The following is a 516,037-nucleotide window of genomic DNA, read 5'->3' on the forward strand; positions in this document are numbered from 1 at the left end:
AAACAACACCAGTCTTGAGCCCCATGAGCCGTAGTCCTGTGCTTTTCTGCTTGAAGAGCTGGAAATGTGGAAGGCAGGGCATTGAACTGTGTGGTCACACCGAACCCTTGTTCTTGGAAAGATCAATTAGAAATTAATTAGTCTCTTATGTAAAAGACTATGTTGGAAAAGCCCAAGTGATGAGTTTACCGTGGTAATTCATTGTAGAATTTAACTCACTGTTCATAACTGATGATTCCTTTTTATGTTGCTGTTTATAAAGCTATGACTTCATGATTTTTGAAATAAACCAGTCAACTCTGGATATCTTTTCAGTGATGAATTACATTTTTCTAGATGTGAGCAGCCACAGTCATGTTACTCCTTCCATACTAACGCTGTATTTACGCACTGTGCTGTTAAAACTTGCAGCTGTGCCCAGTTATGTTCTTTGTGCTGCAGCGAATGGCAAATTTTTGCCGAGACTTCTAATTGCACTGGGAGAGCCACAGAAAGGCACTGCAGACAGATGGGGTCCAGTTCTGCTGGGTTTCTGCTGCAGAGCAGAGGGGCTGTCAGGACCACGTACCCCAGCAAACCCACCCACCCCGCTTCGAAGGTGTTGGCACAACTGCAGAGTTTGCCTGTGTCAGGAACAATGCTCTCAAACTGTCTTACCGCACAGGATTTGCTTTAGTATGCCACATAACAGTCTTGCCTGCGAGGGCACACAATCCAATATGAATTCAAGCGAAGCCGTTTATTACTTGTTATAACTCTCCTTAAATATCTTTTTGACCTGTCCACGCGCTGTCCACGCATCAGAAGGCTGCTTGTAATTGGTCAATAGCTGCTGTTCACGCGCAGCAAACTAATAGGTGATTGGATTATACAATTCTTACATAAGCTCTAATATTAAACAAAATGTATCTATATTATAGCTGACTTGCTGATTCTTTTCTTCACTAGACAGTCTTTCTTTTGTTTTACCCAAGGTTGTATAAAGTCACGTAAGACACATAGGCTGCTCGACTCTTGCTCTCTCGCTCTCTCGCTGAATACATACGCCTCAGAGGCCTGTTCAGTTCAATTCCACGCAATGTCCATTCACTTCAAGAAAATCACTCAAATCTCCCACACTTGCCAACCCCAATTTTCCAATTCTTGCACTGCATTCCCAAACCATGACATTTGCATTTTAAAAAATATACTATGTTGACTTGGTGTTTTGAGGCATTAAAGCTCACTTTTTCCAAGTTCTGCTGATAGTCGTTAAGGCTAGATATTGTTAATGAAGGCTGGGATTAACCTCTAGTCACTCCAAGAGTTGGGTTCTGAAGGAAATCTTTTATATAGTGTGAGCTGTGATAAAATCACAAAAGCTGAAAATGCTCCTGTGCTAATCCTATTATTTCTTATCGCTGAATTCTAATATATGAAGAATTTGGAGAGTTAGTTTTACCAAGCTGGGAGATGAATTAATCATATAGTCACATACAGCAGGGAATAAATAAGCAGTGTTCCTCTGAGGAGGGTTGTAAATTCATTAAAAGATGCTGCTAGTCTCTTCCTGCATAATCTAATTATTTCTTCGCCCTCATTTACTCTCTAGCTCAAACACAGTGTTGATGGCTGTACTTCAGTGACACTTTCTACACTGAACAGAGCTAGTTGGGGGTTATTTATAATTTATTTCCACACCAGTTCTGATGAACCTCAGTGGTTTGATGTTGTCCTGCGATGACACTGTTGTGTAGTTGTCTCTGTGCTGACAGGCACTAAACACCCGCAGCATCGCACAGAACACCCGCAGCACCACACAGAACACTCGCACAGAACACCCGCAGCACTGCACAGAACACCCGCAGCATTGCACAGAACACTTGCAGCACCGCACAGAACACCTGCAGCACCGCACAGAACACCCGCAGCATTTAACAGAACACCTGCAGCACCGCACAGAACACCTGCAGCATTGCACAGAACACCCGCAGGGTGAGGGATTTCAGTCTGCAGACAAGTGCAAGGTCCCCTCCTGTCAGCAGCTTCCAGGCTGCTGCATCTGTCCAGGACTGAGAGGCGGCCGCCACTTTCCCACCTGGCTCCTGCACCTGCATCGCTGCAGGAGACTGGCTGCTGCAGGGGGGCTGGGGACGGGCTTGGGGGGACGTGGAGGTTGTGGCGATGGTGGGTGCGCAGGTTTTGATTCCAGTGTCTGTTGGAGGCCTTTGTTCTCATCCTGCTGCTGCAGTAGAGCTGGTGATGGTTCTGGAGGCCATGGTGGTTCTGGTGAGGCCAGACACTCTGGTTCTGATTCCGGCTGGTGTTGGGGGCTGCTGGGCTGGTCCCACCACTGTGGTGCTGCTGGGGATGGGCTGGGGGGCTGTGCGGATAGTGTGAAGGGCTGATACGCCAGTTTTCCAGGATCAGACAGCGGCTGCTGGTGTTGGGTTCAGCTCTCAGAGGTGCCGCAGCTGCTGCTCCATCTGTCCAGGACTGAGGGGCAGCCGCCACTTTCCCGCCTGGCTCCTGCGCCTGCATCGCTGGGACGGGCTGGGGGGACATGGAGGTTGTGGCGATGGTGGGTGCGCAGGTTTTGATTCCGGTATCTGTTGGATGCAGCCCTCAGGGGAACTGCAGTGTCTGGTCCTTTTGTCACAGAACGAGGAGCAGCCGCCATTTTCCCGCCTGGCTGCTGCCTCTGCACCGCGGAGCCTGTGGAGAGAGGAGGCTGCTGAGGGCTCAGCTGCAGGCGGGACACAGGGCCTCTCCTCCGCAGCACGGCCCAGAGCTGGCAAGGCTCCCCAGCACCACGGGCTGAGCTGCTGGCCGGCCTGGGCCGAGGGGGAGCCCTGCACCTCATGGCACCACCGAGCAGGGGGATTCCTCCGGGCAGGTTCACCTCCGGGCAGGTTCACCCGGCTCTTTCAGGCCATGGCCATGGGCATCCCCAGCCCCTGGTTGCCCCACTGCTGCTGGGGGCAGCCCCGTGCCCGGCTCCTGCCAACCCCAAGGGTGTCCAGGGTTGAGCCTCGTGTAAAGCTCCACCTGCAGTGCTGACTCACGGGTTTGATTTTGGCAGCACTCAAACGCTTGTGAACAGCTCTGTGCCTCTTTATTTGGGGAGCTGTGGGGTAGGATGTGCTCATCTCCACCGCTTTGGGATCTTAGGACACCGGGCTGCTTCTGCAGCTTCCACTGCTGCAGGGCAGCTGGGAACGGGCTGGGGGGACTTGGGGGTGGTGAGGAGCGTGGACATGCTGGCTTGACGCCCATCTGTTGCTTAAGGCCGTCATCCATGTCCTGCTGCTGCAGGGCAGCTGGTGATGGGCTGGGGGGACACAGGAGCTGTGGGGAAGGAGGGCATGCTGGTTTTCCAGGCCCATGCAGCGCCTGCTGGTGTTGGGTTCATCTCTCAGTGGTTCCATAGCGTCCGTTCTTTCTGTCTGGGACTGAGGGGCGGCCACCACTTTCCCTCCTGGCTCCTGCACCTGCATCACTGCAGGAGACAGGCTGCTGCCGGGGGGCTGGGGACGGGCTGGGGGGACGTGGAGGTTGTGGCGAGAGTGGCGCACCAGGTTTTGATTACAACCTCTGTTGGTGGATGCGCAGGTTTTGATTCCAACGTCTGCGGGAGTTCGTTGTTCTGGTCCTGCCACTGCAGGGAAAGTGGTGATGGGCTTGAGAACATGAAAGCTGTGGGGATGATGGCCGTTGTGGTTTTGATTCCAGATGGTGTTAGAGGCCACAGGGCTGGTTCACCACTACAGGGCTGCTAGGGACAGGCTGAGAGGACACAGGGGCCGTGGAGATGGTGGACGCACTGCTCTGTACCCCATGGGGTGCTTGAGGATTGGCCCAGGTTCCCCAGTGAGGTGGTAGATGCCCCATCCCTGGAGACTTTCAAGACCAATAGCTGGTCCAGCCTCGGGTCCCTGCCTGTGGGTGAAGCCCAGCATGGCAGGCGGGAGCAGGGCGAGCAGGGGACAATTCCCCGAGTGCTCTCCTGTGACACTGTGACCTACAGCACTGATGTGAGCGGTGGAGGAGCCGGTGACCTCTTGGCCAGCTCTGGCTGCTCTGACACACTCTGTACAGGCCACGAGAAACAGCTCTTGAGGAGAGGATGGATCAACACAGGGTCCCTGGGGGCTTCCCTCCCGGGGGAGCTCTGGCACACAGAGGAAGCCTCGCAAAGCACTGGAGGGAACAACCACCACCCACACTGCCTGGAGAAGCGTTAAAACTGCTTCCCCCTCAACACTGTAAGAGGCCAAAGCGACTGCCATCTTAGCCAAGGCCTTACAACGAGCACCAGGCCCAGGCTCCACCTCGTCCTGCTGCAGCAAAATGGGTGCTGGGGGGTGTGCGCGGCTCCTGCTGCCTCCGAGGGCATCCTGAGCTGTGCCCGGGTGTGGAGATCAGTCAGCACTGGTGGCTCGTGGGGTTTGATGTTGGTACCACCCAGAGATTTGCACGACAGCTCAGTCCCTCTTTATACGGGGAGAAAAAGCTCTGTGGGGGCTCTGTCAGCGCATCCGCAGCCCCGTCCTAGCAGGGCCACCTTCGCCTCTCGATGGACGGCTGGAGCAGCAGCCTTGGGTCTTGAGGGGGCACTTTTGGTTGGGGCTGCTGCTGGAGGCCACTGCATTGGTCCTGCAGCTGCTGAGTGATTGGGGACGGGCTGGGAGATGCCAGGTCTGTGGTGATGGTGGATGTGCTGTTTGCTTTCCGTCCACTGCTGGAGGAGCTGTGCTGCTCCCATTGCTGCTGGCTGGCTGCTGAGGACATGGAAAATTCAACACCTTAATCCGTCTTTATTTGGGGAGCTGTGGGAGTGGTTGAACAACTCCTTTGCAGCACAAGAGGCGCTTGAGGACGCTCGGCTTGTTCTGCTGCTGCGGGGCGGAGGAGGACAGGTTGGGAAGGTTCTGGGGTTGTGGTGACCCTGGGCGCACAGATTTTGCCTCCTTCTTTTGGATGCCGTTGTTCTCATCCTGCTGTTGCAGCGGAGCCGGTGAAGGTTCTGCAGGACTTGGTGGTTCTAGCGAGACCGCACACTCTAGCTCTGATTCCGGCTGGTCCCACCAATGCAGTGCTGCTGGGGACGGGCTGGAGGACTGTGAGGATTGTGATGACAATGGACACTCCATATTTCCAGGATCTAACAGTGGCAGCTGCTGTTGGATGCAGCTCTCAGGGGAACTGCAGCGTCTGGTCCTTTTGTCACAGAACAAGGGGCAGCCGCCATATTCGCGCTTGGCTTCTCTATCTGCATCCCTGTGGAGAGAGGAGGCTGCTGAGGGCTCAGCTGCAGGCGGGACACAGGGCCTCTCCTCCGCAGCACGGCCCAGAGCTGGCAAGGCTCCCCAGCACCACGGGCTGAGCTGCTGGCCGGCCTGGGCCGAGGGGGAGCCCTGCACCTCATGGCACCACCGAGCAGGGGGATTCCTCCGGGCAGGTTCACTGCTCAGGAGCGGGTGACAGTGAGAGTGTGGCTTTCTTGGCCAATCTCGTCCCCTGCTCCTCCTCGTCCTGCCCTGGCTTTGCCTGTGCCTGCCAGTCCCGGGGCTGCTCTTGCCCAGGCAGGGTCAGTTTGAGCTAAGGCTGGCCCAAGTCAGAGCGGGCTCCTGGGAAGGCGGCCCAGGAATTAAGAGGCCAACTGAAGCATCTGACAGCAGCAGAATCCTCAGCAGAGTTGTTTGGCCAGCCAGTAACTGGCCACTCCGCAGCAGCCTGAGTAGAAATTCTTTGTGATACATCAGCCACCTAAGAAAGCAGTGGGAGGAAAAGCAATAACTCACTTTTTTGCCTTCATCACTTTCCACATCAGGACACAAAACAACACAACTGTAAGTAGCGTGGACATCACGGCAGTTGCTATGGACATAGTGCAGATCTTTCCCGTATCATCAGGGTCGAGAACACTTGCATTCCTCTGGGGATTGGGAGCACCTTTGGTATTCTTGCCGACCACATCTGGAGGAGAAATTCAAGATGTTAGTCCATCCTGTGCACCACTGCTAAGCTTGCAGCACCTTCAATATGGCCAGCAAGTTCCTGGTTTCCCAGGGTGCTGCTGCCTGGAGGCACCATCCCACCCTCTGGGACAGGACTCCCACCCTTTGGGACAGGTTGTCCCACCAAACAAAACCCAGAAGGCCAGCAGGACAGCACGGGGGGAGCGCAGCTGCTTGACCGGTCGCTCCTTTGAGGGACACGGACAAAAGTGCCAGCCCCAGCTCTGCCCCCCGGTCCAGCTCCCACAGCCGCAGGGGACGGAGTCAGGCCCTCTCAAGAGGGACATGAGCCTTGTTCTCCCCGTCTGCCTCTTCTCCTGCGTGGGTGTCGCTTGCAGCCACTCCCGGGTTTTGGGACGTGTCTCCTGTTCAGGGACCCCACCAAGACGCTCAGTACCTGAGTTCGTCGTATGGAATTCATTTACGCTGCTGTGCTGGTAAGCTCCGGGCCTTGGCAGCCCTGTCAGAAAGCAGAGAGGAGAGGTAAAGCCTCAGCACGGCGCAGGCACAGAGGATGCAGGGGGACGGGACGTTCCCTCTAAGCCCCTGCCCGAACTGGCGGTCAGGGCATCGCTCTGGACCTCAGATCCCGGGAGGGATCCTGCTGGGTGCTGCTCCTGTGCCTGGAGCCTCTGGGGACTCCGGGCAAGCTCTGGGCCGCAGCTACAGCAGGAGGTACGTTTGTGCAAGAGTCACATTCCCCATCATCTGCAGAACGTGGCCCAGATGCCTCGAGCCCAAAGCACTGAGTTTTGGCTGTGAGGTGACGTGCAAGAGCGGGCACTGGGGGAAGAGCCTGCTGACACACACCCATCCTGACGGGTGACACTGGCTGACCATGCGACAGTGATTACCTGGCATACCAGCGGCTGGCATCGCCTCTGCTGCTTCACCAGAGTCTGGCAGGGAGCTGCGGCTTCCTTCTGGAAACGCCTCCTTCCACACAGCCTCGCGGTTCGTCTCTTGAGAAAGAAAGAGGGAGGGCTGGATCAGATGGAACCGTTCCCCATGAGGGACATGGCATCTTCGGGGGGCAAGACTTCTCAAAGGCATGGCTAAGGTTTAGAAACCAGGGCTGTGCTTTGGGGCTGCGCCTAGCACTGCTCCGAACAACAGCCACGTCTGGCCCTGCCGGGACACCAGGAAATCGCACGTGACCTTCTGGTTTGCGTTGCACATTGTGGGCAAAATGTCGGGTGATGCTGAGCGCCGTCCTTCAAAGAGAACGGGAAGAAGCTGCAGCCAGGCCAGCTGGGGAAACAGCCCTCTGGAGAAGACTCCTCTGCAAGGCCCTCCTGCCCTTCCTGGAAGCACCAGCTGCAGCCACATTCGCCCCATCCCAGCAGCTGCCCCTGGCACTCGGCTTGAACCACAACTGGCCACACAAGCCCTGCACCATCTCTCTGGCAGCTGCAAGACATGACACCAGCATCGCTGCAGCGGGGCCCTGATCGACCCCTTCCCGCTGTACAGCCTGTCCAGACCAGTACCTAAACCTCCGGATGCTGAACCTCACAGCTAATTCCCAGTAAAATATACCCACCGTGTGCTCTGTGCAGTTCGTCCAGGAGTTGCCTCATGAGTTTTGATGGCTCTGTGGCCTTTATTCCTCCTTCAGCTTCATTTCTTGGTCTTGGAAGACCTTAGAAACAAAGTTTGGTTCTATGTGAGATTAATCCATTACAGAAAAACAAGGCAGAGGTTGTGAGGTCAGCACAGACAGACTGCTCACCCCTGCGACGCCAGCCGGGCTGGAGCCCAGCACGCTGCCGAGGAGCCTGAAAAGTCCTTCCTGCGTGATCATCTGTCAATAAAGAGCCAGAGAAGCTTCCATCACCTGCTGTGATCTGCATGGGCAGCACTGAATGGCAGAAGCGGCGAGGGGACCGCGCAAGGAGAGGACACACACACGAGCAGGGCTCTGTCCTCACACCCGCAGACCTGCCCGGCTGCTGGACCTTGGGGCTTGGAGCTGGCAGCTCCCAAAGGGAGGAAAAAGCCATGACGTACCCACGGCATGTCCTGGGAGCTCGGTCTTGGAACCCAGACGGGAACCTGGATCAGCTTCACCCACAGGCTGGGCTGCAAAGAAGCGCAGGACACAACAGCTCCCGTGACACAGTTCAAGATGCTTCTTCAGCTCGGAGTGGCCGGGAGCGCGATGCAAAGACGGGATTGCTCCGCGGCACTCGTCCCTCCCTTCCACTCGGGAGCGTGGGGCAAAGAGTCACCACGTGCCTGCAGCGGCACCGTGCTGGGACCAAACGAAGCCCGTGCGGAGTTGCCGGCAGAAAGGAGTCCCTGGAGCTGACAGCAGCTCCAGACTCAACCCCAGCCAGGCGCTGACCTGGCATTGGGCACCGGGGCAGATCAGGCTCCAAGACGCCGGCACAGGCAGCTCGGCAAGGGAAAGCGCCCCGGACACATCACTGAGCCTGACCCGTTCCCTCTCGGCTCTCCTCCCTGTCTGAGTGGGGGCCACACAAGGAGCAACTTGCATTTCACGTGGAACTTACCTCCAGGATACCTCAAGGGCTCCGAAACTGCATCCAGCCAAGAAGCTGGATAATCATTGCCACCAGTCTCATCTGGAAAGAAGCACAGAGGAGAAACGTTTCCATTGCCCGCTGGGATCCAGCGCTGCCTTAGGGAACTGCAGGCACTAGAAGGGGGTCGGGCAGCCACATGGGAGCCAGTTGGAGTTGGACATTGCCAGAGCTGCAGAGGGGCCGGTGACCTCTTGGCCAGCTCTGGCTGCTCTGACACACTCTGTACAGGTCACGAGGAACAGCTCTTGAGGAGAGGATGGACCAGCACAGGGTCCCTGGGGGCTTCCCTCCCGGGGAGCTCTGGCACACAGAGGAAGCCTCGCAAAGCACTGGAGGGAACAACCACCACCCACACTGCCCGGGAGAAGAGCCCGCTGGCCACGAACGGCTGCACCGCTCACCTCCTCCCCGTGCTCGCCACGGAGCAGCCTGGGCAGGCCTGGCGTGCAGGGCCAGCAGGAGGAGGAGGAAGAGGAGGCGGCGGGCGGGGAACATGGTCCCGTGCGCTCGAAACGTCCTTGTGCGGCTGCTGCTGCTGCTGCTGCTGCTGCTGCTGCTGCTGCTGCTGCTGCTGCTGCTGCACTGGGGGCCGGGGGCTGTGCAGCCGCTTCTTATGGCCGGTGCGGCACCGCGGGCTCTGTGACCTCACAATCACTGTGACCTCCTGGCCGGGCCGAGGCCGCGTGGGGACGGCTAATGGCGCTGGTGGCAGGTGCTGGAGCAGAGCCGCCATTGAGAGACGGGGCGCAGTTTGATGCAAACAAAATGTCCGCTTTATTAGTGTGCTTCACATACATTTATACTTTTCCTCAGCAACGTGCTGCGAGCTGATTGGTGTTTCTGTTGCCGTGTTACATACTGATTGGTCTGAGACATTTTCTTAAACAGCTACTACCCTGACCCAAGCAATCGTCCCCGTGCAAAAACAAGAGCAAAAACAAGAGTCCCCTTCTTACAGGACAACCTTATTAACTTGTGAACCTTGTCTAAACATAGAATCAGCACTTTCCACTCCTTCTAATTAAGGTTCTCACCTCTACCCTTCCCATGGCCTGTGACCAACAAGTTCCAGCACATCTCCTTTTACCGATTGATAAGTGCTGGGAATGTTACTGAGGCCAGCCAAATCCCGTCCCACATCGCAGAGCCGGGGAGCTGCCTCCCGGGAGGGGAGCACGTCCCGTGGGGCAGCTCCGTGCAAGGGCTGAGACACCGTCCCGCCCGGGGCTGGGCCCACGGCTCTGCCCTGTTCTGCGGGCTCTGGCACAGGGGCAGGAGGAGCTCGCAGTGCCCAGAACTGCAGGAGACCACAGCCACGGGGCTGCTGACCTCCTCGGGTGCTGTCAGCGGCAGCTCGTTGCCCCAAGAGTGAGGGATTTCAGTCTGCAGCCAAGCACAAGGTCCCCTCCCGTCAGCAGCTTCCAGGCTGCAGCCCGGTCTGGCGCCTTGGGGGACCCCAGGGAGCACGGGTCACTTTGGTTTTACAGGAAAGATAAAGGCTTTACTTTTCTGTCTTTCCTTAACTTTCAGGCTGGTCGGAGCTCTCAAAATCTACTTTTTTTTAATAAGATCTGTTTTCTATTATATTGGACATGTCAAAAATTTTACACTTTTACTGCAATATTACTGTCAAGTCTGAAGTTCAGCTCATGTTGGTGACTCCCGCTGCTGCAGGCAGCATCAGTCTGCTCTTCCCCCACCCACCCACACCGAGTGTGCACTGTGCATTCAGTGCTGTGTGTTGCCCCAGATTTGAACAGCAAAGGAACTGATGCTGTATTTTATTAAAAAAAAAATAAAGCCATCAAGTTAGCTGCATAAATGGGAAGCACTGTGTTACTTATCCCTGCCTGTTTCATCCAACTGATGAGACTTTTATACCATCATAAGGGTCAGCCAGCGCCAGCTAAGAATAAATAAATTGTATACAGGACTTCCATAAAATTAAAGTAATAATGGTGGGTGTCCTTATATTGCAGTTTTTATTCCCAGTTTCACTGAGAATTGTAATAGCATTTGAATGCAGGTAGAAACTGGTTTCCAGTGACTGAAATGGTGAAGACAATGAATGAAGAAAGGCTATCCTATGAAACAGGTAAACAGCTCTGCTGCAGGAAAGATAATGTATTAAATACCAAGCAGTGAACTTTTTACTTCTGACAGCACTCTCTGTTTCTATACTATCTGCGCTCAGGAACTGAATGACATCCACAATCAATACATCTTTTCGCGACGGGCAGGGAGATGCCAGGTCTGTGGTGATGGTGGACGTGCTGGTTTGCTTTCCGTCCACTGCTGGAGGAGCTGTGCTGCTCCAACTGCTGCCGAGTGGCTGCCAAGGACCTGGAAATGTCCTTCCTGCGTGATCATCTGTCAGTAAAGAGCCAGAGAAGCTTCCATCACCTGCTGTGATCTGCATGGGCAGCACTGAATGGCAGAAGCGGTGAGGGGACCGCGCAAGGAGAGGACACACACACGAGCAGGGCTCTGTCCTCACACCCGCAGACCTGCCCGGCTGCCGGACCTTGGGGCTTGGAGCTGGCAGCTCCCAAAGGGAGGAAAAAGCCATGACGTACCCACGGCATGTCCTGGGAGCTTGGTCCTGGAACCCAGACGGGAACCTGGATCAGCTTCACCCACAGGCTGGGCTGCAAAGAAGCGCAGGACACAACAGCTCCCGTGACACAGTTCAAGATGCTTCTTCAGCTCGGAGTGGCCGGGAGCGCGATGCAAAGACGGGATTGCTCCGCGGCACTCGTCCCTCCCTTCCGCTCGGGAGCGTGGGGCAAAGAGTCACCACGTGCCTGCAGCGGCACCGTGCTGGGACCAAACGAAGCCCGTGCGGAGTTGCCGGCAGAAAGGAGTCCCTGGAGCTGACAGCAGCTCCAGACTCAACCCCAGCCAGGCGCTGACCTGGCATTGGGCACCGGGGCAGATCAGGCTCCAAGACGCCGGCACAGGCAGCTCGGCAAGGGAAAGCGCCCCGGACACATCACTGAGCCTGACCCGTTCCCTCTCGGCTCTCCTCCCTGTCTGAGTGGGGGCCACACAAGGAGCAACTTGCATTGGTCCTGCCACGGGAAAGCAGACGGGGACGGACTGGGGTGCCACAGGATGGAGGACACACTGTTCTCCACTCCATTGGTTTTGAATTGGGCTGGTATTAGAAGCCATGGGGCTGGTCCCACCACTGCAGGGCCCTGGGGATGGGCTGTGGGGATGCAGCGGCCAAGGGGATGGTGGAAAGACTGATCTCCACCCCACTGGCTGCTTGAAGAGATGGGGCAGGTTCTGCTGCGCCAGGATATCTGGGGACGGGCTTGGGGGCTTTGGGGCCCAGATGATTTTGGATGTGCTGGCTTGAATTCCATCTCTTGCTTGAGGCCATTGTCCTGGTCCTGCTGCTGCAGGGCAGCCAGAGATGGGCAGGGAGGACACGAGAACCGTGGGGAGGGAGTAACGCTCACTTTCCAGGATCAAACAGCGACTGCTGGTGTTGGGTTCAGCTCAGAGCTGCCACAGCTGCTGCTCCATCTGTCCAGGACTGAGGGGCGGCTGCCACTTTCCCACCTGGCTCCTGCACCTGCATCGCTGCAGGAGACAGGCTGCTGCAGGGGGGCTGGGGACGGGCTGGGGGGACGTGGAGGTTGTGGCGATGGTGGTTGCACAGGTTTTGATTCCAGTGTCTGTTGGAGGCCTTTGTTCTCATCCTGCTGCTGCAGCAGAGCTGGTGATGGTTCTGGAGGCCATGGTGGTTCTGGAGAGGCCGGACACTCTGGTTCTGATTCCGGCTGGTGTTGGGGGCTGCTGGGCTGGTCCCACCACTGCGGTGCTGCTGGGGATGGGCTGGGGGGCTGTGCGGATAGTGTGAAGGGCTGATACACCAGCTTTCCACAATCAACAGTGGCTTCTGCTGTTGGATGCAGCTCTCAGGGGGAGCGCAGCGTCTGGTCCTTTTGCCACAGAACGAGGAGCAGCCGCCGTATTTGCACCTGGCTGCTGCCTCTGCACCGCGGAGCCTGTGGAGAGAGGAGGCTGCTGAGGGCTCAGCTGCAGGCGGGACACAGGGCCTCTCCTCCGCAGCACGGCCCAGAGCTGGCAAGGCTCCCCAGCACCACGGGCTGAGCTGCTGGCCGGCCTGGGCCGAGGGGGAGCCCTGCACCTCATGGCACCAAGGGCAGTGCCATGCCAAGGGCAGAATGCTTCAAATGCAATGAAAAGTTTGGTTGCTGCTTCATACAGTTTAAAAATAACAGCAACATCATCGCACAAGCACTGCAGAGAATCAGATGAGCGTGTAAGACTGCTGGCATGATGGCAAAGGTGTCTGCGGTGATCTTTGGTGATGTGGAAAAGGAGACACCCCATTTCTGCACAGCTTGGAAAGACAGCTAGTGGTGAAGTGCACCACATGCCAAATGCCAAGGAATCAGCCTCGATTAAGTGTATTGCAGATATATTGATAGGAAACCTAATTATTTTTTTCTTTAGAAAACTGGAGCAGACATGTAATATGCAAGTCTTGTTTGCACTTGAACCTGCTCAGAAGTGGCTACTCCTGACAAATCAGTGTCTGTTTCCTTTACTTCAAGTCAAAAACATTCAGCAAAGTTGAACAAGAAAAAGGTATCTTATACCACAATAACAGCCACCTTCAGGAGCATCTTATGAATCAGGGCAAGTTATCTTTACTCAAGAGGGGAGAAAAGGAAGGTTGAACAGCTTATATCTGTAGGGTGTTTTTCTCTAAAAGCCTTTCTTTCTGACTGCTCCAGGTCTTCCTTTCAGCACTTTGCTCTGCTGGAGATGGATGTATGCCCTTCACCGCTTTGTTTTTCTCTTTCATCCTGCCATCTGTTCCACCTGGTACCACTCCGTTATTTCCAGCGCAGACAGATGCAATACGCAAACGTACTCTGCAGGTATTGTCCTGCTGGGGGAGGAAACATAGTTCATATTCATTAATAACCTGATTCAGCCTCGAGTTCCATCCTTTCAAGCGTTCATTTTGTGAGAGTGTGTGTATAAAAGTTGTCCAGAAAACTCAGAAGTTTAGCGCCCTGTTAAAACCCACTGCTAGGGATATATTCTAAAGCATATCTAACCCAAAAGTCAACAAGGATGTGTGCAACTTATTGCTATATATGGACCCCAGTATGTCACAGCTTGAGATGTGGTATTTTACATGTGGTAGTTTCTCCCAAAAACTTCTGTTTGGTCCGAGTGTAAGCCAAAAAAATCCATCTGCTGTTATTTTCACATTAGAGGTAAGCAGGCAAAACCTTCATCCCACTGAATGAGCTTTCCGTAATGTAATTTCAACAGCATGAACTACATATATTTGCATTTGAGAACTTTTTGAATAGAAGCCAAGGATTGACTCACATCTTTTAAATCTTCCTCTTTTTCTGCCCAGTTTAGCTAACCTAAACTGAAACAGCTCACCTTGCAAAGGAAGGGAAAGCAAGGACCCAAATTTCGCTGTGTGGATGGATGGATGGATGGATGGATGGATGGATGGACGGACCTGCACTCTAAATACATCCAGTAACAGCTGCACTTGCTGACAAAGTTGCTCGGTGAGGCAACTTTAAAGAAGATGTGGGAACTAATCTTCAGATTAGTTAATAATGATAATATTGCTGATAACGATTCCGAAGCTTACAGCTTACTTTATGAAAAAAGGCAGAACTGAAGGCCCTTCTCTGTGGGACTTTGCAGCCTGCAGGCAGTTTCTCTCCTTGTGTTGATCGGCTCAGCCAGCACTGCAGCCTCAATGCCACAGAAGCTGTGATGCCATTAAGAAGTACACACTAACTGCTTCTCAGATGAAAATACAACCAGATAATTGAGGTTTATTGGGGTAGTCTGTTAAGTGATGTTACTGGCACTAACTACTGAGTCCGGGTACCATGGCAATCCGAGGACGAGTATGTTTTGCACTACACTTTTGAAATAGATATAAATTTCCTGGCTTTTGATATTTCACCCATCAGACTGTCTCAGACTGCTGAAATAAGTGCACAAAATATAAGCAGGAATAATACAATCTGTCTGAAAAGCAAACAAAATGAATTATCCTCCACACTCCAACTTCGGCTATGCCAAAAAGCCCCAACATGAGTAAACGACCCATCTCTTCAGTCAAAAATCAGTGATAAGGTCTCAGTTCCTTTTACAAGTTTAAATCACTGATGCTGGTGTTGCAAGTCTCAAGTTCCCTTCAAGTCTTTAAATTTTTGATTTACTATTGTCTTCAGGCTAGAGGTGATTTTCCTTGATGTATAAGGAGCCAGGTAAAAAAGGAAATAAGGATAATTTCCAGATACTTGAGGAGAACTGGAGTAGCTTTGTTAGTTACCAAAGTTTTTTTACTATCTTAACTGTTTCTTGAAGCTTTACATACTCTGTCTGGCCTAGTTTATTTACTTTTGAATTTTACTTTTTGCTTATGGTATTTCAGAATCTGTTCCCAAACAACACCTTCTGAAACTGTGTCGCTACTTTCAAAGCTATTTTCAGTAAAATAGCAAAGGAAAAGGGAGTGTGGATTCTCTTCTGCTGCTGCTGCAGTTCTAGGTTGTCATTGGTGAGATGGTTCAGCATAGGGATGCTTGTATGGACCTTAATGGACTGACATCCTCCTCAACAAATAATTCAGAACATTTTTTTCAAAAGGAAATTCTTTAATGTCTCCACATTTCATATCTAAGATGAGAAATTACTAACAGCCCTAATCTTCAGGAACTGTTGACTGACCACTCTTGGAAATCAAGGCCTTAAACTCTCCCTGGATAAGCAGATAATACAAGTTACTCTCCAGGGTGTTTCAAAAGGAGGGACCCAATTTCACGTTGGCAACATGTTACAATTACACAAAAATTTGCAAATGGTTTAATGAGTTATCAAGTTTTAGTAACCTCTTTATGTTGCTCTATATTCCCTCCACCTGCTGTACAGAAAACATCGAGACGATAGTTGAATTTGTCCTAAACACCTCTCAATAGGGCCCATCCTTTTGAAACACCCTGGATTATACTGATTGTGTTTCCTTTGGTTAGAAAGATCTTAGCTCTTTTATTAATCCAGTGAAACATTTCTTAAGTTGATTTTAAATTATAGTGTGTCTGGTACTTTTTTAACACACACACACATACATATATATATATATATATATATATTTATATATATATGGTAGCACAGGAGAAAAAGTACAACTTCCTTGGATCTTAAGTACTGAAGTTTTACATTTATTAAATGAGGTGATGGTGAATGTTCTTACAGGGAGACTGCATTTAAATTACTGTGGTTTGCAAAAGGAAAAGTTGTTTGACCTGATTGAGATAACTCTGAGACCTTATACAAAAAGCTGATTTAAACTGGTGTAACCTGAGAGGTTTGCGTACAGGTGAAGTGGATACCCCGTGGGTCAGGGCTTTCATCTAGGATATGGGCCAACTGGGTTTAATTCCTTGCTCTGCATAACATGCAATTATTTATGCAAAGTGGAGCAGCTCCAAGAGGGGAGATTAAGGGAGAACCCGGCAGGTCAGTAGTGCAATGGTCAGAGAATTCACGATGAAGTGGGAGACTAAAGTTAAGTCCCTACTCAGTTATATTCAATCTTCCACCTCCCAGGTGAGTACCATATCCTCAGATATACTGCAGAACACTTGACCTACTATGAACTCTCAATGTAATTTATATCAACAAGATAACGTTCAATTTAATGAAATCCACTTTTTCTGACCAAACAAATTCCTGGTCTGTTCTGCTTGCTAAGTTAGTCCTTCCCCTAACTGCATGAAGGAATGATGTATCATCTGCTCTTCCCTCTGCCATCCCGAGGGCTTCGCTCACTGCATCCCCGTCACTCTCTGGAAGGAAGAGCCGTTAACGTAGATGTCTTGACCAAACTCATCTGTGGCACTCTTTTAATATGCTTTGTAGTATCCATAGGGTGGGGTAGTTTCTATTTCTCCTCTCAAATTATTAGGTAGCGTTACTGCTAAGTAGCTGCCCATTTTACCTTAACCATGGGTGAATAATCTGCCTGTTATCCCTCCCGTCCGCAGAACCGCTGCCAGGTTGTTGTGGACCCCCACGCTGCTGCCTTGGGGCTCTGCTGCACCCGGCTTCTCTGCTTGTGCTTCGCTTGCCGACAGCCTATCGAGTTGTTTAAAGGTCACTCTGCTGGAATCACTCTTCGCCACAGCATACAGTGCATTGATTTCCACATTTCTAAGACTCCTGGTGCCTTCTGTGCGCTCTCGATTTCCATAGTGATGTGCTTAGCAATCGTTACCATGTGCGGGACTAATTTCACATTCTAGCTAGGCCACACTCACTTGCCAGGCTGGATTTTTTATAGTGTCAGCTCTATTGAAATGACTACATTATTTTCTCCTCTATTGTCTGATAACTTTGCTTTTTTCCCTCATTTTGTTTTGTTGGAACTTTCTGAACAGAAATCAATTTTTCCTCTTCCTATTATTCAAGCCTGATTTTTTTTTTTTAAACTGCAAACAAATGGGATCCTTTTCACCCAAGCTGAGACTTCTCTTAGGCTGCCCTAACTCCCGTGGCCCCCGAGGCTGGGTGCCACAGAGCTCCCACCCCATGGACACGCATGGACACTCAGTCTTGCTGCTCTTTGGGGTCACTGGGATGAAGCCCTGTGCCCTGAGGGTGCCCGTTAGATCCGGTGGGAACTGTTGATCCTTGAGTTCTTTCCTGTTTTCCCCTCAGACATTCAGAAGGATGAACAAGCTCTCCGGCACCTCAGCCAAAAGACGGATTACCGTGGCCTAAAAAAGCTCCCTGCGGGGCCCCCCCCAGGGATTTTTTACTGGTGCTGTGCACACCTGTAATGCGGGTCGGACTTTTCAGGGTGTCCAGCGGTGCTCAGAGCAGGCCAAATCAGAAGTTTGGATCAATGCATAGTAAAAACACACTCTGGGTGAGTAGCGTAAAGGATAGTTCTTCATTTCAACAAGGCTTTTCAGGCTGTGCATGGCATCCGCTCACTTGGTACCTGTCACCAGTATTCTCAGAACTCCAAGACAATTGGCATAATGTGACTGACCTAATTTTGAATGTGTGTGCCAGCGGCACCAGTTTACCAAGCATGGTAGTGCTTTAGCAAGCATGTACTTGCTGTCTTTGTCTTGCATAGACTTTTCAAATGCAAGTATCTTTGCTGTTACGCTTATCACATACTGTTTCTGCACATGGTATGGAAAGAAATGTTCACTTGTTCTTGCATATCCAGTGTTTGCTTCAGTCAGAGAAATAAGTGAATATGGACTGGTAAAACACAATTAGACAGGGAGATTTCACTCGTGACGAGCCAATATCCCATGTAACGTATTGTGAAGATGGTGGGAGTTTTATGGGTGGGTTCATAATATATAGTGCATGTGCTTTGGAGCACAAAGATAAATGGGAGTTATTAGGACCAAACAGGGAATGTAAAGCACTGACACAGGCAGGTGCCCTTGGTCAGGCAATGTAGAAACTGCTTATTGGGAAACATCCCTTATCTGCCTTCAGCCAGGCAGAGAACCCTTGATTCTCCCAACACAAAAGCTGAGGTCAAAGGGAACCGTGAACACTGGGGGACCTGGAACTGAGACAGGGCAGAGACAAGTGAATGACTAAGCGCTCTAGAGGTAACTGAATAGGAATTTATCATTACGTTGGTACTGATGGTTAAACAGAGCACATGTGAACATGCATTGCTCAAATTGTTTGAAGAGCGAAATTACCTCGTGTTTAATTACGGTGGGGGTGTGTGTAAACACAGAACACCAATTGCTAAGGGTGTTTTTGGAATAATTCTTGGCCATTGGTAACTATGAAAAATTAAACTTGAATCTGAACGACTTATCTATGATGGTTCATTTTTCTCCCCATAATTGTGTAAAATGCTTCCAAAGGCCTTTTCAGGGGTCTATTTAGCACTCCTGTGCTGTAATATAGTTGTGGTAAGGCCATTAAGTGACTCGTCAGCATTTCTCTGTCCATACCTGCTATAATTTGTATGGAAATTTTTATGTGGCATTGGCTGGACAAGGAGTGATAGGGAAGAAATAAAGGAAAATGGGACTTACATTTGTTATTTGCTGGTGTGACAATTTATGAGCCAGTCAAAGGCTACACTACAACTCCACCATCCTTCAAAGATCTCCAGCTGTTTATTTTCAGCAGCAGTTATGACCACGTCTCCAGAATCTTATCCTTCAACAGCAGATGAAGCTTTCAAACTAGTTAGAGTTTATTCACCTGTGCAGGAATGACGTGAATCTGGAGTCTATAACATGGAATTTCTGAAGATTCCATACAAATTGCTGGAGTTAGTTCTTTCCATTTTTAGTAGCTGTAGTTTATGGGCCTCTATGCTGATATTTGTTATTAAGCGTGTTTCTGTTTATAAGGCAGTGTCAAATGTCTTGTAAGATTTGAAATGGATTTTAAAAGTCTTGCTACTTTTTAGTCCTAAGCTCCCTTTTCCTTAAAAAAAAATCAACAGAGTAGTAAGCTGGGAGGTGCTGTTTTCTTTCATGAACAAAAGATAAAGAAAACCAATGTTTTTGTATTGTGAAATCCTTTAGTTTTAAAGGTCTCTCAATTCTAAAACAGGTTAGAATTCCTCATGAGATTCCTCACCAAATGAGACTCAGTTGAGGTGGAACAGGTTACCCCAGGTTCCAGTATAAGTTGGGAAATCACATATTAGAGAGCAGCGTAGGGGAAAGGGACCTGGGGGTCCTGGGGACAGCAGGGTGACCATGAGCCAGCACTGGGCCCTTGTGGCCAGGAAGGCCAATGGCATCCTGGGGTGGGTTAGAAGGGGGGTGGTCAGTAGGTCAGAGAGGTTCTCCTGCCCCTCTGCTCTGCCCTGGGGAGACCACACCTGGAATATTGTGTCCAGTTGTGGCCCCTCAGTTCCAGCAGGACAGGGAACTGCTGGAGAGAGTCCAGCGTAGGGCAACAAAGATGCTGAAGGGAGTGGAGCATCTCCCTTATGAAGAAAGGCTGAGGGAGCTGGGGCTCTTTAGTTTGGAGAAGAGGAGACTGAGGGGGGACGTCATTAATGTTTATAAATATATAAAGGGTGAGTGCCATGAGGATGGAGCCAGGCTCTTCTCGGTGGCAAACAATGATAGGACAAGGGGTAATGGGATCAAGCTGGAACACAAGAGGTTCCGCTTAAATTTGAGAAGAAACTTCTTCTCAGTGAGGGTGACAGAGCACTGGAACAGGCTGCCCAGGGGGGTTGTGGAGTCTCCTTCTGTGCAGACATTCAAAACCCACCTGGACATGTTCCTGTGTGACCTCACCTGGGCGTTCCTGTTCCAGCAGGGGGATGCGACTGGATGATCTTTTGAGATCCCTTCCAATCCCAAAGATACTGTGATAACAGTTCAAGTGAACATAAGCAGGTGTTTTGTCAAGGGTGGACTTTCTGGTGAGAGACACAGATTTCTCACGTTTGATAGTCAAGGACTATTCTGTTGTCACTTTGTTTTCTTGCTGTATATTTTCTGTAGTACTATCCTTGTTCAGAATGTTACTAACGAAAAACACAAACTGTAGGGACCTTTGTCTCTATAGGTAAGAGACTCTGAGAATCACAGAGCAGCTGAGGCTGGAGGGGACCTCTGGAGATCATCTTCCATGCCCAGTTGTGCTTTCAGTATGTCCAAGGCAGGAGGACCAAAATTATTCTATGATTCTGTTGTTCTTTGACTCCACAACCTCTCTGGGCAACCTGTTGCAGTGTTTGACCACTTCTTATCTTCTTATGTTTAAACAGAATTTCTTGTATTTCGGTTTGTGCCTGTGTCCTCTTGCATGCCAATAGCTACTGGAGAAGAGTCTGGTTCCATCTTCATTACTCCCCCCATCAGGTATTTCTACACATTGATCATTTATATTTAATTATACTGACGTATATTCTCCTCAATATATTTTCACGGCTTTTCTCCAAAACTAATCCAAGTTCTAGTAAAGTACCTTCAGAAACATTCCTCAGGAAGGAAACAAGCAGTTTATTGTCCTAACCTATTACCAAATCCTCTATATTCTAGATTTTTTAAATAATTGCAAAAATAACATAATGTTGCATTTGTATGCAGTACTTAAGTTGCTTGGACTTTGCAGTTGTTTGAAAAACCGTCCTTCAGCTTTTCTCAGTTCCACCTTGTTGACATGATCCCAGTTCCACACTTGCTGACTTTATTGTCCCTACAAGAGATAATGCTGAGGAAATTTCACCCTCTCCTTCTACATATTGAAGAGAGCTTTTTCTTTCACAGTTCTTGTCAGCATAGTCTCGGCATTTTCAAATACGTTTTATTTCAGAGTCTCAGTCATATTTTTCTCTCCTCTCTTCCTGTACTTTTAAATTACTTGTGATCTCTATCATGCTATAACAGGAGTTTGGGAACAACTTGTGAAATCAATTAAATAATAGTATAGCTTGTGGTCAGTCTATCATGACTTGAAACATTTTCCTTTATGAACTAGTGGGTGCTAGAGATACTATTCTGCTTCTCTATTCGGGGAAAAAAAAACAACCAACAAACCCAACAGTGCCAAGAAAGAAATGACGGCTGTAAATATCGATGTATTTCTTGAGGATGGGTGGCTGTTGGGCTGGAGGGCTGTGCCCTGCACCTAAGAGAGAAATCCTGCAGCACCACTTCAAACTTTAATTCTTGAGAGCAACTTGTTGTTAAAATTACACAGAAGAAAATTGTACAGATTTATCAATGTAATATGAAAACTTTGTTTATCTTTCTTCTTAGGTTCCCTTCCCAAATTTTATCTTGCTAAAGACGCTTCCTTCACAGATCTGAACATCTTGATTCCATACTTAAAATAATTAGGTTAAAGTGTTTACTAACAGGTGCTGTAAAAATTCAGTTTCTTCCCCTGCATCAGAAAGTTGTTGGTGTTCCCTGAATAGCCAAGAATCTGCTATGCAATTATTTCTTATTTTCTCCTGAAATATTTCTGTATTTCAGGATCTGAAATGCTTCCTGGCACTTTTCCGTCTCTGCTCAATATATTGTTGTTCAGTTCAATGGCTCCTTAAATCTGATTTTGTGCCTCGGATTATTGGTTCTGTCAGTTTTATTTATCCATAGCTACAGTCAGATATATAAAAGCAGCTCCAGGCTTCCTTCTTGGTAGGGTCTTTCCAGCATTAATGGTGTTCTCTCCAGAATTAGCTTAACCCAAGCTGTTACACAGCGTGGGTTACAAAATGGATGGACAGGATCACTTTGCTACCCTTGCTAGAAGACTAGAAATATAACAGCAGAGTCTGAGCCGAGCCCTCCTGCAGGGTATATACCTTCTCCTCTTTATGCTGGAGAGAGCACGTCTTTTTATTTGTGGCGTATTATGTGCAATTACAGTAAATGTTAAGCTAGTTACTGCAATCTCCATTGAAAAGGAGTGTGCTCTAATGGTGGAGCTGGTGAGGTGATGTTTTCTCTGCACTGTTCTGTAAAGGTGACCTAGAAATGGTTTCCATGGCAGTGGGATGTGCGACATCACTGGCAGGCCTGGGAGCAGCCTCCGGGGAGCCCGTTTGGTTTAAAACGGGAGCACATTCCAGAGCGACTTTCAAATGACTCTCAAATCCTGGTGACATTTTGGGGTGACTATCAGTCCTTTGGTAGATGAGTCGGCGGCATGTCTCAGCCCTGGGCACATGCAATTAGCAGCCGTGCCAACTTCTCCTGCCGTCCCCAGAGCTGATCGCAGCTGGTGGGAGCTGCTGCGCTCGACCGGACAGCGAGCGGTTCTGCAGCGAGTGAGGGACCGAGCCTGGGCAGGACAGTACTGCCCAGATCCGTTCAAAGGCAAACAATGCCCTCCCGTGGGTATCGCGTATTCTTTATTCTTAAATAACATTTTTTAATCTAAATGGCATGTTTGGCTAAAGTTGCCTCACCCTCCATGTGTGGAGCTTGCCTTTATTAGAGAACTTTTTTCCCACTTGTAGTTGGGAAGAAATCAATGAGAAATAATCAGCAAACCCAGAACTATCAGACAACAAAACCTTCTTCAAGTACAGAAATTATCCCCAGCTATAATAGCACACTTGGCTCCTACAACCTTTTTGCTTTGCAGTGAGGATGTGGGTGAAACCACTGGAATACTGATAATTTTTCAGTGTCATCCTACACTCCTTGTTTACTCCTTGACAAAGATAAGTTATCTCATAGTTCTTTGAGGCAGGATCATAAAACAGTCATTTATAATGTAATTCGTGTTGTGCTTGCAAAAGTACTATTCATACAAAACACCCATGGAACAGAGGTTTTGAAGCTGCCCCCGTCTCACCTCAATAAAGCTGCCTGACGTGTACAGATCCTCCTGCTGATCACCTGAAGTCAGTCTGCAGTGAAGATACACCCTCGCCAGGAGCAATGCTCGTGGGCCTCGTCTCATCAGTATGTAACGGTGTGTTACTACATGGTGGGTTAGGTATTTATAAGCCTGACATGCTGAGCTCACAGCGTGAGGTGGGAAAATGAGGGTCACCAGCTGCAGGTTGGTTGGCACCAAGTGTCTTGTGCCAGGACCAGCCCCGTCCTGCTCTCAGCCTGGTTATATTAGTACACACCAGGCTGCTTCAGCTCTGCTGTGGCCTCAGAGATGTCTCTGGGTCTGCAGTCCACACAGAGCAAGACTTGTATGAATATATCCCCCAATACAGACAGAGGAATCAGCAGCTCCCTATTGCAGCAGACACGGTGCTGTGGCGTGAGCTTGGCTTTGGGACAAATCTTGTCATCCCGCTGCATTTCCCCAATGGAGCAGATGGAAAGAATGGACTGGCAGGATCATGGATTTCTGTTTCACAGCATCCACGGCGCTCGGTCGGTTCCAGAAGAGCTAATACAACCATAGCTACCCCTCAGGATGCTGGGGGCCCTATGGATGCCGGGGCTCATCTGTGCTGTCGTCATGTTGGCGGCCTTGTGAAAACCAAGGGTTGGGTTTGTCTAGGGAAGACGTGGTCCCCAGCTCCTGCACCAGCCTCTTGTCAGCTCCCAAACAGCTGATGTGTGAAAGCAGTTAAACTTCATTGCCAAAACTTCCTAGTGAAGCCTAAACTAAGGAAGGGCTATTTCCTTCACAAATCTGAACAACAAAGGTACAAAGTCTGCATCCTCTGAAGCACGCATTGGTATTATGCTGAGTTAATTATTTTTTATTGCTTAGGCTATTATTTAACTTGAGCAGCCATCTGTATTCTGTGCTCAAAGTTTTGGTATATGTAGAAGTTTAAGCAGACCTTTGTCTACTGATTCTGACACTGCTATCCTTTTGTTTCATTAGACAAAAATACAGTTGTATTGGCAGGAAGAATACTGGCCATGAATTGAATTTGATGTCTAGCTGGCGACTGATCTAAAATGCCAGCTGGGGGTTCCAGAATTTCCTCTGAGCCTTTTCATGCTTCTCTTTTGTTCTGCTGTTCATACACTCTGGGAATGGGTAAGGGGTTAAGTCTAGGAGGAGACAGTTCTGCAGCCAGAGACTCTGAAATGGTTACAGCTCAGAAAAACATAAGCATTTTAGGAAATATTGTCATTTAAGATGTGAGTCTCAGTTCAGGTTTGGTCTAATGCAGATGCCTCTCCTAAGTGAACAAGTGAGTGAGCTGCATTAGACAAAGACATTTGCTACGGGGGGCTCTTCTAAGGACCTGAGTGCATCACCTGGGTGTTTTGTCCATTACTTTCAGCCTGAAGGACAAATAATAATTTGAAAAAAGTGGAGGGGACAGACCGAAGTTGAGCTGTTTGGCACGCTGAGGCAATGCCGGCAAAGCACCTCGGGCTGCCCAGGATTTCCAGATCTGTCGAGCAGTGGGGTGCTGCCCCCGGACACTCCGCTGGGGATACAACCACACGGAGCTGCAGCGGGAAGTGGTGGCATCTGCTGCCTTGAGGTAAAGATGGGGAATTCTGCCTTCTTTTCAGGAGGCAGCTGGGCTCAGGAAGCCCTGGTAGCCCCCAGAAATGCATATTCCATCTGACCACTTGCCTGCAAAAGCCACATTTCAGGGCCACCAAACTAGTGTAACAGAGAGAACCATGGGAGTGGGTAAGGAGGTTTCTGCTGGTGTATTGCAGAAAAGCCAACAAAGTAGAATAGAAACCAAGGGGAACTCAGAAAACCCTGGTCTCTTGAAAATGAAGTTTAATTTGGAAAGAAGGATGGTTCAATTTTCAATTGACTTTCACACTAAGAAAGACATTCTATAGCTTTTGTATTATGTGGAGTTATATGGAAAATTATTAAGCAAATAAGATAATGTAAATATTATAGGATTCCATCTCTTAAACTCCATGAAATTATAAATCTAAGAGAAACCATTTGGCTAGTAACGTGATGTGGCACACACATGCTGAGAATGTTTATTGTCATTCTCTCACACCAAGAAATTCTATTTTATGCAGCACGGTTTGAAAGTTTTCCCTTCTTCTTAACAGTAAGATGGAAACAAAGAATGAAATCTGAACAGCCTTTCATCATTGAAATGGACCACATAGTAGATTAACAGACAGTATCATGAAAAGGAATGAGATTTAATTCCAACAAATTCAGCAAATTTAAACGTACCGGTGCCAAGGCCATTCTTCTTCCAAAAGTGTGTACAAATGCTGTCAGTAACTCTGGCTGGAGACGACCACAATGATTTGGTGCAAAAGTTTTGTTAATCAGTATAACATCTGTGACAAGTGGTCACTGCCAGGAGCTTCAATGGAAATAAATTGGACAAGTATTGAATAACTTAATGAATCAGGTAGACTTTAATTTACTAATAGTTAATACCTCATATAAAGTAAAAACTAATGGGAGGAGGAAACCTTTGAAAAATGTAACTTGTGCTAAAGTGTGCAGACCCTCCGATTATCTCGTCGAGAAATGTGCCAAGTGAGGAGTGAGGAGAAAGGAGTTGGAGGATGAAGTTCTGTGGAGACCAGTGGAGATCTGATGTTGAACCGCTAAGGCTGAGGAAACGCCAACACACATGAGCAGAGCCTGTGAGCTGAGCTGCCAGGTTCAGGGGACGTGAGGAGGAGCAAGGGCACGTTCCTCGGGACTTGCAGGAGTGAGGGCCGGGGGTGCTGAGAACACTCAGTCAAGGAAAGTACGAAATCTGGGAGCCTGAGGGATTTGTTGCTCTGCAATTAGTGATGGAGGAGGAAAGGACATAGAGAAGAGGTGATGCAAAATAACTTTTTTGCAGGGGTGAATTACATTAGGGAGACCCCAGAAAATACAACGGAGAGGAAACAAGCTGTGCTTTTTGTAAGAATGGGATTATTCTCAAGAAAAAACCCAATAACCTACCGGAATGAAGAATGAGCGTACTGGGGAGGGGATAAAACCTCAGGCACGGTACAAGGCCTCAGGTACAAGGTTCAGAGTGCCTTAAGCCCAGCATTGTTAGGTTGCTTTAGCCCTTTTATAGGTACCCATTGGCTCTGTAAGAGAAAATCACAGTATAATAGTACAGGTCCCTTCTACAGACAAGACTTAAGTAATCCTTACCAGCTGGAAAATGTACAGCTCTGGTCTCACCTGGTAACGCAGCACATGTTCTCCTTCACACGGGCATTCAGGTTTGGGCACAGAGGGAAACTGGTTTTACAAAGTCAGTTTAAACTTGGTATATTGTCCCTGTAGAAAAAAGGCAGCTGAATTCTGCAGTAATCCCTTGACTTACAGAGCTAGGTCTTTGAGAAACCTTGAGCTTTGGGCTTTCTCCTCAGGATTACTGCGCAGACTCTTTGGAAGATGTTCCACATAGTAAATCAAAGTGTGGAAGTGTCCTTGCTCGGAGGCAGAGCTAGAAATTTCTCAATCACAGTGATTAAAAATCACAGATTTATACAGGTTCATATGAAATATTTATCAGTCTCAGCAACTCTGCCGACAGGCTCCGTGTAAAACATCAAGGTAAAGATATTTAAGAAAAAAACCTCAATGTTAAGGTCACCAAAAAAGGTGCTTGGATAAGGTGTGCAACTAGGACATCAGTTTACTTAATAGTCTAGATTTCTAGAAATGTATTAGAAAGTGAAGTAGAAACTTAGTGGTGAAAAGATACTTAAAGTTTACAATTAGCATAGCAATCTTAGGCTATACATAAGTATATATAATACAAATACGCGCATATATGTGTACATAGAGTTGATGCGGTAAGTAATATTAATTCGAATCATAAAAGAATCCTGCAGTGCAAAGAGTATCCATGATCAGACACGTACCTGCATTATAATCCTATTCCTGAAGTTTCCCTTCTACTAACTATACACACATAGTTTATCTTTATGAAAAATCTACATCAAAAATATATATATATTTTCTTAAAATCTTCCTCTGCTAAACCAGAAGAGTTTGTTCCATTGTTTGCACAACACTATGTTTCCTCCTCTAAAATGAAATGAAAACATTTATGACAAATCTTTTTCACCAACATGGCTCTAAATGCTACGTAATGTATCACAACTTTGGATAGGGGTGTGTGTCGGCTATACAGTGTATTACGAATAGAAAGGAATAGAAATGTTATTCCCCAGACTGCATTGCAATACAGACCTTATTCCTGTATGGAAACCATTTTCTTGGGAAAAAATCCTATATGCACAGTTCAGAACGGAATGGTCTTATTGCTGGCATTACCTCAGGAAAATCATTTTCCATTCTGAACAGATCTACAGTGCATTTTCCAATGACATAAATTTACTTGGATCATTTAAGAACTCTGCTGCTTTAGTTTCTGTGTTTGATAGTTGAGTGAAACAGCAGAAGCAGCCTATTTTTTTTTCACTTTTGCCCCTAGAAAGTGTTTTACTGCTGATTAAAATGCTACATGGCACCATGATTAGGCCCAGTGTTTTAGATTAACTTGCAAGTGGTGTCTAGTTTTGTATCTCTACGGTTGCAATGAGGAGAATGGAATGGGAGGACAAAGTCGCGTTCTGCACGTGTTATTTGCTGAAGCGACAACAGCAGCTGTTGCAAAGTGAGTTTTTCAGCCCTTCCTTTCCCCAAGAGCCTGGGATTGCTTTGTGCCTTTTCCAAGCAGGTAATGTAAAATCTAAGACTATCGTCAGGAAAGACTAGTGCAGATTTCTAAGACATCTCTATAATTGCAAATAGAAAATTCAGCAGAGCACCAACAATTCTAACTTTAGAGTTGAATAAGGTGAATAATTGAATTCCCCTCCCGCGCACATGCACATTTTGTACATGAGCCCTTAAAACCTGCACTACTGGTGTGTGTGTTTATAATACAGTTTGTCACTTGTATGTTAAGGAAGTGGTTTACTTGCCAGTGATAACATCACCTGCCTTTTGCTTCTGAATTGAGCCATCATGAAAACCCAAACCCCCGCCCAGCCAGTGTATAACCAGAGCAGTAAATCTAGATAGGTCAGGTCGGTGTATTTGGAATAATTTTTATTTGGTTAGCCCGTACATGACAAGGCCATCATACATGGGCTTTAGGCTTCCATCAGAGACCAGCATTGCTACACAATCCTCACACCGTGTGGGTGCTCATTCCCTTACAGAGGGTTTGACATTTGCCGAGGAGCGGCCGCTCTGCCCAGCACACCTTGCAGCTCATGGCTGTTCTGCTCATCCCCTCCATCACCCATCTGCCTTGAATTGGACAAATCTTCCTCATTCCTCATGTGTTTGAAGGTCAGAAGGCTGTTGTTGGGCTGGTCCTGCAGGCTGGACGTGGCACGGCTGCTCAGCAGGAGATGAGCAGGGGGTTAGACAAGGACTGGCGACTCTGCGCCTTCTCCAGAGCCTGGCTTTGTAAGAGTTCACAGGCTGTCAGCTCCTGGTAAAGAGTGTCTAGGACTTCAAACAGGCGGGCTTTTCCTTTTAAAAGAAAATTGCAAACATTATAATTTTGATAAACAAAGACAGAAAGTTGCAGCTTAACCATCGTAACACAAGATTTCTTCTTCAAAGGTGCCATTTCAGGTAATCAACATAAAATGTCTAAATTTTGAGACCAAACAATGAATTCCCGTCCCTGTAAAAATGTGGGTGGAACTGGTTCAAGGACTATTTTCTCTGTTGGTTCTCTTGCTTCATTCACTGCCCGTTCACTATGTTCTTGCACACTTGTGTGAACAAAGACTATGTCATATCACGATAAAGATTCACCATCCACTTAGTCTTGTCAAACAGGAAGAAGATGCGTGATTATAAAGACTTAGGAAAGAGGCTTAAGCCATTTCATGTGAACAGCCAGAAAACCAAAAGCAGAGAAGATGAGCTGATTATCGTGACGGTGATGCAGAATGGACAGAGAGCATCACGAGGTTACTCATGGTATCATTTTCGGAAGCTGAGCGGTGCTGCCATTGCAGGGCAGGTACTTGCTTTCAGCAGCACCACTCGGAGTTGGTTTTCCCTCTGTGTTGGTGTCCTGGAGCCAAAAAGGCCATTCTCTGCCTTCTTTCCTCTGCAGCCGTGCTGGAACAGCCCAGCTTAGCTCTGGACGCAAGTAGCAACAAGGTTTTGAAACTGCAAAACCCAGAGTGGTTTGTAACTTATTCTCCCTAAAGCACTGTTAATAATATTCTCCAAAATGAAACCCTCAGGCCACATCTAGTATTCTGTAATCTTGTCTTTGACTACTGTCTGTCTATTAAAAGCACCTCCAAGCCATTTCCTTAGGCTTGGTACACGATGCTCATTTCTGGAAGGTAACTACAAATGCTCTGCTAATCGGAACAGAGTAATCAAACCCAATCCTCCAGGCTGGGATCCCTGCGTGGTTCCTACAAAGGCAGCTCTGGGACACCAGACCATTGTCAAAGGAGAGGAGTTTGCAAGTTTGATTTCATATGAGGAACACAAAAGACTATTATTAGAGGAGTGCAGGTTTGATCCGGTTTCCTTCCAGAAATATTCTGGCTTGTGTATTTGTTTGTGTTGTAGCAGAGGAATACAACACACAGCAGGATAGCGAACTTGATAAATAGCTGCCTTGCATACTTGGTCATGTTTTCTACTTTCTCATATCAATGAAGACCAACAGACATTAGTGGGATACTGAATTGATCCCCTAAGGCAAAATTCTAATTAAAATTTTGCTAAAAAACCCCTGGATATGTTCCTGTTTCTGCTATGTCACAGACTAGAAAGGATTGCTTTCCGTAGGTAATCTTCTTGCATAGTGCTGCTTTCTCCCTAGCCTGTCTCCCAGTATTTGAAATCTTTTTCTTACTCATCTCTTCATTATCCAGCATTTTTCCCAAAAGGTCACTTTTTGTGATTCTTGGTCTTTACACGTCATTGATTTTCTTACCAGGATGGGGGTCACGGCAGGATTCCAAAGTGCTCAGCAGGATTTTCCCCAAGGCTCGCTTAGAGATGTTCTTCAAAAAACACAATAATATTGTGGCACAAACATGTCCTTCACCAGTTTAAACGCATGCAACAAAATCTACATAAGTGCATTTGCATTTGAAAATTAAAACAAAGCAAAATTGAAGCTTGATAACACAAGACCTGACATTTGCTATATTTTCAAGCTTTTTATGCTCAAATAATCGCAGTTTGTGGAGGGCTCCACTTCTTTAATATGGCTGTAGAAAGACAAACAGCAGTTTTTCAGTGGAAAAAAAAGGAATTTTCCAGAGTGTGTGGCTAAAACGATGTAGATGGCAAGGAATGCGAGCATGGCAAGCACAGGAAAAGCTCGTTCAGTGCTCGGCCAGGCTGGTGTGGGATGGGACACGGGACCTCAGGGGCTTCTCAGGGGCTTCTCTGGGAATCACTGGCAACCATTTTAGGTATGAACAACCGAGCAGAGATCATACGTGTCATGTGGCAAGGCCACTGCTAGATAGACACTGAGATGTGATAAACATTGGCCAAAGTGAGAGAGAATTGTAAAAACTTAGGATTTGAGGGGTTTTTTCAGTGGTAGTTTTCTGTTAGGAATCTGGAGGGATGTTACATAACGTGCCTGGGAAACCAAACTCTTAATCTGCTGTCGAGACACTAATGCGTGCTTTCTGAGAGGTGGTCTTGCCATCAGTTTAACTAGCACTTAGGGTGCCTATATCTGCAGGGATAGGTTGTTCTTGTTAAAACTTCAAAAAGAGAAATCAAACAGAAGCTGTTCTGGCAAAGACCATGAACCTGCCAGTGGCCCCGGCAGTACTGGCTTTGCTTACTGGTGCTGCCCATGTACCGCCTGCCCAGTGGGGACTGGAAAGCAGTGGAAAGCAGTTTGCAGTGGGCCGGGGTTACACCTGAGCTCTGCCTGAGGTTTAGATAGTCCTAGCAGCATTTGCCCTTGGGTGGTCATTGCCTTGTAGTAGCTTCTGCTGCAAATGAGATGCTTGGGTTATTTAAAACATCAACATGAATACGCTGGGGAAGCGACACCTACAACCACAGTTTCTGATGAATAAGCTTTCTTTTATCTGAAGTATATCCCATCAGGGATTTAAGGGATTCTTGTTAAACCCCACTGGGAATGCTGTAAATTATTTTGTTTGTCAGCAACATCGTTCCTGTGTTGGCGCTATGGGAGTTGGCAGCATGCAGTGGCACGTTTCCAACAATAATTAGCATTAAGTGCTATTATCACTGAGATATGGCACGTGTGATGGATTGTCTCCTAAGCACAAATGCTGGTGCGGGGGGCTGGAGCACAAGTGTGATGGGAGCGGTTGAGGGGCCTGGGGGTTCAGCTGGAGAACAGGAGCTGAGGGGAGACCTTCTGATCTCTGAACTGCCTGAAAGGAGCTTGGAGCCAGGGGGGTCGGGCTCTGCTCCCCAGGAACAAGCGCCAGGAGCAGAGGAAACGGCCTCAAGTTGCGCCAGGGGAGGTTGAGGTTGAATGTGGGGAACAATTTCTTCCCCAAAGGGCTGTGGGGCATTGGAACAGGCTGCCCAGGGCAGTGCTGGAGTCACCAGCCCTGGAGGGTTGGACAGACATGGAGATGAGGTTCTCAGGACATGGGGCAGTGCCAGGGGTGGGGTAACAGTTGGACTCAATGATCTTGAGGGGCTTTTCCAACCAAAATGTTTCTGTGCTTCTAATACAACTGCCAAGTGACTGACACGTTGAAGTCCTGACACAAAAGGTTATTATGCTGGTTGCCAGTCATGGTCTTTACTAGTTTAATCCTTCACTAGATTGTTATTGATGTGTGTGTCAGACTTGCAATATGAAAGCAGAACTTCCATGTCAAGTGCTAAAGTAAGTTACCAAGGGATGAGATATTACACTTGTTCCCCAGATCATCAGTGGAACGTGAGTGTACTTCAAATAAAGTGATCATCTGAGGGAGCATTCTCGTCTCACACAGATTAGGCAGAACTTTGCTGAAAACTGAGGAGAATCCTCAATCATTCCCAAAGAAATGAGCTCCTCACAGTCCCCTGCGGCTCCCAGCACACTCCGTGTTCTGCAGACTATCCAATTCACCCATCTTTTGTCCAGCCCTTACTATTATCATTCCAAAGCAGGAGATTTCCACCTGTTTTCTAAAGGACTGAGTTGCTGTACTGGCCACGTATTTCTAGGATGTTATTACGTTAGCTTTTAGAAGTCTATGTTTAGATTTTTAATTGGGTAAGAAAATTATCACCAAAAATACCTCTTGGTATATAGGAAGGAGTTTTATCCCTTTACCACTGACTCAGTGTCACTGTAGAATGCAGTTAAACAAAGGTCCTTTTCTAAAAGTAGAAATAATCTAGAATCTTTCTGATGGCTTTGGTTTCCTTGTTTCCTCTAAAGTTTTGTGTAGAGGATAATCAGAACTTGGAGATCTAGATCCAAGGAGATCTCTAGGCCCCTTTTAAAGAGTCAGCCGTAGAGGTCTAAGAGTTTTCTACAATCATCAGGCAGTTTTCCTGGTTCAAAGGACTTTGCACTGAATAGAAGGTATGAAAATACTTTTTAATGTGGAAGGGGCACTACAAAAACCAGGTTTAAGTCTTTGGAGTGCTTTCTTGCCATACCAAGTCTCGGAGTTGTTGAAGAAGCTGCAAAACATCCATGAGCTTTTCCTCCACCAGTGACAGCCTGACCCTCTCAGTCTCCAGCATCTGCAGCTCCATCTTCAGCAGGTCGTTCTCCTCCAGCTTTTGCTGCAGCCCACCTGGCAAGGGGCCTTTCATCTGGACAACGACACAGGGAATTAAAAGCACTGGAGCTTTGCGCACTCTTGCCGAATGATTGCAAAGCTAATTTCCCCCCCTTATCTGGTAAACGTCAGTTCACTCCACAAGACTATTTTGAAAAGAAGTACATTTCTTGAACGTAGTACATGACGTGAAGAATCAATAGTTGCTAGGAAATGCATTCTCTGCTCTTGCGTGTAATGGCAGTTCACTCAACACAGGATGCAAGCAGATCACTCAGAAATTGTAAGTACTAGCATTTCTATTTCAGTTTTCTAATCTTTTGCATTCCCATCATCCTCCATAAAGCACAAGTGATTCGTGTGCCCTCATCGACGAGGTCATATTTTTGTCTTGCAACTCCTACAGAGAAATAATCTGTACATTCTGTGAAACAAGAAGGTAATGACCTAATTTCTTACAGGTTGTGGTGGTTTAGGTTTTTGTTTGTTGTTTGTGTGAGTGTGTATGGCGTTTATATGTATTTTGTTTGTTTATCTGGTTGGTTTTGGTTTGGGTTTGTTGTTTGTTTTGTTTTTTAAGTGCCTTAAGGGAAAAAGATCAAGGTTCTGGTTCTGCAAAGCCCAGTCACGTTTGCTTGGTGAAGCACTGCTTTGCAGCTAAGCACACAAATGTCCAGATTTAGCAGGACTTTTGAACACTAGAGAAATGCTGGGCAGGAGAGGTCTCCTCAGAGCTGGACCTTCCAACGCTGAGCTGACCCGTCAGTTGTCTCAGGTCCTCCTGTGAAAAAATGTTTAGGATTTGAAATGTCGCTTTTGTTTCGATGCAAAATGTGACGTATTTTGAAGTACAAAGCTGCCGCGCCATTTGCAAAAGAAAAGATCTTTGCTTGTCACAGCCCCAGGCCCGTTGCAGATACGTGGCCAAGTTGCTAATAAGAGCCTGAAAAGCATCTCCTGCAAAATGCGTCACTTCAACATCAGAGAGCACTGATGGATTTCAGGTTTATCAATAAAACTAAACTGATTTCTCAATGATTACTGTGTCCAGCATTCTGAAATTGGCAATTTCTAACAGGAATTTGCAACAGCAAACATCATCTAAATACATTTATTAATATTACACTGTGAAACAAAATCATGTGAAGTAAATGACAAGTTTGCTGGCTCTGTTAGTCCCTTTTTGTTGTCATCTTTTACCTTTATTGCCATTTTAGAAATAACTAAGGAGTTGAACTAGAGAAGTGGAAGGCCTTAATATGCACACTATTTAATAGATTTTTTTTTGTGGAGATTTGTATCCTAATGAGGTTCAATAGATGGGAAGGAACTTAAGTTCCCAAAACACAAGCGTCGTCAGAGTGAACAAAGAAAGCAATCCCTGACTCACACTGAACCTTCTAGAACGTCATCTTAGGTTCTGACAGGCTGCAGTCCAAGTGTGTATGAGCTGGAAATCGGCCTGTGCCTCTCGCTCCCCGTGAGCTCTGCCCCGCGAGGGGCTCCAGCTCCCCCGAGCTGTTCAACAGCTACACAAGTCAGGGTCGATTCATCTGCTCCATCTGCCAAACAACAGCTCCAGCATCCCTGTCTGAACAGCCTTTCAGATGAAGATACCAGCATTTTCCTGTATGAAGAGCCAACTGCGTTGCCAACCAAGACGTAACAAATACTTGAGAGGTTGCGGGACCTTAACAGTCACTTGACCATGTAGCAGGATGCTAGTTTCCCAATATTTTTGTTTCACTTACATGTAAGGGTACTCAGGTTTTCTGTTTAACTGCGCTTGAAGACAGTGGCTCAGCGCTGCTGAGGCCTCATCTGGAGTTGTGTCCAGTTCTGGGCTCCCCAGTTTGAGAAGGACAAGGAATTACTGGAGAGAGTCCAGTGGAGGGACACAAAGATGATTTGGGATCTGGAGCATCTTGTGAGGAGAGACTGAGAGAGCTGGGGCTGTTCATCTGGAGAAGAGAAGCTGAGAGGGATCTGATCAATGGATCAATATCTCAGGGTGGGTGTCAGAGGATGGACCAGACTCTGTTGAGTGGTGCCCAACGCCAGGGTGAGGGGCAACGGGCACAGACTGAAACACAGGAGGCTCCATCTGAACATGAGGAGAAACTTGTTTGCTGGGAGGTGCCATAGCCTGGCCCAGGCTGCCCAGAGCGGGTGTGGAGTCTCCTGCTCTGGGACATTCAAACCGCCTGGACCACCTGTGTGATCTGCTCGGTGACCCTGCGTGAGCAGGGGTTGGGCTGGGGATCTACAGAGCTCCTGCAACCCAACCAGGCTGGGGTTCTGTGTATCATTAAAACATTCTCCCAGATTGTTTTCTTGAGCTTGGGTACATCTCACTTCTGTTCTTACCTTAACATTTGCAGTAAGATAATGACTCTAGTTAATCATAACCTATTTTTAAAACTTAGATGCTGAAGAGGGATGGTCAGTACTTAAGTCACAGGGCTCAGAGCAGTGGGGTTTGTTTTTAGCTCTGCCAAAGTCCCTCAGCAGAGCCTGATTTTTGCTCTGTGCCTTGTTTGAGAAATGGAAATACTACCTTGCCAAATACCAGGTTTGAGAAGAAGTCAGATACTGATATCCAACCCTCTTATAAAAGGGGGCGAGTGTCAAGGGGAATATCTGAGCTCTGGTGTAGTGTGTACAAATACATCAAGGACAAGGAATAATTAATATGCAGAAATCTCGTAAAGAATGTATGAGAAAATCATTCTATTGCATTTTCTACAAAAGTTAAGGAGGCTCTCATATCAGAGCCATTTTTACAAGCAATGAACCAGAGAAACAATTTTCAAAACAGGGAGAAAACAGAGCAGCAGAATGAAGTGCTGAACAGTGCTGTGCAATTCATCTTTTACATCGTTTCAACCTCAAGGGACTGGAAGGTGGCAAATGTAGCACCAGTTTTTAGGAGAGGCTGCAGAGGTGATCTGAGCAACAGCAAATCACCTCAAGTATATGGTAATTCTGTCAGGCAAATTGATAGGAACTGTAATGGAGAAGGGGCTTGGTGAATACATAGATGAACACAGCAAAGAATCTATTAGATTTCTTTGAAAAGTTCTATGAATATATATGAATAATGCTGATAGATTGAGAGATTGCAGTTGATAGAGTGTATTTTCAATCTGCAAAAAGCTTTTGATAAGATTCAACACCAAAGGCTCAAAACCAAAGTAACTGCTGCAGGGGAGCAGCGCAGATCCTGCCATGGGTTGAAAGACGGGGTAGAGCACAGTGACGGACCAGGACGGGAGGTCTCACCACGGAGAGAATCCTGAGGGTCTCACAAGGAGCTGCGTGAAGACCTGAGCTGTTCAGCTTATTTATAAATGATTTTTAAAGCAGGTGAATGTCAAAGTGTTTAAGTTTGCTCTCGGCACAACCTGTTGTGGGAAATCAAGACGAAAGCTGCCTGGGAAGAATTACAGCAGGATTACATGACGCTGAAGAACTGGGTAATGAAGGATCAGATGAAATTCAGTGTCAGTACTGCCCGTTAAGGCGTGTGGGACAGGTACACAATGTCACACGTGTGCATGGAGGGGACGGCAGCTCGAGGAGCTGGGGTGTCCTGAGCACAGACCCCAAGGACACAGGCCAGGGACTGTTCGGAAAGGAACCAGGAACAAACCAGAAGCCATGGTTGTGGCATGAAGGGCGTGCATTTGAATACTAAGCACATTTTCAGTTCTCCTCCTTCAAAAAGAGCTTGAAAAGTACATGGAAGAATAAAATAGCATAACAAGCAATGGTTTCTATACCAAGAGGGCTCGGGCACACTAGGAATGGTGATAACTGAGATGGTATTTCTGGTGGTAAAAGTCTGTAAAATTATGAGGAGAAGTTCATTTGCTGTTTCCCAAGCACAAGAATGAGGTGACGGTGGATGATCACACAGTAGATTTAAAGCAAACCAACCCAAACCCTCAAACCTTCTTCCTTTCTAACTAACATGTGGGAGTCCTTGTTCTGAGATAGCAAAAGCATCGCTAGCTTTAAAGAAAGGTAAATTCAGGGTAAATAGCTCCAATAGTGGCTATTAAGCATGATACTTTCTGCGACGTCCAGTTCCAGGTGTGTCTGTCCCGGTGTGCTGGGCCCCAGGTGAGTCCTGCCAAGGGAAAAATCCTCTGTACTCTGTGTCCTTGCTTATCCGTGAGCAAATGCTGCTCGCCAGCATGTGTGGGATGGCAGGATGAGCTATTCATGTGACCCTGTGTGGCAGGTGATCAACTAATTGTCTTTTTAATTAAGCTGACAGATTTCATGTGAGCTTTTATAGAAAATCCTTGGCATCTCTTTGCAACGCTGGGCAGCGTGTCGCTTTATTTTTAGAATTCACTCGTGCTTTCTCCACCTCTTTTCTGCAGGTCCCGACACCATCATCACTCTGTCTGCAGCAGAAACTATTTTTAAATGTTGGGTTGTTGGACATGACATGACAAATTTCAGAACTGTTTCACCCTCTGGCTTTACAATCTTAGGCTGTAGATTATTAATGGCTGGTTTAGAGTGTTGCTCTTCCTTTGCCTGCTGAGTTTGCTACTTGTTAGCTTTGTTGTTATTTGTCTAATTTTCAGCATTGAGCAGGTCCAAATAGACGTATATAGAGCAATGTGTAAGGTCGTTTTGCCAGGTCATCAGAGAAAGTGTTCTTGGTGGTTTATTTGGTAAGCCAATATATTCATTTACAAGTTCATTGAGACGGAGCATTTCGCAGTCTTCCAATTTGGTTTGTGTTGTACAGGAACAGTCACCTTACTTATTACTTGCATGTCTGTATTGTAGCATCAAAAAACCAATCCTATAACTGCACACAAGATACAAATACTGGCTAAATAAAAGTAAGAGGGTTTAAAAGTAAATTTCTAACAGGCTCCAAATGATTAATCCTACCGATTTTAAATTCAAGTTGCAGTGAATTGATGCTATGTCTTATTCACCTTCCTGCTTGTTTTTAAATCGAGAGCAGCAGATTCCTTTTTTGTCCTGGAATCTTGTATTAATCTATCAATAGCGGTACTTTTCTGAACAAGATGCACAGAGCTAATATCCAGCAGCAGAGGTTAAAAAGAAGGCAATCTGATCGTGCAGAAGAACACGAGTACCTCTGAATGGGAAAAAAGAAGACGAGTGGCACTACCTGCGGGAAGGTGCTTCCTTCCTGTAGTTAAAAGAAAAAATCTACATGTAATGTGGGCTGATGTTAAGCAGTATAGAAGGAAGCTTCGTGTTGCTCTAATGAGTATTATAGGAAGAAATTGTCCTTGAATACTGCAAATTGTTTAAGACACAAGTTTGATTTTATTCCGGTTTTAGATTCTTTTCCTCACAAGTAAACTCTTTCATTTAATTCAGTCAAGGGGGAAAATTATATGAAATACTGATAAAAATCAAAGGATGGCAACATGTAAAGAAGTTGGATGCTCTTACTTTAAATAAATGACTGATAAAAACAATCCTTCCAGAACTACTGAAATCTTTACTGTCCTTTTAAAGAAGGGACATAAAATACTGAACAAGCACTAACTGAACCTTAAAACAAAGCCATGCGTATGATGCACTAGTGTTGTTTCACGGTAAGATTGCTGGTATTTAAATTTATGCCCATCAGCGGCTGAAGTTTGCAGTATTTAAATATAAGATCACATGGCTCTACCAGGGTACTGCACCGGGGCTTTTCCGTGCTGGGTTTTAACCTCTGCTCAGGGGAAGCTGAACATGCTGCTAAGCTTGAGAACTGAGGGTTTTGGTATTTTTTTTTAGAAATATATTTGTCTGAGCCCCAGAAACAGCCAGAGTAAACTGGAGTATTTTCTCGGAAGGATTCCAGACTGGTGAGCCCCTGCATCTCAGTCAGCTGGAGGGATTTCTTGCGCTCCCAGAGGAGCTGGATGTCCCAGGAAACGTGGAGTGTTTCATCCACACCGGCGGAACCACCGAAAGCTGCCAAGAGGAACCCTGTGGTTAATGTGCGGCTCTTTGGTGTGCAGTGGTACCAGTCCCATCAGAGAACATCTCAAACTGTTTGAGTAAAGCAGAGGGCTTGAAGAGCTCATGTACATCTCATCCTCCAAATAAACGGAGGTTCCAGTAGGAACCAGACGTGAAGTGCAGGTGTCGCAGGAAAGCATGAGATGTCTGAGCTGACAAACTGACAGCACAGTGAGAAACATCAGCAGCAGAGAGCGGAATGCCCAGAACAACATATAAATGCATATGCATATAAATGCAGCTACTTAAAGACATACAACTAACTCTTTCACGCTGTGCTTGGCACCTGTTACCTCTTCCATATTTGTTTCCAGTTTCTTCTGTTCGTGCCCTTTAAGCTCCAGCTGTTCTGTGAGCTGTGTGACCTGCTCTGCGAGCTCCGCTGGGGCTGTGGTGTGGCCATTGGGGTTGGTGGGCTCCAAGTAAGACATTAGCTTTCTCCACATTTTTTCATCATATCTATATACACATTAAAAAAAAAGATAATTAGCGAAACTTCACAATGAAGGTCCATGTTTCTAAAAGCCAATTTTCCTGAAAAACTCTTGGCAGCACAGATCACAAATGAGTGTCATAGAATCATAGAACAGAATTGTGGAATAGTTTGCATTGAAGGGACCTTCCCATCTCCCCCAGTGCCCCCCCTGCCATGAGCAGGGACATCTTCACCAGCTCAGGTTGCTCAGAGCCCCGTCCAGCCTGGCCTGGGATGTCTCCAGGGATGGTTCATCCACCACCTCTCTGGCCAACCTGGGACAGGCTCTCACCACCCTCAGGGACAACAATTTCCTCTTCATATCCAGCCTGAATCTCCCTCCTTTAGTTTAAAACCATCACCCCTTGTCCTGTCACAACAGGCCCGGCTCAAAAGTCTGTCCCCATCTTTCTTATCAGCTCCTTTTAATTCCGGAAAGGCCGCTCTAAGGTCTCCCCAGAGCTTCTCTTCTCCAGCTGAACACCCCAGCTCTCTCAGCCTGTCCCCCAGCAGAGCTGTTCCAGCCTCGGGTCACTCCTGTGGCTCCTCTGGCCCCTCTCCAGCAGGTCCACATGTGTCCTGTGCTAAGGACCACAGAGCACTGATTAGGTGGGAATATCCAACATGTTGTTCTGCAAGAGCTGTAAATGATGGACAAAGGGACCTGCTGATCTTGCTGTAAAGTATTACTGTTTCTTATGGAACCCGTGGTGCCATCATACCATGAAACAATCTTTGCAAAGGCCTCAAACCGCATTAATCTCAGAAACCTACCCGCTGCCACAGCAAGGGAGCTTGGCTGCTATCTTCTTCATTGGGTCCACCTGGGCTGGCTGATCTCCTGCCCACTTCTTCTTCTTCTCCTCCTCCTCCTCATCATCATCAGAGGCTGCCTGGCCCTCCACGGAGCGGAACAGCTGATCCTCTGCTGAGAAACCAACACAATCACCACCCTGATGGGCTGCAGCTGTGGCCCCTGGAGCTCCCGAGGCTGGGACAGGGAGACGGGAGGTTTTAAAAACCCCAGGGAAGCACACCACAGGCTCCTTCAGTGGCCATGGAGAGGGGGGCTTCTGCAAAGATCCTTATTTTAAGAGGCTTAAATACTTCAGCAGGTAACTTGTAGCTATTTCACTTTGTTTCCTTTTTCTCTAAGGAGCTATAATGTAAGGATAAGTCTGAAGGATCAGCGTGTTCTTGGGGGGGGCAATGCTGTTCATGTACACAGGTGAATATACGCTTTTCAAGAGAAATGAGGAATCATTGTACTGCATAAGATTTTTTTGCATGGTTGTTGTACCAGTTGAATACATCCAGAGTCCAGGAGTTGGATGTAAGTGTTCTCTAATTCGTTCCCTTACTCTGTTTTGTAGGGACAGTGATTTTAATATACAAATGTGCTACTGGACCCATGGCTATCTAATGTTTAATTATGCCTTTTGTACCTAAACCTAATATCTCCTCATGTCCCAAATAAATTATAAATGTACTATTTAAAATACATGTGAATATTCATGTACTATTACAGTAATACTTCAATACTTTTTAAGCTGTGTCTTGTAAAAACTATTACATTTAACTGCTTTTTATCACAAGAAAATATTTATTGGGACTTAGAGGATTGTCGTGCCTGTATAACAACTTACAGAGAGTCTTCTGAAACAGTTAATACAGGAAAAGCACTGGTTACATCTTTATTTTGAGTATTTATTTTGAGTTGACATGAGGTTAAGCTAATATCAACAAGATTTTGAGTGTTATGTTTATTTACCTTAATTGCTGTCAGTTAATTACACAGGTTTAACGAATTCTAACAGAGTGATCAAGTCAAACACTGTTATTTCTTGAAATCCTGAACCACGTTTGATTTCGGGTAGCGTTACAAGTGCTGTGCGTGTTTAGTTTGTTCAGGACAGGAAAGGGGGTCCAAGGGGATGGGTCACCCAGCAGAGATTGCCCGCTCAATGATTTTCTCTCTCATTTCAAGGCCGGGGCAGTTCAAGCTAAAATGCCACCTTGGTTGTCACCCTGAGGAGGGTTTGTGCGTTTGCTTGATCTTTTTCTTTTGTTTGATGCTTAACACGTGTTTGTTAATGCAATTTCATTCCAGTAGCATTCCATGTGCCTAATTTATAGTTACCATGTTCAATAATAAACTGCCTAAGCAGGAACAAAGCTTAGTTGCACGCAGTGTTGCTCTTTAATTACAGTGAACGTCTGCATTTTTATGGCCATCCTTATGCTGTACAAACTAATTTATTAGCAGTGCTTGCTTTCTGTGAGGCTGTGGGCTGCCAAAACAAAGAAAAGAGCCTTTCTGTTTTCAATCTGTGATGCATTAGGAGTGAACTTTTCCTGTCTTCATTTCTTTCCTTGCCACAGGAGTTCAAAGGGGTAACGATCAGGCTTTACAACTGCTGCGGCAGCCGTGAGAACTGGAATCACCCAAACCATGGATTCCTCGAAGAGCTTCAAACTGGTATGTTTAATGCAGTAAATCGTTGCTGCATCTGGCATCTTGGCTTAGGTTTTTACAAATGAAGGACAAGGCATGTGAACCTCAGGCTGTATTCATGCTAAGATATCTAAGACACCTGTAATCTGCTTTTTTAACCCCTACACACACGGGAACGTTCTCTGCTCTGACTGAATGCATGCGCCAAATAGATTACCTTTACATCCCCCTTGTAAGCTATGATTAGTAGTGCTGGAAACCAGAGAGGAAAAGCAAAACTTCTTATGTATCTCTCTTAATGTAAAGCAAATATTATATTAAAATTCTTCTGCTAAACTAATATTAAAAAAAAAACCTGTCAGTAGAATCATAGAGCACTTTATTATTGTGATATTTAGATATTTGCAGCCTATCTAATGCAGAATAACTTGCCTAATTCTTTTGATGTGAGTGCTCTTCTCATCTAAGAAATTCTATTTATTAAGTTATATCTAAACAAATTATCCATAAATCTGTTTCTATACTTATTTAGTATATCTAGGTTTATCCCACATGTTCACATAATTTATTTGTTTGACTTTCTGACTTACTATTATTTTCTGCCTGAATAATCCTTTTTATTGATGAAAATGTTTTTCACCTTTGCATTTCCTATTATTTGGCATGTAAACCATTATGGAGAGGGGAGAGAAAAAAGAGTTTGGCTTCCAAGATAGCTATCAGAAATGTTTCATCACTGCAGCAGCTCAATGACACCCCCAATTGCTGTCTTTTTAAAGTCAGTTTTAAATCATAACTCCATGTGCCATGTGTGGGGAGTGGGAAGCAGAAAGGTGATATATTGTCTCTTATTTACACCTAAGGTTTCAAGACTCATTAGGATTTGTTTGTGGCTTTGGTGGTTTAATATCAACATTAGTTTTTCTCTTGAGGATCTTGCAAATCAGTGAGGAAATAAAGTAGTTGGGTACAGGGTTCGATACCGTTCTCGGCAATGCCGGCTCCGCCAGTGGGAGAGCGTCGATGCGGCTGCACGACGGCCGCGCCGTGTCCTGCGCCCGGCGAGGCTGCTCCCTTCTGCGCCGGTTCGGACCTGGAAAAGAAGGGCAGAGGAAAGTGGACTTGTAGGATATTTGGAAAGCCAAGATGAGTGTGCACAGCATAGCACATGGACGACCTTGAATGAAGTTGTTCACACTTGCTATAGAAGAACAAGTGCCAAGTGATAGGGTGAGGGGCAACGGGCACAGACTAAGCACAGGGGGTTCCATCTGAACATGAGCAGAAACTTGTTTGCTGGGGGGTGCCAGAGCCTGGCCCAGGCTGCCCAGAGCGGGTGTGGAGTCTCCTGCTCTGAGACATTCAAACCGCCTGGACCCACCTGTGTGATCTGCTCGGTGACCCTGCGTGAGCAGCGCTGGGCTGGGGATCTACAGAGGTCCTGCAACCCAGCCAGCCTGGGGTTCTGTTTCTATCTTCAGCGCCTGTAAAATTGAACCCCCAAGGGCTGCATTCAGTTCCTTCACCAAGAATCAAAGGAAGGCAGGTGTCAGCTGGTCTTTAGGTATTAAGAACTAAATGTTACTTATAGCTTTTAGTTCAGGTCAAAGACATCTAGAATCTGCATATGGAATCAGTCTGCTCTGACCATAAACTCCCTCTTCTCCAGCACATGCGTTGTTTTTACCACGGGCACCCTGTCACCATCGCTGGGTGCAAAGTCGAGCATCTGGTGCTCGGGCTTAGAAATGTCAAGCAGTTTGATCTAAGTCTGCCGAGTACTGGAGATGAAGCAGCGTCAGGCTGAAAAGTCACAACGGCGCATCTGAACAGCAGCAAGTTGTGGGTCAGAAGTGTCTCAGCAGTGGGCTTCTGAATTGCTGACAATCTCATTTGAAATTATGTCTTTTTCTGAGTGGAATGTAGAGGATACTATATCCATGTGTTTTAACAGGTTAAGCTTCCAAGGAATGGTACACAGACCAAATACTGTAACTGAGTGTCCTTACACTTGCCAAAGTGAATATGTTTTGAAAAAAGTAATTCAGTGAAGGATGATTGTGCAGACTGAGGAGCTTATAGTTGGTTAAACGGACAGCTTTGAGGCAGTACCTTCAAGGAGATTCAGGGTAGCACCTGTATAAGGAAAAATCTGGAATATATTTACATGTCTTTGAGTTGAAAACGTTCTAACCCCAACAGGAAAAGGCACAGGCACATAAGACAATAGATGTCATTCTTTATAGCAAAATGAAAACTTCTTGTATATAACCCAAAATCTAACGAATCTAACAACATAATTATTTTCTAGTAATCTAATAATATTACATTTTGGGAAGGATGGGAAATGACAGTCATGATGAGTCCATTGGAGCTACTACTTTTTCTGTTGTAATGCATTTGGGTTTGTTTGCTTTGGTCTCCTGCAGTTTCGGAGGGATGTACTGAAAGATGGCATTGCCATAGGATATTTTCCTATTTAGGCCGTATAATAATGTGTTTATAGTTTTTCCAGTATGAGCTGTCATGTAGTTCACAAAGAATCTACATGCCAAAGAAAGCAAACCAAATTCAGGAGTTCTATAGTAAATTAAGTTCCCTTCAAATTCTTCCTAAGATGAGTTTTGGTCTGATGAGTTTTGAATATTCCTTGCACTTAAAACATTAGATATCCATCAAGAAAAGTGAGAGCTGGAACACTTGGTCCTACTGAAACCAGTTGTATAACTCTATCTTTTTGTATCAATCTCCTAAATACTCCTGCCTGTAAATCTAGCTACTGCTAGAAAGCAGAATTTAGATGTAGTAATAGAGATGCTGATGCCAAATTAGAGATAAGTATTGCAGAGAGCTTTTGTTTAACCTAACACAGCTGTGTGGGTTCCTGAAGAACCACACCAATGGTAGTTCCGTGAATAAGGTTCTGAATTTAACAACAACAACAGGCAATATTTCAAATTATCTGTAGGGACGGAAGCTGGGGTAAACCATGCTTAGGAACCAGCAATTCTTTTTACCCCCTTGAGTGCATAAAAACTAATGATGGATTTTGTTTAGAGTTTCTGGTATTATTTTGCTTAGCAACAATTGGATTTCCTGTAAAGCCGAGGGAAATAGCAGTCTCCAGAATGGAGCCTGGCCAGTCATTTAGCTTCATTAATTCTGGACAAAATGACGATGTGGTAGTGCACAAATAGCAAGTACTATTGAACCCGGGCATTTCAAATGGGGGCTCCTGGGAGCATTGCGGAGCTTCAGGGTTCTGGACATTTGTTGTGGAATATAGTAGTATTTCCTTTCACAAGGTTGTTGCCTTTTTTTTCTGAAATGTGCTAATTTCCTTCATTTGAAGACAAATATATTTGGGATCTGGTCCTCATAAAAGAATACTTAACAATCTCTTGAGGGCTGTAGCTGGTGTTGTGGAGACTGTTGCAATATAATTTAGATCTGTTTGGATTTCAGAGACATAATACAGAGATGTTGACATTTCAGTGAATACTCATTGTAGTCTCAAAGTTGGTTAAGATTTGAACCCGTAAAATATTGAGAATATTCAAGTATCATGAGAATCTTTTCTGGCAGAAGTAGGTAAATGCTGTGATGTTTAATGGGAGATCTGCTGGTGGTATGAACTTCTTATAATACATCTGGCAGCCTATTTTCAATTTAACTTGCACTCCAAGGAACATCAAGAAGTTTGGTGCAGAAAAAGAAACAATTCCTCCTATAAAATTCAGGATTTAGAATAGCAAACTCCCTTCATAATAGCTTTCACTTCTCTCTGGTTCTTGTAAAGAAACTTATAATAAGTTGATGAAATACAAAGCATAAATTGATTATTCTGCAGCAATTTTCTTGAGAGGACTTCGTCAGCTCTCTCTTAATGTGGAGAAATTCAGGAAGCCATACAGATGGTGTGTTTTATTAGGTCTTTCTGCCCAATATATCGACTAAAGACAGCCACATCTGTCTCCTCTGGACATGTTCATCTGGGAAACTAGAAAGCAACGTAAGTTTTGAGCAACGGTTTGCAGGCCCAGGTGCTCCAGAATTTCAGTCTTGGTTGCGGCGCAGGCTCTACCAGTCGCATCAAATCACATTGTGCCTTTGCTTCTCCAACAGAAGAAATATAGCACAGTTAGTGCACCTAAATAGAAAGGCAGCACAGATTAAGATACAACTTCGTTTTCTAGAACCATGCATGGAAATGATTTCAAGGCGTTTAGGAATGGAGCAGATTTTAAATGTTTGTGAAGGAACATGTGGCCAGCCAAGCTGGGATTTCAGAGCTCATCTATACCAGATAAAGGTGACGAAAAAACCCAAGCAGCAGCATGAGTAGATACACAAGTCAAAAAAAAAGTATTTGATTAGCTAATATATGAAGTCAGGGATCCATTGGCAATAACAGAACTGGAAATGAGTTGTTTTAGTACATCTTGCCAGGAGAGCAGTGCACTGCGATGTCCACAGCAGTGAGCAGGGAAGGTGACAGGCAAGGACAGGACCAGCAGCCTGGTGACACAGGTACAGGGAGGGGAACGGCCTGTGCAATACGGTTCCAGAGGAGAAATGTACACACACAGTTGGGTTTAATTCATATAATCCATAAACGATTTAAGGCAATAATTTGCTGAATTGGTGCCAAAGATCAGGAGGCAGACTGAGGAGGGGGGTTGGGGGCTGCTAAGATTGTTCATGTACCATTCCAAACGTCCCATTCCCTTAAACTCTGACCAGAAACCAAGCTTGAGATGGATTGAAAGAGGTTCTAATCAGAAATGTTGCACAGAAGGACAGCATTACGGGTACCAAGGGAGCTTTGCTGTCTACAGGAAGAAAGAGGCCTTCTCCTTCTGTTCGTTTTGCTATCGATAAAGGATCCCACACTCACTTTGGAGGATGTTTCAAATTTCTGACTGGATTTTCTGTTATTTGGCCTTTAAAGTAGATGCAACCAGAAGATTTAATTTCTTAGGGTTGCTTCATGCTCCTCAATTAGTTGTTGAAGTATGTGGTGTTTTGTCATCGTTCTCAAGCGTGGTGACAGAGGCATGAATGCAGTCATGGTGGCACTTCTTGGTAGGAGAAAAAGGGAGCTTCATGATCTCCTGATTTCTTCTCATGGGATTTAACCACTAGGTCATTTTTTTGTCATCTGCGAGCTTTTTATTTTCTTTATTGCCAAATCTGGTCTCTAATTTTAATTTGGCAGAGGTTTCAGGATTTAAAGAAGAGCCTAACGAAAGAGGCCAACCAGCTTTTGCTGTCACGGTTAACGGTGAAAGGAGGAATCTTCGCTCATTCTTAAACACCGGTTTAATTCTTTTCTCATTAGTATTCACACAGCATATAATGCGGCTTCATAAATGAGGAGTGAATAAACAGCACGTCTGTTTAGGGCGGGGATCAGAGGGGAAAGTGCTGCAGAAGGTGCCTGGGAAGCGTTTGTGGCCGGTTTTCCATGGAGACGGGCAGAGGGGCCGCGGCATCCCCGAGCCTTTGTCCTGAGCAGAATGGGCAGCGCCGGAGCAGGAGAACCGGAGAGGGGAGAGTTTGCAGAGTACTGGACCTTAAAGTAATGTCCGTGACTAATTGGCTTTTAATTGGCTTTCCTGGGATTGTTATGGAGACTTCCAGCTGCAGCGAAACCAACCTGCTTCTGGCACTAAACAAATCTTTAACTTATATAATTCCTGATTAATCATGAAATAACCCTGAGGAATTATTTAGCTTCACATTCATAGACCTTTAACTTGTCTCTTTCGGAGACGTATTTGGAGCAGATCAACCAGCCGCATGAATGTGTACATTGCTCTAAGTACAGCTATACAAACTAAGCTATCCTTTATTTTAAAAGTGTGTGACTTGTGTTTTTTAACTGATATGTGATTCTAATTTTTGTACTATTTCGGCCGGAATGTCAGAATTCAGGGAGCTCAGAATGGTTTCAGTTTGGGCTTATCCCCTATGGGGAGCTACAGAGTTCAGAAGGTGTGCATGGTTTTGATTTATTTATGACTTTTCATTTAACATTCAGCTCAAACACGTTTTCACATTGGAGCTAAATGTCTGTGTAGGTTTTCTGGAAATACCTGTCTTCGGTTGGTGCTCTCAGATGTGAACCCATCTCAAACAGAAATCCTATTAATGAACTTTCTGTGATCAATTCAGATTTTAAATTGCTTAATCTCAGGTTTTAAATTGCTCGATATGTAAAGTATTAAATAGAAATTTTTTCAATTATGAATTTTAGTGACTATAATAAAGATGACTAAATATCCTGGATTTATACTGAAAGAAGGTGAAGCTTGTAGCAAAAGAGCCTCTATAATTCCGGTTATGGTTCTGGGAGTTCTTCTGTTATTGGCTGATTATTTTTATTGTCTTGCCAAAATCACCATCCTCTAGAAAACCCTGCTGATGACAGTGTGGGTTTTTTGCAGAATCTCTCCATCTTTCTGCACATTGTAGGTAACCAGTCAGATCTTGCACTGTCACTATGTCCTATGATGATTTCAAGTGTTTTTAAGATGGCACGAGCCTTTGTGCCCGCAGCGAAATTACAGAATAGAAACGTGCCCCTTATTGCCTGTATGTGCCATTCCAATGAGCAACTCCTGCAAGCTCAGACTATTTGAGGGAAGTTGCTTCTCAGTAATTAGCTACTCCTAGGACAGGTCTTCGTTGTTCATCTGTGAACAACATTCTTGTCACTACACTTCTTGGAATCTGAGATCAGGTTAGAAAAGCGTATTTCCTGGTTGGTACACTGGTGTTCCTGACACTTCTGATGCTCAAAGATTTAGATGCAAAGATCTTTCATTGCAGATTGCTTTCCCATGCCATTTGGGTCAACTTTGTTCCAATCCATATGTTTCCTAGGCTGATCTTTTAGGTTGCATGTAAGCAAGAACAACAGAAGTAAATGCATTTCTAAAAGGCCTTGGATGTCCTTTGTCTGGAGCACTGACTGTAGGGCTCTGAAGCACTAAACATGCTCTGGTCCATACAGCAAAGACCAGAGGAGCTTTTTAGGCCTAAAGGAGTGGTGCCAAATAAATCTGGAAGAAAAACTTCCTCTTTCTGATCATCTCTCTCCTTAAACACCTTGCTCCTGTCCTATATCTTCTTATAACTGATCTCACATGCTTCAAGTTGTGCAAGTGTTTGTGCTGCTATGAGCTGGATTTATGAAATTACATGTCTTCAAAATATCTCATCCCTCTCTTATTTTTGGACAGAAGTTTAACATTTGGATCAGTGCATAGCACTAAGAGTTGCATCTTATGGGGGATGCACAGGAGGGAGCAGGTGGAGAGATCTTTCAGCTGGGCTTTACTGCTGATGGAAATGATTGAATTACACCCTGGACAGGTATAGCGGTTAAAGTGAGAATGAGAATTACTGCAACAGCAGACTTGAACATGGGGAAAGGAGACAGGATGCAATGTGCCCTCTTTGTTAGCTCAGTTTACTTTGCATCTCTTTTCTCATATTTGGTGTGTTTTCTACCTTGTTATAATGGTAGTGCATAGGGTTGAACAAGAATGTAGACCCTGCACCTTCAGAAAGACACTTCTCAGGTCTGTACATTCAAGAGACTTTAGAGAAGAGGCACCAGAAATAATTAAAGCTTTGTACATTGTGCCTGCTAGTGCAGAGGTTTGGGAGCTCAAACTGCTCAAGCTTATATTTGGCTGAAGGTTAAAGTGAAAGAAGAGGTGACAGTGCAAAAGCAGACACAAACATAAGGGCAGAGGATGTGTTTTTAAAGTGTTACCATTTGTTTTGCTCCAGTTAATGCTGTTATGGTTCAGCCAAGCTAGAACCTGTAGGCTTGATGTCGGTGTCGCTGAGTACAGTCTTACAGGTCACGCTGAAGAGAATGGTGATCCCTAGTTTGGGCAATAGAGCATGTCAGTCCGCAAATGACAATAGTTGGACTCGCTGATCCTTGTGGGCCCCTTCCAACTTGCAATATTCTATGATTGGGGTAAAGTGCCAGATGATGAAATATGCAGAGAAATGTGCATAAGGGCCAAACACTCTTCCTGATAAAATTTGGGAAGACCATCCACAAATGAGTTTCTCCTCCCTCCCGCACTGCGGGTTACGTGGAGGATGATAACGGGCTGCGCTGTCAGCGGCTCCGTGAACTCGGAGCAGAAACCTATGCAGGGAACGTAGAGAATCTGACCCTGGTGGTGGGAAACACAGATGTCATGATGATGCTACCTGATACAAATTCTTGTGTGTTAAGCATATTTGCTTTTAAGGTTCTCAACTGACAAGGTATCAGGAGGTTGCCTTAACCCCCAGAGCACATGCATTACCATGTAGTTATTATTTGTAAAATCACAGTCTGTTTTTCCTATGTGACCTTTGCCTCATTTGAGACAGGGGGTGAATGATTTCTGTGGATGAACAACAACTCGAGAGAGAAGGAAACTGCTGCCAGTTGTAAGTAGCAAGGCAGACGAGACCCAGGAATGGAACAGTGTCCTTGTTAAAGCAACTAAATGCTCCTTTGAGGAGGTAGATTCTACTCCTCTCTGCCAGACCCCGCCTGCATAATCCCAAGCAGATTACTTTAGTTAGGCTTTCTACACGTAATTCCTATTTGTATATATATTTATAAAGCAAACTTTTTACCAATGCTTCTCAAAAAGAGGTACAAAACTACAGTATAAAAACACAGCCTCCAGTATAAGACTCACAGTTACAGCAGCAGGTTCTAGAACATAAAATCCAAGAGAAGCTGCTGTGTGAAGCGGTAAGAAAGTGAGGTAGCGTACACAAAATTACCACGTATTATATGCACACGTAATGTGTACAGACAATGATCGAGTCCTGATTTTTTTTTGCCATGGAATTTGAAACTGTGGGGTATGAGAACTAATGCTGAAGCACGGGATCATGAAGGTACCGTTTGTGTGGTTCGCTCTGAAACACTTGATACCATGAACACACAGATAAGTCAGTGGGCATCTAAAGTTAGCAGAAAATTTAATAGCTATCCTTCTAGTCTGGTGTATTATACTGTGGTGAAGAGCGTACTAAAAACCTAGTAATTCGTTTTCAGTGCGATTGTTAGCATCACACTTACAGTTAAAATAAATATCAGTGCATTAAGCAAGGCCCACCTAAGTTCAAAAAAGGTGCTCTTATGCATGAATACACACACTCGTACATACATAAATCTACTACAAATAAATGATGGAGGAGTGGAATTACCTGCATGGGCAGGTTTCATTCTGTGACCTATGGAATATACTCCTTTTGCTCTGAAATGCAGCTCAAGACCTGAGTCTGTTTGCTGCTTTCCTTCACCTCTTTTGGCCTTGAAACTTTAGTTTACCGTCATTAATGAACTATCAGTCATTTGGGCTGCTCCACAGAAGATAACATTTGATGATCAGGCTAAACAGATGAGGTAATTATCATGATTTTAAAAATCCTGTACCTAGCAAATTATTATAGTGCATAGCAGTAGTTCTTGAGCATGTCCTTGATGAACTGGGCTGCTTTTTGCTTTGTATGGGGTATTTTATGGTTAATAGTCACTGCACTATCCAGGAGAAACATACATCACTTTGGAATTATGTCATTCAGATATTCCTGCCCCTTAATGACTTCTTTTGTGACAAAGTAAAGGAAATGATTTCCAGATGTTGTTCCCCTGCAATGAAGAGCTCCATTGCCACACCCTGCTAGCTAAAATTCAGATATTACACTGGAAGCCTGGAGTTTGGGTGCACACGATGCAGACCTAAACGAAGCTAGAGAAGTTCAAGTATCCCTTGTTCCTGAGCGACCTATTGGTACAAAACCTGTCTGCCAAAGGTTTTCTTGAGTTAAAAACCTGGATTCAACTTTCCTCCCAGTCATGGAAATAGAAGTCAGAGATTCATTACCTCTTCTTGTCTGTTACACAGCTCTGCTCTTGACTTTCCCTTCCTTCCATATTGGAACAACTCTTTTAATTTAGTATAACTGAAGTTTGTGTTGAACTGGTAATGTCAGAGTTATTCCAAAAGCCCGCAAGACTGAACACAGAGTGTTGGTGTGTTTGTTTCCAGCTCTCTGCTCTAGTCAGGCAGACAGTCCCACTGGCAAAACCTCTCCAGATGTTTTTCGACATCTCTTTTTAGCCCAGCCCATAAGGAACAGCAACAGGCGCATGTGAAAACAAGCATCCCACATAACTACCTATGTGTGAGTTGTGGGTGTATATTCTCCTAAGTGTATTTATCCATCCTGATCTCCAAACTTTTGCTCTTGAAATTTTTTCTCTCCTGGTATGGTGACTCGTATTATACAGAAAGATGCTTCAAAGCCTGCAACCAAAAACTAATAATAAACTAAATACCATGAAATTGCAAAACACTGATAGCTATAACCAAAATACTTTATGAAAGGCATATATGCCAGATGAAGAGCAGCAGAGCTGTGGTCCTGGAGATAATTCCTTTCTGCCGTTGCTCGTGTAACAGACAAAGCCCTCACGTATTCCTTCACGTAGATGCGTGCTCTTTAATCCCAAGGAATCTCTGCTGACTCCTGCGTGCTGGAGTGCGTGTCGGTAAAGATCAAATGTCCAGTGATCCTTTTACTGTCTCCTAGATAAAGTGTTCTCCTAGACGGACTCAGACCGGACTTAGCAGCAGGGTGGAGATCTTACTGAATTCAACTCTCAGAGCTTAAAATGTCTCACAAACCATTGTCAGTTCTCTGTTTGATATATGCAAAACTGCAGATATCGCTGGATGTGCTATGAACACCAAAAGTACCTTCTTACTGGGATGCAAATTCCTTCAGGGCTGATTTCAGAACATCATAGATTTAGAGCCTGGTGGATTTGGAAGAGTCTCACTTCACAGCAACATTGTGCCTTAAGCTGCCTGCGGGTTATTTCTGACCGGCTCTTGCTAAGCGTTTGGGAAAATGGCATTCAAGTATGTTGACAAAAAGGGGCTGCAAGCATTGTTTTTCACATCTAGGTCAGGTATCGCTTAATGTTTCGGCGATGCCGTTGCATGAAAGCCTGTCTGGTGGTTTGGTCCCTGCGGGTCCCCGAGCGCTCGGCGCACAAGCGCTGTTACCGCGGAGCCCGGGAGCTCCGTGCAGACACCTGGGAGCCAGCGCCAGCAGCTCTCTGCTGCCAACGTGGGGAAACTGCAGCCTCCGTGCTCCCCAGATCCTGTGTCAGGAAACAAGAATAACAATGACCTCATACGGTCGTGTTTTCTGTTTCACCGGTGTTTGTAAAAAGCATCCTTAGATCTTCGGAGAGTGCTGCTTCTCTGCTAGACACTGTATAATTCTGCAAGCTCCTTTATAGTCAAGCTTGTGCCCACTATTCTGATTCATTTTGCAATAGTTTTAAATTTCCTGAAAGCAGCCTGTCCTTTGCTTTCTTGCAGCCTTTATTGTTCTGGTACATGACTTGCAAAAAATAGCGCTGCCTTTCCAGTCATCTCAAATTAATTACTTTCCTTCCCAAATGTTCAGAAGTTATTTGCCAGTTCATAGAGGTCGGAAAAGATTGCCAAGTATTCCTGCATTTATGAGGCTCTTAGGTATATTTTGACAACAAATATAGCAGTTTTTTTGTCTTTTATTGGTTACATGGTTGAATAATTATTTGGAAATTGAAGAGCCAATGACAGAGACGTGGGAGCTGGTATCTGCCGTGGTCTGTTTGCACTCCGTCATTTCTCCATGCAGGGACCTCTGCTTGTCTCAGCGGTTTCTCCAATTTCTTGATCTGACAAGCCTCAGTCCAAGCAGGTTTGCATTGTATTTATCACCAAATTTACTTAAACCTTATCTTAGTTTAAACTTTATGTAATACCTTTCCTACTACAGCAGGATACTTAAGCAGGTGGATAATTTTAACCAAATATGTAGTCTCATTGATATAAATCCAGTTTAATTTTATTGTAGTTTCATCATATCAGCTGCAATCTTTATACAAATAAAGTTACATACCTCCTTCAATGTTTTACTAAGTAAAGATTTCAGTGTCACCATTTTTGAATAACTGACTTCATGCAAGTTCAGGTTAAGATTTAGATAAGCACATTTAACAGCTCTCCTCAAGCTTTTGCTTTACAAGCCATTTTTCTGTTCCTGTAATATGATTACGCCGTGTTTATTTCCATGATGTTCAGTAGCATGAAATGGTGATTCCCAAGGGGTGTGGGTGACATTTAGCCCTCCTGGGAAGTGCTGCCCCTCTCTCCTCACAGTTAAAATCACCTGGAATTTGCAGGGTGGCCATATGCAGCACCACTGAACACTTGTAGAGTCAACATAAATGAATATAAATATTAAGTGGAGGAAAAAGAGGTCTGACTAACTTGTTTCTGTCTCCTTCTGAAAAACTAGATGCCATAAATGTAGGTTAATGTATGAATGTATATAAAAACTGCAGGTTTTACAGATGACTTCCGGTAGACCAAATATGGAATTTCAAGGTTCTGTAAGCTAAAATAGTTAATCTACTAGACTAAGGGAATAAGCACATGTTAAAAGACATTTAAGAAGTATAACCTGGGCACACAGCAGCCCAGCAAAGACAGACTGAAAATGTAGTCCCACTCACATCAGCATTAGCCGAGTCCCTGGCAGCAGACCGTGCTGCTGGTTACTAATGGACTATTGGCCAGACCTTGATGGTTTTTCATATCTTGACATGCTATTGCACTATTAAGGCCAGTTTTCTGATAACCCTCTTCACACGCCTGCTTTTTTTACATGTGGCTGTGCAAGAATGTAAAAGATGTAACGTTCCATAAGCGCCTGTTTTGTCAGCGTAAGGGTGTTGCTGCGATAAAATCAAGATCGATAATGGTCCCTAGTAGGAAAACTAAAGCTGAGCGGTGTTGTAATTTATCCAGCACTGATATTGTACATCTGGGATAAAGTTCTAAAATTGCATGTGCATAGATGCTCAGAGCCCCTGCGTGAGGTGTGTTTGCTATTAATTAGGACAATGGTACAATGGAAGCCTGACAGGAGCCCTTGGAAAGATCTGTAATGTGATTGATAGTGGGACTTATTTTTTCAGGACAAAGAGACGGGTAGATTTTATTTGTAACTAAAAATAACTCTCATTGCTCCTCCCACCCTGCCCCACCATGATTTTTTTCAACTACATTTGAACTGAACAAGCAGAAAACTCGACTGAGCGGCTAGTTACTGCCCTGGAAATTGGATATAGATTATTTAACAAGGGTATGAAGAATTGAAACAAAACCGCCTTCCATCCTTCAGCAGCACCTGCGGCTCAGTTTCCCTTGGAAACACTCAGCCGTGCAGCAGAACCGCAGGGCTTTGGGAGTACATTCCATCCAGGCCGTCAGAAACCAGGAACAGACACTAAGTTACGCTGAAATACATTAAGTGCATTTTCTCCTTTTGTTTTGGATTTTTAGCTCCGCAGTGTAGAAACTCGGGTGGCTAAAGCCAATCAGAGCTGCCCTAAAGGTCATCGAAGTGATGCAAAACACAATTCCGAGAGTGCTTCTGTTTGAGCTGCTGTATGTTCAAGGTATCACCGAACTCACTAAGGTTACATTATTTAAAAAGGAATGTTACATAGGTAAGATCTTCAATTGTAGATGGCTCTGTGCCACTGTGTCTTGTTCCCTGAACAACACGTGGACATCACAGACTGGTGCAGCCCAATAGATCCCCTCAATAGGAGAGCTAATAACTGAGGTGAAGGACCGGGGGGAAGCTGGAAGTTGTTAGTAGGAAAATTCTGCATAGGACGATTGGGTAACGGGGCTTCATGTTTTCCCCAATTAATGTTACTCTCAATTATTCAGCCAAAGGCCTCCCCTCCAGCCCTGCTGGACAGTCTTACAGGTATTTAGAAACAGATCCTTCCTCTTGTTTTCATAGGGTTTCCTCAATAGATTTCCACAGGAAAAGAGGGAAATCTGCATGAAAAACAGGAAGCAGCTCTCAGAAGTTCTCTGCAATGAAGCACTAGGAGGAAGACTTAAAATAAACGCAGTTGTTTGAAACGGTAGGTGATGCCAGTTGTGTTATCTGACCGTAAAAACAATGATGAAATTTAACATCATAAGGCCATAGTAGAATTAAAAGCCTCAGGTGTTTATTTATGAAAAGTATTTAGCTTTCATTTTAGTTCACAGTACGTGACAAAACTTCTGCACCCAGGTTTTTACACCATATTTTCTATTTCAACTTTATCGCCCTGGGCAATTACTTTTGAAAACTTCTCATCGCCTCAGCCTTGGACTAGATCCCGTGTTTTCAAATGCCGATCCATTCCTCTTGCATCCAGTATGAGACTTAATCTTTTTCCCTTGACATTTTGACATTCTATAATAGTTTCAAATCCTGAGATTTACGTGTTAGAAGAAGACAGCTTAGGATAAAATTTGACACACAGAAATACTCGTTAATGAAAACGTTCTAGAAACGTCACATTGAAGTTCCATTCTCATCCATCTTCAAACTCCTATAAAATTCCACATGTCATGGAGAAATGGTTGTAACTTTTAGTGCGAGCACTGAGAAGGGGTGGGGAGGTTGGTGACTCTCCACCTGAACAGCAAGTACAGTCGGAGCAGGAGAAGGTTCCAGACGAGCGCTGGTTCTGTTAGGAGGCTCATGAGCCTCCGTAGGCTTCGGGCAGTGGAGACAGCCCCCTAGAAAATGGGGATATAGCACGTGGGATGACAATTTTTGAAGAAGAAACACCTACATTTCTAAATCCTTAAGAAGAAATTTGAACCCAGTTTTACTTTCTACATTTAATAAAGCCAGACTTCAGGAAGAAGATAGATTGGGCCTTCGCAGTATGTTGTTTGTATTTGGGAACATTAGGGATAATGTAATCTGTGCTCATTTCTAATACAGAAATAGGTAAAAAATGGAAGCAGAATATGTTCCTGAGTTTTACTTCCAGGCTTTTAGTAATTAGCAACCTGATGTTTCAAGAGATATACGCAATACAGATTCAAAATCCTCACAATCCAAAAACATCTAAACCAACCCCCCCGTATCTGTACTACTTTCCTGGCAATGCTGCTGTTGTTAAAGCTCTAGTAGCCACAGAGCAGAATTTCATGGAAACATTTCAGGCATGGCATATTATACTAGTTAAAGTTTCCATTAGAGTGAGTGAAAAAGGCTTTGTAGGTCTGAAATGGTCTCACTGAAATCAGAGCAGAAACAGGACTGATATGCTGCAGTGTTTCTTTCAGCTTAGACCCACAACAAAGCGCAGTGGTTTGGTTTTGTTGCTTGAGTCAAAACTATTGAGCAGGCTGGAGTTTGTCTATAAATTTCACACAGAATCTAAAGACACCATTTCATCTGAGGCGACAGACTTAAAAAAAGCACCAGGTCTTTGTAGCGAATGTAGTTTTTTTCTTGGTTTTGTTTTCTATAGATACTTTAAACAACTACATTGTGGCGGGGGGCAGAAACCAATATAGTTTTTGCAAAGTGCAACACTGTGTCGTTAAGCCTGAAATCTGTCAGTAGAGACCCGCTCCCCCTCCAAACCAGCAGTTACAGTTCTTCAAATGATCTTGGTTGTTGTTATGACTTGAAGGGCCTCACCACAACCTTTTGTTCCGTGATCATTTGCGCTCTGTAATGTGCCATATTGCTCAGTAACTGAGACTCTAATCATCCTCCGGGAGTGGGTTTTTACACCCTATAATGATTAGCCTGGCAGCAACAGCTACAGGTAGGATTTAACACACTGTGCCTGCATTTTTGATTGTAAATTCCTTCACACAGGGCATGAGTACATTAAGTGTCGTTAAAAAAAACAATGCTGGCAGTAAACTAAGCCAGCTGTACATTTACGTCCTTGAAGGATTAATGACAGAATCACAGAATCACAGAATGCCAGGGGTTGGAAGGGCCCTGGAAAGCTCATGCAGTGCAATCCCCCCATGGAGCAGGAACACCCAGATGAGGTTACACAGGAAGGTGTCCAGGCGGGTTGGAATGTCTGCACAGAAGGAGACTCCACAACCCCCCTGGGCAGCCTGGGCCAGGCTCTGCCACCCTCACCAGGAACAAGTTTCTTCTCATCTTTAAGTGGAACCTCCTGTGTTCCAGTTTGAACCCATTGCCCCTTGTCCTGTCACTGGTTGTCACCAGAAGAGCCTAGCTCCATCCTCCTGACACTCCCCCTTTCCATATTGATCCCCAGGAATGAGTCCCCCCTCAGTGTCCTCTTGTCCAGCTCCAGAGCCCCAGCTCCCACAGCCTTTCCTCACACGGGAGATGCTCCACTCCCTCCAGCATCTTGGTGGCTGCGCTGGACTCTCTCCAGCAGTTCCCTGTCCTGCTGGAACTGAGGGGCCACAACTGGACACAATATTCCAGGTGTGGTCTCCCCAGGGCAGAGCAGAGGGGCAGGAGAACCTCTCTGACCTACTGACCACCCCCTTCTAACCCACCCCAGGTACCATTGGCCTTCCTGGCCACAAGGGCCCAGTGCTGGCTCATGGTCATACAGCATCCCATGAGTGTGCAGAAGTCTGGTTCGCATTAGCAAAGGCCCATTGAATTGCAGTAATCCTGGCCAGAACGGGGATATTTAGGATAAATACTGCTTATTTTTCAGGTCCCCATCTGACTAGGAGTAGAAATGACCTTAGTTTCAGATGCAGAGGCTGCTATTAATGCTTGTTTGAGAATGAAAGGCTCCAGGTTTGATGAAGGGTCTAAGCTGCTAAAAAAACCCCAAATTCTGGTGCATAAATTTCATTTTCTAGCAGAAGCATTTGTTTAAAATGCCAGATCACTTCCAGATCTTTAGTTAAAACCCAAACACATCATTAGTAACAGAAAGAAAGGATATATCCCATGCAGTTGTATTTCAGCTGCCTTTAAACCCAGGTCATGCGCAACTGCCTCGAGCAGCATCCAGGTGTCTGTGCTGGTGACGACAGACAACATCTTGTGGTGACATTTCTGGCAGCAGCTTTACGAATTATTTAAACACACTTCTCAGAATAAAGGGGATGTCGGCTCTTGGGTCCATGGCAGTGTAGGGGAGAGGTGCTGGCATGTGTACAAGCTCCCAGTGACCCTTAAAACCACTGTTTAGTTCAGTTCTCTGTGCAGGATCAATGGTTCCTTCCGAGTGCATCATTACTGTTTAGGAAAGGGCTTAGCAAAGTCTTGGCCTACAGCAGCACTTCAGTGCCTTCCTTTATTTGCAACCTTTTAATCAGTTCCAGGTGTTTTGATTCTGTGGAAATGTTTCAATTGCTGCATTTTCTAACCTAGAAAACAAAACCCTATGAAAACAAGAGGAAGGATCCATTTCTAAATACCTGTAAGACTGTCCAGCAGGGCTGGAGGGGAGGCCTTTAGTAGAATAATTTAGAGTAACATTGGTTGGGATTCTAGGAAGTATTTTTTCTGGCCCTGTGCAATGTGATATTGTCAGTCTGCTTTTATTTGGCTGAGCATATAAAGCAACTTTCCTGTTGCAAATGATAGGCAGAGGTAGGATTCCGATAGCTGGGCTGTCAAAACAAGAGCTGCTTGTTTAGTGTGTCTGTTTGTGCACACCATGCTGTCCATTGGGACTCACCGTGTTTATAGATGTATCTTACCCTGTATCTTACCCTCGGTACCCAGAACACACCTGGGAGCTCTGCAGAGCCATACCCATCCCATTGGAAACTCTGGGCTCTGTTGTTTCTGCAACTAACTGTAGTAGCTTTCAAAAGCAGGGAATAGAGTCCACAGTGACACAGTTGCTCGTGAAATAATGAGGTTTTTCCAGCACATCCCAGTCTGAGAGATATGTGCTGCTGGTGTGGATGGGATTTCTGTGACTCCCTCGTGCTAACGTCAGTGTGACTGCCTCGGTAACCCCCAGGGGAACCAATGGCTCTGTGCTCAGGAAATGGTCATTGGATTCCACTGCTGTCAGATTCTTTTGGCTCAAAAGCTGGCAGATCAAATGGAGTTTTATTGCCATTCTGCTAGCGCTACTACTTTAAATAAATGGGTTTTTTTCCTGTATTTAAAAAAAGAATAAAGTAGCCTAAGTTGCAGAAGAACTGAGGATTTGCCTTTACAATTCTAAGCGCAGAGACATGACTGTAATGGGTTGTAACCACTCCCTAAACTTGTACATTTAGAGTATTTGTGAAGACATTTGTAGCAAATGTGTCCTTGCCTGTCTGGCCGCTGTCCTGTGCATTAAGCACATACAGGCTCGTGTGAACATTTAATTGAGCAATGAAATGTTTACAGAGAATCCCAGAACAATGTGACATTTGCTTTAGTAGGTTTTTTTTATTTTTTAATTGCATTCTAAGACAACAAAGACAGTTTTCTAAAGGGCTGATTTGATTTTGAGAAGTTACTTGAAGCAGAGGTTGTTTAGAAAGTTGAAGGAAGATTTTCCATTGCTCCTATAATAAAAATGGTGTTCACATTTCCATACATTCTTAAACAGAGATAAGCCCACAAGTTGGAGCTTCCTCATTAGAACTCCAATTTGATATATGAAAATGATTATCAGTGGCTCGAGTTAAGCCACACAGAGCCTGATTTGAGTATGATTCATGATGCTACATCACCATTCCATATAAGAAGTTACAGAAATCCAAACAAAATGTAAGGCTCATGAGAATGTATTGATCTTTAAATGGATGCAAGAAGATAAGAAGGTAGGAACAACCACACTATGCTTAGAGTTCCATCTTGTGCACTGCCTGTCTCTGACGGGGAGCTATAGTGGATGCTTCCAAACAGAAATACAGGCCCAGAGGAAGGCCCAAGCAATCTTTTCCCAGGTTCCAATAATTTTGAAGCATTTTGAATAATAATTCCCAAGCATTTTGAAATTTCCACACACAGAGCGTGCACTTGGACTCCTGTGGTATTTAATGGATGTATAAAAGCTTGTACTTATAGACACGTAAAAGCTTATCTGAGTATTTAAAGTTTCACAGTTCCAAAGCACTATGTTGTTCATCTGTAGCTGGATGAACTAGTTTCGCCACAATGTTTTCAGCCATGATCCTCATCAATACACAGCAACACGTAAAAGCTTAGCAGAGTATTTGACATTTCACAGTTCCAAAGCACCGTGTTGTTAATTTTGACAGTTATTCCTCCCCACTGAGAATGATATTGCTGTGGTTAAATAGTGCGGAGTGCCCGCTTTCTCTTGCTCGTGTCTCACCTCCACTTTTTGCTTAATAAAACCAGACTATGCTCGTGTAAAGTGCATTGCAAAGCCCCAGAGGTCTTGTAGAGGATTTAAAGAGATCACGTTTACTATTTCTAAGCTCTGTCTCTGCTACGGTCCCACGGAACCGGAAAGGCTGCATCCAAGCAGGCCAGGTTTTGCTTGCAGAATAGTTCTGGTTTTTTTCCCAAGGGTGGGATTAGTTGACAGGGTTTTTTGGTTTCTGTGAGGAAAACCTGGATTTTGAACTCTAGTTACGGTGCTGCCCTGTTCAGCGCTGCTCTCTGTCGCTGCCTTCTCATGTCGCTATGTTAATACAGAAGAACATGTGAGCTGAAAAACTGAACGCATTCATGAGACACCAGCTTGAGAAAGAATCACTTTCTAGTCCTTAAAAACTTCCCAAAGATGCAGTGCCTGTAATTTTTTATAGTGTTTAGGTTTCATTTGATGATTTTTGAATAATAAGCGTAATGATCATAGTGTTTCAAGCAACTGCGTCTTCTGCGGCCCTTTTGGATGCCTCGCTCCGTACGGCTGATGTGGCAGACACAGAGAGCTGAGATTTACTCGTCCTTTCTACCACCAGAGAACTGCAAGTACCAGCAGGACTGGGCGTGATTAGCACCTCTCCAAAATATACCCTGTGTTCTCTAAGGGGTACTCCAACCCCATATATGTAATGCTGAAATCAAAGTAATGTCATATTGTGGCAATATATTTGACATGTAAAACCAAAATAAAACCTTATAAACTGAGTGCAATGCCAGTCCAGATCTCCAACGGCTGTCACGCCAATCTCAGCTAGGGCGGGGGTTTGTTTCCCAACCAGTGACTGCGGCATCCAAATTTATTTTATTATAATTAAATGCTTTTTTGTTCCCTGTGGGTCTGTGACCGATTGAAAAGTGCTCTAGAGATTGACTTTAGCATCATTCCCGTAAGTTCTAGCAGAGCAGCACATGCTGTTATGAATTGATATTTATTTGCCAGCTTCGCACCTGTAACAAGGGAAAAACGTTCCCTAAGTTAAAAGCACAAAGCCGTCCGTGAAGGAAAACTTTTTGGGGATTTGACCCGGAACTTTGCAATCTGATAAATTATGGTCTATTTTTAAAATTTCCTGAAGAGGAAAACTACAATGCGGTGCTTACAAAACTGATGAATTCTCCTTATAGAATAGAGTAGTTCAGTTGGAAGGGACCTGCAGCGATCATCTACTCCCAGTGCAACTCTTCTAAATTCTTGTTTGCTTTTAATATTGTCTGTAGAATTTATGGTGTGCAGTCTTCTCCAAGACATGTTCATGTGAATAGGTTTTACATGAGATTTTTCTTAATAATCTACACAGGTAACTTTGTCCTGCTGCTTTATCACGTATACATTTAACTAGGACTAAAGTATCCAGAATATGGCTTGTGTTTTATATCTTTGGTTCTGGCAAACACACAACAACCTCTGTAACAATAGATGTTTGAAATAACGATCATCAATGTCAGAGGTCAAATTATACATAAATTCTTGGCCACATTTGCACAGAACAAAGTATTATGCAAAGTTACTTTCTCATCATTTAAAACAGAATAGTTATTATTCTGGTGCCGTAAATTATTACAATGGTTGAATTAATCTAATAGTACAGTTCAAGTGTTCATAGTATATTTATTAATGAGAGTGTCGTGCTATTTCAATGAAATCCATTGTATTCCCAAGCAACGCTGTTGGTCCAGGTTTGGAATGACTGCTTCGCTCAGGAATATTAAGCGAAGAATGCAAGAGGTCTGACCGTGGGCCATATATTCAATTATTTGCCTTGTGTAATCTACTTAAGCTTTCTGTTTCACAGGGCGGCTGTCTCAGTCTGATTCTCTTCCATTTGGATAGTCAGGCTGTTCTTGTACCATTGTAGGGGGTTGAAAGGAAAAGAGGGTTCCCCCCTAATGTATTTTAGAATGCATTCATTTTCTCAATGAGATACAATGTTGTTTATCTGTCTCAGGGCTACCTTTCCGTGGTTATAGAATACCATTTTCTCTCCCTGACAGAGTGTCAGAAACCAAGTTAGACATGCATTTATGAGCAGATATAGGTGAGGCACTTGCATATGTGTGGTGAATGTAAGGTATCACACAGCCCTCTGAATTATTGAGCAGAATCTTTAATAGTGCATTTATATGCACATACCAAGCAACGTGGAGCGAGAAAATATGAACAGAGAAATAGCAGCACAGGTCCATGACAGACAGCATGAAGAGCAAATAAATGTAAATGTTATTTCTAATAAACATATTTTGAAAATTCTCTGCTTCGCCCTAGATCTCAGCCTGTGCTGACAACCACTGGGCCAATGCTCTCACAAATGATCTTTTCCAGTTCTGTAGGAAAACATTTGGTGTGCCAGCATGTCAGAAGCGCTAAGCCTGGCTCTTTGGATTGAAATTTGCTGTGGGCAGTGAGGGACGGGAAGGATCTTTGCAATGCTGGTACGGCTGTGGCACAAACCTGTGTCTCCATGGAATGGTGTGAGCTGGTTTCCAGCTCAGCGGGGAGTACTGTCCTTTGAATGGGAATGAATTAAGTGATGGGAGATTGGACAACAGTCTGTCCAGTGAAGTATAGGATGTGAAAGCATGAGCTGAAGGCAGGGACTTGGGCAGGGTTTGTCACACTAGATTCTGGTTGGTCTCTTTATCTGCCTGCTCCTGTCTCCTACTCACTGTGTCCCACAAGGAGATGATGAGGAGTGTGCACAATGTACTGTCATAGGTTGTTAATGGGGGAAACTTTCACCTAAACCCAAGAAGTTTGCTCTCACACTGAAATAGAGGGTTCTGTGATTTTCCAAAATTCTAGCTAATATTTATCACTCTTACTCAGAACTTCATCCATTTTAAATCCTGGTAATATCTAGATATCAATGATATCTTATAACAACAGCACTTCACCACCTCTCATGTAGATGTACAAAGAATTAAACAGCATTTGTAAGCTTGTAGTTCATACTTTCCTATCTTAATGGACCTTTCCTATCTTAAAGAACCATTAAGTAATGTGGGCAACAGCTGCCTACTTCTGTGGTCATTATAATCTTGACTTTTTAGATGTGGAAACTGGTGTGAAGGAAAAATGTCAATGATTCTTCCAAAGCTGTGGTCTTAAGTCAGAGTCTGAGCTCAGCTTAGAGCATGGCCTCTTAAACTGCAGCTGTGTGAGGGAGGCTTGATTCTCAGAGCAATGACCTGGGACTCTTGCAGGTGGAGATGAGGCAGTGTTACAGACATTCTAAATATCAAACTGTAGCTTGTCATTTTATGTACATCCCAAGTTCTAATTGAATACTGACACACACCTTTCCCTGATAGTCCCTCGGCCCTTCGCTGGCCTTTCGCTGCAGCACATGGGCAGAGTTCCTTGGTGACCCGGCTAGAGATGTCCTTTTTCTATTTAATGCTTGCTTAGGGTTTTTGTTCAGTTTTGTTTTAACGTTAGCTGCTTTCTTAACCCACATAACATTTCATCAAGCTCAGCCCCTTGCAGGAGGACACTGCACAGCCGGCTTTACCTGCTGGCTAAGAACCGCTTCTATGGGTCTGCTTCAAACCTGCCACCTCCATCAAAAGTTTATAGACCCATTTTGCTTCTTTCCTCAGCTCTTTTCTCCATCTGCAAGTGGCTGAGATACATACCATGGGATTTTTTCCATGCTTTTTGCCTTTTCCAGTTTTACTCTGTTGCAGGTGGAAGTCTCACTGAATGTGCATAATTATTTTTTTTGTATTGTTCTCTATTCCCCTCCTAATAAATTTTAATGTTAAATTTGCTTTCTTCACTGCAGCTCAGCAACTGAATAGATACATTCCTAGAGTTATAAAGCTCAAAGATATCATTCCTAGGCAGTTATAATAAGCTCAGAGTCCATCCCTGTATCTGTTCCACTGAAGCTGGAACTGCTGTTAGGGATGGGTGGGTTGGTTGGTTGGTTTGTTTCTACCCTGGAAGTCCATCAGTTTTCATTCAGGTGGCATCACCTCTTATCATGCAGTCACTCAGTATCCTAAATTCATTCTGCACTTCTCCATAGTTGGTCCGTGTTTTTAACATCTTGAATAATTGAGTTATTTTTTATTTTCAGTATTTTTTTTTCTAAAAATCACATGATAATCTCATTATAGTTGCTTTCCTCACCATGTGATACATAAAGTGGCTTTTTCAAAGTGCATTTTTAGTTGAGAAATTACTCAAATTATTGAGGTGGAACTTTACTGCTTTTAATTCCAGACTCAGTCTGAACTGTGATATCTTCTGCAGTGTTTTTAATGAGAGAGAAACATCTTGATATATCATGGGTTTTAATTATGACAGGGTACCCTTTCTTTTAACACAAATTAACCTCTTGAAAATGTGAAGCTATAATGCATATAATCCATTAAGTTCATTAATTATATATGCAATGTGTATTTGTTTAATTGAGGTCAAAAAAACCCCCTTTAAACTTATACAAGCTAAACCACATAAACTTTTTTTACACCTGTTTTATAGCACTCATCTCTGACCTGGCACTTTTTATATGGTATTCCGTGCCAGATCACGGTTTTACAGTTCCATTTATAAAGCAATGGAAAAACTCAATCATTTTCATAAGCGCAGCAAAGAAGCACATGTTCCCAAGGCCCCAGTTCATGCTCATCTCACCTATGGTGAGCCGTCACACCACTCTCCTCCAACACAGACCCTCATTAAAACGAGCCGCTGGTGTTGCCGGTGTTCAAACTGTATTTTGAACCAGCCCCCTGACCCTTGCTGCGGTTTCAATCTGCATTCCCCTGGTTGTGTTCTGGGTTCGTCCTCTGGTTGGGGTGCCCGAGGGGGTGGCTGTGTCCCCCGTGGCTGCTCCAGCACCAGCCTCTGCTACCGAAACAAGGGAACCCCAGAGCCAGCTGGTGGCTCCTGGGCCCCTTTGTCCTGTTAGCCACAGCCCCTGGTTTTATTTTGTACCAACTGCATGGTCCCATCATTCATTCTGACTGATTTCAGCTTCCATTCCCCGGGTCAGAAAAAGGCTGGGGAGGGAGGGAGGGAGGGAGGGAGGATGAAAGAAGGTGACACTTTGACAGCTCCTTTTTCACAGTAATGAGCAGAACTGCTCTTTCTCCCCCCACTCCTGTTCACTGTGGCCTTTTCTTTCTTTATAGAGCCCGTGAAGGGAAGGAATTGCGGGTTCAGCTCTGCCTGCCAGGGTCTGACCAGATAAACTGGAGAGCTCTGGGTATCCTTTGTAGGCTCTGCCCTCATCACTTTCTTTAGGGGTTATTTTCTGTTTATTTCCTGTGTATAATGACAGGTAAATGCAGATTAATAGAATTAACGTTTTGGCTTGAGTACGTGAGGCAGCAAAGCATCAATAGCTTGCTGGTGATTTCTGTGCTGTGTGTCATGCTCGTTCACCAAACGGAGATCCATTAATTTAGCCAGTCCACGGGAGTCTGCCACAGAAACGTTCCCTTTGCTTGGAAGAGGAGGAAATAATTGCTACTTTCCAGCACTAATAACCGTCTGTTCTTAGAACAACATCATTTGGTAAAGAGGCAGTCTAGATTCTAGTAACCTGACTTCTCTGATGCAAGACAGTGCTGTTCAGAGGAGCAGAGCCTTGGCTGATAAGGTTCAGGAGCTGCAATTTAAGTATAAATAACTTTGAATAGTTCACAACCAGTGCCAAACCTTAGGGATTCACAGTTTCTCCGATTATATAAAGTACAGATTTAAACACCTCAAAACTCTCAAGATCTTTACGTCCTTAATCATGTTAGCTGTGAATTCAGAGCTTAGATCATTGACGTACTGCATAGTATTCAACTAAAAAGCTTTAAATTTCTTTACTTTGTAAAATTTCCTGTTTTAAAATGCATTTGGAGCATCATTCATAAACTGTAAATCATCATGAACAAAAAAGGCCCAAAGCATAGAGAGCAAAGCAGGTGGGTAACAACAGGAGAGAGCAAACAGAGGGAGCCACCACACAACCAGTAGGAAGGACGTTGTGCTACAAAGAATGTTTGATTTAACAAAGGACAAAAGCAGCAAGTGTCAGATTGACAGCCCAAGAATAGACCTACTCTATCATTCTGTATAGAGATTAATCATAACTTTTCTGAAAGATACCAACCCCCGGCTCCACTGAAAGGTCTTTCATTCAAAGTCGGCGCATTCACCCAGGAATATTCTGCCCGTGCTGTTCATATTTCACAGCCAGAAAACTCCTTCTGCGAACCAGCCCCTCCGCAGGCAGGGCCGCGCGGCCTGACAGCGGCAGCCAGCGGCGTTCCTGGCTTTGGGTCACCTGTTCTTTCCCCTCTGCTGAAGGAATTGTCCCTGGGGACTGTGGTTAGTATTGGAAATTAAGCAGAGCTATACACATTCATTAATGGAAACACAGATGTTTCAGACCAGAGACCAGCTCGTCATGTAACTTTTGCTTATGCTGTTCTGATATTTTCTTTATTATTTTTTTTAGTTGATTGAACTAGAAATCTGAGTTTAAAAAAAAAAAGTTTCTATCTAAGGAAACCGCCTCTTCAATATGAAATGAAATATATTTCGTTTTGGTTTAATTTCTTCTTTTAAAGCCTTAAAATGGTATTTTGAAATTCGATTTAGCGACACTGATTTAATGTCATTCCAATACGAAAAATCTAAACACTCCAGCAAGAAAACGTTCAAATAAAAGACCACAATTTTTCTGCTTTTTAATTTTGTCTATGTGAAATCTTCCCTGAGGCAACCTAAACATACAACTGGTTTAAACTATTTCCAAGCTGTATTTTTGGAGGATGACCTATTCACCCCCAGTATTTTGCCTGGGTCTAAATGAACTCGGAGCCGTCGGTGTAGGTGAGAGGGTCCGTCTGTTCACCTCATTCACACCAGTTGTGTCAGGCCACCCAATTAAACCCCTTTAAGCAGCCTCATCCATGCCCCTGTTCTGCAGTGCGGAGTATCGGAGCCCTGCAATAGTATCGGATGTGATGCTGATGCAGCGACGCTGCCCTCTCAGCACATCAATGCATAACAAAATACAGGTGTATCCCCAGTTTGATATATGCTGTTGGAAATCCCACCTTTGGGTAGATGCTGAGACAGAAATAGGTAGTGTAACCTACTTTTGGACAGTTTTCATGAGGATTGGCTTTGCTTTGCTCGTATTTCTGTCTTGTGTAATTTCCTGCTAAGCTCCAGGAGGGAGAAAAAACTACAGTCAGAGCTCAGCTTAAACCTGACAATGTTCTGGTTTAAACTTGGCTGGCCTCACCATACGCAGTTCCAGCAACTTTGATGTGATGTGAACTAATGCCAAGGACATGTGATGGGGTCAAGTACGGAGAATAAAGGCAGAGCAGATGTGCTGTGAATGCCACTGTTTTCAGTGTTATGATTAATGTGACATCATGAACCTTCCCTGAAACGTTGTGCTGTGAAAAGAGACTCTTCACAAAACAAAGCGCAGGGCCTGGGTTTATTCTGTAGGTTTATTGAAAGGTTTGAGGTCTTTCCAGTGTAATTTGATTCCTAACACTTGGCACCTCTTTTCTGGAAGGGGCAGCTGTGTGATGTGATGGCAATTAGCACTTGGAGCTCAGGCACAAACAAGGAGGGACTGCAGCACACTCAATCACAGCCTCCACGCCTTGATTTTCAAGTGGTTTGAAGACCGATGCTGTGAAGGCTGAACTTACTTGTACAGAAGAAAATTCCTAAAGATGCGTCATGCTCAAAGCTTATACTTGGCATTTATTTTCCAACCGTTTTGTTCATAAAGTACGTTTCTATGTGAAATGACATTGGTGAACAACTGCAAGCAGCATCCTGTGATACAGATATCTGCAATAAGCACCAAGCTTCAACCCATGATTTACATTTTCAGTCTTTGCAGTTGAGCTGCAACTTTGTGATTCTTTAAGGACATGTGTATCTATTAATTTTTATCAGAATTTATCAAATTTTCAGATGGTCATTATGAAAATTTATAAAAATGTACACTTTATTTTTATAGATAAGAATTATCTCTGTAAATAATAACTAAAGTCAGCCTTTGCTGTATCTTACAGCTTCCAGGTTGCTTGACTTGAGCACACAGGTTCCACATTAGAAACCATAGAAATACCTTTTCTTGGTAATGTACTGAAGCAAATACTATGACCAGCTGATTCTCCTGCTCCTCTTTTCCCCCTTTTGCCCCCCAAAATCTCAGTCTGTGTTTGAGTTGCCCATTTGGGATTATCTCAGCATATGAAGCTTTAAGATTAGATGCAGAAATTGCCTGTATTATATTTCCTAGTATCAGTGAGATACACAAGCTCATCCCCCCATCTAGACAGATATAAATACAGATTGACTATCCACCTCTACACGAGTATCCCCGACAGTGTCCCCAGGAACATCAGGGGATTGAAAATCTTGGGCTCCCACCTGTGTTACCCCAAGAATGGGGCTTGAGAACTTCATTTGGCTGCGGGTTTGCGTTATAGCAAGTTCCCAGTGAAGTCATGGAGTCAACTAATTTGACTTGCTAGATATTCCCCCAGGTCTGCAGGTAATTTAGTATCTATTTTTTTTTTGAGAATTTGAGTAAATAACAAAGTAGAATAGTTCGTGTGCATCTATCGAAAGGCCAGACTGATTTCTTTCTTGGGACGGCCAACTCTAATAGGCAACTGGTTGAAGAAAGCTGCTGAAACAGAACGTATGTCTGGCAAATGAAAGGACATGGCTTTGCGTGGGCTGGTCCCATTTCCTCATTGCAGCATTCAATGCTTTTTTCTGGTGCACAAATTAAAAAGGCATTGTGTTGAGTTTTGTTTTTTAAGCATAATATACACAAGTTTCCCTTGAACTATTCTAGGGTGACTTCACTTGTTGTATCATTGTTGGTTTGGGGATCTATTCAAGAGGTGAGGTGTCCTCCCCTGCAGGTCATTAATCCCTCTATATTCCAAGAGCAGATTAGTTTAGCATAACAAATTAGTTTAACATTTGAAAACTTGAATTGTCAGCATCTGTCTTACAAACCACCTCATCTATTTTATATCTTGGAGGAAAGCGAAATGAGGAGCAAAGAGTAAATAATCGCTTCTTGTGCTATAGTAGAACTCCTCTCCTCATTTTCATGAAGTAATTTTCAAGTTCTATGGAGAAAAGTTCTATGTCTTCCCTTCTTATTCACCCAGATCAAAAAGCTTAAAAGAACACAGAATTCTCTGCTTGTGCCTGAGTGTAGATGATAAGCAGTGCTTGATTTTCAATGTAAGTTGTGGGAATTGACAGCAAAAATGACTCACGCTGAACCCACTTGAGATGGGGTTGGTTGATTTGGTTTGATTTTCTCTCTGGAGTGACTCAGTGGAGTTGTTGAGTACTTTATACTATATACGTGTTGAAGTGCCTGACTGGAGCACTTGTCCATGCTCTGGTCCCCTCGGGGTCTCGGCCCTGGTGGTTTTACTTCATTTTTTGGTCAATACCTTTGACATCCATAGAGATCAATGTAGAAGCCACAGGTTTAGGCCACAGGTTACACGTTGAGGTTATGTGTCAGTACTTTGTCTTACAAAACTGACCTGAAGGAAAAGTATATTTTTAAAGTACTTCTGGTTCTTTGAAGCATCTCTTGGGGAGGTCTGGCAGACTCCCATTCGGTAAAAGATTTCTTGCCCGGTTACACTCTCGTTTCTCCTATAAGCAAAGGGATGCTGGTGAGGTATTCAGCAGGTCAGATCTCGGGAGTGTACGAGCTGAGGGCAGATCAGAGGGACCTGGCAGCGAGCTGGGGAAAAGCCCGAGCACCCCAGCCAGTGTCCTTTTCTACAAGCGCTCCTTTGCATAGAAGCAGGTACAAACGGGTCAGGTTTGCTTAGGAAACACAGCAAGGCCAAATGTGTGACTGTGTAGGCAACACATAAGTGTCCTCTTGACCCCCAGGTTGGTAATGAGCTGTGATGTTTTGTGACAGGAGGCTACAAGCGCTTGGCTTACAGATGCGTTTTTCTTGGTAATAAACAACGGTTCTCTTTATGCAGCTCTCCTACAGTGCCGTTAGTCGGCTTTTAGGTGAAGAGGGATGCACAGATCCCAGCCTTGTCAAGCTGATGACTTCATTCCCAGAACAGCCCCAGCACATCCAGTTTGCTGTGCTTGTATCTGCATGCAGCGGGATCTGAAGCGTCCGGCTCTGCTGGATGGGTGGTATTGAGGTTAATGCAATTCTAAGGCCCATAAACTGGGCAGAACAGCAGCACACGGCAGCGACGTCCTGTCTGCGGCGAGCTGGGCCCAGCAGGCAGGAGGTACCGAGGGAGCCTTTGTGGCAGAAAGTCACCGACTGCTGCCCCGTGGTACAGAGAGGTCTGTGCGGGAGCTCGCCCCAGTGCTCCAGAGCATTGCAGCTGAGTCCTGCTTGTGAGCCAGGACATTTCTGCTTGATTTTGGTTCTTGCAATGACAGCGAGACAGTGACTTTGTTCTGGGAGGTGTTCTTTTCAAGTGGTGTAGCTGACAGTCTTATCAAACCACTTGAAAGGGGTGGGGGTCTAGGCTTTTTCTTTAGTTCAAAGTTATCTTTGTGTATGAAATTTTTGCTGGCATAAGATCCATAATATGTTGCATCACCTAGAAAATATGGCTAGTAAAGGGTGTCTAATTTCTTGGGAAAAGACTGTAAAACCAGAGAGGTGTGATGCAGCTTGTCAGGGCAGCCAGAAGGCTGGGAGGGTCCCCCAGGCGGCTGCCTGGATTTCCAGGCACAAACTGAAGGGAGAGGAGCTGCAGAAACACCAACTGCACACCTTCTGGGGAAAAAGAACCTCTCTGGTGTAGGAGGCATTAGCATGATTCAAAGTAGTCTCCTCGTCCCCAGGAAAGTACATGTGAGGGGTCTGCCAAGGGGCAGCTATGGCGGGTTCCGGAGCTGGGGAGGGAGCCTGGGACACGGCGACGGCGCGGCCGCACCGGGCAGCGGCCCCGTGTGTGGCATCGCCATTGTGCTCGCGGTGATTTACTCCCCACACAGCAAAGCAGGCAAGCCAGATGAAAAGGAGGATTTAGTGAGAAACCAGGGAAAGTCTCCCAAGGATAAACGCTGTGTAACTGAGAGCCCAGACTGAGACAGGCCAGAGAACTGGCTACATTTCCAGAGTCAGAATTAGCACACAAGTAGAAGCTTCCTTGGGGATAAACTTGCCTTAATTTGAATGGATTTGAAGTAAACATTTTGCCATTATTATGGGAAGCAAGTATTGTTAATATTAAAAAGAACTGAAAGACTCTTCTTGCATTTGAAATAAAACCATAGAAAGAGATGCTACACATTTTCTTCAGTGCCAAGCCAGTGTATTTCAATTGCTCTGTGCAGTCCTCTCTACCATATATAACAATACCTTCCATTATACCTTTGTGTGAAATCAAAATGTTCCTGTAAAGTGTTTCAAATGAGTAGTAATCTCATTTGCTTGCTTAGCTTATGATTCTTCTGTGACTAGAGACATGCAAGTAGACTAAGCTTCATAGGATGGGAGCATATCCACCTGTTACTGTTAACTTCCCAAAAAACCTAAAGGCCTGGGGTTTTGCACAGATTCCTACACAACATGTTACAGTCTTACATAGAAGAAAACATCAGGCACAAGCAGAATAACAAAATATGATGAGATGACATCAGTTCATCCAGATACTGATGACACTCATCAAGCAGAAAGTGGTCCAGATTTTCTTTACTTAATGTCTACTTCTTTGAATAGAAGGTCCCTTCCAAGCCCAATCATCCTGTTGTTCCGTGATGCAGTTTGGAAATAACCTACTTTATAGACCTCCTTTGGTGAATTAGTGTTTCTTTGCTACGGCTTTTGTTTCTTCGCCTCATGCAGCTGACTGTATCAGTTGGGAATATTTCCATATTCCTCTCCTGTTTCTGCATTATTGATTTGGATCTGTTTGGCCTGTCATGTTATATTCTACAGAATAAACGATAACCTGAGAAATTATTGAAAAGATAAAAGAGAAAATAATTACTTTGGATGCAGGATAAGCTAGAGCATAGCTTTTTAGAAAAATTAAGACTGGTGACTTCATGAAAGAAATAAATGAAGGAAATTATGCCTCCATCTTCATATTTATAAGAGAATATGAGGGGATGAAACAAGCCTTTCTGCATTCCATGCAAAAAGGATTCCTATGCATTAACACATATAGATGCTGATGGATAATTAAGTAATTTGGGAGACAGACCATGCATATGGGAAGCATTTTTGGTATTTTATGACCCCTTCCACTGACCTATGTAATTACTGTGCTAGTGGCTAACACAGCAACATAAACCCTCTGTGAACATCTCCATTATGAAGTCTATTTCGATTCTAAATGACCTTTCTTTTTATTTGTTACACTGGGATCAAAAAAAAAAGGTTGTTAAATTCTGTTGTTCCCTCCAATGCTATTAAGTAGAAAACTTTAAACTCTGTAAACTTTATTAAGTAATCAATTTTGAAGCCACCTACAATGTAATATAGAAAATAGAGCCAACTTATATTTGGCAAGAACAATTCATGTCAAATGAACCAAATTTCCTTTTCTGACAGGGAAAATGGCTGAATGGATAAAGAGAAGCAGTAGATGTGACATTTTTATTGCAGTAACATTTTTATATGTGGCAGTCTTATAAATAATACTCATAAATCATAGGACTATATTAGAATACATGGATGGTGTCAGCTTGAGCTGAAGCAAAACTTACTGAAAATAATAAGCACTTAGGGAATAGCTGTTAATGGTTTGCTCTCAAATAAAGAGAGAGCAGCAAGTGGGGTCACCAGAATCTGTCCTGGGACCCAGCCAGGATGCTCATTTAGGCTTCCAGCCTACATACAAATGTGCAATTGAGCCCAAGCTGGGAGGGGATGATAGTGACATGGACGTTAGTTCCAATGTCATCTTAAGAAGCCGGAACAGTTGTCCAAAAATCAACAAGTTGAGCTTCAGTAATAACAAATGAAAAGTCCTGTACCTGGGAAAATGAAATCAAGTGCACCAGTGAAAAGCTGGGAATAACTGTCTGGGCAGCACTGCAGAAAAACTGGGACCTGCGTGACTTCCTAAACTCTTCTGGATATTGTGAATTACGTGTTTTTTATATGATACCAATGATAAACATACAATTTCTTCTGACATCTGTTTTCTCTGAAATGAATTTAACTCTATTTTTCAGTAAGGAATTTCTTGAAATCTACCTTTAAAAAAGTATCTGAGCTAACTCATTAAATTGAGAGGGATTAAAAAATAAAAGACAGTACAAATACCTAATGGTGGAGAAAGGGACCAAAACCCGACACGTGCATCCAGGGTAGGAAGCATGGGATGCACACCTCAATACAAGAAGCATTGATAAACTATTTGGTCAGCTAGGTTGGCTTAGGAGCCTCATAACGTGATAGGGACTTTTCAAACCTTGATACAGGAACCTGTCCTCAGAAAAAGTTCAAGTCATATGAACTTCAGTCAGCAAACGTCTACCAGGGATGTTGATAGCAACATTTCGCATTAAATTTGCAGGAATAAGAATCTGTGGGCAAAAAAGGCAATTGTAATTGGGTACCGTAATTTAGGAAAACATGTAATCACTTGTAGGTACTTAAACAATTTCCTGAATAGATGGAAACTATGTTGTTTCATGAGTGAGAGGTTACAATTTAAAGTCATTTTTGTGATTCCAAGTCTAAATGATAGCAAGTTGGTATAGACAAAGGTCTAGAAGTGGGAGTTAGATGCTTAAAGAGCTTTGAAAATCTGAACATAAAGAATAATTATTTTACTTTATAAATATGAAAGTATAAACAGGAACAGCATGTAACGCTCATAGACTGGTCTAAGTCTTGAATATGATCCTCTCTGGAAGAACTCAGGCTTTGGAGTGAAAGAGTGGCCTACCATGCCAGGCAGGGTGAATTCTCAGCAGACACATCCGCAATGGTTGATGCTTTCTGCAGAATACTCAGATCCCCACCCGTTTCTCCCCACTGCTGCCTGGCAGCATTAGCTCTTGCTGAACCAAGATCCTGCTTACCTGCTCACCAGCTCTTTGTGGCACGTGGAAATGGAGAAAACTATTCACTGGAGTATTAAATACATGCTGAGAAATGTGCTAGTGTTAAACTCTCATCACAGAGCTCTGTCCTGATTAACTAAACCATTTTCTGCCAGTTTGGGTATCTCTGTGCTACACTGTGGCATACGTGGAATTATGGGATTCCATCTGCCATGGAATATGACCATAGATCATTAAGCAGCTCTGTTGTTAAGCTGTTCAAGCCCAGAGCCATGTTACGTGGACAGTGCTTTGTGCCTCATATAGCATCATGCCCCATTACAGGCTCTTGCCCTGGTCCTGTGCTCAATGTGCCATGCGGCTAAAAATGGGGCGTAGTTTCCAAATGGTCAGTCTAGCACCATTCCTGAGCTTCACGCTCACTTTAAACTAGCATGCAATTTTAAAATAAATATTACAGATTAAGATTACTTTACAAAGAAAACATAATTTACATCTTTTTAAACTCACACGTTTTAATGCAACCTATAAAAGTTCCTGCTCTGCAAGACCCAGTTGACATGGCTTATTGTCTTTAACTAGTTCATCTCTACCTGCTTAAAGGCAATTTTTTATGCTTCATCATACTTTGGAAAATCAATTCGGCAGGACAAGAACTCCTCTTAAGTCCTCATGCCAGGGAGAACTTGATAGACTGGACGAGCAGTGGGATGTCTCAGCACTGAGAGCTGGATCCTTCATCCCGATACCCCTGTAAATGACAGGCATCTTGGACTTTACATGCCCTCACACTATTTTAAAAATCCTATAGATGTTTAAATAAATGCTTTTATCTTCTGCCACCATGCAGGTATTAACATACACAATGTGTACAGAAAGACACCGGATAAAATGATTATTTTTAGAATTTCCTCACTTCATAAAAGAGTACAATGGCTATGATGCTACAAATAACTCCCTATGATTCTTCTTACAAGCAAACAGAGGAAGTATAAGTTTAGGAAGCGACAAGGAGTTCAGAATAGACAATATATTAAAATACTAGCTGTAGTACAGTTAGGAAAAAATATTAAATATTAGTTTTACTTTGGGTCAGTAAAAATACAAGCAGCAACTCATTTGCTCGGTCAGTTTGAAACTTGGGTAGAATTACCTGGCACTTAGCAACCATCAACGAGTCCAAGTTTTGTCTGAGATAAAAAGCACCAAAGCAGCGAGCTACTAAATTTGTGACCAACTTTCTAAGTTTTGCAAACATTTCTTTATGCTATTACAGAAGTGGGGTTCGGATGGATCATGTATTTTCTGCTTGACCCCCCCCATATTAGCGTGTGGGTTTAGGGAAGCGTTTTAACTTTTCTGGAGTATTACATCTTCTGCCAGTGAGGAAGTGATCAAGTCCCAGCAGAGTTTAAAACGGCTACCCAGAAGCTGCCTGGTGTGTTTTTCTCCAGTTGATACGACCAGTTGAACAGCTCCCGTAAGACATGGAGTGTCAGCCATCCATCCATCACTGCTGGCTTTGCGTGGCTGACTTCATTAGCAGGAAATGTCTGAACTGATATTAGTCAGTTAAGGCGAAAAAACAAGTGTTTTAGAAATGGATTCTGAAGGACTGTCAGCAATTTCTTTTGAGGCTTTCCTGAAGTATTACTATGTTGAGTCCTATTGCTGTGTGTTTGAGGAGCAACTCCAGCTCCCTGGAGCTCAGCATCCTGATTTTGGCCAACCTTCCACTGACCAGGCCCGGTTCTGTTATGGATCCCTGCCTAGAAAATCGATAAGCAGCTCCTAATTTCCCTCAGGCTGTACTTTAGAAGATGTATTTGGAGACATTTAATACCTACAACCAGTGATTTTCAAGCTACCTTGTGCTCCATTACTGTGATTTCATAGGCATGTTTTAACAGACTCAAACTTACCTGTAGTGCCGCAGTTCTGATTCCAGCTGCTGAATGTATATTTGCAGATGTGGCACTTTGTTAGCTTTCGCTTCCAGCTCCTTCACCTTGCCCAGGCTGTTGAGGACGGCGTGTCTCGCCTCTTCAACCTTCCTCCTCATTTCCGCCTGTTCCCTCTTCAGGTTCCGGTTACAATCTTCCAGGCTGACCAGGGCTTCCTGCGAGCTCTTCAGCTCCCTCTCCAGCTCCTGGTTGAACCTCATCGCTTCTTCAATTTGCCCGTCCCTGGAGCTCCGGATGAGCTCCACTTCCTCCAGCACACTTTGAAGGCACCTGCTCTGGGAGCTGTTCTGCACTAATTGTCTCTTACTCCCTATAAAACAGGTCCCCTCTTCCTTATGGTTAGCGTGGCTTTTCCGCAGTCCTACCTGTAACGGAGCAGAAAGCGGGGAGAAATTGATGCATTTTAAACTGACATTTTAATCAAGACTGAACGTGTTTGGATTGTTGTTTGGTTTGGGTTTTGTGTGTGGTGGTTTTGTTTTGTTTTTTATGATACATGGTTGATCAGCAATGAATAAGCTACTTAAATTTGTGAAACACAGACAAGGAAAGAGTCTCTGGAAAGTGGGGTTTTTTTTATAAACACATTTAATATGTGTCTATAAATCCAATTTTAAAACTGCTCATTAAAGTGGAAAATTAGGTTATTGCACAGGTTTCTGTACAGCTTTAATTCATTACTTTAGTCTGTCCTCAAAAAGCAAGTATTCTGAAAAAAATACTCCCAGTTCTGTTTTTTGTGTTAGGTAGAAGTAAATAGAGAGCAGCTGGTGGTGTTCTGGACCTCTGGTCTTTGTCCTTCTGATTCTTCCTGCAACATTTGACTGGAATTTCACATTTGCTTCTGACTTCCTTTCACTTTTCAAATGAAAGTGTCAGAAGTGTCTTTCACCTGCCACGCTGGACATTGCGGAGATGCACAGCCAGCAAACGCCCCACGGAACTTTCGGGCGTGGGGCAGAGCTATGTGAGCACTGTGTTAGTGTCAAATCCAAGCCAGTCAGACCTGCCAGAACAACTGGTGAACTCGGCCCTGCAGTGCTTTGCCTGCTCTGTGCTATCTCATGCCAGAGTCATTTAACTGCTGTTAGGAATGTGTTTCACTTGAGCCAGTGCAGAACAGAACCCAGCCTGAGTTAACAGGGCTCTGCTTGGGAGCCAGAGCCGGTTCACCAGCCTGGCTGCAGAACTGGCAGCAGCTCTGAGTCAAACACAGTTCCACTGTTCAAGGCAAAGCTCTCAGGTGTTTATGACTGAACCGTGGTATGTGCTTGTGCAGGTAAGAATCCAAAAGTTCTTTCTTACTTTTGAAAAAAACATAGCAGTGCATAGCTGGTATATAACTGACTCCAGAAAAAGCAGCGTTTTATACACTTAAGTTTGTTAAACTGATGTCTTGTACAATTTCAGCAAGGTGGTTTTCAGGGCAACCCTTATTATATATAATGGTTGTAACTTTATATATGTTACACCTTTCCTCCTATGTAAGAAAACTTTGTTTAAAAGTTACTGCCAAGGATGAAGGAGCAGTCTAGGTGTCTGCCATGCTCCTTGTGTGAATCGGTCTCGGCGGCGATGTTATTGAACTGGTTTTCCGAGAGCAGCATCTTTGCTAAGCCACGCTTTAGCCAGGGCTGCCTTAGGGCCCCGGGCTCGGCGCGCACCCACCTGCAGGGCCAGGCAGCGGGCGTCGCTGCTCTGCAGGGCGGCCCGCATGTCCTCCACCAGCTCCCGCAGGCTGCCGTTCTCCTCCTCCAGCTTGGCGATGCGGTCCTCGGCCCGCTCCAGCGCCACGATCTCCTCGTAGCACTCCGGCGAGCAGGGCCCCGCCGCCCGCCGCTCCGCCGCCTCCTCTCCGGGCCGCCCCGCCGCGCTGGGCCCGGCCGGGTGGCGGCGGCGACGGCGGGGGCTGCGCAGGCGGATCTGGGTCTCGATGTGCTCGCTCTCCCGGCCCAGCGGCAGGCGCGGCACGGCGCGGCGCGGAGCGCTGCCCGCCTTGGTGCTGAAGTACCCGCAGAGCCGGGCGTGGAACTGCCGGAAGGTGAGCTCGGCCGAGAGCCCGTCCCACAGCCCCGCGCACTCCTCGGGGTCCGCCGCCGCCTCCGCCGCCTCCTCCAGCCCCAGCACCTGGCACAGGGTCCGGAAGTCCTCGCCGGGGATCCTGCCCGCCCCGGCGCAGTCCAGGTGGTGGAAGATCTCCTGTAGGTACTGGTCCAGCCCGGTGGCCAGGACCACGATCTCGTTCTCCACGCCGCGGTCCAGCCCGTAGTGGTAGGCCAGGGCGCTCACCAGCCACTGCGTCCTTCGGGCCGGCCGCCCGTACGGGTCCCAGCCCTCAGGCGGCTCCATCGCGCCCGCCTGTCCCGCCGCGCTCCCCGAGCATCCTCCTGCCCCCGCGGCGGCCGCCCCGCCCCGCCGCCCGTCCCGCCCGCTCTCCGTGGGGCGGCGGCCCGGGGACTGGGGCTCCCGCCGCGCCCGGGGCTCCGGTGTCCGCGGTGCTGGGGTCTCTCCTCCCACCGGCCGTCCCCCTCTCAACGGGGCTGCTTTGGCCGTGGCCAAGCGTCGTCCGCTGCCTGGGGTCCCCGGCTCTGCGGGGTTCACTGTGCAGGTGCCACCCTGCTCCGTTTGTCCGTCAGGAAAAGGGTGTTAGCCAAGCCCGACCTCGAAGTTTGTTTCTCACTTCTTAACTAATTTCTTTCTGGTTCCTTTGTAGCACAAGCAAAACGATAGCATTGCAGAATCCGGTTTGATGAGTAACACTTGTAAATGAGTGGTTCCACTAAATTAACGAAACTAACGTGCTTAAAAGAGTCGATCACGCTTGTGTTTGCCCAGGCATTTTCAGCTCTGCGGATGTGTCTTTAAGGTATTGTAATGTATTTTTTAAGCTGCTGTCTGTGACAAAGATGCATACATGTTAAACTGGTTCCAGTGACAGCTTTCCAAAGCAGCGCTTTTTGTCCCTTTTTGGCTATGGAGCAGGACCTGTGTTGTTGAACACAGCTGCAGTCAGGGAGCAGCACGAGCAGGGCTGCTCCACTGGCAGAGGTGACTGTGGCATCAATCGTGGCCAAGTTCTGAAGAGGCTGACAAAGTTGGGGTGTGATAACGGGCTCCATTGACAGTCCCAGATGAGGCAAGGGGATAAACCAGGTCTGGGCGTCCATGCAACAAGTCTTGTCGAGAGCAGCAGCAGATAGGGCTGGTGGAAAGGCTACAGTGCAGGTCCAAGGTAGACTGGGCAAGGAGCAGAGGTAGGTGCACCCACAGCATCCCTCAGGGAGGACAGGGCACTCAGCACTGGGTGCAAATGCTGCCCTTGGGCAGGGGGTGTGGGTGGGGGACCCCCTGAGGTTATTCGGGGCAGGTGAGGTCTGCTGGTGTGCTCAGGGCCTAGACACTGCTTTTACTTCCCGCACTTGCATGGGAATGTCAACTGACTTCTGCGTACTGTGCACGATTAAGAAAAAGCATCCTTTGGAAGGCTGCTGACCTTCCTCTTTGTTAGAAATAATCAGGAATCTGACTTCTATGGTAGGCTGGCAACATACAAAGCTGTCTGGCTGAAGATCTCCTTTGGGTTTTTATGTTACAAGATGTGGGTTCCCCAGGTGAACCCAAGGCATTAGCCTTCCTGTTCTCAAGGGCTGAGTTTTATCTACTAGTGATCTATTTATTTATTATCCAAAATGGTGGTGTGTTTCATAACTGTGTGGTTGTTAGGAATCTCCTGTCCAGCTCATGGATTTACTTTTCTTTTTAAAATGTATTCTTGTACCTTTAAAGAGTGTTTCTCCCATTTTCCTCCTATTTGAAGTGATGCATAACGTGTAACTTGCATCTTTGATTTACTTGAGGAGTGACTTGATGAACTGGATGCGTGTATATTCCTTATGCATTCTCATAGCCATGTATACCTATAAAACTTTAGCTTTTCTTAGTCTGATAACATTATTAATGCAAGATATTGCCTTGGAGTCAAAACGTTCCCCTAAGGCAGCACCAGAAAGAGAGAGGAAGGACAAAAACATAAACCTTGACTGTTTATAGCAGATACTATGTAGATCCACATCTGTTATCCACACGCATCAAACCAACTGACTCCAAGCACCAGCTAAAGCATCAAGGCCCTGGAGTCAGACAATGCAATGATCTACATTTGTTTTGGTGTAGCTAGTTTCAGTTGTAAAAATATTTATCAAGTGGAAATAATTGATTTAAAGGCTGCCAGAATCTTTACCAGGCAATGAACGTGTCAGTGTAAACTGTATTTTAGCACCTGCGGTTTCCAGCTGGGTTTCTTGGTGGCGTCTCTGGCTAGAAGAGAGAGAAGCATCATCAACAGCACCGTGGAGCGTTTGGGCCTCTGCCGAGTTCCTCGTCGCCCATCTGCTGGGCTTCTGGGTTGGAAGAGCGAAGGATCTAAATGCCATGACAAACCTTTGCCTTTCTGTGTTATCATTATAACAGGGAAATGGGAATGTCGGAATGATGTAAATTCACCTTCACCAAAGTTTCATCTCTGAAGGAAAGCAGATACTCCATACCAGCAAAATACCCTAAACCTTTGGCCATAGAGTTTTGTTTGATTTTTCAGGAAAAGCTCTGACTGCCAAGCAGTTGGGTTTTGCATCGTGTTTTCTTAAAAACCAACCACCAATACTTTTAAACACTAGACAACTGGGAAAACAGTTGGACCAGAGAAACCTTAAAAGTCCCTGTAGCCTCCCTTTGATTAGGAGCTTGGGCTTGGTAGAGAAATGAAGAAATAAACTGAACAGCAGAGTCAATTATACCGTTAAGTGGCATTCTTTATTTTATCAGTGATGGAGCACACTGGGGATCATCCTCCGTAAGTGCTCCAAACAATGGATGCTCTTGTGTTGCTTATATTCACATAATTATTACATATGCATTACAATTTTTTTTTTTTTAATTTTGACATACAATGCATCTATAATAATTGATGATGTTAGTTAAAATTGTTTAGTTTCTTACTTACAATACATCTATGAATTATTAGTTAAATATAAACTAAGCACTCCGCTTCTAAACAATGTATCACTTAATCTTCTGTCTCCCTCTTCTCACGCAGAAGGATCTAAAACTTGAAAAAGATCCCTTCGTTTTGCAGGTGGTCAGGAAGCATTTATCATGTCAATTGGTTAATGACGGGTACATCTTTTGTAACTTAATCACAGTATACATTAATTTAGCAGCTTTTCAGTAGAAGTAAACTTTCCTTTTGCTGCCTGCTTTTCTTTAGAACTAAACCATTAATTGCTCCACACTTAACCTCATAATTTTTTTCCAGTGCAGTGCTTCTGCTATCAGAGGTACAGAAAAGCCCGTCGCAGTGTAATCACAATGACCATTGTATTTACTCCCAACTATAGCAACACTGAGATTTTACTCCTGACCCAGACAAGGGTTGCCTGTTCTTCAACTTATTCTCTAAACCTGCCCAGAGGGATATCAGAGTCGTATTAAGCATTCAAGGACTTTGTGTTACTACGTTGTTCCCCGTTCCATTAGTGCACAGCAGCACCAAAGTATCTCGAAGGAGTCCCAACTGTAGAAAGAACTGATGGGGCAGCAGGGTCTGAATGGGATAGCTCTTTCTACAGTGTTGTGGTAATAGCTGGAAATTAGAAGTGTATTAAAATACTGCTTTTGAAATCACTTAACTGCGTGGTTTCATTTTAAGAGGTTAAAAGCTGCCGCAATCAGACTTAAGCCTGTTTGCCAACATCATTGATGGAATAACATTTTAAATTAACTGTGGGATCAGTTAAGGCATGTAAACTAGGTTTATAGGAAAAAAAAAAGTCTTGAGCTTAAGTTAACCATACTTATATTCTATTCTGTGGTTCATACATATCACAGGATCAAGGATCAGCACAGTTTGCATTTCTGTCTGACATTGCAGGATATCAGCGGTCTGGTCTTATACGTGTGGTGGGTCATCATTCGGCACACAGAGCTGGCCGGAGCCTGGGGAGGATGCTCATCTTGCCAGAAAGTTCACTTCATTACAGTAAAAAAATATATTCCTGCTAGACTTTCTGCTAGCAAGGAGAAAAGTGAAAATGTAGTGCTAAGTACCTAAAATTTGTCTTCCAAATCCTTTCCAACAAAGTCATACCGTGATGTTATTGATCCTTTTAAAACTGTTTTTCTCTGAAACAGTTGCTTTCGGAAGGAACTTCAGAGATGAGTTAAAATAATATTAGTGGTGCAGTGTTGTTCTTGGCACACTCTTGAGGTTACTTGCAACTAAAAAAATGTTGGGTGTTTTCTTTTTGTTTGTTAGGTCCAGCAGATTGGGCCAGCTCTGTGTGTACAGTAACACAAAGAAGGAGAAATGTAACTGGAGGTCCCTGTCCGTCATGCAGTTCTGCTCCTGCCTGCAGTATGTTTTCATTAACACTTACACAGACAAGGTTTTAGATGGACACATCCAGGGAGTGTGGAGGTAATTCTCATACTGTGTAAAAGGCCGTAAAGATGTTCTGTTTGTTTAGTGACGTGAAGAGCATGTCGGGTGGATACAGGAGTTTCAGTAACTAATATAAGGGAACCTTAGTAAGGAGAGTGCCTTTGTTAAAAATGGACAAGAACTGGTGTCCAGATCCTCTCTTGCTGTGGAGCTGCTGGGAAACCACTGGGGTTAACACAAGACCTTCCCTGACTGCAACGTGTTTTTCATCCAGCGCGATGTTACTAATTAGATTGTGATCCTTCTCTTGGCATAAAGTATTTAATGGGAAGAAATGATGTGTTATGGAGTCTGAAAGGGAAACAGCTGCTTCTCTCTGAGTAGCCAGGTGTTGTATCTGACATTTCTCAGCTATTCAGCATCTGGAACAATTTTAAGACTCTTCTACAGTAATTAGACATCTACTGCTTTCAGCTTTTGTTTAGTGGTGCTCATAGGGTAAATGCTTATCTTTTTATGAACAAATTTTGAAGTAGAGGGGGAAAATGGGAAATTCACAATAGGATAAGTGAGACCAGAATTTGGCTTGTAGTGCTTCAGTCAGTGTTACTCCTGGCTTTCTCTAGCTAGTAGGTTTGCCAGTGGTTCCTGTGCAGGCTGTGGGGAGCAGATGTGATCTGCTACAAGGCTTTGACTTCTCTTAAGAGTCTAAATTACTTCAGAAAAGGATTTTCTTTCTGAAACATTGATGCTGCCTTAATTTCTTCTGTAAATTAGACTGTAGATTCTCGGGATAAACATGTATTATTTAGATTTAGCCTTTTTAGAGCACTTTTTCTCCTGGATATTCCTAAATACCAGAAATTATGAAGCCTGTGTGTACAGGTGAGGGAATGGACTGTAAGGAGCAAATGCAAAGAGAGTGATGGAAGCTTCAGCCTTGTTGTTGAGACCCATTTTGTGTCTGTCTGGCCATTCTCATGACATCTAGAACCTGAAATCCCTGGAAAGTCAGAATCAGTTCCATACGGGTAAGCTGGACATCTCAGCGTCCAGTCCCCCCAAATGTCACACTGGACAGAGCGCTGCATAGATGACACAAAGAATGTGTGTGTCCCCTACTCCCTGTTATTCTGAGGTTTTATGCACTTTGCTGAGGATTCAGAGCCATGAGCCTCTCCCTGAGAGCTGTGAGCATGAGTTGGGCCTGTTGGTTTGGACTCCACCAGCAAGCAGGGAGCATGTGTCCTGTTTGCTGCCTGCTGAGACTCTTCATGCACTTTGAATAAATCACAGTAGATCTTAAAACTCTCTTTTCCTGTTGGGCTGAGCAAATCTTGAGCTCCTTTCCCAGTGGTACAGCTTCAGCAGAAAGAGCGGAAAACACCCCTGAGCTCTGCCTCACATACAACACTGCTGGTCACCCAGGTCCCACTCCTGCCAGGAGATGCAGCAAGGCCTCGGGGAAGGGAGGAACTGTGGAACTGCTGGTCCTAAGGACGGTGTGACACATTGCCCACGGCCTTTTATTTCCTCACAGCCGTCTTTAAAATAAAAGCGTTGCAGTTTGGATGCAGCCCAGTGTGATAGAAAACCAGTAGGTATCTACAGTGCTTTGGTGTCAGGGCTGAAGTGGAAGACTGGCATCTAGGATTTGGGTCTTCATCTAGCAAAGGTGTGAAAGGAGCACAAAACTAGTGAATCATTTTAACATTTGGATCCTTCTGGGCTTTAATGTGCTTTTCAGTTTCATGTGAAAAATTCTGGTGCTCTTGTTGTGTTTGAAAATGATTTACCAAACGCCATGCACGAAGGCAGTGACAGATAGGGGAATGGCACACAGGGATCTGTGTGTTCTTCAGCCATGGAATACACACTGAAATGCTGAAGCTTTTATCTGTCAGGAAGGTGTTTCATAACAATGTTTTATTCCATCAGCATTTTAATTTCCAATCAGCTGTTTTTTTCGCAGACAATTGAGATGTCAGCCTGAGTTCTTGATGATGGGCTGTGAGACGATCCTGTGGGAAAACAAAGAGAACCAAAATCTGTGAAATGAATCGCTCCGCCCTTTTTCACCCTCCTTGTGAGAAATATGGTCAAACTAAATGGATTCAAACAGGCTTAAATACTGAGTGTTCATATGAAAAATAGGGATGTATAGTTTGTACAAGGAGACAAAATAATTATTATTGGGTGTATAAATGTTGAACTAATCCTGTAATGGTTTTGCTGCCAAGGAAGAGGGAAGTCGATAGGTGAGGTGTGTGTATATATATACAATGTTAGTTACAGTTTAGGCAATCAGAGTCTCTGAAAAGGGAGTTAGAGAAGAGCAATGAATGCCTGAATCCTCACTAGCAGTTGCTGCTCGGGGTTGGCTGTGTAGATAATCCCGTGTTGCTGTCTCTGAACAACGTGTTTCTGTCTGGTTTATTCCTATTTCTGCTGAGCCATTTGGATGGTCGTGCTCTTCAAATTTAGTGAAAAGTGACCATGCTTAGGCATTTTCCTGGTTTGTCAGCTGCATGCATAATTAATTACTACTGGTTGTAGACAATCCTCATTGCTTTGCCTGCTGTACCATAAACCATGTTCAAGACAAGAAAGACATATTTATCCAGTGGAGGGGAAAAATGCAAATGTTTGAAAGAGAATATGATTGTGTTGGGGGGGAAGGCGGGGGGTGTAATTCTAGGCTTATGTGGTGGCGTTTTCTAAATTTTCTGATTCGTGTAAATTTGTTATGATATCACAGGCTATTCAGGAGTGAAGGTGGAAAACATTTCAAAATGAAATGTAGGTGTGTATCGACTGAGGAGCCGTCACCGAGAGGGATAGGTGCCCCGGTGAGGTGTTCTCACCCAGGTTCCTGGGCTAACTCGGCTGCGAGGGGAACGGCCGAGTCGGGTCGGGGCGGCGCGGCGGGGCTGTGAGGGAGCGGCCGGGGCTGTGAGGGAGCGGCCGGGGCTGTGAGGGAACGGCCGAGCCGGGGCGGCGCGGCGGGGCTGTGAGGGAGCGGCCGGGGCTGTGAGGGAGCGGCCGGGGCTGTGAGGGAAAGGCCGAGTCGGGTCGGGGCGGCGCGGCGGGGCTGTGAGGGGAACGGCCGGGGCTGTGAGGGAACGGCAGAGTCGGGTCGGGTCGGGGCGGCGCGGCGGGGCTGTGAGGGAGCGGCCGGGGCTGTGAGGAAAAGGCCGAGTCGGGTCGGGGCGGCGCGGCGGGGCTGTGAGGGACCGGCCGGGGCTGTGAGGCGAGGGCGCTCTGGCAGGGGAGCGGTTCTCCGGCCGCTGAACTGAGGCGGCCCCCGGCGGCGGAGCGATCGGTCTGCGGTACCGAGGGTGTGCGGCCGAGCCCCGGGCCCTCGGCGGCGCTGGCGGCCCCGGGCGGCCGTTGTAGCCGTTATGGGCGCGGGGTTGGCGCCAGGGGCCCGCCCGTGCGGCCGCGGCCTCAGCGCTGGGCTGCTGGGTTTCTCGCTTTTCTGAACATAAACTCCTTCCGAACTCAGCTTTCCTCCAACGTCAGGTAAGAAAGCGGTAGTTTAGACCCCCAGCTGTCATCCCATTTTTACTTTTTTGAGCGTTTTGTCGCTCTTCGTGGAACGCGCTGATGAGCTCTTGCCCCAGTTGTCACTTGGAGCCTTTTGTGTGGGTTGTCCCTGGGTCCAAAAACTGATCCGCTGGGCGTGTGTGTCACACGCTTTGAAAGCATTTTTGAAATGGGGATTTTTGCCCCTCCTCATGTTGTCCTTCCCTGCTCCTGCTTTGGTTCTAGTAGGGATTTTTTATTTCAGCGCTAAAATGAAGCTGTTTGTTTTGTTCATAGCCTCTGAACCTGCTGCCTGACCCCACCTCAGGATGGCAAAGCAAGAATGTAAGAATTCAAAAACAGTGGAAGAAGAGGACGTGCAGGAAGATGATAAAGACCAGATGGCAGACCTGAACACAATCTGCTCTGAAAGCACTTTTGAAGCTGAAACCCCAGAAGCTGTTGCGGGTGGTGGGCCGCTGAGCCCAGAGGGGGAAGGCAGCAGCCTCCTCCCGTCTGAAGAAGCTTGTGTGGGACCAGATGGCTCCCACACCGTGACCTGCACGTTCACAGTGTCACTCGCTGTCCCTGCCCTGCCTACGGGTAAGTACCCAACGCAAGTTTTCCTAAGAACCCTTTTCTTATTACTTCATAACTTTGTGTGGCAGAGTCCTGAATGGTTTAAGGAGATAAAGCTAGAAAAAGTGTTAGTTGATTTGCATTTTCCTGGGTAGGTTGCTCAAGAAAATGGCAGTGGTTGTGGGAGCCTTTTATCTTTGGGTGATTGTCACCGGTGGCTGAAAGCCTTTCCTGACTGCAGACTCCTGGGTAGTCACAGGTATTTAAGTTGCTGATTTTAGCTGGTGCTTTTTAATCAGTCACTGTCTAATAGGGAAAATTTGGCGTATATACTCAGCCAGCTAATTATGAGTTGGGGTAGTTTAAAGGTAGTAGTGTCATTTTAAGGGAAGGTAGCCACTGTTGAACAGATGAGAGATGGTTCTCTTGTGGTGTAGGAGTGTTTGGGAGTAGCAGGAGCAGGTACGTTCAGCCTTCCCCTGTGCAGTGTGAAATCCCACTTTTTGGCAGTTCCCTGGGCAACAGAACACATGTGCTCTGAGAACTGTGATTGCTGGATGTCCTGCTGCAGGAAGACAGGATGGAGGGGGGAGTTCCAGGAACTTTCTGGACCATGACAGTAGTTAAACCTGGGTAAGAATTGCAGGGTTGGGCACTGGGATGAGAGTTTCATGTTCACCAGTCAGCTGTGTCCAGTCAACGATTTTTCTGTTGTCACACTGGAACACTTGTTAGCATTTGGTCATTGCAGAAAGCACTAGTTCCCCCTGAAAGTATCATCTTTGATAATGTTTAATGCTTCCAGATAATTCTAATATTCTCTCTAGGACAAATGCGAAAGAAATCCAATCTCCCTGATATGCAAGGAGAGAGAATTCAAGCTGATGAGTCAGGAGCTGTTCCAAGCACGCAGCGTTTCTATCACATTGAATACTTCCTTCTACCAGATGACCTTGTGCCTAGACAAGTGAATTTGGGGTTGTTTGGGGTGGCTGCACAGCTATTTACAGAGTCTGGTTCCAAGGTAAAATATAGCATAAAACTAAGTAATCCAAAATGTCATGTACAGAAGGTGGGAGAATGTTTTCAGATAGGGAGCGATGCAGTTGCACATTGTTTTAACAGCTGCTTAGGCCTTATCCGCACACACAGATATAGAACAAATATCAAGGATAGAACTTGACTCTGCTAGTCCAGATCAGCAGTAACTTCTGACATTTGTAGTAGGAAGTCGGTGGATTTCAGAGTATTTTATTTTCCTCTAGATTATCAGTTTATTTGGGATTATAGCTTTTATCTTTCAAGTACCAAGATAATGATATAATAATTTGAAGGCAATTGCCAGTTTTATTAACAATGAAGAAAAAAATGAAATTTATGCCTTGGTCTTCGTTGAGGAGGAAAAGATTTTGAAGATACTTAAAGAATTTTGCAAATTTTGTTTTATTTAGGCACTTGTCTAACTGAATTCTGTGCATTCAAATTCAAGAACCTAAAAATTGGATATACTGTTTTGTATTCATCTTGTTAAGAAATTATTTCTAAAACATTGATGATAAAATAGGGTGATTTTTTTTGAAAGAGAGAGACTGGATATTCTCAGGTTTTATCCTTGCACAGCAATTTCTAATGGCACTCTTTAATTGCTTTGCACTTCTTCTGAGTATCAATTTGATGTTTTTGTTAATCAAAATGGACTTGCAAAGTTGTTGTTTGACATGTTATGCTGGCAGCTCTGATGAGTGCTTCATTCTTAGTTTATCAGCACATACATGTGAAGTTTAGTGCTGGTGCTTTAATTTTGTAAATACTAATTCAGCATTTCCAAGTTTATATATTTGCTTTTGCAGCATTCTGCTAAGTTTTCAGTCCACTGTCTCATGCTGAGCAACAACTTAATTGCCGTTTGTTCTTACCTCAGGTCTTTGTATCAGACTGTAACTTGATAAGACTACTTTGTGTGAATCCAGCAAAATATGCAGCTCCAACACAGCAAGAGGGAGGTTGTGTAAGACCCAGCACAAGCTGGAGAAATAAAAAATGTAGTTTGAGAGCAGTGGTGATGGTGGTCATGTGTGTGAATACAAGTTCTTCAGTCCTGTTCAGCGCCTGTAAAGATTTTCATCTTTTGTTTTAATAGGCTATTACACCATGGTTTGAAGATGACAAGATGTGGATATCATGGAACCATAGTGTTGATATCGCTGTCACTAGTGAATATCTAATAAAACTAAAAGATCACAAAATAATATTAAAAATCTTGGATACCAAGGACAAAGCTTTCTCAAAAATGAAGCTTAGTAAACCAAAAGTTGTTTCTTCACTAGAAGAGGACACAGAGGCTCTTGGTAAGTCTAATGTGAACAGGCACGTTGTATAACATATCTTGAAATTGTGACTGCATCTATCGATAAGTTATTGTTGAGATTATTTGACATTCATATGTGAATCCCACTAAAATAATTCCTACTTGTCAGTGTTTTAATGAATGCATGAGTCATTTTCTGAAAATTTTGATGTAATCAGGCCTGTAATCTGAACCTTTGAAAACTAGCGAGTTATTTGAGACTGTTGGGTAGTAATGATAGGAATGAATGTCTTCATTTTTCAAAGATGGATTTTTTTTGTTGTTATTGTCCTGAGAAGAAGCAAATCCTGTACAGCCCAATTTTTATGCTGTGCATCTTTCCCTTTCATCTTCCCTTCTTTAATCTTCCTCTGCTTGTCTCCCACAACCACGTAACTTGAATCTATCCATAAATTTTGGCCACACTGGCTTGAAGGTCACTGGTTTCAAAGACAGTTACTTTGTAATTTATACTTAATTAGAGGGAGAGACCTTGTTAGGGCTCTTATAAGCGTGAATGAAATGAGATCTCAGTCCTTAACAAATACCACAGAACTAAGCGTGAGATGAAGCCTGGAGGAAATGGGGTATCCTTTGTTCTGATGGCCTGAAACTACTGTTGAAATTAATTTTACTATTAAAATATCACAGTATCAGAGTAGCTTTGGGGTTGGAAGAGACCTCAGAAGATCATCCAGTGCAATCCCCCTGCCAGAGCAGGAACGCCTAGGTGAGGTCACACAGGAACATGTCCAGGCGGGTTGGAATGTCTGCAGAGAAGGAGACTCCACAACCTCCCTGGGCAGCCTGGGCCAGGCTCTGCCACCCTCACCAGGAACAAGTTTCTTCTCATCTTTCCCTTTCAGACTGTAACTTGATAAGACTACTTTGTGTGAATCCAGCAAAATATGCAGCTCCAACACAGCAAGAGGGAGGTTGTGTAAGACCCAGCACAAGCTGGAGAAATAAAAAATGTAGTTTGAGAGCAGTGGTGATGGTGGTCAGTGTGTGAAACCTCCTGTGTTCCAGTTTGTACCCATTACCGCTTGTCCTATCATTGTTTGCCACCAAGGAGAGCCTGGCTCCATCCTGATGGCACTCACCTTTTGTATACTTACAGACATTAATAAGGTCCCCCCTTTAGTCTCCTCTTCTCCAAACTAAAGAGCCCCAGCTCCCTCAGCCTTTCCTCATTAGAGAGATGCTCCACTTCCTTCAGCATCTTTGTTTCCCTACGCTGGACTCTCTCCAGCAGTTCCCTGTCCTGCTGGAACTGAGGGGCCCAGAGCTGGACACGATATTCCAGATGGGTTCTCACCAGGGCGGAGTAGATGGGAAGGAGAACTTCTCTCGATCTACTAACCACCCCCCTTCTAATACACCCCAGGATGCCATTGGCCTTCCTGGCCACAAGGGCAAAATATGTCTAATTTGTTAGTAAAAATACTGTAATTGTTCTTTCTTTCCCATGTGTATCACTGGATAGAGATTTGGTGAGGTTAATACAATGCTAGTTAATACAAGGTTGGGTTTCTTTTGATTGAACAGATACTAATAAATGAAGTGTCCGCTCAGTTATCGTGGGGTTTGTTCCCAAATAGGCTTTGCAATTGGTGGGAATTTCTGACAGCATTTGGTTTTACTCTTCATCACCAGTTGAGCACCCAAGTGAGTGTTGTTGGGGAATGGAGACTTGTTGGTAGTTCAGTATTTTCTCAAGAGCTGTCTCACCTTTCAGGCACAGGAGGGAGGCAGGAGGAAGCGTTCCAGGCCCACAAGCCTCAGCTGCCCTCATATTTCTTCTCAATATGTATTGTTGTGCAGTACACAGGGAGAATTTATGCTAGGTTCTTCTGCAGGCTTTGAGGTATATTTCAGTGGCTTTGAGGTATATGTCAGTAACTTAGAGGTATTATGTATCCCAGTTCCCTGGTAAAAAGCTTTTGAAGGTGCTGGGGTCCATCAGTGCTGGTCACTTTTTAAGTACCACCTCCTAAAAGCATGGGAGCAGGCTATTCCAAAATGTCAAAAGTCAGGGAGGTGAGGCTGAGCAGGGATCTTCTTGTAGAGTGATGTCAAAAAAAGAAAGTATCTGGTCAGTGGAAGCAAGGTCAGGCATCACGGGAGGACTGCAGGGAGGAAAGTGCTGTGGCCAAAGCTCAATTAGAGTTGAAGCTGGTCAGCACTGTGAGGGACAATAACAAGCACTGGAACAGGCTCCCCAGGGAGGTGTCACGGCCCCAGCCTGACAGTGTTCAAGAAGAGACTGGACAACGTCCTTAGACACACTGTGTGAACTGTGGGGTGTCCTGTGCAGGGACAGGAGTTGGACTCTGATCCTTGTGGGTCCCTTCCAACCCAGGACATTCTATGATTCTGTGAACTCTGGTGATGTTTATCTCCAGATGGGCAGACTTGAAGTCCGAGAGTGGCTTCTTACAGACAGGAGGGAAAGAGGAAGAGGCGCCAAGGGAAACCATTGCTCAGGGTATGAGTGCCCAACCAGTCTAAGCCATGAAGTCTAAACCAGGGAATGTTTTTCTTTTCCTGACAGCTGAGGTAAAACATGCAGTGCTATTGCAAAGAAAACTCTTTGAAGAGAGTCAGCCAGCACCCAGCTGTACAAAAATCAGAGCAGCGAAGAAGATTCTTCAGACCAAGGCACAAGAAGATTCTTCAGCCCTTCCTGTTGAAGGTATAACAGTATGGAAACTGGAAGTGGCTAACGTGGGTGAAAAGAGAGGGAGAGTGCAATGACACCTTGAGTAATGGGTGAGCAGGAACAGGACTGAGGAATCTGCTGAGGGAACAAGGGATTGCAGGAAGACTGAGGGTGTTATAGTTAGAACAAGGTTTTAATAGCTTTGGAATAGAATCGAGACACAAAAGAGATGTAGCTGGCTCACAGAAGGTTTTTAAATTATGCTAGAAAAAAACATTGGAATTTTTTGCTGCTTCGTGTTTATAAGTGATTGCATCAACATTTAGAGCCATGGCTAGAACAGAAGTTCCCAGATTCTTGCTGTTTCTCTGCTGTTGGAACTCTCTAGGAGGACTTCAGTAATGTTTTGCCACACCAGGATTAGTGCTTGGATACGTTGTAAGAAATGACCCAAGACCTGCATTGTGCAGCAGGAGAAATGCAAGCTTTTGAAATACCCTTTCCTTGAGCAACACAATGAACAAATGCATGCTGCCTGGGGCAGCGGACCATGACAAAACGTGTTTAATCATCTTCTTGAATCTTGGATACTTAGATGTACCAAAGGGCTGCATTCAAGTAACACAGAACTTATTTTTAACATTTCTGCTTTGGGTGGTTTGCCTTGCAATTTAGTAGTTGATTGTATGAATAAAATTGTCCCAAAAGTACCAGAAAGTGATTATTATGAAACTCTATATTCAGTAATCTTGTGAAAATGCAAACAAAGTGTTTGCTTCTTTGTTGTTTTTTTTTTTTTTCCTTAATTTTAGATTTTTATGGTGAAAACAAAACTAAGAGCCGGTTTTCACTCTGTGTTATGTCTATGTTTTTGTTAGATCTACAAGCAATAATGGACATGCCAAATATTTAGATAGAATTATCCAAAAAGAAACCTTGTTACTGCACTAAGGTACTGGGGATTCAGCAGATAATAGGATTTCCTCCTATATTAGTGTCTGATGCAGGGCTGCTTACATTATGTCACCAGCTTTGCTTGGTTGTATTTTTTCTTTTATTTTCTCTAATGATTAATGACATGCACCACTGAAGCAGGAGTAGGTGAATTCCTGGTGTAATGAGGCTGGCAGAATGCAGCTGGATTTTGGTGGCAGTGCCATGTAGTGGAGGGCCCAGAGAGGACTGATGGACCCAATATTGACATTTGCAAAGGCGGAAGGTGTGTTGAAGGAGATAAAGGGCAGGAGCACGGCTTCTTATGGACAGAAAAGCCCTAGCGTTTGGCCTACATGCCCAACCTGCCTGCGTAAAGGAAGAAATGAATGTCCTGAAGTTCTCTTTATGTTTCTTTTAATTGACTTTGAAAAACTACAGGTGCTCTTGGGGGTACCAGTGCTTGTGCTCTGTAAAACAGGTGAATTATTGCAGTTTCTCAGTATCCTGTTATAGCCAGATAAAAACCTAATGTTGCATTGCTGCATCTTTGCTTACTTCCAGAGAATGGCAAATTTTGTTCTTTCCAGTGTGGAACATATTCAGCTATTCAAGTGCAAATGCTCCCTGCCATTCATACAGTGTGGATCTAATCTTGCTGTAATTAAGGCTGATAAATTGTGAGTCTGAGCGATGAGTCATTAACTGTGACTGTCTAGTGGTTTTCTGTAACTGCCATTTGCAGACAGGTGTAGTGTAACATACTTACGGCATATAGAAAACATTGCATAAATGTCTGGATATTTCTACACATTGTGTAAGAGATCTGGACACTTATTTTTTTGGTAAGTGTTCACTGGAATAGCAATGGGAACAGCTTATTAAAATGAATAAGCAAAAGTAACACCATTTTTATGCATTAAGGTATGTTATTGGGCAGTAGTCCCTACTTAAGTACAGACAGGACATTCTGTATTAACAAAAAATTATTTGGGCATTCTCACCTCACTTTAATTGCCTCTTAATTCCTAGTTGTGTTTTTAATTGCAGCATGATAGTTACCATAGAACTTCGTTTTCTCAGAAATAAAGTATGACTTAGTAATATTTAGTTTCTCTGCATGATCTCTAAAAGTCCCTCAGAAATAGTTTATTTTTTTCTATTTTAGGCTTATTCAAACTTATCCTTGACACAGAGACAAAAATTAAATGGATTGTGGTTTTGAGTTACAAATACATTGCATAAGATGTTTTCACCACATTTTCCTAGAGCTTTACAGATGTATTTTGTTAGTCTTATGGGAGTTACCAAAACATAGAAATACTTAATAACAAATGTAAACCCTGTTTTATTTCAGCAGAAGAAACTGAGCTGAATGGACTAGAGACATCTAATTGTGATTTACCACCTGCATCAAGGACAGATAACTTCTGTTCAGTGAGGTAAGAGTGTTGCACTTGCAGTGGGAAATGTTCATGTGTTAAGTATATAGCTGAAAATATGTTTTTTTCGTATCTATGTTTTTTTGCATGTTTTATGATTATACTGTGCTTTCAGAAGTGGTTACCTACTGCTTTTTGCACCCATGCCTTCTGGTTGCAGGAGAGGAACAAAAGCGTTAAGACCTCCTTTGATACATCAAGCTTGTTATAGTGCATTTGGGGTGAAGAGGCTACCTGTGAAAAATTATATAAAATAACAAACCTTGCTCGGCTTACTTGTTTGCATGTTTTTTCTTCTATTCACTCGTATCCTCTGACTTCAGATTTGTGGGATAAGATCATGTCATTGAGAGTAGATGGAAGAAGAACGAGGAGTTTCTCCTACTGGGAGCTGCTGAGCTGCAAGTGTTAGGAAGTGGCCGAGTGAGGAGTGATGTTGGTTGGGGTACCTTGTTCTTTTTGAAGGGTTGGAGGTTGTGTCAACAGTAACAGCTGCTGGCAGAGCAATGGATCAACTCTGTAACTATGAATTTGCATTGGGTCAGATTACCATGAGCTTATGTTCTGAAGCAATTAAGATAATTCTGAGTTTATGCTGCCGTAGTAGCATAGTTTCTTGTTTCTTCGGTCCTGCTTTTAGGAACAGTGATTCACTCTTTGGTTTATTAAGTCATTTATTCTAACAGTTTGCAGTGGTAAATTTCATACAATCAGCATGTAAGTTTCTAAGGTGGTAGGAAAGGTTAGAGGGTTCAAGACTTGAGAAAGTATAACATTTAAAAAATTCATATTTCCTTGGATGTTATTCATAGTGGAAGACTTTGCAGTTGAAATAGAAATAAACCATGAATAGGGTGTATCTCAAATATGTCATCCAGAATGTCATATAGAAAAGTATAAACTCTTAAATTACTTTCTCAGCATTCCATTTTTGTTTCATAAAAAAATCAATGATAGCATAAGGTAACAAATCCATACTGTATTTTAAGATGTGCTCTCTCATTTCAAGCTGTTATGCAAGTTTAAGAATTTCTCCTGAACAAGATTCAGTCAGTGGCAAAAAGAAAACATACGCTTGTAAAGATGAAGAAAACCAGCAATAATGTTGAATTGAATGTGGAAGCAACATCTTCAGTTTGTTTCAGATAGCTTTCATTTAAGTGAAAAACCATCTTTGAAAAACCTATTCTTCCAACATTCAGAAAATCTAGTGACCTTGCTTTAGGTTCCAGGCTGTGTTCTTCTGAGCTGCTAGAGCCTGGATGCTGCTTTAACAAAGGTGATGCTCTGTTGTAAGATTTGAGAGAATCTTGATTTTTAAGCTGTGTTTTGGTACATCACCTTGCTTAATTCTTGGTTTGCTTCCTATTCTGTTTCTAACAGCTCTCAGTTTCTGGTTTGTAGATTAAACAGACACTTCTGTTCACGTCCACCATATTATAGCCTTTGCTAATTGAGCTATTTCCTTCTGCATTGTATTTTTTAATATGAAAGTACATACCATGTGATTGCTTTATAAAATGAAATGGGGCACTCTGAAGCTTCAGAAGTGCTAGAATCAATTGGGCTAGTGTGTTTGTATCTTACGTATCTGTTTGTGATAATAGAAATGGAAAAAACGCTAACCTTTGGCATGGGATTTTATTTGTTAATGACTTACTGCAGGAAATACTTGGTGCAAATGTGAGTTGGTGGTATTGAAACTAAGCAGGGCTTTTACTCCAAAAATAGCACTGGTGAAATCTTGCTCTGTGACTGGGAATGTGAGTTGTTGCCACTCGGTGTCCCATGAGCACGTCCTCTCTGCTCAAAGGTGGGTGTCCATGGTGTGCAAGATTTAACGTAGAACTCCAGGCCATTACTTTACCTTGGATTTGCTCAGCATTCCATAAACATCTTTGTTACTGAAGCGTAAGGATATTTGGAGGACGTTTGTTCAGTTTAAGTCTGAAAGTGTAGTTCCTTATGCAGTTGCTGTTCCCGTGCCAGCATTTATACTGTCTGTCACGCCAGGGACAAAATTCTGGGGAAACATGAACAAATGAGATCAGTATTCTGCAAAATTATGAGAATGTGTTTAGACTTCACACAAACAGAACTATCAGCACAAATTAATTGGAATAAAAATCCTTTTTAGGTAGAAATACTGTAATAGTTTTCTAAAAACCCCCAAAATCATCAGTGAAATTGTAGTTAGAGGCATTACAGACTCATGAAACAAGAGCCCTATAAGAATATTTATCAGGATTTGGTTCTTCTGGAAAAATTTATCACTTCAAAGTGAAGCTCAAACAGGAAAAAATTAATTAATACTATATCCATATGTACATCACTGGGGCTGTATTGTGACCCTGGTGATGGTTTTTTCTAGCTTCATGTTCAAAAACTATTATGATGGAAATGAGCATTCCTTGTGGAGGACTAGTGAGTTACCTGACAAGCAGCCTACTACTCTAACACCAAAGCTGAGCTTCAACAAGTTATATTTTACCAATTTTATTGTTGGGAAAGTTCTGCTACTCCTTTGTGCACATGGGAAATAATCTTCTTTTCTAAAGAATCAGCTTCCTTCTTCCCTAATTTTATGTCTAAAGTCTACAGCCAGGAAGTACGATAGTCACAATAATTGAATGCCGCATTCCTTCTCTCAAATTGGTCCCAGAAAACATCTTAATACTGCTGTAAGTGCCTGCATATGGGCTGATATCCCCTACACCTTCTTGGGCTGTGGTGGGGAGGTTTCCAGCAAATCCCTCCATAAATTCCACGTTACCTCTGTGAACTCCACAGGACGGTTTCCTTCATTTATCCCCAACACCTGGAGCTTCCTATAAATAGCGATGGTCTCTAGGGCCTCTGACTCATTTGCCTCAATTAAAAACAAAAAGAAAAATCACTGCAGAGAAACAGCCTTGTTGTTTTTAATTTTGGCAGGTCTGGTTGTTGTTTTTCCTTAGGACGATAGTTTACTTATGTAAACTTTTTAAAAATTTACATCTTTTGTTCCCCAAGCAATTATTTTGACAGTCTGTCATTCACTACTTACTTAACCAGATATTAACAACCTCTCCCTCCACTCCCAGCTGTTACTACAATCCTTTTGGAACATCTCTGAGGATGGGTAGAGTTATTTTGGAAATGCTTGGCTTAATCTGTGTAGCGAATTTATTACTTTTAGTGCTGTAAACATAGATCGCTTCCACCTTCACAGCCCCAGTCTCGATTCATTGCTCACTGCATGGATACGTGTCTGAATTAAAATCATGTTTGTGAAGCAGCTGAAGAGCTAAGACCTCCTAGATTAAAATTCCTAGGAGGAGGAGGAAGAAAGGATGTTTGAAAGATGTAGTGCCAAGGATAAAGGGAAGATGTTGCACATGGTAATAGATCAGAGAGAACACGCTGTTGATGGAATATCATAGTCTGGAGATGCTATTCATCACCTGAAATCCTTACAGAAATCACAGTGAGAGGCTCCGGGGCAGTGGGCAGGGAGAGCTGGACTTTGTGTCCCCAGCACAGAATACCAGTCACACTCAGAGGTGGCTGATGACATGGAGCTCTTGTAGTCTATGTTACTAGCAATACAATGTTTGCTAGATTAAAGGCTTGAAAAGTAATGAATGTCATCATGTGTGCATGAAACAGTAGACTGCATGCATCTGTCTACATGTATCAAACTGTAGTTATTTCATTATTAAACATTGTGCCTCTCAAAGCATCATCAGTTGCCTTTATTTTCAAACTGCTATTATCATGCCTATAAAGCTAAAGAAAACGGTGACCAGGTTTTGTGACTACTGATGCAAAAAAATTCTTGGATAGGCATTATATTTCCTTGAAATAATTGTACCACCAATTCCGTCACCCCAGTGTGAGGAATCCATAGGGCCCAGTGCGATCTGCACTGCTCACACAGTTTTGCTGTGGGATGTCTGTACTGCTGCCCTCTGGGTACAATGTAGAACAGGGGGCTGAAGACAGGGACAACCAGATCATTTATTCAGGAGATTTAAAATGCAGTGAGATTTGTCTCTGCTGAGCAGACTTTTCTATTGCTTCTGTTTAATATTCATTTTTCAGCAGCAATAATATGTCAAATTTGTAAGGAACGTGTGTACTTCAGGGAGTAAAACGTATGACGTCTGGTGAAGAGCCAGACAGTGGCTGATGTGGCGAAGTTTGGGAAGCAAAAATCTGTTAATCTCTTAATTCTAGATTTCTGGTCCATCTGTAATTGTTTTGCAGTGTATACCAAATGCAGACAGGAATAGAACAGATACATTTCTCCTTCCTCAAAAAGCAAAGCAGATGTACAGAAAAATCTTAAAGTAAGCTATTGTTGTATGTGCTACAAGGTGTTTTACTTTATGCATCTCTTCAGGTACTTGGTCTCTGACTCAGAAGAGAAGGACCATGTATCCTGTTATTTGCCTTTTTTAACCTCCTTTACATTTCTATTCTGGCAGTTGAGCTCTTTCAGACTTGACTATTTAAAAATAAATTGTTTTGGTGTAATCATTGGGATGGCAGGGATTTTTTTTTTTTAAATTCTCCATGTTTCGTAACTAACTTCAGGTATTTTTAATGTTTTCAGAAGTGAGATATTTGAAAGAAACAGATTTCTGGATGAGGCCTTTCTGCCAGAGCAGAACAAAACCACCACAAAAGGTAATTTCTGAATGGGAATATGGACTGAATTTTAAAAAGTAGATATGAATTTCTGTTCATCTTGTCTCTACTTTTGTTTTAACCTTGAACTCTTGGAAAAGAAAAAGAAGAAAAAAAAGAGTTATGGGACGTGCACTTTACTCCTGGCTTGGCTGTGAGTTTTCTGTGTTTCTTCAGCAGTTAATAGAGCTTTCTTGTCCTGTTTCCCCAGCTGGTAGTGTGAGGCAGGAATGACCACTTGGAGTGTTCCAGGGGTGAAGTGACAGATGTTTTCAAGGGACTTGGGTGAACAGTGATGGAATTTGTGAAACAGTTACAGAGTAATGTTGGAACTAGAACAACTATTCCAACTGTGACGTTCTCAAGCTGTTGTTTCATAGGACTTGCCTTGCTTTTTCCACTAGAGGCCAGGTTTTGATCTGTGCTTTACAGTCTGGTTTTATTGCCAGTGCTTGTTCTTTGTGTTAAATGAAAAACCACAGCTCCACTGAGTAATATTTTGCTCTCTCATCTGTAGATTTCAACTAAGGCCCTACAGTTTGGTCTTTCCCATGACTCTGGATACTGGTGACTTAATGTGATTGGTTTTACGCAGTTATCTCTCAAACTTCCACACACTATTTCTTTCATAACTAAGGCAGTCGGAAGTTTTAATTTATGAGCTTTGAATAAACAGTTATGCACTTTGTAGGGAGCTCTCTACCTCATTTTACTTAAGTTCAGCATGGGCTGTTTTTTCCCCAGTGTCATTTTGGTGCTTCTAATATTTCTTGTCACATTACTATTGTTATTAAGAGATAAAACTTTAATAATACATTGTATGCCTCTCCTTCCCTTTGAGTATTAAACATGTGCTTGAAATATTCTGCCATTCCTTTCATCATAGGGATAATAATAAACTGGGACAAGCAGGAGTAACATCTCTACAGTTCTTTTAAGTTGCTGTGTTCACTTGCTGTATTTTCTGTCAAACTTAAACTATTTGTGCTGGAATTCTCTACTCAGTTAATGAACTGGTTGGACAAAACAATCTGAAAATAGGACTTAAGTACTTGAGGCTGGGACTGACTGTGCTTTTACTGGTTGGGTAGAGACTGGATCTGGGCAAAAGGGATTTTGGGAATAAGTAGCCTGTAAGAAAATGACAAATATTAATGAATTTATCTTCACGGTATCCTTGTGATGTACATGAATGACAATATTCCCATTTTGTAGATGTGAAGTTATAAAATACAGGTTTCTGGAAGTACGTATCGCAAAGGCTACCATATTTGTGTTGTAACACATAGATGCGAGGAAAGAATAGTAAGGTGGTAAAATAGTTGGGTAATTCCATGAACTTCTAATGCTTGCTGTTGCAAATTTAACTTTCTTGTAAAGTAGGGTTCTACATTTAGTACAGTGGACTGTGCAATGGAAATTTGAGCATATTGAAATACTGGCCTAAGTTGGTGTTAAAAGTATATAGTAAAAATATTTTTCTAAGGACAATACTGAATTACTGTACTAAATTTTAAATCATTTATTTGATTAATTGCAAAAAAATGTTTCCTCCTTCCTACTCAGTCCAACTCTGCCTTCCATCAACAGGTAAAGGAGCTTCTGTTCCTAAAGGAGGTTCTGTTCCTAAAAGACGTGATGCTGCCGTGGCACGCAACATTGCTTCACTACAGTTGAATCTCCTGCCTCTCCTTGCAGGTATTAATTCTGTTTGGAAGGGGCAGGGAGGGAGAAGCGTGCTGGGTGTTCTCCACGTCTCCGAAACATTGGTGCTGCTGGGTCTGCCTGGGGGAAACTGTCTTGAAAGATCCAGAACATGAAATTCTCTAGGGATGAAAGCTGGCTGCTTAAGAAAGATTGGGGATTTGGTTTTGTTCTGGGGGAGACTGACACATGTTCAGAGGTCTGTGTGCTCTGCAGGGCAGGATGTCAAAAATAACTGCATTGTAATTTTCCATCAGCATGTACGTCTAAATTCTTTGATTCAGAATGTGTTGAAAGTGGGGATATCGGTCAGTGTAGAGTGGGTTGTTTCTGTGGTCTTCTGACTGTAACTAGGTTAACATTCATATATATGTTACATATACAGGGTGTTTCAAAAAGATAGACCCAATTTCAAAGCAGAATATTTCACAGTGGCAACATGTCACAATTACACAAAAATAGGCATCTAGCGGTAATCAGATGAAACTATGGCCAGACCTTTCAAGTGATAAGAGTTTCATTCATGGGTGGCTCGTGGTTGCAGAAATATAGTGATTTCAAACTGGGTCCATCTTTTGGAAACACCCTGTATATGAGATATACATATATATGTGTGTGTGTGTGTATATATATGTATATAAAATGTATATATATATATGTATTCTTTGCTGGGTAAAAATTGGCTAGATGGCTGGGCCCAAAGAGTTGTGGTGAATGGAGTCAAATCCAGTTGGTGGCTGGTCACAAGTGGTTTTCTCCAGGGCTCAGTAGCCATTTATCAGTCATCTGGACAAGGAGGTTGAGAGCACCCTCAGTCAGTATGCAGATGGCACCATGTTGGGTGGGAGTGTTGACCTGCTGGAGGGTAGGAAGGCCATATAGACAGATCTGGACTAGCTGGATCAGTTTGCTGAGGTCAGTTGTCTGAGAGTCAACAAGGCCAAGTGCCAGGTCCTGCACTTGGGTCACAAACAACCCCATGAACGCTGCAGGCTGGGGAAGAGCGGCTGGAAAGTGCCCAGCAGAAAAGGACCTGGGGGTGTTGGTGACAGCGGCTGAACATGAGCCAGTGTGTGCCCAGATGGCCAGAAAGGCCACCAGCATCCTGGCTGGTACCAGCACTGGTGTGGCCAGCAGGCCCAGGGCAGTGACCGTCCCTGTGCTGGGACCTGGGGTGGCCAAACCATGAATCCTGGGGGCAGTTTTGGGCCCCTCATGCCAAGAAAGGCCTTGAGGTGCTTTAGTGAGTTGATAGAAGGGAACGGAGTTGGTGGGGGGCTGGAGCACAAGTGTGATGGGAGCGGCTGAGGGACCTGGGGGTTCAGCTGGAGAACAGGAGCTGAGGGGAGACCTTCTGATCTCTGAACTGCCTGAAAGGAGCTTGGAGCCAGGGGGGTCGGGCTCTGCTCCCCAGGAACAAGCGCCAGGAGCAGAGGAAACGGCCTCAAGTTGTGCCAGGGGAGGTTGAGGTTGGATCTGGGGAACAATTTCTTCCCCAAAGGGCTGTGGGGCATTGGAACAGGCTGCCCAGGGCAGTGCTGGAGTCACCAGCCCTGGAGTGGTTGAAGAGACATGGAGATGAGGTTCTCGGGGACATGGGTCAGTGCCAGGGGTGGGTTATGGTTGAACTCGATGATCTTGGGGGGCTTTTCCAACCAAAATAATTCTCTTATTCTCTGTGTTGTCCTGTTTTTGTGTGTGGTTGGTTCTGTGCACGCTGGAAGAAATAGCACTAAGTCACACAGCACGGAACTCAGCTGCTGAGTCTGGATGTGTGAAAGCTGCTTGCAGAGAGGCCAGTTTGTTTAAAGACACTTTACATTTAATGACGATTTAATTATGATTAAAAGCTTCTGAACTGCTTTAATTTTTGTTATGTGAACTGTATGTTTGCAACTTCAAAAATAAACTTCTGTGTGCTTTCAGCAGTTAGGCCGAGCAGGGGTTCTGACACTGCTTTGGGGACTATCTTCTTCCTTACTGTAAAAGAGAAATAATATTTGAAGCAGTTAATACTTCTATTTTAATACATATTCAGTGGAGTTTTGTAACTAATTGCATCAAATAAGGGTGCCTTGATGGGATTGCTTCTATAACAGTGTTTTATCTTGTATGTTTAAAAAGGAGAAAAATCTGTGATCAGTCGCCTGGCAGAAAACAATCCTGAAGTTTTAGATGCTTATTTGACTTTCACTGTGGAAACACCTCTTCTGTCTGAAAGACAAAAACGTGAATTGAATCCCCTGGTTATAAGGATTAAATCAGCTACCTGCCTCCCAAACACACCTGTACCAATAGAAGTGCTGCAGGTAACACATACTGCTACCTCTTTCTGAATGAATTTTCTTGGTACCCTCAAGTAACTTCGCTTAAAATACTGGCATGGTTTTAAAGTTAACTTTCTCTATTAGTTGCAAAATTGGACAATATGACTAACATATTGCCTGAAAAACACGTGGCTGGGTTAGTGCCTGTGTTATCATAGGCACTAGCAGAAAATCCGCAGCCCTTGTGTTTTCTAAGGGCAATAATTTGTATATGTAGTCTTCCCATGTTGATTTCTGAGCAATGGATCTGGAGTAAGTTCAGTCACAGTGCTAAATCCTTTGCAACAATTTGCTGACGAGTCAGTACATGTTGACTTGCTTATTAGAAAAACTTCTATTCCCGTGTTAAAAATACTATTTAACTTTTTAAAAATAGTGAATGTTTCGCATCTTAAAAAGCGCTGTGCACAAGAAAAGTTCTATCTTGGTGAGCATGTAGTTTAAAGTTCTTGGGTTTGTATTTGTAAATTTTGAGAAATTAGTTAGAAAATATGTTCTCTTGTCAAATGGTTGCATTTTTAGGCTTAAAGAAATATTTTTAGAAAGCTGTTTTCTGGGTATCATATGTGTTTGATGTGAAAATGAAATTGAGGTCAAAGACCTCTGATTTCAAGAGCTGTTTCCATGTTCCTTGGCTGAGGGGGAATTATATGGGAATAGCACATGAAAGATCTGGTCCAAGTTACATCAGCCTGATCCTTAACATTAGTAGGATGTTTTGTTGTTGTTTTTGTGAAAATAGTTTAATAGTATATCAGGAACGTTGTCACGGCACATGTAGTTCTGTGGTGGAGTTTTACACTGCAGGGCTTATGACAGACGGGGAAAAATGTTAGTAACTGTGCAACATTAATAAATACTGAAGACAAATCACTTTGTAGTCTCTAATGCAATGTACAGAGTGACCACAGAAGTTTTGACTTCGTTTCCCTTGTCAAGTGGGATACTCTATGAAATAATGAACTGTTTCAAATGTGGAATTATCGGGATGGCCCATGACAGGGCTCGGCACAGGCTGCCGTGGTGCTGATGTACACTTACTGCAACAAGTACGGTGGAATGAACCCCCCGTTTGCTTCCCAGATTTGTAAGCAAATGGTGAATAATAGAGATCCATTCTATACAGTGTCTCTGGACACTTGTTGAATTTCCTAACTTCTAGCTACAGGTATTTATTTTAGGCCTTGGATACTACAGATGCATAGGGAGAAACGGAAAAGGTCTAGGAGCCATTCCCATCCCCAGCATGCTCCTTTAATCGTATAGAAACAAGGAGAGCTTTTCTGACGCATTTGGAAATTCAGGCGAACAAAGGGGACAGCATATTCTCCAAACCCAGAATCCAGGTGTGTAGAATGGCCTCCTGCTGCTTTGGAAAACCACAATTAGTGCCATGAGGTACATCCCTCAGCTAGAAGACTTGAATGTCCTGTGAAGTTAAAAATCAAAAGGAAAAAGGTTAATGCTACAGAGATCCATTTCTCCCCATTTTTTGTTCTTTAGAGGTTGTGTGTTCCCACCTACTGCAAATACAAATTTCACAACTTCCCACCTCATCGAACTCATGGACAGGTCCATGGAACTCACGTCTACTTTAAGGATGTTAATGTACTTCTAACGGGGACAATGGCACCTGGGGAATTACAGCGGTATCTTAGAGGTCCACCTTTGGAGATCGAAGTTCATGACCGGGATAGAAAGATGAAAAAAACCACCAAAAAGCCATGTTTGTTTGGGGAGGATGAGGCAGATGAAGAAGTGGGCAAGGTGAGCTTCCTTGCTTGCACATCCACAATCTGTAATTCTTTCATGGAGAACAAACTGTGGCATCCCCATGGGGTAGCTAAAATCAGTCTCACTGATTTATTGTTGGGTAGAAAGTACTTGGCTATCCGTGCTTCCGTCCATAATTGTTCAGTTCCAGATACAGCTGTTTTCAGCATGGGGGAGGAAAATGGAGCAATAACAGAGTCAGTGAGTAATTGTTCCCCACTACCTATGGGACATTATCTAGAATCAGACTCACTTTTGAAAGTAAGAGTGGAAATAGCTGTGCCATTGGGAATGGATGCAGAAAGTGATGACGCTCAAGCCACAAATTGCCCATATGGTTGTATAATCTATGTTTTTGACTACAAAAATTCATCGTTATTGTATGATCTGGTGAAAGAGATTACAGAAATCAATGCTGAAGCCCTCCAGCTGGACTGCTGTCCTTTACACTCGTTTGGAATGGCTCTTGCCGCATTAAAACTGCAAACCACGCTTGAGGAAGTTTCTGAGTTGGATATTGTTACTGGTTTTCACTTAGTGGATGGAGCAACTCATCTCTTTGTCTTGGAAGGATTAAAAGACAAAGCAATCAAGAAACTATGGGATAAACACTTTGAAAGGTAAGAAGAGTTTCAGATTTTTTTCATCAGTTATTTCCTTAGGTTCAGAGATTTTTATTTGATTTATACCTCATCCCTCCCTTTCTATTCAAAGATCCATGGGCAAGTATGTAGCTGATACTTTCTATGTGGTTTTAGTGGATGCGAGTCCCAGTGGCTGTTTCATTTGAGGCATAATCTTCTCATCTTTACCACGTTACACCAGAGATCATCTGTGGAGAGTTTAAATGACAAGGATGGGAACATGTACTCTTTTTTGTTAAGCTGCTACTTGGTCTGTGGAAGTGGCACTCAAATCTGCCAATTCTAAATGATAACAAAAATTCCTAGTGGGATCTAAACCAAGAATAGTCACTATGAGGAAGCGGGACTTCAAGCTGATTCTTCTTCTGAATTTAGAGGAAAATGTGACAAAGTGAATGTCTTCCCTCAGATTTCATGCTTAAAAAACTCAAGAACTGATATTTTTGCCAGTGCTGTGGCCTGTTGTTAAAGCTTTCCTGTGGTGGGGGTGTGCTGTGGGTTGTGATTTTGGGGTTTTTTTTGGTCTCTTGTCAGTGCTCACCTGTAACCTAAACGGAAGCTTTGTTGTGCTGCTGCGCTATGAACGTTGGTATTTGTAGTAGAAATATTGATATAATGCATTTGTAGCTATAATAAGGCTGCTAAGGGGCACAACACTGCTGAAACTGAGCTGAGCTCCCTTTCCATTGTTTGCCACGCAGCTTAACAAGAAAAGGTGTACAACTCAGTTATGTCATGAGAGCTTTGGTGTTTTCTTGGTAATTTTGTCCAAAATAAGTTTTTTTAGAACAGTTCATGTGAAGTGGAAGCTGTAAAGTAGAAGTTGCCTCTGCAGGGCAAAAGCAAAGCTGTTTTATTAGAGAGAGTTATTGTGCTGCAAAACTGAGGAAACCTGAGACCCAGGCTGATTGTTTTAACCTTGTTGTTGGGGTGTTTTGTTACAGGACTCACAGACATGGACAACTGAAAATACTGTATAACTCGGGCCTGTCCTTCCCTCAGCGCCTGTACACAGAGCTGAAAGCGATCTTCTACCATTGGCGCCTCTGTCAGCCCCTGTTCGCCATCGCAAAACAGCCTCTGCTCTATGTCAGGGGAATCGTTCCTCGGGCCTGTTTCCAAGCCTTGTCCAGGTATGATTTGACCAGATTCATAGTCAAGGAATTGTGAAACGAAACGTTAGCGAAGTAGAGTGAATATTTGATACCAAAAAAAATAATACTCTTGGATATCTTTTCTGTGATGAAGCCACCTGTGGGCCTGATGGATATTTCAGGTGTTAGATCAGGTGTGGTAACACAGAACGTGGTTTTCTAATGGCTGCTGTAGTGGTAAGTGGATATTGGTGAGCCCACTTCTAGTTTGGGCAGGAATTTTGACTTCGTAAGGGAGAAGAGAGAGGTGTAGGATAGTATGTCAGAAAATATCTGAATGTAATATAAATTGAAGAGAAAATTCTGATGTCAAGCCCCAGCTGGGAAGGATTTACTTCTCTGCTCTGTTCTCATAGAGATGGAGTGAAGAAAGAGGCCAGATAGGACTTGATAGATCCAGAAAGTCACTTGAAGTAAGTGGGGAATTCTAGAAACAGTTTTCCTAAGCTGACTAGAGAAAGGAGAAGTTTTGTGAGAGCTGAGAGAATGTGTTCTGTGTTCCTGGCTTTGTGTTTGGGGGTTTTGCTGTGTGATTTATTGCTGGATCACTGCCAGGCTGCTCACTTTGTCAGCACGCAGGTATTCACAGCTCTTTGCCTTCAAGCCTCCCTGACATTTCATCTCATGAGATAGACTAAAGAAAAAGAAAGTGAATGAAGTCTTATGTGCATACATCTCTATCTATCTGTATATTACTTACCTATTAAAAATGTCTATATTTGTTTTGTCTGTTTATTTGTAAATTAAGACCCATCTATTGAGAGGTGGGAAAAGGTACCATCCACCTTTAATATGAGCAACTTGGTTTTAGAAAGCAGAGATGACCTGTGTTTGTTTTCTTTCTTGCTAGAAACAGACTGGCTTGTTTAGATTAACTTCTGAACCGAAATCCTGCAAAGCTTCTTTGAAATGAATGGGGACATTTAGTCCTGAAACAAAAAAGAGTGAATGTCTCCTAAAAATCAGTCTGATTTCATAAACAATTTGTGCTAATGCGCAATAATATATATGTAGTCTCATAGCAGCCTTCCCCCTCACCCTCCCACATGCTTGCTTGTTGGTGAAACATATTCAATAATACGTATTACATATAGATTACCCATCTACTACAAGTTTTATTTTGCACATGTCAAGGCAGTTGCTGACAAATGAATGTAGCAGAGCTCCGATCTTGCACTCTGGTGTACGATACCTGTTGCCCCTTGCTGGCTGACCCAGCCAAGTTCAAGAACTGTTTATTTGTCGGTGACTAATGAACCTTCATTAAGCTGATGAAGAGCCAGGCCTTTACACTTACTTCAGTATCTTCGTTCTAATGGTCTGCATCTGACTTGGTTACCTCTTCACACATCTGTAATTTGTTTCACGTTTGCTCTGTGAGATGGTGAGGAGAAGAACACAATATGAATGCGACTGCTCGCCAGCACTGTGATGTCCTTAAAAGTCTTTCTTGTCTTTTTATTTTTTTCTTCAACAGTGGTTGGTGAATACTTTTCTTCCTTTAGCTATGTGCTGGCAATATTTGAGGTAGAAAATAACATAATACAGCGTATTTTAGATACTTGGTAGGCATGGAGGGCTGAGTCGCATCTGCCGGCGCTGGGTCTCAGTCCTTTTTGCCGCAACCTCATTCTGCTGGGCCTGCGATTATGCAGAGAAATAGAAATATGTTCTTCACTGGAGGGAACAGGCTGTGAACTGCGTTCAAGAGCAGCCGCTAACTCATAGAACTCCAGTTTTATTGGTTTTCTGTTTGCTGTAGTCAGGCACTGGTTTAATGTGCGCACAACAGAAACCGCAGTTTCCTGATGTATTTCCTCCTGCTGGAATTAGCCAGAAAATTAATTTGAACTGTAAAAAAACTAATGCACGTGATGCATATGCACAATGGCCAATTTAATTTTTAATGTACCGATATAAACTCAATTTGTGTCATTAAAGCTGGTGCGACTTTGAAATTAATGTTATTCAGTTGTGTGTGTTGTTCAGAACTAATGGTAAGAAGAGGTAGTTGTTGCAGTAATTTTACATTTGAATCTTTTACAGTACTTTTTAAAGTTACTCTCTCCAAATAAAGAACAGTTATGTGATAAATGAGTTAAACTTCCAGGTTTAGCAAGGAATTGTAATACTATGTGTGGCTGTTAGGTAAGTCACTATTTTGTGGCCTCTGCTGTGGCCTGAGCCAGAGAGACTGAGAACTGAATTTCAGTGCGTGGATACAAACTGTGCGTACGGTGTTCAATTGCCGTCAAATTTTTAGAACCGCTTTTGTGTGTACGCCAGGCTTTGCAGGCCAGACTTAGTGAATGAAATCAGATGTGAGTTAAGCGTTGTCATGAACAGCGTACGGAATGACATTTGATCACAACAAGAAGTAAAACAGAAGTAAGGCAGGATGGATTTTACGGGGTGTTCAACAAAACTATGGGTCATATGCTAGAATGAGGTGCATGAAGGGAGCTTGCTTTACTGCCTTTGCAGCCAGAGGCGAGAGAAACACAGCAACTAATCGTTAACTTGCAGCTAAATCTGGTGCCGGAAGCTTTCCTGGAATATTCCTAGTAGGTTTATTAAACTGCTGACCTTCTTTATTGCCGATAAATTCCAGCCTACGTGAACTGACCTGAACTTCTCAATGAATAGACGTTTCAATAAGGTTGTATAGTTTTTCCGCAGTAACATGAACTGTAGTGATTTTGTAAACTAATAATTTGTCGATGTCTATTTGTAGGCTCAGTTACCTCTGTCAGAGTAAGAGGTTGAGGGATGTAATTTGCGGGGATCTGCTGCCCTCAGCAGAGATGGTCACAGCCTTGAGTGCCAAGTACGGAGTTCCCCTCGCTGATGAGGATCTCTTCCCTCAGAAACCTCCTTCGCTCTCGCTTTCCTCTGATGATTATGCAGTACCAGGAAAAGTTAGAGGAGTGAAACAGGCAGTATGTGTTTCATTAGATAACGACAATGAAAAGTGTGTGCAGCGGAAGGAAGAAATAGCAAGGAAAACATCTTTTGAGAGAAGCCGTAGGGTGAGTAGATTACGATATGCAAGAGGCAAGCCTGATAGCTGCAAAACTTCATGTCCGAAGTCAACATCTCCTCCTTCTCCTGAAACAGTGACTTAAAAACTTATCATAAGGCATTTGTAGGTATTGAGGAAACATTGTAAAAAGGTGCAGGGTAATTTTATTTTGCAGAAGTGGAATTGCAAATGTAATTGCTTCTCAAAGGGGAAAACAATTCTAGCGCTCACAGACGAGACACTCTACGAGTGGTAAGGAAACTGATTATTTGAAGGACTTGTAAGTTCTTTTTGAGTTTGGTTCCTATTTTTCTTTGTCTCCTTCTTCTCCAGAGCTGCCCCATTGTGCCTTAGCAAGTCATCCAGGCTTCAGACGCTCGCAGGGGACCAAGCCAATTAAGCTCATGTGAAAATTGCGCTTTCTTCTCTTGCCATGTGAAAGACCTGCCTGCCTTTAGGCAACCAGAATGGCATTTATTCTTGGCTAAATAAAACCAGCAGTTGCAGACAGAGCTGGGCTGAGCTTTAAGGGAGTGGTGAAGAATTTTAGATCCCCTTCTGACTTGTTACCAGCATCCATCTACCCTGTCTGTTGCCTCAAGGAAAACGCATTGAAACTAAACCCTTTCCTGTTAGCACAGACATCAAATAAGGGGTATCCTGCCACGTTTCCTGGGAGTCGGGGTTGGTTTTTGGAGTATATTGCTTAGTCGAGGACTCCAGCCATCCCGTGGTTTGTGAAGAATAATTCTGAATGTTTTTTCCTGTTTATATTGTAATACAAAGAGGTTTTACCTGATCCATGCAAGTCTGTGTTCCTGTCCTGCATAAGGGTGCTGTCTTGGAAATACTGCAAGAAATTGAACTTCTGCGTGTTTCCTTTTCCAGTTAGTCTGTTGATAAAGGAGTATTACACGCGGAAAAGATTACTATCTTTAGTAATTTTTCCCAGTGCTTGTGTTTATAACATCACAGGAGGAGGAGAGCAGCAGAACTCTTAGGCCTAATAATTCTGTATAGATTAAGTGTAGAGTTATTTTGTTATTTGTACAAAGTTAGCAGTCTTCCCAGTGTACAGGGTTTAACCGGTTGTCATTTTATACATGCTTTAATCAAGAGGATAACAGAGGAACTGGGGAGTCCTCTGTAGGAAAGAGAATTTGAAGTTCTTTTTTAATGGCAGGTAAGGTAAGCTTTCAGGCTATATGATCAAAAAAAGAAAGGAAATGTGACATCCAAAATGCAATTTTACTCTCTTGCTGTAATTACCTATTATGTCAGAGCCTGAATTCAAAGCCATAATTACCATGAACACAGCAGAATGAGGTTCTTAAGTCAGTGAAAAGGTATGAGGGTTTAATTATACTGTGTCAGCAGGGAAATTTGAAGAGTCCTAATGAACGGTGTTTCCCATATCACTGTGTTTGCTGGGGTGTTAATGGAATCCTAGAAATGAAAGAACTCACTTGGTTTGAAGACAGTCATCAGCAGCTCTGCAGAACAGCTGTTTAGATGGGCAGGAGGCATCAGGCCCAGGCAGTTCTGCCTCTGCTCTTGCACCATGGCATCTGCGGAGTGTTTTATTAACAACAAACTGTTGTGTCATAAATCTAGATATACTTTTAAAGGGATTTTTTTTTTTTTTAATATTTACAAAATAATTTCCTTGTTTGTATTTTTCTTCATAACATTCTGAATTCCCGATTGAGGCAGAACTCAGATGTCATCTCTTTGCAGGCTGCCATGGGTGCTCTATGCCAACTCAAAGGCAAGACGAAAAAGCCAAAGTTTGAAACTTTCCGGATTTCTCCCGTCGATGGGAAATCTGTCTTTAACTACAGCTGTCAGAGCCTGAATTCTGCAGAACTCGCAAAGAAGCATCTTCGCCAGGAACTGGCAAAGGTGAGTTGAGCCACAGAACTGGAAGATCCAGTAGCAGCACTGAAAAGAGAGAGGCGAATCAAACAGATTTGCACTAGTGACTCCCATGGTGGTGTGCAGGAAGGGAAGTTGCTAATCACCGCATTGGCCTATGCAGGATTAAGTGATTTGAAGAAAACGTTTGAAGAATCACGTTAATCTGCTTTTGACTGGATGGCTGGCTGGAATCTTAGTAACAAGTACTATTTCCCTGTCAGCTAGTGGAAATTACTATAGCTCTGAAACTGTTCATGATAGGAACTGCAGTTCTCTTTTTGCACAAATAATAAATACATTTCTTTCTGTAATTATTTTATAAAGATTCCATTATACCACTTGCCATTAAATCCATAGAATTAAATTTTAAACCATTTAAAATATTTATCAGTGTATGTTTTGTGTAATTTTATCTATGATTACTTGCAGTCGTAAAGAAGGAAATTATACTGGTTCTGTACCTTATGTGCTTTTGTCTCAGCAAAGGGGAATTCACAGTAACAACAACAAAAAAATCTTTCTGTAGGAACCAAAGAAGATATTCACTTATTGTCCTGAGTATCTGTCAGCCACATTTGAGCCAGTGGATGTGGTTGCTGCCTCTAAGGAATCCTCTGCAAAATCCAAGAGTATGTGGCTGTCACCGGAGGGATTTGTCGTTCCTGGGTTGAAGAGCAGCATCAGGAGCACCCTGCAGCCTCTGGTGCCTGGAGGGGCACGTCGGGAGGAGTTACGAAAGGTACCAGATAACTGAGATGAGCAGTCCAAAGTGAACTCGGGCATTTTGGGAGACTTGAAAGAGGCAGAGTGCTCTAGCGTTTGGAAACCTGTTTTGAGGGGCACGGCCTATTTTGAGGGGGACACCTCTATTTGTGATTAGAGTACATCAGCATCTAGCTCACCCAGGTGATACTTTGTTTGGGTGCACAAATTCTATCCTGAATACACACAGAAAATCCATTTGTCAGTATGAATAAGTATGAATGGACTATAGCGTGCTTTGTTCCACAAGCGGGATCTAATGTCAGGAAAATCAGTACTGCATTCCATGATGAGTGGGTTCCAGGCTGTTTAGTGAGTTGCCAATCCAATCACAGCCTTCCTTCGTGTTTCCAAATTCCCTCACTGCTTATTTTTTCCTCCATCTTTTATTTATCGTTTTTAGCTACAGTCTTATGGGGTCTTTGTCCTCCACAACCGTGCTCTCTATCAGTATCTTCCTGCCCTGTGTCCTCTCTCCTTTCTTCTGTTCTTTACTGTTTAACTTCTAGTTTTCTGCTGTTTTACTGGATCGTCAACTTGACTAGTTTACAATTCCCTGTTTTGAACTGTCTTAGCGTTGTGTACACCCAAGCACGTGTGATCTGCCACTGGGAAGAAAATTTGGATGCCATTAGAACTGACAAGGTGAGGAAATGTAGGGAATAGAAAAGGAGGGTTTTGTGCAGGATCAGTAGATTCTACCAAATTAATTGAACACAGTCACAGCACAGAGTGGTGCAAGCTGAATGCTTGGAGGCTTGCTATCTTATCTTGCAAGAATGTATACGTGTTCATTTTATTTTCAGGCTTTATCTTACATTTATTTTCGTACAAATTAAAGTAGTTTCTCAGAAAGGTTAGAGGGTAGCTGAAGTGAAATGGTGAGTGAAAACAAAGTGCTTTTTTCTGATCTGTGATGCTGGAGAAGGTATCTTCTCATGAAGGAGCAGAGAAGATTCGCCGTCTGAGAGTAACAGAAGCCAACCAGTACCATGTAAGAGCTGCTGCCTTTGCCACGGACATAACGAAGAGCAGCATTAAGTTGGAAACAGAGGTTGATTCCAAACTTACCATTCGCGCGACCTGAAGGGTGGAACAAAAGCAGTAAAACTATTAGTGTCCCATTCTAAAGCAGTCTGGGTTTGATATGTTGTTGATTTAACCATTTCTTCTTTTCTTGTCAAACACAGAATTTCACCATCTTTTGTAACACCATCCTCTGGGAGGCAAAAATGTTGTTGGGCTTTTTCTGGTTTCCTAAAATACAGTTTGTGCACTGACTCAGCTCTCCTTTACTCTCACTGTTTTACCTAAAACTGCCATTATAGGGCTAACAGAGAGTGGGAGTTAATTTTTAGCTTACGAAGTATAGTTTTCTCTGGAAAGGTTTTAACTGGTATTTCAGCAGTGGATAGTCAGAGGGCCACAAAAAGTTGAACTCTCTTTTGCGATTGGGACGATGAATATTCCTGCGCCAATTCCAGCGCACGTGCTGCTTCTCTCAGCTGCCTCCTGGGGACACCCGGGCTCTTGAGTTTAATCCTGGTGCTTGTGTTTCCAGAGGCACGAGGACAGCAGCTGCTTTCTGAGAGCACTGTGCTTTCAGATCACCCTCGGGATGATCTGCAGCTCTGGCCAGCCAGTCCACCCGTTACTGCTGGGATCAGATAAACAGCGAGTTAGGTTTGGGATTGGGTCCGTCCTCTCGCAGTCTCGCTGTGCGAGTTTAGCAGCTGTGTATGAAATACAGCAAAGTGCATCAGCCTCCTTATATCACTGCAGAGAAATGTGGTATAAATATGAAACTGGATCCCCTGCTGGGTATTTCTCACGTACACTGGAAGTGTCTGTATGTTAGATAACAGCTCAGTGCTAGAGAATCAGCAGCTTGCTCATGAACTGGATTTTTGTATCAAATGTAACAACTTGAAAGACTTCTTACAGAGAGAAATAGTCCTGTGCAGTGAAGTCTGGACTTTGAGATCCTATTATGGTAATTGTTAGATTGCTACCCAGTAGTGTGGTTAGGTTGTTTTTTGTGACTCTTTCCTGGTGATTTTGGCCTGGGCTCTCAAAGGGATTCAATTTTCATTTAGAAATGGCAGGACGCTAACGTGGAGCCAGTGTTGTCACGAGACAGATGGAGCTGGGACAAACGGCACATTGATTTTGAGCTTTATAAGAAGCCACCTGAGCTCTTCATGACAACAGCCCCGCTGACGGGTAATGGATCTGTTAACTAATCACAAAGATTGAACTGGAAACTCTGACATATGGTCCCGAAGCTTGTTCAGTTCTGCCATCAAGGAAGGGAGTTTGAATGTGAAGAGGTTTAGCAAGAAGCAGCAAAACTGTTCGTACTCTACCAAACAATGCAGGCTGTAGGACCTTGGCCATGCTTTGGTTTTCCCTCTCCATTTACCCACAGCTTTGGTTCCTTTGGCTATGGTAAAGTGCGACGGGGCGGTGCAGATCCTTCCTGGCTGGTTCTGTAAACCTGCCTCTGTTGGTTGCCTCATCTTCCTTTAAACAGGCTGGTGACAAGCAGCATTTGTTGTGACCAAGGTCAGACCAGCCGCCGCACAGACCGTGAGCCGCAGCAGGTACTTGGTGCAGGGGCTGAGCTGAGCGGTTGCATCTCTGCGCTGTCAGGGCCGCCCGCAGCCCCGCTGGCCGAGGGCACAGCCTGCGACCTCGTGCTCACACAAAGGCGACAAAGTTGTGTTTCAGTATGCAATGCTATTTTGAAAAGTTTGCCACGCGTTTCTGTTTGCACAGAACTGCCCAAGATTCTCTGGAATGTTTATAAGCAGAAAATAATGGATTTCCTGTGGTTGCTAGAATCTTTCATCTTCTACAACTTTCCTGCTGCACATCATGCTGTAACTTGCAAAGCACTTGCTTAGTGCAGTTCTGCAGCGCTCCGTACAGAGGAATGCCTTTGGAAGCCATCAGGATCAGTCCTGCATTATATGTGTTTTACGGAGCCTGCAGGGCAATGGGTTGTCTCTTGTGAGCCCTAGCGATTGCTCTAAAACTGTTGAATTTGTTCTAGTTGGACCCTTGTGTGAATGGTCGGTTGGTTGCAACAGAGGCTTTTAGCCTATTTCTTTTGTTTTTAGTTCAAACAGCCTAAACTTTTCCATCTAACTGCTTTCTGTTGCCTGTTTTTTCTGTTGTTGGCCCTGTGAAGACACGAAGCAGATTGTGCGGGCCGGGCTGGATGGTGCCGAGGTGAAAGCCCCGCGCTGCCCCGCAGCAGCCGAGTTCCGCGCGCGGGGGCCGAGGGCCGGGCTGCAGCTGCAGCACCTCCGAGGGCTTCCGAAAGGTGAACCTCTGGAATCCTCGGTCAGGAAGGCAGGAGCAGTTTTGAAGGTAAAGTGGAGCTGTCTTTGGGCACTGACCCTGTGCGGTGTGCGAGGCAGATCATGCGTGACGCTCTTAATTTAGCACAATACTATTTGTTAAAATTGATGTTGATAGCACTGGTTGACTCAATCTTACAAAGCTCTTAGAAAAATGTAGGAGCCAGGGCACAGGTTTTTTTTTTTAAATTGATCTTTTAAATTTTTTGTTGTAGTTCTTTGCTTTGGTGCTCAGAGGTAACGGGGAGAGTTTCTGTTCAATTAACTGACTTGCCTGTCAGCGTGCAGTGCATGAGAAAAGCAGAATATTTGACCAGCTGGCTCAGCAGCTCTAAAGGAAATTGTCATGTCCCCTAATGAAATGTAGAGGTTGAGGCGCTTCTATAGGCTGGATGCCACATGTCTCCCCGTGTGTTCTCTTGATCACCATAGTGCTGTAAAGGCTTCCTGAGCATTGTGCTTCAGCCTCTGCTGCAGAAATCCCACCCAGACACCCCCGCTTGCGAGACTAAAGGATTTGTGCTCATTAATTTGAAAAGCTGTATGGGTGGCCTGCACCTAACCGTTCTTTTGTTGGCTGCATCCTCGTCAGTGCTTGCATATAAATGACTGACCCAAACCCTGAGCGTGCTTTTAAAGCTGATTTTGATCAAAGGGACTGGAGCTCTCTGTGGGCTACAAATGGTCTAGAAAAACAAACACAGGATCTACGAGAATGTTGGTAACAAAAGCAGAGTTAAACCTTTGAGACCAACTCGCTCCCACCCAACCTTTTTTTAAATTTTTAAAAATATTCTGAGTGCTGGCCCTTGTGTGATGTGGCCGCTCAGCTCGGAGCTGCCTGGCTGGCGGTGTCAGGCTGTGAACTGCGTGTCTCTGTGCTCTCGCTGCTTGGCCGCTTGCTTTGCTTTGGCTGTTCGGGTTGTGACGCTTTTCCATCCTGGACTCTTTGCCTGTTTTCTGTAATTCCAATAGCCATCCTTTTGTTGCTAGATGGCATATAAATACTCTTGTTGGCTTATTAGCTAATGTACAGCTTGCACTTCGTTCCAAGCTGCTTGTGGCAACTGGACTTGAGTCTCTCATATCCCAATTTTCCTGAACACATTTTTCGAGGCTTCGAACTGTAACCCGTAGGAAGACGTTTCTGTCTTGATTCACAAAATTGGCTACTCCATTGTGAAGACATCACTTTAAAAAGGAGAGGTTACTTGCCTTAACTTCCAATGGTCTGCTTTGGAAGAAAGATTTAAAAAATAACATTTTATTTCTTGTTGTTTTAATGATTTCCAAACTAGCCTCATTTTCCAGTAGAGTGTTTTTCCCTTGACAGAAAAAGAAAGGAAACATCATTGCTGGAGGACATGCCTGGCTGAAGGAACATAGAATTTAAACAAGATGGATATATGAAAGCTAAACATGCAGTTACATTAGCACAGCATCATTTATTTTCTGCTTATTTGTATGTGAGTGGTGAACACAGCGGCTCAGCCCCACGAGCCAGCTCAGTGCCATTGCCTCCTGTTAGCTGCTCATTCTTATGCCATTGTGTTTTCTCCTGATTTCTCTACGATCGCCACCTCCTTTTGTTTTGTTTTATTAAAATCTTTGCCGTTGCTGCTCAGAGCTGGTTGCCAAGTGCTGCAGATTTTCCTCCAGAATACCTAAGGTGGGAAACAGGCTGTGCCCGGGGAAGCCTTTGCATCCCTATCAGGACTGCTTCAAATACTAGACTGTCCCTCAAACCAGGTGCTTTATTTATCCTTCTGTGAGTGTCATCTCACCCAGTGTGTTACTTCTCGCATTCAAATCGTGCGTCTGACTATCGTTAGTCTCTCGGCCCTTGTCTGGTTGCAGCTGTTTGATTACTGGGCCATTTTTGGCTGGAGATCTCTACTCGCTAGGCAAGCAAACCACCCCAGGGCTGTGCGGCAGCTCTGTGGGCACCTCCAGGCTGGAGCGTCACCTTCACAGACTGACCTGGCATAGTGGTTGGTTTGGTTTTCACTTAAGGAATCAGCTTGTGATCCTGTGATTTGTATATTCAAGGGTTTTGAAGCAGAAAGTTTGCACGTAATGGCTTTTTTTTTTTTTTTTAAGTAGTCATCTCAGATACAGGTTTGTCAGAGTATGGGAGTTTGAGTAGCGTGTGCTTTAGCTGGGTACATTGCTAACCTGTAGTTTACTCCAGGGCTCAGACAAAGGTGCATCAGCTTTCGTTCATTTTCTTGTCCGTGTTTCGGGGACTCTGCATTTAAAAATTGCCTCCAAGCTCAATGGTACCTACAAGTTTCATGTTGGTTGAACTTTCTAAATTAAACTACATCAAAGAGCAAATTTTGCATTAACAGGAAACCTGTAGTTACTATCTCAGTTACCTATAGTGCGATGCAAAGTGGTTTAATTCTTTTTTTTTTTTTTGCTTTATTGATGGAGATGAGTTCTGACCTTTATTTTGCTGTCGTGCCATTAAATGGTCTCAGATAATGCTTCACTTTATTGTGTTATTGAGTTCTTGCAGAAATGTAATATTTTAGAATGCCACATTAGATATAACTGATGCTTAACAAGGTCAGGATTCAGCCTTTTGCGTGTCAGTTGTGAAATGGTTTGTTCACTCCTGTGTTGGCCCTGGTACTTCCCGGGCTCTGTGTCCCTTCCCGGCTCAGGCCGGCTGGTGCTGACACAGTCACCCACATATTTTGCATCCAAGCCCACACCAACCGTTAAATGCTCCAGCAGCCGATGAGCAAATTCCTCCTCCAAATCACGTCTCCTGAGAGTTGTCGAGCAACAGGAATGAAGCAACATAGTCATTCATAATATTTAACAACAGTGGTGAGCTTGTTGGTTAGTACAGTTAATTATTTTACAGGTTCAGTGGTGTTGAGTAAACCTCTGTAGTTGAAAACTGCAACTCTATTAGGAATATATAGTTAAAGAAATAAGAGCTTAATCTCTGAGTCCTTTCCCAGTCAGGTTACTTTGCTATAGACATTGTTTTGTTTCCAAGAAGGCACCATCAGCAGGAGCAGGAGGCGGCACCACCCCCCTCAGGCAGCAGAAGAGCCTTCCCAGAGCGATGCAGTAGCGCCAAGTTACTGGGGATACCGGTAAGTGGGGAAAACTCCATGACTGGTGATGTATAAATGTTTGTAAAAATACCTGTGACCCAAAATAACCACCTTTCTCACGAGATCTGGCCAGCAAGTACCTCCCAAAGGCAAGTGTGGGGATGGTTACTTGACTGTTGAATGTGTCACTGGATAAAAGTGACCTTGCAGACACAGAGGAAGCTAAATTACGGTTGGAGGTAAGCAAAAGGGTAGGGGAAAAGTGTGTGAACTGTCACCAAGTCTGAATTACGCTCATCAAAAAAACCTACTGTCTTATGGGGTTGAGTTGACAGCTTGTATTTAAGTAAAACCCCCATTTATTGTTTAAAGAACTAAACAAAGGGGCCAGTGTTTGACTTAAGACCAATGCCAAGAACAGAACATGGAGAATTTCTGATTAAATACAAGGAAAATCATTTAAATGGGAGCTCAGACACAGTGAAACCCCCGTCCTTAGAGATGCTCAGACCTGGCCTGGCCAAGGTGACCTCCCGTGGTCCCTTCCAGGCTAAACTGCTCTGGTTCTGTGAGTCTCTCCCTGTGTCTCTAAGGTAAGGAAGGAGCTGATTTAAGCTTAAAAAAATACTTACAAACCCCCTGCTCCCTTCCCTGGGAAAACATCTCATGGTTCAAACCCCACTATCTTTCTTTAGCTCCAAGGGAAACTCATAACTTGAGATTTAAATAATAAACTTCTTTATTTATCCTCGTTATATGAAGTTGTGTTTAGAAGTTTTATTTTACACAGAGCTAATTACATTTGGTAAACTCAGTAGTTATTTTTTTAAGTCATCAAGCACTTGAGCTGCAGAAACTGAGTGAGAGTTGGACACTCGGGAGGGCTCAGAAGGTCCTGTCCAGCGGGTGGGAGCAGATGTAGGCTCTCTTCTCCAGCACCTGCTTGGCTGCTTTCTTGATAAAGTCATCCAGATTTTCATCTGCATCTGTGGAGGAACAGACAGAAAATTAGAAAAGCTACTTACAGCACTTACTTCAGTTAAATTTATTTCAAAAAGGGTTTTAGATTACAAATGTAAGTATCTCAGCACTTCAGTGCCAGGAATAACATCTTCTGAAGAAGACACCGATTACTGCAGCCCCTTTCACTGACAAGTGCCTCATTGGTCAGTCAGTACTCAACCAAACAGGTCAAATACCTCATTGTTATCTTAGATTTTCTTTACAGGAGTGTTTGCTACTGCCAGATTGAATGTTCGTCCCCCCAGCTGGCAGAAAAAAAAGTATCAAGGCAGTGTGTTTTATCTATTAAATGAAGGGACTTTATATTGAATTGGTACCGGTTCTGTTCCTATCCTAACTGAAGGCAGGTCATATCAAAAATACCTCCTTTTGTGGGGAGTCTGTGAAAGCTGTAAGAATATTAAAATTACTTTACAGCACTTACATTTTTGTAATTGAGCGATGGCATAATTATTCTTGAAATATGCTTCTGTGCAGAAGATATTTGTAAGGAGCACCTGAGAAAACAGTAAAACTCGGTTGAAAAGTAATGAATGAAATTAATACACAAAACGATGTATAAAACCAGTCAAACCTCTGACAGTCCGGTTTTGTCTCTTGATAACGTCACCCTGCAAGCTCCTTCTGGTATTTTCTTTCCCCCACAGCTCCTGAGCCTCAGAGTTGGGACGACCCCACACCCACAGCTGAGCAGGAGATGGTTTTGGTAATAAATCCAGGAGTGTGTCTCAGGGCCGGTGAAGTTAATCAGTTTGCATTTGTCTAACACTTATTTGTAGCAAATTTTCTTGTCCTGTAGTGTAACTGTTACCATGAAACTTTAAATGAACTACTATCCAACCACCTGTGTGCCAAACTTTCACTTCACTGTCAATAGAAGGACAAAATGTTGTTATTATATGTTATTATTTATGAATGATTATATGGAAAGAGTTTGGGAAGAACTGCATGGTATTAGCAGGTTTAAGAGAACATGCACATTTCTCATTCTTTCATAAATGCGTGTGTATGCGTTAAAGTATTTTGAACTCTGACAGGCCACTGCTGTGGTTCCTGCCCCCATCCGTTCAGAAACGTTCTGCTGCGCTGTACTTCTAAGGGAGAGTTTCCTGGGATAGATAGATACAGGTTCCTAACCAATGTGGAGTGTTGTTTGGGGTGTAAGCTCTTTGTCACTGAGGTTCTGCAGAGCCGGGGGCAGGAGCGCTCTCAGGGCCGCGTCACCCTCGTGCACGTTCCGGAGCTGAGGGGACAGCTGGCTCACTGGGAAAACACACAGCAGCCTTGTGAAACATGCAGAGGCTGTGACGTGAGGAAGGGCTGAGGCTGGATTGTGCCTCTTCATCACAAAACACGTAGTGAAGCAGAATGGTCGTAACTACTGCGTGTTACGCTACGTGATCCAAGCAGCGCAGATATTAAATGGCTAGGGCTGGTAGCAAAGCACTTACTTCGTGGTCGTGGTTTCTTAGGCCGATACTGATAGAGCGGCTGGCTCTGGAAATAGCTGCTGTCATTGCGTATAAATTAATGACAATATCTGCCACCCTCTTCAGAACCAGCTGCTCATCCACTATTGTCTAGAAGAGTAAAAATTATTATTAGCTTGTAGTTTGTCAATTTAAGACTTTAACCAAACATTTAGATTGGATCGTGGGAACAATTTCTTCCCAAAGGGCTGGAGTCACCATCCCTGGAGCGCTGGACAGATGGAGATGAGGCTCTCAGGACACGGGGCAGTGCCAGGGGTGGGGGAACGGTTGGACTCGATGATCTTGAGGGGCTTTTCCAAACAAAATGATTCTGTGATTTTTTTTCACAGTTTTATTTAGGTTCATACTTACTTAGCATAGACAGGTAAGTTGTTATATTGAATTCTACCCCAAGGAAAAAAGTTTTGGATTAACTCTCCTCCACCTTCTAACAGTTTTGGATTAACTGCACTTAAACTATGTTTTGGATTAACTACGTATGTTCCACCTTGTAACAGTCTGTCTGCAGCCAACACTAAAATTGCTGTGTCTTGATACCACTCTGGTAAATGCCAAAGATCACAGAAATTAAAGACCAAATATATTCAGGCTGTGCAAAAGACGTGTCAGCTGAGGTGGGCGCTCCCAGAACAACCAGACTGGCACAGAACGGAAAATCCATGGGATTCTAAGTTCAGTCCCTCCTCTTAACTACAGCACCTTGCAGGGCAGAATTCTAGATTTGTTGGCTGTACAGTTTGGAGGAACAGCATAAAATGGTTACGGATAAACTAGTCAGGAATGAAGAGAACAGCAAAAATAAGTTACCTTGCCAAACCTACTTAGCAGGCCTCTCACTGTAGTTCCAAAATAATAGATGTTTTCTTCAAGTTTCTTGCTGCTTTCCTATGAAACAAAACAGAAAATACAAGACGTGAGTAGCCGGCCTTCTAAGGGGAAAAATAAAACTAAAATCACTGTTTCTATGCAGCCCTGGGGTCCTGAACTCCAACTAATAGTGAATTTTCTCTTGACAACAACTTTCTACCATTCATCCAGTTTGCTGCTGGAAGGCAGAAAGGCACTACTCTCTTCTATAAAATATACATGAAAATGCTCAAAATGTTACTTTTGGTAACTTTTTAGTACAGTCTTTGTGCTCATGCAAGCAATAGTTTGAAAAATTCCTATGCAACATTTAGTTCTGCACAGCAAACCTAATTCTTACTCCAAGTGCTGCAGGTTATGAAAAACCCTGAAAAGGAAGATTATCTGGTACTACTGTGTGAATTCACCAACACTCTCAAACTCTGATTTTAAGTAGGAAGAACATTTCCAGTGTCATATTTGCCTTTTATTAATTCCTAAACTCAACTAATTCACAATGCTGATTCTTGTAATACGAATGTAAGTAAGCTATTCAGGGGAGATGGGCCTCCAGCTGTCAGCGTGGTCAGAACCGCTGCAGGTGCGACGATCCACCCGCGTGTGAGCTGACCCAAAGGCGGTGCCTGTCGTGACCCTCCTGATGTGAATGGACCCGTATTAAGAGGTCCTCACAACTCCCCTTACCTGTGTGCCTGAACCAGCTGTCCTGGGGGCAGGGGCTCTGACACTAAAACCCAGCTTGGTGCAGTTTTCAAATTGCTAACAAAACATCATAGGAAAAAGATACTGCACCATTTTCTCTTAACAGAACATTCAGCTTTGGTCATGGTTATTTATGTTGTTTGCATTCTTAGCTAAAAAAACTGTGCTAACAGAAAAAATACTGTGTTTTGTAACCGAGCTTATTATGAAGGGCAGCAACAGACCACTGCAAAGTGGATACTGTGAGGTCTCAATTTCTATGAATTACTACAATGGCTACAAATATAGACTTAGCTATAGATATTCTATGTGTACACAGCAAGGTAAAATGAAGACTGCTCTAAGTCCTTACCCCTGCAATGGTATAAACATCTGCTGAAATGTGTCAGTGTCCCAGGTGTCACCCTGGCCCTGTTGGCCCCGTACCTGCAGGCTGGGATGGGCCACCCCGCGATCACCAACCAGCCCATAATCCACCTTCCTGCCCATGGTGTCCCGTAACTTGGCCAGGAACTCCCCCAGCGCCAGTCCCACGTTGCCTCTCTTGATTTCTCTGCAACAGAGGGTGAACAACAGCTGGCAAAGGCCACTCCTGGTTTGCACGGGAAGTTGCAGGAGGTTCAGATAACCAGTTGAAACATTAAGTGCTTTATATAACCCCTGCAGTCTGCCTATGAATCATCAAGTCTTTTGAGCCATTTTACTATGAACAATTATAAAATATGTGACATAGTTCATGGTCAGTTCCTCTCGAATATACAATAAGTTCCAGAGATGAGTATGTGTACTCAGTATATGTGCAACACAGCTGTCTTTCTTACCAATAAAACTTTGATATAAAATCTTAATAAAACTTTAATTTATAAAATAATATAAAAACTTTTATAAAGTTTCATTACTGGTCCTGTAAGAAAGAATTTTACACCAGCTGGAACTATAAGATAAAATACAATAAGGCCAAGATTCTTAAATCTATAAAACATCCAATTAAAATTATAAAACCCATATCCCTAGGACACTGAACTGTCTTTTAGACAGAGAATACATTGAAAAATACCGCGGGCTTTTTCCTACAGCGTCCCCTCTTATCTATAGTTAAACCGTTATCAGCATCTAAATTATTAGCAATAAATAAGAACATACTTTATTTTGTCAGTTAAGATTTTGCCTGCATATTGCATACCCGTCAGAGCAATATACAGTCGCAGAATTTCATTTGTTCCCTGGAAAAAACCAAAACAGAACACAAAGTGAAGCTGGTATCAAGTATTTAAAAAAACCCCTAAATAATGCTGTGCTAACATTGTCTATACATTTTTTTCTAAAATAGCTTTTAATGTATGAAAAGATTACTCTTCATCCATCCATAAATATTTACTGCCTTTGTTTTATCTCAATTAAAAGCTCTGATGTCACTTGGCTGCGCAGGAGTTGAGCCTCACATTATCACACGGGCATTCGTATCCCAGTGAGTGTTTCTAAACGGTCCATCAAGAACAAGCGAGTCTCAAAGCGAGACTCGCGTCACTGACAATCCCGCTTGCAAACACAAGACATTGCACAGCCAGCTTTGGTTTGTTTAGATAAATGCACATCAATAAGTTAATTAAACTTCTAAATGCATCTTTTGTGAATTTCCTGACTTCCCTCATGAGAAGCGCACAAGAGCAAAGGTTATTCAAGTCTAGGCACCAACAGAGCAGCTTAGCCACAAAAAACAGAAAATCCTATTAATTAGTTTAAAAGTGAAAACTTTGCCTGTAACTCTTACCAAAGCCTGTCATGTGTACAGATACATGACAATAAAAGCAGTGAGAAGGTTTCAACCTATGCTGGATACAAAGCAAGCTGGCCAGCTTCATTCTCGTAAGGCTCTTGCTTGGGCAGCCGTGGTACTTGACTTCATCCTGAGTCAGCATGTGCGATTACAGCTATTTATCTGCTGCACATAACCGATGGGTGGCGTTTGTCAGCTAATTTTTTTTATGCTAATTTATATCTTTTTAGTCTACCCAGAACAACTACAAACCCAATTCATGAACTGGGGCTGTTTCTTCTCATGTGACAGTGTAGTTAAAACAAAGTTTAAATGCTCAAGAAGAAACCATACACACTACCAGTATATATATGTGTATATATAAAAAACACTATATGACCATGCATATGTATTACCAGTCTGTTCTTTCCAGAGGTAAAGCTGGTACCAGTTCCTACTGTAACTCACACTTTCTGGTTACAAGAGCCATCAGACCTGGTGTTCTTACAGGAAGGTACTACCTGTATCTCCAGAGTAAGCAAGTTTAGTTCTTCAGTCTGTTCTGTTACAGACTTTGCAATGAAAGCACTGAAGGCCTGTTCAACTGAATACTGCGGGTTCAGCTCCCGTTTATAAAATCTGAGTGTGAATGGCAGTTAACAGTAAACAGCGTATTCATACTTGCCTCAAAAATCAGGAGGATCCTGGTGTCTCGGAGGTAGCGTTCATAGGGGTAATCCTTCATATAGCCAAGGCCGCCAAGGATCTGCAGTGCTTCACTGACGCAAGCCCACGCGCCCTCAGAGCTGAACACCTGCCAGAACAGCATTTTAACTACTGTGCCACACATTACACGCAGAATACACCGCCCGTTATTGTACCTGCGTGACAGTGCTGATGTATTCTGTCCTGCTGTTGCAACGGCCCCGTTTAAAGCTCGCCTGAAATCGTATCCTTGTGGCTGAGGGTGTGTGCACTTTGGTCAAACCTCGCAACCCACAAACCCATTTCTACAAGGAAACGTTCCCGGAGAGCGGGAGCCCCAGAGCAGCTGTGGTTTGGGGTGGGAGCACGTTCCGCCTGCCCAGATCCACCACAACACGAGCTCTTGTGCACCGAGCACCCACAGGGCCATCACCAGGATGAGAACCGTGAGCTCTCCCGGCCCCAGGCTGTGACACCCCAGAGAGGGACCGACTCGTTCTCCTGATGTATTTTGCAACCATTTCTGAGTTACAGCCTGTGCAGAAGCACCTCAGCCTGGCCCACAAGTAACTGAGTGTCTTTTTGCCACGTAGAGTTTAAGAGGACCATGATATTCCAAACCTGTTGTACAGAGCTTCTATTTTGTACAGTGACAAAAGCCTGAATGTGAGGTAATCAATAGTGCATGGGATGCAGAGAAAACAATGTCTATTGTCTTCATCCAGCTGAGGTGGTTGTATCATATGTCTAAATGGACCACCTGAGCCTGTCATCCATCTGGAGTGTGCACTGAAAACCAGAGAGGAATTAGTCTGTATGAATTAAAGCCGCAGGCAAGTCTGCCCATGGCATTAATTACCTTGACCATGGCCGCCTCCACGGAGCAGTCGGGGAAGCCGGGCCTGTCCATCATGCCCGCGGTGAGGTACGCCATGCTCTCCATCACGTACGCTTTCACTGCCATCAGACAGAACTTCTCCTGCCAAACGGGAAAGCCCCGAGTCAATCACACAGGCACTCACGGGCACAATCCCACGGTCAAGCCTGACGCTCAGGAGCGCGACAGCAGTTTTTGCATGTTTAACATATTCTCAAATACAAATCAATAGAAATAAATCAATAGAATTCAATAGAAAGTACCACCGCAAAACAACCATGAGGAAAACCCAAACAAACATAAAAAAATAATGCTCATTACATTTATCATTCTAGACATCTAAAAGATCAGTGTACGGAACTCTGCACTTAGTTTACACAGATTTAGCACCTTTAAACTAGTACAGCCAAAAGATACCCAGCATGAGCCATGTCCTTGCAGTTAGTCAGTACAAAGCACAGAGATTTGCTTTTTCATATTTTATTACCTGAATTAATCCAAAATCGCTCAGTTTCTTATTGAACTGTTTTCTGGTACAAGCATACTCTGCTGTCATTTCTTAAAAGAAAGAAAAGAAGTCCATTTCAACCCAGCAGCTCTGGAACCGTGACAGCCCGTTCCTGCCAACAGCGCCTACGGCCTCAGTCTGACCCGCAGCTGCGTCAGCGTGTACCCGTGTCAACCCCTCGCTGCTGCACAAGCGCCAGCCCGTGAATAACACCCTCCAAACGAGGCTGTTGGTCCCGCCTGGGAACACAGTGCCAGCGGCTTTTGAACAAGAATCGCAGGTGTGAACCTGTGCTCTTAGACAAGGCACCTGTTAGTGCTAATTAATTACTTCAGAGGGATTTGTGTTACTGTTTTTACTGGTAGAAACCAATTTTATTACTTATTACTGCATGTAAGCCTGGAGCAAGTTATTCAAGTTGGAAGTTTTAAGGGAGATTGCACCTTTTAAATACAACAGTATATAGGTTATTCTCCATAAGAATATTTTGCCTCAGGAAAAATCAACAGCTGCAATAACTTCCCACTACATGCACTGAAAAAACTTCAGTCTTACAGGCTTTTAATAAAAATTTTAAACAAAAATGTTAGTGTTTTAAAGAAGTCAAAGCATGTTATGACTGACAATGTAGCGATGTCGCTATGATCAAGGCTCACGTTACTATTTTGCATTAACTGCATTCTATACTTTATGCAGATCGGGGTTTTTTGCGTGACATCCAGCACCACACACGCCTCATTCACCCACCTATCAACCTTTTAATCATTCCAGCGGACGCGCTGCCCATGCTAAATCTTCCACTGTTCAGGATATTCATGGCAACCTGTGAAGAAAATGAAGGTATTGTTAGGTGCAAATGTCACAAACATCTCCTTAGGCCACGATGGTTCTGCCGTTTGGCTTCCTACGTCAGTGCTTCCCTGGGTTCCACTCATCACTGGGCTGCACCTTGGGACACCTGCCCTTGTACTGTACTCAGCAGTGATGGTTCCAAACTGGGCTTTCAAGGTGAGCGTGACATCCAATTTCACATTAGGGATAGTTTTCAGATCCTGATGTGACCAGGAAATAATCCTTCATTCAAGCTACATTAAGGTAAAATGTAGATAGATAAAAATGTATTTATCTGCAACTAGACAAACGACATTGCAACTAGACAGCACTGCTGAAGTTCATCAAACTGACGAAGGAGAAAAACAGAATATTGTTTAATGTGTGTACACAACGGCCAAATACAAAAATCCTCTCTGCAGCTGACCTACAATGGCAACTTTCCTCCTTCAGAGCCCTTTCAGCAACACGCAAGAAAAGGGAGTAAGAATGAAAGGTGTAGAAATAAATCAGAGATCAATAATGTATAAAAACAGATTTTGAAATCTAGTATTATTGTTTCTTACCAAGAGAAATATGAATGCCTCACTTCAAAGACTGTTAAGAAATTTAGCAAGAAGTCACTGTTCCTACATTCTCACTTGTGGTAATTATCTGAAGAAGAAACCAACAAAAGTCATCTTTTGATATGTTTACTACATTAAAGAAAATGGTTTCATTTACCATTTAGGTCTGGATTTGTCTGCTACAGAATAAGTAAGAAAGCTGAGAAGGATAATTAAGAACAGTTTTGCAAATTCTGCACGTCAGACTCTCGGAGGACGGTTAGAGCAGCAAAGAGAGCGGTGCTGTCTGTACTGGTGTCAGACTTTCCTGACGCCAAGGGGAGGAACTGATGCCGGAGGCAGCTGTGCGGCCTGCTCCCCTCCTGCTCCTTCCCTGCTCCCCTCCTGCTCCTTCCCTGCTCCTGCTCTGCTCCCCTCCTGCTCCTGTGCTCCTCCTGCTCCTTCCCTGCTCCTGCTCTGCTCCCCTCCTGCTCCCCTCCTGCTCCTGCTCTGCTCCCCTCCTGCTCCTTCCCTGCTCCTGCTCCTGTGCTCCTCCTGCTCCTTCCCTGCTCCTGCTCTGCTCCTTCCCTGCTCCTGCTCTGCTCCTTCCCTGCTCCTCCTACACCATCCACAGTTCTGGCTGTAGAAAACAGCAGAAGACATTGTCCTGATTCAGTTCAGAAGTTCTGCTGAAGAAATTGCTCCCTCTTCTGAAAAGAACAGTATGTTCTATTATTTTAATGAAAAACAATAAAAAAACCCCAAACAAATCATGGAACCAACTAACACAAAGAACATCAATGGAGAAGTCTCCTCTGGTACTCTCCAGTTTGGCCACGTTCATACTACCAGTAAAGAAACGTCAGTACAGGGGGAGGGAGGAAAAAAAGCCTTCAGGCTTTTAAAAACCATCAGTAGTTACTCGTGACTGCTTACCTTAAATCCCCCTCCTACTTCTCCAATTACATTCTCTATAGGCACTTTTGTGTTTTCAAAATGCACTTCACAGGCTGAAACACAGAATTAATAGCTGTTGAATTATGTAGAAATATTTAAAAGGCACTCAGGAACATAAATGACTCCTCTTGTAGCAAGGAGTAAAGTTTTCCTAATGCACTCTTTATGATAGAATTACGTATGCTTTGCCAAAGAAGTTAGGATCTGGGAAAATACTGTAGTTGACAACAATGTAAAATGTTAACAATATAATTGATGTGCATTGCATAAACAGAGAAGTATAGTTTTGTCTCTATTTTACGGAACTGATACAGACGGTGAAAAGCTGTAATTTCCAGCAAGCTTAAGAAGAGCCAATGAAAACTGCCCTGTAGGTTAAAGCTGCTTGTTACTGAACGTCCTGAGCAATGTCTCCCACTGAACAGTGAGGGAAGCTTCAGTGCAGCAAAGAATCACACAATATGGATTTCTTATTTCAGACCCTGCATTAGGAAGGACTCGTAGGACAAGCTCAGTAAAGAAACTTTAAACTTATACTGCTATACGGAATAGATATTGATTAGCCTCTGAATTCAGATGATCTAAACAAATCAAAACATTAAAATAGTAAAACAATTTCTATTAACCGTTTTAAGTGGTTCTTACTATTTGATCCTCGAATGCCGAGCTTATCCTCAGGCTTCCCGTGGCTGACGCCACCAAAATCCCGCTCTACAATGAAAGCAGTAATTTTGTCTTTCAGTTCTCCATCCTTATCAACAACCTCTGTCCTGGCAAACACTGTGAAAACATCAGCAATGCCACCGTTTGATATCCACACCTGTTTTGAGAGAGGAAAGACACACATAAATATACTTGTCCTGATTTTGTGAGCACTGTTCACAAGTGTTTCGTAATAGACCAACAAAGAACAGAGTGGTGAAAAATTGCTGCTTCTCCCCATAAAATTCTAATTGAAGTTCTGCTACTAGTTTTGAGAAGCTGACCACAGAATGTATAGAGCAACTATAAAAATAGGTTGTAATATAATCTGAGTTACATTAAAATCCATGGCGCATTTTCACAGAAGCTTGTATATCCTGCTACTTATGACACGAGGGATATAAGGGTAATACAGACTGTAGGCACATTTGCCCACAATAATTTCAGCTCTGATGAGAAATTCTCTGAATAAGGCCACATACATATGGCCTTTCCCACAGCCTGGACGCTTCACATCATAGACAAATAGTTCAACAACTACAGATCAAGTCTGCAACAAATGAAGCACTGCTGAATCCAGCACCTCTACATTTCTTCAAGACTGTATTCTGCCCTTGTTTCTGGCAGCAGAAATGCTCCAAGCAGCCCTATCTCCAGTTCACTGTCAAGATTTCTTTCAAAAATACCTCCAAAATCTGGCATGGAAAGAGGGGAAAACATGGATTTAGGTTTCCCTGTGCTGTCACAGCAGAGGCCAACCAACCAACCAACCAACCACCGCTGCCTTGAAGCTAAAGAACGTGAGCTGGCAATACAGTGAAGGAACTTCTGAGTGGCTGCTCCCACCTTTCTTACCAACAGCTTAGTGCAGGTTGTTCCCTGAACCTGTCTGTGCTTTTCTATTCTCTGTGGCCCTAAAACAACACGGGTTCTCTTTTTGACATCATTTGTCTTCACTAGCTTGGAAACCTCAAAAGAAACAGACTGATGGCAACGCTGCAAAAGACAGAGACGCCTTCTATAAACTTGTAACAAAACCCGTCGTGTTCCCAGCCCGTGAGCGGATACCTTGGAGCCGTTCAGTACGAAGTATTTCCCATCGTCACTGAGGGTGGCTCTTGTCTTGATGGACGCAGCATCACTTCCACTAAAAGCCAAACAGATTATTAATGTTTAAGGAAATAAACATGCTTCCCATAGTTTAAAAAGAAATGTTTACAGTTGTATGAAAGAGTAGCATATAAACTTTAGTTCTTAACTCCCAAGGAAACTTAACTAGATTGAACAGATTGCTTCTGTGCACTGGAAGTAAGGTCTCTAAGAAAACTGATGTTGAAAGTCACTAAGACTAGCCATCTTTTTAAATAGTACTGAGCTAAATAAAGACATTTGAAGGATTTCAGAACACAGCCCTTGTTTTTATCCTCCATGGATCACACTGTTAATATCTGTGCTAGTTTCAATTTTACCTGCAAGTGGGATAGTTTTCTGAGAGTCAAAACCCAGCTTAGGGCTCCCGAATAAAAAGCATCACTGATGGCTGGGACGCATCTATGTCACAGCTACATGAAAATCCACAAGTAACTCAAATGCTCACTGCAAGTCACTCCAGCAGACAAGAATTCAGAAGAGACCGTTTTAAACTATAGTTTTGTGCAGGCAAGCAAGATTCAACCTCAAACTTTCAACTGGTCTCGGTCCTTTAATCCCTTTCCTTTACAAAGGATCACGTAGGAAACCACCTGCCTCCATGTTTTTAAGAAAACTGTACCTCTTCTGCATTAACACAATTTGCAATAGTCAATGAATAAACGTAATAAATGTAACTTGTATCTTTGAAATGAAGTTGCTGCTAGAAAGATGACTTTTCTAAACTGTGGAAAGACCAACATTTCTTCCTATTATTTTTAGTAGCTCCTTCAATACAGTCTGTTATAATTTTAGAATACAACTGAAAGCATCCTAGAACAGCCATCACAGCACATTATTTCTACCATAGCACAAAGTATCCTTTCAATTAATATTCAGTAATGCCAGAAATGAAGCAGATTAATTCCTGGGATGGGAACAACAGTGATTTCACAGAAACTGCCATAAGCAGCACCTTGGGTGAAAGATTAATTACACAGTTTGAAGTGTACCTTTAAAAACAATAAGGAAAGAAGATCGACCTATATAGTGATGCCAGATAATCAGGATTTAATACATTAACCAAACAACCGCTGTAATGACGATGAAAACAGTAAAAAAATCGTTTTGGTGCTTTCTGAAGCTTTTGCAATGACAAAGGCAGTACCTTCCAGGCTCGGTGAGACAAAAAGCTGCGATGTGCTCCCCAGACGCCAGTCTAGGCAGGTACTTTGCCTTCTGCTCATCAGTGCCAGCGATGAGGAGCCCCTAAATAATCAATAGAAAACTTTTCAGCATCAACCTGTGTAAAAAGAAAAAAAGCTGACAAGCTTCACCAAGGTCAGGAAGCTTAATTTGCAATTTTATGGTGTAACAAGACACAGTTTAATAAACAATGGACACTATTTATCAGACATTAAAATACGTCAGTTCTCAGCACATGGTTGTTCAAATGACTAGCGGAAATGGCTTATTGTTAAGATTGCCTTATAGGGTAGGCTTCACTTTATTTACGCTTGAATGGAGACGTACTTGTTGTTCTGAGAGGCACTTCATAATTTGTTGTACCTTCAGTACTATAATTTTATTTTAATAACCCAAAAAGCAGCCATTTTCAAAGCTCCTAATCAGAGGACAGAACCCAAGATTTACTTAGGTTCCAAATTATTTCATTACACAGGCACAACACTCGTTGATTTTTTACAGCAGGGTTCTTGTGAAGGACAAACTCAATACAAAAGTACATCACAAAGCTAACTTAACAATGGTAATATAGCTAAGATACAGTTACTCAACAAAATCAGGATTGACCCAAACTTACACCACACTTCTCACCAAACCACTTTACAAATCAGCTCCGCTCACTACCCCTGCTCCACAGATGGCGACATTTTAAGTAAGGTGAGGAACAGATACGTATTTTTAACTAGCATTGTTTGCTCAATCCCATGAAGAATTTTTTCTTATTATAATGAATTTACTGCTACCTCAAACTTCAGACTACTACTCTCCATCCAGCACAGAATGCACTAAAAGGTAGATACCTGAGGCTACAATAAACAGAAAATGAATTTAAAATTCACACACTTGCTAGATTGATCTTGATTGATTGATTGATCCTGCCAGATTGATCCACCTCACCTTCTCTTTGAAAGCTGTCTAGAACTACTTGACATAAATGAAGAGCGTTACCTTCAGCCCAATAGCCTGATGAGCTGCCAGAGTCACCGCGATAGATCCGTCTGAAGAAATGATTTCTCCCAGACGTGCATACATGGTATTTGATAGACCAAGACCACCTGGAACAAACACTACATTTTATTCTAGGTAGATACTTTACAATTTAACTTCCTCTTCCCTCCCCGCAAAAATCCCTTTCAAGTACAGAAACATCAAGAATATATGATTGTTAAGCGGGGAGCGGCTTGGTATGGACTGGATATAATATGTGCACAAATAAGTAGCACATTGCTGTGGTTGTGCTAGAAGAATGCATTCTGAAAACAGTAACTTTTTTAATAAGCATGAGTTGCGCTGAATTTTATCCCACTCAGAAAACAGACTTGTTTGTGTTCAAGCATGCATGCAGATACAGTATAATCCATCAAATGGTGGAAAACAAGCTTGTTTAAAACACTCTGTATGTGAAAATGGTAACAGATTCGGTATAAAAATTGCTCTGGTCTGAACTTCTGTGCTTACAGGATAAAACAAATTGTGGAGACACTTCCAGGCTATGAGCCAACCCCAGACAATTAACCCCCACACAGCGGCTGCAGACCAGGCAGCCGAGAACGACCCAGGCACCAAAACTGCCTCCCAACAGTTCCCAAGCAGATTGCCAGGCTGGTATTAGAGGAGGACAAAATATACCACTTCAAAAATGCCTTTAATCAAAAAATGCAAATGTATCAAGAAACAAACTTGACACCAGCGCATCCTTTTTGGAGGAATTTTGTCATCTGCTGATGCACATACAGAGACAATTTGTGAGGAGCTTGAAAAGAACATTAGGATAAATCAATGCTGCATTTATACGAGTCCTCCCCCTCTGCTCTGCCCTGGGGAGACCACACCTGGAATCTTGTGTCCAGTTGTGGCCCCTCAGTTCCAGCAGGACAGGGAACTGCTGGAGAGAGTCCAGTGCAGCCACCAAGATGCTGAAGGGAGTGGAGCATCTCCCGTGTGAGGAAAGGCTGAGGGAGCTGGGGCTCTGGAGCTGGACAAGAGGAGACTGAGGGGGGACTCATTCCTGGGGATCAATATGGAAAGGGGGAGTGTCAGGAGGATGGAGCCAGGCTCTTCTGGTGACAACCAGTGACAGGACAAGGGGCAATGGGTACAAACTGGAACACAGGAGGTTCCACTGAAAGATGAGAAGAAACTTGTTCGTGGTGAGGGTGGCAGAGCCTGGCCCAGGCTGCCCAGGGAGGTTGTGGAGTCTCCTTCTGTGCAGACATTCCAACCCGCCTGGACACCTTCCTGTGTAACCTCATCTGGGTGTTCCTGCTCCATGGGGGGATTGCACTGGATGAGTTTTCCGGGTCCCTTCCAACCCCTGACATTCTGGGATTCTGTGAGTCTAATGTTCAAGAATTTTATGTAGCCAGGACTAGAATGCTGCTCCATGTAATCTGAGAGTATTTTATATATTACTGCTGAATAAACAACCTTATCTATTCAAGATAATCTTTTGTCCAGGTTAATAATTTTCTACTTGGGACAGTGGTGTTAAGTCAGGGCAATGAACACCTAACTTCGGCAGATGCCTCAATATAATACTCTTTTATTAATTACTGAATAAATGCAAGAACATGTCCCCCAATACCATTAACTGACATCACTGCCCCCTACCCCCTTCTCCTTCAGAGCATGCTTAAATGAATCAAAACTCACACTCCTACCTCCATGCTCTTACTCCTTTTCCCCTTTCTAAGAAGGCTGGGTTCAGGATTCAGCTTGGAGACTCCTGACGATGTGCACAGTAATTCCAGTGCCACCCATGTGCACGAGAGCCACTATTCCACCATTTACATGAGCTTCATTGTTCCCATGAAGGGTCTGCATTTTAATGCCTCTGGCAAATATGCCAGTATTACAAACCATTAGGAACAACACCATGCAATGCACGAAGCACTGAATACGTGTCACTGAAGAGTTTTAAAATATGACAGGCACCGCCAACAAAAATGCAGAGGTTTAAACTACAGAAAATGGGAAATAACTTCGTTAGAAGCACAATATTTATAGTGCAGAGAAAAGCAGCTTGCTTATAGTAAGGTGACTGCTTTCCACCCTCTGTTTTTTATCCAGCATACATGTTTACAAGACATGTATGATGAATGGATTGTGACCTTGCAGCAACTGGAAGGTGAGAGAGTATTATTTCATAAGCTTCAAAACAATATAAAATCAAAACAACAACAACATTTTCTTGAACTAAAGCATGATTTTTAAGGCAAATACATTGCCTTTCAGACTCTTTAAAATAATTAGCAGAGTAGGAAACTTGTTTCTAGTTAATCAGTAATAAGTTACACTTCCAACGTCATGATGCTTCCTAACACTCCGCTCTGAGTTCTGTCCTCCTCTGCTTCCAACACCTCCTTTCAGCAGACACTACTCTGCTGTCTTCTTCCAATATATTTCTTAATTCCTAAATACCTCTCTCTCCCCACCTGGGTTAAGGTGCTCTGTCCAGATCTTTCTCCTCCCCAGACTCTATCCTGAAGAGAAAAACTTAAAAGAAGTTGCAAACCTCTTTTCTATCTTACTCTCATATCATCCTGCCTAGTTCTGAATACCCATGAAAAACATTTAATACCATTTCTAATGCCTGAATTAATTAAAGATCACATCATGTTACAGTACATACAAGTTATCCAATATACTTTAATGAGCTTGTATATAAACACTTTACTTACAGAAATGAAGCACAGATGCCTAATTAAATAAACAAAAAAGCTCCGATCTCAACTGGCACTATAATGTCCTTCAAGACATAAACTTTTTGTTCAGTACTGCATAGGGAAGATTTTATACAGCAGCTATGCTTTTAATAACTAGACATTATACTTTTAAACTTCTATGTGGTCAAACATATTTCTGTCTTCAAGTGACAACTTTGATAGGTCAGTTCCATGAGACAATGTAGTTTGGACCCGGTGTAATTTCAGGAACCATCAGCAAGAGCAGCCAAGTCCCACAGAACATCAAGCTACTCTACTGCATCCAAAAATGGAACAAAAAGGACAATGCTATGCCAAGAGGAATTTACACCGTCTAAAATTAGTTATCTGACTTAGGCGCCCAAGGTAAGAGTACACAGAGCTCCCTGCACGGCCAACAGACATTCCTGGGGCCCGCCGCTCTCCATCAACTATGGAGCCTCGGCTCCTAATTTAGACGTCAAAGGACTACGCACAGGACAGTACAGACACATTTTGCAAGATCCAAAAAATGCATTGCTTAATATAGACTACTGGGTTATCCTTTCGTGATCATGTACTCACCATATTCCTCTGGAATCTGCATGCCAAAGAGCCCCAGGTCCTTCAGTCCTTTTAAAGTTTCAGGGGGGATTTTTGCATCTTGATCAATCTTCTTAGAGTCCACTGCAAATACAGGAAGTTTTATAATTTAAAACCGTGTTTCCTAGGGCAGAAAAAAAACCCTCTGAGACTGCAGTGTTCTTACATCAGAGACAAGGTCACTACATGCTACGAGTTCACACCAGTACGATCTCTAACCGAACTATCAGCCCGAGAGCCCAGATCTGGAATAACTTACAGAAAAAGGGGCTGCTGTACTTCTCCTCCAGTCTTGTGGAGCATCTTCAGAAAACACACAGTGTGCCTGCTGCTCCTCATCCCTAACTTCACAATTCCTCTTTCTAGCCCCAGTCTGATCCTACCGACTGTCCTGTTTGCCCCACTCCCCTTGGGGCGGGTGAATTCTCAAACTGGCTTCTGGGAAGTCCCAGTTCTGTTTCTGGGGCACAATGCTCCACTTAAGTACCCCACCTTACTACACCATCTAAGTCAAAATACAGAATGAAATGGAAGGTCCCAAGAATACTGGTCATGGCTGTAAAGTCACAACATACACAAAAAGAGGACTTGGAAGTGGTTTTTATTTCATTTTCTCAAACATTTCTATGTGTACAGGTTATACATGCGCATGTTAGCGGATTCCATGACTGCAGTAAGTGAAGTATTTCCAGAATTTTCTATGTGAATCATGTCTAGGTCATGAGTAGGAAAAAAAAGTACATAAAGGAGTTAATTACAAAACTCTAATTCTGAGTTATTAAAATTCTTGGGGGATTACAAGAGGACTCTGTACTGTGACACAGAAAATAAACAAGAGCAGCTCAGGCAGCTCAGGAAGGCTGTAAGCTGCAGCAAATGAACAACCACCTTTCCAAAAAGTACACAAAAAGAAGTAGCACTGCAAAAGGAATGGAGCTTTCCTAAAGAAACCTCACGTTCACCCCTGTTAAATGACACTGTAACATCAGTATGAAATTTAACGGGGGGGCAGCTAAGAGAAGTTACTCAGAAAGAAAACTAATTTTGAAAACCACTTTTTGCTCTCCATGCGCAATTTTTAGCTACATAGCGTCAGATACATCTTGGTGGTATGTCATCAGCTGCTCTGGGGAGAGAAAGGTGGGGTTTTACCTCTTCCCCCCTTATGCCCATACAGACCCATCTGTAGTGTCTGGACACTGTCACGCCTCACACACACTCTGCTGAGATGAACTTTCTTACCCGGTACCAATAAACCAGGAATAGTTGTGAATTCAACCAAAGACAAGCAATTTCCACCTTCAGTTTGGAAGCCCCTGTAATTTGACCTTTTTATTCCTCCCTTAAATATCAGGTGTTTTACTCAATAAATTACGTTCCCCAACAGAGCAAAGAATTAAAAAACATAATCTGCATAAATTCTTCATTTACTGTCAGTAAGCAACATTGCAATCTTACAGTTAAAATTACCTGGATCTCATAAACTGTGATCTGGGACAATCACAGGCTTCTTCAAACTCTTGCAGTGTTTGGCAATGAAGACCTAGTATCTTTGTCAGCGGGAAATCTGAGATGATACTGTTTAACTGGCTCAGAAATTGCTGTCTGTAAAAGCCAATTTTCTACAATTGTTCTAAAATTGGCCTATCGCACCAGTAATAGAAGAAACACCCTGCAGCCCTATCTGGAATGCATATGGCTAATCCCAAGTAGAATCACTAATGCTTTAAAAACATAAAACCTTTTGATTTTTCATAGCTTCTCAGTGAGTCACCGTTTATTAATATGTCTGCTGAATTTTGTTACAACCAGTTTTAGGACAGTTAAAAAGTTTCAGAAAAAAAATCACAACATATGAAGTGGTAAATAGTATTAATCAACCAAGCTAAAAGCAGTTTTACATCCTAACTCTACCACAGAATTCTGTTACTTTCTGCTTTTTTCTCTTTCGAAGATTTACATCTTCTCATTAGCATCCAAATACTCCATATAAAACAGCCGCAAATGAACGTGCCTACAGAACCAGCAGCACTGTATGACTAGCAGTAAATGCAAAAACCAACTCAAATATTTAAACTATAATGATCTTATTCAACAGCTATAGTTAAATCATTTCATAATCACGAAACCACTTGCATGAATAATAAACTAATAATTATACCTTCTTCACTGAAGAATTTTTCTATAGGTCCTACAAACTGGTTGATCTCCTCTAGCTCTTCATTGCTGATTTCTGGATAAGGGAAAACTTCTTCCTAAAATAAGAAACACTTTTTATTTTTTAAAAAGCATGAATTGTACAATTGAAATAAAAATTCAAGAACATATGCCTTTCAAATACTAGACTATAAAAATCTGTGAAAAGTAAGAACTGTGGAAAATGTTCAGAAAGAGCCTTATCTGATGAAATCCACAGGACTCAACTTTACTGCAAACCAAAGATACATCAGAAGGTATCACCTGAAGAACAAAACATTAGGGAGAAATAAAGATATTTTAACAACTATGAGGATGCAAAAATCCTTCATCAACCGTGGATTTTGTCACTGTAATCCTATTTTGGGATTTAAAAAACCTGGCTAATTCTAACTTGTATCAGAGTGAATTTAGTGTTAAAATGTTTTCAAAGCTCAGCCCGCAAACGTTGTCCCTTGGAAACACGCAGCATATTCCACCTGTTTAATGGCACAAGTATAAAGTTTGGGAGGTTCCATACTGCTCCTTATCATCACCATGGTGCTTTGGTCATCAACTCAAAGCAACAGGGCTTGAATAAACTAAAAACCCAAGCAACTAACATGTGCAGTGAACGATTACATGAGAAGCTTGTGCCTAATTTTCATCACCTGTTGCCTATTAAATAGAAGAGTTTACCTCTGCCCAAACAAAACCTCTCATTATAGTCTGAAGAATCACATCAGCTCCAAAAATTCAGGATCTGGTAAACGCCATAGTTTTTTCAGGAAACTGTTGCATTGATATTTGAGAGGGGGGAAAAAAAAGGCATAAACAAACAGAGGTTTAAGCAATGGAGTCTGACTGCAACCTCCCATAACAGTGTGCTTGACAAGGTGTGCCTTGGGAGACTTTATCGTTCAAGTCATTCCAGTGGATTTGAGTTATTTCTTCTTTCAATTTATTTAACCCTGTAGTCTCTGACAAATGCATACTCCAAATACTGGATTAACAAGTGCCCTTTTAATATAGTGTTATAACTCAAATTTGTAGCTTTTTCGGTCCAGTAACATCTCAATACACAACAAGAACTTCGACCTTTCCTATAAAAAACTGTCAGCAAAAGTTCGCATAAAGTCTCGTTCCCTGAGGTAAACAGAGGATGAAGCGACACGAGTTTCGGGGCACGCAGGTGTTCAACGCCCGGGGCCCAACGCAGGCACTTGTGGTTCCGCTCGGCTCGTAGGGGAGGGGGTCTGAGTATCCCCGTCCAGACGCTGCTCGTTCGTGAGCACGTATAACCAACCACACCGCGTGCTGGGCGCGCACAGGCCGGTTCACCGGGCACAGCCCAGGAGCGGCGGCTGCGCCCGGACCCGCGGCGTGCCCCGCGGCAGCCGCTACCGGGCACGGCGGGGCCGCCCCGGGGAGGGCCGGGGGGGGACACCGCGGCCCAGCGCGGCGCTGCTGCCGGGCCGGCAGCCCCCGGGGCGCGCACCCCGGTACAAACACCCACAGCCCGGCCCGCGCGTCCCCTGAGGCGCCGCCGGAGCGCGAGCCGAGCCCCGCCGGGCCCTCCTCACCTTCCGCAGCGACCCCAGGAACAGCTCCTTGGCGAAGGCGGGCCGGGGCGCGGCGGTGCGCAGGCGGCGGACGGCGGGGAGGCCGAGGGGGACCGGCAGCGCGGCGCGCAGGGCCCGCAGCCACACTCCGCTCATGGCCGCCATCCCGCTGACGGCAGCGCCGGGGCACGTGACCGCGTGACGCCGCGCGCCTCTTCCCGCCGCCGCGCGTCCCCTCAGCCGCCGGGGCGGGGCCGCCCTGCGGTCCGGGTGACCCCGCCCCCGGTGCTCGTTTGGTGCGGTGACACGAACGAACGAACGCCCGCCCTTTGGTCCCTCCGCAGCCCCAGGGCAGGGTGGCACACAGGCCGGTGCACCCGGCAGTGGCCCGCCGGTCGCAGGTGTAAGCGTGGCCACAGAAATGGTGCCGCTGGGGGATAAAGCCGCTCGCAGCGGTTTTTTTGCACCGCCCGCACTGCTGGAGTCCATCCACAGCCACCAGCTCCAGGCGCAGCGACCACCCAGCAGTGCCGACAGAAAATGGGCTAGATAGCCTGACAAAATGGACAAAATGGACAGCCTGACCAAAAGAAGTATTTTTTGGAGCACACGGGATGTCCTTGAATCACCTTGAAGCAGGGACCAGAACAAGGCAGGAGAGGGAACATCCCCTGCCAGGGACTGGGTCACCTCGCCCCCTTTGAGATCTGGTCCATGTGCTGAACCGCACGAGACGGTGGAAATCACCACAAAAACCACAGAACCCAACTCCTAGGAGGAGGATTATGTGAGAAGCTGGCAGCCCTCACCTGAACAGCCCTTCGCTCGTGTAGACAATTGATGGATAACCACGTGCCAAAGACAAAACGCTGCCGTGACCAGAGGTCAATACTGTGCTGCACCGAGGATGTTCGGCTCTATACTTCTCCTTCGCTTTCAGCTGCCACGTCCTTGACAGCAGTTCTTGTATTCAAAGACCAAGTGTCAAACCAATGCCAGCTTCCCGAGTTGGTTGCCCAAATACTGACTGCTGGTTAGGAAATACACACCGCCCCGGTTTTGTACCCAAGGTCACCAGTCAGGGTTGTTGCTTCACCACCCAGTACCTGCTGTTCCCATCTACAGGTAACTGCTCACCGACACATAAGCACTTTATGAACACTAAACTTCATTTACACAAGGGTAGAATTAATTTGTTTGAACTATTTCTTTCAAGTCCTTCAAAGGTTGTCTTTACTCTCTCATTTTAAGAATCACCATGTCCTGCTGCCCTTCATTCTTCAGCTGCCCTCGTTTCGTTTTGGTATTTGAGAAGACTTTCAGAATGCCAGGGATTTAACAAAATGGCTTTTAACAAGACAACAAGTACTAAAAGTAAACACAGACCTAATGAACTGATTTACTTTGCTTACTTATTTGCTTACTTTACTTATGACTTGTAAAATGTAAATCCTTTAATCCTGTAGTGCAAATAAATTGCCATTTTGGTTGCTTCTCAGGCACCGTATTACAACTCTGAGGGTACAAGGAAGGGAAAAGCTAAAAAAATGTGCCCGATATCCAACTCAAGCAGCTTTGCTCACTGTTTTGGGTTTTTCTTGTGTATGTATGTATTCACGTTGCCGGAATCCTCAAATCCTCAGCACTGGCAAGCAGGCAGTATCCATCAGAGCACCGTGCACACCGAGCAGGCTGACTGAAGCCAAAGCTACCAAGTGTGTAATGCTGGACGTCTGGGAGGAGGTGAGCAAGATTTCACACACTGGTTGGTGAGTCAGCCACAGTATCGAGCCCAAATGTGTGGAAATCTGAGGAAACAAACCCATCTCGCTTGATCCCATGAATTATAACTATTAGCTGGGGATAAGATGCAACTGCCAAGTGCTCATTTTGTGACAGTCTCTTGAAGGGTGAGTTTTTGATGTTCTGTACCCTACTTGCCTTTGTAGGAAACATGGGCACCTTATTGATGAGACAAAAGGCAGCCCTTTTGCTAGCCCTTTGGGAAAGGCAACAGATAGGAAAGGCTACCTGCAGGAACCTGCTTCTCTGTAAGATTACAGTAATGTCACAGATTTGTGGTTACAGAAACACAGAAGTACCAGCTACCAGGGCTGATCCTGAGCTTCTAATCTCCAGTGTTCAGTTCTGGTTAAGTTGTCCAACTTCTTATAGTTTTTGAAAGGTGGAAAAGCAAGAGTTGATATCTAGTCCTACCAGAAAAATCAAAAGTTTTTTAAAAAAGGGTAGAGAACACAGAGACGGCTCCAGCGCTTTGCAGTCTCTAGGGTGGAGGGATACCATGTTCCTGCCTCTATAGGGTGCTTGTATCTATAGCTGGGTGATGGTATGGATCGTAAGACTAAGAAGCCTGCTTTGCTGCTCAGCCCCGTGCCACAAGGGGGTGATTGAGCAAGCGGCACTGCGGTGGAATGGTGGGGTGTAGGAGAGGGTGACGCCCGCCCAGTGCCACATCCCAGTGCGGGAGAGCTGTGGTGGCTGGGACTTCCCCAGGGAGGGGTCAGCAGAAGAGGCGTGGGTCCGTCACATCCTCCCCACACTAAATATGCAGGGGTGCAAGTGCAAAAGCTGCGGCCACGCTCTACTGAGACAGGTCAGACTGGTTCGGGTCAGTACAAAGGGGGGTGATCCGGCAGCTTTAAAGAAAGGATAAACAAAGAGTGCAGTAAAAGACTTCTTAAAAAAAATGATCCAAACAGTGAAAACAGGGCTGGGCGGCTGGGAAACAGCAGGAAAACGATGCCTCATCAGGAAGTTCAAAAGCACTGAAAGAGCAGCCAGCACACTCCACCCTGTGTGTTCATTCCCTAAGCATGAGAAGGGTATTCTTAGCATATCCTAAAAAATCCCTCCTTTTTTTTCCCCATTGCAGAACAAGCCATAGTGGATGACAGCATATTCACAGCATGAAAATACAAGCAGACTATCACTTGCACACAGAGAATCTACTTTGTTTCTGCACTGACGCAAATGGTATCACAGCAGTTACTTTGTGCCCCCGCACAACTGCAGTTGAAAGCACACTCCTGGCAGCCGCAACTGCAACTACCATCCTGACCTATAAACAACTTCAAACTTCGCTGCACTAAACTGCACAATATGCTGCTAAAAAAAGTAATAAATAAATAAATAAATCTGCCTTCTGCGTCAGCAACATGCCCAACCCTTTTCTTTCCCCTCTTTTCTTTACAACTCATCTCTGCTTTCTCTGCCACTCCACATTTGCTCACATGTTTATATAATTTCAGCTTCCTTTGGAATTGTTAGACCACTCTTCCCTACATTCCTGGACCAGCTCATTCCTCAGCTGTCAGACAGCTTTTCATAACTCACATTCTGCGACCAACCATGACTGCCACAGTCATGTCGACTCCAGTCTATTCCACATGAATTTGCTTTCTTAAGGAGGAATTAATACAAGAGATATAGATCAGTAAATTAGTATCATGAAATTATGCTACAGTTTTCCTTTCTACCCTACCATATTTTTCAATAGCTGCTTAAAAAATAGTATTCATTAACATCTGATAATATTTAGCTGGTTGAGCTATCGATATTTTACTTACTGAAAAAGTGCCACTGTAGGTCTAAATTACTTTATACAGATCTTCACCAGTCTTTGCAGCACTTCCAGGAAAATACATGCAATTCCTTTAGCAGCCTCTCCTCCCTTTATGCAATTGTTGTTTTCTCCTTTTCAATCAGACAGCTGGCAAGAAAGTTTTGCACTTGAAATTCCTAACTGTCTTCCCTGTGGGCATGTGACCATGTCCTCATTGCATCATCGCTCCAGTCTCTCAATATTGAAAAAAACAGTTGGCTTACAAATGAGATCTTCGGAAAGGTGAGAGCAGGAACTGGTATTTCCACTTTTGCTCCTGGTTACATGCTGGGGAAGTAACGTGATGTGTTTGAAACACAGATGTTAACACGTGACTGTATAAATACATTTGTCCAAGCTGGCCTGCATCCAGAATTATTGTACTGTGGCTATCCTAAGTACCTGAAAAAGAAACAGATACATACAGTGAGTGAAAGGGATTCCTCACAACTTACAGTGACACTTAGAGGCAGATTGGCAATTAGCTCTGTCATGTTAGATAAAAAGGAAGCGCTAAATTATGAGTATTTTATTTTCTAAACTGTATTATTTCAAATAATAAAGGATTACAATTTTTTCTTTACAGTCAAATACGCTTCAGTTTTTCAAGAGAGAAAAAACAGGCCAAACATTGTATTGGAATAAAGTATAACTCTGTGAAGGAGATAAACCTAAGCTCTCAATCTAGGAAACCAGCTGTTCTGGTGGAATTGTGCAGGAGCACATCTGTGGATGGAGAGCAGGAAGCCGGCCTGGAGAGCGCAGGGTTTCTATCGCACAAAAATGACAGCGGTGAGAGAACAAGGGCGCCTATAAAAAGATCCTGCAGCAACTGCATAAAGCACATCCTGGCACTATTAATGAATACAGAAGGGAGATGGGTCAAGAGCCTCTTTGCCAAAATAAATGTGGTAGTCTGCTGTTGGAGAGCAAGGAAAGAGCTCCAGGAGCTCAAGAACATTTTATTAATAATTTTTTAGATGAGGCATCTGTTTCTCCCCTCTCATATATGGAAAGAGAAACAGATGAGCCAAAATGCAAGTGCTTTTTTCGCCAGCTTTTTCTTCCAGTTATTTCAAATCCACAGTCAGGAGGAGCTGTTGAGGCTGCCTCCCTGTCTTTCAGACATACAGACACCTGTTTTGCATGAAGCTGTGCTGGCAGTTTTTGCAAGTATGTGAGCAGGGTCATGAAATAGTCCAGCAATCCAGAAATCTGAATGCTGTGGTAGCAGAAAACAATTAGAAAGAGTAGAAACAAAGTTTCTTCAACCCTTATGTATAAAATATATGTGCAAGCTGCTTTGAAAATTTACAAATTGCTATAGCACATCATCACAGACATTTTAAAAAGTTGCTGAAATGCTGTGAAAATTCAGGGCTATAAACACCTAGGATGCCTGACGTCCTATTTAGAATACTCAGTACACATTTCTCATTGAGCTAAAAATGTTACTTCTTGTCACTGCTCTTCAAAATTCAAGTGTTCAAGCACAACAGAAGTTTTGGAGCCTGGAGTAAGGGCCAAGACAGAAGCAGAGACACAGGATGACCAGAAAGATGGAGAAGACAATATAGAGGATGAATCATTAAATAAAAATGTCCTTCTCTGTTGTTGGAGATAAATATGAAGGAATATTAGCCAGTAAAATGAAAACAGTAATCAGTCAAGAGCATATGGTGAGCTTATGGAGGAGAAAATGCTCAGCTGCTTTAATTTCCAGCTGCACAGTCCTTGCTTTTTCCATTTCCCTAGACAAAAACCTAAAGGCCATTTCTTTGTCAAACACTTGCTAATGCATTATCTTGTAGCAGAAACGAGAAGCTGTAGAGAGAAAGCATTTTTCACGATGCGTGCCCAACACTTCATTTGCATTAGAAGGAACTTACCTTATTCAGCTTCCTAAAGACAGATCATCTTTTCCATGCTCATAATATATACCTGTTTAAATCACTAGGCCTGAATACGAAGAAATAAAAGCAAGCTGAAGTTGTGTATGTCATTTTACAACGGAGCTGACAAATTGTATGCTTGTGTGATTTGTTTGAGCTGTGCCTTGTGAACCATGATGCTAATTTCACGTCTCAGTTATTGCAAAAATGCTAAATAGAGGGGATTTTAAAGATAACATTTTATCCTTAAAAATATTCATTTATACATATGGTAAAAATAATAAATCTAACCAGCTGAAAAAAGTAGCGGTTCCAAGTGAGCATCACCCACACAACTGCCATTTAAATCTTAATTAGCTTAGGAAGTCCTTCAAGCAGAGATCTTCATTGAAGCATTTTCTAGCATTCATGATCAGCCTCATCCTGCAGTCAATTTAGTTTTGCCAAGTAACACAGGATTTGGCTTTAATTTTTGAAATAATAGGAAACAAAAAGAATACATACTAAAAATACACCTAAAATGAAGCATTTTCCCATCATTTGTATATTTTAATAGTTCGTTCAAGTCAGCTGTGCTATATTCTCCTCTAGGAATTTTATATCAACAAAACATAGCAGTGGAAATCACTAAGAGGCTAGTAAATAGGCTAAAAACCCTTTTGAAAAAGGCGCACGTAATGCAGTTATCATACCCATGAAGATTTATTACGGCATGTTTCTGTAAGTACCTTGTTCATCTTATGCAAATACGTTTGTCAGTACATACGCCTGCTGAAATATGAAATGTTACACAATCCTAACAGCATCCTAATTCTGATTCCTTGTGACCGTTTGAGTGTAAAGAAGAACCTAGAAGGGGTCTTAATGTTTCGAGCTCAGTCTGAAAAGCTGAGGGATAAGCAATAGTGAGTGGAAGATGTTCTGCAGCACCTGCGATACCGTGCAAGACATTAAAAAATACTCAGGGTCCAGGTTGTAGCTGATGAAGAAGACATCACAAAACTATTACTATTATATATACTCCAAATAAATACCTGGCAAAATGATACTACACCTGTTTTTATGAAACTCCTGAATGCAAATCAATCGTTATGGCCAACTGGAAAAAAAGAAATGTTAAACAGAATTAATGAGGTTTTAAGTCAACAAAAACCTGAAGAGAGATACAGATAAAACGTATTTCTGAAGTAAAACCTATGAGGTTCTTTAGTTCATTTCCCTGTCTTTTCAATACTGCACTTCTTTATTACAACTAAGTAATAGGGAAAATAGCTAGAAAGTAAGCCCCTCTTGAAGTGTGCTGACTGGAGGAGCTGCAAGTGTCTTGTTATCGCATGGCAATTCATTCCTGCAATTATTGTGCGTATTGATACACGCACACAAACATCTAAAATGCACAAACAGGACAGAGTTCAGGAAAAGTTTCCAAACACCTGAGTTGCAAAATATGTGGTTTTCAGTAGCAACTGATGACAGAAAACCTTGACCTTTTTCTTAATGCTAGGGTAAGATTGCGCATCCTCAGCAAGAAGGCAACATGCAACTCCGTTAAGATGAACATCTCAAATAAGGATATTAAAAAGTAAAAACCCCCATCAACAACTGTGAGCTATTAGACTATCACACAATTAAGCTACATTTAATTTTTTTAAAATTCAGTTACTTGCATTACTGCCACTAGTACAAATCTACCACACAAACCACAGCTGCTGCTGAGGTTCCTTTGGCTATTTATTTTTCTTCAGTAGTGCCACGCCATAAATGATTTCAACTGAGTCTTAGTTTAGGTAGGAAGCAGCAGCATTTAGACATGTTATTTAGGTCCTACTTTTAAAATGGAATGGGAAAAAAGCCCAGCAAAGCATAAAACAGATTTATAACAAAATTTACGGGTTCTTCAGAGTTAAAGAAAGGCCCTCAGCCTCCGCAAAATGTAGGTGCATCAATATTCTTAAAATCGTAAGTTCTAAAACAGGGATAGAAGTACCAGTAAAGAACTTCACTGCAAATTCTTCTGTTTGCAGTAGCAGCAGGTTTCTGTGAGGCATCGGTTACCTTCCCATGGGCTGTACGGCTGCCAGGAAGCACCTAGTGATAAATGGATGGATACTTACCCAGCAAAAAATCATTGACCAAGATGTACATCCTGAAAATACAGCCATTCAGAAATAGGTCATAGTTGACTACTCCCGCAAAATCATTCAAGAATCTCCTAAAATTCATGGAAAAAACAAGCAAACACAGGATTTAGTTTGAATTGAGCTAAGCGTTAGTTTTAGCAGGCTTTACACACACGCTGTAATCCCCTGGGAATGCAGGAAATGCACAGAACCAACACAGCTGAGTACGCCACAGGTTATTCTCTAAAATAACGGCAGGAGCGTAACATCACATGTTGTGAAGGCCCCATGTGACAAATGTGCCCGTGTAGTGATCCTTCTGTGGCATAAATTAAGACGCACAACAAACCAATAGAGGTACAAGGGCCAATCCTTGTGCGGTGGCGTCACTTACTGGGTTTGGGTGGTTCCGCAGCACCGCGGCTCCTCTCCACGCTCCATCCGACACCGACGAGCCATCCTGCGGCACCGGCACAGCCGGAGGATGAACGGCTGCAGCTGAACGTGCCCGACACCTCATGTTTAAGAAGATTCAAAATCTAGTTACTGTTGTTGGTTTTTTTCAATATTAGAATGCTCTGACAAACAGTACACCAAAAAGCCTCTTCAGTGTTACCTCGCATTGTTCGCAGATCTAGGTCTTTTATTGATTGCTCTTTACCGTACCACCAATCAAAACCTACTGGAGAGGGGATCCCAGCCTCCACAGCACCAACCACCGTTTCCACCAACTTATCTTTAATTTAAGACAAAGACTGAACTCTTGGCCCCTTTGGAGCAGCAGAAATCCCATTGCCCGAGCAGGGCCAGGATACCATTGGAAGGAATTTCTTCCAAGTCTGAAGAGTTGAAGTTCTTGGATTACAGAAAATGAGAAACAAAGAGTTTTAAACGATTTATTTGATTTCTCCACATGATCACAGTTATAGTTTTACATCAATAGGGTCTGTTACTACTTACAAACAGAATGCATATTAAAATGAAAGCACTCCTTTCTTCCCCATAGTTACAAAAGGGGTCTCAAGCCTCCCCAGAACAGAAGCTTCTTGTAAGCATAATGTTTTTTGAAGTCTTTAAGAGTCTGCATTCAAGACCTAATTCTAACAGTTTAATACAACTCAAAGCTGATTTAAGTTCCTAGCAGGAGACAGGCAACCTCAAAGTGACTGCAGACTTATAGTAATACTAATTTACACACTATGTACAATTTAGAGAATGATCTATTCCCCCTACTGGTCCCATTTTCACCACCCCCTTCTCTCTTTTCCAAATTTAATCTTGTTATTGGTTCCACTTTTCTTTTAAATATATACACAAGAATCCATTTTGCAGGCAAGAAGTGCGATGGTATTTTACAACGGAACAGCAAAATGCATGCTTAACTGCAGAAAACACACAGCTTCATATGGAACAGCAAGTCAACACCTAGAGATTGTTTAAATATCTGCTGACTGTCTTTCAGCTCATTTTAGCAAGAAACAAGAGGCTTCTGCTGCATGCAGTACATGATGGGAAAATCATTCTACACTGTATGTCAGACTTGGGTTTTTTTCTTTAGCAATACAAGACGCACATTATATTAGGATGAACTGGTTTCTTTGTTGTTTTTACATTGTTTTACATTTCATTCTTAACTTAAAAAAATAAAAATCCCAAATATATATAATTGATTGTTGTCCCAGAAAAGATTTTTGTTGCCACACCTTCATTCCTTACGTTTCCCTTTCATTTTTTTCCAATCAGCATTACTACTTTGCCACATCGTTTATGGGAAAAGAGAAACACGGTCACTCTATGCAGTTCTGTACCAGTTTGTAATTGGCAAATGCATTTGAGAAAAAACCCTCTTCATTTTACTCCTGCACCCGCAGTGCTCAAGTACTATCAACTTCCTACTCTAGGCATGACCCACACTGCTCAAAGCAATTGTCAGTCAGGGACGGAGTCTGAGAGGTTACACGACAACCCGAAGCAAGCAGCCAAGTTTTACGCAAGAGTTACGCTGACACGAAGACACATTTGTTTGTTTAAAGTACGTACAAACACAGAGTCTAAAAAAACAGAAAAGAAATCAAGTCCACAGTTTCTCCTCGTTGACTGAAACTAATACGAGTTTACAAATACTGTGCTCTTATTTGACCAGTTTTGTTTCAAGTAGCCTCAAAATGACCTGTGATTTTACACACGCGACTTAACGCGCCTGGAGGGCAGGCACAAACGCGTGCACACATCGCGTGTACGTGTTCTTTTTGCATGCACGTTTGTGACGTCTCCTGAATATGTAACTGATTGCACGTGGAAAATCAGCGGTCCAGCATTAAAATGTGGCTTACTGCGTAAGTTTAGAATAGTTACATGTAACCCTAATTTAAATGAATGAAAGGGGTTTTTAAACATAAAGCAAATGCAAATCTGGGAGATTTAACATCTTTGTTTGTAATTAATGCAGCTAGAGTCAGATTTTCCCCTCCACTGCTACCGCATATTCTGTATTCCATACGCAAGCAACGTTACTTACATTATAACTCTGCATCTGAAACAAGTACAGGCTCCATCACTCAGGGCAGAGGAGCACTCTTACCTCCGTTTTAATTAAAAGATGCGGTTTCTGAAAGATGTTTATACCTGAATGGTTCTTTATCTTTTCTGGAACAACCTATAGATTACAGTTAGACTCTACTATTGGTACAGATGTATGAAGAAAAGTCTACATATTGAAATATGTTATCACTTTACTTCAACTAATATCAACAGTAACACTGATATATTTTGCAAATATACAATATGTAGAGTGTAGCCTCACACTAATAACATTAGATGACATGCAGACAGTTCTACTTTCCCTTATAAGAACAGTATATATTTTTTTAAACTGCAAGGAACAGAGCCTCAGGGCACCCCGAGGAGCCCTCTTGAGGTAAGCCGCAGAATTTAGAATACCATGAGTGATACTTCAAAAAGAATAACGTCATTACGAATTTTATTTTCTTTTCGTGAGGATAATTTAGAGGAGAAGGAGCAGAAGGGGAAAACATATTGCACATGTGTGAAACAAACGTGGACAGCTCTAAACAAAAGGCTAAACTCTAGATTGCTGTATTTGCTCTCTGTGGAGGTTAACAAAGTGCTCAGTTCGCAGTTTTGCTGGTATTGTGATATCAATGGTATGAAAGGGAAAAAAAGACTCAACCTCTTCCCCGTCCCCCCCAATATTAGAGATGCCATGAGCGAGCCAATACCAAAAGTCACCCTCTTGTTCTCAGGCCATTACTCCTGACAAAGGTATTACTGCTAAATAGAAAATCGACTGGTGGTTATTATTTATTAGTTTTACCCATCTCACATGGAACTTTTTGCTCATCCTCTTCAAGGTTTGCCTTTAGGCTGGTACAGTTTTGCAGTTGTGATTCCTTTGTCTCTACTGTTTAGGTGTAAAGTCCTTGCAGTGGCTCAAAATGCTGAAACTACAAAGTAGGCGCCATGTATAACTTTGTACAGGATTTGGGGATAAAAATCGTATATAAATTTGCAAATGGTTTGATTACAACACATAAGCAACAACAGCACAGCCTGTTTTCATGTGATGTCTTGCAACTAACTGGACTATGAAAGTGAGGGTTTGAGCATCAACTCAGCCTGCTGAGTGCTGGGTACTGTCAAACTAACAAATGTGATGAGTAAAAATGGTGAAGCCACTTTGTTGCTAGCACATGGCTACATGGAATTACATTTTTTAAAATAGATATTTATATAAAAACCCTATACTAAATTCTAAAACAAACCTTCGAGTTTTAGAGCACTTCCACCTGGAAACACTCTGACTAGAATTCAGCTTCATCGGGGGTAAAAATGAGAAATCATGGTGAACAGGAAACAAAGTAGCTGAGAAAGATGGAAGTTTGCCATTTTCATGTTTGAGATGAATGTTTTTGCAGTGTATACATGCACCCGTTGGAACTCTTCATGTGTGTTCGTTAAGTCGTACGCATACAAAAGAAATGTGGATCATGTAAGTTCACAGTTATCACAGCCTTTAAAGTGTCTAAGAATTTGTGTGACCAGCTGCTGGTAAATGGCCATCCTACATTGCTACGGTATAATTACTGCATCTTAACGAGTTTGCTTACCTGAAATAGCAGAGCAGTTATAATACTGATTACGTATGATACTATCGTGTTAATAAAATAAGGATTTATACAAAGCAGTATTTGACTACAACATTTAAATGCTATGTTACTTGGCACATTTAGTAATGATTGCTTAGAAATCTTTAGCAAGTCCAGAGGACTTTGAATGAAAATACTGAAATGTCTGAAATTTGTTTCTAACCTTTAATATTTTTGGTCTACTCTTTCACATACTATTCATCTATTATACTGTCCTATCAAGTAAGTGGAATTCCTTGTAAGGTCTATATTGCTAGTTTTGTGGACTGAAAAAATTGCTTTCCAAGCACAAATGTTAACTATACAGTATATATATATATATTTATATGTATATATTTATATTATATAAAGTTTACTTATGTACTTTCATCAACCATATCAGGTCTACTTTTTTTTTTTGCCCATTGACAACAAAAGAGCAAGAATGCGACACTTGGTTCTGTATCACTTTTTTCCTTTTCGCATAGACTAAGTTTTGATGATGCAGGTAGAACTGTGGAGGGATTTGGTGTGAAAGGTAGCTTTACTCATATTCAGCAAGCAGCATGTTTACAAGGCAGTTTGGAAATAAGAGCTAACCAGATGGTGTCTGTCGAGTGGGTAAGTAAAACCAGTATTGAGTGTGCTAACTTGAATTATTTTATTCGGTGACAGCAAGCCTGTAAGCTCACGCGACTCCATTAAATTGTCTGTCTAGGTAAAAACTGACGCTACGATTTGTTGCTTCCTGTAAGTGCCTTTGTAACGTGGTTGAAAACTACAGCTCTGAGGAGGGCCGGGCCGCTCTAGACTATTGTGCTGATGCCGCTGTGTTTGGGCTTAGTGCTGGCGGAGGTGGCGGGGGGCGGCGGGGGCCCGTGGTGGTGCTGGGCGTGTGGGGCATGAGCCGCGTGGGCCGGGGGCGCGTGGGGAGCGTGGCCGTGCTGCGCGTGGCCGTGCGGCACGTAGGGTGCGTGCTGGGCGTGGGGCACGTGCTGGTGGTACTGGTGCGGGTGCTGGAGGTGCTGGGGCGGGTGGTAGTGGTGGTGGTGGTGGTAGGGCGGCGGGTTCTGCAGGTGGCAGTACTGCGCGTGGTGGGCGTGCGGCGCCTGCCCCTCGGCCGGCCCTGCGTGGTGCATGGCGGGGGGGTGCTGGGGGTGCTGCTGGTGGGGGATTGCTGGGGGGTGCGGAGCCTGCTGGGATGAGCCGGATGGTGGATGGCCTTGGGAAGGTGGCTTTCCCCTTTTACTACCAAATAAGGAACCTAGGAGTGAGGAGGAGTTAGGCATAGTCTGGTGAGGGCGAGATGGACACTCTCGGGTTGATGTAGCTCTTCGGCGCATGTGAGGACTGCTAATGATGGACCCCTAAAAAGAAATTAATAGAAATAAAAATTAAAAAAATCTTAAAATGTTTAAGAGGAAAAGTTCACACTGACCCACAACTCCTCCTTCAGTGTTCACATGGGTGGACTACGTTAAGAGTTCTAGGAAAAAATGTATTTCCACCTTCTCTAAGTTGCCAATGAGGCATTCATGCCCTTTCTGGGATATTTTAAGCATTAGGTGTTTTTTCTCTCAGTACTTTAATAGCAGATGCTATGACTTTAATGAAGAGTAACGTAAGACTTAGGAGTGTGTTTTTAAAGGAAAAATACATTTTAAAGTACTGTAAAAAATACCATACTAGACTTTTTACAACAAAAAATCAAACTACATTAAATTCAACCTAAATAGTTAAACACACAGCAGCAAATATTACAGTTACAATTCAGATTTCAAAACGGTATTTTAAACTTTTTTTGAATAGTGGTTTTTCCACTACTATATGCCACAGTGCTGCTTCTCAAACCTACCTCTGATTTATGTGTTAAATGGAACCACACCATTTTTGCCACTAAGATTTCTATGTGATTGTGTTCTTCTGACCTGCGGTCCAACCTTATTTGGCCTGGAATGGTGTGTTTAATTTCTGGGTTTTGTATGCTTTAAAAAGACTTATGGACACGACAGTACTTAGCAAAGTGTGCTAGATTTAAACTGCAATCTACCTAAAGCAAACACAAAAGAAAACAAAAAAGGAGGAAAAACAAAAAAAGAGAAAAAAATCTGCAAGCTGAATTCAGAGACATGAACAGTATATATATAAATGGTTTGAAGATGAATGAAATCTCATGAAATCCACATTGAATTCACCTATCTGAAGAATTTTTTCCTCCCATGCCCCATCTGTGCAATTCCATGGTGTCATGACTGCAGACATTTAGCAATTTAACTTGAAAATAAGCAATGGGAATGGTTGAGCATGAAAGTCAATAGTTGTAGCTAAATACCAAACAGCAAGAACAGTGTACTTGGTAACAAAGAGCAAGTGGGCTTTTAAGCTGGGACCAGACTGAAATGGTGGCAAAAGGACACATCATATTCATTGAACCATGCTTGCAGGAACAAAGGGAACAAGGTTAGCTCAAACCAAAAATGGCATTGGTCTAGAACAAGCTGTCAGTGCTTTTTAAGCTGGAAGAATACGGAGTGAGTAGCCTAGGCATGCATTTTATTCGAGGCAGGCAGGTTATATGTTAGAAGAAAAAAGAGCAAAAAAATATGTATATAAAAGAAAGGTTTGAAATGCACATCATCACATCCAGCTAGACATCAGGAACTTCCTACTTACTTCCATATTGCTGTCTAGCGATCCTGCACTGCTGCGTCGCCCACGCTTGCCTGCCCAGGACATGCAACACCAGAGATTAGAGACTGAGACAAGACCCGGGTGAAGAACAGCTGCTGGCCCTGCGTCGCTAGCGGGGGCTCTACACACAACTAGAGGGGCTGCGGGGGACATGGCACCGCACCGGGACAGCAGCTACTACGGCAGAAACCGCGACTTCTAAGGCCATTCGTTAATATAGATAAAGTTGCTGTACCTGACTAATGTTTAAGAGGTATTGTTGTTGTGAATCCAACTAGCATTAGCGGGGTGTGATTTTTTTTAATTTGTACAACCCTTAAAGTACATGACTTGTAGTATCTATATTTAGTTGTATGGTTATGGTGTTGACCCGCAACAATTTTAAATTGTCCAATTTCCTGGAATCTAATTGTCTATGAAGTTTCTTTCTTTAAAGACTGGTAACATACATACATATATATTTGTGGGGTGGTATTAATTTAAATACAAAATATTGGCGTATTCTGAACTTCAGTGTGGGGGATCGGCGAGGGGCATCAGTTTCAGCATTTCATTTTCCGTTTTGAACCTCAGTGGATTTCATATTATCTTCTTTCATGAGGTTTGAAAAAACTAAACTTAATTTTTTATCAGTACATCTGGAATCTGTCTTGACATTATGGCTAGGTTTTGTTTGTTTAGCTGTGCAGTGCTTTATCTTTAAGTATGACGGATTTGTTCTCCAACATTCTCCAATTGCCAGACATTTGCCTAGAACTACCCACGAAACACTCGCCAGTTCGCCTGAAGAGCCAGAGTATGTCAGCAGCTATATATAGGACACGGGATCCCAGATTTTCTCTCTCATTTCACAGAAAGGAAAATAGCGTATGGCTGCGGTGGAAATAGATGTTTTTGCAAGGATAGCTTCTTGAAAATTGCTGTGCAATGTTTCCAAACACTTTGTATAAACAAAGCTAACCTTTGAAGAGCGGTCAGGTTCTCAAAGCTTCTCTAAAATCTGCATGTTTTCAGAACCCTAAATTTTGGCCATGCTTCCTCCAAGGCCAAATATCAAAGCCGATCTCCACCCTGCACTGGCACATCGCTGCCTTCAGAATCCAGCCCTGGCACGGGTGAACTGCAGAGGAACGTGAAGGTTTCAGCATCGCTGAACCTTCAGAAGCCCAAAAGGCAACTGGTATCAGAGCTAAAGAGAAGCACTTTGGGACCGGTTGGTAAGTGGGACACAACAGTGATTGCTGGGAGCTTCACCCTTGCTTCTTGACATATCCTCTCATACACCAATTTAGACTATCCCTAAATCTTATGAGATCGGTGTCATCTAAAAATACCACCTACGGGATCCATAAGCAGAACTGTGACCTGGTTGGCCATGGGATGCTGCCCTGCAACCCAAGTTTCTCTTGAGAGCTACAGTTCTGCTTAGATTACTGGAACATTTCTTGCTCTGTCTTTATCACCGAGAGTTACTGTCCAGTACAAAACGCTCTATGTCGACATTAAATTGAGGGGAAGGTGTTTGTGGTCAAGGTGTTTTGTTCAGCTTGTTAAATTTGTTGCAATTTTGAACAATTCCCCTAGAGAGGCTCTTCATCAAAAGTTTGGCGGTTCACCTCTTGCCGCAGTTTTGGCCTCATCAAAACCATGACTGTACTGTCTTACGAACCCCCCAAGAAAAACTGGGTTTGATAATCTCTTATTTTTACTGCTGGTCAGGCTTTGATATATTTCTGCTTTGCTAACGGGATTAGTGCTGATTAACACACAACTCTTGCTTGCCAATACAAGAACACAAAGGAAGATTGCCATCTCTTAACTTAGCAGCCAATATCGCAGATAAGGCTGACAGTTGCCACAAGTCATTACATGTGGCCAAAAATGAGGGAAAACAGGAAAATCTAATGCCTTTTGCATACGGCAAAGTCTCTAATAAAGTAACTATGAACATGGTACACACACAGGATTTATGGACAGAGACAGATTTTTGCTTAGAATAACTTCGGGGAAAATTAGTACTAGCAAAGCCAAGACCAAACACAAAGTCCTACTTAAAATGCCTTTAATTTCCCTGAGATAGGCACTGTCACAATTAAAAGCGCTTAGTTTAGTTTCTTAAAAACAAATGGAACCTAATTCTATATTGGCCTACAGCACGACATGAATGCTGTTAAGGAAACCTGCCAAGGTGTGTTTATGCGACACTGTTCTCTGCTCTCCCCTCTCAAAAAGGTTTCCCTAGAGCATCCAAATGGTGACTCTCGACCAGAACTGTATGTAAGCACAGCTCAGTACTCACATAATAATTAATGGCTGTGATATAAACCACAGTGGTATTTATCAAATCTGAAGACCAGTTTTGCTCAATCTACTCTGATCTACTTGGAATTTTTAAGGATGTAAGAGTGGTTTTAAATTTATTTTTATAAAATTAAATTTCAGTTATCTTTTCTGATTCATTCCAACAATTCACTGATGTTAGATAGGAATATTCTTTGTCAGAAATCATCTTATACTTACAGAACTAAAATATGTCCCATAGATGTACATGCATCATATAGGACTAAGAATATTCCAAATTTATAGCAGAAATAGTAAATGGCCAAAATATTTTTTACAAAATTAAATATTCCAAAAAAAAATACAGAGTTTCATTCATAAAAATCCACTCTACCTTGCAGAAACTGATCTCACAGCTGTGCAGATCATTACATTAAGTGTAAATACTTCTCACTGCTACCCTCTATTTCTTGAAACCCTGTGAGTTACACTGATATCTAAACTCTGGATTACGAGCTGGCTTTGTATGTCTGGGGCAAAAAGTTTGGAAATAGTACTAAATAGAGGTTTCACTAAAGCAAACTAATGTAGCAGCTCTTACATGTTGTATTGGCCTCCAAAGGCTGCAAAACTGATACTCCCAACTGCAGCAGGATCTGTAACCATCTGGTTACTGAGCTTACAGCTCTTATCCAACCTGACTTGCTCAAAATTATCTAAATATGCTCTAATTGTTACTCTAGAGACACCACTTTCCAGGGTGAAAAGACTCTGTGTAACCTTCCTATTTTCACGTTGGTTTTGGGGACAAAACTGGAAAACTCTGTCTTTTCCATAAGACAGAAAAGTTGTCCATACAACAGCATTTACTTACAGTGTGGGGTGTCTTGGTACAACATACTCGTAAAACAGTTTGATATTAACATACGCCTGTCACAAAAGACTTGATTCATACAAATCTGGTTTATTTTTAAAAAGCAGGAAATTCTATCATACCCATTACTGTTGCTACCCTGCCTGCATCAGAGAGAGCCCAGGGACTGCCCATCCCAGCACAGATGGATTCAGCAGATTAAGGGGGGGCTGTCATTGCATGAACTCAGGGTCTTTTTAAGGTGATTACAATGCTGAGAAGTTCCACAGTCTTTTTCATCACATTTTGGGATATAGGAAATTAAAAAAAAAAACAAAAAACCACATGATGAAATTGTGAAGGAAGAAATAAAAGCAGCTTTTTTTGGAAGGTAGAAGCATTTAAAAAGTTAAAGGTGACGACTGAGATTATATGCAATATACAAATAGCATTATTTTAATTCTGGAACTACTGTATGGTTTTGTTTCGGCCTTTTTTTTCCAAAGGTCTCTACTGGTCTGTGATTGTTTTGAGATAGCTTAGGGGATTACGAGACAAGCACAACTTACATGGTAACCATTATACCATCCTGCACTTCTGTGCGGATTCCAATATTACACGGGCATGCCAGTTGTGTATTACTGGGGAAACCCATAAAACTACGATTTTTAAACCAGTGCAGTGTGTAAATCTTATTTCCACTTTCCAGGCTAAAGATGGGGGGGAATAAAGCGGGATCTCCACAGGTGCTCACCCCTAAACTCAGTGTGAAAACGCTGGGTCCCCAGCAACTCCAGGTCACTGGATTGCAGACTAAGCCTAAAATCCATCAAGAAATCGGAGAGATCCAGAATCAGAAACACACCCAGTCTGGTCCCCATGCTCTGCTTCAGCCACCAAATCCTTCTGCCCACCCGCTAATGGCCACGACCGACTGCACGCCTTTCTGTAAACCTACTTATCACATCATTGTATACGGAGTAAGTGGTGAAAGGTCCAGAATTCTATCTGAACCGGTAAAACTCAGCTTAACTACATTAAAATTTGTCTGTCTTCTAATAATTTTATGTATCTGCCAATCCACAATGAACAACGCTATCTTTAAACCACGAGAGCCTCATGCACATCCATTTTGCAATTCTGATTCAAGCTATTGTGGGAAATGCATGGAAGCACAACGTCAGAAAGCGATTCCCGACTTTGTTTCCTGACAGAGAAATCTTCCCTTTCCTCAGGCTTTACAGCTCAGGAGTCAGAATCATTCAGGGGAGAATCAGATCTAAGAAGCTTATGAGTCATCACACTTTTCCAAGAGAGAACTTTAAAGTCACTTTCCACAGGCACCATTTACTACTGAGATATCTGGTAGACAGTAAGACACTGTTTTCTTAAATAGTTTTGGCATATACCGTGCAACCAAAATGCTGTTCAATCAGGTTTCCCCCTCACTGAATAAACATTTCAAAATTTTCAACTGGTTTTCGCAATGTTCATTGGACAATTATCTGCCTTGCTGCATAAATAGGCAACCAGGCAATTTTCTCCTGTTTACTGGATTTATTTCTGTTCAAATGCAGAAAGGAACTCTTTGAGCGTCCACTTCTATCATGCTTTTCCTACAGAAAGACACACAGCCACACACAGTCCTGCTGCTCCTGCTTCTCCTCACTTTGATCCCGTTTCAACCACAAACAGAAGAGCTGAGGCAACCTAACTCCGTACTCTTGGAGAGCCGCAGTGTCTCGCTAACGGAAAGAGATTTGTCTTTCTATGGATCATCTGGCCTATATTAAAACAAAAGCAGCCTCACATGCAAGCTATTCACTGAGAAAAGGCAGAGAAAGACGTACAATCTCATTAAAATGACACCGAATAACAAAGCAAATAACAGGTATGTAATTTCTCAGGTCAGTTGCACTGCACAAGAGCAAACAGAAACTCTCCATAATTCTCAACTTGTTAAAGTTAAAATTAAGTTTAGTTGGGTTTAACAAACTCATTGATAAACCCTGCAGTCCGTGAGTGATTTCTACTTTTTATTATGGACAAAAGTTGTTTTTAGTAATAAGCATGCCAACTGTAGGCATGCCCTGTTGAAATGTGAAATGTTCTCATGATTAGAAATACTTGTTTATTGCATAAAATCCATAACATGAAATTAAATATATGGCAATGTTTGAAAGTCAGGGATGAAAATTTCCCATGGGATGAAAAAAAATAATGAGAAATCACATTTCTGGGCACAGATAATCACTGAACTCACATATTCGACAATATGCTAGTTCTCATTGTCATGAAATAAAAACAAAACAACAATTATGATGGAAGTGTCCTCAGCTCGGAGATATGATAGTGGGGAAGACTAGTGCCTTGATCTAAAATCCATTGAAGCCAAACAAGCACCGATATTCAACTTCAGCCTGATTTTGGATCAAGGCACTAGGTCTTTTTAATGAAGCAAATGGGCCTATGAATGGAGTATGAAAGCCTAAACAGAGAATAAAATAATTGAAAGAGCTCGCTTTTACATATTTGTATGCACATACATATACCCACAAAACACAGGCTATAATTCCAGTTTACATCAGTTTTATTATTGCAGCATAGCAAAAAGCTCTTCTTCAGTTAAAAAAGGAAAAAGACATGTAGTGTCTACTACCAAAGATATACACAGTATTGAAATTATGACTATACTGCAAAGCACCACTGCAATTAAAGAACAAATCAGAGTGTGTAACACAGACTGTGAACTAAAAAAATAATAATTAAAAAAAATATAGTTTCTACTATCCCCAAAAGTTCTTTCTGGATAGTGGGCATGGTGTTCAGATATGACTTCTTGCAAATGACCGGAATCCCATCTAACACTGAACGACAAGGTTACTACCCGTGGTAGCCTGTACTATATGGGTGTGCCAGTTGCGTATTACCGAGGCAAACCATAGAATAAAAATGTACCAAACATCCCCTGGCTTTTCTTTGGCTAAAAAATCACACCACCACTCCTTTCCAGTCTTTAGCAATATTAATTGGTTAATAAATCTCTAAGGCACATCAGTGGTTTTGTGGGATATCAGTATTCTTTTCTACTAGGGCTTCCTTATAATTGGCAATAGTATTTCACAACAACCTCTTTTGCAGGAACTGGGAACTATATCTTGAGTTACAAAGCAATAAAAGAGCATCAGGGACACACTGTATCTGAACGACATGGCTCTAGGCAGAATTTAGCAGGGCTTCACTCAATTTCATTCATCAATGTGGTAACACAGGTACGCTTGAGCACAAAATACACAGAAAGCGGTCATTACACAGAGACCAGTTTCTTTTCTTTTCTTTTCTTTTCTCTCTAAGCCTATTGTATGAAGGGGAAGAAGCAAAGGGGACGAAAAAAAAGAAAGGAACACTAAGTGGGTTACACCTAGCACAAGTCAACCTTCTTTTCATAGAACACTTACGATTTCTCCTCTGTCTTCACTCTCCTTTAAAAGTATATATAGCAATCTACAATGCTTTAAATGCTTTCAAACAGTGGTTGCTTCATAGAACAAGGGTAAAAAACAAACAGAAATTAAGCACGAACTACCAAAGAGGAGCTGTTCAGAACGGCTGTGGTTTCAGCACGCCTCGCTGTGCCCGCCCAGGGCGAGCGGGGCCGTGTCTGCGCTTACCTGCTTCCGACAGGTCCCGCAGGGAGCTGCTCAGCGCGCTGCGCTTCAGCCCCTCGCCGCTGGCGTAGCTGTCGTCCAGGCACGCGCGGCTCAGCGTCCCGTTGCCGGAATCCTTTTTCAAACTGGAGCACTGCGACATGCTGGGACGCACCACTCCCTTCTGCTTCTCTAGCTCGGCTGAAATAAAGAGAAGCCATTTGCAATTTGTATTTCTTGAGGTGGGAACGTCACAATTTCTGTATGTGGTCCCCTATTGTGAATAATAGATAAGGGTTCGTTTTGACACTGTTAAATGCCAGAAAGGAATTTCAACCTTGTACTAACAGCTTTACACTACAATATACAGGATGGAAGGCTATTCCTCTTTCGCAAACACAGAAGATAACATTCTATGTTTAGACGTTCACGTAACATCCAGCAAAATACATCAATTTGTACTATGGCAACCTAATAGAGAGAATACAGGAATATGAACACAGAAATGAAGAAGAAACTTATTTGAACAGCCATCGCCGAGAATTTCAGAGTAATGTAAATTATCCCTAAAATTCTTCCTGGAATTTATACTACGAATTACAAACCCATCTCTCCTTTGGCCACCGCTATTTGCGGTTTGTCCAGGCTAAATTGCCACTGCAGCTGTACTGCAGTAAGTAATAGTCAATGAACTCGGCTGGGCCTTCAGACGTCACTGTTCTTTATCTCTTTCTAGAGTCAAAGCCATGAAAAAAAGCTCACATCATTTTGAACTTTGAAAAGTTCCAATAGATTATACACATCCTCAAGATGTGATTAGCTTGAAAATGCTCTACTGTATGTACCTTTGTACTTACACTCTATTCTGTGCTTTTCCATTTCTTGAACCTCTGCAATGGATTCCCTCAAATCATCTGTAAACTTCTTCCTGTCCTGAGGATTTGGTGCATTGAAATTTATTAGTACTTTGATATCTGCTCCTGGAACAGCTGACGTGAGCCGGATACCATTGGGATAATCTAGAAGAAAGAGTCAAGAAAAACTAAGCTCTGGTTATTCCAATTACTTTTCTTTTTACAAAACAAAACCCCCCACCCACAACTGAAGGCCTTTTACTAATATTACCATATTCCCGGTATAGGAAACAAACTCAGCAAAACAAAAGTCTGCAGGCATGGAATTTTGTCATGGAGCAGATGCCCCTGCCCCTTACTCAACTGTGATCAAAGTTTTGCTGAGTAAAGATTACTTGAATACATCTCAAGTACCAGAAACTGCCTTATACATTTAATGTAATGTTTGCAGGAAGACGAACACACTAGCATGTACAGCTTCTAGTATTTCCTATTAGGTTGTGTTCCCTAGACATCCTACTTTCATTTTTTCTTTGTTAAAAAAAAAAAAAAAAGGTAAAATTATCTGTTAAATTATACACTGAGGAATTAAAATGGGTGGCTTTGGTGGGTTTTTTTTTTCCTCTTTGGCCCATATTACGGGCATCTGCAAGATTTTGACTGAAAATGTAAAATATACTTCCCTTATGGTCTTTTTATTTACTAGACACATGACATTACTCTCCCTTTTGGAGCTCATCCATCCCTCAGTGCAATTTACTTCTGTCGTTAGAAGTCAATTCTTCTATCACCAATGTGAACATTCTGTTCAACCTCACCAGCAGTCAGACCAATATTTTTGTTGCTTCTGCTCAAGTGACACTCAGTGTTACTCACTGGAAAGCAGCTGATTGTGGCAGCTGCTGCACACGCATGTACTGAATGGCGTGATGGCTCTGCCCAAAACCCCCCCGAGCTTGCTGGGAACAGGGGACACCAAGAATAGGAATTTTACAAACCAGAGAGGAAGAATATTTCTCCTTCCCAACTGGAAAATACTGCGTTCCACCTGACAGGCACCAATATCAGAAATACAACCAGCTCACCACAGTGAATCCACCTCAGGAGCCCAGCTAGGTCTGCTCCAGTGTCTCTGTTAAAACGCCTCCAGTTCACTGGGACAAATCCAACCTTTTGCTCCTAGTTCCTCTATAGATATTTTTATGTCTACTTGAATAGTGTTTCTACTTAACCTGCTTATGTGATTTTTATTATTTAAAAATTTATTTAACTTGACATCAGAGGAATTATATATTCTTCTATTTTAGTAGAATCCAGAATAGAAATATTTGGCTTTCATCTCTAAAAAATACATTTTGTATCTTATACTGTGTGCACAAGAGAGAGAGAATGAACGTGTATGCATATAAACAATCTGTAGGATACATCGCTGCTGTAAGCTCCGCAAAATCCTCCCTTTTGAAATCTCCAGATGCTTTGACTCAGTAGCAGCGACTGCTTGTGAGTGAGCTGAGCATTGGAGCACATTCTCAAGGACAAGCAAACACTGAGAACTTTCCACAACAGGAAAGCACAAAAACTACTGAATGTCACACTGACTTGTAACCAAGTCATCCTGAAGGTCAAGGTTTGGTTGCCAAACCATTAAGTCAGGTCAACCAGACTGTCTCCCTCTGTGCCACACAACCAGCTGTGCTCGCCTATGTATTTCTGATGCAGTCTCTGGGCTTAAAAACTGCAGGAGCATTAGCAAACTAGATTATTTTGTTGGGTTGTTGTCTGCTAAGACTAAGCTTGACAAGTATTAAAGATAAAAAGAATATTGGATTGATGTAGATAACAACTGACACAAACAAAAGGTGTGAGAAAACACGAACTTTAACCCAGACTCTCTGCTTTGTATTTATATTTGAACGAGTATACATTACCTAGGCACAAAGTTATTTATAAATCAGAAAAATAAATAGGGGTTTGAATTTAACACATCACTATAAGAGTCATTATTTATTATCATACATTCAGTTTCAGCTGAGAGACAGCGATAACAGAATCACAGAGTCACAGAATCGACTGGGTTGGAAAAGACCTCAGAGATCATCGAGTCCAACCCTTGGTCCAACTCTAGTCCGTTGACTAGATGATGGCACTAAGTGCCATGTCCAATCTCAGTTTAAAAACCTCCAGGGCCGGTGAGTCCAGCACCTCCCTGGGCAGCCATTCCAATGCCTGACCACTCTCTCTGCGAAGAATTGCTTTCTAGTCTCCAGCCTAAATGTAAGTCTAAGCCCATGCCCCCTTGTCCTATTGCTGACTGCCTGGGAGAAGAGCCCAATCCCCACCTGGCTAGAACTGCCCTTCAGGTAGTTCTAGAGAGTGCTGAGCTCACCTCTAAGCCTCCTCTTCTCCAGACTAACCAAGCCCAGCTCCCTCAGCCTCTCCCCATAGGGCTTGTGTTCAAGTCCCTTCCCCAGTCTTGTTGCTCTTCTCTGGACCCGCTCCAGCACTTCAATCTCTTTCCTGACCTGAGGGGCTCAGAACTGAACACAATACTCCAGGTGTGGCCTCCCCAATGCAGAGTACAGGGGAAGGATCACTGCCCTTGTCCTGCTGACCACGCTAGTTTGGATACAGGACAGGATACCACTGGCCTTCTTGGCCACCTGGGCACACTGTTGGCTCATGTTGAGCTTCCTGTCCATTAGTCCCCCAGGTCCCTTTCTGCCTGACTGCTCTCCAGCCACTCTGTGCCCAGCCTGTAGCGCTGCAGGGGGTTGTTGTGGCCAAAGCGCAGGACCCGGCACTTGGCCTTGTTGAACTTCAGCCCATTGGAATCAGCCCATTTTTCCAGTCTATCCAGATCCCCCTGCAGAGCCCTCCTGCCTTCCAGGCGTGTTTGTTTCTTTACAAACATTCTGTTATTTGAGAGCATTCACAAACAACACATTTGGCTCGCTTTGGCTTCGAACTACAACCAAAAAAGTAACAGCAGTCTTGCTGTTTCAACCATCTTGTTTTAAACTTGAGGGCTAAGTTATTCCTCAATTTGGAAAGAAGTTCTGTCCATCCCTTTCACTCACACAAGTTCTTATTTCATTTTATTTCTAAGTAAAATGGTCATCTAGAAAGAGAGGAAAGACTTACACTGGTTCTCAAAAAGAAGAACTTGCATTCCATAGAGGGAGAAGGACTGTCGGAAACTGTATGTGACTGAGTTCTTCTTCTTTTGAAAAATCTTGGTCACCTGAAAGTTACCAAATAAATGAAGTTAAATATCCCTTTTACCATATGTATTTGCAGAAAATTATTGTTCTTAAGAATTAGCACACGAGGAAACATTTTATGCCAAAGAAAGCTACGATCTACCAGAAAAGATGAACTTGTAATTTTTTTTTAAGCAACTGATATATATAACCTACTACTACTGAAGAAACAAGGTTGAAGGTTCAATATTTTGTCTAGCTACAAAGCCTTTATGTTCTCCGCTCTCCAGAGCTTTACTTCTTGACATTCCAGAAAGAAAATAAAACAACTGCATCAATCTAAAATACAATTACTGTACAGACGGAGAAATCTTATTTACTGACTTTGTTATTACTGTTGTTTCATTGTGTACATGCTACCAAAATGTAAATATGTTTAAAAACTGTCCCTTTTTAACAAACTGAGCTGCTACTGCACTCTCCTTCCCCCTTTCTCCTTGCACTCTGACCGCTGGCAGGACGTGCCCACGGAGCCCTCCCCACAATGTTCGTTCTCTTCTGTGCTGTGGGACCTGCCAAGTCGAGGCATCGCTCTCAATCAAAGCTCCGCAGCTGTGCAAACCTTCCCTTTTGGCTACAATTGCAGTAACATCTTGCTGCTTCGCATCACTTTGGAGGTTCTCCTCAACTGTGAACGCAACCGTTCTTTGGTTTTACCAGAACTGACAAATTGGGTCTGTATTACTCCCCAAATAGTTTGATGAAACCACTGAGATCTGAGTAAGTAATAATAATAACAGAAAAACTTGCAGCCTGAAGACGACAATGTTCCGTCATTTTATGCCTGAGTTCACATTTACAACTAGGAGCTTATACTCACAATCACAAAGATTAATTTTTTTAATTTGCTTCCTGGTTTTAAGGTCTGAAGATACGTAAAAATTACATACAACAAAAATGTGCATCTAAAGCGTGTCTTTTTTGTAAAAAAAGCATGAAATATTTAGGTTAGTTCTTAGTTCTCAAGTAATGACTAAATACATTCCAAATAGAATGCAATGAATTTTCCTGTTTTTAAGAGTAAATCGACCAAGTAATTGCAACAGGTTTGTATGTCTGGTTTTCAAAAGACTGGGTCAAATCAAATGCACACTAAATTAAAGTCAACTATCAAATGTATTTCAACGTATCTTATTCCTACTTCAACTAATAAACATGTCTGGTTCATACAACATGTGGAGAATACAGAGTGCTATTTTTATTTTTCCACAAGTAACTTGAATTCATTATTCCCAGAACTAAAAATGTCTCCATTTATCCATTAGGAAAATGGGTAAACTGGAGGTATTTTTTGCTCTTTACAGGAAAAGCTATTATATCAAACTACTTTCTTACACTAGAGTGTAGAAATCAAATAAAGGTTTCATTTTAAAAGCAAATTATATATAATAAGGAAAATTAAGAAAATTTAAATCCAAATCATCCCAAGATTGTTGAAGCACAGAGAGTAACAGGTAATAGGTATTATTTTTAGGAATGCTCCTGCACTCAGTTGACACTGATTTGAACAGAGACAGGCAGACTATCCACCTGCAAGTACCTACCACAAGAAGATCATTAAATAAAAATATTTCTCGCTGGTGCAATCCGAGCTTCTGAGGTTTATTTGGATCTGGAACTTCGAACAGCCTACAGTAGCAAACAAGCCTCCGGTGGGGTAGAGAGAGGACCTATAATCATACAAAAGTTCTTGATGAATATAACAATATTTAGCCACGAAAGTGCATCTTTCATATCCAGAGTCTTTTTTTGAATACTTCAAATATTTTTACCTCTAAGCCCATTAGAATTTTTCATCAAAGGACCAACAATAAGAAAATATTTATATGGCACAACCCTGCCTGACGTTCAAACTTCATCAAAATTCTGCTAGAAAATATTCACTACCAGCTTGCCTTCCTGTACATGGGTGCCAATGAAAGTTTTACTGGGGATCCATCCTCTTTGCCAAGTCTTGGGAAACAGAAGAGGTGCCTGAGGACTGGAGGAAAGCAAATGTCACTCCAGTCTTCAAAAGGGGCAAGAAGGAGGACCCAGGTAACTGTAGACTGGTCAGCCTCACCTCCATCTCTGGGAATGTGATGGAACGACTTCTCCTTGGTGCCATCTCAAGGCATATCAGGGATAAGAGGGTCATTAGGGGCAGTCAACACGGCTTCACCAAGGGGAAGTCATGCTTGACCAACCTCATTGACTTTTACGAGGACATAACAAAACAGATGGATGGATGATGGCAGAGCGGTGGATGTGATCTACCTTGACTTGAGTAAGGCATTTGACACAGTCTCCCACAGCATCCTCACAGCTAAACTGAGGGAGTGCGGTCTGGATGAGCGGGTAGTGAGGTGGACTGTGAACTGGCTGAAGAGAAGAAGCCAGAGAGTCGTGGTCAATGGGCAGAGTCCAGTTGAGGCCTGTATCCAGTGCAGTGCCTCAGGGGGCAGTGCTGGGGCCGGTATTATTCAATATATTCATCAATGATTTGGACGAGGGAACAGAGTGACTGTCAGCAAGTTTGCTGATGACACCGAGCTGGGAGGAGTGGCTGACACTGGAAGCTGTGCTGCCATCAGAGACCTGGACAGGCTGGAGAGCTGGGCGGGGAAAAACTTAATGAAATAGAACAAGGGCAAGTGCAGAGTCTTGAATCTGGGCAGGAACAACCCCAGGTTCCAGTGCAAGTTGGGGAATGACCTATTAGAGAGCAGCGTAGGGGAAAGGGACCTGGGGGTCCTGGGGACAGCAGGGTGACCATGAGCCAGCACTGGGCCCTTGTGGCCAGGAAGCCAATGGTACCTGGGGTGGGTTAGAAGGGGGTGGTCAGTAGGTCAGAGAGGTTCTCCTGCCCCTCTGCTCTGCCCTGGGGAGACCACACCTGGAACATTGTGTCCAGTTGTGGCCCCTCAGTTCCAGCAGGACAGGGAACTGCTGGAGAGAGTCCAGCGCAGCCACCAAGATGCTGACTTTAGCTTTTGTGAGATGAATACACTGATGTTGTAGATTACGTTTTGTCAGCCACTGAGTTAATGCAAACTGATAATTCTCCAACACCAAGGAAATGGTGGCATTGGAAAAAGTAAACGTGTTTTCAGGCTGGCTGATTTTCTCATGCCAGCAAGACAACCGAGAATAATTTTCCATTTTCTTATCTGAAATGTCTGCTGAAGCTACCTCTGAAGCTGCTCTTTCCAAGCCAGTGAGGCTGCCTTTCTTTCAAATACATACGATGAGATCATGTCAACAGTATTAAAAGAAAACCTTTAAAGACTGGAAGCATAGCATATTCTTTGTTAACTAGACATATTTCATTTATGTATTACATTTATTTATGATTCCTGATTCTGCATGAGAATTCTAAGATTCACTAGGCAGAGTAAAACAGCCAAAGACTCTCCATGCTGCTGCTTCCTCTGCAGGAGACAGGGTGGGCGAAGGAAAAAAAAGAAGGAAAAAGAGGGGAAAAGAGTTTTGGATTCACCATCTGCCCTTGTTCCTGGTTGGTTATCAAGTCATTTGGTGAGCTTCCAGTTTTTCCCCCAAATCCAATGATGACTATACTAATAACAGATAAAACGCTAATAGCATTTATCTATAGCATTAGCTTAATTGCCTTCCCTCAGCTTGCAAGGAGAAGGTGTTTAAGACAAAATCTGAGATGTTCTAAAGGAGACAGAGTGTTGAAGAATGCTGGAGAAATCCCTGGTTTCTATTTTCAGGCAATGTGGGTAACTTGAACCGCTTCCATGGGCTCTCAGTGGACAGCGGCAGGAGTACGTGGGCCGTGTTCTCATTCTCTCCTACCTCCCGTTTCCCCAGCACTGGGCAGTCCGAGGTTTGCTCCAGTGAGACCACAACCCCCACGGGCAGTCACGCTGAACTCGCGGACAAGCCCAGTGCGCTCTGGTGGTGGAACTGATCTCCAGACTGTGTTTTGGCTCGGAGCAACACGTGAGCTGCCCCGATTGCCTCCCACCGTATTTCAGAAAGGTCACGCCTTTCCGTTTGCTTTTGCAGTCCAGTGGCACTGCTAGACAGGAAACAACGACTTCACTTTGCAATATGAAGCCAGTTTTGCATGATTTTAACTGTTTACACAGAAAAAGCAAGAAACAAAAGACTGAAAAACCAAAGGAAAGTCTGAAGTTGCTTCTCTGGTTTGTCACAAGTAAGATGCTAAAGTTAGAATTGAGGAAAAAATGATTAAGGTCAAATCTGTATAAGGTAATCAGATTTCAGTGCACTATGGGCACTACTTTGCTATGAGGTCGTTTCTTTGCTCAAAACTACTAGCAATAATATTATCATGAAATTAAAGTGGAATACTGCATTAGGAGAATAGCTTTAGGATTATTTTTGAATACGCCAATAGCTTAAATCTGGAATCATATTTTCTATGTTCATCTACCTTCCAGAAGAGAACTGTTAAATTAACTGGCAATATCTTTCTAGATTCAATACTGAATGGACCAGAAAGAGCAAACACACCAGGGCCCAGCTGGAAGGGTGCACCTGTCATTTTACTTATTTGTTTATTCTTCACTGGCTAGTTTCTACAGTGATAGTAACTTTTGTAATGCATACAATGTGTACTTCTAAAAGGTCTAGAAAACTCTTGGCAATAAATGAAGCAGTCTCTGGGAAATAGATTTTTAAGGAAACCTTTATACTTTGGAGAGTTATTACTAAAACAATAGGAAAATTTTGCTTGAAAGAAGCCAAATATTTTTAAAGGTTAAAATGTAACGGAATACATTATTGCCAGTTTAAGAAAATGCTGCCCATTAAAATGACTATAAATTTTGAAGGAGTATGAGAGAAATACCTACACAACCAAGTCCATGATGCAGAGATCCAATCTACAGTAGAAAGACACATACAAGTTCGTTAAACTTCAGAGAAACACAGTACTGTATCATAGCAAGTAAATACGGCACGGTCTTACTATGGCTAAATGCCTATAAAGTAAAAACAAATATTTCTATCAATAAAGACTGTTGGCTGTTTCCTATATTTTCTTTCACACAGTTAAAAAGTCCCTCAACAGAAGAATCCTTGAGCCCAGGGCTCCATTGAGGGCATTGTTTTCTTAATCCCATTTAATTTACAAGGTCGGGATTAGTTTAAGGATTTGAATTGCCACATGTGTGAATAAAAAAAGAACCATGAAAAAAAGAGTTGTCTCCCACAGAAGCCTATATATAAACCTAAATCCTCAAACAATTACAGAAAATAAGTTTCATATGAAAGCATAAGTGATACTGATTTTAGAATATTTATTTCCCTTCTCCTCAATAATATGTAAAAGCTTTTATTAAGGAAAATTTGCTTTGTGGTCCCTTATTCTCTTCCCCTCTGCTCGCCACAGTGAGGCTTGTGTGAGTCGACATTATAATTCAAAGCTCTTTAAAAGTAATAGGGAGAATCCTGAGATCCAGGCCCTTTTTCTTAATAAAAGATCCCCAACCCACCAGTCCCCGCTGCAGTAAAGTTCCCCAGAGCTGACAAAAAACTGGTGTAGGACTTCAAAACCATGCAAGTCTAGGGGTTTTTTGGCTCTGTTGCGGGCTGCCTGGGGGACTACTAACATGAAGATTTTCAGAACGTGACTCTAGGACTTGAATTCAAGAAGGCTGACGATCTATCGTCCCTCTCTTCATTAGATATCACCATTAGCAGGTAAAATATTGGTCTTAATATCTCTGTGTTCACTCTGCTTTAAAATGCTGTGGCCTCGCTTTTCTCTCTCCTTTTCCAACAGATGCTTTGAAGTTGAATTTATACTGCAGAGTATTTCAGGATTTTTTCCATAGCAAAGCAAGAGGCATCTTTGGATGGTGAAACCCAGCACTGGAACCCCTGGGATCTGATTTCCAGGTGAGTTCTGAGCCAATGTGACACAATCTCCCCTTCCAAACACCAGTCCTCAGGGCCAGCTGCCACGCTGAGAACGACGCTGACGTGAGCAGAGATTCTCTATTAGTCCTGGAAATTATGGAGCCATAACTGATACCGTAAATGTTGAAATACAATTCTCTACAACATCACCTTAATAAAACACTTCAATTCTTTTGAAACAAGCACGAGAACTGAACATTCAGAATTGTAAAGCTTCACATACAGAAAAGAGTTTGACTCGTATCATCACTGCACTGTGAATACTCCAAAACTAAAACCAACCTTATAGCAAATTATTATCTTGACAGTTTCTGTCTTTTGCCATTTATCAACCTATTTATACTTGTAAGCAACACACTTCTGTGTTGTTCTACACTGTACATTGTGCTCCATCTCCTTAGTAACTGACAGGCAGTGCAAAGTGAACTTACCGGTTTCTTTCCTACTATAAGTTTTTCCACCTTCTGGACTTGGGATACATGATCCTCATTTGTCTTCAGTTCCCGTTTGCGGATTCGCTCATAAATCCCGATCAGCATTTCTCGTGGGATATCCTCGCCGTCGTCCACACCTGCAGAAGCCAACAGTTTCTGTGCTCAGCCTGGCTCTCAATGATCTAACACACACTGCCACCGCTCAGCAAGGAAAGGAGGAAAATCCGGGCAATCTTGCTTCCTCGGCTCGCAGTAATGCCAATGCTGCCTACGACTGCTCATGTACTTGCTGATGTTGTGCTGTTTCACAGCTTACTGTTCCCGAGACACTGATGGAAATTACACAGGTTTGGCTAATCTAAAACTTAGGCATAAAAAAGCTAATTTGACTTTTTTTTTTTTTTTTACGTTTCCTCCGTTTGGTATCAAAGCTCAAACAAGTTATAAACACCTAAATAACCCTCTAGACACTAAAATCTCCATATGACCTCCTCCTAGCAGTACACCACTGAGAGAAAGCAGAACAACAATTCCATTTTGCCTCTGTCCCAATATTACTCAACACTGTTCATATGTCCTTGTTAAAAAACAAGTTTCTCTTTTAGTGAATTGCCTGTCAGCTAAAGCTTCATGTTAGCTTCGTTTTCCTGGAGAACCAGATACATGTTTTGGTGAACACAGCAATGGAATGGGAAGTTATTGATAAGCGTGGATGGACATCTCGCCAGAGGGGCAACGAGAAACAGGTGACCAAAAACTGACCCAACTGTGTATAACATCCCATCCACGTGAATACTTCATATAAAAGTGGGAGATCACGAGGATCTCGTCCCTTTTTTCCCTTTTCCTTATGGGACATTAGGAGAGGACCTTGCGAGTTGTCCCTGTGAACTGAGGCCAGTGACAGACTGAATCCAGCTCCGGTTGGCTGCAGAGTCCAGTCCAGGACTTCGGGTGCCGGCTCTGCAGTTGCTGAGACTTTCAAGATTGGTTTTGTATATTTTGTATTATTTTCTCTATTTTATCAGTAGCATTAGTAAAACATTTTTAATGTTTCCAACTCTCTCCTCTCTGTCCTTCTTTCCCTCCCGATCGCCTGTGCTGAGTGGGAAGGGGGGAGAGGGAGAGGCAAAATGGGGAAGGGGGGGAGGAGAGGAGGTTAACAATACATCTGCCAGGGTTTGATTGTCACCCCGCAATCTAAACCCTTGACATCATAAAATAACTTCCTACAAGAGAACCGTACGAACATCCAATACAATTAATTTCACCAATATTTCCTATATGATTTCAAAACCAATTAATTGACTTTGGAAAAACAAATCAACAAAATAGCCTAGTTACACTATTATTGTTTAGCACTCTGTGATCATCATCGGCAGGTCACTATTCTAACAAATGCCACAGTGTTGTGAATGCTTGATCCTGAATTTTTAATAGCAGTGGAAGGAGTCCAATTTCAATAAGTGGCTTAAGCTGGATTTCCTGGGGACAGGGAGATACACGTCTATTTTTTAAACAGGTTTTAAAGCAATAAGCTCTTCTCTCCCATTCTGAAGCCAAAGTAGAGGGTTTTGTCACACAGTGGGAAAACTTCTCACATTAAAAATACTGTGATAAAATATCGTTTCTTTGCAACTAGAATCAAGCAAAACTGCCTCTATTCTGTTCCACGCCAGCAAGTCTTCCGCAGCGCACCCTTTGCGACCCAGTCTTTTGAAGTTACAGGCAAGGCGGCCTGTTAGAGAAATGCCTATAATAAGAAGAAACTGCTGGTATTTGGGCTGGAGCTCAGAGAGGATGTACTGAATTTAACACAACAAATATAACTCTAGTGTTATGCTAAGAGGGGAATATCAGGCCCTTTGTAACCACTGTGGATTTTACAATAAAATCTCAACACTACCTTAAATTTTGCTAAGCTAAACCATCCGCTATGCATAGATTGTTCATTGCGGTCTTATAGAAATCTAAAGGAATAAAATCACCAGAGAGGACTTTCATTTTCAAGATCTGAAATTCCAGGACACCACAAGTAATTTATTTTTACTAGTCAGTCCTAAAATGGAAGTATGACATGCACACATGGATACAAACTGTCATGCACCTGAGATGCGCCAATGTATTTTCATATAATAAGCAACTTTATTCTATCTTCCTGCCATCAGCCCACTTTTAGGTACCCAAGGGCTGTTCCCCGGTCCAGCAGCACCTGCTGGTGCCTGCAGTAGTGGGCCTGTTCTGCCACCATGCTGCTCCAGCTATTGTTGGCAAAGGAGGAGACACTGGGCACTAAGTTGCGTTTATTTTGTGCTTAAAAGCAGGAGGAGGAGGAGGAGAGGGTTGCAACACTGAGCAGGCAATTTTCCTGCCCTTTGCACAAACACACAGTAATGGAACTAGAGTAAAAGCTGCTTTTCCCTGTGGGCACAAACTACCTCAAAGGAAAAAAAGGGATGGGGACTTCAGCCTCATTTTCTTTCTCTACCATCTGAGTACACTGCTGTGATGAAAGGTAAATGCTGTCTGATCCATTCTTCCCTGATCCGGTATCTTCCTCCTCAGCTCTGCAGTGGCAGAGCTGACACTTAATAGAAATCTGCTCTTTTTCAGCAGAAAGAACCAGCATAGAAAACTCTTGAGATACAGATTTGAAATAATAGCCATATTTTTTGGCAGTCTAATTGTGTAGATACCATGGCAAATAGTTTCTTGATCAGAAAATATGCCAATGAAGAAATCTAAATTAAATTTCTGTGCTATTTACTGTTTACCTTTCAGAAAGGTGTTGGAGTTGGGATTTTTTTTTCCACTCTGAGAATTTAAGTCTGTAGTTTATTTCTAAAAGTTCTCATCATGACATAGTGATTTCAGTCCCCCAACATATATACATACATGCGGATCAAAAGACCTGACTGTACATTCGTTCAAGAAAGACAAGACAAAAATGACACAATACTATGTGCTTAATTCTGTTTTAACTATTCCAGAAATAACTAAAGCCTGTAAAAATGCCAGTAGTTTTAAGTCAGGTGAAATCAGGATCAAGTGCTCTGGTATTCTGTGTTTTTCCCAGAAGAAACACAGCATTGCTCCAGTGACAGTTACAGGGCAAAGCTTTCACCCTTAGCGTTCGCTTACCCCTTAGATTCTTGACAAAATCTTCTAGCTTCATTTTGCGTTCCGGTTTCACGTTTGGGCTGTACATATCTGTGTTTAACAGTATGATGGCGAAAGCGAGAATGAAGATGGTATCAGGATTTCTAAATTGTCTCACAACACCCGGATTGCAGATACAGTATCGTTGGCTGTAAAAAAGCAAAGAGGGGAAGCCGTCAGAGCTATGAATTACTGTTCTAATTCCATCACATAAACCAACTGCTACATTCCAGGGGCTGAGCAAGCCATTATTTGTGTTCCATACACATATTTAGCTTTCCGTCCACATATTTTCATAAACCAGTCCTAGAACGTGGAAGGCTTTTGTCTTCTACTACCACATAACTTCACTTCTTAGTACAGATTCTGAGCTACGATAACTTCAGTATTTCATTTTTTTCAGTGACACCAGGTAAGAATACAGCATTATTGTTAATTATTAATAGCTGAGTGCCACTTGATGATTTACATCTCATACTGCCCTGGATAAAGTACATTTGTGTTAGTATTAATAAGTTAATGCTTTTTATTCCACTATTGTTGAAATGCTTAATGAAAGACTGAGATTATATATACTCTAAAATGTATATGGTCTTATAATTCCACTCATGTAAACTATTATATCCAAATACATTGAAAGAGACATTCAAAAATCCTTAAATAGCTTTGCAACTGATGCCAGAAAGAATTTTTAATTGAGAAACCTCACTATGTTAACACAAGATACATGAACAGCGCCAGCAAATAAAACCTCCTGTTTCAAACTTGGCAAAACCACCACAACCAACACTGTATGGAGCTCATGAGGACACTGCAAACAAGCACAGGAGTAAGTGGAACACACTCAATGTCCCCAGTCCTCCGGCTGGACTGTCAGACAACAGGTTGCTGGTGACCAGAGCAATTCACTTCAGCATCGTACCTGAAAGCTTCAATGAGCCGTTCGACTTTCTGGGCTTCTCCTTGAACACGGATATGAGCCTGAAATTTCCTGAGTGCTTCATCCAGTTCCATCGTTGAGAAGTCCATCTCATCCACAACACAGCTAGGAGAAAAACACATTGCCGTTGTGGCTTTTAATTCCTAACAACACAGTACTTTGAGACAAGACTTTGAGACCAAAAGAACGTTTCTATTTTCCATCTTTTGTAGAGATGAATGGAGGTTTTTTGAAACTTTCAGCAGCAATTGCAATAATTGTAGGTAAGGTGCAAAGGAAAGATTGCAAAGAATAGATCAATGAGAGTGTATACATGTAAGCAGGGCCTTTTATGTTTGTTAACAAAATAGCTGCTGGAAGGACAAATGTTTGACCAATGTAAGTGACATACCATTGTCAAGCCTAATTCTTGGTTTTGTGCTTCCAGGCTAATCGATTATTAGAATGACTATAAAAATAATAAAAGCTTATACTGTTCAAAATATCACACCTAAAATAGCCAGCAGCAAGCACGATAATCTGTACCAAATGGCTGTGTTTAGGAATGTTCTTACATACTGTGAAAAAAAATGATCTTGCATGGATACTCTCTTATAATTACTGTAATTCTCCTTTCCCCATCATTTGCCATGTCTTTCAGTTAACATTTATGGAGAAATAATTACTTTCTTCCTCTGAAGACGCAGTGCTGATAAAAAATGAAAAAAGGAACCACTTGGATATAATCAACAACATGAACTATGACATTCTAACACTTTGCTTAAAGACTACTTTTAAATCAGAAGCTTTTAAGTTTCCTTTCTTTAAACTTGCCTTTAGTTTTTAAATGACCAGACATGAATCACGGCAAGTAACAGCACTGTAATGCAGAAACCACAGAAAGCAAGCACAATCCAGTTTTAAAAGCCCTTCTTAAATGTATATCTATACCATGACAAATCAGCTCACACTTTTCTCCTAGTACCGTTGTGGCCAACATAGATTAATACCAAAGCAATTTATTCACTTCATCTTGAATATTTTTCCTGTTACACAGAAGCACAAGGAAAGAAGCAGACAAGCTGTGCCTTTCTCACACCCTTTCCAATCCACACCTAAAAGCCTATTATCAGTTCTGCAATAACACTCACAGTCTTCCCACCTATTGCAAGTCCTGTAACGCTTTCAAAATCTCTTTTCTCCTTCGAAGGTGTAAAGCACATGTGCAGGCAGGCTGGAGTCAAGATGAAGGAATTAGAGCAATGAAGAACCCCAGAAACACCCTGGCCAACAACATCATGGGGAGGGGTCTTAATCTCTTTTCTGATACATGAAGACAGCAGATACACCACCACGGTCAATATTCTTAACTGGAACCAGTACTTTCCTGTAATATTTCAAAATAGTAACCAAAACTTTTCTAGTGGCTATATAATGGAAAAACTAGTTACTTTGGCTAGGTCAATACAGCAAAAGGAATCATGAAAATAAGACCAGACATACTTGTTTAGCTTTTTTTTTAAACAATGGCTAATAAAATTATAACTGTTGATAATATCATGATCATAATGATAGAGAGAACATGATTAAATGGGCTGTAGTCAGTGCAGGAGAGCCCGAGTCCACTCACATGGTGAGTGAGAAAGCCTGTGCACATCCTCACTGCACCCGGGCAGGTCAGAGCAAGAAGCTGCCAGGCTTCACCACATCACCTGAAACTTCTCCCTGGGAACCAGCCCCTGCCCACCACCTCTCGACAAAACGCAGGCAAGAAGAGTGGAATGTACCATTTGCTGGGTCACCGCAGCCAAACCGCTGGGTTCTCTACAGTACCATTTGCCTGTGCTCTTGCGCATGACTGTGTAATGAACTGAAATGATGGACTCCCATACAGAGTAACACAACATCATACTCTCCCTCTCACGTTTAACAGTGTTCTTTATGATGGTTTTATTTTATTCTTTCTTTGATTAACTGCACTTTTGTTTCCTAATGCAAAGTCAAGCCACTGTTGGTGGTCAGGCCCCCAGCTACATCCCTATGACACCAAGCACTGCTTGGTCAGGCCCTCAGCTATATCCCTATATCAAGCACTCCTTGGTCAGGCAGGGACAGAAATCTGAAGCTCACTGCAGAACAGCAGTGTTTTGGGAAGCACGTCTGATGTCCGCAACGCCGGCTACGCCAGCCACACGTCACCCAAGCAGTGCCTTTACAGTCCAGCTACCACCAGGTAGCAACTGCAGTAGGCTCAGAATGCAGGTCTTGGTCAAAGATCTAGGCTTCTAAGCTCCAGTGAAAAAAACATTTCAAATAGTTGAAATACTGTAATTTACAGGATTTGGGAAACCTGAACACAAACCAAAGCAAGTCACTTGAAATTAAATTGTGTAACAGAAAAAGGATCAGCTTTTAAAACAGCTTTTCTATGTGACAGCCTGGAATTATTATCAGTTCAACAAAACCTACCTCCAGTCTGCAAATGTGATATTTAACATGAAATGCTATTCTATTGTCTCTTTTTAAGACAAAATACACTGTTCCTATGTGCAGACAAGGTTCAGGACACTGTCAGGAGAACTGCACTGCCTACAGGGTGTTCCTCACCCCAAAGCATTAGGTGAAACAGTTTATTTAAGAACAGATTAATTTCAATAAAAGGATTGTTGTGGGGTTGCAGGTAGGTGACTATGACCTACTCTTAACAATTCAGCTCATCGTGGATACAGCATCTGGCTTAGCAGAGACACACTTCTTACCCATATTCTACTAGTTTGTTTGAGACGGTGAGGGGAAACTATTTGTTCAAGATCAAAAAGTGAATCACCTAAGATTATTTATCATCTCATCCTGGACTTGTACTGTTTTCTTTTAAAGAATTAGAAGACATGCACTCTTTGGAAAGTCTTCACCTTAGTCTGACTCATAATTGCAAAATCCAGACGATTATTACAAGCAGCTAATGATGCTGAGCAGGGATTGCATCAAACCCAAGCCCTATTCTATTAGTGCGTACTGTAAGGCTGGCTGCCACCCGTCCCCGCGTGCTCGGCTGTAGAGCTTCTCCCACTGCTTTCTGCTGCGTGTCAGACCGCACAAGGCACAGGAAAGAAAGAGAAGACCTCTAAAAAAGGTCTGCGGCATATGTACACGTGCCATTAGCTGCATTACTATTGTGTTCAGGCTTGCAATTTGAGGCACATAAGTCCTGACAGCGTATCAGCAAGGCCAGGAACGTGACCAACATCTTTGCAGTATGAAGCTGATGCGAGCAGTCTATAAGAAATATGCACAGAAAATATAACCTGTTGTCAGACACTTTCTATCATGATACCATAACCTTAAAAAAAGAGCACACCCCTAAGGCATACATGTTTTAAATGAACACCCTCTTAAAATAACTTAATTTTTGGTCTACTCTGTATACAATGTAACTTTATGGCCAAGCTGCTAAAAGACTGATTTTCTGCCTTGAACGTCTTTGTTTTTTTAAAACAGTTTTTGTTTTTCTAATCTTTTGGAAAAGAACAGTTTGTATAGATCTTGTCAGCATATGCCTGCACACGCTGCAATCCCTGTTTATCTAACATCTGAGCCATTTGGCTGCACTAATTATTTTCATGTTCTGCTACTGATGAAGCCTTATGTTGCATATAATATTATTTTGTTTCATTCAGTAAATTATTAGAGAGCCCAAGGAAGGAAAAAGACTTTGAAACAACATCCTTTAACACCAATGATATTAAAACATAAATTTAGCGTAAATGTACACGAATACAGGGAATATAAATCCTTTTAAGTACCTTGCTGGATCAAAACGAAGCAGTAACTTAGCTGGAAAGCAAAGAAATAAGTATTTGCTCACGTGCCTGTTTTCTTTCTTAACCCTTAGCCTGGTTTCGCCCTCCTTCAGAAGAGGCAGAGACAGGCACAGAACATTGAGAGACCATTCCGGCCTCACGCTTGATGAAGCACTTACTGGCACATTCAAATACGCTCAGCTCCTCCCCACACACAATACTCACTCTAATACATCCCGGTTGAACTGTTTTTGCCGATTTCCCAAAAATTCTCCAATCATCTGTCTGCTGAGACCTTTCCTCTGCAGGAGAAAGTGGGCGACGCCGACTGGAGTGTCCGGCACAAAACCCCGTTCAATCAGGTACTGGACTCCTTTCTCGGGTTTTCTAAGGAGAAATGAAAAAGCAAAACTATTAATTTTCTTCCATTGGACCTGAAGGCATCTGATTAAAATTCATGACAATTTTACCAACCACTTTTGACTAATGTACTACTAGTATGGGCTAGTGTAGTTTCAGGAGAAATGTAACTCTCCCGTAGAACATACCATTAATAGCTTACTAGCTTTGAAACACAGCTTTGCATGTTATTACACATTTCCCTGCTCCATAACCCTTCCCAGAGAAGCTTTATATGCAAACAGCTTCAGGCATGAAAGTCAAAACACTTGTCAATGCAAAAGACAAGCTTTAACCTTTTGCTACTAAATGCTCGTGTTGCTGGGAGAGATGGACCTTCCAGAAACTGAGCTAAAAACCTGCTGCTGAAACAAAGAACGGCCCCGACCTCCCACTCCCCTGCTGGCAGAAGTTAACCTTCAAGTCAACCTCATAGAACAACAACATCCGGAGAGGTAAAACTTGCAAGCTGAGAATCCAAAAAATAAAGGGGAAAAAAGAAGAGCCTGTCATGCAGAATGAAGCAATTAATAATAGTGGAGCTCTGGAGCATTGCCCCAGATTTCCCTCTTTCATAGTTTCTTGAGTATTTTACATCTCTTTATACATTACCGCTAGATTTAGCTGTAACCATTTTCCAATCTCAAAACAAAGCAAGCTGAAGCTACTCATTTTAATGTATTAAGAAGCATATGTTGGGGAGGAGGCTTGGGGATGGAACTGACTTCTGGCAATGAAATGCACTTCTTAAGTGCTTATGTTTTGAAGTGATGTAAAATTCCTCTCACAGCACATATTGTGCACTGTCTTCCAGCAGTGTGATACCACAAACAACCACTATTTCTTTTAAAGATATTAAAGCGATATCTTCACAGAACCAATAATTCATCATCATCTTTATTCTGTAAGGAATGGCAATATAATGTCCACCTGTCCAAGTGAACGGTTTGCAGCATGCTGGATGACCTGAAAGATACGTCCTTTAAGGCAAGCAAAGCACTTTCAAAGGACAAGGTGACCATACAATTTTTGTAAAAGGTTCATCATACAACCATAATCCCTCCTCAGGGTTTTTAATTGCAAATAACATCACTAAATGCATCACCATTCAGTTGTCCTGTCTTTTACATCACACTTAATACCCTATTAAGAATTAGATAGATCAAAGGAATATAATTTAATCAAAAGGGAGTTCTCAAACCTCAGTTTCTTGCATTGGGCTTTGTGGCTCTTTTCATCTTAAATAAGATTACACATATGGTCATCTTCTAAACGCAATCTTGTAAAATGAATCTCATTCAACACTCAAAAAGTACCCTTTTTCTTGTAAGTAATGTAACTGCTACGTTCATATGAGTTGTACTTCAGAAGCCTTAATATTTCTGAATTTCAATTCAAAGCATCCAACAAAACCAGGAATAGTTTTCTCAGTCTTGCTTTTCAGTGAGCTACATTTGTCTGTAAGGTTTGGAGAGTTCCTTCCCAGCAATCGTCAAAACACAAAACAAAGAACGTGGTCACCAAGTACAACTTGATCCAAAGATCACCTTTACTTGACATAGAGAAAATGCTGCATTGTTGGTTATTGTACTAAACCACAACTTGACTTCTTATCGCTCCCACAAGCCTGAACATTTAAAACCATCACAAAGGAGACACATAATTTATTTTGCATCAGTTCTGAAGTGGTTGTACAATTTTACATAAGCCAGGGTCTGTTTCTTCGTATAAGAAGCTCTGCTTCTGGTTTGGCAATTGAAATCACATTATTCAGATAACTTTATGTAAGGCTCCAAAAGGAGCTCAAAAACCCATTTGACAACACACACTGGAAGCCAAAAACTCTTTTCCCATTGATTCCTCCTTCATGCCGCAGTGAAGCAACAGGAAGTTTGGCAGTGTCTGTTTATTTGACAGTAGTCTAACTTGTAATAAAAGTTGTAACATGGAAGCAATGTAAATTCTGAACTGTAATCGCATGAAAATATTACCTGAAAACTCCAAACTGTAAGAATGAAGACTTCTCTTACTCTTATTTGATGTATCAAACTGTGGTAGCAGTGGCATAACCTTCAGAGTAACAACCGTAAGAGTAATTTCCACAGGGAAGAAACTTCTTTTTTTCTCTTCTCTTTTCTTCTCTTTTCTTCTCTTTTCTTTTCTTTTCTTTTCTTTTCTTTTCTTTTCTTTTCTTTTCTTTTCTTTTCTTTTCTTTTCTTTTCTTTTCTTTTCTTTTCTTTTCTTTTCTTTTCTTTTCTTTTCTTTTCTTTTCTTTTCTTTTCTTTTCTTTTCCTTCCCTTTCCTTCCCTTTCCCTTTCCTTTCCCTTTCCTTTCCCTTTCCTTTCTTTCCCTTTCCCTCCCCTTTCTCTTTCCCTTTCCCTTTCTCTTTCCCTTTCCCTTTCCCTTTCTCTCAACTCTGACCCACTGAATTTGCCAACTAGAGATCAATAAAATGCTGTCATGTTATTTTGAAATCTGCCCTTTAAAAACTGTTAACTTTGTTGTTCTATTCCAGAAAAACACTTGTAAACCTGGAGAATATGACCAACCTCATCTGAAGAGCTCCGTGTGGGCTGAGCCCAGCCGCTGGTCAAGCCCGGCTTAAGCTGGTAGAGAGATACCGCTACTAATAAAGAACTCACTGGGGCTTCTCCAGGGAATTTCTAAAGGGCGTTGAGATGAGAACTGTAACTTTTAATTTGATCTTTCTTTGGAGGTTCTGACAGTCATCGCTACAACAGGGACACAGGATTTCTTAGGCAAGCATTAGGAGGACAATTGTTCTTCAAGACAGGACCTATACCTTCAGGTCATCTTTGGGTACCTTGCCCTGAGTAATGCCAGTCTACAGTGGAGTATCTGCTAAAGGGCGGTGTAAAGGATGAGCAGCCAGGGGCGGCTGGTACCGCTCTGGAGCTGTCGGGTACCACTCACTGAGCAAGGCAGCACACCATGTTTTCAGTTTTCCTATTAGCAAAGCAAATTATTTGCTCGCAGGAGAACTCCAAAAGTTAAGAGTTATATGGGGAGGTGCACAAATACAGTTCTAAATAAAATTTGTTTCTATGGCTAAATGTATTAAGTATCAGAGGAAGATAAACTTTCTTATGCAATGGGTATCTCCCTAGTTTCCCATTCAGCTCATGAACGCTGATTTTGGTTTCTGCTCTGGAAGTCTAGCTTGCCAACAATATCTCTTCATATTTCTATTTTTGATGACCTGAAACCTTGAATTCGTTCAATATTCTTGATCAAGAAATTGAATTTAATTTTATCAAACATCTTATTGAAAGAACAATCTCCCTTCTGTTATTTTAATCACCTTGCGAGCTGGGCAGGCTGGGGGTTTATTGCTGTGCTAGAGGCTTCCTGCACACCAGCTGGGACACTCACTTATTCCACAGGAAAAGTACTTAACAGAAAACTGTGACTTTGTCAGAGCATTCCGAAGTGCTGTGAAATTTAACCTAAAGACTGAAGCTAACAACAGGTTAAGGGAAAAATGTACACAAGGGTGTCTTTCCTCTCTGTCTTTAAACCAAAGAAATATTTTCCCTATTTTTAAATTTGGACAAATTGAAGTTACTAGACGGGTTCATGACAATTTAAGTCATCCCCAGTATCACAAATTTCAAATATTACTAAGCATGAAGGATTTTCCTCTTAAATGCACAAGAGGACACACAGGTTGTGGCACTGACTATCAGCAAACTCCCAGAAATGCATTTGTTCCTTCCCAATGAAAGGCAAAAACCCCAAGGCAGCTGACAGGGCTCTGGGAGGGCAGCTTTTAAAAGCCAACAGGGATTCTACTGCTGGTAAACCCAGCTATTTTACATTGCACAAACTTTCTTTTTCACCAAACCCTAATGTTCCTGAAGTGTATGACTGGGTGCAGAAGGGAGTGGGACACAAGGGGGCCATGGACGTGACACAAGTTATCCCCGTTATCCTTGCAATGGAGCACAGACCGTTTTGTACTTGCAACTAAGAGTCTTTTGTGATTAGGAAAATTCCCAGTGATGGTTTGTTAATTACTCCTGCCAATAACATGGAAGATGAGAAGTCTATAAATAGCAATCGTTGAAGCTGCATAAGCAGAGCATTTATTTTCAGATTTGAATGCATTAACTAATATCAAAACACACCCTCTAAAGATAGCACCTTACATAGCTGATAGTATACAGTTAGAAAACTTTTCATATTTACAGATTGCTTCCAAAATAAAGCTTAAAAATGTGTTCTATTCCAAAAAATCAGAAAAACAAAGAAATACAAACCCCCCCCCCACACCAATCAGCAAACAAATCAAAAGCAATCTACTGAGAGGAAGGAAAAAAAACCCAAGTAACACAAAAAGGTGTGCAAAACCACTATTATGTAAGATTCTCAGATGTTGCATGAAGGGCTAAGGAATTTTCCAGAAGCTGATTAATAATGAGACCTCTAGGATGGTTTAGGAGAAAAAATGCCTATGGAGAAAGTAATGGAAACTTCAAAATAACAGATCAAACCCATTTATTTTAATCAGCACACTTCTGAGAGAGTAGTGGGCTGCTCCAGCCAAAATGCTGGTTGTGTGTTTCTGAAGAGGGGTTGGATCTTGCAGCGATTTCTGCAAAGCGGCATCTTTAAGAGGAAGCAAATGGCAGGAATGAATAGGGCAAAAATCACACATGGACAACAGTTTAACAACCACCACAAAAAAACACCACAAAACAAATATCACCCCTAAAACCAAATCCCATTCCCTCAAGAGCCAAGACACCAGTAAATCCCTGCACATCACTGCTGTTTCCCCTCCTCCCTGGGCACAATACTAACTAGGAGGAGATGGCTTATTTATTTAGCAAGTTCTACGTGCAGTACTGAAAGCATAAATTCAGTGGAGGTTCATATAACTTGCTGACATTTGTATGGATCTCATGAGAGTGGTGGTTTGTTGGGAGTTTATAGCTCGTGAAGCCAAGGAGGACTAGTGGTTTTTTTTCCTTTAACAGCTATGTACATTGAATCTGAACAAGTCACAAAAGGTCAGTATGTTCAGGAGGTTTGCTAATGTGATTTACAAGGCTCTCCTAAAAATGAGTTCTCCTTTGGAGGGTGGGGTAGAAGGGATGATCACGGGTAATAATATTGAAGTGGGTACATTCCTGAGAGAAGTGCCCCTTATCCAAGCTAGAAATATATAAATGAAAAAAAAAAATGAATGGTGGTCATTTTTTCCTTACACTAAAACCTACATGTATATAAGCAGCATATTATCTTTAGAAAAATACTGCATTCCTAACACTTTTATTGTCATGAACAAATCAGTGAGTAGAGTAGTGTAGTGATCCAGACACGTATAATTCTGAATGTATAATTATTTGTCGCAATTAACTTTCACCTGGTCGGAGGAACCACTGACAGACAACTTTAGGATACGTGTAGTTACAATCATTTATGCCACCTGAGAGTATTATCAACCTGTAAAGATAATCACAAAACTAGCCGTTACAGAAAACCCCCATTGCCAGTGATAATAAACCAGCCCTAAAGCTCCATGAATTATTAATATGGACTGTCAATATTACATAACTCCAGCCCATGGTTTGACTTTTCCTTTGCTTGAATTGTCTTCAGAGGTGCCCAACACCTGCTGGAGTTTGAGAGCAGGAAAGGGACAGACACACAGATTGCCCATTGAGCCACCAGAGAAAACATGGGTAGAAATACATCATCTTATGCTGTAAAGTAACACCAGTGGTACTTGGGAAGTGCAGCTTTGCATTACCCCGATATTGAGAATGTTATCTTTCAAACTGTAGGAAATACTGCTTTTGCAAAAATACTGCAGTGAATTTAGAAAGTGAAATTCGTAGAGGAAAAGCTTTTAGTTGAATTCTAGATGGTACAAAAGAGATGAGCACAAATTTAGCATTTACTGTTATCTACCAGTCTTACTGGTACAGCCAGTCTTAGTGCAAAACAAGCCCATTAAACCTGAGCACTGCAGCTGGTGAGTGCTTCAGTAGCAGCAGCAGCACTGGCAGCAGCAGTGCTGGTGGTGGCAGCACTGGTGGTGGCAGTGTTGGCGGCAGCAGCACTGGCGGCAGCAGCACTGACAGCAGCAGCAGTGGCAACCACTGGCAGCAGCAGCATTGCAGCAGCACTGCAGCAGCAGCACTGGCAGCACTGGCAGCAGCAGCACTGGCAGCAGCAGCACTGGCAGCAGCAGCACTGGCGGCGGCGGCGGTGGCAGCGCTGGCGGTGGCAGCACTGGCGGTGGCAGCACTGGTGGTGGCAGCACTGGTGGTGGCAGTGTTGGCGGCAGCAGCGCTGGCGGCACTGGCAGCAGCAGCACTGGCAGCAGCAGCACTGGCAACCACTGGCAGCAGCAGCATTGCAGCAGCACTGGCAGCAGCAGCACTGGCAGCACTGGCAGCACTGGCAGCACTGGCAGCAGCAGCACTGGCAGCAGCAGCACTGGCAGCACTGGCAGCACTGGCAGCAGCAGCACTGGCAGCAGCAGCACTGGCAGCACTGGCAGCAGCAGCACTGGCAGCACTGGCAGCACTGGCAGCACTGGCAGCACTGGCAGCAGCAGCACTGGCAGCACTGGCAGCAGCAGCACTGGCAGCACTGGCAGCACTGGCAGCAGCCAGTGCTCTCGCTGCTGTTGCTGACAAACCAGCCTCCAGCCAGCCAGGCTCCCCCACGCTGTACAGCCAGCTGCACAAACCAAGCCCCGGTGCGGAGAAAGCGCCCGTGCCCACCCTGGCCCACAGGACTACCTCGTAAAGAAACATGCAACAAAACCACAGTAAAAAAGTGTCTAAAGGCTTCCCTATTTCTGACTTGCTAAACACGTAAAGCTTACAATCATCCAAAACCACATGAAATTTTTTGTATTTCCCTTTAGGTACTCAGACAATAACAGAGCTGTAAAATGGAAGCATTACTAAACAAACAAGGACAGAAAGCAGCTTGCCCAAGCCTAGATTTCCAAAACCGAGCAATGCCAAAAGTATCTTTGGAGCTAAACTAAAGGTCTATACACACAATGTAAATAACCACAAACACACTGTTCTTACAGCCTCCTGAGACAAGCAGGACAAAGCCAGCTTGACTGAACATGAGAAATGAGAAGCTTGGTGAAGCAACTAGAAAGAACATCAGTATTTCGGCAGGCACATCTGTGCTTTTTAGATTCTCGTCTGCGTTCAGGCACCCACACACGCTACACTGAAAGGAATATAAGCTGAGAGAATCCAGAAAACAAGCAAACCAGAACTACAAACATTTCCTAGAGGTTGTCAACACCGCGAACAGAAACAGGTCACAAACCTGCTGCTGCCAATCTTTTCAGGTTGGGGGTGAAGAATTTAATGCAAATATGATGCCAGGCCTCTGTTAAAAGAAAATAATCTTCCTTGCCTTTGATACTAGAGATCCCATTTTGAAAATGTTTACTGTTGTCTCGAAACTAAGCACTACTTTAACATTAAAATTCAGGAAAGGTTTTTTTAACAGGGAGAATCTAAGACTTTTCTTAGAATCATTTAGGTTAAATATTTTTTAAATAGCCAATTGGCAATAAGAAGCTAGTTGAACATTCAAGCAAGCAGCTAAATTTTGTTTCTATGGTTGTACTTCTTCCTTTAGTTTTGCTGAATATCCTACTGCTGCCACAACAAAGCTAGGAGAATCACTATGGCTCTTTGAAACATCCTGGGAAATAACAAAACAACTCAACATCCTTAAAATACTACCAAAACTAGCGTCAGCTTGCCAGAGCTCACGCAGCTCTGCAGCAGCACAAGAAATAGACTGAAAGGAAAACTGACTGGGAAGCCTGATCTGTGCCTTCCTCATGCTACACAACCTTGTCATGAAGAGAAAGAAGAACCAGGTGTAAACTGCATCTTCTGGTAATTACAAGAAAGACTCTCTGGCTTAGGAAAATAAACCAAGAAACAACACATTTCTCACAGCTTCTCTGCATCTCATGGAAATGGCGAGACAGTTATCCACATTATTTGGGCAGGAGCTCTAAAGTTTCCCCCCCAGTGGGAAAGACTTCTCCCCACTACATTATGGTACATTAATCTTCTCAGTCTTGAGTGAGCTTCCCAAGTTCATTCAAGACTAAACCAAAAAACTACCACCACCCATGTAAAGGTCACAGCTTACTTGCAATTACGCCAAATTACCCGGTGTAATCTCCATTCAGTGAAAGTTCATTTATATTCATGTCACCCACAAAAGAATTTACTAGGAAGTGATCTCAGTGCCCAGTTCTATTTGGTGGGGGAGCAAAATAAAGAGAGGAAACTCTGTGGACAACCTTTTGCACAAAATCGGGCAAGTGACCTGAACAGTTCTATCTGATCAATCAGTTTCCTTATGCCACCATTTCCTAGCGAAGTGCTAGGAAATTATACATCAAACATCAGAGCTGCTCACTGAGCGTTTAGGTTTGTCTGAGGTGATTACAAAATTGTAAAAAGTGTATGAAAGCTAAAGTGTCCAAGCAGAAAGTCTGGGCTATTCTAATAAAGGAGGAAAAACAGAGTTTAAAGCTATTTTGGAAACAGGATTTTTTCGGTATGAGAAGCGTCAGCCTTGAGGAACATGTAGCACAGTGAGGAGGATCCCAAGGCGCACCCCGAGCAGTTGCACTGCAGTAGCGGGCAAGCCCTGGCCAGTGAACCAACCCTGAGTCACGGTGCTGGAGCAGATTCTGTAGATCCTCATTACTCCCTCTCTTGGCAGTGGACAGCCTTTGTTATTTTTCCTGCTGCTTCCTTCCTTGCAAGAAAGGAAATATTTTAGTTAAATAAATGGACTAAAACAGTCTCTGAGGATTTCTCACCTCCTCTGACCCCTTTGCATCTCTGCATTTCTCGAGGAGCAGGGAAAAGAGCTTGGAGCTGCCAGCAGAGTAAAACATACTCCACTTTGAGACAAGATACATGAAAAACCTGCTGGCTCTCTCAGAACTATTTGCCAGGGCTGGCTGTTGCTTTCATGTTTATGCAGCTGCAGTCAGGAGTGACACATGAAGATGACTATGTCCTTGAAATTGAGGAACAGTTCCTGTCTTAATATTTTCTAGTGTCCCTGCCCTAAATTCTCTTTCCACACCCTCACCCCAGTTACACCTAACAGAAGCACTTCAGCTTCAATTTCTGCAACTCTGCTGACTGTAAATGGGAAACACTGACAACCACCTTTACCTTAAAAGGGATACCTCTTAAATTTGCAATGCAAAAGTACTGTTTAAAGATCTCCAGATTTTCCATTTACAGATCCACCAAACCCCAATTCAGTAGATAGATGTGAATTGTTAAACAGGAAGAAAGAGTTGGTGCTGCCTTCTCTTTTCCTTAACTCTTCTTCCAAGGGTTCCTTACACAGCTTTCCCAACTTCCTATTCAAACTGGCCGCTGTACGCCTGCAAAGGCAGCTGGTCACATTTTTCACCCTCAAAACTTGATCAGTCGAGATTTGGGCGCAGGGGTAATTCTGGCATCCAGAGTCATATCAGATGGCTGGTCTGGGAGCTGCTCACACAGTCAAATTCCTCCATTCACAGGCTGATTTTCTAAAAAACCGGCCGTATCCTGAGCACGCACCCTGGCATTGTTAGAGCGAAGCGGTTGCCGATTCCTGGCACGTAGCAGCGGGAGCCGTGTGCCCAGAGTGCGCGAGGGCAGGCGGAGCTGGCGGCGCGGATGAGGTAATGGCTCCATCCCGGTGCCAGGGACGCTCGCACACGGTTTCTGCTGCTCGCAGAGCAGCCTTGCGACAGCTACATTTGCTTTCAACATTTGGTACAGTTTATACTCCCTTTAACGGCAAAAAAGGGAATCCTTGTGCGCATATTTGAAGCCAGCGCTTAAATACACTATTGGTTGAATTCCCAGAGTTAGACATTTCAGCTGTTTCTTATAGGCGGGACATAATGTATACTAATTAAAGCACCCATTTTGGAAAAAAAGGAGGAAAAATGGGTCCTCGGGGAGAAAAGATAAAACATGCACAGAACAAAGCAAAACACACAGAGCTTTTTTTTTTTCCCCTTTGGGTGTTCTCACTTAGGGCTAAACGTTTTTAGAAATAATGAGAGTCACACTAAGAACATTCTTCTCTTCTTACTAACTCCTCTGCATGTTAGAGGACAAGCTACATGCAGTGCTTTGATTTTAATTTTTGTTGGAACTCTCTGTGGCTGAATAATCTGCAGTCCAGATGTTGCAACAACAGTAAAGTCCCTCTCTGCTTAATAAAATAAAGAAATACTTAAATTAACATTTCAAGGAATCTAGGCATGTTTTAAAGAGTCTGCTCCTGGAATTAGTAAACAATTCACATCAACAGTGATGTTTCAATTTTGAATAAAATCATCTCCATCATGCAATAAATGAAGCCAATAGGGTCAAAAGACGATACATCACTGCATAATGCAAACAGATACTCATGCCTTCTTAGCTCTGTTAATAAACCCTTTGAGAGAACTCAGGAATAGTGGGAACCTTGACAATAACTCCTCATAAAAGAAGCTACAGAAAACTCTCCCCAACAGTATGCTGTAATGGGCTGAGGACACACAGGGAACAGTTTTCCATCTGTCACTACCCTTTCCAGAAAGCAAGAGAGGACAAAAAAGGGGGGTGGGGAATGAAAGTCATCTGGGAAAACTTATTGTAAAAATATGCATAGCCTAGCGTCTGTTCTAGCAATGTTAAATGGCCTGATGTTCGTTTACCTCCAAGATGTATGTGCAAGATTAGGCTGTAAAACCTTCAACAAAAACACCACACCAAAAAAGCCTTTAACAAAATGATGCCATAGCAGAAAAAGCAGAGCAGCGTGGTGGCAATGGCCCATGAGATGGACTGCACAGGCCCTCTCCACCAGCAACAGCAACAACTGGCACCAGCACAAGCAAGACTGGTTCCCATGGCAAGAAATCCCAGTGCCGCAGGAATGCTGCCAGATGAGAGGACACTTAACTGTGCCTTCTGCTACCTGATATCCCAAAGGAGATACTAAATATGATTCTAGTCTCTGCTAGATTAGCAAATGAGTCTGAGAAATGCAAACTTTTATCTCCCATATTTTATACTGCTAGGCACAGTCACATCAACTTTTCAAACCATTCTAACGCTCTCCAAGTTTTGTCGAAAACACTTGATTAATACAGAAAGTGTTTGTGTCCGCTGCCCGAGAAAAAGCTGAATAAGCGCTACACTGTCCTGCATTCCACATGGCCCAGCTCAGCGTGTCACTGCAGGCTGGGAGGTGGGAACTGAGGATGGTGTTATCAAGAGACATACCTGGTGGCCACAAATACTTGGAAAGGAGCCAGACTTAGCGCCACGGCCATGGTGGCACACGAGAAGGGAACACAGCAATGTCCTTCTTCCTACACGCAGCTCTGCACGGAATTACAGTCTGCTACTGCCGACCGCAAAGCTGCCTCAGGGGCAGGACGTGTTTCCTCAGACTACTGAGGTTAAAAACCATTTGGTCCTGTTTAATCTGTCAGACCCATCAGTGCACGGATAGCAGAATGGAACCTGAAAATCCTACCAGATTGGGCCGCAATAACTGGCAAACCTGGTATTTCCAGTCTGCAGTCAAAACAAACATGAGAATCAAATCACAGCCCTTTTCACTTTTTTTTTTAAGCAGCAGTCAAAAGCCCTCTTGAAGCCTTGTTTATAAGCAAACCAGGCTCAAAGGCTGGATTTGCATTGGCAGGGTTTGAAGCCTGCAAAATAAACCTTTCTAGGTAGTGTTTTTCTTCTGCCTATGAGGAAGGAATGGTTTCCAGTGTAATTTCTCCCAGACTACAACCCTTTCAAACTGCACTGAAGAAAATGCCTAATTCAACACAGTTGGGCTCAGCAAGCTGCCCTGGGAGCCCCTGTGCTCTGGGCTTGCACCTGCAACCCTTCCTTTTGGAAGGCGATGAATGGTAGCTCACCATCTGACAGCCCATTGCCAGGGTGAGGTCACTGCTGCCATTCAAAACCAGGAGAATGTACAGAAGCTCTTACTTTGTTGCAATTTCTTTGGCAGAAATCATTCCGTTTGGGTGACACTTTACATGCCGGTATAGCAGATGCCACAAACCTTCTTTAAAAAAATAGACTTATTTAATCAACACTAAGGTTCCAAAACGAGTGTCACATTATAGTTAGAAAGAGATTCTATGATCAAGTGATATGACTACTAGAAAAACAGTTTTCAATTACCTACATTTTTTTTTTTTCTCTACTGTCTTGTGCTCTCCATTCTCTAAGGACATTTGTGCTACTAATGTTTTGCTTTATGATGGTGATGAAGTCAACTAGCCCACAAGTTGTGCTCAAATCTCACTCCATCCATAACTGGCTACTCTAATAAACAGCCTCTGGTAGGAAAACTGCACTTTGGCTTCTGAAAATTCTTATTGTAATAGGAAAGCCAGAATAATTCTAAGCATCTGTTGAAATTTCAACTGTGAGAATAGTGACCTTCCATGCTGCTTGAAACTTTATCCTTTCAACACTCATAGTGAACAAAGCAAAAATATTTTCTCTAATACAACTCATGCACCTCTTTAAGGTTCTAAACTCTTTGCATTTCAGCCAAGCTCCATGTACAAGAAAGAAATAACATTATTATTTGTTAATTAAGGTTTGAGATTTTAATTTCCAAGAAAGATTTCAAAGATGCAATGAAATTAATTGGACTTCTTGTAAAAGACATCTTTAAAATTTCTTCTGGTACATGCTGACACTTGGAAAAAACTTGACTTCTTGTAATAGGTAACTTCAAAGCCACTTGTTCGAGTTGTGCACACAGCCCTTCCGCACGGGTGGAGCACGCATCCTCTCAGGAGCTCGCTGCCAAGGCTTGTGCTACTCCCTCATTTTGTGGTCATAAATGTGTCATGAAAGATCACACAGGCCATGTCATGAGAGTGAAGCTGCAAAGCTGGGACTGATTTGCAGAAAGTGCCCCTGACCTGCAGACGCCTCTCCCGGCCCGTGTCAGACCAGCCCGGGCAATCCTCCTTCACGCTGTGCCGCATGTGCAACAGCAGCATTCGGCAAGGGAACTCACACCTAGGGCACGGCTTTCTTTTCAAAAACACCTGGACGCACAAGATGCTACGACATTACTTCATGTGCCGAGAACAATGAGCGTAATGCTCAGAAGTTAACTGAAACCAATGCACCTGTACAGCACATATCTCAATGGAAAAAGAAATCATCGCTGGTAAATCCTGGCAAGTGCCTGAACACAATTTCTATCCCTTCATTGACCTCACAAAATGCAATCTGCAATCCCACCTGATACAGTCTTAGGAATCTCCTTCTGAACTTTTCAAAAAATAAAGATTTGGAAGTTTTCCAGGTCCCTTTTCAAAGGGTTTACAGATTCAAGCGCATCACATTCTATGATGGTTCAATACCTGACATTGCACAGAAGGGAAATAAGGCTATTAATGAAAATGTCACCATCTGCGGACTTGAAGCACCATAATCAAAACCAAGATACATGGGATACTGGAGGACTATCTGAGCTATAAATAGAATCACAGTGACTTAGCAGAAGGTAACAAGAATCTTCAGGTCTCTATCAATACTAGAGATAAAATAGGGTGGGGGAACGAAACAGCAAACAGCAAAAGATCAGGCACAGAGGAGCTGGCGGGACTGCTGTCTTTAGAACTCACTGCTAAGAAACTGCAAGTCACCTTGCAAGCAGCCAGCTGAGAAAAAAGATTTCTCTTTGTTCGAGTCCATTCAGCAAGATGACTTAGATGTGTTTCAAGTAACAGTCTCTATTCTTCTCTATTCCTGATGTTTATTTTTCACTTTCAGCTTCCTACTGATAGGGCACATGATTAGAAGCATGTGACAATTTCCAGTGCTCTCTCTCATCTCTGCTTGCTGCTTGAGCACTTCAATTCACCTTTTTTCCTACACCCTCCTGCAACTGACTCAAAAGACTGTATTATCAAGCCTGAAGTTCACTGATCATTGACTGCTTAAGGCTTAATTACTGTGCAAAAAAAGAGCAAACACTGAGACTTTTAAATGTCAGCCAAACAGCATCAGCACCTTCCTCCTCACCCCCCACACCACGGATGTTAATGTTTTCAAACCTTCTAAAAAAAGCAAATCGATATATTCTTCTACCCAGTCTACTTCATGAGCAGCAAACGCTGCAGACATCCTATGATTTACATACTTCCAATTGGTCAGAAGCTTCTGTAAAAGCCAATTAATTGTTTGCAAAGATGAAAAAAAAAAACAACCTGAATGTTTTTACAGCCAAACCTGGCCAATCCATACTTCCTATTGTAACGCACAGCCTCACGTGGTGGCATCCAAAAGCTTTAATTATCTGCAATGTTACCACATATCATTATACGATGAACCACTGACCTATTACTCAAACGAAACAAATCACAGCACCGCAAGCTGAAAAGAAGGGCTGGACTCCCTCGAGCCGCACGAGCCAGCGCAGCAAGGTCTACGGCAGCACGCCCAAATAGCTATTAGCTCTTCAGAAGCTACACAATTTTCACAGAGAACTCCTGAAGTACTCTGTAGAGAATCCCAAACGCTTATACAAACACTGTGAGCTGCTAACAATATTTTAAAGAAAAATAGGCAAAAATTTTGGTGCTTTGCATCTTACATCTAAATGTTTTGAGGAGCTTTCTAAGCACTAGTACCAGAAAAAGTTTAAGTAAATTATACCCATTCTAGGGCAGGGAAATTGCCACATAAGGCAGCAACTAAGCAGTGAAGAAAAACTAGGAATTCTAATGCCAACCTGTTCTTATCTTCAGAATGAGATAGTTTTAATGAGATCTGTGTAACCCCAGAAATGTGAAGAGAGTTTAGAGTCATATTATTTGTTATCCTCTAATATTCATGGTTTTCTACAGCCACATGGGAGTGTCCAACGAAGAAACTTTAAAAGTCATTTTACAGAAATTTTAAACAACTCCATACATGGGAAAACTAAGTCATAGGCAGAAATAAAAATCTTATGATAATTTATGATAAATAAAGTTCATTTAGAATAAAAATATTTAGCGCATTGTTTTTTAGTATCAAAGTGTTGATGAAAGCCACTGACCAAATTCCAGGTCCTGCCTGCGTTAAACAGGAAACTCATCTTACGCTGCTTGTTCTAATTCCCATATGGCAAGTTTTACAATACCTACATGATTAGGGCAGGAAGAGATCTGAATTTGTTACAACACCAAAAATGGATTAGGATGAAGCCACCACATTTTTCAATAAGAAAGGAATCTGATCCAACTTCTTCACTAGTTTACTACTATATATATATATATACACATAATTATATTTGTTCTTTTCCCCTGAAGCTGTTGAACTATAAAGACAACAACTTGTAAGCACTCGAACATGAACAGTCATAACAAGCAGCTTATTTTTTCACTGAAAAGTCAATATCAGACACCAGTCTCACTTACCTGATACAAGAGAAAATACTCCGGGTACAGCGGCTACCTTTCTACTGAACACAGAGAAAAGGACTAAATACTGTAACTTACTTGTTAAAAAGATTCAGTCCAATCCTATAATGGCGTTTCCTGATAACATCATTACTGAAGGCAGGGGAATCCCAGCTGTTGCGAGTTTCTTTGTGATATGTTTGTTTGCTCAAGGTTTGCTCCCTTAGGCTGTCTCTAGAAGAAGATTCGGAGCTGCAATTTATTGTATCATTGGAGTTGGAAGTGCTGTTGATGCTGTCATTGTCTCCATCAGAATAATCGGACTCGGATTTGCTTTGCCTGTTTGCTGTGCCATTGATAGCTAAATGACTGTCTATAGGCCTGGCCCTATGTCTCGCCTCCGGTTCCTCTCGGGATATAATCTTGGCAGGAATACTGTGCGGGATGTGTTTTGGGCTTCCTTGTTGACTAGTGATCCCTCGGTCATAGGCATTTTGTCTCTTTAACGAACCTCTCTCGGAGCGATCACTCAAGTCCACTGAACTGTCACTGGGTGGCTCTATAGTCAGCAAGGGGAGATGATCCATTCTCATCCTCTGCTCCTGGCACTCCAGGGATGGGGTACTCCTGCAGCTCGTATCCGTGTCTATCTTATCATCTTTGTGGGTCATGGACCAGTACTCTTGAGAAGAGTTTACAGACCGGAGCCTCAAATCAGATTCTGTGCTGGACGGTCTCTCTACTGACTGGGAAAGTGGAAGCGGGGGAGATAACTCTTCCTCATCAATATATAACGTAACATCACTGTACGACGCTGTCATCTCATCAAGCTTCCTGTGATCCACATTGTGAATTGCTGGTTTAGATTGAGCACAACTATCCCTTTCCATCTCACGACTTCTGACTTGATCCGGAGTCTGGACTTCGTCAGAATGTAGGCTGCGGCAATTCAGCGCGTCATCGATGGACTCTGCAAGGGATTTCACCTGCCTGGAAAAAGCATCCTCCAGTTCTGTTATAGCATCACTAAAATCAGTAGATGCTGCTGGAGACTTCATTGTAGCTGACTCTCCAAGGTCACCACATTCAGACTGTACCAGGGACCCCAGCTTTGACCCGTCATTTGTAACAGAAACTTGTTTTCCTTCAAAGTAAGAGCTGTGGACTTTCTCAGGTCCTTCAAAGGAAAACTGCATTCTCATATTGGACAGTACAATGCGTCTTGACATACGATTTTCAGACATAGAACTTCTAAGACGCTCAAAATTTTTGTTCATCTGATACTGGCGAAAAGCTGTTTGTATAGTACGAGCAGCATGTCTAGTTATGAGACGGCCTCCATATTTCCGTTCTAGCATTTCCACCTGTGAAAGGGTGAACACAATTACTTTGTAACTTGATGCAGGCTATAACAAGGTTAAAGCATAACAAAAAAATTTCTTCTTACAACTTTAATTTTCAGAAATTTCTCCAAGTGTATACTGTTTCAGAAAGTAAAAACGGAAAGCTCCAGACTAACAACTGCATGGATGCTGAACCCAATAGTCATTTGCAAGTTCAACCACAAAAATACAGACAAAAATATGACTACGTGAATACTGTCACATAAAATAAAGGTGTTAGCAATTTGTGTGTGTGTGTTTCCATTTTGGTTTTCACATGTTAGCAGTGGTGTGCCCCTGTCAAAGCAGACAAGGTAGTGCTCCAATGCAGCACAATGCATTCATTCTGTCTCCGTAGGGAGAAGTGAAATCCAAGTATAAGGCAAATTGCCATCTTTTGGGAGGAAACTCTAAAAGTGGCTATTGCCTTTCCAGGACTGCATCACTTTCTACGTGAATAAAAACCAGGTAACATGGTTTCACCCACCCAGGCTTGATATCAAGGGAAAACTGAGCCTCCCAGGCCATATGCTCCCAGAGAGCTTGCTCTGAGAGAACACACACACCCCCAGTCTGCCTCAAAGCAAGAACAGATTTCAGACTTTCTAAATACAAATTCAAACCTATTTTCATTCTTGTAATTAAAGTCGACATTGCCAGTGTTTCCAATTAACAGAATGAATATGCAAAATAAATACATTATAAATGCTAGCAATTTAACCTAGTGAAAATGACACAAAAAACACTTTTAGTATACTCATTAGATATTTTCAAACCTTTCCTTCCAAAACATGAAAAGCATTGCTTATTTAAAAAACAGTGAACAAGACGAATAACTAAGTTTGCTCCTCTCTGCCCCCAATATTTAATTTCTGATCAGTCTGTCCTGTATCCACATTATTCAAAAACACAAAACATCTATCACAAACCAGTATGTTTAGTACTAAATTAAACCCAACGTTTTTCTGACAGCATCTTTGTGTAAGTCCACACAGTCTTCATTATAGTGCAAGGATTCAAAAGTCATTTCTCCTTGCTTGCAAATCTAAGTCCCCTTTTTCATTGGACACCATGTTTAATTACTTAGATTACATGTACGTCTCCCCCTCATACTTTGGAGATCTCTCTGAGTAATTGCTAAGTTCAGATACCGATGTGTATCACTTTCTGTGGGAGGAAATAAATCAAAACCATTTTCTAGTCCATCATGCATTCATTCAGGAGCTGTTGACATTTTTGTTTCAGTGCTATTGCCAGGTCCAGCAGCTCCCATTCCCCTCCCACATTAAAGATTATGTCCTTTCTGTCTTTTTTTAATTGTGAACCTTTTTGTTTTTAATTCTACATGCAAAAAGTATTATGCACAGTTAATAAACTGAGGAGGCAAACTTCTCAGATGGGCTCAGATCCAGATCACTGCTCAGGAATTGTCCTTTCGACTGTATCTTGAAACAACTACGTAAGAGATTCTTTTGCTGGCCTAATCTCAAAACAAATGATGAATTGTCAATTTAGTTCTCCTCTCAAAATTAAGTGTCAAAGAAAACTAGCAGAGCTGATATGAAAATTTAAAACAAAACTTAATATTCTATAAAGTAAATTAGCTGGACTGGATTCATGCAAACAAGCTGTTGTCCTTCAGGTTTACACAGAAAATACCATCGCCATTGATTATCGTAACTTAGGGGTTTTTGGTGGGAATTTTAACTGAGTATTTTGGAATTTGCCAAGACTTGTGACTAACAATCCTAATAAATTTTAATGTATATTTAATGCACCTTTTTAATGCATATTTAATGCACATTGCCTGTAGGTAAAGCCTTGGACATTTTCCTAAATAGTTTTTAAGTACCTTCTGAGATTTCAATGAGAGCTTTTTGAGAGCAGTAAGCAACTTTTCAGTACCAAGCTTCCTTTATGTATCATTGTCACTTTTTATTGTGCAGGACTCCCTGAACAAAACAAAATAACATCTGCAGTCCTCATTCTCTATCAAACTGGCAAGGAATTAGGCTCTGTGGAATATCTGCAGTGCAGGAGATGGCTTTTGTGAGCCTTGCACTCTATATCAATCCCTTACAAGATATCTAGCAAAAATGACTGCCAAAGGTGGAAAGGGAAGTCGCATTTTAGATCTCACGAGGAGGTCCAATTTAACAGCAGAGCTGGCATGATCTAGATCAAGAATCGGGAGCTTGACAGGTAAAGGGGGAGTGTCAGGAGGATGGAGCCAGGCTCTTCTGGTGACAACCAGTGACAGGACAAGGGGCAATGGGTTCAAACTGGAACACAGGAGGTTCCACTGGAAGATGAGAAGAAACTTGTTCCTGGTGAGGGTGGCAGAGCCTGGCCCAGGCTGCCCAGGGAGGTTGTGGAGTCTCCTTCTGTGCAGACATTCCAACCCGCCTGGACACCTTCCTGTGTAACCTCATCTGGGTGTTCCTGCTCCATGGGGGGATTGCACTGGATGAGCTTTCCAGGGCCCTTCCAACCCCTGACATTCTGGGATTCTGTGGTAGGTCATCCGTCCAGTACAGAATTTGGTGAGCACACAGGCTAATCTAAACTCATACTTGCTCTCCCCAGATATTTATTTACTTGAACTTTATGTCAGAGCTCAAGCTCTGTTCTTCCAGGTCTCTCTGGAACAAAATTATATGATTCTCCAACCTGAATTTTCAGAACAATAAAGAGATGGAAAATGAGACTTTGCCCCTATAAATTTCACCGCCTATCAATGTGTGGTTCAAAATCAGGAGTACTCTGCTTCCTGTCTGTGGAATTTTGCCTGCTTCCTCTATCGCCATGTTAACATAAAAGTCAGAGTGACTATGCAATATACCACAATGATTCACAGTAAACAAAATATTCCGTGGCAAGAAAGATCTCTAACAAAAAACTACCAACCAACAAAACAACACACTGAAAAAAAACCCTAAAAACCAGTGATGGATTGGCTGCTGTCCATCTATCAGTGAAACCCAGAGCACCCTGCATATTTGCTTACCTTAATCTATTACAGCATCATTTAAAAAATGATAAATATGAACTCAGATGGCAATAAACATCTTTCAACTAGGACTACATTCAGAATAAAGCTGAAAAGGAATGGCTGAGGCTGGCTGTCTACAGAAGTGCCTTTTTAGGGACAAAGGTCTTGAACATCTATGTAGCTTACATCCAGTCCTCCGTAAAGCACATGGGAGTTCTGCCTAGGTGCGTAAAATCAATTAAGACCTTGAATTCACCACACAGGTATGAGAGAACATCAGTTGCAATATGATATTTCAGCAAAAATTTCATTTCTTTCAGCAACGAAGATATCCAGTTTTCAAAACTACTCATTTTCTTAGAACAATATTTTGCATTATTACATTCTAGTACTTGCCCCAAGCATGAAATCACAATTCCTAGGAGAACGAGTTTTACTTTTAACACTATTTAGACACCTTTTACACCTGTTTATGGGAAGAGGGAAAGGCATATGGGACACAGGGACGACACACACACACAAGAGTCAAAAACCTCAGAAATGTTGACGTATGTCTACTTTGAACTAAGGTGGTTGCAGGAAAAAGGGTCTTTTCAGCATCACAACTGAAGTGATGCTGGAAAATATTTTTCCCAGTTTACAGGCACGTTGCCATTCTCCTAGATTAGGTCACAAAGCTCAAATACCTGCTTATCTTGTAGGTCTGAAGAGAGTTCATAGCTCTCAGAAAGGGATCTTGACCTTTTAATAGCTTCTTCCTCTGCTTGTTTTCGCAGTATGGATGTCGAGTGCTGAAGTTTCGGCCTCCGAGACCTTTGTTGTCCAGGGGAGACGGAATACAGCCCGTAAGCAGAATGATCGTAGTGGTCTGGACTTATAGCTGAGCTGTGTGTTATAGGTCCTTGATGGTAGCTAGATGGGCTATCCAAAGATGTGCCAGTTTCACTGCTTGGAGCTTCCCCCTCAACACTAGGCAGAAGGAAAAGACAGGAAAATCCATAGGTGAGCACTGTATACCAAAATTCTCAGCAACAAATAGCATAGTTTTGCTTTGTATCATTTTACATAGACATCCAACTCATTGTGTTCAAATTCAGCTGCAGTTAGGATAGGGTAATGTGGCTTTCATGTCAACAAACACCACCATTTTCACTCTAATCTAAGCAAGTCTTTGTTTCTGTCACAGAGGTCACCTTCAGAGCATGAATCAAGCTGGAGAATGGAGGTTTCAAGCGTCATTTAACTTTCTAGAGTAATTACTAATAACATCCTGAGTAAGTCACTCAGCAACTTCTGTGTAAAACAAATGAAAACTTTTAATTTCTTGTAAGACTGCTCATTTCCAAGTTGTTCCAGTTCAAAATGGGAGATGCTTATTTGTGTCTTTCCTTGCTTTGACAAATAAAAGCAATACTTTCTTACTGTTATACTACAGTTTGACATAAAAGGATTACTTTCACGTTACTCAAAGGAGATTTGGGATTTAATGGATCTTGTGAGCTACTGTCTTTCCAGAAACTGAAGTTGGGAAAAAGTACCTACAGGAGAAATCTCATTTATGCCCGCTAGTGAAAGTTTGCTCCCACGGGATACTTTGTAGTAAAGCATCCCAAGGGATGGTGTTTCTAGCTAATGAAAGCTATAGTTTCAGGTAGGGAAAACACACTAGGAGCTACGTGGCAAATAAAACAATTCATTTTCACATGAATGCTGTTATTGGTAAGGAATAAAGAAACAAGCACTTTATGTACACAATAGGAAACATTTTAAACTGAGTCCTACTCAAGGTTTATCCTGGAGTACTGGTGACTAACAGTAATTCGTATTTGTTTTATATTTACAGTAGGGCATTCTTATATTGTAACGTTCACTCTTCCACAGTCTGCCTTTTTCATATGTTTCACGTAACTATTCACCATGTGCCCCGTCCTGCGTACACAGAGCATTAATAGAAAAACAAAATTTGACTTTTTTCTAATGCCTCAAAAGGCTTAGTAAACACACCACACGCATGAATATAAGCACTTGCAGCACTTCCCCTACCTCTTGTTTCAGGAACAGGTACATCCACACTCTAAAGGAGTAAAATTCCACGCTCCCCCCACACCCTGTATTTCTTATTTTGCTTTCCTTCGCATGTATATGAAGATAAAAAAGCAAAGCCTTCCCGTTGCCTCTCAGCAGTGAAATGCGTGAGCCTGGCTGCACACACAGAGCACACAGAGCGGTTTCTGCAGCAGCGCTCGCCGGCGCTCAGACCTTCAACACTGGCTACGTTGGAAAGCGAAGGAGAAAAAAGCCCTTTAGATTCCTCAAAACGTTTCTATAAATATGTAAAACTGAAAGCAAGTCCTCTTTCTTTGCCCATCAAAATATGACTCTACCCGAAAGGTATTTTCAAACATACTTTACCCAAGCTGGAAACATTTTCAGTGTGCACACATTACTTTTTCCAAAAGGAAGTTGACAGGAAACTAATCCCTTTCCCTCCATGATACAGCTGGCTTTCAACTTAAAAATCACTAATTATCCAGAGTTTTGCTAGTGACATTGAAACTATGTAACCACCCATCAAAAATAAACAAATTGTTCCCTCTAAAGTCACCATTAAAGAAATGAGTATGATACTGAACTGCTTCACATTCTCTCTTTAAATCCTAAACTACATTTCTCTGTTCTGCTGTGAGGCAACACTATTTCGTACCTCAGGTTCCTAATTACAAGCTTATTTGTAAGTAATTTTCATACAAGTACGGCAAATTTGTTTTTAACAGCAAGTCAGGAATTGTCACTGCTTCCCCTTTTTGCCTTCCTCACCCTTAAAATGTGAACTATTTAATAACCCTTCCACATTGATTATAATCTCATGTTGACATTTTAATAATAACTTCAATGGATCACTTCACCTTTTCACCAACAAAAAGGGTACTGCCCTCATCAGAAAAAAATGGAGAAGGTTCTGCCTAAGGCTCTGATTGAAGTCAGGGGTTTCTTCTTTGTTTTTAGTTTGTCTTCCAGACTTTTTCCAGACATAAATATGATCCTTGACTGACCGCACCGCTGGCTCTCACTTTGCTCATAGGCCCGTTCCCCGCCATCTCAGCTGACCTTTGAAGCGGGGCAGTAATTATCTCCTGGAGCAGACAGCCCTCTAAAGCAAACAAGCATGCACAGGCCAAACTGCGGATTTGAAGCTTTTCTCCCATTCAGCTCTTCCCTGTCCCTTGAACTAAGAGTAGCTGAAGCTTCATCTGAGTTATTTCATAAAAATGAAATACCACTGACAAAAGAAAAGCAACTTGCCTTCTATTTCTTACGACTTTATGTAAGTTTGGAAAAGAAAAATATTTCACCATGGTTAAGGATGACAAGATGTGTTGTTCCGCTATGGAGGAAGCACACAGAGCATTGTGGAACAGGAGTAGGGAACTGAGAATCATCCCACCCACGTCTGTTTTGAAAGACCATCTGCTAAAAAGGGCACCTTTGCTTCAAAACGGACTCGGAACACGAGCCAGCTCCTGCAAGGTTACACGGGCGGGTTTTATCTGTCCACTTAGAAAAATGCCAACGCACAAAAATGTCAGGGATTCTGCTCCAGGCTTGCAAGAAGAATTTGAATGAGCAGTTGGCCACCCCTCTAGCAATACTTCCCCTAGCCACCATGCACACGCTGCCCTTCTCAGAGGGGTGAGAAATTCGGTACATGAAGTATGCCACAAAAATGGACAGCACAACACCTGGCCCAGTCCCAGCTGCAATGAGAAATAACTTCTTAAGAAAGGTCTCCCATCTGAGGCATCTGCCATCTACTATACACGTCCAGTAGAATTACTGATAATTTTAGTTCTAAAAAACTCTAGTGGATGAATTTGGTTCATGCCCACAGCAATGTGCAATAGCATACTGCTAGGGAGACAGGCAATACGGTGAGTATTGCAACTGGGTAATATTAGGAGAATGCAAACCAGTTGAAATTAACCTTTCATTTTTAGAACTCCAATTGTTTTATCACACTCCTGTTTCAGCAGAAAATAGACATTCATTATCTGCCAAACCAGAAAAAGAGAAAGGTTATTTGCCAATATTTTACAAAGAAGCAGAGAATGGAGCAGCTGAAGAGTGAAAATGGAAATCAAATATTTTAAGATAATTGGTACTATTAATATGACTTTGCATGAACAAAACTTTACAACAGAGACATGGAAAAACTTTGTTTCTTTGTACCTCTAAATTACTTTTTTGCAAGAGCGGCTGGCACTGACTGTATCAGTATTTTATCAGAAATTGACACTGGAAGTTTCTTCCGGCATGAATCTCAACTCGTAAAGACTGCTAAAAAATACCCAAAACACCACTGCATCAAGGAACAATAGAGAAGATGAAAGGCTCTGAGCAAAATGGAAACAGACTCAGTACAGTATTTTTAACATATCTTGATGGATATGTAAAACTGTTGGTGAAAATGAAATTGATTTTACTTTTTCAATGAATATAAACCAGTATTAAATACCAAGCAGGGATGGATTCAGGCATTAGCTTTTCTTTCGTGTGTGTGTGGCTGTAGGCTTCCTGCAAGAGCTAAGCCACACACTCTGCAAACAACTTTAAATTAAAATACACGAGTTGAAGTGACGTACGTGCATGTGAGCAGGATCTGCTGGCTCCGTGGGCCGGCAGTGAGCTGCGGGTCAGCCCGTGGTGCAACTCATGCCGCACTTACCCGTGATGTGCCCTGTGCTACAACAGCGACGGAACCGAAGCAAAGGCTAAAACCAACGTGCAGGGAGCAGCTGCCAAAAGCTGCTTTTCTAACTCCTCTGCCTAGATGTCAAAGCTGAGTAACATGGTGCATGGTTGTATCTTTGGATTAAACCAGCACATGAGAGATGCATGCTGACAAAATGGGAAGCAGATATTTTTGCTAGCTAGCAAAAGGTCATGGTTTTACTGTTATTACCCAGTACTCAGGTGGTAAGTTCATTTCAAGAATTACCTAATAAGAAAACGCTCTGTCTCCTCCTTTCTTCTGCCTCATTACCATATGTGTGGTTAGCTGTGACCAAAACAAAACGTTTCCTTTCTGGGCATTTCAGCAGCAGAATCTCGGCAGGTCTTTTCTTCCCTGTGTCTCATTTTATACCTTCAGTTATTACTTCTGATTACAAAGGCTGTAATTAGCCACCAGTACTCTAAAATTACTATCATGTTTTAAGACAACATATTCAGGATGTTTAAATATCTACTGTTATTCTTTGATTTTTCATTTTTATATTCACACCTTCCTTTTCCTTTAAATTTTGCCGAGCTGTTATCTCAGCAAAATGACAAAGAAGCACAATAAAGACAAAATTTTGAAAAACGAGAAAACTTCAACATTTGAGCTTGAAATGGAAACTAGAAAGAGTCCTCAAGATCTACATTTCAGTAAGGAGCAAACTCTAAACTTTTCCATGAGTCTAGACTTACTCATTTCCACTGACAATAATGGCAAAACGATCAGAGAAGCTGCAGGTTTGAATCCATAGGCACAAGCATTTACCTCTTGGAGAGACTATACTATGAGAGATGATAACCGGGAAAGCGGAAACTCCCTTTTTACTGAGGCCCAGTACCTTATCTTTAAAACTACACTCATATAAAGAGGAGGTAAATAACAGTAACCATCAGATGCAAAGAATTATTCATTCCAGAAACCTCAGAGTTTACAAGCAGTGAAGTGTCCCAGTGCACTTGTAGGACTAAAATACAAAGCTAATGAGAACATATGCTTACAGAAATCATCCAAATGTTCAAACCAGTATGTTGCAGATTTAGTTTGGAACTCAAAGCAACGAAGAAATTCAACATACTTCTAAATAATATAAATGCCAAACCAAAACTGCATGCAACATTTTAAAATAGAACCAAAAGAGCCTCCCAGCAAAACAGAGTAAATACTTGAGAAATCATTTTACCAATGAACATTCTCTGAAATCACTAGTTATTTTCATCACTCATTTAGAATGGATGTTCAACAGTGTAATATAAAGACATTGAATTGAAAACAGGCCCTAACAACTGGATGGTACAGGCATGAGAACCAATCAGCATTATATTCATTCTGTAAAAAATTTGTTTTGGACATAAAGAGAAGTATGACAATATAAGAAGTTTGTGCTGCTACATCTTAAAGATTTTTCCATAGCATTTTAGATCCTTAAAAGTAAGAACACAAGTTCAAACGTACACAGAATATATTTCTTTTCTTCTAAAATGTGGAAAGAATGCACAAGTAATATGAATGCAGTAAGAAACACATGGCCAACTTACAATACTAGTCAGGATGAGATGATAAAACTGCTCAGCTTGGCCACTGTTCGTTAGGAAGCAGTTTTGAAAGCATGACTGTGGCACAGCATCACTTGCCAGAGACGGCAGTCAAAACTCCAGGTAGTCCGTATAACCTGAATTCAAATCAAACTTAATGAGGAATTTAAACAGCGAAGCACTTGCATGAGTAGTTCTTCATGAAATTCCTCAATCAAATCCATGCCCTCTCTAACTTGCTTGCTTTTTTCCCTGAATCCATGTAATTTATTCCCCTCTTCAGGAAAAATGCACATAAACCTGGTTCTCTTTAAGTCATATCTACTGTTAGAACAATTCAGCAAGCTTATTCCTTTGTTCCAGAAACTCTTCTATCCATAAGCATTAACATTATATCTCTGCCATATGATTTATGAGATGGATTTAAATGCAAACCAAAGAGTCAAGCTTTTTGTATTCAAACCTCACTTCATAAACATGATTCCCAGTAAAACTTCTGCCTCACTCAAAAATAAATACCCTAAACAGGCCCAAATGCTCAGGAAGGAAGAAGTGCTATGCATCTGGTTTATGCCAACTACCTCTTTATAAATTTGGAGGCTAAAAAAGTCAAACTCTGATCATAACTCCTAATTATAGATACCCACTTGAAGTGGATCCAAATTCTCTACCTAGCTCAAAGAATGCAGACCAGAAGTCGCCCATGGAACTAACTCTGGGTAACAGAGAAGCATGATGGCAGCTGCAAGAGCAGCTGGTATGGTCAGGCACTTCCAACGAGGCCTGAAAAAACCCCATTTAAATGGCAAAAATGTTTAGGTCAAATTTAGGCATTCCACAGAGGAACAAACCTCTACCAAAGTTCGTTTCTTGCATATAACTTTCTCTTTACAAGTGCAATGAAGTCCTAGTTTGAAAGTGAAATTTTAAATGACAATTACAAACATAATACTAACTAAAACTATGGCTCCCCATAGACAACTTAATCTGAACAGAAGCGTTCATTTGACACAAGGATACACCCCACTGCTTCAAAGCTGCCTTACATTTCAGTACCTGTGGTGCTTTCTCCTAGAAACCAGGAGGTGTATTTAATTAAACCTCTGATACATGCATTGTATTATCTCAAATCACTCTCCACAAAAAGTTCTTAATGTAACTCCTTAAAACGCAAAACTTGTCATGTGTAGTTCATACAAGCTAGTTTTTTAGCATTTTTCTTCCCCCATAACCACTGCAATATTCCCCAGTGGAGTGAGAGCATTTGAGCAGAAATACATTATTAGCACAGTTTGCAACAGATTAGAATCTAGTTCTTATTTGCCATGTCTGTTTTGTGCTGTCCAGTAAACAAAAGTCAATTATATTAAGAACTTATACAAATGCCCAGATTCAATAATGCAATAACATTAACGAACCAATCTACCTTCAAATATATCCTGCCAAAAGTTCAAAGCCATTATGACGGACAACAGTATTCACAGGCAGTGACAAAAGCTTTGATCCAGGAAAGAAATATTGACCAACTCGTTTTACTTACAATGCACTCTCAATACTGCTGTTTCGGTTAAAACCAACCGAAACCTTTGAATGTACATCAAAGTAATGTCCCAGGTAATTTATCTGACTGAATTTAAATGTCATCGCAAGAAAAATCCAGACAAAATTTGCATGTGTCTCAGAAGCAAACACTAACAAAGCAACCACTTCATGTTGTAACGTTCTATGTAATGAGACTGCCAATCGCACCAGCTGCAGTTCAAACCCCGGCTGACACCACTGACAGTACCACTATGTGCACTGCAAACCTTCGCCTGCTCTCGGGTCCAAGTTCCAGGTTCAACATTACAGAAAAACCCCAACATCTACTCACTTGGACACTACCAAGTTTTAATTCTCACTAAATGATGCCATAAAAGGCATTACCAAAATGTGTTTTGGTTTTGGTTTTGTTTTTTTTTAAAGGGCATTTTGACTCACGGTCTTATATGCCATGAATAGCGGTGGAGAGCAGGGGAATAAAGATGAGAGATTATTTTCTCCAGGCCAAAATGGAGTGTAGGAATCTATGCACTTTCTCTTCTGAAATGCAGATGCACAACAGTAAGATGAAAAGAGAGCCAAACAAAAACCTACCCAATGTCTCCATTTTAGGGAACGACCTTTATAAGAGATTTAAGAACTAAGAATATCCACTTGAGAAGAGCTTACCTGAGATAATCTTCAGCCTCCAAGGAGGAGAAGGAAGGTTAAACACCTCACAAATCACCTTTGTCTAACTCAAACAGCGCAGCATATTGGCCACCAGACACAAGTATTTACTACAGAAGGGACAAACAAACCAACCAACCAACCAACCCTCACCCAGAACCCATTTAATACCTTTTGAACCCTACCCACTAAAGGTAAAGCTGTGTTTTATTTTCATTATTTAACAGCTGAAAAGTAACGAAGGAAACTGACAGCATAACCAGAACCTGAGTACAGCTTACAAATGTTAGCTTCTATCTCAGGTAAAGACAGACGTCATTCTCTGCTAATCTGGGTTAATCATCACCCAGCACATGTTTATTCAGTAGTGACCATATTCTATACTTCAAACTTTAAAAAAATGGATAAAATACTATTAAAAGATGACTATGGTAATAATTTGAGGCTTGTGGAGGAAGAGTTCTCGAATCTACCAGCCTCATTTTTAGAGGGTTCTTTTATGGTCAGCTTCTCCTCTTGATGCATCAACATAAAACATACTAAGGTCAGAAAATGTCATGTATGCTTCAAAAGGATGCTTATCTTCTTACAGGGACTAAAGCTAAAAATTTTTCAGTGCAACTGTGGTATCTGAGCATTTAACAAAATCTCTGAAGGTCTACCTACCACTGCAGACTTTGTCCTGTTCCTCCTACGTAAACTCTTACACAATAGGATAAGCTCAGAAATCTACAGAGTTTCTCAATGCAGCTGTGGTAGAATTTGACCTCAACTACTTATTATTTATTCAGATATATCATCCAGCAACTGGAATCCTCTTATTTAGCATATCTACCCTATATACAGCATGAATTTAAGGCAGTAAGTCATGAACAAACCTTCTACCATTCATATCATTACATGACCTTTAAACAACGCTCCTTTTAAAGAGGAAGATTTAGTTTCTGCAGCTGAGAAAAAACTGATTTGCACACACAGCTGAAGCAGCATTTGATATAACGCAAAAATCCCTGGCATCCTGTAGCAGCCATCCTTGTATTTCACCTCTGTTGTGGCTTCAGCTGTTGTGTCCAGCCCACCGGAGGCAGCGGTGACACGGAACGGCACTGCTGAGGAAGCAGCTTGCTGGCAATTAGGTTCTGGAAGAGACTAAATATTAACACTAGATCACTAGATTCCTCTCCCCGTTCAGGCCTTCGTGGATAACACTCTTCTTTCCTCTCTTATATACTCTATAAACATGAATTATTTTAAAGATCCTTAACGAAATACTGCTTACTGAGTAAACAAAATGTTTCAGGCACTGAAATTTCATACCTAGAACAAAACTATGTTCTCATCTTAGATAAAATACACTGGATAAAGTCTATCATTTGACTCATTTTAAGGTTTTGCCCCTTTGCTATTCAAAATGATTATAAATCAGATGCAGTGTAGAGAGCCAGGAACAATTTCTGAGCAGGCCAGCCCTTCCCTTCAGGTGTGTCTGTGTGCCTGGGCAGAAGGACATTGAGAATCAGCATAAAGCAAAGAGCACGCTGGGGCTCCAGGCAGCAGAAATAACCACAAAGCATCTTTCTGTATTGGACACTGTATCGGGTGAAGTCACAGACCACAACACAACTGTATTGCTTTAGGTCGTATTTTAACTGAAGTTGCAAACAAACCTTATACAAAAAGACCTATTTAAAACAATTAAGGGATTGTATTTCAATTAGTTAATAATATATTGTGCTTTAAAACAATGTCACTGATAAACATGAGATACTTCGTTTTCTCACTTGGATTTAGGAAATAGTTGGCTAAAGTTTTCTCACTTTTAAGATCAGAAAGAAATGGATGGTTCAGCTTTCAGTGACTGACTTCTCTGTGAAGTTACAGCTAAACCTCATAAGGTTATAGAGCAACGTACTTCAAAAAAGATGGACTGTTAAAAGCCTGATCAGAGAAAGATATTCTACTAATCTAAATGAATCTAGAAGTACATATAATGTAATATAATAGTATGACTCAGTTTTAAACACCACACAAACCCTGCATTTTGACTGCCAGCTATGTTGTGCCAAGTCCAAAAAGACGTAAACCCAAAAGACAAAGAAACCCTACTAGTTTTCTCTGGGGGAGTACAATGTAATTTCGATACGCATAAATGCCAACGGGCATGGGAAACTCTCACCAGGTAGGAAAGAAAATAGATGAGAACACAGAATCCTTGTTCCTGCTTCCGGTGAAGCTCAGAACGTTGCTACCAAGTTAGTGAGGACGGGAACTGGCCTTGCACATTGTGCACGCACCCAGCGGTCTGTGTTGTAACCTACTGGAACAGAATCACTGCTAACCAGTGAGATTTTTATCCTCTGCAACACACCCAAGCTTTATATCAAAGTGTACAGAACATCATGTTTAAGGAAACAAAACTGTAAGAGATCTTTTGTTTGAGGTATGGAGTCTGGCGGAAAAGAAAATGTTTTAGATGTTACTTAGACTCAAGGCAATGCGTTTAAATACAGAAAATATTTGCAGAGACACTGAGAAAGGTATTGTGTGTCTTACTATGTGTAAATCTTCACTCTTAGGAAAACAAGACCTCAGAAGACTGCTTATGGCCTCTAAATCAGCTGAAGAGCTGACAGCTGCTTTTTCTGATCCACAAACTTCCTTCCTTTTACATTTCCTCTCTATTATGCTGACTGAGCCTGTACTTTATAGTTCTTTCTCTGTTAGTGAGGAATTAAATGTAGGCTTTCATTGGGACTTCTGACCCACCTCACTGATCACATTTAAAAAGTAACACAGGTTGCAATTCCTGTCTTGGAAACCTATAAACGCTACTTCAAAGCTTACTGTAAGCCAAGAACTTTCTCCTTACAAAGCTTATCTATTATCAAATTCTAAGATCTGCTTTACATTCTAAATAACTTTATTAGCTACTTCCAAGCAGTACCTAAAAATAGAGGACTTACTGCACATGCACAGAAGGAGAGTACTTGTTGGGCTGTACTGCAGCCTGTAGCAGCTCCATTTCGAGCACAACGCAGATGCCCCGTGCAGCTCTGAAACTCTTGCTCCCAGGAGCACGGACAATCTGCACTGACTTTTGCTGACACCGCTTGCTTAGCCGGGGGTTGCACGTAAGGCAGATCAACCACAAAAGAACAGCAGGTCTAAAATACACAACTCTGATCACTCTTAGAATTTACAGGCTCTTTACCACAACTTAGTTCATAGATCTTTCCACAATGGACGATGGTGGTTTAGGACAAAGGTAGAAGTCCAGTTCCTGAAAACAAGAGTCACCATTTTGTGAACTTAAAATGAAATATTGTGCAAAGACAGATTTTGAAAATGTCAACCAAAGACAGTCAGAAATAATCTTGTGTAACATGCTGGACTGTGGCAGCACAGGAAAACCTGAAATGCTTCTTTTCTTCTAGGCTAACCTAATAACAAAATCTTAATCGCCTTTTAATAACAAAAAAAAGAACCCAAGTTTGCACCAGGATGTCACCATTCGGGAGAATTTCCATTAAGGCTGGGCAAACCTTGTTCTCTCTCAATTTCACAAAGCATTAACTCTACTAGTATTAATAGGAAACTATTAGCTGTAGTCCCACTCTCCCAAAACTTGAAGCATTAGAATCAGCTCCTTCTTGAAACCATTTTCTAACAAATGTTCCGCACGTCACTGGTATCTTCTAAATAAGGTTCACAGAGTAAAATATAAGAAAATTATACGTAAACAACAATAACGAGCTGTCTTTCCTTCAAGAATCTAAGAACAGTTGAAAATACTATCTAACATTCAACACCCTGCAAAATGTCACTAACTTCAAAGCATGAGAGTCACCCCAGCCACCCCTAGAATGGAAATTCAACAGTTGTTTCACAGCACGTTGCAATAAAGCAGAACCACGTCAGAAAGAAAAATAAAGATAATTTTTATTCCCAACTGAAAATCCAGAGGGAAGTTAGATTGAGAGAAAAGCTGTTATTAAGCTAAAACATGACCAGAAAGTCAGGGGTTTATACAGGCCTGTTCTGTTCTATGTACTCTTAGAGCCCTAGGAAGGGCAGCTGGATCAGGAACACTGCTGTCCATCTCATCTGAATGACAAGTGAAAGCCTGTCTTTGGTATTCTCTTTAAAGGCAGGAGTGCTTCCAGCTAAATCTTCCATTCCTTCCCAAAGATCTATCCTGCGAGTTCTGTGCAAGTACTGACATGGCCTACCCCAACTTGACTCATGAAAACTGAAAGGATCAAACCCATAATCATTACAGCTGTAGGCTACACTAAACAAAATGCACTGAACTCAAGTTAGACACAGTCCAACGTGCAGCTGGATAAGCTACAAAGCCCATGGCCACCACTGTACTTAACTCTCCATGTGATCTGAGATGGAGTTTGGTCCATTCTACTACAAAGGTGGAGAGTGAAAAATTAAAGTCAAATTGTGAACTTTCCTGTAGTGCAGTTTTAGGACCGCCTGTAAACATACCCTGCAACAGAAAATCCATCAGGTTTGCATCCTTGCATATAGATGACCTCAAAAGTCATGCATATATCAACAAACAGAAGGAAGTTAGTTAGTTTGTTTAGTTAGTTAGTAAGGAAGTTAGTTAGTTTGTTTAGTCTAGAGAAGAGGAGGCTTAGAGGTGAGCTCATCACTCTCTATAACTACCTGAAGGGCAGTTCTAGCCAGGTGGGGATTGGGCTCTTCTCCCAGGCAGTCAGCAATAGGACAAGGGGCCATGGGCTTAAACTCTACCAGGGGAAATTTAGGCTGGATATTAGAAAGAAATTCTTTACAGAGAGAGTGATCAGGCATTGGAATGGCTGCCCAGGGAGGTAGTGGACTCGCCGTCCCTAGAGGTTTTTAAACTGAGATTGGACATGGCACTTAGTGCCATGATCTAGTAAACGGACTAGAGTTGGACCAAGGGTTGGACTCGATGATCTCTGAGGGCTTTTCCAACCCAGTCGATTCTGTGATTCTGTGATTCTGTGATTCCTTTTTCTCTGTTCTTACCAAAACATTTAAACTCATGGCACATCCATCCTTGTTAATCCGTCAAATTTTAAGGGTGACCGAATTTTTTTTTGATGAAACAACGCAAGTACGCCTCAAAACAAGCTCAGGGCTCGTTTTCTATTGCCCTGCCCTCTACATAGCCACTTACGTGAAAGGAAGCCAAATCATAACTGCTGCATTTTCTTTGTGCTTGCACAACATAAGGCAACCAGGAATTGGGTCCATTGTTTTTAAGCACAAGTTTAACTCAGATGACACTGAACAACTGAAAGAATCTGATTAACAGATATACTACATCAATTTTCAGTATTAAAGGCTATCAAAGCCACCATTCTAATTTGCTGCTTCTCCCACAGGGTCAAAATGGTTTGATTTTTTTATCATAGCTAAGCTTGGCTTTTTGACTTTATTTTTACTAAAGACATCTTTACAATAATTTATGAAAATGTTTCTAGCCTTTTGTCTATTGTGAGGAAGCAAAAGGAGATTTATCTAGCTAAATTTGCAGTCCCCTTTAACGTAATACTAGGGCTTTGTGCTACAGTGGATTAAAGCAGCATCTGTTCTTCTCTGGAAACCTGGAGTCAAATCACAGCAGTGCAATAAACTTGCCATCTCTGTCTGTACCCTAACTAGAATCATCCTTCCTCCAAATAAAATTCACATGAATTCCTGAAAAACACAAAAAGGGCTATAGCTATGTAACTAAAGTGTTTTTGTTTAATAAGTAGCTATTTTTGTATAACAAAGATGTATGAATTAGACAAAATCTGTACTTACGTGAGTTTTGACATAAAATGACAACATGCAGGATACTAAAAACGAACTTCCAAATCCAAGGCCTGATTTAGCTCTTACAACTACAGATTCTTGTTAGGCAACCAAAATAGAGAAGCAAACTAGAGAATACGAATTTGGATTGTGGCCCACACTCTGTACAAATATAAATGAAATCTAAACAAAACACGGTTAACAAAAACAACGCACCAACACACTTTCTCCCCAAACCCCAGATTCATCTCTTCGTAATTCCAGTTGTTCTGTTGCTCAGGCATCTATTTAATGTAACAAATAGAGCAACCAGGGTTCCATCCTGATTACAGTTTCTGAGGTCTCCTGCAGTTCTGTTATTAAATAAACATAAAAAGCAATAACTGATTGACAGCTCCTGTGATTAAAAGATGGCTGGCTCTGAAATTAACAATAAATTTGCCATTGATTCTGACAGAAAAAGAACTATGTAAATGCTGAAAGAGCAAGAAAATTGCATTTTAATGTCCTTCATAAATAACGGTAAATCCTTGCAATGAAGAGGCACAACAGATGCAAGAACCCAGCTTATCTACATCCATTTATCAGGATGCACAAAACAACAAAGTGGGGTTTTTTTCTCCTCAAATTGTGGTCCTTGACAGTTTTTTCAAATAGTATAACATTCAAAAATACAATAACTTAAACCACTCCTTGGCACCCGTCAGAATCAGGCAGAAACCAGAAGCCTCATGAGTTTACAACCAGGAGGGTGCATTCGTCTGGACCTTGAGATTCTATGAAGGCCTAGTGGATAATTTCCAGGCCATCTTTATGGCATTAATATTTCCAAAAGAAAGCTGCCCTGATAGCAGCCTAAATCCAGTTGGACTCACTGAGAATCCCAGAGCTGAGGCTATGAAGCTAAGGCAGTGCAGTGCTTTGGATTTCAATTGGAGCACCAGCCGGTGGACAGTTCTACCAGGAAGGCAGCATCTCACCTCTAGCAGTTTCCCAATGTTCTGCTAGAGACGCCTGAGGTCTGAGTATCAGAGGTGTCAAACACCAAGAAGGACAACAGAAATATGTGAGGAGATGTTAAATACCTACAGGTAGCACCTCCACAAGTGCTGGGTTTGCTTAGGATGATGCCCTGCACCCACCAACAGAAGGCTGGCTGCTTTTAGGCTGGCTTTTATCATTCCCAGCTACTTCTTATTGGTGTTCAGGGCAAATACGGTTTGCAAGCATAATTAGAATAATCATGTAAGTGTGCTTATCAGCTACATAATTATATCTTGCTCTTCACCATGTTTGATCCCTGAATTGCTATCCTCACACCTCAGAAAACATGAGCACTATAAAGGTAAACTGTTGTTTCAAAGCAGTTCCACCTTAAGTCCCAACCCCTGACCTCTAGGACCCTCCAAGGCATGAAACAATCCCAGCTTCCAAGTGATGGAAGAGTATTCTCATGAAGACTAACTAACTTCCTATAGCAATATGAAATAGAAACACAGTTCTCTTCAGAGAATTTTCATTTTGCAAATATGAAATGGTCATGGGGCAAGAAAAATGATGTAAGGCCATGGGGATGCCTGTATTAAGAAATCCCTTCCCAGTTCTCATGAGGAACACCCTGCCGGCTGCCAGCAAAGGTACCTTCTCCTTGCCCAGCAGGAACTTGCTGTGTCAACTCCTAGCAACCTTCCAACACACTTTTGTAACAAGAACGACAGATCAGAGTTACTGTTCAACTTGGTATTTGGACTTTTCAGCTGAAAAACGGAATCCTTTGAGTTTCCTTACCTGAAAGTTGCGAATTATCCAGTGAAACTGAATTCCAAATTGTTTATTAACTGCACTAGGATTCCCAGAGGGCTTCTAAAGGAGCAGAGAAACAACTAAATGCTGTTGATACACTGAGTGCTGTAATTTTCAATAGTTAGCTCCAGCTCCTGGACTACAGTATTTTGATGACAATGAATTACTTCAGATTAGTAGAAATGGGAAAAAACAATGGATGATAGCTGACTTCACACGTGAAGCCCCAGCACTGAGCAACTATTTAACTAAGAAAAAAAAACAGCTGACTACGATATAACAGTACTCTCAATATCTGGAATTTCAGGTACTAGAAGAGGACATCACAACAACAAATCTGGTACAAAAGTAGAAGCAAAATGGGAAATGAGTCATTTTATTCAGCACAGCTTAAGTTCTCCTGATGCACTAGACAGATGTAATGAATTCTGTGTTTATATGAAAGGTATCTGCCACAAGAATAGACATGGTTAAATACAACCATCCAAACTAAGCACTCAGCAATTCCTCTTTTAACACATCAGGCAGAATAATCAAGTTTAGCTGAAAGGAAGTGCACAGCAATGTGCAAATGGAGGAAAAAGGTCTGAAACAATGACTGAATGGCAGAATGTAATTGTATGAATACAGGCAAATCTGGCACTACAGTAACATTTATGAATTATGTTTTTTAACAAGCCATGCAAAGGCTTGGTCTCTTATGCAAACATTAGCTACTCCACACACACGAAAGGTACAAGCTCAACTTCAGTATTTTCCTTAAGGGTAAAAATGGGCTTAAGAATCATTAAATGTGTCACTAAACTGTACTACAAAACATTTTTCTTCATCAAAAAACATTTTTCCTTTCTTTTCCAGAAAAGACACTGGTGCATTCATATGCAGTCACACTGAATCCAGTCACTTCCTCCTTTTCTATTTTTCCACACATGCACACACCCAATTTCAGATGCTGCCTATCTTTATTTAAATCGAATATTTCTTTAACAGTCAATCCACTCAGAATTTCATCCAATTATTTGGTGGAATAAACTTTCACGATGCATCGGAGATAATTTTCTTTTGCAAGTGCACTTGCCAGGCTAACTACTTTAGTCTGTCGTAATCCACACACGACATTGCACAAGAAAAACTAGTTTCTACATCGAGTTTTCAAGTGGCTCATATAACAGAGCAGTGTGGTTTTGTAATTTTGACATGTTATGTCGCTAGTTAACAACATCACAACAATAGGGGCTGTACATATTAATACGGTAAATCCCATTTTCTGTTTTTCTTGCATGAGTTATTCAGTATTCCCACCTTAAAGGGCTCTGAACTAAACTTTGTTTCTCGTGATTTTTGGCTGAGCACGCACAGGCTGGTTCACCCTGAGCGGTGTCACTGGGCTCCAGGCACCTCCCCGGGGCCCCGCGGGCTGATGGGGACACGGCACAGCCTGTGCCCGGGCTCTGGAGCTGAACCGGCCGCCGGTGTGACACCCGGCATGTTGTGATCCCCTCACCAAACCCCACGCACAGCAGCGTTTCCACGCCCGTGCCCACGCACAGACCTCAGTGGGAACGCGGACACCGAGATCACAACCCAACAGCACCCTTCTCAAAGAGCTTCTGGCGGGTTTATGCTTTGTCTGGCACCCACCAGCAACAACATATGCACGAGTCCACTTCGATACCACATTTGAGCGGTTTGTTTTCCCAGTCCGAGACAGGCGGCTCTGTGAGTCCCGCACGGCGCGATGGCCACAGAGCCGCGGGTGGCCCCGCTACCCCCCGCCACAAAGCGGGGACCCCGCGGCACAGCCGGGCCCTGTCGCACCCGGGAGCGGCCGCTCCGCCCGGCTTCCCCCCGCCACAGCTCCCCGGCGCGGCCGAGCAGCCACGGAGCGGAGCCCTTTGTGTGACAGGACGGGGCGCGCACTCCCGCGGGCCCCCCGAGCCCCCGGGCAGCTCTTACCAGCTGTCAAGCTCCAACTCCAACAGCGACTGGGTCCTCTCGGAGCTGCAGTGCAGGCACCACATGGCTGTGCCGAAGTCGCGGGCGGGGAGCTCGGCGCTGCCACCATAGCCGCCCCTGGGCCGCCCCGCCCCCGCGCCCGCTCCCCTCAGCGACGCGGGCGGTGGAGGGGGGAACACGGGAGCGCGCCCACGCGCCCGCGCGGAGGGCGGTTTCCCGGGGAACGCGGCGCGCGCCGCTCTCCTCAGGGCGGCCGCCCCACGGAAAAGCGCGGGAGCTGCGTCCTCACAGCGCCTGTCAAGGGAGGGGACGGACCCCCCAGCTCCTGCACACGCACGGGCGGAGCCACTTCTGGAGAGCAAGAATTCCTCGCTAGAATTAAAAACAAAAACCGACACAAACAAACAACCACCACCAAAACACCCCCAAAGCAACCAAACAAAAAAACAACAAACAACACGCACATTACCAACTGAATTTCATCATCACAGTATCTGACACATGAATAACGATCCTTCCTAGTTTTTTGTTGTTTTGTTTTGTGTTTGGGGGAGGGGGTGTTTTGTTGTTCTTATTTTAATGTTTTTTTTGGGTTGGTTTTGTTTTGTTGTTGTTTCCTTTTGTTTCATTTCTCCTAGCAGATTAACCACGGCGGTGATCAAAGTCCTGAAAGAAATCAAGTCTAAACAGAGTTAATTGTCACTTCGTAATTCATGAAATAAAACCATCTCATCTCCTAGAACACCGTCAAAGGCGCTTTAATTTATATATACGCCTCTTAGGTAGAAACCACGCAGCTGCAAATGAGAACACTGACATTCTGTAATTTTCTCAGACACAATAACATTTTACACGCACGTTTAACAAAGGTGCTTATGGCTCTGGATGCTCTCCCAGCCTTCCTCCCCCAGGCCCAGAGAAGAGAAGGGTTTGCAGCACGTTTGAAGGTTAATCCGAGCGCTGAAGAACTGAGGACCCTGCAGGTCCAGAGCTTGTCAGGACATTCCTGGGGACAATACAGCCGAGTCCTGTCACAGATCAGAATCACAAACAACTTTGAAGAATACTTGCCAAGTCCTAGTTCCACTGGTAGACTATTTCTACGGCGATTTTAGCTTGACGGGACGCAAGAACAGCTGAAACTGCACTGTAAAACCAGCAGATAAATCGTGCTGCCTATAGCTACAAAGAAATTAGTGTTTCAAAAATCAGTGAGGCCCATATGATTAATATCCTGTAATAAGGCAAGAAAGCGAGACGAGTTTTAACTTTGGGGTTTCCTGTTTCATGGAACTGTCAAAACAACTTGCTTTCCAAATGAAGTTTCCCTTCATCACAAAAAGCATCGTGTCTATGTCAGCCGGGCAAACCATCTAACCACAGACACTCCTTGTCTTCATCTACATGCCAGGCTGCTGGAGAAGGGGGAGCTAATTAAGGAAACGAACCAGTCTTGGAGCGGTGGGGCTGCCACCAAGGGCTTCATTCATAATCATTTGCACACTATTTAGTGCAATTTTGTGTAGGGACAGAGCAATTTGCACTATAGTTTTCGGGAATGGAAATGTTCCAGCACAAAAAAGCAGCACTGGCTGATCTCTGTGGTTTGAGGAAACTCAGAAGTTTAGTCAGGAACTACAAATGCTGCTCAAACAAGAGATCGAGGTACAAGAAAGAGCAGAATGAAAGGCCCAGCTGTGCCCTTGCGCTGTATATACAACATACCTCTTATTTACAATACACACACTGAGAGCTGATCACATTTCTGGACGATAAAAAGAATCAAAGCAAAACTTTACTTAAACCCAGCTGAACGTTTGGATGGAGTGTGTGTTTTGCATAGTTTCCTAAGGAAGCATTAGGCACGGATTCCAATAAGTCTGGGTTTAACCAGCTTTCAGTGAAACTCAAATATGTTAAGGAAGGACACACCTACACCAACTGTTTTGATAGTAACGTCACTGCAAGCCCATAACCAGAGACTATTTCCACTGCAATGCCGCCTCTCAACAGCTATCCAGACAGTCTCTTCCCTACAGAAATTCTGGGATAACAACAATCCCACATTTTTCTGGTCCTGACTCAATGTGCTCCCGTGTCAAGCGTCATCTCCACAGGCAAACAGAGACGAATCCAGAGCAGACACAAGCAGCCCATAAAAGTCAACCGCTGCTTTGGAAACCCGTTTCCATTTAGAAAGCAAGCGCAGACAGTTGTACCGTGGGCTGTGACGGAGGACGTGGACTGGAAAGGGTGGCCAAGAAGCTCTGACCTCAGAAGCAGTCACAGAATTTTCTGAAGAATGTGCTTATCTGAACCCACTTCAAACAGAATCTTCCTTCTACAGGTCCGAACACACTAGATAAGCAAACAGCCAAGCAATGCTAACACATCCCATGTCAAATACAATGTAGATAATTGCTACAGCTTCCCCCCTTCAATGTCAAGCATCTAAAATTCTCAATTTTGTTTCGACCATTCCGCTACAAAGTTTTTCTTAAATCACTTCATGTTTTAGTAAGTCTTTAAAACATAAAGTAGAAATTAAATGCCAAAGTCATCTACATATTTAAGATCTCACATGTATTCCAACAGGGGGAATTGTGGTTTCCGAGTCAAGGCAGCCAGATGCGATTATTTTAGGAGGGATATTTTGTTTACATTTCAGCATTCCAAAGCCACCTTCGTTGAACCATAATCCATACTGTGTAATCCCATCTCCCTCAGGTAGCGGCCACTATAATCCATACTGCACAGTCCATGCTCACTCAGGTAACTGGGGCTGATTTTTCACAGCTATCTAGACTTGACTTTTTAGGACAATGTTTTTGGTGGCACACAGCTCTGTTCTTTCACTGTCCTGACTGCACAGGTGCAGTGCTGATGCTCTACACACAGAGGTGACGTTTCAGGCCTCAGAAGACAGTGGCAGCAGCAGCTCTTCTAACAACACAGAGCCAAGCAGGGCTTCTATACCACACCATTTATCTGCACCTTGTACAGAAAGCTTTGGTAGAACCAACAGGAGATATGTATGTGCTTTGTTGTTCTCCCACCGCTATTTTGACAGCTAGCTGGCATTAGAGCTGCCGCCAACATACTGCAGGAATATGCCGTGCAGGGTAAGGAGACAGTAAAGTGACTTTTCATGTCTTAGTATTCGTTGGAACGCAACTAAGAGCACAACACAAAGTCATCATTGCTCCAGCAAAAAAAAACCAAAAAACAAACAAATCAACTTGACCTATGAAAAAAATACGGAACCAGGAAATCTCTGTGCAAGAGGAAGTCACGAAAGATTTCAAACTATGGACTTGCGGAGGTGAATAAGTGCGCAGCCCCGGGAGGAGCTCCCTGCCCCACTCGCTCGGTACCGCTGCTGGTTGCAGGCGCTGTGGCCATGAGTGCTGCTGACAAACTTACAAAGGCAGCTCCAGTTTTGTTACCACTATCCTGTTTCACAGTATCTCATTAGTCAGTGTTGCACTTGGACTGTTCAATCTGCCTTGCTGAAGCTAACCGTGTTTTATTTCTAATACAGGAATATAATTAAACTTAGATTAAGCACAACACTGAAATTTTGGTTTATCCAGTAATTTACATAAATCACTGTTATTTAATGTGTTAATAGCTAAGACAAAGTTTATAAACCCCCAGAGTGCAAACTCAATTTGTAATTATGAGCACACAGCAATTTGTATAACATGCCATCTAAATCTACAGTAATTATGACCCTGCTTAAGGGTAATTCCCAACTTAATCACATTTAATACACCATTATTTCCAAGATCTAAAAGGCTGAAACGGGCATTTATCTTGCATTTTGCTTGAATAAAGGCAAAGGGTTACCCAGAAAAAAACGGAAGAAACTACTAGGGAGTAGCTTTCTTCCTGCAGAGTATAAATACAACCATGTAGCATTGTAAAATAAAACACATACATGGGTCAAAATACATGTTATTCCTCTTCACAGTGCGCTTTGGGGGGATATTAATCCAATTCATTCATTGAAAAAAATACGCTAACCCATATGGATGCTGCACTGCCTTCCTCCCTTCCTTCCCCCGCAAAATTGATTTCTTATCTTCTCTCATATATATTTCTTAATTTCCTATGGCTGCGTACTAGTTCACTTATTATTTTAATACCAATATACAAAAATCGGCATTAAAACAACAGCTACAAGTTCAGTTCACTTTGTAAACTGAACTTATAAAGCTTTTAAACAAACACATCTGGGAAAAGACTTTATGTTGTCGGTTGCTATGGAGTGGGCAAAACAATGAACCTTTGTAGGCATTTTGCTCTTCTAAGAACAGATCCAAAGCCTATTTAAGGCAAAGGAAATCTCCACTGACTTCAAGGTTTGCAGACTCAAAATTCTACTTTTCAGCTACCTATCTCAAACCTTACAAAACATAAAACAGCATTATCGCTATGTAAAGGGTGGATACATCGAAGTACAAAGAGTAGAAACCAAAGCAGAGGAAAATTAGAATAGCTTTTCACAGTCACCTTGCAGATCAGTGGGAGCACTAAAAATGAAACAGATCTACATGTTTTGCTTCGTTGTCCCCTCTCATAAAACAAGATACTTTGCTCCACAGAGGCAGAAAAGGGTCTGAGTGCTGCAGCAAACTCTCTGCCTGGCCCTGGCTAGGAGATTTGGAGAAGGAGCTCAATTTTGGAACAAAAAAAGGCAATTCTGGAATGATAGCAATGTTTCAAAATGCTCAGATACTCTGTTTTATCCAGTGTGGAAGCATGTGAACTAGACAACCCTGTAAATTATAGCAAGTCGTAAAACACATATCCAAGATCTCAGCAATGAGAACAGCGAGGCGCAAAGAGGATTAGATCACAGTCAAATCATTAGACCAAAGCCAGGATTCCCGACTCGAAATTCTCTGCTGTCAATACTCTGACCTGGTTTTGTCCCTTGAAGTCAGTAGCGGATCCTGCCAACCCTCCCTCGTGCAGGCAGCTGTTGTCACCTATGTTATTAGATGCACCACAGCACTGACTATTTGCATCCACAGGAACAACATAAGAAATAATAAAAGAGTTTTTATTTAGTGCAGTGTTTAGGTCTTTCTCTCAGAGAACTCTGGAACACTGGTCACGCTGCTTCTCACCTAATATTTGCATCCTCTGGTTCCGCCTCTGCTCCCCCACAGTTTTGGTTTTCTACAAATTTTGTCAGTCACTAGATAACTACATTTCATTCTAATACTATCAAGATATTTAAACTTTCTCTTGTCAGACCCACAGGCACATGGAACAATTATTTTTTGTGCAAATATCACACAACCTCCCTTTCAAGACAAACTTAGCAAGGGGCTTTCCTTTCAGCTGTGCTCAATGCTGCCGCGACTCACCTCAGCAGGAACTCCACCTGAGAAGCAGAAGCTGCGATCAGAAATCTGTGGACAGAAGGACAGCGCTTGGAAATCCCCCAAAGAAAGCACAGAGGCTGATAAGGAGCCAGAGAGCCCCTCTAGAAAGAAGTTAATCTGTACGCCAAGTATGCTACTCTATTATTACCAGAGATTGTACATCGAAACCCAGTAAAAGGGAAAAGGAAATCTTTAATCTGCATTCTCGGGGCAATAAAGGCAGGACTCTGTACCGTGAATGCAAGGTGACTGCAATTACAAGTTTGTTGATACTGTTATACACGTCTCCTAAGAGCAAAGCCACAAGAGCGGCTCCTTCACTTTCCTCGCTGGCATGTGCTGTTCCCTGAAGAACACGGAGCTCCCGCAGCTCAGGACTCTCCTCAGTGCTTCCAACACACGGCACCGGTGCCAGGACCTCGCTGGCTGCACATTCAGTGCTGCTGCTGAGCAAGGGTGGTGGGCACCAAGTCCACCTGGCTCAGGACTGGGGAACTCAGGATCACAGGATCCCAGAATGTCAGGGGTTGAAGGGCCCTGGAAAGCTCATCCAGTGCAATCCCCCCATGGAGCAGGAACACCCAGATGAGGTTACACAGGAAGGTGTCCAGGCGGGTTGGAATGTCTGCACAGAAGGAGACTCCACAACCTCCCTGGGCAGCCTGGGCCAGGCTCTGCCACCCTCACCGGGAACAAGTTTCTTCTCATCTTTCAGTGGAACCTCCTGTGTTCCAGTTTGCACCCATTGCCCCTTGTCCTGTCACTGGTTGTCACCAGAAGAGCCTGGCTCCATCCTCCTGACACTCCCCCTTTCCATATTGATCCCCATGAATGAGTCCCCCTTCAGTCTCCTCTTGTCCAGCTCCAGAGCCCCAGCTCCCACAGCCTTTCCTCACACGGGAGATGCTCCACTCCATCATCTTTGTTGCTTGGGATGTAAGGAACGTATCCTGGTGCTCTGAACCGGCAGAGCTCACAGAGAGAAAGCTGGGGCTACGAGCTCACCCTTCCAGGCTGTTACTTAGTCACAATAAAGGGCTGAAAAAGTAAAGTAATTCTCAGTCACTAGAGCAATGGAACAGATTTGTGGTGAGATTAAGCTCATACTGTCATGGAAAGCAGTGGCTTTACCTTCTCCATTCCCCACCCCCTTGCAGGAATGGATTTAACACAAAGTGGGCTTGGGCAGGTCAGGTTTGGATGTTTCACGTTACTCAGGGCAGAGACATTTACCGAAGGTGCACACTGAATGCCAAGAGCCGCTGAGCACGTACTTCAGGCACAAGAGAAAAGCAATGCAAACATTCACTTCTTTTCTTTACCTCCAGGTATTCACTCCAAATGGCACTTGAATGGAAATATTATCATGATTTGGGACTGTTTATTACTACAAAATACCACTGGAAAAGCGCCATAAGAAAAATCCACTGACATAAGCTGATACAAAGATGACACACCACCTATGCAGTAGCTAGCAAACTCGCCACAATAAAATATCTTTAAATGAAGCTGGACAGAACATGAACATTGAGATGATCCATATAATGCAGGTAGCTAATACACAGTATATTAACGCTCTTGAAACACCCAGTGCAAACTAACTGAAATGGAATCATTCTTTAAAAATTATTCCATATATATATAGAGAGATATATAAATATATATATATACACACCAGAAGGTTCTCCACAGCCCCTTTCCCCCCTGCTTTCATTTTATGGCAGTAATAACGTGCTTTCTGCAAAAAGCCTTTCTTTGGGATTACCGGACAGCAGAGATTAGCAATGCTTAGTTATGCTCCACGTGACCAACGTCTCAGAAGCTCTCAGACCTCACGAAAAGCACTGTTTTGTTGACTCGGTGTTTAGGTTTTTTTCCCTGTTTGAATGACCCACAAATGTAGTAAGATGAGTATGAGCTTCTGTGTGCACACCGGCTTCTGGGCGCACAATAAAGTCAAGTGGAAAAAGACATGACTGATTTTTAAATGGTTTTACACATATTTTCTAATTCTGGAAAATACAGAATTATGTTTCTTTGAATAAATATGTGAAAGAATTACAACCCCCATGAATACTGGCTGAAAGCTTGTGGTAGTAATTATTAGTCAGTATTAAAGTAAATATCTGAATGTTGCTAATTCATGCTCTATATAGAACTGTCTTTCTCTCAGCATTGGTGACATGTGGCTCAGGATAACATGCCACACCATGTACATATTTTCCATGACTTGTATTTCTGTGAGCACATTCTATACCCAGAATTTCTTCTCCTTGCAGCTCAGATTGTGTTACAGTTGCTTATTTTTATAGCAACAACTAAGTTTAAACTGTTACTAAAATGACAAGCATCACTGAAATGTCCCATATCTACATAAAAACAATTGACCAAAATACAATTCGAAGGTAAAGAAATAATGTTTCTACTGACTGCATATTGAAACAAATGAGTAAGAAAAAGGTTCTCAGGAAGGTCTTGTTATTGACATGATAAAGTTAGGTTTAGAGGTATTTTATGAAAATATTTTCATGGTTTCTGTATTAGTGCATGACTGCAACACAACGATTTTCAACTCCCACATGATTCAGCGCCGGCCTCCTGCTCACAGTGCCATGTGTAATGCAAAGGGTGATCACTGAGGAAGAACAACAGAACCACATTCCCCAGCAATGATCACATAGCAAAACGAGTTACTGTACTATGGCCACCCTATACATATAAATATATATATATATATATACATACCGCAGGAAACAGCTGTGGCACTGCCAATACCACTGTGTGTGGTAACAACGTCTGAGCCTCCAATCATTGGCTTAAATCAGTGAACTAGATTCAGTAACCATAAAAACTCAATCTTAGCGTAAACTACACAAACAAATATTGACTTTTTCCATGGTAACCTTTATAGCTAATAGAAGCTTTGAATGGTATTTTAAGCTGGATATAAAGCAAACAAAAATAGGATAGGAACCACTAAACGCACACCTCAGCAGAGAAATGCTCCATAGGAACATGAATGAAGAGCATTAATTAAAAGGGGTATTTTTGTTCACAGTTTCCCGCGGCAGAGCCTGGGGGGCAGCACAGCGGGTTTCACAGTCCTCTCTATGGAATATGAAACCGAGGAGCCAATATGGGAAAGGGCAGGAAAACATTACGTTGCCTTTCTGGGCATTATTAAACAAGAGGGAAGAAATTATTGGAAAATACCCAGTTTAAATTATAGCACTGGAGTTTACATGCAATGCATCAGGGATTTAGAGGCAGGTTATTTATTACTACAGAGTGATAAATTCAAGCGTAAGGAGACTCAAATATTTGTTCCATACTGCTTATTCACAGATTTCTCCCTCACGCTGTCCCTTCACCGTCATGCCCAGCAGACCTATACATGTATGTTAAGGTAAAAAAAAGGACCAGGAAAACTCCTCTTTGAAACTCTCAGTGCAGAAAACTAATTACATTTCCTAGTGCGTTAAGTGAAAGAAGAAACGTGTGTCCCCACTGTTAGATCCACAGGGAACGCCCCGACAGCAGCCCCGGTGACACAGGCCTCTGTTTCAAAGCTTATAGCTTGCCCCACAAAGTGTGCAATAAGGGACCTATACCAGAAGCCAAAGCATATTTTTAATCACTGCCTTCAAAAGGCAAAAGCGGCAAAGAAATCACATTTTTGTCACCGGTAACAAAAGAACAAGGAACTACATTACTGAAGGTGCTTTGAACTTCTGATTGAATTTTTGCCCTGTCACAGAAAATATTTAATAAATTAAGTCTCATCTAAGTCTTAAACAAAAAGAAAATGAAAATCCCTTATGCTAATTAATTGCACGGTATAGTTAAGGGTGGGTACCCTTTCAAATGCAAACAGCTAATTTACAATAAGAACCACCCCCAGGTGTCTTAGGAAAAGCTGCTAACCAATCTGGAGATCAGAATGGGAAGTCATCTGAAATGCAAATTCGTTTTCTTTACCACCATCAAATAGCCTTTTCCCCCACTAATCCAGGTGCCCACGCTACAAACTGCAGTAGCTCGGCAAATAAAAATGACCCTGAGGTAATAAAAGAGATGAAGGATGTGTTGTAAATGGGTGATCTTTGGCACCCACCATGAGATTATTCAGTGAACCAGTTTATATCAATGTTACTTAACTCTATTAATATGGAGGAAACATACTCTGGATGCAAAGGGACTCCAATTTCTCCTCCTCCGCAGCCCAACACATCCAGGCCTGGCAATTTAATCCATTTATACCCTTTCACATTAACAGACTGGAGAGATTTCCTCCTTCTCCAGATGAACACAGCTCCAGGCTGTTCCATGCAAACCTGACCGTGACCTTCCCATCTCCTGAGCTTGGCAGGTACAGATGGAAGATGCTATTTCACAGACTAGGAGTCATCTAGAGGCCTCAGGAGGCTTCTGCTATGAACAATATTTTATGGACTGCAGATCTGAACTCCTATTCCAAACCAAATCTAAGCTTAAGGCGCAAAACCCATTATGGAGATCCAAAGGAGCACGGAGGGACCAAAAGGGGTGAAACCAAAGAGGTGGCACAATCGAATGCTTTGCTGGCAAACCTGTTTGCAGATATTGCAGGTATTTTGTTCTTGAACAAACATGAGGCCGAGTGAAACGCCAGCCACGGTGGCCTAGATGCAAACCAGCCTAAACACCTCCTAAGGCTCCAGCAGCGCTTGCGAGCATTCCCAGCAGTGATGTCCAGGACCTCACCCCTTATAATCCATGCCCATCATCCCAGAGACATTTATTACACCTTATCCTATCAAACCACCCCATTAGCCCCACCAGGACCAGACTGTTGTGCCAGACTTCAGGCCCGAAACACAAACCCAACCTGCAGAGCTGCTCACACAGCCCGAGGAGACACACGCGTGCGACCGCGCAGGCGGCGCTCACACCAACCACCTCGTCATTCCTGTATATGTGTCACACAAAGGTTATTCCTCTCTGCAACCCTGCTGAAAAGAAGGTGGAGTGTAGCACAAGCAGATTATGTTTAGTTAGCAAGTGAAAAACCTGGTATTTAAGCCTAGGAAGAGACTTGTGACTTCCTAGAGACAGAAGAAAAACGAAAATAACTGGAACTCCAAATGAAGCGTTAGAAACCTTTTACATTCACTTGATCGAATCACCAGCTTGGATATTATGCCATCTTTTGTTTAAATTATGAACTGCAAAGTAATTGAAATGTGAAGTATTGCTCAATCAGTTTAAAATTTCATCTAAAGAGATTCAGCTATACTTGATTTATAGTGGTTATCTTTCTTCCTACAAAAAATAATGAAAGAAATAAGAATTTTTAAACTTGCTACTTTATTGTTTTCAGAATGACTTTCAGATACTCTCAACTGACAACAAAATCCTCTAGTTTTTATAGGTAGATGATTACAAAAATCTTTACAAAAATAATTGCAAAAATAGTTTAATGTGTCCCAACTGCATCAGTTGCTTGCTTTACTATTGTCTCAGTAGCTTTTCATTTGTCACCCACAGTATTTCTTACCCATCACAATGAGTTTCAACAAGTAACTATTTTCAGATGTGTGGTTGATCTTAAAACTGGCAGCAAAAACGCATCTTGATTTACATGGTTCTGTTTCTGCGTATTGTAGACAAAGTATTTACCTGGGCTAAATATAAATGGCATGATTCATGTTGCTCTGACCTTGCTTATGAAGCCAGCAGAGCCTCTCCTGATATTATTTAGCTGATGAAGTTTCCTTACGTTTATTTTATGCTAAATGTCTACTTATAAGCATAGTCTAGCTATTAAGGATGAATGCTAATTTCAATATTGATAGCAGGAAGGTGTTTGTTGTTGTTTGGGATTTTACTGATCAATTAGCTTTCACTAACGGTGAAGTACTCCAAGCACCCCTTTTTGTGCTGTCCTGAAACCTCTCCCATGGGCCAGAGGGAGTGAAATCATCAAACAGTCCCAGCTGGAGTTATTTCAAATGGATTCTTTTTGAAACCCATGGCAAAAAAACACATTTTGAAGGATGTGGAAAGAGCATCCGAGTATGACGGACAATCTAAAACTCTTATTTTTTTCCCTAAAATGGACATTGTGTAAGGGCCCCATGGCTCCTCTCAGGCCTTTCCCAGGACTGACTAAGCCAGAAGATGCCAACTGCGCCTTTCTGCACAAACCTCTGGTCAGTACTGCCGAGCCATGGGGTGAAGCCACAGGCTCCTCAACCACATCTATATGAACACTGAGACAAAACAGAAATGGTTCTTGGGCATCTGTTTTTCAAAGCTCCTGCATAATATTCCAAGGAGACCAAACTGAGAGGTTGGGGTTTTATTTGTTTGTTAACTCTGGAGAAAGTATTCCAACGGTGACACATAGTGCTAGTATTTGCCTATGTTATTTGCTGTACTTTGTGGCATTATGATTGCTGGCAGAAGCTGCAGTTTAGGATAGATGAAAGGAAAAAGTAATGTTAATGTTGAAGGAAGGTGAAGCTTTCTACAACCTGACTATTCAATGCTACCCTGGCTCCAACCAGCTACAACTGGCCTAAAACAAAACCCTAAGAGCTCTGACAAAACCCGATCTGTTTCACAGACCTACATTTACCCTCCCTACAATGCCAACAAATACACATAAAGCAAAAAAAACCCAAATGTTTAAAATAAAAGGTGCTGAATTCTAGTCTCACAAGCACTGGCTGCAACATGATTTCATGCAAAAACTGGTATTTAGTGCAACTGCTGCTTCTGTCTGGATGCTCAGAAATACGGTAGTGATGCTACTACACCTTTCAGTCCCGCTCACAGGCCACAGAACATACATGCTAACAAGAAAAACGTCACTCATTGTTTCTCCCAAATTTCCAAAGGTTGTTTCACTGTGCAGTGCAATATACCATCCAAGTTCACCCTCTCATCCTTTTCCTCCACCACCACAGCACAAGTCAAACGGTCTGTCACAAACCGCTGTTCTCCTTGTAGTTCCCAGATACACTCTCGAGCAGGCGTCTGCTGACAATTTCCGCATGTGCTCTGCACGGCTTTACACAATGCTGTGGTGCTCCTGCAGGGAATTACAATGGCACATACATTCTTCAGTTAATTAATTTCTAAAAATGGAGGATTAATGATTTTAAACCTGTTAATACGAAGTCCAGACACTTCTGTAAAATTTTCAAATAAAAATAACATTAGTCTGTTATGGATTTTATTACACAATCACCATATAAAAGTCTGAGGGATTCATTCTTTACTCAGGCTAATTCCAAGTGCCTGTCAGATTTTCTCTATCCAGAGTACATGTTCCCTTAGAACACTCAGCTATTCAGAGGGCTCTGCGTGCCCATGCCCTCACACACATTAATTCCACAATCAGTGTTATGTGACTGCATCTACAGTTACATGATATCAACACAAAGAGGCAGGCAACAAGCTTACCAAAAAATTCACAGCTAGTTTTATTTCTGAGAATAGAGTGACTATCAGCAAGTTTGCTGATGAGACCAAACTGGGAGGAGTGGCTGACACTGGAAGCTGTGCTGTGCTGCTCAGTCCTTACACGCTGTAGTAGCATTCAGAGGTACATGAGGCTCTTCTGGGTGACAACCAGTGACAGGACAAGGGGCAATGGGTGCAAACTGGAACACAGGAGGTTCCACTTAAATTTGAGAAGAAACTTGTTCCTGGTGAGGGTGGCAGAGCCTGGCCCAGGCTGCCCAGGGAGGTTGTGGAGTCTCCTTCTGTGCAGACATTCCAACCCGCCTGGACACCTTCCTGTGTAACCTCATCTGGGTGTTCCTGCTCCATGGGGGATTGCACTGGATGAGCTTTCCAGGGCCCTTCCAACCCCTGGCATTCTGTGAGTCTGTGATTCCTGCACTGATGCCTTTCAGCACATGCTGCCTCACAGGTACTGCTGTGGTCCACAGAATTGCATCTCCTGGATTGGTGGCAATTCCCTCTGTGTTTGAGAAGGAGGTAAAGACGCCCTGACTTCACGTGAAAGCCAAAGCCGCAGAACTGGGATATAAACGCTAACAGGCCTTGTGGGTGGCTGCTACCCAGAGCTGGTGCTTTGACAGTTGGAGTTTGGCAAAGTCCCAGCTGGGGGACAAATGCCTGAAGCGAGTCGGCTCCTGTTATGGGGAGCGTCCGCAAATCCACCGATCGTTTGAAACCTGTCTCATTCAAAAGATAATTTAATCAATTTACCAGAGCCATTAGAAGGTTCCCTGCAGGGTGAAAGGCAAAGGCACAAAAAAAACCATCTCACCTTGGCTCAGTTCTGTAAAGTGTGGTCAGACATACTCTAATCAAGAGGCCAGACAAAAATGAGCATCGTGCTGAAAATTAAGTCTTCCTGGCTCGAATTTAAGATGTGATTTTTGTTACGTTTTATTTATACACCAATAGTTTGAGCATGTAGCCATCTTTTGACAGCTTCCTCTGCACCATTCGCTCTATTTGGACCTCAGTGGGCTCATTAGAACTGAGTCACCCATGCTGCCAATACAACAGTTCTAGAAACCTGCTTATGTTTTCTTTGTCGTGTTCGAACACCAGGAGGCTGTTAGCTGATCTTGCTGCTGCAGACAGTTTTGAACTACTATTGCACGGGCTCAACCAGCAGGAACATCTTCTTCACTTAGTCTCCTGAGTCTATTTCAATGGTACCAATAATTGGAGTTTCCAATTAATTTTCCAGTTAATTACAATTTATGATAAAAAGCTCAATATGGATGTATACTTTTGTTCTGCAGTATGGGAAGACTGGTGTATAAACAATCCAAGCAGCCTTGTAAATTGAACCAAGCAAGAAAATACCGTAACTCCTCAAGTAGGATAATAATACCACGTAGCTGACAGTAAACAGAATAACCTCAGAGGCCTGAGACAGGTGTTGAAAACAGCTGGAACAAAGCCCCTGCTGAAGCAGCTCTGTGTTTCTACACAGCTCCTATAAGAAAACTCTAGGAGATACAACTTACTCACCTTTGCCAGATGGAAGCAGAAAGAAATTCAGCTTTGAGAAACACGCCTATCCCCGCTTCTTTCTGCTCATGTACATCTGGTATTTCAGATTAAAATACCCAGCCAAGTAGCCTGGGTATTATTTCACCTGACACTGCTAAAGAGCATCTAGGTCAGTGTGCACAGAGAGCCGGAGCTTCCCCCATGTCAGCGCTTGACACTCGGCTGCCTCGGAACCGTTTCTCCCGTGCTCTCTCATTAAGGTGTCATTTTCCCATCCGAGAGAACTTCACAGCAGGCGACACACTGTGCGTTCTGCTTCAGTTGTGTGGTTGGAGAAAAGTAGAAGGCTACCAATATTTACTTAGGAAAATGGTTTTCCCCCAATCTCTCAGGCCCATCTTGCTAGGACTCCCTGCACAATCCCTGTCAGAAGGGCCAGGGAAGGTGCCTCCTTTGCACGGACAAATGTGCATCGCAACCATCTTTAGGTACTTTGTCTTATCCTAAGTTGCAAAGAGTATTCTGGGTCTACAAATACACATATGGATAAACAAGACAGGCATTGTTTAGGGCATGGAACAGCAGGAACATTATTAGTAGTGGTGTTTTTCCAATATGGTTCATTTCAGAGTTACTCTTGATTTAGAGATGAATAATGAAACAGGTGAGCGTCTTATCAAAGCAGAAGCATATGAAATGGAGAAACAGTGCAAAATGAGACAAAAATATAGCAAATGTATTCAAACCATATCCAATACTTGCATAAAACTTCATAGTTCGGCTGAAACTGGAATGGCTCTTATCAACAACTGGCTGAGTATCCCAACCAATGAGATATACAAGAACTGTGTTATTTTGTTCATATTTTCTAAAGCACAGAAAGAAAATAGTGACTTTAAGGTTAGTAAACGCATCACATTTTCATTATTTTGTTTCTTCTATGTGTAGTAAAACCTAATATTTTTTTTACTGCATGTTCTAAATCAGATTTTACATTCGTTATATTAAGGTACTCTGTAAGAAAGTATAATATCTACATTAATACCTTAAATGCAAGTGCATTTTGTAGAAGAATTTATAAACAAACAAGATAAAATTTACAAGTGCAAAAGACATCATTTACAGCTACAGATGTTTAATTCTGAGGGAACGGGAATAACATTTTCATATTCATGCGAGTCATAAGCTATATCGAAAGACTACTTAGGTACAAAGTGTTAAAATAACAGGACAAACCATTTTTGATCTGAGGTGATTCAAACGCTATTTTTGCTATTGTTTCTAGTCTCAGCTCAATATATGACTTTTAGGTCCAAACTATCTATTTGGTGTTGGTAGGCACCTGCATTTGATCATCCTGGCCCAGGAACTGGGGCTCTCCTGTTCCTGCAAGGCCAACGGAGGCCAAGAGCACGACCCTCCTCTGAGGGGTGACCTGGAAATAGAATCCCAGAATCCCAGAATGTCAGGGGTTGAAGGGCCCTGGAAAGCTCATCCAGTGCAATCCCCCCATGGAGCAGGAACACCCAGATGAGGTTACACAGGAAGGTGTCCAGGCGGGTTGGAATGTCTGCACAGAAGGAGACTCCACAACCCCCCTGGGCAGCCTGGGTCCCCCTTCTAACCCACCCCAGGTACCATTGGCCTTCCTGGCCACAAGGGCCCAGTGCTGGCTCATGGTCACCCTGCTGTCCCCAGGACCCCCAGGTCCCTTTCCCTACGCTGCTCTCTAATAGGTCATTCCCCAACTTACACTGGAACCTGGGGTTGTTCCTGCCCAGATTCAAGACTCTGCACTTGCTCTTGTTATATTTCATTAAATTTTTCCCCGCCCAGCTCTCCAGCCTGTCCAGGTCTCTGATGGCAGCACAGCTTCCAGTGTCAGCCACTCCTCCCAGCTCGGTGTCATCAGCAAACTTGCTGACAGTCACTCTGTTCCCTCATCCATATCATTGATGAATATATTGAATAATACCGGCCCAGCACTGCCCCCTGAGGCACTGCACTGGATACAGGCCTCAACTGGACTCTGCCCCATTGACCACGGCTCTCTGGCTTCTTCCCTTCACAGTCCACCTCACTACTCGGTTGTCCAGACCACACTCCCTCAGTTTAGCAATTACCCCAATAGTTTAATTTCCCACTTCTAGATCACTGAAACACTTGGGAAAAGGACAAATGGAAAATGGGAAGACTCACGAGCATCAGATTTCCAAACAACAGCCTCACCTGGAGCGTTCTTCCTCCTGCACACCATCACTGGAATTATACACTCCAATCTGAGAAACGCATACATGTTTTTCTGTATGGTTAACTTTATTGACATATGCAGCACCAAGTCCCCAGACTACACATGTATACTACCAAACCCGTACACAATAAAACAGGACCACAGTCAGAATGAGCCACAAGAGTTTTGCCTTCGTGTTCACCACAGCTCAAACCACGCTGTCCCACATCGAATAAACCAGGAAAACTAGTTCCAAGTAATCCATTTTCACTTCCAAGATCCACCAAAGATATTAACTTAATGGGAATAAAGAATCTGTCACTTAGGGACAGAATTTCCTTGTCCGTACATCGCACAAAACATAATTCCACGCCATCCTGCCACAGGCCAATGCAGAGCAGCATCCCTGACGTGATGAGGGACTGGGAGAAAAGTCCCTTTGGTGATGAAGAGGTATGAAATGAGGCAGATTATCAGGTTAGCAGTCACTCAAAGTCAACGTTTTGAATGTAAAGGTATGCCAATAAGCACTAAAAAAGTAACTCCTTAAGAAAACTATTCCAGCATGGCATGGATAACTAAAGTAACTAATTCATAATCACCTTGCAAGGACTACCTATTTCTTCATTCTAACCAGCAGGAGGCATGCTTTGTGGGGCTTTATTTGGTTTATGGTTTGTTTTCCCCCAAATCTCCTTTGCATCTGTCACTTAACATACAACTTAAGAAATAACAGCGTGGAAAGAAGAACGTAGCACCAAAGCAAGAGCCACTACAGGCTGTGACACAAAGCATTTAAGAGGAAACGGGACTAAAGAAAATTCTTCCGTGTAATCAACCTGCCATTCTCTGCCTAGGCCGACTCCTGTATCATCAGCAGTAAATACCTGCTGATTTGACAGATAATCATCCTGTCATCTCCCCTCCATCAACAAATTCTCTTCAGATATTTTCCAAACCAGTAAATAAACAACAACATAACAACCTAATTCTCAGGTATAAACATGCAGGTGAGTGGAAGATGAACTGCATAGTGTGCTATTAAAGTCTTTAAGTAGAATTTACAGTTAATTGCCTTTCACTGTGGAGAATAAAAAGCCCCCCCTTCCCCCCAGCTCTGTGAGAGCTCTCCCAGACTGCCGCTGCTCGCTCAGGCAGCATCAGGCCACTGAGAACATCATGGTCAGCAATGGCAGCTCAGCAGAAATGCTCCGGTTTAGCATTTTTCTTTGCTGCAGGCTGACAGTTAAAGACTCAAAGCTTCATGTCTCCTGATTCTCATTAAACGCTCATGTGCTGTCGTAATTACAACATAACATCAGAGAGGCCTTGCAGTCCTTTTGCAACTCCAAAAGGCAGCTTAGCCATTGGATTTCACCAACAGAACTGAAATAGGCGGGAGTGGTGCTTTAACAAACATATTCATTGCAGAATATTAAGACTGTACTTAGAAGGTGATGCATTATTCACACCCCAGAATGCAGCTGACTGTTTTCCTCTTGTCATTTCATCCCCACGCCAAACGCCGTGTTGTTTACTCCGGGGTCGAGAAACTGCTGGAGCAACGGGGAACCCTCTTGGCCCTGCATTGCCCATGGCGTTATGCTTAAATCTTTAAAGAGTAAATAGCCCTTTATTGATTAAATTACATTTAAAAACAGTATTTTAGTTCCTTGATTTTGTGTGTGTACACCTAGTTTTACAGACAGGCACAATACATCTTTTAGTTCTACGAAATGTACTTGCTCTCAAACCCAAGGGTGAGGCAAATGAGGCAGCAGTGCAGGGTGGGATGCGACAGCATTTTTAAATTATGCTTCAATTGACTCGAGAGCAGGGTGTGAAACAGTGTCCTTACCAACAGCTGGAAGGTCTTCTTTAATTAATTCCAAAGGAAAAACATTTACTTTGGAATTTTCACTTAAGCAGGTGCCCAAAATGCTGCTGTGCACAGTGTAAACTGTTATGTGCTCTCCATGATAACAGAGAGACAGCAGTAATTTGTGTTGTGTATCTTCCCATTTCAGGTCACACACCGCAGGGACTGTTGGGCTATTTTTAGAAATGCACTTATGCTAACATATTCTGGTTTACCCCATGTGTCTGTACACAAATATCTTCCAGCTCTCAACAGCTCTTCACCTGTATCAGTTGTCATTACTCCAGGTCGGCCTTATCTTCAGGTCAAGTTTCCTACGGTAATAACTACGTCCCACTTTCCATAGCAGTTCTATATCGGTAACCTGCTTCCATTGCCTTTAAAACAAGCTGTAAAAATGCATTTAAAAGCCCTCACTTCAAATTTATTTACACAGTGTGGATATATAGACTAGAATAAAAACTGGGCAAGTTCTCATCTCAGCTGCTTTCTGAAAGAAACAATAAAACTGCCCAGTCCCCAGTGTGACACTACCTCGTTTTCTTGGTGATATTCTGTCCAGGTTGCACTCCTGTTTTCACAGCCCAGCACAGTAAGGACCAGCTGGTTCGGGGTACAGGCATTGCCACATGTCAGCCTATCCAGAAAAGAGCCATCTTGAGTAAAACTGAAATCTCTTCTACTCTTTGCCCTGACCCTCCACCCCTCCCCAGTGAAATAAACTCTGTGGGAGACACCTCATCATGTAGGGGAAGAAAGCTTCCATTTCTGCTTCAAAAGTCGTTCTCGGCCCTCCTCTCTTCTTTGTACCTGCTCTATCTTACTGCGCCAAGAAAGGAAGAAAAGGGAGAATTCAGCTACCCATCAAGAGCTAAGGTATCACTTGTGAAAGAGGGCGGCCCTTTTAGCGGGGCCTGTTGCAACAGGACAAGGGGTGATGGTTTTAAAGTAAAGGAGGGAGATTCAGGCTGGACATAAGGAAGAAATCCTTGGCCCTGAGGGTGGTGAGAGCCTGGCCCAGGTTGGCCAGAGAGGTGGTGGATGAACCATCCCTGGAGACATCCCAGGCCAGGCTGGACGGGGCTCTGAGCAACCTGAGCTGGTGAAGATGTCCCTGCTCATGGCAGGGGTGGCACTGGGGAGCTGGGGAGGTCCCTTCAATGCAAAACTATTCTGTGATTCTATGATATGAACTGGGAGACATGGAGCATGTCCTGGGTGTCCAAAGCAAACCTGCACACACCCTAACCCACCGTGGCATGCTCCCAGCCCAACACGTGTGTGCTTCTGAACCGCTGGGTCTGACCTGCCTGGAGAGGCTGCCGGGGATGCTCTCAGAGGCAGTTTGGAGGACTCCTCCAAGCCAGGCGCTCGCTTGGAGCTTGTCCTGCAACAGGCCCACAAACAGTTTATTCAGCGCAGTCCTGAGGATCGGGCTTGTTCAGCCGGACACTCGACGCTCAATCCTCGGCAGGCACCACGGCGGGGTGAAGGCGTTCCTCGGGTTTGCTGGCAGGAGGAATCTGCTGCCACAAGTCAACCAAATATGTGAGCTTTCACAAGACAGCATTTCCTTAGACACTCAAAATATCTATTCTCTGTTACTCACAGTAATTACGTCAGGCAACTTGGCGTTCGCTTGTCACGAAATGCCAGCTCGCTCTACGACAAACATGTAGGGTGGCATTTTAGCCCTACTGCAAATGGCAGCTCAGGGTGAGCAAGTGGCCACAGCCCAGGTGAGCGTCTGGAGGAGAGTCCCGCAGCGCTGGCCATGGGAAGGGCTCTGCCACAGGTCGCAGCAGCAGTTTGCTCTGGAGTAAAGCGACAGTCCAGCTTTCAGTGAGTAAAACCAGTGTTGTCTTGACTGCCTGCCCACATACGCACATTTAATTATTGCAGACCCACAAAAGAACTAATTATATTCCAATTTAAACTCACTCTTTCATTTCTGCCCTTTAATGTGCTGAAAAATAAAAGCATCATCAGAATGGCGGGGAGAGGCTCAGAAGCTCAGAGATGCAACCAGGCCAGGACAAAATTGTTCAGACTCCCGAGGGAATTTTAATTGCAGACGTTTTGCACAAGCTAATAAGGAATCTGTGTGCTGAGACCGCAAGAAAAAATACTCTGAGAATTCTAGTCTAAATTTATAGAATTAAAAACATGATGAACATTAAATTAGGGTTGTATCACCACTGAACATACAGCCAACAGGTCATCTCTCTTGGTGGGGGTGATCTCAACCACAAAACCCACTGCTCCACCCTATTCTGGCAAATAAAAATAAGCAGTTGTTTGGAGCATTTTATGAATATTGAAAATATATTTCCTCATAGTCTGGTTAAATATTTATTTTTTTTCCTTATAAAAATGAAAAGAGAAAGACGTTTCGTTATTAGAAAAAAATGCATTCCAAGCCCCCTAAGGATGTTACAGTGTTTGGGGACAGTTTCTGGAGCCTTATTGAGAGGGATCAAACCTGCTTTTGTCAAGTCTTGCTTCAGAAGGACTCCACATTAAGATACGCATGTATGTTGTTCTAACCAAAAGTTCCTTCCTTTTAATTTAAAGGTCCAGAAACATGCAATGCTTTGGCAGCCAAACAGCATGGATATTTTTACTCAAAGAAACCCTTCTTAATTGTTACAGAAAGAGTCTTGGCAAGCATCTATAGCAAAGCATTCATCAGGAGCTCAGATTTATATTACACTCAGGAGAAGCCGCCTGGTAGCTCCTCCATGCTGACATTGCAACTACGTGATTGGGGGAGGAAGGTAAACTCTGGTTTAAAATGAATTGTTTAGTGTAGGAGTCAGCTCTGCAAATGAAGTCAGCTGATGTGCCCCCGTGTAAAACACCATCTCTCGTCTCTGCGCGACCCTCAGCAGTTCCAGCTCCCCGGCCAGGCCCGGCAGCTCTTGCTGACTGAGTCTCTCCGAGCTGCTCTCACAGTGAGTACGGTTTAGCACAATAGCTGCTGTGCTTCGCAAGGACATCACGGAAGGATTTCCAGTTGAAAGACAAACATATTTGTATAATTAAAGCACCTGTTCACAGAGAGCAGCCTTTGTGGTTTCTGGCCGTAAGGACTCGGCACAGCTCCCTGCCCGCCCTGCCGTGAGTGTATCCCCGAGTTGCGCCGCTTCTCCACGGCGTTACCCGCTCTCCGGGACAGGAAACCTGCTCTCCATTTCCACATCAGAAAGGCCCAGGCCCCAAAGTCATTATATAAAGTATCTCAGCTGGCCAGACTTGATCTCACTCAGGGTCAGGCCTTCAGAAACCCTTCTCAAGCTGGGGTTGTCGGAATTTGGCAGATGAAGGCCGGCTTCAGAGAAGGGAGTCAGATACTGCACAGGCTTAATTTAATGTCACAGAAACGCCTTCCAGAGCTGTCCTACCATCCTTCGCTAATAGGGTGGCTATTTAAAGAAGGAAGGCTCTTTGCAGTGATCCAATCATTGTGAACAAGGCTGCTGTGTGACCAGCTTTGGTCACAGACTTTTCTATTCTTATTTAAGGAACAGAGACCATCTAGTTATTTCTGCACAATGGAAGAGAGCAATTAAAATATTAATTTCCATTAGTTCTGATTCTCTAGAATACTTCCAGATATAGAGTACCCGTCAAAACCAAACCAAAGGTAGCACGATGCTCAGCAACTGTTGAACAGTTTGCTGTTAAGCCTCTCAAATATTTTCACTTCACCTCATGCTCACAAACCTTTATTTCTTTTACATTCCCAACAAGAGGTAGAGACTGTGCTGTCAGGACAGTCACAAATTAGTTTCTCTGTCATTAGTGACATAGTGTTTTGACAAGTATAGTCAGGCAAGGCAAGCCCTCTCATTAAGTGTTCCAGATGCACGAAAACAGACGTTTCTTCCTCTAGGAACTCAAACACACCAGATTTGAGCTGTGAAAGATCATGTATGATCTAAGATATCTATTTAAGATATCTAGATATGTGTGGGAAGAGATGTTCTCAACGCTACCTCAGAACTTCACTATTGTTGTCAATATTTAGGCTCCCCACAAAATATATCCAGAGGTACAAACCACAAAGTATCACACAGCCAGTCCAAATCCCCCTCGCTGCAGGAACGGTAACTTGCATTTCCTGACAGATTGTGTCCGATAGCTTTAGGACATTAGATTAGCTTATTATTTGACCAATTGATTTATGTAGATTTCCGGTTTTAACATCATCCACTGCTCCAGATCAAACCAATGCACAGTTTCTCTTTCTAACATCCCACTTTTGCCAATCTGGTGCCACGTTTGTGCTCCAGAACTAGAGATTCTCTGTACGCAGTAAGCCGACAGCAGCTTTTTTCAGACCCCACAGTTCCCCTGTGCACTGGTTGGTACCATCACGGTGCCGGCACTTTTTGCAGCAGGTTTCAGCAAACAGCACCACTGTGGCTTGAAGATTGCTCTCCACTGTCTATATGAAGTGCTGTGTCGGGGTTGCAGGCTGGCTGGCTAGCTAGCGAAGACTAGAAAGGAAAATCCTGCTATATGCGCTCCAAGAGTATGAACATTTCTGCACTTGGACACACTCCCTAGTTTACTGTACTGCTTTGAGCTGCAACGTTCACGCAGCAGACTCATTTTTCACAGCGCGCACCTCAAATTCAATACGGGATGTGAGAGGAACAAGCATCCCCTCTGCTGTTCTCACCTGAACAGAGAGGTCAGCAGGAACTTTCACGCAGCCCCGTGTGCTGCAGGTACCGCCGGCCGGACCCAGGACACACGTGCAGCCGCTTCTCTGCAACTACCTGAACCCAGCAGGAGGGAGGGAGTTCAAACCAGTGATGAGCTACTTACCACTTCTCTCAACTCTTTCCCTTGTAACTTGAGCCTATCCTTGATATCAAAAAAAGATGGACAACATCTGCCAGGGAAGAATTGAGCACAGTAACAGCTCAAACATGGGGAGGAGACAACATCTTTTAGCCTAGAAACTGATGGACATAAACTTGAGACCATCTCACTGGGCTCTCCGTGTAGGCAGCTACATAGAAAACCGGTCCTACATATGAGCTATATATCAGAATATATTTTTTTCTCTCACGTCTCTCAGCCACCTCATCATTTCTCCCTAAAAAAGGGTAACAGCATGTGGCGCTTTTTTGCTTGCATTTGCTGCGATGATCACAATGAATTTTACTGGGGTGCAATGATGGAGAGAGTGGAGCACACAGTTCCCTGGAAAGCAAATGTGCTCCCAGAGAATCAGAGACCATGAAAATAGCACATGTGCAGGTGACTCCGAAATCATCTTATCTGCTATATTCATAAGCTCTTAAAAGATTTCTTGTGTGCCAAATATTTTTTCACCCAAAAAACTATGTATTTACAGTAGAAAAGCTTGCTCTTTCAATATCCTAAAGCATAGAATAATAAACCCAAAACTGTGCCTATAATGTTATATGCATATACTTTAAAAAAAAAAAAAAGTGTATGGAAAGAGTTAATATTTGTAAAATGTAAAATAGTAGGTCAGATGTGGTAGGTCAATTTGTTGCTCCAAATAACCCAGCTTTATTAGATATGAGCCCACATTTAATGGAAAGCACCCAGACAATCACTAGACAGTCCATGAGTTTGAGAGACAGAACTTAGTCAATTCCATTTTAATTTTGGTTGTGTATAGAAGTGTTTAGAGTGTGAGCCTCGCTAAGAGGTGACAGAATATCATCCTACAGTAATTTAAATGCTTTAAAAGCTGCTAAGGAAGCTCCACTGAAATGACAGGCCTTGTGAAGCGCTTTTCATCCGGTTTCAGCCATTCTAGACGGGTTTAGGATAAGAAAATTCATATAAGAAGATCATATATTTACAGCACATAGGCTAACCTTTAAACTATTGCTGTAATCATATTATCCAGAGTTGGATAAGACTTGCAGCATTGGTACCACAGGGTCTTTCTGAGCTGCAAGCGTTTAGTTCATTATGAGAGCCAGAAAATGTGGGAGGACCCCTTGCAAGCGGGCATTGCTCTGCTATCCACAGCCCCTCCGTCGCGCTGCCTGAAATTCTTCAGCAACACTGAGCATTCGCTTCCTTTAAAAACACTGAGCTCAGGGAAGGGGAAACAGCTTGACTTAGCGTTTCTGTGCCAAGAAAAATAAAAATGTCAGAGGAAGTGAACATTTTAAAAGGCTGGGTAAACATATCCTAAGAGGGTGGCTCACTTCTCCTAGATTATTCAAATACCTACAATTTTTTTTTCCATAAGAAAACCAACTGAAAATAAAATCTCCTCAATGGCGCCATTCTACAGCGATCACAAGCAAGGGAAGGAACGCAGCCGCTGTCCAAGACGCAAGCTGGTCAGATCACATTTGGCTCCCAGCAGATAGCGTTTCTTTTCATCAGCATTTGGTCTTCTTCTCCATCACCACGTTCTTACCATCTCCTGGCTGCTCTGTGTTCTCCAAAACATCTGTGTGATTTAGTCCTGTTTGGATCAGACAGCCAATCTTGCATGGTTCAGCCAGGATATTAGCCAATCCAGGCAATAAACCTTCTAGAGTTTTATCTATTGAAGTCTGAGCAACAGATAAGGGAGACAGAGCAGCACCGTAATGATGAATCAAGGCACGCAGCTCTTCAGCTTTTACTCTGGGAGCGCATCTCTTTTCATCACAGTCTGTCCTATTCTAATACCAAAGCTGAGACCTGGAGGATGTAATGATATTCACTAAAAGATACCCTTCAGAAACATGTTAATCTTGGGTTTGAATGCTGCTTTCCCTTTTATAAAGTTTTCAAAGAAAGACAAACAAAAAATAAAAGTCAGCTTTCTACATATCTCCACTCTCATCCTTCCACTTTACCCTCCAGTTTATACCCCAGGAGAGATGAGACAGGGTCCCCGCCTGAGGTTCTAAAATAGTTAATAATGACAGTTGAGAACATGGACACAAGTGCAATAAGGAGACTGGATAAAGAGACAATCCAAATAAAATCAAAGGCTACATAAACAAAAAATTCCACCCCTTTGCTGGGTTGCTTCACAAACTGGATTTCTCCAAGAAGTGGTGCTTGCCTTCAGGAACCTGTTTATCCAGGTAGAAGCAGCTGGGAAACTTTGCTAGGGGCTGAAATTTTTTGCAGTGGGCAAAGCTATTCAGATCAGATATTCTTAGCAGCAGAATACGCAAAAGGATCAGGTAACAGGACCCAGAAGATAGTGTGGAAGATACAGCATTCAGACGAGTAAGTGGAGTTTGCAAGAGAAGAAAGCTTGCAGAGCAAACATAAGGACTGGCTGCATGCACAAGTGTTGGCAACTCTGGTATTGCTCCTGCCCTCCAGCACCAGTTACACTGTGCGGTACACGCAAGTGAGAAAACACTTCTGGTATTGATATGCAAACATGCACACCAGGCATCTTGCTTTATTTCAGACTTCCTAGATCTGACACTGCTGTAGCAACCAGATTGTCCTGGGATACAGAAACCTCGGCAGCAATGTGAATTGCTTGCGTTTTGCTCCTTTTGCATACTAATGCTTCGTATTCTCTTCCAGCTGACAGCTACTTCATCCACTTCCACTGATGGCTGAGCTCTGGACTGAAGCAGAAGTTGCACCAAAATCTACTCTGCAGGTTTCCTTATATTTTCAAAAAAAAAGAGCAGGCGCGAAGGCGAAACGGGAAAGTTGGAGTAGGGATTTTGTTCAGTCCTCTGCAGAAATGAGGACAAGAACAAAAGAAAGCTGTAGGTTCTGTAAAGGCTGGAGGCAGCAGGGTGTGAGCATCGGGTCTGGAGCCACGTAACCGCCCGGCTGGTGCGACCCGTCTGCTGGGGAAACCGGGAGAACGCAGCAGCTCCAGTGAGCGTTCGGACGGCCGAATGCAGAAGCAAGCATTCCTGAAGAAACAAAGTCCTCCACATTTCTGTTCCTTTTCTGCCCTGCTATCTACTGCAGAAATGTCAGGAATGTGTGTTTTGTGCTAATGAAGGCGGCTGGACTGATGGGCAAACATTCTGGGGCCAAAAGCATGAAAAGTCCCCCTGGTGAGCTCCACACTGCAGCTTCACACTGCAGCCGCTGCTCCTTCTGGAGAAGCTGCTCCAGGCTGGGAGGCTCGGCCCACACTTGCTCTCGGCTGCTCTGCCCGCTGCACAAAGCCCTGTCCGCCCCTGCAAGGTGAGCAGCCGGCTTTTTGGGGTTCCTCTGCTGAGCCTGCGGCCAGCGAGGCTGCCAGGGGGGCAAAGGTTGTGCCAGGAACGGGCTGCAGACCAGCAGCCGTGAGCTCAGCCAGTGGGATGTTCTGCTGAGCAAGAGTCAGGGTTTGTGAAGTGCGGTGCGGTGTGAAGAGATTAACAGAGCAGCCAAGCAAGCAGGACTGGGCAGCTATAAAGTCCAGGGCAAGCGCTGGGGTGGGATGGTGTGACAAAACAAATGGCGTTACAGAGGAGTCCCATGACAACAGGGCTCAGAGCAACACACAAACAGGAAGGGAAGGAAGGAGGAAAGGACAGCTGAGTGAAATTTAACCCTGCAATTATTTTCTTTGGCTTATTTCCTTTCCACCCAGCCGCCCATACTTCTGCTAGCAGGCTAATGTTACTATCAGTTCAATCCCCAAGCAACGCTTTTGAAATTCATGTGTGCCACTGATTTAAGAGCATAATGGCACAGATAAGCTATTCCATGGGATACAAATGCTTTATACTCAGACACTTAAATCAGGCTGTCGCTCTCCCCTCCCCATTTCCCATCTCATCAGTTCTGTTACTGATAACGCAACGGTGTTTTCTTTTTCCATTAGTCTATTCATCATGCTAATCAAGAGATACAAAACATCACAGTTACACTAACATGTCCTACAGAGAGTATCAGACCAGTAAGGTCTTATTACCAGGAAATATTTTCCTCTGGCCCTTCACTGGAAAGACACCCAGCTGAGGCCAGCTCGCTTTGGCTGCACTTATCAAACCAGGGAAAAAGAGAGCAGTGTCTCAAAGGCAATATATTTCCCTCCCTCCCCTTTTGGAACTGAATCCAAGAATATTCTCTGGCCAAAGCCCCGCGGCCGGGGCACACAGCTGAACCAACACTCTTCATTGCCTGCTCCCAGTACCCTAATAAAGGCTCAGCAGCACAACAGGCCCTTTCTCAAGCCACACTCTTTGATCCCGACCTTCCCCTCTGCTGATCGCTGCTTTGAAGACTGTCTCGATTGATTCTATTCTTAGCTTAAATCTTAGGAAAATACCGTTGGAGCGCACAACACCGGTATTGAACGACCTGCCTCAAGCCTGAACAGGTCATCATCAAAAACCCTTGTCCTCCCGAGATGCTGGGTTTTCTCCCCTTTGCCTTCCAATCTAATCGCACTATAATTGTTCTGCTTCGCCACTCCACTGACACCTTCTGGATCTGCAAAGTGGACCCGAGCATTGAATTGACGCTGGGAAAACTGGAAAGACTGGGAAGGGAAATTCATTTGCATGAGTTTTCTTTTTCTGTTTGTCTGTAAATATTAGTCGTTTCCACTGTTTTGATTGCTGTGCTCATTATTGGACGTTCAAGGCAGTCCAGCTATGCTTCCCCAGCATTCTCATAACACACAGAAGTACAAAGTGCGAAGCAGCACGTTATACTGCAACGTGTGACGTGATTGCACTCGTTTAAATAATACTGTCAATTCAGCCTTGCCTACGAGACACCGAGTGTAATTCAGAGATCAGGTTTCGCTGGAAAGAGCTGAGAATCATTGCCAACCACTGTATTCTGCAGATGTCATGTACACAGCGGGTACACACACAAAATCACACTTTTAAAAACATTTCTATCTCATTGTCCAAGCACATGAAATAGATGGTGTCTCATGCTCCCAGGCAGCTGGGAGAGCACAGCACTGGAACAAAGATTGCCAGCATCCAGCTCTGCCTCTAATATCAACTTTCCTCTGCAGCTGAACAAACCGTTCCCTCCCTTCCTCTCCCTCAGTCTTTCCATCTGGAAAAATGAAGACATTTGCATCTGTACTGTGGGCGCCTGTGCTGTGCATATAAATCAGTAAATGTTTATAAAAATGTTTTGAAGATGAGAACTTCCATATTTCTGATTTAATGCATGTATTTATTTTTTTTGTGGAACAAAACAAACAACAAACCTTGCAAACCTAGCTTCATTAAGGATCTAATCCAGAGCCCACGAAACTCAATTTCCTTAAGGTTATGGCACAGGCACCTCATGCCTGATATTAAAAATGAAGAAGTTCTCATTGCGACTCCAGATGAACATCTGAAAAATGATAAGAGAAGTCAGCAGGCTCGGCTGTCCTCCCCCTTCTCCAAACCACGGCCTGCTCACAGAATCCCAGAGTGTCAGGGGTTGAAGGGCCCTGGAAAGCTCATCCAGTGCAATCCCCCCATGGAGCAGGAACACCCAGATGAGGTTACACAGGAAGGTGTCCAGGCGGGTTGGAATGTCTGCACAGAAGGAGACTCCACAACCTCCCTGGGCAGCCTGGGCCAGGCTCTGCCACCCTCACCAGGAACAAGTTTCTTCTCAAATTTCAGTGGAACCTCCTGTGTTCCAGTTTGTACCCATTGCCCCTTGTCCTGTCACTGGTTGTCACCAAGAAGAGCCTCACATACCTCTGAATGCTACTACAGCGTGTAAGGACTGAGCAGCGCTCCCTATTGCAGGATGCTACTACACACCAGCTTTGAAAAACCCTCAGACAGCATCACTTTGGTCCATGCTGCTCACATTAGAAAACTAAGCTTTCTAACAAAGTGGCTAAAACATTTCCCAAACTCCAGGCTGCTCAGTCATCACATGTATAAGGCCTGTGATTTTTTTTTTTTCCAGACCTAAAGAATGAGGAGCCTGGATTAAACTGAATTTCAGCGGGGTTTTCCACTTTGCCAAACACGGCCAGCTATGCTGTTTCTTCTGAGGGGCACAGATGGATAGATTTTGGATAGTTTTGTCTTGCTGAAAAGCAAGTCTCTTCTAAAAAGTTCACTTCTTTGTTTGTTTCATCTCCCTTCTCATGCTTCAGGAGGTGATTCAATTTTGTGATGGGCCCAGCACGGCAGCCTGATGACCTTCTACACCCAGACAAATCTAAAGGCTGTGCTTCTGAAGGAGTCCCCTCTACCAAGTGCAGTGGTTTCTGCCTGGGAGAGTCTCAAAACAAGATCCAACTTGCTTGCAATTGGTTTTTTTTTCCTTAATAAAAAAATCTCTCCTGGAAAATGTGGATTTCCTTCAGAAGCTTTTCAGTACTCTGAAGATTGAGCGTTGGGGAAGCAACACTGTCAAAATATTGAGAGATCAACATTTCAATTGCATAATGTACCTATTTAAACTCCCAGCTCTCTCCATGGATGCTGAGACGCCTGGTTGTCCTCGCTGAGGACGCATTTCTTATTGTGACAGTGTCACAGGTAAGAATCTTAAAAATGAATGCTGCCTGTCCATCCAGCAGCCCCCCAGGTACCCACTGGTATATGCTGGAAAACCCCCGTTCCCAGCGCTGCCCCAGCACGAGCCGCCTTTGTTCCCAGCAGCTCGGGAGCGGAGGAGAAAGAACATCAGCGACGCTCAACAGCCCCGTACGCGCTCAGTACTGCAGCAAACTAGCGATGCCCTCATGCGCATTACAGCAAAACTAATACTATTTACACTGAAAAAAAACCCAGACTCCCAAACGACTAAATTTGTTGACGGAGTAATGAAAAAATGCTCCGTCTTCATGCAGTTGCTGCTGCTCTGTTTGCCCTCCACGGGCACTGTTTCCAACTGGCAAGCGTGTATATGGAAATTCAGGGGTTTATTGCTCGACGGCTGTTCAGCATGGGGGCCATTCAGTTTTTACTGGAGTTCCTCTGGCATGAAGAGCGTGACTTGACTACCAATGAGGCACAATTTGTCTCTACCCTCTATCAAAATCATGATTTCAGCAACAAAGACTTAAGTCCCCCAGGGCTCCCCCCCCAGTTTGTGTACTGAATAAGAAACTTTTACATCCAATGCGCACAATCCTTACTATCCAGATTAGAGTAAACCAAAAACACGCATGCAAAAGGCTCCAGGTCTTCAAACATGTAAGCATATATGTAACTGCAAGCACAAATACTTCAATTCTAATCAAGCTATGCATCTATAAATTCAAGTACTTTTTCTTAAACTGCCAAGCAGTATCTGTTACTCTTATGCAAATTAGAAAAAAAATGTTTTATGTTATTTATTTTAGAAAAAGAATTGGGGAAAAATTGCTTAGATTAATGCTTTTAAATGGTATCATGTTCAAAACTAAATAGTAATTCAGGAAAAGAAGAAGTCATTTTTAGTAATATTTAGTAGTATTTATCGCACTTGAAAAAAGCACAAAACAGAGTTTGCGGTTTGGCGGCGGCCCCGTGGGGGTGACATGTGGCCTTGCCCTGAGCTGGGGGGCACAGCGCTCGGGAGCCCCGCACAGGGCTTGGCCAACGCTCTCCAAACCCCAAACCCCCGTGAGCAGGGAAGGGCCCTCGTTCCCCTGGGCTGTGCTGGGAGGAACTGGGGAGCTGGGGCTTACGGAAGCCAGGCTGGATTTCTCCGCCTGTGACCTTCTCAAAGTGACGAGGGCTCTCAGCCCCAACTGCTCCTCAATCCACCAACGAGACGCGACTGACACCTCTCAGCCTGCTTGGAGAAATTCCCTAGTTAGACGTCACCCTCGTTCAGCCCCCCCAAATCTGTCGACCAGTGGACTTGCACAGCGCACAAGGCTTAGGTTCAAAGTTAGTGGTTTCATATTATCCCCAGCTATTCTACAGCAGAGGAACACTGCTGACATTCGTGTCAATGAGCATGTGACACGTCAAGGTATTTTTCATTCTGTTCATATAGATTCCCATCTACCAGCATTGTGGCTATTTAATTTTAACTTTAACTGGGCTTTGATAAAGGTATTTTTCATTCCTTTACTTCCAGCCGACATTAAAAGATCCGAAAGGCCACTGTCTCCAAATCAAAGTAGTGCGTAAAGACCGAAAGCACTGACTTCTTGACAGGCAGCACCTATGAGAGCCTCGGTTTTCAAATCGGAATTTCGCCACTTCCTGCCCTGGGTGCGGGTGGCAGCTCCGATTCCATTCATCAGCTTGGACAGAACGCAGCCAAACCACATCCAAAGCAGTGTAAAGTAACTTGGGAAAACCAGCAATGATTAATACCCCATTAAAATAAAGAGATATTAATCTACTAGCATTAATATCTTTTAAATCCAATGACACTGCCATGAACTAACAAATTTGTTTCGAAAAAAATACTGAGCACAAGAAATGCATTACGTTACTAAGTGTTATGCAAAAAGAAACTAACCCCCTGATTCTCAAGGCCTGGACCCCCCTGCCCCATTACACAACCACAAAGCACCTACACACACAGGCCAGCGCACGAGCTCAGGAACTCGGGGGAGGATCTGTGTCCCCAAACCTTCCTGGGGACAAGACACACAGGAGACCAGTTTGTTATAATCCTGAAGCATCCCCCTGGTTTGCATCAACATCCCTCCTTTAACAACTGCATACATGGCATGTGATTTAACAGAAGGATTTTGCTTCTTGAAACATTCTGCTCCCTCTGCCGTGGGACTGGTTATTGTTCTGGTGATTTATTTAAAAGCAGACACACAAAATAAAAGAATAAATACATCTGGTCACAAAATCAACAGAATTTCACCAGAAGGGATCCAGGGTGGGCACAGACTTGATTGACTGAATGCAAATGTGAAACCTGAACCTACAGCCCAGAATCAATGCCAGCAATCTACATAACACAGCACATCAGCCACAATGATTAACAGGCTTATTTTTCACTGAGAACTTGATACGCATTTATACGGATGAAACATGACATTCCGTTAATTCCAGCAAGTTAAATGGATAGCTCTGCCTTGAAAAGACTGGTTTTCTATCATTTTAAGGAAAGCACAACCTTTGTACATGACTACTTCAGGCGTAACGGAAAGCTACATAATTAGAAAATGTCATCTGCTGCACCTAGGAACCTTTGCTTTGCTTCGCCCCCTGCCCAATACATGCACAAACAGAATGTATGAATATTTCCCTCCACCGTTAGCCCGATACATTAAATCATCACCTCTGTAGCAAAGCTACTGCTGCAGCAACTTCCTGCACTGCATCATTCACCTACCTCTGACTTCATTGTTCCGCGGGCCATGAATAAATAAAATCAAACACCCAGGTGGAGCTGTCACAGTTTCCCGTTGCGGCGGATGTGCAGCAATAATCTCCGAAGCTGGAGCCGGCGGTGCGGGAGGCTGGAGCTGGGTCGGTGCCTCGTTCTGGAGCGCAGGGCTGGGCGCTGGGTGATGCGCTGTGCTGATCAGCACACTGACGAGCCGCGGGGCTGGGCCGCACCGCCGCTCCTGCTCGGCAGCCTCTGCACCGCCGGACCCTGAGCTGTCACCCTGAGCTGTCACCCTGAGCTGTCGCCCCGCGCCGTGCAGCTGGGGCCCGGGAGCCACCCCACCGCAAGGGCACTGCCCTTCTCAGCCTTGCAGCGCGTCTCAGCTCCAGCAGCAGACGCTGGGCTGGATAAAAATGATGATGCTACGTGTGCTTTCCTAGAATTGAACCACTTTTGCAGTTTGATGCTAATTCTCAGGCACTATTCAACTCCTCAGCCCCAAATGGGTTGTATTACCGACTTAGAGCTCGAAATTTGGAATGATACCAGTGACGTATAAGCACCAAAATGTTGTAGCATAACTTCTATGCCTAAACAGAAATGATTTTGTCTTCTAATAATAATTTTTTATTAATGACTCCTTTTTTCCCCCCAGATTATCTTCTTAAACATCACCACACCAGACAGAACACACACGAGCCTCTCGGAGCCCCCCGGTATTCCTTGAACTCTGCCCATTGCTCTGTCAGACTTTGCCACGTCACACAGTGCTGAAGCGCAGCTCTTCCCAGTTCTATCAAACACAGACAGGTGCTCAGCACCTTTCCCTGAAACATTTATTGCTCAGGCTTCTCCAGCCTTCAGAGGAAAGAATTTCCCCCCATCTCTTCTCTTCGGCAGGAATATCTCCTTTAACACCAAAATGCACATTCTGCGTTTGCTGTTACTGCGGCATTTTCAATACATCTTGAAATGAAACCCAACGCATGGGCTAGCTTGAGGATATTTCTTTGTGTGGGGCAGCCCAAAGTAGTTTAGGTTTTAAAATAATAAATTACCTTAAAAACCAACACTATTTACACCATTTCTATACAAGTCATGAAATTTGAGCTAAGCTTTTACTCACTTTAATGTGCTTTGGAATAGTCTCAGTACACACCAATACTGCCAAGCAACCCCAACTGATGCTCACTAGTTGCCACAGTTGAAACAACAGCAAATCACAGACACACACTGAAAAAAGTAAACCAGGATCCCTTCAACCAAATGCCAGATCTTTTCCATTATCTTGCCAGACGCTTTGATATCCCTTGAAAAGGTAAATTTTTGAAGAAAAACTTGTCAGCTGCTTTTCTGGAGCTTGGCACACAGATGCAGCAGTAGGTTTGGAGCTTTATATTAGAAGCATAATATATAGAAAGACTGCATGAAGCACCACATGCAGCTTTTCCTACCTGTCAGATATCTGTACAGCACATCTGACTACATAACACTACTGACTGTATTTGGCTTGAGAGATAAGAGAGCATCCCTGGCCCTGGTTGGGTTGGAAACACCATGAGTTCAGCTGGACTGAACGTGGACCCCAAGGGTTTTTACAATCCTTTTCTCAAATCCAATAAAAAGTTACTGTGCACTGCTTCATTTCTTACATATCAGACTCCTCTGATCACAAAATCACTTTATTTCATTCAGTTCTATTAGTTTTCTGGGATAGTATTACTAACAGTTACCTTGAAAGAGCCTGGGAACCCAGGACTGGAGGCTTTTTCAGGAACTGGTCAGTGTAATTTGGGGTAGACAGGCAGGTTTTCCCCTTTTGACAAACCATTCCATACAGTAAATCACAGGTATCTGAAAACCAGATTGTCACACGAGGCTGCCACGTTTCGAACCCCCTATATCCAACCATGCACGTCACCTGTCGGTTGTTCACCCCCTGTCCCCTCGGTACCTCCTGACTGAAGGGAGGGAGATCTTCAGGGATTGCTGGCACAGGGACTCACTCCTCCCTTGTACTGCTCCAACCTTTGCGTCACCTCCGCAGGGACACATGAAGTGGAAGCTTTTTATGAGACAGAAATAGTGCATTCAAAGGGCTGGAGTGCTGACAGGCATTTTCAGACAAATTCCTTATGCAGGCAAGTGAGCTCACTGCAGAGCGATGGCTGCGAGCAGTAAGTGTTTCCAACATGCAAACGCACAAAGACGCACAAAGAAGATAATTCAGGCAGGACAGGAAATACAGAGGGACTAAAGGGCTATAGGAGCACTCTGGGTGCTGGGCTTCCATCTCACCTTCTCCATCGCTGCCTTCACCTGAGTCCAAGATCTCCGGTGCAACCAGAACCTCTCTTTACTGCCTCCCTACAAACACCTTTCTGTCAGAGGACAGTGTCCAGAGAGACACCTCTCAGGACACTTCTGCCAAAAAGTGATCCGTGACAGTTTCCACGCTGTACGATTCCTTCGTCATTTGTGTCACATCATTTGTCATCACATCACAGACAGCTCTCGCTTCCAGAGTTCAAGGTCAAACCACACACAAAGCAAAACCTGCTGCAGAGCTTCCCGGCGAGCGGAGGGTCAGGCAGGCTGAGCCACCCCCTGCGCCCAGGCCCTGCAGCACCACCTCTGCACTGGCTTTCCAGGAGACAGCTCAAAGTAGAAGAGGGGGAAAAGCAAAAAAGAAAGCCTGAGCTCAAAATATGACTGTGCTGCCTCTCCAAACCGCACCCCAGAAGTCCTTAAAAACGTGCTTCAGCATTACCTGTGGAAAAATTGCAGATAATCACTCTCTTCTGTTAAGCACTTCTGAAATTTTCAATGCGAAGATGCCAACTAAGTGCAAAATATTATTGAAATAGTCGTTGGTAAGAACAATCTATATTATTCCCACAATGATAAAATCCCAGAGACTGTCAAGCCTGCAGGCTTCAACACCAGCTGGAGCTGGGAAGAAACCTTCTGGTCTGAGGTTGGTTGGATGTTGTGTTCATCCTTCTGTGAGCGCCACGAGCTGCAGGTCTGACCAGCTGTACACTCTGGGAACAGCTTCGTTTCTTTGTGTTATTTTTACTGCACTACTGAAGTTGTTTTGGGAGCTGGAGGAGGTCGTCAAGTCATAAGAGCTCGTTTACTTTTCCTGACGTTTTCTCCTTGAGAACTCCTAACAGTTCAGTGCCCGCGGCCTGTTGGTAAAGCCGATCAGTTGGGACGACACCACGAGGATTCTGACTTTCAGAGACAGAACACATTGTACTGGGGAGCTCAACACCTGGCATTAGACACAGGTGCATGAGAAAAGCAGGCAGGGCATGAAGAAGCCGAAGGAGCTCTGTGTCCCCAGGAAAGGAGGGTTCACATAGATAGTGACAAAAGTTGTGTGAATGACACGGAAGTGGCCAGTTTGCTTTTACACAGAGTCATTTGCTCCTCTCACATAAGCTCAAAGTCTAGCACCTTTTCAGGTAAGTCTCCCCGAAAGTCAAAGGAGAAGAAGCTCAAGATCACACAACTTTGATCCTACTTTTATTTACCTATGTAATGTTAGAGAATACTCATTTGCATTGATTATTTGTGTCCTAAAGCAGACCCGTAGACAAGACCAAGTGCCAGGAAGTTTTGCCTTGACTGGACGCAGATTGCAATTTGCAGCTACAAGGGCATTACTGTCAAACACATGACGCTTCCCTTCTCCGCTTGGACTCGTACATCCGCGCGGTTCACATCTGGCATGCCTGCCACCTCCAGGACTGCGCAAGGTGCCAGATGGACCATGCTGGTTCTGTTTAGCCACTGAACAACATCCACATACAAGCCCCCTCGACGCTGCCTCGGGCACGCACACGCACATACAAACCACACAGTGGGTGTTACTTTATATTTCAACACATGCTAAGGAAACAATTCCAAGCTCTTCCCCGATGAGAACACATCTTATGAAAGCACGGCCTTGTCTGCAAGCAGTCTGGCAATCACGCCAGCCGACGTCCCCGCTGCGCTGTCACTGATTGCAACGGCAAAGACAGACCCGCCAGCTCAAACCCCACCAAGCACATCGTTTTTCTTGGGAAACGTTAGTCTCGAATATCGATCACAGCCAACCATCGCCTTGGTCCTCCTGCACAACTGATTGCATTCCAGAGCCAAAATATGCCAGCTCAGTCTATCTAATTCAGTACGGCAGTGTCCAGCCTAAAAGTCATTGCGAATGGGATGGATTTAATGGATTGAAGGCAAAGTGCAAGGCTTCTTGGTTCCAGCACCTGACAGAATGTTTCTCTAGCTCATAGATACAACTTCAAAAGGTCTTCACACCTTCATGAATTCCCCAAATCTCTCCTATATATTCCATAGGCATAGTAATAAGAGCAGATAAACTCTGTGCTAAGATTACTGGCTGGGTGCAACAGCTCTAATATTTCTAGAACAGAAACTAATTCACTCTCAAAGAGAGTGAATTTTTCAGCAGAATCTCATATAATTTAATTTTGAAGGTAAATTCAAACCAATTTTTTTCTGTTCTGGATTACTGACTGCCAACACAGAGCTGAAGGTAACCCGCATACGCTGTCACATACAGTGTGATTTCAATTACCTTTACAATAATGCCCCTTCTAAGAAATTACTACATAGAAGGTTTGAAATTAGAGGACAGACAGAGCAATTTTAGCTACATTGTTGGGAATAATTTAGCGCCAGCAATGGAGATAGAAAAGAACATCAAGTCAGATGATTTCATGGCTGCTTTCTGTGGAGACAGTAATGAATCCTGGAGGCTGACACCTTCCCAGCCAGTCTGCAAAGAGCAGAAACTGCTGGGAAATGAAACAAAACTCTGTCAGTGCTGTGCCGCATGCAAACTAATGTCTTTGGGGAATAGAGACAAATATAAGGAGAGATTTTTGTTTTCATACTGGCCATTTTAGACGCAGAAAGAGCAGTAAAGGGGTGCTGGGGGTGCAGAAGTCAGCCCCACGGAACCCACAAAGCCTGCGGTGCTGCTCAAGATGCTTTTGTACCGCACCTGAGGGCTGAGCTGGAACTCCAGCCTAACCTGCTCTGCAGACAGGGGCTCTGGTGGTACTGTTACACCTGAAATGGTTTGAAACACAGGACACTCCAAAGAACAAGCTGCTGACCATTGCAACAGCTGGCTGAAGGAGGCAATAGCTTTCAGCATGGTCTTTATTCCAAAGGTGGGGAAACTGAGGCAAAAAAAGAAAGGGCGGAGGCAAGAATTTTGGTTAAAAATGGAGAACTGCTGCACATCCCATTTCTTCATTAAAAATAAAACACAAACAAGTAGTATGTCTTCAAATGCTAAACAGCCTTAACAGTTGGACAGCAGAATAACTCTGATGTCAGTTGGAGTTTGTACCCTGCTCTCCTTACTCACGTTAATAACCACATTTGTAAAGACCCCTTGCTACCTGCAGTGTACGGTAAGGAGGATGTGGCACATTCCTCATGTCTGGGAACAATCCTTACACCCCCCAGTTTGAAACAATATTCCCTATCCAGAGAGAGAGATCCATTTCTCCATTCACGGGTAAAGCCATCGGCTTCTTCCATTCGGAGGCTGTCACAGGCACTTGTAACATTATCATCGCTGGCTTTGGAGAGACACTTTTTGTCATTTTGCTGTAGTTTATTTGAAATATGTTCAATTCTTTAGTGATGCAGTCTCAACCACATTCTCCTTATTTCCCAATTGGAAGCTTAATTGCTGGCAGGGTGTCCATTTAGGGGAGGATAGGAGACAATGAAGACAAGCCTGACTGCAGTCATTACACACTAGAATCAGAGAGAGCCTAAATAAAACAAACCCACCGGAGATTAACAGAAAAAGGGCCATAACTGTCAAAAAAAGAAATCATTTGAAAGATAAAGTAGATCTAGATGTAGACACAAATATATATTTTAAAAGCATAAAGCAGTTGTAACACTTTCAATGCGGTATAATTTAAACTGGGATGTAATGATTAGGTACTTAGATCTGACTTAATACAAGCAGATCATGTTTCTAAATATCCAAGCCTTAACCTCTGTTATTTGCTTGATTTCTACTTAGTTCTTGCTTACTGAGGGTGATGATCCCCAGTAGCCCACTCTTCCTTCCTCACTTGTCCGTGCCCCGTTATCTCCCTGGAGTGGTTCCACGAGTTCTCGGAGCACCGGCTGTTGTACAGCCCCTGCGGCGCCGCTGAGCTGCGGCAGATCTGAGCTCCCCATCTTCTACCTTGTTGTGCTACAGAGCTCATTCACACTGAAACCCCAGGGGCTCTTCGCTGTCGCTTCACACAGGTGCCTCTGCCAGCCCTGCTCCTCCCGCCGCCTTCTCACAGACCCTGTCAGGTCTTGCTTGGTCCCAGCTCCTCGTCTCGTCTCCCCAGGGCTGGCGGAAGATCCTCATCAACCTTTCCTACAGGTACCGCACCCTCCGTGCTGCCTGACAACTACACTTACTGCTGCTAATATTCTTTGATTTCCCTTGCACCTGAATTAACCATCTCAGTAACTCTGGAACTCACAGATTACTGTTATCCTTTATCTCCTAAGGGAAGGAGAGGCTCTGGTTTAGCTGCCCTGTGAGGTTCTTCCAACCCCAGATAATGTTAAGGTAACCCCTTGTGTCTTGCTTACAGAAATATGCCACTTCAATATGACTATTCACTCAAAAAAACCAAGGCGATTTTGATCCTTTTCCATAGTTTCCAGCCATTTAATCTTTTCTATTTTTTTTTCTTCTACAACTTCGGCAACAAACCAGCAAAATCTAGATTTAATTTTCAAGACGCCTACATATATAACTACAGTTCATTACGGTTTCCCAGCAGAGACTGGTCATTTGGGTCTTCTCAGAACTGGTCCAAAATCCAAGTTACAGCACATCATCTGTAGAGCCTGTATCCCATGAATATACAGCCATGACTGATACAAAGTTTTAATGGCCAGCTGTGACGAAAGGAGATAAGCCTATTACAAAGAATGAGGTTGATAAAAAAATGCATTATCCAAGGTCCAATTTGCAAAAAGCAGCTCAGCTCTTTCACACAGGGAACATCACTCTGACTTGAACAAAATGTTTTAAAACTGGAGTCATTCAAATTTGCTTTTTTGTTGTTGAGGTTTTCAGGCGCCTTTTTTCTTTAATTCATTTCTTTTGAAAAATGAAGGTCAGATGAGGAATAGCCCAAAGAAAAATTATGCAAGGAAAATACTGCCCTCCAATATAAAAAATTAAACTTCAACAGAAATTCATATATTTTCTTACAAGCAGCGTTACTACTATGAACAACAGCAGCACTTGGGTATTCTGGGCTTGACTTCTTCCGACAGAAGTCTCAGCAATCAGAAAACCACCAAAATCCAATAGATTGCAACCAAATTAGTTATACCTCATTATGATTTGGAAGACAATAGTGTAGCCACCTAGGATGAATTAAACGTTCACAGAATCACAGGATTGGAAGCGACCTCAAGTGATCGTCTAGACCAATCCCCCCACCGGAGCAGGAACACCCAGATGAGGCTACGTTGTGTGATAATGCCTTTAATCTTCGGTCTTTTTTTATTATGTGCACATTAAAAGCACAATGTTTTTATCTGTTATAGGGTAGTTTCATTTTTACCCCACCGAGCAACTGATGGAGAAGTGCAGTCCTTACGTCTACCCAAGGTCAAAACTTTGTAGACAACTTTTGCTTTGCTGAACAAGCATTTGGATTCTTCGACTTGCCCAGAATCTCGTGTAGTTTGGGGAAGCCACATTATCCAAAAGATCAATATTTTGAAGAGAATCTTTTCAAATGTTTTCCAGATTAAGGCCTATGAGATGCAGCACGGTCAACATTTTGCTGCGTCTCCTGCTGGCGTGGATCGGTGAGGTTGAAAACACATCCCATCCTGCTTCGTCACCACCTCCTTGCCTTTCGGGTTCGTCTGGGGTATTTTGTGGCCGGGGAGGGGTTTGCTCAGCCCCGGCACCACGGCTGGTGGGCGCAGGAGGAGGCAGAGCCCGCGGCAACGCGCATCACGCCCTGGCAGCGCTGCCAAAGAGCAATTACCAGCCAGCCGCAAAGCCAGAAATAGAACTCATGTCTCCTGACTTGCAGTGCTTGCTATAATCATTAATTTTTATTCACTTTAAATAACTTTAAATAACCCTTCTCCTCCTCCTGCTATGTAAAGAAGAGATGGTCTTTTCCATCTTTACAAAAAAGGAAAAGCTAAGGAAACATAGCAAAAGACATCCAGAAAAAGGATCGATATTTGAAAAGTATTTAGAATTCTACTTCCCATCTCCCACAACTGTATCCTGAGCTGTGCTCCCCCTCCCTTCAGGAACACATCTTTGCATGCCTAAGAACATGTACAAATGATAAGTTATTTTTAGAAACCTACAAGTTTCAGTGCATTATAATTAAGAACTATTAGAAAAATCACACACACACACAAAATTTCCATCCATATCACAACAGCCTAAAGCGCAGCTGAACCAGGGAGTTCAAGTGCTCCTTACTCCACCAGAACTCTCTGTTTTCTGGCCTTTTAAGCACAGCCTTCTCTTCCCCCTCCCTCCCAAAAGCTGAAGACAACAACTTGATTAATCTTTCAGTAGTTGCATTACACACAACAGATGATAATACATATAAAGACTATGAAAGCTGAGATCACATAGCAAATGAAATCACGTGGGGCTGGTAACAATCTCTATGTTCACAAATGCAGAGACAACAGGAATGTATAAAAGTAGCCATTTGCTTCTGAAATCAGCCCAGTTGTACCTTGTGGAGAAGAGCCATCAAAAAGCACTGTACTTTGCCACAGACTATATGGTGGGGTTGTCAGACAAATTAAGCCATGACCTGGCGTCTAGACTTCTGGTCATTTGTTCGTTAGCCTTTGTTTTCATCTATTTGAATGGTAAGAAAACAAAATAGCTCGTCACACATCTACAAATGCAGAGCAGTTCCATGAATTCTTATAGAAACTACAGCAGCCACAAACTGTACCTGAATGCGTTTCCAAGTACAAAGAAATTACTTCTATATACATGCAAGTAAAACACGGGCTCTACAAATTAAAAAAGGTGCTTCACACTCTTATTAAACTCTCCCAAATGGCTTTTTATGCTATTCCCGTTTTTCCGCAGCACACCTGCTGAGCCAGCCTTGCAGCTCAGGCAGCCGTAGCTCCAGATACTGGATCAGCTTGGGATGCACGGCAAATTTCACAGCTGTGACTGCTTTGTCATTCAAACACAGCTGGTGCTTGACTTCTCGGTGTTAGAACACAAGTCACCAAAACCAGCCATAGAATTACGGTGTCACCTGGCTATGTTATCAAAAAGTTAAGCAGCAGCCTCTTCTAACCACAGTTTTCCCTTTCGCTTGCTTGCTAATGATAGCATCGACATCTAGATGCATTCCTCTCAGTTAGAAAAGCCTTGCAGGGTTGAGTACATGGGCAGAAACTCTTTCAAGAGCAGACTGCAGCAACACAGGTGTCGTTTGTCTTCTGTGCTAATGCTGCGCACCATCTCCTGAGATAAAAGATGTTTTAGAGCCAAAGATCAAGTTTCCTTTCAAAGTTCTTCAAGAGTTCACGTCTCAAAATTCATTTAGAGAAACAAAAAGATTGCATTTCTAAATAATGTATGTAAATGTACATGTATATACAGTTCCTAGTTTATTGTGTTTATCGTACTTCCCTGGAAGATATCCCACAGCACTAAAAATCTAAGACAAACAGATAGGGCAGGATAATATTACTACAGGGATTTTAAGGTATATTACTTGGTACTTTTACTGGAAGCATGAAAATAATAGTTGTAAAAATTATGTGCTGTGGGGAAGGGTTTGTTTCTTTTTTCCAGTATAACTGTCAATGCAAGGTGCAGGGATAGAAGGAAGAGCCTGCAAGTTAGGCGTTAAAAAACCTATATATATTCACGTCAGACTGCCAAAAGGCAGCTGGCAAGAAATGGTTCTACTGGTTGGTGCCTCCTCTTCTCTGGTAAGACACTCGCACCAAGTTCATTCCCTCTGGGAACACTGGCTGCTCCTGCTGCTTCCTTAAACTTAATCACCGCCCGTGTTCTCCAGCAATACCCTTCTAAAACAGTGGTGAGACCTCAGTTAGAGTAACAGCACTGGTCTTCCGTATTCATGGAATCAGTGTGGTTGGAAGAGACCCTCAAGATCATAAAGTCCAACCATAACCTAACTCCAGCACTGCCCCATGTCCTGAGAACCTCATATCCATCTGTTCAACCCATCCAGGGATGGTGACTCCACCACTGCCCTGGGCATTACTAAAAACAAAGTAAATCAAACTTTGCCCCGGGTGCAAAGGCCTCTTTGGATGACCGAAGCAATGGAAGAAACGTGCACAAGTTGGAACTGAATTAAGATAGAAATCAAAAGATTTCTAGCTCTGTGAGCAGCAAACTGTGGAAAATGACTGGATTATGAGAAAAAAGCACTCAACATGCCTGCTTGAAGTAGAAGGGATTAGTGATGATAGCCCAGAAACTCCCATTTCAGTCTTACCTTCCAAAAACTGCTGCTGCTTTCAATGTTTATTAATCGCCAAGCAGCACCTTTTGCTATAGTTTCCTTCTTACAAGTGTCAGGAGTAGGTTTGGCCTCACAAGCATCTCTCTTTCAGTCTCCTGCTACCGATGCATGGAAGGGTCTAGTAAAACTCCCAGGTCTCCATGAGTTTCTCACACATTTGTGCATCTGGGTCCCTATTTTCTCATAAATGCTGTATCACAGCATCACGGGCTGTGCGAAGGGACTTCACAAGGTGTATCTGTGCACCAGGAAAGATCCGCCATGAACCTGGATACAGGGCAGAGATAGAGCTGTTGCTAGAAAACAGTCAATGTCTTTTGAAAAGAAAATACAGACATGGATGATGTTCAAGTTGTTGCATTTTTTCCAAAGGAGTGAACGCTCTTTGGAAATAAATACCAGTATGACAAATGGGACAGGAAGAACAGCATCTTTTTCCATTTCCCTCTTGATGAGTGGGCTTTATAATCCATTAATCCAGCATATATATATATATATATATATCTTCCCAGTTGTTATACTGATTAAAAAGATCAATTATTTAGATTGATCTGTTAGGAAAAAGGTTTTCTTGCTTTACCAGTCCTTTCTTCCTAAAACTGCTGTTAAGAAACTTGGTGTTATACATTAATTCAGTAAGCTACTAAAGAAAGTACCTAACTCTCCTTTATCTGTACTACTCATTTACGTGTATTTGGTTGTTCGTATGTGCTTAGAGCTTTGCTGAATCGAGTAAAAGAGCTGGATCATGACAAACGCTTGAGATACACAGCAAATAGGAAGTGATTCTTTGTTTTGGAATCAAGTCAGTATCAAAACCCCTTCCTGCTAACATGCAAATAGTCAGTTGAAGGACAGAAATACAGGAGGAATGATGCTAATTCACAGTTCCTAAAAACAGATGTGTTTTTCAAGGGCTATTTATGTTAACAAGATAAAGGTAAGACCGGCCTGGTGTCATCTCATTACATCAGCTCCCTACACTTTACACAGAGATATTGCCAGCATCCCAGAAGGGGTCACTTCCCACCACCCTTCAGCCTCATGGGGCCTTCAAAGCTGCTCAAAAACTCCAGGACTCAAATGAACGTTAGGGCAGCTTTGCTATTTTTGCTTCCAAATCATGATCTTTATGCAGCCTATGGAAATAACTCAGTTCCCAATTAACTCTACACGACCCGTTCCTTCATTTTCTTACAGAAGATGTCAAGTGTGTCAGTGGAAAACAGAATAAGAGTATCCTTGCAAGACATTTAGAGAACAGTGAAATGGCCACACACAAAACAACAGTATTGAAAATGGTTCTGTGATGAGCTTGCAAAATCTGCAGCCTCTCCCTCCCTTTTGTGAATTAATCGCATTAATCTTCCCTTCATGCTCTTCAAAAAGCTTTTCCACTGGTGCATGAATCAGCAAAACCAGCAACCTGCCAATGTTTTGACAATAAGGAACCTATTCTGTTGTATGTACTGAGAGAGGAAATAAGCTAAAGCTTCTCTGTGGTGCTTGGAGCAAATGGGATTTACAATAAAGGACACGCCACATGTGGGTGAGGGTTTTAGCATCTGGTTTCTTGACCAGTGTCAGAGAACAGACTGCCTTAGCTCACCGAATTATTGACTAGTCCTTCATACCACAACACCAGCGCTTAGCATGGTCAGTGGTAGCACCTTCATGCTTTATCAGACTTCTCAGGGCCTCCGAGATGGATTTTTATCTTAACACACTGATGTACACAATAAAAGTTAGCAATGCTTAAGCTTGGTGTTGAATGGTTTGGGTTAGGGGGTTCAGAATTAATCCTAAGGTATGAGAAAGGGATGCATTTGAGCGATGAAGACCTATGGCACCAGAAGGCCAGCACATGGCACAGAAAGTCCATTGAGGAGCTCTGCAATGCAATGGGAGGCTCTAAACCTGGGACTAAACCTCTAAACCTCTGCCCATGGACCCTTCTTGCTTTATCAGGACATGAGATTAGTTTGTATTTCTGCAAAGCAGGTGCAAGCTCTGCACAAATCACAGCTGTATACATAAAGACACCACAAAATACAGTGGAGATGGCGAGTTGTCAGAAAGAGGTATCCACAGTACACCAGGCACTATGTACCCCAAGTGCCTAGTGAGCATAGTTTATTAAAAAAGCAAGTTTTAAACATTAACCAAGAGGAAATGAGGAGCCTGCACATGCTGCCTTGCATCAAGTGCTTTGTGTGCATACAGAAGGCAACGGTCCCATCTGGCACTTGACAGAGCGTAACATTAATTGCCACACTTATCTAGAATGCACAGATCAAGTCCTTGCAGGGTCAGTCCAGCTCATCACCCACCCAAAGCACAAGTGGGATGTGCAGGTCTGTGCTCAGAGTGAATGTGAAACCTTCCCTGGGCCAGGGGATCGCGGGCCGGCTGCACTGCACTAAGAGTTCACTTAGAATGCTGGATGCCTTTGCACATCTTCATTACAGCTAGAAATGCTTTATTTATTCTGATTAGGCAGATTAATTTTATCTTGGCAGCCAGCAAAACCTGGTGTTAAGCAGTAATAAGGGATACATTGATTGGTCACTAGAGGAAACTACTAGAAAAGAGAAAAATTGTCCTCAAACCCTCAAGCAGGGCTTATTGTGCAGTTGAAGCTTTCTGTTCTGAGAGGACCACCGGGCCACAAAGCCATTTGTTTCAAGCAGCAATTGATGACACGGCGCTCTAAAGCCATGTGTACAGTGTGTCATATCTGGAATTGCCTCTAAAAAATTTCACCGTATTTGCAGCGAGTTATTAATGAAACTGTCCAGGGGAAACAGAACAGAAAATAGGAATCTCGTCAGCGATTTGTCCTGATATCTGAAAACATATCCTAGACCTAGCATTTTCCAAAGTTAGAAGCTACCAACATTCTTTCAGCCTTCCTGAATGCGGAAAACACTCTGAGCAAATCAGTTTGCGTTTCTCCTACCTTAGTTTGGCTCTCATCAGTTTGCTCATTTACTCAACATGACTCCCTGGACCTTCACAGAACCAGTTCCTTGGGATACAGTCCCCATTCTTCTATGTGTGGGCTTCAACCCTCGTTTACAGACAGTCAGCTTTACATTCGAATGTATTAAAATATTCACATCATTTGCTTCTGCTCTACTGACCAAACTATCCTATAGCTGTTCTCTTTGGGCTTGAGTTTGTGTAATCTACAGATATTACAATTATTTTCTTACCAGAATATTAAAATGTATGTAGCGTGATATCATTGTGACTCCAGCTGCTCTGCAGCAACTCTAATTCACAGCTACGTTCTAAGAACTATCAGAATTGCATGTACCAAGAGGGTTTCTCATTCCAGTTCTTAGAGCGGTGGTGTCCCAGGTGGGGTACACACAGCCCCAGGGGTTTGCGTCATGAGCTACCGGGGTGCGGGAAGACGATTGTAGAACTCCAGCAGTACATAAGTAACAAATATAGATACACACATTGGGAGCATGGGCACCAACGTTTTTTCCTGATGGCGTACTCAATCAGAAAGCTGGGAGATCACAGTAGCTCCTCCACTGTCCAAATCCACGACAAGCAACACAACCTTGCACACACAAACATCTGTTAGAAACACAAGGCAAGGCTGTTTCAATCGATGGCAATAAATGCCATCTCCATCAAAGACAAAGGGTAACGTAATCAAGCTGCATAGTGGCTGCTCAACAATTCAGTCAAAAAGCAGCAGCAGGCTCACACACATTATCAATCCTCTGCATCCTTTCTTCTCAAACATGGATATTACATTAACTTGCACTGTTACGGTTTCTGTTTTCCCCATCCCCATAAAATAATTAAATATTACATGTTGGAGAGAATTAGTTGGCGACGTCTTCTAAAAGCATTTGGATAGAATTTATCCAGATGTGCTGATTTGACAGGTGCTCTTGGTCTTCTGGAAACACAGACTAGAAAATATTACTTCGTAAGATGTGAAATAATTTCCTAATTTGGTTTCCAAACCACAATAAATAAGTTGAGTTCACTTCTTCTGCTTTCATCGACAAGTTTACTAGGTGTAATTAATACCATTAGAATTATCTTGGTCTTAATATTTAAAATGTTGCCCCTAACTGTGATGGCATAAATTTGTTCTCCTTTTTTTTGCTCATCATTCGGAACAGGTTCTTACTTGTATAATATATTCAGAGTCACCTTCCTCTTTTCCATTTGTATGGACTTAGATTTTGAGAGGTATTCGCACCACTCTGAGCTACTTAGATACCAAAAAGGCACCATGAACAGCACAGACTTTTACTTAAATCAGAACACAGCAACTGCTGTTCAGAAACTAATAATTACCGTTCATAACTCGGTTTATATTCCTAAACAAAGTAACACAGTTTATACATCATGTGGCTATATATCTTTATTACTATTCAGATGAATCAAGAGTTCAGGACTGCTTTTTAGACATAAGCACGGCGTTCATTCATTTTTGGCAGAGGAAACGCTCCTAACCCCTGACAAATCAAGACGTATTTAGATCAAATGAAGCAATAACGAGGTGTCTACTTTTAAATCTTAAGCAAATTTACAAAATAAAAATGGCCAAGTCTGCTATTGTTGAAGCCCAATTGCACATGTTCATCATAAACATCAGCCCTTGCTAAGAACGGCGAGAATTAGCGGGTACGCTGGGCACGTCCGGGGGCTCTGGGTGAGCGGCTGCCAGTGCGGGACACACTGCAACACGTCCGAGGGGTTTGGACTGCAAGTAATTTCTGTTCCCACAAACATCCCTTCTGCAAGCATAACTTATCATGCTGCCTTTATTTCCACTGGAATACAAATTCACTTGTTCCCTGGCACAGCAGGAACACGCGCACTGCCCGCGTCATGGCGATTTTTTACTGTTCAAATTACCCTCAGATTTTTTGCGTACCTGTTCAAAACCAACGTATATTTGTCTTGCGTGTGAGTTCCGGAAAGCACGACACAGCAGCACCATTTAAATATTTCTAATTTTACATACATATATATATATATATATATATATCCACGTTAAAATAGAACCTACTTCAAGAACTAAAACTATTGTAGGACTAAATGTCCATGTTCTCTGCTGGATGAAGAATTTTCTCTTCAGATACTACAGCATCCTCCTTTAAGTTTACAGCTGAGCCGCTCATTCCGTTTTTAACTAGAAACAGGCCCGAACGGAAGCTCAGCCCTTCTCAAACCTGTCGGGGTTCACACCTGGGTGTTGGCATTAAGCTGACCTGGAAAAGCTTCCAAAGATACTGCTTCATCTGTAGAATGTCATATATGACAGTAAACATCAAACATCCAGCTCTGAGAGCAGGCACGACATACAGACTTTGTGTTTCCTTAGCTATGGAGGTAGCTAAAGTATTGAACTGAATGAATTGAATCTCACCTTGAAAAAGTAAGACTTTCTTTTTGAGTCTTTTAGATATTGTTTTATATGCAAACACATACATATCAATATAGCCATAGAAACACATGGACTGTTCTCCCTTATCTAGAGCAGTTAGGCTGTCATACTACAGTCTGTATGTACAATTTCAACTGCAAACATCTTGCAGATCATCATAATTTTTTTGGATTTCCAGAATAAATTCCACTAGGCAGATACGTAATCAGCTAAATGCCTATAATTAATGATTTTTACCTCTGTCAAGCAGTATAATTTCTTGTGGCTTCTGCTGCACAGATGCAACTATTTGCCACCTGAAAGCATACTATTTAACTTCAAACCACCAAAATATCCATATTATGTATTACTGCAACGTGAAATAGTAGAAAGATTTGCAAGGCAGTATACGGCAAGGGAGGGAATTTTGACTCAATAACGAAAACTGAGGACTGAATATGATTCGCTTAATTCCTCAAGCGACCTGAGATCCCTCCAAACCCCTCTTTCATCCCAGCTCAGGCTTTCCCTTGTTGCCAGTTTGCACGACCTCTCCCAGATGCCAGTCCTTGGGTTTATTTCTTTTTCAGCCTTTCTGTTCAGTACTAAATCACAGTAGAGGAATATTGGCTGGAATCACATGACTGAAAACAATCTGACCACCCAAATTCACCTTGATTTGGTTTAGTTCCACCTGAAAATATTCTATTTCTTTTAGATAATCTGTTTAGAGAGAAAGGAGAGATGTGGAGTACAGAATCACAGAATCATGGAATCGTTTTGGTTGGAAGGGACCCTCAGGATCATCGAGTCCAACCATAACCCAACTCTGTCACTAAACCATGTCCCTGAGAACCTTGTCTAAACGCCTTTTAAACCCTTCCAGGGCTGGTGACTCCAGCACTGCCCTGGGCAGCCTGTTCCAATGCCCCACAGCCCTTTGGGGAAGAAATTGTTCCCAGATCCAACCTCACCCTCCCCTGGTGCAACTTGAGGCCGTTTCATCTGCTCCTGGCGCTTGTTCCTGGGGAGCAGAGCCAGACCCCCCTGACTCCAAGCTCCTTTCAGGCAGTTCAGAGATCAGAAGGTCTCCCCTCAGCTCCTGTTCTCCAGCTGAACCCCCCAGGTCCCTCAGCCACTCCATCACACTTGTGCTCCAGCCCCTCGCCAGCTCCATTCCCTTCTCTGCACTCTCTCCAGTATTTCAACGTCCTTCTTATGATGAGGGACCCAAAACTGAACACAGGATTCAAGGTGAGGCCTCCCCAGTGTCGAGTACAGTGGCACAATCACTTCACTGGTCCTGCTGGCCACACTATTCCTGATACAAGCCAGGATGCTGGTGGCCTTTTTGTTGTGACCCAAGTGCAGGACCCAGCATTTGGCCTTGTTGACCCTCAGACAACTGGCCTCAGCCCATCGATCCAGCCGGTGCAGATCCCTCTGTATGCCCTTTCCCACCCTCCAGCACATCAACACCCCCACCCAGCTTGGTGTCACCTGCAAACTGACTGAGGGTGCTCTCAATCCCCTCGTCCAGGTTGTTGATAAAGAGATTAAACAGCACTGGCACCTCCAATACTGAGCCTTGGGGAACAAAACTTGTGACCGGCTGCCAACTGGATTTGGCTCCATTCACCACTTTGGGCCCAGAGAAGCTGTCACAATTCTCTGTGGTCCCCAACATGTGCAAGATCGACCTAACATACCCTACCCTGAGTAGGTATTCTATCCAATACCGTTTTTTGTTTTATTTCAGCCCATAACTGTTAAAAACCACGCAAACCCAAAACACAACAGAGACCAGTAGTAGATGAGGAAGTATCGGTATCCCAAGTTTCCACGGCTGATGAAACATCTGCAACTTCTTTACAGGAGAATTTTGAAAGCCTGCTCACCATAATTTAAATAGCCATAGAAATCACATAAAATATACAATTATTGCTTTACCATTAAACTATAAACATGAATTTATAAGTGCTACAGTCTCTAGCAGAAGTTTGTGCGACAAGATAATTTCAACACGCACTGTATTCTTATAACATCTGTAGCTGTGGGAACTAAGGAAATTATTTATGTGCCACATGGTTACATTATCTGACATTTAGATATTGCCTTGATAGAATTTCCAAACAAACATCTGGACACTCGAGATGTGCTTGGGAATACTGACGGAGGAAGGAGGGAGACTTTGAAGAGGGAAGCAGATAGGAAAGCTATGCAAGCTCATGACAACTGCTGGAAAAAGTAATTATCTCAGTGTCTCAGTTCCAAAGTACCACAAGTGGAAACATACTCAGGCACTGCGTAGGTTGAAAAGGAACACTATCAATAGCAGAAAAATTAAAAGAAAGGCAAGCAACAAACATGTCTTGCAGCATTATCTCCTGGCACTTGGAATTTACAGTCCTTCACACGTGCGGCATTGGATGAAGCTTAAATCCTATGTCAACACTACAGCTTAAAGGCTAATGTTTAGCCTCTTTTGTTGCTTGGAAATGATCTTGGTTCAGAACACTTTCCACTGAACGGGTATAATTTTTAGAAAACGATTGTTCCTTTCTGAATCACAGAACACAAAATGATAGGATGCATGTCCGTTTGCCTTCCTACACTCTTTGTTCTCCACACCCCTGGCGCTGTCTTATTATACAGCTAATCATATGCTAAAACTGCTTTTAATTTGGCCTGGGCAGACGGACTGCTGGGCGCGGACCGCCGAGAGGGGGGCCAGTTTCTATTAAAATGATGAAGTGGGTTCAGCAGCTGCCCAGGCAGCCTGGCGGCCCCCTCCGCCACCACAAGCCATCAGAAAGTTAAACACATGCATGGCTTTTGTTTTTACAGCCAAGTTAAAACCACCAAAACACAAACCTCCCCCCAAACCAGGCGGCATCATCTGCAGAACAGCCAGCTGAGCACATTGAGTGTGAGGGCGGGTGGGAAAGGCCATTAACAAAGCACAGAGATCTGCTCACCTGATCACAGGGTCGGTCACCCTAAAAGCAACTAAACATGTAAAGTAAGTAGAGCTGTTCAGTTTTTAAAAAGGGAAAATAGAGACAGGGACTGGGGAACAGGGAGAAATGGGGGGACAGGGACCAAACCCAAAACCAATAAGACTTGTCAAGCTCACCCGTTAAGAGTTCCCTGTAGATCAGCAGAAGACAAAGTGCTCCCACGAGGGCTCTTATTTATGTTCCATTCCTCTCTCAAGTCTTAATACACCCAGGCTTAGATTATTTTTAAAAAAATTCTTCCTTCAAAGCTAATTCTGGGTGAATAATGGAAAAGCTTGTGAGCTGGAAGCTGTATGACTACAGAAAGGCTTGGGAGCCGGGACAGAAAGCTCTTCGGAATTGCCTGTCAGCTTTCACATCACTTTTATAATTAGAGCATGTCAACTATAATTAAAACAGATTATCAGCCACCTGTGCTATGGCTTTAGCAAGGTGCTTGGCCATGGCGGTAGTGCCATTAGAATAAGCATGGGAGTCAGCACACACCCAGAGGAAACTCGAGGGGCAGTGCTGCAATAGTGTTTGCCACCTATATACATCGTATGTCAAAGCCAAGCTTATTGCTGAATACCTATAAATAGAAAAAGAACTCCATAAAGATCTAACAAAACAGGCTTTTGTGGCCTGTCTTATATAGCATTTTGTTACCCCAATGCTGGATTCATTATGTCTTTTAACCCATTCTTTTTGTGACACGCTAAGGTGTTTAATTAAGAAACACCTTTATATTCTGAGCCCGGATGCTGGTTTGTTGAGAGCACCCGAGCAGGAGGGTTTCAGTGACCGACACTCTTGCTGCCTTGCCCGACAAGGGCTGTGCCAAGTCCCTAAATCTACTTAAAGAAATGCAGCAAGATTGCACAAAATGAGCTTTGTCTCTTCATTAAGTTGTTTGGCTTTGAGGTTTGCTGTGGCATCCAGCACATCCCAGATCCCACTGCTTTGGTAGCTTTTTTAAGAACCTCTGCAATCCCTTGATTTCTACCCCTGAGCAACAGAGACACAATAAGAGGGAATAGAAGAAAAGATGAAAAGGTCGTCCCTCGTAAAGGAACATTTCTCTCTGTTACTGTCATGTTGTTGTACACATATCACTGAATCCCTACCTATAATATCTAAAGCTAAAACTGACCTGGTAAAATTAGCAGAAAAGCGATTCCACAAAATCGGTCAAATGAGTAGAAATTGTTAATTGTAGAGAAGAAAGAGGCTCTTCTACATGTCCTGTTAACAAATCAATTCCTTCAACTTCAGACAGCGGTTTATTTCTGATGGTGTTCTCCCAGTTCTGTACAGTCAGAACAGACTCACTCACAAACTAGTTAATATAAGAAATATTTTATTGCTGTTGTAGCAAGAGTTCCAAAGTTTGGTGTTTTTTTTTTTTAAAAAAAAGGATAAAGACAACTGCAAACTGTAAGACAGCAGAACTGTTTCAAAAGGCATCAGTTTAAGGCCACTAAGATCAGAAACACTGCAGATCATTTCCCAAGTTCACTGGTTCCCTCCTGAGGACAAAAGTGAAATCCTCGTTCAAGTTGGTGGGAGCTCCCCCACTGAATTTCAACAGCACCAAACCAGTCCCTTATATATTGCATTTATCATTCATTTGAACCACATTTAAACAACGGATTTATTTAGAGAAGGATCAACAGAAGTGTGATCACGGCACCTGTCAGAATGGAAATCCATCCTTACTCCTACTGGCAAGTGCAGCACACGGCCGGAGCGGCACAGCATCTGCAGAGGTACAGCTAAACCTGCCAGCCTTGGGATCAGCGTTCAAGCTGGGTAAATTCAGGCAAATCTCTCTTGCAGGTGCACAGAAGCTTAAACTTGAAAAGTGCGCAGGTGGGGGTGATTAATTTTTTTCTTCCTTTTCATGTACAATATAGTTTTCCTAGTGACAAATGCAAGAATACACTATCTTTCAAACACAAAACCACAGAATATCTAAACCAGCATCTCTCTAAAATCTTTAACTCAGTTTCTAATCTTAGATTTTAAATCTGAAGTTTTGAAGGTATATACGAGTACTAAGCACAGCTTGGGAATCCCACGTTTGACCGTTGTACTTACTGCAATGTAAAATCGATCACAGAAAAGCAATGACTGCGATACTCAGCTGCTGTTCTGTTAAGACCTTCTTGCCATATTTTCTAGAGTTCAGAATCTGTTTCTGTCTCGCTTCTTGCTTATACGTGAACTCCTGAACCACTTGCCTTTGGAATTTGAAACCAAAGAAACTGTAACCTCCTACAGCGTAGTCTTCCAAAAGCCCCAAAGGCAATAACCTCCAGGAATTAGAAATCCAAGTCCTCATCGCCACGAGTAAGCTCACTTTACAATATGTAAGGTCTACTTTAAAAAAACACCATTCAATCACCGTGTCACCGTGTGCATCACCAAGGCATCACCCCTCTTTTCTCCTCACCCCTGTGACTGTGTGTGTGCCTTTTATTCCTGTCCTTGGAAACTCCGACTGCAGCAATTGCTGGAAGCCAGAATGCAGCACAAAGTACATCTCAAGCAGTAGGAAATACGCCCCGGGGAACCCCCACTGTGTAAATAATTCTTAGCAAAAGTCGAGAGAAAAACAACATAAATATTTGATAGGACTACAACAAATTGCCTTAATACTGGAAGGGTGAGAGAAAAGAATGAAAAATCCAGCAGAACATTTGACCCCATCTGGTAGATAAGTCATGTACAGATATCGACCATCTGGGGCCTGAACTCTGTACCTGACCCTCGGCTGCAGCATTTGTCGCCATAACTCTTTAATTAGAAGGATCTCCAGCTTGAAGAGGAAGAAACACTTGAAAAATATTTGCCAAAGAACAATATGCCTTAGTTTGAGATTCTTCCAGTGTCTTCCTTCTATTCAAGAACTAATGCACTTATATGTATTTGCATGTGGATTGATTACATCAAGCCTTTCGCAGCCCTTGCGAGGAATTACTTTGTGACACACACGTTGTGGGGGGAAAAAAGTCTTGAGCGGCAGCAAATTCCCAAGACACGCCACTGATTCATTCAACAAAAGTAATTACTTTAGCAAATGTTTGTGTATTTTAATGCCAAGAGGAGGATTCCGGGTATTTTTCAAGCTGGTTAGAGCTTGCCGGTCTAGCGGACATCCAGAAAGATCTAGTCAACGTGATGGAACATTGATGCACCACCTAACTGGAAAAATATGACGTTTCTCCAACGAAAGGATTTGATCTTTAATAAGTGTTACGTTTCATTCTCACTAATGTATTCAGAGCTGGCATCACGTGGTCCCTAGATTTCCCCTGGAGGTATAGATTTGAAAAGTCCAGAGGGAAATGATAATACCATACACAGATTTGTTGACATACGAGCTCTGAAATTACCATTGGAAAAAAATACCAAGGTCTGCAAAGATAATTTCACAACCCAAAGTGCATCCTAGCCCTGTACTTCGGAGTTTTAAAAGCTTTTTGAAAGCAAAGTTATGAAGAATGAATGAATAGCACGCATTGGGGGCAGATCTTAAAGCCATTTTTTAAAGCGCTGTGCAAAGTTCACCTCCCTTTTTAACGAACACCAACTACTTGGACAAAACGTTTCCCTCTCTCCCCTCTCAGCAGATTAAGACACAGTGAAATTCACCTTTTGTGCTTCAATAGATAAGAAAAATCAGAGACAGAGAGGGGAAAGGCTGAGACTACCATCACAGCTCTGTTTTCTTAGCAGTCTCATCTGTTCCAGACACAGATGGATATCAGTACCCTAAGGACACAGATGTATTTTTTCTGTCTCTTTGACAGAAAATTAGGCACACAGTTCTCTTATTAACAGCATCATTAGCCACTGGTGTGGAGGAGGCCAAGACCACGTACCTGACCTCAGCACTTAGAAAATGCAAGATGGAACAGCCCCAGCGAGCTAATGGTTCTGAGCAGGCACCGACGGAGAGCACAGCACATCGTCGCCTCGCCAAAACCGGCTCTTGAAAGGCTAGACAAGAGCTAGGGCAGTGTCCTAGCCAGCCTTTTTCATTCCCTAAAAGTATAAGAAAGTCATGAAAGGTTTTCTTCCCCCGCCCTTATTTATTTTCATTTTAGAAAATGCAGCTTTATGCTCCCCCTGAATTAGTGCTTCAGAAAACCAGATAGTGCAGGATACTACATACCTGCAGACCCTAAATTCAGATCTTTTACAGTCATCAACAATCAGATGAAAATTTTTATATAACAGTGAGCTGCATTAAGGCTTCAAGACTCCCTGTTCTGAGAGCTTTCCTAGTCCTCATCTCTATGGTTTCCTAACACAGCTATCTAAACTACTCCATTAACAAAACCACCACCAAACCAGCAACCTTCAGTACATTTACAAACACGAACCAAGTGTCTTGTGCCTCCCCAAACCAGTGCTACAGCAGCGACCGCTCATGGAGCTTTCCCAGCGCTTTCCCATAAGGTTCCTAAGTGCCTCAAATATCCCGTCTTTTCTTTAAAGTCTGAGAAAAGGATCAAATATGGATACAAAACACCACTAAGCCAGTAAGCTTATTTAACGGTTGAATACATATTATGAAGTATGGAGTATCAGATACAGAAATAACTTCCACGGGGTTTTTGGTACTTGTGTGGCTTTTTTTTTGGTTTAAAGAAGTGGCTGAATAGCCACACGCCTGCTACTGCTGCCCTTCAACATTTGAGTCTGGGACTTGTAGTAATTTGGGATCTGGGCATCTTTCAGTGACTGTACAATTTCCATTTTGGATCTCTTTGCTGAACGCCCATCTCCACCCTTGCTTTGCCATGGCACATCCACTTGCAGGGAGTCCACTCCCGGTTCCCTTCAAAGCCTCGTTGTTCCGCTGGTTTGGAGGAAACGGCCCTGCCAGTGTGGTTGTGCTTTTGTTTGCCCAACATTTCCTCCAGAAGTCACAATGGCGTAAGACGCCCTGATCATACTAACCCATTAATCTTTTTGGCAGCCTGTTTTTACCATGGATTCTTTTCCTTATCTATCACCATGTAGCATAATGTATTGTTAAACCGATGTGTCGGGACAATGGGATGAGACGAAGCAGGCTAGCACGGCACAGGTACAACACGGACCTACGAGTTACCATCGACACCCCTGCAGCCCATCCTTATCCCACAGAACACCAAGGTTATGGCCGGCCCTGCGAGACGGGCACCAAGTGGAACAGTCTCACAAGGTGCGGACACGAATTGCTGTGCAGAACCCAATAATCTGAGGAACAAAGCTCGGAATATGCAGGTGGAATAACCAGTAAAACGCAGTGGTTTTTGAGCCTGAAAGAGGATAAACAACTTGGGACAAGTTTTTCAAGAGGATGCCTTTAATGTACGGGTTCTTCCCCATGTATTTGTTTGTAAGGAATTAGCACTGGCCCTTTGGAAAGAATTCAAGTGTTTATCTCCATCTCACTTGCCTGTTTCCTCCACAAGTGTTTGTTACATTAACTTGAAACTATACAGACAGTGCGATTCGATCATCAGGTCTTTGAATGTATGATCGGGGAAAAATCCCACACACTCAGGACACAAGTATCGCTATCTGTGGAAAAGTGCTTAAATTCAGAGCTGCCTGTAGCAGTTCAGACTAAGCTCTCCTCAACAGTCAGATTAAAAAGCATGCTTTCCATAATGCCTTTTTTCCACTCAGTTTGAAATAGCAAAAGATCATTTCAGACACCTAATAAGCTATTGAAAAGATCAATCTGCTCTTCTCTCATTGATTTGGTGGAATAGTTTATTCTTCCTGATTCAAACATGAAAGGGAATTAGGCCACACAAACCTCTGCTGATACAAACACACCTACCTATGCAAGATTCATGTTTAGCAGTATATAAGGCCTGAAGGCATTTTGTGGACATCCAACAATTCTAAGTAAATTGCAACCAAGCTTTAAATCTGAGTTGAACGTCTAATATTAAAAATACGCAATTTAACAAATGGTAACTGCCAATTTGGTTCTCAAATTTCTGTTAAATCAGCCTCCACTTCCTTAGGAACATATTAAAAAACAAAAATACCAGCAATGAAGCTGGTTTTGTAGCTTTTATAAAAGCTTTTCTTTTTATAGTGGTATCTGCCAGTAATAGCTATTATTACCTCTATCCACTTCTACCAAAGGCAAGCAAGACTCGCTCTCAGATAAGAGGATCCAAGGCAAAAGCACAAAGGTGCCGTTTATCTTCCCGGAGGCATCAGCAGCTCCTTGCACAGCATCCTCGGCCGTGGCGCTGGGTGCCCATCCCGGGGTGCCATGAACCCCCTCGCTGAGCAGGGACTGATCCAGCCCCACACCTTCCCCCCGGCTGCCCAAAGAGGGGAAGAGCCAGCGGCATCTCCTGCTTAGAGCTGGAACAAACCGTCACAAAACCGGAGCCAAAGAGATCCTCTTCCACAGCTTGCAGGCAACAGACTAGATTGCAACCCCATGTCCTTTGAATAGAAAAATGTGTTATCAATAAGACTCATAATATATTCTGAAGGCTCCCAAGCAACAGAAAGGTCCTATTTCCCTTTGCAGCAGCCTGCACTGGCTTCACCTTCTGCCTTTTTGACAGTTATTGCAACCTGCTGGGATTTTTGGAAACACCTCTTGCTCTAGCAGAAAAAAGCACGGAGGCTGCAGGTGAAACAGCACTCTCAGGTCTGCCAAAGCTCCCAGAGCAATGGTGCTGTGCCAGGAGCGGCACCGCAAGCAGCAACACCAACTGCACAACGCGGCACAGGCAGCGGCGCGGCTTCTCCAGCCGCCTTCTCACACCGGGTCTGGACGTACGACACGCAGCAGATACCACAGGGAATACACGGACACAGGAGCTCGCACCACCTTCATCCAGCAGCACCTCTGGATGCTTTTGTCAAGGGTCTCCTCGGGAAGATCACATTTCTTGGTACCCAAATAATGCGCAGTTAGACTCAGGAAAGCGAATGGCGGCTGTGAACATAACCTGTCCCTCAGGATGGGGTGGTAAACTACAGTGTCCAAGACTACTTTCATATTAGAAAAAACGAGTTATGTGAAAAAACAAAGAACTTTCAGGAGAGCTGAACCAGAACGCTTCATGTCAGGGTGGCCGCTCCTCCGGTGTCATTTGCAGCCATGGTGTTGCTCCCTGTACAAAACAGGCTCCGTCACACCATGACGATACGGAAGAATACTGCTCATTGCTCTGATATCACACGCTCATTACATGCACAATGCCACGCATGGAGCTGAGACTTTTCCAGAAGATCAACACAGGTGTGACTAACCGGAGAGCACATCTGATTGTTAATGATCAGTTTGCAGCTCAGCACGGCCGCGCTCCCCCGCGCCGCGGCACAGGCAGCCGTGCATCGCCCACTCTGGTCTTGCTTAAGTTTCATTAACCGGGCGGAGGGGCTGAAGTAAATACAGAGGTGATGAGCTTTGATGTTTTTATTTTCTTTTATTTGCCTATTACTGCGGTTGTCACGAGACTCTCAAGTCTCCTAATGAAGCAGTTCTGCCGCCCCCCGGCCCCCCGCAGCGTGAGTGCAGGAGAAACCCCAACAATCTAATAACACTTCAAACACTTCAGTCACTTGATACCTGTCAGGCAGCTAATTATACGAATGAATTTATTGTCTCCTGCTAGAAGATGACTGAACGCAGGACATTTTGCTTACTGCTCAACTTCGTGCTCATTTTACGATTATTGTCAAAGAAGACAATTAATAGGCAGATACTGCATGGAGAACGGCAAAGAATTATTTACATAGCATTCAAAAATATATCAAGAATTAGAAATTACACTTCTATAGCAAAATGAATTCCTATTATTAAAGGAGTGAAAAGTTTCCAAGGCATTTAAGCAGAAGCCTTTTTCATTAAAATCATTTCACATACCATGCTGTGATCAATTCACAGTATCCACTGACATTAATCACATGATTCATAAGCATTAAATTGATCACTACTCACCAAGTACTAAAATGTCATCTGAATCCTTCTGGAAAACGCATGATCTTATTAAAACCAGATAAGCTCAGAGCTTTATTTTCTCTCTATCTCATTTGCTTTAGAGTCCACTAGAAGATAATCCCATTCAAACGGAAGAGCAGGTAACGCTTCCATGTGATTTGTTTCTTGTTTGCACGTTCGGAGCAGACAGACAAGCTGGGAGGCTGGTTCAGGAGTTCTCAAAATACAAAAAATACAAACCAAACAATCTAAGAGCAACAGCAGCAGCGGTATCCTTTCAAAACAAACCCTATATGCCGGTTTCTAGGTAGGCCTGAGAAGACATCGAGCAACAGGACCAGCAGTGGAAGCAGAGTAAACCTCCAACAGTAGTTCTGCTCTAAAAGTTGTCACATTTTTATCACCTAGAGCAAGTATTAAAATACAAAAAGCTACCTTAAATATGATTGAACTTGCCCATCACTAGACAAACACTTTCCCCAGCTCGGTAACCTATGGTTCTGCATCAATAAGCTCTTTTGAAAGGTCTGTGTAAATAAATAATAAAAAGGTCTGTTAACTTCTCTGGACTCCCTTGATCAGGTTTCTGAATTCTAGACTTTCAATGCATATCGTATACCCCGCGTCGCGAAAGGACAGAGCTTCGGCGCAGTTTAAACCCAGCGCTGCTCTGAGCCCAAACTAAAGGTTTGAGCTGACCGTGGATGCAAACATTTTAATGCAAAATCCTGAACACTCAGGAAAGGGTTAGAAGTTGACTTCATTTTTAGCTAATCAGCTAAACCGGCTTTGGGTCCTTTCGTACCATACCCAGCCTTAAAATAAAAGAGCAAAACTTTTAGAATAAAACTTTTTAGAATAAAAGTGACGTGGGCAGTGACTAAACCCGGCCTTCAGATCTCACACTGGTCCACCACTTCCATATTCTGCAATTATTTGTCTCTTAACTGCCCCTGCCTATATATTTTTAGCTTTTAGCAATAAACGAGTGATACACAAAGAGAACATAGTACAAGACAAAAAGAAGCCATGAATATACCAAGCAGGAGCATTTTCCTGAGTGCTCAGAGCAAAACCCAAAAGCAAACGGAGCTGAAGAGGTTCTGGTCCGCTGCTCTAACAGCTCTGTAACCTGTAACTGTGCCCCTCCTGAACTTAAATCCCAAACTGCTAATTGACATTAAGAATCAGATTGAAATAATCCAGCCAATGTAAACATGGATACACCCCAGTTGAACAGAAGTTGTATTTAAAGACAGTTACAAAAATATCAATGCAAAAGCAAACCAAAGTAATGTGTAATTCACCTCTTGAACAAGTCTGCTGTAGTTAGAGCAGCTGAGCTCAGGGGAATTAATGCCACAATGATTTCCCCTCCAGATTCCTGCATGTCGACCAGAGAAAATAGGAGAAACAAAGCACACTTTTCCCACAATAATGGATTTTAGTACACAAAATGCACAGGACAAATGCACACCTAACACAGAATTCTAAAGATACCAACTTCATCCTAACCTCACAATGATTTGTTATACTGGCATGAAGAGCTTCTTAAAAATTCATTAAGTGCTATGTGGCTACTGGCACCGTCAGGCTGAAGAGATCTTTTAACCCAAAGGAAGATTTGCACCAGGATAATGACACTTGTACTATATTAAAATACAAGACTAATGGCTATAGAAAGCTATGCACTAAACAAAGATTAAAGCATGCGGAGTACTAATGATGAGTTGCATTTGGTTTTGTCTTGTAGTTTCTCAAGTGCAGCACTTTGCACATGACAAAGGTGGGTGTTCTATTTCCACTTCAGATGAAAACAGAAATGCGTCAATTAATATCTGATTATATACCCCATTATCTTTGGTTACGTGTGACAATTTATAGCCTTAAGATGAGAATGCTGCTGCTGTTTGCCAGTGAACTACAGGGCAAACTATCTCTAGCGCTGGCTCAGTCCTGTCTGCAGCCCACGGCACCTCCCGTACAGCACAGCCACCCTGAGCTGTGCCAGCGCTGTCCCCCCGTTCACTCTCTTATTCCTTTATATTGACCCCTGGTTAATACATTACTATTTAGAGTAGTCTGAGCTTTCATGACACAGTGTGGGATGCTCAGAACTTTTATGAATAAGCCCTTACACGAGATATCTCAAAAGGCCTTGATGTGCTGCGAGCTTCCACGCCTGCCCGTCCCGACACAGCGCCAGCAGCTCCCGCTGCCCAACAGGCAATTAAAGCCCAACTGAGACCCTTTCACTTCACGGGGTGTTATTTTTCCTTGAAAACTCAACACTGTTCTGTCAGTCTTCAGAAAAAAAAAACAACCAACCCATAGCAGACAACTAAAAATAAAGTATGACTGAACCGAGACGGAAAATGTTTGTAGCAGAAGGAAAATAAGTGAATAAAATCCATGACAACTCTACTGAGGACTAATTCTTACTTTTTTCCAGATGTGTAGAGCACTCGGAGCTAACTATTGACTGTTTTCCTCCGTTGCTTGCAAGTGGAACTTTAAGATGCAAGCTGAAAACTATGCGTTACAGCATTATAAACCCTTTAATTTATTCTGCGGGCTGTGGATCTGCTGATTCAGATGGCTCCAGTCTGCTCCTCTAACCACTGGCCCAGCCCCACAGGCCGGCTGGCACAGAGCACGTTACGGAGGGAACGCGTAATTCCATATGCAGCCGATCTGCTCCTGTCTTAATAGAACGCGTGGTCCTCCGATTTAATACTGACGTGACCCCATAAATACAATGCCCAATCTGAATATGTTGACAAACAATTCCCTAATTATATACTTATCCCACCTGTGGCGTGTTACTAAAATACAACAGCACTAAGTGCCTAGTGATGCTTTAACCCCAGTTCTGCTTTCACGCTTTGTCAACTCTCTGATTTGGGGAAAGTTTTCCACCTGCAAACACCACCACAAGTGGACATTAGGCAGCGAACCGCTGATGTTCGGAGCGATATTCAGCAGAGTGGGGAGGACCCCACACACACACTGGGACAGCAAAGGGTTCAGTGGGAAGAGAAGTGACTGAGGCTGCTGGAAACACTGTGGGCTTCACGTGGGCTCAGGGAATGGAGCTCTTTGAAGGGACAGGAGCTTCATGTCAAGTGCCACAAGCTCAGCTTGGGTACATTAGTGAAGAAATCCCTCCATCTTTATAATTTTTGCCATTTTTCTCTAGGAGGAGGTCAACACCCCACAGGAGAAAAGAAGAAACCAAACCAAACCAAAGACATCATTTAGACAGTGCAGTGTATTTCCACATGACAGCATCCTGCTCTCTCCTAAGCTTATTCTGGTATTACCTAAAGCTCCCCTATGCAAAAAGCAAACCACTACATTTTCTTCTGGTAATTCACATGTATTTCACCTTGCTAACAGGTATGATCCTATGATTTTAAGGTCTAGTCATGTAAACTTAAACACATATACAAGGATGTAGACAATCCCTCTGCCCCCAAGCCACACAGTCTAATTAAAACAGACACAGACTCAGCCAAATATATATATTTAAAGCTGTGAGTCCAATAGAAACAAGACCAACCCTAAAACCCAGTTAAAAATAACTTTCCTTTTGGCGTGGGACTGTTTTCTCAGCGGGGCATCAAACCCGTCGTTCAGGCCTCGCGCACACGTCAGGAGCTGCAGGACAACGCTCCAGTGTAGTCCACGCAGCACACGCGGCGGCACCGCGGGCGGGTGGAAACGCCTCTGCTTACACACCAGGGGAGAAAACAACTCCTGCTGCTGGTGTCAAACACCCTGACGCTCGCTGGCATCCCCAGGAGGAGCTGCAAGGGCTTCAGCGTCCTACAAACGGGAGGAGGCGAGAGGGAGAAAGGCTGGTGGAGCCTCATACTTGATGGATAAGAACATGAGCCACAGTGGTTACTGAAGCCTCCAAAATGCAGGGAGAGCTTTGGGATTTCTGAAGGATATCAGAAAAGCAAATGAAGGTAGTAGAGATCTTTTTCCACAAAGGAAAAATCTTGGTTTATTATGCTCCCTAACTCATTGGTGTCACTGCCAAAGAAAATAGGATCTGTTAGAACAACCAAAACCATTAATTGAAACTACTCATAGTGCTGTAACAAAGAGGAATGTTACTTTGCTTTACACTAGCTGTGGTAGCCGGCAAGCTGCTCTATAAATAAACCCTGCTGTAAGCAATTCAGTTAATATTCAACCTACATACTCTGAACAGCAGTAAGGCCATTGATCAAAGAAAGAACAAGTGGGTGTTTACAGGTAAGCACAACTTATATGTTAAATGTCAGAAAAGCAGTCACACTCAAGTGCTGCAAGGAAACTTGGAAGCTTAGTCTTAGTCGGACTAACAACTAAATGTAGGAGTTTTGCACAGGACTTTTCTCAGACACCTCCAGCAGTATGGGATAAACATCCGTGCTAGAAAGGCTGTTTCTCTGGATTTAAGCTGCACTGTTCCAGTGCAGTTTAGGCTTTCCCTCTGCTTCCAGTTTTAAATCTAGATCATAAATAAAATCACTTTTATCTTAACGGAATCCTCTCTCAGGGATGATATCCAGTGTCTATTATATTGACTCACTGTCTGCTGGGAACTAAGGGACTTTTTAGCTTCATTTTGGTATCCCGATGATAAAAAGCTCTCCACAGTGTCGTTCTGGTTGTAATGAAAGTTCACGCAGGAATTCAAGCTCTCTGAACTATTTCCTGAGCACAGAATAATTATGCAGCGTGAAATGGAGTAATTACTTAGATTACGTGGTGAAATACACAAGGGAAGCTTGCATGACAAAACATACCACTGAAATCATATAACGGTGTGACGCGGAGAAACTATCGCCTGAAGATGGCCAGCTATTTTGAAATATATAAAATCACTGTGAGAACCCACGATCGCTGTCTGGCTTCACAGCTCCATTGCTGGAATAAACTCCCCCGGAATGCGGAAGAGCTGTGCTTGGCAGCGTGTCCCACCGCGGCCACCCCGGGAACGCAGCCCCCGCCCGGCGCCCGCGCCTCAGATACACACACAGGTAACACTGGGGCACTTCACCGGCTCAGAGACACCGGACTCTGCGCTTTCACTGCGCTTTCAAAGCCACTTTCTTTCCTCCTCCCCTCCCTCCCCCTTGGTCTGAAGCAAATGATTCTGAGAACACACACCCTGTTATCTCTGGATTAATAAACAGAAGATTATGGTAGGCAAGTGTTCATAAAAAGGTTTCTTTCATATTCCAACCTTCACCTGGTATTTCCAAGACTCTGGAATCATGAAAACTCCACTTCCCTTGGAGATTTTTTGCAATAAATCTGGATTTTTCTTTTCACAGCTTTAGTATAAGGACAAGTAAGAATCTCAGCTAATCATCATCTCAGGCTACTTGGAGTTAAACGTGCAGGGTGGAAGAATACAAGTAGTACACAGGCGATCTTTAACGCATGCAGTTTTCAGACTTAGCACAAAACGAAGTTTAAAATCTTCTTACCGTACCTGATTGTCCTGACAGAAATGCAGTATTTCCACATCAGATTCCACATTGCGCTGCCATCTCCCTTCATGACCTTCTCTGAAGTGTTTGCAAAGTGAGAAAGATTCCAAGTCACTCAAGGAACGAGCAAGTTTAGCAGCACACGCCGAAGTCAGTCCAAGGTTCCCGCGGCTGCCAAGCACTGATTCACCATTTCCAAGCGATCCCTCCGACCTCCGCTCACCCGGCTCCGAGGAGCCACTGTCTCCTCTGAAGTCTCGGGTTACTGTTTCTTCATGATTTACAAGACTCGCTGTTTACATTATTTGCGAGCCAGAAAAGATTATTAGAGGCCGTTCAGAAAGCTACGTGCAATATTGCTCCAAGTTGTCAAGTAAGAAAAACCTACCTATGCAACACCTACAAAAAGTTGTTCTAATTTATTTCACTTCGAAGAAACAGCCCAGTAAAACAGCCCTAGAAAATCACTGACGAGAAGTGTAAACGCTTACCAAATACACACTAAATCAAATGCTTTAGGCTGAATAAGCTCTCAAGTGTTTGCAAAATTTCTTGTGTACTGTCATAAACTTTTTCGTGCCAAAAGAAGTAATGAGTCATTTTCCAAAGCCGTATTCGAAGACATGCAAAGTTATGACTTTCAATAGTGATTATCAGCCACGACACACCCTACGAACTACACAAAAAATAAAATGGCAAGTTCTGATTAAAAAAAGAAAACAACACCACCCAAAAAACCTAAACCGAACCCCAATGTTTTCATCATGCATATGGGATTCTCTCACTGTGCTGGAACCTTGTGGACAGGTAAATGCTAATGAGGTTTTGTCTTTAGGACAAAAGCACAAACCCCACACGTGATGCTGAACACAATCTCCCCATGAAGAATCTTGCCCATAGCTTTTCTAGCAGTAAGTTTAAACATCTCAACACACGCTGCCATGGAATCAACCTCAAAGAAAAGTATTATTGTTGTTGTTGTAATTATTGGGAATCTTTTTAATTGAAGGACAAGCCCTTTAAACTCCGCCCTGGTTTCTCCAAGACCACCCTGAGAGTCGGCGCTGTTGCTGTGACAGATGAAGACGTCCCGAAGCTTCGCTCAGCCCACACGCTCTGCTCTCCAAAGAGGTCGGCAGCACCACCAGCAGCTCTTCTGGATCAAAGGCATTAGATACATGTTTACGTTATAAAGCTTAATTAAGCAAGAAACTAAGGCCATGCTACTTTTCATAGATCAGTAGGCTTTTATGATTAGATGTCTAATTTCTGTTGCACAACTGTGTTTTATCGAGGATCTCGTGACTGTTGCTACTATCCAGAAATAGATTCTGGTTTGGGGTTTTCTGACAACTGGTTTTTGGTGCAAATTATTGACGGCTCATTAAGAAACAACAAGTTCCACGGCATCTTGCACGTTTTAAATCAGCGGGCTTAATGAAGAAAAATTACATTAGAAAGCTCATACAACTGTTCTTAACATAATCATTGGAATCCTTTTCAATGATGGAAAGAGCTTTGTAAGCTCAGGCAGATGAGCTGAACCTTTGTCCATTACCTTAACTTGCGAATTTGAAAGATGAGGTACCTATAAGAAAGATTTTTCGATTTCTGTATAGCGTGTACTTGAACTATTTTATTTAGCATAAATAATCTCATTAAATACAGAGTATTAAACTATTTTAGTAGTTGATTTTCCGTGTAGTATAAAGGTATCAAAACAGCATGTTCAGCTGTGTCAACTACATCTCTTTGTGCTTATACTTAAGGCCTCAATGTAATTCATGTACTTAGATTACACATTCCTTGATTCACCTTCAGTTGCAATATTTTGATATTACCAGCACCTGCAGGAATATTATTTTTATCTGTCTCTAAAGATAAATCAAGGTGGATGAGACTTACAAGAGAACAGCATTTAAATCACCTTCTTCACCCATGTTTCTAAAATTTATGCACAACCAGTGAGCAAATGGACTAAAATACCATGTGAGAGCATCATAGGACAGAAGTGAGATAGTGTTGGGTGCTTTGGGTGGGGACTGTTGGGTTTTGTTTTATTTTGTGTTTTAAATCGTTGCTTTGCATTTCCCATGGAAAAGAGGCTATTTATGAAATAGTATACAGAGTATTTCAGCCCCTGCCCTGATTAGGCCCATTTGTCCACTAATTCCCAATGAGACTGGGCAAATCAAGTTATTCCTCCACTAAGCAAGCCTTAATTTTGCAGGGAACAGCAGGCCCTAATTTGGAACATACAACTGAGAGACAACCTGCAAAGACGAAGTAATACACATCCAGAAAATCCTGAATATTGCGCAAATCACATCATGAGTTAATGTGGCTCCAGTGTTCCAGTTCTATAACTAAATCTCAGATGCAAAGAAATGCTATTCATTCTGGTGTAAATACGAAGAGCAGATTGCAGTGAAATGCTCCTTGAGCTGATATTTGAGAGGTGTGCTAAAGCAAAGAGCATCCTGCAAAGCTTCAGGAAGGCAGGGAGAACAATGGCGGATATGCCGAGCACGGGTGCAAGAGCATCAGCTAATAGCTGATCATTTCTGTACATACACGGACGTGAAGAACTGGGGATTAATCAAAACCTACGGCTAATTCTGTCTCTCACAATGGGCTGCCTTGGCTAAAAACAGCTCCTTCGCAATATGATTACCGAGGAGGTGACAGAACAGCTATCAAAGAGGACACCAATTGATCCACTATTTCTTACTATTATCTTATTCCAGAATAGAGGCGCTTTTCCGGCAGCAATAGGACAGTAAGGCCCTTTTGTCTTAGCTGTTTACTTTCCTTCCTTTGTTCGCAGTGGCATCACTATGCCTGAAACAAGGCACAGATTAGCATATCAAATGATTTCACTTTTTTGAAGCCTTGTTTGCTTTCACTGTATGACAAGTCACGATGAGCCCCAGCACCACAAGGGCCTTTTGGCACCACGTCTGTCTTTGACATGGATTTTCCATTCTGTACATCAATCATGATCTATTGTAATGATTCCAGTAACAATCTTCTCCCACACTCACACGTCTGGCCAAGAAATCCCAGCCAAGGCAGAGACTGTGGGTTGGTAATGAGGGCTGGTTGGAGACAGTTATTATTCCTCTTTGGGTGTGGCAATGAAAACTTCAGTTATCTCTTCTCCTTGCAATAAAACAGCGGATTCCATTCACAGGACATCACTGCACCCACCCAGCCACACTGTGCATGGGACCTTGCTCTGGATGAGCCACAACTCCCCAAACACATGGACTTAGTTTGGAGATTTTTTTCCCTCCCATTATACTCCCAGACAATCTTTATTAGATTTGCCCCACTTGCAAAGATCACTCTCCACAGCCATGTCAGCACCCATATGGCTCTGCACCCATAACCATGTCCTTGCCAATGGTTCGTGTACTGGAAGATGTCATCGTCCCACCACCTTGCAACTGGGAGGTGCAAGGAGTTCTGCCTCCTTCCAAAATTTCTTCCCACTTCCACTGTTTTTTTCAAACCAAGCACCATTATGTTTCCCTAGGACACCGACTGCTTTATTTCCAGTAGGCACAACCATGAAGTGCTTTCCCCTGAATCAGAAGGTCACATTGTACTTTGGTTTTTCACTCAGTTTCTTTCCACATTTCTACATCAAGTGGACAGACCAGTTCTCTTAAAGTTGCATTTCACTGTCTGTGAAACAGGGAAAGCAATTCTCGACTTTACAGAACATTTTGCATCTTTTTTTAGGAAGAAATCTTTAATTCAAAGAGTCACTAATTCAGACACAGATATGACAGCGGACTGTCCACAGCGCGGAGCAGCGCCTGGAGCTGCTGCTGCAGGTGAGGCTGAACCGAGACAACACAAACCAGCCACGACAGACGCCCGGGTTTGGTTCTGCTGCCAGCACACAGAGCAATGAGCTGGAGCAGGAGAGTCAAAACAATTGGAAGAATCAATAGCTCAAAAACGCTGGAGCAAAATCCAGCAGAAGCTGTTTGTCAGAGCCCTCAACTTGGCCACTCCCAAGCACATACGACATATTTTAGTCATTACAAAAGGATTCTCCCAGTGGGTTTGATTGCTAAGAGAACCCAGAGCAACACGAGCCCACTAGGTTCCGTTACAAGTTGTAGGTGGTGTATCACTTTTAAATGATATTAATAGAAAGGCAGAGCTTAATTTGGAGTCTCACATTCCATGATTCTCCCCCTCCTGAGGTCCATTCCCGCAGCATAAGCAGAGTGCAGGGCAGACACGGCACCCACGACACCTTATCTGATCTGCCTCCTGCCCCACTCATGTGCTGCGGATACACGCATCACTTTACACCTGACACGTCTGCAGCCAAGATAATCTTCCTACTTTAACTGTGCATAGGCTCAGCCTAAATTAGGCTAGCGTAACATTCCTGTGAAGAGGGAAATGCGTACACACTGTCAAGAGGGAAGGCAGCAATTTGCTTGTTTTCCTGAAGTTTCTACCAGGACAAAACGATCATGAAACAGAACTTAACAGCATTTCTATTATTATGTAGATTATATTTATAGGTCATTTGGAAAAAGAAAATGTGAATGTTAGAGCTAGCATGTTTCTGGTTGTCAGGGCAGTTCCAGACCTATTTTTAACTTAGGTAACATTCCCTTCATACAACAGCTATTTCCAATTAGGGACTGAAGGAAGTCTTACAAATATTTGGAAATAGATGGTTTTAAATTTTAAGACTGAAAGGCGTTCTGGCTTTTGAGATGATGTGGTGTATTGTTAAACCTGCAAGTTGTAATAAGTCAGCTTTTTTAGTAGATAGGTTTAAATAAAATCTTTTCACCACGTATTTTTTCCTTGGCCTTTCTTTATATTTTCCTTCCCTGATTTTTCACAAACATTCTAAGAGTATGCAAACCACAATGTTTTCTGGGAGTTTATACCCATGACATCCGCGCACCCGTTCCTCCATGAGACACAGTCTGCATGATTTTGGTATTTTGATAAAGGGCATCCCCTCTGGTCCCCAACAAGCTGGCAGGTTTGTGCTGCTGCCCCAGGCTCTTGGAGCAGCGGATCCTGCCAGGCTCCCCGTGTGTCCCCAGAGCCCGCCGCGCTCCCAACCTCCCCTCGCTGGGACTTCACCTTGGAAAGCCATCAAAGGAAGCTCAGAAAGCTTCCAACCCCCCCGCGCAGGGCACAGAGCCAAGCGCACAATTAAAATGTGGCCGCTCCAGGGTCTGCCCGTCGGTTGCATCTAAATACAGTAGAGAGAAGCTATGGGAGGCAAAGTCTGGTGAACACCGCGCTCTCCGGCCTTAGAAGCTCTGCTTAGGGAAGGTGAAACTGCACAGGTGGGAAGGGAGAACCTGAAGATTCACAGATGGTTCCTGGGGGAGAGGGAAGGGGGCGAGGAAGAGTTAAGACTGCAAAGGCACAAAAAGACACATAAACCAAGAACTGTCCCCAGCCCGAAAGCCGCTTGATCAGTTCCAGCAGCGGGAAGGGCAGCGACACCACACAGGATTTCTGCTCAGCAATGCCCAAGTCCCACAGCACCCACCGGGGAAACCGGGGGATGGACAGCAAAGGGATCCTGCGAGATGTCTGTCTGTCTGTCCGCCAAGTCAGGAGGGAGAGCAGCCCGGACAGTCCAGACGAACCACGAGTATGAATATAAGGCGTATGAACAATGCATTTTGACCACTTGCAGGAAGACTCTCTTTCAGATACAAAATAGTGTTAATTACACTACAATAAAGGTTTTAACCAGATGAATGAGGATTTTAATTCAAATTTCTCAGCTTGAAATCACTTTAGTTCCCTGAGTGTAGACAAGTGCTCTGTTTTTAAGGCATTTTGCTATTCTGTATATTTATCTGAGAGTTTCCTCTTAATCATTTTTATGCTGAGTGTGGGAATACTGCAATCCGCGCTGCTTGCAGGCTGTATTTCAAGAGGATGGTGGATTTGGGGGGATAAGGAGGAGAGAATTTTATGCTCTCAGCTGCTCTGCAACTGCAGAAACATGGCCAACACAAACCTCTGGAGAATGAGCTGAGCTCTCGGCATATGACTCAGCCCCGCTCTGGATGAAGTCACTGTCAACTGAGAGCAAACTATTTGTCTCTAACAACATATATGGTGAACTCTAAGCGCGAGTTCAAGACAAAGCTTCAGGAATTTTTCCCACCCACTTTGCTATTGTTTTGTTCCAGATATTGCAAAGGAGCTCATAATTCAAATGGCAGCAAGAAGGAAGACAAACCAGCTGACATCACTGCTATCAGGGAGCAGAAGCTCCCTGCCCTCAGGAACTAGAACTGAAGCATTTTTCCCCCTGCTCACTGCTGCTGAGATTTGTAACTAGTATACAGCTATTGTTTCCAGGGATATAGGAATATAGCATTGTATATATACCACTACCTATAACTTTTTCCCCTTTATTAAATCTGCTTTTAAATAATGAATTTAATGACAGCATTCCCTTTAACTATGTAGTAACACATGACAATTGAGTTGTGTCTTGTTTCATGCTGCATTTTGCTTAAGGGAAACAGCAGCTCTGCTCTGTGCCTCTTAGCAAGCACATCCTCCGCACATCTGAAGCCACCTCACATCATCCTGGACGCAGAGTCCACGCTGTTAAGACCAGAATTAAGGAACAAAGACTATCAAAGCACATTCTTTTTAACAAAGAGTTAACCCAGAGAACAATCCTGACATAGATCATTTAAAGCACACGTGCTGTCTTTGAAACTGCATCTAAATTAAGCCTGGCAATTCCTTTAATGGCTTCAAATGCTGCAAACGTGTCTTGGATAACAGAGGGGGAAAGAGGATGAGCACGGAGCTGCAGATGCCCCACAGAGTGTCATATCAGAGCGGCTTCAAGTAGCTTCTGACACCCAGCTACGCTCTGATATTCTTTGTGATAAGCTGCTCCCACCAAGCAAATTCATGAAAGCATTTTCATTTATAATCATCACTGAAACATCCTAATGGGACTGAATCATATACCAAAGTATAGACCTATTCTTGCCCGGAGATGGGCTTAAGTGCATGATTCAATGTATCCTGAATCAGAGTGTTGGAAGTGCTAGTCCTAACTGAAGGCTAGCAGAAACAACTTCAACTAATCTCTGCCTAAAAAACCCCAGGCATTGCTCACTCATCTTATTCCATCGGGGTAGCGGGAATCAGGCGCTTGTTAGAAATGGTCCTAATTGTTCTGTAGGAGGCTCATGTCTCCTTTAGAGAGCAAACTGATGAAAGAAAAATGAAAAGTGACACAAAATAATCTAAAAACCATTTTGTTTGTCAAGCAACTGGATTCCAGTAAATTATCCTGTACAAACTGGGCACATTATGTTTTTAAACCACTCTTATCTAAGCACGAGGAAAAATCCACCCCCCCCAGAGAGCAGTTGCCTTCCCTGCCAGTCACAATTTTTCTCACCTTATCCTTTATCTTTAATGTAATGCTAATGGTAACAATTTCTCGCTTGGGCTATTCCACGCCAGCTGGCAGAAGCACAGCACGATGCACCCAGCGGCTAAAGAAAATCTTAACAGGCTAAACCTGAAGTCACAGGATTTTATGATAATCCATTGGGTAAAGCATCAGACATTCATCCTCAAAATCCCACAGAAAACCTACAGTGATTTGCTCATTTTACACTTTAATCTGTTCTCAAAATATATCGCTACACTTTTAGTATTTGTATTTGATACTGAAAACCAGCACTTAAGTGAGGGGCTGTAACACTGACCAAAATGTGCTCAGTGTTAAAGGCAAAAGACTTGCAATCTGATTTTCATAAATTAGTGAATTGTCAAAGGTTCTTTGACCAGGTTTCTACCCCAGTCCACCCAATTTGGTGTATACAATCTGCTGCAACTTAGATAAAAGCAGCCTGTTAGTTTATATACATGTGATGGGAGGAGCAGCATCCTGGACACAACCCTGCACGATCTGCTCTAAGTGACCCTGCTTTAGCAGGTGGGTTGGACTGCATGATCTCCCTTCCAACCCGGCCACTCTGGGATTACCTTGCAGTAACTTTGTTTCATAAATGTACATGTAATGGGCTAAGTCCTGGCTGCTGAAGCTCCTGCCAAATTTAAGAAATGGACTAAAGCCACAGCTGGTTTGTTTTGTCCTATGTTCTCTTTCCCTTGCTATGCTGAGGAAATACACCTCAGTGAAGAGACAGAGACGCAAAGCTCCATTCCCAGTGCAAGACAAAATTATACCATAAATCATAATTGTCCAGGTCAGGCAGACGTGATCCCACAAAACTTCCCTGAGTCACAAGAGCTGAAAGACACAGTGATTTCTGAACAGAAAGAAGCAAGCCACTGAGCTTCTGAAGCAGCAAGAAACATGTACCACGGTTCTGAGCACAGACCACAACTGAAAAGAAAAGCCACGCTCTGCTCAGCCCACAACAGGCAAGGGAACACACACACTTGTCACGCACAGCTTGCTGGGGAGGGCGAGCGCACGAGGAGCCATGAGCAGAGCTCCCGTGGCCAGGCCGTGGCTCTGAGTCACCGCGGGAGCAGCACACGTGGCTCGGTGGGAGGCGGCAGCTCTTCACAGCCCCCCCGGCTCTGCTCCAAACCTCCTGCACACAGGGCAGGCTCAGGCGCTGCTCTCCCCACACTTGTCACCACAGCCCGGCACCTGAAGTCACAGCGGGTCACCAGGGAACGTCCCACGGAGACGGCTGGAGTTTGCTCCCGTTACATCCGCTGACACGTCTGCCCCCGCAGCATCGGGGTGTAACAGAGGGCAGGCAACAACCCCACTGCTCATACGAAACATTCAGGGAGTGACACTCATGGAACGGAAATGTTGCTCAAGTCTTGGTTTGGTTATCTCATTTTATATATAAAATAAGACACATATATACACGCAGGCAAACACAAAACTCCTCCCCCACAGCGCCTTGGCTCGTTTCCAAGAGCATTTTAAAACAATCTATGGTTACTTATAAAACATGATCGAAAGACTGAAAATAAGTCTCAAGAAAGTGTAGGGGTTTTTTGTTTGGCTTGTTTTTTTTTGTAATATGAACCTCCTTGCATTTAAGGTTTGTTATTCTGGACCGTTTGCTTTTCATGCTTGTTTGTTGCTGTGCATCATCTAGAAATTATTTTGCTTTAAACATGAGAAAGTTGCAACTTTCCTTCAATTTTCTTTTTCCCAAAATGATGAGAGCAAAGTGCTTCTATCTAAGTGCTTAAGTCTTCTTTTCTGCTCATGCAAACCCGCTCCAGGAGGAGGGCTCAAGTACATCCAGGTTTGGTGACAAATAAATCAACTATCTGGAAGGAAATAAATGGACAGTCCTTAGCTATTGTAGAGGTTTCCACTAGGAGATGTAGAATAACCACAGTAATTCGCTTGCAACAAATCTGGGATTTCACCAGGAGCCCAAGACATAAAGCTTTAGTTTAGCTGTATTTATTTGTGTCAAAACAGTCTGGCTATATGCCTATTATTTTATACAGTTTCTCAGCAAGGAAGACATTACAATGGGCTGGGAATAAGGTGGAATTTTTTTGGCTCAGAGATGAAATCTGTGAAAAGGTGCAAGCAGAGGAGAATAAAGCTATCCTTTGAAACTTCGCAAGCCAATGGGCACAGATGAGGGTCCTATATCAGTCAATGCCAGAAAGTGTGGGGCACCCCTTAAACCTTGAAAAAGATTGGAGCAGTTCCGTTCTTCAGCCTTCAGTCACTGCCTGACAAATTCAGCTGCAATTAGCATTTCGTACAAAGCACTTTCTGTAGGCTGACAATAGACCAGAAAGTGTACATAACAGGGACAGAATCCTGTTTTAAAGAACTGCATGGGTTTTGTTAGCGATAAAGCGAACCCCACTTTTTCTCCAGAAAATTCAAATACTCATAATTCCCTGTTGCTTAGGAGCGTAAATCAAGTTTAGATTAAAAAGCAGCAGGGTAAGTTCAGGGACACATTAAATGGAATTGCTTATTTTGTTGTTCCATTAAATAGGCAAGCTCAAGGCATGTGACACCCAGTCCTATTCTTTCTGATCACTGTTCACCATCAATCACTTAAGCCGGACATCAGACCTGCCCAAGTGAAGTGCCCACTGCTCTGAATGACTGTGATGCGCACTTTGCACTCGGAGGGGGATGAAAGATGGACTATTGTATTACTAAATATCTCTGGGAAAAAAAGGATCTTCTCTGCATTACATAAATTTCCATGACATTTCAATTAATCTCCTAGTGCTGTTTACAATCTGTAGACTACACAAGCCAAGCTACCGTGCCTAAGGATAAAATAGCAGAGAAGTACTAATTGAGTCTTAGCTGAGATGATGTGACTTAAAGTAAATGTTAAAAACACACAGCATCTTCACCTTTCACATCTGTATGCACAGAGACAAAAGTGGCTGATAATTAATGCAATAAAAAAGCAGCTTTACAATCTTTGTCACAAGTTCTCATTAATTCTCTACCACTCCCTCTTCCCCTGCATATTTGCCTTTCTGCAAGAGAGCAGAACAGTCAGTAAAAGCACTGGTGGCATCGTGTGCAGCCACCCAGTTCTGAAAAGCATTTCAGTTAATGTTTTCTTACCTTTTATAGAAACCGTGAAGAGGCTGGAGACATAAAAACTGCCAGTAATCCAAGCAGAAGGCCTTTAACTTCAGCATTTTCAGACGCTTCTGCTGCAGCGACTGTAGGCTGCAGCTAGGTTTGAACAACACAAGACTTCTTTTTGTTATGATCTGAATGACTCAAATCCAGTCCAACACACTCCTCTCCTTATTGCTGCATTAGTGTTTCTAATTGCGCCCGTGGTGCACATGGCACAGCACCTGCACGCTCACGCTGTCCCGCTGCCGTACAAAGAGCCAGTCGCACAAAGGATACAAATTCATGTGCGCTCTTTGATCCGGTTTGCAGTTTGTCTTTCCAAAAGTCCCCAGTGATACCGGGATAACGGTGATTACACAGAAATCCCACTTCTCCTTTTGGCTATTTTAGGCCATTCCAAAAGCCCTCTGGTCAAACAAAGTGTATATATTCCAGTTAAGGTTTTTGAAGGACCTTTGAAAAACATCCTTAAAGCTAGCAGAACTTCGGAAAACAGACGCAATTATCTCAATCAGATCTGACAACAACTGCCCTATAATCACAGCAGTGCTATGATCCCATCACATGGGAACTGCCGGCTTTTTTTTTTTTTAAATAGAGCAGCGCACAACTCTGCTAATCAGCTCCTCCTGTGTAAATCACACCAGCTCCATTGTCTGCCAGCACCTATGAAAACTGTGGGCTCCTTATGACAGGGGAGGGGAGAGGAAAAAAAAAGACAGGCAGAAGCGCAGACCCTCCCCAGTCGCAGAGCACATTGTGCTTATCGTATTCCCAGCACACCCGCCGGCCGGGCTGTGTGAAGCGGGGCTAATGAGCGGAGCCGCAGGGTGCGGGGCGGCGTTGCCGGGCAGCGGGGCCGCCCTGGGGAACGCGGCTCTGCCGGGGCCGGCGGGAATGGGACCGGCAATGGGACCGGCAATGGGACCGGGCGGCCGCGGCTGCAGCGCCAGCCCAGCTCCATTGTCCTCCCGCAGCCGGGAGCTGAACTACAGTGAATCACAGGATGTCAGGGGTTGGAAGGGCCCTGGAAAGCTCATCCAGTGCAATCCCCCCATGGAGCAGGAACACCCAGATGAGGTTACACAGGAAGGTGTCCAGGCGGGTTGGAATGTCTGCACAGAAGGAGACTCCACAACCCCCCTGGGCAGCCTGGGCCAGGCTCTGCCACCCTCACCACGAACAAGTTTCTTCTCATATTCAAGTGGAACCTCCTGTGTTCCAGTTTGCACCCATTACGCCTTGTCCTGTCACTGGTTGTCACCCAGAAGAGCCTGGCTCCATCCTCCTGACACTCCCCCTTTCCATATTGATCCCCAGGAATGAGTCCCCCCTCAGTCTCCTCTTGTCCAGCTCCAGAGCCCCAGCTCCCTCAGCCTTTCCTCACACGGGAGATGCTCCACTCCCTCCAGCATCTTGGTGGCTGCGCTGGACTCTCTCCAGCAGTTCCCTGTCCTGCTGGAACTGAGGAGCAGAATCTGCTATTGCAAACCTTTGGCTGGACACGAGAAAAGGACATTGCTTTATTGTGAAAAGACTCGAGTCCAAATTTGGCTGCTGTCTAATTATGAAAGACATTGGCCCAATTCTACCACTTCCCCTTCCCTTTCCTCCCTCCACCAATGTGCCAATTACTTGTAAGGCATTTCCCCAGGCTTGAAGGATGCTCTGAGCAAGAGTGAAAAATGCAGAACTGCTAATTTGCAGGAAACATCACCAGCACAAGAGAAGACTTCAACAGCAATTTTTATATATATAAATTTTTTTTGAAGTTTTTGTCATTGTTTTTAAATAACAAGTGCCCTAGCGGAGACTCACCCATCTCATGTCCATTGTGCTGTTAGGTTTACTTTCTCAGAAACTGCAATCTGGGTATTTCTCCTTCTGCTGAGTTTTTAAAAATCACTAACAGTGACCAGTTAGGATACCGCTTCCAAAAGTGTCAAAGAGGTAACAGGAACTTAAGAATTCAACAAAACCAACATCAGAATCTCGGGAAACACTTAAAAGCAAAGATACTGGCACTTGTACAAGTGGTCTTTGAAAAACCAAACCAAACCAACCAAACACACCAGAGCATTTTTAACTCTTTGAAAAATACGACAAGAAAACTAAAGCCCTGAAGCTTCACTTGCAGCTCTTTTCCACGCAGACGTATCTGGTTCCACAAGTGCCTGGATAATCAGCTATATTTAGGGATCCTTTTGGTTTCTGGTTTTACTCATTGTCACTGTTCGGTTACGTAAGGGCCTTGCGACTTCTTCGAAAGCTGGTTGTGTAAGGAGACTTGAAATACAATTATAAATATATTTGAGTAAGAATTGGCACTTTCTTTAGTAAAGAAATACGCCAGTTTTGCCTAGAAAACATTCAAAACTCTTTATGTCACAACTTTGGTGTTCCCCTCCATGTACAATACAGGGTGAGTGGTGGAACAAACAGATCACACGAAAAGCAACTTGAGTGGGAAAGGACAAATGTGATGTGCATTTGATTTGGGTCTTTTAAAAGGAATTTAAAATAAAATAAAATAAAATTAAATTAAAAAAAAAAGTAAAATAAAGTAAAATAAAGTAGAATAAAGTAAAACAAATAGTAGCAGTAAGGAATGCCTCATGCCATAACGAAGAAGAGGGATTCACAGAGCCAAGGAAGGAGAAGAGACAACTGAGCTCAAGTGACACCATTCAAAGATTTGATCCTGAAATGGAAGTCTGTTTTAACTGTTCACATTGCAAAGCAATTTCTTTCTCTCCATCAAACCCTTTCCAAAAAGAACAAAAAAATGCTGTTGCCTTAATTACTTACTTCTAAATAGTGGACTTGCAGTGAGCAGTAGCTACATGCCCATGGATTTTCTGACAGCAACCAGTGCTGATTATACCGCTCTGCATGCAGAGAAAATGCTAATTAGGACTTTTGCAAATGAAAAGCACCATCCTCTGAACATGTTCTTCATTTTTACTTGTCTTCCAGAGGAAAACAACAAAGACAATTAAGCTTCATCTCACGCTCACCCTGGATATAAAACCAGTTCTTTCAGAAAGTCATTGACTGAAACCTTTGACTTAGAATTCCCAGACCTAATAGGAGTAGGAATTTCCAGACGTGCTGCAGCTTCAGCCCTGGTACCGTAAGGAAAATGTCTATAGTCTTTTAGAGTTCTGCTGTGCAGAGGCAGCTCTGCTGGCGAGGTCCTGGAGCCCCTGACGAGTGGTTCAGAAGCAGCCACTAAAAACAGAGCAACGTGAAAATCATATAGCACAACAGCTCCTTTTTTAGGGATGGTTGTCTCGTCAATCCATGGAGCTCCGAGGCTGAAGCAAATCAATCCACTGATGAGGGAGAGTGTTGTATAAAACAACCCTGGCATGAAGACAGTGCCTGCCGGAGTCACCAATATGCTGATTCTAAATACTGGGGTTGAGGGTGCGGAAATCAGGAAAATTGACTTGTCTACCTACATCCTTAACCCTTCATAAAATACATACATTAAACTACTGTTATTTCTTTACTTACACCCTTATGCCAGGAACATTCCTGAAAGATATTTCACCTGCCTGGAAAAACAGTGTATCCACCTGCTTGCCTGGAGTACAGAAATGGTAACCCTGCAGTAAGAAAACTGTTTTCTGTGAGTCTTCCATGATTCCAGGGTGAAATACTTCAATAACCACACACAAACACTTCACGCTAGTGATCTGTACATTGTGGACCTCAGGAATACCACGAGAGCAAGAGAGTGTGGTTCCCATACCAATTCCATGTGCGCATCACATTAAAAAGCGGGGATCATACAAGAAATATATGTAAGGTGTTCAAACCAGGATTTTGTGCAGCCAAATAGATGCTGAAGTACTTCCTGGGAGGCTTAATGGCACACAAAGCTCCTGTACGTCGGGTCCCTTTCTTGATACGGCAAATCAAATGGTCTCCTGTTAAGGCTGTGATAAACCAGATCTGCCTTGCTGGCCTTCTTGGCATCTCTGGGTACCACCTCAGCAACCATCCCTTCCCAGGCAGGGAGATGAAGAGCTGTGCTGGGACACCCGCTCGGTGACACCCGCTGGGTGACACCCGCTAGGTGACACCCGCTAGGTGACACGCTCTGCAAGGACACCCTGAGAACCAGGGACACAAAAATCCAGCTCCCTTCCAATGCGCCCTCCCGCCTTTACTGGAAGGGAAGCTCTGCTGCCTAGAGATGCTCAGGTAACTCAAAACAAAGGTATTTTGCTTCAAACAGCTCTCAGGTTTATGCCCCAGTCCACAGATGAATATTAATCACCATTTGATACTATCCTTCATTTTTGGTTATTAAAGCTCTAAGCCACCCAAATTTCATGAAGTAGAACAGTAAGAATTTTTTGTTCTCTTAATGTCGAATATCTTTTGTGCATGTCTGTTCTCTAAACTCATACAAACACTAGTTGGTGAATTTGTTACACAAGATGACAAATATGCCATGAATATCTGCAAAGCTTAAAATATTTAAGTTTCTGGATCATTTGAAACAGGCACAAAAATACAACACTCCAGAAGGCCCACATTAGGTTTTAAATATTAGGAAACAAAATATTTTCAGATATCAACTGAAAACTGACAGAGTCCAACTCAAAATATCCAGAATACTGTGCAGAATACGCAAGAAATGACACAAGACACAATATACACACATATATACATAGCATGCCAATTTGTACAGATTTTTTTCTCTTTATAATGGATATAAGGAAATTGTTCACATTAGCCCTTAGTCTTTATGGCATTGGACCTTTCTCTGATCTCACAACCGTGGAACTGTCAAATTGAATGTACAGAATCAAAGTGCAGTCTATCTAAACCCAGGGGAAATGAATGGATCTGTCTGGTGGGGAACCTACACACCATTGAAAATTGACAAAATCAGAAGTCTGGATTATAATGTTCCAGAGCAGATGAGAACTAGGAGAGTGGTTCTTTGAGATCAAACTCACCTTGATGGGGACAGGAACTTACTGAGCAAAATGCAAGAAAAGGTGCCTGACTAGAAAATACTAATTGCTTGACAGGACACTGGACGGGATCATATTAATGTGTACATTCCATTTTATGGGTCATTCAATGGCAAATTTGTGCAACAGGTTCATGAGAACACATTCAGTAACTAGAAGTCTTCTAATACCTTTCATTTGACTTAAAAATAGTAGCCTTAATTCTGCTCAGTTACAGCTCCAGAACAGGCGTATTTGACCTACTGAAGTCAACCAGATTTTACATGCTGTTTCTTCAATAATTATTTAACCATAGAGAAAAATCACTGGTTTAGCTGATATAACCTGGGAATTTCTTTAATGTCTCCTCTATGATTGTTTTACTCTAGAATTTTTAAACATAATAAAAGCATTTCATTTGTAGTTAGAGCAGCATTTTTACATCCTCATCTGGTGACTTCCAGATATGATTTCACCCCTGTTCTCAAAATTGTAAAGGACTCACCGTACGCAAGCCTGTTTATTTCCAAATACCTTTTTATAAAGGCAGGTCTCTAACAAAAATGACAAGTATTCTCAAGATCATGTGTCTGAAGTAGTTTAGCAAACGTCTGAGCACACGCTTTACGAAAGCGAATGGGATAAAGAAGAACATCTCCAAATGTCTGATAACTTACAGCTTTTTAAAAACGATGTTGTAAAAGGTAGAATATAAGCTGTTATAAAGCTATTGTTTGAAATATAAAGCAGCATAATCAGGGATTCCATACCAGCCCGCAGCTCTCTGTTGCAGGCTTAGGAAAGCGTTACCCATCCATTGCATACTAATGAGAACTTACCACATCTCCTGTGTGCTGGACTTCAGAGGTCGTGAGGCCACGTTGGTGGATATTCAATCACACAGCCTCATTTTATTCAAAATAGTCTTAAACAAGGAATTATTCATATGTTTTTATGATCCCACAGCAACTTAAAATGATTCAACCACTGCCGTTTCTAGCAAACACGTCCATTCAGCGCAGCTCAACCTATTCAAAGAATGTTCTCTATTCCTTTTCCCACCAAACGTTAAAATTCAGCCACTTCTAACGTTTATCTAATTCTTCCTCGTATTTCTCACTGATATCCTCCCACAAAAAAAATTCCACCAGAAGGAGAAACGTTGTAATAAAATCTGCTCTTTCACAACAATTTCTCTAGTGGGAATGGAGATGGCAGCAATACCCAGTTCTGGGCACCTTATCCCAGAGAACGGGAAATCACAAACCAGTTATACCATGCTCTTGCTAAAATAAGTGGCAGCAAAGCAGGGCAAGGAGAAGGTGTCGTTGTTTCCTGCATTGTCCTAGCACACAAAGAACAGTGTTCCAGTCAACATGGGACACGGGAAGAAAACCACGGTCATGACTGGACAGTGTTCAGGGCTGCTCTGCTGAGCTGAACACAAAGATAATATCACAGCCCATGGGGAGTGAGAGTCTGTGCTTTTAGGAAATGATAATAAGGCATACGCTGGACTTTCAGAGGAACATACACTGGGAAATAATGGAAGATAAGTAACAGAGAGGGCCTTTAATTTGAATAAGGTTAAACAGAACAGATCCCACTACTGTTTTGTTCAAGCAAGGTTAAAACGATACAATGTGGGAAAAAGTCGCATCCTCAACCCATCACATCTCCAAAGGAAGATTCCACTTGTATCAAAACAACTGTCAGTTTGTGAAGGACTCTGCCCCAAATTAATCAAAGGAAGTCTGCGACTTTGATGCACACTTTAATGTGCAACTACGAGAATAAAAGATGCAAGGCGCCCATTTGATATGCAGTGTTCACAGCACTACGCGTTTTTTTCTAAATTGGGTGATCAAAGTAAAATCTTGGTTACTGCGATGACTCATATGACGGTGCTCTCTGAAGTTTATACATGTGCTTTTATCAAAATGCTGAGCAATGGAAAGCAGGGATGACATTTTGACGCAGTCGGTGCTGTTCACTCAAAGCAGCACAAAAGTGCCAGGGAAGGGCCAGCGCTTTCAGCACAATCTGGGTTCTACAAATGTGAGAGCTGGTCGGCCCGTGTGCGTGCACAAACCCAGCTCCTGCCTCCCCTTTGTGCTCCTCAGAGAGCAAATACAGCGTCCGAAACTGGAACTGAATTTCAAATGGGAAATCCTGGAAAACAGTGAAATAGCACCTCCCAACCAGAAAAATCCAGGTATTTTGTCAATGCCTTTACTGGCTATGCATTGTAACAGAATGTTATGTGTACAGATGGTACAGAATAGAGGTAATTTTTATTATTTCCAACCTAAAATGAACATCTGTATTACTACAGTACCTGAGCGGATCAGTTGAGATGCTGCTCCCTGTTTCCAGTGACGTCCTGAGATGACAGCAAAAGAATAAAATTATAAACTATTAAAACTATTCAAAAAGACCATGTCCTTAAACATCAAATGCTTAATGACTTTACGCTTTCATTTTTATTGACATTTGACAATACTTAGCATGCCATTAAACATGACCAAAAAACCCAACAGCCATTTCCTACACAGCAGAGAAAGGGCAATTACAACATTGTGCTGAACTCGTTGAATGTGATCAATTGTCAGTATTCTAAAAGCACTCCCTGTCCAGATTTGCTCTAAATGAACAATACTTTGTTTTATGAACGACTGACACAAGTTCTACTGCATGTACCACTATATTAAGCATTTCAGAACCCATCTTCTGCTTTCAGTGTTGCGCTGCGTGCGCTTGGCTCTAAAATCGCTGTGGCGTTGTGTGTTCTCTACCCAAAAAGGCAACTACGGAGTCTTCCTGAAGAATTATTGCAGCAGAGAGTTTAGTTAAGATACTGAAAGGACAGAGGTGATTCCAGCTACTGTTCAAACAGCAATATTTTACCATGTCGTGTGGTATTACCCAGCAGACTTGCTCTCACTGTGAATGACTGCAGGTTTCATATAAACATATATATGACATAGAGTGAAATTTTAAGGGTGAAAGCAGTTTTTCCACAGGTTGTAATAAAACATTAGCCGAAGCCTCTCAATGAACACTCCGTCATCATGCTAGAAATTTTTAAATGGTTATTTGTACTTACCCGTTTATATCCCTTACACAAACTGCCATAGTTCAACCTTTGCTCATATATAGTCATAAATGTGTACAGTCTATTGAGCTTCATAAAATTAGCATTAGAATTATATTCATTATATTTACAGTGGTTATGTGTAAAATAACTGCAAATATTTACTTTTAAGCCCAAGATTACTAGTATATTTACAAAAATAAACAGGGTTGTGTGAAGGGAGGAGGCCATATACACAGCATACACAAGAATTAGCTGTACAGGAATGGAAACAAACAGCATTGTCCAAACAGCTTTGAACTAAAGCACTAAAGCTTTAAAATAGCTTTTAGGAGCTTATTCCACCCTGTAATTTGTTTGCATTCGGAGTTCAGGACTTGTGAATAGTGACGAATATTGAGGGGGTGGCTTACATATGTTGGCTTCGTGACTCCTTGTTAGTTTAACAATTGAAAAGGGTCGACTTAATTTACTTCTAATTAAGTTTACTGCTTAACACAGTGTGTCACGGAGCGCCAACCTGCTCACCGAGCGTGACTTTTTGCCTTGCTTTGAACACAGATTTTAAAATCTTCTCTTCACAGGTTGGGCCCTTCTTACTACAAATAAATATTGAACAGCCCGTGTCTTTGTGCAGTGACAATCCGCTGTGCATAAAGACGAGATGGTAATGAGGCGCTGATTAGCACCACCCCAGCGCAACCTTGATTGTGGTGCCGAACACCACGGAGCTCCTTGTGACCTCAGGGACTCCTTATACAATCACAAGCAGCGGGATTACAGCTTCATTAAAAACACCTCATTTTCTTTCTGAAGACAGACACCTAAGGCAGGCTCCCCAGCAACCAAAAGCTCCAGTCAGGAGATGCATACATTTTCAAATATATAGGAAAAAGGACAATTTCCATTTTGGGGGCTCTCCCGAAAGGTTTTTACTGAGATAATCTGCTAGAAACGTCTCCGCTGCTGCTAGAGGCAGTTCAGCATGCTGTTAGTAACAGTGGGTTTGTACTTGGTAACGGCATTGAAAAAGCCCAAGCCGCAAAAAGCTCCAGATCTAATCAGTTTGGCAGCTGGCAGCACAGAGCCGCAATAGCTGCCAGTGTGCTCAGCGCGTCCCACAGGCCCCACGGTGCTGGGAGGGCTCCCAACACCCACTGCTGCAGAGAGGCGGTGTGACGTGGGCACCCATGTCACCCAGGGACACCCTGCGGTGGCTTTTCCCCCCACATCGTGTCACCGGGGAGCAGCAGGGCTCAGAGCTGACCGGGGAGCCTCCTGTGGTCAAGTCTGCAGCTTAGAAACCTCCCGCCCTTGTACGAGTCGTTTCTTCAATCACAGCAAAACAAGGAAAAGCTCCATGAGATGAGGGGAACTGCTGGAGAGAGTCCAGCGCAGCCACCAAGATGCTGGAGGGAGTGGAGCATCTCCCGTGTGAGGAAAGGCTGAGGGAGCTGGGGCTCTGGAGCTGGACAAGAGGAGACTGAGGGGGGACTCATTCCTGGGGATCAATATGGAAAGGGGGAGTGTCAGGAGGATGGAGCCAGGCTCTTCTGGTGACAACCAGTGACAGGACAAGGGGCAATAAGTGCAAACTGGAACACAGGAGGTTCCACTTGAATATGAGAAGAAACTTGTTCCTGGTGAGGGTGGCAGAGCCTGGCCCAGGCTGCCCAGGGAGGTTGTGGAGTCTCCTTCTGTGCAGACATTCCAACCCGCCTGGACACCTTCCTGTGTAACCTCATCTGGGTGTTCCTGCTCCATGGGGGGATTGCACTGGATGAGCTTTCCAGGGCCCTTCAGCCCCTGCCACTCTGGGATCCTGTGGCTGAAATCCACGAGCAGTGCTGAGGAGCAGGATGGAAAGCAAGACGTATATCACAGAGGGTTCCGTGCCCCGAAGCAGCTGTGGCCCCGGCCTTTGAACCTGGGCATACCCCCACAAATGATGAAAATCTCAGGAGCAGACTGACAACATGAAAAACAAAGTTTAATGGCCAAGAAAAAACAGCCAGTGGAGACAGAAGAAATCAAATTGGAAATCTTCAGAAAGATCCGGATTTGGGGTACAGAAACTTAGTTAATCCTTGTTAAATTTACAGAATAAGTTTAGTATAATTATATAATCACTGCCCTTCTTTCTTTACATCCACAATATCATTTAAATCTTTTGCTTTCTTTCCAAACACTGCTCAAAAATGCAAAGTTAATTTCAAGCATAACAATAACATAAATCCTGCACAAAGTATCATTAAATTACAACAAACAAAAGATCTCATTCTACACAAAGTAATCTCAGGAATGCCTGTTTCGGGAACAATAAAAATATATCTATTTTAGGTTACTTCAAGGTTGTTTTGGTTTGTTTCATTTTAAACAAATTAACTGGGCAGGAAAAAGAAAATTGCCCTGTTCTAAAGGATCAAGCAGGATGGTCTAACAATCCTATTTGTTGTTTCCTAATGGGCACTGTCTCCATGCATTTGTAGTCCAGAAATAAATCTATGCGCTGTCTGATGATAAAGCTATTAAAAACACACTATTAAAAATATAATGGATTTGTCTATATATGTACAATTTCCACTCTGTACATACACAAGAAATGAAGTAAAGCCCCAGCAAACAGTAGAACTATGCCCAAGGAACTTGCTGAAAATTGAGCTAAAAGACTTATGAAGAAAACAAACTGCGGAACTATCCTGCATTATCAGGGAAAAATGCTCTAAACAACCCTGCAGGCTGTTCTGTATCTGAGTTGGTTTCCATGGAGTTTGCAAGGGCCTTTTAGGTAGGGAGTTGTGGAAAAGTGCACCAGTTTCAGTGATGAGTCAGTTAAATGACATCTCTTCGTCATGAAAATTGTTGACATTTTCAGGCAAAGGCAGAGGAATCGTTGCATGAACTGTAACTAAACGCGGCACACAGGGCTATGCCCCGTGGGATTAGGCGGCACTAACGTGGTCGGTGTGAAACTTGAAGAATGGGTGTAATTGTTGGTAATAACAACCTCTTTCAATGCTAAAATATGGATACACGCAACTCCTGTATTACAAACTTGCTTAGAGCTTGCATCTCTTTTCATCAGCCAGCACAGAAATCACCAATAGCCCACTTCTGCAGGGTATTACACAGGAGAAAATAAAAGTATTACCAAGAAATCAAAGTCTCAAATTCGGACAGCTGTTGTCTGATTCAGTGGGCTTCGGGTATCCATAGACAAAGAGAGTAAATACAATTCCAGTTGAGAGTTCTGTCCTGAAGCAAAAAGCAAGACCAGGGGTGTAACGCCTCTTACTCGCACTGTGTATACAGGGGGCTAATTTAAGTTGGGGAGTGAGCCAACCCAAGGGTACAGGTTCCCTAGCAGTTGGCTGTTTAAAAGCTAATATTCCAAAATGGTTTAGCAGATTTAAGCGAGACACACAATTAGCTTTTTGGTACCTTGAGCAATGACACAAGTTCTGTCTTATTTTGCTATGTTTGTGATGAAAGAAACTTTTTTTCATAAATATAAAACCACTCTTACTGAAGATTACTTCTGAAACTGCATCAATGGAGCTCCTTATGACTTATGGACATAGAGAAGGCAGAGAATGAAGAACTGACAATCTTTTATCTTGCTTTCCCCAGCTGTGATAATAGACACGGAGTGTTATTGATCTGCATTACAGACAGAGACCTTAATTTAAGCTATTTGGTGTCTCAGGATGGAACGGTGACAATGTAAATCATTAAGACATTTCTAAGAAAGATGTCAATTTGACAGCGGTAAGCACCGTGTGCAGAGCCGCATAGGAACTGCGCTCCTGCTGACTGCATAGACAGAATATAGGAATTCTAGCCGTCCAGCACTTTGTGCTATAATATAAACCTTTTACAGAGTGTTTGTTAACTCCCTTGACGGAGCGCAAGTTACACAGAGGTTCTTACTATGCAGAGCAGATAATGCTGTGAGAGTCCGCACACTGCGACAGGCCCCGTCCTGGGGACAGCGCTGGGCTGGATGGGACAGTCCGGTTCCATCAGTGCAGATGGCTGCGGCTGCTTCATCAGCTGTGAACCGCAGGACACGCGAGAGCACAGCGCTCCCTCGCTTATTGCTGACGGAAGCCACAAATAACTACATATCATAAGCAGACATTCTGCAAACGGCATGAAAAATACCTCTTTGAGAAAAGCCAAGATGCTCTTCTGGCATGAAAATGCACAATGGTGGCAGATTAAATAATTGTAGTTGAAGCAAATCCACAGCTTGATCCCAAATAAAGACTGTTTAAATATATCATCTTTTGGCTAAGAAGTGAAATTCCCACAGAGCATCACAGTACAAAGATGCATCATCCGCAAATGACAACTCAGAGTGCATGTGTGTGAAGGGAAAAGACAGTTCTGAGCTCTGTCAAACCTTTGGTGCGAGAAGCAGCATGGTACTGCACCTTTTTAATGCCGAGGAAAGGAAGGCAGAATAATATATTAAATATTTAAGACACTGTGCTAGATATTGCTCAGTGAGTTGCTGCTAGTCACAGCTTCTTTGTACAAACTGGCAGCACACAGAAGAAAGAATCCCGTTTCATCACAGGCTGATTCTGTGACATGCTCAGTTACAAAGGATCAAATGATTTCTTAATATTCCAAAGCGCGGCTTCATTACATGGAAACATTGACCCTTGCTTGAGGACGGTGTGAAACCTCGCGCTGCTGAACACTTTGGATCTTACTAGTCCATTTGCTCGGTAAGGCTGAAGCATCTAACCACTGCAGGCAAAAAGAAGGATCACAGCCAGAATAACACCCTCCCACAGAAACAAAACTGGAAATGATATTCCAGCCATTACACTGGCCATCACATAAAATCAGCTCTTTATACTCTGCGTGAACTTGCTGGAAGTCACTCCTATGAGCAGTGATGGGATTCCAGGCAGCCTGACCGGACACCCAGCACACATTGGCTGCACCATTGCTGAGCATCACACACTGCACGGCACCGCGGCAGCTTCAGAATGCCGCACTTCAACACAGAGAGCTGGAACATCTTCAGCCTGCCCCCTTTTAATTAGTCGCTGAGTGACAAACCACCAAAGCACTCACAATATGGTGAAGTTACTTAACAGAATTAGAACTTGTAAGGTAACATTGGCGTTAATTTTAGTCTCTCACATCTAAATTCTGCCCAGTAATGCAGTGCCCCCACTAGTGGAGCCTGGCTGTGCCCAGAGATCTGCCCCGCCGGCACGGAGGGCACATTCCAAAAAAGACTCCAAAGAGCCCTGAGCCAAAGAGCCCCAGTGGCTGGCAGTTCAGCACTGGCTCTTGTTATGCAGCCCTTTGCCTCACGTCCCAAACAAATGGCCCTTAAGGAACAAGCTGTGGGAAATTCTAATTTGAATATCACAGACCAGAAACTAATGAAGAGATTGAGCTCCTCCCAGAAACGAGGAGGCATCTGACGGATACATGGCTGGAAGCTCTGCTGCGGTGTCTTTTCTGGCTGGAGAATCATTTGTCAGCCATGCAGCTGTACCCTGCATTAATTAGCGCAATGCAAGTGAATCAAGATATCTTCAAGAACTGAAGGCAGACATGTATAACAGCATGCTGCCTTACTCTTCCTGTCTATTGACCTTGGCAAGGCCATGGACCACTGTCTGAGACAAGATACTGGCCTGGACGGATGATTTTCTCATGTGGGATGGCTCTTCTGAGTCACGGTTGCCACCAACTCATGACCCTGGTGTTGTTGAGGTCTCTGGGGTCCCGCTGCAATCTCACAACAGGGATGCTGCTCCTGGAAACCTGCGCTGCTCCCGGCAGCGACGTCCACACCGGGATTCAATTCAGAAAAGGCGTCTCATGACTGGCTGGCTGAACCGCGCAGAACAGCCCAACCGCAGGGGCTGCCGCGGAACTGCGTGGGTAAGTAGGCCAGGACTAATCACTCAGTTGATATCAGGCATTGGAACAAAACCTGAAAATATAGTTCAAATTAAGCCTGTCTTTCAGATATAGCTTTACTGACATAACGGGCAGTGCTCACATACAAAAAGGCAGCATTCAGAAGGAAGGACTAGAAATTTTAAAGAATACCATTGAAATTCCTGCTTCTAATTTTCTCTTTTCATACTTTGTGTTCCAAATATTTTAATGAACCTTTTAGACAGCAGAGTACTTAAATACATGTTCAATGCTGCTCTTCGAAATAAAAAGCTCTCCTGACTCGGGGTCTGAATGACTCCGATTCCTGAGCAGAGTTGCGCTGGCTCTGGAGGTTTTGCGCATGGAAAGCCCGTCCTGCCTGTTCAAGGAGTTCAGCTCATTGTCCCAGGTCTACCAGCTGAAGCTGGATTACAAACCTAAGCAGGCAACTGATTGTTCAGAAAAACAACTGATCGATGGGAGATTTTTGTTGGATCTCTTCCAGACACCACACGGTGCAGTGACCAAAAGGTTTGCTTCAAAGCCAGAAACAGATCAGAGGAAAACAAGAGCTTTAGGAAAACTCTGACCACATTTTTCTACTTGGCATACTAGAAATGTAACTGAATTTTATTTGAGCCCTGTGCAACCTATAGACACAAGCTTGCTTTCTTTTTTCCTCCCTGAGGAGGCTTCTCTTTGCCTCCCGGGGTTCTGCCGTGATTCCAGGACTGTTCAGCACAGAAGAATGCCCAAACACCTCGTTTTATAACATGCTTTCCAAATAAAAATACAATCACAGTATCTCAAAGAGATTTTAAATCTATAAGAAAAGCAATATCTAGGAAATATCTAGAGAAAATAGTCAGATTAGGAAGCTGAGTTGGCTTTATTAATTTGAGAATGCTGTGCAAAAGTAAAACTGAATTTCTGTACAGAGGCAACAGAAGTATATTAAACTCAGTTCATACTTACAAAGTTGGGGCCTGGATTCCTAGAGCAACTGGCAAGAGTAACAATGGGGGACGTGGAGAAGTTTATATTTCAAGAAGTGCTCTAACTTCAGTTTTGTAGTAACACACTGTACAGTGGAAGATGTTATTTGACAAATTCATTTGAAAGAACTCCCTCCAGCTGCATTAACTCCAGCGATAACACGTAAAGGCCAATGGCCCTGCTGTTTCAGACTCTCCGCCACTCTGCCATACGAAGCAGCTTCAGAGCTCACACCGATCCCGCGTGCCCTGTTTTTAGGCACCCCAGCCTTCTACCGGGTTTTCCAAAGGAAAGTCAGTCAGCATTGTTTTTCAAGGTGACGTCTTGCCAGAAGAACCGATTTCATACTAAAACATCGCAGTGATGCAGTCTGGGGTTTGTTAGAAGTAAAGCCTATTATTTAAATGCCACTTATTCCCAGAGTTCCATGAAGATCAGATGTTTATTAACAAGCTTCACTACTATTTGCAGCTCGAGTTTAGAGCCATGAAAACAACCCCAGCCATACATACAACATGGGAATTGAGGTTTTCCAAAGAAGGAAAAGGAATTGTGTTGCTGATAGCAGCAGCCAATTGTATATAATTCAATTTGAAGACATTAAAGTTTCGAGATCTATGTTTAATCCTCCGTGAGGCAAAGGTCCAGCATGTTAATGTAATTTGAGAACTGAAGTGTTTGAAAACATCTTGTTTAATAATATGGCTGGACAAACTGACTCTCCATTCAAACTTCTCATCTTTGTCTGTTGTGGCCAGAAGCAGCTGCCTTTCCTTTTTTGTTTGCGGATCATCTGCAAGGACAGCGCTGTTCCTGAGAGTCACAAATCTGAAACCGCTTCAACATTATGTGTAAGGTTTCTTGATTACTGCGAATTAAGCACTTGGAGTAACCAAGTCAGGCACACTGCTGTCCTGTGTGTGACTGCTCACCCAGGGTAAGAAAATCCTCCCACAGGGAGAAAGCCCAGAAGCTTCAGTAGACACCAGGACACTCTCTGCACAAGTCCCCAAACCAGTATCCACCCAGGTACCACAAAGATCTAAATTCTACAAGTGTCCTTGCATGGCATTTCAGAATACTTGACTGAAAAATAACAGAAAACAAAGGCTGTTGAGTAAACCTAAAATGGAATGGTTAATTTAAAATGTGTTTGGATATCATGTGTCCTTTTGAGAGCTATATAGTGAGAGTACTGCCCTCCTCAAGCAGCCAGCAGCAGCTCTGTGCAAGCGTCATACAGCAAAGCAAAAAAACAATCATTGAATGTGAAAATTAACACACCAAACTGGCCCCATTACATTATATCCTAAGAGCAGAGACTTACAACTTCATCCGTGAACACAGAGACCATTCCTGTTGGGTATATCTCCTTTATACATACTTAACATTACGATTGCAGACAGTTCAAAGCCTAAAAGACCTGTTGGTGTGGAGCAGTACGTGGCTGCAGCACAGGACTGGTTCACCGGCAGACTTTGCTCCACTCTTCATCTTAGTTTCTAGAGAAACAATTTGTTTCTCATCCTCACATCAGCAGATTTTAAATCCACAGTTCAGAACAAGCGCTCTGAGAGTCTGCAGCTGAAGTACTTCTGTGTGTGACCATATGCTGCAGGCACCTCCCTACAGTCCTCAGGCTGCAAACGTTACATATGTACAGGAAAACAAACGGCTCCAAGGAGCATCTTTCCCCGCACACACCTGCAGGCAGCTCGAGCCACAGTCTGTGCTGCCAGAAGCTCATTTCTCATGTACCACGACAAAGCTCGTCAAAGCTGCCCAGAAACATCGGGATTACAATTTCAGAATTCATCTCACTTTAAACCTACCTCAACACATGCACTTCCAATCAATGATTATTTCTCTGCATGTCAGTGATATTTTTCTTTGATTACCTAGCATTTAAGAAGCAGCAGCAGATGACAAGATAGATACTATAGATCAATATGTGTGCCCCTTTTGTTTCCCAGGAAATGTAACTGAATGACACAAGCTGTTAAATGGATTCAAAGTCCTGTGATCAATGTGCTGTTTCCCTATTACTCAGTAAAGCGGAATCTATTCTATTGATTTCATAATTTCTGAAAGAAAATGGATGGAGGTATCCACATAAGCAGATGCAATGATTTAAATTGTAGTGCATCAGTCTGTCAGAGGTTATGATGCTTCTTCTAAACATGGAAAACGACCTTTTTATCACTACACATGTCCAGTAAATGTTTTAGTAATTCTGCTCCTTCTGTAGGCTATGAACCTACTGAACTGAAAACGGGCTCAGATTTTTAAAAAAGCATCATTGTTTTCTGGAAGAAAAGGCTTACAAATTTAAGTTAAATATAATAACGTGCAACTAGCAAACTACTACACTACAGAACTGGAAACCAAGCACTACTGGAGCTCCGTCAGCATGTCTGTGGCAAAACAATGAAGAGAGGGGTTAGCGGCGCACGTGTTGGAAGCGGGACGGGAAGCTACAGAGCAGCCTCGGCCATAGGAAGGACGCAGGATTTTCCAGTTAACTGGCAGTTTACATTGCTCACGTGTGCTGAGTGAATTGAGAGGCATTGTAAACATACCTGAGAATCTGAGACAGTGCCAAAGGGATCCCGCATGGGCGCCGGGTTCCAGCCGGGCAGACACAGGACCACGGCGCAGGGCTCTGCACTGGCCCCATCCGCAGTGGCTCTTGTCCAACAGTTAGAAACTTTAGGGGGTATGCGAACACCAGAGTGTATAAGTTCCATATTTTTAAAATATATATTTTGTATATTTGTGTGCGAATATACATATGCATGCATACATTTATATAGAATAAATAAAAATCAAATTTACTGTAATAAGAATTTTCACTACCCTGACTTTCCATAACAAAAGGAGCCAGTTGAAATCACAATAAGATGACCACATGCTTTACATAACTTCAGAGTTCAAAAGTGATTGCCATATCCATTCTAAGTTCCAAACAGTGCTTCCAGCAGGGCAGTTCGGGGTACTTCTGTACCCACGGGAGCTAGTACAGCGTCAATGCAAACCAAGAAATCAGACCGTGCAGTGCCAGATGCGTCTGAGAGGGCCAAAGGTTCTGAGTGCCATCTGGGTAGAGCTGTATCTGGAGAACAGCCATACTTGGGAGACTGCTGTATATCTGTCTGCATCTGTATATACACACACGATGCTGTGAAATGGTTTTAGAAAAGCCCTCAAAACACAAAACATGGAAAGAAATTGTCAAAGTACCTAAAGCGGGTAAGCTTTAAATGAATCTTCCCCATTCTTCAATTTCACACTTATTACCCAAAGACTATTATAGCATTTAACTTTTCAGTACCAGAGAATTCACTGAAACAAACAACTGGCAGACACTTGCACATCTGGCTAGAGCTGGCAGCACTTCGTCTACACTGCAGCCTCCACTGCTGCGTCTTGTACCACTCCAGGTTCGGACAGATAAAGCATCTTACATGAAGACTAATGAAAATTGCCTCCCAGATTTCTCCATTCTCATGGCTAAGCCAACGAGGGACTTCCTCAAGCTGGCCTAGGTTTTGTGGCTGTGACAAGCACCTAATGAAACATGAAAGCAAAGCTCAGGATTCATTTTGCCTCCTCTGCAATGAAGCGATAGGGTTCCTGCTGCTCCACTTACACACCTACAGCTCTGTTTCCCTTGTTGGCTCTTTGATCATCATTAAGTCTTTGATGCAAAATGTTAAATGAGTTGACGATGCCTATTAGTCATTTTCGGTTTTATTTTATAAAGCAGTGGCTATTTTCTTGTCTTGAAGCACTAAAGTTAACTAAGCAATTTGCAGGGAGAGCTACTACTGTTCATGTGGTGGCAAAAAGAAACATTTTCATTAAGCTTCCCAAAATCAAGAAGAAAATACATTTTTAAAAGAGCCTTCAATAATAAAGCAGAAGACATGTCTCTGCAGGCTCCAGAATTGCTGAATGGCGGTGGAGAGCACCTCGATTTCACGCTGAACCCCAGAGCCCCAGGAGCAATCTGGAGGCTTCCGCAGGCAGCTGAGAGCTTGCCCGCTAACAAAGAACAACGGCGAGCAAAATGGCTTGAATCACACACCTCGTGACCGAGCTGCAAACAAACTTGTTTGTCAGAAACATCTGCTGCACGGCAGAGCCGGAGCTGTGGGCTGCCTGCCCGTTCCCCGCACTGTCACGTGTCACCTGGTTCATAATGCTGCTTGTGGGATTACCAAAGAAAATTATTTGAGCAACATTTCCTGACTGAGATTAATTATCTGCGCTACACCAGCCCCTGGCAAAATCTTGTTATAAAATATCAATTACAACTAAGTGAATTCTCCATAAAGATGAATTTAATTGAGGGAAAGAGCAAGATAGATTGCAATTCTACCTGATTTTCAGGTGTGCAATGCTCCAGTGATTGGCTAGGAAAGAAAAAACGCAGAGGGGAACGTGATGTGGCATAATTTACTCAGAAAAAAAGAATGCTTACATAAATGGATCATAAATTGTGTTGATTATCTGCATTTTCCTACAAATGCATCAACCAAAAATCACTAAAGGTCAAAGAGAGTACAAATAACAACTAAAAAACAAACCCAAAGAACTCTAATGGGTGTGGAAACAAAAGCATTTGCTTTGAAACACTTGAAGTTAGCAAGGGACATATTTTTCATTAATAATACTTTGTGTACAATTTTTCCCTTGAATATGGAAATAAACGTAACTGTAGGAAGAAATGGGCTTTGGTTATTTGAAATTTCAGCTGCTCAGCTGGTTTAGTAAATACAGGTAGTTATTTTCAGATTTTCTAATAACTTAGCCCCAGCTCTAACGGGAAAACAGCAACACCCATATTTTATAGCAATGACTAAGGTAAAACATTAATTGCAGATCAAGCTGTTAGCTGAGCATGAAGCAGCCGTACTGAGCAGGATCTTGGAGACCTCCCACCCTTATTAGCACCTTTATTTAATGAAGCATTCTTTAATGAGTACCCAGATGTTTGCTATACACTTACTATGCAAACTAAAACATATTAGCTGTACAGATACTGTTTCCTTCTGACCATGTACACATTCTGGTGTGAAAAACAGAGATAACTCACTCCGAGTCCCTCCCACCCCCAAGAAAGGCTCCAAAGCCTCTGTTCAGGGTCAGTAAATGAACATCTGTGTGTTCCAGGGTGGAAACCCAACGGCAGCAGCACCGAGTCACGAAAGATCAGCAAGCAGCAGAGAACAGAAGGCCGGACTTGATCCAGACATAAGCAGGAAAACTACCTCTCAACTCACTGGGTGTTGTTTCTCCTTGTGGATTGACTCAAGTTCTGTCTCCCCTTTATCCTTTTTGTGAGAACATCGGCCTCAGGGATCCCCTGGTCACAGGCTGGAACCGGCGCCTACGAGCTCGGAGTTCCCCCCTGCACATTCAGGTAAATGCTGCGGAGGGGAAGGAGGGACCAGTGTCCTCAGCGGCAAGACGGGAGGGGGATCAATCCCATGGAGTTCCTGGCCCGGCCGGAGCAACCGCTGGGCACCTTTGGGAACTTCAAAGAGAATATGAAACATACCTGCACATGAGCAAAAAAGTGCATCAAGCCAAATGCCCTGTAAATACAGGTGTGGTACCCTTAAATGAATTCTTATAATTAATTCAGTAAAAGTAGAACAGTACAACTAGAATTTCTGTTGCTTTAACAGCAGAAACACCTATTTATTTGAAATTTTTCATGCTTTCTTTTCTCCTTTCCTTTCCTTTCCTTTCCTTTCCTTTCCTTTCCTTTCCTTTCCTTTCCTTTCCTTTCCTTTCCTTTCCTTTCCTTTCCTTTCCTTTCCTTTCCTTTCCTTTCCTTTCCTTTCCTTTCCTTTCTTAGCAAACCTACTAGACATCACCTATGGATTATTTTCTCATACAAAGCTACCGGAGCCTAGGAGAAGTATCGCTGTGTGCTCATCTTGTTCTTATACTCCTTCCTACATAACCCTCAGACATCCGACAGTGGGATGTATGATACCGCATATGGCTATTCATATATTGTTAAACACACGCACCTTCCCTGGAATATATTCTGCATTACGACTTGAGAAAGGCAGAGGCAGACCACACAAGCAAACAACGTATTTATGATGATAAGTATAAAACATGTAAACAACATTGGTTCTCGGACATGCTGGCATATATATGCATTATGTCATTCCATAGGATCAAACGGTTCTGTATCTCCAGTGCTAATAGCATGCAAAAGTAAACAGAGATGCTCTCCTCTTTGTTTTCATCTTCAGGTAACAGAACAGGCCATATTTCTACTGACTGAATGGGCAAGCTTTGCCACAGCCTGCCGGGGAGCTCCCTCTGGCTTCCGCTTCAGGAACTATTCCATTAGTGGAAAATGAGAACATTCTACCACCGCTTTGCAGCGCTGGCAACAACACAAGTTCTTTCACAGACGCTTGTGTAGATGTTTTGGGTTTACATTACCTGAGAACTCCCTGCTCTGTTTCAGTACCCGAGGTGGCAAAGGACCCAGCGCTGCACTTTCAGACGGTCTGTTTGACAAACCGGTGTTGTGTAACATCAATGTCACCCTTGCAAACGGGAGGATCCCGAGGGGACTGAGCCTTTCCAGGCGCTGTCTGCGGAACGTGCGGACGGAGCAGCCGAGTCCCCACCACTTGGCAAGGTGCCTCACCTTAAACGCTGCTTTAATGCTGCTACATTCTGATCTGCACACCACATTCTGCCATCGCCAGGCACCTGCTCAAATAAGGAGCTTCCTTGGCCACACGCGATATTCATAATTCAAATTCATGATGAATCTGGAGTTGCTGAAAATTATGGCAATTCACATTCAATTATTATACACAACTGGTGGAATGGCTAAGGGAAAATTCAAAAAACCCTAAATTTAAAAGCTTGATCTCGGTCATGCTCAGGATCTGAGATTATTTCTTCTCCCCATGTTATACAACCTTTTTCTTCAGCTAGTTCGAGTCATTTTAAAGCCTGCTTTGGGAGATGAGTCTCTAATTTATCACAGTTGAACTGGTTTTTGCTCCATCTAGCAGCACATAAAAATCCATACCCATACCATCCAAGCTAAAGAATCCACACACACGCTGCTCTGAGCTGTTTAATGACTGCACACCACCAGTTACAGAGGGCAAATAACACGTGCTGAAAATAACGGCAAGTCAGTTGCCGCTCCGCAAAACTGAAGCCTCACCCACCTTTTTAGGTAAAACCACTCGAAAGAATGTAGGAGCTGAATATGTTTGCAAAGGAGAACTCTACATTGCAGAAGAAAAAACATAATAGTCTGCATCTAATACATGCAAGTGCCTGAAGGTGGCAAAGGAGAAACTCTTCCCCTCAATGCCCTCAGATCAGCAGCTTTTCCTCAGTCCCCTGAGTTCCTGAGCACAGAAATCTGGCCCATAAAAATAAGACAAATGCCATTTCTACTCCACCTTCCATACTAGAATGCACAGTGAGACAGTTTCACTCTTCACAGAAACAATGCAAATTCATCTAGGAATGAGGAGAAAAAGGAAATGTTTCTGTTTTATAACAGTGTGCACCATTTAGGTCATCTACTTTTAAACTCTGTTTAACTGAAAGAGAACCCCTACCAGGATTTAGCGATAAATCCTGAGATTCACAGCATGTTTGATTTAGCCAGCCATGATTTATTTAAATAGGAAAATGTTTACTTCTGCATTTCCGACTTTCCCCGCACCACAGAAGGTCGGCTTCTCTATTTGCTCCATGCAGAGTAAATGCCACGATTCGATGATACTATGGATACCAACTCCAATTGTTTCAAATGCCACCAACTTATAATGACACCATTTTCCCTTAATTGGAAAACTACCGGATAGAAACCAATGCTAGTGTCCTGTTACAGCTAATAACACTGAGCAGTCTTCGCCTTCATTTTCTCCCGAGACACATCATTAACTATAACCACACTGAGGATAATCAAATGTCACCTCTTCAAGGCCAGAGGGCTGGCACCTGCAGGCACTGCCTTTAATTCTGGTGTTTAACCAGCAGCCTTTCTTCTTTCTTTTCCTTTACACAAACATATAAAGATACTCATTGAAAGATTGGACAAATCCTACCCTATGGAAGTGAATAATTACAGTGCTTCAGTTTAGTATACTAAGCAGAGCGAGTTAATTGCTGTTTGTATTGGGGAGGGAAAGAAGCAAGTCAAAATATCAGAAGTTCCTACTCTTTCTATCTATGGGAAGCAACTCTGAGATTACAGCAGCAAAAGGCCAAAACTGCGAGCACCATCCAAACATTGCGATGATTTACCCTGCCCACAAAGCATCAGAGCACTTCCAGGGATGCATTAAACTGCAATAAGCTAATACCCAATTTTTGCACACATAATATTCAAATTTTACAGTAATTCAAATAAATTGTAATGCCCTGTGATTAAGAAACATGTGAAACTAAGGAACATGGAATAACAAACAACAGAAGCAGCCATATATTGTTTACAGTCTGCAGTCAGAATAAAGGACAAACTGTTACAAAATCATGAAGACATTAACCTTCTGCAAGCAAATTCTTCCTTAGGCCCTGCACACGTCAAGATCATAACTAAAGCAAGCACAAGAAAACATTTAACAGGAAAGATAATATTGGTAAAATGCTAAGAAACAGTAGATCAAATCAAATGGAAAAGCAAATAACCTGTATTCTGGGTTTTTTTAATACGGATCCCTTCAGGGTCGTAAAAAAAAGCACATTATACAGGATGAAAATGAGCCTTCTGCTACCTTTACAGTTCTCCCCTTCTTCATCATGATGATTCTCCTTCTATCCCATCCTCAAAGCCATGTATAACCACATGTAAATGTCAACTTTTCACCCTACACCAAACCACGTCTACCTTTACATGAGCTCCAGAAGTTTTGGAGTAATATTTTAACTTCTGATAGCAACAACAGACTTAATAGCTCTTCCCCTCCCACCCAGTTATTTCAGAGCCACACGATGTGTCTGGAAAGATGTGATCAACACACCTTTTGGGCAATGGTAACTTGGAGTCTGTCTTGGACACCCATGGCCAGGTTCACATTTACCTGGTTGAAGTTACAGAGCCATTCAAGAACAGGTTCATTCCTTTAACGACAATCTTGTGCACAGCTTAGACAATAATAATTTCATCAGAAAGTACATGTGCATGATCTTGTACTTCTGCTAGTGCTTGATACAGGACTTTCACAAACACAGGCAGACAAAATGAGGAGACAGACCTCAAAGCAGCTTAGAAATGTAATCACTCACAGCTAGAGCATCTGCTGCAACAACAGAACTGCGCTCGTTCTTCAGAATAATCAAATGCAAAGAAAGAATGGTTAATCTCTATATGGTGTCATCCACAGAATGTCACACTGGTGTTTACATGACCTTGAAAAAAATTTCTAGGATGGTTAGCAGTAAAAACAGCCTAACACAGATTATAAGAAACAGCTCCATTCCCGCCCCATATCCTCAGCATCGGTTTAGTTTGTACCCTTCATACCACATGACCGTATCCGTACAGTAACAAAACTCACAGTACACTTAAAGACTTATGGTTCTGTTTATTTTAGTTGTAAATAAACGGTGCATTTTACTTATTTGTTTACAGTTTGCGTGTGGTTTCAATACTGGACACAAGGAAGAGAGCTGTAGAAAAGCACAGAGAGGAGATTACCAAGCATCAGTGGCAAAACTTGACGGCTGTGCCATTCGCAACAACTCAAACTTGACATGAATCAGAATCCTATGGCATCCATGCAAGTGTCAGTCCCATACACACCCGTAAGAGAGGAGAGATGGACTACAGAGATGTAGCACTGACTGCACACTGAGCGCCCCCGAGCTTCGCTGTTATCTTGAAGATGGACTACTAGACCCCGAAGGCGGACAGCAGAACTGGTGTAGAACATTATCTTCCCTGCCAAGGAAGAGGGGGGGCAAGAAAGAAAAAAGACAGAGGAACAGAATCACAGGGAACAGCATTAGGAAAATCAAGCTTGAGACTCTTGTGGTTTTGTTCTTAAATCCACAAATACTGTGTCTTGTTTGTAAGTACCGTCCAATTAACCCATTTCAATCTGAGAACATTCAACACAATGGAGAACAATCAAATGAGCCTAGGCCAACACTTAAAGTCTGAGGCAAAAGGCCTTTGGAAAGGGCAATTGCTGTTTTCCCACAAGAAAAAATACATTAAGTAGTCATATACATACCCAGCCTACTGTGGCCATAGCTCCTTTATTTTTAACGTTTAAAAGAAGCTTTCCACAGGTATTTTCACTGCCATATTCCACTGAAAAGGCAGAACAGATGCATTCCCCTTCTGCTGGTGATTTACACACACAAATATTGATGATTGACAAATCTGCACTTTAGTCCTCCCCCCACCTCCTTTTAAAGCAGAAAGAAGAACTCTGTTTCCATGCAGAGTTGCCAGCGTCATGAATGGTGCTACGAACCAGACAACACAGAGGCGATTAAACAGCACTGTGGAATACCTACATCTGTAATGCTAGAATGTGCTTTATGGCGGGTGGAGGAAGGGATGCCGGCTTAGCAGGAAGCTTGGACGGGGTCACTTCTTTATCAGTAACACAACCACGAGTGGCCATTTCCTTTAAACTAAATAACAAGCTAAAGGAGGAGGATGGAAAGGAACACAATGAAGGAAGAAAAAAACAAGTAAATCCAAAACCAAATAGTAAATTTCATGATATTCTGCCAGCTCCTGGTTGTTTTCAAACAGTATGGACACAATTCACCATTTTTTGCATCGCCAGATCACGTAGGCATCAAGTGGAAAATTACAAGTATTACTATAATTATGCCAGCTTTCCTTTGCCATAGGGTCTGAACACAGATGCCTTATATAATCATCTGAACCTCATACTGACTTAGCACAGAGTGCATGATTTAGTCAGGGATCTGGTTTGCTTTGTTCATCTGTATATCGCATCTTTGTCGCAACCCACTGGCTGGTCTGAGCCATGTTGCTTTCACTCTTTAGCTCAATATGAAAAAACATTTTCAAGCTTTTAAATCTCTGCATACCAGGAAGAGAGGCTACAGTGCTTAAATGTGCCAAGTTATATAGCTACGCAATTGGTATTCAGTTAGAAATTGGATTCCTATTCAACTTTTTTTTTGTAGAAAATGTCAATCAATAGTCACATGTCAGTAGTACAAAGGGTTGTGAAGTGCAGCGCCAGCTTCACCTGGGACTGATCGTTCACTGCGAAACTACCACAGGACTGCGGCATACACTGGGTACTGTGGGATGTCTTTACAGATGCTTGGATGAAGGATCTGTGAAATATTCACTACGTGTCTAAGCCTGGGAAACAGTACAGTGCTCATCAGTGGAAAAAGGAAACCAAGAGTTGAAAGGACCAGATTTATCTGTAAATAGGTATTTTTCACTTTCAGGAATCTTAGCAACAAGCTCCAAATTCTCCCTGAGCGTACCTAGCATGCAAGAATTCCCACCGTGCTCTTGAAAAGCTTATGAAAACCAAACCGCTCTCATACAGTATAGAAGCATCTGTCAGCTAGACATCAGTGTAGGTTAAGCTTCTGTGTTAACTAGTTCTGGGAACAAAATAGCTACAATGCCTATCAGGGGCTCAGGCAAAAAGAAATAGCACAACCAATCCTTCTAGCATCTTCCATACAGCGGTTTGTTGCACGTAAGCCAACATTACCTGGTGAAACAAAGATTCCATATTAAAATTTCACATAAGTACAGTATTTTCAGAATAATATTTTTACCTCCCAGAGGTGCTGATTAAACATTAAGCGGGCAGAGACTGCAAGAAAATGATGGGATTTCTTTGGTACTACAACATCCTTTGCATTATCTTTTTGTTTTCACAGGTATCACTGGGGAAAAAAAAAAAAAAAAAGAAAATAAAATAAAAATCTCTAGCTTCAAGATTTTGAAAATGGTCTTTGGACATGATATGGGCATCTAATTTAATATTAGAAGGATGGAAGGTAAAGTGGATGGTGAAGGGAATGAGTGACAGCCAACATGTCATGCAAATCAGAACAAGGAAATCATAATTGTGAATAGACACATTGGATGAAAAGATGCTTCAGTAATAGTGGTAAGCAAATCGGTCCACAGTTGTAGTTGCATCTATTACACAGCCATACAAAGAATGCAGGTATAAAGACTTTCTATTCCCAAGCATGGGCACTGTTCTACGTTCAATGTTCCTGTGTGGAGCCATTCCCAGAACAACTTTTGCTGTCCCCCAGCACACAGCAGCCTGAAGAGGTGACAGCTACAGCAGCATCAGGACTACAGGGCATTAAAATCAAACCAAAACCCCCTCTGGTTTCAGCAGAGTAGGAAGGCTTCTCAGGGGTGGGCTGCAGAGCTGTCCTCAGACTGGAACCAGACAAGCTGACAACTCTCAGGTGCACAGAAGTGCATGTGTGTGTTACCAGTATAAGGCATCCGGTACCTACACAAGTAGGCTGAATCACAGAATCCCAGAGTGTCAGGGGTTGGAAGGGCCCTGGAAAGCTCATCCAGTGCAATCCCCCCATGGAGCAGGAACACCCAGATGAGGTTACACAGGAAGGTGTCCAGGCGGGTTGGAATGTCTGCACAGAAGGAGACTCCACAACCTCCCTGGGCAGCCTGGGCCAGGCTCTGCCACCCTCACCAGGAACAAGTTTCTTCTCATATTCAAGTGGAACCTCCTGTGTTCCAGTTTGCACCCATTGCCCCTTGTCCTGTCACTGGTTGTCACCAGAAGAGCCTGGCTCCATCCTCCTGACACTCCCCCTTTCCATATTGATCCCCAGGAATGAGTCCCCCCTCAGTCTCCTCTTGTCCAGCTCCAGAGCCCCAGCTCCCTCAGCCTTTCCTCACACGGGAGATGCTCCACTCCCTTCAGCATCTTGGTGGCTGCGCTGGACTCTCTCCAGCAGTTCCCTGTCCTGCTGGAACTGAGGGGCCACAACTGGACACAATATTCCAGGTGTGGTCTCCCCAGGGCAGAGCAGAGGGGCAGGAGAACCTCTCTGACCTACTGATCATCCCCTTCTAACCCACCCCAGGTACCATTGGCCTTGGTACTAACTGAAGTTTGTTTACACAGATATGTTTAGAAAATGCTGGGAAGACACTCTTCTTCAAACAAGAAACACGATTGAATTTCCTTTCCCTCAATGCCATTTGAGCTCGGGCTTTGCTCTGCACATACTCCAGCGGCTCGGCCACTGAGATCTCACAGCTCATCTCTGGCAGGAGCCTCAGCAGCTCCAAGAAAAGCCTCGGTGGCTGCAGGCCCTTTGCAGCTCTCCCAGGCTAACCGTGGCTCCTTTATTTTGCCCTTCACACCAGATACAAAACCTGTATTCAAATCGTCACTAACAAATACAGAGCACCTCATGGAGTTTGCAGCTTCAAACTCCAGTATGTTGTTCTTAAGGCTCTGCTTTTGGGAGGCAGGAAGAGAAAGGGAGTCAAAGAAACCAAGCTACAGATATTACTGATTTTATTATTTTTTAAAAAAATTTCCAAGCAAAAATAAATCAAAAAAAGCAATCCCAGGAGGCATGTGGGTAACTGGAACACAGACAAATAACGAGCTGGAAGTACGTTATATGTTTAGGCTTCCTAAGACTTTTCTTATGCAAGATAACTTCTATTATTTCTGTCTATTTTGAACGTTGTAAAATGAGCAAGCAAGGGATTACTGCAATAGCTGCAGTTATTAAAAATGCATTATTTCCCTATTAACAATTCAAAACAGATGCCAAAGATCATCTTGACTAGAAATAAAACTGCTGGAGTGAATAAAACATCCAGCAATTAGCTAGCAGCAAATCAGAGATGCTCCAAATTTCACTGCCGTGCATTCGTTAATTGCTTCTTTCAGAGCAAATTTAATTTTTAATTCTGGGCTACAAAATTAATCCCACTGCATATTTTCTAAATAAAGCCTCAAAACTGAAGTTAGAGTGAAGCATCCATTTCTGTTAGTTTTGTTTTTAGTGATTTCTATTTATAAATTGATATATGAGAAGACTAAACCCTAAATTTAATACTATTAAATCTATGTGGAAATTTAAAGCCCAATCATGTTAGAGTTTTAGTAGCTCACTGTCATTCAGAGCAATACGATTCCCCTATACAGGTAATTTACAAAAACAGGTGCGTAATTTGTATAATACTTGACTGAGAGATTGCAGATGTAGCGATGTCAAATTGTAGCCCTTAGTGTGGATACACCACCTTCAGCAATGTAACTCATGGGTAAAGCAAACAAATTCCTGGGAGGAGGAAGACTGTAACAGCCTGGCTGTACCACACCACCACATCTGTAACGTGCTGCCTGGGACAGCATTAACATCACAATATAATTTGAAGGTAAATTCTACAGAACAAACTCGCAGCTCTTCTTTCCTTCCCAAGGACAGAGGGCATCAGGATCACAGGATAACCTGTGTTGGAGGGGACTTCTGCAGATATCTATAGTCCAATCCCAACTCAAAGCAGGGTGACCACCATCAGGTTGCTCAGGGCTGTGTCCAGCTGCACACAGAGATCCCACCTCCTCTCCTGGCCTCTGCTCCAGTGTTCAACTACATTCATAGTGAAATTCCCCTCTCTCCCCCATGGTTTATCCAATCAGAATTTTCCTTTCTGGTTTGTTGCCTCTTCACAGAATCCCAGAGTGTCAGGGGTGGGAAGGGCCCTGGAAAGCTCATCCAGTGCAATTCCCCCATGGAGCAGGAACACCCAGATGAGGTTACACAGGAAGGTGTCCAGGCGGGTTGGAATGTCTGCACAGAAGGAGACTCCACAACCCCCCTGGGCAGCCTGGGCCAGGCTCTGCCACCCTCACCAGGAACAAGTTTCTTCTCATCTTTCAGTGGAACCTCCTGTGTTCCAGTTTGTACCCATTGCCCCTTGTCCTATCACTGGTTGTCACCAAGAAGAGCCTGGCTCCATCCTCCTGACACTCCCCCTTTCCATATTGATCCCCAGGAATGAGTCACCCCTCAGTGTCCTCTTGTCCAGCTCCAGAGCCCCAGCTCCCTCAGCCTTTCCTCACACGGGAGATGCTCCACTCCCTTCAGCATCTTGGTGGCTGTGCTGGACTCTCTCCAGCAGTTCCCTGTCCTGCTGGAACTGAGGCCCAGAACAGGACACAATATTCCAGGTGTGGTCTCCCCAGGGCAGAGTAGAGGGGCAGGAGAACCTCTCTCTTGTCCTATCCTCTCCTAGAAGGGCTGGTTGCACCTTTTCCGTACTCTCCTGTTAAGGAGTTGAAGACAGCACCAGCCTTGAGACTTCTCCCAGCATCTCCTCACTTGTCAGTGCACTGGCCCCAGACACCACGCTGGCCCGTTTCTGGGCTTGCTCCAGTATCCTAATGCCCTTCAAACAGCCAGGTGCCCAAGAGGAGCTTCCACGGGTGGTGACAGGATGGGACATTCCTCCCTCAGCCCCACTGGCCGCTCTCGCTTGGCCGCCTGTGCCACAGACCACTCGGCTGGCTCTTTAACACCTTCTGCAAAAGCTCATCTTACACCCAGGTAACTTGTGCATTGGGCTGGGAGGAGGAAAGAGGAGAACAAGGACACATCTAATCCCTGACCTCCCTTATCTAATCACTCATAATAAACCAGGGGGCTGGCACAGATCACGTGTTGCTGAACCATGAGAGGTAAAGCACATCACTGCTCCTGGCAGCTGGCCCCGACCTGCTGGTTGCTCCGTCCTTCTCTGATGAATCACTGGCAGTGCCTGGATCTCCACTGGGCTATGACTATATATGTATGCCCTGCTGGGGAGTTTGAGACCTAAACATCCTGGAGGGCAAATGAGGTCAATAATGGGTTCCTTCACACACTCCAATCCTTAAACAAAAGGCTGAAGGTCTTAGGGCATATGTTTGGCCATTATCCAAGTCTGTATGTTGGCTTAACACATTAGCGCTCTAAAAATTGTACATGCTTCACGGATCCCTGCCAAACGTAGGGCATTTGGTTTTCTACTGTACAAAGACAGAAAGACAAAAAAAAAAAAAGCCAGGGGAATTTAGGATTTTTTAAGCCCAAAGTTAAAAAGCCAGTGGGGAATGTACTAGTGTTCAGGCCTGGCTCCTCACTGAAGGAACACTAAGCTGTCCTACAACTTGACCACGGATTCACTACCACCAAATAAAACTGAGCTCTGATGGAGAAAAAACCCAAACATACAAACAGATGCTGCAATGTAAAACAACGGGATGAAACCAAACATGCGTGATTAGAGAAAACTAAGAGATGAAAGATTCAAATCAGAAATATGTTTATGCATTTACAGATTTAGGATTCATTGTTTGTTTTTGTCTTTCCTTATTACCAGTGCAAAGTGATTTGATTTTTCAGCACCAGACTTGAATGTTTTATTATTAATATTATTCATGAGCTGGCAATTGTCACTAAGTTAATCAGCAATAGTAAAAGTAAAAATTAAAGACAATTTTTTCATGACATGCACAATTTCTTAACAATTTTGACATTTCTAATTATTTAGATTAGCTGTCCTTTAATGCTTCCACAAAATTACTTAAAATAAACATTGACAGTTAATTGTACTAAGATGCATAATTACTGCTCTCGAGTATTTGATCAAAGAGAACTTGGAAAACACATAGTAAAGACATCTATGTTAAATAAAGCATTATTTGCTAGAAGACACATATATATATATATTTTAATATATATTCAAGGCACACGGTTTGGCATCAAGGGCCTGCATCTGTTGCAAAATCCCTGCGTCCCATTGAAATCACAAGGCAGTGCTGAGCCTTGTGCAGGTCGGTGCCTTTCAGCGTGGCTGTGCCACCACACCTGGCTTACCTCACATCTGGCCTGAATTAGCCAGCATTAAAAACAAGTGTTGTGCAGGACAACATCAATATCCTACAGAAATTAGATCAACATTTCAATATGTTCGTTAGGTGAGAACTAAACCTACAACCAGCTTCTTCCTGCCTTTCGGAGTCTGAGGGATGTGCCTCTTAAAGCACATGAAACTCATTGCACTGTGTAATTCAAGAGTACCTGAGAGAAGTGAACAGAACTACCCTATGAGATGGTAAAATGTTTGATATGATTTTCTAATATTTTTTTCCTTTTAAAACTTAAACTATCATCCCTTTCCTCATGTCAAATGGCACCATGAGATGTCTGTTCAGCAATAAGAAGTGGGTGGACCATATCTACTCTTACCTGTACTCTGAGTGTGTGGCAGGGACAGCTAGCTGGGTATGGTACAATGGAGCTGGACAGCAAAACTGGTGCAGAGTATTTAAAGACCTACGACACAAGGAAAAACACAAAGTCAAAACACCGAGTGTTTAGAAAGGGGCTTTGGAGGGAAAAGCAGGTGCTAATAGGAATATTTGAAACTCAGGGTAACTGTGAATGAAATTTGATGTCCGGCTGTCAATTCTGAATCCCAGGAAATAAGGAGGGAAATAGTCCCATGGCTTAATATACACATCAAGGATGACGGTGATGAACTGTTGCAATGAAGACTCAAAGTTTTGTTGAAAAATTAAGATAAAATGCCAATTTTAGACTTTGTTTTTGCCTTGCCATGCGGAACAGAAGTAAAAGCTAAACATTGAGGGTTAAAATTTCTATGGAAATGAAGCTTCAGACTTGTGTTACTCTGCACCAGTCAAGCTGTTTCTTTGTCAATGGCATTACAAATACAGTGCTTAAACATGAGGAGGAATAATGTGATGAATATGGACATAAACTTTCTTCAGGCCCAGCAATTACAAACATACTGTAATATGCCACTTATACATTTGAAAGACCCAAGTTTCACCCAGGTTTTAAACAATATTCTGTGTGATAAAAATTTAATTGCTGTCATTTGTTCAAAGCATGGAAAAAGAAAAAGAAATATATTTACAACACAAAAAGATGTTCTGCATCACAAATCATTACGTTTGAGTTGCAAAACAAGACAAGGTACTGCATCTGAAGTAAAGCTTAGAAAATCTTTAAGCAACACATAGTCCACTTCTCAGCTTTTTTGATGTTTGTGCCAGGAAACATTGAACAATGTGTAGCACATTAAGTCCTCCATGATAAAACCACCTAACCGCATTTCTTAAGACACGACGTTCTTCTAGGAAATCATAAATAAATAAGTAACATCAATATTTCCTAGCTCTCCCGGTGTGCCAACATAGAAGTAGCCACTCCATTGGAAAGCCTCATTGAACTTTTCAGCATGTAAAGAATTAAATAGAATGTGTGTATGTGTACGTACATGCACCTTTCTCCCCCTGCCCCTTTTGCTTGGCACCTTGACAAATGTTTCAGAAGGTTGGTTTTGATTCTTCTGCATCCCTGAGGCTTAAAGTGAATCCTGTGAGGTCACTTGCTTATAAGATCAAACAGAGTAGTTAGGCAAAAGAAAAGAGTCTTTGTTCAGAAAGGAGTCAGTTACTAAGCCTTTTCAAAAAGAACAAGGTCAGCCTGTTCTGATTTCTGTTGCCAACAGTGTGTCAGCAGCCGCGTGGCCAAGATGAGCTGGATTTTCTGTTTAAAGGCAGCGACTGATGGTAAGTCCTGTAAAGTACTTGAGCTTTTGGAAGCAGAAGTGCACTGCAATTCAGTCACGAGGCAGATTGCCACCACGGGCCATACCCTGCTAACACCCTGCACCGCACCATTAGTAACGGGGGACACCTTTAAACCACTTGGGAAGATGACCAGAACAATTCCAAACAAAGACAGACAATGCTACTGAAAACATTGATGGAACAGGGTAGAACACACCAAAGCTGTATTTTCTGACAAGAAAAACATAGGATATTCACACAAGTTGCTCCCCGCAGTTCCCAGACCCACATTGTAAGTGTGCATTGCTCCGCAGGCTCGCACTGGGTAGGGAAAGCGATCACACTGATGAAATCACTGCTTCCTGCTTTGTGAATACCTCATTTTTTTTCAATAGAAGCAAAAGGAGGAAATTAGTATGATGGTGTCCCAGATTCTCTTCCCACCACCCTTTTTTTCCATACAAATCTCTGTTCTCATGTATAGTTCTTCTTTCTTCAGAGAATAAACCAGTAAATGTATGAAAGAATCTGTCTGGATTCCATTCTGCTCAACCAAGCATTTTGAACAGAGCTTGCTCCTGGCTATTCCAAAAAGAACCTTCCCACCAGGCTGCAGAAATCTGTCCTACTCTGACTTTCCTAGGTTCCAGAAAAACCTACACAATAAGGAGAAAGTCTTCCCTAGAATCTCAGCTTGCTCACCTGCAGCTAAGGTCAATACTCACCTATCGCACAAGTCTGGTTAGGAGCGCAACTGCTTTGAGTTGCTTTTTGTAGGTGCAGTATAAATGCAAAAGTCCAGTCACCTTGATTGCAAATGGGAAGTGCCAAAGGTTTGGCAAGCAGTAACTACTCCGTTACTCGGAGTACTACTCGGTGCAGGTATGGAGCAGACGACAATGTTAAACTGCAGACTTGTAATTAAGTTACCATATGTCATTGCTGTTGTCCAAAAGAACATCTCAGATGTCAAAGACATACATTCAATATGTAAGGTTAGATGTCAGCCATTTCTTAGGGTATTCAGGGATAGGCTCTTTGTCCAGCTACTCACAGAAACAAACATGAGGTTTGGACTCTGCTCCAAATTTTGCAATGCGGGGATATCTTGCCCCAGTCGTTTGGTTCCTCTGGATCACACTGACTGATGCTCCAACTGATGCTCCATCAGATGAGGCCCAGGCTTTACAGCCTCTGTCATAGTACACTAATTTTGCCCAAAGCAAATCCACCTTCTTCTTGTGCAATCCAATATTCATATGTAGCGTTTTGTGCCTTCAATGATCTGCTAAAACAGTACTTCCATTCATTTACTCCTCTGGAACGTATCGGAAAAAGCTGAACATTCAAACACCTTTTTTTATTGACCTCTTCCACCAACACTATATAGCTACATTTTTCCATCTGCCTTCAATACAAGTTTGCATTTAAAACAGAGTTGTTTTGCTCAGTTGTAACACCTAAAGACGTCAGGAGAAATACATTTAAATGAGTTGGAGGAGAAGTAATCACTTCCCCGATTCACAGTATCATAGATACTTAGTCCTATTAAGTTTAGTTTCTACATCTCTAATCTGTGGCCTTCAAAAGACACAACACAAATTATTAAATTGATTGTCCTGTGTTTTGGCTGGGATAGAGTTCATTTTCTTCCCAGTAACTGGTACAGTGCTGTATTTTGGCTTTAGAACAAGAATAATGTTGATAACACACTGATATTTTAGCTGTTGCTGAGCAATGTTTACACCAAGTCAAGGACTTTTCAGCTTCCTACCCTGCCCTGCAGTGAGAAGGTTGGGGGGGCACAAGAAGCTGGGAGGGGACCCAGCCAGGCCAGCTGACCCCCTGACCGAAGCGATGTTCTATACCATACCATGTCATGTTCCATATACAAACTTGGGAGAAGCTGGCCAGGGGCATGACTGCTGCTCAGGGACAGGTTGGTGAGCCCTGTGCACCACTTGTATCTTCTATTATTATTACTATTTTATCTTCTTTTTCTGTCCTATTAAACTGTCTTTATCTCAGCCCATGAGTTTTAGGTGTTTCCTGTGTGGCGTTCAGCTGCCTGCTGGGTTCAACCACCAGACTGACCTATGTTCTTCTGGTAGGTTCAGTTTCTGAACCATCGCTGCAACACCCCAGTGGCCACGGAAGCTTTGCCATTCCCTGCTTTCAGGCCAAGTTTCTTCCAGCTCTCCCCAGGTACTCAGAGACAGGGAACCACTTCTCCATTTTTAAAGAAAGTTCTTTTAAGAGTTGTCAGACAGTAAAAACAGAACCAAAAAACCCCTTGAAATCACATCCTCCCCTCCAGATACCAGTGTAACAAGAAAAATCCAGCTACAAAGTGAGTACGCAGACCCACACTAGGTTCCACTGCTCTGCTCACTTCTGTATAAATTCTATTACGTTTGCCATTAGAAACGGTTCAATTTAACAACACTTTTGTATCCATCAGCAAACAGAAATGACCATTCTTTTCATTCTTTCACTCTTGCTTAGAGGTACAAATAAAAAAACAAACAAACACACAAAAAAAACAACAGATTACTGATCCCCACATAAAGCTATAACTGTATTTTCATTTTCTCTTACATTCACCAACAAGCCTCCCAAACTCAGTAGACCATTTTCTCAATATTGGTTTTAAAACAACCTGGGAGAAGAGAATAGCAAGCTATTCACTTGGAATGCCTTTGGCGTGAAGAGCTGTGCTCTTGCTGTTTCCCAAAGCCCTGTTCTTGGGCTGGTTGGCACCATCCTGTCCCCTGTCCCCTGTCTCTGTGCCACCATCAAGCAGCGCAACATGAGAGCCTGGGGAAGCTTGTCCTCCCAACTCTGAACAGTACACAATATGATAGCCAAGCCGTTTTTATTTCACTACTGTTCAAGCATATGTAAATCTGTGAGTAGGTAGACAACATTATTATATCATCACTGTCTTCAAACTTCTTTCTAAATAGATCTTCAGCTTTCAAACAGAAGGCTGTTGTGTCACGGATACCTAGTAAAAGTGTCTCGGTACAGATGCACAGCTGGAAAAAATGTTGTCTTTTTATAAACTTAATGATGTGGCTGATGACAGGACTCTACCAGGTACGACTGTTCTTTTTAAGTGCTGCATTTTTCTACAGCCATATGACTTCATAGAGTATTCCTTTCTGCGCATGAAACAACAATCTGTTCACCTCCATCTGCCAGTATTCTTCCCTTTCCCCTGGTACATTTTTCCAAGAGGTGCTGTGTTCCAACAAGTACGTGCAAGCACTAGGAAGAATTTACACCAGCACAGGCTCCTAGACTGCCTCAGGCACTCTGGTGCTAGTTAACACATCTCCTTTTTAAAATTAGCTGCTAAATAGCAGAAGTGGTAGACAAGCTGATCTCCTATATAAGCCCATGCACTTCAATGTCATCTGAAGTAGCTGAGAAATATTCACTTGTTTGGATTCCTGCCCGCAAGCAAATAGAATGAATACTTCAACTTCCCAACATTTTATCCTGAAGAAGAATAACATCTTTTCACAAGTTGAAAAATGTCCTTTCTTGCATCAATCCAGAGTTATGGCTACAGCTGAGATTGGAAATGACTATAGTTAAAAACTAGTAAGTTCTGTCCTCTTCTTGTTTAATAAATGTAACCATTTCCATAACGAGAAACAAATTTTAAATATAATCAAACTGATCTCCAAATACGTGACTAACAATAAAAGTCGTTACACAGACTCGTATCAACTCCAGCTGAAAGTCTGTATATTAACATATTTATGAAGAAGCTAGAAATGCTTTCAGAATCAACACACTGACTGTGCCCACAAGACAAGTTGCTTTTTGGAACACGCCCAGCAAACAGCCCATAGCTTTATACGGCAACTCATAAAACCTCCACATAGTCCAGCTTGGGCTGCAGTTGCCCGTGCACACGTCCACTAAGAGGTGATTTAGAAGATGAGCCATTCACACTCACAAGGACAAATTCCTACTGTTTTGACAACAAATATATTCTTTCCACTACTCAGATCTTCACGCAAACTACACAGGACAGTGTGATTTTAGCTTTTGAAGTAGCACTGATACTTTTTTCTTGTTAAAAAATTGTATTCATCTACTATGTCCAGCAGTGCAGAGCCAAAGTGTGTAAAGGAGAGACTGTGGTGGCATAGAGCAAACACGATGTTTTTTTCATGGTGTTCTTATTAATCACAGCAGGTACTTTTGTTGAATGGCAACTACACAAAATTAAATGCTGTTACCGCTCTTACGGTTGCACGCGTAACAAAACTTACAGTTCACAGGCACTTGGCAGAGATCATCACACACTCTAAAAAACTAAAACTAATACCTTTATTCCCATCATTTCCTTTCAACAAGATGGATTTCTGTACACCAGATCACAGGAAGGTAACAAGAAAGCTCATGGCAAGTAAACACCAATATAATTACCTTGTACCATAGTCCGAAAGTCAGGAAACTGCCCAGATCTCATACGGCAGCACAACATTTGCTCTAGACCTGCTGTGCTGGCTTCTCCCTCCTTCCCTTTCTGTCCCCCCTCCCACGCAGCAAACAAATAGCCTACTTTAAAAGCATTACAGGACAGCAGGTTTTCTTCATACAAATTAGAGATAGTTTCACCAGATTATCAAGGATGATCAATGAAGGCTGCAGTCCTAAGAAAGTAGCACGTGTGCTAGAGTACAGACCTCTGAATTTTGCTCAAGAAGACATAAAAATGATTGAATATCAGCATTTTTACATGTTGCAGTAGAAATGCAACCTGCTAGGTTCTTGTTTTGACTAATACTACCCAACTCAAGCATCCACAGCTGGATTTTTCAAAAGAATGACTAGATACGCTTTCACTGACCTCCCTCCACCAAAAGGGCATGAAAATCATTACCGCCTCTTGGGAGAAATAACGGCTGTACCATCCCAGCATACTAAACGAGAAACAGCAGTTCTTTTTGTCCACTCCTAGAGCACAATGCCTATTAACATTCCAGATAATCATGATCATCAGCTTTTGGGGTTTCACAAAAATGAAGTACTAGCCTCTAGAAATAGGCAAGAGGTGATTCTTTTGCATCCCGGCCAACGCAGTTTGTAGGCAGCCTCCAATACCAGATTAGCTGTAACTAGGGTGAATTTAATTAAGATTGTTACTACGTAGACACTTATAATTAGGAACATTTATTTCCCTTTTGATTAAGTCTTACTACAAACCCATCAATTCTGAAGGGTGATGTACCATAATTTACAGTGCGCATAAAATGTTCTTCTATCTGCTGTGCTTACAAGGCACTCTCCAAATCTGTAGGAAAATCCCACACAGTCCAACACCAGACATAAAGAAGAGCAGAGAGACATCAATAGAAGAACAAAATATTTTCGATTAAATCAGAAAACTGATAGATTCACTGCATCTTTTCTGTATTTCCCACGTCATTAAATGAGCTCCCAGAATTTCCCAAGAAACTACAACTCATATTACAAAATACAGCCACATTGGTAATTTCACACAGCAACAATCATAGTAAAGCCAAGTCTAAACAGCGACATCTATACATACTGGATTTGAAGCTCAAGCAAGAGGAAAAAGTGATGTCCAAAGAATGAAATTACACAGATGTAGCATAAGAGATTTACAGCAAGGCAAATCCTGTTATTTAAAACAATGCTACAACAACTACGTTCTATTCAGTGCAGCATCTGCAAAAAAATGCTTTTGCTAATCCTAGTTGTTTGACATGGTTTAGCTTTTTAGAACAGCAATCCAGCTTTTTACATTTTATTTAAGGTGTAAAAAAGATCTATTTCATTTTTTAAAAGGCAAAAGTCCTTAGCATATAAATTACTAGAACATTGACAGATTTACAGTAATTAACTTTTCATCTCAAAACTTAGTCATGCATTAAAGAGCTGCTGTATTTAACTGTTTAGTATACATTTTCAGTATTAAGAGCAGACCAGTTTCAAACAACATGAAGATTTTGTATATGTATGCTCTAGAGAGCTAGTTCTAAAAAAGCCCCCGGGCTTACATTTTCCTCCTTCTCAACTGTCAGCATCAACTTTCTTAAATAGGAGTCAAAATAAGGAATTCCAGGAGAAGTCCCAGTTCATGTCTCGTTTTCTGCAGCAATGTGCTGAGGTGGGTAGAAGACATGAAACATGTGAGCAGCAACAGGGGAAGATACGGTACGAGGTGGTTCTATAAATAAGACCGCAACATCAGTCTAACCTACGGCAATTAAATATTCTTTAACAGCACATGATAAGCACTATGAGAAATTCTGTCCCCTGCTGAGACTTACAAAATCCCCAAATCCCAGAACACAAATTAAAATGGAGACTATCACAAACACGACTACCTGCCCCTTGCATAAACACATTATAAAGCTGATCCACGTATACATGGAAGGCTATGACCTCTTTTCCAAGTTCACTTTTCTTACTTCAACTCCCTGTGTCCAGTTCCAAGTTAATTTTGATTTTAAACCACTTCAACATAACAGTTCACACCATCACCATAAAACAAAAGGTTAATTCAATAATCTTTCAATATTAATTGTGAGTAGTTTAATCTTGAATGGTTGAACTTACTATGTCTGCATGTGGACCGGACTACTGAACATAAAGCAGATTCACTCAAATTAGGACCCTCATAGGCACTATTAAAATAACTGGAAAAGGCTACAGATGACAATTGCATCTGCTTAATGTATAATCCTCTGGCAAATGCAAAAAGCAGAGTTCAGAAATGCAAACAGCAGGAACAGCCATTTGAAAGGCCTGGGTCGGGAGTGAAGCAGCGGTGGCAGCGAGGGCGGGTGGCAGAGCCAGCTGAGCTGCACCCCTGACCGTTTTCTTCTGGTTTTCCTCTGAAGTGGAACGAGAAAGCGCATGGAAAGGTCATGCGCAACCGCTAGAATTCAGCCGAATAAAACCACCCAGCGTGGTTTCCATCCATACGGCGATGCTGACACAACAAACACTATGCAAACTTTAGCATTTGTCCTTCATCTGGCTACAAGTAGATGAGCACTCAGCCCCTGTGCCAAATGTGACAGCTCATGCGGAGAGCTGCTGCACTGCATTAAATGAATGAAAAATTCAACTCCTCCTGCGCTGACTCTGATGTTTGAGAAACTGTTCATGTAAATAATCAGAAATTAATGCATCTTTAGGTTTTGATAAAACATGCATACAATAACAAACCCCACAGCAACATTGTGCCTTATTGATGTTATATTGCTGAAGATTGCAGACCATATCCTTGTATTAGTACCTATGTATTTAAGAGGCAGATTACATTTAATATGACAAAGCATTAAAACAAAATGGAAGAGAGATTCTTGACTCATCATAGACAGATTTCCTAGCATCCTGCATTACTTCTTGTATGCAAACTGTTTCGGTTTTGCTTTTGTTCTCCTGCCCTCCCCACAACTGCTAAACATAGGCTTATTCACTTCATTAGGTTAATTTTTTAAATACCCATATATAAAAATACAATCACGATCTGGTGCATTTCTAATATACAGATCATTCATCTGCCAAAAAGGTAACACCCTAAAAATGGTTCATGGAAAGAAACCTACCAAACAATAAACTGATCACTACTCCCACTTCTGGAATCCTCAACACAGATATCAGAGATGTGACGACAGATGAAGAAGGAAAAGGTACTCACAAATAACACCTTCTGCAAGCCATCCTTCAATGTGCTGTGGATTTGGTATTTATATTTTCTTTCAGGCAATCTGAGGTAGAAAAGCTCTTTCTTAAGGAAAAAAAGAAATCACATTCACAGCTTTTGCATGTTCATTCACGATCAGCCACGGTGAAACATCACAGATAAGTAAGCTCGTGATGTAACCAGCATCAACACCGCATCAGATAAACCCAAAGGCTCTACGGGGTTATATTTTGCAAAGCCAAAAGGTTTTTCCCAGAGAGGAGGTTTAGCAAGAATAAACCAGCCACAGTGTTTTCACATTCCTGGTGGGTCTGCTTTCTGTTCCAGAAAAAGGTCCCAAATCTGTATTTATTATTAAACTTCAGCACCAAGAAAAAACCAATATGCTTTCTCATTTGATATTTAGACTGAAATATAAAAGCACCAAATGTTGCATTTTCGAATGCACCATCTCTGTACGAACACTGTAGTACAGTCCAAACCAAGAAAAGGCCATTGGTCCTTTTATCTCCATGGTAACAGCAGCATCTGTGAAGACAAGCCGTATTCCCTCTTCACTGCACAGTCAATTTATAGTCACATACTATGACATAAACTGATAAGACAGCAAAGCTAATCAGCAGCTAGGAGAAACAAGAACCAAAGTACGAGATTAAGCTCTTGCTCAAGAGAATGTTACTCTGTATATTGTATTTCTGCTGTGAAAATTACAAAATGAATAACCAGATCAAGCTGTTCCTTTGAGCTGATCCAGGCTGGGAATTTGCAAACTTCCCAATTTAGCTAACAAGGACATTTGCTGAGTATTTTGGAGAATCAGTTTCTTGTGTAAATCTCCCGTTCTACACTATTCAATGGGGAGACAACATTTTCTTTGCAAAAAAATACTGAAGCACTATTACTTAAATATTTCTCTTTTCCCTTCAAAAGACTTGCCATCCTCAATAGCAACAGCCGAGTGAGAAGTTCCACAACTCTACAAACTACTGTCCTCCCACCTCTCCCCATTTACCACCATCAGTGGTGCAAATATTCCAGCAGCATCACGATTGAGCACGAACAGTCTGTGTCTCCAGGGAAATGACCACAGGTACAGGCCTGATGAGTCACCTAAACCTGCATTTCTTTTATTCCTGTCCACAGCAGTCCTTTGAAAAACAAAACAAACAACCAAACAACGACCACACCACAACAATTTGCTTTTTTCCTGCCCTCCCCCCCTCCTTGCCCCAGTCCAATGCTCAGCACTCAGGTTATCGAGACAGTCAAGCTTCCTCCCTTGCTTCATCAATCAACACAATAACCATCTGCTTACATTATGAAATGAAACATATACCAGAACACACTGATGAGAGCAGCTCATTGCCATGCGCAAGTGACCAGCTCATAGCTGTTTCGTGGCCAGGTGCAATATTTCCAGAATAAGAGAGAGCAGGTGGTCGGCCAAATGCTACCTATCATGGCATTGCCTGGGAAGTTCTCCAGGCTAAGGAGAAGCATGAACTGCCAAAAATGCTGCTAAATAATGTACATTCACAAAAACAAACAAAAATGGTAAGGTAGGAGTTCTTCTGATGATGCTTGGTCCAAACTGATTTGCATACAACTATCTTTTGTGTCAAAACACCCTCAGGTGCTCCCTTTTGGTCGCTCATCTGCCTCAAGCTGAATTGTTACACACAAGTTCCTGCTACACTGGAAACCAATTAAAGAATTTAATCTAGCAGCCGTGCACTGAGGTTTGCCTGCTCAGCTTCACCTTCCATCCTGACAAAAGTAAAATAGATGATAATTTGTAGAATTGTCAGGGTAGCCACAGCCCTGGAATAGCATCACTACATGTTAGTGCTACAGCAGCGCAATAGGAAAAACCACAGCTAGTGGGGAAAGAAAAGCCCTAAAATTCTCAATTCCCCCACATCATCGGCCTGTAATGCTTGGATACTGCACCAACAGGTACTTAACAAGTATGCACTTCATAGAAGCTACATTTGTCTAAACATAAAATTGATGTGGTGCTGCCCCAGGCAGCACAAAAGGAGTGAACGACACAGAATCTGGCATAATGTGGCAGTTCCTACGTAGCTTTGTTTATCTAGCTCACCAAACCTTCACCATGAGCTTGAGCCTGTAACTTCAACTCACATGGGCTCAGAGCATCATCAGGGCCCTTAGCAAAACAACACCATTCCATAACGAAGGCCTGATTTGAAGCATCCATACCTTGAAACACACATCAACAACACTGCAAGACATTAATATGATTACTTGGTATCTGCTAACTTGGCAAGTTAAATATCTTTCCCACAAATTAAGATAATTGACAAAGATACAGATTTAAGACAAGTGGGTTTTCTATCGCACTGGACAGGCTGAAGGTACCTTCCCTTGCTCCAGAGCAGCTTTATAAGGATTCAAACACTGCCTCATTTTTAGCAGGTATCAAATACAAAGCACTGAAGAAACAGTACAATTTTAAAAGGTGCTTACGTATAGTGAAATTGCACATCACAGCCAAAACCCTCTAATAGCATCACGCAGATACCTGCCTGCTAAGAAAATAAAACTGTTCCATAAAGAGCCCCATAAAACAGCTTTCCAACACACTGTAAAGTCAAGCAGCTCGATCATCACTGGTCTTTGAGGCAGAGAATATATAAACTGTCTCGTCAGCTTGGTTTGATACTTCTGGGTTTAAACCCAGTTTCTACAGGTACCTGGCACTGAAGCACACAAGTTGAATGAAAAGTGAAGAACAAGTTACACAGGTATTCAGAAAGGTGCTCTCTGCATGATAATTGCTCCAGATCAAGGAGGAAACACTCCGGTCAGGTAACTTCGTTTATTAGACCTGTGAAACAGTTAATCATTTAAGCTATTTTTTGAAAAGTCCAGTTTTGATGAATACAAAAAAAAGACTAACAAGTGAAATCCATAAGCAAAAGCAAATTGCACAGGACAGATGCATTATCTAGAGTCCAGCCACGTTAATGCTGCAGAAAGGCTCTCAGGTGCTGCGTGCAGGTGTAACTCGGTAACCGCCCAGGTTCAGAGCTGATGCCCACGGCTTCTTCACTTGCCTTTCCTACAACAGTTCTAGTATCAAACATACCCAAAAGCAGCAATACAGCAGCCATTTCTTCATACAGGAAAGATGCATTAGAAATTTAACAGCTATTCCTCTCTAGGCTGTAATGAAAGCCATTGAAACTGTAAATTTTGACAGAATAATAGTAATGAAGCTTTTGTAGTGCGTAGCATTTTTTCATGGTTTTGGTACAAGTTTGCAGTTTGGTTCTAGTTTTTGTATGATGTGTCCAGATACAGCGATAACTGGAAAAAAAAAAAACAACACACTATCTGGCTCTAAATTCATCTGAGCCCTTAGGGTTTTATTCGAGATTATAGACTTTCACAGTTTGTGTTCCACCATGCGCTCAGACTGCCTTCTGAGCCAACATATCTTTAGTTCACTGTCTTCCTCAGTTCTCCCCTAAAACAATACGAAGTTGGCCTGATGAGTAAGCACAGGATAAAGTCTGCCCACACTTGTACCTTAGCAGAACGAATTAATGTGTTTTACAATTGATTGAATACCACAAAGTGAAAAGTTAGTAACTACACAGGCTATTTAGCCATGGCTTTACCTTGGAAGAAAGCCTTTCCTTCATAAGGAAAATATAGTAAGTAGGACAGAACTGGGAACATGAGGGGTGCAGCTTTCCCGGGCATTACAAAGTCTGCTCAGCAAGATACCAGCACAATCTGGTTCTCAATGCCACTGCGTGCAAAGACATTATCCCAAGGAGTTTGCACTCTAGAGGTATTAAATACCAAGACTCTGACCCAACTGAAATGATTGGGAAGAACTCTCATGGGCTTCAGCAGGGGCAGCTTATCACAACAAGCTTTTGGTTCTACTCAGTCCTACCAACACCAATAACCTGCAAACACCAATAACCTGCACAGCCAGTGAACTGTTTCCAAAATCCATTTTTCTCTGCTGAGATCTGTTCCTTCAATTACTGCAAGGAATAAGCAGGTCACCGGAGCAGTATCAAACAATATCACATCGGACAGCTTCTGCGGGATCATCTGCACCACAGCTGACACTTACTTACAGATCAAACCCACTCTCTGCTACTTGCTGGCTCATTGATTTTAAATGAAGGCCTGAATTTACCTGGAATGTTTCGGGGTATGCTTTAATATGTCTGTCTTTAAAAATATAAGTACCAAGTGGCTTGGTGACAGTTACATGTACAGGGGTGGGGGGCAAAGCTGACAGCCGTGATGTTTATATGAGCAACTGGCAATCTGAGAAAACACAAAGGTTGTTTTTATAGGAAAACACCAGCCACGGGAACCATCCCCATGGCCAAACACCAGCCATGGGGGTCCAGCGCTCTTCTGTTAAACAGGATGCGTTCTCAAAGTAGCGGTGGAAAAAGGCGGTTGTTACTCATTACTTGATATACATTTGGTTGAGCCGAATTTCCTTCGCAATACTAATTCTATCCTTTTATACTCTGAGCTTAATATACAGATGCATTTATCTATTTTATCTTATATACTCTCTATTTACCATCAATCTAGTTACAAGCAGTTATTTAACCCAACACTTTTCCCTGCTGGCGTTTGCCGCTCTGCTTCAGAGGCAAGTGGAAGATACTTCACCAAATGGAGCCTCAGCGGAACATCAGTTCAGGAGCTGCTGAATTCATTTGCTGGCTCTCATGACAATAAAACAAGTGTTAACTGTTACCGGCAGCAGAACCAGGTTCTGGGAAAATCTGTATGTTATCACTCACAATAAATTCTTTTTCTACTTGTAGACTATTCAAATGTCTTGTTTTCTGCTCAGCAACTTAAACCTTAAGAAACTGCTTCCTTTTAAGTTACGCTTAAGAACTCTGCTAAAATAAGGCTCTAAATAACTATGTATACCTCCTCCCACTCTGCAAAACAACTTCTTTCAAAAGAAAGTCTACAAAACCAAGACATCTATCCTTCCCAAATCAAATAATTTTGCAAGCCTTCAGTCAGTCCTAACAGATACTTCCACTTAGAACACACTGTATTAAATTGAGCAACTTAAACCCCTTTATTAAGACAACCTTATTTGACTACAGACACATATATATGGTGAGTAGCTCTCGGTACCCTTATTTTCCATCCCCTTTTTGGAATCTCTGTTTCGTGCCAGTTTTGCCCCATTCCTTGCACTGCATGTGACTCTGGAAACAGAATGACCTCTTCAAAGCAACCCAAACTCTCACTTAACAAACTGGTATATTTTAAATGTAAGCATTATAACAGCAAGTTCTCTAGGCACTTAGTATGCCCACAAAAGATGGTAAACACATTATATATGTTACTTGCTGTACTTTTTTTCCTTCTTGCCTTTCCAAGGATTTTGTTTGTTTGCTTTAAAGAAAAGCAGAATACGCTCAATACCTGATTTTCCCTGCATATATACACACCTTCAATACATTTTCATTTCAACTATAGGATTGTAATTCTTTCACTGCAGCAAATACAATGAAGGGTGAGAGAACTCGTGTGCCATGGGAAAAACCAGGTGAATCACTAATATCCTCCCCTCACATGCAACGTTAGCAGAATAGAACTTTCCTTTGCACAAAACACAGCAGAAGCTGTCTGTGGCGGTTGTTTTTGTGATGTGTGTGTGCTTTGTGGTGTATTTTGGGTTTTGTTTGTTTGGTGTTGGTTGACCTTCCCAATTCTGTGCCTGCTTCAGTCCCCACATAAAGCACTTTACAGTAGGCTCAGACAACCCTATGGGTCGAGTTGCTTTCTTAATCAAGATGCACATATGGCTTGTTAGGGGAGCTATTTTCCCTGCAATATCTAGGACGAGGCACAATCCTTAACGAGGTAAGAAAGCTTAATTGTATTCCCTCCATGAGCTACAGTCCAGTACAGGTACTTCCAGCTCAAGGTTGCTCACAACATCGAATGATTTCTGCTAAAGAGCAGGAGGATCTGAAAATTAAATACTAATTAGCCAGAAACGTTTCAGAAGAGCTGCAGTTCACAGCATCTGTGCTGCTTATGTCCACTGGTAACAAACACAATGACGCTTGAACTACAAAGCAAAAGATGCATTAAAAGCTACAAAAGCTTAAAAAATCTCAGTGACTACTTGCCCCACTAAAACAACTCCTTGTCTGCATATTTTCCATTGGAACATTTCATTTTGGAAGTGAAATCTATAGAAATATTAGCATGGTGCTGCTGACAACAGTTCCGATCAGTTTGGAAACTGCATCCCAAGTTTTCAGGTAATCCAACCGCATTGGCAAAAAACTGTGATGAAGAAATTCGTATAGAGATAGGCTGTACTCGACTCTGTTACCTGCTATTGCTTTTATAGCCAAATAAGAGATGCATGCACTCTGAACACCGGGTACAAAATCCCTTAGTCTTCATATGAGACGCTCAAGTCAGTTTATTCAGGTAACATTGCTATTTTAAATAATTATCCATTATCCTCATCTAACAGCTGAAGACAAAGGTTTCGAAATATCCAGACGAACCACGACATACAGATTCACAACTAGTACTTATCATTCCAGCACAGGCCTCTAAGGGATAAACATTTAAGCCAATAAGTAGCACTGTTGGTTTTGTGGCGTGGTTTTCTTTGGTTGGTTTGGGTGTTTTAACACATCTTTTAACATCATTATACATTCAATTATCAGAAACTCCATGGTCTCTGGCAGAGAAATAACAACTGAGTAATTATTTTTAAGAGCTAAAGACTACCCCATAGTAAATATTTATGTGATAAATTAGTAACAAAAAATCATCCTGCAAAATCAAACCACTAAAATTCCATTAAGCGGCCTTTTGTACCATCCTACAGGCTTGATTACTCCCAGAACACAGAATATGAGATTAATGTTAGGTTTAGATGCAAAATTATCTGAACAGCTTCAAACTACCCCACAGCCTTTGGACCACATGAGCAGAATAGCACTTAAATAACATAATGGACGTCTATTACTTTCAGTTCGAACTGTAAAGAATTAGAATGGTTTGCTGACTTTTTTTTGTATCATTCTGCAGCTTTGGCCACATGCTGCTAGTTGTCTTCTGCTTCCCCATCTATCTTTTTATGTTGTATATATTCTTGAAGCACATTGCAAGAAGTGCTACATCAATTGAGGGCTTTTCTGATTTTTCAGCAAGAACAGATTCTCTTCCAAATAGCAGACTTAAACTCTGCTTGATTGCCCGTAATTAGACACAATTATTACCCCAAGTGAGAATTCTTGGGACGAGAAGACAAACCAGCCATCCCCAGTCTTTTCACAGCTGTGCATCCCAGCTAAAATTACCGCTTTAAAACTGAAACAAAGCATCGCAAGCAATTTTTGCAAGAACTGCAAACTTCAAGATTTTACTTGAGATTAAGTTTCCGATTTTGTCTCGTCTCTTCGTTATGAAGAAGAAAACTTGGGAGCCTGCAAACTGCTTGGAACCGTCCTCTGTAACTGTGGAAATATTTACCCCAGGGTCTTCCCTGGACAATAAATACACTACCTGTTCTAAACTTAAAAGACCTCAAATAGGTTATGAACGGAGAACAAAGATACAAGAAAGTCTATAAAGTTACAGGCTTGAGTGTGATTAAACAACACACAAAATGCACAGGAAGAATCCAAGACGGAACCATTTCAGCCCTGCAAAACATGGGGAGTGGCAGGAACACCTGAACCCAGCCCAGGAGCAGCTGCGGCCAAGAACCAAGTGCAGCACTTTGGCCCCAGTCCCTCTCCTGGGCTTCCCAAGACCAGTCACAGCCCCTGTCCTCTTTCAGAAAATACTCCACTGCTCATGAAGCACATTATAATAGATATTTGGAAAGCAATTATGTTTCTTCAAAATTGGGATACGCTTTTAATTGCTAGTTTTAATTTGACATATTTATTGCCTTATTAATTATATAATATAAGTACAACTTATTTGTTCACATTCATTCGTTTATCATTTGGATGACGAAGCTGAAAATGCAAAAGCCAGGAAGAATTCTGCCGCATGCACCTTTGAGAATGTGGGGATGATACATATACAATAGCAAGTCAGTATCAGCAGCACAATGAATACTAACGAGCTGGATGTAATTAATGCCTGCAGATCTTCCGCTCTCTAAGTAAAGCTGTATCTGTCATCAGAAGATGTTTTACAAACATTAGCAAAGTAATGGGCAATGTAGTACATCATGTGAGAAGAGATAAAAGAAAGAAGTGCCTGTCTATAGCTCAGGGTATCACAATTCACTGGATACCACACGTGCTTTTATTCTTCAATACATATTTCTGACCTACCCCAGAATTATTAAGCCATTTACCCAACAATTAACTAACCCAGGGCACCTTGTCAGAAAAGTATTCAACTGGGCTACAAATAAATGGTAAAAGTTCAGAGGTATTTCCTACATCCTTCATTCATATTAATCATGCATTTTATTCCTAGATTTAACCTCTGTTGACTTCAGCTGCTATTCAATGGATCCTGTATAACACAACGACATTAGCATTATTTGTTTAATCATTTCTACATAAAAATAAACTGGCATTTCATTATTATTTCTTAGCATTCGTTTACTGCGAAGGCGTTTTGAATATTTTGTCCTTAATTGTTTTCATAAAAATCCAGCTTAATAAGCATTTTAGAGGAAGGAAAAATTGCAAATTAATGGTAATTTAATTATTTTGGCAACTAGAGCCGTGGCAAATTTCACAATAAGGGCCTTAGACTCAATTTTAGTGACAAGACTAGTTAGAATATTTACCCCAGAATTATTAGCTAGATGCTCAGTGAATCAATGATATCAATTAAACAGACAAGATTGAAGACAACTTATATCAATATACTAATAAAAACTCCAATGCCACCTCTCTCCCCAGGGTCAATACAACCCAAAATCCAGCTGGGTATTTCCTGGATGCATTGCTCACTGAAGCGTTAAGTTATTGCAGTTCCAACGTGCATTTGATTCACATTCACTACAAGCTTACAGAAGAACCTGAGGAGCTACTACGGCAATCCCAGCAGAGCTGGGGAGTCCTGGGTGCTTGTGGCTGCGGTGACCCCGCTCCCCAGGAACGCCAATTACTGCAATCAAGCTGCTTTTGGGAAACCACGGGGGGGAATTTGCAAAGCAAGAACAGAGCTGCACCATCAGCTTTGTTGGGGTATTTTTTTACCCTCCTCTTTCTCATCAGCTTTAATACCGCTATATGACTGCTACATAGCTCATCCCAACGTCGCCATCAGGACCTGGTTTCCTATGCCAGAAGTGATACATTATCCTCGACATCTCTAAGTCATGCATTTTATTTATTAGTCTTCAAAATTTCTTTCCAGCTTAGAGGACTGTCAAAGGGATTTTTTAAAAACAGTCAGTAGTTTTGGGAATGTGAATGTGCACACCAGTTTGATGCTGTTTGGTGATGGAGTGTCCATCAACCGAATGATATCAAATAAGAACATTGCATTGAAGTGATTGATGCTGAAGAAATGGAGAAAGAGAGCAGTTCATTGCAAGCCTACACTTGAAGTTATAACTTACAGAAGGAGAGCAATGCATCATCCAAAGGGGATTTCTTGAAAGAAAAGGCCCATCAATATACAGCATGCATACAGAACCAACACAACAGGCAATACAACTTCTAGAGAAACCACTCATAAAAAAGCATCCATAATATTCCCATCTGCTATCTGCAGGGGAAGTAAGGGGCTCAGCGATTTCAAACGCGTACAGCTTCATAGCTGCATCTGCAGAATCACGGCAGATTTAGGACAGGAACTTTGTGACAGTTTTAAGACAATGGAAGTTTAAAAAATCCACTTCAGGGCGTCATGTATTGCCCTAAATATTCAAAAGCAGCAATATTGAGAGTACTTATTGTTCCTTACATTCTCATTTGAGATGAGTCAAGATTAACGCAAGAATACAAATGCTTCAAAGCATGCTTTATTCAGAGGCCTGAATAACAAACTCACAATACTCTGACGTGAAATAGCAATCAAAACACCATTTCCCCACAAGGAAATCCCACAGCCCAGCAACACCCACCAAACCAGCCTTCCTCCTTTTCCTCAGCATGGCCTTTTCTGCTTAACATATGCCCAAACTTCGCACAGCAGAGAACGAATTTAGTACTTCTAAAGGGAGTGAAAGACGACTAAAGCTAATACCTAATATAGGATCTCAAACCAAAAGGCCAGCAGGTCTCTAAACTTCCTTTCCACAAGTGTTTCACTCCTACATATATATATATATTAGTTTTACTAACAGCTTTTTGGCTACAAGTCATGTCAAATTATAGAGAACTGTAGGCACTGGTAACTGTTTCAATATTCTGGTTTTTCCTCGCTATAACAACACTCCGATGTAGGATTCCTTTTACTACCCTTTTTGGTCTTCCACAACTTCTGTTCATTTTCATAATGCAAAACGTGATTTGGACAAAGTAACTAGTAAACTACAACTCCCAGCAGCACCTTGAAGCATGATTTGTTTTTCCACTACAACTCTTCAGTTTAAGTTAAGCTTAGCTCTAAAAAGCATGCAGGTCTCAGAAGCACAGAGTAGCGTCCAAAACACTTTCAGAGAAAAAAAAAAAAATCCCAAACAGGCATTTTCCTTGGTTGGCTGGTTTTTGTGCTGTGTACGCTGGTTCTCTGGTGCTTCCAATATAGCTACAGGCAGGGATGAGATACTATTTTCGTTGGTGAATTAAGAGCAAACAAAAAACCACACAGAATCCCAGAATGTCAGGGATGAGAAAGGACTTGGAAAGCTCATCCAGTGCAATCCCCCCATGGAGCAGGAACACCCAGATGAGGTTACACAGGAAGGTGTCCAGGCGGGTTGGAATGTCTGCACAGAAGGAGACTCCACAACCCCCTGGGCAGCCTGGGCCAGGCTCTGCCACCCTCACCCCCAACAAGTTTCTTCTCATATTCAAGTGGAACCTCCTGTGTTCCAGTTTGTACCCATTGCCCCTTGTCCTGTCACTGGTTGGCACCAGAAGAGCCTGGCTCCATCCTCCTGACACTCCCCCTTTCCATATTGATCCCCATGAATGAGTCCCCCCTCAGTCTCCTCTTGTCCAGCTCCAGAGCCCCAGCTCCCTCAGCCTTTCCTCACACGGGAGATGCTCCACTCCCTTCAGCATCTTGGTGGCTGCGCTGGACTCTCTCCAGCAGTTCCCTGTCCTGCTGGAGCTGAGGGGCCACAACTGGACACAATATTCCAGATGTGGTCTCACCAGGGCAGAGCAGAGGGGCAGGAGAACCTCTCTGACCTACTGACCACCCCCTTCTAACCCACCCCAGGTACCATTGGCTTCCTGGCCACAGGGGCCCAGTCCTGGCTCATGGTCACCCTGCTGTCCCCAGGAGCCCGAGATCCCTTTGCCCTACACTGCTCTCTAACAGGTGATTCCCCAACTTATACTGTTCCTGCCCAGATTCAAGACTCTACACTTGACCTTGTTCTATTTCATTGAATTTTTCCCTGCCCAGCTCCCCAGCCTGTCCAGGCCGCTGGATGGCAGCACAGCTTCCAGTGTCAGCCACTCCCCCCAGTTCTGTATTATCAGCAACTATTAACTATCCATCCTCTCAAGGTTCTTCTGCGAAAACCTTCACAAATAAAACACTCGCACGTATGGAGTTCAGAGTATAAAAGAGAGCTGTATTCCAGTTTGCACACAGCACATTCATTTCCTCACAAGGACCACAGAACACATCCTTGTAGATGCTCAAGTACCATTTGGCAGCGGTTCCCGCTGGCCGGGGCTGGCGCGGCAGAGGCGGCGGATGGAGCAGCTGCTCGCCCGCAGCCGCGGGACCCGCGCCAGCTTCTGCTCCAGAGCTGGAAACCGGCCACGGGCCGCACGCGCCCGCTCGGGACCCGCTCCAGCCGCTCCCCGTGACCTTGGGAACGCAGTACCAGAGCTGAGCTCCACTGGGAGAATCCTAAAAACATCTACACAGTTGGGTTTTTTTGAAGACGTAATTTAGTGCATCTCATTTTTATTCATATTTGAAGCTGCGTAGCGTTCTTCAGTTATAAATATTAAAAGCAGATTTTGAAGTAATTTAAACGTCCGTTCAGACCAACACAAACAAGTAAGACGGCTCCTAGCAGGAGTTTGCTGTTAAATGCACAGAAATGGGTCATTTTCACAGGACAGCTGCAGCAGGCTATTGCATTTTTATATATTGAGCAGTTCAACATTGGGCAACATCTTTGAAAGTTTGAAGGAACAGGGTCAAGTCACGGAAATGTTCTTCTCCTCCTTATTATTATTATTTTACATGCAGAAAATGTTTGAAAAAAACTTCAGAAATTCTGCTGCTAAAATTCAGAATGATTGATACAGAAGAAATCCTGTATGATTATCCCATTTCAATTCTCCTCCACATATAGCAGCTACCAACTTGTTTTGATTAGTGCAAATAATATAAGAGCAGGGAATGAGATGCTGCCCTCCTTGTAGTTTCTGAATAGCCAGACCAGACAGAAAATACTCAAAGAATTACTTTTTCTCCCCATTTTTATTTTCTTTTTCATTATAGCTCCAATATTAGCCACCCTAGGCTGCAGCAATGAAGCCACATTTTCCCCCTCTGTATTTCAGTATATTTCAAAACAGATGCCTTTACAGCAATATTAATATTTCAACAGTAAAGTTGAAACAACAAACCCCAAACCACAAAAACAAACCAACAAAACCCAACCACCCCCCACCCCAACTTCTCCTCAGTTTTTAAAGATACCGGGAGCTAAGACGACACAAGCTTACAGATTGTATGTTCTTGAAAGCAGAAAGGAAAGAGACTTGGATACTCTGAAGCAGGATCTGCCTTTAATCCTGGAGCTGAGATCAGCCCCGTATGTTGAATTTAGTATACGCACCATAACTGTATATTTTAAGGTCTTTTTACAGGTTTTAGGGCATAATTAATGACACATTAGAATACATTACTATGGGGATGTTTATTCAGCTCCTCCTGAAATTCAAAATGAGAACACTTTCAAAACAACTGTTTACATATAATATGCAATTCTGAGTATAAAACACAAAATATGACAATTAATTCTGTCCATAAGCCTCTTGAACATAAATTTGTCTAAAATGATTAGTCTCTTTCTTATGCAAATGTCTGAAAACCGAACAGCACATTACGAAGTCAATTTGTTGTATATTCATGCACCCCTTGTGGATTGCTAGTGACCACCCTTCACAGCAGCCACACCACCGAGGCACGTTTGAGTTCGGTGGTTTGAAGATCTAAACACAACTTAACTTCACCAGCTAGTATTGTTTTGAAAAAAATAATAAAATAGTGATTAAAATGCAACATTCTTGAACTTTGCCTCTCATATAGGCTGGAAGAATGAAGGTCTTGGCAAAGCAGCGTTTCCTGAGGACTCCCCAGCACGCTTTACCAGCAGAGCCCACCCAGCACACCCCCACAAAGGGGAAAAAAAACACCCCAAAACAAAAACCAACACCAAACCACACCACAAACAAACAAACAAAACCCCAAACAAACAAAAATAAACCCTTCACATCAAAAGTGGTCTGACTGCAGTGTCGTCCTGCTCGGAGCAGCAGGTTGGAGCTGGTGGCCTCCAAGCTCACTTTAACTCCAACAAGTTGGATTCCATCACACTCTGATACTTCCCCAGCTTCCAAGAACCCACAGTTCGGTGGCTCCCCAGCCGCAGGAGCGTCGTAGAGGTTAATAATCCTGGGTACATTTTTCTCCCATGACGGTGTCTGTTGAATCTGTCTGAACTCAACATCAACTATGTTCTGTGCCAGAGTATGATAAAGCTTCATTATGCTTTACAGACAAAAAAAAACCCAAAAAACTTCTATTTTCTTAATCAGCTTTCATTTTCTGCTCAGCAGCTATGGTCACGGGGAGGCTGAATGACTACTCTTAACTCTCTATAAAACTTGACTCCCTATAAAAGTCTCTTAGCTGTCTACAAAACCTTTCCCCGGCCCCTCCGCAGGCTGAGGGGCACAGTGCGGTTCCCCATTCTTTGTGCAGAACTGACTCCTTGGGTCACTTCTGATCCCCTTCTTGTGTTTTACCACTCCACCGCAGTGCAACATCAAGATCGCTTTTTTTGGTAAGAAATGAAGAAAATTTCCAGCAAATAGCAAGAGCAGCTGTCTTGCCCCATAGAGTCACCCTTCTGGCAAAAAAAAAAAAAAAAAGGAAGAAAATAAAATGTTTTTCATGGAAAGCTCAACTTTTTACTTCCTTACAGGAGCAGAATCATTGAAGGCTTATTAATAAAAACGATGGAAGGAGTTTTACCAAGCAGATTATCAGGTTGCAACTTGCAGGCTTAATCATCTTTGGAGGTCTCAGTGCTGAGGCCCAGGGCAAGGAGCCACCTTCGCCAGGCAAAAGGGAGACAGATGGTACCGGCGGCAGTGATCAAAGTTCCAGTAGGTAAAGCTGTTCTCTTTCCAGAATCATGCAGGCTGGTACATTTGATAGATGAATTTCAAAAAAGCATGCCTATTAATTCAGGTTTTGCAAGCCTCAGTAGTATATGTTTTTGTTCTATTCAAAGATGTTTCCAGTGTAAATAAATCAGAGTATTTTTCTTACAGGAAACAAAGCTAAGTGGCTTCCACTTCACTGAAATGGTAAACTGGGCATTTCTTGTAACATTTGCTCCAAAAAGTACTATTTTAGGCTATCTTAAAATGGAACAAAAAATTTAAACCTAGAACTAACTGCAAATATACAAGAAGAACACTAGTCTTCTGACAATGCTAATGTTATTATGAAGAACTACGCAGCAAGTTGCTAGACATCTGACCACCCATCCTCACTAAAGAGCTATATCCAAGCACCGTTTTTTTTTATGCTACATCTGATGCCCCCTAAAAATTAGTTGGGGAAAAAAAAATCCTCATATTTAGGATTATATTTCAGACAATAATGCGGAGCTGTGGCATCCAATATTGCATGCTTTGTCAGAGCAGCATATTCTTCTGCCTTTGCACGAGCACAAACTGAGAACTGATACAGTTCAGTATGTTAACACTCTACTAAAAGAACGTTAATGCCTGCAAGACAGTCACAATCTTCCAGTCTTGAAGGAGATGACAAAGATATATGTGGATTGCTTATCTAGGACAAAACCTACACTTGCTAAGACTGCTGAAAGAAATCCGTGGCAAGAACAAAGCCAGCAGGCTCCTGAGGCAGCTCAGCAAGCCAGAGAAATCCTACAAAAAGCCTCATTTAGTGTGTTAGCGCAGAGGGTGAGCGGAATGAAGGTCACGGCTGGAGAGGGGAAGGCAAAGGATGAGAGCTGGGGCTTTTGCTTTTAAACCAGCACCACATGCTCTTCCTCCACCGTGTCTGCATGAACTGTAAGGCAAGCTTAGAATAAAAAAGTAAGCAGAGAAAGTTTCATCACACAAGGCTAATGGGGTCAGTTTAGGCATGACACATGCCTTTAAAGCTTCAAAACTTCACAGCTCAGTGTGGAGTTTAACAGAGATGGGTAACAAGGGTATTTTTAAGCAAACAGCTGAATATCTATGCCTATATACTTAAAACCAGGCCAATACTCTCCTGCTGTAGGTAAGGAAAGCTTTCTGGAATGTTGGGTGCACAGCCCAACGCCTCACTTCTCGAACCCAAGTTCAGTATAAAGTGAGCTTGGGCAGAAAGGCAAAGGGACAAATAAATGCAGCAGGTGTCAAAACTTGACATCGCTGGGCAGCATTCTACCTACTTTAGTTCAGACAGGAATGATTTTGGCGAATGAAGAAACTTAAATACCAAGAGTGAGTCATCTGTAGTAAGAAATACAACATACGCAGCCTTGCCAGCAGCTCTGAGTCCATCTCTACTTTCTCAATGTATGGTGAGTGCTTTGTTTTAATCTGTAGCTTCTCGAGAAGGTATAATTAGCTAGAGACATAAGAGAGGCTTTTAAAAATAAAAAGAGAAGGATGACAAGTTATTACCGTAGGTGGTTCAGACTTTAGTCTTTACTTTAAGCTGAAGGTTGGTGTAAGTGAAAAATAAATCTTAGCACTCCCTGAAGCATTATTCCATGCCATAAAGTGAAAAAACTGCTTTTCTCACCCAGGGCAACAGGTGTGCCCATCACTGGCATGTCACAATACAACACAGAGGAAGGTGCATTCCAGACACACTGAGCGAATAGGGCTGCACACATTGCAAAATGATTCCAAGTGAACCAGCTCAAGCTTTGTACACAATCAACATCTGAATTACCTTGTCGCTATAACAACGCGAATTGCCGAGGTGAAAAACCACAACTGCCGGTAGCTCCTTTGTGTAAATTGGCCCTTGTCTTGTTGTCTGGGTAGCCAAACAAAGCACAAGTTTCACCTCCCAGGAAGGTGGTTTTCCACGTTCACTCTTCCCCAGCAGGTGAAGGAAGAAGCGTGGGACAGCCAGCTGGCTCTGAAACATGGGTTATGCACCACAGAAGAAGAGAATGAACTTAGATGGGAGCTCTACTATGTACAAGGCCAAGTAACCTTTGCTTCTCTGATCAGTGCAATCTCACACAATTTGTCTTCCAAAACACATTTATAAGTAGATTTTAGACTGTAAAGCGTAACACCAGGTCTCTCTAACACGAGATGAGTCACTAAAATGACTCAGTTCTCACTTGCTCTCGTTATTCAGACACTGATACAATATGGCACTAGTCTGCCTTATTTAAAGCATATTTATAGAACCCTGAGTCACTGACTAATGAAAACCACATTAGTTAGGAAGTCCGTGCACAAAATTCCAGCTCAGCCGAACACCAGAGGCACTGTGAAGATTTCACTAGTTGCATCGGAATCTACACTTAGGATACAAAACTCATTCAGCAATTCTTACGTATGTAGTTTTTCCTCCTCAAGGCCACATCTCTCGATGTGTATTTAGAAGACTTCAGATGTGTGACTTCAGATAAAAATGAAGAGCTTTTATTATTTGTCACTACTCTTCAACCACACACCCAGCTACTGCACAGAAGCTTTATTATGGGAATACAAACTATAAAACTGATTTATAAACTTGACAGTAACACAGTGTTTCCCTTCATGGTGTTACAAAGCATTTTGCTAAACAAACAGAAAGTGGAACCTGCAATACTTGCTTTGGATCACCTTCTAGATTAAAATAACACCTGTAAACTCCAAAACAGCAAATGCAGCTTTCAAAGTTTTCAGTGGCAATAACTTAACTCATAAAATGAAGGGGGCATTCATTCATAATGTGAAGCTCATTAGAAGTTAATGAAAACCTATGATTCCATTTGTAAAAAGAGTTGCTATAAACAAAAGAATACTGTGAAACAATGTAGAATAAGAAGCAAACAAGTTGTCTAGATACATTTAGTATGACAAATACTACAACGGGATGGCTCGTTCCAGAAGTCCAGCCTCTAAGAAGCACAGTCCCTGCAGATGGATGTTGCAAGGAGAAATTTGCAACAAATTCACAGAAAAGCTTTCCTTTTGTATTACCGAATGCTGTCTGGATGCAAAGTTTACGCACACTTTTCCCTGCAAATCTGAAGAAAAAAACTCTACGTAACAAGTGTCAGTAGTTGCAGCACTAGAACGTTTTCCTACCCAGATACTGGGCAGGAAATGGAGAAAACTGAGGCAGAAGAAGGTGCTGGAGTTCAGTTTTGGTTGGGTTTCCTTTTGTTGTTTGTTTGTTTGCTTGAAACTTGCTTAGAGGTGCCCAGTACAGAGACTTTCTCACAACATTTTCAGTGCTATCTGCTTCCAGCAGAAAAGAAGAAATGAGGTTCTTTTTCTTGGTTACAAAATTAGAAATAAAGTCATGAAGGGGTTTTGTCTGTTTGTTTCTTCCACTGGACTCCCACTCTCCTTTCTCCTTCTGCTTTGAACAGATTCAGATACGGAAGCATTTTGTTCTAACAGAACCAATCCATGTACCAAAGTGCCTTTGGAGGTTTTTACAAGTACTTACTTTTCACCACTTCATAGGAAGTATGAAATTGCCAGATATTTTCAAATCAAAATGAAGCAAACCAGTGAAATCACATTATATCAGAAGAAACTTCTAAAGCTGGTACAGGAGATATTGAATAACATAGATGTGGCTTCACAGGAGAGACAGGGAATTGCTGAAGCATTGGGGGTTTTGGAGGTTTTGTTCTTTTGGTTTGGGTTGTTTTTGGTTTGGTTTCAGTATTAAAAGCACACTGTTAAATCAGTTATTTCTTTCAGCTGATTATTGAAGGCTGCTCAATCAAGCCCATCTTCTTCAGAAGTTAAACAACCTCGCAGGTTTAAATAATAGATGTTTCAGAGAAATATTTCCATCATCCTTTAAGCACTATTAAGTGAACCAACTTTTTTTTTCCCCTACAGAAATGGATCTTAACACAGTCTATGTCAAATATTTTAGTCCACTAGTGAAAGGTCATTCTAAAAAAGAAAGGCAGCTATTCAGCAAAACATCCAAATATGAAGATTTAAAAGCCAGTCTGATTAACTAAGGGTTATTTATAGCGTACATATGTTTTAAGATCCAAAGTATCTTATTAAACTTTATATAAGTTGACTATTCTCTTACAGGAAGCATCTGCTGAAAGGAGGCAGGGGAACAGATTGTTTTATGGTAAAAACAATGTTACTTGAAGCACCACGACATTATAAATAACCCTTTTGATGAGTCAGCAGATGAGTCCCTTGTCTGTAGAAGTTCTGACGAGATCAAACTTTGAATGAAACGATTCTGTCAGCCAAAATGTTATGCTATTATTAGACACAGCCCATTAAGTTTTTGTATTTCATCAAGTCTTGAAAGTGAGTAACTCATCCCAGGTAAGGGGATCAGATTTACCCAGGCTGGCGGGCACCATGCCAGGGGATGCATGTTTAATTCCGGGGGCTGGGGGCTTCTGCCAACGTCTGATTCCCGCAGGATCCAGGAGAGGGCAATGTCTGGCTTTGGAAAACATTCCACACCCTCTGCTCAGAGACACAGGAAAAGAAACTGTGCAAGCATGAATAAACAGTCGTGCCACTAGGAAAATCACAAGCAATATTCTGATAGGAAGCTAGAAAAGCATGATTCAGTGTCATTTTGCTCATTTTCAGACATTATTAGAGCTATGCAGAATAATGACATTTTCACTTCCCACTAAAAGATAAACCGACAAAATCCACCCAGCAGGGAAGTGCTTTATTGCCGCTTCTATCAGCTGGCCAGAAGATCATCTACCAGGAGTTTCCAAATCCAAATATTACTTAGCTTGATGCAAAACCTTCTGGAAATGCTGTTATCCCAGCTCAGGACTGGCACTATCCCAGCACTTCATTGTGCCCTTTGATGCCCTCACTAATACACTAGAGACCAGCAGGGAATGATCGATGGCAGCTGCTTTACAACTCAGTTCTTTGGAAGGCAGAGCAACAGGCTCCTACAGGCTCCTGAAGGTGGCTGGAACGGGCCCAGGAAAGCAGCGCGGAAGCACCAGTTGAATTAAGCACTTTCACTCACCTCTCATCAGTTTTGGGGACCCGTTTGGTCCTCCTCAGACACCCAGGACATTTGGAGCACGGCAGAGGTGGGGAAGTGATAACGCTTGTTTAGAAACAGTAAGATCTGACTGACGCTTTTTTAGTAAATCTGGTTGGGAAACTCTTAAGTCAATTTGGAAACTTCCACTTGAAAATACTATTAGAAAAACATCAAGGAAAACTACAAAAGAATTTTATGAAGCCATTTAGAAATTGTCTTTTGTTGAGGTTTCGAGATGAAAGTATTTTCAAAATTCATACAACTATAGGATTCCATCAGTAAATCTAAACTGCAGACTGAAGAAAACCAAGAAACAATGGAAAAACTCCTGCTTTAAACTGGAACCAGCAGCGTGAGATCCAAAGGAAACCATCTAAACTTTCAGTATAAGAAATCAGTGCAGCAGCCCCAGTTCTGACCTGCGGCAACTGATGGCTGGCGATAGCCGTGGTATTGGTCCAGTTCGTGATTAAGCTTCTGAAAAATCAATCTTTCTGCTGTCTCTTCCTTCCAGGCAGAACAGTCTAGACATGGAGAGTATCAGATCTTGTCAGCCAGCATGGTTTTATTTGGGCTTTTTGGTTGGTTGGTTTGAGGTGAAATTTTGGTAGTTTTTTTGGCGGTGTGGGTTTTGTTTGATTGTTTTTTTTTTTTTTTGTTTAAAAAAAATCAGAAACCAAAATTCTCAAAGGTGTGACTGCAGTAGAGTGCTGAAAGCTGCCTTGAGACATCACAATTGCTATAACTGCATCATAAAAATCGATCACTTTTCACAGCGCAATAACACGCCACAGTGGTGCCTTTGGCGCATTCCAAAGGCTGAAAAAGTGTTAAAAAGAGCGATGAACTTCAAATCCTTGAGGTTGAAAAAAGCTACAACATCCCCAAATGCAGCAAAACTTCATGTTTCAAATGTTTAAACCACACACATATGAAGTAACCATCCTCATCATCACTCATTTATTTACAATAGTATAAAATATTTCACTGTTATTCTTGAAAATTTGTTTCCCAGGACAGAGAAGAAGATATTGCAGTTGAAAGGCATCATCAGCATTAGAAGAAATAGGCATGACCTGGCAAAGTAAGGACTGAAAGGAAATGGGAAAGTTTTAAGTTCTAACATAATCCTGACCTAGGCAAGGTGAGCTCACTAGCCAGGCTTAGAAAAAAATCTACACAATAACTTCTAAGCATAGCAGGGAAATGAACTGAAGAGTTAATCCTTGGGCTGAGTTAATTGATATGAAACAATCCGAGTGGGCTTCTACTGTGTTTCCTTTCTTTGGAAAAGGGCTGTTAACCCATTACCAACCTCAAAATTGCATGAGTACCTCCTGCAGCGCTGGGCAGCAGCAGTCTCCCACATGCCAGCAGAAAATATTTCTTCACTCCAATTTATAATGAGCATTCACTGAAGTTTAAGTAGTAGGACCTCCCAGGTTTCTGCTGCATTAATATGAGTATCATAATTCAGGTTTTAGTTGCATGCTGTTATTGTATTGGTTTCTTACCATTTTGTTGTGCCTGTACTGATCAGCATTGCTACTCATGTAAAGGAAAACAAAGTGCTGGTTTTCCTACAATTAAAAGTCCCTATTAACCTGCGTGCTGCCTCCTAATGCTGTTAGGAAACCACAGCTCTTCCTCCATAAATATCCGCTGGTAATTGCTCTGCTGACTGCAGCGACCGAGTCTTGGGAGATCTGATCCTATCGCAAATGTTGGCTTCAGCAAAGCCCGTACAACTGTTCTGTTAAAGATTCAAAATACGGAACTCGGAGATAAAGGTGCTACGCAGCGGCAGACTGACAGACGGCAGCTTGTGCTCGTGTTCCGCAGCCCGGGACACAACAGGCCACGGTTTCACACGGGTGAAGTGTTAATGTACAGATCAGTGCTGGATCAGAACTCCAGCAGCAGCATGGTGGGGCTGGCTTTCACAGAATCCCAGACTGTCAGGGATCAGAAGTGCCCTGGAAAGCTCATCCAGTGCAATCCCCCCATGGAGCAGGAACACCCAGATGAGGTTACACAGGAAGGTGTCCAGGCGGGTTGGAATGGCTGCACAGAAGGAGACTCCACAACCCCCCTGGGCAGCCTGGGCCAGGCTCTGCCACCCTCACCAGGAACAAGTTTCTTCTCACATTTAAGTGGAACCTCCTGTGTTCCAGTTTGCACCCATTTCCCCTTGTCCTGTCACTGGTTGTCACCAGAAGAGCCTGGCTCCATCCTCCTGACACTCCCCCTTTCCATATTGATCCCCAGGAATGAGTCCCCCCTCAGTCTCCTCTTGCCCAGCTCCAGAGCCCCAGCTCCCTCAGCCTTTCCTCACACGGGAGATGCTCCACTCCCTTCAGCATCTTGGTGGCTGCGCTGGACTCTCTCCAGCAGTTCCCTGTCCTGCTGGAACTGAGGGGCCACAACTGGACACAATATTCCAGGTGTGGTCGCACCAGGGCTTTCCTTTTATCTAAGTTCACATAACTTAAAGCTTCACAAAGCCAGTGTTTTCCCAACTCCCTACAACTATCTAAAACCAAAAATAGAACAGCAACATCACAGCTGGACTTGGCATTCACAGAGATAAGTGCACACACACCTTTGTAGGTGTTTTCAGAGGCAAGGGAAAGTGCCAGCTCTGAGTACAGTGTCCAGACCCCGCAGAGGCCTGGCAGAAGCTGGGGCAATGTCACCGAGAGAGCCCCAGGGCAGGATGGACCAGAGAACACCCAGGCTGTTCTGTGCAGTCAGGGCGACGACACCACTGAAGGTGCCACTTTCTTGCCACCTCGAATAAGTGAGGCTATTGAGCTCATACCTCTCTTTTTGGGGTGGGCTGGTTTTTTTTGGGTTTTGGGTTTTTTTCAGTTGACTTATGCAGATCTATGCACCTTATTGACTTGACATACTGAGCTTCACCAGGATTACTGCATATATGTAGTGTTATTTGGCATTGCCAACACTAGCATATACTAGGATGGGTGGGTCAAGTACACCTCTTCATGGTCACGGACAGAATTTAATCACAAGTCAAGGAAACCGTTGCAGCAACTCCTCATTCTCCCAATGCTACAAGACCAGGCGGGCACCTCTGGACTGAGCAATGGGATTCCTAAGGCAAGGCATGGGACAGGAGGCTGCCCAGCAGTGTCCGTCCCTCTGCGGGGTCCCATGGCACATGGGACCTGCCACCAGAAACACCATGGGATGAAGGGCGACAGCCCCGACCGCCAGGAAAACAGCCAGAAGGACCGCTCACTTCAGCTAATATCTGCACATCTGAAGAGATTAACTGATGACATGAACCCCAGCACAAAAGGCCACCAAACCATATGTTGCTCAAAACCCCTAAGCCATTATGAGATGTGTGGGTTGGAGGACACTGATGAATCACTGAGTATCCCAGAAAGGCATAAAAACCTGCAATACCTTTGTCCTGCTCCCAGAATCATAGAATAGTCTGGGTTGGAAGGAACCTTCAAAGGTCATTTAGTCCACCCCTCTTGCAATAAGCAGGGACATCTTCCATAAGATGCATGAGCATGACGCTCATGCTCAAGACCTACATTGTCACCTAAAAATATAAATAATCTTCCTTTTACTATACGCACAGCAATGCAGGGCAAATCAGCCCAAGCTGCCAGATCATCTAAAAGATACCAGTTCCTCATTGAATTTAATGTTTTGCATAGGACACCATTTCCTTAGTAACAACAAATTGCTTCAGTTAATGCCATCATCTTAAACTCCAGTTCTATAAAATTTCAGTAAAACTTCCATATACCTGAATGTAACTTAAAATCTATAAGTAACTTGGAGTATTTAAATCAAATGACAGTAATGAAGCTAAAGTGTTTACTTAAATGAAAAGTTAGAATATTCCTCAGCAAGGTTTCTGTGCATGCAGACAAAGGACTGAGGGCAAACTGAACAAGAACTGGCCCATGGTGCACATGTGAGTGCGAATATATCTGCTGGGATTTGGATGTGCCTTGGATATGTAGAGCTTCCCTGAAAACCATTTGCGAGAGCAATAAGGAAAGGTAAAACACGAGAAATTTTATTAAATAGATAACTTAACCACTCTGTTGGGGGCAGTTGTTAGAAGTTTGGGCTTTTGACCTTGCTCAACATCCCCCATAACTAGCCATCAAAAGACAAGGAACATAAAAACTCAAGAAGAAACATACTTGATATCATGTTTTAACAAAAGCACCACCGCTGTGTTACAGCACCTCAAAGCCACGTACAACCCTATCAGCAGTTCCCTGCGTGCAGTTTTTACTCATCTCTGCTAAGTCAGAGTTTCATCTTACAGGCTGACATGCAAGGGAAAAAAGAAATACTGGAGTGTAAGCAAGATACAATCGCTGTTTCTACCGACCCTTTGAAAAGGAGTGTGAAGCTCCCGATAAGTAAGATGTGTCTGTGCCTATAAATAGATACACTTTGTACAGGTGGTGACAAACTGCTTGGGAAAAATTTCCGAGGTCCGGGAGCGCCAGCTTTCATGCGTTCATGTCATGCACTGGAAAGCAGGGTGAAAAGCATGGCTGATACTACAATGGTTTTCTCCAGTTTTAAGTTTTACCAAATCATGCTGGATAGAGCCCACTGAGAGGGGTGGAATCTATATGTAGGCAATAGCTCTTTTATTCCACTTCTTTCCCGCCAAGTCCTTTAGAGCATGCCCACCTCCCATACTAAGAAACAAAAGAGCAGCTCAGCGTATTGTCAGCTCTCCAAACTTGCTATGGAGACTGGGGATGGACTGGAAATACTAACGCTGCCTCTGGCATAAACTTCCACGGTAAGAAAAGTATATACCTGAGCTTTTCATTACCTCTTCTACTTTGAATTTGTTACACTAGTTGATATAACAATGAACTCTGCATTAACAATGTATAAATGCGACCATATTCAATAGAATGGCTGTACAGATATTTGGCAAGCAACCATACAGCGGCAGAAATCTGAGTTCTTCTTAGAGGCTGTGACAAGCTCACCCTGACTAGACACCAAATAAAAAAGCATCAGGGACATTTAATTTTATGTTAGAATTACTTACATTTTTTTCATGTGTGCTGATATTTTTCTAGCTTCACGAGTGTTTGCATTGGGTTCTACTTTTGTTACAGCAATCAGACTTTAAGATCCAGACATTTTCAATTTAACTTTTATCTTTATGAAGTCTAGACAACAGCTTTTTTTATATATGCAGTTGGCATAAAAATTACAGTTGTGGAAAATGTCCAACCAACTGTCACATTTACCATAGCATGATGTTTAAGTAGCATAAAGGAAAGCATCAGGAAATAAGGAAAATCCATTTTGCTTTAAAAATTAAAAGTAGATGAATGAAGAAAACTGGAATAAACCCACCAAGAGCAAAATGGGGGTGACAGGGAAAAATAGGTGTAGAGCAGGAAATGGAAAAAAATATACATACAGAAGAAAGAGAAAACATTAGGTTTTCTTCTCCTCAAAGATATTATGAAAACAAAAACATTTCTAAGTTTGAGCATTTCATGTGTGTGGAACACTGGCCCAAGTGAGATAGTGCCAGAGCAGTATTTTTGGCCTTGAGAAGACAGCTCTTCTCATTTATTCCCTGCCTAATGGTAAAAGACACCAAGGGCAGTGCCATGGGAGTCTGCAAGGTTTAACACCCAACTAAGACTGAGATCGCAGCCGCGGTTTTGAGAAGATCACTTGCAAGGTGTGTGTCCCATCCTGGTCGCCAGCTCTGTATATACATATCTACACAAAGCGTAAAAAAAAACCCAACCTGGTGCACAGAGCACTAAGAAAAATAGGCAGCCATAGTATTACACTACCAAAGTTGGCCTTTTTAACCCAGCCTGAAAACCATCAACCTCTAAAATACAGATGTGGAAACAGAAATGAAGTGACTTTCCTCCCCAGACAACCATCTTTATACCCAGGGAAAACAACTTGATGAGACTGACACTTTACATTTGGAAATAACCAAACCCACCAGACCCAGGGAAGGGGGAAAAAAAAGGCAAATGGAATTGCTTTTATTGCTTTTGAATTGAGTTATTGAATTCCTTCCCTACCTCCTCTTATTTTTCATCAGGAACTATTCCTCAGTTCTAGCAAGGCAGGAACTGAATTCTTATGAACAGAATTCATCTTAGTCGTGCAAATATACCCAATGAAGCCGCCAGAATTATTTTTATGAAGATAAATGCAAGTGTTTTATAATTCTCCTGACTTTTTGACTCCCTATTACATCCTTGAATAACGAAAATAATAACTAGAAAATTGTTACTGGAAAATTGTTACTAGAAGATCAAAGCACCAAGTCCTGGATGTGCCAATTTCAGAAAAGGTGCCCGGATGCAGAGAACAAAGGGCAAAGCCTCACGGCACAGCCACGGAGCTGCGTTTGTTTCTAACACGTTAAAGTTCCACATTCCTAAACATCAAACTCTTTGAAGTTTTCACCTCTCCATTGCACAAACATTAAAACCAAACAGCTCATCTCCATTAAGTATCTGCACAAGAGATCCAGAGACATACTTGGGGAAATACTCTCACATATTCTATGAGCAAATATGATAAACACCCATAGTTAATCTCTACTTATAAATACGTCTATTTTTAAAGTTCAAAGAAACTTTTATATAATTATGGTTGGACACATTATCTTGTCCACAATTAACATGCTATCTTCTAAGCTCCAGTATGTACAAGCAATTTCAATAGCTTATTGCAAGGCAGGCAGAGGAGGTGGCAGAACAGCGCTGATCCAGAATAGAACAAAAGGAAACAAAAACGTTTTGAGCAGTGTTAGGCTGCTCGGCTACAAGCATTTGCAAAGCCAGCGAGCCTCCAGTGCATGTTTTACAAGCACATTTGGGGGGATTTGTTACCATAAACCAAGGAAAAGATTTCCAGGCTAACATGAGACTCCATCTCACAGCAAAAGGTATCTCAACACATTCAGCTCACGTTTTCCGCAGAGGTGCAATAGTCATCAGGACACGACAATTATCCCTAGAGCATGTAAAGGGCTCAAGTAAATTAGCTTTTAGGGCTCCCTGCTGCTCAGACCAGAGCGCGCAGTTCTCCATGAAAAAATACACCATAATTCTCACAAGTGACTGTAAACATCTATTTATGTTCACAGATAAACACACATACATACACAACAGTATGCTCCCTATGGAAGCCTAGAAAAAGCCCAACAAAAACTTGAGATTTTTGTTTTAATGCAGAATGATTGATCATACTATGAGTTTCCAACACTAACGAGGACTTACACCAACCGTACAAAATTTTCAGTCATGGATAAATAGAACCCACTCCTAAATCCCAGCAGCTGGACTGCCCAGGCTCATATTAACGGACAGGGTTAGCAAGATCAATTCACCTGGTGTTGAGAACAGTCACTTCTTGATCCTTTTCCTGACAGATACAGAGCTTTGTTAGTTTTAAAAAGTCAAATAAATGCTGAGAAGCCTTACTAAAATAGTACAATATGCAGGACACGTATAATCAGAAGAGAAAAATGCCAACACTCAGGTGATACAAAGGCAGCATCCTTTGATACGGTACAGAACCAACCCTACAAAGCGCAGCGAGGCAACCCAAAGCCATTTCAAACAGCACGGCATTGGTACAACAGCATTTAAACACCTTCAGGACTTGACTCAAGTTTCATTTCTGTGTGAAAATGTAAGTTATGGTACCCAACTAGTCTCTCAAGAAATCAGGAAATCTACAGATAAAAAGAGTTAAATTTGAAGGAGTGCTATAACTGTAAAATATGATATTCAGAAACACATCTACCTCTAATGAGAATCCAAACCCCCTCCCATAGCAATGCTTCTGCTTTGCTTCCATTGTTCAGTTTCTATACGTTGTTTTCTGTAGGGGTTTGGGACTTTAGTTTTGTTTTTAAGAAAAGGTTTCTCCTGTCAGCCACTGGTCCCAGCAGCGCTAGTTGAGGTCCCCAGTGGGGGTTCCAGTGTCACTGGGGACAGGACCAGCCTCTTGCAGTGACTCCCAGGCGCTGGGTATCTTTATCTTACCCACCTACAATTCAGCAAGATGTTTGGAGAGTGGGGGGAGACTCCTCCATCACCTATAGGTTTTCCATATTGGCTTTCTGAAAGGTTCATTTTTGATGCATTAATGCAACTTGAAAACACGTGCACTGAGACAATCACTAATAATCTTACTACTGGTTTTCTACATCCTCTACTGCAAGCTTCATGTGTTACAACGTCAAGCTTTGGTACTCTTCTATGCTGGGGTACAAAAAGATGGTAATTAGAAGGCAAATTCCACCAAATAAATGGCCCACACCTTGTTATTATTTCCCAACCCTGTGCTTGATGATGGAAGCTGCCGTTCTATATTTGGATTATTACCTTCCCCTCCAGGCACCATCTAATACACCCACCAGCCACCACCTTTCAGATTTGTCATTCATCAGGTACTTCTTGTATTCTTGGCAGCAATTACCCCTCAATCTTCATTAATACTGGAGTTGCTCTTTAATCCTTGCTGACTTGCCTTCATATTTTGCTTCCAACCCTACACCTCCTGGTTACTAAATCACATTCTCTGCGCATTTTGCTCCCTACTCCTATTCCTGCTCCACAAGTTCGCATTTCTTCTCTCTCCGGACAGCCAGTTCCCTGAACACCCATGTTTGCTCGTCTTTCCGTGGTGAAGGAGAAGCCGCTGTTTTGGCTGAACAGCTTCTCTTCCGACTTCACAGCACCATGCGAAGACACAGCGATTCCCGTGGGAGAGCACCCCACCAGAAAAGCACCGCTGTTTTCTTCCATTAGCTGATGTCACCCATTAGTTTGATGAAAACATTGATCTTTGCCACAAAACTACATCATTTGGTAGCTGAGAGAAAAGTGTTCTGCAAAATTGAAAGCCTTGCAGCTATTATAAAACTGGAAGGAAGCTCTAAAAGCAAAACATACATTCTGTGTGCTTCTTCAACACTTCCTCAGGTAAATGAATTTAAACAAAAATGGTATCAATCCTGAAAAGGAAGGTGTTTGGAAAGGAAACTTCCCCTGCAATTGTTTTTTTATGCTAAAATTTCTACACAATCACAAACACTGACAACTCTCATATCTGTTTCATACTGAGACTTCCACTGTCCCCTGTCACGATAACATCTCCGCACTCCAAAGCATGAAATCCAAAGGCATTGTTAGCCACATTATAACAAAATTATAGTCCTGGTGATTTCCTCCCACCCACCCCATGTTTAAGAAAGCACTGAAATTCTAATTTCAGACTCATGAAAGAGCCATGAGTTTACTGACATGTTCCTTTATTATCTATATATTTATTCATGAGACAAACCTACATTATCTGCAGATCGCTAGCGCCACCGCTTTATGGTCTCTGACTCACTACGTTGTATGTACCAAATCCAAATAGTCCGTCTACAAATGCTACTCTACACAGGCCTGGGCCACCATTCTCCTGACAGCTTGAAAGTGTTAAGCTACTTAATGCTTCTTTTCTTAAGCTAAGTGTTCCTGTAGTGTTGGGATTTTCAATGACTGTAATTATCTCCTGTAGTGTTACAAACTACACTTTTCTATAGGAATATTGCTCATAAATAGGATTTTTTCTACCTTCTCTCTGGAATTGGATGTCAATGAGCTAGTTGGATAACATCTCTCATAATACTTTGACAGCAGGTGGGCCTCCTGCTTTTCTTTTAGCCCAGTTTCCATAACCCAAGTATACTGGGAATCTAGTGATCTTTTGGAAGCATGAAGAACATTGACTCCCCTGTCTCCTGTCACACCATTGAGAAGGGTATACTTCTGCTTCAAAGTTACAACACATTTTTCAAAATCAACATGCAATAAACATCTTTCCAGATTCATTCTTTGATCAACACTGGCATGATCAAGGTCTGGAACCATCGTTTGTTGACCCGTACTCCACTGGAAGTCAACAAGACAAGGTATGAACAAAATGTTGGCACGATCACCTTCACATCACAACCTTTTTATTTGCTCCTGCTTCCAAATAAAACCAACACCCTTGAGTGCCTCGTGCAGCCACTGGTACAGTTCATTGTCCTACGTCAGTGGAACAGGACCGTGTGCCTGGGGGTTTTGTCTGCTAAACCAGAAGCCCCTCCCTTTTAATGCTATTAATATCTTGACTGCATTAAGTGAAACTTTATCTAGTTCACTGAGACAAAAATCTGCTCTGAGCAAATTATCTGAAGGCAGATTCGTTACAGAGCAGCGTTTGACTGTAGCACCCCATCTCATTAGCAGTTGCTGATCCCACTAAGTAATTCGCATGTTTCTTTAGCTCTTAATCCTCCCCTGATGTATAGCAGAGGGAAGCGGCCATGGGAAGACACGGCTCCATGGGAATGGGTGGCTCTGTGGAACACGAAATGACATTGAGCACCAAGCAGCTCAGCAACCTTAGCAGGGCTGAGCTGGACAGAAGCGCTCGGGCCCATACGCTGTCAGTATTTGAGACCTCTGCCTAGAACGGGACCTGAAGAGGACATTCCTTTTCACTGGGCAGTTTTAAGTGGTGTACAAACCTAATATTTCATAAAAGCTCCAGCCCTAATGACTAAGGTCTTTGAAAGGGCTGGTTTGTCAGCGTTAGCTCCAGCACTATGACAGCAGCAAGTTGCACACAACTTCCTTGCTTTGTAACTCTTCCAAAACTTGGAGGTTTTCAAAGCCTCATGAAACTTTATCAGCTTTGCACTTGCCTAGAGTCCACTGATATGGCTCTCATTTTGCACTCTGGCTGTGAACATCCTGGAAGCATACACATCAAAACTGAAAATAAGATTGCCAGGCAAAAATCCTAGGTGTTGTGCAAAATACAGCATGCTATGTTAAAAGAAAAAGCACGTTCTAAAAACCCAAAGGAAGCCCCAGCAGCTGCAGGACTGGAAGGCGGTTTTCTTTGCTCCTCAAGAGCAAGCGGTCAGGCTGGCAGAAGGAAACTCAGAAATGATAGCAAGGTCTGGAGCATGGGGCTGGACAGGGTGTGTGGAAGCCAGTACAGTGAGTTCCACTGGGGTGGCACTGGAGCAATTTCTTGGTGACTACCTTGAAATGTTTAAACTTCCAAGAGTTTTTCACACCGTGAAAATGCCAACGTATTAAAGCTGATGTTACTGAGTCACTTAGGTTCAGAAAGAACTTTTGGCTAACTACCTTAGAAATTAATAACAGATAAAGGCAATTGTAACCTATAGATTAAAATTCCTGTCATAAACACAAAAATAACTGAAAACCAAGCAAAGGTAACTCAACTTCTAAGATTTTTCACTTCCAAATATGCTTTGTAATCAAAACAAAAAAACTCCACTCATCGTTTGCGACTTTTCGGATATTGATCAAGACGTCCCCATTCTTCTCATGCATTTTTTCTAAATGGTCCCACTCCAATAATTTATAACAAAAACTTATTCCTATGCTCAGCTACAACATTCAGTGACTGAAGGTCAAGAACAAGCCTTTCCATTAGTGAACATCCACATTTCAGCCCCAGGACCACAGAGGCACCGCTCCCACCACCCAGAGCAGAAGGCGGCTGGAACTGCTGCCAACTACGCAGCCTTGACCCTAAACAACGTTCTTGGATTTGCACAGAGAAATAGGTTTCTTTTTCTTTCTCAAAGGGTACCAATGAGTTGGGTTTTTTTCAGTTTTGGTAAAGACAATCCATGGTACTTTAAACCAGTTTCATTCAGACTAAAAGATTCACTGTAAATATGAATGCCGTTGATTTACACTCCATGTAAAACAAACATGTTATTTGCACTTTTAAAAGCAGTTTATTCAATCAACTCCGTTGTAATTGAAGAATTTAACTTTAATAAACTGTCCCTGAAGTGTACAAAGTACCTTTTCTGAACATAAACCTCTCTGCCCCATCACCTCTGTGAAGAAACCATCACTCTTTGTTACCTCCCTAACGATACCCAAGCTTTTCATCAAGGTTCCCACGTCTCCATTAAGGGGATCTATAGCTTCCTCCAAGCAATATTTTTTTCTTGCACAAACTGATCTTCCAAACAGCCTTAGAAATTGTTGGAAACAGTACAATAATTCATTTCCTTTTCACATGCACAGGTGAAACAACTGTTAATGTTTATCTTAGAGTTGCACTGAAAATTAACTGAAGTGCACGTAGCAGGAAGACTTGAAATAGGAGATAATCAAAGGAAAGCCCCTAGAAGGTCCATTATTTGTTGTTAGCTATTTCTTCTGATATTGATAAATGAAGCCAGGTGAACAAGACCAAGGTGGTGTATTTTTGAAAATATATGTCCCACTTCTAAAGAGTCTTAGAACAGTAAAGGATAAAAACATCCAAGCATCCCGAGTCCCCCAGTAGCGATCCATTTCCAGTTTAGAACATTTTTTAATGTCGAGCGCTTTTCAAAATATCTTACAATCATCAACAAGTTTTAGACGCTTCTGACTGCAATCCTATTTATCAAATAGATGAACAATTTGCATAAACTTTTTATTAACGTGAGTTTTATTCCTCATCTGAAGTATTAACCACATGTCACAAAAAGCTGTATTCTTGAGGAAAGCAGAAAATAAATACGGATAACAACGGTGTGACATTGTTTATTCCTCAATCTGCACTCAAACATACACATCATAAGGTCACACTGATCTCCATGTGCAAAGAAAGAAGGAAAAAGGAGGAAAAGAGTAAAATTACGAGCAATTCTTTATGCTTATACCATTTCAGAATATTCAAGAACATAGCCCGGAAATAGAAAGGAAAGCCCCGCACAGGGAAAGCCATGGTGAGAACAACCTCTGAGTTAAAAACGCTGTATGCATGTCTGTATGTACATTGGACAGAAGGAAAACAGAACCATGTATTTCTAAGGAGGGGAAAAACTCACAGGTGCTTGTTCCTGCATCAGACAAGAAATTAAAACACAACATCTCAGTCAAAGAGATAAGAAGAAAGAAAAGAGAAATCAGGAGTCTGAGTCACTGGACACTTCAAGAGGTACCTTCAGAAATCTGGAAATATTCAAGGGATTTTTTAAAATGATGGTACATGTCAAATTGGACTGAGTTTTCTGCATCTTTTCATAAAGTTAAAAATAACTCTTTTTTTCCAAAATCTTATTTTTACATATACAAAAATCTATTTTAGAGTATTCCAGGAAAATGAAGTTTGCTCTTGTGTTCAAGCATATATTTTTCAAGCATTTGAGAGGCAAAAAAACCCAGACCAGTTCTTATAAAGTAAGTTTTCCTCCTTCACTATCCACATCTTAAACACAGCACCAAACCAGGCCATTTACTGTTCAGGCAGTGCTCTTGATCTTAGGAGAACAAAGGGGTCAAGACTCGTGTCTCCTCCAAAAACCAGCACGACTCAACGTTTGCTCTGACAAGCGTGAGAGAAGGCAGAAATGTGCTTGGACAGCTGGCACACGACACAGGTCCCAGCTGCCACCGCTGTTTTGTCACACTGAGTTACGTTCACAAGATGCAACTGATACATTCGTTGGTGCCAGAAAGGGATTATCCAGCTGATCTGGAACCTTTGGTTCATCCATTTTACCCAATCCAGGGCAGGCACATAGGTTGGAGAGGAAAGTCAGGTCACTGCTACACTGCTGGCTCAGTCTTACAGCACTGTTGAGACCCATGGGGTGTCCATGCTGCCCCCCAGCTTGAGATGACCTACCAGTAATGCAGACTGGGATTGGTATTTTGTGTTGCTCCTCTATAAACAGCCCATTGACTTTGGCACCTGTACATTCACTACCACATGAATGGGGATAAGAAAACCCCAACACACTGCATGTTTAAAACATGAAATTGATAAAACTAATTCATAATTTACCGGATCCTTTTAGTTTCTAAAACTTGTATTTGTCATATTATACACTGTAGTAGAGGCTTCCAGCCTTTTTATATTCTAATATGATGAATCACACTATGTTACTGAGGAGATCTCAGAAGTAATCTAAGCTTTAGAACAAAATCACTGACTACAGCAGCCCTAAGAAGAAGACAAGAAAAAAGATCAATAAAAATATTCTCTGGAAAATGAGCTTCTATGAATGAGAAGGAAGTGATTTCACGTCCAAAGGAAATGTTCAGTGATGTGTTCTGTGCCATTGTGGCAGGTTAGTTTAAACTGGGCCTTTCTAGGAACACATGAACCTCAGTAGCCCCACGAATGAGTGGAACAGTCCCCGGCAGTGGTTGTCCCCTCTTGGGGAAGCCGGTTGGCTCCAGCAGCGAGTGCTGCCCCCAGGAAGACCAGCCTGAGAAACCCAGAGCTGCTCCGACAGGCAGGGGTTGTACCTGGGTGGTGATCAGCAGCCATACTTGCCTGCGTATCAGCAGTGTGTTGGCACTGACACATCCATCACCGAGCTCGCGCAGATCCAGCTCACTGAGAAGGGGGCGACAGACCCCCGTGTCACCTGCCAGAGATGGCAGCGGGGCCAGCACAGCATCCCGGGAGTACCACGCAGACAGACATCACTCCTGCACAGCTACGAACCCTCTGGACACTCACAGAATCACAGAATCCCAGAATGTCAGGGGTTGGAAGGGCCCTGGAAAGCTCATCCAGTGCAATCCCCCCATGGAGCAGGAACACCCAGATGAGGTTACACAGGAAGGTGTCCAGGCGGGTTGGAATGTCTGCACAGAAGGAGACTCCACAACCTCCCTGGGCAGCCTGGGCCAGGCTCTGCCACCCTCACCAGGAACAAGTTTCTTCTCATCTTTCAGTGGAACCTCCTGTGTTCCAGTTTGTACCCATTGCCCCTTGTCCTGTCATTGGTTGTCACCAAATTGAGAATGACACCAAGAGGAATCCTCGGCCACAACAAGCACAGTTTGTGTGTGTTCTTCTGAGCAGAATTCCTCCCCAGAAGCACCACAGCCCTTGGGAGGCCTGTTTCCATGCGGTGTGAGGTGACCTGTCCCAACGTCTCTCCTGCTGCCTCCTCCAGCCAAGCTCGGTGCACAGACACTGTAGCACCCACAGCCACGCAGCTCCTGTGCAAGCTGCGTGCCCACTGCAGACTACTGCTGATTTTTGCCTTGCTGGAAGGCGGAAAGAGCCTTTTTTTCACCCTTGACGGCTACAAATGATCACAGCCTCATCTATGGTCTAACCTTCAGGGTGTCTCCAAATCCCCATGACAGCTCTTTAGGTTTCATCTTTTAGTAGCACATGCCTTTTCCTCTTTGCAACGTCTGACCTTTTAAACCCATTTTCACCAACACTATCACTACGAGAATAATCAGATTACACTAAGACATTAGTTGTGAGATGCTGAAAAACTAGAGATTAAAAAAAAAATCGTTTTGGTTCTTTGTTTTTGCAAGGCAAAGACGGGCTGTGCCTCTGGGAAGCATCGCTGATGCTGCGCAGCAGAGCTGGCACGAGCCCCAGAGCAGCCAGCCTGAGAACAGCTGGCGTGAGAGACAAAAAAGATATGATGATCTCTTTAAGGTGAAGCACCCACTTCTCAAACTGAGATATTAGGAAGGGGAAGCAGGGAAGATTCATCACAAAAGAGCAGAATTCAATACAATGGCACCCCCTTAAAGCATGAGTGAGAGCGACCCAGCAAAACCTCAGAGCAGAAAGGGCCAAACCTCAAGTCTAAAACTCAAGAGAAGTGGTTCAGAGCCAGAACAGGTTAGAACTGTATTTGCTAGATTTCTGTTGATCAAGACCGGGGAGCCGCAGACACAGTAACATTGCGCTGTCTGAGCAGCTTTTCCATGTGGTTTAGATTTCTTTGGATGCAGTATGTGCAACAGCCTATTTTCTCACTTTGAAGCCTGACTTGTGCATCAGCCTTTAGAGTCTGAGGCAGCAATCAGCAACTACCAGCAGGACTGCCAGCCTGGGTGGGTAACCAGAAAGGACACAAAAGCTCTAACTGAAATTTGCTCTAAAGGATTTCACATTACAGTCTCCAATACAGCTCTGCTCACTGCATTGTGATTCTTGGCAGCACACATGGGAATGTTCTGAGACTTGTGCAGGCTGCAATCGCTCCTCCCATCAGGAGAAAACTCTGAAAGTCTCGGATCATCAAGCTATAAAGCCTAGGATAAAAATAAATTCTCAGATATTAATACACATATTTTAGCAAGCGTGTAGCAAAATTAAATAGGGGCATACATTTTTCTGATGGCACTACCACTTACTGTCTACACTGTGGCCATGTCAATACAGGGCAAGGTTCTTCCTATATAGCACCATATACATGCACAGGCCAGTTTGATGCTTCTGGTTGAGTGTAGCTTTTATATCAGAATTATGAGACACAACACATTCACGCCTCCTACTCTCCAAGTCCATCTCGCTACTGGAAAACAATAGCGAGCAGGTTCCCAAAGCAGATTTGTCTGGGACAGAACAGGCCTGAACCTCAGTGCTGCAATTCAAACCGCAGCAGCACAGCACTCCGAGCTGGATAAAGCACAGGCTAACCAGAAACTGGAAAAGAGCTTTCATTAGAGAAATGTTGCTAGGAAAGAAGAGAGGCTGAAAGGGTCTGGATTTGCAAGCCTAAATTCAGGTTTCTGGAGATGACTTATGTTTTTCAGGGAAGCTCTACCACACAACAGGGCGTTTTGGTTTTCATCTTAGTTTTTTTTTAATTTATTTTTTTCCACATGCTATTTTCTTATTTCCTTTCTCACTGTTATGAAAATAGTTTTGTAAGTGAATGTGACGGGCCACTTTCTTGGCTTGGCAATCAGTGCATGACTGGGCTTTGACAGCGTTTCAGAGTCTAACGAGGTGCGTGTCCAGTGAGCAGCAGCACTTCACTCCCAGTAACTTCTCCAGCGCTCTGACGCCAAAGCTCAGTATTGAACTGCATCCATGTTAATTAATTCTAATTTTAGTTCCACCTCTTTTTGACCACCAATAAATCCATGCTGCTTTGTAATCCAGAACTGGGATACTTTCCAGCATTAGAGAATTTGGCATTTTAGCCATTTCTGTATCTACTCCATTTGTCAGTAACCTCAATATGTTTGGCATATGAAAAAATATACGTATCTGCTTCAGGGTCAAGTAAAGCCTATGGGATGGTAATTCTAACAGCCATATCATTCCTGGAACTGCAGACAATATAGCACAGTGATGCCATTTGGTATGGAAATGGCTTTCTGTGCAGAAAGAACATGATCTGTCTGTCATTAAAACATGCTGAAGTTCTTCCAAGGGATGAGCTACTAGAAATGGCAGTCTGCACCAAAACCACATTCTCTGAAAATCCTTTACTTTCCCTGATATAGCTTTTATACCAAACCAAAATTCTAATTGTAAAATAAAAACAAAACCAGCCTTTCTTTGCATCTTTGGAGAGCCTTTTAAACATAAATCGATTCACAGAAAAATGTTTTTATTAGTCTCAAGGCTGCTGTCCCAACTATTCCTCCAATATTTTATAAACTAAATGTACTTGAAGAAAATGCCAAAAATAGGAATTTTATTTAATTCAAAAAGCAGATCTACATATTTAAAATGATGTCTTCCCCTGAACCCTTCTGTGATGGTGGCTGGTAGCTGCTGCTCTCCTGGCAGGCAGTGCTTGTGCGGGGCTTTACGGCCCAGGCAATAAGTGTCCCAGCTGGTGTCACACCAACACCAGCCAGTTGCAGCACTTTGCTCTGTTTCATATCCTCAGGCAGGTTCCAATTACAGTCAAGAAGATAGGACTTCCACTAACATGAGGTTGCTTAGTACATACTCTGTTTCTCAGCCACCATAGTTTTCTTTGCTTCAACTACTTATGACTTAAAGTATGATTTGTATGACTCAAACACACAAACTTGCCAAATTCTACTGTGAAAAATGCAATTACCTTTCTTCTTTATACAGGCAGGTACATGGATAAATTCACACCTGCTGCATTCAGGTATCAGCATAACGAAAACATCATCTTGAGTATTTTAAAGAAAATTCTGCCTTTGTTTTGTTCAGAAGTATAATCAAAATTGAAACAACTGTAGAGTAATAAATACTTTAATTTATATGCCTTTAAATCAGTGTAGGCTGAGATAGTATAAGCTTTCCACTTAAGGGAGGTTACCCAGAGAGGCCTCATTAAAGTAGAAATTGAACCTTGATCTCCAAACTGCCGCCACTGACACATCCACGCTCTGATTTAGCTATTTATCCGATAAAAACCTCCCTCTCAGAACAGCAGGCAAGGCGTTTGCTTTGAACTCATCTGCAGCTGCTTCTTGTAAACTGAAGATAATTCAAACCCCTCATAAGTCTTTTCTGAGAACTAACAGCATTTCTTGCTGTAAGAGAGATGGAGGTGACCGGGGTTAACAAAGACATGGATGATGTAATAAAATAAATCAGGGGCGTGTTTCTGTCTCTATCAAAAGAGATCTGATTCTTCAGAATCAGGATAACAGCTTTATTTGAAGTACTCTGTTTCAGACAAAATTTATGGAGCAATGGTCAAATTGTCCTTCTTTCCAATCTTACTTTTGCAACTCAAAAGAGAGAAAATAAGATGCTGGGCCACAATTTGAAGAGTCTAAATTGAGGTAAACATTTTGATTTTAGAGAAAACTGCAATATATAACTATAGTATAAACTACAATATGTAGCATAACCTGCTTTCCTATTTATCACCGGGGGGAGGATACTTTCTGTCAATCTGGCACAGTTCTCAGGGGGAAAACAAAACAAAACAAAGACCACCACAACAACCTGCTGTGGTTTTGAGATTAAATAGAGTTTTACAAGAAATGGAAGAAGGGACTTTACAGAAGAAGAGGCCAAGCACATTTTTCCTATACTAGAGCTCAGGTAGCCTGACCAGATGCCAATCTATGCTTTGCTCTACACGATGCAAACATCACCGAGGCAGTCAGTCCCCCAGAGCTTTCTCTTCCCCATTAAGATGGGGATGGTTTGTAATGCCACCTACAATGCATATAAAAAAGTCTCACAGTGCTATTATCAAAGAATTTGACAGCAGAGCCATCATGACAGGCACACCTGTATTATCTTAAAGAAAGCATTTTTACAAATTCTCAGACAACTTCAGTCCAGTGGATCTGGGTCTTACTTTGCCTTCTCTTAGGCTTGGTTTATGCAGTAGAGCATGTGGATATAACAAAGGTAATAATAATTATAACTATTATAATCATTAATATGGAGCCATGTAGCCACATGGCTTAGTAATGTATCATTAGTACCAATTCTTTGCTTCTTGATAAATGAGTCTTGGAAAAGTCACCCACTATTCACATGTTTATCTCGTGATCCGAGTTCCAAGCTCATGCATCGGTGCTCTGCATCGGATGTAGCATTGAATTCAAAACTCCTTTTGCTGTGGGGACCATCCAGAAAGTTTCCCACCAGTGATGTTCTCCATCCTTCTTCACTCCCTCTAGGACACACTGTATCTTCTCTGTATCGTATTAGATGATCATCGGGAACACCTGATCCTGCTGTACTGAATCCACCCTTGGCCTGAAGCCAGCAGCAGCATTTTGGGCTGGGGAGCTCCGGGTGCAGCACATCATCACCCCAGCACTGGGAAGGAGCTGGGCTGGAGATCTGGCTCTCCGAGCTATTGGAACATGCACAGAAACCGTGTGTTTGCAAGCAATCTTCATGCACCTAATTTTGAAGAAAATATGGGTATTTTTGCCAGTATTTCTGAAAGTAAACACTGTGATCACATTGTAATACCAGAGGCCTTAGATACTTATTACAACTGTGAGCTGGCCCATTTTCACACCTTTACAGCTAAAAGTGCGTGGCAAAGAGGCAAAAATGTGTGCAGATGCATCCTACAAAGAAACAGAGCATCCTATTAAAAAAAATAACCAAGGGAGAGGAGAGAGCATGGGCTAAAAGACACCGCTGATGGCAGGTGACAGGTGACCATTGGTGCGAGGGCAGAGTTAAAGTAGATATCAGGAGACCTTCTCGTTCTCTACAACTGTCCAAAAGGAGGTTGGAGCATGGAGGGTGTTGGTCTCTTCTCCCAAGGGAAGAAGTGACAGGACAAGAGGAAACAGCTTCAAGTTGCACCAGGGGACATTTAGATTGGATATTAGGAAAAAATTCATCCCAGAAAGGGCTGTCAGGCATTGGAGCAGCCTGCCCAGGGCAGTGGTGGAGTCACCATCCTGGAGGGTTGGACAGATGGAGATGAGGTTCTCAGGGACATGGGGCAGTGCCGGGGTGGGTTATGGTTGGAATTGATAATCTTGAGGGTCTCTTCCAACCAAAATGATTCTATGATTCTAAGATGTGCTTCTAAGGGATCACGGAGCCCAGTGCTCCCATCACAACCCCAGAGGAACCCACAACGTGATCATCCTCACAGCATGAGGCTTCAGGGACTCAGCGTAACAGCACAAGGGCTCCAGGAGTAGCCATGGTCATCACCACCAAACTGGGCCCTGAAAGCAGTGAGCCATTTGTGAGATAAAAGCTCCTAAGTGATCTTAAGTTCACTCCCCACCTTGTTGTTTATCTATTTGTTTGGGTTTTGTTTTTAAACAAAGTGCCCACTGCTGCACAGTCACATAAACCAAGATAATCCCATGGCACGATACGGCACTGATACACTTGCCATGCTGAGTAATGCTAGAAACTGCAAACCCAGGAGTTCAGAAAGAATCATTTTTGCTAGATCACATCAAGGTCATTTGACTTGCAAAAATATGAGGTTCCTTGGCCACAGGGCTTAAGGCACAATGTGAAATACACACTAGGGACAGCTCTGCAAAGGAATCCAATTCAGCTTCTCTGAAATCAAGAGGAAATTTCCATTGGTTTTATCAACTGTAGCTCTGACCCTATAAATAGCAAACATAAAATACCAACGCCCCCACACCTTTCCACACCCCCCAATCTTCTTGGAGACTTTTCTGTCTGCCACACATCACCTACCTCACCCCAAAACTCTGAGCTACACTCAGTACTGCACAAGTAGGAATGTATTTTTAGGGGTACAGACAAAATGCAATACCTGGCTTCTATGATACCTATCAAAAGCAAAATGATACATCAGAATCATCTCAGAGCCATTAGAGAGTCATTTGTTTATAAGCAGTCCTCCCAAAAACTGCAAAGAACATGAAAAGACAACAATGAGTTCTATATGCTGCTAGTAATGACCAGTATAAGCCTGACAGGGCTGAAACGAAACAAATCTTCCAACATTAACTGCACTTTAATCCCTAGGTTTGTTGAATTCAGATTTTTTAAAAAAATAATAATTAAAGAAACCATTACTGTGTCATGCCTGACTAACAGCAGGTACTGACATGGGCACCACCAACAAAACAGGCAGAAATGGGCTTGGGCTTTTCCTTAGATATCAGCGTCTAGATGGAATTTTATCATATCAGCAAAGCAACACATTATATAAATATGATGTCCAGTGAAGAATTGTCAATCGCAAATAATTTGAGCAAGCTTCACTAAAATATCCGCTGTAGCTTGACATCAAGATGCATCCCTGGAGACATCCTAGGCCAGGCTGGACGGGGCTCTGAGCAACCTGAGCTGGTGAAGATGTCCCTGCTCATGGCAGGGGTGGCACTGGATGAGCTTGGAAGGTCCCTTTAACCCAAACTATTCTGTGATTCTATGATTATTCTGGGACTGAGCACAATCACCACTAGTAACAGGTTGCTAGTGCTCCAGACGGCTGAGCAGCCCCGGCCCCCTGTGCCGCCAAGCCCTGCGACAGGCCGGGAGCTGAGCTGAGCAGAAGATGGGGCAGCACCGCTGTGTTCCCAGCCCCACAGCCCGACTTCTCATCTCCTTTTAGCATTGTTTGCTGAGCACTTCTTTCTGTGCACACTCAACCCATCAAGCATGCCATGAATGCATGCTTGGAGTCTAATAATTTTCTTGATCTTCTCTCTTTCATTACTAAAGCTGGAAATTAATGAACAGAAGATGCTGCCACCGTTACAGCGGCGTGCATCCCAGGCACATGAACCTCCAGCAGCCTATTCAGAAATTGGAGAAATAGGAGACGTGTAACACACGTTGGTGCCTCACTGCTGCGCTGTGCTTCCCTGGCAGGCAGGAAGGAAAGAAGCGAACAGCAGCGCAGTAGGAACGTGCTCTACAGATGGGCAAAACCAGCCAGCAGCACTCTGAGCATTGGGAACAATTTCCCAAGAACCAAAACCCACTCATTAATACTTGAGAAAAGGCTAATTTCTGACTTCAGATCTGGTGATGAATTTCACCTAGCTTTCCCTCTTTGTATTTTAGCATTTAGGTCTTGGCAATGTACAGGTTTATAAAATAAATTTTATTTCTATTTAAATATTTTTATAAAAGGTATGTTAAAGCAAAGAATTTGGGAGGCATTCTGTGTTTTCCAGAGCATGTTATAACACAGGCTGTATGGAAGGATAAATATTCTGTGAGGTTTTGTTTGACAGTCTGTCAGATACACACAAGATGCTCTTAATCATTCCTACCTACATAAAGCACATATTTGTGAGTGGTTTAGTTCAACAAATAACATCTAGTACTTTTCAAAGCACTTTTAAACATCAGTGAATTAATTTAGGGTGTGAGGTAGATCTGTATTCCAGCAGCTGGTACCACCCTGTTTCACAGATTGGGAAACAAGGGGATTGTGAATCAGGAGCTGACATGGCCACTCTCGGAGGTAGGAAGGTTGGGGTTTGTTAGACTATAAGAGGAAACACTGATAAAAAGTAGCAAAGGCACACTATAAATTAAACATTTCACTAAATTCCCAGGCCTCAATTTTAGTCCAATCTGAAAAGATAAATTTAAGATGTTCTTGAATTCAGGAAAGCTATAAAATTGTATATGGCATTCTCTTCATAAAACATCTACTACAGGGGTTCGATCATGCTACATGACATAGTTTGCATCTGTTATTTTTCTTTTGTGACAGAAAAATTATCATTTCTGTGAGAATCTGAAGCATGTGCCAACAGAGAAAACTTGTCAAATAATTAACATTATGAAAAACTGTTTCACTTTTACTGAAGTGCTAGGTGAGTACCTGAAACGCCTCCTTCCTCTTCTCTTCCACATTAAAGAGTCCTTTCTCCAGCAGGTCCAAGGATTCAGTGAAGTAACTGAAACTTGCCCCATACTCACACGAGCAAATGCCTACTTCACAACCCCATAGAAAGTCTCAGAGTGAATGCTATTTGCTGCAAAGTTATTCTGTAATGTTACTGTTTGAGAGCAGACCAACAGCATTTTCTGGCTAGAGATTCTACTTACTGCAAGAGCAGCTTGTGTAAAAGTTGTAGTTGACAAGATTTAATGTAAATCATCTGAGCAACACTTTAAAAATATATTTAAGAAAAAAAAACTTACTCGCCCAGAAGCACCCTGCCCAGCAATGCACTGCTGTTACACGGCAGGATTTTCCTGCACGGCTTGTCCCACAGCTCCGTTCCTGGGATGTGCACGTTCCACCATCACCATCTGCAGGACCAGGCTGCTTTGGTGGGTGCTGCTTTCCCAGCTTCTCTACTTATGATTCAACATGCTATTTTGTCTTCAGTAATTTAAGAAGCCACTCTGAAAGATGACAACACTTCTCAGGGAACATGCAATGCACAACCAGGAAAGAGCGACATAGCAGGCTCCTTCTACTACAAATGTCACGGAATGAGACTCCTCTGGAACACCTGCCCATCATCTTAGGAAGTCCTGTGGGAGCTTTAAGACCAGGTAATTTAACTGCCCTTTGCATAAAGCACAGCAGAAATGTTTCCTCAACCAAGAATTGCACAAGGGGTTGGTACTACCAATTCATTTTTTTTTCAGTTGTCTTTCCCCCACCACTACCCTCAGACCAAACGGGGAAAGAACAACAAACAGTCAATACAGAGCAGTCATGCTGTTGCAACTGGCTCACTCACTTTTAAGAAGAAGCAGCAGTAGAAATAGTTATAAAGCAGAAAGCTGGATCAAACCCCTATTGACTCCATTTGGCAAGGACAAGCTGATTACAAAACTCAATCCTCAATCTCATCTCTAGTCTTTAAAAGCACGTACTTATTTACAGAACTAAAAGTAACGAGGACTCAAAGGCACGTGGCTCCAGAGAAGGAAACACAAAGCTGATTGGGGGTTATGTGTCTGCAGGAAAAACCACGCAGCTCCTCTGGCTGCCCAGGGAACTGCAGCTGCATCCTCAGCCTTCAAACACTCACAAGTAAGACAACAGTTTAAAATACTTCAGTGTTTTTGAAGGCTGAACCCAAGTTTTGCAGTTCATATGCATCCTTCCTTTGTAAACTAGGGCTTTAGAACTTCATATAGCAGGACTCTCTGCACTAGTTCTAATTCAACCTGTAAGTACTGGAAGCTATTCAAGTACGAGTATTCCAGGCACCAAATCAGACTAACTTCTCTTTTATTCATAAGACACCATGAATTTCTCCTTTAAAAGCACCAAAATTAGGTTGAAGCGACTGTTGTGTCACTTCTCCCAAATGCTTTTTCAAGCTGGTAACAAGCTCACTTGCTTCTCTTCGCACTTCCCAGCACGAGTAGCTGCTAAAACACACAATCCTGACCCGCTCATCCCACTGTTCCACACAGCGAGCAGAGCTGGGGACATTATTCCCTATGTGGTTTGTACACCGTGATCAGTAAGGCAGTGACACAAAGAAAGATGCTGAAGGGAGTGGAGCATGTCCCATGTGAGAAAAGGCTGAGGGAGCTGGGGCTCCGGAGCTGGACAAGAGGAGACTGAGGGGGGACTCATTCCTGGGGATCAATATGGAAAGGGGGAGTGTCAGGAGGATGGAGCCAGGCTCTTCTGGTGACAACCAGTGACAGGACAAGGGGCAATGGGTGCAAACTGGAACACAGGAGGTTCCACTTATAATGTGAGAAGAAACTTGTTCCTGGTGAGGGTGGCAGAGCCTGGCCCAGGCTGCCCAGGGGGGTTGTGGAGTCTCCTTCTGTGCAGACATTCCAACCCACCTGGACACCTTCCTGTGTAACCTCATCTGGGTGTTCCTGCTCCATGGGGGGATTGCACTGGATGAGCTTTCCATGTCCTTTCAACCCCTGGCATTCTGGGATTCTGTGAAACACTGGGCTCTCTCTGACAGCAACAGCCCTGGCTCAGCCCCACAGAACATCCAGGAGGTTTACATTATCCCATTGCCTGGTCCTGCTGTGCATCAATGCCACAAGCTGGCCACGTTTTTAACTCTTGAAATTTGTCACACCATGAAAAAAAAAAAAAAAAAGAATGTCAATGTATAGCTTTTTAAAGATTTTAGAGCCATAAAGAAAAAGCATGGTAAAATTTGAAACCAAGTCATAACCCAGTTTCAAAAGTTCAACTTTGGGATAAAAACAGTGAAAATTTATGAAATTCTCAGAGCTTGGTTATTTAAGATTCACTAATTTTACAACTGTTTGGGAAATTTACAAATGTCTACCCAAATTTAGTATTTCCCCTCTCTAGCCCCAAAATAACTCTTGAGGTATACTACAGGCATAGTTTTGATTCACATTAAGCTTCTAACCAAGTCTTGGCTGAATAATAGAAACGGTACATGATACAGACCTCTCTTTTGACCAAAGAACAAGTAGAACACAAGAAATGTCTTAGAGGAAAAGGGGAAAAAAAAAAAAAAAATCTGTTATATATCATAGTACTCTGTTAGAAAAAATTGTGTCTAGCAAGAGTGTAATAATAGAGATACTTCATCCTGGATCTTCCAAACCAAGAAGTGTTTAGCAATGTATTAAACTGAAATAAACTACTCCTGCGATTCAAATCTTTGTTTCTGCCTGTGCTGGAAAGAGAGAAGAAAAACTTCCTCCAAGGATTTCAATGAATATTTCTTATCTATTCAAGTGGTTTGTAACACTTTTGTAAAACCCTTTGAACACAGCTTTACAGAAAATACTGATTTCCCCCCCCCCGCCCAAGATAATGTTTTTTCTTAAATATGAAAAATCTAATTCTGAGACTGTTTAGTGAAGACTTGAATTTTAGGATTATTTGAAGATATTACCAGAAAAGGTTGTGCAATGAGAAGAACCTCCTTGATTGAAGTGTATAGAACCTATATTGATTGAAGTGTAATGAAACTGGGATGAGATCCAGCTATACACATGGATTTTTAATTTCTTTTTGTTTTTAATTATGGATCTATTTTTCTTTTAAACACGGAACCAGCTGTAAACACAGAATTTCAAACATTCTAACCTGGAGAATTTGGCAAGTTTTACCAAGAGGCTTCCCCAAATTCCGAGTTCAACTGACTGCGAGCAGGGCTCAAGACACCCCACCAAACCTGCCCAAAGCTGTGGGCAGACAAGCCTGGCCCCAGGCCCAGCTAGACCAGGCTTTGCAAACTCAGGAAGACGACACATTCCGCCCAGGGTTTAACAAGACAGCAGATGTCCTCGCACCACCAGAAAACTGGGAACACAAAGCCAAGATGCACAGAGGACAACTCAGTTTAAGGCTTCCAGCTTTTATTAGAAAGCAGCAGCACCCAAGAGGTGTGTCAGAAAAAGGCTTTTAACAGGAAGAGCTTTAGAGATGTGCAGATAGTTCCCCGTCAATAAAGCAAAGGCAATTAAAACTTCAATGCGTTCCCAGTAGCTGACCACGTTCGCAAGCAGAAAAAGTGCTAATGAGACACTCACCAAGAAAAGAAAAAGCCTGCGAAAGGGGCAGCATCTTCTGTCAAAATATGGAAGAGGTGCATCTTCTCATAGAAAAATGGAGAGGGGAATGTATAAAGTCTCTTTGAAGTGAGAAGGCAGCAGTTTTGGAGCTTCCACCAGCCAGTGACAGCAACCCTCACCCCAGGGCCATGCGGAGCCTCTTCTCATCTTGACACAGGGAAGAAAACGCCTGCAAACCCCCGAGACCCCCAGGCAGGCAGGAGTCTGCCAGTGCTGGGGTATTTCTACCCCATCCCAGTGATGTTCAGCTCAGAGCGCTCTTGATCGCATTCCTTTCCACCCTCTCCAACACCACATCTCCCATCCCCGTTCCCAGCAGCACTCCCCTGGCAGGGAGCACAATGCCGGGCATTCTCAGCATTCTCGTCTGCGCGTCCCCTCGGCTCACTAGATGCAGGTGAGCAGAGAGAAAGCATTAATTCGAAATAAGATCGCTCCTAGTCGCTCTGTTTCCCATGAGTGCTTCATTAATATACCAGAGTTGCAGATTTTCTGTACCAGAAACTTCATTAAGGTTTTTCACAGCAGCCTTTCACCAACAGTTTAGACATAAGCAGGGCTCACCTGTCCTTGAACATAAGCCCTTATCATCACTTACAAAATCATTTTAAGTTGACACAAGGAGTCAAGGCTCACCACTGTTTTCACAACATCATGTGTATTTTCCTTCCAGAGCATACTAGCGAAAGCACAATTTACTCAGAATCACAGCTTCTGCTTCACACACAGGCAGGCTGAGAGAAGTCCTGGGGCTCTACCTGGACCATGACTAATGTCAGCTATTAATATTAATACGACTCGGACAGGGCCAAAACACATCCAGCTGAATCCTCTGGCTTCCAACAGTATCAAAACACCTGAACAAATCTCACTCAGCTGGCAACAATCTCAAAATCAGATTTGGGTGAATGAGTATAAAACTCCTGCAATAAAACCACACTGCTGCTTTAACGTGGTTGGGCATGTTCTTCTCCCCATGAAAGCAGCAGAACTACTGATTTCAGCAATGCCATTCAAGCCAACACATACTTATTAAGATACACATGCCAATGTGCACACAAGTTCACAGAACCCACCCCTGCCTAACAGAGTGTCAACGTTACAAATCCACATCATCTAATTTAATGTAGTCACTCTGGGGTACAGGGACTGAATGGAACAATCTCCTTTCACAAAGAAAAATATCCTGGCTCTTTACAGGCCCATTTCTTCATTGGAAGACTTCAAACTTCACAGCACTACAGAGGGCGGAATGTTTTGTAGTGCAGTGATAGACTATCTACAAAAACAGGTTCACAGTGATAAGGTGGCTGTGAGAAAAAATAGGAAGATATGACAGAGACACAACAAACATGCAGTTCTCCCCAACAACACCTAGAACATTTCCCACGAGCAAAGCTTGAACTTTCCCTTTTCTTATACTTCCAGTGTGTGTGAATATGTAATAACAACAACAATCACTGAATCACTCTCACTGTTTTTTTTTTAAATACTTTATATCTACTTTTTGGGTTTTTTTGTTTGTTTGTTTGTTTTTAAAGTTCATATGTCACAACAGCAAGAAACTTTAAAGGACGAGGGTATTTTTGCTTTTGGTGGGGATGGGGAGGAAGAGGAGTCCTCCCCAGCAGCATCTCACTGCTTACAACAGGGATTAGCCTGCAGTGCACTAAGGGGATAAACCCACGTGTTGCTGGACGAGAACTGGACATGCCTGCAGCCACCCTGCAGAAAAACCCATCTAGAAATGAAGCATCTCCAACATATTTGCATCCAGCCAACAACTAAATCAAAAATGCTTCTCCTATCCTGCAGCAGTTTGATATCTAAATGTTTTTCTTCATCCTAAAATCATCCTACCCAATATTAAGGGGTTGTGCTGTACAGTGTGATCTACAAAGTCAGTTTAGATTGCTAGGTTTTTTTGTCTGCATTTTCAGCTTCAAAACTAATATTTCAGTTAGGGCAATAGTGCAGAGAAGACTAAAGAAAGCCAGTAATACAAAAGGACTACAGAGCTCCAAACCCCTGTAATCTTGAAACAATGCGCTCCCAGTGCCAGAGCTACTCAAAATGCTTCAGAATCACTGAGCTCGACTCCTGGTGGTGTCAAGCACTGCAGCTCCTGTTCTGGTAAGCTAGAAGATTGATGACAGTGGCATTTATAATGCTTAGCTCCTCAATATCAAGGCCATTTATTCACCATAAGAAGAAATCTAGGAGCTACTTAATTCCTGACAGTAGCAGCTCAGAACAATTTAAGAGAATTAAAGACAATTTTTATCTTTAATTGAAGAACTATCTAGGCAGTTGAGAAGGCAAAAGATCAACAGTGAATTTTGCATCTGATCTTCTGTGTAGAACAACATGGCATTTTCAAAGACTAGAAATAGTTATATTTAATGTAGGAAACAAAACTATGTTTTTTTCATAATTTTGACATTCAGTCTGAAGTGTTAACTATTTTGTGTAGTTGTAAGAACATTAATTTTACATATTAACATTCAGCTACCCAGAAATAAGTCTACATCTGCACAGGAGAACAAACATCATGTCCTACTGAACATTAAATGTGGCTTTGCCCTGTCCAAATATAAATACCACCTGAATAAAACCTCAACTCAGTTTTAATCTAGTGCACAGTTGCTTTGGCAAACAACTTATTTCAGTACCATCTTCTATATTCTTAGCTGTACAACAGGGTTGTTCTTTATCATCCAAAGACCTGAAATGCAACAACATAAGGCTCCATCCTGCTCTGCTGAACTTTCCATGGGCCTGGATGGGATGCAGGAAAATCATTTGGTTGCAAAGTTTCTCTCTTCCCAGAGCTTTGAAGTATACTAAAGCTGCACCTCAGCAAATGACAATTTGCTGGAAAACACATTTTCTGAATAATTTCTTAGAACAATTTCAATATTATACTATTAAAATTTATATCACATTAGAGGTTAAGCCTCATTATGACACCACAAGAACGTGGTGAGGTCCACATTCTGTTCCATGCCCAGCAGATCACATAATACACCTCAGCAGCACTTAGCCCTGTGGTAAGAAAAGCCTGAAGCCCTAAGAGTATGTTTGAAACAGATTTTCAAGTGTCTACCCCACAAATTGTACATTAAAAGATCTCAGTATACAGTGGCTCATTTAAGAAAACTATTGCACTGGTGCCATCATTCAACGTCACCATGTTAATCTTCAGCGAATTTTTCTTCCTGCTTTAAATATACAGACCTGTTTTCCTCCTAACATGCCTGAATGTAAGAACTAGAGCTGCAGCAGCTTACATGTTAAAGCATAAATACAGACTGTTTTCCCTAAATATGTACTTAGGTTGTTTTCTAGACAATTGAATATTTCAGATGAAAGTATCAGCTGAAGAGGGCAAACATTTGAATGGTATTCAGTAGGAAAAATGATGACTAGCAGAACAAAACGGTGTAATTTCAAGAGCTGTACTTTATAATCATCATTTGAGCAGAGTTGGGAACTGTGCTACAAGCAGCAGGAATACAAACCCAACAGTTACTGCAATCAACTTCTCTTTCTTTATAGAGATTTCGCAGCTTCACAGAGCTAACAAATTTTTAAACCATCCTGCCTGTCTGAAAAAAACCACATATTTTATTACTACTTTTACTGCTGGATCTGTAGCTTTATATGCAACACTGCTCCTGGTACCGGCATGTTTCCTGCTGGGTTTAGCAACAATCCACATTTGAGATGAACAGTGTTAATGGTTACTTTTACTCCCAGGTCTCAGTACACTGTCAGAAAGCTCTTTCCATCCCCCCACTTCTCCTCAGAGACAGACCCTGCTGCAAGCAAACACCACCAGCATCCCGGAGCTGCAGACCTGCAGCCACCACCCCCAGGGTTTCTGTCTAGGGAAGACTTCCCTTTGGTGGTACCACAACAGCCAGCAGCCATCCTCAATGGGCAAACCTCAGGGACATTCATTATAAGACCCTATTATGGGAGACTGGGCATCAGAAATAGATGAGACAACCTGGAGGAGAAGGAAGAAGATCCAGTAGTGCTCCCAGTGCCTGTCTCAGGGGCAAACCCTACCAGACTACCAGAGTTTTGTAATACAACATCAACCATCTCCCAAAAGCTCATTTTCCTTACTCACAGCCAGTATTACAGCAGGAGTATCACTGTCTTTACCACTGCCAGTCACTAAGCCACAGGAACAGAGTGCTGTAGAGGTGCAGTACAATTTCCTCATCTACAAAGGCCTTGATTAGGATTCTGTTAGAAACACTTTTGCCACAGCCATGGTAACTGACTGCCCAACCCTCAGTCTTGTGTAAATCTCTGATCAGTGCTGCACCTTATGCATATCAAACTTTAATATACTGAAGAAAGCGTGCAGAGTCGAACAAAAGCAAGAGCAATTTGCGCCTAGCTACAAACTGCAATAATAGTCTTAAAAACATTCCTTCTATCTTCACTAGGTGAAAAATCACTCATACCATGGCAGTCAGCACACTGCTTATGCGTCATTTAAGAGCCTCATCTAGTTTCCACCAAGTCACTGAAAAATCTCCTCCAAACCTTAATGTCAACTGAATTGTGCCACAGGGACAATTCCCACACTTGTATTAGATGAACTTGGCAACGTAAGCTGAGCTACTTCTTTTTCCTCCTTTTTTGCTCTTCCCTGGAATAAAATAATATATGAATTTAAAGCTAAAGTAGGACAACAAAATAAAATCCAAGCTATCCATAGAGTAAACAGAAAAATCCCTTCAAAGGACTATAGCTTCATGTTCCAGGTCACTGGAATGCTTTGTGTGGCACAGCACGGGTGCTGGAGGGGAGCAGGAGGTTTGGGGGGGCCGGGTCGAGACGCTGCTCAGCACAGGACTGGTGGCTTCTCCAGGGAACCTGGCAAGAAGGCAGAGATGTTTATGCCACCCAGACCACACCAAACACAGACTCAGCCATCAGATTTTCGGAAAAGCAGCAAAAGGAAAACCGAAGTCAGAAGGTTTTTTGCCACAGTTACAGTATGACTTTCTAGGAGGAGGAGGAGGAATGGAGCAAAGTCATTTCTTGGCACATATTCAAAGCACTTGCCTTACTATGCAGTCAAGGCCCTCTCATGAGATGCTCAGAGGCCAAACAGTCAGAACCTAAGCAAGTAAAAACACTAGAAAATCAGGAGCAAGGTACAAACTGTCTTCATGAAGCTGAAAAAGGTGCATTGTCTTGCAGAGTGTTTTGTCCCAGGCAGGGGCTTGCTCCAGTTTGACACTCGCACAGCCGATGTTCCCAGTTACCAGCAGCCAAGCGCGGTGTTTCACACCACAGATACATTCTGATCTTGTCTAAATCAACGCGAAGCTTCTATATATGTGAGGGTTTCCAGTTTTGTGCCTATCAGTTAACACAACAGTGTGTGGGATATAGGATAAACAAGGAATTTTCCAACACCCAGCAACGTAGGGCTTGAAGCTTTCTAACTGAGGTAGAGCTGTTTTTCTGCTTTCTGTTCCATGCCTCTTAATCATAAATTATTCCACGTTTTCACCTCAGTGCTCTCTTCTGCCATTACAATCATAAGTTAACAAATTCTATAACACTTCTTAAACATTTTTTCAGCAGTGAAGTTTACATTTGAACTCCCTTTTGTTTTAAACTAGTGCAGGAAAACTTTAAGGCGGGTATTTTCTGCCCAGAGATGTTCTGCTCCCCCAGGCACTGCCCAGCTATTCGGTGCTGCCGCTGCAGTTTCAGCTTGAACTCTGACATTTGCAGGATTCAGCCCATTTTCAGCCCAGGCTGCCTGCAGACCTGACAGCTTTGTTAGCATATTTTTAGAGGACTGTAAAGCAGGAAAACTTAGGCCACTTTTCCTTATTCTTGACACCGGTACACCAGCCCTGTTTCATTTGCAGAGACTCATCAGATACTTGCTTTTAAGAACAACTGCCATGGTGGGACTTCTATAAAAAGGGCCATCTCAGATCTGTCTGTGGAGGAATCTCAGCGTGAATCCCCGCTTGCTTGAGCAAATCCACCCCAAGATCTCTCAAATATTTCAATATGTTCTTAAATTTGGATTTCTCAGAAGTCTAAGGAAATCAAATCCTACACTAACACCTCAGCTCTGCCCTCCTTCAGCATACGGCTTGTGAAGCAGGAGGAGATGCTTGGTCTAATTCCACTGTTTATACCATTCTATCCCACATCTCATTCATGCAAATTCTCAACAGTGCTTCAAAAATTCCATCAAAAAAAGATACGAAGTATTTCACATATTAATTTGTGTATGGCATGGCATCTATAGGCCCTGATGGAAAGCATACGAAGTCTTATGATATACTATCAATTACCTATATGCTCGTTTCCAAAATGAGCAACAAGTCTTTCCCACCATCTCTCAGCATTAGCATAAAGTATTTTAGACTCACAAATCGAACTACAGACATAGATATCACACCTAGCTCACTTATATGGTGATAGAGTGTTATAAATGCATTTCAAGTACATCGGTGTTCACACCGCATTAAAAAATGGAACCAAACCTCAGCCTCGTCTCTCTGCACCCTCAGACTCCTCACATGTGCAGATTACAGAGCCCTTATTGCAGGAGATCGCTTGTCACTGCCAGGCCTGGTAGGTGCCTTGTATTTCAAACAGTTGAAGTCCGCTCTTTCACATCCTATGAGCTCCTCCATATCAAAAAGAAACCCATACAAATGGTCTCCTACCAACTCTCTGCAAGGACTTTGGGCAATAATCTGCAGCCCAATTTGTGTGCAGCATCTTCACATGAAAAGTAAATGTGAAGTACTTGAAATCTTGCTGTAACTTCATAACAAGTTCACTGCACAGCAGTTCTGTAAGAGGCAGGAGGTACAGTAGAGTTGTGCCTGTGCCAGGAATTAGTTCTCTTTAAAAAGGTCTATGCTTTGGTGAAGAGGATCAGATATATTGGCCTTTTTATTGACAGGCATGTTTGTGTATCACATCCCTTTCTCCTACATTATTTAACACCAGGAATGACTATCTTTAAGACCTGCCCTCAGCAAGGATTAACCCTGTTCTTCATGCCCTGTGTTGCTGCTCTCCTGTTTGAAGGCAGCAGCACATACCACCCGTTTGTCACCCCAGATCAGTCCCCGACCAACGCTCTTTTTGCTCCAGCACGGTGGCTTCTGGTTCCTCCTCCTCCCTCATCACTCTTGCTATGAGGAAAATGAGCTCACAAGTGGACAGTGAGGCAACTGGGGATGGACCTGAACAGGATTCCTGGCCATCCAGCCAGCACCCGTGACAAATTCCAAGTCACTGTGCTGCAGTTACTGTTCCTTCGCTTCAAAAATGGCATCTGCAGATGTAATTTAAAACACCATAGTATTAATTTACTAATAACAAAACAAATAACGTTAACATGTTACATTTTCATCTATTTACTAGCTGTTCTGCATTACTGTTAGCTTTCTATTGTGTTTTCTATGTAAAGCACGTAACTTATGTGCATTTCATGCAAGTTACTCAGCTTCAGTATCATGAACATGACTTCTTGGGGAGAAAAACACAAATACCGCTTCAAGAAAATCACCGATACTCCCATCAGCTGAATCTTAAAGAAAAAAGAACCTGAGACAGACTAGGTAACAGGAGTTGAAATAAAAACCTCATAATATACATCCTATCTCTATAAGTAACTTAGTACACTCAGTGGTTACTTAAAGTACTAAAACAACTTGACTCTGTGCAGGACAGAACACCAAGACCATTTTTATGCATCATGTCTGTGACCTCTCGTTAGGGTGGGCATCGGGTTCTGCCACCTCTCACAAGTGCAGGAGCAACTGACTCCACTTTTCAGAAAACAGAACAAAGGATTGGGTAACAGCCAGTACAGCACTGGTACAAAATGACACGAAAAATCTGTTTCACATATTCCAGCTGCGGTATTGGTGCCTTCCACCACGGAAAATAAATCCATTTATCTGCCGCTTCAAAGCAGGAACCACTCTGGTTTGACATTTTTAGAAGATATTTTTCAAAGCATCAGAACACTGGTTTTAGAAGCAGTAGCTTGCACACATGCTACATGTAATGAGGTCTTTTATCAAGACATATCAATGTTTTCCCCTCCCAAAGCCAGTTATGTATCAGGACACCAACAAGCAGCATCAGGCTTTCCGACTTAATACAGACACCTTTGGGATTTTGAGATGAAGAGAAATTACTCACAAATCCTTGTTAACTAAAACCATTGCTACTTACTTAGAGTAGAGAACTGTGATTTAATAAGCAGCATGAGCAATACAAGTGGGAATTTACTCTGGGATACCTCAGCTCCCCGCATCCCCAGAGCCCAGTAATTCCAGCCCAAGCAGTGCTGGCAGCACCAACTTCTGTGGGTTTTCCAAAACGGAGCCCGCAGAGCTCTGTAAAGCCCTTCCACACGATGTCTCAGTCAGGGAAAGAAAACAGACGAGCCCTCTTTGGTAAAAATGATCTACAAACATCTTAAATGCAGCTTTGTGCTTCAGGAAATAGTTCATCAGCAAGCAATGTGTATTTTAAGATTTCTAAACATAAAGTGGGTAATATTTGTTCTAAATCTCCATTATTCTGTGACTGCCAGCTTCAGAACTTGTTACTATTAATTAGCAACTATCATGTAAAATAAAGTATGCAGAAACAGGCACAGACTCAAGCGGTTAGATAAGCCCTTTCCTTCCATAAGATGGAGAACCAGCATTATTTCATTATTCATCAGAATGTGTTGACAGAACAAGGTGCAGGTTATTTGATCAGGTCCGCAAGCAGCAGGTTTTCTAAAAATATTTTCAGTTCTATTTATTGGGAACTTGTTTCTATTTTTTCCTTTGCATAAACCATTTGCGTGGCAAGCTGCAACACGAGCAATCAGCCAGCGTCAGAAATATGCCAACAAATAATAAAAAGCTTAAAGCAATCATATTTCATTCATCTTAGTCGTAGAAATCCCACAACCATAAATAGGGAAAAAACTCTTTATTCGAACAACATACCCCCTAGAAAAATGATAAAGTGATGTTCCCTGCCCATCACAAAACTTGCTAAAATTCTCCCTTGCTGTAGCTGGTCATGCCCTGGAAGGTCCATCTGCAGCAACAGGAGACAACCAACATGGGACATAAGTCCAAACATCAAAATAAACTCCTAAAGCCATGATTACCCCTCAATAGTTTCACACAGCCACTTTATAACCTAGGATGAACCTCTTTTCAAGTAACATTTTGAAAATGTGAATTGGCACCCTGAAAGAGACTGCATTAATTTTTGCAGGTGTTTTAATCTAATTAGGAGAGTCGATCCGAGCGGCCGTTACACGTATTAAGACAGTGCTCTGAAATGCCAATTAGCGATCAGGCACCAAAGACACACAAGATAAATTTCTCCCTTAACAAAGGCAATGCTTAAGTCACGGGAAAGGGATAGAAAAGTATCAGCTCCAGAGCTAAGAACTGAAGTAAATCAGGCAGGGGACAGGAAAGATCTTTTATCTGCCAGCAGCACTCAATGTGCAGAGCTGAGACTGGTTTCTAAAGCCCTCCAAGCAATATTAACACATCCACTGAAGCCACGTCACAGAAGAATGCGGGCTTATATTGTACTCCAGCATATTTCTTGAAATAAAAAAATGCTTAAAATATTCCTGATAAATCACTCTGCTGTACCTCAAAAGCATCACTCTGTGTCAAAACAATCCAAGGTAACTATGACCACGTGCGTTCAATGAGAATTTACAGTACGCAGCCAAAAATATTATTCAATCTCAGAGTCTTTAAGAGCACAACATTAACAAAAGCCAACTAACAAAGCTCTCTCCCAAGAACAAGCTGTCATCTTGACACTACTTGGGGTGGGTGGTGGGGCGATTTTTAATGACAAACCATCAGAAAAATCAGAGACCATTTCAAATGCAGACAGAACCAGTCAGGAAAGATTTTCAGGCTGTCCATCCAGATGGGATCTTGCAACTAATACCGGTACAGCCGCCTGCTCAAAGGGAAATGGGGCAACGATCTCATCGTTAAGGGCTTGGAGAAAAAGTGTTATAATAAGTTATTACAATTATGTAAAACAACATACAGAGGTTAAGGATATTTAACCATTTTCCCAGGTAAAATTGTAGACTTCTAGGTATTTATATGATGATCCTACAGTTCGGGTTTTTTTTTAGGGTCCCCGAGAAAAATCACTGTCGTGTGCCTTTTGGTGGTAACGCAAATGCAGACGCCAGCGCTGCCTGGTTGTGTACAGCAACAACCATCTGAGCCGGCGACTGCAGACATGCTGAAGATGCTCAATCTTTACTTACGTTTACATCTAACAAGCAATCAGGAAAAGTAATAGAATAGAAATAGAAAGAAATAAGGTACTTCAAAGAAATACATTCTGGTTTGCTTTTTTAACCTCTAAATGGGTTAGACGATTTGTGAACTTGTTTACATGCCAGCTTGAACTACAAGAAATTGCAATGAATGAATTTTTGCTGTACAGTGCCTTTTTAGACTGAAGAACATCCATTATGAAACTATAAAAAGCAGCAATAGCAAACTGTGCTGTGTTTATCTTGTCACTTGACATATCAAAATACCCACTTAGTGTCAGCATAACAGTCAAAAGTGTCTACAAAAGCAGAATCTTGCTCTGTGTTTGTAATACTTGCCCTTATTTCAATGACAAGTGTTACTAATAGAAAAGATTCCTAATTACGTGGTATTTTTCAGTATGTACGACACTGCAGACCAACAGCCACAGAATGAGAAGAAAGGCTGGATATGCGAATGTGACTTAAGATGCAGTCTAGTAAATATATGGAGAGAGACTGGGTTTATTAGATAGTGAGATTTCTAGATGCATCAGACATCAGAAATTCACAGCACACTCTATCTGAGCCTAGTTGGTCAAGACTGCAAAAGGACACATTTTTGAAAGGAATTCCCAAAGAGAAACTATTTTCATCCTTCACATCGTATCTGCTTTCATTAACCATACAGAGGAGATTATTTATTCATTATAAAGATATTAAAATGCACTCAGCCTTCTCTTATCTCCAGGTATTTGTCATTATTTCGTACACAAAACGGCACTTAGGAAGTTGAAGTCACTGTCACTTCGTTTTAATTACTCTTTGCGATTGATTGGCTCCTAGTCAAGGTCTGTGGGAGAAAAATCAAAGAAGTGAATGCAGCTGAGCTGGGCTTTGTCAGACCACAGGTCTCCCGCAGGAGACAGATGGATTAGTTAAAACCAGCTTACCAAACTTGATTCTGTGGTATTTTGGTGGGATCAGGTTAATGTGGAAGTTACTTGATGCCACCTGGTTGGCCGAGGTTTCTCAATGCCAAGCTCAAAATTTTCTGTAAGTTTGCTTTTTTCTAAACGCCTTTCTAACTTCTCACCATGGAAACATTATACTATTTCATGCTCTAGCTCTTCCTTATTTTAAGTGTAGGTATCTTTCATTATTATAAAGGTAATGTTAATATCCTGTGTTACCTTCTTTCTAAATATTTGTTACCTTCTTTCTAAATATTAGTAAAGTAAAATACCCAATCTGGACACAGTTTTAAATTTTTATTCATTTAGTGCATACACACACAAAAAAAATCAGTGTTCACCTCTTTCTTTGTAATTCACAGTGTTTCTGTTTTGCCTAATCAGCTTTTCTGCTTACTATGGCCTTAATTTAATTACTTGGTTCAATTAAGTGATCAATCAAATATCAGCTTAATCACAGACATTTTGCAGCACAAGACCCTTGAACAGAATCCTTCTAGTACTCCACAGCAGAGCAAATCTTCCAGCAATTTATTAACAGCTTCCTCTTTGGATTCACCTACGAGTTCAGAGACAAAGAATAAATAAATTGGAAAGAATGTTGGAATCCTTGCTCCTGTCCTAGTTAAGGTGTGGAACAGCTTGTATCCCTGTATCCCTGTCCTGCTTTGTCACCTCTTTTATCCTCGATCTGCAACACCACACTGCATTACCTACCAAACCCCGGAGGACAGGGAAAAGTGTTTTCAGAGTATATGCAATCTTGTTGCTTTGAAGCAATTACACTTGGGGGAAAAGGTGCCACAGACACTATTTCAAAATCACTGCAACCTTCACACAGTCAGTTCATCCGTGATTGCCAAAGCAAGTCAAGCATCTTCAAGACTCTTTTGCTTTGATAGCAAGGGGTCATCCCAACTACATTGTTAGAGCTTTTTTTAAAATGGAAATTTAAAACCAAAACCAAACACCACAACACGTCCAACACCCAGCACCCCTGTGCCCTACTATGGAGCCAATGCAAACATGCTGGGGGAAAGAGTGAGTCTTGTGATGCAGGGCTCTTGGACCCAGGAGCTGCAAGGCCAAAGGAAACCTGAGAACTGCTCTCTCTGCTTTTGACATCTGTTAAGCACTCAAGAGGGTGATATTTCTGCTTTTTTACCTTTGTCTGGAGACCTGCAGTACATGCCTGACTCTATATTCTGAGCTTTAGAAGCACACACTCCCTTGATAAGCAAGATAATACTTCTCCCCAATTGTTTTCCTTGTCTTACCCCAAGGTGGTGTGAGCCATTTTTTAATCAAAGACATGAGTCATTCCTACAACTCCTGTTACACCAAGCAGACAATTCCAACTCCATTACTGGTATTCCAAATTCTTTCCTAAGCTTTTGCAACAATACAAAGGACATGTTTTAATTGTTTTTCCTTTCCATTTCTACAACTTTTATCATAAGCATTCTCTCTTAAGGAAAACAGCTGTTGAAAACATCCCAAGCATATGGATATATCTGCATGTCGGTTGTTTCACTGTAATAGAGTATTTTTGAATGTTAAGCTTACAGTGACTGTCAGTTCTTTTTCCTCTGACTCACAATAAGCACATTTACAAAGGTTTACATGCAGGACAAAACACAGTGAATAAATTTCAAGAGAAAAGCCTCTGTTTATAATAAAGTAATGAATAAAGTGGTACAACAGCACTTTATAGTCTAGACCTGGAAACCTACATCTGGTTTTCCCCTATAAAAAAGCTTAACAATTCAAACACTCCTGCTTTCATTTCTTGGCATTCCAAAAAGCAAATCCACACTACGCCATCTTTTTACCAAGAGTTCATTTAAGAATCAATTAGGTACACAAAAGGTTTTAACATAGGAAGGTATTGTCTGTCAGCTCCATCTGCTGCAAAGCAACTGAAAGCTAACAGCTACAAATAAAATTTTAGATTTTGAAAAGTAATATCTTGAGTTCCCCCTAAAATGAGCATAAATGACAAGCTTAAGTTTTCTAACAAGAATTATTTACAGCTGCTTGGAATTCATGCTGCTTTGGCAGATGTTTATCTGCATCCTCCATCACATAGGCAGGATAGTTCATTTGCTCCTTCAATGATACAGCAAAACAGGAAGATGCTCAAGCCAGAGATCTAACATCACTTGGAGACTTTACAGGAGGAAAAAAGAGTTTACTTAGAAACAAGCTGCTGGAGATCAGTGCAGACTGTCCGTGCGCCTCATTTAAGCGGAAACTCCCTGCTCATCCTGTTACTTTTCACTGCTGGATGACAAAAGCTATAGCCTAGGTTTTAATTGTGGAAATCAGAACAGAAGTTAACACTCCTCTTTTGCAGGTTTGGTTAAGGGCACTTACTCTTCCAACTTGCATCATTTTATTAGCTAATAATTTTCACTTGCGAATGGAACTGACAACAGACAAGCTTTCAGAACCACATCAAACTGAGTAAAGAACCAATGATTAATTTGTTTGCAGAGAAGTCTGCCTGCAGCATTCCATCCTTTCAGGGAGTAGATAGCAATATTGCCATTAGCAAGGCACACACACACAAATATATATATTTAATTAAATGTACAAATCCTAAATCTTTTGTACTGCGCTATTTTGGCTAAGAAACAGCAGCAGGATCCTCAAAGTGATAATTAAGACGTTGATTACTGAACCACACTGAGAGACCTCCATAAAAGCCTCATGCTGGTAATGACTTTGGCATGAATGGTGAAAGACGTACAGCGGCAGGAGAGGAATGGAAGGCCAGCTGCTATTCATATCTTTAGAGCAGGCATGGAAGCATTTCCCTACTTATTTTTATAAATTATGAAACTCATACCACTCAACATTACACAATGGGGTGGTTTATTTTCTTTTTTTTTTTGGTTAATGCTATAGTTTTGATGGTCTAATGTAATTTTGAAGTGGGGTGACTGTTAGGAAGGCTTAAGATAAAGAACTACTCACTGAGCATGGTCCAAGAACAGTGTTCCAGACTCATTAGCACTTAAATATAAAATAGAATGGAAAATGGATGTAGAGAATGTATTTCAAGAACTGACACCCAACAGAGCGAAGGTTAGGAAGGACAGCACTGCAGCTCTCACATAAACACTGTAAGTCAGTCTGTTCAATAACCTACCAGGTGTCCCTAAAACGCAGATCCAGGAGGTTGAAGTGAGGAGTTATCCTTGACGTTTACCTCTGGCTCCTTCAGCTTTCCTTGCTTAGCATGTGTCCACACTGCTTTTGCTACAAAATCAATTCCAATCAAAAGGAAAGGAAAATGTGTTAAGCCCCCACTTTTTTTGCCTACACAGTTCCAGCACCGTAAACACATACATATGTTAGCACCTACTAAGGAGCTGAAACAGGAAATTAAAAGATTATTCTTTTCAGTGTGATTAAGATATGTAGAGTAATATGTATTTAAATGTCTTGAGCACCCTCAAAGACTTCTTGGAGTCCCTCAAATACTGAAGTCATTACATATACTTAATATTGTTATAGAATAGGACTGCTTTTCACAGTCTATTTTGAATTTGTATACATATACACACATACAAAAATTCGATTTTTTTTCCAATTCAGTTTAAATTCTGAATATTTAATACTCAGACTGACCATATATTCTATAGAGGAAAAAAATGTTATTGCGATTTACTGCAGGAATTCTAAAGAGAATTTGCAGTCATTATCAAGTGTATCCTAGGAGAGAACAAGGACATAAGCCACGATTATGCAAACCCCTTAAAATAATGAAACAGCACTACGGAGTGGAGATCCTGAGAACATGTAGCCCTTCTGGTTTATGCCATCAAAACAGCACCACTTTCTCCTTCTGAAAACCCAGACTTCCAAAAACTTGTCCACCATTTCTTCTCAACAAGACTGCTGTTAGAGAAAGAGATTTAAATAGCACATGTATTACATTAATACTGTTTAGGCATTGCGAGTATTATATCACCAGAAAGCACATACATTTGCTACCCCAGAACACTGAGGAATGACTCATATGCTGAAGCAAAGACTTGAAAGAACCATATCCTCCATTCTCAGCCTTTCTATAAAGGATTACCATAAAATAAAGGTCTTATACAGCAAGGGCAAGAAGGACAGAAGTGATTCTGGTCACATTAGGGCTGGAGCTACATCCAAGACACAATCAGCTGTTTAAATCAGGGACTGAGCAAAGAGCAGCTCCCTCCCTCACCCCACGGCACACAGAGAACCCTTCAGAGAATCAGTCCTGACCTGATACAGTAAAACGTTCCAGTCACCATCTGGACATAGTGGCAGAGACAGGCAGGTTTTAGTAGAAATGCAACAGCAAATTAGGAGGCAAGTTATTACCTTTGGTCTCCCTTTAAATCACTTCTCTGCTTTTTTATTCTTTTACAATATAATCCAGCAGTTCTGTTCTCTGAAATGATGGCATCAGCATAACCCCTTCAAGTCCTCCTCCCTTTTAACTGGTTCACGGACACGTCCACAAAAAATACCTCCAGCTCCATGGAACAAGGATTATAAAGCAATTTAGCCGAGTGGCTAAGCCAGAAGTCACTGAAATGTTTGATCACTTAGCCCTGAAATTTGAGAGCCCTCTTTGGATTCAGCCAAAATACTTCAGCTGACCACTCCTTGGTTTTCCAAACAGAACACAAGAATAATGTAAAAACCCATCAACCAGAACTTGGACTCCTCAGTCAGACTTACAAATTTCATCAATTAACTATGAGCGCCCTTGGTGGGTTTGTCCAGCTTCCTCAGATTTCTTTTTTCTTAAAACAAAGGTAGCTGCAACAAAAGACCCAGTAGCTCCCAGCTTTTCATCATTTAGTCGCACTGTTCTTGGTCTGAGTAAATTCTTCCTTACGTGCTGCCTGCCACACCGAGCCCTAGAGGAGAGCAATACTACTTCTTCCCAAGAGGGTCCAGGAAAACTACCAGAAGTCAACTGTTTCTTAAGAATCTAGATTTGGGGAAGTAACTTTTGCTTCCAGTTTCACAGAAAGATGAATCTCAAAAAGCAAGAACGGATAGGTGTAGAGTGCAAAGGCATGCCTGGGTATGCTACCGTTTTGAAGTGAGCAAATACTACATCCTGAAGCAATACACACATGCACATGTGTGCATGTTACTCAATGATGACACCTTTGTCCACATATTCTTATGAATTTCTCCAAGGTCTGTAAGCAAGGCTGTTAACTGATTCAGATACCTCAATTCTGAAGCACGTCATGGAAAGCATTCTCTAAGGAACCCGATTACATCTGCTGTAGGCAGAGCTGCAATGCCAATTAATTCACAATTACTTTAGGAAGCACAGCACATTTTAGTGCCACAGGATTAAAAATAGCACAGTAGTTTATAGCCACAGCAGACCTGGTTCTTGAAAGTCAAATGCTCATTTACAATAGATAAAGTGCACAATCAAACAAAGGCTCAAGTATCTCTCTAATGTTATCTTGGTAGCATTTAGTCCTCTGTAGTTCTGTTTCTGAAACATCTATTGTCATTTTTGCAAATACACACATTGGACAGAAGGTTACTTACAACAGTGCTTTTCAAAGCAGTTAATCTCAACACCAACAGCAGCAGAAAGAGATTATGAAAAAGAGCTGTGGCATCCCAGGCAAGCCCAACTTATCTTAGTGTATTCTGAGCACATCTTAAATGAAAATGTGTGAGCTGAAAGCTTCATCCTCATCACAGAGTGGAAACTTTCCTCAATCTGTGCAGAGCTGAGGGGTTTATAATAGAAAGCTAGTGATTTAAATGACTTCTTGCTGGATTTTTGATATTTGTTGGAGCACAAAGGGACTTTTTTTTCCTAAAAAATGAATAATGGCAAGGCATCTTAATTCATGCATATGATCAGTTTACAGTATCTAGAAAGGAAGGATTTGATTGAGTTCAAAGTTCATTTTACCATGGGTGATATGCCCCAGTCCTTACCACTTCTAAAGGTTTGAAGATCTCATTACATTTGATTGTATAATAAACAAAAGCACCTGAAGAAACTGAAAGACTGAAGATATCCAGAGAACATTCTCTAACCGTACTCATAACATTTCAAAACACAGTTCTTGACTCCTCGCTTCTGCACCATACACAACACAGGTCAGAATAAAACTTGACTAAAATATTAACTACGTTGCTCTTCAAAAGTCTTTTTTGATTTGCCATATAGTAAGTGTATGTAGTATTTAGTGCAGCTATATAAATTTTGGCTTCAATCTCTGTTTTTGTATAGAGATACTGTTTCTTGCATTAAAATTCAGAGGAGGAGTCTTATTCCCCTGCTAAACTCAACTGCTATAAATGAATTACAGGGGTATCTCAAGTAATGTGCTTGAATTAATTCACAAGAAGTTAATGAGGCCAAATTGATGGCAGAAATTAGGCAAGACTAGCTGGCAGGTATTTACAGATATGTTCAGCAGATACAACTGTGGAATCACTATGGTATTTCAGCTAGTGAGGGCATCTATTATGGAGCCAAGTCCAAGTGCTTTCCTCTCTCCTTTTAACCCCAACAGACAACAGTTAATGATGGAGCAAAGCAGAGAGGCCCAAAAGGTTAAAACTTTCAGTTAGTAATTTTTACCAAAGGAGTCACAGAAACCTTTACAGCCTTCGCTATGCTTTAATAAGATAAAGTATGTGTAAAAGACTTTTGTACTGCGTTTTGTTCATCTTTGACATGAAGGCTAAATCTACAGCTTCATTTACAAAAGAACTCAGAACAAGATAAGTATAATTTATAATCATGAGATACGTTTGCTTAGACAATAGAAACATCTGTCCTTCCTGCTTTTTCATTATAAGAAGTTTATTTTTTCCCCCAAGTTTTTTTTACAGCTCATTTAAATTAAAACCCATTCAAATCTCCCATCACAAACACTTGGCTACATTAAAATTTCCATTCTGTGTGATCTTGATTTCAAACCGTAGAAGAACGAACATACTCCTGGAGACACAGAGACAGACTGAAAATTGAGCTGAAACATTAAAGACACAGTAATTAAGTCAACTGGTTTCCAAGATACCTTATATGCCGTTGTGCTGGCATAACACAATGATATCATCAGTTATCTATCTGAATGATGTTTTTTCCTTCTCTCTTCCAGTGAAAAGTCTAATGCCTCCCTGTCTGAGCATGTTAGTATAAGACATTTCCTCTTCACAGCTACTGGACTGGGAAACCTGTGGCCAGAGGCACAATTTATTTGCCTGATAGATACAGGGATTCTCTTTCCTAATAGTGGAAAACACACATCTAGTAGCATCTCAGAAATTTCTAATGCCAACTTAAAATTCCCATATTCCACTGTAGAAACTTCTCCACTCCACTAAGAGGGGAATGTTCATGCAACAACGGTGTGAGGAAATGTGAAGATTTATCAAAATATAAAAAAAGGAAAATGAAAGTCACAAGAAGAAAACCCAAACAACTGCAAAAAGGATGCTCCTGTCGTTTTACTGACTGATTCCAAAAGGGACAGGTGCAATGCTTGGTCTCATTACAGTCTTGTGCATGTAGCCATATTTTTGTGTTTGTAGATAAAAAAACCCAAAACCTTCGGTAAATAAAAATCAGTCCTGATCTTCCTTGAAGTTTTCTTTCACTTTTAAAGCCAAATAACATTGAAAAATCCTAAGTAGATTTTGGAAAATTTTTTTTTTCACTTATTTATTAACTAACATAACATTTTTCCTCCAGAGGACATGCAGGACATACCCATTCTCTGTAACTTGCTTCCCACAACAACATGTAGCTGCCCAAATTCACACCCTGCTTTGGTCAGGGCTGGGCTGGCACACGGGGAACTGGACACCAAACCCTTCTCATTATTGTCCATTTAAGCCAATGCAGAAAATCTCTTTGGATTCAACTTGTGCATCCCACATATCAACTCTGAAAGTACTTTCGAAAGGTAGCCAATGGGCTGGCATGGTGGCTTTTAATATACCCATTACACAGGTTAGAACTGTTGGTGCTACAAGAGGAACAATAGATTTTGTAATAGTAAAGCTGGTTCCATTTCAGGAAAACACAAGTTCAGCTTCTGGTGATGTTAGTGACTAGTCATTCAAGTAGTCTGAATTGTAACTCATACAAAGACACCATGTATGTAAAGAGCTCAAGTCTCTCTGTCCAGGTCTATAGGAAACTGTAAGGAAGGGGTTTTGTGCTTTCCAGGATGGGCAGCAGTCCTTCCACAGGGTTTGAGGACACAGCAGCACCTCCCCATTTCTTTTGTGCTCCTTCCACTCCTCCATCTATGCAATGCAAATACTTCAGACAAGTTTGTGTCCTATTTAAGTTGCACAAGCAGTATTAGCACAACAATATCTGCATTAGATTTTTGCCAGGAAAGCCTGTAGGGGATCTATTTTCCATGCCTCTGAATGGGAGTGCACTGCCAGCACAAGGTAGGAGCCCCTGAGCACTCTCTGAATAAGGAGAAAGCTATTGAGAGCCCCCTAATAGCATGACCAAAACTGACTTTCCTGTTTCTCCAGAAAGCAAAGCAAGAACTGCAGGGGAAAAAAAACAACAACCAATACCTCAGCCATAAACACACATGGTCAACCACTCCAACTGACTTAGAAGTCGTCCTAGGAAGCAGTTACGTCACAAATGAAGATTCAATCTTGATTTCAATTACTTAGAATGCATATTTTAGGATATTTGCTTTTCTTTTTTTGCTGTGATAACCTAAAATGCTCTCTTTATTAACATATTATTGTGTTCTCAGTTTCTCCAGTACATAGTTCTCTTATTTCATCTTCCAGTTACTTACAATTGCACTTACTGGAATACTTCCAGAAGCATCATTAAAACAGCTCAGATGAGGAACCAGACATCTAAATCATGTAAATCATGGTTAAATCCTAATCCAGGGATCATTCCTCAATTACACTGAGGCATCAAATTACCCAGAATACAAAAAAAAAAAAAAAAAAAAAAAAAAAAAAAAAAAAAAAAAAAAAAAAGTACTGCTATTTTTTGCTGCATTTTTTGCTTTCTGTTAGAATTAGTCTAATCGTAACTACTTGCATAAAGTAATGAGATCAGAAAGAAAAAGTATGAAAGGTCTCTCATTTGGTTTCAAGCTTTCAGTGGGCAGATTACTAACTAAAAATTGATGCACTGCTTCTAAACCAAAGGTATCACATTGCATCTGAGCCAAAGCCACCTTCACTTTACAATCCGATCTGTGGTGTCTAATCACAGAATCCCACAATGTTAGAAATTGGAAGGGACCTGGAAAGCTCATCCAGTGCAATCCCCCCATGGAGCAGGAACACCCAGATGAGGTTACACAGGAAGGTGTCCAGGCGGGTTGGAATGGCTGCACAGAAGGAGACTCCACAACCTCCCTGGGCAGCCTGGGCCAGGCTCTGCCACCCTCACCAGGAACAAGTTTCTTCTCAAATTTAAGTGGAACCTCCTGTGTTCCAGTTTGCACCCATTGCTCCTTGTCCTGTCACTGGTTGTCACCGAGAAGAGCCTGGCTCCATCCTCCTGACACTCCCCCTTTCCATATTGATCCCCAGGAATGAGTCCCCCCTCAGTCTCCTCTTGTCCAGCTCCAGAGCCCCAGCTCCCTCAGCCTTTCCTCACACGGGAGATGCTCCACTCCCTTCAGCATCTTGGTGGCTGCGCTGGACTCTCTGCAGCAGTTCCCTGTCCTGCTGGAACTGAGGGGCCACAACTGGACACAATATTCCTGGTGTGGTCTCCCCAGGGCAGAGCAGAGGGGCAGGAGAACCTCTCTGACCTACTGACCACCCCCTTCTAACCCACCCCAGGTACCATTGGCCTTCCTGGCCACAAGGGCCCAGTGCTGGCTCATGCTCATCCTGCTGTCCCCAGGACCCCCAGGTCCCTTTCCCCTACACTGCTCTCCAACAGCTCATTCCCCAGTTTATACTGGAACCTGGGGTTCTTCCTGCCCAGATTCAAGACGCTACACTTGCCCTTGTTATATTTCATTAAATTTTTCCCCACCCAACTCCCCAGCCTGTCCAGGTCTCTGGATGGCAGCACATATCTGAATTCGTTTGAAAGAAAAAGGTTACATGCAAGGAAGCAGATATTTTTTTTCACCAGTACATAGAGGCAAATCATTAACAGAGCTCATTGTCTCCTACTCATGATCTGGTCAGTTTGCGCAGACACATGGATTTCCGATAGTTAGTGCAGACTGTTTTCAGAGTTCTGGACATAAAATTAAGCCAGTTAATTCTGTCCCTAAAGTCAGATTTTATTAATATCCTCACAGGGATATAGTTTAAATCCCCATGGTAAGCCAACTTCAGATCATTCCCCATCACCCTCTGGAACTCCTGCAACAGCTGGAGTAGCAGGGAGGTTCTGCTGGCCTCACTGTGCCACAATTCAGGTTTTTAAAATGAAATCCCTTGGCCAGTTGTATGTGCAAATGCAGCTGCACAGCTAAAACAACGGTTCATTTAGAGGTGTTTCTCACTATCCCACTAAACAGCTAATAGATGGGCTAGAAATCGGCTCCACATGCACGGCCTTCCTGCTTATCCTGGCTAGAGCAGAAACAAGAATTCAACTGGATCGTTACGAGCTCTTCAGCAGATGCTACAGAGCCAACTTGAATGAAAGCCCTTGGAGAACATTATGAAGCACCCAGGAGGTATAAAATATTCTATGTTTTTCTCCTTCTTTATACTTATATTCTATCCCCTAGATTTAGCCAGCTTGTCATGTGAATTCTAATAGAAAAGAACAAAAGCAACTCCGAATTTTCCCTGGCATGGCAAAATAATGAAGGAAATCTAAACTACTTTATCTCCACAAAAAAGCAATCCTGTGGCACTACAAGCACTCAACTTCCTGAATTAAGTTGTGCACACGTGTTGCTCGTTAAGCCTTATCTTGCATAGGAACCAACGGGACTAGTTGTGAACAACTCCTTCAAGAAATAAGAATTAGCTGCATTGAATTAATGCAAAACCACTTACCAAGCTTTGTCTTTCTGAGACTGCAAATTCACCAACTGCCAGCCTGTCAAGAGAATTCTATTGAGCACAATCAGCACTTCAACTTACAGAAATTACAGCTGCCTGTCTCCAGTGGAAATAATTTTAGACAAAATGCTTGCATGTGCTACTTTATCCACCTGGACGGTATCCGATATTTAACAAAACTTGATTCTACTTTTCAGTAGAAAAATAAAAATGGAATCTCAGTAATTCAGAAGCCAAAATATTAGTGTAATACATGACCTGAAGCAAAAATTCCATTAAATTGCAAACTCACCCTGACCTTTGTTTACAGAACTAATACAAAAAAAATTCAGCCCTTTTAATTCACCTATCAGTACAAATGCTATTGTATTTCCTTGCAGATTGAGTCTAAGGAAACAGTATTAGAGGGTGGGGGAAAAAAGGAGGGAAGAATAAAACAACACACACCAACAAAACAGCTTAATCCATTCAGAATGTTTTGTCTACATGGCTGTGATGCTTAGAATCATTTACAGTACCTGAAGCCTCTGAGTCATTTTGGTACATATAGAGATTCTTCAATATGTTGAAAAGCAACTCCAGAAAAATAAAAAGCTTATTATGCAAAGTACAAAATCATGGAATTGGAAGACAGGTTAAAGAGGATTCCTCAACCATCCTCCTCCTACCAGCTGGTACTATCACACAGTTACTCATTAGACCCTGAGGCAATAATAGGTTTTGGCTTTATTGCCTGAGAACTAGAACTCAGTTAATTGGCTTCTTGACCAAACTTCCTCCAAAAAAGCACAGCACTACTCTAGTTTTACTTCTTCCAACAGTGCATGTGTAAAAACAACAGAAGCTTTATGAAATAAGTTGTGTGCTTCTCACATAAACAATGTCAACTTCCTGAAATTTTACAAGGTGAAACATCTACTGTTGTAGCCACTCAATGCTAAAAGGTCACTCTGATTAAGATATCAATTCTGGAGTGGTGAAGTTATTTTGAAATTTCATAGTAATTCTGCTTAGCAAGATATGTAATTCGAACCATTTAGACCAACTTTTGAGGTATATGCTCAACCTTTTTTGAAAATCAGAAAGTTTAAACACACCTCAAATTGGGTACTTAAAAAAAAAAAATTAAGGCACTCAGTATCAGCAGGAAATCTTGCAGATCTAGTTGCAGTTTACAATCAATTTCCATAACCCTTTCCCTGAAAATTAAGTGCCTGAAATGCCATTACTGACACTGCCAAGTTATTTTGTTATACTGAATGCAATTACATTTGAGGAAAAGGCTTTGCTACTGTGAGTTCGATCTACTTAAAAGTAAAAAGAACATGAAGTGAAAAGACTTGGGAAAACTCTATTACAGGGCACAAATAACGACTCCCCATCAACTAGAGGATATATATGGCCATGTTCTGCTCTCTGAAACCATTCAGAGTCTCTGATGAAATCAGCTCACAGTGTACCCAGAGTCCCAGTCTCCTTTTGTCCACTGCCCTTGACAAAGAAACCAGGGACATTCCTCTGAAGGCCAACGGGGAAATCTGCCATCAACCATCATGCCGAGCCGCTGCTGTTCAAGTGGCTGTCCAGAGAAAGCAACAGCTACAAAAAATATTCTGCTTGACACAAAAGTTGTTGCCATCTCACCATGCCTTACTGACACAAGCCTTACTGAAATAATGGGGAAGAGAGCAAAAATTCCTGGTTAATCATGAACCCTTTCACTGTTAATATAATTTACACTCACTTTGTATTGTACAGGCATTCGCAGCCCTTACAAGTCACGTACCACTCCACCATGCATATGTATTTTTACTATTAAGTCATTTCAACAGAACTTTCACCAGTGCCGAAATGGTGAACGGTGGTTACGGTGCATAATTCAGAGAGTTTACCTATTTTTACTATCATCCAAACGTCTACCACTGTCCTGGACAGTGGACCACATTGGTTTTACCAACTTTTTTTTTGGGAAAAAGAAATCAAGTCTGGTATTAATTCTTATAGATCAGTGGTATTAATTCTTATAGATCAGTGCATATTTCTCTAGCAGTCAAAGGGGCAGAACAGACGTTCTAGTTACATATGAACAGGCTGGCACAAGATTTCAGAAACAGATAATACAGGTCTAATTTGTTTTCATCAGCTCCAAGAATATTTGGAAAAAAACAATTACAGTTGTTTATTAACAGCAGCTTAATCTAATTCTCAGATATTAAGAGATGTGTGTTACTGAAGAGATCTGCTGAGACAATATTATTTACCTTTTAAGAATACTCATTAACTAGTGCTTGCATCTCTAGCCTTCACTACTTGTATAATTTTTTCTCAAGCTAGAATTTAACATTTCTTTGTATGTCAATATCATCAAGTTCCCCAAGCGTGGTTAAAGTGCACAGTTTAAAGCAAGGATGCAGCTTAAGGCTCATGGGCAAGACATTGGGGCTAAAATCAGAAAAATCTGCTCGCTGCTGTGTCCCTGGCCCTGGGCACAGCTCCTCATCCTCACCCTCCTGCACCAGGTACCATTTTGGCAGGAAGCTCTTCCGCCTGAAAATTGTCTTCAAGAAGGTCACTGTGGCAAATGTCTGTCCTTTGTCACCTCGGATTATATGGATGAGCACCTGCTATACTTATTCTAATAACTCGCAGTCCAGAACTGAAGCACAAAGGGATGGATGAAGGTAGTCATCCCAGTGAAGTCCCAAATACTGCTTGTCTATACACAGAGAACACATGGTGTGTTATTCTGTAAAAGTAGATGCTTCATACTATGCACTTCATACATCACAAGTGCAGAGTCAACTCAAAGATGACACAAATGCATTTTTTACAACTTGATGAATATGTTGTTGTCCTTTCATTTTGAAATTCTAAAGTTACGTACTTCTAAAGCCATTGGCAACTCCCCAACCATCTCAGCTACTAGGAGCTGTTTCCATATATTTTATTCTGTTAGCAGTAATAGAACTTATTTAATAACATCAAAAATCTCATCACATTCCACTCTACTGTAGCGGGTCAGCTGGACATTTATGTAGAATCTACTGGGGAATTTTTATTTTTTTTTAGTTAGTATCAAATGGTGATTTGACACATTTTAAGGCCAGACTAAGAACTGTATAAAAGTCTTTGTGGAATTACAAAAACCAGCCAGAAAAGACCCTCTTTACATGTAGCCACTGAGCCATTCAGATTGCAAAGCAATACGGGTGAACTTGAAAATGAGCTGTACAAGTCTGAGTGCCTCTAATTCCCTCAAACCTGTGCTTTGCCGGTTAGCAGAGAGGGGTAAAACAAAACAACACAAGAAAACTTTGCTTCCTGCTGGACTTTCTCTGGCTCCATTACTGAATTTGTCTGGGTCTGTTTAACAGCCATTGCTCCCACTCTCCATGCAGCACAGAGTGAGGCTGATTCTCCAATCCCTTCCTGCTCTAAAGTAAATTAAACAATTACTTTTCCACTTAATCTAATGTACATCTTTAGCAGAAATTACCCTTTTTGCATGATCAGCAGACACAAAACTTTCCATGTCCTCCATCTATTTACATACTGGTAAGAATTAGTCTCAGACTTTTCTTTTGGTTCAGCTAAATCACTCAGCTGCGTTTTCTCCATGGCTAATACTTCAACTGCCTTTTCTTTTTTTTTCCCCCTAAACTATCCTTTAGGCTCTTCCCTTTGTCTATGCAGATTTCCTAAATTAAGTGGGTATTCATAGAACAACACAAGCTTTTTGGCAACAGCCTTGCACCTCTCAGTTCAGGAGCCATGAGAACCATCTGCTTTTATGTAGTATTGTTACTTACAGCTTACCCCATGTTGTACTTCATCTCTCCTTTAAAAAGCACACAACTGGGAAGGAACAAAAGCCTGTAGAGGACAGGTCATTCCCAGGTCTGGCTGAAGCCGAGAGCTGCTCTGTGCCGCTGACAGCTGAGCAAGGACCGGCTGCAGCACAGGTGTTACACCAGGAATATCATCGTATCAGAGTCATTTAAGTTGGAAAAGACCTTTAAGGTCATCAAGTCCAACCATTAAAACTGACACTGCAACCATTAACCTAACACTGGAGCAGCTGCAATGAGTAACTCAACACAAATGTATTTCATCTCACCTATGGACAACAATGGAATACCTAGGGAAACAGTTAATTAAATCTTACCTCTTTAAGCCATTCATATTACTATTAATCTCTTGCAAGAATAAAAACATGAAAAGAAGAAAAGCCAGACTAGAGCTATTGTTTCTGGGCAGGTTTTAGAGGTTTGCCAGTCAGAGATGCTACTGATGACCCGAATCTCTCTGCACCATATAACACTGCTTGAATCCCCCGGTCTGGTCCCTTGTTCATGAAACCCAAGGTCCATAGTAGAGGTAAGAGGAACATCTAGTTACTAAACCTTAAGACATACTATTCTTGCAAACTTGGATGGGATAGATTATACTACATATAGACATTCTTACCTGTAACTGTCAGGTCATACTACTAATATTAAAATTGCTTGTAAAACAAATTGCATTTTCTACTGAAAATGTGAACAAAGACAGGTAATTAAAAAGGACCATCACACTGACAATTTCATAGCTCACACTGTGTACATGTTTGTTACATCCACAAATGAAAAATGTTCAAAGCAATTTATCAGCTTTAAGTGATTTAACAAATATCTAGGCTTGAAAATGACATGGTATTCACCTAAAGGAAACCAATGCAATTTTATTACAGTACAACAACATTATAAGCAGAAAGAATTATAAGGACTCGCACAAACAATGGGATAAATTATTATTTTTGTCACAATGACAATGCCAAGAAGAAAAAAAATCAAGATAATTTTTAACGGTTTCAATATATTGCCTAGAACCATATTGCTTTTCTGCATCAACCTTGTATCTGCAAAGTCAGTTTTGATGTTTACTACATTTAAGAGCACTTAAACATCTTTTGGATAAATTTTCATCATTATGACAAGCTACAAAGCTACTGAAACAAATCCACCAAGGCAATAACTTTTGCAACTAAGCAACAGTACAAAATGCTTAGGGCATCGCACTCCCTGTCCCTGCCTGCTGGAAACGCCAAGATACAAGTTGTAACAGTTCCAGTGCTGGTTCACCTCATGCCCACCCAGCAGGGAACACCAGGGAAAAGGTCTTGCTTCCACTAAACTGCCCTAGGCTACAGATTCCTAGTGACTGAGAAATACGTGCCCAACTATGATCTTCTGGCAAAAGAAGGTAAAAAAATAACTGCTTGCATCTCAGAATTTATTTAGACTGATCCTTTTCTCTTAAGGGCTAATGCTAGTGCAAGTCAAACCCTACAATCCCAACCAATACTTTTCCTTACTAACCGCATATATAAGCCCTTCACTAAACTCAGTCAATACTGCACCTACCCAGTCAATGCTGAGACATCACATTTCATTCCTGGCTTCTCACCTGCTTGCGGCTTCTTGCTGCACTTTATTTCATGAATTCAGCGGAACAATTTGGCAGAAGACACTGGCATAGTACAGTCAGCATATTGATGTGCTGGTGTTTTGATGGTATTTTTGTAAGCAGGAATGATCATTTCTTCTCTTCAGAGTTTAAGCACTATCCCCTTGACTGACCTTACAACTTCATTTGAGATGATTACATTTCATCTTCATTTACCAGAAATAAAGGAAAACAGTATGAAGCAAATTAACCGCAATGTAAGGAAGCTCCTGAGACAAGCAAGCTTTTGTTCAAGACAAGAGCTGACCAGGATTTTACATATGCAGAAACATAAAAGCACATCCTCAGTGACATTTCACCTGTGAATAAACTCGGTTTAAGAAGGATGGAGGAACTGGACGGAAGGAGCATTTGAAGAGTCCAGCTCTGCTTGAGTTGCCGCTGCCACATTCATCTGTTCGCCTAATTTTAGGCTAGTGTAAATGTCTAGAACTGACTTGGAGTAACTCAAGTTCATGCTGAATAACAGAATTAATTCACTGAACAGCCTTGAAACAGAAGATTATATCAGTGCTCCAAGACTCCTGCTGACTGCCCGCAGGTTTCCACAGGGTTTGGTTTTCAGCGTGGCAGCCCCGGAGCCCATATGCAGGACAAACAAGCCCTGTGCAGCACTGCTGGGTTGAACAGAGGCACCGAGCCCGAGCACACCCTTCCTTTAAGGTGTGGGATTCAGCTGACCAGACGTACAACATTATTCCATCAGTCTTGCAGCCCATCAGTCAAACAACACATACCCCCTTTATTTTTAAATCAACAAAATACAATGTAGTTAGATACCAAGTCCAGACAATCCCTGTAACAAGCTGCAGCTTATTATGGGGAACCCACAGCCAACATTTTGGACCTTGTTATCGGGGACCAACTCTCCCTCCTTGAGAATCAAGACATCTGCTTAATTGCAGTAGTCTAATGAATGTGGAGCACTTTCAGATGCAAGTACAGAATTTTAAAGTTTCAGCCCTGTTTTGAGCACCTTTACAAGCTCTGCAAGTTCAACTCACACAGCCACATTCCCAAAGAAGTAGGTTCAAGAAAATACCCTTGAAGTAACAAGTGAAAAATACTAAATGAATAAGTTAAAAGTGTCTGACAATTATTTAAATTCTCTAAATTATCTGAATCTTCCAAGTGCATAATGAATATCGTAGTAACAAGTCAACAAAGGCTTCTGCTGTCAAGTAGAGATGAAGAGAGTCCTAAGGATCCTGAACAACCTGTCACTGATACAGATGTTGACCCCCAAAACTGGCAGACAGCTGGCTCACAGCTTTGCTAACACAAATAACCATTTAGTACTCATTTTGATCAAAACCACTGGAAACTAACTATAAATCTTCTGCAATTATCAAAACCAAGAACTGAGTCTTAAACCACATTGGGAGATAGAAGCATTCAGGAAATGTCATGTTATCTGTTACTGAACTTATCCACAGTAAAAGGTGTTTCATTCAAAGTACAAATGGCATGCGAAGTAGAACAAACAAACCCCACGTTTGAAAAACAAACCAACCAACCTGTTCCTATTTAACACTTTTAAATAAAGTTATGCTTTTTAAATAAAGTATTTTCTTAGAAAAAGGCGTCAAGACAGAAAGAATACAATGTACACATACCTGATGCTTCTTGAGCTTTCTCCTTCAGACCTGTAAAGCAATACACAAATAATTAGGACATAATTTCTTCCAACATTTCTAAGCCAGACAGCCTACAAATGGTAGCCCTTCTCATGCATTCTTTCCCTTTCTATCTCACTTAGTTTTTCTAAGGCTTGTTGTACTTTCCCTACTAATGAGACATTTAAATAGGAAATCAGCCTACTTAGGTTTAGAGCGAATATACTAGAAGTTAAAAAACAGTTACCAGGTGAAGGTGATCATTGCAATATTAAAATACATGCTGATGCTCCTGAACCCTCAATAAAGACCTTCTGTAAACATGCATTAACAAAGATTTAAGTTTCATATTTGCAAGTGAAAAGCACCAGCCTCCGACACTGTTCTAGAGGCAGATTAGTTTGTATTATACCTTTTTCTTTTTTAGTCTTTCTTCACTTTTTAGTCGAAAAGCCCACAGGCAAAAGTGTCTAGGAATCTAATCCCCGGGTGTATTAGGCAAAAATTATTACTCAAAAAGGGTTAAGGTTTGCAAATAAAAGTACTTTAAAATATTTAAAAACCCACCCTTGTCTGAATTTTATAATAGTGCAAGAATAAGGGACAAGATATACTAAGTTACAGAAGCTCTTAAAGGGCATATTTTTCTCAAGGTGAGATAATTTGAGCAATCAAAACTGGAACAAAGCCTCTCCTCCCTCCCCCCAACATTTTTAAGTAAGGAAATTTAATTTAGTGTCATTCATATTGATAAAGCTTCCTCCCACAAAGAGAAACAGAAGCATAATACTTCCAGAATTTCACGAACAAACTCAAAATCCAGAAGAAAACATACAACCATTAGCCCAATTCTTTTCCTTCTTCACTCCGAAACAACACAGGAAACTTCAACATATCAGTAGGCTCTGCAAAACCAGGAACCAAACACACAAAGGAAAGCAGGAGATTCCAGGGCAAAACGAAGGCTCAAAACACCCTTTTTCCATGGCATAGACTTAGCATGGACCCAAATAAAAAGGCGACCAATATGAATTTGCAAACTCTAGCACTTAAGCCACTATTAGCTAGTACCAAAATTGCCTCCTCAAAATCAAACACAAGGGCATTTCTTTAGGAAATAAAGAATATTCCCTAGTTTGACTGAAAAGGAAAAAAAAAGTCTGATTTCTTATTAAACTGACTTCCATCTCCAATGGCAACTTGCATGTTATGCTAGAAGCAGTAGAAAAAGTTATGGCTAGTAAAAGTTTCATAAGCCTAATGCCCAGAAAACCAACAGTATTAAGATCTAATTTTCAGAATCTATTGTAGAAATAGGTACCAAAAACTGACATTATTTTTGTCCCTCCACCCCCCCTGCTTCATTACATATTATCATCACCTTTTTGTTCAAGCTCAAAGAGGTCTGGATGATTCCAAAAAGCACAAACTGAGAGCGCAAAGAAGGAAAAAAATAAACTTAGTCTCTTGTTCCCAGAGACAGTCGTGTAGCAGGAAGGTGCTGGAATTCAGCAGATTGAGTGTGAGTTACAGAAAGGTCGCCAAGTATGCTTGCAAGTAAGAATATCAGGTCATGTTCCTGACAGCTAATAGCATGGAATATTTTGAAACATAAGAGAAGTTAGCACAGTGGAAAATTCTGGAAGCAACTTCTGCCTGGAAAGGCCAATGCTGAAGTGGCTGCACCAGGACACCCAGCAGACCTCAGGGCTCAAAATGGCGGCTCCAGAATCACCTCAGGGCTCAAAATGGCAGCTCCAGAGGCACCAAAATCACCTCAGGCCTCAAAATGGCAGCTCCAGAGGCACCAAAATCACCTCAGCACACAAAATGGCGGCTCCAGCGGCACCAAAATCACCTCAGGGCTCAAAATGGCGGCAACCAGGGGCACCAGAATCACCACAGGGCTCAAAATAGCAGCACCAGAATCGCCTCAGAACTCAATATGGCAGCACTGGGGGCACCAAGATCACCTCAGCACACAAAATGGCAGCTCCAGTAGCACCAAAAATCACCTCAGGGCTCAAAATGGCGGCACCAGGGGCACCAGAATCACCTCAGGGCTCAAAATGGCAGCCAGAGGGGTGGTGGGATCACTTTGATGCTGGAGTGAGCTCAGAGAAGGGCAACAAAGCTGGTGATAGGTCTAAACAAGGAGGTTTAGATTGGAAATAATGAAAAATTTATTCCCTGCAAGGGCTGTGGGGCATTGGAACAGGCTGCCCAGGGCAGTGGTGGAGTCACTATCCCTGGAGGGTTGGACAGACCAGAGTGTAGGTTCTCAGGGACACAGGGCAGTGCCAGGGGTGCGTTAATGGTTGGACCTGGTGATCCTGAGGGTCTTTTCCAACCAAGGTCATTCTGTGACCTCAGAATTCACCAGGCTCCTGTCAAGCTTAATGTTTCAAAAACCACTTTTCTAAAATTGTTACATTTGTCTTTTTACTTGAGGTGATGAAGAGTTATCGCTGCCCTTCATTTAAGAAAGAAGGATGATTTTCATTTAACAGTATCACTCATCACTATAAAAACAGTAGCATTTTGTGTACCAAACACAGTATCTGCCCACACAAAGAATAAATACTCTTGGCTTTTGTAAGGGCTCTGAGAACTTGGGTGTTACTGGTGTAATTATGTGTTACCAATAGATTTTATTTTACTGCACATTAAAAATATTTTATAAACCACCATGGAATGGATAAACAATCCTACAAATCCACACCCAGAAGAGCTCTTAAGTAAAATATTTATGAGATAAAAATTTGTCAGTTCTTGTTAATGAAGACAGGATCTGATATTGAATGGCTTTACTTCAGCTGTGTTACGTTGTTTTATTCAAAACATTTTAAGATATAAACATGCATAAGACTTCGGGAGTGGTCTGCATTGCCATTCTGGCGAACCCACGCAGTCCAACGTCCACCTTTGGACACCGCTTGAGCGTCCACCCTTGGACACCCACCACTCCCAGCATCAGGCTGCAGCTCCATGAACTCAGAACTGATGCCATCTTAATTCCTCTGTCTCTTGTGCTTCCTCTCTCCCATTTTAAAGCCTGTGTGGTCACTATAAGTCATTTGGTTTTTAGATACACATACTTATTCCAAAAGAGAAATGGTAACTTCAAAGCAGCTTTTTCTACATGATTACCTTATCCCTGAAATTACGTGAACACAAAGAAATGAGCTCACACATGCATGCCCATGAGTAATGAAAAAATTAAGGAATAAAGTGTTTAACTGACACCTTCCCACACTCAGTTTTCAGCAATTACATCTTGCAGAAAATACACTTTACAATTGAAAAGATGTTACGTGTAATTGCTTGTACTACTAAGTTTTCAAATATAGCTGAGACAACTGGATTTTTAATGCCTTAATTTTCCGCCTTTTCTCTTGACTAGAATAACAAAACCATCTAAACAGGGAAAATGTCTTTGAGTGCTCCAGGCATTCTGGGGTCACTAGAAGCAGCAGCCAGCCATCCTAGACCCACTATTCCTCACACTAAAACTCAAGAATTATTTTAAACGAGGTGCTTTAGACAAGGAGAGGTGCAAGATAAGGGCTGGGCCTCTGCCAGATGCCCTGTGCTGGAACCAAGGGCCCTCCAAGCCGACCACCTTCCAACTCAGCACAGCCAACAATGGGGGAAGATGGACCACCAGCCCTTCTTTATTTGTAGGATCACCAAAAGTAGAAAAGAAAAGCTGCTAAACTTCACACCTGCTAAATTTGCATTTTCAAGGCTAAGATTTACTCAAATTCCAGAGAGTTATTCAGAGCTGGTAAGTTCTACCTGGGAAATGAGTAATTGGTTTGCAGGGCCGAAAACAAAACAAACTACTACTACTAGTTTGAAATAAAGCACTGGATTTTCTTCAATCATTCTTTAAAAAAGACAGGATTTTGGATCAATATTTAATGCTCCCGCTTACACAGTAAGCAAGTGCTGGGCTCTAGATGATTATTTCCTTTTGAACCAGACAAAAGATACCGTGTCACTCCTGAAACAAGGAGAAAGGTGAAAAACATTCTGGCAATGTATTGTACTATTTCTTTTAACGTAGAACTTAAAGGAAGAAAAGGCTACAGTATATATTGTATGTCCTATGCTACAGTACTTTATTTGAAACAGAATACATTCCATTGATATATCTAAGTTAATCAGTGACGTGATAAATGTCATACAACTTTCTCCAAGATTTCTCCTCTCATCTCTGGCTGGTTTCCAATATTTCAAGTAGAACTAAATATTAATCTGCACGCCTCATTGAAGTACAATTTTGTCTTTTTCCTGACCCCAGAAACTTCATTCTCAGTAGGAAATACAGCAAAACACATCCTCTTTAAGATTGCTATAGTCAACAGAAGCAGAAATGATTTTGTTAATATCAGCGTTTACTGTAATTCCGTTGCAAGCAGGGGTCACGAAGAACAGACACCATCACAACAAACCTTTAACGAAAAATCAAAGGCAAAGAAAGACAAAAACCACAGGACTTACACGAGATAGCAAACCAAAGTGAGTTAAAAATCGTCCAGGATTTTAAGTTTAAAATAAGTACTGCCATCACCCTCTATCAGACCACACCTGTGTGTGAAAACTGGAGATCTCCAAAAACATCTCTATTCATGTTTCCAAAATGACAGTTGCAACTATCTCCTATAAATACAGCAAGCAGGAAAATGGCAAACAAAGTATCTTGGCTTCCAGTTGCTGAGTAGGTTGGCAATTTTTCAGAAAAAACATTCTCAGTGGGATGTTGTCAGCTCATAGAAATTGGACACCATTAGCAGGAATATCACAAATTTGAAGAAGTCTTTGAGAAAAGCATGAGACAGAAAATCTGCTCAAACTGGGAACGTGCGAGGTCCCCGTTCCCAACCAGCACGTCTCTCGTTCACCGAGGTGAGCTGAAGGTCCTAAGCCCCAGAAGCAGCCCAGCTTCAGAGGCAGAGCTCATCCCATGGGTTTTCTTCACTCAAAAGATTTTAGCACGTCCTTGCCTCACTGTCGAGGGTTTATGATTGCAGGGTGACAATAAAACCCTGGCAGATGTATTGTTAACCTCCTCTCCCCCGCTTTCCCTCTCCCTCTCCCCACTCAGGACCTCAGGAGAGGCGATCGGGAGGGAAAGAAGGACAGAGAGAAGAGAGCTGGAAACATTAAAAATGTTTTACTAATGCTACTGATAAAATAGAGAAAATAATACAAAATATACAAAACCAATCTTGAAAGTCTCAGCAACTGCAGAGCCGGCACCTGAAGGCCTGGACTGGACTCTGCAGCCAACCGGAGCTGGATTCAGTCTGTCACTGGCCTCAGCTCACAGGGACAACTCGCAAGGTCCTCTCCTAATGTCGCCATAAGGAAAAGGGAAAAAGGGACGAGATCCTTGTGATCTCCCACTTTTATATGAAGTATTTATGTGAATGGGATGTTATACACAGCTGGTCAGTTTTTGGTCACCTGTTTCTCGTTGCCCCTCTCGCGAGATGTCCATCCACACTTATCAATAACTTCACATTCCATTGCTGTGTTCACCAAAACATGTATCTGGTTCTCCAGGAAAATGCAGCTAATATGAAGCTTTAGCTGGCAGGCAATTCACTAAAAGAGAAACTTGTTTTTTAACAAAACCAGGACACTCACCCCAGTAAGAAATGTTAAATTCTCTCCATTACTGCCCCCTCTTAAAGTAATAATAAACAAGCTTTATGTAACCTGATTTGTTGTTTACTCTTCAAAATATACTCAGAAGTGAAACAGCACGATGTAAAGCTGCTTCAGGACCAGCTTTCAGTCTGACTCATGAAAGTAATCATTTTCAAAATAAAATATTGTTCAGAACCATTAAGGCATATTATGTAGACTGATGTACACAACTAGCCCTGCAATAATTTCAAGCTTAGCAGGTACTTTATTTGGGCAATGAGTTATGGCAATGTTCTATAAAACAGATTATGTAGAAAGTACAAACAACAATTTTAAAACTATTTAAAATTCATGTCCAGGATGCAAAATTTTGCTTTATGTGCCAGGGCAGAGAAACAGCCAAAAGCAGAACTGGAATCTTACCGTAAAACCCCACAAGTGGACAGGACTAATATTGTTTCATTGCACCCACATGGTAGTAAGCCAAGTCACATCTCTTCACCTATTTAGAGTTGTACCTCCCATCAGCCTAAAAAGAATTGGCTAAAAGCCCAGGTTTCTAGCAGCACGTCAAACTTCCATGCAAAACAACCATACTCCATCTGAACTACGTCTTCCTGCAAGCCACAAAAACTAACTTTATTTTAGGAGACCTACTGCAGCTATGAGTATACAGTAACCACATACTAAAGAGCATTCTAATTTCATTTTTTATAAAAGGAAGAGTCTGAACCAAATCTTTACAGAGCAATACTAGAATTAATGCATGTGATTAAGCCTTGCTTTGAGCACAGAACTAGCCTCAAGCAAGCAAACTACACCTCTCATAGGTTATAGTCATAGGTTTTGTAGTATATGAAGTCTTTCAGCATTTCTAATGCAGATGAAGGAAGAAAGCTTCAGGGATAATTCATCAATGGCTATATAAACGATACTACTTCTCTCGTGAGTAGGCATTAGTGTGCTCCAGCAGAAAGTTTCTATAGGTTTATGTTCTGAGCAGCAACCCGAAACAAAGCAGATGTTCCCAGGAAAACACCAGCCCCGTCTAAAGGGTATTAGAGCTTTCTAGGATTTTTATTTTAGTCTGCTGTGTCTGAATGCTGTTACATGCCCCTGTGGATCACAACAGATGTGCAATACTCTGCTAAGAAAGGAAACCCTCTTATTCCAAGAGTCTGGAAGCAGCCCCATATGCTGTCCAGGTAGCGGTATGAGATACACAGAGCCCAGCGAGCTGTGGGCAGCATGTGCCGGCTGTCCTGCCCTTGCCCTCCTGCCCAGCAGGACTGCATTGCCAGCAACGGACAAAACAGTATGTCCAGTAACACAGACATATGGAGTGGAGATTTTCCTTGCCAAAAAATGAGCTAGTTTGCAAGACTTTGTGTATTAGACAGGATCAAAAATTCTACTGGGCTGCAGACTCTTAGAAGAACTGATAAAACACTAAATATAGTAAGACCTGTCCAGTCAGTAGCATTATAACAAGGAAATTTTCGGGATGAGAAATATTATCCATTTGGCCACTAATTATATGCTTTCCAGCAGGATTTTTTTATTATGCATAACAGAATGAAGGAACAAGCACCCACTGCAAAAAACATGTTCCTGGACCTGCCCACCACAGTACTAAAAGAAAATAAATCAGAGAAGTCCGATTGCTGCATTGCATTTCCACCTAATACAGACATTAAAAACTACCTTGCACAGTAGGAAAACCACTATTTTCATGGGTTATTTGAGAACAGTAATATTCTAATAGTCTTTTTGTTCTTTTCCAAATAATAGGAGAAAGCCTAATGGCCACCTTGAATATAGCACTTCAATTCAGCACCGTAGTGGACAGGATCTCTAACAGCTTTCTACAGAACATAGAGTTTCTTTTGGAAGGTTGCAGCTGACAAGTCCCATGTGATGCACATCAGGGTTAGGAGCAGACCAGATGCTGCCAGTAACAAGCAATCTTTGAAAAGAGATGTGAACTCAGAATAAAGGTAAACTGAAGATGTCAAGAGAAGCAAGAGTAAACTGGGCTTCCCTATGGCAATGCCAAGCAAGGTTTCTTTCTCTACTTCACTCTACAAAGGTGTGCTTATTAAATCAAGCCATCTGCACACTGAAAACAGGAAAAAGCACACAGAAGTACTTTGTTGAAAAGAAGAACGATAACAGAAAGAGACCCACATGTCACTGATGTGATTTGGTTTTTTTTTGACTTAAACTGCTAGAAGTGTTCCAATGTCAGAAACCAGAACAAGTATTTACCTCATAGCATAGAAAGTTTGATTTTGGTGAGCATAAAGCATTTGACCTAGCAATAATTCAGCAAGCTGACAGACTGGTATATAACAAACAGCCTTCAAACCTGGCACCGCATCTTTGTCTGCTCTCATTACTTCACCTCCCAGATAACGATTACACACATTGCCGGGGGAAACTCTTAACACAACGTGACAGTAGTTGTTACAGCATCTCCACGTCCACCTCTTATGCCCTAAAGCCTATAAGAATTGAACAGGAGATGGATCACAGTAATTAGCACCATCCAAAAACCAGCACAAAAACTAGAACTGCGATAGCATCATGGGTAGCAATGCTCTGAGACCCCTGATCACACCAGCAGGACTACAGTGGCTTCTGGTGAAGTCTTCCCTCTCCAGCACGTTACCAGCACCTGGCTAAAGGCTTCAGCCCAGAGCAGGAGCAGGACAGCCATGCGGGAACCGCTCGTGTTCCTGGTGCCCTCTCCCTGTACAGGCGTCATCCTGGTTCTGCTTTGATCCAGCACTTTACTCGGAAGGAAACTATGGAGCAACCAGCTTACAAACCTCTCCTGTCTGCTGCTGAAACACACAAGTAACACCAATCCATGGACATATATGAGAAAAGACAGCAAAATCTGGTATTGTAAAGGTGCGGCAGCTAACTAATATCAAAGCCTCTTCAACATCAGAGAAATGATGCATCCATAACCCTTGTGATGTTTTTATTGCATACTTTTCACAGAATCCATCACAGAATCCCAGAATGTCAGGGGTTGAAGGGCCCTGGAAAGCTCACCCAGTGCAATCCCCCCATGGAGCAGGAACACCCAGATGAGGTTACACAGGAAGGTGTCCAGGCGGGTTGGAATGTCTGCACAGAAGGAGACTCCACAACCCCCCTGGGCAGCCTGGGCCAGGCTCTGCCACCCTCACCAGGAACAAGTTTCTTCTCACATTTAAGTGGAACCTCCTGTGTTCCAATTTGTACCCATTGCCCCTTGTCCTACCACTGGTGGTCACTGAGAAGAGCCTGCCTCCATCCTCCTGACACTCACCCTCTACATATTTATAAACACTATATCTCAACAGCAGGAGATCCCTTGTCTGCAGCATCCCCCATTTCAGAAGTCTCTAGCTATTGCAGTGACCCCTTGTATCACATAGAGAGCTCACAGGTGGGGGAAGGGGGAGCTGTACCTCTTACACCAGGTCCTCTGGGGACTTCAGAGAGGGAAATACATAGAGATAACCCAGCAATTCTTGCACACTGCAACATCTTGGAGCACAAAACCCAAACTGGTCACATGAAAGGAGACCAAAGTCATTGTCATTATTCAAAGCTGACTCAGGAATCAACATTTATTCATCTCTGCCCTGTAGTCTGTGTGAAGGGAGACACTTGTGGACGCACACCCTGTTCCCAGAGGCCATCAGCCCCAGCCAGCGCGGTCACCTCCTGCGCTCCGGAAGGTCTTGGGAGGCTGCGCACTAACCAGCCCCATCACACCCACCTGCCAGGGACACCATGGCCTCAACAGGTTTGGATGGGCTCTGCCAGCAAGAGACTCCCTCAGCCCAGCCCGCCAAGTCAGCTTGAAAGACAGCACAGGGTCAGCATGTATGAGATATTTGCCTCTTTCAATTACAGAAGGACTAAAAGCTGTAACGCTTCCCCTCAAGCATTTTGACAGTCTTTACAATTGCTGCCTGAAATCCTTCGGGCTAATTCTGCTTCCCCATTAACAAGCACGTCTGATAAATCCTTTTAAGTGAAAATGAAGTGGGTGATGGAACAAAATTGCACTACAGTAGAATGCAAGTCATTCACCCAGCGGTAGGTTTGAAGTCTGGCTCCCTCCATGTCTGCCAGTGGATCCCACAGCCTGCACACACAGCAGAAGACACCTCACCCCGAACACTGGGCTGGGACTGGGAAGTCAAAACCTGCATATCTGTGTGTCCTTCCAGTGCAGTTAGCAAAAAACACCATCATGGGACCCCCCAAAACGGCACAGCTCACACCTACGCCCAGTGAAAGGCTTGGGAAAAGCCTTTGTCCCTAAGCCAGGGGACGCTCTTACCTGAAGGACAAGTGCAAATGTTCCAGAGATATGTAATCATGAAACATTTTTTAACATACAAGTTAGCTTGGAGGAGACTGAGTGATCAATATGTAAAGGGGGAGTGTCAGGAGGATGGAGCCAGGCTCTTCTCAGTGACAACCAGTGGTAGGACAAGGGGTAATGGGTGCAAACTGGAACACAGGAGGTTCCACTGGTGAGGGTGGCAGAGCCTGGCCCAGGCTGCCCAGGGAGGTTGTGGAGTCTCCTTCTGTGCAGACATTCCAACCCGCCTGGACACCTTCCTGTGTAACCTCATCTGGGTGTTCCTGCTCCATGGGGGGATTGCACTGGATGAGCTTTCCAGGGCCCTTCCAAACCCTGGGATTCTGTGTGTGATTCTGTGATAACCAAAAATAAGAGTGAGCGTACTTCTCAACATACTGTGCAGCAACACTATACATTAAAATCAGATTAGTAGTTTCACTTTTCTGTTCTTGTTCTTAACCAAAACTCACTACAATGGTAGAACCATTTTCCAAAATTCTGTCTCTAATTTCTAGTACCAGAAATCTATATTTCACACCATGTCATCTGTATTATAATAAACAGTTTCTAGTAAGGATGAATTCTCCTCTTACTCCACATCAGACATCAATCTTTAATTTCTCTGTGCTTGCAGCAGTATGCAAATAATGCCGAACTGTACCCCTAACTACTAAACACCAGTTGTACTGGCTTATATTACAGTTATACCAGCAGGACAGGTTATTCTATTACAGAAGAGAAACAAACAGAGGTATCAGTAAAATCTGACGACCCCATATTATTTGACGGAACTGTAGCTTATAAATATATTTACGTTGGCACTATCAGTGGTGTCAGTTTGTGTTTTTACTCATGATATTCTTACCAGATGTACAGCTCTGTTTGTATTGTCTCTAGCAAGTGAGCAGATCTTTTCAATACAATGCAGTTTCTTATGTTATTATGGGGCTTCTACTGTCAAAGAGAGGAGACACCTTTTCATCCACATCATTAAACCAAACCCATCACAGGATGCATAGCCTTTCAAGAAATTCCAGATAAGTTATAACGGTACCAACCTCACATTAAGGCCTCAGGACTCTTGGTCACTTCAAGACACAGGAAAAAAACCCCAAAGCTTTGGTAATATTCCATGTTTTAGAATACTGGTTTCATGTAATGATAAATGCATAGAAAGCTTTCTGTTTCATTATTCTTAATGCTTCATACACTTTGGTTCACTGGGCACCATTCCACTGCTCATATGTGTTGTGTATTTGTACCCTTAAAAAAAATCCATAAATACTATTTGGCTGCAGAAAAACAGGAAGGGTTTAGATGTGATTTTCCATTATCAAAAGTGAAAAAGGAGTTTCAGTTAAGTCCCAAACAATATAAAGCTTAAAACCCGTAACAGACTACATACAAACGCAATTTGGGCTGGTACTTAGACTAATGGATCTTGCTGCAGATCATGCACACAAGTACAACATCGCCCACATGGAATGGCATCATGAAGAGAAGTTAATACACGGATAAACACATGAATCACTACCTGCAAGATCTGATGTAAGTTGTATAAGAGGCATTTTCAGTCACCATTTTGAAATAAAGGGGAAAAAAATGACAGCAGGTGCCCGATTCCCATCATATACCATAGCAACAAAGTAGGTAATTGCCAGTTGTGCTGCTGGAATTGCTCCTGTGTGCCCAGCCCAGGGTATTTACTCGTGCACAGAGAATTGCGGGTTATGGCACTTCTCCCCGGGCACACTGATACAGAACAGCGCAATGGATGCTGCTGTGCCAGGGAGGACGCGGGGACAACCAGAGAGAGTTGGTACTAAAGCACAGCTTATGACTGACTGCTTAGAAAGGACCTACTTGATAAGCTTACCAAATTGACTAGATATTAGCCCTACAAGCACCAACTGTAACCACAATGCTCAGTGAAACAGCACACTATTTCACAAAGCACATCACTAATCACATTCTTTTTGTCCTACGTTTTCTGTAACTCACATTAACCAAGAACTAAGTGATTTTCTTTATCTTAAGTAAGAATATAGTATCGCAGATTTTACTTTTATTTTTTTTAATACGGATTTCCTATGTGCAGTCCTCAAGTGCCTGCCATGTGCACTCAGACCTGTGGAGACGATCTCCATTCTATGAAGCATCCTTACGCTCCAGCTCCTGGAATGCACTGCTCACATGGCACTGACTACCAAAACCTTACAAAGGTATTACACACACACAGACACTCCTAGTAACCATGTTAAAAATATCAATTCTAAGTGCAAGCTGGGACAGGAACACTGAAAACAGGCACTTCCTCGGGTAACAGACACCAGTTTTGTCCTTTAAAGCTAAACTGTAAACCCCAAGCAGACATGTCTCTCAATGCCTGAGAAGCAGCAACCATTTATCTCTATGATAACTACCATGCAAGTGCATCTACTGGCATGATAGTTATAACTATATAACTCCACAAAGAGCTTGTTATATCTAGTCCTGGACCATCTAGAGCCACTTCTGTCCAAGAAATGTCTATTCCAAACCCTCAGCAAACTCTGAGAGATTCATAGAGATCAACTTAATTTCTTTGCCCAACCATCACTCTTGCATATGCTCCTGAGCTTCAGGCTAACAAGCAGCTGGGCTGAACGCATCATCTTGCGCTCACCTTGTCCATCTAGGATGGAGTTTTAGTAACCAAGGTTTTTTCCCTTACTGTCTGAAAATAGTTTGAAGTGGTGGACAGGATACAAACCCCACCTTGTTTGCACAAAAAGCAGCCCCCTCCGCAGGCTTTACCTCAAGGTTACAGATACCATCTGGCCACTCGGTGAGAGGCAGAGGAATGTGCTTCCTCCAGCATGCAAATGAAGGCCCACATGGGCAGATGCTACATCACCCCACCACCTGGATAGCCTGGAACAGCATTCCGTACCTGAATATTGAACAAAACCAACCAAATACACATAAAACTCGGCATACAGATGCTATTACCTCCGGGCATTCCTAGGTAACTGGAAAAATACCGTTACCTTGCGCACGCAGTTGCCCACATTACCCAGGGGAAGGGAGTGAGGTGCAATTTCTTCTTGCCAGGGCACACGTTATACAGCTGCGCGCAGACTGACATAGTGCTGGTGTAAACACAGAACAACTGAGAAATACTTTTACGTTGCTGTCCAAAGCGTTTGCAGCCCGTCCCCGCAGAGGGAAGCTATGGGGCTGGAGCATCAATTAAAGCGCGACCTCTCTCACGCAACCCTGGGAAGCCTGGCGTATGTCTCAGAAGCATCGCATTGAGCCAGCTCCGCTCCTCCCCGTTCTGAACGCGATCCCTGCACAGAAAACCACCCACAGAACAGAAAATACAGCCAAGCAGAACACAGAGGAAAAAAATCTTTAATTACAAAGGCTTCCCATTACCCTTTCCTGCAGCCGTAAGAGTTTTTTGAAGCTAATGCCCCCAGAACAATGCATTATGGTAGCAAAAAGGGTCTGCAGTTTCCACTTCACGTGAAGTCCAGCACCAATGCCTGTCTCATGAGATTAAGCAATTAGAATCTTCAGCTAAGCCAATTTATGACTAATTAAGAATATTGCCAAAGAGCCATATGGAAGGAAAGTAAATATTTTGCTTTGATAAGCAGAGGGTGCTCTTAAGGTCAGCATCAGAAGACTTGAATCTGAAGATAACTCAATAAAACATCTTGGGTTTCTGAGCTCTCAAAGCCATTTTACCTTTTTCTATTTCTTCCCCCCTTTACTGTTCCTTTGTCTGTAATTGCTTATAAGAAAACAATTAATATTACAAAAATTTAAATGGTGCGTCTGCTTCGATTCTATTTGAAAAACATCTCATTTTTGTTATATTAATAATCTTACAAATTAGCCAATTTCCTTTCTTTTTTTCCCCCTGCAGCTGAAATATTTCAAGCCATTTACTATTTCAACTCTGACTTGCAGACTTGTCTACCCCTACCACAGCTCAGGAACCAGGACCTTCCCAATCAAAACTCATTCAGATGTTTCTTTACAGCTCAGTTAATTGAGTGAGGTTTAAAAATATATAAATATATATATATATATATATATATATATATATAGATATATATATATATTAATAGCTGTGGAAATGAGAATGCAACTTACCCCCAGAAATCATGAAGCAAATGCAAAACAACATTCCAATATATAACTGCACATGAGAAATCTCCAGGCAAGTTCAACAATATCGTGACCATGTTTGCTTCAGGAGCAAGTGGAAGACAAACTTTTCTGCAGAACTACAAATGAGTATTAGCATATGGTGTTCCTTTGGATTGAATATATTTACAGAAGGCATTATTCCAGCTTAAATTAACAGTGAACATAAGTGGAAAGCCACTAGATAGGATTATTTCTTATTGACTTCCCATTTACAGGCAAGGCCTTGTGATGAAAGAAAAACCTCTTTCAAACTGGAGTTTTACTAAGGAGTGCATGCTTTTATCTTGCATTTCAAATAACAGCTAAGAGGCAAGTGCGGCTTTTCAGTAGTCGTGGCCCCAATTAAAACACTCCCTCACAGAGGTCCTTGCCTCTAATGGCAGCTAAATGCTCTTCAGAACATGAAGATATCTACAGCAGAACACTTGATCATCAATTTAGCCTCTCGACATGCAATCATCAGCCATAAGCATTCAGAAAATGATCAAATCAAGCTTTGTACTTCATTTGCATCAAGTATTTTTATTTTCCTTAATAAAATTATCTGTCTGCAGAGGGCTGTTATAATGTATTTTAGAGGAAAATGTGGATTAGTTAGAGTGAGCAGCCAAGAAACCTTCAACAAGAATGACCAGTTTTCTACATACCAAATTTATGTCTTTAATCCTCAAGCTTTGGAGGCTATTACATCTCTATACTTATCTTTCATATAAGACAAGATCTCACTATATTTATTCTTTTAGGAGAAAGAACAAACAATAAAACGTACAAGGACACAGTTGGTGTCAACCCTCCACCCCAGGAACTCGTTCAGTCATTGATCCAACAATAATCACAAATCAAAATCCAGCATCTGAAACCTCCCTACACAATTTAAACCAAAGCATTGATGGATAAAATTTTCAGTGTAAACTACACTCAAGTCCTATTTCAAAAGAGGCATCTGCACATCGAATTCCACACGCAGATTATTACAAGCCTGAGCGATTTGTCATTAAAACAGCAAAGTTACCTTTTAGGAAAATCAAATGGTGCTTTAGAGCACAAACTGGATTTCACACTAAGATGCGGGAAAGCTATGAAAGCCCTAACACACTTCACCTCTGCATTAACCTCTCAGTCGACACCAGCAGCACTTGGGATGACGCCAAATATGAAACACTGAGACGTAAAACTTGCTCCCAGTGGACCCGACGTGGCTTTCGCTGGGAAGAGACACGTCACCACTCCAACCACGAGCTGTTTGACTTTCCACATCTTCGTTGCTAGACGGTTAAGTCCCAATCATCCTTTGCTAACTACCCAGGTTAATCTGCCCCTGAAGTCAACCTGATCTCAGTGGCCGCACAGGTATGTATCAATTGCAACCTCAGTTTTGTTGCCATTGATGTAATCATTTTTTTCCAATGAAGACTAAATTTAAAAACCTAAAAAGATGAAGGCAAAACCAGGTGTATATTCTAGTATGGTAAATCAGAGAGAAGGCAGAAAGAACAGAATGTAAGTCTTGTTTGATCTCATCTATGCAGTTAAACCTTGAGAAGCACTGTAACTTCTAACTATTAAGTCTTTGCATGCAGAAATTAAAAAATGTGCTACTAAAAGAGAAAAATCCCATAGACAGAATTCTTGGCTTCTAAAGAGGATGCCTGGAGGCCTCAGCTTCAATTATAACAGCCGTACTTCAGCTAATGGTTTTCTTGCTATTAGTCAGACTCCATCTGTCCCACAAGCTGCAGTGGTTATTGACTGCGCCAGCCCCCCCATACAATGCCCTTCCTTAGATAATCTTGAGGTTACAATTTCCATTTCTTGACATTCTTTTGGTACTGGATGAAGCAACATAGCCCGGTCCTTACCTTCTGAAAACCACCTTTTTCATCTGTTTGATTTTTGGGTTTGGTTTTGTTGGGTTGGTTTGATTTCTTTGGCGGGGGGGCAGTGTTTGACACAGTTTGTGTGTTTTGTTTATTTTCTTTCTTAAAAATCAGTCCCTCAAATGCAAACTTCAGTGCAATTCCAGCTCCTAGGGAGAGTTTTAACACCTAATCCATCCAGCTTTTAGAAGCATTACTTCAAATACCTTCTTTATCCTCCATGTCACTCAAGCACTCCCTGAGAGATCTCAATCAACTTTACCTAGTTTTCCTGTTGCTCTTATTGTTTATAAACCCTCACAGCACTACAAAAATAAATCACATGTTGTGTTATTGTTCACAGTAATATTTCAGTCCTGATTTCTGGTGGCATACCACCTGAAGTGCAAGCAGACCGTGTATATACTCATTTGCCTGGAGTCAGAGCACATTCAGGTTCTTTACATTTGAGGTTAGTTCTTCCTGCTAAAAATCACTCAGTAACCTTTTACCACCACCCGCCCCTCAAAAAAAAAAACAGTTGGCTGCTATTATACTATAATACCTTGTGCAACAACTTTGCATCTTTGCTATAAATTCCTTATATAGAGAGATGCAGAAGGCCAGTTTATGCAGCAAGGAAGACTATTCCCACAGTGACGTTCTCAGTGTTATTTTTCCTGCCAATGCATTTTGTCTCAGCATTTTCTGTTGTTAAAAGCAGCATTCATTGCAGAGCTCCGGGATGTTTAAACACTCAGTGTCACACAGCTGCAGATACACAACAGACATCATTTGGCCTCCTCACTCTCTTTCTTGCCCTCCTTTTGTCCTTGCTGCACTGAGATAATGGGAAGATTCTCACAGCTGGAAAGTCCAGGTAAGCTCAGGACCCAAACTTTTCAGTCTCCTGCACCAAAGCCTACTCAGCCTCCATCCTTTTCATTTATGGACACACATTCAGGGTCTCTAACCTGTATTTCCAGCCCCAAGCACAATCTTGAACAGTCCCTTTGCTTCCACTTTTTAGTTTCTTTTTGCTCTAATGTGCACCAGTAATGCAAAACAGGACCTGCTGTTTATCCAGCAAACCAACGCCATATCTAGGTAAGATCACACTGCCATGAAAAGGTTTTCAAAGGAAACAAAATGCGGGTGGGAAGGAAAAAGGAGAAGGTGTATAACCAATCTCAGCAAGTTTTAGCCAAGTTGAAAGATGGCTCTTATTTGGCTTTGTGCCTTCTGTTCAAAATATGATAATGTGGTTTTATCTGGCTGTTGTCAAAGAAGTCTATAAACAAATTAATTCATTTTCAGCAGTGCTTGAGCTGCCAGCAAAATTTAAATTACGCCCAACGAGTGGTACTGGCACAGGCAAATAAAATGATGATAATATTTGCCTGGCAGTCAATGCATCAATTGTTTTACCAGACTTTGCCTTCTAGGAGGTCAACAATCAAAACATGTAAGAAATTTAATATCTTCAACTTTGTAAACCAACACAAGTTTACATGCAATAGGTGTACAACTGGGAGAAGAGCATCCTTTCAGATGCTCATCCATCAACAGCCCATTTTTATAGCACTCCGACATTACAAAAGCAATAACATTCCACCCATGCAAATAGCTAAGCTCAAAGATCAAACACTGATGATACTCCAGAGACTTCTTTACATACATATTGAAATTTAACATTCCTTTTCTCTTACAATAAATCAACTGTCCCCATTTGAATAGTCACTTGAGTTGATGAAATTATTTTGATGGATCGCTGTTACCTGGCACAATGAGTCCCCAACTAATCTCATCTCACAGAAGGCAGAATTGTGGATAACGATTGCAGAGTCCCATTCCAGTCCCCACACGTGATCACTGCAGACCTGGTGCTCAGTCACTGCTGAGCAGAGGCCAAGGACAGCACACATACAAGAGCTTTGGTGTATTTTACTTGAAAACGCATCTGCAAGCTGCATTAAGTTTCTGCCCCACTAACGGGTTTTAGAGAGACCTTTACAACTCCAGATCAGCTCAAGTGTCATGCAACTAAAATATTTTCAATACAATTCCTCCTTTAGATAATCACCAGTTTTTCAGGTTTTAACAAAGATTAGGCACCCATGCATTTGTATGGAAGCAAATTTGTCTGCAGAAGCAGAGAAGGGGCAGGACACAGGATATTTACATGCATTGCAAGCCTGCCCTGCTCATTATATAGCTAAATGAGTCGGGCTGCTATCAAGAGTGTAATTCCTACACAACTACAGCAATATCAACTTTAACTAGCATAAGAGACTACAGCAGCAAGAACATGGGGATTCCCATGGCAACACCAGCACAAAATGTACCAGCTCTACTAAAAGCACTTGGTCTTTCCTTGGGCAACTGAAGCCTCTTCTGCTGCATCTTCACTGTTACAATTATTTGAGCTATACTGAGAAGAAAGTTAAGAGGTATGCCCATTAGTGGCAGATATTTATTTTTTTTAACCTGAAACAGAAAAGTATATAAGTTTGTTCAAAAGAATTACAAATATCCAAATACAATTCAACTTAATATCGTAATAAACCCCATATGATAGGATTTAGAGGACATCTGGTCCTGGTTACTTTTGTAGAGAAAGGTGCACACTGTGCAGATATACACATTATTAGGACTGCCATCTTTTAAAAACAGTGTACTTTAGGTGAGAAGAAGACAGAAGTCGTATTCCCAACCCTTGGCTCGAAAGCAGCAGTTTGTTGAGCACGATACCGAGTTGGCTGTGGACGCTGTGTCATGTCTATGAGCCAAGATTTCCTGCGAACGCACCTTGAACTGCTGAGATAGTTTTCCCTCCCTGCAAACACCCTTTCAGCATTTGTCACAACTCGCTCCCTGGGAAAGCACAAGGGACAGCGCTATCTGGAGCGCAATGTTTGTTCCGCCGCGCAGCGATTCCTCCCGAGGAGCTGGGCTGCGGCCAGGAGCCGGCAGCCAAGTCATCCTGCAGCCCACATCATTTGTCACTGGGTGATTTTTGTTCCAGCTATTTGCACCAAACTCCACAGGGCTGAACGTCCTATCCATTGTGCTCATTTGGCTATTAAGTTGCATTGATTATTCTTCCCCCCGTTAGCCATATGGTACTTTTATCCCGCCTATAATGGTGGTTTCGGTATCCTCAGGGTGAACTGCAGTTAATGTAACGATGCACTCGCAAATTCAGCATTAAGCTTGTCCACAGACGCTATTAATGCAACTTAACTACAACTCATCCTGTTCCACACCTTTGCCACTGAAACTTCTTATTTCGGGGGGTTTCCTGGAGAATGTAAAGAATGACCAGTTATTACTGAAGAAACAGAATCCTCTGAATTCTATTGCTCCGAACATCAGCAAAGCATTAAGCTTTAGGAGTCCTGCTCTTCAGTAAACCTCATTATGAAAGCTTGGCTACTACAGGAGCTTCCTAATTAGATTATGTGAACTAAACCAATTGTTTTATAAGACAAGTTTAGCTCAGCCGCTTACACTAGAACAAGAATTACTAATTTCTCTACTTACAATACTACACGAGTTTGCAGAAAGCAAAATCGGTACAGCCCAGGCCTGAAAAACACCATCTTCAGTCAAGCACATTGTTCACAGACACTGCTGGAAGATTAATCAACCCTAAAATTTTAAGTGAGAAAGTTAAGTCTTTGATAGTAATACCGAAGTTAAGAATAAGAAGCCTTATTTCAGCACCTCAAAATGCATGCTACCTAAGCAGTCCCAGCTCATTCCTTTTCCATCTCCCTTAAACCACAACACAACACATATTGCAGAATTATTTCTTCCTGATGTTGAGAGGCCACAGTAAATTTAGGTCTATTTTCCAGCAAGACAAGAGTTTTCCTACTTACATTTGTGCTCTAGTTTACTTCAGCAGGCTCAACAGCTTTAGACAGCAAATAATGCTCCTGTCATTACTTAATATTTCAGCGTGCATAGAAAACCCAGGAAAGAGCTCAGGTTGGCTTATATTATAAACTCCAAGCAATTTTTGTGCATGCACTCATCTTCACTCATTTCAATAGGACAGATGTATTAGAAGCACAAACCCAAGAATGTTACCATTAAAAGCCTAACAATTAACTGGTTCAGTTAAAACAAGTTAATCTGACAATTTTTTGAAGCGGTACCACATGACTGTATAATTTACTAAGGATTGTTTACTTTCTGGGACATTATACATGGAAATTGCCATGTGCAAGCGTTGAACCTGTTCACCTTATCTCTTCGTAATTACTGGAAGGTTAAAAGGCAATTATTGAACATAATTAGTCTCAGTTCCATGTTCTAAGAGAATACGCAATTTACATAGAATCTTTCAACTGCAACAGCTCAGATATCATTGCAGATAAATGCCATTTCTCAAAGCATACGCAGTTTTAGATAATACAAACTGAGACACAAAGAGCAGACTTCAGTAAGAATTTTATGCCTGAAGAAGTAATATGGTATAATAATGTCAATAGTCCATAAACAGAGCAGGAAGATCTGTCTTACAATCACCGACAGCCTAAAAACGTGCGATATTCTCAGGTAAGGCGCCGTTAATCTGAAGAGAACTCCGGCACAGGAGTTGTCTGCACCAGCAGGTCTGCAGCTACTTTTCCATTAAGGTAAATTGCCTGCATTGCTATTTCAATTTATCTCAATCCGCCCTGAATATACTGTGAGAAATTAAGTGAACACATGAGCCAGTATGGCAAGTGCAGCATTCCAGCCAGGCAACATAGGTAAAGTACGTACAGGAAAAGATGCATTTTCCTACAGGGCAAATCTTTGCTGCTTAACATATGAGTTGTGTCTTACAGAAGGAGACACTTCAACATCTCCATAGTGCTGTGCACATAGTGTGGTCACTCAGCAGGTCACCACAGACCTTTGGAAAGCGTGAGATCCTCTGGAAGAGTGAAAGAGCCTTTGAGCAAGGGGATGTATGATGTGTGCTCACAGCCACACATTCTAAACCAAGGCTGGTTTATGTTTGACTGAATGCAACTATGAACTGGAAAAATGACACATCATTACTATTAAATGCTTGAGAAAGTTACACAAACACTGAAGCACTGTAATATTTTGATCCTGTTTCTCAAACAATGACAGCAACTAGAAAAGCCAAGGAAAGTAAACCAAGCAAACAAGTCACTGGCCTCCTCGTGTTCTGTGTCACCTCCAGAAGCAGCAGCTATGGCACTGAAAACAAGGAGCACCAATAACCACCCCTGAGAGCAGATATTAATAGTGTGTGTGTGCGGGGGGTATTTTAATTGGCCATTTGCACATCTGAGATGAACCGTCTAAGGAAGCCTTGTTCTTATTGCTGCTTGTCTTGAGCAAGTACTAAGGCAAGACATCGTTACAGAAAGAAATGGGGGTCTGGACCATTCTCGGTGGCAGGTTTACCAGCTACTCAGCTCACTCATGGGAACTAGGACAGAAGAAACCAGCAAACATTTATTAGAACTGGGGTTTAAAATGGATTAGTAGAGCCACAAGCGCTTACTGAGTCTGGGTTATGATCACTGAAGCTACTTTGGATTTGTATAAAAAGATGAACAAAACTTAAATAGATGTTTAAGAAAAGACTGTCTAATTTTTAAATATGTCTCAATGACTTCAAATCTATATATTCTATTCTTTAATCCCCCCCCTTCACAAAGTTTTACCAGATAGCACTTAGACAGCAATTCCAAGTCATTCCAACTCGTATTCAGTTCCAAGCAGCTGCAGCATGATTTTTCACCCGCTCCCGCAGTTGTTATGAGTATTTACAGCAAATGGAAAGGAAAGGATGTAGGAGATTCCTGGAGGCAGATGAAAAACAGTATATACTTTTTGTCACTTCCATAGAAAGTGACTATAATAGTTTGAGTGCTTATTTTCCATACTCTTTATGAAAGATGGTCTTGTGATACACACCTACAGTATTATTAAGTTTGATGACTTCATTCCTGGCATTTAAACTTCCCACTTATAAAAGACCAGAAGCACTTTTGTTTGTTTCTAGTAAGTTAATTTCCAGAGTTGCAGGCAATGGCTAAGAATCTATGAGATGATGACTGCATGGTGCTGCTTTTGGATCCTATGAATAAGATTATTCTTAGGTAGATAACTCAATTAAATTAGCACATACCACCAATGACAAGGCTTAATTTTGTTAGTCAACCATGTCAAGGTTAGCACAGGTCATTACATTGTTGTTTGCTGATCATTTCTGCTTTCAATTAAATGTGCATAAATGCATCTCAACATTTACCAATGTCCTGTTAAGTTCTAACATTAGTAATAATTGCCTTTACCTTAAAGAGAAAGCAGTAAGAGGATGCATTCATCATGATTTGTCACGTAGTCATAATACTGTAGAACTAATTCCTTTTTAAAGACACAAGATATTGTATTCTTTTAAGTGTTGATCTTGAATTCACAGTATTTAAAGATTCCTTTTTGCATTCATGCAAGCGGTACTATGAACAAATTAATACCTAGCTAGTTAATTACATCCCTCTCACACACCTTCCTGTGCTTCCAGTTGCTGTTCAGCTGCCATATTAAACAAAACTATGGGCTGCTCAGAGGGAATGAAAACCACAGAAAGAACGTCCTAGAGACAGAACTCTGCAGATTTTGCTGTGACTACAAGTCTGAAACTAGGCAGGAACTGCAAGGAATGCGTGTGGAAGGGGTGAACTCCTATTTCTGCCTTCCTCATCTCCAATTCCTAAATAAAAAGTCACAAAGTCTATTTTTATTCTAAAAACATCTGACTGAGCTTGAATGTATTTTCCCCGTGAAAATGAGCGTAAGGTGAACATTGTCAGGACAAGCTGGCTGGATCTGGATCCCAGCTCAGGATCCCGTTTGCGCTGCCAACACAAAGATTCAGCCATACTTGTTCAGCTACGCCATCTCCAAGAGATCCCCAAAACAGGATTGCTGGTCGAGAGTTTTCCAGAGGTAACTCAGTCAACAGCACTTAGACACAGATAGATCTGCAAAAGGGAAAAGCTTGAGGAAGATACATTAATGCTCGAGGGATAGCTCAAATTATGGCATTAGTAAAGGCACGTTTAAAAAATCCATCTCTTAGTGAGGGAAATACTTTCCATATCCAACTCCTAACTTTCCACTTCTGAATTTTTCACCCAATTTCCACTGCAGCATATTCTAGTAGAAAGATGCAAACGGTTTCCATAAGCATGGTATATGGACAATGCTAGGCCTAAGCCCACAGGTTCTGTCAGATCCCACACGCAGCCTTTACCAAGCAAACTTCCAGTTCAAGCTAGATTTGCCTGATCCTCAGTCCTTGTTCCAAGGCCTAAGTAAAAGACCTGAAGTGTTTTAGAGTTACAGCGTGTCTTTGGAGGTCACTGCATTCCATATTTCACTCATTAGGGAGACAAACTTCATTAAGACTGTTCTTACGGCACGTAATGAGTTATTTTTTGGAGGGGAAGTTAAAATTCCAAAGCTATTCCCTCTCTCACACACCTTTTGATTGGCCAGCAAGTCTTTATTCCAAGCATCACCCGTGGCTCAACAAATTCCAGAAAGAGGTATTTTCTGACCACTGTCAGTAGTCTCAAACATTTACTTTGCCCTGCTTTGCAATACCATTACCACGAGTGCAAATGCACAAGCTCAGAAGGACCCATGCAAATCTCAGTCCTACAAAAGCTTCTCTGTCCAGTGATGCCCCAGCTCTAAATCAGGCCACCAGTGCTGAAAAAAAAATGGGAAGTTAATACACTCACCATGGAAAATAATAATTTATAGCTCTGCAAAAATCCCAACCCTGAAGTTTGGATGCTCTTCTACTCAACTTCTCAGTAGCTTGGTCAATCCTATGCCTCCAAAATACGTACAAAAGCAAAAAATGCCTCCTTTTACTTTTGTGGCAGATTGATTTATATCTTATCATGCATCATATGTTAACCTGTGGATGAATTTGTAATATTACATAAATGCCAATTAATAATAGCTACAGACTGATTAAAAATACACTCTTTAAGGCCATAATTCTGGAAGTACTTGAGACAACCGCAGAGCCCAGCACGTGTGTGCTCAGAGAGGTGTTCTCATGCCCTCAGTGACGCTGCATGAACAGCACGGCCTGAAAACGTGGGAACAGAAGTTTAAACGCCCGGTTTTTCTTTTTCAAAAGGGAACTAGATGGAAACTGTCACAATTCCTCAGTTCTTCAGGTTCACGTTTAATTTGGCTACTTGTGCAGTCATGATTGCCCCAGACCATGTATCTTATAATTGGCATAACAGAAATCTGAACAAACCCAGGAGCTCTTTGGGATAAAACCCTTTTCTCACAGGAAAATCAGTTTTGTGAACGGTTCCATGAAGATGATGCTCCGCTATGTGTTTCTATATCACTGCATCTCTGTGACTTCTCCAAGGACAGGTAGAGGTAACTAAAAATCCAAGTATTAGCCTTTTCAACTTTAAAATGTTATTAATAATGACCAGAAAGTATGTATATATAATAGCTTTTTTAACCTACACATATGCACGGTGAAGCCACAGCAGGTTACTTTCTAAAGCTGCGCTTATTTTTAATACTTGAATTGTTGTTACTGTAACTGGTTTTCCCTACGTGAACTACTTCATTCAATAATGCAAACTGCTCACCCACCCAGGAGCCAACCAGCCACTTTTGTGTTGTTTGGCTCCACTATATCTACTGCGCTTTTTCATCTTTGCGTGTAGGCTATTTATTTGCAGACATTAGAATAAATCTGCCTTTGAACTGTAGCTATAGCAGTGATTTATATGAGTTACGTAAGTTACACTGAAGCGCTTTTTCATTCACCAATGCAAAACGCTTACTCCATGCAACACATTTTAACTTACAAAGAAGCTGAACCATGTGTATAAGAGCAGCGTCAGTCAAAGGACAGCAAAAATATGTCCATTCTCATTATCCTATATGTTATAGAAATCACATGCTTAAACTATAGCAAAGACTGTCTTGTAAACTCATTTCTTTTCCTTTCTCACTGTGTTTAATTCTTCCGCTCGCAGGAATTGCAGGTACATGATTTACTGTGCAATTTTGGAACACACATTTGGAAGCCAGCCAGTTCAATCTCATTCTTCAAAAGCTCGTTTGAGACTCAGCTTTGCGCTGTCGACAAACCACCAGGACCATTTCATCGTATGTACGTTTGCTCCTGCACCTGTTCGAATGGCACCAGACCAGGGCAGCAAACCAGAGAAATATTCCACAAACTGTTCGCTAGAAATCTGACACAAAAGCCTTGAGAAATACTGCAAATCATCTTCTGCTCAACATATGCACTGAGTCAATTGCCTAAAGGATAATGTGGCAAGTGTCATATACACTAATGCAAGTTTTCCATTTATTCTGTGAATAACTATGTTCTGAAAACAGCAGAGAAAGTTACATCTTGCACCAGCCAGATACGGCACAGTCGTGGTACACATACACTGCAGATGTGCTCTTACCTCAGCCAAAAATGCACATTTAAATCAGTAAAATAATTTTAGGTTTTAATCAAGTATTATTCTACAGAGCAAACCAGAACCATCTGGAATGAAACAGAAGTCAAGGAATGTCTGTGTAACGGGACTATCACTTCTACCTGAAGCTGCAAGCAAAAGGTTTCCACACCTGACTGTTCAAACCTCTAATTTAATCACCCACCTATATTAACTGCAAAAAACACCTTAGAATAAAACCACTATGTAGCACAGTAAGTAACCCAAATCCACTTGTTGGGGAGAACACACAGAGTCTTTTACTGGCCATTTTGTCTTTTATTTCCCTATCATTTGATGTGATTAAGAAATAAAATACAGCACCTTCAGGCTGATCCATTTCTTGCTGACACAGACTGAACAGAGTCATTTCCAAGGCATTAGCATCTTCGCATGTGATTTTTCACCTGTATCTGGGTGTCCTGTCTACATAAGTCGCTCAACACTTCCAGTGCTCTAGATCTAGAACGATTCAAAGTTGATGGCTATTTCAGGTACTTTGAAGACTTCTGCCACAACTCTGAGTAATGTTCTCTCATCTTCTATAGCAGCCCAATTTTCTGGTTTATCTCAATCTCCTACCTAAACCCAGCAATAAAGGCAGACAATTTATCACAGCACAGAACACTTCAAATAAAACATCAGCTTAGATTTATGCTCAAAGTTTAAACAATTTTCATTTGAAATGTCAAACGGGATTTTTTTTGAGATAGAGATAATTCAGTTTTATTATTTTTCATGCTTCTCCAGCAGCAGAGAACTATAGAAGTTTTTCTCTCTGCAATACATGTGCACAAACACCACTCCTTAGTATTGAAATGCACATTTTTAAATGAGCACGTAAATCTTATGTTTCTAAAGATACCTATATAGTTCCATGTACAAACTGAACCCCATAAAATTCAAGTCTGATTTATCCAACAGTATTACCATAATCAGCACATCTACGCAATTAAAAATTCAGCTCATACATACATTAGTGTCAATAATATGAATGTCCTCCATAACTTCAACAGTTCATTAATTACTATCACCAAAAATGATCTCTACATATCAGGCACAGCCTTATGGTAACCATTGACCCCATCTTGCTTTTCAAACTCTTCAGATTACAAAAGCAGCATTTGTCTTATAATCAAGTGTTAATCACTCTGATCCATTAAAAAAGAGATTAGTTTTCTATCAAGCAGATTTAACACAATATGGGCAGTAAACAGGCCTCGTATTGCCTACTACATAATTAGTACTTACTACTATATAAGTATTTTCCAATTTGACCTAAATGGACAAACTGAGGTGCATCACAAAACACTGTTTCTACAGAATGTTTTCCATCAGACACTAAAGATTTTAGCTAATATCTTTGCACAGCAACAGTAAAGACATCCAAGCTCTCAGGCTCTTGCTACCCATCTTTCTAATATCATATATTCCAAGGACGAAAAGGAAAGACTCAATAAGCCTTTGTGCTGCAGCCGGGGCCTCTCCTGCTCACCTTCTAGCTCACAGGAGATATTTATTTAAGAATATTTATTCCTCAGCAGAAGGAATAAACATTACGACCTCCCCATTCAGCGTTCAGGCCTCTTTGCAGGTAACCGCAGGTCTGAACGTGACACAAGAGCAAAGCCCAGCCGGGCCCAGAGGGCCGAGGGCCCTGGCTCTGTGGGACCAGCACCCATCAAACACCATCGGCATCACAAATCCATTTCATGCAAGGAAGCAACTGGGAATCCAAATTTCTTCCTCCTTAGCCAGGCCACTGCCTGCTATACTGCCAATGAGATGCAAAACCAGCACCCACAAGAGCTTATCTCAGTCATTTGCTAAAGAGATCCTGTCCAAAAGTCTCACAAGAGTCCATGGGTTTTATTACACTGTATTGGATTACAAAAAAAGTCCATTACTCTGATCCAGTACGCCTCAGAAACAGAATAAACCATCCCAAAAGTGTAAGCAAAATACAGTTGTTTTCTTCAGAAAATTGTCAAATTGAATCAACTTCCCACCCCACAAACGGTTATTTCAATGCTTGAAGCTCAGTATTGCTTGTGAGTATCAGAGAGTTTGCTAAGCTGACACGTAGTAGCACCAGAAGGAAAACCAGAGCAGGTGCCAGTGCAGCTGGATCTCCAAGCTGACGGGCTCTCCAGAGCAGGGGATAAGATGGCAAAGTGAATGAGGAGCAACATCCATCACCACACCAGCAGAAAACCTGCAGTTGCTACCCCGTGCTCTGAAAACTCTGGATTAGCCAGCACGGCCATAAACAGTGAGCGACTCCCCGCACCCCGGTCACCCAGCGGTGACTGATCGGTGGGAACAGCAATGGGCGTGACAGACCCAAGCTTTTAGAAATACGCAGAACGGGGTTCAATCCGGCTGTTTCACAGCCTCAGAACTCTGAATGTAAGGAACATTTAACAAAGAACTGTTGTTTTTACATAACTGAGGACCTGGCACCTGAGCCCAGCAGGGGAAAAGGACCAAGAGCCATCAGCCTATGAATCCTTAATGTAAAACACAGTCTTTTCCTGGAATATATACTGATACCTGTATACATACTGATACCTGTATTTGCAAGTTAATTTAGGGGGAAGGACCGAGACACATGGGACTATGAATTCTTAATGTAAAACAGTCACTTCCTGGAATATGTACTGACACCTGTATACATACTGGTACCTGTATTTACAAGTTAATTTAGGGGAAGTGTAGCCAGAGTACCAGGAATCCACATCTTCAATAGATTGATAAGGGGAGGGGTATTGTATGCGTCAGGGTGATCTGTAAACCCTGAAGTACCAACCAATGGGGAACAGGGGAGGGAAACTGCAGCCAGGATTTTGGGGGGATATAAGCAGGGGCTTTTTGCCCTATTAGGTGCCCTTTAGGTAGAACACCTGATCTTGCAAAATCGTTATTAAAATATGCTTTGCCAAGAGATCCTGCCTGGGCCTATTGTATTTACAAAATAATTGTTTCCTACACCGAATAACACTGATTGCTCAGCACATTGTCCAGGGCACAAACCCGTATTTCACAGGTGAAACAAAGACACAGCAACATTTGCTCAAATGTAGGTCTGCTAATCTATATCATAATGCATAGCTTTTAAAGACTTAATTCCCTGGTCCATTTGTTTGATCCTTCCCCTCTCAATTTGTTCAGTAACATCATGGCCTTCCCTACTGGCAAGAACTCTTCAAGATGCTTCAGTGAAACAGGCTGCAGTAAAAGGTACAAAGAAGATATTTCGGATTCATCCACTTACTTAATTTTTACTGTGCCAACTAAGAATTACAGATAGCATTCGATTAAGTCTTACTTTTAAAATCCTTCTTAAAATACCTTGGGAAGACTGTTGTTTCATTAGTTCACAATTTGTCTAATAATAACTTGAATTTCCATTTTGTATTCTTAACTCCAGCTATCTGTGAATCTGCACTGCAATTATACCAAAGACCGTTTCATTCAGCTTTTACAGAACAGTTTAATAGCAATTCTTGGTGTCACTGTTCAATTCACTTTTCAATCATTCTTCAGTCAGACTATTATTCGAGCAGTTAAATGGTACACACGGTATTAAGAGATTGAGGCTGCAATCACAAGCATCTGCTGAATTTGAGACATTTTATAGATACTTGCTAAATTATTTCACAGATCATGCCATTGCTTAGAACACGCATGCAGTAATTCAATATCCCTCCAAAGGGGTGGTTGATTTGCTTTTCATTCAGTGCATGTTTATTCATCACTACTAAAACAATAATAATTCATTCCAGAGAATTCAAATACAAACACCTCAAACTGTTGACATTTAGGGATATAAACAAGTGTGGTGAACAAGACTTCCCAAAAAAAGCTGGAAGCCCCAAGCATGTCTGTGGTGCATTTGCATAGACTTCAGACATCTTCTATCAAATCCTATAGCAGAATTCTGCAAAATTATACTTACAGTGTTTATTATCAGTGTGTTATTAAGCATCTCATTTTTACCCTCTGATTTTCATATCAAGATTTATATTAATTACACAAATTGATACTAATTACACAAATTATTATATAAATTATATAATATCATTTACTACTATAGTATAAATTAGTACCAATTATATAAAGTAGTATTTATCTCCCTATGTCGCTGACGTCAGGTTGCTGCCCTCATATGAATGATTCAGGAGAGAATTGTTTGAGACTTGCTATTTCAGTCTTAGCAATGGTTAAATTAAAGGATTACAAGTTTGCGATTATGGTGAAAACACAGACCTGTTTTCCTCCTACCTCTGGCAGTTTCTACATGTTCTTCAGTAGTGCCATTAATAGCTTTGCACTTAAGTTCCCTGCCTACCCCCCCTCCTCCAAAGTCACTATTGTTTTATCAATAAAACCCATTTGAAAGTCATAGGAGAAAAGTCTATTTTTAAATAGTCAACACTCAAACTTTATAGGAGGAAAACTACAAAACAGCAAGGTGATCGACATCCTGCAAAGGGAGACCCAGCACCAAGTGGTCCTTATGAAGCTTCTCAGTGGAAGGTTTGAAAGCCACACATGCACCAATGTTGTATATTTAGTTTTCCCATTGCTCGCATGTGTCGAGGTCCCTTCCAATCCCCAACATTCTGCCATTCTGTGATCAATGGCCCATCTCTCCACATTGCCCTGCCTGCCTTTATTCACACAGCCACCTACAGTGCTTCACCACTTAAATACCGTCTGTAAATCAATGGGAAGTGCAGTCTAAGTCTTTTCATGGTAACGTCAATGCATGAAATGCATTATTAAAAAAATGCAGTGAATTTCCATCACCAAGTGGGGCTGAAAAATTAAAACAAAGCAAGGTTAAAGGATGCTTAAATCATGAATCTTCCCAAATTCAGACAGGTAGAAGGTGTAATAACAAAAATAGGAAAAACAAAACCTCAAGGAAGCAGAGAACCATGCATAAGGAACACAGAAATACAAGCCCTTAGATAAAGCCACCAGAAAAACTCCATGACTGTAACAGAAGGTTTTACTGGATTAAATTCAATGTGAAAATAAGATTGCTGGCTTAACATCTCTATCCATTTATGTAAAGATAAAGAGAATTCCTCTCCCATTCCCATCACTTTTGACAGCACAGAGGAGAGATTTAATTCACTTAGTGCTGACAACCAAACTTGGTGCTAAAGATGAGACACACAAGTATGTGAAGTGCTCTAAGCTAAAATTCAGGCGATACCACACACAGCAGTTCTGACCAACGCTTAAAAATGTTTTGTGGTAACAATCCTTAAAAATAGATTTTTATTATTAGAATTTTTGCTTCCTTGTATACATAAAGTGTCAAAAATAAGCCTGACAAACCACTGTCCACATCTAAAAGATGTTTTGGAACAGACACCTTCTGTAATAGAAGCCTTTTCTTTTTTTCCCATAGTCACTCCATCCACCAAGTACATAATTGAAAGAGCAGCTCAAGTCTGCAGGGCCGTACAGCGACTATTTCTTCCAGCAGACATCAGGGTGTTTTAATAGCACTTGTCTCAATCACTAGCTACTCCAAGCCCCATTAACTGAAAATGGATGTTTAGGAGTAGTTCCTTCTTCATTATGGTCCTGCTGTCTGCTCACCACCAGCAGCTGAGAAAAGATCTCCTCCGGATAAATTAGGTTCCTAACCAACCCAGAAACAACAAGGACTTTCCAACCCACTAACAGGAACGTTTGTTTTATTTTTAAACGTGTAGCCAACACATACTTCACAGCATTGCTGAGAAGGATAGAGCAGAATGGTTCCAAACTGCGTTTCTACACATCAGGACATCATAAATTGCATATAGTTGGGAATATCTAGTTTAATTCTCCGCAGAAGATTAACTACACTTCCTGTAAATACCGAGTGTGCTTCACACGCTCCTAAACACCTCTGCTGGTTGTCATGTTACTAAAAGCAGTCTTAGATAGCAATTCTGCTGCTTGTAGTCTGACAAGGAAACACCAGAGCCAGCAGGGCAGCAGCATTCAGCCTGCAGCCGCACATCAGCATTTCTGATAGCACAGTTAACTCCCCATTTGTTTCTCTAGTTTATTTCTCTACAGCTTCTGTAAGTAAAAGCCAGGACTCTAAAAGTGTAAATTGTTAGTTAATCACATTCGTATATTATTGTGTAACCTAAACAACACTTGCATAAGAAAAAGTGCCTCCTTGTACACCGATACCACTCTGCTGGCAGAAGCATGAACTGTAATGCTGCTTAAGAAGAGCTTTGCATTTCCATTGGTAATTACCAACATGAGAAGTACCACTGAAAATTGTCATAGTGTCAAAAAAGTCCAAGTTAGTATTTATCACCCTGAAATAAAAGGAAAAAGAGTGAAGAAGCTGCATGTGAGGAAGTTAATAGCCCTTCCTACTACGTGCCAGTGAGACCAGAGCTGGAACAGCCCACTCAGCTCCAGGAGCTATTGAACCTGAGCTAATCAATACCAGAGATCACTAATGACCTGCTGTACAAAAGGCTTTATTACAAATGCTGAAGTGTAATAGAAGGATTGCAGAAAAACTACTAATTCAATCTGCTCATAACGATCCAAATGATGACATATTAGAACATAAGTGTCTCTCACATGCAACCTTAGAAACCTAGGTGGAAAAAAAGTATCTAGAAGCAAAATAATCTCTTGTAGTATTTCATTTTAATCTAAGCAGAATTAAAACCTCATTTGCCATGTATTATACTGTAATATGGCTGCAGAAATTCCACCTATTCAACGTGTACAGTAGCACTGCTCTCTGTTGTTTAGCTGGTTCGCTGCACGACCGCCCAGGGAAGGCAGCACAGATTAATTTTCATGTGCCCTCCCTTCAGAATACATGATTCACTGGAGGAAAAAGCATTTTTGCTTTTGATGGCTTGCAAGCTATTTTTAGAGGTTTGGAGCTAATCCAGCTCGGAGCAGCTCTCGCAGTGATCCATCCCTCAGCCTCCACCAGGCGTTCTGGCCACAATGCTGCAGCACACACTCTGTCTAGCTATTCAGAAAATCAAGCTAACAGTTCTTAAAAGTGAGACTGCTTAATTAACCGCGTTCCCACCCAGGTATTAACGAGGACAAGTGCCTGTTCACAGCGAGTGCACTACTCTTCCAGGGACAAGTTTTCAGTTCAGGGGGGTCATTTTAAGTATTACAAGTCTTGCAATTTTTCTTGTTTAGATTCCACTCTCAATGAAGAGCACTGGCTTAGAGCCACGTATCCTTCAGTTTGACACCCGTATTTACGCACCAAAACTACCTGGACAAGTAGTATAAGAGGTCAGCTAAAGCCACAAAGACAGGGGATACTGTTAAAGATGCAGGCAAGCCTTTCAAAAAAGAATATGGGAAAGGGAATGGATTTCATGCCTCATCTGCAGAGAGCTGCAAAGTGACCTGGCATAGCAGTGAGCTGGCACCAGCTGGCAGGCGAAGATTCCTCAAAGAACGAATGAAGCAAGTTCTATATCCCTCTGGTTTTGAGGAGGATGAAGATACAAAGCATATGCTCAACAGATAGCCTCAAGGGCCATATAAAAAGGCAGGATTTTTAGAACTGGATTATTAAGTAAAAGCCTTTTCTGAGACAGCCAGTTCCCTGGCATTTTCTGTTCTGTTCATTCCGCGAGCACAAGACGAAGGCACAAGGGAGAGGGAGGTGAATGTCTTAAATTAAAACAGGATGCTAACGTACTTTATTTTTGTACCCAACAAGTATACACATATGATTCTCCATGAGTTTCATAACCATAATCCTACATGCATTTGACCTCCTACCTCAGAAGGAAACACAGAACTTTCGGAAGTACTGCTGAAGGAGAATGTGTCTAACTTTGCACATCATTTAAGACACATACACCATCACTAGATACAGTTGTTCTTACCTACCCAGGACACCAAAACTCAGGTGTGCAAAACTCATCCATGATCAGAGCCCTTGCTTATAAACCCAACAAATAAATCCAAATCTTCTACTCTTACAAGTATTGTACAAGCGCTACATTCAATTTGCTGACTGGGGTTTCCTCAGCCACCAAGTACCAGCAAATGAGGGGAGGGTCACACATCTGCTTGTATTGATAGTGGACTAAATCTATCATTTCACCCAAAACGCAGAGGCCAGTTTGTATAGGCACACTCATTTCCCTCCCACAAGCTCAAGAGTTCTGCAATGGACCTTCTGCTCTCCTCCAGGAAACTGAAGTCAAAGCCGGGGAAGGACCTTCATGTCGTGACAGGCACATCAAACCCCAGCCTGTTTTGGCTTTTAGAAATTAACACTTCACTCGCATCTTTAGCTGTGTTGCAGATTATTTTTTCCATGCCTCCTGCCACTCAGGAATTTGTTCACATACCATGAAACGCAGTCAAGGTATTTCTCCCACATGCTAAGGCAGAAATCGCTGTAAAAAAGTCTCTTCCTTTCAGAAAAACTATGTTCCTATGGTGATGGGGTCCTACCTAGATGAGCAAAGCACTGCATAAAAGAATAACACACAGGATCAACACTCAAAGGGACATAAGCACAGTACATACCCAGAGCTTTTCCATTCGGTCATAGATGACGCCTCAGCAAGGGTATTTTTTCCTACTACAAAGATCCAAAGGTGTTACAGCACCTACTGTTATCTCAAGTGCCATTTAAACTACACCTGTTATCAACAACAACTGATTACATTAACAAAAGTTGTTTCCAAATGCATCCAATTTTAAGTTTAAAAATCAAATCTTAGTTTATGCAATATGTTCTGCTACAATTCCACAAGGAATACAGGAAAAAAATAGCCATTTAAAGCACAAAAATCATGTATTCTTGCTTGGTTTAATAAGAAGCTTGCATCTGTGGGAAATACCAGCATTTACTATGAAACAGTTGAATAAACTCTGTACAGAGCCAGCACTGGTAATCTGGTATTAGCAAGGATTGCTTACAAATAAAAACAATTTTTTGCATGGGTTTAAAGATTAAACAGAACTTTACATTGAGAGACTGTTTTGGATTATAGGTTTTCTTATTTTAGTAAGTGGGGAAAGAAGAGAACAGCCACAACACACAACCAAACCACGGCTCTACTCCAGAGCCAAGGCCAAGGAGCCTCTTCCTAATATTTCCCAGCCCTGGGATGGGTTAGGATTGCAACACATGCCCTTGTTTTCATGAGGACACCTGAAAAGCTGACACAGCTCATCTGCAAGCTTCAAAATGAGAATCAATGGAGGAAAACAATTGCTTCTGAGAGTTTGCCAAGAGTGCTTTTAGTTTTCCTTCTCTTCAGTTTCTCTATTCTCCCACCAACAAAAACACAAACAAAAGCCTTTTAAGTTCTTGGAAAAAGAGGGTAAACAGGGCAGCCTATAGGTGAGATACTGGGAGGGCTCCTGAGTGTCCTCGGCCGTCAGGGCTCCATAGGGCTCATCTATCAGAGCGTGTTACCGGCGGAACCTCCATCGCACACACGGTACAAATACCGGGAGCTGTTGGTGAAGCAAAGGCAGCAGGTTCGGACGCACAGCCCGTCCTCCAACAAATGACAGCAGGCACCCGCGCTTCAGACACGAGTCTGAGCAAAATTCATGTGTGCGTACACACACACTTCAAAGCGTAATGACAATATTAACACCCAAAGCGTCACATTAACTATTCACAATAGTATCAATTTAAATTGCCCTAGTTTTACTTGAATCAAAGTTATATCAATTTAATTATTCTCACCTGATGAGAAGCATTTACTCAGAGTTTTACACAAGTTTAAATAAAATAATTTTAAATAACTTCACATTCGATGCCCCGAGTTGTGCTGGCAAGCTAAATGGAGAACACCAGAACTGGGTCACGCTGGTGACATAACAGAAGCTGCTCAGCTCTCCTCCAAACTAAACATTTGCACCGGCTAAGAACGGTAGCTGAATATTTAATACAACTCCATCACAGCAAATAAAAATGAAAATTCAATGCTGCAACATGATTTATATTTCACCTGTAAATGCTGTTGTTGCTTGTGTTTGCCAGGAGACATTTGCAGGTTTTTAAAATCTGCACTAACCACGAGGCTTCTGCAGAACATACCTGTTTATGCCTCAATTTTAAAAGCACGATCTGTTTAAACCTGAATTTGCAGTGAAGAAATGAGCAGCTTCTCTACAAATCGGTTATACTGAGCCCCTTTCCTCATACTCCTGCCCTTAAAGTGTCAGGATTTTGGCAAAGCCTTCAGCAAAACATTCTCATTTGCAGATAAACACACAGGCCAGTCTATCACTCCTGGCACTTCACTGCAAGCCAAACATTTCTCCCATGTACCATTAAAAGTTGGTATGTGCCATGGCAAATTGTATCAAAGAAACAGTTTAAAAACACCATCATCTCATTAAACAAACCCTGGAATTCCAAAACATGACTGTAGCAGGTAGGAGTTCAAATAGTAAATATTGTGAGATGTAATAAAACTTCCCCCTCTACATAACAGCACTTCTTTACCCTCTTTTTACACTATACTCAGACTGAATTTTCCAGCTTCCAATATGACTATATTGCAGATTTTTTTCCCTTCTTTTCTTCAAATTGAGGATGTCTTGAAATGACAAGCATGGCTGGGAAGCCTGTGAGAGCTTTTACTGCATGCTCCCCACACAAGTACTTTAAAGCCCATCCCTCAGCTGCCAGCTCCCCCATTCTCCAGCTGCCTTTGCCTTCCCTCCTGGCCACAGACCCGCTTCTCTCCCAGAGCCTGCAAAGAGCTTCATTTGGAACAGGATATGTGAAGATCTTGACAACTGTCTTCTTCCCCCCCCCCCTCCAGTCCACTTTTGGGTGACACCATGTGTGCTAAGTACATAGGAAGGAAAACAATAATTGTGCGGCAGAGTGTTGACGTGAACCCTCAGGCGCACAGCTGGCCAGGGGGAGCACCGGCATTTCATCCTAACTCGGCAGAATCCGTAAGTGCGTTGGTACCCGGAGTCCCGCTGACAGCATTAGCTACTTGTGTGTTAGAAGTTAACGCATTCGGGAAGGATTAGCAAAGCTTAGTCCCGCTTGATTTGATACGAGAGAAACCGAACGCTGTTAGGAATCAAACTGCTAAGGGAACTGCACAGAAGCATTTATGCCTAACAACCCCCGCTTGAATTTACAGCCTGCAATTTGTAAGTCTCGGCTCCTTCAAGGCCAAAGGCAGTTTTACTCAGTTTTAAAATAAAACCGGAAGAGTTGTAAGGTCATCCCCACCTTTTGAGCATCTTACTCCACACGAAACCATCTCCAGCAGAGTAGAGCAACCCTCAATTATCTACTGCAGTGTGTATTAAATTATTCAAACAGCATCCCAGTTTCACAAAGTGGGTTCCCAAATACATTTCATATGCAAGTGTTAATGTGGATTATTCCTAAGCATCTATTGTGAGATTCTAGCACAGCTACACATATTTCCACATCAAAGATAAATGCCTGCTGTATTAACAAACAGCTCCCCATCTGCGGTTCTTGCTATAAGTGATGAAAAAGTAAATCATGACTCTTCACTTAGAGGGGAATTTTAGGAGTAAATATGCATTGCTGGTTGGTATAAAGAACACATTACTGAGTTCCAAGATGTCCTTATCATGCTTCTGGACCTTCAAATAATTACTTTTATGCTGCTAACATTCAGCCTGTTGATCTATCCAGAGAATTTAAATCATGCACTACCCTCCAGTACACACTAATTACTTCATACATCAATTACAAGTCTAACAAACCTATTTGCAAGGGGCGATGGTTAGAAGCTTGCCTTGCCTTTATGTCATTTAGCATTATTAAATTTGAAATCTATTATCGTTCTGTGTTGTGCAAGCCAGACTACAGTTAAGCTGATTTAGCAAGACAGGTTACATGGCTTGGCCCTGAAACACATGATCTGGAAACAGGCAGCTTAACTATAAAAAGGCACATAAAAGCACGAGCTCATCATCTACTGGAACACACAGAAGATGACAAGAGAGTCATCAGTTCAACATCAAAACTGCATTTCAGGTTCACTGAGGAAAACTAACTGTAATCTCTCCCAAATAAAACTAAGTCAACATCTACACTAATACAAGCTACTACATTTATTTTACAATTACTGATAGAGGTGTTATAGATGCATCATTTTTATTAGTAACTGTGTAAATCCAGCAAAAATGTGCTAATACATGCACCAAAATGACTCCAAAATACCAGACTAAGTCACCCATATAATGGATCATTAAAGGGAGAAGTAAAACCCATCAAGAAGAAAACTACAGCTATTCCCCTATGTCAAATTTCTACAAAATTCATCTACTATACCTCATTTTTATTATGGTACAGCCTTAAGAACCCAACCAAACCTGACACGCTGCATCAATGCATGAGGGTCTTAAAAAGATTAAAGGAAGATTTTACAAGGAATGTGATAGTAACCTCTGATAACTGAGCCATTAGTTCACATCTAATAGTCTCAAAAGAAATTAAAAACTGAACCAACATGTCCTCTCTTTATTTGGTTTGACAAACATGTTATTTGGCAAATAATTGTAGTAGAGTAGCTGAGAGCCTATAAAACGAGCCCCAGATTTCAGTAAAAGGTGATCAGTTCCTAAGAGCCGGAAATAACACCTGCTTGCACGCCCTGAGCTTTGGAGTGGGAGCATATCAAAGAAAAAAGTGGAAGAACATTGGTTAATTACTGACCTTTTAAGCCATGAGTGAGCTGCCCAATATCTCAACAGCTTCATCCCTTGTTATATTAAAAGCATTTAGAGCAATAGCTTATTTTATTTGCTCTTAATGCAAAATGAAACCAAATACACGAGCAGTAAGGGCAAGAGATGGAACTTGCTGCTTGCGCTATCCACTTAAGCAAAGATGCTTAAAATTCATGCTTGCCAGTTTGCCGCTGTTAATAGCCATTTAATTCTTCTGTTTGCCTGTATATGTACCTATTTTTCTTTTTGCCCAAAGCCATACTTGGCTAAGATCTGTTGATTTGATTGCAACCAGAAGAAACAGATGAGGAGAGATAGTGTTTAAAGACAAATAAACTGGAAGGATTGGGAGGATTACCCTCTGTAGAAGAAAAACCCTGATAAATGCGCAATCCAAACACCAATGTGCTTGGGAGGCAGGCACTTAGACATGGCCTGTCCTCAGAAAACAGAGCTCTGGAAGCTGGAAAGCATGGATTAATAGACCAGGCAACTGCTCTAGTAGTCATGCTACTTGTTTTGAAGCATGTTCAGTTTGCCAGCCCTCGTTTGAGCTGTTATCTTGGCCTTATCTTTGAGCAGGAAGGACAGAAACAAACCAAACCACAGCACACAACAGCAATCCACACACACACAAAAATAAAGAACGGGAAAAAAAATACTTGGAGATTCTGAAAACCTTCAGATAACTACCACCTGGCTCCAAACTCAGCATGAAAACACCAAAATAATGTCACTGCATTTGGAAAGCCATTAAAGCTGACTAAATCACCCTTCAGCTTGAATTTCATATTATACTTCCACCCAGAAAAGGTCACGCTACATGAAGAGGTGAATTGGGCCTACAGGTAAAGAATCTTTAAGTTTGTTATCACACTCAGAGAGATGAGTTCCAGCTGTGGTACCCAGCAAAGAGGGCACCCAGCGCTGAAATAACAACCTGGGCAAAGATGCTGGTGCAAGACCAGAACTACCTGGGCTTTGAAGCTGTGAGACAACGCTGATGGTTACTCTGCTGAACCCATTTTCCATCACTGAAAGCTTCCATGATAACACAGATACAAATATGTTCTTATGCAGGCTTGTCCTTGCTCTTTAATGCTTGCTGTCTCTTGTTATTTTATCATGGTCTCTGGCCTGAACTTCCTCCCCAATACTTAAGCATGGGATCTTTCCATTCATTTGGGAAAAAAAGTTTTAAATTCTCATACTTACCAAGCCTACTCTTTCCATTTATAAGCATTAAACTGGTTTTTAATTGTAAGCATTCACCTCAAGACTCCAGTCACACATTATACTGACATGAGATTACCACGAAGGGTAAGCTTGCTATATACCAGCCAGCAAAGGCATTTCTACACAAGCCGACACCATCCATCATGAAATTCAGCACGTTTTTCAACTCCCTCAGCTTTTCCTGAGGTGGGTACACAACAGGAAAGATCTGTGACCCTCTAAATCTATCTGGGTCTGGGTCTGCTCCGTAAATAACCACGGACACACCATCTGATCCCTGGCCTGAAACACACTTCTCAGTATTAACAACAGGGACGCAGTAGTAATTTCCAACTTTGGATTTAAAATATCAGTGAATGTTTCCTAAGCAGGATGAGACATTTAGTCACAGAAACCTTTTAGCTGCACTTCATGTAGTACTTGCAGTTGGGTTCTCCAAATTCTGCTTCTGATGGGAGGGAGGGAGGACAGGAAAGAGCCTTATGTTTTCTGGGCTGACTGTTCTGGAAGGATTTTCTCTCCTTTCTTACATAAAGAACAAGTTTTTCATTAATGCCACAGATCCAGCACCAGATGGTTTCAGTAGAAAGCACTAGCACTGTAACTAGGCTTTCTACACCCACTTTCATAAAACTTGAATCCTGCCGACACTCTTGACATGTGAATGGCAAATGACATCTGAAAGTGTGTCCAAATCCCTACTAGCTCTATTTACACACATTCATGATTTAATCCCGTATCGCCCAATGCTTGGATCTCCAACACACACACCTAAAAATGGTGGTAGAGAGCATAGAGCATCAGAACCAGTAAATCAAATAACCCTGTTGTCAGACCCCATTCCTGGCTGCTCAGTAACCCACTTCTACAGGCAGCTCAAGCAATAAACAAAATAGACTCAATTTTAATGTCTATGCTGTTGCTTTGTCAGCAACACAAGCTACTGAGACTTCTAGGGTAAGACTGCCACACTTATTAGTACTTCTGGTTGACCCATTTACTTAATTACAAACAAAAGATCAGACAGAAATTATTTTGCTTTGGAAGCAGGGCTTTGTTGGAGGTGGGATTTTTCTTGTTGGTTTGGTTTTTGGTGTAGGGGGCGTGATGTTGGTTTTTTTAAATTATTAAATCCAAGTAACATCAAACTTCTCACTATGCCCTTTTCTATTGCAAGGCCATGATTTCTTCTGCCCTTTCCTACTGCAGCGCAAGGATTGATTCTTTAGCATAAAGGTGCTTAAAGTGCTGCAATAGTAGCAAAATGCTTCTGAACTAGGACATTGTTTCATGGGCAAGGAGCTTCAACTCAAATCTGCCCACTTGGTATTTCTTACCAGATTAAAAACCAAGAAAACCCAATTCTAAGAACACACATTAAAATGCCGGTGTACCCAAAATCATTATAAATGCCAGTTGTAGAAAAGTGTTCTCCAAGAAAGTAGGAAAAAGAAGAGCTGCCTTCAACTTTGAAGTCCAAAACAAGAAGAAAATCCAAATTACAAAGAGCATCTGGCTACTATCCGAGAGGACTATTTAAGGGCTTTCCAAAACTGTATTTGGATGTTTCATATGTTGATAACTTTACCACTGAAAAACCCCAATGTACTACGGATTGCTTAGTCAAATATTGCATCAAAATTGTTTTTCTAATAAAAATACAGCTCTAAGCATAAAAATCTCCCTGTGTCTCATTTTCAGTGCCTCCAGTTATAAGCTGTGCCACATCACTCTTATTTGTAAAGATCTAAAAATATCTTTTGAAGGAGGGAAAATGACTGCCATTCCAAAGAGCAGACGGGAAAGTCGGTCTCTCGCCACCCCCTATGGATTCTATACTTAGCAAGAGCTCCGCGCTCACCACTTATCAAGGCAGGCTACATTTCATAAGCACACGAAGGCAGGATAGAAATGCCATCGTTTTCTTCTGCATACTGAGAAATGTCAAGAATTAGAATAATGATGCATTCTAGGCTCATTCTAAGAGGCAGTAAAAAGGCCGAGACTCATTTCTCAATATCTTCTCAGCCACCCAAGAGCTGCCTGGAATGAGCTCCCGCCTCAGCGTCAGACAGGTTATATTAGCAATAAGTGCACAGAGTGATGAGATGGAAACAGTAAAGCTATCTGGAAATCGGGAGGAGGGAGAGGTGTTTAACACAGAGAGATACCTTATCTCCGCCTTCAGAACTATCTCTGCTATATTTAGTGCTCCAGCCATGCAACAAACTGAGTATTTTGTTGGATGAGGAAGGACAAAAGGATATTAGTAGCTGGTTTTGCTATGGCTGCCTGATTAAGGCAAAATAAAGCACATGTGAAATCCCACCAGAATCAGGAAGAGATTTGCTTGGTTGCTGTTTTCTTGTTTGATTTTTTGGGGGGAGGGCTGTGTGTTGGGTTTCTTTAAAGAAAAACTAGCAGGTAAATGGAAATGAAGTTTTCTAAAGTATAAGATATTGTTCACGTTACTTTTATAGAGGGAAATGTGATTTTTTTTTTCTTGCTATCAGAGCAAGTCCATGAGCAGGGCTGGGTTTTACAATTGCCTTATTGCGGTGGTGATGTATTAATTCAGCTCAAACCCTCCATCATGAACAATCACGTTATCAAAAGTGCGGAAGACAGCCCAGGCACCTCAGGAATGGACCTTTTCCCAGAGCTACCAAAGGAGCAAATCCAAAAGCAGCTAACGTACACAGAAATAGCGTAATTAATAGTTAATAAGTTTGTGCTATGTATCTACCTTTGATGTTCATAATCCTGTTTTACCAACAGGAAGCCTTCGACACTGACTTTGATGCTTAACAGTGGATTACTGGTCACACCCAAATAAAAATATCTGCAGCTCCGTGGGTAGAACAACATCAACGAATTACATACCAGTGTTAAGTTTGAAAATAAATCCAAATAACTCACATCCACATGAGGAAGTGAGAAGAAAGAAGCCCCTGTACAATTGTCATGTGAGGCCAAGATAACAGATGGACCCCAAATATAAACTCCTGCGAGTTTGGGAAAGCTAAGCAAACAAAGTGAAATGTGAGAGGGGTTATCTGCAGTGCTTTTAGAAGAACCAGGCAGAATAAGCACAGAAACAAGCTTGCCAGAATCACCACTACCAACTACAGAAGAACATGAAAACAAGCTTTCCTCTGGAATGAGGAAACCTGCCTCAGAAAAGCACCCGGATTTACAGAAAGAGCCTTCGCCTCTCAATGAGAGAAAGAGATTGGCCACTAGATATAAAAAAGCAAAACAAGAATAAAACCACTTGCTGTCTAAATATAGCAGCCACAGGAGAGATCACAAGTTTAGCCGACAAATAATTTAGTCTTCTACCTGCACTGTTTGGGGACAAGGTATTCTGAGACAGGGTTTTTTTACTCACTGTGCAATATCACAACATACTTCTGCTACATATACATATGCCATGGATGTTCAATTGCTATGTAAGCAAGTATCCTCTTGTCAAACAGATCCACACGTGGCAGGGGATCAGCACCACAAAAGCCAACTGGCTTGCCCACCCCATCACACTCCAAGAATATCATAAACAAAATCATAGGACCCAGTTAGCAGTCAAATGTTTACTAGAATTCCAGCCAAACCTGTCTTCCTCACAGCAGCCTCAGGAGGAGACCTGGGAAAGATTAAGCAAACTCCCAACGGGACCACCTGCTGCCCTGGAAAGGGGGACACATTTCTTCCTTCTGACAGTCACCAGGCCAACAAAGCAGCACCCACTAAGTCCTCAAGTATGAGACAGCTCACCTGGTGTGCACAGGTATTCACATGCTTCCTATGGACCAAATGTATACCTGGGGTGTCAGGTAAAGACACTGCCACACAATGTGATAAACCACAACTACCTCCAGTAGAAGTCCCAGTCTCTGTTTAGCTTCCCTTTGCGAGCAGCATAAAAACAAAACACACGTGCATTTGCAGTGACCTTGGAGTTACTGTCCCTTGGGCTGCACGTGTGAGTCAGTCAACGAGAGCAATTGATTTTAGTATAGTCAGTGAAACTCTTCAATGCTGTATCTACTGATCTCATACTGGGATCACAATTTCCATCCAAGGTACCTCAGAGTGATTCTTCTAGTTTTAATCCTCTTGTATTTCACCTCCTCCTCTTCCGTGGTTTCCAAACCCACTGTGTGGGCTCCCTGCCCACGTGCTAGACCCTGACAAGGATATCCCAGCCCGCACCGACCAGAGCTCATCCTGCTCCCGTGTTTCCCAGATGAGAAAAGGCTGCTGGTTTGCACACACACTTAGTCTGGACCAGGAGACAGGTCCTGTGACATTAAACTTGTCCTTGCAAAGATGCTTAAGCTCAATTCATTCATCTGTGTCTGGAAAATAAGAATTGAATTTATCAACTTTAAAGTAAGATTTTCAATTCAAGGAACAATTATCATATAGGAGGTCTCAAACTGCAAAGCTGCAGCTAACATATTCAACTTCTCTTCACTACATTTTCTCAAGTGTATTGGGGAGAGCAATAGTACCTCTGAACATTATACTAAATACAGAATTAGAAGAGAACAACTTATCTGCTTTGACAGCATCACAGGCTTCACAGTCCTCAATGCACTGCAGTTTATTTTGGCTGTTATCACCACATCTCAGGCATTACTATGTATTACAAGTCAGCTTTCTATTTCAACTAAGCCAGACTTCTAATTAGAGATTTAAGTTCCCCCATCTCCCAGGAATCCACCTAACATTTGGAGATCAAGTTACCCACATTGTCATTACTCTCTGAAAACAGAAACAACCTGCTCGAGTAAAATGAAATTTTAAAAAGCCTTTGTTGCTGACAAATAATTCACATTGAACTGAGGTCACCATCTGATAAGCTGGTAGAAAGGCACAGGCAGCATCCTTGAGTCTTTTCTGCTACTTTCCCTTCATTAACATAAAGCAAGGATTTTAATTGAAGAAGATAACATAATATATTGGACATCAATTATTAAGACTGATTTCTTGAAAGAACCCCGTTATTTGGAAAATGAACAGATCTATAACAGTTAAGAGATGACTACTCGCAGTCATTGCTGCCGGAATGAGAATTGCTCAGTTAACTCTCCTCCCATAGACACATCTATTCAGCTGAGCACAAGGAGCAAGTGAAAATCCTGTGCTTACTTGAGCAGGTGACAGAGATTTGAGACATTTTGTTGGCATTTCAGCTACCAAGGAGCACAATGTCTTAGAAACTGGCTATTTGTCTCTAAAATGGTCTTTTTAGTTCCTTTCATAAATGAGTTTTACAAGGAAAGCCGCTTCCACATTTTGCACTCAACATGGCAACCAGATCTATCAAAATTGGGGTGAACTTTAGAACCTAGAAAACTTTATCATAATTAAATTGTAACGCAAACAATCCAGAAGCACATTTCTAGGGCTTGGTTCAAAATTATGTAGTATTAAGCTGGTTACAGTTCATAACTGTTCCTCAAGGGAAACAGCCTAGAGATCCTGCCCTTCAGTCTCCAGTGGATCCCAGATTCACCCCCAAAATTACACAGCACATCAGACCCGTTGTAGTCAATGTTTACTATCACAATGGCAAGCTGCTAAACAGTCACTGCTATACAATGCATTCATTTAGCCAGAATACAAGACTATACATGAACATAACACATGAAGACTTGACAAAAATACCAACCCGGACAAGTTAGAATATTAACCAAAGCTCCAAGGACCTTTGCCAAAGTCAGTTACCTTCATAAAGTCAGTTAAAGGTGTTGGTAATACCAAGGTTCATTGCACAGTTTATCATAAGCAAAGTATATTCTCAATTAAATATAATAACATTATGTAAAAGGGACTCTTCCTCTAGTTTAATAATTCCCTTCACTCAGAGCAAGATGACGTATGAAACAGCTTCAGAGGGTCACGCCTTGCTTCATTTAATAAAAAAATCACTTCCGATCATTCCTTGAAAATCTGGGAAGCACCTACTTTTTAAAGATGGAAAAAGTCACTTTACCCCTGAGAGACTCTCATTGTTTAAAGACAGGAGACTCAGACTATGTCCTATGAGGAGACAAACCAGACTGGTACCTGATTTACTAGCAGTTTTCATTATTCTGGAGTGAAATGCTCAAGCGGGTTTCTAATACTGCACATAATCCTTAGAGGTAAGTAAGTGCAAGGAAATAACATGTTTTACATGAGCAGCTAGAGGTGCAGATCGTGGTTTATGTCAGTAAGTTCTGGGGATCCATCACGTTACGCAGTAAGTAAAGCTCAGTGCTGGAAGGCACTTTCCAGAAATGTTACATAACTCAGTGTGTTTAAAAAAATTATACTTTCTTGTTTGCAGAGGGAACGGGCAGGACAGACAACCCTCCCGCTGCTGCTTAGGAGCCACTCATCAGATACATTTGGATAAAGGTAAGATTTCCTGAAAAAACACAGGTGGGGAAAGTCGCCACCCAGCACATAAAACCCTACAAGCTGAAAGCTTGATATCCATTTCTGAGCACCAGTATCAGCACTGGCTTCTCCCTGATGAATTCTGAGACAGGCACAGTTACACCATCTTAAAGTTGTCACTATACTGAGAGAGAAAGCAGAGAGGGTAGAAAACGGAGACACTTTTTTTCTGCTTTTATAGGAATTCTTAGTTTCCTTTAAAGCGCGAGGTCCAGCTGAAGACAGGTGTCATTTAGCCTCTTTGACAGTCTACTGCATCGATCAGAATTCAACATCACAAATCCAACAAAGAAAATTATGTGTTCAGACATTTGCACTGCTATCTTGATTCATATATACAATCTAAGTCTCACCTCTCAGAGGACAATATCTCTGCCCTGGGTATGTGCACAGGCCAAAAGGGAGAAGGCAGAGCACTGTGGGACTGCACTGTACAGTACAGCTTATAATGATGAATTGTTTCAGGTTAGCATGAGATTTCATCTATTACCCAAGTTAACAGTAGACAGATGACTGTACTGCTTGAATGCTTGTGCACAACCAAAGCCCCCTTTAATCATATTGCTACAAAGAGATTTCAGCATGGAAATCACCTTTTTAGTATTAAAAGCAGCCTGTGCTGCTTAACAGAGGATCCAGGTTCAAGTCCAACCATGCCTTTTTTTAAGCAGCAAAGACCAGGAAACCTGAAGGGTGCAGTATCAGCACCCGGGCAAAGCAGGAGCAGCAGTTATTTCCCTGCCTCCTCCCTTTCAGGTACCGGAGTTCCCAGCTGCCTGCACGTAACCCTGCAAGCCAGGACTGGCTATCGACTCACCCCACAGTCTCAGAAGAGGCTCAGATCGCTGCCCTCAGAGTTTTCTTCCCAAGCCATTCAGGAGAAGTTCACAGATAAGTTCTTGCACTCTGATTATCATTCTGTGCTACCAGCTCTCTTCCCTTCCCCACTGGTATTTACACCTCCAAACACGTGAGTAGCACAGCCACACATCCCACAAACACACACAGCAGTGTGAGCATCCCATGTGAGCGTTAATGTTGTACTAGCACTGGTGTTACAGCCTTAAACTAAAAGTTCTCCTTTTCTGCAAGACTAAGCCACTCTCTCAACACATGACAACCTCAGGCACTCAAGAAGTGGTGGACTCAATTAAAAGCTTAAAATAGAATCAATCCTAAAAGCTGAATATAGATTTTACCTTATTCAAATCTAGCTGGTTCATTCGCATTAGATCACAGCATGTAAATACCTCACACTTCAGGTTCCTCAACAGGGGAGATCAATAGAAGACAAGACCACATTATATGAAGACTGAAATCCTCCCAACTATTTACTTCATAAAGGTAAATATGCCATCAATAGGAAGGGTTGGACATAACCCTTTTACTTTTCTGTAACAAGAGCCTAATAAACTTATGTGGCACTACACAGTTATCTAAGTTATGTGCATGAATTAAGATACAAAATTATAGAGGTCATTTTTGTCTTATTAAACATCAAGACAAACATCAGAAATGTTTAGTTTTACCTCTAAATTTTACTAACGTTGTTACAGTTTAAGAATCCCCATCCACACACGTGCCTAGGTCAAGCAGAAAGCTAAGCAGGCACAACAACGGATTAAAGCAGATGGTCTTTGAAGTGTAGACACTTTCCCCAACTTGAAAACAAGATTGAACAAATGTTTGTTATGGGCCTATATACAAAGATGGAACACAAGCAAAAAGTCAAAATACACCCATTCTCCACAATGAGGAACCACTAATCATAACAACAAGAAGTGAGTAAAAACCCGAGGGAAGTTCCTACTGCTGTGAATTCTTGCTTTACTGTTCACCATGAGGACTCTTAACATCAATAGCCTCATCTGCTCCTGAACCAAGGACACCACTGCATAACCCAAAGAAAGCAAGTGAGTCTAAAATGCAGTGCGTACATATGGCACAGCACACATACCTTGGGGTCCATGGCACCAGTGGATCCAGACACTTAGGACAAAAATTTAAAATGAAGATATATCAAGTTGGTTTGGACTTGAATAACATAGCTTAAATTTCATTTCTGGAAGAATACATGTCTGCCTCACTAAGGAAACTGTTCAGGGAACAAAAGACTACCCAGCAGAATGTAGTCCGAACCACACTCTACTTTGAAATCACTGGTGAAAGGAAAACGAAGTGAATGTAGCAAGGTAAGCAGCAAGAATGAAGAAGAATGATAGCTGGGCTCCCTGCAATCCCTCCACTGCAGCCAGCATGACCAGAATTGCTAAGAGGTCCCTCTGAATTTAGCAGAATTACAACATCCCAGCTGCATTGCAGGGCGGGAGGTGAGCGCCTGTTTGCACCCTGCCCTGGCAGCTGCACGTCACCGGGAGCACTTGTGACCCACACGGACACGGACCTTTCACTGCAAGGTACACCCCCAGAGCAAAGTGGCACCTACACCGTTCGGCTGTCAGCGCTACATAAAAGAGCACATCTGCAGAATAAACAGAAGTTACCTCTCCGCAGGCTTGAGTGCACAAGAAATTCCTAGAAGCCTTTAAGGTTCAATGTTCTATGCATCTACCTTACCAAGAAACCATATTAAAACAGCACTGTTATATATTACAATACATTAGAAGGGGTTTTTTTACTTGCTTTTCATTTCTCAAAAATTCTTCATTCTAGTGAAAGGTATGTTTCTAAATTCAGAAAAGCCATGCTAAGAGATCAGAATTGCAGAATGATGCGACACGCTTGAACCTAAACTGGATGACAATGGTTTGTCTAGAATCTCTCACACACATCCTTGACATTTTGCTGCATTTTCAGGAGTGCACAGAAGACAACCAAACAGAAAATTTTACACTCCCCAAGCATGGCCAAGAACAATTAACACCCATAGAAAGACTATCAAAACCAAAGTGTTGCTCAGAGAACCTCTGAAATAGAGGCAACTTAGACTAGGCAAGTGAGCAAAGGTCATGTTCACCTCATATTAACGCATCCCATTCCTTACCTGTAACCAGCCCCAACTAGATACTGAGGTTTGCTGATCCACTGCTAAACACTGTTGTGCCCCATACTGCTCCCAAGCAGCAGGTCACATCTGGGACAAGGACCCCCCTGGGGCAGCAGCACTGCAGACGCTCAGGTTGACACTCTCCATACAGGAGGTACCATGCCAGCATGCCGTATTATTTCAATAACGATCAACCACTGCTCCCCTAATTTAAATGTAGTCAGAACTTCAAAGAGATTCTTTCTTCGGTTACAATGGTGTCTCCTGGGCACGACCAACATCCATCTCTGAGTAACTCCAACCTGGAGACACTCCATTTTCACTGGAGCAGAAGCCAAGATACAGAACAACCCTTGTTTTACAGTGTTTGCTTAAGGCTGATTAAATTTGCTTGCTGTGACTTTTAAAGACTATTTCAACAGTAATTGTACTGAGGCAATCACCTTAAGGATTAAAAAAATAACTAAATAAACCTTCTGTATTATGTAGGACACCCAAGCTGGATTCCTCCTCCTGCTTTCCTGACTTTTCTGGAGCACAGAAGAGCAAGTGAAGCCTGTGAGGAAAGGCAGCACGTGGTGTCCCCCAAGTCACCAAAGCAGCGCTGTTCAATTCACTAATTCAACTTCAAACCCATCGAGCAACTGCCAGACTGAGCACCATCTGTAATTAACCTCAGGAAACAGCTCTGGCACACGCTGGGCCCTACGGTGACCCCCATGGCACTCCAGCACACCCAGCTGTACACAGAGAACTTCAGCTTGTGTCCTCAAGGTGGGAGAAATTAACAGCGGGTGGCACAAACAGTAGGTTTAGCGTCAGAAAATATATTAAAACCAACTCGTTTTGCCAGTAATTCAAACTTCTCCAAGTATACAGCTTGGTGCATACTGGTTCATCACTGGCAGCCTGGAAATTGGGTAGGGATTCGTTTACCATGGCAGCATTAATTCAGAAGAACCGGTTGATGATTGTTAGGAGTGCTACAACACTCCATCCACTCCACAAAAAACAACACAGCAAATTCCAAACAGAGGCTGCCAACATCCTCATACGATACCCTAGAGACTCCAGATATGACCCTGAAAAGATTGTTTCAAGTGTTAGTGCAAATGCACATTAGTAAAAAATTCAGAAAGCGGGTCATTATCTCACCTTGATCATTAGTTATTTTGACACAGGCAGACATTTCGCTACTTAAGTCTACACCTAAATATTAGATATAGCCAATAAAAAGAATACAAAAAGAGGCATCGTTGTAGAAACTAAGTAGCAGAACTAATAAGCCGTGTTCACAGTAGAGGAAAGTGCTGTTCAAGTGGACAGAGAACTGACAAAAGTGGCCAGAAAAACAAAAACCACATTAGATGGTCAAGTTCTACTCTTCTTTGAAAACATGCTGGTGAAACTACGTCTACACAACGGTGGTTCATATTCTGTAGGGAAGAGGCTCCATTAACCTGAAGTTTTCAACAGGTTCCAGGCCTAGACCCTCCACAACTCCGAGCCTTCCAGTGCAATCATCAAGCACCATCTGACAGCCCAAAGCTCTCGGGCAGGAATCACCCCACAGAGATGGGACAACCCAGCCCCACCGCCTGGGAAAAGGGCTTGGGGGGCCTGGCTTTGTTAGAACAACACAACTTCCCTCTGTTCACCCTACACCTACACACTCCCATGCCCAAAAAGAGTAATTAAAAGCTCTTAAGTAGGTGCCATTCACAGCACCTGCTGTTGTTTTCAGCCACTAGAAACCCAGCACAGATGGAGAAGCTCTGACAAACATGAACTCCCAACCTGCATCCTACCTTTTTAAAGAGGAGAGCAGGGTTGTTTCCCCACCTTCCTTCCTCTGCTTTATTTGTCCAGTTATTCAGAACAAATACACTTAGTAAATCCAAATTACCATGGTGCAGTAAAGGATGTATTGCATGTATATCTTTGTCTCTACTCATGTTTGTTGGGGACGTCTGACTAGAAATCTTGAGAAAATGCAAATAATGTATATTATGTTTCAATCAATTGCTAAAAAAAGCTACCCAGTAGCAGTATTTTTCTTGTCTAACACAGCACTAAACTCATTCCATGTACACAGATGCCTTACAGCAGAGTCATTTCTATGAATATTTTAAAATAGTACTATTTGAAAGGAAGGTTTACCCTTTAAGACGCTAGAAGGAAGAACTCAAATCTTCAGCCACATTCATAGTAGTCATTCTAATGCTTTGGAGAGATGTAAAAGTAGTACAGATGCTGCCATTCAAAAGCAGATTCTCCACTGTATGTGTACATACAGAAGCACAGACACATTCTCACAGAACCAGTTCCAAACCGAGACAGCAGAGGGAGCAGGAGCCACCGAGACTGACCTGCTCTTCTGGGATGGGGAGGGCTGAGACCCATCCAGAATCACACACGGTGTGATGAAGACTTCTTTAAATACCGAGCTGTCTGACGAACAGGAGACTCAGGTACCCAGATTGTGGTTTACAGCGTTTACACTGTTTAAATATTTTGGCCACTTTGCAGCAACATTATTAGTTTTTCCCTACACTAACCATAGAAATAATATCATTAAAAACACCCAGGTTGGTATACAGCCATGAAGGAACAGAGGATTTTAAAAAGCTTGAGTTTGATATTTAATGCGATAACTTTTCACCTAAATCTCTGAATAACCTGTTAAAAGACAGTCGTTAACTTTAACATTGACTTGCCCATCTGTAAAACAGCAATCATTATCGGTGCTTACTTTTGCCAAGGACAAACAACAGGTCACCAGATGGGACTAGAGAAACACCTCCTACTTCTGTCCTTCATCGCAATACCGTGGTAATGACTGCAAAAGAGTAACAAATTCTCATGCAGATTTCCAGCTAGCACAAACCAGCCTGTCTGCCACCGCTGGAACACAGTGAACTACAGCAGCTCCGAATTCCAGCATCCCACAGAAATACCGGGAAGAATCTGCAGAGGAGCCCCCTAAGCAAAGAGGGGGAGAAAAAGCAGCCACCAGAGACCTAAAGCCCAACCAAAGAACAAACAGATCCCCCCTCTTCAAATCATGCTGCTCTACAGTACCCAAGCCTGCTCGGGTTGTCCAAATATCTAATTCATCAACCCTGCTGAGGAAAAAAATAGTACAATTAGGCAAGGATAAAGGCAGGACGCAATCATGGCAACTCATTCACAGGCTCACTGAGCTAAAATGAAAGACAGGAGCGCTGGCAAGAACAACCTAAAAGTATCTGCAGGCTGCAAAACACACACACAAAAAAGGTGGAATTAACATAATAGCGAGGGTATGAGAAGGAATGGTAGGATCAAATTAGAATAATGCAAGTGTGGGCTGCATATCAGGAAGCACCTCTGGCCTGCAAAATCCACTTACCTAAGCAGCTTCCCCACCACCCCCTCAGTGCACAGCAGGGGCTGCCCCAGCCACCCACATGCACCAGGAGGGAGCCCTTGGAAAAGGCTCGAAACAACAAATTAGTGACCCCTCCAAGTACAGGCTGCCTACCTGATGGGCAGCTCTTCCCATATTAGGGCTTGTAATCCCAAATGAGCCATAAACCCAATGGAAATTCAGTGTACTGCGATGCTTCACAGGTTTGCACAACTGTACCGTACAGGGGGCCACAAATTAAATCGTGTCAAAAGTAGAAGTGCAGAGGAAGCGCCTGGGGATGTTCCTAAGCAGGTTCATACCCTTGAGAAAGTCCCGGAGGAACCTGTGTGCTTCTGCAGCTGCTCCACACAGAAACTCAGCCTCTAAAGGCCACTCTCTGGCAGGCAGCACAGCAGTTCTGGTTTAGCATCACTGACCAGCACATGAATAAATAAGAGCCACATAGCTTTACTGGGTGTAAAAAATGAAATTAAGCTTTTTGAGATGCTACTTGCAAGAAGTATTTAATAATTTACTATTTTAATAATTTACTCCCCCTATCAGGATGCTGTAAGAAAATACCTTGAAATACCTTGTTCTTTTTTCCTCATACTTTCTGTGATCTGCCATTGAATAAGCTCTTCCTGCAGATACTTTCTGAGCGTGATATACTTTGCTTCCAGTTTTCAAAATGCTGCAACTTTTTGCCAGAAGACACTTTCCCTAAGGACTGATGGAGATTTGTCTCCCTATGCACATAACCAGGCTAACAAGACTGCAAATCAGATTCAGAAACATGTATGTCAGTGCTTCACATTCTCCCAAAAGTTTGTTACTTTAGGTGGAAAAGGCCAAAGTTTAGCATCTCTCAGTCAACAGGAAGCTCAGTTTATCCAAATGCACTGTCATCGCACATCAAAGCACTAACTAGCATTAAACCGTACTTTGTTCTTAAAGTTCAGAACACAAGAGCTCTGAAGTTAGGAAGCTCCTAAGTGGTGTTCTGTGTCAGCAGAATAAAAGACTTCGTTAGAGAAGGATTTCACATCCACTGAGAACTTCTAATTCTTTAGGCCTAGTCTGCTTGAGATAGGACAGGCTCACTTGATTTTGAGTTTTGAAATCATCTTTAATCACATTATGTTATAGGACGGGTTACTTTCTGCCACACCGGTTTTCCTCTCCCAAAACAGCACGTGTTTTTGTTGTTTTCTTTACAGATCATATTTTTTCTCCCTCCTCTATCTTCCAGAAACTTTCTTGATACCAGCATACTATTTTGTTATTGCTGTGTTTGTCAAACACATTTTTTGATACTTGTTTTATTACTTATACAGTACACATCCATTTTCAAATTCATTTGTCTTTACATCATTCAGCAGACGTTAAGTACAAGAAATCACCCATATTTCAACAGAGATCCAAAATAATGTAGTTGAGTTTAGTTAGCAAGTTCAGGTCTCATTACACATCTCCCCAATATCGATCTCCTGCAGTCTGCCAGAACAACAAACGCCTGTTCTAAGAGGCGCTCACTCATCTGCCAACGTCCAAACCACACGGAGGATGCCGAGATGAGTGCTGCAAATGCAAAAGCACTCCCTTCAGTGTCAAATCCTTATTCTCGTAGCTCAGTAGCCACACTGTTCCAGTTATGTATTGAAAATAAAATGGGCAGAACTGTTTTAGGTTAATTTGAAGATGCGAGTTTACATTCTGCTCAACCTCAGAATTACATCGTCCCTATCTGCTATTGGACTGACAGTATACTGTGGCAGCACACTGTTCATTTTAGACATAAATATGTTCTTTGTGAGCAAAATAAACTACATAGATAGAGGTGCATCTTTTAGAAATAACTGCATTTCTACTGCAGACTGCTTCCAGCAGGACTCCAGCCACAAACGGCACTTTCCCACACAGCTGATTGGGAACGGGACCTAAGAAAAGCACTTTCATCTACATCCTTGTTGACAGCAAGGCAGAAAAAGCCAAATCTTGCCCAAACATGAGCATACTTTAACAGATGCTGGATACCTCTACTTTGCCAAAGCAAACAAAAACAAGCTGCTCTTCAAGAGCAACAGAGGCAACAAAATAAGGTTTACATCATATTAACTGTTGTTTCAGTAAAGAACATCTCTGGAGGGGGGAAAAAAATACAAGAAGTCAGGCTGGTCTCTACACTAATGCAATCTTTGGCTTCCGGCTGAGCCTGTGTGCAAGGGCAGCGCTCGGTGCCAGCGGCCACACGCAAAGCCACAGGCTGGGTTTATGTAGGCCAGAGCGCAGCCTCCGCATGTGACCATCACCAGAGCAACGACTTCCACTCACCGGCTTGCGCCGAGCACACCTCAGCTCGGAGCATCTTCCAAACACAGCCGGCATCTCTTAGAGCTCTGAATTGTGACTTTATTTTCCCCCTGGAGAACAAAGCCAGTCCTAGATTCATTTAAAAATAAATCAGGCAGGCCAGGTGCAGAATTCAGACTGAGTTGCAAATAACAGCCCTCTAAGATTGTTCCATCTTAGCAGACAATTATCCTCTGCCTCCCACTCCAACTCTTACCAAGCACTTCTCCAGTGGAAAGCAGCACAGTTTTTAACTTGATTAGGTGAAGTACCACTATCACTCCCCAAGCTGCTAACCTGCCATTGTTGACTTGTCAGAGCTGGAAAAACTGTACTTAAAAAGATTTGAGAACATCCAGTATATTGGTTTCTACATATGTACACCAAAAGGTGCATTACCAAAATGAATGCATTGAACACATCTTCCTTACGCTGAGGATCTGAGTTTTAGAAGTTCTTGCTGTTTTCTCAGATGTTAAGTGAAATGGATTAAACAAAAATTAGTCTTATGCAACCTAATGAGTTAAATACCTATTGTTATCCGTAACATGCTGATTCATTACATCTAACAAAGCCTCGTAATCAACTAATTATCCCCAATTCCACTTGTAGATTTTAAGAGTAATTTGCACTCCGCAAATTACTACAAAATTAAGTGAAACAGCACTCAAGCCTTTTCTGGCACATCCTCCTTGCAAGATAAGGAGCACATCTGCACCCCCTGCTCTTCTCCCCTCAGAGGGCAGCCTGCACAAAACAGCCTTGCCACTCTGCTCCTTTTTTGGAAGGACACAAACCAGAATATTTTTACCTTACTGGACTGTTGTGGGGGGTATTTTTCTCTTTCAGAAATGTATTACAGGGCTCACTAACACTTCCCCACCCGACACGAGATCTAGCTAAAGAATTTCTACAAAACATGCCAGCTTTGCCAAGTTACTTAATCAGTCTTCAGCTCTATATTCTTACCATTGTATGAACTGAAATGTTTCTGGACTTGTGGGGCTTTTTGTGTGGGTTGTTTTTTTTTTTTTTTTTTTTTACTTTTTATTAAGTATCTTTTAATAATATTCTTACTTTTTATTAATAAGTACTAACCATGAGCACCTTGTATAACATTTCCATGCCTCCCTTTATATCACACAAGTTAACCAGGAAACAGCTGTCCTGACACTCCAGCATCAGTGATCCACATCCACTTGACACAGGGTGAACTGCTGCGGAGACAGGAGTCTGAACAGTGTAGGAAAAACCATTCAAGTCTCAACGTACAAGCACTACAGATGAGTTTCTAAAAGTACTGATTTCTTGAAGCATTTGGCTAAGAGAAGACCAGTTCCCCTTAAGAAGGATTCCAGCCCTTTCAGCCTTTGAAGTACTGAGGGTAAGGAAGAGATCACAGCTGGTACTTCACCCAAAGCAGTTCTGCTGCCCTGGAAAGAGGAAGAGGGAGAAGGTCTGTGCACCGAGGGCAGGAGGGACAAGCTGGACATGCCACCGCTCTCCTAACACCAGAGATGCCCAGAGCAAGCACCACCGATATTTGATACTGAACTTCAGTCACGAGGGATCCTCATTCCCCACCCAAACATGTGCAAGATGCACATGACATTTAATTCTGGGGGCACCAAGACTGAGCTTCTGAATAGGAAGCTACAGACACCCAGATCCTGCATGTTCTGTTTGCAGAAATCCAAGACAACTGTGGGACTGGGAGAAGACTTTAAAGCAAGGATATTTTCTCTAAGTCCGAGACTTCCTCTATCTCTTGTATCCAGCTAGAGAGTAAACTTATCCTGTGGCTGGCTTCTCGACCCTGATCCCATACAGCTGAAGCCTCAGCAGCCTCTGCCACAATCCCCACCTGGTGCCATGGGGAGCCCCCGGTGAGACCCCCCAACCCTGGAGGCAGCATCTCTGTGGAAACAGACAGCACTGCTCCTCGCAAAGGGATGGGGATGACACGGACAGACATAGGAGGATTGGGGGAGCGGGCTACATTCCTCAGATGAAAGTGGCCCTGAAAATCTGTCTCCCCACGGAGACACACGTGGGCAAAGCGCCCAGCCCAGGACCAGACTTGTCTCCCCACTCCCCCACCGAGCCCTGCAGGCTATGCCTCAAAGCAATACAACTCTGCCATAAATATCCCAGATTAATTCTGATCCCAGCATGAAATCCAGTTAAGAGACTTAAAAGCCTCCGAGTCCCCAGAGCTGCCTGCCCAAAGAGGGCTCTGCAAATGAGTCTTGGGCTGGAGAAGAGAAATATTATCAAACAAGGCAAGCCATTTGTACAATTTTTAGTAATGTCATTTGCAAGAGATAAATGGGACAAGATAGCTGAGTTGATGTCTTGTACTAGAAGTACAGCCACAAAAAATCCTCGGGTACTGGACATGGATGCATGGTGTAGGATTCATGTAAATATTCCAGACTTTCTGGAAATAGCTCTTACTCCTTATAGCAAGAGAACTGATTGTTGAGTGACAGCATATGCTATCTGTTCAAGGTCTGTTTACAGACTGTTTAAGAAACTATTTGCTTAGTTTTCATAGAGACATCTCTGTTTATAAAAAAGCCTAAAATTATTACCCCAGCATCAGAGGAAAAAAAAAAAACAAACCACACAAGCATTAACACTTTAAGAGCAGGAAGGGAGCTGGTGGGGAAGAGTTGCTTCCCTTCCCACTCTGCTACACCAGCCAGGTGCAAGGCACTGGGGAACAGGAGCAAGCAAAGGGGCACTGAGCAAGCAAGGACCCCTTTCCACATCTCCGACCTCCACACCAGTACGCTAAGAAAGCGATTTCAGCGCAAGCAGCGGCGCTTCCTACCCCCATAACCGTCCCGCTGGGGGCACAGCCGCGGTCAGCACGGGCTCCGAGGACCCGCGGCAGTTCCCGGTTCGCTCGCAGCCCGCCGTCCCGCAGGTCCTGCCCCCGGGGAAGCAAGACGCGGCCAAGAGCGCACGGAGCAGCGGAGCCGCGAAGGAGCCCCGGGCGGTTTCCCCCACTCCCAGGCCGGGCGCACGGCCGGAGCTGCGACGGAACGGGCGGCCCCGCTCCGCGAAGCGCTGGCCCGGCAGCCCCGAACACCCGCAGCCCCCGGCTCAGGATGGCGAGCGGCTCCCGCTTCCTGCTCGCCCGGAGCGGCCAGCGGCGTTTCTCGGCGGGAGTTCCCTCCTGCAAGCGGCGGCTCAGGGCAGAAGCGAACTGCCGTCTGCTGATTGAGAAACCCAGGGAATTCGAGTGCACCGGACTACAAATAGCCCATTGTCTCGTACCAGAGCAACGAAGTGGGCTCTTAATATGATGCATGTTTTTCCCACTCCACTCAAGTAAAACTAAGCCTTAAATACTTTTCCATAAGTAGAAACACGTCGGGTAAGCGGCACGACTTTAGTTATTGCTATTCTTGAATTCCTCTTACTTAAGAATCGCGCGCAATTAAGCAGCTTTCCGTGGCTGTAACGCAGCACACGATTAATTACAGATTATAAAGGATGGAAATAGGCGCAAGGGCCGGGAGCGAACGCGTCTCCGAAACGGCGAGTTCCCGGGGCACGGCTCAGCCCGCGCGGTGGCGAGCGGCCAATGTTTACTGACCCCTCCCCGGGTCACTTTCGATAGCGGCGGGAGCGCGGCCGCTCCAGGCACGGCCGCGGGGCATCTCTCCTGGGGCCTCATCCCCGCGTCCCCCGAGGGGCGAGCGGCTCGCTGGGGTGGTCACAATACTGAAAGCGGCCGGGAACAGGCCACGGGGAGAAGGGCAGAGCTCGCCCCGCTCCTCCCTGCGCCCGTTACTGCTGCGGTGCCGCGAGGGCGGCGTGCCCGGGGCATCCCCGAGCGCACGGCTGCCGGGGTCCCGGCCGGGGAGAACAGGGGCGGCCTCAGGGAGAGCAGTCGGCACGGGGGAAGAGCAGAGGAGCCTGCCCGGGGGAGACCCCGGCCGCGCTGCCGCTGCTCGGACCCCCAAGGACCATCTACGGGATCCCGACTACAGAACCGGCGAGGCACCGCCATCCCCATGGGCTGGGGTGTAGGGGGCTTAGGCCGCCCCCTCCGCCTCCTTCATAGCGAGCTGCCCAACGAGCACACCGGAACTCGCTCCCGGGCACACGCTGCAGGGAGTCCCGCTGCTTCCCAGGGTTCGTACGCGGGGCAGCTTTAGGAAACCGAAGGCAGGACACGAAGTGGAAGGAAAGCCCCGCTACAGAAACACCCTCCTCGAAAAAAAGACAAACAAACCCGGGCAGCGCTTACTTTTCGTGCTTTGCATTTTCCTGGATGGCGCTCAGCACCCCCGGGTACGCGGGAGGGACGCCCTGCTGGAGCCTGCATGTGGCCAGGTGCCGGTGATGCTCGTCCTGGAGACACGCATTTTCGTGGTACAACTTGGCCACTTGCTGCTCCAGCTCGTCTATCCTCCGCTTCTGCTTCTCCAGCAGCTCCTGCTGTGTCTCAATAATCTTGTTTAGCTCCTTCAGGTACTCCGCCGCCTTGCTGGGGTTCTCTGCCGGGCTCTCCATGGCCTCCCCACACCTTTCGCCCTCCGAGAAGCAGGTGGGGGGCGCAGGTGCCGGCCAGCCCGCTCCGCTGGGAACTTAAGCGAGAGGGAAGAAATAAATAACCCGCCGGAAACCAGCCCCCCTGCGAGCTCCGCTCTTCCCCTCCTAGAGCAGCGGCTGCCCAGGCGAGCGTGGGAGCGGCACGCAGCGGCTCCTCGGCCGATCCGCCATTGCTGGTGCTCGGCTCCCCGCGCCGAGCGAGGGCAGGGCCGGTGGGGACTGCGGGCGTGGAGCTGCCGGCCCGAGCTGCCGCCGGTGCCGCTCGGAGCTCTGCCGCCGCTCAGAGCCCCGCCGCCGCTGGCGCACGGGCGCTGTCCCGCCCTGCCAGAGCCGCAGCCGGCTCAGCCCTTCGCCTGGCAGCGCCCCCGCGGAGCTCGCAGCCGGGCATGGGAGGCTGCGGCTTCCCGGCTGCCCCGCTGCCGGAGCCGGCCGCGCTCCTGCCTCGGCCGTGGTGGGCGCTGCCGCTGGGGATGCGCTTTAAGTAGCCGCGGCTGCCTCCGCCGGGGGGCTGGCGGCTGAGCGGGCTCGGAGCGGCGCATCTCGCGCTGGGGCGAGCCCGGAGAGGTGCGGGCTACGGAGCGGGGAAGGCCCTGGAGCGCTCCTGCCCCGCGGTGCGGAGGGGCCGGGGAGACGCGCGTTGTGCGCGGAGGCAGGCGGGTAGGGCAGCCATGCAGGGAACCCGGTCTGCGAGAGCCGAGAGAAGAGCTGAGAAGAGCTTTTCCCTGGCACATCTGGGGACCGGTTGTTTATTGTTGAACAGCACCGGGGTGTCGGCTCCCTCGGAGGTGGGGGCTCGCCAGCAGTGTGCCCCCAGTCAGAGCCGTGCGAACGGCCACAGCAGAGCCCTCTGCCTTGCCCATCAACAGCCTTGACATGTAAAACCTCTGTTGGTGAAACAATGCTTCTCGTTAAGGTTGCATCAAGCCAAGAAAGGCTGCTGAGATTTGGGTCCTGTATGATCACGAGTGAATGCACGCTGGGAATGCTTGTGAAAAACAAGGCATAGGAAAGGGAAACAGAGGGAGATAGTGCAGGAAGAAGACAGGAAGGTGAAGACAAGGCTTTTCTCCTCCCTTCCTCTCAATGTCTCCTGACTTTTTTTTCTCATTTTTCTACCTCTTCACCTTTAAACTTTGCAAGTTCTCAATTAGTAAAATGTTCTTACAGCAGTTGTTTCTGCTGCCACTGAAGCACAAACCCTTTCTTGTGGAGTCAGCTCTTATTAGCATTTGCAGGCTGTGTTGCTTTTGGAGCACGGCTGATTCAGCAGTGAGAAGAGGGACACCCAGCAGCCACGGCCATGGCGAGGCTGGGGGCTCGGGGTCTCCCGTCTGGCCTTGGCCTGAGCAGCCAAGGCTTTGGGAATGGAGCTCTGAAGTGGAGGGTGTATGTCCCAACCTGTCCCCCTCTGCCTCGGCAACACTGTTACAATGCTCTGGATACATGCAACAAGGAGCTCTTGTGACTATGGCAGTGACAAGTGGGGATCATGAATTCACAGAAAAGCCTTTAGCTGCTCTTTGAAGAGGCCAAACTTCTTTTCCAATAACTTGATCGGTATTTTTCATTGGAATTGTTAAAAATTATTTTCTTCAAAATACTATTTGTTCAGAATATATTTGCTGAAGACCAGTTTGCTCTTTGTGGAAAGAATTGCTTATCACAATATCTCACTGAGGTAACCTGCATAGTAGTATTTGGGGCAGCTAGATTATTTGTCAGGGGTTAAAGCAACAAATTAAGAAACTGAACTTGCTGCTTTTATGCAAAATAAAATAAAAAGTAAGACACTCAAAACTCATTAGTGTATCTGCAGACAATAAAAGCTTATTAGGCATTTCTCAGCTGAAGTGGAGCAGCAGCAGTTAGCACAACTAGTAGCTGTTTGAAAGACATCTTAAGTAGAAATTACCGAGTTCATGGGACCTATGCAATGCTGCTAAGGAAGCAGAGCCCTTTAAGGTATGATTACTTTCCTCCTTTCTTCAACAGATTACAAGAAAATGCCTCAGTTCCCAAATGGTAAAGTTGTATCTTGTCCAGTGTTTTATCCTGTTAGAGAAGCTGAGGAATATCAACTTCCCTTTTGTCTGGCTGATTTTGGAGGGGGGGTTCAGAGGATACAGTAACAAGATAATGAACTCAACCTGCCAGTCAGAAGTCCACCTGTTTGTCCTTTCCCATAGATAACACGGAGAAAATCAAACCTACTGGAAGTGCTTTTTCCAGGAAACCATAAATTAGACTGAAAACTCCAGTAAACCCTGGGAAATGCCCTGGGGTTGGCACTGGGCTCCCTGGGCCAGGTGACAGGTGTGTTTTATTAATCTGTGTTGCTGGCTCTCAGCATTAAGAACCATGATGGTTCCATCCGAGGGGACTGGTCTGTGAGCCTCAAAGGCCTGAATGCTTCATCACCCTCCGTAAATGAACAAGAAGAGGTAAACTTAGAAGGTAAGCATATTCATGAAATCAATAATGTATTCAATCTCTCTGTCTCAGACAGATTGTAAAAGCAGATCCAGCTTGATCAGATTTGCTCAGTTAGAAAATTAAGTGACATCAAGCCTATCTTTTTTGAATATGGAAATTACCAAACCAGCATTCTTATTACTTGCTGACATCTTACCTCAGACTGTCCGTTTTTGTAAGCTAAGCAGCACATGGTTAATTCTCATCTGGGAAAGTGCCAAGGAAGATTTAAATATGAAAAGAAATGTTAGTAAGTAGGATCCTCTTACTAATTAATTAACTAGCAAGGCATAAATATCCCATCACACTTTGGAAAAAACCTTAGGATGGCCTCAAGTTTAGACTGCCTCACGCCTTGGTATTTTTTGGCAACTCAATACCCTGCAGAGAACCATTTGTGAGTGTAGGGGTATTTGTTCACGTCTGGTCCAAATTCTGATGGAGGTTCAGAGGGGCATCTCTGCTGCTGCATGACTCCATAAGCCATTGGATGCCCGATATAGATCAGGCATGTTCACCTGTCTGGTTAGGAAACCTGGTTCTTGTACTTGCAACGTGCTTGTCTAACTTAGATGTTTTGTCTTTAAGTTTATTGTACTGCACAAAATGTCACTATTTCAAAAGTGGTTTGGTGTGGCTAACAATACCATGGGTGAGAAATCAGCTGAAGTAATTTTTCAAAGACCGGGGAAAAGCCTCTGATGCATATTTTGCATGTAAAATTAATTAGGTCAGTGTGATATAAAATCCAAGGACCCAGAAGTCATGCAGTGGTTTGTGCTCAATCTTAACTCTGCCCTCCATTTCCCTCTTCCAAAATTTTATTGGAAGTCCCTTCTTTCTTGTTCGTACTTCTCTCTCTTACTTTCACCTCCCTTTAGTTATCTCCCTCCCCTTGGTTTTGCTGCACCATGTTCAGACATTAAGTAATTTTGTCCTGCTGTTAGAGTTTATCCTGTTATTAGAGTTTATAAGTAGGTACCAACCTCTTTCACACCATGTGCCTGACGTCTGTGTACCCTCTTTCACGTGTCCCAATGTGTGAGAGCCGTGTTCCTTATCTCGTAACTGTGTACTCACCACATGCCCAGAAGTGCTGGTTCATCTCCAGGGGGCTGATGATGGGGAATCAGCTGCGTAATACCAGAGAAATCAACGTTCTTTGTAGCTTGTGTGCTGCACACTGTTGAGATTCCCCAGAGAAAGAAGGCAATAGAAAGCACTCTGCTGGCCTGGACCATTGCCCCAGCAGACTCTATGGTGCCCATGAGACTGATACCTGGCTCTAAGGTATTAAGAAAAAAACAAACAGAAATAAAAGCACAAACAAATAAAGCCCCCAGCAACAACAACAACAAAAACAAAGGCAGCACAACCTTAAAATACCTGAAGTCTTTTAGAAACCGTAGTGTTTCTGACTTGTTCTGTCCCCTCTCCTGGTTACACACAGCCCAGTTACAATCTAACTGAATCATGCTTGCATCATCACATAGCGCCTGTATATCTTTTATGGCACAACTGGGCTGTGTTTTCACCCTGACCAATCTGAACTATCACAAGCTAAGCATGATAGAATTACAGACCATATTTTAAGGCATATGCACAAGGCAGTAGAAAGTTCAATTTTTTATTTTTTTATGAGTTCTGATTCTGAGTGTACCAATTGCTACCATTTGTTTGAATTGCCTTTTGATTTATGAAAGAGATGACAAATTGGCTCTTCTAGGTTATGTAGCTTAATCTGGAAGTTTGCCTGCAGAGTTTGGTCCAGAGCTAATCCATCTAAGTACCTAACTTCAACCAAGTCTTTAACTTGAGCCTTTCATGTAAGTATTTCCTTTGTATTTTTCTTGGTTTCGGTGAATTCTATGTACCTTGTTTTGGTAGGCAATATCACAGAAGGTTAGGCAAAAAAAATAGTGTCCTTTTGTGCCAAACAAAGGACTGTGACTGTTTTTGTGTCCTGTAAAATAAAAAGCATTGTTGCTGTAAGGTATCAAGCAACTAATATAAAAGTGTGGGACTAATTAGCAAAGAATATTTTGCTTCTTTGGGGAAAGGGAAACATCAATAATGGGCTTCTAAAGGAAAGAGTGTGCTGTTTAAAGAGATGGTTCACGTTTTTCCTTGGGGCCAGTGATGTGGCAATGTGGCCGTGGCACGGACTGACCGTGTGCTGGGGGTGTCTGCGCTGGTGCTTGGGCTTGTGGGACAGATGCTGCATTTTAGCACAGCCAGAGGAAGGGGAATAAAATCCTGTGGGGCACTTGCAAGTGCAGCCCCTTGTGCGATCTGCAGAGGAGCTGCAAACCACCTCAGAAGCCCTTGGATACCAGCAGCGCAAGGGCCTTGGGAAGACTGGAGAGGCTGGAAGAGTGGGCGAGCAAGAACTTTCTGAAGTTCAACAAGGTCAAGTGTGAGGTTTTGCACCTGGGAAAACATAATCTAGGAGTGCAGCACAGCCTGGATCCGCTGGATCAGGTCACTACCTTGCTCTACTCAGCACTTGTCAGGCCACACCTGGGGTGCTGCGCAGTTTTGATCCCCGCTATACAAAGAAGGTGCGGCCAGGCTGGAGAGGGTCCAGGGGATGGCCACAAAGATGATGCGAGGACTGGGAACCTGCCATATGAGGAAAGGCTGAAAGAACGGGGCTTGTTCATCCTTGAGAAAAGGTGGCGCAGGGGAGACCTCATCACCATGTTTCAGTATTTAAAGGGTGGCTACAAAGCAGATGGAGATCCCTTTGACAAGGACTCCCATGGCAAATACAAGGGGCGATGGGTACAAGTTATTCCTGGGGAGATTCCAATTGGACACAAGAGGGAAATTTTTCATGATGAGAACAATCAGCCATTGGAATGATCTCCCCAGGGAAGGTGGATTCCCCAACACTGGACACTTTTGAGATTCAGCTGGACAGGAGGCTGGGCCAGCTTGTCTAGACCGGGCTTGTGCCAAGAAAGCTTGGACCAGATGATCCTTGTGGTCCCTTCCAACCTCATATTCTCGGATTCTATGACACTATAGCGGAGGATCAGCACAAGGAAAAAAGCATGTGTGGTACTGCTAATCATCGGTGAGAGCGTGTCGTTATCTTCACCGCGCTGCGCACTGTGGCGATGGAGGGTTTGTCCGTTCAGCTGGGAAGGGAGGAACTTGCACAGCTGGGTTTGCTCCTGGTCTGTGCTCAGACAAACGTGGTTTTAATTGTGTGAAATTTCCTGAGGCTATAAGGACTATACATTTACCTTGAGCTACTTAAGCTTCCTGGTTATGGTCATCACAGGGATTTTCATGGCCAGTTATAAGAACAAACAAGCTCAAAAGAAGGTAGTTTAAAATCCAGATTATGATAGTTCATATTGAGAGCAGGGCTTAAGAACAGCTTTGGAATAGCTGCAAGACTCTTTTTTCTACTCAAATTAATCTTTCAGAGTGAAACCAAACAAGACCGTTTCAATCGAGAAAGAATCTTGCTGTGAAAGTGGTTAAGTAATTTTACAAAGGGGACTGAGTTGAATTTATAGCTCTAATTTGGCAATAAATATAATGAAATTTTGAGTGCAGCTGTAATTGTTCCTCTGTTAATCAAACAAGTTATTTTATAAATGGTGCAGAAAATAATTTATTGGTACTTAAGCTGAGATTCAAGCCAAATCAGTGTTGGAATGAGGGACACCTTTCATTAAAACATAGTATTTTAATTTGTAGGATAAACTGTGACTGAAGGAGAAAATATATGCTACAACATCAAATACTTAGTGTCAGGAGCAGATGAGTGCCAGAAGAAAACACTTCACATTAATAAAGATGAACAGCACGGGCTTATTGGCAGGGACAAAACCCCTTACATATCAGATTAAGAAGCTGAATACAAATAGAGGAAAGTAAACTAATAAAACCCTCCCAAAATTACAGCTTCCCGAATCCACTGAAAGTGAGGAGCAACAGCAAATGCTAAAATATCTACTTCAAAGTTTCATCATCGTTTCTTTTGATCACCTAATTTCATTGCGCTATGCTTCTTTTTCAAGCTTATAAAGCTATGAAATGTGATATACAATAGCAAATACCAGCGTGTAAATGCAAAATAAACCCCAACCCACCAACCACAACAACAAAACACACAGACAAACCAGTGTTTTCTTATGGATAAAAACTTATCCATGTTTATTAGACAAACTTGGTCATATAAAAGTGTTGGAGGTTTGGGGGGGGCGGGACTTGTTTTTAACAAACCCCAGTACTTAGAGTAATAATTACCTATGCTGTCAGAATTAAATTTGCCCTCTATTTTCCACTTTAAGACGCCGTATTCTATTTGATTCCATACATTTCCATTCAAATATTTTTCTATACTTTAATTAGTTCAAGTCAGTTTTTCTGTGTCTACCATACTCCTCAGACTGAATGAACTTGGCCAATTTCAGGAAACGCTGCTTTTCAGAATAAGAGCAGGAGAAAACATGACAATCAGATCATATTTGTTTCTTTTTTAAATGCCCACAGAAACAGAAATTGGGGAAACATCAGAAGAAACACCTGTGATAAAAGGTGAAGTCCTCAGAAATACGTATTTCTGTGGCCCCGGCTGTTTTGAATTGGACACCTACACTGATGAAATCATAAGAAATAACCTTTCATTTGTAAACAAGGAGTAAAAATCATACCCCAACTTTATCACTGACAACAGCTGAGGGAAATTTAAGTTCTTTCATTTTATTTGCCACAACACTTAAAAATAGATTTGCAAATTCAGACTGGAAACTCTTCTGTCCTTTTCTAAAAAAGAAAATACATCACAATATGGACAAATCAACTGGAATTGCTTCTTGTCCAAATAAGCCGGTGCTAAACCTCAGGATGGTTTCGGTAAAGCTTCAAAATCAGGAAATGAAAAACCGAATGAGAAAATGCTAAGGTCAGACAAGATCAACCTGTGCTTATCCCTTCGCTTTCATACTGTTGAGAAGTACATAGGAGGGAATGAAATGTGTTGATGCCGGACTGTATCATTAGTAACAGCCTGTTATTTACAATTTCAACCTAGAAGCCTCGGAAAGTACTTTATCACTTGATCTGCAGACTCATATTTGTAACTCATCAGCCTCTCTCCGTTTTGTCAGCATCTGTACTGCAGTGGCATTGAGAAGCCCTACAGCAATGTAGTTAAGCTCTATTGAACTCTGTGGAGGTTTAAAGATAAGGGAGTTATTTCTGTCAAAGCTAACATGAAAAAATATATTTGCTGCTTCATAATTGCCAAACAAACAGTGGCAAAAAGGCGTTTTAAAAAAATTATTTCCTTTTTTCCTACTCTTGCAATCTGAACCTGGTCTTGCATAAGCAAGGGCTACGAGACACTGTGGATACCTGGGGCGCTCTGGATTCAAGGGTGCGTTGTCCTTACGGAGAGCACGTGGCTTTGGGTGCACGGTTCCTGGTGCTATTAAAAACTCACCATTCAAATGCTTCCCTTGAACATGGTGCATCCCCAGTCTCTCAGCAGCTGCTCATGCAAACAGGGCTCTGAGTTACATGCTGGTGAGTATGAACGATCAGAGTAAAGGCTTCACTTGGATCAGTACCCCTAAAAAGCATTGATCCTGCTCTCTTTTTAGAGATCTGAGAAAAGTGCAGTAATTTCTGGAAGCTTTTCCAGCTAGGTTCTTTCCAGTTGAATTTTTTTTTTTTAAAAAAAAAAGGGATATTTTTTATATTTTTATTTTTATATAACTGAACCATCTCTCAAGAGGAGGCTCTATCACAGGCTGAAAAATCTGTCATATGGAATGAAAAAATACTGTGGCAGCAAACCGTTCAGTGAACAGTTATGTGGGGATTACAGCTTGGCAGAGGGAACAGTTTTCTAAGGCAAAGGAACTTCCAGCACTGACCCTGCCAGTGACTATCTGAAGGCAAAAGTAACTTGATTCACTCTAAAGATGAACTGGAATTCTACTCGAAAATAAAAAAAAGGAATGTGCTGCTTCTACAAAGCCAAGATGGACATGTGAATTCTGGAAATGCAATGCAAAAAGAACTCACTATGTTTTTTTCATAAGTCTGCTTTGTGCATATTACTTTGTCAAAATTAAACTGGGTCAGTTATCCAGAGGAGAATAAATGATCTGAATCGTCGTTGAGATCTCCAACAAAGTGTTAATCAGATGTTGAGAGATTTCCCCTTGGCTAAGAAGAACACAAGGAGCAACACCATATCAAAAGAGCTTCTTAGTACTAATGAGAAATTTAGTTTAGTCCCAGTCCCTCAAGAGGAACTGAGATCTTAGACTCTGAAAAATACGGAATGGACTAATTGGGAGCTTGTGACAAACTGCTGTGGGTTCCTCTGAACTCAGGAGCTCTCCAGAGTGACTTGCTTCACGAGATTTCCCAAGGAACAGCCATCCTACAAGGATCAATTGCTGCTCCTGGGTTCTGGAGGGTTCATGTGCCCTCGTTCAACTCCTCGGCAGCTTTGGTTGGTTCACTGACACAGCACATGCATGGAGAATAAACAGAAATGCCATGGCTAGGGAGACTCCTGGAAATTGGCCTTCAGTCAAGTCAGGGAAAAGCTGTGAACAAACGAACATTTTGTTCACAAAATCCAAGACATGATCGCAAAGGTTTGGAAGGAACCAAATAACAGAAAAGGGAAAAAAAAAAAAAAAAAAAAAAGAGAAAATAAAAAAAGGTATCTAATCTATGTTTGTAGCCAGGTCTAAACCCCGGCAACATGTGGTAGATCCTTCCCTCCATCTGTGGGGTCCCCGATGTCCGTGTTCACTTCAGGGTTCAATTGCAAAGGAAAAACTTGGACTGCAGAAGCGTGTGAGCTTCTTAAACCTCTCCCCCCACTCTTCTGCAATGGCCATAGGCATGAATTCCATTTTCTTCATGAGTGTTTTGATCCTCAGCCTCTTCAGGAGACTTTATTTTCTCTGTATTGACAACTAAGTGGATTTCTACCTTTGGAAATGCTGCTGCCTTCTTAGGAGCGAAGGTGGCATTTAAATTATGTGATAAATCTGATCCATTTCCCACATGGAAAAGCTAATCCTGATCTCCGTATAAAGCTTTTTATTGTACTGAGCTTTATATTTCACAGTCCTGTCTAATCAAGAGCTATCCTCTGTATCTTGAATTAATTCGTGTGAGTAGCTCTCTACGGAAGCGCCGAAGTGGCACTAATCAAATTGAGGTGAGTGATACTGAAACTTGCCTTTGAGGAATCCTATGACAGGGCTGTTAACTGGGAGCTTTGTTTTGCCTGTCAGTGATCCAGACATTTGAAAGTCTCTTCCTGCATTTGGTTGCTGAATTACTACAGGAGAAAGATGCATTATTAATGTTTGGGTCTAACTTTCACTTGCAAAAGACATTTTCCAAAAAGTGATGTAAAGAAAATACCTCATAGTGGTATTTGTATTACTCAGATCTGTTGAGGAACATTGTTCTTCCATTACTTTAATGTACAGCTGAGGAAGACTTTGCCTTTCTCTTTCACATTGCAAAAAAATCACTTTTCAGCTCAGGTTTTTCAAAAACTGGTTGTCAAAAAGTCATTGTTGTGTCCTTTCTTTGTTTGATGCTAGCTATAAATTGACCTTTAAAGCAGACCTCCAGGAATTTCCGATGTACAATGCAAGAAATTCAGTCCTTGAGAACAAAAAAGGCTTTCAAAAAGGTAGAGCTACAACCGCGAGCAGGTTTCAACCCTTTGCTTTTTGGCTTCTGTCATTGTCTGATAGGGTTTTTTTTCCCCCTTTAAACTCCCCATCTCTGCTGCCACATCTGCCAGATGTGCTGGAAGGGCAAGCGTGGGGCATTTACCCAGTGTGAACAGTCTCCTGGGCGCCAGGTCCCACCCAGGGCAAACGCACAGCTCGGAAAGCACCAGCTCTTGCCTTCATTAGTCATCAGCAGTTCAGAGAATGTCCAACTAAAAGGGATTTATCTCTGTAATATTCAATCTCAGAAAGTGAAGTTGACAAAGCCCTTGCAGCCACAGCTATAATCTATCAAGGGACCTTTTCTTCTGTTCTCTTGTTATTTTTTTTCTTTTTCCTTCATTTTTTGCCTTCTTTCTCTTTCTTTCCCCCTTCTCCTCCCCCTTCTTCTGTTTTCATTTCTTGTTTTCCTTTTTGTTTTCCCTCAGCCAGGTGCTGCTGACATTATTCATCAGCCAGGTTCCACTTCAGAGCAGTTACAGCATCACATTGTGAACTCGAGGTCAGCACAACTGTAACTCAGCCTCTCTTCATCTTACACTGTTTCAGTGCAAAATAATGAATTCTTGACACTGAACGTACATATAATTCCTTCTAAAAAGAAGAAAGTAAATATGCTTCTCGCTGAAACACTGCATATCAGTTCCTACAGAATGCAACTGGCTAAGCAAGCAGTCCCTTGTTATGCAAAATCCTTGTTTGTAAACAGTGTTCTGCCTTTAAATTGATTTTAATGCTTTGCCTTGGAGAGCTCATACACTTATTTTCCCAACAGAAACCCACTGCAAGTGCCATCTGGTGGCAGAAGTAAATTAAATCTGCACAAAATGTTTTATGGCATTATTACGGGGTAAATTTCCAGCATGATGCAAAGGGATTTAACTGCGTGGTTCTCAGGAGGAGATACGTGCTACCGAGTCTGTGTTATAGCACAGGATCACTCTAGATTGGAAAAACTTCCACAAAGACAGGACAACTTGGAGTGAAAATATAACTTGGTCCATGACTGATTGTCATAGCAAGATAAGGGTGATCTTGGCACAGATATTAGAGTGTAATAATTCCCAATTTCATCTTAATGATAGAAGCAAAATCAAAAGATATAACTTGTTTCACTTCCTATCCATGTGCCTAAGCTGCCTGCATTCAGGAATTTTTGTTAAGGAATGACTCAATACCTTCTTTTAGGGAGAAACATTTTTTCCTTGCTAAAGGGAAAATACACAGTACTGCATGGCAACCGTTCAGTTCTGTATCCAGTCTATTTTGGTATACGTGCCTTATTACAGATACCCCAAACCTTTAGGTTTTGTAGCCAAGCCTTCAACAGATTTCACGCTTGAACTGTTATTACTATGGCATTTATGAAAAGATGAAAAATCCTTTGGGAGGACTATTTGAGATTCATGCTCTCAGGGTACATATAGGACTTCTTTTTGTGGGAAGTTTTGCTTGGGATATTTTGGGCTCTCTCACAAGTAAATGCATATCCAGAAATACAGTTTTCTACAGGGACGTATATCACCCATACGGATCTTAAAGACAAGTTCCACGTTCTTTTCTTAGCATGCCAGGGAACACTCAGACTTGAGAAGACATATGCTGTGTGGCAGTGCTACATCTTTTCCGAAATCCTTGTGAGAAGAGAGAGCTGAATAATGAGGCGGGTTGGCTTTCTGGGCTCGTCTCTGGATGTCAGTTCTCGAAGCAGAGTTGCTGACTCAGAACCGGTGTTTGGCGCTGGGTTACAGCTCTCAAAAGGAGCAGCCTGAATACCTGTGAAAAGCTCAGGCGATACACAAACACTCAAACTAATAATCCCCGCCAAGTGTGTCACTTCAGGTCACTAATTAATGCCCCACTAAGGAGATAACCTGATTTTGAATTGACAAAGTCCTATGCTAGCTGGGAATATTTCAGTCTTAAGTATCACCATTAAGCATATTTCATCAAGCAGATTTTTTCATTAAAAGTGGCTGCTGACGGTCACACCTGTGTGTATCAACCACATTTCCATCCCCGCATCGAACAGGGGTGAAAGCCAAGTGGTTGGTCCTCTTCAGCCACATGTGTTTGCGCGTGCAACTTTTTCTGCTATTGTGCTAGAACAGAGAGAATCCTCCCAGCCCATCGCTTTGTCGAGGCTGTTCACCTGCCCCTGGTTGCTGACTGCTTAAGAGCTGAGCCCGTTCCAGGGTGATATCTGACTTTCCGCAGCGTGACACAAAGCTGTCTGCAGGAGCAGCCTGGTACATTGATGTCTGGCCTAAGGACGTCAAAGGAAATAAGTGACAAGTGACCTCCAGCATTTGGTGCAAAACTGAGGGTGCAACCTCTTTCTTACTCTCATGTTTTTAAGCTTTCAAAACAACCAATAAAAGGATTGATCATGGACAAGTATGAATTAGAAGATAAAACAAAAATCCGTGTGAAGGCTCAGAAGCCCATTCTAGATAAAGCTGCTTTCTGTTGCTGAAACAACAGCGCGGGATGAAGTCATCACTACATTCCAGCAACAATTGCCTGTTTTGCTGTTCCATGAATCACCCTTTTGAACATCGCTCACTGTAACCTGTAATTTTTGTATGCAGAATGTCCAATTTCAATGCAGCGGTAAGTGAGAGGGAGGAGAGCACACTGAGTTGAATCATTCACATACGGAAGTGTCAACAGGTACTGTCAAGCAAAAAGAACATGAGTCAACCACATAGCAGGGTGGTTTTTGAGGAGAGTCCTCTGGTAGAATACCCAAGACAGAAAACATCCACAGGCTTCCCAGCTCAACTCGCCGTCACTTGGCACCAGTGACTCAAACAGGGCAGTCAGACTGGCAATCAGTCTGCTCAAAGGCCACCATCAAGCTGCTAAAAACACAGGCTGGGTCAGGGAGGTGACACATGGGGCTGGAATCCATCACCTCTCACTGCTGCGCCCACAAAGCTTCACCGACTCAAATCCTAATGCCATCACTTCTACAGCCACATAATGTTCCTCATGTGGGGGCTGAGGCTGAGGAGGATGGCCTGGTTTGGGCTTGGTAAAACCGGCTTGCAACCATCGTTCTGAAATGGGGATCCAGGAACCTCCAGTGGCACACGAAGCCTTTTTGGCTTGGCCGCTGAACACAGTGGTTCAAGAGAGAGTGGCAAGGACTTGAAAGAGAAGCAGTAAAAAGGTGGAAACGCAATGTTGTGCTAATTACTGTGTTCAGATGAGGAAACATCCACAAAGACTCCCATCACTATCTGTATTTCTGTGATAGGGGCCTGAATAGCGAAGTCTGTTGTGCAGAGAGGGGAAAACAATATCATGGAATAGGAAGCTGACAACGAGCTTTTAATGGCAGCGCTGCAAAAAAGCCTCCCCGGCAAAGTAACAAACATGTTTTCCATGCAGGATACCAAGAAAATAAAACTACAGTCAGGAGCATTTAGCAAAATACTTAATAAAATGAACCCAAATTTAGATTCAAAAATTAAATGAAGAATAAAAGAAGAAAAATAAAAAGAAGAAGGAAAAAGGAAAATAAGAGAAAAATAAAAATAAGAAGCAGAAGAAAGAGAAGAAGGAAAAGGAAAAGAGGAAAAGGAAAAGGAAAAGGAAAAGGAAAAGGAAAAGGAAAAGGAAAAGGAAAAGGAAAAGGAAAAGGAAAAGGAAAAGGAAAAGGAAAAGGAAAAGACAACCTGGAGGCAACAATCAATTCAACTAGTTCTCCCACTTCTCCAACATTTTGGTTTTCTAGTTCAGTAATAATAAAGTAAAGCAATAGTTTATTTGCAATATTGTACTGATTTTCTAAGTGTTACAGCTAAGAAAGTCAAAAAGCTGCAGTGCAAACAGGATATCCAGTGTTTGCACTGTACTAATGAGAACACCTATGAACAATAAGCAACAGCAATAATATTGAGGGACAGAGAGCAGCAAGGGGCGAAATCTCCCTGCCAGAGACAAGAAGAAGATATGAGGCCAACACAAGGAAATTCCAGCATAGTCCATTGAGGTTTTCTCCAGAAACGTTAAAGGTTTGAAAGGCTTCCCCAGACGAGAACTGGGAGCCATGGCCACAAGGCACTGGAGCCTGAGAGCAGGAAGGAGGAGCTGCCTCTCGCAGCACTGCAGTGAATCACAGAATCCCAGAATGTCAGGGATCGGAAGGGACCTGGAAAGCTCATCCAGTGCAATCCCCCCATGGAGCAGGAACACCCAGATGAGGTTACACAGGAAGGTGTCCAGGAGGGTTGGAATGTCTGCACAGAAGGAGACTCCACAACCCCCCTGGGCAGCCTGGGCCAGGCTCTGCCACCCTCACCAGGAACAAGTTTCTTCTCATCTTTCAGTGGAACCTCCTGTGTTCCACTTTGCACCCATTGCCCCTTGTCCTGTCACTGGTTGTCACCAGAAGAGCCTGGCTCCATCCTCCTGACACTCCCCCTTTCCATATTGATCCCCAGGAATGAGTCCCCCCTCAGTGTCCTCTTGTCCAGCTCCAGAGCCCCAGCTCCCTCAGCCTTTCCTCACACGGGAGATGCTCCACTCCCTTCAGCATCTTGGTGGCTGCGCTGGACTCTCTCCAGCAGTTCCCTGTCCTGCTGGAACTGAGGGGCCACAACTGGACACAATATTCCAGGTGTGGTCTCCCCAGGGCAGAGCAGAGGGGCAGGAGAACCTCTCTGACCTACTGACCACCCCCTTCTAACCCACCCCAGGTACCATTGGCCTTCCTGGCCACAAGGGCCCAGTGCTGGCTCATGCTCATCCTGCTGTCCCCAGGACCCCCAGGTTGTTCTCTCCTATGCTGTGAAGACGGACACCGCATCCATTCACTCTCAAGTAGTTCCCTGGGAGTGTTTTACCTACTGAGCAGAGCTGTTGATACAGAGCGCTGAACAACCACAGCTGCTCTGGGACCTCCCGAGCACAGTTCAGACTCATTAACATCTAAGTATCTAAGTGACTTTTCCTTCTGCTCCCTCTGTTTATCTTCAAGATCTGAAAATCTTCAAACCCTCACAAAACAACATGGATCTTTACTGTAATGAAGCAGAGCTTGGTTTTAGTACGTGGTTTTGTAACTTCAGACCCTGCAGCTGTTGATCCCAAAAAGAGTCATTGATCTTGTCACACAGTAGTTGCTTCCAGACGTATATACACTTGTATCAGTATTAAAATAATACACTATCAGGCTCTTCACTTGACTTCAGGCTGCAATTGTTGTTCTGGAAGCAACCACTGCCTTTATAAACAGCCTTTCTACTATTATAATAGGCTAAAGTATAATTTCTCAGTTCTGCTATAAATTAAAAGCTGATCTTACCCTCTACCCTCAGTATGCGCTGTATGGAGGAATTGCTGTGTCCATAGGAATTGTAAATATATTTTAAATTAGCTCCTAATTCTTATTTAAAAATCCTCCATATAAGAGCTCTTACACCTTTTAAAAGGCATGAAAGCTTGGCTTTCTGCAGAACAGTTCCTCTACCTGCAGTAAGGGTGGGAACATGTACTGTGTGCGTGCTTGTGGGGAAAAATATGCCACATTCTAAAGTCATTCAGCTTCATATCTATGCTATGTATGAGTAATTGGATCTATATCCACCAGCATATACAATCACAGCAAAAGAATTTGCTGCATTGTGCGGTTTGATACAGTAATGTGAAAAATGCTTTCACCTAAGCAGCCTGTCTTAGAATTTCAACACAGCAGTAGATCTCCAACAATCTGTTTTTCAGATGATGTTTTCAAGGGCTCCACTGTGACAGGAAATGCTAATTTTATGAATCGAGACACACTAACATTACTCATGTAAAACGCTTTTTAAAATTTAATTTAACATAATGGAAATCTCCTATAAAGGCAGATATTAATTAAAAATAAATTCTTATAATCCATTTAACTTAAATGCGCACAAGTTCCTTCATTAATGCAGAATGCAAACTTCTATTTAAAAGACAAATGCCGTAATTTATACATTGCAAAGATACTCAGCTCATGTAACACCTCTGCTCCAGCAGTAGCACTCTCTTAGTTAGGAAAATGCCAACAGATTAAAATGTGCTCATGGTTCATAAAATAGTTTAGAGGCTGGTTTGACAGCATTATTACAAATGTTGTGAAGCCCGGTGCATTTGGAGCTTATGCTCTGCATTTAAATTAAAAAATAATAATTAAAAAAAAGTGCTGCAAACCCCAGAAATAGGTGGCAATGTCATATTCATTTGTGGACGTCTGTAGTTATGGTGATTATATAGTAGTTACATAGTGGTTTCCTATACTGCGATATTTCGGTGTAATCACTGAAGTTGCTACTATGCTGATACCATCTACAGGGGAAGAGTATGAGCAGGAATTTACCTACAGGCAAGTGTGACGAAAAGAAGATACTTAAGAGAAAGATATACTTAAGGTACAAAGATCCTTAAGCAAAACTTACCCTCTCTTAGTTCAGAACTGAAAACAGTGCCAAGTTTATTAAGGGTTTATAGAAGTGCACAGTGTGACACCTGGCCTGACCGTAAATAATATATATGTGCCATCTATGGCCATGGCTGGTAGGGAAAAACTACACAACCGTGGGCTGTTCAAATCAGCACTTGAGTTTTGAGTCAGCAGATCAATTAATTATACCTTGATTTTACCATGCGTGTTTGCTCCAATAGTGCACAACTATGAATTTGGCCCACAAGTTCCAAAGCATCTGTTGAATATTTCCATCCAGATCATTCATTTGTTTCTGGCTTGAAGCACAAGCAGAGAAGTTAACAGCTGTTTGCGAAGGGCCACGCAATGATGCTGTGCCCTGCAAAGCCCCTTCGGTCACAGAGCGGCCCTGGGGAGAGGAGACGCTTTGCCTGGCTGCAATTAGACAAGAGTCATCATAGATGCACGTATTAACTTTGTAGAGCAAAATAAAGAGGATGGAAGTATGGGTCTTCTCATAGATGAATACTATGTTTTGCTGACTAAAGTGGAAAATTAGTGGAGGTAAATTTTCCTTCCTATTTCTGATTTTTACAGGAAAATCTGAATGTATACTGACCCATACATAAAGTCATACACAGAGAGAGGAGTTGTTATGTGAATATCAGCCCGTAAGAAGCAGTGTCCCCCTTGTGCACTGAATATGTCATGTCTCATTGATTTTAACTGTTGTTGAGGAAGCACAGCTCCTTGCTAGGCATAGAATAATTTCTGTAAAGATCTGTATAAAGCATGTGATTTGAATGTGAGCACAGAGGTACTGAAATGAGGACCTTAGAAGTTGCTGAAGCTGAGGGAAGAGGAAAAAAGTATTAAATTGATGGGAACATATTTGGGGAAGTTATGATTGAATAGGAATAAAATAGAGAATGTAAAACTGATGTGATGTTTTAAAATGAGATTTTCTAGCCATGATTCAAATATCTATTACATGGAGCTTTAATAAAGTTTATGCCCTCGCAGTGCTATATAAATCTAGAGCAGAAGACAGATTTAATCCCATTAAATATTTGTCAGGGATTTAATGTAGTAGATAATATAACAAGCACTATTGGACCTGGCATTACAATTATCCATTTTCACCAAACGCCAGTGCCCATGGCTTCAAAAAGAATTTGGCTTGAGATAAGTAAGACTCAATGGCTGGACTTTATATTTCTTTTAATTCATCACAGCCAGATGTTAGAGCTGCTGCTGTTTTCTCAGCTCTTTGTGTCTATTAACTGTAAAGTAGCTGTGTTTCCTTATTACAGAGGTAGTAATTAAAATGCTGAGAATTCAGAGACTTGGTTGTTCAGGATTTTTAAAATACAGTAGCGTTGTCTTCATTAATTAAAACTGAATTAATGAATTCTTCAACTTTTATTATTCTCTTGTTTAGAACTCTCCAGCTACCAAAGCAAGAAACCTGAAGAACACTTGGTGATTTCCCATCCTAAACACAACTAATAAATGTACACTTGGTAGCTGACGAGAACAATGCACAGTTTGTGGTCTCACTGCAATTTATTTAGTGACCATCTGTAAAGTCAGTATTTCCAACATGTGAAAAACTTCTATGAGTTGCCACTTGTGCCCAGTAAAAGTTGTTTTTGAGAACTTTTAATGTTGTGTTTTGTAGCCACTCATTAGGTGATGTTTTCTATAGAACAATGGAAGGAAGTAGGATTAAAAATGTGTTATCATAAACTGAAAGTGTTTTGGAAATCCGTGCCAGGCTTCATGTGAAGATAAATCATGTCCTGACTGTCAAAGCATACATTTTCCACTGACAGGCTATCAGCATCCCATGGAACAGTGAAACTACTCCTGTCTGTTAACAGCAAAACCATGTGTTTATCAGTGCTTTCTCTACAGATTAAGCTCAGCCTTTCCAGTTGTAATATCAAGAGGCAAAATAAGAACAACACAGAAAAGCCAATTCACCCTCCAACAAGACAAGAAACGCACAGTATGACATAGGGAAGCCCACTTTTCCTGTTTTTTTAAAGAAGAAGATGGAATTTTGCTTTCTCGCCTGTCTTGGGCACCACCTTTGAACTCCAGTATCTGGAGGGGAAGGATGTTCTGAGCCTCAGGGTTCCTGGCTTCAAGTCCCCACCACTTCCTGAATGAGGAGTGAACGAATAAAACTGCTATTTCCTTTCTGGAGTGGGGCACTTGGAGCCATGGAAGTTATAGCTAAACAGAGGTCATCAGGTAGGGTCCAATCTTCCTGATGCCTCTGTGTTGCCTAAATGCCGGCCCGTGTCCTGCTCCTCGGTGCACAAGGATGACGCTGCTGGACAGCTGGCTTGGGGCGGCCACACAAAAGTTGTTCATAAAAACTATGTGGACAAAGACAGGGTTAGAAATTCGGAAAACATGCCAGATCTCTGCTGCTGCACTTGCTGCCCTGTTCACTGGTCGCTCGTCTTGGCTTTCCACAAAGGTCACTTCAATTTTTTACCTAAGCAATTTCTGTCTGAACTTCACATCAAGCATACGGCAAATGTCCCCCCTACCCTGGCTCCAAATCCATTACTTTTCCTCTGATCCCAAATATTTTCCTTCTTCTCAGCAGGATGAAGCTGAGAATTTTCTATTTTTCATGGTGAATGGGGTGGGAAGGAAATGGGCCATTCCCAAGGAATGTTATGGAATTCAGGTCATTTTTTTTAAACAAAAAAGAGTCAACCTTTGCTTCCACTGAGTTGCATCAGGATCTTGTGCATGGCCCTGAGTTCAGTGTATTTATAACTAATGCAGCCCCTCTGCTCCTGTCAAAACTGTGGATATTTCATAACACAATGAACATCTATCTAATTTCTCATAGCAAAAGATAGATGCTCACTTGACAACTGCATATACAATGTTCCAGTGAGCACATTGTGTTTAAGTCTCTGGTGGGAATTCGCAGATAGGGGTTGGGTCTTTTCTATCACAAATCACTGCAGATGAAGGTCACCATATTCTGATTCTTAATGACATCTCACTTTTCTCGTCACATTGGTCAAGGATTTAGCTGATGAGTTCTCATAAGGTAGGAATTTTTCCTAGACACTTGCCTCTCCCTAGAAGTACAAATGAAGGTGGCAGTGACGAACCCTTTGGAATTCAGGACAGAATATTTTCAAAGCCTGTGGGAACCGACATCTCCAACAGCATCTCCCAACATTTTTCAGCTATAGGTCAAAGAGAAAGCAGGCTGGGGAGACATCAGAACTGAGGAAGGATGGGGAACACAGAGGGTGAAAAAAGGAATAATTACAGTAAGGCTATTTTAGAGTCTGACTTCTCTTTAGCTGTGAATATAAGTACACACGGCACAACATTGCCCTTGTCAGATTAATGTTAGTGCTACAAGTAGTATTCTCTCCTACTACCAGGAGCTTCTGAGACATTGCATTTAAAGCTCTAAGTGGTTCTTCACAATCCAGCAGATTTCAGTTGACATATTTAGTTTTAGAACAAACAAACCCAAACCTTCCTGCTAGTGATATTTTTACTCTCTTGCTATCATTTATTTTCAATAAAAAAACAGACTGCCTACTTTATCATGTAGAACACCCAAATAACAGCAGGATCTCTGAAATCATACTACTTGTGTGAAAAAATAATAAGAAAATATCATAACAGGTATAACACACTGTTATTAGAGCAACATTGGTACCTGCCACGAGATTTATGACTTGGTCCTTTAGCTCCATGAGAAAGCGCGGAACAGATGACAAGCAGGCAAACTGCCTTGGAAAATGTACAACAGTATGAAAAGTTGTGTTCACCCATAAAAGCTCTTTAAATAGAAGTACTTTTGTTCATTTTCATGGATCTAAAACTAGCAGAATATTGAGGGTAGGGAGTATTATATACTCAGACATGCCCACCACATAAATGTTATTTGTTGCCAGATGCATAAAATGACATTTGCCAGGAGTGGGATAGGAAACTTGAATATCCACAAGACCAACACTTGCAGCAAAAGCAGCAGCCAATATCTACCTATATTGCTTAAATCAAGGTGCTTTATGCAGACAGAATGCATGCAATAAATGAATCTGTGTAACGCCAACCCCCAACATCACTGTCCAACAATTAGATATATAATTCTACAATTGTTTAATTCAGAATCAGAAACTTTAATAAGCTCTTGGATTCTGCCAGTTCCCTGTTGTTTTTAGTGATCCATATTTTGATATTTCCTTTTTCCAGATTTTTGTTTTGACTCCATTTCTGGGTGATATTTGAGAAGATCCCTATTCTACTGAAGACTGAGGTAGACAATTGTACTCAGGGAGTGAGCTCTTTGCTCCTGCAGCATCATCTATAGGCAGTAGCCACAGAGGAGTCACTGCTGGGCCCGTGTGCTACCGAGACCCCTGAAAAGGACCATTTGAACCTGACCAAACAGTATTATTTACCACCACAACTCTTCACAGAAATTCAAGTCCAGAAAGCAAGAGAATTTCCCTGTTGAGGCCAAAACGTTTGCGCATCCTTGCAGCTGGAGAACACAAGATTTACTAGAAGAAACCATTTCTACTCGGAACAAATACAGTCAGTTTGTAGAACAGTGTTGAACACAAGCCACAGTCTGCAAGAAGAAAACGCTACTAGTCCGATGGTAGAAGGTGAACTTGGAAAGTGTTTGCTCAGCTGTAACATACTTTTCTAACAGTAATACATAAATAATAATCACAACAGAGAGCATGCTGGCTGCCATGGAAATGGAGATGTATCACGTTGACTACCGAGCTTCCCTTGTGTAGAAAAACAGGCTGGAATAGGGGAATTTTTAAGGGATATGAGCTTCGTGTGTAGTAATCACTTTGTGTATATAGTATACACTTTGTGTATGGTAATAGGCAGTGAGAGTGTGTCTGGTAGCAAAGGGCAGCCAGTCCCTATGGGGGAGCAGCCAAAGGAGAAGTGTCGTCTCTAATTCCCAGCAGGCATGGTGACAGCATTTCAGGACTCAGATGTCCAGGTGTGGCTTTTTCAATCAAAAATTAATGGTTTTAATTACTTCAAGAAAATTTAAATTCCTACACAGTAACTTTTCCAACTCTCAATAAACTGTATGGTATAAACAAGACATACTTTTTCAAATATCTGTTTCCCAATTATGAAATGCTTAAGAACTGAAAAAGACAATTAAGAAACATAATTAGCACTTATAGGGGCTATAAAAGGCATTGAAGTAATATGAATTTCAATCTCCCATTTCAGCAAACACTCTCAAGAACCTTGGTTAACTACAAAGGCAAAACTCTTGGACTAAAGGTCACCAGTTCATGACAAGTATCATCATTAAACCCAAATGTGTCAGAAATCAGCAAGACAAGAAAATGCATAAAAAAATCAAGTGAAAGGGAAATAGCTTTTTGTAGCTAGTTCAATAATGGTTTAATAGCAAACTATCACAACAGCTCCTTTATTAATTAATAAAAAACAAATCTCCAAAATGTGACGATTCCAAGCAGACCTGGAATAGCTGATACGCCGAAGCACCTGTTGTGAGCACCGCGCTGTGCTCAGTGACGTTGGCAGCGAGAACAGCGTCACTCCCGCCAGCAGAGATCAGCCGGGGGGTCACAACCGCACAGACCCGCAGTGCCGGTTACCATTGTAACGTACCATTGTTGGTAAAAACAGTGAAAGAATTGAAGACCAGACGGAAAAATGGCATTTTGCCTACCAAGACATTATGTCTAAGGAGTCTGGAAGAACCAAAGGAAAGGTAAAACCACATATATATGATCATAAAAAGTCCTGAAAGCATAACTTATACCAGAAACACAAAGATTAACAATATTAGTTGGATACATCTTTAATAACAGAGATAACACTACTAGTGTAATTACTGACTCTCTGGCCAGGTACTGGGAAAGAATGAAATACATTACATTTCTGGATAAAGCCGAAGTCAGTATTAATTTCAACTTTTTTCTAACTTAAAGAACTGTCTAGGGACTCGCTATAAATGGGTCTAATGCAGCAACTGCATTCTGATGTCAATGCTATGTTTTCAACAATAATCAGACAATTCTTCCACTGACTTGGGGTCCCTTGCCAACGCGGGACTTTAGGTTTAAGTTTCTTCCTGGGACTGGAAATAACCTTTCTGACCAAGCTCCAAAAGTGGTGCTGCTGCAGCTTTTCATCCCTGTACACGCATTATTTTCCTTCCTCTGTATCAGAGGCTCCTGTTTCGCAACAAGCAATTAGAGGCACCCCTTTACTGAAATTTTATTAAAATGCAGTGTAATCACATCCAGTAGCAACATGTGTGCAAAGACGTGTACTCTGAAATAACTAAAGGTTTCAAGTTTTTGGATAGATGGTGCTGGGTAAAGGCAAATGAGGCTCCTGCCCCACAGCTGTGGGGAGAATCAGCAGGACAAACAGAATAGGGATCGATGTTCCCACCATGTTCCTTCTGAAACTCTTCCTTTGTGTCACCTTTACTCCTGCTCCCTCTAAGCTTTGGCCCTCTCGTGGTTGGTGAAATATCCCTTATGGTCATGAGGACATTTCCCTGTACTCTCTGTTCCAGTCATAACTGTTATAGCACCATCATAACTAAAAGAGAATTTGCACCTGAGAACATCAAACAGCATTCGGTGCATGTTCTCTGTAAAGCACAATGCATACTCAACATATTTATGCGTTTATGTTTTTATTATTGATGCTATGGGGCAAGATTTTGGATGTTCTACCTTAATTCTGGTGAAGATTTCCTAGCACTCTTGCAGAAGCTGTACGTTTCTTTCACGAGCATGTGTTCTGCGAAACAAAGGTTTTTGTCTAAATGGCATCTAGCCATTTATAACAGCAATTCCCATCCCCTGACTTAAGTATGCCCTAAGGAATGGAATTCTTAATGAAAAATCCCTTCTGCTCTTCTCTCTTCATAAGCTCCTTTCTCTCAAACATTTTATCTGGTATCCATTATTCTTCATTATATTCATGGAAAGCATAGCTCTGATGACATAAAATGATGTATTGACAAGCACAGTGAAATATTTATACAAAATACAAAAGCACTAATGCTGTGTTGATTGCACCCAGGCCATTCTGGTTCCTTCTCTCTTGTACCCTGGTCTGGAATGAATCATTTTTTATTGTTGCTGGTTTTAATACATGACTTTCAAACTTTATGAATGATGTGGATTTTTAGATGTCTATCAAGTTTTGAGTTCACATGCCACAGTGGTTGTGTTTAATTCTCTTCACAACTTGTCGCTGAGGAACTGCTCGTGTTAGTAATAACTTACAGTCTCCGCCATGCTCGGCAGATTTTCTGTTGCTCTATGTATTATTTGTTATCAAAGAAAACTGCAAATTTTTCCAGGTGACAAAGCCTGTAGAACAAATCTGTCTCTTCCATTCTGCAGCACAGGTGCTTCTCTCTCCCGACTCGTTCAGGCTGGATGCAGTAACACATCGCATGAAATCGCATGCGGTGCGAGGAAGGTGAAGCGACACAGAGCTGTGGTGAGAAGTGATTGATGCTGCTGGACCTTTCTTACCCCTGTTCAGTGCTGCCCCAGTTTGTACTTGCAACAAGCATCTGTGGCACCTGTCACCCCAGTATCTCTTCTTCCGATGCTGAATGCCTGGAAATAACCTCTCAAAGATCTGTTTGCAATCATGAGCAGTGTTTCATAGACATCTATCTAGTTGTATGTGCTACGCACTTCATGTCTTTGGGGACTAATGCTTGCTGCCTCGTATTGCCTGTTTGCCAAACAGGAGTCCTTGGGTATTATCCCAGGATATTGGCAAAGACACCAGCAACCGGGCATTGACAGCTGCCTTTATTCAACACAGACAGCTCTACTTCCAGTTATTTTTCCTTATTCGTATATATATATATATATATATTCATTATTTTTTCTGTTCACCTGGGAATCCTCCTTGCAGGCCAGATGCCACTATGCAATGTGTTCCACAAACAGTGCGAAAGGAAGATTTTCTGTTCTGGAGAACTGCAATAAGCTCGAATACAACTAAAGAGACAGAGTGATGCCCTCTAGAAAGAAATCTGCCAGAGAACATTATTGCAACATCAAAACCCCACAGTTAAAGAGTATGCAAACCTTGGAGGGGAGGGGGGGTAGGACAGTCACCTCAAATCCTTTCTTTTGGGTCAAGTAGCTGCAGACACTGGGAATGCTTTGCTCCAATAAGAAAAGTAATCCTCGTTCTCTTCCTCTCACTGTCATCTTGTGGAAGCACTTAATACACTGTGTTTTGTACCTGTCTCAATGTGCTTCACACATAAGATCATGAAAAACCCACAACTGATTTTTTTAATGCAGAAAAACCCTGAGAATGTGTACATTCATCAGTAACTAATTTGGAAAGGCTTCCCAAAGTAGAAACAGACAACCATTTCTTTTGAGCTATCTGCCAAAACATGTGGCTCTAGCACATGAACACTTACGGGCGTTCAGATTCTCTCTCAGGCGGATGAAGGATTAACAACAGGCACTTCAGAAACCCAAGGATTCTTTAAAGAACCAGAATACCTCGAAGAAGTCGTAAAGGAGGATCCATTTCATTCCTTGTTTATAGAGGATTAATAAACCACACCTGAATAATCAAGCGTAACAGTTAAAAGATCATTTGAACACTCTTATCAATATATTTATAGTAATCTGTAGTCCTCCTTTCATCTATTACATGCTGATGAAAGCTTTGAATTTGCCATCCAGTTGTTGAGAATTCTGACATGCTTCATTTCCCTGACTGAATTTCTTCTGGAAAACTGTAAATGCTTCGACAGAAAGTACTCTACAAAAGCTAACTATTAGTTCATAAAAGTACCCTTAATTTCCACCAGTTTCTGAATAGAATTTGGAAACTTTTCATTCTTAAAACATAAAGCAGATGCCTTCAGATCTTTACATGTATTTATTACATTATTGAATGAATTGTAGGAGAAAAGCAAAAAGCAGCTGGCTCGGAATGCGTTTTTACCACCAGTTACCCAGTCTTCATTCACGTAAGAATGCCAGTAAAGCAATTCCCATAGTTAGGGGTGTCCTCCTCTTACCACAGAGCGTAATCTCCCTGCTTGTGCAGGCAAGTAGAACCTCCTCAGAACATGTTGATTAAAACAAACAGACACACACAAACAAACACACTAACCTTGAATTATCCAATGTGCTGAGCCTGCTCTTACCAACTGTATTATGGTTATTTTATTCATGATTCCTGACCACTTGTATTATGAGTCCACAATAGTTTGCCTCAGATATTTTGGATTTTAATTCCTCTCTAAAAGAATACAGTGAACCAATAAATCAGGACTTGAAAATAAGCAGTAGTGGAAGAAGTAGGTCATATTGTTATTGTACTGCCATGGGATGAGGAGAGTGCGGTGTAAAACCTGCTAGTATTATACACTGTTTGTCATGAAGCTGGATGCAGAGAAACAAATATCATCCCATTGAAGCTGGGGTGAGGACGGGCAGAGCACGTTGTCATGTTTGAGATGTGCAGTGGTGAAATGGTTCAGCACAGCTCTCTTTCTAAAGGTTTTTGTATTGGATTATGACATCAGTACATGTGATCCTTACTCGGGTAACAGTAACACATCAGCCGGTTTCCTTTGGGAAAAATACTGGGTGCTGCTGTCTGCAGCTTTTAGGACTGAAATTTTGATTCTCCTTTCCTTGTGTGCCAGACAACCACAGAGCATTTATCAGAAGCTTTGCATATACAACAGCATAATATTTTTATCACAAAGGGTAATAAAGAACAAAGAAAGTAACCTTGGCAGACCACAGTAAAAGTGATGATGCCCCACAGAGAACAGGAAACAGGCTGGGAGTGGATTTGGGTTAAACCAGGATGTGAAGAACTTTGTTTCTCCTGCCGTTAACCTTTGCACTTTTTATGGCCTCTGGTGGCAAAAGCCTGTTAAATTAATTTCTCGTTTAAATTTCAAATGATTTTATATACCTGGAGTTATTAGATGCAATTCAGTTTAACATAAAGCACCTGACTAGAAAGTCTGTGCAAAATCAAATCTGTATTTACACTGCTCTGCTCCCACCTCATAAAATAAAAACTCCAAAGAGAGGAGGGAATTTGCCTTTTCCTCTATTTAACAACATCCTGCATTTTTAAATAGTTAAACTATCCTCCATTTCCTATATAATCGCTCACACTAACTGAATTTCTGCTTATACATCCTGAACACAAACGGACTCCTATACACTTATTAAAATAGAGATTTGGAAGGTATTTTGCTATGGAATTGCAACAACTATGGCTTGTTGCTGTGTGTAAGTTGATTAATTGCTGATAGGAGCTTACAAGGGTCCTCTCTTTCGTAGTTGCATTTTTAAGAACAGTGAAGTAGTTGCCAGAGAAAAGGACAGAGGGCTTTGCACATCGGTGTGAAGTATTAAAGCTGGGAAGGAATGGAAATTCACTAATTAGAATTGAACCTTAACAAGTAGCTATAAGGCCAGATGACCAGGTACCTTGTTTTCCATTTGTCGTACATTGTGTTGGCCAACGCAAGCAGAGCTGCTATCCCATCAAAGCTACGCATGGAAAAAGAGAACAGATATTGATGCTCCAAGGTGGAAACTGCTGGAAACCCAACACGAGTGTCAGGCCAGGCTCTCTGCTCTGTTCCATCCTGCCATCTTTCTTCTCCGTAATGAGGCAACACACAAGACAGAGTTTCCGCCTGTAGTCTTTATACAGCGTAACCATCTGTAGGCAGCATGCAACTACACAGCTCCTATAGATCTGGGTTCCTCATCATATTGTCATTTCTTGTCAAGGTTCTGCCTTTTCCCACCCCTGGGAAAGGTCCAAGGGGATGACAGCTTCAGGAATTACCTTTGGCTCTAGACCAAAAAGCCTTCCATCTAGACCAAAAAAAAAGATGATTTAGGCTTAATTTAAATGCATAATTCCAAGAATATGACCCTCAAACTTTGTCTCACCCAGGCAACTCTTCTTTTGCTTTTTGACAGTAACATTCTGTCAAAATTCTGCCTTGGATGCAGACCCAGAAAGATCCTAATTTGACATTACTGTACAACTCAAATGTCTATTGCACAACTCACAAGAACTGAGTGTGGTGTTAAATTCAACAGCTGCTTAGTCAGTCCTCAAAGCTTGGACCAGAATCCGAGTCACTGGCCAGATCCCTACACCAGCGATTCAACACCATCCTCTTTTTCAGCTCATTGAACCTGCAATCCTTTATGGAAGAGTGGCATTTCTATGAACAGATGCTAGAGCAGAAATCTAGGTTTCTCTCAAAACAGACCTTCCTGCCTCCTAGACTGTCCCAAATCAAGCCTTAAGTGTGAGGTTTTTTGCCAGTATTACTCATGCTATGGTTCGTAACAATCTAAATTATCACTGATAGAATGACTGCCTTTTTTTTTAATTGACCATTTTTTCTGTTTCCTCGGTTAGTGCCAACTGATAAGCACAGCCAAAACGTGCCTATCAGGAGCTTTCAGTGATTCATTAAAGTATTTGTAATTACAAATGATAAAGCATTACCATTTCATTAATGTAGTAAGTATTTAATGGACAGGAGAAGAGCAGTAGGTGTCATTTACCTCGACTTTAGCAAGGCTTTCAACACTGTCACCCACAACAGTCTTGTTTCCTAGTTGGGACAATAAGAACTGGGTGGGTGGACAACTAGGTGAATAGACCACTGTTTGATTGACCAGGTTGAGACAGTTGTCACCAGGTCATATTCTACCTGGAGGCCTGTTCCAAATGCAGTTCCTCAGGGCACTGTGCTAACATCTGTCCTGTTTCACATCTTAATCAGGACATGAGAGAAGTGATGGGGTACATGCTCATCAGGTTTGCAGGTGACACCAAACAGGGGAAAGCCTGCTGATAAGCTCAAGGGCAGGACTATCATTCAGAGGAATCTAGATAGGTTGAAAGAATGAGCTTTAGGAACCTCACACAATTCATTAATTAAAAATGGGATGTCCTGCATCGAAGAAGGACAACATTCCGAATGGGAGTGGCTTAAGCAGGGGGACAACCAAGATGGTCGGGAGCTTCAGCACTTGCCCCTGGAAAGAGAAGCTGAGGGAACTGGACTTGCCCAGCCTGAAGGAGATCAGATTTGGGAAACTTAAGAGCAGGTTTCCAATACCAGACTCTCCTCAGTGATGCCCAACCGTGAGGGGCAACAGGCACATACTGAAGTGCAGGAGGTTCCATCTGAACATGAGGAGAAACTTGTTTGCTGGGAGGTGCCAGAGCCTGGCCCAGGCTGCCCAGAGCGGGTGTGGAGTCTCCTGCTCTGAGACATTCAAACCCGCCTGGACGCACCTGTGTGATCTGCTCGGTGACCCTGCGTGAGCACGGCTGGGGATCTACAGAGCTCCTGCAACCCAGCCAGCCTGGGATTCTGTAATACCTGTGAGGAGGTGATTGAAAAGGTGGAGCCAGACCCTTCACAGCTGTGCATGGTGGGCAGACAAGAGGCAATGGGCATAAGTTAAAGCAAGAGGGGCTCAGACTGAACATATGGAAAAGCTCTCTCACCATGAGGACAGTCAAGGCTTGGGTGAGGTTATCCAGGAAGGTTCTGTTATCTCTGTCTTGGACTGGATGGCCTGCTGAGGCCTCTTTCAGCCTCCATTTTCCTATTTCCTACCTGTCTACTGCCTCTTTCTTTTTGAGAGGGAAAAGCCTGTGAAACCTGGATGAATTCTGACACCAAACCCTAGTGACAGGCAGGATTTGCCATTGTTGCCGTGTCCTGTTGTCTGGCTGAGATGTCTCCCACTCACCATGGATGTTATTTACTGTGAGGTACAGCTGTTTCCATACCAGAAACAGAACTGTGAACATTTTGGGTTGTGGAGTCAAACAGGAATCCGACAGTGCAACCCTGAGTATCACAGTGCCTGGATCCAGCTGTAGCTCCAGTTGTTCTTTACATCATTAAAAAAACCCAACAAAACAATTGTCCCCTGACGCCACTCAAAACTAGCAATCACATCGGTGCAATGCACACTGGTTATAGGCATTGTAACCTCAGCAAAAACCAGATTTGAAAGATGAAGCAACATTATTTGAAATCCCTGTTTTGTACCTTCTACTTGTTGACAGGGTACTACACCAAAAGCACAAACACCTCTAAAAAATTATCCAGGCAGTAGTGGCTGGAGCAGCAACTCTCAATAAAGCTCTGAAAAACTGTTCCTGCAATTTGACCCCCAAAATATTAAGTCTGTGTCAACCTTGCCACAACTTCCACAAAGGGCCAATATATAGTTTGTATATAGAACGCATACTTATCTCTGTGACACTTTAATCATTACCTCAAATCTGAACTAGTACCAACACGTACAACTCTTTGAAAGCCAACCAGTGTTACTTTCAGAGAAGCAGCATAAAAAAACAGGGACAAACCTTCTGAAACTGAGAGTTTTCCACTTGGCCCACAATAATAGGAAGCTACTGAATAATTCTGTGCTGGAAAACCGCACTTTAAACCAAGCTAAAGCACATAAAGACAGCATATTATAAATTAAATTTCATTTTCTCATAGGGTACAAGCGCATCCTACATGAACATATGTTTCTCCTCATTCAGCACAAACAGAAAGAGCCCAACTTAATCTCCTTTCTCTGGCTCATCTACAGTCTCCTAAATGAGCCAATGGTGCTTCTCTGCTCTGTAGGTAGTTTTTGTTAGGCCTGAGTGCAGGGATTCCTTCGAGGGAAGTCTTGGCCTAATGTGCAGCACAGAGCAAGGCTCAGGGAAAGGAGGAGACCATGTTCCATGCCGAATGGAGCTGAATGCACAGTGCTGAAAGACTGAGGATGTAGGGCCAGCTGCCCGGTTTGTAAAACGCTTTGGATCTTTTGTTACTAAAACACAACCCTACTGAAATCTGGTGCTCCGAAGCAGGTGTTTAGAATAATTTCCGCAACGCGAGCATATTTTAAATACAGTACAAAAGATAGCTTAAAATGAGCTTAGCACAGCACTCGCAGGGAAACAAACAAACAAAATCAGGAGCTGGCACCATTTTAGGTTTGTGTCCTGGGTGCTTACAGCAAGCGGGCAAGTGTGCCCAGCCGCCGGTTCTCTCAGCAGAGAACAACACGGGAAAAGCTCTGCACTGCTCCTCGTTACGAGCAGACTTGTGTTATCACAGCGAAGTTCCCAAACTGCGAATCCAGAGTCACAGACACAAAAAAGCAGAGACAATAGCTGTTAAGATGTAGGTCCATGTTTTGTCCTCATTTTTGCCATTTGTCCCTACCCCACTCAAGACACTTTTTGGCGAGTGACTGCTGTTTGCTGCTGCCTCTTAACTGGCAAATGAGCAGCCCAAGATAGGAACTGTAGTTTTAGAATACTCAGTGAAGCAGGTTGAAATTTTTCATAGCTTATACCATTATTTTCAAGTATCTTTGGGCCTTCTGATGTTAGCAGGACTGTAGAGCAGGTCAAAAAGGCTATATGCTCTATTTGCCTGGAATACAGCCCTTTCTGTAAATTCTCCTTTGTAACAGCAACCTTTTCTTCAATTTCCTCTTGAAGACTCAAAGCCTAAGGAAGAACTTGAGCATCTCACAGTAAACTTGTTTTATTAAAACTTCTACCAAAACTCCCATTAGAAGGCACATCGGTTTACCACCTTTCTTAGTTATTCTATTTCTGCTTATGGTAGTTTGAAAGAAAGCTGTTTGATGCCCAGATTTCACTGTCATGACCCTCCGCTCACTGCTTGCTCTTTGGGAGCGGATATTTCTGACACGAGGAAGTCATTTGGGAAAAATTTGCTCTAGATCCTGTGTGGTGCTTTTGGAAAAGGTATCTTCTTCTATTCTTCTGCACCTCGGGGCTATTGTAAAAGCCTCACTGAATATAGGAAGGATGCAAACCAAATATTATGGGTATTTCCTAGTACAGTGTTAATTAGCATGAACATTAAGCTCACTCTGTAAGTGAGGTCAGTCTGCTGTGAAAGGAGAGTTTAGCAGCTAGCAAGAGAAACGGCTTCCTTGGAAGGGTTTGGCTCAACTACAACTTTGCAATGACTGTGAATTTTGGTCCTTGGTTTTGAAGCACTACTTGACCATCTTCTTACCTTTTCTCCAGCGTACGACTGACTCTCATTTGAGATCCAATCCTCAAAACTACACTGGGGCAGGGGGGCTGCCCTATCTCTTCTGCTTCTAAAGAAAACTAGCAATTATGGAATCTAATTTCAAAGTGGTGAGTGAAAGTCTCCATGGAGTGTTTGTGTTGAATTTTAAGCCCAAAACAAATTAAATAGCCAAAGAACACAGAAGTTCCCTTCTGGCATCCAGCATTGATTTTCTACATGTTTATAGAAAGAGTGGAAATGAAAAATTATGTGTAGCTGGGTGCCATCCCCAGCACTGGAGTGGGGTGGCAGGACAACACCTCAGTTTGGGGATTGCAGTCCCAAGTTTCCATGTAGCCACCTTCATTTAAAAACAAGCCCATCCAGAAAAGCCTTTTAACTGGTGTTGCCGCAGCACTTTAAGGCCCGGCTGGGCCCCGCTTACCAGCCCTGCGCTTCTGCTGGTGCTCATTTCTGCCAGGAGCTCCAGAGGCAGACTCATCTGTGTTCGGGATACTCATCCAAGCACTGGCAGCGGTGGGTCTGCTCGAAGAGCCGGGTCTCCAAAGGCCCGGCAGCTCCTGCGTCTTGCCAGCTCTGCCTGCTCCAGCGCCAGCCGGAGGGCGACGCGCAGCTGGGGAGACGGAACGTCTTTAATCTTCGCAGCTGTCTGCTCCCTGCGTGGGAATCTGCAATTTTCATTAAGGAGGATTCTACCAGTCAGAATGGATTTCCCTTCCTCTCAATACTTTCTGCCTCGACTGCTGCGTTGAAGAAGTTTATTTAAATTCCCTTTCGCTGCTTATTTCACAGTAAGTTGTTTGACGTGCAAAGGAACGGTGGTGTATTTTTTCACATTCTTGACGTTCTCTGAGCTGCTATCGAGGCAAGCCATACATTTCAAAAGATACAGCACTGTTTTGATCGCCTTCCAATGTTTATCATTAGGAAGGTGAGATTAGGAAGAAACTTCCACGATTCTGACACACACACGCAAATTCATCAAAACCAAAGAACACAACATTTACACCCCAAATCAAAACATAGGAAATATAAGACCCCACAAAACTAAGTTAAGGAAATGTCTGGGTAAACATCTGCCAGTGAGCATGGACAGGATTATGCTTTCATTTAAAATAACTAAATCTGAATCAATGAAAACGTTTCCATGTATTTCAGTGAGAACTGAACAGCTTTGAGCAACTTTGGATAGGTCTACAGCTAATTCGGGCCAACTGGTCAATGTTGTGTGATGAAGCACATTGAATTGCATATTGCAAATATATTATATGTATATTCAACATACGTTGTTATTTATAAAGATATAATCAATGTCAGATTGTATATCAGAACATGAAACCCACTTCCCGCTCAGGAAAACTGGTTTTTGGTCCTCCTAGAGGGCACAGTGAGCAACTAAGTAAAGCGGAACTGTACAAGCAAATTCCAAAGCTCATAAACACTGTGCTCTGAACGCAGAAAGGTAAGAGCCGTGAAAGTTTAATAATTTATAAGAAATGTCTCAGTGCACGACCAGTGTTTATGCTGATTGTACCCGAAAGGAGGAGGCATCCAGGATTTCCACACTCACTGGTTTTTTAATGCGATAAGTCAAGACGTTGCTGGGAAGGAAATGTCAATGATGTGCTGTTATTAACTACAATAAAGTTATAATGTGAAGGGAGTTTTCTGAAGGATGGAAGGTAGAGCTGTGAATGCTAAAAACCATGGGGATGTACAGTGAGAAGTAAAAACAAAACCAAATCCAACACAATGGACATTTTGAGAAGGCAACAACATTAATAGCTGGAATTTAAAATAAGAGATTTAGAACTTAGGTCTCCTAGGTTTTCATACTGTTAAGAAAACTCTCTCTACAAGAAGAGAGAAAAAGAAACAGATCAAGAGAGAGAGAGTGGAAGAGCAAAAGGAATGCAACTGGAAACTTTAATTCCTATTCTAAATACTGGCAAAGATCTTGTCCATTTTGCAGCCATCCACATATTCTGAAGTTCATGGAGAAAAGGAGCAGAACGGGGATTTGACTCTCAGCTCCATATTTAGTATGTAAACTTATATTCTAGATCCCCCTATGAATTTCATTTTCCTCTTCCAATATGTTAAAGATTCTATCTTATACAGCATGTTGTTGTTTAAGCCTGAGGAAACAGAAGGCAACCTTTTGTTTGCTTTTTGTTGTTTAAGCCTGTGGAAACAAGTCACCAGACTGCTGATGACTTTAGACACCCAAGCAATGTCACTTATTAATAGCTACTGCTATTTTTTATATCAAAAGTATAAGAATAGACAGTATGTGTAGCCATGTATTATCTTGTAGAGTTTTTCTATCCCCAAAAGATTCCTTAGCACTAACACTTTTGTTTCTAGACTTAGGTTATTAGAGAAACTTAAAGGAAGAAAATTATGTGTCTATATGAAATAAGATGCAGTAATGATAACTATGACTTTTGATTGTCTTGATATAAAAAGATACTTAAATCCTAAGAAGTAGTATTTTATAGTTAATTAGGTTATGGAATAATATGTATTTGTTATGACAACTGGCAATTCCTTTCTTACAGACCTTACATTTGCTTTCTGTTCCCTTCTGGAAAGGAATTATGTGAAATAGTGCACTGATCCCAGGGGTACATCTAGTCCTAGGCACAAATGATGTGACAATCATATATAAGATTATGCATATAAATAGATATATATTTATATATACACTTAAGTGCAGCAAATAACTTGTCCATTAATTCTGCAAAACAGACCCGGAAAAGTGGCATCTCACAGTTTTGGGCTGGGTTTGCAGTTGTTCTTCCTTTGCCCCCATCTCCCTGCTGCTTTTCTTAAGAGGCCTTTACCTTCTCCTATGGTTTATTAAGGTTTTATTTGCTTTGTTGGTTGGGTTTTGTTTAATTTTATTTTGACTACGTTTCCAAATAGGAAGCAGAAAAGAATTCCTGGGTGTGGGAATTGCATGTCAGAGCTGTAACTCCGGTTCCAGTGCTACAAAGGAAGCAAAGGGCTCCGTGCTTTCAGGCCATGCTGGAGAGATCGGCTGCTGAAACAACAGCAGAGGCTTATAGAGCATCTCCAGCTCTACTCATTAGCTTAGTTTCCAACGCTGTTTTAAATGATTAGAACAAAAGTGAAACTACAGAGACAGATAAGAGTAACCTGTTAGTAAGACTGGCTCTCAGCTAAATACATTTATTTTCTTCGCTGCTTTCACTGAGATGGCAGGGGACACATTCTGCAAGGTTGATCATCATCGTAGCGCTTTGAACTGCTGTCTGCGAGGAAAGAAGGAATTAACCGAAACAAAACCACAGCTCTGTTCTCTAATCAAAGCAGACGCTGGTTCCCAGTTAATAAATGTACTGCCATTTAATGAACTAATTTAGAGCAAAGAACGAGGGTGCTAAACAGGAAGAAAATCCAGCTCTTTCCAGGCTCTGCCTGAGCTGTGTGGGCACAGGGAGCACAGGAACAAAGCCCATGGACCAGCAGCTCAAATCTGCAATTCTGCCTGAGAAACCCCTTCATTCCTAGCCAGCTCCCCTCCTCACTCGCCTTTCTAGCCCTTCACTGAGATATTAACAAGATAATGATGTTTTATCTCATCTGTTATAAATGTTTTAATAGTAATAAAACTCTCCACAGAAGAATGAGAACTATTGCAAATGGGAAATACCAAATTATGAGTAAGTGTTCACAGAATACCGTGTGAGAAATTCTATCTGGAGTTTCTGGCAGCTCAGAGGAAAGCAGCTGACGGTAGGCTGGGCTAAGAGAAGATCTGCACACAAGAAATAGAAAGTAATTATTCCGTGTTTACTTAATGGAGATAAGACATCATTTGGAGTGCTGAACCTGGGCTTTGGCTGCACGCTTTGAAAGCAAAGATTAGAGAAGGAGTGATAAATGCGGCAGAAAACATGTGCTGCTTAGAATCTTAAAGAAAGGAAATAGGTTTGTTTGTGCTAGAAGAGAGGACAAGAAAGTCAGTCTTCCAAGCATTGTAGTAAAGACAATATTGATTGTTCTGCTAGGCAGCTGAGGGGAACACAAGTCAGCTTTAAATTGCAGAAAAGAAAATAGAAGTTAAATATTAGGCAAGAAAATCCCCCCCAAAACCAGACGGCCCCGCCGCTCTTACCCACCTGTCTCACCATGACATGAGCAGAGTGAGGGACAGTTTAAGATTCAAGGAGAGTGAGTTTAAATAAAATATCTATCAAGGACAATCTAGATTTACCTTATCCTCATTTGCAAGATTAAATGATCATTCACGGTCCCTATAGTCCTAGTTTTCAGATATAGTCTAACACAGGTTATCTAAAATTATAATTCTGGAACCCCTAGCATAAATTCATGAAAAGGAAGATAAATGCAAAACAACAAGGAAAAATAATGAAGGTTCTATTACATTAATCCTAAATAAGTAGAGGAAATGCATTTCAAAATGAGAACTTGATGTGGTAGTGCTGTGGAGATCAAGGGCTGCTGACATGTACTTTGTCTTTAACATTCGGAAGAGGACACGAATCCTTCCTCAAATGTAACAAAAAGATATCATATAAATAGAGCCCTCGTGCAATAAACACCACCTGGTTCTTTCATAGTGTTCTTCACCAGGTTTTGAAGCATTTAGTCGAGTACATCAAGCCTCACTAAGGGTGCTGGCACTATGTGGGCTAGGAATTTGCACTCCAGATGCATCTGCAGAGTCTGAACTTGCTCTGACCTTAGAAAAAAATACACAATATACCGATTATCAGAATAATTCTAAAGTTCAAAGAACAACAAATACCAATCCATCTTTAATAGCTTTCTAAATACCTTGTAATGAGGATGATTTGTTCCTGGCGTGTTTACACAGCTGATGTGAACACGAATCGGGAAGAGGCAGAGGACGCTTTCTGTGTATTGCGCGAGGCTGGTTGACACAAGCCCCGTGTTTCATTGGCGTGGGCCATACCAGAGCACCAAGGAGTGCTTCCTTACACCCACCATCGTTATTGTGCGCTTGGATGGCATGCAGGGAAATGTCCTCATTACGAATAACTTACCAAAAAGCCCAAGCAAGTTATCCCCAGAGGGCTTGTACCTTCGCCAGCAGAGCAAAAAAACCACAAAGTCAAATTGCAGTTCTGTAACTCCGCAGGTAATATTATTTACAAACTAGTGATTTGCTTGCTGTCTTGCCAACCTAACTGAATGGTGGGGAGGTGCAATATCTTCTTGTAGACTGCCAAAATGTCATGCCCCCTGAGGAAATGTTCTCTCTAGCCACTATTTGAATGATGCCTGTAAAGAAAGCTTTCCAGCTGCCCTACCGGCACGTGGGGGAACAGGGTGGACTCATCAGATACCTCTGTGGTCCTGCCTGAGACTGTGTTGCAACACCTACATCAACATGGACATGGATTATATATTTAGTTGCTTTGGTGTAGTCTTACACCTCACAAATTTGCCAAATCCAATATACAGTAATGCCTTGCCTTCTAGAGTAAAGGATATGGCCTATATTCCCAAAGTCTAATATTTCCTTCTAAAACACTTCTGGAAATCGGGTATTTAACTATTTCATATCTCAGTGTCTCAGCATTTATTTGGTAGTAATTTGCTCAAGACAGCTTGGTTGGTTTGTTTTGTTTGTTGTTTTGTTTGTTTGTTTTAATGTTGTCTTCATTTGATAATTTCTATACAATGCTCTAAAGCTTATATCATGAGATTCCAACCTGAAAATTTTACCACCAATTCAAAATGGGCAGGACTTTTATCCTTCATTTAAAGTTACTTCATCTGTGCACGTGTATTTACAACATCCACGTGGGAAGCAAATAATTCCCGTCAGGGTCTTTGTCAGCAGCTCTCCCCACTCCTGGAATGATTTTTGAGGTGAACAGATCCAACAACATAACAGTAACAGCCCAAGTTAGAACTGTTCACAGGCGGAGTTTTGCTTGTGTGTTTCCACACTGTCCTATGCTGCTTTCTGACACAGATTTACACATGAGGATATGAAGAAGAGGGACGTCTCATCCAGCAGCTCTTGCTTGTCCCTTGGCAGATAGTTCAGCTGCAATGTCAACAACCAGTCTTGAACAATGGTACATGTGTTTGCCCTATTCTGGGAAGAATTTTGCATTTCCACGCAGATTGACCTCCAGCAGAATTTTACGGGGGGACAGCTAACATGGGGTTGTTATCCAAGCATGAACACCGTGTTTCTCAGCACTGAGTCCAGAGCCGAACTGCTGCAGCCCTTCCTCCTCCTCCATGCCGCTGGCACCTCCCTTCTGTATGGCAGAACGGGCACTTCCAGCATCAGCCTGCGCGCTGAACACACGGAACAGGCTGTACCGACGGGCATCTGGAGAGCTACATTTCAAATGGCTCTGAATAGTTTACCCCTATCTCCTTTTCTTAATAAACTAAATTGAGGAAAACTCTCCAATTACATCCTCATTAGATTTATTAATAGCATTAAACCCAGCCCACTAGACTCTTTGGATTCATTTTAATACTTTTTCTCCCGCACAGGCCGACACTTTATTCTGCAGACAATGCTGCTGAAATCTTTATGTTGTTACCATTTCTAGAATTTTATTATTATTATTATTAATTTCTTTTACTGCTCTAGTATTGTCCTTTCATCCAAATGGGAAAAAACTATCCAGAGACAAAACACAATGCTCCACATCATTTCTAGCTGACTGCAGTGGCCTAGCGTGGGGTCAGAGAGCCCAGCACTAGCTACATATTAAGCTTTGAGCAGCTCCATTACTTAACTATATTGAATTATTCTTGTCAAGTTATAATTGCCTACATTTTAAAAAAATAATAGTAGTAGGATTTTGTCGTGCTTTTTCCCTGTTGTCCAGCAGATAGCAATTTTCTGCCGGATTAAACATCTCAAAATCCTCCAGGAATATGTACGTACCAATTAATTATTTCAAAAAAAATGCTTTGTTGTTTGGGCTTTGAACATAGCAGGAGGTTTTGAATTACGGACTGAAATGTTATGCAGTTAAATCATTTCCATATGCATCTCTTTCTCTTCTGAAAGCCCTCATCTAGTATATAACAGCAGTATGCTAAAAAGTTATGCATTCAAGTAGAACAACTTTAAATGGAACTAATTAACTAGGCATAATTTTAGATACATGTTTAAGTTCTTTGATGAATCAGGCACAACATTTTTGGCTTCTTTCTTTTTCCACTGGAAAAACTGAAATAAATGCAGAAGAAAATAGGAAGTAAATATATATATTCTAGGAGTTTAACCCAGATAACAAGTTTTGATACTTAAATAGCTCAATATTTAAATATCATCGGGCAAGACTGTCATGCATCAGATTAGGAAACGTATTTTCATTTGAAATACATAATGCAATGTATACAGTGGGATGAGATTCCCACTTACATGGGTAATGAACTATATTGTACTAACAGTAAAGCATTTCCAACTGAGATGCAAATGGGAACATCTCTTCTGTATAACGCACCAGATTCCCCATCCAACTCCAAAAAGTCGGGTGCAGGAACACCCCCTGGACTCATGGCGTTGCCCACCGCGCGTGGGGCTGGCTGAGCTGCAATCGGTATCAATAGTTCTCCATGTGCAAGATTCTCCGCAGTGATGCACTCACATACTTGTCAGCACAGATTGTCACAACCCAGCATGTTTCTTCTCTTCCTGAGCCCTACATCATACAGAACTCGTTAAGAAAGGGCAATTTTGACTGATTCTTGAAAACATATTCAAATGTTCAGGTGTGCTAGAAAGTAGAATTAGAGTTATTTTAAAGTTTAAAAGCAGGTGTTGGTTTATTGACCGTTGGCTTGCAACAAGTTTCCCCAATAGCTTTAGGCTTTTAATGCTGTAGGTGAATGACTTTCCATGGCAAGCGGTGTGTCTGTGGGAGCCGACAAGAGCTGTGGATCATGGGCAGGCTGTGGCCTGCGTGTCTGTGACCTCTGCTTTGGTATTTCCCATTAACACCTCCTTGTTAGTGCGATAGTGTCACAGGCTGAGCGATGGACTCGGCTCAAGCACAGGGCTTGTTTTCAGCTCTGCCCCTGGTCTGAGAGGGTCCTTGGGCAAATCATGTGTGCTTCGACCTTCCCAGTGACAAGGTGAGGTGAACAGTTCTGCTCTGCATCACACGTGGATTCTCAACAGGCTTCTAAACACTTTACAGTTCTATGTCAAGCACTAAAACAGTGTTATGGGCTCCAGAAACAACCATTTCCCTTTGTTCTCTTCTGCTTTCTTCTCTGCACAAAAAATCCAAACAAATAGTCCTCAGCTGAAAAGTTTTATAGGTTTAAATGTTTTATGCAATGCAATTTACAGAATATAAAAATGTTGAGATTTACATTCTAGGGAGCACAATTAATAGTAGTGAAATGATGGTCTGTAAAGCGTCACACAGTGACAGGAGAGGGAGAAACAACCCGTTCCAGGGTGGATCATGAGTTAAATCTGGTTCTCCTTCCTGGGGACACCTTTGTGCAAACTTAAAGGCAACACTACATCACACACTCTCTGACAAGCCTGGTAAACGAAACATACTTTAATGCCTATGGCACAGGTCTTAGCTCACTTTAGGTGCTCGTTAAATGAGTTTTCACGGTTTCATGTTCTAATCACTTTCCAAAAAAATGGAAAATTAGAAGCTATTTCTGAACTTTGAATAAAGGCTTCTGCATTTTTACAAGTGACCACGATCCAAGGCGCATGCAAATGGAGCAGCTGTGGGCAATCAAGGCACCACTGTGCCAGGAATGAACTTTTGTCTTTTTGCACATGTAAATCCATATAATGGAACTTAGTCACCTAATGTATCCACAGATTTGCATCGTCATACTAATTGAGACATGCTGATCAAAGAGATTAACACTTCTATTCACAACCATCTGTATATGAGCAGTTGTAGAGTCACAAAACCACAGGACCCTGTAACGCTTGAACTCCAAGATGCAGAAGAAACCACCACCCAAAACCACTAGAAAATTGCTGCTAAAAGGTTCGAATAGCGAGTGGTGACCGAGCAATCCGTGCCAAGAGCTTATCTGCAGGCACAGACGTCAGCTAAGGCAATGGAAAGGTAAGCGGAATTAGGAGCCTGAGCTACAGGCTAATCAAGATGATGAATTAATATAAATAGGTGATGACTTAGTCACTCATACGAGGTACAAGTACAGCTTTACAACACACACAGAAACTGAAGTATTCAAAGAACAGAGACTTAGAAATCACCTGTTCCCAGAGAACAACATTCCTAAAGCTCAATAGCACTGAAAATATTTAAAGTTAGCGGTTCTTAGTGCTTGAACACAGTTGCATATACCTGCAGGTGCTGGAAAAAATATTCACTTTGAATATTTTATTTATCTGGAATTGAGCAACCTAAAAAATTTATAGCGGACTTAGTACAGTCCCATCTATTCATGCAGAGGGAATGAGAGAGATTTATAATGATAATTCAAGAGAACTCCTGAAGCACAACTGAACAGTGCAATACATGAGACTTGGTGTCAAAGAAACGTCATGGCTACATTCCAGCAGCAAGAGAAGTGTTCTTGGCTCACACCACATTAACCTGAAAGGAAGACGACCCAGAATTTAATTCCAATTTTCACGTTAAACCTCTTAGAGCAAACTGTCCTCTCCCTTCTTGCCGTCTCCTCCCAGAGTTCTATTCCACACACCCAGGTTGTCATAAAAATGGCAGATGGAGACTTGTAACCTTATTTCCTTTGCTAGTGTCACTATGTTCTGCAAACCTACTTACGGAATAAAAGCTGCCTCCTGCTTCTCTAGATTTCATTATAACGCGCTGCCCGGCACCTTCTCTACTGCCTTCATAAGGCTGCTTCTGAGAACCTGTAAAGTTATTTTACTTTCAAAGGGTTTTGCTTTCTTATATACTCCTTTTACCTAACCAACCATTCAAAGATGAATTGCAACTATTTCTAGATTTTGGCTTGTTAGTCTTTAACTGGAATGATTCCAGTTCTCCAGAAGCCTCAAAGTCTTCCTGTGGTAAGCCCAAGAGGCAAAAAGCTTTGCTTCTTCTTGCTGAATTTCATTTTTAAAAATGTGAACTGTACAGCTAGACACCCACGTTTTATAGCATGGTTGACCAAATCCTAAGAAGAAACTGGTTTTTGCAAGTGGTCCACCAATACCAGAACCTGAAAGTCAAGGGAGCTGGTTTTGAAAATGCCAACACTGAAACTTGGGCGAGAACACGGCAGGTGGGACATTCGTAACACGTCAAGTCACGCTACTTACCGGGGGTTTCCAAGGAGCCTGAAACAGCGATTAATGCCGATTGCCACTGGCATCACCACAAAGCTCATCAAGCTAAGGCACATTTACATAATTTCAAGCTCACAAAATACAACAACACTTTATTTGGATGAGTAACATTAAGAGGTTGCTTTCTGCTGCTTTCATTTGTAAAACCTTGACTGCCTGAAGACCTGGCTGTTACTGCTGGAGCTGCTTCATTAGAAGAAAGGCTTCACCTTGAAGATTATTTAGCAAGAAGAGTGGGAAATAAATATTTAAGGTCCTATTCAACAGTGGGTTCTATATATAAACTGGTTTATTTCATTGTAGAAACCAAAGGGATTTTATTTGCGATAGCAATCGCTAATCATAACAGCAGGATGCTCATCAAAGATAAGCCTGTGTGCAAAAGCCAGAGTGGATTCTGACACATTTACAATAGCGTTCTCAGAAAGGCACACTGCTCTGTAATTCCGCCTGCTTTCTTGCAGAGCACATTTAATGACTTTAAAATGACATTTGGCAGATTTCGTGACAATATGTGTACATCACAGTACACAGTCCAACTACACCAAAATAACTACACTTGCATGTACCGGGTGAATCAGAGAGACAATCAGAAAGACAACAGCTGAATCACCCACAAATCTTTCTTTGGCCAAATGTTAAACTCGTTTACTGGTGTCTAAATGACAATATGTAGCTGTTGAACTAAGTTTCAGAGATAGCTGAATAAATCTGAAGAAGGCAAAGCTATCAGTCTTGGTCTGTAAGAGTATTATTACCCAAATAGAATGTTATTTGCCAGGAAGCCCCAAATTTCAATGGCTGGGAATCAGGTTCACATGTACCATTAGATCAGCTCACATGCTAAGTCAGAGGCACGAGTGCTGCTGACAGACACATTAAGAGCAGTGACACAAAAGGGTGCATATTTGCATGTATGATGTTGTCTTCAAGTAGGAGGGCAGAAATAGACACAACAGATACAAAAAACCTGCACAGTTTAGTTTTGAAGGAAAATAGTTCATTTGAAAGGTTTTCTGAAATAGCACCATTTTTATCTAGGTTATGTATCTGAAGTTCGCAGATTCCAAATATCTGATATTCTGAAGCTGCGTTCAAAACTATAGCTCAGTGTATTTCCCAAATACGCCAACATGCCCCCTCTCCTTGCCCCTCCACCCTCACCCCACCAGTTAGGAGGCAAACCTACACGCACCAATGTGGGACTCTACTGCTGCAACCGGGATTCTTCTACTGCCTCTTGGGAAACACCACCTGGAAAACACCTCATGTATTTTCACCCTACTTTTATGCATCTTGAGGAGCAATAGTTTCTCTTACATCAACTCTATTACTGGGTAAGTTGTTGCATTGCAGGTCAGTACTGGGGCCAATATTATTCAATAAATTCATTAACGATTTAGACAAGGGAATTGAGTGCACTATCAGCAAGTTTGCTGATGACACCAAGCTGGGAGGAGTGGCTGACACTGGAAGCTGTGCTGCCATCAGAGACCTGGACAGGCTGAGAGCTGGGCAGGGAAAAATTTAATGAAATAGAACAAGGGCAAGTGTAGAGTCTTGAATCTGGGCAGGAACAACCCCAGGTTCCAGTATAGGCTGGGGAATGACCTGTTAGAAAGCAGTGTAGGGGAAAGGGACCTGGGGGTCCTGGGGACAGCAGGGTGACCATGAGCCAGCACTGGGCCCTTGTGGCCAGGAAGGCCAATGGTACCTGGGATGGATGAGAAGGGGGGTGGTCAGTAGGTCAGAGAGGTTCTCCTGCCCCTCTATTCTGCCCTGGGGAGACCACACCTGGAATATTGTGTCCAGTTGTGGCCCCTCAGTTCCAGCAGGACAGGGAACTGCTGGAGAGAGTCCAGCGCAGCCACCAAGATGCTGAAGGGAGTGGAGCATCTCCCGTGTGAGGAAAGGCTGAGGGAGCTGGGGCTCTGGAGCTGGACAAGAGGAGACTGAGGGGGGACTCATTCCTGGGGATCAATATGGAAAGGGGGAGTGTCAGGAGGATGGAGCCAGGCTCTTCTGGTGACAACCAGTGACAGGACAAGGGGTAATGGGTGCAAACTGGAACACAGGAGGTTCCACTGAAAGATGAGAAGAAACTTGTTCCTGGTGAGGGTGGCAGAGCCTGGCCCAGGCTGCCCAGGGAGGTTGTGGAGTCTCCTTCTGTGCAGACATTCCAACCCGCCTGGACACCTTCCTGTGTAACCTCATCTGGGTGTTCCTGCTCCATGGGGGGATTGCACTGGATGATCTTCTGAGGTCCCTTCCAATCCCAAACATACTGTGATACGTTTCCAGTTTCTCCCAGCTCAGGAAAAGCACTGCTCTGCTGTCACCAGCACATATTATACATAACTGTATCTGCTGGGTAATTCAGTGATTCAAGGACACAAATAAGTAAGACCTGTTCCTAAATAGCAGCTAAAAATAGGCTAAAAGGGGAGAATATCATGAACCAGAGGAAGGGATTTACACCATCACTACCCAGACCACGAAACCATGATTTGCTAAGTCAGATCATGAAGGGAGAGCTGAGACGACAGCACCGACCAGCTCCATGCAGTGAGATGCCATCTGATCAGTACGATGGGCACTCAGCATCACCTGCAGAGGAACCACAGAGAACATACCGGATTGTATCTTGTGCGGCTGGCAGGTGTAAGTAGGTTGAAATAATGTTTTAGATAAGAGCAACGTAACAGACAAGATGCATTAAACAATTTCAAAGAGAATATATACACTTTAACTGATTCCAAAACTAAGATGTAAACTTATTGTAATATTGGGAAGCAGCTTGTTTAATCTCATCTGACATTATTAGGGGAGAATAAACTCCTTGTTGGCACATGGTCTTCACTTGAACCCAAGACAGAAGCGTTATCACAGACTTACTGTGTAGCAATAATCACCTCACATTATGACAGGCTTAGATAACGTAATGACAAAGTAAAATAAGGCTATGGCAGTGTTACGTTAGGGTCTTCTCTTGCCTGATGCATGAAGTAAGATTAGATGACACAGGACACGCAATTCATCCTATTGTCTAGGATTGTTATTTTAACAATGTTGTAAATCAAATTTAAGAAATTA

At 42.6% G+C, this 516,037-nt stretch overlaps 5 protein-coding genes and 1 long non-coding RNA gene across 35 annotated transcripts; 1 reads left to right on the forward strand and 5 right to left on the reverse strand.

Annotated features, from left to right (window-relative positions):
- Positions 1–4,272: 4,272 nt before the first annotated feature.
- LOC135580433 (uncharacterized) lies at positions 4,273–8,583 on the reverse strand. The gene is made up of 8 exons (XM_065074888.1): positions 8,516–8,583; positions 8,010–8,081; positions 7,732–7,803; positions 7,543–7,641; positions 6,854–6,961; positions 6,397–6,459; positions 5,784–5,958; positions 4,273–5,259 (listed from the first exon to the last, which is right to left on the reverse strand). Exons 4-8 carry the CDS (start codon positions 7,577–7,579, stop codon positions 4,797–4,799), a joined length of 846 nt encoding a protein of 281 aa, XP_064930960.1. The 5' UTR covers positions 7,580–7,641; positions 7,732–7,803; positions 8,010–8,081; positions 8,516–8,583; the 3' UTR covers positions 4,273–4,796.
- Positions 8,584–28,034: 19,451 nt separating this feature from the next.
- Positions 28,035–79,443, reverse strand: EFCC1 (EF-hand and coiled-coil domain containing 1). Of its 5 annotated transcripts, none has more exons than XM_013367100.3 (8): positions 78,615–79,443; positions 76,905–77,311; positions 42,653–42,762; positions 39,989–40,139; positions 39,033–39,198; positions 32,600–32,758; positions 29,925–29,994; positions 28,035–28,483 (listed from the first exon to the last, which is right to left on the reverse strand). In XM_013367100.3, the coding sequence occupies exons 1-8, from the start codon at positions 79,293–79,295 to the stop codon at positions 28,350–28,352; spliced, it is 1,878 nt and encodes a 625-aa protein (XP_013222554.2). In that variant the 5' UTR covers positions 79,296–79,443; the 3' UTR covers positions 28,035–28,349. The 5 variants fall into 5 exon arrangements, with proteins under 5 accessions (XP_013222554.2, XP_064930958.1, XP_064930955.1 ...); XM_065074886.1 differs by having other exon boundaries at positions 39,989–40,142; XM_065074883.1 differs by lacking the exon at positions 29,925–29,994 and having other exon boundaries at positions 39,989–40,142.
- Positions 79,444–79,664: 221 nt separating this feature from the next.
- Positions 79,665–124,254, forward strand: CFAP92 (cilia and flagella associated protein 92 (putative)). Of its 7 annotated transcripts, XM_065074876.1 has the most exons (20): positions 79,665–79,812; positions 83,260–83,421; positions 86,144–86,188; positions 87,208–87,513; positions 88,317–88,513; positions 89,630–89,837; positions 92,391–92,531; positions 94,789–94,873; positions 99,471–99,544; positions 101,135–101,242; positions 103,373–103,557; positions 105,079–105,968; positions 106,937–107,125; positions 109,881–110,175; positions 111,906–112,070; positions 112,612–112,824; positions 114,944–115,070; positions 116,041–116,222; positions 119,226–119,325; positions 120,957–124,254. In XM_065074876.1, exons 4-19 carry the CDS (start codon positions 87,240–87,242, stop codon positions 119,301–119,303), a joined length of 3,411 nt encoding a protein of 1,136 aa, XP_064930948.1. In that variant the 5' UTR covers positions 79,665–79,812; positions 83,260–83,421; positions 86,144–86,188; positions 87,208–87,239; the 3' UTR covers positions 119,304–119,325; positions 120,957–124,254. The 7 variants fall into 7 exon arrangements, 6 of the variants coding, with proteins under 6 accessions (XP_064930948.1, XP_064930947.1, XP_064930949.1 ...); XM_065074875.1 differs by lacking the exons at positions 79,665–79,812; positions 83,260–83,421; positions 86,144–86,188 and adding an exon at positions 86,539–86,907; XM_065074877.1 differs by lacking the exons at positions 79,665–79,812; positions 83,260–83,421; positions 86,144–86,188 and adding an exon at positions 86,539–86,907 and having other exon boundaries at positions 119,229–119,325.
- ACAD9 (acyl-CoA dehydrogenase family member 9) lies at positions 120,002–144,259 on the reverse strand. Of its 2 annotated transcripts, none has more exons than XM_065074882.1 (18): positions 144,236–144,259; positions 139,073–139,166; positions 136,894–136,995; positions 133,574–133,680; positions 132,549–132,649; positions 131,321–131,399; positions 130,196–130,370; positions 129,530–129,603; positions 127,965–128,040; positions 127,197–127,267; positions 126,692–126,811; positions 125,813–125,941; positions 124,515–124,594; positions 123,798–123,924; positions 122,610–122,687; positions 121,761–121,889; positions 120,734–120,806; positions 120,002–120,272 (listed from the first exon to the last, which is right to left on the reverse strand). In XM_065074882.1, the coding sequence occupies exons 3-18, from the start codon at positions 136,913–136,915 to the stop codon at positions 120,172–120,174; spliced, it is 1,542 nt and encodes a 513-aa protein (XP_064930954.1). In that variant the 5' UTR covers positions 136,916–136,995; positions 139,073–139,166; positions 144,236–144,259; the 3' UTR covers positions 120,002–120,171. The 2 variants fall into 2 exon arrangements, with proteins under 2 accessions (XP_064930954.1, XP_064930953.1); XM_065074881.1 differs by lacking the exon at positions 144,236–144,259 and adding an exon at positions 140,670–140,853.
- A 4,905-nt stretch (positions 144,260–149,164) lies between these two features.
- IQSEC1 (IQ motif and Sec7 domain ArfGEF 1) lies at positions 149,165–471,300 on the reverse strand. Of its 19 annotated transcripts, none has more exons than XM_065074856.1 (17): positions 470,509–471,284; positions 411,446–411,475; positions 326,565–326,651; positions 301,626–301,670; positions 201,157–201,439; positions 196,196–197,460; positions 180,445–180,606; positions 176,423–176,545; positions 175,483–175,649; positions 172,339–172,478; positions 170,839–170,868; positions 167,557–167,682; positions 165,894–165,993; positions 162,744–162,917; positions 161,923–162,099; positions 155,101–155,150; positions 149,165–153,794 (listed from the first exon to the last, which is right to left on the reverse strand). In XM_065074856.1, the coding sequence occupies exons 1-17, from the start codon at positions 470,772–470,774 to the stop codon at positions 153,234–153,236; spliced, it is 3,786 nt and encodes a 1,261-aa protein (XP_064930928.1). In that variant the 5' UTR covers positions 470,775–471,284; the 3' UTR covers positions 149,165–153,233. The 19 variants fall into 19 exon arrangements, with proteins under 19 accessions (XP_064930928.1, XP_064930944.1, XP_064930929.1 ...); XM_065074872.1 differs by having other exon boundaries at positions 149,165–151,746; positions 470,509–471,276; XM_065074857.1 differs by having other exon boundaries at positions 162,756–162,917; positions 470,509–471,272.
- Positions 304,351–321,083, reverse strand: LOC135580434 (uncharacterized). The gene is made up of 2 exons (XR_010474983.1): positions 319,827–321,083; positions 304,351–319,242 (listed from the first exon to the last, which is right to left on the reverse strand). It is a non-coding gene; the product is annotated as an uncharacterized LOC135580434 (long non-coding RNA).
- Positions 471,301–516,037: the final 44,737 nt, after the last annotated feature.

Source organism: Columba livia, chromosome 10 (genome assembly GCF_036013475.1).
Source record: "Columba livia isolate bColLiv1 breed racing homer chromosome 10, bColLiv1.pat.W.v2, whole genome shotgun sequence".
Lineage (NCBI taxonomy): Eukaryota > Metazoa > Chordata > Aves > Columbiformes > Columbidae > Columba > Columba livia.

What these genes read in the sequence shown, in the direction of transcription:
- ACAD9 (XM_065074881.1), bottom strand. Translation starts at nt 140,813, where the DNA reads ATGGCGGCCATGAGCGGAGTGTGGCTGCGGGCCCTGCGCGCCGCGCTG. An exon ending in TCCTGGGGTCGCTGCGGAAG is followed by an intron (nt 139,167 to 140,669) that starts GTGAGGAGGGCC and finishes TTCTTATTTTAG; the next exon opens with GAAGAAGTTTTCCCTTATCC. An exon ending in ATCTTAACTGACAAAATAAA is followed by an intron (nt 123,925 to 124,514) that starts GTATGTTCTTAT and finishes CCTCTGTTGCAG; the next exon opens with AGAAATCAAGAGAGGCAACG.
- EFCC1 (XM_065074886.1), bottom strand. Translation starts at nt 79,295, where the DNA reads ATGGAGCCGCCTGAGGGCTGGGACCCGTACGGGCGGCCGGCCCGAAGG. An exon ending in TGGAAACAAATATGGAAGAG is followed by an intron (nt 32,759 to 39,032) that starts GTAACAGGTGCC and finishes GTCGTTGTCCAG; the next exon opens with ATGAAAGGCCCCTTGCCAGG. An exon ending in TTCAACAACTCCGAGACTTG is followed by an intron (nt 29,995 to 32,599) that starts GTATGGCAAGAA and finishes TGTTTTTTGAAG; the next exon opens with AACATCTCTAAGCGAGCCTT.
- CFAP92 (XM_065074876.1), top strand. Translation starts at nt 87,240, where the DNA reads ATGGCAAAGCAAGAATGTAAGAATTCAAAAACAGTGGAAGAAGAGGAC. An exon ending in GATAACTTCTGTTCAGTGAG is followed by an intron (nt 94,874 to 99,470) that starts GTAAGAGTGTTG and finishes TAATGTTTTCAG; the next exon opens with AAGTGAGATATTTGAAAGAA. An exon ending in AGGCAGGAGCAGTTTTGAAG is followed by an intron (nt 116,223 to 119,225) that starts GTAAAGTGGAGC and finishes TTTGTTTCCAAG; the next exon opens with AAGGCACCATCAGCAGGAGC.
- IQSEC1 (XM_065074856.1), bottom strand. Translation starts at nt 470,774, where the DNA reads ATGGAGAGCCCGGCAGAGAACCCCAGCAAGGCGGCGGAGTACCTGAAG. An exon ending in GCCACACACTCAGAGTACAG is followed by an intron (nt 301,671 to 326,564) that starts GTAAGAGTAGAT and finishes CTGTCATCTCAG; the next exon opens with GACGTCACTGGAAACAGGGA. An exon ending in CGGCTCATTGAAGCTTTCAG is followed by an intron (nt 175,650 to 176,422) that starts GTACGATGCTGA and finishes GCTTTTTTACAG; the next exon opens with CCAACGATACTGTATCTGCA.
- LOC135580433 (XM_065074888.1), bottom strand. Translation starts at nt 7,579, where the DNA reads ATGAGGCAACTCCTGGACGAACTGCACAGAGCACACG. An exon ending in GCCAGCCGCTGGTATGCCAG is followed by an intron (nt 6,460 to 6,853) that starts GTAATCACTGTC and finishes GCTTTCTGACAG; the next exon opens with GGCTGCCAAGGCCCGGAGCT. An exon ending in ATTCCATACGACGAACTCAG is followed by an intron (nt 5,959 to 6,396) that starts GTACTGAGCGTC and finishes TTTCTCCTCCAG; the next exon opens with ATGTGGTCGGCAAGAATACC.